General features: G+C 41.0%; 2 protein-coding genes across 4 annotated transcripts; both read right to left on the bottom strand.

Moving 5' to 3' along the window:
• Window positions 1-5,874: 5,874 nt before the first annotated feature.
• On the bottom strand, window positions 5,875-252,692 carry LOC124622962. Its single transcript, XM_047148752.1, is given in 24 exon segments — window positions 5,875-10,168; window positions 12,566-12,745; window positions 18,392-18,563; window positions 18,686-18,754; window positions 33,561-33,670; window positions 33,747-33,819; window positions 36,101-36,227; window positions 50,536-50,605; window positions 55,386-55,571; window positions 73,793-73,883; window positions 81,577-81,683; window positions 94,784-95,031; window positions 160,804-160,996; window positions 168,482-168,661; window positions 171,065-171,236; window positions 176,046-176,114; window positions 183,002-183,111; window positions 183,202-183,274; window positions 192,838-192,964; window positions 193,425-193,494; window positions 214,528-214,713; window positions 217,008-217,098; window positions 235,592-235,698; window positions 252,508-252,692. Coding segments are annotated over 24 exon segments (3,132 nt in total). The 5' UTR covers window positions 252,671-252,692; the 3' UTR covers window positions 5,875-10,010.
• A 48,869-nt stretch (window positions 252,693-301,561) lies between these two features.
• On the bottom strand, window positions 301,562-380,867 carry LOC124622176 (cytochrome P450 4C1-like). Of its 3 annotated transcripts, XM_047147819.1 has the most exons (12): window positions 380,671-380,867; window positions 374,769-374,875; window positions 361,099-361,189; window positions 354,827-355,012; window positions 348,574-348,643; window positions 348,038-348,164; window positions 327,133-327,205; window positions 326,935-327,044; window positions 322,628-322,696; window positions 321,291-321,462; window positions 309,155-309,334; window positions 301,562-301,836 (listed from the first exon to the last, which is right to left on the bottom strand). In XM_047147819.1, exons 1-12 carry the CDS (start codon window positions 380,831-380,833, stop codon window positions 301,679-301,681), a joined length of 1,506 nt encoding a protein of 501 aa, XP_047003775.1. In that variant the 5' UTR covers window positions 380,834-380,867; the 3' UTR covers window positions 301,562-301,678. The 3 variants fall into 3 exon arrangements, with proteins under 3 accessions (XP_047003775.1, XP_047003777.1, XP_047003776.1); XM_047147821.1 differs by lacking the exon at window positions 354,827-355,012; XM_047147820.1 differs by lacking the exons at window positions 326,935-327,044; window positions 327,133-327,205.
• Window positions 380,868-433,918: the final 53,051 nt, after the last annotated feature.

Here is a 433,918-nt window from a genome sequence, read left to right as displayed (position 1 = left end):
CGGAATAATAGAATGAATTGTCTGAATCACATATTCCAGCGGCACACCAGGTGAATATACCTCCAGCTGGTGATGATGACTGCTGAGCCATGCCGCAGTTGTCGTATCCAGCTCTTCATAGGGCACAGTGTAGTTTATTATGTAGTATCCTGTGGAAACTACACTCTTATCACACAGTTAACTAAAAGCAATTTCTTTAAACATAAAGACATTGCTCGTCGTTTTGAAGCCCTGACAGTCAAAGATTACAGTATACATTCTGACAAATATATTTTGCTTGCACGAAGTGAATTCGCAGTATAAATACGCTCCAAACTTGTTGGAAGTGATGATCTATGATGAAACAGGTACTCTGAAGCGGTACATTGACCGACCTCTTCGAATAACCTCAAACACGCGATAAAATACGCTCCAAACTTGTTGGAAGTGATGACCTGTGATGAAACAGATACTCTGAAGCAGTACATTGACTGACCTCTTCGGATAACCTCAAACATGTGATAAAACAGACGCAGTTAATTTGTACATTGACTGACCTATTCAGATAACCTCATACATGAGGTGAAATAGTCGCTGTTATTTAGTACATTAGTTGACCTATTGGGATAACCTTATACATGTGATAAAACAAACACAGTTCATTAATACACTAGCTGACCTATTAAGATAACTTCATGCATGTCATGAAAGCTGTATTTGGTTAAGATAAATGATCTAAGCACGATAACTCCTTTAGAGTCTGACCTCTACAGATAAAGTTCTAAGGTCCTTCACTCCTCTCATGTCAGTGGAGCATGCTATTTTTCTGATGTAAATGATCCCAGTATGGTAACCTCTTTATCAGCTGACCGACATGGATAACCTTATACACATTGCAAACAGTGTGGGAATATGTGAGTGGAAGTTTCAGTTGATATCAGGTCTTTGACCCCATAGAATTTTTAGATACTCAAATCGTTATAAGCTCATTTGACTATATAAGCTCTTCAGAAGGCAGATGAATCTGAAGTTGCCACACTTGTGGTTGCGGTGTGTGTTGTGTGTAGAGACAGGACGCCAGTTTGGAAGAAGACATCTGCTACAGAACAAGACACAATGTAAGTACTTGCAACTGTTTCACGTACAGTAAAGCATTAGCATCACCGTAAGTGAACACAATTTATATTTCAAGACAGGAACCCTTCTTTGCAGAAATTAAATGGTCTTGGCAGTGGAGCTGGTCGTCAGAAACCGACTACACGAGCATCAGCTCTTCCATTAAATGAAAAGTTTCTGGTGGTGGGAGCAAAGCAGGTCAACACACCATTTGACCCATCTGTATTAATAGAACTTGAAAAAGAAAAACTCTTTTTACCAGCTCAGTTCTCTGACATGTCTGAAGAAGACTTAACGTTTCTCAATAACGGAAAAGTTCGACTACCTTACAACGGTAGGGTTAATGGAATGGATACACTTACTTTCAGCACATAATCTCATTCATGTAGTAAAAGTTTTGTAAAGTTATAGTGTGTCTTAACCTTAATTTTTATTAATAATTATAAATAAATGTACTATATTTATGTGAAGAGTCTTTGAATTATATTCACAAAAGTTTATAACTTTATAGAGAATACTAACCATAATTTAAGTCCTGTTAATATATCGAAATGTCTGTAGAGTATTACAAAGTCTCCAGGCATGGGAACATTAAAGTAGTTGATCTTTACAGTAAGAAAACTGATAGTTGCATGGAATGTTTTAAGAAGGAAAATATGCTTAATTTCATATTTAAAATTAATGGGAATTATGAAAACAGTGAAATTTACAAAAAGGTCATGAAATTGCTTAATGGTGTGCTTGTAAAAGGTGAACATTATTTAGCATATCAAAGATATGTCAAAACTGAATGTGAGTATGTGACAGAGCTGTATATATTTAACGACGAGGGGAGTCATGTATATTATTTCAAGGAAATACTGTACATTTTACGAACATGTGCAAAAACTGCATCTATATTTTGTGATTACGATTATTCGGAATTAGAGAGCAATTTAAGATCTCATTTTCAAAATGGGGATATAAACTGCATTTACTCAAACCGTATTCAGATACTTCTTGGTATTGATCAGATACATGAAGGTGTAGTTTAATGGATGACAACCAGTTAAGGAGAAGAAGAGAAAGTGATGGTGGTGATATTGACTTAGAGTGGGCTGACAAAGAATCAGCATTCCAAAGACGTCTATGTACAGGTGAAATATATAATCATAATATTCAAGACCCACGATAATTCCTTGAAAGATGTTTTAATTTATTTAGAGCAAAAGTTGAAGCACAGAATCATCCTCTAAAAATCAATTGTAGTCTTGAATGTACATTTATAAAACCAACCTCTGGTGAAGAACATACTATTCATCTTAACTGTCAGAATAAAGACTATTTTATTTCAAGTGATACAGAAGCATGGTACATAGAAAATGTTGTAGAAAAAATTATGAAAAAATTTGATGCATTTCAGAAGCTTGGTTCAGGGCTAGCTCTAAAGGACATTGTGAAACTCTGTGTAAACCTAACTGAGAATGGAGGTTTTCATGTAGGAGAGGATGTTGAGTTGCCTGAATTTATTAAAAAGAAAAAAGCGGTAGTTAACATAGAGTCCAATGACAAGAAATGTTTCAAATGGGCTGTACTACGTGCACTCTATCCTGTGGAACAGAATAAATGCAGAGTGTCTAGGTATATGAAACATGAGGATAAACTTAATTTCACAGGTATTACATTTCCAATTGAGCTGAAACACATTACTCTATTTGAGAGTAAAAATCCGAGGGTGTCTGTAAATGTGTATGGTATTCAATATGATAATGGTGATTGGATGATAGTTAGAAAGGAGGTTGATCGTAATAGAGAATTTAATTTTGTACCTGTTTATGTAAGTAAAAAAAGATGTGAAAAACATGCTAACCTCCAGTCTGGTTTGTCAAACAGTTTTCATTTCTTTTGCATTACTAGTTTATTTCGTCTAGTAAGATCTTCACTTACAAAACATACTCTGTCAACTCACTTTTGTGAAAGATGCTTGTGTTACTTTTATACTGAAAAGAAACTAAAGATTCATTTAGAAGATTGTAACACATTTAAAGCTGTGAGAACAATAATGCCAAGTGAGGAAAATAAAACAATAAAATTTGACAATTATAGAAATAAGGAAAAGGCACCATTTATTATTTATGTTGATATAGAATGTATCCTGCAACCAGTTACAAGTTGCGCTCAAACTAATGAGAAATCACATTCAGAATCTGTTCATAGTCACAGTCCTTACAGTGCAGCAATGTATATTCATTGCACTTATAATGAACAACATTCACATTTCTATTCATATAGAGGAAAAGACTGTATGAAGTGGTTTGTTGAGAAACTTACTTCAGTTTCACATGAGTTAGTACAGTGCTTACAAGAAAATAAGCAGATATATATGATTGATGAAGATAGAGAATTTTTTGAAAAAACCAAAATATGTCATACATGTAAAAAGCAGTTTTTAGAGACTGATATTAGAGTACGAGATCATTGTCACTTAACTGGACAGTTTGGTGGAGCAGCACATCGAGCTTGTAATTTAAACTATAGATCTTGTTTTACTATACCTTCAGTATTTCATAATTTGACTAATTATGATGGTCACTTCATAATAAAAGATTTGTGAGAGTACAAATAGTTGGAAGCTGATAGAGAAATTACGAAGAATGAAGGATATGTCAGTTTAATACCAAGTAATACTGAAAAAAATAATCATTCACAATGATGGGGAGGATTTAGTTATTAATGGTATAACGTATAAAGGAACAAAAGGACTGTATCATTTACTGTTTAGAAAGAGATCCTCCAACAAAACATATACAAAAGCTGATCTTTCAACGTATGGCAAAATTTTGAAAGCTACTAATGCACATAGGATAAACTATGCTTATTATAAACCTGTTAATGCTATTAAGAGTGTCAAGTACCAGACAATTATAAAAGGTCTGCAGACGTATATGGAACCAGATATAAGGCTAATTCGCAAAGAATCTAGAGCTCAATTATTAGAAGAACATCATCAACTGAGTGATGATACTTCAGAATGTGAACCTAGCATTCAGAGTGGTAAAGGTATCACAGTAAAAAGAAGAGAAAAATTCCCTGTAGATTCCGTGTATTGGGATAATCCAAATGAACTTGTTGAACGACTTTTCTTCTTACACGGTTCAAGAGCAGCAGGCAATACATCTCATGACAATGAAATTATTTCTATCGAAGAAGAGTTGAGAGAAGCTGGAATAATTATGTAACTTTAAGAGTTATCAGACACTTGGGTAGGGACTCTTGATACATGTAAAAGACAAGTTACGAACATAAAACTAGCAGCTGCATAGTGTCTGCTAAGTGATTACAGAGAGCTAGCTTCATGATGTACCTCACATGTCTTGAGTGGTTGGAAACCTTTCAAAACGGAAATTGGTTCAAAGAATTTTTGCAGTCTGAAGAGCTAGCACATGCTGGTTTCTACAGACCTAATCGCCAACATGATGATGTTGATGATTATACTGTCAAATGTATCTATTGTGAAACTGAACAGAGTGACTGGCAACTGGGTAAAGATCCACTAGTGAGACATTTATGTCACTCTCCAAAATGTCCCTTTGTGTGGTCTGCAGCTATTGATTTATGTAAGCAATTCATGTTTAATGAACGGAAGGTGGCGCATATCAGTCTACCTGCATGGCCTCAGTACTGTTCTCGGATAGAATGTAAAGAATCTTTCAAAAATTGGTCAAAATATCTACCAGTATGACTAGAAAAGTTAGTAGAGGCTGGTTTCTTCTATACTGGCACTGGTGATTCTACCACCTGGTTCTATTGTGGTGGAGGACTACATGATTGGGAGGTGGGCGATGATCCATGGCAGCAGCACACATTCGGCTATCCTCATTGCAAGTACTTACGGCGTAAGGGCAATATAATACATGAAAGAAAGTCATATGATGAACATGATTAAAATAATCTCCTCAATATATGGTATCTACACATTTGTTACTACAGTAAACAACGCTAACAAAGTGAAAAAGTTACTTCTTTATTACCTTAGCATTGTGTGTATGTGTGTGTGTGTGAGTGTGTGTGTGTGTGTGTGTGTGTGTGTGTGTGTGTGCGCGCGCGCGCGTTGGAGAGAGGAACAGAGAGAGAGTTTGAAGGCAATGACCTCTCTAAAACAAAATCAAAATATTAAAATCTTAGCCTCACGGCTAGAATGCATACAGCAAAACAACAATGGATGTTATCAATGGTACAAACCATAGGGCTATAACGTCACATCACTGAAAATTACTAATTTTTTACTCTTAACAGAAATTGAAACATAAGTGCATAAGCTAGAGGAACGCCAAGTAAATACACGACGACATTCAATGACGTTACAGATAACATACATCAACACCGTTATCACATGACGTCACCTGATGACAACACCAATAAGACACTTCATCACCCTTATAAAATCATCTGATGACGCCACCGATAAGACATGTCAGGACCCTTATCGCATGACGTCATCTGATGACTTCACCGATAAGACATGTCATAACCATTATCACATGACGTCATCTGATGACGTCACCAATAAGACACTTCAGCACTCTTATCAATAACGTCATCATATGATGTCATTCTGACATCACTGATAAGAGCTCGACGGCCCCCAGCCGTGGCTGTGCTTGAACATACATACGCTATCTACTTCTGCTATGAGCAAAAAGATTAAACAGATGAAATTTTGTAGGAATTTCTTGTATGGTTTCTGAGAAAAAGATATCCACATTTGTCTTGATAATGAAATTTTGAAATTCTTAAAAAGTTTAATATATAGAATCCAAAGAACTTAACAATAAATGTGTTAATTTCATGTTAAGCATGGTAGAAAATTTCATTGTCGTGTCTTCAAAATTGTGGGTTTGGTACATCTTTTAAATAGTTTGTATTTTTTATGAATGTTCCCCCCTCCCCTTAACACCATATAACAATGCAGACCCCGTAGGAAACGAACAAAGGTAAGGAACAAGAAGAAGAATGTAGATGTCGCTTCTATGCACTGTGCATCTTGCTTAGAAAGCAACTTGGTCCACTCACGCACGGTACATTTTCCTAACAACATTAAAGTTCCCTTTACTTTTCTCCACCCAAGTTTGTACCCAGTCATGCTCGGCTTTGCTTTTCCGACAGTGCTAGTTGTACCTTAACAGTATTACACTGCAGCACAGACAGGTTTACCGATGATGAGTAGGCCAATAAAACGTCGCATATGGAAGAGAGGCAAAATGTCGCGATGCTCAGCTGTTCCAGTAGCAACAGCACGTAAAATGTGATACTCCTTTTGTTTCGTGAACGGTTTCAGATATCGAAACGAGCTTTTCGGCAGACGATAACACGCAAAGGGCGCGTCCTTTGGTATGCGATAAAGATTCTTAACTCTTCTAGCGATCAAGATACTGAAGTATGTACGAGTTTTTTAAATAGAATGTTTACTTTTTTTTAGTGGCATTCGAAAGCGCTTGAAGAGATCTAACTCTTCACAAAAGAATCTACGAAATATTTTTAAACTAGAAGGCAAGTACGGCCGGCTACTGTGCCCGAGCGGTTCTAGGCGCTTCAGTCCGGAACCACGCTGCTGCTATGGTCGCAGGTTCGAATCCTGTCTCGGGCATAGATGTGTGTGATGTCCTTAGGTTAAGTCAGGTTTAAGTAGTTCTAAGTCTAGGTGACTGATGGCCTCAGATGTTAAGTCCCATAGTGCTTAGGGCCTTTTGAACCATTTGAAAGGCAAGTCCGCCGGAATCGGCTGTTGCGTTTTAAACGGGGCCAACGAGATATACGGGCCTCGCAACGAACTTGTGACGTCACACTAGTCGGCTTGTCCACCACACATCCGAAACGCCTCGTTCCGCGCAAGAGCCAAAGGAATCAATATGTTATTGAGTAAGTACCCAGTAAAGGTCTTAATTTTGTCGTGTGCTATCGAGAGCTCGTGTGAATTTAAACGCGCAGTCAAGAATTATTAAAGTCGCCTAAAACAGTCAGTCGCTCGAAGTTGGAGACGGCTACTGGCTCTCGTAAGACCTGCAGTGTCACGCGCTGCGAGGTGCGCGCCGCGGCCTACCCTTCTCGTGGGCTTCAATTGTAGAAACGCTCATGCCCCGCTACATCGCTGTAGAAACCATTTCGACTGCTTATTGTCTGCACTGCAGAACTACCAGGAACCGTCTCGTATATCGGCAGGTCATTTCTGCTTCAACATTCCTTGCATGCAGACATGTGCACCAATGATGAGACGATAGGCATTCTTTCGTAAGGCGAGTACCAAAGAAATCGTGTCGAAACTGTCCGGTGGTATGCGGATGTGTGCCCTATTTGTCGCTGTCCGTCGTGCCAGGTACTTGCACCTATTATTAGGTCACTAGTGCCAATAGGCAGCTTTCATGTCAGAAGGCGAGGACGAAGATTTGCAACTGACATAGCACATGAGGCTGCTCTGGCTACGACGCTTGTCAGTACGCATGGTGGCAGGAGACGTATTGCCAAGGAATGTGGGATTAGCCAGACAAGGGTCTCATTCCTATCCTGCATCGACACGAATTCCCCGTTATCATCTGTTACTACATCAGGCACTCTGAGGTAGTGACTTCGAACGTTGTTTAGATTTTAGTCAGACCAACAATCCTGTTGGAGGAACATCCGCAACTGAGCATTATATGTCAGAGGTTCACAATACCGCTACAGCTGTGAAGCTCTTTTATTATCACACGACCGGTTTCGGGCTCTTATACGCCAATCTTCAGGTGTCGTAACTTGGTGCTCGGGGGTCACAGCACCAAGTTACGATGCCTGAAGATGGCCGTATAAGAGCCCGAAACCGGTCGTGTAACAATAAAAGAGCTTTACAACTGTAGCGGTATTTTCAACCGCTGGTACAATTTAGTCAGTTTGCTCTGCAGCGCCTAGGAGGCGACTCTACGTTTTTCTAATGTGTGCTCTTTATCGACAAGGCAACTTTTACGAACAACGGTACGGTAAATTTAAGTAACAAGAACTACTCGGCAGCGGAAAATCCACGCTGGCCTGATGATGTACATAAATGGCCGTGGAGAGTAAACGTAGGGCGCGGCATCCTAGGAAATTCCATTGCGGGAACATAATTCATCCTAGAAGTGTTAAATGGGAATACTTACTCACACTTCCTTGCTTTCTACCCTTTCTTCTAGAAGACGTAGCACTGGATATGCGAGTGTGTGTGATACCAACACAACGGCTGCCTAGCTCGCTCTTCGAGTGTTCATCGCAAACACTGAATTAAAAGTTTCCTACTCGTTGCACAGGACGGAATGCTACAGTACAGTGGCCGGCAAGGTCACCTGACTTGACTCCGCTTGATTTATTTCTATGGAGAGCACTGAAGAATGCAGTCTGTCACGAGGACCCAACCCCGCCAGACGATACGCGCACTTAAATCTCCACAACGTGCAGCGGCATATCATCCAATGTTCTTTCATCTGTTCATCTCTCTTTAGAACGGTAGTTGCAAATGTGCCTTTTAGTCAGTTGTAAACAACTGGAGCACATGCTTAAGCAAAGTGTAAAACTACGGGTTTTTTAGAGAAAAGTATTTGGTTTGCAGAGACATGTCGTCAGTCAGTCTGGATAAAATATTTACTTCATTTAAACTGTATTTCGCATAGTATCTACAGACACATGTGTCCGGTAGTCGGTGTTTTGCCTTTAATAAGCATTGAGACACCTCCAGGCAAAGACAGGTCAGGCATTATTTTGTTATTTTCAGATATAAGTTTATACAATAGATTCTTTTTCCTGTGATTAGGGTTGTTTATAAGTTTGAACGACCGAAGTTTCTGTTTCGGCTTCAACAAGCAAGCAGCAACCGCGAGGGCTTAAATGCACACCAGCCTGACGCAATTGTAGTTGTTTCCACAAAAAGCTGGAAACGTACACACGTTGTGAATAGTTTTCCTAAGATCCATCTGAAGCTCCAGAAAGTAGCACATGCCGTAGATCCATACACATAAATCGTAGATGACCCTTTATGTATGAGATTTTATCTTAGTAGCGTAGGCCCGTCTCGCCATATGTAACGACGAAACCAGGCGTGAGCGTTCTGCTTGGCGGACTCTGGCGGCATTTGCTTTCCAGTTTTTGTACATTTCTAGGATTCTTCTCCGAAAGGTTACAACGTCAACACTAACAAGCGCTATATCACTGTAATAGTCTTTGCAAGAGCTGCTGAATGTTGTTATGAAAAGCATATGATTCCATTAAAGAAAATATACTTGCTTCAGTATTTCGATCGATACAAAAGTTAAAGACTTTTCATCACATACCGAAGTGGCTGCCCGCTAGCGTACTACCATTTGCAGGAAACATCGTTTCGATATCTGGAACTGTTCAAGCAATAAAAGGGGTGTTATGTCTTACGTGTATCGCCCTGTATATCTTGTTCATTCCATATTACAGGATTTTTTACGGCCATGAAAATATATGTGTAGCAATAAAGGTAACTGGAATGATAAACAAGATGAATCATAATGAAATTGTTACTATGTAACGAGTCCTCGATAGCCTACGAAGTTCTGTCGGTGGGGTGCAGACCCACCGTATATTACAGTTCGGCAACTGCCCATGAAACATTCTGCCGTCTACAGAAACCTCTTACTGACATCAGAAGAATGTTGTGTGAAACATGATGGTCTGAACAGTTCAGTGAAGTTCCATAATATGTGAAGTGAAGGCTGGAGGACCAGCGGTTGAGCATAGACGCCCTCTGCAGTTTACGTAGGGATGCACTACACGATGCAGTACCACGGTGTCTGCTAAGGTGGTGGTAACGCCTGTGTTACAAAGTCATAGGAACTAAGAATGTTTATTCAAGGCTTTTGAAAAGTGTGCCTCGAGAAGGAGGTAATTACGAGCAGCTTCTCTCGTTGCTACCTCGGCGTCAGGCGTACCACTATCCCTTCAACAGGCTTCAGGATGAGCTCTATGGCGACCTTGGTGTGCTCTGGGGTATCCAAGGTTTGCACGTGGTAGTTGCGCAGGATCTGCGACAGCACTGTCTTCTCTTCAAGGATGGCGAACCGCTGCCCTGCAAAATACAATCAGTGACGTGAACTCAAAGAGGCGCAGTGTGTAGTACTTTTTTTACGAATGTCATTTTCAATTTCTGCCATACTTACGAGGAGATTACCAAAAGTAATTCACAGATGTCGTCCCACGCTAAGGCCGTTGAGCAACAAGAGTTACCTACTATTGAAAGAAGGGAGTAGTATGTGTTCTGGGTTTCCTGCAGTGGTCCGATAACAATTGCATCACAGTATGCAAGTGAAATGGCGCGGCAACTGGAAATGAACTCCAAAGTTGAAGTACGCAGTATATTACGATTCTTGTGGGCAATTATACACACAAGGGAAACTCCCCATCGCACCCCCTCTGATTCAGTGGTAAAATGGCCCAGTGGATGGCCCGTCAGAAACTGAACACAGATCAAGCATGAGACCAGGAAGAACGTTGAAGTCCCTGACCACTGGACTGGCTGTAATGGTCAGTACGGCGGAAATCCTGCTCACTGGCCTCACGCCATGCGATTTTTCCCTTTGGGGCATTATAAAAGATTGTGTCTACATTCCGCCACTACCTAATGATATGCCAGAGTCGAGAGACAGAATTTAAGAGACTATTACTTCCTTTATTCCGGATTTGTTAACCAAAGTTCTAACACACCTTTTTTTCCAGGTTCTAGCTAAAAATGTCCGATTGGCTTACTCGTAGATTACGAATCTGCGTTCCCTGGAGCGTGAACTTATCTTGTTGGCTTCGACGACTTTCCTCCATAGATTCAGTATTAATTGGGCTGCATGATATTAATTGCTTCACTGCAGGAATCCCAGCGTTAATTTAAAAAGCCGATGATACTGAATAACTTACCCCAACACATAGTTTGTTCTTTGCGTTAATGTTTATATTGTCCCAGAAAATTTGTACAATGCTCAGCTCAAAGAAACTGGCCTTACAGATCATGCAGTCGAACTAACTGGAAGCAGCTGCCACCCTACTGTCACCCTGCTGCCACCCTACTGCAACTTTACTGCCACCCTAATGCCACCCTATTGCCCCTCTACTTTCTCTCCCGAACTCTTAGGCTCACTGCTTACATAGTTTCATAACAATACAAGTTCTCTGAATGTGCTGTTCAACAGTCACATTAATTGAGGTACAATTAAAATCGGTCGATTCATAAGAAATTATAGTTCAGTTTTGACGACAGTCTAATAAATGACTGACTACAACAAGTGTAATTTTTAAATCGCTTTTAAAATTTAGTACCGAATCCTGGTTGACTAACAATACTTGATACAAAATAAGTATTATCTCGCTAATTATAACAGGAATTTTGATGCTAACATATTTTGGAGTACTTTACATAATGAGGAAATAGGTTTTGAGGTTCAAATTTTACTTAATAACCTCGTTTTGACCAAATGATCGAAATAATAGTTTATTTATGACAGAAAGTTCTAGAAGTCGTAATTATAGAATTAATTACACTGAATCTGATTTAAGTTTTTATAGAAACATAAACTCCTGAAAGTGACTGTAACTTTCACTGCATCAGTTAGCCAGAAACCTAACCAAAATATTAATTTTCATGTTCTATGAAATAACAGAATTTTGACAATTAATTTTCCATTTAATCACTGAACTTATTTTAACACTAACATTTCTAGGTGATTATTTTCTGACAGTTACACAAACTGAGTACCAGTAACTAGCTTTTCTGTAAATTTCGTAAAATTGATATTACAACAAGACTTCTTCCATTATTTAAAGATTCCTGTTAATTGTATTTAAATGAGCTGTACTTGACTGAGTGAATGTGTTACATTTTATATATCTCGTGTACAGTGCTACTTAATACGATACAGACCACCTAAAGCTGTGTTTTAATATTTGCTCGCCCTCCCTCCCCTGTTGAAGGTTGGAGTCCTCCTTCGGGCACGGATGTGTGTGTGTGTGTGTGTGTGTGTGTGTGTGTGTCTGTGTGTTTTGTGTGGTGTGCTGTTGTCCTTAGTTAATTTATTTAAGTAGTGTGTAAGACTAGGGACCGATGACCTCAGCAGTTTGGTCCCATAGGAACTTACAACAAATTTCCAAATTTTCCAGTATTTGCCATACTGTGAAATGTGTATCGTATGATACGCAAAAGCATGGCACCGAATACTTTAAAGGAGTATAATGGTACCCTTGGTCTGTTCTATCACAAAGTGGGAAGAATTTGGTTTTAGGTCGGATGTGCGCTGTATAATTAAAAGTGCACACATTGATTATTCGTAAGAAAAACTAGGTTAGTTTACCTTCAGTTTGATGTATGATTCGTTATAAATTAAACTGTTATAATATACTATTGAAGCTGGGTGATTTTTTGTGGTTATCTTGGATAAGGCCAACTGACCCAGCGAGGACGGCGAGTTAGTGTGTGCCTTACCTATACAGTTGCGAGGCCCGGCACTGAAGGGTACGTAGGCGTAAGGGTGCCTGCCCTGCACCCTCTCCGGCAGGAAGTTGTCCGGGTTGAAGCTGTCCGGGTCCGGCCAGTGGTCGGGGTCGCGGTGTGCGTGGTAGATGTGCAGGTTCAGCATGGCGCCCTCCGGTACAGCGTAGCCGCCTGCAGACACACACACACACACACACGCCACTTAGGTAGCACTCCTTCTCAGGAGACCACTACGAATCACACTCGGTCTGTACTATTTTTATCCTACTAATTATCAACGAAAATTTCGTTGCATCCGATTTTCATCAACAGAATATGAATTGTGCGAGGTGTGTTCAAAGAGGGGAAAATGCACTTTGGCGCTCTGTATTAGTCCGATTCGTTCGTTAAGTGTCTGTATCGTCTTAGGCGTATAGGATATTTAGTGTGTTGAGAGATGCCAATCTGTTTACACGTGTTTTGATACTGTCGGAGATTATTTATTCTGTGTGAAAATGTGTCAAAGAATTTGTATTTTGGTTTACGAACGGAATAAAGAACAGGAAAGTTTCGGAAATGTCGAATAATGATTTTGATGCGTCTGTCATGAGTAAAACAAGGGCTTGTGAGTGGTATAAGCATTTCGAAGAAGGCTGTCAAGACGTTGAAGCTCGCTAGCGCCCTAAAAGTCGCAGCACATCGTAACCTGATGAAATGATGGAGAAACTTAAAGAAAGGGCTCTGAAGATCGTCAGTCACAATCAGTGAAGCAGTTGATGATGCCGACATATCAACTCACGCATGCTATGAATTTTTTGTCCTTTTTGTTATGAAACATGCAACGGAAAACTTTTTCCCAAAAGTTGTCGAATTTCGAACGATAACTTTGGCTACTGATAGTTGCTTAGGAGTCGCTAGATGAAGGACAGCGAAACATATCATAACAGGTAGGGAGCATGAATTTGCTGATAGCGCCGAAGCTAAGTCTAATTGGCCTAGTGAAAGCATTATGGATCGCCAAAACCGGAAAATCTCGTGCGGTGAAATGTGAAGGTTACGCTCACCGTGTTCTTCGATTTTAACGGAATAGTGCACTACGAGTTCCTGCCGCAATTACGATATTAAAAAGCACTACTTTCAAATTCAATACCTTTCGCAAGCAGCTTTCCAAAAAACAGACCTGAAGTGATAGTAGTCATGGCGATAACGCATTTGCTCAACCTTCGTTGCGCGATCGTGAATTTTTGGCGAAAAATAATACCGTAATGATGACTCATCCTCCATATTCGCCAGTCATGCGATTTTTATCAGTTCCTTAAAGTAAAGAAAACTTGAAAAGACCGTTGTTTCACAAGCATCGACCATATTATGTACCCATTCCTGAGAGTGCTAAAAGCTGTCCCATAGATCGAGTTCCAGAAGAGTTCGTGGATTGGGAAAAAAACTGGCAAAAGTCTGGACTATTTTAAAGGAAGTGAGATTGATATAGGTGAATAAATAAAAATCTTACCTCAAAAAGGAACACATAATCCTGTTATTTTTTAACATGTCTCATGCACAGGCGTCGGACAGAAGTATGGAGAAACAGCGAGAAATGCGCGCTTGAACATGCATGTGGATGCCAGCCAAACCTGCAGGTTAAGCTGTTGTATTTGACTACGAACCGCAACTGTGCAGTGTCCTTAATACGTCGCAGGTGGCAGTCGTTGTCAGAACAGTGTTCTGCGTAGTTGCGAATGCGTTATTTCGGAACTAAGCGAATTCGAAAGTGAGCAGATAGTTGGCGCTGACTAACCAATGGAGTCTATGTATTTGCTGTCTGAAGAGACACCGTATCGAAGATTTATACCGCATACAGGGAAAGCAGCATTCTCTAAGTCCTAACACGTAAGAAAGTGTGTGTTGATCTGATCATAAAGATAATTGTGACTAAAAAATGAGATAACTACAGGTGCAAAAGTCATTGCTCGACTGAATGTCACACTCTTGCCCACTGTCAGCACCAAAACAACACGAAGGCAACTCCATAAGCGGGAAATTGCAGGGCGAGCTAGAATTACAAAACCACAAATTAGCGACGCAAAAGTCAGTAATAGCAAAACTTGGTGCCGAAACCATAAAACCTGGATTGGGGAGCACAGAAAGAAAGTCATTTTATCGGATGTTTCATACTGTTTCCAACTTATGGCCGAGTTTGCGTCCCAAGAGTGAAACACGGCGTGGAATCGGTTATAATTTGGGCAGCCATATCGTGGCATTCAATGGGCCCCATGGTTAGTCTGCAAGGTCCCATTGCTGCAAAGTACTTATGAACATTTTGGCTGCTAAAGTTGCACCGTGTTTCACAATGTTTGTTTTCAATGGCGATGCTGTTTTCCAAGAGGATATGCCGCCTGTTTACAGCCTGCATCGGCCAGGACAGGTTTTTCGAGCACTAGAATGAATGCCGTATCTCCTCTAGCCACAACAGTCATGACATCTCAGTGTTACTGATTCTATGTGATCTAGTATCGAATATATTTATTATGTTATGTAATCTTTCTTTATTATTAGTAAAAAGAAAGATAAGGGTGCGCGAAAGGTATCGATCATCATCATCGTTCTCTCTACTTGCCACAATTTTGCTAGAAGGATGATATAAGATTCTCTTGAAAACCGTGCAAGACCCGTACTTATTAATTGCGAGACGACTGTTTTGAATGCCATCGGGTTTTCTAGAACTTATTAGGCTTGGTAATGTGTTGCCTTTGGTGCTTCCATATTTTTGTGCGACCCCTGTACACTTAAGGTATTTCAGATCCATCTCTGCAACTGCTAATACACATGAATTAAGTTTATTTTACTAATTTTGTTTTATTAATTTAAAACTTCGACAATGATTTCCAAACAAACCCTTTTTACAATTTCCGGTTGCTTCCAGATTTAAAAGCAGTTAGTTGCAAAAACCATCGGTTTGTGATATTTACTTACTGGATTTTTGTCTGATCTCCGCTGAAGTCCGGCAGTGTCATCCGCAAGCATGTTATACAAGTATTTTGTGACTGATACTGACGTTTTCGACCTAATCTCCCAATGAATTGCAGCACCACACATTTCGTAACGAAAACGCTACAAAATATTGTCGCGCTAATTTCTCTTGGCGGTATTAGTTGCACATCAACAGCGATACTTTGCAGTATGGGTAGGTTTAATGATGATTGTAGAAGTTGGGGATGCAGAAGTTCTGTGACATGACTACCATCGCTGAGGTAACAGTTCAGAATAGCATCGTTATTTTGTGATGAACTCATACGTGATGCGCATTTTGTATGTGTGCGTGTGTGTGTGTGTGTGTGTGTGTGTGTGTGTGTGTGTGTTTTGGGGCTTACGGGCGCTCAACGTCGAGGTCATCAGCGCCCTCACACACATTAAAAGCAAACGAATGTGGACAAATTTAATAAAATGGAAGCATGCGTGCAAAGAAAGCGGGAAAATCTGCAAAATTCTGTACAAGAAAATAGAACGTAAGGAAAACGAGAAAGGAGCACCAAGGATGCCACAGGAAATTGTCATTGGCTGGCCACTTGTGTAAAATATGTGTGAGCCAGTCATCCTGTGTCCAAATTAAGACTCTCTCCCTAAAATCTTGGTAAAAACAATGGAAAAGTCACAGAACTTTAAAACTTTAACCACATTCGTTTGAGTATTTCCTAAAAGAGATGGCAAATCAACCGTCAAGTCAGGCGCGGCCCGCTGGTCAGAAAATAAAACGGAATCCAATAAAACGTGGCACACAGTGACCTCGATGCCACAAGTACCACACGTTGGAGGGTTCTCTCGCCGGCGCAGGAAGCCGTGCGTCATAGGACTGTGGCCTATCCGAAGCCGAGTGAGGAGAACCTCGTCCCGTCTGTATCCTGCCTGCTCGTCGAATATGGGGTGCTTAGGAAACCTGCTTTCTCGGAGCGCTAGAAAACAATTCAAGCAAATCATATTAATGACTTTTTATTACAGTAAGATAAATGACAATATTTAATTTTAGGAATTTGCAGCGGTGTGTCACAAGCAAACGGCGACAGACAAATAAGAAGTCTCATTAGTACAACAACGCCTAATACAAGTAGAATTATACAGTTTCTAAGTCCTGCTGTTGAGTTCGTAGAGCGGCCAATCTTCAACTGGGCCGCGGCCAGGCGGCGAGGCGCTTATGTCCTCTTCTGTCTCGTTGTTGTCCTCGAGAGGGGTCGGTCAGCGTACTATTGGCTGTCTTCGTCTCATTGCCCCCTCTGCTCTGACGTTCTTTCCCGTCGTGTCAGCACTTGACTTTACGCCGAAACAGTGCGTATGAGCTACCCCTTCATTAGTAAACCTATCCGTACTGCACTGTATCAGTGTTAACGCACAACTAACACTGCCAATAGAACAAAACTGAGACAGAACCGAGCAGTACCGAATGCAGACTTGAGGGCAAAGGGTAAAGTGGGAATTGCGGTTGACAACAGCAACTGCTATCGGTAGACTGAAGAAGTTCCTTTCCAGACAAGACAACAGCGTATACTGAAGACATTTGCAATTTTATGCAGATTTATCAGGGAAACGCATATAAAATGATTATTGCGGTAAGAAATCAAACAAAATCCAATGACTTTGTAAAGAGCAATCGCAGACAGCAGGTCATTTGTACCAAAATACAGAAAATATCCCTCAACAACCTCCGGATTTTATCTGTCACCGTGTATAAGTAACGGTAAAAAATTTCTGTCCGAAGGCCGTGCACTCCTGAATTGTCATGTCAACCAAGGAAACTCGCCGTGACCATTGAGGCAATCATCATGCCGACGCAACAAGTTGAAGAAACTCATTTGATAAAATGCCGTGTGCTGCTGCACGAAGAAGTCCGTAACTGCCTGCTGCACGTCCCTGTCCCAAAGGAATCGACCCTCCGAGGCCTTTGTTAAGGGACTGAAAGCGTGATAATCGCATGGGGAGAGATCCCGACTGAATGGCGGGTGTTCTAGTGTCTCCCACTTGAGGTGGCATAACTTCTGCCTTATGAAATTTGCGATATGGGGACGAGCGTTATCATGAAACAACACGGAACTTGGCGCACCATTCGACAACAATGGTTTTCGAGAGACATTCTGCCCCATACACGTTCTTCATTCTTCGAAGGATGTCTACCTGTGTTCGTCCTTCGGCAGCCAAGCAAAGAATAATAGCACTTTGGGCCCGTTTGGACGCCTTTGGTAATAACTTCGCCATGGAGTTCACGTTTCCGCATCTACCGCACGCACGTCGGAAAGACACGAATGCCACACTAACCCCTGCCTACAAGTCGGTGTTTATATACCAGCATCGGAGTCGCGCTACGTTGCCTATAAGCCACAGCAACGTCCTCAAACAGAAACTGTTTGATAACCTCATATATCTTCAGAAAAGTTCGTCCCTTTAATGTATGCTTTACATATCAGGAGCGAAGGGTGACGTAGTTGGTTACAGCGCACTTTACTGTTTTGCGGTATGCTTGGTAGTTGCCATGCAGCTTATACTTTTCACTTTCTTACGATAGTCACTTAAAGAATGGAAGTACACAGCTACTTATTTCACCAGCTTTCCCACTTTCCCTTTTCTTTCACGACCAGTCTGTTGACTCGGCTTGAGTCACCCTCTCTTTATGTCCCCTACTGCCGCATAATTTTTATCGAACCCTTATGATGGAGAGCTAAGGATTCTCTTACTAATTCGTTACACATCCCACGACTACTTACAAAGGCTACTAGGGCCCCTTTCCTATCGTATATACTCGGTACGTTATGTTATCTGTATCTAAAATAGAGAAACAACTTGGAAGTGACGTACCTATTTCGATATCTTTGGTGACCTTCCTCCCGATAAACGGCACACTGGGATATAGGCGTAGCGTCTCCTTGATGACCATCTCGAGGTATTTCATACTGTTAAGATCTTGCAACGTTGGAAGGCGATCTTTGTCATGTCCGAATATATCGTGAAGTTCTGAGTAAACTTTGCCCTGAAATAGATAGTAATAATAATAATAATAATAATAATAATAATAATGAGCAGAGGTAAACGATAGTAGCAGTGTGACTGAAGTAACTCTGCTTCCACTGTTTATTTGATATGCGAAAATACCTGGACGTTCTGATGGTGTCCCAGAAGAAGAAGAGCCCAACACATGGCAACTGAAGTCGTGTCATGGCCCTGCAGAAATAAATACGGAGAGATAGGTAGTTCAAATCTTTAGTTATCTGACCAACTTGGCGGTACCAGATACATAACAGAAATATACTCACAAAGAATTTTGTTTGTTATGTACTAGATTAATTGGAGAAGTTTTTTCCTGAAATCCTCAACTAACAACGGAACTGTCCAGTCCGACATGTCGAAGCCTGCCCCGAAATTTTTTACATGGGAAGAACACACCGAAATAAACTCAATCTCGAAATTTTAGCTGCTAAGAAACGCTGCAACTACTTAAAAATGTTGAAATTTACCAAATTCGTAGCTTGCCTGGTGGCAGGAGAAATGTATACACCTGGTGTCGCTGTAGCAGACAGCCCATGCGCAGCACGGCGGGCTCATATCCTTGGCTGACAGCACTTCAGTGAACAGATGACATGGCACAACGCGATCATAATTTGTAAATCGAATATCAGTTTTCTTTGACAGTTTCTCGGACACAGTTGTTCGCAGCTACTATTCACTAGAATTTGTAACTCATGTACTATCCATAATAATTAGCAGATATCTTTGCGGTATCGCTAAGTGTTAACAATCGAGATAGAACTGAATTAATTTTCTTCGAGATTTCTTCGCATATGCTTGCTAATAGCATCTGTCTTAGTGCAGTTTACAGAGTTTCACAGTAACGTGAAATTCAATTAATGTTTTCAGCCCTGAAAAGACGAAATTTGAATAATGTGGTAAGCTTTCGAAATCACCTACTTCTCCTGAAGAGCTGTATATTTGTTATAAATCAGTCAATTTTTTGGACATGTCGTTAGCAGTTGTCGAAACATTAGGGAAAACAGGACATAATTTTGAAGATTCCTTGAATTGTGGTTCGAACGACAACTGTTGTGCTAATTAAAGTCCAGAACAAAAATAGAATCCCTTCCAAGCCCAAAGAGAACTTGTACAGTAATAGCTTCCTGTGACAAAGAAAATGCTTAAATTGCTTGGTTTAAGGAAACAGGGAGAAAACGATTATACATAAGCAGTATGCAAAGCCGGTTTGGATTTGTGAAATCTGAAAATGAAGTACGTAAATACACAGATCTACATCTACATCTACATCCATACTCCGCAAGCCACCTGACGGTGTGTGGCGGAGGGTACCCTGAGTACCTCTATCGGTTCTCCCTTCTATTCCAATCTCGTATTGTTCGTGGAAAGAAGTATTGTCGGTATGCTTCTGTGTGGGCTCTAATCTCTCTGATTTTATCCTCATGGTCTCTTCGCGAGATATACGTAGGAGGGAGCAATATACTGCTTGACTCTTCGGTGAAGGTATGTTCTCGAAACTTGAACAAAAGCCCGTACCGAGCTAATGAGCGGCTCTCCTGCAGAGTCTTCCACTGGAGTTTATCTATCATCTCCGTAACGCTTTCGCGATCACTAAATGATCCTGTAACGAAGCGCGCTGCTCTCCGTTGGATCTTCTCTATCTCTTCTATCAACCCTATCTGGTACGGATCCCACACTGCTGAGCAGTATTCAAGCAGTGGGCGAACAAGCGTACTGTAACCTACTTCCTTTGTTTTCGGATTGCATTTCCTTAGCATTCTCCCAATGAATCTCAGTCTGGCATCTGCTTTACCGACGATCAACTTTATATGATCATTCCATTTTAAATCACTCCTAATAAGTTCTACTTGGAGGCGATCTTAACCTATCGAGTATAGACTGGGATGTCAATGGATTCACTGCTGGGGTACAGACAGAGTGTCTTGGGAGATACTTCTGAACACGTTTTCTGAAAACGGTCTTGAGCAGCTAGCTCGACACCCACACACAATAGAAATATCTTAGAACTTGTAGCTACAAACAGGTCGCACCTTATCGACAATGTCAGTATAGATACGGGGATTAGCGATCATGATGTCAATATAGTAACTATGATTACGAAAGTCAATAAATCAGTCAAGAATACTAGGAGAGTGTCTCTACTAGACAGGGCAGATAAGCAGTTATTAGCATCTCATTTAGACAGCGAACTGGTATCACTTACTTCCAGTAAGATGCATGTAGAGGAATTATGGACAAATCTTACACAGATTGTAAATCATGGTCTGGAGAGTTATGTGCCTAATAAGTGGATAAACGATGGAAAAGACCTAACATGGAAAGTCGGAGGATGCTGAGCAAACAGAGGCTGTTGTACCCTCGGTTCAAATGGGAGCGCACAAATGACGACAAGGGAAGGTTAGGAGAGATCCGTGCGTCTGTGAAAAGACCTGTCCGCGATGCATACAACTACCACCGTCGCATCTTAGCAGAAAATCTGGCAGAGAACCCGAGGAAATTCTGGTCGTATGTAAAATCGCCAAGCAGGTCAAAAGCTTCCATTCAGACCCTTGTTGACCAGTGTGGGGTGGCAGCTGAAGATAGCAAAATGAAAGCCCTAGTTTTGAATTTCATGTTCAAGAAATCGTTCACACAGTAGAATCGTACAACATACCGTCATTTGACCATCAGACAGACTCCCGTATGGACGACGTAGTAATAAGCATCTCCCGCGTACAGAAATAACTGGAAGATTTCAAAGCAAATATATCACCAGGTGCGGATGAGGTCAGATTTCAGTTTTACAAAAAGTGCTCTACGGCATTGGCCCCTTGCCTAGCTTGCATTCATCGCGAATCTATCGCCCAGTACAAAGTACCAAGCGACTCAGGCGTAGGTGACTGCGGTGTATAAAGAGTAAAAGAAAGTACCCGCTAAATTACAGACCAATATCTCTAACTTCTGTCTGCGCAGAATCCTTGAACATATTCGCAGTTCGAACATAATAAATTTTCTTGAGACAGAGAAGCTTATGTCCATGAATATGCATGGTTCTAGAAGGCATCGCCCGTGCGAAACACAGCTTGCCCTTTTCTCATATGATGTACTGCGAACTATGGATGAAGGCAATGAATGGCAACAGGCGGATTCTACACTTCTAAATTTTCGGAAAACATTTGACACGGTTCCCCACTGCAGGCTGTTAATGAAGGTATAGGTATACGGAATAATTTCGCAGATATATGAGTAGATCGATCAGTTCTTAAGTAATAGAACCCAGTATGCTGTACTCGATGTCGAGTGTTCATCAGAGACAAGGTTATCGTCAGGAGTGCCCCAGAAAAGTGTGATAGGACCGCTGTCGTTCTTTGCACACATAAATGATTTGCCGGACGGGACGGGCATCAATCTGCTGCTGTCTGCTCTTGGTGTCACGGTGTACGGTAAGGTGCCGAAGTTGAGTGACCGTAGGGAGATACAAGACGATTTATGACAAAATTTCCAGTTGGTATTATGAACGACAGCTAGCCTAAATGTCGAAAAATGTAAGTTTATGCAGATGAGTAAGAAGAATAAACCTGTAATGTTGGATACAGTATTACTAGTGTCCTGCTCGACTTAGTCAACTCGTTTAAATACCTGGTCGTAACGTAGCAAAGCGAAGTGAGATGGAACGAGCACGTGAGAGAATTCGAATGGTAGACTTCGGTTTATTGGGAGAATTTTAGGAAAGAGTGGTTCATCTATAAAGGAGACCGCTGTTGCCATCTATTCTTGGGTACTGCTCGAGTATTTGTGATCAGTACCAGGTAAGATTAAAGGATGACATCGAAACAATTCAGACGCGGGCTGCTAGATTTATTACCGGTAGGTTTGAATAACACGTGTTACGCGGATGCTTCGGCAACTCAAAGGGGAATCACTGGAGGGTAGGTTACGTTCTTTTCGTGAACCGGTATTTGAATCTGACTGCCGAACGATTCTACTGCCACCAACATACATTTCGTGTGAGTAACACGAAGATAAGGTACGAGAAATTATTGGTCATACGGAGGCGTACAGACAGTCGTTTTTCCCTCGCTCTGTTTGCAAGTGGAACAGGAAAGGAAACGACAAGGAGTGGTACAGGATACCCTCCACCACGCGCCATATGGTGGCTTGTGGAGTGTCTACGTAGATGAAGATATAGGTGTAGAAACTTGCGCCAAAATGAAACTCACAAAAGTGTGAAAGAATAACTATCCGAAAGACTTAGAGCTGCTCGTGAGGGTCAATGCGGCATTACCGAAGGAGACTAACCGACTGGGTGCTCTTAACTGCAAGCAAGATCGACATTACCGATTTTCAGCCTCTTCCGAACTTATTAAACGCACTCAGGAAATTATAGGGAAAAGGAAGTCCCAAAATCACGAAGTTTACCTCAAGTGAATGTATGGGGGAGGTGTCACTAAAAGGTAATAAATGGCTCTGAGCACTATGGGACTTAACATCTATGGTCATTAGTCCCCTAGAACTTAGAACTACTTAAACCTAACTAACCTAAGGACATCACACAATACTCAGTCATCACGAGTCAGAGAAAATCCCTGACCCCACCGGGAATCGAACCCGGGAACCCGGGCGCGGGACGCGAGAACGCTACCGCACGACCACGAGCTGCGTACCTAAAAGGTAATACCGTAGAGAAATTCGTAGCTGACGTGAAGTCGACGTTTCTTGTTATCCCCTAAAATGCTGTGTGTAAAGCCAGTCAGTCAGTTTTCCTGGAACTCGCACTTCTTCACTGTATCGTTTAGAACCAAGAAAGACAGAGTCGCTTGTGCAGTCGATGAATGTTGTGGATTCATATACTCGTACAACAGTGCTTACGGATCGCAGGGCTCCGGATTGGATTCCCGGCCAGGGTGGGGATTTTCTTCGCCCAGGGACTGAGCGTCTGTGTTATCCTCCTGACTTCATCATCAATCGGGAAAACTGGCGTCACTGGGCTATGAAAAGATTGGGAAATTTTAGGGCGCTGATAACCGCTCAGTGAGCGCCCCACGAACCAGGTATCATCGTCATCATCACAACAACGCCAGTGTTACTGTTTCTGCAGCTATATGTCTGCCTTCAGGAACATCAGGGAAAGGACTGTTTATCGCAAAATTCTTGCAATCGACGTAGCAAAATTTGGAAAAATAGGAGACAATAATTTTCAATGTTACGTCCGAAGCCTCTTCTTGCCATCTGCAGACAATAATTCATTCCTTTTGTTGGACTTTTGGCTTGGAGATAACGATACCTCTGCCTTTAGGAGGACGCTGAAAAGGGTGTTAATATAATTGGGATTCCATCCGGAACTAGTAGCGTGGTTCAGCCTCTCGATAAAATATTTTTCAACAGCCTAAAGCAGTTAGAATATCTATAGTTTTCCGTTAGGTCTTTGTCATTTCAGGTTTATCATAGGAACAGTATTGTTAAATTTCAGTCATTTCTTCACTGTCAGTTTGCACATAAAATTTTACGAATTTGATCAAGTTGCCTGGTAGACAGCACAATATACAAACCAACTGGTATTACTATTTCTCATTTCATTTCAGTTCCGTCTAAGTAAAAGTAGTAATTACTGTGAAGTGCCTGCATGCAGTAATTTTTCCTTTATCGGATGTGCCTGGTGAAAGGAAAATGTTTGATGGCTCACTTCAAGATGACTGGCAGGTGTCCAGATGAAATATCGTGGAATGAAGTTTACAATGACCGTTTGCAATCGCGAAATCTCTTCGAACATTTAATTCGCAGGGAAAATTTTAAATTTCACAGGAAAAGTTGTTTTCCTCATCCAAGAGACGCTTCACATTTTGTGACAACTATAGGGAATAAACTAGGAACTGTTTCATTGCTAGCAAAGTATACAGTATTTAACAACCCTGCGTTCGGTGTGGGACGGCAGTGGGGTGGGTGGACTGCTGTGGCCTGTTGTGGGGTTGTGGACCACTGAGGGCTATGGCGGGACGAAGCCTCTCCGTCGTTTCTAGGTCGCCGCTTTAATACATACATACATGCAGTATTTAAAAATTATCATAAGAACTGTACTACAGAAATTGAAGTCCCGATTGATGGAAGTCGTCTGTAATGAAACAGCATGCACTGTCTTGATTTTCTTTCCTCTGCCGGTCACTTGTGTAACTATTACATCTGCAGCCGTTTAGCTGTCGGTATGAACTGCAAGTTACTCAGCAAAAATAACTATTTGAGAAATTTTTGATATGGCATAAGTGCTTAAAATAGGTTTCGACATGTCGACTTGTACGATTCTCTTGCAAGCTTTGTAACTCCAGGCACCTAACTTTTTGAACTGTGTGTAAATCTTTAACAACATGGGAAAGAATGATCTGAATTTACTAATATGAAGATCTACCGCTATAGATTTTACGGCAACGTTATCTGCGAAATGTGCTGAAAACTATCTGCGGATTCTTCCATATTCGAAACCTTCTCCATTACATTTGAACTATTTATCAATGACAAAATTAAAGAAAGACAGCGATCTCCAATTTTTTATGTTTCAAATAAGAAGAAACATTTCGAAAGCATGGAACATCACAATTAACAGGTATAAACGTAACACGAAAACACAGTACTGGACAAAAGAGTTAAGTTAGAACTGAAATAAAACTAAATGGTGTATCAGTTCGCAAAAGTACAAATAATATTAATGTGATATTTGGTAATGGAACTCGTACAGCAGCGTTTAATAGCAAGAACGATGGCGTCTATGAGATCTACAGGAAGTGAACATTCGTTCGTGTCGCAAAGTTAGTGTCGGCGCAATACTGCGAGCACGAACTCCGACAGAAAGCTTTCTCCATGTTCTCTATGGGTTTCATGTCTATGAACAGATCTATCCACTCTTTTCATTAAACTTTTTTTCTGTAGAAAATGTGCTTCTTACTGGCCGAGCATTATCATGCAAGACATGGAAAAGAACATCTCGCACAAGTATCGATGATTTCACTTTCACAGGCCTGTGTAGCCACAGTTGCAGACGAAATACGTCCAGGGGATTCACATGAAATACAGAAAGAGCAGCTATTGTGATTTGTTGAAGAACATAGAGGAACTGAAGTGAATGGATATAACGGAAGGCAGCCGTAATAAAAATGATTACATCTTCAATGATAGAAACATGACATCGATAGTTGTTCGGAGTGGTGTGACTATCGGGAAAATGGGGACAGTGATTTCAGGCTTGCGATAGAGGATTTTTTGCCTTACGCTTGTCGGAAGAGACGAGAAGAGGTAGGTTACAGGTATTTCATTGGGATAGAGTTTGCAGCTTCGGACACTGTTTTAGGAGACGATTGATTTTGATTTGAGGACAGATGGGAGCGTTTTTACATTATTCTGCTGGTGATCATTGTATGTAAAACATCTGTAGCAAAATTACGTTTTGACTGGGGATCAGGAAGATTCTAAGTGCTTTATACAGTTGTAAATATGTGCGCCATGGGTGATGACGTCATTGAAAGTAAATGGCGATTAAGAAAAAATGAGAGCGTGAAATGTGCGGTCAATAGATTCCGGACACGGAGGGTTTTTCAAATTTCAATTTCAGAATAGGAGTTAAGTTCCAATTCAACCTCCTCGGCTTTATCACGAATTTGAGGTTCTGTGGTCAGCGTTTCGGTTAGGGACCTAGTGCGGACCACGAGACATGGAAACTCAATCTTTGGAGGAGATTTCCTACAGAAGGATAGAGTAGAAATTTGGATTGTGCTGATGACGGTGTCCATTGATTCACTGTAATCCGCTTGGAGTGGAATACTGTGGCTTCTGGTTGGTTGGGCTATTGATACTCTGTCTTCTGTGGGGGAATTTTTAGGATTGAGTTTTTAAGTAATTTGGTTGATTAATGATGTGGGAGTTGCTACGGCAGGATGTCTTACCCAGACAATCGACGGTTTGATGAACCGAAGCTAGTGCTAATGATGAGAGTGGTACACGTTTGTCTGCTGAGAGGTACAAAGAAAATCATCGCTCATATTCAACGCTTGCAGTCTATCCCACGCCGCCTACTCTTGTACGTGTAATGTAAAGCCTACTTCCACTACATCTGAATTAGCTGTCACTATCTGTTCTATCGACATATCACTCCACTCAAAGAACTCCTTACATTGCGTCACCAGGACCGAGTATACAACCCAGTATACAACCTGTTTAATCACCTCTACCTTCGAAAAGGTTCACTCATTTGGGCGACCTCATATCTACCAATAAAACATACTGGCTGCTCGCTCTGTATTTCACCTGAATGCCATAACCACGCACCCTCAGAATCACTTCCAATTCAGTTTCTCTTGCTTAGACAACCTTGTTTATTCCATTTACTACACGGCATCCTTCCTGGACACTTTTACTTATTACTTTCGCTCAGCAGCATCTGTGCCTCTAATCGTAATCCACTACCCCAAGCCTCAGTTGTCAATTCCCTTATGTAACAATTACGACGGCGTCAGCTCTATTAATATGTCGCAACTCCTCTTTGTTTCGCACAACCCTATTTCGTCCGATTACCCGAAGTCTCATATAGGCCACCGTCCATTAGAGCCATAGCAGTTCTATCAGTATCTCCAACATCAGCTGTGGGAACATCGCAGTTAATCATCGCAGATTTAGAATCTGTACAGCTGAAGAGCACAAACGTTGCTTCTGCCAGCGCTCCGTAACAGGTAAGGACATTCACATCATTCTTCGGGATCATCCTAACGGTTTACCTTGAAGTAAAACTACTACACCACGAAGATGACGTGCTACAGACGCGAAATTTAACCGACAGGAAGAAGATGCTGTGATATGCAAATGATTAGCTTTTCAAAGCATTCACACAAGGTTGGCGCCGGTGGCGACACCTACAACGTGCTTACATGAGGGAAGTTTCCAACCGATTTCTCATACACAAACAGCACTTGACCGGCGTTGCCTAGTGAAACGTTGTTGTGATGCCTCGTGTAAGGAGGAGAAATGCGTACCATCACGTTTCCGACTTTGATAAAGGTCGGATTGTAGCCTATCGCGATTGCGGTTTATCGTATCGCGGCATTGCTGCTCGCGTTGGTCGAGATCCAATGACTATTAGCAGAATATGGAATCGGTGGTTTCAGGAGGGTAATACGGAACGCTTGCCGGATCCCAACGGCCTCGTATCACTAGCACTCGAGAAGACAGGCATCTTATCCGCATGGCTGTAACGGATCGTGCAGTCACGTCTCGATCCCTGAGTCAACAGATGGGGACGTTTGCAAGACAACAACCATCTGCACGAACAGTTCGACGACGTTTGCAGCAGCATGGAATATCAGCTCGGAGACCTTGGCTGCGGTTATCCTTGACGCTGCATCACAGACAGGAGCGCCTGCGTTGGTGTACTCAACGACGAACCTGGTGCACAAATGGTAAAACGTCATTTTTTCGGATGAATCCAGATTCTGTTTGCAGCATCATGATGTTCGCATCCGTGTTTGGCGTCATCGCGGTGAACGCACATTGGAAGCGTGTATTCGTCATCGCCGTACCGGCGTATCACCCTGCGTGATGGTATGGGGTGTCGTTGGTTACACTTCTCGGTCACCTCTTGATCGCACTGACGGCACTTTGAACATTGGACGTTACATTTCAGATGTCTTACGACCCGTGGCTGTACCCTTCATTCGATCCCTGCGAAACCCTACATTTCAGCAGGATAATGCACGACCGCATGTTGCAGGTCCTGTACGGGCCTTTCTGGATACAGAAAATGTTCGACTACTGCCCTGCCCAGCACATTCTCCAGATCTCTCACCAATTGAAAACGTCTGGACAATGGTGGCCGAGCAACTGGCTCGTCACAAAACGCCAGTCACTACTCTTGATGAACTATGGTATCGTGTTGAAGCTGCATGGGCAGCTGTACATGTACACGCCATCCAAGCTCTGTTTGACTCAATGCCCAGGCGTATCAAGGCCGTTATTATGGCCAGAGGTGGTTGTTCTGGGTACTGATTTCTCAGGATCTGTGCACCCAAATTGCGTGAAAATGTAATCACATGTCAGTTCTAGTATAATATATTTGTCCAATGAATACCCGTTTATCATCAGCATTTCTTCTTGGTGTAGCAATTTTAATGGCCAGTAGTGTAATTTCCGTTTTAAATATCTTTATACATTTTCTGACTACTTCCTGTGAACGCTTTCCTTTCGATGATTAACCATGTTTACTCGGCTTGATTAATTTTAATTTTCTGCATGAGATACTTGTCTGTATGAGCAATTAAATTAGAGATCTCCCCGCACAAAAGACAGGCATGTCACCTGACGGCGATATCATCAGATCTTGAACTGGTAGTAAATGTAACAGTTGAACACTACACATACAAGGTACGTGTTATCTGTTCATCTAATTGATGACAAACAGTGGACGCCAAGGTATGGGATGTTCCAGTTCAGAGATGTTGTTACTGAAGATGGGTACATCGGTTCGGAATAAAACGCCACAGAAGGGACAATTGGTATGGGTAACAAGGTGTTGTTGACAAAGGTACAAGTCGACTCACGTGGATTGTAGCAGCGCTGTAGACGGGCCATAGTGCAACAATTACTCATTAATTCAACAATGAACCACTCGTGAGCTGACGTACCATCCACAACCACTTTCTCACTGTGGCGTAGGGGAGCCAATGCTTCTAATGTACGAGTGTCATTCCGAAACCAGTGCCTCCCATTTTTTTATGTTGACTTTGAGTGTTCAAGTGTGATTATTCTGGCGTAGCACTAAATTATGAATCTTCTCACTAAGGACCTGTTGGTTTCATTGGCTTAGCAGCAGCAGCAGCAGCAGCAGGCGAGCGTTCCAAAACTTAATGAGGTTGGACATCGAGGCTCGTACAACACAGAGATGTGTCATTGAGCTGAGCATTGCTAAACAACTTATCACCAACTCAAATCCATCGGCGCTTGCTAAAGGTGTATGGAGACGATAGAGAGGACGTGAGCAACGTGAAACCGTGGCTACAGGGTTTTAGAAGTCGTTAGAATGTGTGAACGACAAGCTACGCCCCAGTCGACCCTGTTCAGCAGACATCTTGCGCCATGAACACCGTTTCAATCGATACATCCGCGATGATAGATGTATTGCATCAAGGAATTGTGAGGACAGGTGAATGTAGGCTCTAATACCTTAGACAAGATGTTACGCAACCTTGATTATCGCAGTGTGTGAGATGGGTGCTGCGGAAGTTACACAGGACCATAAACGTCACCGAACAGAAAATTTGCTGAGAACTGCTGGACCCATACCGGGACTGGGATTAGTCATGATGCCACAATTAAGAGCCGTACTCCAAAAGACATTTCATGTAGTGGTGATTTGCAAATGCTACAAGAAATAGGAAATTCAAGGCACGGCCGTTTGCAGGCAAAGTGATGTGCAGAGTCTTCTGAGATAGGGATGGTGGGGTTCTATTGGTTGTCTTGGAACCTAAAGCAACTGGGAATCCAGGACACACCAATAAGAAACTGAATAGGCTGAAGGCCCAAAATTCCAGTCAGGCCAGTGAAAACTACAAATTTCCGTTAAGGCGGCCAATAGTTCTGCAACCATCGAATTAATTGTTAAATATTTCTGGATTGTGCTTTACAGCCACCATACAGTCCTAATTTAGCGTCTTCATTGTACTATATCATTGCATATATGAAAATGGATTACGAAACCAACATCTTCCAGACTCAGTTCTAAGACATTCGCTAACCCCAGTTGGTTCATGTTTTCATGAGCGCGGCATGCAGACTGTTTTCTAAGAAATTATGTTGCTGAAATCTTGCCTTGTAGCATTATTCTTTCGGTAGTAGTTGTAATTCCCATGAAAATAAATAAGAGACGATTAGTTTCGGAATTATGCTTGTATATAGTTGCTCAACACTCTTCAGAGGACAGACAGATTAGCATGGGCGTAGGAAAGCCACCAACAGACGCTCGAATTATTGATGATGGTTGCATGGACAGATTAGCAGAGGTGCACTCTGGTACAGCCAATGGCACGTTACAAGTGCCTCGAAAACCAAGTATGCTATGCTTCCCACTTGCCTACAAGACACTATTTAAGCAGGTGGTGGAAGTATTCTCGTTTCGGAGATGTTCATGTTAACTGAAATGGCCTTCATACGTTTGCTGTCGACTACAGGAAACTAATGTCCCAACATGTATATCCTATAGTCCGACTGCAAGACTGTACGTTTACCACGAATATTTCACCAGTCTACCGGCCCAGAACTGTGTCAGCACGGTTTGAGAAATCCTCCGTAGATAGAAAGCGGCTTCAGTGATTCGTCATTTCATGTAACCCCAGCTCTATTGAGCACAGCCTTCACAGCATCGAGCGAGATCACTCCCCCACGTTTTACCGGTGGCGAGTGCGGTCTTGTATTAAGACTGATTTCCAGCACTTTCGACGTCTTATGAAGGTCATACCCATGATGCGTGGTCGCCGTTGACAGAAACGGTGTGCTCCTCGCTACTAGAAAGGTTTCCTTAATTCATTGGTATGTGTGTACACTGAATCACACCTTACAACTGGTGGCTGCACTCTTGCGCTTGTAGAAAACATTTGATTCCCGTCACCGCCAAAAAGTTTACTCAGTGAAAGGTCACGAACTAAATCCAGTCGGGCTGGGAGGACAATAGAAGGGCTACTTGAATGAGGCTTCGAAAGTTTTCAGTAACAAATTTGAGGTTGGCGTGCTGGCCATATTCGTCTCCAGTCCTATCGTCCAGTGGATTCTTAGGTCAGGCAGAGGCTGCAGCAGTGGCAGGTCTTTTTGTTTCATTTTCAGTATCTCGGATCACATTCTAAATGAGCATACGGTAAAATGGTCATGTATGATCTACGTCCTGCTAAGATACTTAATTTAAAGTACACTATATGATAAATAGTATCCAGATACTCGTATGTAATGCGGAATTGACCACTAGATTTCAAGAGAGGCGGACCCCCTGATATTAAAGGAGGGGAAAATATTGTGTTGTCACTAGAAAAGCAATGAAAGAGGGTCGGTCAGTAGGGCTAAGTGATTTCCAGTGCGGACTAGTCACTGACTATCACCTGAGTAACAAATCCATCAGGGACAATTCAACTGTTCTAAAGCGGCCCAAGCCGACTGCTGGTGATGTGATCGTGAAGTGAAAACGCGAAGTAACAACCACCTATAAAACCAAGACCAGGGAGGCCTAATGTACATAAAAAAACGCATGAAATCAGCGGTAGGAGTTCTGAAGTGCTACTGGCAATCAAGCTAGCACAATGACTCTGCCGGACGGGGTGGCCGAGCGGTTCTAGGCGCTACAGTCTGGAACCGCGGTCGCAGGTTCGAATCCTGTCTCGGGCATGGATGTGTGTGATGTCCGTAGGTTAGTTAGGTTTAATTAGTTCTAAGTTCTAGGGGACTGATGACCTCAGAAGTTAAGTCCCATAGTGCTCAGAGCCATTTGAACCAACAATGACTCTCCGTAAAGTGTTAAAATAAATTAGGGTACAATGATTGCACAACTCCGTATAAGCCACACATTTTCTGTTGTTGGTGTTAAGCAACGCTTGAAGTGATACAAAGATCGAGGTCACTGCGCAGTGTTTTACTGGAAACAAGTGATCTGGGGTGACCTGTGGCAACCCAATGAAAAATTTTGAGTTTCGCAAATGTCTGGTGTACGTTACCTCCCGCCATGTGTAATGCCAACAGTAAAGTAGAGAGGAGGGTTTTTCGTGCTTGGGATGTAATCCCATAATTGTGCTTAAGGTCACTAAATGAGGAAGAATATGAACACATTTTACAGCATTGTGTGCTACGAACAGTAGATGAACGTTTTGCAGACGATGATTGTATCAACATGACAGTGCACCCTGTCATAAAGGAGATCGTGCAACGTAATAGCTTATGGACAATAACATTTCTGAAATGGACTGGCCTGCTCAGATCACCGCCTTGGATCTAATGGAACACCTTTGGGATGAGTTCGAGCGTCGGCTTCGTTACAGATCACAGTATCCTCCATCACTACCTCTTCTACTTTCCACTACTGGTGTAGAATGGACTGCTATTCCTCTGCAGACATTCACACACCTGAAGCCATCATAAAGCTGCAGGATGGACATATCCCATCTTAGCGTCCATGGACAAGTTTGTCGACGCTTCCGATCAGACAGTGTATTTTTGGCAAGCCACCTGATCAATACAATGAATATGCCTCATAAACAACGTAGCAGTTTCTGTAGTTATATGCACATAGCAGTCTGTTTTCCTAAAGCAACTTACTGGTGTTCCCAAAATGATTTTCTTTCAATAAATTAATACTACACATTACTGTATACAAAAAGTATTAAATCAGGGATTAGAATAATATCAGTGAAAAGAGTTTGATAACAAGGTAATTATTATTCTGTCAAACTCTGAGCGTATTTGAAATTATTCAGTTACCATATTAATGTACTGCTTACTGGACTGATCGCATACATTAAAGGAGAACTGCCCCATTTCAGAGACGTTGTTCGATGCCACAGTTGAAAGGCCAGGTGACATCCACTGCAATATAACATGACAGGAAGTAGTGTACCCACCACGCCCACATGGCGTGCACTCTCCTGTTAGGTAACGCAGTGACATAACACGAGAGCGGAAACTGCACGTGGCCTTCTAGCAATATGTGTGTCGTCCTTGTGTAAGAGCAATGCTTTCTTGGGAATCACTACATGGGAAGCAATTGCAACCAACACAAGTTATCGTCTGCGCTTCCGCTGGAGTACTACAAATGGTTAAACAGAACTGTTGAATGAAACGTTAATTAGAGCGCTATACTTTCTGAACGTATTTTCTTGGAATCAGCTAGCATCAGTTATACTTTTCTTTTGGATCACCACATTCAGATTCGTCAACCAAGACCATTTTCAACAGTATATGAACAAGGCGTCGTAGAATTAGACAGTCATTTTTATACCTCAAACATGAATGTATCGACCTCTTCCTGTATTTCTTGGTCACTAAGTTTCTGTCCATTCTCGGAAGCGTCTAGTAGGAGGTCCAAGAATGCCAAACGTCGTTTTCGACCTGCAAAAATATCGAAATACAATTCTGGTCCAAATGTAAATATACTTCGCAGAAGAAGCTACAGTCAATAACATACCAATGTCGTCCACGAGTGCGTCTTTGGTCACACCCTCTTTCATCTTCCGCGATAATTGCCTTTGTTTAATGACCTGCGAAGTAAATACGGAATTAATGCTGTATATGTAAATCATACCATCTATGAAGGACATAGGCCACTTAAAAATAATAAAATTTAATAAAATTTAAGAAGCATTAGCAGTGAAACCAACAGGACCCCTGTAAAATTAATAAACACATTTTGAGTTACTAGGTAACGACAATACTACTATGCGTATTTTCAATTACGAAACATGAATTAACGGTTAAAAAGAAGCACCTTACGTACAGCGCTAATGTAGTATAACATTTACTGTTTGTGTAACACAAAGAAATATGCACAAGGTTTCCCAAAGTTCCGAAATCAAAGAGAGAAGAAGTTCCAACAGTATAACTTTCCGTGAAGTTTGTGAGAAATCCTGTTCTGTAATCTAAAAGTACTACTCAAAACAGAGAAGTAAGAGACTCTTACGAAGGTAATGTGGCCACAGTTATCACTAATAGACGGAACAATACTTCAGGCGAACAAGTACGCGTAAAGGTTTCTATACCTAACTTGCTGAACGAAGCATTTTGGCAATTTCCTCAAATGCCTTATAAAAAAATTATAAAGAGACTGTGTAGTGTCTTCATCACCGGGAAACAAACATTTTTATTAAATAAAATAGAAAAACGAAATAACCTAGATTTTTAGCTAAAAATCCGCAACTAACCAAAAAAATTGGTTTAAATAGTTATTTAAAGATAATGTGTGAGTTGTCTCGGACAGGGAAATTCCGAATACAGACACTCAGCATAATTATTTGTTTGTTTTTAGTGGTTTGACGCTCTGTAACAAGCATCTGTGCGGCGTTAAGAGCCGTGTGTGACGATTGTGGCTTAGAATAATGATTACTGTGCTTCGAATACTAGTGCTGTTGTGAAATCCCCCTCAGATAACTTCTAGTAATCAGCACTGTTGCGAATCACATAATTCAACTGTCTCGAATTCGTCAGTCGCTGTTTTATAAGATAAATTATTTACATGTTCAACATCCATGTTTCTCAGCACATCCTTATATGACAAATTAGCTTAATGGAATTTAAAAATAATATTTCGAGGACGTAATAACCGAGAGTGTTTGAATTCGTTCGTAGTCTACTGCCATACCTTCTTAATAAAGACTCCAAAACCTGGAGCACTACTTTAGAACTGTTCGCGTTAGGACCTAGTATGTAGGGCCTACGTCGCTCACGCTTGTGTCTCTGGAGAGTGAAATACACTTGGAGAAAAGGGAAAATAAACTAAAATAATATCTTAGTGATTTATCTAAATGGTATGTAGTGTTATTTTAAGAAATACGGCAACCAGCCACTTTTCTGTATTTTTATGTAAGCTAATACGCGTTTCGGGCAATCATCCATCTGTAATTAGCGTAAGACATATTTGCATCTTCAGTAAATACATCGTTAAAATATCGACGGCAAATTGAATACTGCAGCTGCCTTTAAAAAATATCTACTTGTATGTTTACGATATATTTCTGGTTAGATGTGCTTACTTTCTACTCTGATTGTTGTTGTCCCTCTTTTCTTGTTCATAGATGTGGCACAAACACTTTTCCACTTCTACCTTGCTTAAAAACAGCCCAGTATCCGCTATGTTTCCGACTTACATCTTTGTTTACATAAGAAATTATTTCTATGGTCAAATTATATTTTGCTTAGAGGTTATGAAACACTATTTCTAATTTAATCCTCTGTATGACGAAAAAGAAGTGAAACAGTTTAGCAAGTATGTGCTGAGTAATCGATGAGGCTATTAAATAAGTGCATTAGTGAGTGCTTAATTAGACTACCTGAGATATAACAATAAAAAATAATGTATTACATTTATATAAAAGAATTAATATTACGTATTTCACTCATAGTTGGAATGACATTTACAAACAATAAAGACGGGACAACAGATTTACATCATGTAGAACTAGTATATACATTGCATGGCTCACATCGGAATATGTTTCTTCATGGCTCTACTTAGTATGTGAGCAAATTATAGAAATTCCTTAGGAAAATTTTGTTGGGTACTCTGTCTGGTCATTTAGTTCTATTACAATCATCATTATTAACCGACAAAATTTTCTACGACTGCAGTCATACTGAAGTAGTGTTGAACAGTTGGATGACAGTGGATAATCCCTCCCAAGTTTTATCAGCGTAAAATAAAGAAAAAAACTATGTTTAAAGAGCAGTTGATGTTACAAGAAAAAATTTCTTTACTTCCTTATGATTTCCCCTATCTCGTCAAAAGAATGCATGTCAGTTACTGTTAACATGAAACATAAGGCTCACCTTCTTCGTGAAGCTGTGTATAACGTCCAAGTGTTTGTAGTATTCTCTCCCGGTACTAGTTCTCCGAAAGATGAAGTCGCTGTGAATCCATGGTCGCACTATCCTTTTTATGGTGAGGGCGCTTATGCTGCAGCAGTAAAAAATATAATTAAAATGGGCTACGTTGCAGCAGATATGAACAGAGACAGCAATAACGACAAGAAATTATAACCGTCGAAACAGGAAGATAGCTGCTGAATTATAGGTTCCTTCCATGTAAGGAAGGCAGAAAAAACAAAATTTACTTAAAATATGTTGAACACCTAGAAATAATACAAGAAATTGTGGTGATTGGCATTTTGAGAAATGATGCTTAAAATAATAATGTAAATGTTGGAAATACTTTATAGAAAAACTACCGGAAGGTATACGCTGTGTGAAACTATAATCATTTTCAGAATTGTATTAGAAAATAAGTTACTAATTCTTTGTAATTTTCATACTTTTTCGACGCAATCACATGAGCATTTCACAATGCCGTTAACGCTTTCGACCAGGCAATCATCATCTTCAGACTAAAGGCAAATGCTGCGAGCGGTTTGTGAAATGCTCATGTGGTTGTATCGAAAAAGTATGAAAATAAAATAAAAAAAAAACATAAGCCAGTCACTTTACCTACGTGACGCTATGCAAGTTTTTCTAAGGTTTTATTTAATTCAGTACATTGTATCGTGTTTCTAATATTGTTTTCCAGAGATTATAGCCACGCCTTTAGTAACAGACACATGCATTTAGAGACTTTGTCTTCTTTTATTTTCTTCTTACTTGCGAAAGATTTTTGTTTTTGTATAATAACCTTCCTGAAAGAGCATATCTTCACTTTCGAAGATGCTGATTTTCATACTTAATTCTATCTAGTATATTTGCATATACACAGGATGATCACCTAAAATTTGCATCCCTTTTATTTCCCAAACGTTTCAAGGTATCGAAACGACGTTCCGGCAAATGATTATAGGCAGAGGGGCACATAACTCTGATGAACTGAAAATACTCTTGTATCAACGAAGATACTGAAGCAAGTATTTTGTTTTTATAATTGGATCAAGTGATTTGTTTAGGATGAATCAAAATCTCTTGAAAAAGAGAGTATAGAGGTGTAACGCTTGTCGTAACACTATCATGTGTACCATTCCCAATAAACTGAGCATTAAGCTATGCTTTGAACAGGGTGTATGGCGTAAACGTATACAGTTGAAGGTACGCGATTGTAGGGAAGAAAACATGGCCTCTAAAATGCCTACCTTAAGAGCTTCGAGCACTTCTTCATCTTCGTTACTGTGAAACACATCTCTTCTGCCGTAAACTCTTTTCTCTCCATGTTTTGAGACTGGTCGTATGAACCAAAACAAGAAAAAAAATTCCAATACACATGGGCTCTAAAGAGCACACCTTGGGATTCATGAACAAACGGCCATCTTCGCTACTGTGAAACACATCTCTTGTACTGAACAAGTGCGTATAGTTCTTAAGGTATGCACTTTAGAGCCCATGTTCACAGGATATTTTTTCTTGTTTTGGTCCATACTACTAAGCATGAAAATATGGAAAGCAAAGAGACTGCAGTAGAAGAGATTTATTTCACAGTAACGAAGATGAAGAAGTGCTCGTAACTTTTAAGATATGCATTTTAGAGCCATGTTTACTAGACTTTTTTTCTTGTTTTATCCCATATTATCACTTCTGAAAGTTTGTCGGTGGTATACTGGTTCGCCCTATTTGTCCTATGGGACATGACTTTTGAATCACCCTGCATAAATTGTAGATAGCTTTACTGTCACCTGCTTTATGAGGCTGCGGCGATATGCTAACCATTAGTACATCAAAGCATGCAGTGCGCTTTATAGCATTTTGATGTTTGTTGCATGGCGTCTTCATGGTGTTCAAATTTTAATGGATAGCGTTGTACATGTATTTTTGGACCCTCTTGGAAGTTAGATTTGCTGCAGATCACATTTTTGTATGAAAGAGGAAATGAAATTACACTACTAGCCATTAAAATTGCTACACCACGAAGATGACGTGCTACAGACGCGAAATTTAACCGACAGGAAGAAGATGCTGTGATACGCAAACGATTAGCTTTTCAAAGCATTCACACACAAGGTTGGCGCCGGTGGCGACACCTACAACGTGCTTACATGAGGAAAGTTTCCAACCGATTTCTCATACACAAACAGCAGTTAACCGGCGTTGCCTGATAAAAAGTTATTGTGATGCCTCGTGTAAGGAGGAGAAATGCGTACTATCACGTTTCCGACTTTGGTAAAGGTCGGATTGTAGCCTACCGCGATTGCGGTTTATCGTATCGCGACATTGCTGCTCGCGTTGGTCGACATCCAGTTACTATTAGCAGAATATGGAATCGGTGGGTTCAGGAGGGTAATACGGAACGCCGTGCTGGATCTCAACGGCCTCGTATCACTAGCAGTCGAGATGACTGGCATCTTAACGGATCGTGCAGTCACCTCTCGATCCCTGAGTCAGCAGATGGGGACGTTGGCAAGACAACAACCATCTCCACGAACAGTTCGACGACATTTGCAGTAGCATGGACTATCAGCTCGAAGACCATGGCTTCGGTTACCCTTGACGCTGCATCACAGACAGGAACGCCTGCGGTGGTGTACTCAACGACGAACTGGGTGCACGAATGGCAAAACGACATTTTTTCGGATGAATCCAGATTCTGTTTACAGCATCATGATGGTCGCATCAGTGTTTGGCGACATCGCGGTGAACGCACATTGGAAGCGTGTATTCGTCATCGCCATACTGTCGTATTACCCGGCGTGATGGTATAGCGTGCCATTGTTTACACGTCTCAGTCACCTCTTGTTCGCATTGACGGCACTTTGAACAGTGGACGTTACATTTCAGATGTGTTACGACCCGTGGCTGTTCCCTTAATTCGATCCCTGCGAAACCCTACATTTCGGCAGGATAATGCACGATCGCATGTTGCAGGTCCTGTACGGGCCTTTTTGGATACAGAAAACGTTCGACTGCTGCCCTGGCCAGCACATTCTCCAGATCTCTCACCAATTGAAAACGTCTGGTCAATGGTGGCCGAGCAACTGGCTCGTTACAATACGCCAGTCACTACTCTTGATGAACTGTGGTATCGTGTTGAAACTTCATGGGCAGCTGTATCTGTACACGCCATCCAAGCCCTGTTTGACTCAATGCCCAGGCGTATGAAAGCCGTTATTACGGGCAGAGGTGGTTGTTCTGAGTACTGATTTCTCAGGATCTATGCATCCAAATTGCGTGAAAACGTAATCACATGTCAGTTCTAGTATAATATATTTGTCCAATGAATACCCGTTTATCATCTGCATTTCTTCTTGATGTAGCAATTTTAATGGCCAGTAGTGTATTTTTTGCATCAGTCGGTTTTGTTGTTGATACTTTTAGAGGAAATGTCATTATCTTCTCCTGGATTTTTTCTCAGCTTAGTGAGACCCTGTATTTAAAATTTGCTTACTACGCAGAAGTACGGCGAAAGAAGCAGAGTGCCGAAAAATTGTGTTTACTTGACTGATGCTATCTGTCGATAAACTGCGCAACTACGGTCTGTGGCGAGGTGAATACAGCAGCAAAGCAAACAACCAGGAACTCTACTAACTGTGGAGTCAGCAAGTACCTGCGATCCACCATGCTTAGCACACCGAGTGTTACAGCGATACAATGCTTTCACGTCGTTCAATCTGAGGCAGTGGAAGCATTTATGGACCGGTTCACGTGATGATCAACAGAGCACTGTATCCCACCCTAATAAATGTGCTGTGGGGCATACTGAGATTTAAACGTTACTACACATACGGATCGTTACTGGGTCTGGGTTTCACTATTTTCAATGATATTCTCTGTGAATCTCGTCACATCTGTTGCTATTTGTTGAGGGTCTGGTTCAGTGAGAGTATTCGGCATGCCATACTTGTCTTTCTCCACTGTAAACATATGCTTTTTGTATGAATGTTTTGAAAGAACAACGAATGTTCTTTTTTCAGTTAAGGCAAGACCCTGTACTTGAAATTCGCTTTACAGCTCCTTATAGGTATTCCTTTTATGGCGGAGGTTATGCAAATGATAGAGGATTTTAAACTGATTATCCTGAGATTAGGAACTGATGACCGAACAAATTACTGTAGGAGGTACGCGCTATTGAATGAGTATTGCAGGTCAGCCATGTGCTTTACGACTGTTTACGTTTCTTCAGAGATACTGCAGCGTTGCTTTGCAATACGTGAAGTCGTTGGTTTGTGAAATCCCAGCTAAAATAGGAGAATTTAATGGTTTTGAGAGCAGGGGAATTCGTTTCGTCAGGTATCGGTTTCTTCATTAGCTATCGCAGCGCGGTATGGATCAAATCATTTTGTTATTTTCATGACGTGGGATTCAATTACATCGTTAGAGATTTCTTTTTTAAAGTGACAGTTGCGTAGTAAGGCCTGTGCCTGAGTTTCTTTCATAACCGAACCGGCTATTGTAATTTCTATTCTGTGTCCATCGTCACACACGGTACACAGCTACAGAGGGCACCACCTGCCAGGCAGTCTACACCGTGGTAACGCATGGTGCAGATCAGTCGCCACATACAGGCCACACACAGCAGGATTCTTTTACGCTTCCGCCAGAACACCTACAGATAAAATGCGCAACCGAGTTAAAGGGTCACTCTTTCGAAACCCCGTTATTCTCTCCCATTCCGATGCAGAAGTTCTACATTTGGCTCGAAGGTGCCTACAGTCTTCCTCTTTAATGGTGCAATAACGTAGCAGCCTGCGACTTTACCCTCGGGCTCGGAGACGCTTCGACCAGCAAGGTGTCGACACGTGTGGAAAAAAAGGCCAGAGCTCAGAAGTTCATGCGAGGTGTAAGGTGGGTTAATGATGTTACATTAGCACCAAATTTCATGACAAGTGTGCGCAACGCCACCGTGAACGTGTCACATGATGGGAGGGTCGTCACTCCCTCTCCTCTTTGCCCTCTTTACCCACATCTAGGAAAATCATTTCAGTTACCGACGGTCAGAATCGACACGGAAAGGTCTCAAGACGTGGCACAGAGGGTGTCAATGAAACCACTCCTTCGCTTGAGGCGTTAAAAAAAATGGTTCAAATGGCTCTGAGCACTATGGGACTTAACTGCTGTGGTCATCAGTCCCCTAGAACTTAGAACTACTTAACCTCCTTAACCTAAGGACATCACACACATCCATGCCCGAGGCAGGATTCGAACGTGCGACCGTAGCAGTCACGTGGCTTCAGACTGTAGCGCCTAGAACCGCTCGGCCACTCCGGCCGGCTGAGGCGTTCGTACACATACATCTCGCGGTCGAAGAATGACAATTTGCCGTGTGATGCGCAATAGAACGGTGCTCTAGAAAACCTTATACACTGCTGACAACGATTCGACCTGTCTCTAAGGACATCGTAGGGCTGCAACCTCACAGAACACGATCGAACCAGTTTGCAGTGGAGTGTGACCGCAATTTTAATTGTGGTAAGGAGGATGGAATCACTAGAGACCGTTCAAAAACATTCGGCGAAGTATGAACATGATCCGAAGCAGAAAAGTGTCTTTATGCTTGTTTAGTCCTGATTTGAGCCGTCGTGTGGCATAATCACACGGCAATCTGACAATGACAAGCACATGAATAAAAGAGCAAAAAATCCCTCTAAACCGCTGTCCTCCACCCCCCCTCCCCCCCGCACCCTCACCCCTAGTTTGGCAACGCCCTCGGTACCCTCGCACACCTTTGACGGGTATTTAAAAAATGTCCCTGTACAGATACATTCACTCACAGATGACTATGTGCCGGCAACCCCATCGGCCCAACCTGAGCTGAGTGTCGCTATATCACTGCATTAGTGCTTGCTGGCCACATGCGAAATACACTATGTGATCAAAAGTATCCGGACACCTGGCTGAAAATGACTTACAAGTTCACGGCGTACTTCAACGGCAATGCTCGAGTTCAATACGGTGTGGTCCACCCTTAGCTTCCACTCTCGCGGGCTTACGTTCAATCAGGTGCTGGAAGGTCTCTTGGGGATTAGCAGCCCATTCTTCACGGAGTGCTGCACTGAGGAGTGGTATCGACGGCGGTCGGTGAGGCCTGGCACGAACTCGGCGTTCCAAAACACCTGAAAGGTGTTGTGTGTGATTCACGTCTGGACTCTGCGCAGGCCAGTCCATTACAGGGATGTTATTGTCGTATAACCGCTCCGCCACAGGCCGTGCATTATGAACAGGTGCTCAATCGTGTTCAAAGATGCAATCACCGTCCCCTAATTGCTCTTCAACAGTGGAAAGCACGAAGATGCTTAAAATTTGAATGTAGGCCTGTGCTGTGATAGTGCCACACAAAACAACAAGGGGTGCAAGCCCACTCCATGAAAAAGAGACCACACCGTAACACTACCGCCTTCGAATTTTACTGTTGACACTACACTCGCTGACAGGTGCCGTTCACTGGGTATTCGCCATACCCACACCCTGCCATCGGATCGCCACATTGTGTACCGTGATTCGTCACTCCACACAACGTTTTTACACTATTCAGTCGTCCAATGTTTACGTTCCTTATACAAAGCGAGGCGTCGTTTGGCATTTACCGGCGTGATGTGTGGCTTATAAGCAATCGCTCGACCATAAAATCCAAGTTTTCTCACCTCCCGCCTGTCATAGTAGCTGCAGTGGATCCTGATGCAGTTTGGAATTCCTGTGTGATTGTCTGGATAGATGTCTGCCTATTACACATTACGACCCTCTTCAACTGTCGGCGGTCTCTGTCAGTCAACAAACGAGGTCGGCCTGTACTTTTTTGTGCCGGACGTGTCCCTTCAAGTTTCCACTTCACTATCACATCGGAAACAGTGGACCTAGGGATGTTTAGGAGTGTGAAAATCTCGCGTACAGACGTATGACACAAGTGACACCCAGTCATCTGACCACGTTCGAAGTACGTGAGTTCCGCGGAGCCCTCCAGTCTGCTCTCTCATAATGTTAATGACTACTGAGGTCGCTGATATGCAGTACTCGGCAGTAGGTGTTAGCACAATGCACCTAATATGAAAAAAGTATGTTTTGGGGGGTATTTGAATACTTATGATCGCATAGTGTATGAGGGCTGCCGAAAGTGCCACGCTTTTGTACGATCACAGAAGAAGGTTGTAGGCACCTTCGAGCCAAATTTCGAACTCATGCTTTGGAATGGGAGAAAGTGATGGGGTTTGAAAAAGTGGCCCTGTTAATCGTGTTGCGCAGTGTAGCTCGCGGGTGCCGACACCAACGACTACTTGCTGCATCTGCAAAACAGATCCTTCCGCTGTTAAAGGATAAATGTGTACGCACAGACTTATTCGGCACGCCTGTTGAGCACTTGGTCATATCACCACTTGTCGATCACTTGTCTACAGTAGCCACCAAATTCTAAATTGCCATACAGTTATCTGCAGTTGTCGCAGTTACTGCGCAGCAGCTACTAGTGATTGATTTCTCGGACACTCAACGCCGAGTGTCAAAGCGTTCAACTTTCATAGAGCCTGATCTAATGGACTGACAACCGGCGGTAGTCCATGAGTGAACTTCTGTTAGGTAATCATCGTATGCTGAGTTAGGTAATAAGTGTAGAATTTACCTTCAGGCTAGTACGAGTGTTGTTATTGTGTATACTTTTAACGAATGACTGATATTTGATTCATTTTGTGTTCCCTATATTATAGTGTTAAGCGCCCCATGGCGATTCTAGTTGCAAGCTGCAAGCACGTCACCTTCAGTAGAGCAACAAATTTTCTGTAGTAAGGGGTTCCCTTACTGCTACATTTTATGTTGGACACTAAACTTATTTGGTCAACAAAACATAAAATTTTATTTTTCTGATCAAAATGTAAAATTACAGTGTCTCAGAAAGTTTTCTTCTGCTTTTTTTCCTTCAATTTCATTTACTTACGTCTGTACACTCGTTATGAATGTACACAAATTTAAACTATAAATCAATTATTTAAGAAAAGTTATTTTTTTCCAAAGATTCAATAAATATCTTTGAATTATGTAAATATCACTGATTAGTATTCCATTTTTGGTGGACGGATCTATCGTATTGTTAATAATGGGAGGCCAATCTGACGACCACAATCAAGTTTCATAGAGGCGAGTATAGATAAGTAAAATAAAATATGGTGCTTCCCTTTTTCTTAAAAAAGTTTATAATATATGCTGCACATCTGTAGTATGTCTGGATAAAAATATGTTGACTGAGCCATAGACATGCAACAAAGGAAGCTTCCAGGAGTAAGTGGAAGCTAGAGTTGTAGTTGCCCGTGTCTTTGTTCGAGAGAGAACAGTTATATTCGAGAATGTGTGGTAAATCTGTAATCCTTTGAGTAGCAGTGGTTTCTGTCTGGAACCATTATATTATCAATTTTTTTTTAAATACCAGTGCCTTTCGCATGAGACGACCGACGCTGTTGCAAAGGAGAGATGTCTAGAATTTCACTGAGGTAGTTCTATGAACGTAGTGCATTGTAACGGTCACTTACAGCGTTCAAAGTAGCAGTCGGTCCGGAGACTGTGCTGCGTGATTGTACGAGATGAGATTGTGACACATGGTCTTTTTATAGTGATCCTTTTGAAGAGGTCATTGACAGAGAAAGTAAGTATAGCTACAGTTATTGTAATCTAATATTTAGTTTGTACTAACGTTTTTATGAGTATTTACGAAATGTTACCACTGGAACAGAATGTACTTTTGGTATAAATTTATTATATTTAGGCCCATTTTTGCTTGTTGGTCAGGACTAATTTACTTTAAGCATTATGTGTTCATGGAAGTTTTGAGATGGGGATTGTGTATAGGAAAACTGCGAAATTGCATTCACATATACATCTCATGAATTGATGGGTGATTGAAATCTGTCTGTGTAAGTGGTTCCAAAATGAAACAATAACCTTAAAACAATTGGCCATCTACATTTTGCCAATGTCTTCTTGTATTCGTTGCTTACTATGATAATAAAAGTTAATTTTGTGAAATTATGAAATTATATTCCACAGTGAAACCACATCTTAAAATAACTGTTTACTTTTTGCCAAATTCTTCCTGTCTTTGCCTTGCTTAGTATGATGATAAAAGTCAGTTTTGTGAAAATTTTTAAAATTGATATTTTTGTTGAGCGCTATTGTAATGTATGTTTTGTGCCCGGCGCTTGCCGCTTTGCACAACTGCTTTGGGCTTCAGGGGGGACGTATGTCAAAGCGACCAAAATTGCGAAAAAAATTTTATTGGATTTTCGTTTACTGCATGCTACTGAAATTTCTAATCCAGAATATTACTTTCCAATTTCACGCCAAAGAGTGATAAAAGTAATAATTAACAAAAACTTGCACGAGGTCATGCCCCTTTGTTCTGCAATGGCGCATATTAGTACTTCTGCGATTTTGTCTTCCTGTTCTATGCAGTCACAGTGTGGGGAACATTCAGGTGTTTCACAGATCCAAAACCTCTACAAAAGTGTGCGCATGGAAAGACTCAAAATCCTAAGGAAAGTTACAAATCTCTCATAGGAAAACCATCCCACAAGACATCAGTTGTTTCCACAACTGCTGACGAAACTGCAGCGTATGACTCTTGTTTGGTTTTTAAGTTTGATAAACTTGCAGACTATGGACTCTACAGAGGCCGGATACGATCCAGGAGGTTTCACACTGTCGATATTGAAAGAAATTGATAACAAGGGAGTTGGTGCAACTGACATTTTTGTAACTCAGTTCGAAAATCAGGTTAACGTAAGAGGACAAGCAAAGAAAAGACTGTTGAGGATGAAGAGAAGAATGCATATGTTTTGTACTAGTTCACCCAGATAAGGTAAGATCTAATACAAACACTGTGAAATCTTTGATTCAGGTTTCCAGTAACTTACATTTTGGCAACTTCACGTATCTTTTCCTCATAAACCACTGACATTATAGTACTTAAATTTGGCTTGCAATTAGTCAGTACTATAGTGAAACATTCTGTGGAAGGAATTTTCATTTACCACAACAGAAAGGCATTTACGAAAAGAAATGCCCTAAGATCTGGTAAATTTTTTCCCAGAAATTTGGAGAGCTGTAAAAGTCTAGCAAAAGAAGATATAAATATCCTGTTCCGCAGATGTTTTTAACGCTAAATTGGACTTTGTTCAAAAATACATTAATTTCCTTCTGAATGATTTTTCAATCAAGTGGCTTTTTTACTCACCTTATTGAAAAAATTTCGATTGTTTATAATTAAAAGCGTATAACTTCAATAAGCGTGAAAACTTATATTTGTATCCAGACAACATTCCTTAAAATGTGTCAAATTCAATTACATTGCCTGGAAAACATTTGTACTTTAAAGTTTTTCTTTTAAAGTACTGCAACTTCGCATACGTTCTCGTTAAGGTGTTACTAAAAAGTGTCAGTTACGTCAACAAAACACCTGATATTCCTTTCCGGCCGTTAGTTCATCTTATCATGAGATCTTATACCAGCTGTATAATCTTCTCCCACTGGATTGGGGGAGCCTATGTATTAACATATCGTCCGTCTCTAAATGCAATGAAAAAAATTAGCTACTTTGGCACGGAAATATTTTCTTTTGTGTCAAACCCAATAATAGTTAACACAGAAACATCCTTTGAACCATTTCTCTTTTAGAAATTATTCCGTAAGGTAGTCAGTCTATAATATTTGAAATTTTTCTTTAACTTCGTAGGAAAACAACTGTTTAGTACTGGAAAAGAAAAAAGCCAACAATCACACTTCTACTTCAGTCATTCAGTTTCGTTTTGTAAACAGGGTTGCGTTAACAGAGTATTTCCTCCACTGAGCAGCTGTATGATACGTTCATTCAATACGTCGACGGCAAAACGCAAAGACCACATCACGCACGTGGCAAGTCGCCAGCTCTTCGCTCCTAATAATAGGTGTGCTTCCCTATTTACGTCTGGTGGGTGTACTGCTACGCGATTCCCTCTCTCACTGTAGTGTCCGATGTGTAACGCGCAAATAGGTTGTAGACTTATGTATCAGAGCGTGAAACGTCATCCACATATTACGTCCACAAAACCCAGGATGTTTGAGTTTGCCGGCCGCGGTGGCCGAGCGTTTCTAGGCTCTTCAGTCCGGAACCACGTGACTGCCACGGTCGCAGTTTCGAATCCTGCCTCGGTCATGGATGTGTGTGACGTCCTTAGGTAAGTTTGGTTTAAGTAGTTCTAAGTTCTAGGGGACTGATGACCTCAGATGTTGAGTTCCATAGTGCTTACAGCCATTTGAACCATTTGTTTGGGTTTCAATATTATCTCCTCAGCTGTACGATCCCAGCTAACTGGTAAGTGCAGTGTCTTGTGTAACAGTTAATGTGATGAACAAGAACTTTGTGCCGACGAAGAAGCCGCTCCATTAACGAACAGTTCCGCTGCATTGGAGTCTACCTCCGCGGCTTTCCAGCGAGTAGTTGTAACCTATTCTTCCGGTCTCTAGGCACTTCCCTTGCGCTGTAGTTTACTCATTTCCTATACGGTAGCATCCTTACAGGAGTTCGATTCGTGAACGTTTACAAACATCTCTGAAAACAAGAAGAATATTCATCTTGATCAGTTAGGAGTACCAAGTTACCGTTTCAGCAAAAGGAATTTTCACTTTGTAGAGGAGTGAAAGCTGATTAGAAATTTGGGGAACTAAAACTGTGTGCCGGACTGAAACAAGAACTTGGGACCTTTACCTTTGGAGAGAAAATGGAGTACCGTGTGAGCTATCCAAACACGACTCAGGATTCTACCTCATAGATTTACTTCCGCCAGTAAGTCTCTTCTGTGTTCCAAACTTTATAGTTGTTTTGCCATACATTGCGGGTTCACCACTCCTGGAAGAAAGGATATGGCTGAGAAATGGTTTAACCATAGCCTAGCGGATTGTGTCCAGAACGAATTCTCTCTCTTCAGCGGAACGTGCGTGATATGAAACTTTCTGGCAGTTTCTCAGGAATGCTACCCTCGCAAGTTTTGGAGTATGATTTCTGTTAAGTCCGGAGGATGGAAGAGTGTGTACTGGCGGAAGACGGATTGCGAGAGGGTATGTGCATCGTGTTCTGCCATTGTTTATGTGTTATATCAACTCATCTACTGAATAACGGAAAATTGTTGTGAAACTTGTAAATTCTGTTAATTTTGATTGTCTCACTGTTTATGGGATTTTAAACTCATGTATGCAAAATTTTAACATCTTCCTTAAATGTTTAAAAGAAGAACTTGGAGCGTCATTCTGATTGCGTGATTCATTAATAATTTCACGGTGGCTCGTATAACGCCTGTTTCGGAGAAGGCAAAAATAATTCTGTGTTAACTGAAATTTTATCTTTCTCAGAAGACAGTTGTTCATTATTGTCAATACTGTTCGAATGCCGTTGAGACGAAAAAATTCTGTAAAATTTTCTTCTTCTTCCTGGATATAAAATGAAACTAAGTGGTTCCACACATTTTTTCAGGTCTCAAACATCTATGATGTATATATGCAGACTCAAGCGACAAATGAAAATTTATACCGAGGCCGGAAATGTTCGAGTTTAGGGATTATACCACGTGGGTTGAGCCTTGAATGGGAATTTGGATTGAGGAGGGAGGCGTGCTAAGGTAGTCCTTGCAGTTGTCCAAGGCCACTGTGCCCTGGTGGTGTAATGGTTAGTGCATCTTCCTCGTCAGCAAGAGATGTGGGTTCGAAACCTGGCCATGGTACAAATTTCCATTTGTCACTTATTTCTGGATACTACTGCTAATGCTACTACTACTACTACTGCCACCTGCATGCTACCTACCACTTCAGTTTGCTAATTAAGCTCTATGTGCGTGTATTAATCTTCAAAGTACGAACAAGATCGCAGGTGGAAAGTTACATCACGAGAATTTTGTTTAAAAGAACTCAAAACAGAATATTTGATTTATGAATACTACGATTCCACCTCGCAAGGATATACGTGTCCAAATATTTATACGCTGGTGAGCAAAAATATTATCACTACCTGCTTAACAGGATGTTGGCTCACATTTAGAACGCAATAGAGTAGCGACTCCACGTGGCATGCATTCGACAGGTCCTCCATTCCCGAAGATATGTGGCACCCGGTGTCTACAAGCAGCTCACGAAATTCCTACAAATTACGGGCCGATGCTCTGTGGGCGCGGAGCTGGCGGACGACAGGTCTCACCGTTTTCAGATCAGGCGAACTTGGTGTACAAGACTTCAACGTCAGTTCATATCATGCTCCTCAAACTACCGCAGCGTGAATCTCGCCTTGTGTCGCCGTCATTGTCGTCAGGGGAGGCACCTAGCAGGAAGTGACTCAATTCATGCAAATCATAGATGGCGTGGTGCCATCGATTACTACCACAGGTCCCGAGAAGGTAATATGAATGCCCCCACAGCATAATACTGACACCACCGGTGTGCGTCCCTGGCGAGGTGCATGTTTCGCATTGCCATTCGTCTGGATGACGGCATGTCCGGAGATACCATCGACACGTTATTGATGACGTCGTCGGGTCAGCATGAGTACACGTATGGGCCGTCTACAGCAGAGCCCTATTTTCAACACAGTGCCCTCAGAGGTGTGCTTCGAAACAGCTGAACCTGCACCAGCATTCTGCTCTGCCGTCATATATCCCATCCATAGCCACCTATCCTGCTTCATAGGTGCCATCCATAGCCACCTATCCTGCTTTACAGGTGGGGGGTGGGGGGGGGGGGAGGGGCCACACCTCCGGCCCTCACGTTCTGTGATGAGAAGTGACCGTCCAACATCTTGTTGCCTATTCGTTATTTCGTCTTCATTCAAGTCCTTCAACCACACGCTCACTCCAGTACCACGCGGAAAGCCTTCCCGTCTTGTCGTTGCCTGATTCTGGTCCATAACAATCTGCTCTTTGTCATAGGCGCAGTTTGTCACATAACCGCAGTGCCAGCAGGTCTCATTCACCCTCGCGGTGGGCAGTTGTCAGAGAGAGAGAGAGAGAGAGAGAGAGAGAGACTGTGTGTGTGTGTGTGTGTGTGTGTGTGTGACAATTTCTAAAAGCTCAGCTGCATTCTCCAACAACTTGCCTTCCCCACTGTTCAGGGCTGTGGTTTCAGTCTGGTCATAATTTCGTCGGCCCGCTCTCCATCTAGACCTGTCAAACTCTACGAGACTTCAGACTTTTCTTTGACTCTCTCCGATTTTTTCCATTTTTACGCATAAAGTCAAAACTTCTCCGTGTTTTTGACGAAGTGAAGTCGAGGCCTTCGTTCTTCCGGGGTACATTATCTGATGACTTAGGTTAATTCAAACGCTAAGGGGAAAGTAGGCGAATGATTAATTAGAGATAACTTACTTGTACACTGCTGACACATATTCTGATCCAGTTTCATTCTGGGCGTTGACAGATGTTCCCATGGCCGTCTCTGCGGAGAGAAATGTATTGAGATCATTTCAGCACCTCTAAATTAAAGTCTGTTATTAAATAAGATAATTGGAAATTTGCAGTAATATCATAATGCATGCCGAGTGGAGGACTGTTTGGTTTCTAGATTTGCTGTAGTTCTAGGTACTTTTCATAATATGCTGAATTTAACTGTTTACATAAGCATGATGCGGTAGATGTACATGAGAACTACGTGTTGGGCACAATTTTATCAGGAACCGAAATTTTACATCTTTGGAAGTAAACGAAAACGATGTAAGCCGGTTGGAATCCTAGCTGCTAGAAAGTGATCATGTGGGGCAGGAAAGGTGGCGGCGTTAAGTTCCGATCACTAGTCTTTGTACCAATGACCTGGATTAACTTTCAGAGCTCTCTGCAGTGTCCTATGAAGTGAGGGATGTGACATTGTTGATCCATCCTAAAACTACTCTATATACACATCTACAACACTCAGAAACACTCTACAAATTAACGTAAGACCCACCTCTCACATATCCGCAAAGAAAGGGGTCAATGTCACGGTTAAAGAACACCCTTTCTGGAAGGCGGCTGAAACATTGTCGTGGGAAATCCCAGCCAACAGTGCCATGCGACATTTAAACAGCTTTTTCGTAACATGAATAACGATTTCAGATTTTTTAAAAGTATTAATACAAGATAAAGAACATTTTCCTATATTTATATCATTTGAAAGTAGGCTCAGCTACTTCGGGACTGTTATGGCGCACTAGAGAATATCTGAATAAAACTGCTGACTGTAAGGTACAAGATTTTGTTCGACAAAGGCAAACTGGAGTAACAGAATGGACAGAAAAAAGCACAATGATTTCGAAGCGCCGGAAAGTATGTTGTAGTACTGATGTCAAGACGAAGTTTCTTCGTTTGCAATTACTTAAACGTTGTGTTTGGCGGCTAATCTGTTCTTCACTGTCAGGTGCTCATTGGGTCAGCATTGCAGGTAACTGGAGAATCGTTTTGCCTTGTAGGAGATGTATTTAAATTTTCTTTTTCTATGCAAGATGATGAGAAAGTATTTTCTTTATAATTTAGTGTTATATAATTTTAGATTGACTGATTTAGAAGGTCACAGTCTGAATCAGTAAATTCTTACAAATACCTGATTGTAACAATTTGTCGGGAGATGACGTGGAATCATCAACAGATTAAATCATAGGTAGAACAAATGACAGATTTCGGCTCATTTGCAGCACACTGTGAAAATTCAGCCACAGTAGTCATCAAGCGCGTGATATCGATACCAAATAGGGCTAACAGGGAATACAGAATGTATGCAAAGAGGGGGAATACGAGCGGTAGCAGGCTTGTTTCTCCCATGTGGAAGCCTCACAGGAACGCCGGAAACCTGACGTGGCAGACGCATGAAGACAGACTCAACAGTCCCGCAAAGACCTACTTATAATGTTTCATAAAACAGTGGGGAATCTAGGAGTACACCACAAACACCTAACATCACTCCCGTAGGGACCACGAAGTCAAGGTTACACCAACTACGGGGCGCAAATAGTCATTTAAACAGTCACTTTTCCCATAATCGTACTCAAATGAAATGAGAAATGGCCCGTAAGTTGTCGTACACGGGAAAGTATCCTTTCCCATGGACTTTGCAGTGGTTTGGAGAGTGTGGATGCAGGTGTAGATATATTTCTATAATGACAGTTTTGACCTAGTTGGCATTCATTATTCCCTGGTAGTCCTATGAATGTCATGCGCTTGAGAACTAGTGGACTTAATTTTCACAGAGTCCTACAAATGAGCTGAAATTTGTCATTTGCTTTACCTATGATTTAGTCTGTGTGATGATTCCACTTCATATCCACACAACTGTTACAGCAAGGTATTTGTAAGAATTTACTGATTCAGAATGTGATCTTATGAATCAGCCATTGTGAAATTATTTGACCCTCAATTGTGAAAAAACACTACCTCAACATCTCAACATCTTCAGTACAAAAAGAAAATTTAAATTCATCATAAAATAATTTCCCCACGTTACCTACAATGTTCACGCAATGAGCACCTGACTGTGAAGAACAGATTAGTTGCAAACACAGCGTTTACGTAATTGCAAAGGAAGAAACTTCGTCTTGACGTCAATATATCAACGTATTTCCCAGTGCTTCGAAATCTTTGTTCCTCCTCCTATTCATTTTGTGCTGACATATATCGACTATAGTTAGTTCAGTTTACCGTATAGAATCTCGTAACCACGCAGTTGGCAGAAGACAGACAGAAAGAAAAGGATAAACGAGAAAAAATGTGAAAAGAGATAGAAAGAGACAGGATCATTAACACTTCGATAGACTGAAGGGCAGTGCGTGGTATGGAATGGATAGTTTCTTACTCTGACTTTGCCAAACTCGCAGGAAGGTGTTTACCTTCCGCGCCCACAGGGGGCAGTAAGCGTTTCACCGACTTAAGAGTGTTGGTCATCCTCAAGAGTCAGTCGTGTATGAGTTAGTTGGGATACTTACACCTGTCGCTGGCTAGAGGCGCTTTTCTGCCATATGAGTCCATGTTGTGGTGTAGTGGGAAAGTTATACTTGGCGCCTTTTACTACCGGGCGTTTTCTGCAGTCCCAGTTAGTTGGGATATTTACACCTGTTACGGGCTAGAGGCGCTATTCTGCCATATGAGTCAATGTTGTGGTGTAGTGGGAAAGTTATACTTGGCGCCTTTTACTACTGGGCGTTTTCTGCAGTCCCAGTTAGTTGGGATATTTACACCTGTGACGGGCTAGAGGCGCTATTCTGCCATATGAGTCCATGTTGTGGTGTAGTGGGAAAGTTATACTTGGCGCCTTTAACTACCGGGCGTTTTCTGCAGTCCAGGACTGCCTGTGAACATTGGAAGCGCCTTAAGAAGGAAGTTAACCTAATTGGATCAATTTTTAGCAAACGACATCGAACAGTACGAAACCTTTAGTGCAGGACGATCACGAAAAAAGATTACTTGGTGAAAGATTAATACTAAAATTGTCTCTCACCGGGAAACTGGCGCTGAACATTCACCTACTCCTGTAAGATATGATTAATATTTCATGTGTGTGTTTATCAATTTCGTTTATTGTGAGTGATGACGTTTTCCTTATTACGGCCGAATACTATACTCAATCTTTGAAATTATTGACTCAACTGGGAACCTTTTATAATCATTTCGTATTTTTTAAGTTATATGATAACGTCGAGAGTGCCAAGCAGAGAAAGTTTCTCTAGCGTTGGACCACAACTCTTTTGTGTATAAATGTTTCAAGCTGTATAATTTCACCTCTTGTGTTTTCGTAATCAGATTCTATCACTTGTTCAAAGTGGAGTTATAACTTCTACATGCTCATTGTAATAGTGTTTCTTTCTCTGTATTATCGTTCTGCATTATCTGTTAATTATTATTACTACTAGCATAAAAATCCGGCGTTGCCCAGGTATTTATTTATAGCTGTGCGTCCACGTCATTATCACACAGCGTCTGGCCTTGTGCTTAATGTTTATGACATCGTATCTCCTGATCTATGTGTCATACAGTCATATAATTTAGTAGGTACATTTAGCGGCATGTGTAGACAGTGTCTGCAAAATGCGTTGCCAATGAAGGTAGTAGTCACGAAGTAACAAATTTAAAGGTCGTTTACGATGCGGCAGCTTTTCACGCATCTAATTGTTTATGACGTCATATCTCCTGAACTACATATCTTACAATGATATTCTTTTGTAGTTACATTCAGTGCAATATGCGCATATTGGCAGCAAAATGTGTCGCGAATACAGTTAGTAGTAAAGAAACAATAAATTATAATGTTATGCCTCATGCGGTACTTTTACTGCACGAACAGTGGAAAAGAAGCAAGAGATATACTTTTTTCCTTTCATCGTGTAGTGGAGGCTGTCAGCGAGAAAAAAATTTGTAAAGGTTTGAAGTTTGTTGTAAGTCACTAAGTGCTCATATTGTCAAATACCGAATGACTAAAGTATGGGTATCTGCGCGTCGTGGGCCACACCTCTGTTTCACCCCCACTCACACCTTTGATAGATGGGTGCTTCTTACCACAACAGCGTTTCTTTCGAGACAGTAAACGACATGTGTACAAGTTTGACTGAAATCAGTCCAGTGGTTTAGACGGAGACGTGCAACGTACATACACACATACATTTTTATAACATGTATGGATTCCAAAACTCCATTAGGCTCGTTACGTAAACGCCAGTAAACCAGAAGTGTCTCGTTAATTTTCCGAAGTCAAAATACGAAATTAAACGAGTTAGTAAAAGCCTTTTGTTGTTTATTTATCTTACAGACGTTTTTCAAGAAATTGTATCTTTGTTATCTTAGGCAGAAGACTAAGCTAATAAAACGCGCTTGAACCCTGATCAGAATTATTCCTAGCATTTACCGCTTACCTACTCCATGATCAAACTAGTCAATATATTCCTAAATTTAAGGAAGCAATAGTATGCGAGGGGAGCAGTGCTGCAACTCTTGGGAAGCAAAGATAATTTATAAAGGGAACTGTAAACCAAATTTACTGGATTGTTCCATTAAAATTGACAAAAGACATGAAGTGGACAAAAAAGCCTCAGAGTTGTAACTTTCAATACGTTATTTGTTTAGAGATACACAGGTCCGTTTGACCAGTTTGTTGTGTGGCATATTAAGCAATCAGACGTTCAGAAGAAAGAAAGCTCACTTTGTACAGGTATTTATTAGTCGGCTACCAAAATATTACGCTTTTCGAAAATAATACTCACCACAAATGATATCCAGGGCACAGCGCGTAATGTATGGATAGATGTCAAAGGCATGCCCGTCCGATTTGCTCTTCAACTTCTCGACCAGTATTTGCGAATTCTCTCCAAATATGTCCACGAAATTATCTAGGATCTTGAAGTGAAAAGCTGGCGTAATCATCTTTCGGTGCGAGAACCACTTCTGACCTTAAACAGGATACAAACACAACAATAAATTCGCAAACTTTTGAATGATCCGGAAACTATTCGGCGTACATTTTATGTCCTTAAGCAACATAAAACTATCATTACATTCCTGAGCTACAAAATTAGCGCGTTCCGAAGAAGTCTTACTATTGTACGAAACTGGACTTTTAACAGGAAGAACGAATGGGAAATCCCAAACAGCATCTGTGTCCAAACACTTTCAATTGGAATAAGAATTACTAATTAGTAATGATATCGACGAATGTAGACATGGCGTCGCAGGGACATCGGACCACCTCATTGGAAAATTTATGTCATGGCTCGGGTGTATCGGTGCGTCGCTTTAACGATGACAGATTTTGTCTTCTCCTGGAACAGTTATGTTTCGCAAGCACGACAACAGTTCCAAGATACTGGAGGCACATTTTTATCGGATAGGGAATAGCGCTCATCTCCAGCACTATAAGGTTCTGGATCTGTTCTGGGGAGAGATGTGCGTGAGGTTCCCGATCTTGGCTCGAAGGAATTGAATTCAGAAAGAGTATCACACCACAACACCTGCTATGGCGGTGGGACAGTGGCTAATGTTTCAACTAGTAACTTAATTCAGTGCTCGTATCAGTAAGGGAAGCGAGGAAAAGACGCAAAGAAGCCTATGATGTACGGGTCAACATTTAGTAACACTATACTGATCATGCAGGATCAGACATTAGCCGGGTAAAATACTACCTGTTCCAGTAGGATGTCTAGGATGTTAACAAAAACACAGTGTACAACGACGGAGCACAATATTAAAATATACAAGTTGCATGACTGCAGTATTAAATGTTGGAAGGAAAAACTAAAGACATAATAACAGTTACACATGGTACAAGTTTTCTGATATTAATATCATCATTGTGTATAATTTATGGCTAATTGGCCTGGTGCAAACAGTAAAATGCAGTATGGCTTAAATCCCTCTACTGGATAGCCTATTGATTTGTGATCAGGAGCTAAGGAGCAGGTATTCACGTGAGGACTGGTTTCCTACCTCCAACTGACTGATCGTAGCAACGTCTCATACGGCAGCGCTGCGTTTTGTGGCCTCTGTTTGGCCAGAACCAAGTGACAGAAAATCCGCTGCAGCTTGTCAACAGTTCAGTGGCGTCATGCGCCGACAGCAATCTTCAGTCAGCATTCATTAGTGAGACTCACTGAGAGGGAATTTGTGGCCTGAGAAGTGCGTTCACTAATCGGCATGTTTGTTTTAATACAGTGTTATTCAAATTTTATTGCATTCCATTGAGTTCATGGCTTTCGTTCAGACGGTACGGTCGAATGAAGCATTAACATACCGGTGTCTGAGTATATGGCACTATGCAATAGTGCCTATGACACCGTAAAATAGATCACTACCATTAATTTGGACGTGTGTAGTAGGATATAATTGTGACTGCAACAGCGATTTCCTTCAGTGTTACGTCAAACACTGCAACGTGGACTAAATACCTGGCTCCCTTAAAAATTATGTACTCATTTCTGGAAAGTAGACCTGTAGTTGACCCACAAAACCGAATCCTCATATTAGCCACGATGGTGCGAGGTCTTCTGCAAGATGTCCACAACTTCAGAAGACAAAAGATAAGCAAACAGAGCTTTGGCGACAAGTGCATGATACGTGCATGCCCACTTCAACTCCCACGTGAAATGTTAGATTGCTACAACCAGCGATACCCTAACATTTTGGAGATGCTGCAGCAGAGGTGTGGGAGTGTATGGCTAGGTGACTGGATCATGTGAAGCTTAGGAGAGGAGATGTGCTTAGTACAGAGACATTATGGAGAGAAGAGCAAAAAAGGGTACAAAGAGTGAGAATGAAAGAATACCAGGAAAAGGTAAAGATGAGAAGAAAAAGAAGCAAATACGAATTAATGTGATTCTCAAACCGCCAAAGTGAAAAGAACAGGTTAACCATAGCATTTATAATCAGCTGACGTGACGTCCGATGTAAGTACAAGGGCCCGCCATTTTGTCTTTAGTCCATGCCCCAACGTGTTACGTATCAATGAAGGAGTCGTCTGTGATGTGATGTATAAAACACAATCTTTTCCTTAAGTAAAGCAAAATGTATCTTTGTACACAAAGTAAAAGCTTTTCTAAACCGCAAAATCTCAAACAGTATGTTACATTTCATTCTACATTATAGCACGAAATGGGAATTTTGTACGAAACCTTACTGACATCTGCGACCGAAACTAGTTACAGTGAAAAAAAATCTTTCAAATAGCGTGACTGGTTGCAGCTTTTCTTTTCGGTGATAATTGAAATAGAACTAAGAAAAAGATTCACAAAGCGTTGCGCCTGGAGTGTAGTGCTGTGTGACAGCGAATCATGGATAATCATAAAAAAGAGAATAAATATTTGAATAGTTTTGAAATGTGTTTATGAAGGAATATGATAAAAGTGAAGTGGAATGACAAAATTATGAATGAAGAAGTACTTCTAAGACTAGAAGATGAAAGAAAACTAGTGAAAACGACAGAACGAGTAAAAAAACGTTGTGTGGTACAAAAAGCGTGTTATGAGGAAATTGCGTGCAAAAGATTAGATGAAGAAATGATTGCAGAAAGCTAAGAAATGGAAGAAGAAGATGTGGAATGCTAGATGACATTAAAAACTGAGGAATCTATCGACAGATTCAGAAAGAGGCATGGAACAAAGTAGAGAGCGACCAATCGATAGCTATCGTGAGATATATACACTAAAGAAGAAGTGTCATACGGGCAGCATTGGTACAGTATCTGATCAGAGGTTTCCAGACATCTACATTTAAGTGCCAAAGAAACTGGTATAGGAATGCGTATTGAAAAACAGAAATATTTAAATAGGCAGAATAAGGCGCTGCGGTCAGCAACGCCTGTATAAGACAAGTGTCTGCTGCTACAATGGCAGGTTACCAAGATTTAAGTGAGTTTGAACGTGGTGTTATAGTACAGCGATGGGACACAGCGAGGATGTGCGGATTTTCCCGTACGACCATTTCACGAGTGTAACGGTAAAACATCAGATTTCGGACATCGCTGCGGTCGGAAAAATATCTGCAAGAACGGGACCAACGACGACTGAAGAGAATCGTTTAACGTGACAGAGGTGCAACCCTTCCTCAAACTGCTGCAGATTTCAATGCTGGGCCATCAGCAAGTGTGACCGTGCGAACCATTCAACGAAACATCATCAATATGAGATTTCGGAGCCGAAGGTCCACTCGTGTACCCTTGATGACTATACGACACAAAGTTTTACGCCTCGTCTGGGATCATAAACACCGACATTGAACTGTTGATGTCTGGAAACATGTTGCCTGGTCGGAGGAAACTCGTTTCAAATTCTGTCGAGCCGATGAACGAGTATGGGTATGGAAACAACCTCATGAATCCATGGACTCTGGATATCAGTAAGGGACTGTTCAAGCGGTGGAGCCTCTATAATGTTGTTGGGCGTGTGCAGTTATGATGATGTAAGACCCATGATACGTCTAAATGCGACTCTGAACGACATGAACGTAAGCATCCTGTCTGATCACCTACATCCATTCGTGTCCACTGTGCGTTCCGACGGACTTGGGCGATTCCAGCAGGACAATGTGACACGCCACACCTCCAGAATTCAAATTCAAATGGCTCTGAGCACCATGGGACTTAACTTCTGAGGTCATCAGTCCCCTAGAACGTAGAACTACTTAAACCTAACTAACCTAAGGACATCACACACATCCATCCCCTAGGCAGATTCAAACCTGCGACCATAGCGGTCGCGCGATTCCAGACTGTAGCGCCTAGAACCGCTCGGCCACTCCGGCCGGGTCCTCCAGAATTGCTACGGAGTGGCTACAGGAACACTCTTCTGAGTTTAAACACTTCCACTGGGCACCAAACTCCCCATACATGAGTGTTATTGAGCGTATCTGGGATTCCTTGCAACGTGTTGATCAGAAGAGATCTCCACCCTCTCATACTCTTACGGATTTATGGACAGCCCTGCAGGATTCATTGTGTCAGTTCCCTCCAGCACTGCTTCAGACATTAGACGAGTTGATGCCACGTCGTGTTGCGGCACTTCTGCTTGCTCGCAGGGACCCTACACGATATTAAGCAAGTGTGCCAGTTTGTTTGGCTCTTGAGTGTATTACTGTATATTAATATGGAGATACATTCAATGAGGTGTGGGAATGTCTTACCCAAGAGCCGAAACCGAAGAATGTCGACGTTCTAACTCACCCCAAAGGTGTCCCATTACTTCCAGATCAGGAATCTTGATACGCTGGTCCGTTTCAGGAATGTTATTATCCACAAACCATGGTCCCGTAGATGCTACTTTATGACCGGGTGTATTTCGAAGCTCATACAATCATCATCTCCAGTACGCAATACAGTAAAATTCATATCCTTACCATAGTTAGAGTTTTCTTAAGCTCAGTACGGGGATCCCACTCTAACCGCCAAAACCACCTCAAACCGTTACACTACGTCCTCGGCACTTCACTGTTGGCAATACACATGTGTGAGGTAACGCTTTCGAAGCATTCGCCAAACACAGTCTCTTCCCTCGGCTCGCCACAGGGCACAGTGTGATTCGTCACCCTCAGTGTCCCGTATCCAGTCATCTACTGTCCAGTGGCGTAGCTCTTTACAGCTCCATCGTACTTAGTATTCACTACAGAACTGTGTGCCTTATGAGGAACTGGTCGACCATTATACTCCATTCTTTTTAAGTCCCTGCGGGCAGTCATAGTGCTAGCTTGACTGCCCGTGGCACTCTGGAACTCAAAATTGAGTCCTTCGGCCGATTTCATGTGATTTCTTACAGCCAGTCTCTGCAATGCTTGACAGTACCTGTCGCGTCAGTACATGAGGTTTGCTTGGTTTAGCTATGCTCATTCCCTCGCTTTTCCATTTCACAGTCACATCACTAACAGTCTAATTGGACAGCTTTAAAAGCGATAAAAGATGCCTGGTAGATTATTTACTCAAGTAACATTCAAAGACAAGTTTAAGTTCGAATTCAATGAATTCACCTTACCGACCCATCCTGCTGTTGCTACTTCTCTACTGACAGTAAAATACTCCCTGTCTCTTTTTTGGTACTGGGAGCTCTGCTTCTCGTGACATCTGGTGGTCAATTCCGCATTACATAGGGTGTCTGAATCATTTTGATCAGACAGTGCCCATTTGAGGCTTATCACAGTACATTTCTGACATGATGGTACACACTGGGAATCTCAAGCAGTAGTTGAAAATCTCAGTATCTGCAGGATCTTTGAGTTTCTTCTGTGTCGCCTGTCATCTAACTGTCACAGTTCAAATATTGTAATAACATTTGTCTTGCCCATCCCGTGTTCAGGGAAACACTGACAGCCATTACAAGTGAAGTGGTACTTTGAATTATTCCACTCACCTTGGTGACCTAGGTGCCATCACATTCTTAACACCCCTTCTGTTTTTAAATAACATGATGTATGTATCATCATCAGAGTCACCATGATCATCAGTCATTTGACATCCACTTCTCGATACAGCCTCCTCCAAATCTGTCCATGTTTTATGGCTTTCAGACGTAAATATACAATTTCTCTATTATGTTTTCTTGTCTCATTTCTATATCTTCAGATATGTGGTCGTCTGATTCTTCTTGTGCAAAAGAATTCAGTATGCAGTGCTCTTAGTATATTCAGTATCCTTTCTTTTAGTTACATGATATTCCCACATCTTCCTACTTCCACAGTCCACTAGTTTGATTTCGTCTTCTTCCAGTAATCATTCACTTACACATCTACATTCCGTGATGAGTAACTATCAGTTTTTAAACGGTTTTGACAATGAAAGTTGATGCCTCGCAGCTAGAAGCCATGTGCCACACATTGAATGTAAGCTTTCAGTTTCAAATACATCAGAACCTTTATTTGAAAACTTCTTTCAGATTACCAACGTCAGCCCATACAGATTTTTTTCGTCCGGTAGATTTGTTTTGCTGCCAATTCTATCGTTGTTTGCAAATGACCTGAACAAAAGTGCTTACCAGTCGGTTAATGTCTTTACTGCGTCCACTGCTTCGCTTGTGTTGGCTGTATACTCTGCAGAGGCTTTTTTTGTTTTTCTTTAATAAAATTTTTATGTTGTTCACAAAATGTAGCATTTTCTAAGCTTTGAAAGCTATCTAAGACCATAGAAACATTGTCTTTTGAGTTTACTTTGGGCAGACTGGTTTTTGTTAATCATGCCTTTACATTCTTGTGGTGATATTTCCATAAAATCTTCCATCCCCTAACACATATTTATTTAGATGTCAAATACAAATTTTCATAGATTTAGCTTTAAAAATGTTTTAATGTAGCTAAATATTTTCATAAAAATTTCCATCCTCTATTTCAGTCCCTCAGGGGTTGAACTTACAAAAACACTGAAATATGTCCTTTTCACCTAATGAAGGAGCCATATACAATTTTTCGTAGATTTAGCTTAGAAGATTCTTTCATCATGAAGTGTTTTATATCAATTTCCATCCCCTTTCTTAGCCCTTTAGGGATTGAATTTAGGGCTTGAATTTCCAAAAAACTGAAACATATTTTTGAATTTCTGACCGAGAAGTCTAATATCAGCTTTCACAGATGTAGGAGTTTCAGTAGTGCTTTATTTTCCAAAAAAGAATTCATCTGCTATTGTTCTCCTTAGTCACTGAAATTCGAAAATTCTGAAGCATGTGCTTTAATTTCTGATAGAGAATTCAAATAGTAATTTTGGTAACTGTAGCTTCAAGATTCCCTTAATAGCGAAGTATTTTCAAAAAACGCTTCATCCCCTATTTCAACCCCTTAGGGATTTGTGCAATCGAGGAGGATTTTTCTTAATTATTATTAATTTACGTATTTGTATCGAAAACATTTATTATATTATTTAATATTTCTTTATTATTAGTGAAAAGAAGGATTAAATAAGGAAGAATACAATACATTTATTGGTATACGTGTTCCATATCTATTTTTATTTATATATAATAGAGAAGTTGTTGTGGTCATGAAAGGGGGTCTGTTTCTTTTTTTGCTATTATCTGTAATTTTTCTTTCTTTTTCTTTAAATATTTGTTTTTCCTTTTTTTCCTATTTTGATTAATTTTTTAATTTCTTACTTTTTTTCCTAAAGGTTTTATTCTTGCTGGTTTCTTCACTTTTTCTTTGTATTATATGTAAGTTTTGCTAAATTAAATGTTCTTTTTGCATTAATTTAATTTAATTATCAAGTGATTTTGGATTTAGCCATTGATTTAGTATCAGCATGATTTGTGCCATACAATTGATACAAGTGAATATTATTGGTTAAGAAAGTTGTCTATATTATTAGGGTTAAAATATAAATTTGTAAGGTGGAATGTTAAAATTTATTTGTAGCTCTTCTTATGAACTGTTTAATTTAAATAATAAACTAAGATTAAATACCCTATTACTTTAAATGTTAATTATATTTACCAGGGTATTGTTAGTTAAGGTCTTTAAACCAAAAGAATTTGACAGTATCTCATTCCATTCACACGAACCTACCCCGTGATTGATAATACATGATTTACTATACTTAATTTACTTGTTTGTATATCTCCATTATCAGCAAATCTTTTTAGAGTTATAATTTCAAGATTTATAATCATAAAATATTTCAGGTCAAGTTGCAATTTGTAGTTAAGATGAGGTGCATTACAATAGACTTTTGTTTATAACGGATTTGATGGTGAAGTACTGTTGATAAAGGTGTATTTGATAATAATTTGATTTATTTAATTTAACTGATATTGGCTCTGAGATGTGTACACATCACCCGTCACTCTCATTATTGAGTATTCTATTTTGAGTATTTTAAGGTAGCTTCAATTGAGATAAGTCGTAACATAGTAGATGTACTGGAATGTGTATCTAAGAAGAGGTTCAAGATATAACTTATTAGTAAAGAGTTTCACTTACACTGTAAATTTTTCTGTGCAATCAGGATATCTTGAATATTTATTTTATTATATTGATTTATTGTTTATTTAGTTATTTAATATAAATAATTTTGTTGGTGTTTGTCTTAGTATATTTTATAGAATTGATTTTTAAAATTATAGTACATTGGTAATGTAAATGTTTTATGAAATATTATTTTAAATTTTTTAAAGTAGATTTTATTTATTTGACCTTTTGTATCAGGCGTTATCAAAATTTTAGTATTTATTTTACTTGTCTTGATTTGGGTTGATTTATAAATAATTTATAGTTAATGGATCATAATAATTATTAAATAATTTATAGATATGAGTTGTTAATCGTTTTCTAAGATATCTAGTTTCTTAAGAAAAAATTTAAGTTTTTAAAGTTACTTAATTTTTTAAGTATAAATATCAACTAATTTGTTCTTTAAGGGGCTCCGGAAAGGCTCAAAATCATGTAAAGTTCAATTTTTACTTTTTGCGTTTTCTGAATCTGCAGACTATTACCTTTTAATAGATACATAATTTATTCAATTCCGAAGACTACAATTATTTTTAAATTTTTTTTAAACGTGTTCTACATGGGCGTGACCCACTGTGGCGCTGTTAAAATGCTGTCAAATGGTGTTATTATTAACGTCCGTGTTCATCAGGTGAGATAAAGTATGTGTTGTGGCTAACCTGTGATGGTTCAATATATATCGCTGGTGTGATTGTCTATTGTTTCATGTTTATTTACTCTGTCGTTATCTCGAAAATATTCGTAATTAATTCTGTTTCTTGAGTCTCTGTTTTGTTGAAGTATAATAATGAGTAAAAGTAAAGTTATTAGAAATCCTCTGAAGGCTTTTAAGAAAAGGAGAAATGTTGGAAAGCCAAAGGTATGTGTTATTACTGTAAACAATAAAGACGATAACCAAGTGAGTGAACCTAACCTCTCCAGTACACCTGCCCATAGCAGTCAAAGTGGGAAAGAAAATACTTCACAGAAGAAGCTTGGTTCAATGAGTGAAAACTATGAATGTTTTATGGCCGAATCAGATGTGAATGAAATATTTGATATGTCAGTTCTCAAAGGAATTTTTTCAAACTGTGTAAGATGTATTCATTGTAGTGACGTTGGTCTGGAACTCTCCATAATAAAGCACGTAGGACTTGCTAGTGAAATACAATTGAAATGTGATAAGTGTTCATACATGACCACCTTTTGGAACAGTGTTGCTGTAACTGCAACTGAAGAAAATGGTAGCAAAATCTACAAACACAACAACAAGCGATGCTTGCTTTAGACAAGGAACGCCTTCGGGCTGCAGGCAGGGCTGTAAAGAGTCTAGAAATACAAGCAAGAGTAAACAAGAGGAGGAACAAGAGGCAGCTGGAGGAGGAGTTTGCAGAGGATGAAGATAATCCATCCTATGGACCTGGAATGCACTAAAAAGTTAATCCAATCTTTGTCGCTCGATTCCCAAAACTTTTATTTTCTCATACTAATTACATGTTTTCTAAGGATCTTCCAAACATATTTGTTTCAAACTTTCAGTAAATGTTACACAGTATCTTCTGCATAATTTAACACAGCCTTTTTCGAAAAAACGGTATATTTTTGAATATATAAATAAAAAATTGCAAAACAATTTTGTGAATTTTCATTACAATTGAAAAAAAAATCATCTTTAATAACTGAACTAAAATTTTGTAAAATCCCTGTGTTAAGTTGTAGTCCATATTCCAATAAATAATCTGTAAAAAGTTCAACTTCCTACCTCAAATACTTTGTGAGGAAAGATGTAATTTATAAGCGTTATTTTAACATTACAAGTGTAGGGCATTCCGGAGCCCCTTAACAGATAAGCTTTGAAGTTATTAACCTATAATTTGTTTTCTAAAATATAATAGTAAGCTTTAAACCAGCAATCTTTAAGATTACATTTTAGTTCATTATTTTATATTTTGATTTTATAATTATTTTATGTTTTTTATTAAGATCATTGATTTAATTTTTTTAACTTTTACTAATGATAATAGAATTAGTATATTTATTTGTACAAAATTTTTACCTTACAAATTTATTATAAGGAACTAGGCAAAATTAATGTCCACCTGTTTATGAAAAACATGTCCTCTTGAAAATATTTTGAGGTCTAGCCTGCTCACTGAGCAGATTTTTGAAGAGACATGGTATTTTGACCGTGCAAAGGTAGCATAATCATTAGACTCTTAATTAGTGGTTGGAATGAATGGCTTGACGAGAAATCAACTCTCTCTTAATAAATTTTTTAATATAACTTTTGAGTCAAAAGGCTTAAATTCTTCTTTAGGACAAGAAGACCCTATAGAGCTTAATATTTTACTTTTATAAAGGTTTTTGTATCTCTTTCTATATTTGATGATACTGTTTTCTTGGAGTGACATGAAGAATAGATAAACTCTTCATTAATATATCATTGATTTATGTTTGTTGTTTTGATTATAATATTAAGTTACCTTAGGGATGACAGTGTAAATAGTTTTGAGAGCTCATATTGACAAAGGAGATTGCGACCTCAATGTTGGATTAACAAAAATTTTGGGTGCAGGAGCCCAGTGATTAGGTCTGTTCGACCTTTAAATTCTTACATGATCTCAGTTCAGACTGGTGCGAGCCAGGTCGGTTTCTATCCTAAGAGTATTAACCCATATTACTATATAAGCATGATATAGTTAAATTATTTTTTACTAAATTTATTAATATTAATTAATTTACTATTTTGACAAACTAATGTGTTGAATTTAGAATTCATTTATCTAGATTTTTTCTACAGATAGTATTGATACTTTACGATTTATTTATGTTAATTTTAAATTTTCTTTTATTAGTTATTTGTGTTTTCATTAGTGCTCCTTTTTAACTTTAATGGAGCAACAGGTTTTAGTTTATATTGAGATTTGTAAGGGTCCAAATGAAGTAGGATTTGTAGGGATCCCACATTCTTTTAGTGATGCTATTAAGTTGATTTGTAAGGAGCAGCTTATTCCTATTATATCTAATTAATTACTTTATTACTTTTCTCCTGTTTAATTTAATGATTTCTTTAGCTGTCTGAGTAATTTTCGCTTACTTAACTTATATGTGTTCTTTCTCTTAAGGGTTTTTATTTTTTTATATTGTACTAGATTAGGTGTTTATACTGTTATAATTGCTGGTTTATCTTCTAATTCAAATTATTCTTTATTAGGTTCCCTCCATTCTGTCACTCAAACAATTTCATATGAAGTTAGTTTAGCTTCGATTTTACTGTCTTTAATTATTTTAATTGGTAGTTTTAACATGTTTGATTTTATAAATTATCAGCTTTATTGCTGATTTATTATTATTTCTTTTCCCTTAGCTTTAGCTTGTTTTGCTTCCTTTTAGCTGAGACTAATTGTACACTTTTTGATTTTGCTGGAGGTGAGTCTGAGTTAGTTTCAGGCTTTAATATTGAACATGGTGCAGGTGGTTTTACTTTAATTTTTTTAGCTGAGTACACTAGAATTGTTTTTATAAGAATGTTGCTAGCTTTAATTTTTTTTAGGTGGTGGTTTTTATTCTTTTATAATTTTTTTATTAAGTATTATATCTTTTGGTTTTATTTGGGTTTGAGGTACTTTACCAATGTTTCGTTATGATATGTTGGTATATTTGGATGAATAAGTTTTCTACCTTTATCTTTAAATTTTTTTTATTTTCTTTGTTGGTTTAAAGGTTTTATTTATTTCATTTATTTAGTGAAATTTTTTAAGCAAAGTAAACAGAAGAGTTAAACTTCTAGTTGTATGTTTTCAAAACATATGCTTTTCCTAAGCTAATTAACTTATTTATTCCTTGATTAGCTAATCTCATGCATTTACAACATGAGCATTAATTAATATGTGTGTAAAGTATATAATTGTTAAGATTTGTCCTGTTATTATATAAGGTTCTTCAACTGGTCGTTTAACAACTCATGTTAATAAACATACAACAACTACTATAATTCAGAATAGAATTTGATTGATAGGATAAAATTAGATACCTCAGTATGGTGTTTTGTTATAGAATGGTAAAATTATTAAGATTCTAATTGAAAAGAATAGTACAATAACACCTCCTAACTAATTAGGAATTGATCGTAGAATTGCATATGCAACTAGGAAGTATCATTCTGGTTGAATGTGAACTGTTGTTACTAATAGACTGGCAGGTGGAAAATTATCTGGGTCTCCTGGAAGGTATGGGATAATTAAACATAATATAATTAGTAATGATGTTATTAATGTGATAGAATCCTTGAAAGTAGAATATGGATGAAATGGAATTTTTTCGAGGTCTCTGTTCAGCCCTAACGGGTTACTCGATCAAGTTTGATGAAGAAACAATAAGCGAATTGCTGCTATAGCTGCAATAATAAATGATAATACAAAATGAAATGTAAAGACCCGATTTAATGTCGCATTATCAACAGTAAATCCTCCCCACACTCACTGAACTAAATCTGTTCGTAAGTATGGAATTGTTGATAGTAAATTAATAAATACTGTTGCACCTCAGTATGATGTTTGGCCTCAACGTAATATATATATAAGATCCATAGTAAATTCCTCATCCTACATGCAAATAAATGCAAATAAAAAATATAGATGCTCCATTTGCATGTAAAGTTCGAATAATTCAACCATTAAATACGTCCCAACAGATGTATACTACACTTCTAAATGCTATTTCAATATTTGATGTATAATGTATAGCTAAAAATAGTCCAGTTATGATTTGAATTACCATCACAATCCTAGTAGAGATCTAAAATTTCATCAAAATGAAATATTTGTTGGTGCAGGAAAATCAACTAAAGAGTTGTTAATAATTTTAATTAAAGGATGTCTTAATCATAAGGGTTTATTCATTAATAAATTATCTTGTTTTATGAATAGGCTTCTGGTTAATATTAGTAATTTAAACTACTGGTAATAGTGCTAAAAATAAATAAATTATTATTATTATTGTAATAATAAATGTTGGTCTATGTTTCGGTTTTTTTGAAGAAGTCTATAAATATTGTTATGTCTAGGATAATTAATGTTGATATAATAATGACTCATATTGCTAAGGTGATAACTATGGTAATTGATTTAGGTTGAAATATTTCGTTTGATGCAATTCTTGTAATATAAATAAATAGAACTAATATACCACCAAGAAATGTTAAGAATAAAATATATGATCGTCAATAGCTTTCCATTATTGTTCCTATTATTAATCAAACTAGGAATCAGAATGAGATTTTCACTCTGCAGCGGAGTGTGCGCTGATATGAAACTTTCTGGCAGATTAAAACTGTGTGCCTGACCGAGACTCGAACTCGGGACCTTTACCTTTCGCGGGCAAGTGCTCTACCATCTGAGCTATTGAAGCACGACTCACGTCCCGTACTCACAGCTTTACTTCTGCCAGTACCTCGTCTCCTACATTCCAAACTTTACAGAAGCTCTCCTGCAGGGTCAAAGAATGATGTATTTAGGTTCCGGTCTGTTAATAATATAGTAATGGCTCCTGCTAAAACTGGAAGTAAAAGAAGAAGAAGAGCTGTAAGAGCTACAGGCCAAACTAATAAAGGTGTTTGGTCTAAAGTTATACTTTCTGATCGTATATTAATTGCTGTTGTAATGCAGTTAACTGCACCAAGAATTGATATACACCTGTGTAGTGTAGTGAAAAAATGGCTAGATCTACAGATGCACCCCAATATGCAACAGCTCCTGCTATAGGGTGGTTAACTGTTCATCTTGTACCAGGACCATTATCTACTATGGAAGATGTAAGAAGAAGGGTTAATGAAGGCAGTAGCAGTCAAAAACGTATATTATTTGTTCGTGGGAATGCTACATCTGGTGCACCAATTATAAATGGTACAAGTCAATTACCAAATCCACCAATCATAATAGGCATTACTATGAATAAAATTATTACAAATGCATGGGCTGTAATAATAACATTATAAATCTGGTCATCTCCAATTAGATATCCTGGTTGGCCTAGTTCAGCATGAATAAATATTCTTATTGATGTTCCTATGATTCCTGCCCATGCTCCAAATAGAAAGTATAGAGTACCAATGTCCTTATGGTTTGTTGAGAATAATCATTTTTGCAGTAAAATGGCTGAATTTTAGGTGGTAGACTGTAAATATACTTATATTTCCTCTCTTACCATAATCTGGTCTTACATTCATTTATGATTCTAGACTGCAATTCTAGAGGTGTAAAGTTTCACTAAGGCATAAAAGATTATTCTTTTAATTATAACTTTGAAGGTTTTTAGTTTAATTAACTTAAGTCCTTACTACAATGAGATTAAGGTTGATGTTGAAATTAATCCTAATGTTGAAATTATTATGGTTATAGGAAGACTAATTCTTGATTTTTGAAACTTCATCTTTATAGATCATGAATTTTTAGTATATGATACAATTAGAGCTGAGAATCTAATACGTATGTAATAATAAAGTGTAATTGTAGTTAGTATGACTATAATAGTCATAATGGTTGTTATGTTGTTTTCTATTAATTATTACAATTCATTTCGGTAGGAACCCCAGAAATGGTGGTAAACCACCTAGAGATAGTAGGGATAAAAATATTATGAATTTAATTTCAGTTTTTATGTTTCTAGCTGAATAGATCTGATTAATAAAGAATAAATTTATTTGCTTGAATAATAATACTATGATTAGTCTTAGTAATGAATAAATAATAAAGTATAGTTCCCAGATACATTCTCTGACTGTTGAAGATCTGATTATTCATCCAAAATGTCTAATTGAAGAGTATGCTAGAAGTTGTCATGAAGATGTTTGATTTAAACCTCCTATTGCCCCAATAATAATTCTTAAAATGATAATGGTTCAAATGAAGGTTGTTAGTTGAATACATTATGATATTACCATTATTGGGGCAATTTTTTGTCATGTTGTTAATGTTTAACAGTTATTTCAGCTAGAAGCACCTATGAATTCTGGAAATCAGAAATGCAAGGGTGCAGCTCCAATCTTTAATAATAATCTGGATATAATTATTATTCAGGGGATAAATTCCGTTTCCCATCCTATTGGGTACATTATTTGAATCAACAAAATTGAAAATAATAGTATTGTCGAAGCTATTGCTTGGACAATAAAATATTTAATTGAGAGTCATTTATCATTATATTTTTTATTTCTTGTTAGAAGCAGAATAAATGAAAGTAGGTTGATCTCAAGTCCTATTCAAACCTCAAGGAATTTCATGAAATGGACAGGATCGTTCCTATCATTAATGTTGATAGGAAGAGAAGTTTTGTAGAGTTGTTGGTAGTTAAAAATGAGATGATTGATACCTATATAAATGGGGTGTGAACCCATTAACTTGATTAGCTTAACTTTTTATTTTAAGGTGCATGATGCATGATAGTTTTATGATACTAAAGGAAGTAGTTTAATTCTACCTTATGTAATTTGTTTAATGAAGGTAATTTTTATTTACTTAATTTACCCTATCAAGGTAACCCTTTAATCAGGCACTTCATTTATTTAATATATAAATTAAGTTTTTTTATAAACTAGGTTGTGTATAGTTTCGGTTATTTTCAATTAATTTGTTTCGATTCACGCATATTTTCTTTGTTTAATATATATCTATATATAATAAATAGTTTATATTAATATATTATATCTAATTAGATATAAATACCTATAAGTTTATTTTATTATTATTAAGTGATTATTTTAATACATTTACTTACCAAGGATTATAGCTACTTATGTTTTTAGCTTAAAGTAAATTACTGTATTATAAAGTATATAATAATATGTAGATTAATATTAAATATTGTAATAGGATATAATAAATAAAATTAATAATATTAAATATAATATCTTCAATTAACATAAATAATTATATTAACTATAATAATAGTTATATAATTATCTACAGTTAGATTATTTAATTAATTGATATTTAAGTTAACTTAATATAAAGTTAATTTTATATTAATAACATATTGCCACTGTAGGTGTTGATTTTAGCCTTTGACTATGCCTATTGAGGCAAGCTGTTTTATATTTGTTCTGAAGAAGGTGTGGTTACCCATGCTGAAACCTAGGTAAACACTAGGTAGTTTGTGAAATTGAGGCAGATTTTTCACAATTATTTCGAAGAATCCCTTACTAAACAATGCCTAAGGTATAAGATCAGCACCCTCTGCACATTTTAAGTTTCTATGCTTGGAGGTTTGGGTTGGATAGGGATGAGTCAATGAGTGAGTGAGTGAGTCAGTCAGTCAGTCAGCCAGTTGGTCGGGAGATTGCCTATTATATATAGACGTTCATAAAATTTTCTTTTTGGTATGTTAGGTATACATTATTTTTGGATTATTGTTATTGATTTTTGATTTTATTTCAAACTTGCTCTATTAAGTTATTTTGCTACTGGTGATTTTTCAAAGAGGTAAACAGTACAACGTAATCTTAAAAACGCCTGTGATTCAGGTATCTTCCATTAACATGTATTCCTACTGCTTTTCCTTAACTGAAAGATCTGGAAATGTCCTATAGGATTCCTTAGAATAGTTTTGTTCACATGGATTTTCTTTCTTGACTTCTCTTTCAATTATGAATTCCTCAGTGTCTTCAAGAAGCCTGATTGGAGATGTACTGGGGCATATATCTTCCCCACAATGATGTAAGTTGATGAAATGTTACAGCCCTCGTTTCCCAAACCGAGCAAGGCAGCGCAGTTCTTAAGTCTATGGGTTCGTGTTCAGGGTCGGCCGCTGTGGTCGAGCGGTTATAGGCGCTTCAGTCCAGAAGCCCGTGGCTGCTACGGTCGCAGGTTCGAATCCTGTCTAATATGGATGTTTCTGATGTCCTCGGGTTAATTAAGTAGTTTTAAGTCTAGGGGTACTGATGACCTCAGATGTTAAGTCCCATAGTGCTCAGAGCCATTTTCGCGCTCACGAGTGCGGCGGTTCAAACTGCGTCTGGCTGTGCAGATGTAGGTTTTCCGAGGCATATGTTGGCATGATTCTTTTTGATGATTTCCTTCGTCACCCTTTGGAATTCGGAACTTGCGCTTCATTGACAATAGGAAGTTAAGCCCCCATTTTCCTCCATTCTTTGTATATGAAAGGCTTAAAGCGCATACTTTACTAAAACTGAGCCCCAAGCTATATCAAAAACAGTGAACTGTAGAGAAAGTGATAATTCATTGCAAGGTTCCCTATAATCCTTGTTCACCATCTGCAGAAGGTCAGTTGTGTTATATTCACATTGTAAGTCAGTCTGTCCTTGCCCTTGATTAAAAAGTAATGATTTTTCTACACGATTGTTGAAAATTTTCTATATTCGTCTGGTTTATTTACAAAATGAGGATATACGGTAGGTTTATAGTTCTTTGTTTATCTCTCTACTTCTTGTGAATGGGGTTAATTAAATTCTATGTCTGACAGAGACTCTTTAATCCCCGTTACCGAGGGAGGTGGCGTAGTAGTTAGCATAATGGACTCGCATTCTGGAGGACGACGGTTAAAACCAGCGTCCAGACATCCTGATTTAGGTTTTCCATGATTTCCCTAAATCGCTTTAGGCAAATGCCTGGATGGTTTCTGTGACAGGGCATGGTCGACTTCCTTCCCCATGCTTCCCTAATGCGATGGGACTGGTAACCTTGCTGTCTTGTCCCCTCCACCGAATCAATCAATCAACGTACCTACCTACTTAATCCCTATTGATACCAGGAGGAACTGAACAACTAACAGTTCATAAGAGCTTGACAGTTTCAATGAGGATACGTTGCAGATTAGGCACGTCAAGCAGCTTCTTTACAAGAGGAGGCCGTAAAACCTCCCAAGTTACGGACAAGAGAATTTAAGTAACTATTCGTTTGTACATGAAGATTCTGCCATATGTGTACCAGTTATTTTTACGAAACTAGTGGTCATGCAACGATTTCACTTACAGATGCTACTGATTGAGATGGTGCATTGATTACTCGAAGTCGCAAGATCCAGTTTGGATCTCCACGATTTCAGTAAATCTTTTCATGTATATAATGGAACGGATTCCTGAAAACGGCCGATTCCTGCGTCGTTCCTGTCCAGCTCGAGCGTGCGTTCCTCTTCACAGCAACTGAACCCTCAGACGAGAGGCTGCTAGTGTAATTATCGTTCAGAATACGTACGTTAAAGCAGGAGAGCTCACCAGCACTTGTCAGCAGGCCTTCTCCGAGCCAGGGGAACAGGAAGCGGTAATTGGCCGCCTTGCTGATAAGCTCGCTGCTCGCCAGGATTTTCTGTGAAAAAGAAAAGGTCGTACTGGAGTTCATGGAAAGTGCGTAGCTCACTTAAGATAACAAAACGACTATGTACAAGTCAAAATGCTTAACTCGATCTTAAACTGCTCCAAGTTTTGGGGTTACAGAACTGAAACACAATACGTGTAACAAGACACAAAGGAATTAAAGACACTACCTGCCGGTGGGCATCGAATTACATGAATGTGGCATGTTGAAAATTTGTAATGAGTCTAAAGAGCACAGACACTACATCAGTACTCTGTGGTGTAAGATGAGAATTTGTGTCTGACAGGAGGCGTGACCACTGCGAATGGATGGCGTAGTGGTCAGTACATCTGCGCAGCATACAGGAGGCCCAGGTTCGAATCGTGGTCCAGCACAAATTTTCATCTTACGATATTTATAAAATTCGAATGGTTCAAATGGCTCTAAGCACATCTGAGGTCATCAATCCCCTAGCCTTAGAACTACTTTCACCTAACTAACCTAAGGGCATCACACACATCCATGCCCGAGGCAGGATTCGAGCCTGCGACCGTAGCAGCAGCGCGGTTCTGGACTGAAGGTCCTAGAACCGCTCGGTCAAAATATAAAATTCAATGTTCACTGATAGATAATATCTTCCATTGTATCCCGATTCAGAGTGGCTGCAGAATCAAAATTGTATCTGTTCTTTCGGACTTATCCGAAAGAGCAGACACCACATATACAGAACTTTTATTTTGATTTAAAGATGTTCAAGGCACTGCTGAGCTGTTCCGACATTTAACCATAGCTTTTTCCAAATAAATTGACTGAGATGGTGTGAGAATAGCGGGGCAAAAGTAGCCCGACGCCACCCCCACCCCCCACCACCTTCTTCATCATGAATTCTGACGTAGGAAATCACACCCTTATGGTGAAGAGCATGTTCGTGGCTTCTAATTGTACTTGAGGCATGGCACCTGTAAGCATAGCGATAAGAGTCCTTGCTACTAAGCTTCTTGCATCACTCTGTGAACTGGTGAGGACAGAAGCATAGAACTATCTTATTTATTTTAGAGCTAATTCAGCCTTGTCAAGGTCTAAACTCTTTAATTTTAAGCTAAAAATGCGATTTCAATTTCCTTTTCCAGACCTCCCTGTGTCCTGCTGTTCTCTACCAGTTCAAGCTTGCGACTTTCTTCTCCCAGCGGTCTGGTCGTCTGCTTTGCGATCGTCTTTCTCTGAGACTTCACTGTAGTATTACGTATATCTTCCATCATTTCTTCGTGCGAAATGTCCTATCCATTTCTATTTTAGAGCCTTCACCCTTCCGCAATATCCCGAACTCATGTTGTTGATCATCACTTCCTTTCCGATCTTTCTTAGTGAAATCAAGGATTCACCTTTCTATGTTTCTGTCAACTGCTCGAAGTTTTCTTTTGAAAAACTAGTTTAAAATCCAAATGTCACAGTGCTATGTCAGTACGGAAAGAACACACATCTCTAAAACAAGTTTTTTGGCATATTAAATTAAAAAGAATAATAAATAAAACGCTCAACAAAAAGAAACGTCGGGAATTCCTGAAGCTTATGTTCTCAGTATATATAAATTTTGTATCAGACGTGTCAACTGACTGTCAGGCTGCTCGCCGACGACACTGCGGCACGCAGACAAGTAAACCTGCTAAATAACTGTGGGAAAACACGAAACAGTTTGATGTACTGAAAAGAGATTGCCTCAAATGTCGACAGATGCAAGATAGATCTGTAATCGCCAAAGCACCGGTGCAAACAGTAAAGGAAAGAGTTCACGAAATATAAACTGTCGGACAACTTTCCACAGTTTGTCTGAATGTTCTTCGTGAGTTAGTCTCCAAACAATAAGGGGACGACAAGTTCACTGCTCGATTCGATACAAAACTCATTTCTGGGGAACGAAAAACTCACACGATGACTGATTGTCTAAATTTTGTTTCTTTACGATTCAAAATCAGAAGATCTACTGAACAGAATCGTATGTGATGATTCGACATGGGCTTTTCCTCGGTCAAGAAACGAAAGAACGACGCCAGGCTCTGTTGGCCCGAAAGGTTATGGCTGCCTTTTGTAGTAACGCTAAAGGAAACTGATTTGTGAATTTTGTAGAACGTGGAAGGATTCAGCGCAGGGGACTCTGTCTCTTACCTAGGCGCTTCAAATGACGAGCTGCAGTCGCAGTGAAAACGAAGTGAAAGAGCATAGCAGTGTAAAAAGTGTGGTGTTGCTCTACATTTAGAAGACTGTGTAGAGGTATACCACACCCAATTGTCATATAGCTGATACTTGAAACTGTCGTTCTAAGTGGTACGTACTAAATCTGATTCTACAGTAACCAGTAGGGTATTTAAATAGGTCATTGTGTTAATTACCGGCGTTATGTTTCTGCTCGACGCTCGGCTACACACCATGCGGCAGAAGCAAGTAATTATGTATCAGACCAAATGGGAGGATTTTTACATTCGATCTACAGCACAGATATGCCTCGAAGTAATTTATAATTCTTTATACAGATGAAATGGCTTCCAAGCTTCCAACGCTTTGACTGCGACAAAGAAGTTAAAGACGCTGCCACTGGTTGGCTGAAGACTCATGCGCGTCAATTTTATAACGAGGGAATTTGTGAACTATTTAAGAGTAAGTCAAACGCTTAAATCTGAGTTGTCATTACAAAGATGTAGATTTTACTACTAAATTTGCTTCAACAATTCAGTTACTTTATTTACTACTAGCTACAGTTACAGGCGGTGCTCCGGATACCTGCCACAAAAAGTGACTGGATCTGTGCCTCGTTGATACCTGTGGAGAACGCAAGCCGCATGGAAAACTGCAATTGCTTAAAATCGAAGGGCATATTTAAATCTCTAGGTATCAGCGAAACGCGAGGAATGAACAAGTTTTCACCTGCGGCAAACGCCGTAATGATGGTCACCTCTATTACGTTCGGCAATAGGTCCTTTAAAGCCAGCCTTGTTCCGCCACTGCATAAGTAATGACGGCAACTAATCAATTAATAGGGGTTTGTAATCATTTTTCTGATAAATTTCCGAGCTTTCGCTCGTCCCGCGACCTGATGGTACCACTCCAAGACGGGTATTGCCGCTGTAATTTATTCTCGCAGTAGCAATTACACCCAGTTTACTACGATATATTTCGTTTGTTAGTAATTTAATTTTTCATTAATGTTTCTTATTCTTTCATCTGAATGTATAAATCTCATGTATATCAACCAAGAACTTGGAAGTAAATCGGTCAAGTACTTCTCGAGATGTGTGGTAACACCTTTCTCTCTTCTTTGTTTTATGTATGTTTAGGTATTGTGTACACTAAAAAGATACGTAACCCATGTAAGCCCACATGTCCATTAGGGAATCGTTGGGAAATTTTTTGTAAATCGGCCAACAACCTTAAGAGACTTTTGGTAACAAAGCTTCCTCTTTATATATTACATTCATGTATGTTACAAGCCAGATTACGAAATTTGGTCTCGAAGGTAAAATTTGCAAAATTTCATAATGATCGCAACAAAACTGTTGATTTGTATGCATTACAAACAAACAATTTGAAACTCTTCTTTATAAACTAGGTTGCTGCGTTAAGTTCGTAGCGTCTTTCCATAAGTTATTGGTACACATAACAGAGCCTTTAGTCACCAAATATATATTCTCCTCCACTATTTACAACAGTCTACCAACGCTGGCTAACTTATCGATTCCACGACTGTATTAATCACGTGGTTTTGAGGCGAAGGACCCGCCGAGCCGTGGTCGGAGCGCATTTTCATCCGGAAAGGAATTTGCTTGAAGATTATTCGATATAGAATGGAACGGGTGAAAATATGAAGGTGCAGTATCAGACGAAAAGGTGGATACGGAATGACTTCCCAACACAACTCCTGTATCGTGCTTTTCGATAGTCTAGCAAAATGCGAGCGGGCGTTATCGCGGAGTAGCATAACTTCACGCCGTCTTCCTGGTCGTTTTTCTTGGATTGCGTCCGCAAGACTTCTCAGTTGTTGACAATAAATGTCAGCGGTGATGGTGGAATGATCAGTCACCGAGTTTGTCAGATTTCGAGTACACTGACGTGGATTATTGAGGTCAAACCCCGAAGGTCTTCCTGAACGTGGAGAGTCACCAATGTCAATATGGTCATCCTTAAATCGAGGTAACCATTTTCTTGCCGTCGCTCTCTCCAATGCCATTGTCCCCGTACATGGTGCGCATGTGCACATGTTTCTGACTACTGCCGCCGCTGCTGTCACCAAGCTATTTAACTCAAACAGAACACGTCGGTTGCCTTGGTTATCCGTCTTGAACTGAGTGCAACTGACGTAAAAAGAATTACGCCAGTCGCGTTTCGCTTTTATTTATAAATCATCTTCCGTAGTTGTTCTGCAAATTGTAGACATATATTTGTACATTTTTGGTTGATTTAGATTAAAAACAGCGTTTCGTTTGTGAAGTTGGCGTGCAAGCTACTTACGCTGTTTCTTTACCTACTCTTCTGCATCCCAACTAGCTAGCAGTGCTTGACGTCAAAGGACTTCGGTTCAGATTTGCACTTGTCACTTTTTGCCATTGTGCAGTACTTCTTGCACTGCATTATTTACACTTCACTTTGTAAACTGTTTCTCATTCCGCACAGTAACAGCGTTCATGTCTGTTCGTTTGTTTTCGTTCACGTTGTGTGTTGCCAACATGTTACTACTTTTTTTTGAGTTAGCGAAAATTTGTGAATTGTTTTATCTTAGTTAAAGACGTGAAAGGAGTGGAGGTGGTTGACTTTTTTGTGGGGTGGGGGTGGGGTAGTGGGAATGGGCCTGGACGGTGATTATAGGACATAATCTGCGAGGAGATGGTAGAGGTAAATGGCGACTGTGGTTGTATGTCTATATTTAACGTTATATTAAGTGGTCAGTCAGTTTAAATACTGTGCGGTTTGCCAAGCTGGTTTCAACATTTATGAGTTGCTTCTCTTCTATTACGGTTTTTTGGATGTGGTAGTTTTCTTGTAAGGTTAGGTGTAGATTTTTATTGTTGTTTATCCTTATGATTTCCAGGTCTGTGTCTCTGGCTGCAATTTTATATTGGTGTTGGTGCAAGTGTTCGGCAAAATTTGAATGATTTGTCCTATACTTCGATGCTCTTTGTATCTGGTGTCAAAAAGTCCTCCTGGTTTGACCTATGTATCTTCCATCACATGTATTGGATTTCAGTTGGTATGTTCCTGATTTCTTATATAGATCAGTTTTTCCTATTGTTTTCGGGAAGTATTTCTAAACTGAATTGTTCGTTCTGTGGGCTATTTTTGAGCCTGTTTTTTTTTTTTTTTGTTTTTTAAATAATGAATATTCCGTGTATATATTTGTGGTTGTATGTCAATGTGTACCATCTTTTACTTTGTTTCTTTAACACTGTGTTTTTCCTATTCTTGTATTATGTGTATTTGTTTGTGTGTGATTTTGCCCTTGTGTTGATGACAGCTGGATGTTCGTTGTTTCTCTTTCTTGATTTTCTTGTTCACTTTTGTTACTAAGTTCTCTTTGTATCCATTGTTTGTGGCTATTTGAATTATGGTACTCATTTCTTTTTTGTAATTGTCTGTATCTAATGGTACTGTGTTTAGTCTGTGGAGCATGTATCTAAGTGCTGCCTGCTTTTGAGAACTGGGGTGTTATGACGTCTCATGTATAATTATGTCTGTTGTTGTTGTCGGTTTTCGGTATATGCCAAATATGTGGTGGTTGTTTTGAATCTTTATGGTGATTTCAACAAATTTAACTGTCTACTTCGTTCTTTCTCTATTGTAAAATGTCGCTTATCATGAAGAGAATTTATGTCTGTGCAGAACTAGTCAATTTTATTGCTTGGTTCATCTATCAGCCGCTAGATCCATATATCTTATCCAGTATAGGATGTTGTACCTATTTGACACTGTTTTGTTAAATATAATCTATTCTACATGGTTCATAAATATGTTTGCTATGGTTCCAGACACTGGGGATCCCACTGGTTATTCTTCACTTAATAAATAGAATACACTATTGAAATGAAAATAGTTCGGTTCTGTTTTATCTCTAGAAGCCTGACTTCTTCTTTGATGTATTCTTGTGGAAGTGTACTGTTTGTCTTAAGATTTTGTTCTATAATATTTATTGTTTCGGTTATATGCTTTATAAATAAAAGCGAAACGCGTCTAGTGTAATTCTTTTTAATTAAATTGCAGTGAGCTCAAGACGGTTAACTAATAGTAACATATGTTAAGAGCTGCTGAGGAAGATGGCCACGTAAACAAACGTAGAATACGTCGGAAATATTCCGATTTCTCCATTTAGCACTCCATTTTCTAGCCTCTGCAGCTCCACTCACTATCTCCAAATGTAAAATTAAATAGCGACAGTGAACTACAAATAAGAAATGATAATCGATATACAAATCCATAGTAACCGGAATACCAACAAGCAAAATAAAAATGCTACCAACTTATGCATCAATTTAATATCTTGGTAGACATTTATTAGAAGCATTTCATCTATACGCTAAGGGTAGCCCTCGTGATAAAAGTAAATAAGGGAAGTATCTGACATTATCAGACCGCAACAATAACGGTAAACTAATGGAGCACGTATCATTGTTTAAATATCCGGAGATAACTCTACAAAGGGATATGAAATGGAGAGAACACGCACGTGAAATCACTTGCACTAAATGTGGATGAGTGCCATATTGTTTAGGAAATTCTGGTGACGTGCGGCGCATTTGCTAAAGGAACCTCATCTGTTACAGAGTACTGCTTCAGCGTTTTGAGTCTGAAATGATGTTAAAGCTACTGAGAGAAGCGCCTGTGAGAACGTTACAGGTTGATACTGTTTGTACCAAAGCTGAACGAACATGCTCAAAGAATTTAAATTGTAATAGCAGGAACAAAGGTGACGTTATTCCCGGTAAATTTAGGGACCTAGTTTTGCCGTACTCTGAGCAATAGCTTTATTGCCCCCATCGTAGATCTCCAAAAGGAGGAATCAGGACAAGATTTGTTACTTAGCTTAATATCCGTTTGCATTAGTACCAGAGAGTGGCTAATACTAGTACAAAATACATTCTATCATACACTGTGCAGTAACTTGTGGCTTGCGTATATCAGTTACTCCTACCAGAGTTAGTAGAAGACCAAGCTGTTTCTTACTGTGAAAGACCTACACCGAGGTCGTGTGTACAAAGTTTAAACGGCTCTTAACCTCGACTCGTCTTATCTTGTGTTGGCTGCTGGGAATTTCCTATGTCGTCGCCTCTCGCTAACAGCTTGATCTACAGAGCGTGGTTCTCTCTGTGCTGCGTTGTTGGTGACATGCAGCTATTTTTTTGCAAAATAAACATTAAAGAACATGATTTATCTTACCTGACTGGTGTTAACGGGCATGAAACATTCTCATGATTTTTCTATGGAGTTATGTTCAGTAAGGGTTCAACTAATCGAGATATAGGAAATGTTTTGCTGAAGTCAGAGGTTTCAATAATCGAAAAGCTCAGAGAATGATCTTCCTCTGGAGACGGGTTAGGAATATAATTGTCAGATACTTTAAGGACGTTGTGCCGGATTTCATTTATTTTCGTAGGTCTGTAACTCAAAGAAGTCTATATTGTTAAATGTTTTTAATGGATTTGGAGACAGTAGAATAATGGCTTACCTCGACATGCTCTGGTTTACTGACGTTTATTGAGGCACTCGGACCCATCCAGCCGCGGAATATCGGCCAGTATTGTTTCGTCACCTTGGCGAAGACACGAAGTCTGTCTGGAAAAGAAAATCGTCTTCTGTACTAAGAAGTGTTGGATTGTTTTTCATAATTCATCTCACTTCGGTGTGAAACGCAACAATGATATCGATGTGGAGATTGAGGCCAGCGTGCAACGTCGTAGTCGTTCGCATGTGGGTCATGAGAAGAAACCTCACGAACTTCTAGAAATGATTTTCGTGATTCTGCTAAACCTCTCATGTAGTCCTGTGAAACTAAGTTCTTACGGCACGACACACGTAGAAACTGGCAAAGTCGTTTATAACAATCATGGTGATTTTAGATGCTAAGCGAAACTTAACACATTGACAGGATATTTGATGTTACTTCAATGGTTATAAATTCGAATCAGTTTACAAAGAATTTGGTATACGCTGACAGGTGAAAAATCGGAACACCAAGAATGAGTTGTGTGACGTAAATGGAAGTTGGTTGGCATGTTTTTACATGCGAAAGGTCTATTCAAATTTGGCGCCAAACGCATCAGTAGCGCTACTAGCGCTATTGTGAGGACACAAATCAGGTTTGCTTTAAATATGCCCTGTAAGGATCGTGAGCACTGGTTACCTTTGAGATTGGATGTGGTGAGTTGACGTTAGTCAACACTGTCTTTAAAACAACTAAGACGCCATTATCAACACCTCACAGAGTTTGAACGAGGTGGTGTAATAGGGGCACGAGAAGCTAGATGTTCCTTCGGCGATACTGCACGAAGCCTTGGCAAGAATGCAGCCACTGTACATAATTGCTGGCAGCGGTGGTCACAAGAATGTACCGTCGCAAGAAGAGCAGGTTCCGGATGACCACGTGTCATTACCGAGAAAGAGGATCATTGTGCTCGTCGGATGCCTCTGGCGCGTCGTACTGCATCTGCAGCAGCAATTTGAGCAGCAGCTGGCAGCATAGTGAGACAAACAACTGTTACAAATCGATTACTTCAGGAACAGCTCTGAGCCAGAAGGCCACTGGCGTATATTCCTCGGTCTCAAACCACATCCATTTGCGACTTCAGTGTTTTCAAGTGAAAGCTTATTGGAGGGCGGGGTGGTGGTCTGCTGCGTTTTCTGATAAATGCTGGCTCTGCCCCGGTGTCAGGGAAGGCCGTGTAGAAGGAGTCCATTTGAGGGCCTGCAACCAAACTGTCTAAGAGCTAGACACAATGAGTTTACATCTGGAGTTATCGTCTGGGATGCGATTTCGTATGACAGCAGGAGCACTCTCGTAGTTACGTAGTTATCCCACGCACCCTGATTACACATTCGTACGTCAGTCTGGTGATTAGACCTGTTGTGCTGCCATTCATGAACGGCATTCCAGCGGTATTTCCCAACAGGATAATCCTCGCCCACATATCGCTGTTGTAACCCAACATGCTCTGCAGAGTGTCGACAAATCTCTTTGCCCTGCTTGGTCACCAGATCTGTCGCCAATCGAGTACATATGAGACATCATCGGACGAAAAATCCAGCCTCATCCACAAACAGAATTTACCATCCCTGTAATGACCTAATAAGTGCAAGAGGCATTGAAATCCATACCACAAACTGACAGCCGGCATCCGTACAACACAGTGCATGCACGTTTGTATTCAACATTCTTGCAGTTACACCGGTAATTAATGTACCCAATTTCACATTTGCAATGTTTTTAATCTCGCGATTACATTAACCTGCCCTCCCTCCCCGTCCCCCCCCCCCCCCCCTTCCCCATGGACCTTGCCGTCGGTGAGATGGTTTGCGTGCCTCAGCGGTACAGATAGCCGCACCGTAGATGCAACCACAACAGTGAGGCGTCTGTTGAGAGGCCAGACAAACGTGTGGTTCCTGAAGAGGTGCAGCAGCCTTTTCAGTAGTTGCAGGGGCAACAGTCTGGATGATTGACTGATATGGCCTTGTAACAGCAACGAAAACAGCCTTGCTGTGCCGGTACTGTGAAAAGCTGAAAGCAAGGAGAAACTACAGCCGTAATTTTTCCCGAGAGCATGGAGCTCTACTGCATGGTTAAATGATGATGATGTCCTCTTGGGTAAAATATTCCGGAGGTGAAATAGTCCTCCATTTGGATCTCCGGGCGGGGACTACTCAGGAGGATGTCGTTACCAGGAGAAACAAAACTGGCATTCTACGGAAGGGAGCGTGGAATGTCAGATCCCTTAATACGGCAGGTAGATTACAAAATTAGAAAGGAAAATTGATAGGTTAAAGTTAGATATAGTGGGAATTAGTGAAGTTCAGTGGCAGGACGAACAAGACTTCTGGTCAGGTGAATACAGGGTTATAAATACCAAATCAAATCACGGTAATGGATGAGTGAGTTTAATAACGAATAAAAAAATTAGGAACGCGGATAAGCTACTATGAACGAGATAGTTGCACTACCCAATTTCACATTTGCAATGTTTTTAATCTCGCGATTACATTAACCCGTTCTCCCCCCCCCCCCCCCCCCCCCCCTATATAAGATAGACACGAAGTCCACGCCTACCACAATAGTACAAGTTTATATGCCAACTAGCTCCGCAGATGACAAAGAGATTGAAGAATGTATGATGTGATAAAACAAATTATTCAGATTGTTAAAGGAGACAAAAATTTGATTGTGATGGGGGACTGGAATTAAATAGTAGGAAAAGGAAAAGAAGGAAAAATTGCTGGTGTATATGGGCTGGGGGAATGGAATGAAAGAGGAAGCCGCCTGGTAGAATTTTGCAAGGAGCATAATTCAATCATCGCTGACATTTGGTTTAAGAATCGTAAAAGAAGATTGTATATGTGGAAGAGACCTGGAGACACCGGGAGGTGTGTACTAGAAATGTTAATGACATAAATATGTTACCTAGATAAATGTATTCCCGAGGTTTCATTACACAAAATCAACTCCTCCCGAACAGGCTATGAAGGCCCAACGGTACTGAACGGCCGCCGTGTCATCCTCAGCTCATAGGCGTCAGTGGATGCGCATATGGAGGGGCATGTGGTCAGTACACCGCCCTCCCGACCGTATGTCAGTTTCCGAGACCATTCATTACACTACATTAATAATTTATTGGTGTTGCGTATATATTCGTTTGTTTTGACTGTTGCTGGTTTTTCTCTCACAGTGTTTGAATTTTTGTTTGTACAATTCCTTACTGAGATTCCTCGAATAGGTATCTTGGTAACTTACGGTTGTGCAATATACACTCCTGGAAATGGAAAAAAGAACACATTGACACCGATGTGTCAGACCCACCATACTTGCTCCGGACACTGCGAGAGGGCTGTACAAGCAATGATCACACGCACGGCACAGCGGACACACCAGGAACCGCGGTGTTGGCCGTCGAATGGCACTAGTTGCGCAGCATTTGTGCACCGCCGCCGTCAGTGTCAGCCAGTTTGCCGTGGCATACGGAGCTCCATCGCAGTCTTTAACACTGGTAGCATGCCGCGACAGCGTGGACGTGAACCGTATGTGCAGCTGACGGACTTTGAGCGAGGGCGTATAGTGGGCATGCGGGAGGCCGGGTGGACGTACCGCCGAATTGATCAACACGTGGGGCGTGAGGTCTCCACAGTACATCGATGTTGTCGCCAGTGGTCGGCGGAAGGTGCACGTGCCCGTCGACCTGGGACCGGACCGCAGCGACGCACGGATGCACGCCAAGACCGTAGGATCCTACGCAGTGCCGTAGGGGACCGCACCGCCACTTCCCAGCAAATTAGGGACACTGTTGCTCCTGGGGTATCGGCGAGGACCATTCGCAACCGTCTCCATGAAGCTGGGCTACGGTCCCGCACACCGTTAGGCCGTCTTCCGCTCACGCCCCAACATCGTGCAGCCCGCCTCCAGTGGTGTCGCGACAGGCGTGAATGGAGGGACGAATGGAGACGTGTCGTCTTCAGCGATGAGAGTCGCTTCTGCCTTGGTGCCAATGATGGTCGTATGCGTGTTTGGCGCCGTGCAGGTGAGCGCCACAATCAGGACTGCATACGACCGAGGCACACAGGGCCAACACCCGGCATCATGGTGTGGGGAGCGATCTCCTACACTGGCCGTACACCACTGGTGATCGTCGAGGGGACACTGAATAGTGCACGGTACATCCAAACCGTCATCGAACCCATCCTTCTACCATTCCTAGACCGGCAAGGGAACTTGCTGTTCCAACAGGACAATGCACGTCCGCATGTATCCCGTGCCACCCAACGTGCTCTAGAAGGTGTAAGTCAACTACCCTGGCCAGCAAGATCTCCGGATCTGTCCCCCATTGAGCATGTTTGGGACTGGATGAAGCGTCGTCTCACGCGGTCTGCACGTCCAGCACGAACGCTGGTCCAACTGAGGCGCCAGGTGGAAATGGCATGGCAAGCCGTTCCACAGGACTACATCCAGCATCTCTACGATCGTCTCCATGGGAGAATAGCAGCCTGCATTGCTGCGAAAGGTGGATATACACTGTACTAGTGCCGACATTGTGCATGCTCTGTTGCCTGTGTCTATGTGCCTGTGGTTCTGTCAGTGTGATCATGTGATGTATCTGACCCCAGGAATGTGTCAATAAAGTTTCCCCTTCCTGGGACAATGAATTCACGGTGTTCTTATTTCAGTTTCCAGGAGTGTATGTAGACGAGTTACGCAGGCGTTACCTAGACACCTGGAAGTTAATTCTGTTGGCCGAAGACTCTAGTTGCAAATTCTTTTACGAGTTTCTGATTTTTATCCATCCCATTAGCCTGCATTACTTCTGTCTTCCATGTCCAGAGTGGAGAGTTTGGGACCCATCACAACATTCTGTTTTGCTTAACTCACAATGAGTACATGTTTCTGTTAAATGTTGTGACTGGAGGAGACCGCATCCTCACGTGGGTCATGATTTATACAGGGTGAACCAACTCCACCAACAAAATTTCAGAGGTTGTTCGAAGATATCTTCGAAGTATTGTGGTACAAGGGATCCGTGGTCTCTGGGGGCAGAGTAAAAATGTAATTATGGTTTATTCGGTATTTTAGGGCAATCATTTCTGTCTCTGTGAAAATGTGGAATGATTCAAAAAGAAATAGCAAGTTTCAATTGTTTACTACAGACAAACTATCAAAGAAACACATTGCATATGCCGCTGGGTAGAGGAAGATTCGAAGCTCCGACACAGATGCGCTTCTTGTTTGTTTGTAGCAACTTGGCGATTACATTACCAGTCAGTTTGTGTGTTGGAATCTGCGCGAATTCAATCCATTGTTCAAGTGCGACGTGCATTCTGCCGACGATATAGCGAGAAGCCACCTTCGCAGACGTTCATTTATGACTGGCATACAAAGTTCTTGGAAGTTGGTTGCATATGCGAAGGGAAGAGTATTGATCGGCCACCCACATTTGATGAAAATGTTGAGCTTATTAGAGATGCATTGACACGAAACCCTCGGAAGTTCACAAACGGGCACGCCAGTTAAATTTCCTCAAGCAACGGTGAGGCGCGTTCTGAAACGACACATGCATATGAAGCCTTACAAGTCACAGTTATTGTAGCAAATGCGTACGGCGACCACAACAGAAGGTACGAATTTTGCATTTCAGTTGTACAGGATACGGCAAAGGGCACTTTCTCCGAACGACTCATCTTCACGGACGAATCGACGTTTCATCTATCGGGTAAAGTAAACTGTCATAATGTAAGAATTTGGGGGTCACAAAATCCTGGTGTCGTTGTCGAGCGTGGAAGAGACTCACCGATACTGACCGTGTTTATGGCGTTTCTGTTCACAAGGTTTACAGACCTTTCTTTTTTTCGGAAGAAACTGCGACAGGAATGTCATACGTGGTCATGCTGCAAAACTGGTTGTTTCCTCAACTTCGCGAAGATTCCAGTGATTTCATTTTTAAGCATGACGGCGCCCCGCCTCGCTTCCACCTTTAGGTGCAGCGTTATCTTAACACCAACATCCCACAACTTTAGACTGGAAGAGATGGATAACAAGATCTTGTTCATTGGTTTTGTTCTCCCAGGTCACCAGAAGTCATACATTGCTATCTTTTTCTGTGGTTGTACATAAAAGACAGAGTCCTTGTCCCACCTGTGGCAACTTCTCTTCAAGACCTGAATTGTTGAAACTGTCGATTCAGTAAACAGGTACCTGTTGGTTCGTGTGTGGAATGAAATGGACTGCCGTTTCGATGTTTCTCGAGTAACTCATGGTGCCCATGTTATGTGTGCAGTATAATACCTGTACGAACACAAAACTTTGAACATTCCTCTATGGAGTGAAATGCGCAATGTATTGCTATCTTTCATAGTTTCCTTGTAATAAACAACTGAAATCTATTCCTTTTTTTAACTATCCCGTAATTTCATAACAGTGAAGAAGCCTATAAAATGAAATAACCAGAACGTACAGCATTCATCACAGAGTAAAGAAACACCCCTCAGACAGAACTGTGATGTGACTGCCGTTGCTGCGAGAACAGTGGCGTCGTTATGCCGCACTTCCACTGCATTCAGTGGATCCACACATGGGGTGCACATCGGCCAACTGTTCATCATTAAATCCGTCCACAGGACTTAAGTATCAGCGTTAACGCACAACTAACACTGCCCGGGAACCAAGACCCTAGACAGAACGGGGCAGTACTGAATGCAGACTTGAGGGCAACGAGTTCAAAACGGCATTCATGTTATCAGCAACAGTTACCGTGAGCAAATGGAAATGAGATGCACAGCTGGAAAAGTCAACAACTCTGACTAGGTACCCTTATACTTGCTTAAGTTCGAATAGCGGATTGTGGAAGCACAAAAAAAGGACGACTAAGTAAAACTTCTATCGCTGGAACAGGTTTGATGCAACTCTTCCTGCTAGGCTATCATATTCAAGCCTCTTCTGCACAACTACTGTAACCAACGTTCAACTAAACCGCTCTCCTGTTGTCACTCGTTGATACCTCCCTAAAATTTTCACCTCTCCGCTCACTTCCCTCCATTACCGACTGACAATTCCAAGACGTTATTAGTTTCTCCATGTCTGGATGCTGCTGCTGCTTAATATTGATTAATTCCATGATACCTCAGAACGTGTTCTATCAACTGGGCCCTTGTTTCAGCCGTGTTATGCTGTAGATTCCTTTTCTCCCCTGTTCAGTTCAGTACCCCTTCGTTAGTTACGCATAGAGTTGTAATATTATTGTAGGCTTCCATAGACTACCGTAAGTAAGCATAGTATGCGCTAGTTTTCCCAGTAGCTTTGGTCAGTTAAGGAAGGTCGAATCTGTTTTACCTGTAAATTGGGTGTGTTGCATACCTGTTGGGCGTTAAGCTCATTACGATCGCATTCTTTCCGAATGCGATCAGTATCATACTAGGTTCCCCTAAAAACCGGAATCGGTGATCCATCTAGGAACTGAGTGGGGAAAAAAGGTGAAATAAAAAAAAATAACAAAAATATATCAAACATCGCTTCAGTACTTTTTCGAACTTCAGTAAAACATGTTTATGTTATCCGTAAACAACTTTCACATTGATCAGTAATAGCAGGAAGTTCTTGCGTTTGATCATGATAAACCTTCTATTAAGCAGAAAATAATAACAGCACTTATATAAATTTTTGTGCATGTAAACAGTAATTTTATCAAAAGTAATTGCTATGGTTACATAAAAGTGCAGAAGTTATATGAGTAGCTAATTTTTGTTACTTATAAAATGCAATTTATATTCTTTAAGGAGTACAATTCCAGTTACATATCTAATCCTCTGCAGTGGCTCTGTTGCACCTCATTCCGAATGCTTCTATTCTTGTCTGAACTGACTTACTTCCGTTCAGTGCTACATTCTACAGCAGGGGTTCCCAACAAAATTTTCTCGAGGCCCCCTCATCGAGCATGATTGGTCCCTTGTCATATCACAGTATCAAGTACATAAAAAGCCAAATTAAGAGTCTTTTTATACGTTTTCTATTTTTGGTACTTAGAAAAAAACATTGACATATTCATCATTGAAAAAATATTGAGCTTAAAACTTTTTCAATTTAGCCATCATTGTTATTGTTATATTTTTGATTATTGTTCAAAATCTTTGTCTTCAAATCTGGGTGTTTAGTATAACAAATGCATTATCTTCCTCTTCATCTGTAAGCCTTTCTCGAACCACTTTCTAACAAACGGTCCATTTTTAACTACGCGAACTGTAGCTTCCCCGAAAAACAACGCTTTACATTCATTACTGTTTTAATACAGAATATTGAATATGTAAACAATACAGTCTGTGAAAGCACTGGAAATAAATTAACATTGGCCGATTGTCGTCTGAAATGCGAGTTTCTGTGTAAAGTGACTGTTAGTTGTCAGCTGCAAAGAGGCAGCGCGCGTAGTCTAACGGCATACAGCAGAACTATTTGCATCTATCTAATTCTAGTTTTGCGCTAGTGTGCTAGTTTCATTTGGCTCTAGGAAGACGCCAGACGCAGAAGTTAGCGTTCGCTAAAGCTCTGCTCATGCAGGAAGCTGCCAAAACTAAAAATCTGTTATAATACGAAATATATTTAATATATTTTTTATTCTAATAGTATCTTGAGGACCCCTCTGGCATAGCTCGCGGACCCCTAGGGGTCAGCGGACCACCTATTGGGAACCACTGCTCTAGAGAAATATAAGAGGCGATCAAAAAGTTCCCCCTCGAATGTCGTACAGTGCAGAATCGCTGTGCCAATCAGGCAAAAACTTGAGTTTTGACAATCATGCCACCGACGCACCAGGCTGAAGATACCCGTTTGATAAAACACGCTGTCGTGCTGCGTGAAGAGGTCCGTAAATGCCTGCTGCACATATTGGTCCGACAGGAATCGTCGACCTTCAAGGGACCGAAGGCGTGATAATCGCACGGAGAGATCAGGACTATAAGACGTCTGCTCGAGTGACTCCCCCACTTTAGCTGGCGCAATTTCTGCGTTACGACATTTGCGATATGGAGACGTGCGTTGTAATGAAGCAACAGCACACCTTGTCGCAGTTTTACCAGACGTTTCGCCTTAATTGCGCGCCGTAATTTCTCAGGCGTTGCGCAGTATCTTTCCCAAGAAATGGAGACACAGGTACGCTGAAATCAATAAGCAATGAGCCCTGGTAATCAAAGACCCGGGTGAGCATCACCATTCCAGCAGATAACTGGCTTTTGAACTTCTTCGGACGAGGGGACGATGGATGAGACCACTGCTTCGTCGACAATTTCTAATCCAGTTCCCAGTGGTGCCATACCTTTCGTCGTCTGTAACAACGCGCTTAGGAAACGTGTTGCCTTCAACATTTAAACGAATCAGGTGCTTCAGGAAAAGAGTCATCCGGATCCGGTTTGCTTTTTGTTCGCCGTTCGAAGCCCGGTGTGTCCACTGGCTGCGGACTTTAAGGTAGCCCAACTTCTACTGGACGGTGTGTTGCACACTACGCAGGCTGACATCGAGATCGTCAGCTAGCGCACGAATAGTTATGCGCCGGTCCGACCAAATCTCATCATCAACCACCAGCTTTTTGTTTTCCGTGATGACTGAGGCTGGCCTCCAAGATCGAGCGGCGTCTTGTGTCGAATCGCGACCACTGCTGAAATTGACGCACCAGTTCACAACGGATGTTTTCGACAGACATGCTGCCCCATACACATCGAGAAAGTTCAAAGAAGATCAGCACGTTTTGAACTATCGCGAAATAGGGGAGAGTGTGTCACTGAAATGATACAGATTTTGGGTGAACATCATTTTAAAAAAGGCGTTTTTCATTGCGACGGAATCTGACTAAATTTCAATCACCAGCTTTCTCCGCCGAATGCGAAAATATATTGTTGATGCCGACCTACACAGGGACAAACGATCACCATAATAAAATATGGGAAATCAGAGCTTGCACCGAGAGATATAGGTATTCATTTTTTCAGCGCGCTATACGATATTGGAATAACAGGGAATTATTGTGAAAGTGGTTCGATGATATAACTGCCAGGCACTTAAATGTGATTTGCAGAGTATCGATGTAGTTGTAGATGAATTCTTCGGCCGCCAAGAAAAGAATAACAGCACGTTGATCCTGTTTGGATGCATTTGATAATAATGTTGCCACAATTCGCTTTCCTTACATACCGCATGTACGTCGGAAAGACACGAATGCTACACTAATCCCTTGCTCACATGTCGGTGCTTGTACACCCGAATCAGAGTCACGCTATGTTTTATATACACTGCAGCATAGCCCTCAAACCGAAACTTTTGAACGATCCTTCTACCTTTGGAAAAGAGTTCATACTGTTTAAATTCAGTGTTACCAAATTTATCTTTTTCTGTTTCTTAGTATTGCCGGTAAATATTTAAAATACCAAGTTCCACAAATGTCTTAGAAGAAGCTTAGCATCGAATTATCGGATTTCTTTGTTACGGGCGTTATCTTGTAGGACGTATAGACAGAGTTATCATTCACTACACCAAGTGCATACTTTTCAATTCATTTTCTGTATTTTCTTAAAGAGATTTAACGGAGATTCAACGGAGATGTTAGGTGAAGAGTGGAACGAACTTTCATTGTATGGGATGTGTACTACTATAGGCTCAAACGGAAAGACGAACAGAGGGCAATGAAACAAGTAAATAATCCTAGCCAGGGGACCCGTGCGAAAGTTAAGCACTTTTGTACATTTAAATAATGAACAAGTGGTGTCGTTGGAATGAAGAGAAAATATTTTTTAAAAAATGAACCGAACGACGTGAAATAATCAAGAATTTATGATACATCCTTGTATATACATTTGCAAGTGTCCAAAAATGTTTATTGTATACAAAATGTTTGTCCCGACTTCTACGACGGGCAGGGATGAGGGACTTTCAGTAGGACCACATACCCTACGACTTTGACTCGGCAAACATCTTCAGTGACAGTAAGCACGATAGGCCGTCGTAGCAACAGGTAGTCACAAATCAAGGAGACAGTGACAAACATATTTGTCATTTCTGGAAGTATATTCGCCTAGAAAAGTCAGTTTGTATAACAGGCAGAGATAATGGGCTACCACGGTGGCCACGGTTATTATTTGTGACAGTGCTACATACAAACAAGTACTTTAAAACAAATAAAATGGTATTTGTAGTAAGATAATATGAAAAGACAGCCAGTTATTAGAGATTAATAAGTCAGCTTCGTAAAATATAGGTCTGAACCTGGGAATCCACAATGCCGTTTTTCCTATGATAGTTAAATATTTGTAATGTTAAAATTTCCCACAAATAGTACGTTTCAGCCCAAAACCGGTATCCAGTGTCAGAACCCGCTCAAAAACCTTTCTAACGATACCTGATTCATACTGTGCGATGGGTAACTGTTGAGAAAAATGGTTGTTGACTTGAGAAGTAATACACGCTATAAATACAGATCCGAAAACCAATGGTTTTCCTAACACCACATGTTACCACTGAGTACCCCAACACCTTATGTCTCCGAAGATCCAAATTACAGATCTATGCTTGAGGAAAAACGCTTACATAAGACTCCCTGGCAGATGAAAACTGTGCCATACCGGCCGCCGAACATGGAAATTTCTCTTTACGCGGGCAAGTGCTCCATCGAGTAGATATCCATTCACAAATCTCGACCCACCATCACAGCTTGGGTAGCTCAACCGGTAGAGCACTTGTCCGCAAAAGGCAAAGGTCCCAGCTTCGAGTCCAGGCCTGGTCCTGGCACACAGTTTTAATCTACCAGAAAGGTTTAAGTCAGCGCTCACTCCGCTGCAGAGTGAAAAATCATTCTGGGAATAAATACGAGCGAAGGCAGGCCTCAGCACGTGCTCTTATCGATCCCTGTACACGTCAAAAACCCGAGACGGGATCCCCATGAAATAATAACCATGCCTAATATGTTGCCAGAATCATCCTTTTAAATGTCCTCACACAAAATAGCCAACGCGTTCAAGTCGGTGGACCTGGGTGGCCATGGCATTGGGGATCCAAGACAAAAATACATATGCTGTCGAAATGCTATTTACCAGTACTGAATATCCAGAATGTGGATAAAATCAAACGAAGGCAGTTTGGAAACCATTGGTTTTCGGACCTATGTTTGTTACAATTATTTGCTTATTTCATCGTTATATACTCGCCTCTTTCGTTTGTATCTACATAGGCCTAATACCCCGTAGATTAACCCTAGAACACTTAAGAGGGAAAAACGTTAAATTGCTACTAAGCCATCGTAATGTTCACTACTCCATAGTTTGTTCAGTGGAAGCCATGGTTTATAGATTGTGCATTAATTAGTTACCGCTATTAGATGCCAAATGTACGTTACATCCCAAATTTAGTGCAAATACTCTTTGAATGTTTTATTTTATTGCCATAACTGGTTTTGGGCTACCATACCCATTTTCAGAAGGCTATCATTTTTCGTTACATAGATGTTTTTGGTTAACAGCGTGTTGTCTGCTCCAGACTGCACAAAAATATTTGAGTATGTAGTGCCACTTTATCAGTTGTTTAATATATATAAAATTATGTGTGTGTATGCTCATTTACATACATATGTAAATAAAGACAATTATTTTACACTTCAGCGTATTTATTAATAAAACAACTGATAAAGTGGCACTAATCACTCAAATATTCTTGTGCAGTGTGGGGCACATGACATGCTTTAACCAAAACATCTATGTAATGAAAAATGTTAGCCACCTGAAGATGGGCGTGGTAGCCGAAGCCGATCACGGAAGTAAAATAAAACATTCAAAATGTATTTGTGGCTGGTTACGGCAATCACCAACTATCATTAACGGCCGCGGAGTTCACAAGATCCAATATGGATACAATAAACAAAATATCCCATCGTATACCCCCTGCAATCGTAACTTTTACGAGGATTTAGTAATCTAGTTTTAAAAATATGTGAGTCCAGACATCGGACCAACATCAATGTCTTCTATGCAAAGCATAAGCAACGCGGCGCAGCTCCTAGTCCTAAACTTCGTTCATTTATATTCGTCAAATCTGCCTGTAATAGCAGATGCTGAGGTTCGAACTCTTATCTGGCACTCAGTTGTGACCAGTAACCAAAGGTTAACCGTGTGAATATAGGGTTTGTATACAAGAATTTTCATTGTCGGTACACTACCTTGCCTTTCGACGAGGAACGCTATGTACGTAGTCCCTATCAGCGGGAACGCCAGAGGGCCGGGAATCTTGTCGACGGCCCTGCAGAAAGTCCACCTCCGGTACAGCGCCAGTGCGGCCAGGCCCACAACCGCGGCCGCTCCCACGAAGAGTATTAGCTCCATGGGGCAGAAGACGCAAATGCCGGTGAAGTTAGAAGTACCGCAGAGGAGCGGCGCGCACTCGTCTCGGCAGAGCGCCGGAGGTGCACTGGCCGGGGAAAGCCATCAGCGCAGACGAGATCGCAGCCATCAGCGGCCAGCGTGCTGCTGCTAGTTCCGTTACGGGCCGCGGCGCGGCGTAGCGCTAGCGTACACTCTGAAGGTCGACTAATGGCAGTGGGCGCCCTCGGCTCGTAACAAAGTCGTCAAGGGGGCCATTTTACCACGCGTGTCGCTATAGCTGCTCTCAAAGTCAGGGTCACGTCTCAATAAAGGGGCAAAACAATGAATCATGCTGCGTTTACTGCTCGTTAGTGGGCAGTAACGACCGTAAAACATTGCAGCTCTTTTCGCTTTCGACAGACTAAGCCGTTTGTCCAGGCGCTTAGTTTGATGATGACATTGTGCTGTTGCTTCTAGTGCAGATAGACACTATAATAAATTATAATAAGACTAAAACTATAATAGCCAATTTGCAGAAATGCAGTTAGTTCAAATTAACAATGGGGCCATGGAACGACTTAGTACGTACAACACTCATCATCAGTTTTCTGCTGTGTTAGCAGATTATTTGCGTCACCACTTGCTGTGACCCTTCTCTTCCTTCTTAATGTTGCTGTGTGAGCTGTCATCCAACACATTATCTCTTCCTCCCTTACCTCCTCTTCCACATGACCCTCTAAGACTTTTCATACTCCCCTCCTTCATTCTTAACGAATGTACAATTAAATTTCTCTTCTTCTTCTTATTACAGTCAGTATTTGCCTTTGGTCTCCAATTTTTTCCTTACTTTCTCATTTTTCAATCTGTCCACCGAGCTTATTATTTCCATCCTTCGCCATGCCCACATCTCTGTCTTTCATCCCCAGTGTCCCCATTGTAGCAAAATACAGGAGTGCAACATCTACAAAACGTTTTATTAATATTTTGCTCAAATCTTTCTCTACATTGCCTCAGAAATTTCTCCGTTCATACAAAATATCTCTTTCGCCTTGTTGTTCTGGTGTTGATTTCTGTGCTGCTCTTCTAATCTGTCTTTATCCTGCTGCTCATTGAAACTGCAGCACCAGGTAAGTCACATGTAACAAACATCAAACTGGCATGAAGTGAACTACATACTTGGTTACATAAATGATAATCACTTTCAACACCACTCCATAAAGTAGGTGGGAGTCAGGCAATTTACATTGTGCATACAGGGTTCCCGAAGTAATTATCGTTGAACTGGAGTATGAAAGGAATGCACTTCTTTTGAAGCAAAAAAACTCATAGACATATGCCCTATTTCGAGTGGTTTCCGACATTTACATTTAATGTACATTTATTTTTCTGGGCTAGTGGCACACAGGTATGTGTGTTAGCGGTCGACACTTTGGCGTTTTATTCTAGCCCCACCCGCCTCATTGCTTTCAACTTCTTTGCTCGGGATGTCTTTCTGACATTAACGCAGCCTGTTGAATGCACGGCTGTCAATAGCGTGTTGTGAGCGAAGTAATGCGGAAGACAGAATTCTTCGAAGTATCGGTTAACTGTGCTTGTACGCGCACTGGCGAAATTGTCACATATCTACACTAAAGAAGAATATACAAATATGGCGTATGTTCACGGCTTCTGCGATGATGGAGTGCCTGCTGCTGTCGAAAAATACCATCGGCGCTTCCCAACATGTCTGTTCCCGATCATACAGCGCATTGCGTGAAACAGGAATTCTTCCAAGTCCCTATTTTCCTTCTGAACATGTAGTTCGACTGCCCCTGTGCAGGAACAGCAACACGCAGTTGAAATGCAGCAACGTAGTCCTACTATCAGCACACGACGACCTATCAATGCCTTCCCCCCCCCCCCCCCCCCCCCCCCGACGAACAGGTGTATGGCAAACGTTACATGAGCAAAACATGTACTCACTTCACATGCAGCGTGCCCACGATCTTCAAATTGGCGACAAAACTACTTGGCTCGAATTTTGTCACTGGTTAAACGGCAATTGAAGACCTGCCTTTATGAAGGTTGTATATCAAAATTTCATAATTTCTTGGGAAATAAATATAATTGTTGTTTCCCTTTGGTACTGTTTATTTATGTGTTTTATTATGTGCGAATAAGTGATGCAATATATGTTACAGAACAGCAACACATGTTTAGCATATTTTACAATATCTAGAAAGTTATCTTTAATTTTTATGTGACTTTCGTGTAAGAACGTTGCATGTCCTGTAAAAGTACACTGTGGAATAATGTTCTTAAAGAAAATATAATTTTCTCTTACAGTGGGAAAAATTATGGAAAGCATTAACAGATTGCCAAAATAATACACTGTATTTACCTAATCCACCTCCAACCTAAGAAAAGCAAAAAACAAAAAGTAAGAAAGAAACTAGTTCTATGCAGGACAAGAAAAAATAAGACAGAAAAAAATAAACAGAGACAGAATAAACTAAACAATTCACTCATAAGGTAAATTCATAAAAAATTCTTTGTATTCTACATAAGGCATTTACCCATATTCAACAAGTTCCTAGTTTTCTTTTTCGATAGAGGAAGAAACTTTTCATATAACAAAGTAGAACATCGAAAATGTCCAAAGAAGGGCATCACGAAATAGGGCAGAGAGTATCACCAGTATGACACATGAGTTGGGTACTGGTTGGGGGCAGTCGTTAAAACAAAGGCATTTTGCACTGCAACAAGACGTTTTCACGTAATTTCACTGTCCTACGTTCTCCTCTGGGTGCGAAAATATTTTGTTGGCACCAGTATACACAGGGAGAAATGATCATTGTCAGAAGATAAGAGAACTCAGAGCTCACACAGAAATATTTAAGTGTTCCTTTTTCCCGCGTGCTGTTAGAAAGCGGAAGAACAGAGAAAAAATGTGAAAGCGGTTTGATGAACCCTCCGCCAGGCAGTAAAGCGTGAATTACAGAGTACTCACGTAGATGTGGATGTAGGAAACCTCGAAACGTGGACAGGGATGTTAAGTAGAATTAGATTTTCTCTTCTGTTTTTAGCAGAGAACGAGGTACCTAAGTGTGAGTGTCGTTATGACTAAGGTACACACACACTGAATTTCAATCACCTGCCCTGATTTTCAACTACATAACTAGTAAGAACATTGACGGCAACAAAGACATTCTCGCTCATTTCTTTTATAATCAAAGGTGTACTTAAACAAGCTTCAGGTATAACGTACTTCCACTCATACGTAATCACTTCCATTCTTTTTTTCCGATTATTAGATAGGTACTACTGACACAGGGCAGAAAGTTTCGTCCTGAAACAATAAACTTTTGCTGTACTGATGTAAAATATCCTATAAAACAAGGTAGTTGTACAAAAGTGTCACTGTCCTGTTGTTGTTCTCCCAAACCAACGGCCAGACTAAACAAATTATTCTAGTGTAAAAATTTTTGCATTATAACGATACACAAAGTTCTTGCACATACCACATTTGATGTAATTTTTTCGAGGCACGTCTTTACCAGCTGTGGAAATATAAGATTTTCCACTGTTCCGCATACTTTTCTTGAAATTCTGCTTCTACCTTGATCGATACATTTTCCTTTCTACGCTTTTATTTAACGTTACAATATCCTTAGGAGTGCTAGTTTCATCAGCCTCATCCATCGTCTTCATTGATAGCCAACGTTATTCCAGGTTTTACAAATATAAGTAGCTCAAACTGTGAACAGGAAAAATACATCCGTTTTAGTAGCATGTCCCATGCGATGTATCACTTCATTCTAGTGGAAACTCAGTATTTCCAAATATGTAATATACAACCTTTGAGGGATACGGATATATACGAAATTGCAGTGCCTGTGTTATTCTGATTACGATGCAAAGTTCCTTTGGACAGGCATGCCAGTCCAGAGGAACTTTGCATCGTAATCAAAATAACACAGGCAGTGCACTATCGTATGTATCTGCCGATAGCGGGCAAGCGACTTACAAGTACAACGTCTGACCTGCACGAGAATGTACATAATGGATGTAGGAGTACAGGTCGTGGACGTATGGTTGGTGACATATGGAAGTTTGGGTCTGACAGTGAAACGTGCACCGTTAGCCAAATGGTTGCCGGCACGGTAGCTCAGAGTGTTCGGTCAGAGGGCTGCGTGCTCTCTGAAATAAGAAAACTGAGTCAAGGAATCGACGATCAACTTGAACGGGTGTCTTGTGACGTCCGCCCAGACCAAACGCAACGAGCTATATCGAACAAAAAAAAAAAAATGGTAAGGTGACAACTCGCTATAAGCGGGAAATCCGGGTTCGAGTCCCGGTCCGGCACAAATTTTCTTTGTCATCATTCCACTACACAGCTGATGGTGGTCGTGTTCTTTGATGGAGGTCTTCACTTGTCAGTTGCTTCCATTAATGCTATTCACTTATGAAGCCACGTTTACACGGAGTGAAATCAACAACACGCGTATTACTGATGTTCGCAGGAAAATACGTACGCCACAGTGGAAACCATTTTCCACTGTCGTTTTTCAATCCATGTTTGGTACGGCACGTTCGGTAACATGTTGACAGGTCCGGTCAGTTTAGAAGAGCGAAAGAGGAAACAGAATTACTTGCATTTTTTGGAAAATTCGTTTGTTGAACAGGTGGAGGATGTTCCTTAGCCCACGCGGACTACAGTGCAGTTCCAACATTACGGTGGGCATCCACATTTTACTATCTGTGTGGATGAACATCCCATCCGCACTTACTCTAATCGCTCCATTAACTCGCCACCAAGATGACCAGGCCTTAAGTCACTTGACTTTTGTTTATGGGGCTGGGTGGAGTCTGATGTGTATGAATGAAAGGTGGATACCGCGAGATGAACTGCTGGGTCACATCATGGACGCTGCTGCCCCCATTAGTGAACTTGTAGGTGCACGCAGAAGAGCAACACAACATGCACTCCCAAGAGTACACAAATGTACTGAAGCTGATGCTGGCATATTAGAACATTTATTATGAGCTATAAAACAGGTGTAATGTGACGTATTTAACAACGGCTAGGCGAATGTGTTGAAAATACGTATTTTATCAGTTGATATTTTGTAAAACGCATGTTTTGACGTTTACTAACTGTACACATGTAAACCTGACAGTGTAGTGAACCAGAATGGAAAATGCTCCTATCGTAGCACAGAAAAAGGCGAACATGCCCTGCACGGAACTAGCATTTCGACTTATCTGGTAGTTTCAAAGACGCTCAAATAAAAACATCGTGACACATTCGCGCTTTTTTGCTTGTTCGTATTATTATGACGTCATGTCGTATAACATGACATGTATCATCATGTCCTGCAACATAGCATTTGTAATATAGTGCAAAACGACATGGATGCATGCATCTCCACTTTGGGATACTTCCTGTTATAGATACGCCTCCACTCCAGGACACTTCCTAATGTAGGTGCATCCTACTCTCTAGAAGCATATAAATTTGTATTTGTTCTTACTTTCACCATCGTACATGTAACAGGAGGTGGGTGTAAGATAGCTCACTGTGTTGGGGAAGTAGGACTAACTCGAAAAAATATGTCAAGATCTTTTGATTCAAATGTCTTTGAAGCTGCCAGATAAATCGAAAAGCTAGTTCCCTTCTTTTACATCCCTAATTCAGTCCGGGATGTACTCACCTTCTTTTGTATTTAGGAGCATTTTTCATTCTGGTTCCCAACTTTAATTCTACTATAATCTTGACATTAGTACAACAAAACCTGGCAGCCGATGTAGAATTTTGTTGATTCGGGAGACGATTGATCCGGCACATCAACCTTTTATTGTCTTTTACCATGTTGCTTATATGGTAGCAACGGATAAATCGCATTCGCGAGAACAATGGTTCAAACTTCCGTCCGGCCATCCCGATTTTTGTAAATCGCAACACGGAAATGCCGGGATGATTCCTTTGAAAGGATACGGTAGATTTCATTCCCTAATCCGAGCTTGTACTCTGTCTCTAATGAGCTATTTGTCGATGGGACATTAAACACTAATCTCCACCTCCCTCCTCCTCCGCAACGTATAAAGCTTCCACAAAACAAGAGAATGTCAATTAATTAAATGTTTGCCTACCTTCTTACAAAATTTGGACCGATTCGCATTAATCTGAAACATATGAGGGCGTTCAATAAGAAATGCAACACATTTTTTTCTGTCTGACAGTTTCGGTTGAAAAAATGCGGAATTTGTTGTGGGACATCGTGGAATATTCCTACTTCAGCCCCTATAGTTTCATGACGGTCCGACAGGTGGCAGTGCTATACGTCGCCTTCAAAATGTCGTCTGTAGCGGAGGTGTGTTCGAAGCAAATAGCTGTCACTGAGTTTCTTTTGGCGGAAAACAAGAGCATCGCAGATAGTTATAGGCGCTTGCAGAGTGTCTACGGAGAACTGGCAGTGAACAAAAGCTCAGTGAGTCATTGAGCAAAGCGTACGTCATTAAAGCAACAAGATCGCGCCAAGCAGTCCGGTCTCCCGGTTGCCGGCCTGCCGCACATAACTGTGACTTCTGCAGTGTTGGAAACTGCGGACTCTCATTCGAAGTTATCGACGGGTCACAATCAAACATCTCACTGTTCACCTGGACGACTCTACTGTTAGTGTTGACACACTCGTGCACAAGATGTGGTTTTCAAAGATGTGTGCCCGTTGAGTTCCTCGTCGCCTAACAGAAGAATCTGTCTAGCCCAATGAAAGATGCATTTCGTGTGAAGCAGTACGTGAGTGATGGGAAGGTTATTGAGGCAGCAAGACGTCGACCAGTAGGATGGTCCATGCGCACATACAGGCCCTCCCAGTAAGGTGGCGAAAGGCCGTCACATTGAACGGAGATTAGGTCTCAAAATAGAAAGAATGGGGAATGATACGGTGCCAGAAGGAAATGTATTACTTACTGACGCCCGTCGTAGTAGTGGCGCTCGTAAAAAGACACACAAAAACGTATTTTCTGCACGTAAAATCAGAATGAACCTAGGTTTTTGAAAGCCAGTCTTCAATTTTATAGTAAGAAAACATTTTTTATTTATTTGATTCACTTCAAATCGCTTCCGCTCGTTCAGTTAACGTAAGATCGAATTTTACGTCATTTACCTCGATTTTAAACCATTGTATTTCTGCAACGGACAAATGTTACTGGATAACTAAATTGTTTTTGACTTTATTTATTTATTTGGACGGATTAGTACAAGTTTAAACTATGGAAGGGGAAGCTGCAAAAATCTCCCAGAACGGTTAGATCAAGTTCTGATACAACGGTGGGCCAAAGTTGAATCATCAGTCTCACTTTAGTGTGCAGTTATTTATGGGTGACTCTTTTCACACGCAAAATCCGAACGAGGGCAACTGTTTTTTGCAGGTAAATTTCGAAAAGTGCGCATACAAATAGTGCGTTTAGCTGAAAATTGATTTCAGGCCAATTAAAATCTTTTGCAAGAGGAAATGGATCCATTCGCACAATTTGCCCCAGTTCATCTTTCAAACTTTTCTCAATATACTGTAACACAGTATAGTAAGATAGATATTCGAATGGCTATACAAACGACCGCTGGTCCGGGCTAAACCAAAAAATTTTACCCCACGTTCGTAGCACAAATAGGAACCGAGCACACCAAAACCCTTTCCAATCCACGATTCTGTGCGCGACCTTTTCAGAGATATTTGTGCAAAATATAAATAACAATGTACATTAAATGTGTTCTGCCTCGGAAGAGAATCGGAATACGGCATATGTCTATACGAAGTTCTTTGCATCAAATGATGGTTCCTGTAATATCATACTGTCTAATCCTCCTGGGATACCCTGCATAACGAAGGATTACGCAGCGGGTTCCTCAGTCAGAAATAACATTTGAATGTTGTTTGTGAGAGGTTGTGTTAGGATTCCTGTAAGAAGGAGAAACGTGTAGCAGCGTCTATTGGAACTTCACAGACAAAGGGTCGTGGCTTATCTAGACTGCGGTTCACCATACTGCGATATCGCTGCTCGTGTCAATCGCGCTCAGACGACTGTCAAGCAAATACGGAATCAAATGGTTCAGGAGAGCCATACTCAACCTCATGTTGGATCTCAGCAACTTCTCGTACTAGTGCCCTAGACGATGGAACAGGTCGCCCCGTCTTGTGGGATCGTACAGTCACGTAATGTTGGTTCAGATAGTAGGCTTATTTTTAGCAAAACAACTGTCCACAACGTTTGGTTCCTTTGATTCGGCAGCAGAGAGAGGCCCGTCGAAGACTGTGAAATAACGACAACGCTGGCCACACAGAAATGGTCGGGCAAGCACAGAGAAGTGTACTCCTCCGTCTGACAGGCGCGTATGGAACACCACCGACTAAGCTGATTTGAAGCTTGCTACCTATGGACAACCCATCTGAAAGAGCACTGCACAGTACTGGCTAAAAAGGGGAGAACATGATAAGGTAACGAAGATTCTGGGCATATGAGCAGTTTAAATAAGGATATGGAAAGAAATGTGGGACATGGGATAAGCAGAGAGAAAAACTTACCATTTCTTTCCTCACATAAAAGCAAGATCCATAATGTCATACTTCGATCAAGGGAGCTATACATTACCTTTCGAGATATGGTCCATATCCCAGCTACTTACTAAAAATACAACGCAGCACATGTAACCTACCCACTATATGTGTTTCTGTATGAAATATAGCTCAATTTACCTCCCACTCTACAAAAAAGCCTACATATCACCAAAACTATGTCCCTACAAACTGTTACCCATCTTAAAACTCGTATGCTAACCTTTGAATAAAGAGAACCTAATCTGAATTGAATTGTAAATGGTCTGAATGCAACTTGTCTTTATATACACATCAAAAAAAGTTTTGCGTCACCCTGGTTCCAAGACCTCCTGAGTATAGACGTTGACAATGGATATTGTATCACAGACACAGTCCCTTTGACTGCTCAGAGGTGTCACTAAACCCTCGCAAAGATGTAAACAACCATGCGTGAGCAGCGCCTATTAGACGGAAGGGGTCAGACAGCCGATCAGTTACAGTCAGTCCACCAGGAAGGAGGTACACGACTCGTGTTGTCTGTAGTTCAGCCGTGCCTAGACGGTCAATACCGTGGTTCGATCGCGTCCGTATTGTTACTTTGTGCCAGGAAGGGCTCTCAACAAGGGAAATGTCCAGGCGTCTCGGAGTGAACCAAAGCGATGTTGATCGGACATGGAGGAGATACAGAGAGACAGGAACTGTCGATGACATGCCTCGCTCAGGCCGCCCAAGTGCTAGTACTGCAGTGGACGACCGCTACCTAAGGATTATGGCTCGGAGGAACACTGACAGCAACGCCATCATGTTGAATAATGCTTTTTGTGCAGACACAGGAGCGTGTTACGATTCAATCTGTGCGCAACAGGCTGGCTGCATGATGCACAACTTCACTCCCGACGCCCATGGCGAGGTCCATCTTTACAACCACAACACCATACAGCGCGGTACAGATGGGCCCTACAACATGCCGAATGGACCGCTCAGGATTGGCATCACTTTCTCTTTACCAATCAGTGTCGCATATGCCTTCAACTAGACAGTCGTCGGAGACGTGTTTGGAGGCAACTCGGTCTGGCTGAACGCTTAAGAAAAAATGGTTCAAATGGCTCTAAGCACTATGGGACTTAACATCAAAGGTCGTCAGTCCCCTAGAACTTAGAACTACTTAAACCCAACTAACCTAAGGACATCACACACATCCATGCCCGAGGCAGGATTCGAACCTGCGACCGTAGCAGTCCCACGGTTCCGGACTGCAGCGCCTAGAACCGCACGACCACCGCGGCCGGCCTGAACGCTTAAGACACACTGTCCAGCGAGTGCAGCAAGTTGGAGGTTCCCTGCTGTTTTGGAGTGGCATTATATGGGGATGACGTACGCCACTGATGGCCATGAAAGGCGCCGTAACGGCTGTACGATACGTGAATGCCATCCTCCGACCGATAATGCAACCATATCGACAGCATATTGGCGAGGCATTCGTCTTCATGGACGAGAATTCGCACCCCCATAGTGCACGTCTTGTGAATGACCTCCTGCAGGATAAAGACATCGCTCTACTAGAGTGGGCAGCGTGGTCTCCAGATATTAACCCTATCGAATATGCCCGGGATGGATTGAAAAGGGCTGCTTATGGTCGACGTGACCTACCAACCACTCTGAGGGATCTACGCCGAATCGCCGTTGAAGAGTAGGACAATTTGGCTCAACAGTGCTTTGATGAACTTGTGGATAATATGGCATGACGAATACAGGCATGCATCCGTGTAAGAGGGCGTGCTACTGGGTATTAGAGGTACCGGTGTGTACAGCAATCTGGACCATCATCTCTGAAGGGCTCGCTGTATGGTGGTACAACATGCGATGTGTGGTTTTCATGAGCAATAAAACGTACGGACATGATGTTTGTGTTGATCTCTATTACAATTTTCTGTACAGGTTCCGGAACATTCGGATTAGAGGTGATGCAAAACTTTTTTTTTGTGTGTGTGTGTATTTACTAAAAGTACAACGCAGTACATGTAATCTACCCAATATATGTGTTTCTATATGAAACATAGCCCCACTTTACCTCTTACTCTATAAAAAAGTCTACGTATTGGCAAACTGTGTCCCCACAAACTCGTATGCTAACCTTTGAATAAAGAGTACCGAATCTGAATTGAACTGTAACTGGTTTGAATACAAATTGTCTTTATACCAAACGCGCAACTGAAGCCAAATTTTCACTTACCTTGCGGACAACATTGTTGCAGATTTCTCGGAAGCACGACGGCAAACAGCAAGCAGACTGCAGATAAGTGAGATTTAGATTAAAAAAGAAAAAAGTTCAAACTGTTGCATACCAGACGGTGCAATGTGGTAATCCGTGATGATAAACCTTCTTTAAATAGTAGAATGGGGAGAGTAACTATTCCTACGAAAACATATTCCAAGACAAAGATTTTAGAATGAAGTATGTATTCAAAAAGACAATGTAAAGCTTCTCGTGATTTTCACAGATAACATTGGTCTGAACAATGCCATGCTTAACAAGGTGAAAAATGATTTTAAAATGGTACAGTGTTAACAGAATTTCTATAAAAAAAGCCAAACAGCTTCATCAGTTGATATGTTAATGCATGATTCACGGAAGTGGGGTGGTCTTTTTCGCAGCTATGAGTAAGTTAAGTAGCTGACAACAATCATTCTAAAACATTAACTGTGCAGTGCTACAAACTTATTTCAGACTTCTTCTCTTCAGAAATAACAACATTATTGAAAATTCCATATGCTCTTCGCTTTCCTACACACATACACACACACACACACACACACACACACACACAGTATATATATTGGAAAGCGAAGAAAATATGAATTATATATATATATATATATATATATATATATATATATATATATATATATATATCTATATATAATCATATTCATCCTTGCTGCTCTTTACAGTAAATCTTTCTTCATATAACAGATACAATCACAGGCAACACAGCACTATTGAATACATCCATCACCTACCACACTTCAACTAAGAATGTATCAAACTGCACAGAGGAAAACACTGTGCTACGACAGGAACGAAGATTGTTTCACAGTAACATAACTTGCTCTCTCTCTCTGACGTGCACATCGATAACATACAAAAATCAAAATGACATACCCACCAAATACACACAGACACTTGAAAAGATGTTATATATCAGGACGTGAACTTCTTCGCTAATACGACAGCCTATAACGTAATAAGGAGTGATCAGGCTGATCTCGCAGACAGCTAAACTCACAGCTTGTCAATGTTGCCCACCTTGTTATCACTGCCTCTGGAGGCTGAGGTACAACAGGTAACTGCTGCTTGTAATGTCGTACACGAACTGCAATCCTGCATGTCCGAGAGGCAACCAAGAAGAGGCCGTTTATCACGACAATGACACGCTCCGCGGCAGAACGTCCATCTACAACAATCCTCCTGAAGCAATAAGGAGATGAGCCTCGGAGAAGATCAGGGTTTCCTGAACGCTGACAGCCATCTCCCGATCTCTACGCCTTGGGGAGCGCAGCAGTACAGCCTCTGCGAATCCTGAGTTGTGCCCCGGTGCACCATGGGTTAAGTAAGAAAGGAAAGAAGATTAGGTTTTAACGGCCCGTCGACATCGAGGTCATTAGAGACAGAGCAGAAGCTCGGATTGATTCAAGGATGGGGATGGAAATCGGTCGTACCCTTTCAAAGGAACCATCTCGATATTTGCCTGGAGCGATTTAGGGAAATTACGGAGCACCTAAGGCAGGTTGACCGGAGGCGAGTTTAAACCAGTGTCCTACCGAATGTGAGTCCAACATGCTGAAGAATGCATCAGTTGACTCAGTAGGAGCTAAGAGTCCAGACGAACGAGAAAATCTGGCTTGGTTCTAATCCAAAATGCATTAGTGCAGTTAGTGTAGTTTTGAGAAGCAGTATAGTCAGAATGAAATTTTCGCTTTGCAGCGCAGTGTGCACTTATATGAAACTTCCTGGCAGATTAAAACTGTATGCCAGACCGAGACTCCAACTCGGGACCTTTGCCTTTCGCGGGCAAGTGCTCTAGCATCTGAGCTACCCAAGCATGACGGTCGACCCGTCCTCACAGCTTTAAATCCTCGCACGTAGGGAGAGGTACTGGCAGAATTTAAAGCTGTGAGGGCGAGGTGAAATTCACACTTCGGTAGCTCAGATGGTAGAGCACGTGCCCGCGAGAGGCTAAGGTCCCGAGTTGGAGTCTCGGTGTGGCACACAGTTTTAATCTGCCAGGAAGTTTCATATTGTCCGCCCACGGTAACTGAGTGGTCAGCGTGACAGAATGTCAATCATAAGGGCCCGGGTTCGATTCCCGGCTGGGTCGGAGATTTTCTCCGCTCAGGGACTGGGTTTTGTGTTGTCATCATCATCATCATTTCATCCCCATCGACGCGCAAGTCAAAAAGTGTCGTCAAATCGAAAGAATTGCAACCAGCGAACGGTCTACCCGACGGGAGGCCCTAGTCACACGGCATTTACATTTACCTGTCAGACCCAAATTGTTAATTGCTTGTAACAAAAAACTGAGTCAATGGCTCAACACTGCACTGAACTTGAACGGGTGTCCTGTGACATCCGCAATCCGCACCCGACAAGTGCAACGAATAACATCGAACAAAAAAAAAAAAAAAAAAAAAAAAAAAAGAGAGAGAGAGAGAGACAGAGAGAGAGAAAGAGAAAAAACAACTTGAAAAATTACATACGGTGGAAATATAAATAAACTTGGGTGTTACACACTGCGTGAGAAGAAAAACGTGTCATAAGGCTTAGTCAAGAGCAAAAACTGTCCTTGTAAAATCTAAGACTATGTGTAGCGTACAAAAAACAGACAACTAACTAGACAGAAGGGACAAGCCAGCAGGAAACTTACGCTTAGATGGCGCTCGCATAAGTAGCGGTGCCAACCACAAGAGACATTGACATGTAAATAAAACTCTATTGAAATAAGATTAAAAACAGTAACACTGAAACGTCCCATTGGAAAAATTAATGAATGACTGTGCTGATAAACCTCTTACGTTATTTGTTTTTCAAGCAGCTGAGCAGAACTGAACGTACTCAGACATTTCTCTCTTTAATTCTTCTAATCAACACTAAACTGACACACAATATTTTTAGCGCAACGCAATCTGACTTTCAATAATTCCTACAAAAGAATGGCCTTGACTAACAATAACCTATACATTTCATGAATCACGTACCTCACAAAAATCTTCGTTACTCGAACTACTGCAATACATCGAGCGCCAATACTGACAGTTAAATAAAAGATTCTAACTACTGAAGACACTAACTACTGATAGGCATAGTTAGCAAATGAAAGATTTTGATAGAGAACGAAGTATATTTACCTTAATAATATATATATATATATATATATATATATATATATATATATATCAGTTCATGATATACAGTATTACAAATTTTTTCTTTCTGATGGACACACGTCCAGATCGTCCGCACTCAAAATTCTGCCATCTCTCTCCCCACATCCACCACCGCTGGCGGCTCACCTCCAACTGCGCAACGCTACGCGCTGTTCACATCCAACTGCCCAACACTACAATAGCAAAAATCCCAACAATACATACCAGCCACAGACTGCACACAGCACAGTCAGTGATTTTCATACAGAGCGCTACGTGGCGTTACTAATCTAAAAACCTGAACAGCCGACCTACAACATAACAAATATTGCAAAAAAGCATATAAACATATGCAAATGGGAAGAAAACTACGACGAAAGTTGAAGCAGGATACTGACAGATAACGGCTTTGAGAAGCATAAACATCTCGAGACAGCGCGAAAAGCTCGATACAGCTGCTGTGTCAATTTAAGAAGAGGCTGAAAGTCATCCAAAATGTTTCTGTTTTTAAGCTGTAATTTATCATTGGCAATGAAGTCCCTATAAATGAAATTGTGCTTAAAAATTTGAAATTGCTGCGACAAGTACAATCTAAAACCCATCTCTTCCGTATGCAAAATAAACTTGTCTTTCAATTTAATAGGGGCGTGTACACATTGTATGAGACGCTCTGCATAAATATAGCCGTGAACGTTACGGCACCCTTTACCCAGAAAATGTTCTTTGAATCAAACTTTGACTGCTCTTCCTATCTGGCCCATTACAGAAACAAGAACAGTTATTACACCTCATTTTATAGACACCAGAATGACAAAAAGGTTCGTCATTATGCTTTAATTTTTCCAAAGACCGTTGTTAGCTGGAAAGGAGAACTTACAGCTAAACTTTTTATTGAGAGGGCTGTATATCTTAAATAAAATATTTCCTGGAAACGACATGGAAAAGAAATTCCCTTCCTCTTTATGTTCTTTTTCCCGTTTGTAATCTCCTAGAGTGGAACATTTTTTATTGGTTTTATTATCCAATATTCGGGCTACCAATGACAGTTCGTAGCCGTTATTACTGGCTATAGTTTTAATCAAGTTTTTTGCTGCCCGGAAATACTCCGGAGGTAAATAAATAGTGATATCACGTCGTCCTTTCAGATGAGTCTCGGTTTTGCTAGGGTATTGGGCGTGTCAGCGTGTGGTGGATGCAGACTGCACTCGTCACTGTCATACTGGCCCTGCAGCACCTGGTGTAGCACGTAATGGGGTGACACAGGGCACACAACACGACCACCTCTGGTTCGTACAGCTTGTAATGTGGACATCAACGGTTACATTTCTGAAATCTGTGGGCCGTTGGGTGTACTTTATCTTCGAGGTCCCCATGACATTATCTTTCAACTAGATAATGCATGACCTGAATACCTCTTTGAAGGTGGCGTCCGATGACCCTTGAGAACTGCTTATCACTCTTGGAGTCTGTGTCTCAGAAGAGACAGAGAAGATCATATGACTTCATCCCATATGCATGTCCTTAAGTGTCTACTATGAAAAAAAAAATTAGAGATCGTGTGGAGACATACCGAAGTCCTCTTTCGAAAGTACCAATTGGGAATGGAAGAAGAAAGGGGGAAATAATAGTGGTGCCAAATGTACACTCTGAAGATCATCTAACCTCCAAGACTCCTAAATACGTTAAGTAAGTTCGCCTGTGTTCTGTTATGCCTTCTGTTGCCATGGCCGTTCTAATGGTTCAAATGGCTCTGAGCACTATGGAACTTAACTCCTGTGGTCATTAGTCCCCTAGAACTTAGAACTACTTCAACCTAACCAACCTACGAATGTCACACACATCCATGCCCGAGGCAGGATTCGAACCTGCGACCGTAGCGGTCGTAGCAGTCGCGCGGTGCCAGACTGTAGCGCCTAGAACCGCTCGGCCACTACGGCCGGCCTATGGCCGTTCTTTATTTTCTCGGTATGCACTGGACTTGGTATTTTCTGTTAGCATGATAATCCACATCAGACGTGTACGTTACTGACTTGCGGAAAAAGTAAATACGTGCTAAAATAAAGTAATGATCCGTCATGATCTCCTGAAATCTACCTAATCTACGGAACACAAATCCGCTATTATCGCCGGCCTGTGGAGCAGTTAGTCCACGAACCCACGCGAATTGTAAATGGTTGAGAAAACACACTTGACCTCTTAGCCACAAACAATCCAGAGCTAATAGAGACCATCATGACTGATTCAGGGATTAGTGATCATAAGGTCGTTGTAGCTAGGCTCAATACCGTTCCTTCCAAATCCACCAGAAACAAACGCAAAATAATTTTATTTAAAAAAGCGGATAAAGTGTCACTAGAAGCCTTCCTAAGAGACAATCTCCATTCCTTCCGAACTGACTATGCAAATGTAGACGAGATGTGGCTCAAATTCAAAGATATAGTAGCAACAGCACTTGAGAGATTCATACCTCATAAATTGATAAGAGATGGAACTGATCCCCAATGGTACACAAAACAGGTCCGAACGCTGTTGCAGAGGCAACGGAAAAAGCATGCGAAGTTCAGAAGCACGCGAAATCCCGAAGATTGGCTAAAATTTACAGACGCGCGAAATTTGGCACGGACTTCAATGTGAGATGCCTTTAATAGGTTCCGCAACGAAACATTGTCTCGAAATTTGGTATAAAATCCGAAGAAATTCTGGTCGTATGTAAAAGCACACAAGCGGCAAGACGCAGTCAATACCTCCGCTGCGCAGTGCCGATGGTACTGTTACCGACGACTGTGCCGCTAAAGCGGACTTATTGAACGCAGTTTTCCGAAATTCCTTCACCAGGGAAGACGAATGGAATATTCCAGAATTTGAAACACGGACAGCTGCTAGCATGAGTTTCTTAGAAGTAGATACCCTAGCGGTTGCGAAGCAACTCAAATCGCTTGATACGGGCAAGTTTTCAGGTCCAGATTGTATACCGATTAGGTTCCTTTCAGAGTACGCTGATACAATAGCTCCCTACTTAGTAATCATATACAACCGCTCGCTCGCCGATATATCAGATTGGAAAATTGCTCAGGTCGCACCAGTGTTTAAGAAGGGTAGTAGGAGTAATCCATCGAACTACAGACCTACATCATTGACGTCGGTCTGCAGTAGGGTTTTGGAGCATATACTGTATTTAAACATTATGAATCACCTCGAAGGGGACGATCTATTCATACGTAATCAGCATGGTTTCAGAAAACATCGTTGTTGTGCAAAGCAGCTAGCTCTTTATTCGCACGAAGTAATGGCCACTATCGACAGGGGATATCAAGTTGATTCCGTATTTCTAGATTTCCGGAAAGCTTTTGACACCGTTCCTCACAAGCGACTTCTAATCAAGCTGCGGGCCTATGGGGTATCGTCTCAGTTGTGCGACTGGATTCGTGATTTCCTGTCAGGAAGGTCGTAGTTCGTAGTAATAGACGGCAAATCATCGAGTAAAACTGAAGTGATATCAGGTGTTCCCCAGGGAAGCGTCCTGGGACCACTGCTGTTCCTGCTATATATAAATGACCTGGGTGACAATCTGAGCAGTTCTCTTAGGTTTTTCGCAGATGATGCTGTAATTTACCGTCTAGTAAGGTCATCCGAAGACCAGTATCAGTTGCAAAGCGATTTAGAAAAGATTGCTGTATGGTGTGGCAGGTGGCAGTTGACGCTAAATAACGGAAAGTGTGAGGTGATCCACATGAGTTCCAAAAGAAATCCGTTGGAATTCGATTACTCGATAAATAGTATAATTCTCAAGGCTGTCAATTCAAATAAGTACCTGGGTGTTAAAATTACGAACAACTTCAGTCGGAAAGACCACATAGATAACATTGTGGGAAGGCGAGCCAAAGGTTGCGTTTCATTGGCAGGACACTCAGAAGATGCAACAAGTCCACTAAAGAGACAGCTTACACTACACTCGTTCGTCCTCTGTTAGAATATTGCTGCGCGGTGTGGGATCCTTACCAGGTGGGATTGACGGAGGACATCGAAAGGGTGCAAAAAAGGGCAGCTCGTTTTGTATTATCGCGTAATAGGGGAGAGAGTGTGGCAGATATGATACGCGAGTTGGGATGGAAGTCACTAAAGCAAAGACGTTTTTCGTCGCGGCGAGATCTATTTACGAAATTTCAGTCACCAACTTTCTCTTCCGAATGCGAAAATATTTTGTTGAGCCCAACCTACATAGGTAGGAATGATCATCAAAATAAAATAAGAGAAATCAGAGCTCGAACAGAAAGGTTTAGTTGTTCGTTTTTCCCGCGCGCTGTTCGGGAGTGGAATGGTAGAGAGTTAGTATGATTGTGGTTCGATGAACCCTCTGCCAAGCACTTAAATGTGAATTGCAGAGTAATCATGTAGATGTAGACACAATCTCTCGCAGGCAAATAATACGGCGATCTGCTGCAAGTAACGTCAGAACGTTAATTACTAATCAGCTTCCGGATGGAGATGTGCACACTGAGAAACGAAATACACCATCTTATCGTTCCACAGCACTATGTCATATTCTTTGGGTGAAATGAAATGTAGTGTGACTGGAGCCCCCTGTCAGGTAGACCGGTCGCCTGGTCCAAGTCTTCTCAGTTGATGCCACTAACGTGTCGATGGGAATGATATGAGGATGATGATAAAGAAAACACGACACCTAGTCCCTGAGTGGAGAAAAACTTCGAACCAGTCGGGAACCGAACCCGGGCTCCTTTATACAGCATTCGGCAGCGCTGGCCACTCAGCTATGGAGCGGTGTGACCAGTCACGCACGTTGGAGGACTGACCGTCTTCTTGAGACAGGCGACTGAAATTCTATTGAACACATCTGGTCTTCTGCGTGAGGGAGTTGTGCTGAACAGCTAAATATGTCGTCAGCGCCGCTCCGGAAGTTTCTTGAATGCTGTGCCAAAATTCTAAAATATGCGTTACCGAGGTCATACGTGTTTAACGTTTATTTGGCCTGTAAGATATTTGGTCCCTATGCTGTTCACTATTTTACTTCATTCAGCTGCGAATTATTTAACGCTCAGGTCATGTTCGGTTTTGTTATGTTTAATTCTCCGTTCGTATCCGAATGTTGGTGGAAATGCATGTTCTTCGAACATTTTGAAACGTATGATTGCCAACAGTCAGTTACTCGAAAAGTGAGGGCCCTGTTATTAAAAATGTCTGCCAGAGAAGCTCAATGGTAGATGGTTCAAATGGCTCTAAGCACTATGGGACTTAACATCTATGGTCACCAGTCCCCTAGAACTTAGAACTACTTAAATCTAACTAACCTAAGGACATCACACAACACCCAGTAATCACGACTCAATGGTAGAAGGTTGGAGACAGACACCACCTTCCTCGTGAAAGATCACTTATAAAGTTTCGGGAACAAGTATTGAGAGAGGAATCTAGGAATATACCCCATACCCGTTCGTAGCGGCTCGGCTCTGTAAGGATGAGATTGGACTAGCTACACACGCACAAAGGCATCTAAGCACCGTGTGTGAATGAAACGAGAAGAATCCCTAATACCTGGTACAAGAGGAAATACCCTCTGCCATACACTTTATAGTGGTCTACAGAGTATTTCTGTAAGAGTACATGGTGAGAATACTATCTAGAAACATCCTGCTCCGAGTGTTACTTTGTAGTGACGACGTAAATCCCCTCAAATCGTTATAGTATTTGAGTTAAGCTTTGAAAGAAAGGAAAGAGGGAATTTCAAAGCTTAGCGAACCCTTAAGTGGATGCCGAGGTATGTAAATTGCCTGACAAAAATAATGAAACATCTTGGAGACAGTGTCATATATCAAAGTAACACCGTACGCGTACATAACATCGGCTGGTATGTAAATGATTAGCATTGCAATTCTCTGTGACATATACAACGGCCACCTGTGTGCATAGGGGCTGTTCGTGATTAGTGTTGTTACGGTGCGCGGTAGAGTATATAATGGACGTGAACAGCATCAGATGTTGAATGATCACTGTTAAGGACACGGACATGCCCTATACGCACGTGAGTCAGCGTTATCAACACCTGACAGTGTTTAAAAGATGCCTCATTGTAAATTTCCATTTGCCCGACTAATCAAATTGTGCAATATGCAGATTTGTGGGTTGTTCGGTCTGATACTAGGCTGATGATGGATTGCATGAAAATGTGAGGGCAAGCATACTCTTCGTCAAGGGTCCAGTCGACCACGTCTGACTACCATAAGGAGGGGGGGTTACCATACTGATTGTGCACCAAGCACATTGTAACCTCTCCACATTCGCTTTTGCCATTCTATAACGTGTAATGGACACCCTGCAACATTCTGTTTCATCCCACACCACTGGTTGTAGACTAGAGAAACTGGACTAGGGGCTGCCATTAACGCCAAAACACAAACAGTTGGTTTGGAGTTGATGTGTGATCATTTGCATGGCTTGCTGATGAATTACGTCCCATTGTGTTCAGTTATGAATCGCGATTCTACACTAACATCGATGACCATTGTTGGCGAGCATGGTGACAACCTAGGGAGGGACCTCATTTTTCCAATGTTTTAGAGAGGTACAGCGGTGTCACACCTGGTGTCATGGTGTAGAGAGCTACTGCTTACGACTTCAGGTGTCGGATGGCAGTGATTTAGCGAACTCTCAACGCTCAATGATACGTCACGGGCATCCTACGTCCTCACCGCTAAAGCGACAATATCGTGGTGCCATTTTCAACAGGGCAAAGCTCGTCCGTAAGTGACACATGTTTTTATGAACTCTATGCGTGACTTTGAGGTGACCCCGTGGCAATTCTGATGGACCAGATCGGACGTCAACTCCGTCCCAGTATTAGTACCCAATATATCAAGGGCCAGTTATAACAGTTGTGGGCCAGGTTGCAGCAGGAGAAGATACAACTGCTGTACGAAGCCTTTCCCAAGAAAACAGTGTTTTCATCCACTCCAGAGAGTGTGCAGCATCACAGTGGTAAGTAGGCTCATACTGCCAAATTCTTTGTAAAGTAGAGTCGATTTTGTAATCAACGGAGTAACATCACATACCCTCTACCTATGTTTCTTTTAGTTTCTTCCTCCCATTCTGGGTGTTCCACTTACTCTGTTAGGTAGCGTAGGCACCGAACACGACCTCGGAGTGTACAATGGAGGAGTAGGTCGTTGACCACAGCATTTTCAGAAAAAAACTTCTGTGAAAATCCTGAAAAGGCTTAGAGAAACGACTCCGTCCGAACAGGCCTTGCAAAGCCCAACGGTACCGACCGGCCACCGTGTCATCCTCAGCCCACAGGCGCCACTGGATGCGGATATGGGGTGGTGTGCGGTCAGCACACCACTCTCCCGGCTGTATGTCAGTTTGCGAGACCGGGGCCGCTATTTCTCAATCAAGTAGCTCCTCAGTTCTCAGTTTGCCTCACAAGGGCTGAGTGCACCCCCCCCCCCCCCCTCCCCCCTGGCCAAAAGCGCTCGGCAGACCGGATGGTCACCCATCCACGTGCTAGCGCAGCCCAATCTGGCACTTCGGTGATCTGACGGGAACCGGTGTTACCACTACGGCAAGGCCGTTGGCCTTAGGGAAACTGCAGGACACCTAAATCTGCTTGGTCGAGTCGGAAATACGACCACTCTCCTCTCGGAGACGATTACCGTGCCTTTAGTATCGCGGCACTTCTCGACTTGAAGGTCGTTACAGACACGTTGTTGTACCCGTTGTACGCTGTTTCCCTTTTTTTTTTTTAAGCTATCTAGACTCGCTGGCATATAACTGGCGGTCTGTATGTCTGCGAACAGTAGCTCTCACGTGTGGAGAATAGACGACACTCAAAGTTTGCCATAGTTTAGTAACGTAGTGTTCCTATGTGGTATCTGAATGAGCTAAGAAGTTGACCTAAATTATGAAACAGAATGAAACAGAAAAAATTAAATCTCGGTCAGAAATCAACAGTTGCTGTTCGAAACATCGTCAGTTTCACATTATAAATTGTTTCCGCTGGAATAAATCCAGTAACCAACCAGTTGTTCTACAGCACTATTTTATGCCAAGATGCGTTTCAAGCTTTCACATACTTTCTGCCGCTGTAACGCGCTTATATTTTCGACGGCATAACATTTTATTAGCTTCATTTTGAATGCTACAGCTACCCAGAAATTCCTGTAACCAACACACCTCTCGGGTATTCTGATTACATTTAATTAATTAATAACTAAGTGCACTTACGTTTACTCTGGAATCTCTGACTCTTTTTTTCTTTTTGCCTTTACATTCATAGCAGAAACAGTTTTAACCTCACTGTTGCACTGAAGCAGCCCATAATCCACCACACGACAAACTAACGCGTGTTTTATATCGGAATTTAATGTAAGTCGAGTTACAGTTCTCTAACACATTTCAGAACTGATTATAAAGTACGTAATGTTTGCAGACAACGTTATTGACCTTAAAACTAAATTGTGCCTCCGTCTGACAAAAAAATAAATAAATAAAATAAATAATAAAAAAATAAAAAAATTGCCCAATATAGAAAGATGCTGTACTGATTCGCTCTAGAGTTTTTATGGAAAATGACGAAATCAGTCATTAACAGTAGTAGTTACTCATGCAACCAACTCCGACAGCGATATCGAGTTATGGTAGTAGTTGGAGATCAATCGTCAAGCAAGCCCTTCACCAGTGGTAGCGCCGCAAACACCGAGCGTCCACCGCAAGTGGCGCTGTCACCTTGGGCCACATCACAAGACCTCAGGTCACATCACGCTACGAGAGCCCCTAACCGCCCGCTGGGGTTAACTGCGCAATTCAGCCTGGAGCGAGCGCTCTCTTCTGGGACTGAGCTCATGAAACATTCAATAGACAGGCCACTGCCTTGAACCTGGACTTGGGTAGATGTTTTTTGTACCTGGCTTTATTCGTTCTGTGTCACGTTAATATTACTTGGAGCAATCGCGAGCCTATGCAATGTATGAATTTTCATCCCAATAAATCTGAATTGCAGACTACAACAGTGATGACGAGTATTTATGACTGCACAGTGCAGCGATAAATCTGGCAGCATGGATCATGGATTCAGAATTCACGAAACAGTGGCTTCTACAATAGCAGAAACAACGACAGCTTGATTGGCAGCTGGTGGACAAATAGCTACAGCAACTGCCCTCACCACAGTAGTAATTACATAACAGCGTTGTCTATCAGAAGTGAGATGCCTCGGGCATTCCGCCGTTTTCTTCATTTCTCGACGTCATTCACGACTGGGAAACATTTATGTCGTCTCACCCCACAGTTTACTGCTTACAGGATAACCGATTCAGATCAAAAACGATCACTTTATCTGCCGTGGTCTTCACATGGTGTGTTGGTGTTGCTCTACATGTTGCCCCCCCTCCCCCCCCCCCCTCCACGAAAAACTGATAGTTTAGCTTTCACTGAACTTTGTAAATTGTTATTGAATAATTATGGGTATTAATCCCAACTGGAGACTGCTCGATTAGATTTTTACCGGTGTTGTAAACAGCCGTCAGAATGCTGTAAGATCTGGGTCACCGACCTTCAAGCTCATAGTCGTCGTTGTGCCTTTGAGGACGCCGAAGAAACATGCAAATCGCGAATGCCGACACAGTGATTAGGGACTTGCTTCTCAGATATTTCCCTAATAAGTACGTGCACACGAAAGTTTTGCAGCATTCCGATTCTTCGTTAAAAGCGGTGTTTAGTATCTCTGAGGCTTTTGAGTTCGCACAGGAAACAGAAAGGCTGCGACAGGCTCAATCCGTCGTGCCTGACGTCACAGCAGGCGCGACGGTAAACGTCCGGTCAACGCATCAGGAACACCGAGACGCACTCAGTACGCTCCAGAAAACGTGCTAGTACCCAGCAACGCCTTTTCCGTAAGGGGCAACACTGCTGCAATGGCCTATAAAAAGTGGGGAGAATGTGACAGTAGGCCTCTGTATTGACTCTACTTTCTCTAATTTTGTCGGTCACTAGGCGAGATGTATATGGGAGGAAGTAACATGCTGCACAACTCTTCCCGGAAAGTGCTCTCTCGACATTTCAATTGTAAACCTTTCCGCAATACACGACGACTCTCTTGTAAAATTTGTCAATGGAATTTGTTGAGCAACTTGGTAACGCTCTCTTGCCGACTAAACGATCTTGCTACGACTGTGGTGCTCTTCATTTAATGTTCTCTATCTCTCCTTCGGTCCTACCTGGTAAGGATCCAATATTCATGAAAAGTACTGAAGAATCGATCGGACAACCGCCTTGTAAACCACTTCCCTCGCGGATAATTTATATTTCCTTAATATTATTCCTACGAATCTGTCTGGCATCAGCAATGTAATTGTACTGTAGTGGTTTTATTTTCCTATGCATGCGCATTATGTTACATTTATTTACGTTCCAGGCTCAACTGCCAGAGACTTCACCAATCATCAGTCCTCTGCAGGTCATCATTAAAATCGATACTGTCTTCTGGCGTTGCTGCCGTGTTATAGATAACCGCATCATCTGCGAACATAGACCATCCGACGCTTACCACTAAATCATTTACAGACATTGTAAACAGTAACTTTGTGTAACCCGGAAATTACCTTTACATCTGTCGAATTTGTTCCGTTAAGAGCGACGTTGAGTGCTATCGGCAAACTAGTACTGAATCCAGTCACAAGTTTCTCTAAGCAACAGTGCGCGACGATGTCAAATGCCTTCCTGAAGTTACGGAACAGAGCATCTACCTGAGCGTCGTTATCTACAGTGCTATGGATCTGAGGGAGGCACAGAACGAGCTGAGTTTCGCAACATCTCTGTTTATGAGGCGCGCGGTGTAGCTGTGCGTTCTAAGGGCGCCTTGCCACGGTTCGCGCGGCTACCGCCGTCGGAGGTTCGAGTCCTCCCTCAGGAATGGGTGTGTGTGTTATCCTTAGCCTAAGTTAGTTTAAGTTAGATTAAGTAGTGCGTAAGCCTAGGAGTTTGGTCCCATAGATACTTACTACAAATTTCCAAATTTCTGTTTATGAAATCCTTGTTGATTTATGTAGAGATTTTCGTTATTCAAGAACGACATAATTCTTTAGCATAAAATGGCAATGGCAAGGAAATCGTTTCTGAAGAAGAGAAATTTGTTAACATCGAGTATAGATTTAAGTGTCAGGAAGTCGTTTCTGAAAGTATTTATATGGAGTGTAGCCATGTATGGAAGTGAAACATGGACGATAACCAGTTTGGACAAGAAGAGAATAGAAGCTTTCGAAATGTAGTGCTACAGAAGAATGCTGAAGATAAGGTGGGTAGATCACGTAACTAATGAGGAGGTATTGAATAGGATTGGGGAGAAGAGAAGTTTGTGGCACAACTTGACAAGAAGAAGGGATCGGTTGGTAGGACATGTTTTGAGGCATCAAGGGATCACAAATTTAGCATTGGAGGGCAGCGTGGAGGGTAAAAATCGTAGAGGGAGACCAAGAGATGAATACACTAAGCAGATTCAGAAGGATGTAGGTTGCAGTAAGTACTGGGAGATGAAGAAGCTTGCACAGGATTGAATAGCATGGAGAGCTGCATCAAACCAGTCTCAGGACTGAAGACCACAACAACAACAACAAAAGATGTATCATAATTCTACAACAGACTTACGTCAACGATATGGGTCTATAATTGTGTGCATCTGTTCTAAAGCCCTACTGCTCTGCGACCAACACTTCTATCTACGCTAATAAGAAGGAACAAGCAGCCACACAATCATATTAAGGTACCATGAGCAATATCACCTTCACGCTCGCGGAAGGAGGCACTTTCATGCCTTTTGTGTAATTCGACTTGATCCTCCTACAGAGAAAATTACAGGCCATCAAAAGCCCAACTGCAAACCTTGGTGTCCTGACTCGTGTCCATGACTCGCGACTGTTGTTATTTCTGGTCGATTCCCGCGCTGCTTCTGTGAGCAGCAGCTGTCAACTTTTGTTAGTTGCTGCTGCCACCGGTTTGGTTCGTACACGACAACTACTACCTTGTAAGAAGGTTATTAAGTTTTGATAGTAATCTAGAGAGATCAAATATTACCCAATTCGTCAACGCAATGGGAGGAATCTCAGTTGAGACACCGCTCTCCGAATTTAGACACGATAATGCTCGTTTGGAGGACGCACTGTCAGTTTTTGAATAGCTGGACGACTAAATACACGACCTTTCGTCAAAGTAGAGTAACAACGATGATACAATTGTATTTTTTTGTTTTTTTGAGTCTTCAGTCTTCTGACTGGTTTGTTGCGGGCCGCAACTAAATTCTCTCCTGTGCCAACCTCTTCATTTCAGAGTAGCACTTGCAACCTGCGTCCCCAATTATTTGCTGCATGCATTCCAATCTCTGTCTTTCTCTGCAGTTTTTACCCTCTACAGCTCCCTCTGGTATCATGGAAGTTATCCTGTGATGTTTTGGCAAACGTCATACCATCCTGTCCCTTCTTTTTCTCAGTGCCTTCCTTATATTCCTTTCCCCGCCAATTCTGCGGAGACCTTCCACATTCCTTACCTTACCAGTCCACCTTCTTTTCAACATTCTCCTATAGCACCACATTTCAAATGCTTAGATTCTCTTCGTTCCGGATTTGCCACAGTTGTGCTTCACTGTCATACAAAGCTGTGCCCCTAACGCATATTCTCAGATACACTCCTGGAAATTGAAATAAGAACACCGTGAATTCATTGTCCCAGGAAGGGGAAACTTTATTGACACATTCCTGGGGTCAGATACATCACATGATCACACTGACAGAACCACAGGCACATAGACACAGGCAACAGAGCATGCACAATGTCGGGACTAGTACAGTGTATATCCACCTTTCGCAGCAATGCAGGCTGCTATTCTCCCATGGAGACGATCGTAGAGATGCTGGATGTAGTCCTGTGGAACGGCTTGCCATGCCATTTCCACCTGGCGCCTCAGTTGGACCAGCGTTCGTGCTGGACGTGCAGACCGCGTGAGACGACGCTTCATCCAGTCCCAAACATGCTCAATGGGGGACAGATCCGGAGATCTTGCTGGCCAGGGTAGTTGACTTACACCTTCTAGAGCACGTTGGGTGGCACGGGATACATGCGGACGTGCATTGTCCCGTTGGAACAGCAAGTTCCCTTGCCGGTCTAGGAATGGTAGAACGATGGGTTCGATGACGGTTTGGATGTACCGTGCACTATTCAGTGTCCCCTCGACGATCAGCAGTGGTGTACGGCCAGTGTAGGAGATCGCTCCCCACACCATGGTGCCGGGTGTTGGCCCTGTGTGCCTCGGTCGTATGCAGTCCTGATTGTGGCGCTCACCTGCACGGCGCCAAACACGCATACGACCATCATTGGCACCAAGGCAGAAGCGACTCTCATCGCTGAAGACGACACGTCTACATTCGTCCCTCCATTCACGCCTGTCGCGACACCACTGGAGGCGGGCTGCACGATGTTGGGGCGTGAGCGGAAGACGGCCTAACGGTGTGCGGGACCGTAGCCCAGCTTCATGGAGACGGTTGCGAATGGTCCTCGCCGATACCCCAGGAGCAACAGTGTCTCTAATTTGCTGGGAAGTGGCGGTGCGGTCCCCTACGGCACTGCGTAGGATCCTACGGTCTTGGCGTGCATCCGTGCGTCGCTGCGGTCCGGTCCCAGGTCGACGGGCACGTGCACCTTCCGCCGACCACTGGCGACAACATCGATGTACTGTGAAGACCTCACGCCCCACGTGTTGAGCAATTCGGCGGTACGTCCACCCGGCCTCCCGCATGCCCGCTATACGCCCTCGCTCAAAGTCCGTCAACTGCACATACGGTTCACGTCCACGCTGTCGCGGCATGCTATCAGTGTTAAAGACTGCGATGGAGCTCCGTATGCCACGGCAAACTGGCTGACACTGACGGCGGCGGTGCACAAATGCTGCGCAGCTAGCGCCATTCGACGGCCAACACCGCGGTTCCTGGTGTGTCCGCTGTGCCGTGCGTGTGATCATTGCTTGTACAGCCCTCTCGCAGTGTCCGGAGCAAGTATGGTGGGTCTGACACACCGGTGTCAATGTGTTCTTTTTTCCATTTCCAGGAGTGTATTTATTCCTCAAATTAAGGGCTCTGTTTGATACTAGGTGACTTCGCCATGAATGGTCTTTTTGCCGTTAGTAGCCTGCTTTTTATGTATTCCTTGCTCCGTCCGCCATGGGCTATTTTGTTGCCTAGCTAGCAAAATTCCTTAACTTCACCTACTTTGTGATCCCCAATTCCAATGTTAAGTTTCTCGCTGTTCTCATTATTTTAATTTTTCTTCGATTTCCTCTCAATCTATATTCTGTAGTGATTAGATCATTCATTCCTTTCAACAGGTGCTGTAATTCTTTTTCACTTTCAGTGTGGATGGCACTGTCATCACAGAATTTTACCGTTGATATCGTTTAGGCTTGAATTTTAATTCCACCCTTGAACCTTTCTTTTATTCCGTCATTGCTTCTTCGTTGTATAGACTGAACAGTAGGGGTGAAAGATGCGTCCTTGTCTTACAGATTTTTTAATCTGAGCACATCGTTCTTGGTCTTCCATTCTTATTGTTCACTCTTGGCTCTCGTGCAGATCGTATATTACCCATGTTTCCCTATAGCTTACTCCTATTTTTCTCTGAATTTCGAACATCTCGCATCTTTTTACGTTGCCGAACGCTTCTTCGAGGTTGACATATTCGATGACTGTGCCTTAATTTTTCTTTAGAGTTGCTGCCATTATCGACTACAACGTCTGAATTGCCTCTCTGGTGAATTTCCTATCCCGAAGCCAAACTGATCGTCATGTAAGAGATCCTCAATTTTCTTCTCCATTCTTCTGTATACTATTCTTGCCAGCAACTTTGTTGCATGAGACGTTAAGGTGATTGTGCGATAATTCTCGCATTTGATGGGCTCTTGCAATCTTCGAAATCCCCGAAAGATGCCAGACTCATATATTCTACACACCAACATGAATAGTCGGTTTGTTGCATCTTCCCCTAACTACTTTATAAATTCAGACAGAATTTTATCTATTCCTTCTGCCTTATTTGATACTAAGTCTTCCAAACTCTTCAAATTCTGATTTTTATAGTGGATCCCCTGTGTTTTCTACATCGACTTCCGTTTCTTCTCTTATCACGCCATCAGACAAATCTTCCCTCATAGATTCTTTCAGTGTACTCTTTCCACCTATCCGCTCTCTCCGCTGCACTTAACAATGGAATTCCCACAGCACTCTTAATGTTATCATCTTTGCTTTTAATTTCATCGAAGATCGTTTTCACGTGTATGCTGAGTCAGTTCTTCCGACAATAATTTCTTTTTCGATTTCTTTACATGTTTCATGGAACCATTTCGCCTTAGCTTCACTGCGCTTCCAATTTATTTCATTCCTAAACGACTTGTATTTCTGTGTTTCTGAATTTCACTGAACATTTTTGTGCACCCTCTTTTCTTCTGTTACACATCGTTTCCTGGCAGTTACCTTCTTTGTACCTATGTTTTTCTAACCAACTTCTGTGTTTCGCCATTATAGAGAGGTCCATTCCTCTTTAACTGAACTGCCTACTGAGCTATTCCTTATCGCAGCGTCTATAGCCTTAGAGAACTTCAAGCATATCTCTTCATTCCTTAGTACTTTTGTATCGCACTTCTTTGGGCATTGATTCTTCCTGACTAGTCTTTTGTACTTCGACCTACTCTTTATCACTGCTAAACTGTGATCTGAGTCCATAGCTGCTCCCGGGTAGCCTTACAATCCAGTGTCTGACTTCTGAATCTCTGGCTGACCATGATGTAATCTATCTGACTCTTTCCACATCGCCCGGCCTTCTCGAAGTATACCTCTTCCTCTTGTGATTCTTGACCTGAGTATTCGCTAGTACTAGCTGAAATTCGTTGCAGAAGTCAACTAGTCTTTCTCCTCTCTCATTCTAAACCAATACAGTCTCACTAAACCAATACAGTCTCGTAATCTTTTCTTCTACTCCTTCCCCTATGACTATTAGATTTTAGTTCACCCATTCAATATCCTCGTATGCTGTCTCTGTCTCTTGCCATGTAGCTTGAACCGTCGGTGTTTGTTTGCTGTAGATTCTGATATGAACAACCCTACCACTGAACTGTTCATAGTAAGTCATTATACCACTTTTTGCTACTGTTGATGTTACCCTGTACTCACAGAACCAGAAATCCTTGACTGGTCTCTACTGTATCTAGACTGAACCTTTTCATTTCCCTTTTCAGATTTTCTAGCTTTCCTACCACTTTCAAGCTTCTGACATTCCACGTCGCGACTCATAGAACGTTATTGTTCGTTGGTTATTCATGCTTTTTTTCATGGTCACCTCCCTCTTGGTAGTTCCCTCCCGGAGATCCGAATGGGGAACTACTCCGGAATCTTTTCCCAATGGAGAAGTCGTCATGACACTTTTTCAATTATATGCCACATGTTCTATGGATACACATTAGGTGTCTTTAATGCAGCCGTTTCCATTGTCTTCTGCATCCTCATGCCGTTGTCCGCTGCCAATTCTTTCGCCTTTAGGGGCAGTTTCCCGTCCCAGCGTCAAGAGATTGCTCTGAACCTCTTTCTGCTCCTCTGCCTTATTTGATAAGGCCGATTTCAGAATGAGGGTGGCTTCTTAAACCGGAAATCTTCGGCTGGCATTGACAATGATTTTTATTTAAAATTTAAACAGTGTCTAGGTTCGAATCGGGACCTATAATGTTTTGATTATTAATCGTAGGCATTACACCTAGACCAAGTGGCCGCGCGGGATTAGCCGAGCAGTCTAGGGCGCTGCAGTCATGGACTGTGCGGCTGGTCCCGGCGGAGGTTCGAGTTCTCCCTCGGGCATGGGTGTGTGTGTTTGTCCTTAGGAAAATTTAGGTTAAGTAGTGTATAAGCTTAGGGATTGATGACGTTAGCAGTTAAGTCCCATAAGATTTCACACACATTTGATTTTTTTTAGTCCAAGGGTGTAACATAGTTACATATGAGGTTATAACTGTAAGTGAGCGTCAGGGGTATTGATGAAGCGAATCACGCCCTTATCATGGCGCCTGACAGTATCGAAAGGAATGTTCAAATGGTTCAAATGGCTCTGAGCACTATGGGACTCAACTGCTGAGGTCATTAGTCCCCTAGAACTTAGAACTAGTTAAACCTAACTAACCTAAGGACATCACAAACATCCATGCCCGAGGCAGGATTCGAACCTGTGACCGTAGCGGTCCTGCGGTTCCAGACTGCAGCGCCTTTAACCGCACGGCCACTTCGGCCGGCCGAAAGGAATGTGTCTGCATCCGTGTCATCTTCAATAATGTGGTCTCTTCGGCCAACACAGTTACTACGACAGTAAAATTACCTTCCATCTAATTAGAGCAGTGGTTCCCAACATGGGGTAATCATCACATGAGGGGTAAAACGAAGTTCCCTGAGGCGGGAAAACAACAAGCGATTGTTTCTGTTTATCACAAAATTAAATTATTTTAAATGATAATATTAGTTACATGAGTTATCCGTAGTTACTTTTTCTAAATAATGATTTTTCTCAATTACTTACATTAATAGATGACACTATGCGGTGGAGACTACTGGTTATTCACACATTTCACTCACAAAATACATACCTTTTGCTTTCTACCATAGGTCGATAATGGGAAAAGTGAGACATACACACAACAAATATTAAATATTTGATTAAAAAATGCTCTCCAGGTTGCAGATAGTTCCTGCAGTACACCAGAAATTGTGTAATTACTCGTTTTGAATCTCATAAATGAAGTACTAGGGTTGCCGAGAAGGTAATGCACCGCATTTTTCTTCTTCGAAAATTCTTTATTGAACATAATGAGAATTACAGACATGAAAGAATGCTATTCCCTCTGCACGTAGTCTCCATCCCGTTCTGTGACCTTCCTCCAGCGCAAAAAAGGACGTGTATGCCCTGTCGGTACCAAGCCTTGTGCTGGTGGCGGAGTCAGTGCTTCACTGTGTGAATCACCTCCTCCATCGTCCTCAGAACGTCTTCCACGTATGGTATCCTTTAATGACCCAAACAAGTGCAAGTCCCAGGGGGGTAGGTCAGGGCTGTAGGGTTGATGGGGTAACACTGTCCAACCCTGTTTTGCGATGTGTTCAGCAGTCATCAGACTTGTGTGGGGCTGAGCCCTATCACGTTGCAGCAAAACATTTCCTAGGTTGTTGAGGCTCCGAAATTCGCGTAAGCGCTTCTTGAGTTTTGTTAATTTGTTGACATACCGTGTGCTTCTGAATTAATGGTACCGCCTCTTGGCATCAAATCAATGAGAATCACACCTTCACTGTCCCAGAACACCATGATAATGACCTTACCGGCGTAAGCAGTTGCTTTGAATTTTTTCTTCTGACGGGAGTGGGAATGGCGCCATTCCATCGACTGTCGGTTTGTTTCGGGCTCAAAATGGTGAACCCAGGTTTCATCACCTGTTACAATCCGGGACAAGAAGGCCTTCCCCTCAGCTTCAGAACGTTGCAACAAATCAAGACAAATATTTTTTCTGTGTGATTTGTGATCAACCATTAGACACCACGGGACCCATCTCGCACACACTTTTGAAAATCCAAGAGTGCGGATAATTACATCCACACTTCCTTTGCTGATTGACAGAGCAGCGTCAGCTGCCGAGTCGTAATGTGGCTGTCCTCGCGAATGACATCAACTCTCTGCAACATGTCAGCTGCGACAGCCGTGGATGGTCTTCCCGACCGCTGCAAATCGTGGAGCTCCGCCGAACCGCCTTCTAATGACATCACCCTTCGTGCCCAGCGACTAACTGTACTTCTGTCGACAGCTGATGCTCCATAGACTTTTGCTCAAGCGTTTGTGAATCTTCCCACAATTTCTTTCTCTGCAGTGAGAAAGTCAACGACGGCACGTTGCTTGTAACGTACATCACCTAGAGACGCCATTTTGAAACTGTCCTGCTGCTACGCTATCGGTCGGAAGCGACGGAAACTTGGCGCTCTCACTCAGGTGACTTCTAATAATACATTTGTAACTCTCCGCATTCGTAGCATTGTTTTCGGCTGAGAAAAAAATGCGGTGCATTACTTTCTGGGCGCCCTCATAATTGACAGCACGAAACAACAGTAAGTACAAACGGTTAGTATAGCACTCTACACAGTATTATTATTATTATTATTATTGTATTCACCAGACATAAAGTGTTAACGGTCTGAAGTGTACCAGATTCTCACTGTGCAGAAGTAAGGAATCCAATCAAGTAATTTAAAAACAGTAATTACTGGGTACAGACTTTAAATTAATTTACTTTAGATTGGGATGAACAGTCACTTGAAGGAGTTACCGCTAGGGCAAAGGGTAGTGCGGAGGAAAAATGTTTTGTAACAAGTGTCCACGCTCACCGTGGATAGTGAGATTACTTGTCTGAAAAGGAGTTGTAGGGAGCTCTTGCAGTACGCTGGGAACTGCATCAACATTCATTCCAAAACGCACACACACACACACACACACACACACACACTGCCAGAACACAGCTAATGAAAAAGAAGTGTACCATTCAAGATTTAAACATGTCAGAGTAGAATTTTGACTATGATAGCAATGTAATTAAAAATAAGGAAGTGAATGGATTTGGAGCGTGATTTGTGATGTACACTGATTGAGAACAACTCAAATACAAATAAGCAGTACCAGTTGTCTCCTTGACGCACTAGTTCGTACACCCACAAAAACTAAATTTCATTCATCTTTCATAATTTTAAAACTAAAATTTTCCAAAGCGTTTTCTTTTTCATTCTAAAGGTGCTGAAGTTGGTGATGGGGAGGAAGGAGGTTGGAGTGTAGCCTACTAAATATCCGATTGTACTTCAGGGTAATGGCTTAAGAAAGGCTGGGAACCACAGAATTAGAGCCCTCCTTATGAGACGTGGGGACCTGGCCTAGACTTTAGGAACATTTGGGAACCTCAGCGGGTAGCAATCCCTCTTTGTCCATTGTTAATAAGCATGTCCTCTTTGGAGGCTACCCGAAGATGAACTTAAGATGCTTGTTGACACCGTAACCGTGTCCACTAACGAAGTTACTAAGAAAAATTTGGCAAAGAATTTTTAATAATTTTATAGATATTAGATTTTTACAGAAGTTAATAGAGTCATTCAGTCGCTCCTAGATGTTTGGAAGCGACTGCGACTATTCATTTCGTATATCCGAAAAATCTCAATTTAATGTTCATAGAAATTAAACGAAGAAGAAAGGCATGAAAATCATTAGGGGAAGACGTCATTGTCTATGGCAGAGTTTTATTCCTGAAAATACTGCGGACAGTCCAAGAAGAAATCTTCGTGGGTGGGTAATCCCGTAAAAGGATATAGTTTACCTGAAGACGTTCTAAAATTAATAGAGTTTCTAGAGGAAGAAGCAAACAGATCGCTCATTGCTCTGCAGATAAATACAACCAAATTCAAACGTGCTTGAACGAAACATCGAAGGTCCAAAAAGAAAAAAACAAGACATACACACGAATGCTGCACTATTGGGTGTATTATGGGATACTACAAAAGATATGCTTTCTTTAAACGGCTCTCGCTAGCAAAACATGTAGACTGGAATCACTCAACAGAGGAAAGTCCACTGGACCTGACGGGATACCAATTCGATTCTACACAGAGTACGCGAAAGAACTTGCCCCCCTTCTAACAGTCGTGTACCGCAAGTCTCTAGAGGAACGGAAGGTTCCAAATGATTGGAAAAGAGCACAGGTAGTCCCAGTCTTCAAGAAGGGTCGTCGAGCAGATGCGCAAAACTATAGACCTATATCTCTGACGTCGATCTGTTGTAGAATTTTAGAACATGTTTTTTGCTCGAGTACCATGTCGTTTTTGGAAACCCAGAATCTACTATGTAGGAATCAACATGGATTCCGGAAACAGCGATCGTGTGAGACCCAACTCGCTTTATTTGTTCATGAGACCCAGAAAATATTAGATACAGGCTCCCAGGTAGATGCTATTTTTCTTGACTTCCGGAAGGCGTTCGATACAGTTCCGCACTGTCGCCTGATATCAACAAAGTAAGAGCCTACGGAATATCAAACCAGCTGTGTGGCTGGATTGAAGAGTTTTTAGCAAACAGAACACAGCATGTTGTTATCAATGGAGAGACGTCTACAGACGTTAAAGTAACCTCTGGCGTGCCACAGGGGAGTGTTATGGGACCATTGCTTTTCAAAATATATATAAATGACCTAGTACATAGTGTCGGAAGTCCCATGCGGCTTTTCGCGGATGATGCTGTAGTATACAGAGAAGTTGCAGCATTAGAAAATTGTAGCGAAATGCAGGAAGATCTGCAGCGGATAGGCACTTGGTGCAGGGAGTGGCAACTGACCCTTAACATAGAAAAATGTAATGTATTGCGAATACATAGAAAGAAGGATCCTTTATTGTATGATTATATGATAGCGGAACAAACACTGGTAGCAGTTACTTCTGTAAAATATCTGGGAGTATGCGTGCGGAACGATTTGAAGTGGAATGATCATACAAATTTAATTGTTAGTAAGGCGGGTACCAGGTTGAGATTCATTGGGAGAGTCCTTAGAAAATGTAGTCCATCAACAAAGGAGGTGGCTTACAAAACACTCGTTCGACGTATACTTGAGTATTTCTCATCAGTGTGGGATCCGTACCAGATCGGGTTGACGGAGGAGATAGAGAAGATCCAAAGAAGAGCGGCGCGTTTCGTCACAGGGTTATTTGGTAACCGTGATAGCGTTACGGAGATGTTTAGCTGGATGAGGTATCGAATATATTGCTTCCCCCTACTTATACCTCCCGAGGAGATCACGAATGTAAAATTAGAGAGATTAGAGCGCGCACGGAGGCTTTCAGACAGTCGTTCTTCCCGCGACTGGAACAGGAAAGGGAGGTAATGACAGTGGCACGTAAAGTGCCCTCCGCCACACACCGTTGGGTGGCTTGCGGAGTATAAATGTAGATGTAGATGTAGATAGCAACCAAAAGATATTTCTTAAGAGTTACTGGAAGTTTCTACGATCCTCTGGGTTTTATGCCGCCAGTGTCCATCACCAGAAAGATTTTATTCCAAGACATTTAGTTACTAGGATCGCACACTTACGACATCGCCAGCGCGGGAGCGATCTGTAGTATTATGTGTGGTGTCACCGCCAGACACCACACTTGCTAGGTGGTAGCCTTTAAATCGGCCGCGGTCCATTAGTATGCGTCGGACCCGCGTATCGCCACTGTCAGTGATTGCAGACCGAGCGCCGCCACACGGCAGGTCTAGAGAGACGTCCTGGCACTCGCCCCAGTTGTACAGCCGACGTTAATAGCAATGGTTCACTGACAAATACGCTCTCATTTGCCGAGACGATAGTTAGCATAGCCTTCAGCTACGTCATTTGCTACGACCTAGCAAGGCGCCATTACCAGTGTATATTGAAATGGTAATTATGTACAGTCAAGAGAGATGTACACCGATTGTGGATTAAAGTTAAGTATTCTACCAGTACCTCCTATTTTGCTAGTCTTTTTTCTCTGACCTGTTCCAGACCTCCCGCCAGTCTGCGTGAGCTTAACGCGTGTCTTTCGGCTACCTTCGAGTGGCTTGGCTGTCTTGCCACGCCACTACATTATGAATACTGAATTTTCAATTGGCAAGGTCGCTAAAATCATTTATTCATGCAGACTGCCGGTTTCAGCAATTCTCTGTTGCCATCTTCCGATCCACAGACGGTGGGACCGAAAACGCTAGGATGCAGCAACTAACGTAACAGCATATATAATTATATTCAAGATTTTCTATACAGGGAATAACATCGTACCTGCGTTTACATCATTACTCGATCTTCCCCTTCAGTACAGAAAGTGGTGCTATACAATTAACGTCCGTGTTGGCTATACTAGGAGTTGGCATCTCAATTTTAAAATAACGCATATGTACACATGTGTTATTGCGCCGATGACAAGTGCTCAGATTCATCACCGCTTTACAACTGACAGATCCCAGCGTAAACATTCTTAGTGTTATATAAGCTAAATCAGATGGTGCAATGGTGGCAAGAATAGATATTATCGTCTAACATTACAGTAAGACATGTATATACGATTCCGTATAACATATAAGCCAAGTCCATACTCTACTGCTTTGAAAAACTGTCTTTAAAATCATTTGCAACATTCATAAAACATATTTCGTATATAAATCGCTTTATATCATTTTAGAAAAAAAGTTAAAAATTTTTAAAAGCAATCTTTTACAGAATTCTTAAAAATTCCTTACCAAATTTTTCTTTATACAAAAGCACAAACAATATGACAGTCCACAACCACTCTTTGTACATCTAATGGTATCATATGTAAGCTGAGTTTAATACATCGAGAAGTACCTCTATATCTATTGACACAGATCTGATATTTCATCAAGAATACTTTCGGAGTGTATTTACCAACAACAGAGCTCTTTAATATTTGCGCATTTGTTCAGTCACGATGTTTCCATGAGCTTATCCGTACAACATGTCGCTCGAGGTCCAGGTGAAATTTCGTCGCCTGACGCCTACATGCAATCTGATCACCTGATACCTAAGTTAAGTCTGTCAATGTTTAGTACAACCATTGTACTATTATTACATCTGGGACTGCAATCACTCTTAAACTTAGCCTGTGGTCTAGCACACTTTTACACATGCCTGTGTTAGAACAAATATGTTTTCTTAATATTTACCCAAGATGACTGATGTCAAAAACGCCATCATGTAACAGATTATGGCCTTAATTTTCAAAACATTTTACAACAAATCTTTAAAACATTTTCTTACAGCGTTACATTATGTGCAAATATTTCTTTTCAAAATATTTTTCCAAAAATATTTCTAAAAATTGTTGAAAAACCAAATTACATAAGATAAGCCTAAAACTTAAAGAAAATCCTATCTCTGTCCTATAGTGCCACATGTGAGCTAATGTTATTACATCTATAAATGCTCGAAATCAAAGGTGCAATTGAAAATCACGATATTTTTATCTGGAAAATATACGCTGTTTCTATTTACCAATACAGCTAAAACTAATATTTAGCATTTTTGTTAGCAAACATGCCGTTTGCACAAGCTGGTGTACGACTTTTTGTCGATCTGAAGATGGCAACAGAGATTGCCAAAACACATAATCTATTCGAATAAATGATTTTTGGAATATTGGCTACTGAACATTTATTCAGTGCTCATACTATGATTGTGTTGGGACAAAAGTAGTAGTATAAGGAGAGTTCTAGAACAATTTTAATTTATGTAAGATGATGGACCCTCACCTTGTCCTCTAGTGTAGATGTAGCATCATCCCGATTTTGATATCAAATCAATGAATTAGACTGATCAATGAACTACTCCCTTCCCCCTCCCATCCCACCCCACCCGTCTCCTCCTCCTCTGCACCACCTACAAAAATGGCGGGAAGGACATAGTGTGGAATTTTCTTTATTTTTCTTGTGCTTGTACTGACCTTGATATGCAGTTCACAATTCCGCCACCAGTAGGTGCTCGAAGTTGTAATGGTATGGGTGAAAAAATTGGCAGGAACCAATGAAAACGCAGCATCCACTATTGTTGTCATAGTGTCAGGAACAAAAGGCAAACACGGTAGCCCACTAGTCTCAGTCAGTGGAAGGCTCATGATATGTCAACAGTAGCAGTAGCTGAGATTGGTCCCTGACTTACAGTAGAATAGGAAGAAGTGTAAGAGTAAATACTAATTACATGCTTTTGCTACTGGTATTGCTCTTTCACTGTCCAGCTCTATTTATTTGCTCCATATGTAACAGTTTTTCTTCTTTTTTGTTCAACAGCTGAGGTGACCTCCAGTGTGTCGAGACCTGCAGCAGCAGCAACCTCCAACTTGTTAGGACCCGCAGTGATCTCCAGCTTGTCAGGACCTATAGTGGCAGCCAACATAGGGGATCCTGTAGCGCACCTGGTCAGCATATTGGACGGGGACAAGGAGCTGCTATTGTCTGTGCCTCTCATCAGTGAAGAACCCATCTTGTCCCCGTCTTCCAGAAGCACACTGTGGGTTTCAAACATTATGGTATTGGTCAGTTCTTGACTCCAACATACGAACCATCAATTGGACTGTGGAACATTCCTGTAATAATGCAAGGAGAGAATGTCGATGTGCTGGATGAGAAGATACCAATTGCTCCCTGTGCAATATTACTAGTATATGCTTCCACATATAATTTAACCCCCCACATGAGCAATGGACCTTGCCATTGGTGGGAAGGCTAGCGTGCCTCAGCGATACAGATGGCTGTACCTTAAGTGCAACCACAGCGAAGGGGTATCTGTTGAGAGGCCAGACAAACGTGTGGTTCCTAAAGAGGGACAGCAGGCTTTTCAAAAGTTGCAGGGGCAACGGTCTGGATGATTGACTGATCTGGCCTTGTAACACAAACCAAAACGGCCTTGCTGTGCTGGTACTGCGAACAGCTGAAAGCAAGGGAAACTACAACCGTAGTTTTTCCCGAGGGCATACAGATTTACTGTATGGTTAAATGATGATGGCGTCCTCTTGGGTAAAATATTCCGGAGGTAAAATAGTCCCCCATTCGGATCTCTGGGGGGGGGGGGGGGGGACTACTCAGGAGGACGTCGTTATCAGGAGAAAAAAAACTGGTGTTCTACGGATCGGAGCGTGGAATGTCAGATCCCTTAATCGGGCAGGTAGGTTAGAAAATTTAAAGAGTGAAATGGAAAGGTTCAAGTTAGATATAGTGGGAATTATTGAAGTTTGGTGGCAGGAGGAACAAGACTTTTGGTCAGGTGAATACAGGGATATAAATACAAAATCAAATAGGGGTAATGCAGGAATAGGTTTAATAATGAATAAAAAAATAGGAGTGCGGATAAGCTACTACAAACAGCATAGTGAACGTATTATTGTGGCCAAGATAGACACGAAGCCCACGCCTACTACAGTAGTACAAGTTTATATGCCAACTAGCTCTGCGGATGATGAAGAGATTGATGAAATGTATGATGAGATAAAAGAAATTATTCAGGTAGTGAAGGGAGACGAAAATTTAATAGTCATGGGTGACTGGAATTCGAGAGTAGGAAAAGGGAGAGAAGGAAACATAGTAGGTCAATATGGATTGGGAGTAAGAAATGAAAGAGGAAGCCGTCTAGTAGAATTTTGCACAGAGCATAACTTAATCATAGCTAACATTTGGTTCAAGAACCATGAAAGAAGGTTGTATACATGGAAGACCCTGGAGATACTAAAAGGTATCCGATAGATTATATAATGGTAAGACAGAGATTCAGGAACCAGGTTTTAAATTGTAGGACTTTTCCAGGGGTAGATGTGGACTCTGACCACAATCTATTGGTTATGAACTGTAGATTAAAACTGAAGAAATTGCGAAAAGGTGAGAATTTAAGGAGATGGGACCTGGATGAACTGACTAAACCAGAGGTTGTACAGAGTTTCAGGGAGAGCATAAGGGAACAATTGACAGGAATGGGGGAAAGAAATACAGTAGAAGACGAATTGGTAGCTCTGAGGGATGAAGTAGTGAAGGCAGCAGAGGATCAAGTAGGTAAAAAGACGAGGACTGGTAGAAATCCTTGGGTAACAGAAGAAATATTGAATTTAAGTGAAGAAAGGAGAAAATATAAAAATGCAGTAAATGAAGCAGGCAAAAAGGAATACAAACGTCTCAAAAATGAGATCGATAGGAAGTGCAAAATGGCTAAGCAGGGATGGATAGAGGACAAATGTAAGGATATAGAGGCTTATCTCACTAGGGGTAAGGTAGATACTGCCTACAGGAAAACTAAAGAGACCTTTGGAGAAAAGAGAACCACTTGTATGAATATCAAGAGCTCAGATGGAAACCCAGTTCTAAGCAAAGAAGGGAAAGCAGAAAGGTGGAAGGAGTATATAGAGGGTCTATACAAGGGCGATGTACTTGAGGACAATCTTATGGAAATGGAAGAGGATGTAGATGAAGATGAAATGGGAGATACGATACTGCGTGAAGAGTTTGACAGAGCGCTGAAAGACCTGAGTTGAAGCAAGGCCCCAGGAGGAGACAACATTCCATTAGAACTATTGACGGCCATGGGAGAGTCAGTCATGACAAAACTCTACCCTATGGTGAGCAAGATGTATGAGACAGTCGAAATACCCTCAGACTTCAAGAAGAATATAGTAATTCCAATCCCAGAGAAAGCCGGTGTTGACAGATGTGAAAATTACCGAACTATCAGTTTAATAAGTCACAGCTGCAAAATACTAACGCGAATTCTCTATAGACGAATGGAAAAACTGGTAGAAGCCGATCTCGGCGAAGATCAGTTTGGATTCCGCAGAAATGTTGGAACACGTGAGGCAATACTGACCCTACGACTTATCTTAGAAAATAGATTAAGGAAATAGCAAACCTACATTTCTAGCATTTGTGGACTTAGGGAAAGCTTTTGACAATGTTGACTGGAATACTCTCTTTCAAATTCTAAAGGTGGCAGGGGTAAAATACAGGGAGCAAAAGGCTATTTACAATTTGTACAGAAACCAGATGGCAGTTATAAGAGTCGAGGGACATAAAAGGGAAGCAGTGGTTGGGAAGGGAGTGAGACAGGGCTGCAGCCTCTCCCCGATGTTATTCAATCTGTATATTGAGCAAGCAGTAAAGGAAACAAAAGAAAAATTCGGGGTAGGTATTAAAATCCATGGAGAAGAAATAAAAACTTTGAGGTTCGCCGATGACATTGTAATTATGTCAGAGACAGCAAAGGACTTGGAAGAGCAGCTGAACGGAATAGACAGTGTCTTGAAAGGAGGATATAAGATGAACATCAACAAAAGCAAAACGAGGATAATGTAATGTAGTCGAATTAAGTCGGGTGATGCTGAGGAAATTACATTAGGAAATGAGACGCTTAAAGTAGTAAACGAGTTTTGCTATTTGGGGAGCAAAATAACTGATGATGGTCGAAGTAGAGAGGATATAAACTGTAGACTGGCAATGGCAAGGAAAGCGTTTCTGAAAAAGAAAAATTTGTTAACATCGAGTATTGATTTAAGTGTCAGGAAGTCGTTTCTGAAAGTATTTGTATGGAGTGTAGCCATGTATGGAAGTTAAATGTGGACGATAAATAGTTTAAACAAGAAGAGAATAGAAGCTTTCGAAATGTGATGCTACAGGAGAATGCTGAAGATTAGATGGGTAGATCACATAACTAATGAGGAGGTATTGAATAGAATAGGGGAGAAGAGGTGTTTGTGACACAGCTTGACAAGAAGAAGGGATCGGTTGGTAGGGCATGTTCTGAGGCATCAAGGGATCACAAATTTAGCATTGGAGGGCAGCGTAGAGGGTAAAAATCGTATAGGGAGACCAAGAGATGAATACATTAAGCATATTCAGAAGGATGTAGGTTGCAGTAAGTACTGGGAGATGAAGAAGCTTGCACAGGGTAGAGTAGCATGGAGAGCTGCATCAAACCAGTCTCAGGACTGAAGACCACAACAACAACAACGACAACAACGTATAATTTAACTGCTAGTGGATGAAAGTGTTTGAATATAGGCATAGAAGCAGGAGACAGTGACTGGCATGTGTTGACTGAGATCGAAAATGCAACGAACAGTGTTAAAATGCCATTTACCGAGCTCAGGTGGGAAGGTCTATGTCATGCAATACCCTACATCAATGCTCAGGTGACTACAGAGTATAACCCGTCTTTGCTGCCCCAGAAATTTACTATGCTAGCCTGATGCTATTTATCACATCAATTTATAATGACTCAGCAGTTTCATTGATCATCACAACAATGCTAGGACAGACAGAATATTCGATGTCAGCTGGGTAGGACCATACATGCTGGGCACACACCCTGTAAGATTAACTGATAACATAATATAGATTGTTTGATAGGGAATTTCAATGAACACCAGATCTGCTTAACCTTATTTTCCTAAGACCTTAGAAAATCCTAAATTATTCAGGTAAAGATTTGGAAATGTATCGTGAAATATTGTGTTTGACTGATCTGCATAAGAAAGTAAATGGAGTACCAAAACGCGAAAGCAGTGTGAAATACAAAACCATTGTAAAACCTCATATTTTAAAACACAAAACACGATTTGAGAAGTTATACCTACCAAACTGGTCACTGAGATATTTGTAGTTTCCAAGGACAAGGATAGCAGTAGTATTGAAATTGCAGGATGCTGTTACGCAGAGGAAGTGCAGAAAACCGCAGAACTGGCTGCGTTTCTTGTTGAAAGAGTCATAAGATGAGCACAGAATAGAGCAGTAGTTGAATAGGTTGGTTTTCGTGCTAGAGAAAACAGTTGGATTGACGCTGGAGATTTTCTATATAATTGGGTGTGCAGACCACAGTAACCACAGCAATGTAACATGAGTGACAGGAGATGCATTAGAGGAGGCGGTGGTATTCTGAACAAACTGCCTGTCGAATTACACAATCCCAGATATAACTACTGTGGATCTGGAACAAAGCTTCAGATATAGTTGGCATGCAGTGACAAAGGAATTAATCTGCTTGACAAGGCGTGTATGGAGCATGACATTTCATATGCAGCAAACAAATATCTTCCAGGGTGTCAAGCTGCACGTCGAAAAGCTGATAGGGCCAAGGCAATACTTGCAGGAAGATCAACGCATTGTGGCATTTGAGGTTGAAAAAACCATGTGTGGTAAAATTAAGTTGGGTTTGGTGATGAATTTCAAGCAAGTTTTGAACACAACACGTCACACACTAAAGAAGAAGAAGAAGAAGAAGATGATGATGATGATGATGAAAACAGAGCAGGGATGCTTAAAAGGCAGTACTCTGGGAGCAACGTAAGCAGCTAAAAGCGCTCTGAAGCATAAAGGAGCGGTAAAAGCACTGTGGATTCTGCTGATACCCCAAACATCAGGGAAAATTATCCCATTTCTTATTCCTACCCTCGCAGTTCTCTCAGCAATGGGTTCACTGGCTGGTGGTGCTGTGGCTAATGTTAGAACAGTCAAGGACGTGCAAACTCCCATGCGTAGCTGGAGGAGGCAAGAACACATAAATGCATGATGGAAGCCGTAGACATCAGTAAAAGATTATACCTGAAACAATTCAAGAAAGGGCTAGGTCTCTTCATAAATAATAAAAGGCCTCTTAGCCATCCTACCGGATAGAACGCTTACAAATACGGATGTGCTTAAGTTTGTTAGGAAAAATTTCTGCATTCTAACATTCCGCAGTGTGTTTATGCGAGATACATTGCCAAAGATTACGTGCACATCCAGAGAATGTGAAATTGTGAATTTAGATGTTGCTGGAGGGCACGGAACGCATTGGGTGGGATATTTGAAAATAAAATACAAATAACGTCTACTATTTCAACTCATTTAGTGAACTGCAACCTCCGGAGAATTACATTGATACTTCACTAACAGAAGACAAGTGTTCTACCATTTTCAACGCTACCATGACTTTAATACTTAGCTGTGTTGTCGCCTGTGTATCATATTCATCCTGATGTTTATGAGGAATAATACATAAGGAGGTGATTAAACACCCATTAATCAGTTGAGGTTCAGATGCAGTGTCATATACACTAATTTTAAAAGGACGATCATCACTATCGATGTGAATTACTTCCCACTGGATATAGGTTCCAGCTTTTGTACAAAACCACTGGTTATTCTTGTTACCCAGACATGTTTCAGAACCTCTGTGCCATCATTAGTGGGTTTTGTTTACTGAAAACTGTAAGAAATGAACGTATTTTAGTTGTAACTGATCTAACAAAGTGGGATCCAAAGAAGGTTTTTTTTGTTCGTTTTTCTTCTTACTGTGATTTTGCATTATATGGTACGATCTTGCAGGACCATCTGTATGGTGCCCTGTACATCTGCAAACCAAACGATGTGAATGTGAATTTCATCGGCGAGTTAACGCACCTCTGATTTTTTTTTTAAACATGATTTTGGTGTGGCAAAATATTTTGTTTATATATTTGTTATTATTCACGTTTTGTTTGACTAATCCTTCTTCTTTTGCTTTCTGAGGGCTCTGTACACAAATATTAATATACTTCGTGTAATACAGTTTTTATAAACGCCTTTTCACTTTGCAAAACGCTGTGAACACTATGTTATTGTGTTTTCTAAACCCGTTGGCGTTCATTTGTTCCCTACATAATTTGACGCCGAATTTGAATTCTTATTATTTTCTCTCTCTTTCTCCCTCTCTTCTTTCTCTCTCTCTCTCTCTCTCTCTCTCTGTCTCTCTCTCTCTCTCTGTGTGTGTGTGTGTGTGTGTGTGTGTGTGTAAGTTCCTTTTTCTCTTTATGTTGCCTTTTCTGCAAAATTCCTTTAATGTGTTAAATAATGTGCCTTTACAGAGGATAGCATTTAATTTAAAACTTGTTTGCCTTCTGCTAGTGCCTTCTGTATGTGGAAGTTTTCTTCTGTAGTTAGCTTGTGCTATAGGATGCTGCTGGATTTCAGTATTTTTCTATCTGTTGCTATTTTAGTTGGGTGGTGGTTATGGGCTATTAGGTGGTCAGCAAATGTGCTATGGGTGCTGTTACTTTTTAGGGCTCTGCCGTGTTCTGAGTATCTTGTTTTAAAGTTCCTACATGTTTGTCCTATGTATACTGACTCGCAATTTTTGCATGTGAGTTCATATATCCCTTATCTGTTGAATTTATCTGTGAAAGTCTCCCGGCCGGGGTGGCCGAGCGGTTCTAGGCGCTACAGTCTGGAACCGCGCGACCGCTACGGTCGCAGGTTCAAATCCTGCCTCGGGCATGGATGTGTGTGATGTCCTTAGGTTAGTTAGGTTTAAGTAGTTCTAAGTTATAGGGGACTGATGACCTCAGAAGTTGAGTCCCATAGTGCTCAGAGCCATTTGAACTTTTTTTTTTTTTTTTTTTTTTTTTTTTTTTTTTTTTTTTTTAATGTCTCCTATGTTCTGAGTTTGTTTCTGCGTTGTGTTGTCTGTCCTGTTTCATATTTGAAGTCGCTGTTTGTTCAATATGTTACCTATTCTGTGGACAGTTTTGTTATTGTAGGTGAGTATGTGCAATTTTGTTTTGTTTTTGTGTTGTAGCACTCTTGTTTCTTGCATGTAGTTATTGTATGTTGTGTTGATTTGTGTTGTGTGAGGTTTTGTATGTGTGTTGTACATTCAATCCTTTTCTGTTTACAAATTAGTTGGTTTAATTTTCTCTCTCATACGGGGTGTGTAACCAATTCCCTCTGTTATCTATTTTATTGTGTTTAGGTCCTGTGTGTAATTCTGTCTGCATAAAAGGCAGATCCTATATCAAATAATTCATCTGCAAACATAGAAAGAAAGACAAAAGCTGTAGATCCAAAATATGAATATTTCCCACTGATTGATTTGAGCAATGGAGAAGAGAGTATTGCGCTGACTGGGCTGCAGACACACAACAGCATCCCAAATATCACAGAGGCTAACAATAATGTGCATCTGGAAATTAATGGCAGAAATGGAATTGTGAAGACAGAACATTAAAACAAAGTTTTAAAACAATCTGAAATAAGGATGCAATCGCGTTGATTGACTTTAACCACGAATGGGTTTCACAAATGTACAAGTTTTGAAGAAAGATTCTAATAAATTTTACAGATATGATCAGACTGTGAATATACTCCCTGTCAGTACAATCTGTGTCGAATGAACCAGTGCAACGAATTCCCATCTCAATGGTAGAGTGACTCATACAATTTACAGATTCTTCCCATCAGCTGGATTGAGGTATAAGATTGTTGAGACTCCCACCAACGTTATGTAGCTTCCAGTGACGGTCCATACATTGGGGTATCTGAAACTGTGTATTGCGGACCAGAATAATCAACTTGTTGATTTTCATGGTGCAGCTACCTCTAAGACAGGATACGTGTAAGGTACAAAACCAGCACACACAACCTGCACCGCAGCACTTCACAGCAGAACCGAAAGGTGACAACAAGTGCGAACTATGGGTTTCTTAAATCAGTAGGCCTTACACCCTGCAACGACGACGCTTAATACAATGTCTCTGGTGGCATATGATGAGCGAGTTATATGCCAAGAATACTTCTTGCATAAAACTTATGCCTCAACCACAATTAACAAGAACAACGAAATTAGGATTGTCATCCAGCACCAAGAGATTTTAAACCACCCGTGCAAGAGTTTCACATTTTTTGATGGGGCTTTTAGGAGGAAGGATAGTTCTACTACAGTGGGCTCGAAGCTTATATGTAATGCTTTAGCGTTTTAGCATTCCTGTTTCAGGAGATGCACTATGAACTCAGTGGGGTTGAGCTGACCATATACATAAAGTAGGCATAACATAAACCCTTAAAACATATGTCTTTGCCTCACCATCAGCATGGGGAGCTTTAGAAAACGCACTTTTGTTCACAGAAGAACCAGTGGTTAGACCAATGGAAGAGTACAAGAGAATTACTGTATGCATACCACAAAAACGGCTTGAGGACATATGGTGAATTATTATGAATGCTCAACAGGAAGGTACTGTGGTACAGAGTTCGATGGATAATAACTTTTACATTCAAGGATCCCTAGATGAGAACGAGATCATCATCAGTAAAGTAATATGGGAAATACCACACATCACTGCTGCAGACTAGAAGCTTTTGGAAGTTCTGAATGCTGGTGCATACCTATCACTAAGTTTCTCTTCATGGGAGCTTTTTAGGTACCCAATGCTACCTGTGGCAACCAGACAAACGTGGGCTATTAAAACCTCTGTTCAATTGGAGACTCCCAGATTCATCATATTTGCATTTCACACCGATGGGAGGTGGAGGTGGAATACATCAAAGAATTCCACTGTTCTCCTGCATTTGGCATCTTCAAGTTAACTAATGCCAGAGTCTAATTGAATTCATAATCCTACCCGCATGACAATTTACTGCTACAGTAGGATGAAAATGTATACAGTCTAGCATTTGACTGTATACGCAGTTCCATCTTCTTACCATGAATATGTTGAAGAGGAAGGATGTCTATTCAGCTCACGGAAATTCAAGGAACTGTCACCAATCATCGTAATAAACTGCTCAAAACAGAACGAGATAGTTACATCAGGACCAATAGAGATACAAATTGTATTAGAATCTTCAGCGAATTTCCCAAAATCCATTGTGGCGTACGCTCTGCTTCTAGATGACCATGTGATTAACTTTTGACTGCTCACTGGTATTGTGCAGCGAGCTGTATAAATGAACAGGTGTTATGCCATGCCAAGAGCATTTCACAATGGCATCTCAAAGTGTGAACATCATTGCAGACGGTCAAGGTTTCTATAATAATGAGCTCAGATGGGTCGTATTTAAAGATTTGCATTTATAGCGTTCACAGCAGATGCTGGTGTAATACACTCTCAGCAAGTATAGCATCAATGAGGTCATTCAAAGATGTGGAGTGTGCTAAAACGTGGAATAGTGTAAAGTGGTTAACACATTTCTTCCACGGAATTCACTGGAACAATCCAGGTGTACCCTATAAACATATGGTGACATTGCTTTGATTATTCTACTACATAGATACCATCATCTACGTCAAAGGAAAGGAGAAGATCACTTGGATGTGCAAAACTTACAAGTATGCAGCTGTTCAAGAGGTGGATTTGTGTGGATGCTCTGCTCTCCATCAGCTCAAGAGGAAGAAGATGTATCAAAACAGTGTTGCTGTTTGCTTATGAATATATATCTTTTAAACTGAATAACAAATAACTGAATTTTTACACCACATTCCATCTACTCATTTACCGATATCACCCTGTTCACACTTTGACGGTTGTATAGTATGAGACTGTGTCCAGATACTGTATTTGTGGCTCTCCTCAAACACAGGAGATATAATTTTACACATGTCTGGTATATGTCTTTGTAGGCAGACATGGTCACATGCCACCTACTCTCATAACCCAATACATGTAGCCTTAGGCGAAATCCCATGCAACCAATAAATATATAGATTGTCATTCTCCATCTTACACTTCACCTCCTTTACAGTGCCTTCCTTACCCTTCATGTGTACAATGCACTGGATATAGATTTTTTTCTGTAAATAACAACAAAAACATATGGTAACGAAATTCATTTACAAGCCTCGCAGATATATGAATCTGTTTACTCAGATACAGTTTTATTCTTTATTTTCACAATGCTGATACAATTTGGTTGTTGAGATAAAATCTGATTCTTCTTCACATCACTGATACAGTTTGGTTCTTTTTCATGTAATACTTCTCAATGCAGAGATACTTTTTTATTTAAATACTGTTGCTAATACTAATGGTCATAGCTAAAAAAACACACAGACCACGCAGCAGTAGCACTGGTTGAGCATTTACAGTTTTTGTAACACAAAAGCATTTGCTGAAAATATTCATAATTTTTTCAATGATCTGGGGTTAAGTGTATCTACTCTAAAAACTAATCATACTTGGATGACTAGCACAAAGTGGAACTTAAAAGCTACTCTATTTGCGTCATATGCAGGGATTATTTACAAGTGTACGCTTTAAATGGCTATTCACAATTATGCATTCTGTCAGCACACATGGTGTGCATACGTTTTACACGATTTTTGGTCTATTTACATTACCACTACACACATGGTATGCATGTATTTACAGGTGCCTGACTATGTTAGCACATAAAGAATGCATATGCTACACTACAAATGTTTACAATGTGATAAACAAATCATACCATTCGATATACAATCACTATTCACATGCACTCTCACTCTTTCTCATTCACATCACTCTCATCAAGTGAACAGTGTGAGCACAGGCGAGTTTCACTCCAGTCCTCACAAACGTCCCACTCATCAACATGAGGTGACATACTGATTTTAGATTGCAGTACAGCGTACACCTTGTGCTCTCACAGTTGAATACTAGTTTGCTGTACCGTAGTCTGCTGTAGGGACCACTGTGAACACTACTGTACTGGCACTGCAATTATCTTCAGTTGTGAGGACAACTGATGCCTCACAACATACATCCCTTGCCTGGCTCTGGGTGGCACCTCCCAATGTGTCATACACATAGATTTTGGAACTAAGGCTCACAAACTCCACAGCTGGAAAACCTATTCACCTTATCTTTCATTAGACTGATAACCTTCTTGTTCTGTGGAACAACGCCCTAAGGGTTATCACACATATATGAGGACATGTAGATTGTATTGACATGGCACCTCATTGCTTCTTATGGATCACAGTCCTTCACTCAGTACATGAAGCTGTTTGTATCCATATGATGTAACTTTGGGTCACCGAAATGAATTTTTTGCAAACTCATAATGGCATTGGTGCATGTGGAGTTAGGACAAGCCTAATGCACATCTCCACATAGACAGAGTACAAGAACTCTATTGCAGTCTTCGCCATCTTCACAGCAACAAAATTCGTATAGAAGATAGTGACCCATTTAAAATTTGGTCTGGTGATGGATTTCCTTACACCCCAATGCCCATCTCGTTGTGTTCTAACAAGAACTTCGTGGTGCTTTCTCAAATTTTTCACTATTTTCCCGACAATTGCATTATTCAATAATTTCAAAAAGTCTTTTTCGAGATCATTCATCACAGAAACTCTCTTCTCGGTGTTTAAATGAATACACACCTACAACCAAATAACAGAAGCAGGTGAACATAAGTCACTAGTTCAATGTTAACTTTCGGATTCTTGAGCACGGTGTTACAAGAAAAGCCAGGTGCTGTGTAATAAAAGGCATGCTCCAGAGCATATATGATCATGCATACAGTCTGGAATTTCTCGAAAACATCGGCAAGCAAATGCGCGTTTGTGTCCTTTAAAGTTTCACATACTCTCCTAAAGAGTCGTACTATGCATCCGATATGGCATCGAATGTAAGATTGCTGGTGAATGTAGTTATGTTGGGTAGTCTGGTTTTGTTGGACTTTCACATAGAGTCCAAATAATTTTATGAGAAAATCCCCTTCCTTGTCACAAACAGAAACTTTGGGTCACTGGAATACACACCTCGAATAAAATGCATATCTTCTTGAGGCAGAGTTTCAACAAGTTTCTAGAGTGGTGCCTGCATAAATTGTAATGGGTCTAGGAGGCAAAGCTTAGTTTTGGGCGTCATTTGTTTGGAGAATGAGATATACTTCTCAACACTGTCAGGCAGGACACTGACCTGATCTTTCTCCATACCGATATCAGCCAAGTGTTCAACAAGAAAATGAGCATAATGACTGCTCAGATTGTGGTAAAAATGGGCATATGTCAAGATAATTTATACTTCAGGTTGCATGTGTTATGGGCAGCACCATGGAATTTACCTGCTATGACAATCAACCGCTTTCGTGTACTAATCATCATTCTCCTTTGACTTGGTCATAGGGTTGTCGGTGCTGTAAAGTTAATCAACCTAACACAAAAGTTTTTCCAGTAGTGAGCAGCCAAATTACAGGATTATCCCTAACACATGATTTGTAATGGCTAAGATTCGAATCATTTGAACATACAGCCTGGTATGCCACCACATATGGTATATTTTTTCTGTGAAGACGGTGTTTGAAGCTATAGTGTTGCCTTCATAGCATGTCACAAGAGCGAGGAGGAACTCGAAGTCATCAGGGCATATCTTGATGGCTGGAATTCTTAAACTTTAAGATTTTGTTTTCCTCAGTGGTCATGACGACACATACCAGTTTCCTGGTAGAGCAGTCACATATGGTTTCCTAATAAGTCGCTTGTAGGTAAGGAATCGAGGCACATACTGCAAATATGCTTTTTACCATAATGCTTACTCAACTGAGATGAAGGGTGCCAGGACATATCTCTGATCCATACATAGTGATAACTATCACTCTGGAGAATAGCACCTTACTCTGACCAGCATATTCAGAGAAATGAAGGGATCCAAGTTTGTAACTTTACCATCTTCAGGCTATAAGCATGAACTTATATCCCGGCATTCTGCCCCTCAAATTTAGAAATGTCATATACCTTAATGAGGAACTCGATACTGTCCAAGTTATAAAACCTATGAACTTCAATATCTCTGCCATACTGAGATGTACGCTCCAGATGAAACAAGTAATTTTTTTCACAAGCAAAGATTGACCATGCAAAACATTAGATGTCTCTTTTATTTTGGACTCATCAGCTATAGCCTTAGAAAAGCTTGATATAGCTGAGCCCTCCATTTATTGGATCGAAGAACATCCTTCTCAGAAAACTTGGGCTGCATAGCATTCAATGTGTGGACTCATGAAACCACTTAGTGACGCTATTTGCTCCCAAACACATAAAATGATCATCTTCTCAACACCAGAGTCCTATTTGGGGGCATGCATAAGTTCACAACAGAGCACAGCTTTGCACTTCATGGTGGGGTACCACGGATCATTAATGGTTTTGAGGAGCTCTGCCTCCAGAACAAGAAGGCATGCTTTCAGAAAATCGATTGGGGCTCTGTGCCCACCTCATAGGTGTTATATATGCGAAAATGAGATGCACTTCACAACTGCATCCTCAGTGACCTCATAGATTAGCTTTGGCATCACATTACTAATCTTTTGTCCATCTAGAATAAGATGGGAGAGAGAAATGCCACTAGCCACAGAATCGCTATTACTACAACTATGACTAGCAGCTGAGGAGTGTGACCATCCTACAGGCAAGGCCAGCTGCAGGGTGGAGTGATAAGGTACGTAGCATGGTGCATCACCCTTTTGGGGACGCCAGTGGTGGGGTGCAGCCATATCAGTCGAAGAGGGGCACCTGCGTTGATGAGATGGCTGCCGTGTGGGGGGATTCGGTGTATTGGCAACATCTAGCCCTGACCCAGTTGATGGCGGCATCTTAATGACTGGATGGAGCATAGCCATGGCCTGTGAGCCATATGCCACCCATGACTGCAGGAGCAATGGCGCAGGTGTAGCAGTGGTGCTGGGGGTTACCCCTGAGCCATCCATTGGTGACATCCTAATGGATTAGTGGAGTGTAGTCGGAGGGGTAGACGCCTATGGACCATTTGTCACCCATGGCTGCTAGAGAAATGGTGCAGAGGGGATAGTGCCAGCAGCGGCAGTGGCGAGGCGCTAATGGCTGAGGTGGATGTGACTCATATAGCCATGAGCCTCCTCCTGTCAGATGAGGTGTGCTGCACAGGATTGTGTTTTGGTGATGCTGTCTTCACTTGCGACTACCAGTGACACTACTGACACTGTTTGAAGATGCTGATCGCTTCATGGTGTTAGACGCGCTATCGACAACTCGACGAAAGACGTGGACAGATGCACTAATGATGATGACAGCTGAATATAGCCACAGACTAGAGCAGACTGAAGGTGAATGTTGGGGGGTAGGATTTATATAGATTCAAGCTCCACCCACTAATTTGGCTGGAACTAATAGAATGCTTATACAGATGGAAAACCCTGAGCAAATTCAGACATGTTAGGTGTTGCCTCCCTAAATGGATGTGAACAGTAACCCGTTCTTTTTTCTCCAGGAATGTCTGTGTCAGTGTTTACTAGTTTACCCCAGAAAAACAGTTGTTGGCTACATCAGAGCCAAAGTCAGCGTCCTGTTGTTTGCCATACCACTTTTCCGGATGCCTTTGAAGCAAGCGCTTGTGTGTGATGACAAAAGACGCAAAATTCCTTGACTGTCTTTCTAGGAAGGTCTTTGATGCTGCCACTACAGGTCTGCTGGCTCAGACATGCTGGAGGATGGGGTGGTTCACAAGGGAAGAGCGTTCTTCAGACAGAGGGCAGAAAGTATGTTTTTAAGTGTGCACTCCTACCAGGAAATGCCTTTGATAAAACCACAACTAGCTGACTCCAACACTAGTAAATGTAGGGCGACAGCGCACAGCGGTCGGTGCTTCTGAAGGACCTACGAGTTCGGTGTTTGTTCTAAAATACACACAGATTACTCATTCCCATGGAAGAAGCAAGTGCTCCCCAATGCGTCTAATTACGTTTTTTCTTTCACTATCTTTAGCACTGTGTTTTTTCATGTTTTTAACCACCGCTTATTCGCGATATTTATGATTTATCATCAATTTATGCGTGTGTAATCGGTGTGAAGTGGTGCTAGCTCTGTTTTCCGCGGCTTTTCTTGAGTATTTCTACCCTTTACGACGTTTTTAACTAACCATTTTCACAATATGCATAATCTACCGTCAAAAAGACCTCTGTTTTGCCAGATACGTCTGTACTAACTGTATTTAGTGTTATGATTACGATCTGTAGAAGAGTAATTACATGCGGTAATTACATGTGGTTATGCTGATGTTGCCAATTCCGTGGCTCTATTACATGTGCAGTCAGAAAAAGTGATCTGTTTACGTATTTAATTTTGATAATTTTTTTCGAAGTATTTTACAGCACTTGCATCATCTACAGTTAAGTAGACAGCAGAGAACGATGATCTTTTCCAGCCAGTTTCCAACAGGATAACATCCAAAATAAAGGAAACAAACTACTCTGTGTCCTTCCACAATAGCAACTCACGATAGACTGAGCGATTTTTCCTGCTGTTTTTCTATGTGGAGAGAGGAAGGGGAGAAGAGAAGGGGTGAGGGTGGGAGGGGATAATTAATTGATCAGTTGAACTACTTAATTTTATATCAAGAGTATCATGTTGATACATCTTCATCAGCGAGGAGAGGGAGGGTTAGGGGACGTTCTGTCCTTGATCTCTTTTTATCCCACTACTGAAGATATTCTGCCTCCCCAGCAAAACTTTAAATGTGAGTGTGCGAATTCCTAAGGGGCCAAAGTGCTGAGGCCATCGGTCCCTACACTTTTTTTTTTTTTTTTTTTTTTTTTTTGCAACCTACGTCCTCAATTATTTGCTTGACGTATTCCAATCTCTGTCTTCCTCTACAGGTTTTGCGCCCTCTATAGCGCCCTCTAGTACCATGGAAGTCATTCCCTCATGTCTTAGCAGGTGTCCTATCATCCTGTCCCTTCTCCTTATCAGTGTTTTCCACATATTCCTTTCCTCTCCGATTCTGCGTAGAACCTCCTCATTCCTTACCTTATCAGTCCACCTAATTTTCAACATTCGTCTGTAGCACCACATCTCAAATGCTTCGATTCTCTTCTCTTCCGGTTTTCCCACAGTCCATGTTTCACTACCATACAATGCTGTACTCCAGACGTACATCCTCAGAAATTTCTTCCTCAAATTAAGGCCGGTATTTGATATTAGTAGACTTCTCTTGGCCAGAAATGCCTTTTTTGCCATAGCGAGTCTGCTTTTGATGTCCTCCTTGCTCCGTCCGTCATTGGTTACTTTACTGCCTAGGTAGCAGAATTCCTTAACTTCATTGACTTCGTGACCATCAATCCTGATGTTAAGTTTCTCGCTGTTCTCATTTCTACTACTTCTCATTACCTTCGTCTTTCTCCGATTTACTCTCAAACCATACTGTGTACTCATTAGACTGTTCATTCCGTTCAGCAGATCATTAAATTCTTCTTCACTTTCACTCAGGATAGCAATGTCATCAGCGAATCGTATCATTGATATCCTTTCACCTTGTATTTTAATTCCACTCCTGAACATTTCTTTTATTTCAATCATTGCTTCCTCGATGTACAGATTGAAGAGTAGGGGCGAAAGGCTACAGCCTTGTCTTACACCCTTCTTAATACGAGCACTTCGTTCTTGATCGTCCACTCTTATTATTCCCTCTTGGTTGTTGTACATATTGTATATGACCCGTCTCTCCCTATAGCTTACCCCTACTTTTTTCAGAATCTCGGACAGCTTGCACTATTTTATATTGTCGAACGCTTTTTGCAGGTCGACAAATCCTATGAAAGTGTATTGATTTTTCTTTAGCCTTGCTTCCATTATTAGCCGTAACGTCAGAATTGCCTCTCTCGTCCTTTTCCTAAAGCCAAACTGATCGTCACCTAGCGCATTCTCAATTTTCTTTTCCATTCTTCTGTATATTATTCTTGTAAGCAGCTTCGATGCGTGAGCTGTTAAGCTGATTGTGCGACAATTCTCGCACTTGTCAGCTCTTGCCGTCTTCGGAATTGTGTGGATGATGCTTTTCCGAAAGTCAGATGGTATATCGCCAGACTCATATATTCTACACACCAACGTGAATAGTCGTTTTGTTGCCACTTCCCCCAGTGACTTTAGAAATTCTGATGGAATGTTATCTATCCCTTCAGACTTATTTGACCGCAAGTCCTCCACAGCTCTTTTAAATTCCGATTCGAATACTGGAGCCCCTATCTCTTCTAAATCGACTCCTGTTTCTTCTTCTCTCACATCAGACAAATCTTCACCCTCATAGAGGCATTCAATGTATTCTTTCCACCTATCTGCTATCTCCTCTGCATTTAACAGTGGAATTCCCGTTGCACTCTTAATGTTACCACCGTTGCTTTTAATGTCACCAAAGGTTGTTTTCACTTTTCTGTATGCTGAGTCTGTCCTTCCGACAATCGTATCTTTTTCTATGTCTTCACATTTTTCCTGCAGCCATTTCGTCTTAGCTTCCCTGTACTTCCTATTTATTTCATTCCTCAGCGACTTGTATTTCTGTATTCCTGATTTTCCCGGAACATGTTTGTACTTTCTCCTTTCATCAATCAACTGAAGTATTTCTTCTGTTACCCATGGTTTCTTCGCAGCTACCTTGTTTGTACCTATGTTTTCCTTCCCAACTTCTGTGATGGCCCTTTTTAGAGATGTCCATTCCTCTTCAACTGTACTGCCTTCTGCGCTATTCCTTATTGCTGTATCTATAGCGTTAGAGAACTTCAAACGTATCTCGTCATTCCTTAGTACTTCCGTATCCCACTTCTTTGCGTATTGATTCTTCCTGACTAATGTCTTGAACTTCAACCTACTCTTCATCCCTACTATATTGTGATATGAGTCTATATCTGCTCCTGGGTACGCCTTACAATCCAGTATCTGATTTCGGAATCTCTGTCTGACCATGATGTAATCTAATTGAAATATTCCCGTATCTCCCGGCCTTTTCCAAGTATACCTCTTCCTCTTGTGATTCTTGAACAAGGTATTCGCTATTACTAGCTGAAACTTGTTGCAGAACTCAATTAGTCTTTCTCCTCTTTCATTCCTTGTCCCAAGCCCATATTCTCCTGTAACCTTTTCTTCTACTCCTTCCCCTAAAACTGCATTCCAGTCGCCCATGACTATTAGATTTTCGTCCCCCTTTACATACTGCATTACCCTTTCAATATCCTCAAACACTTTCTCTATCTGTTCATCTTCAGCTTGCGACGTTGGCATGTATACCTGAACTATCGTTGTCGGTGTTGGTCTGCTGTCGATTCTGATTAGAACAACCCAGTCACTAAACTGTTCACAGTAACACACCCTCTGCCCTACCTTCCTATTCATAACGAATCCTACACCTGTTATACCATTTTCTGCTGCTGTTGATATTACCCGATACTCATCTGACCAGAAATCCTTGTCTTCCTTCCACTTCAATTAACTGACCCCTACTATATCTAGATTGTGCCTTTGCATTTCCCTTTTCAGATTTTCTAGTTTCCCTACCACGTTCAAGCTTCTGACATTCCACGCCCCGACTCGTAGAACGTTATCCTTTCGTTGATTATTCAATCTTTTTGTCATGGTAACCTCCCCCTTGGCAGTCCCCTCCCGGAGATCCGAATGGGGGACTATTCCGGAATCTTTTGCCAATGGAGAGATCATCATGACACTTCTTCAATTACAGGCCACATTTCCTGTGGATACACGTTACGTGTCTTTTTTATGCAGTGGTTTCCATTGCCTTCTGCATACTCATGTCGTTGATCATTGCTGATTCTTCCGCCTTTAGGGGCAATTTCCCACCCCTAGGACAAGAGAGTGCCCTGAACCTCTATCCGCTCCTCCGCCCTCTTTGACAAGGCCGTTGGCAGAATGAGGCTGCATTCTTATGCCGGTAGTCTTCGGCCGCCAATGCTGATTATTTATCAAAATTTAGGCAGTGGCGGGGACCGAAGACGTTTTGATTATGAATCACAGACGCTACCCCTAGACCACACGTACACACTACTTAAACTAACTTATGCTAAGAACAACACACTCACCGATGCCCGAGGGAGGACTCGAACGTCCAGCGGGAGGAGTAGCGCAATCCGTTACATGGCGCCTCTAACCACGCGGCCATTTCCGGGTCTATTTAACATATCTTCACCTGCGTGCATCTCAATCTCTGAGAACAGAAGCTCGCATATTCAGCCTTTTTTTGCGATTCTTCTGACTGAGTATATTGTACACTATGTGATCAAAATATCCAGACACCACTAAAAACATACGTTTTTCATATTAGGTGCATTGTGCTGCCAGGTATTCCATGTCAGCGACCTCTCAGTATGGGACGCTCCGCGTAACTCACGCACCTCGAACCTGGTCAGGTGATTGGGTTTCACTTGTGTCATACGTCTGAACGCGAGATTCCCACACTCCTAAACATCCCTAGGTCCACTGTTTCCGATGTGATAGTGAAGTGGAAACGTGAAGGGACACGTACAACACAAAAGCGTACAGGCCGACCTCGTGTGTTGACTGACAGAGACCGCCGACAGTTGAAGAGGGTCGCAATTTGTAGTAGGTGGATATCTGTCCAGACCATCACACAGGAATTCCAAACTGCATCAGGATCCACTGCAGGTACTATGACAATTAGGCGGGAGGTGAGAAAACTTGAATTACATGGTCTAGCGGCTGCTCATAAGCCACACATCACGCCAGTAAATGCCAAACGACTCCTCGGTTGGAGTAAGGAGCGTAAACATTGGACGACTCAACAGTGGAGAAACTTTGTGAGGAGTGACGAATCATGGTACATAATTTGGCGATCCGATGGCAAGTGTGGGTATGGTGAATGCCCGGTGAACGTCATCTGCGAGCGTGTGTAGTGCCAACAGTAAAATTCGGACGTGGTGGTGTTATGGTGTGTTCGTGGTTTTCATGGAGAGGGCTTGCACCCCTTGTTGTTTTGCGTGGCAATATCACAGTACAGGCCCGCATTGATGTTTTAAACACCTTCTTGCTTCCCGCAGTTGAAGAGCAATTCGGGGATGGCGATTGCGTCTCTCCACACGGTCGACTACCTGTTCATAATGTCTGGCATGTATCGGAGTGGTATGACGACGATAACATCATTGTCATCGACTGGCCTGCACAGAGTCCTGACCTGAATCCTATAGAACACCTTTGGGATGGTTTGGAGCCCCGACTTTGTGCCAGGCCTCACCGGCCGACATCGATACATATCCTCAGTGTAGCACTCCGTGAAGAATTGGCTGCCATTCCCCAAGAAACCTTCCAGCACCTGATTGAACGTATGCCTGCGAGAGTGGAAGCTGTCATCAAGGCTAAGGGTGGGCCAGCGCCATATTGGATTCCAGCATTACCGATGGAGGACGCCACGAACTTGTAAGTCATTTTAAACCACGTGTCCTGGTACTTTAGATCACATAGTGTACTTGCTTATACATCAAGTGTGAGGAAGGCCTAAACATAGTACACATCCTTCTTGCAACAGAAACAGTTTAGCACCCATCAAGAATTGCTAGCTACGTTGTTGAAAACGAAACTTATGTTAGTACTGCAAGGACACCACCTTTCACGTTTACAAACCAATGCTTTGGGTGGACTCTTCCAGAGCGTTAGCACGGATACGAGCAGACCCCGGCACCTGGAAGCTGAACGACTTGCGTGGTGGGGAAGCTGGCGGGAACGAACAATTTGTTCAGTAAACGATAATTAATAAGAGATGGTACTGGTCCCATCATGGTACACAAAATGGTGAGAAGTCTGCTGCGAAGGCAACGAAAAAAGCATGCCCAGTTTAGAACAACGCAAAATGTTCAAGATTGGCGATATGTTTACTGAAGCTCGAAATTTAGTGCGGGCTTGAATGCGAGTTGCTTTTAATAGTTTTCATAACGAAACTCTGGCTCGAAATTTGGCCGAGAATCCAAGAAACATGTGGTCATATGTAAAGTACACCAGCTCCAAGACACATTTAACACCTTCATTGTGTGATAAGCAATGGTAATGTTAGCGATTACAGTGGCACTTAAGCAGAGTTACTAAACACCGTTTTCGGAAATTGTTCCACAAAAGACGACAAGAACGTTCCAAAAGTCGAACCAAGAACAGCTGCCAACATGATTAACTTCGAAATAGAAATCCTCGGTGGAACGAAGCAGCTTATATGACTTAATAAACGCGCCGCATCGAAGACTTGTACCCCTTATAGGGATAGCGGAGAAACATCATCAGCGAAATCATAAGGCGTACAGCAGCGTGTGTTGAGTGTTTGTGACACGGTTTCATTGAAGAAGACTGTGATGAAAATGAAGAGGACGACAGCTACAAAAGTCACTGCAGTACCGAATGTCGTAGTCACGGAATCTGTCAGCATCAAAGCTACACAGAGAGAGATCCATAAGCAGGGTACTGAAGGGTGGCCTGGAATTGCAAAATCACTCAGCCTTGTGCAAATGGCTGTAAAGGGAAAATTGGTGCCGAAATCATAAAACCTGGGGAATGGAGCAATGGGAGAAAGCCATTTAGACGGATGAGTCTGTTGTCAACTTTCATCGAGTTTACATCCCAAGAGTGAAACATGGCGGAGGTCCGATGATGATTTGTGCAGCCACATAATTGTATTCCATGGGCCCCAAGTATACTCTGCAAGCTCCAATTATTGCTAAGGACTACGTGACCGTTTAGGTGATCATGTCCATCCCGTGCAATAATGTTTGTACGTCGATGACGATGCTGTATTTTAAGACCAGAGGGCCCTTTTTCACACAGCTCGCATCGTCCAGGGCTAGTTTTGTGAGCACAAGGATGAATTGTCTTAACTACGTAGGCCTCCACAGTCTCCAGATCTCAATACTATTGGACCTTAATGGTCTACTGTGTAGAGAAGTGTGCATTATCGCTATCCACTCCTATCCTGCACATTTGGCGTCATCTGAAGATGGACATTATGAGTAGGTGGTTTTCCAGTCTACTGAAGTTTAACATACGTAGGAAACCTGCGAATACGCCCTTCAGCCATGTAAATGGATTCATACAACTGGCTTCGTTGGAGATTGGGGGGGGGGGGGGGACGTTAGAAAATTACGGGCCGTTAAAATGAGAATAAATCTTCTGAAAATCCATTATGGAAGTCTGACGTGTGAGAAAGATACTAGAAACATCTAGTGTGATATTGGGAGACACTCGTCGGAGGATGATGAGCGAAGGCAGACGTCTCGGAAGCCCGCTAAGGAACCGCGTTTTTTAGGGGGCGTGTCCTGCAAATGCCAAAATAAAGATTTAGATCTTGAGTTCAGTTTTGTTTAATGTGTGTCATTAATCTGTGAAGTACGTGATAAGAAAAGAAAGGAAGAAGGAAGAGTAGGTTTAACGTCCCTTCAACATATAGGTCATTAGAGAAGAAGCAAAGCACAGACTTATTCAAGGATGAGAAAAGAAATCGGCTGTGCCATTTCAAAGGAACTGTCGTTAGCTTACCTGGAGCGATCCAGAGAAATCACGGGAAACCTAAATCAGGATGATCGGATTTGGGTTTGAACCGCTGTCATCTTGGAAGCAACAAAAGGAACTACGCACTGAAGACTCTGCCCCTCTCTTCTGATCATGTAAGTAAGCTTACGCTGTGTGCTTTTTCTTGAACTGTTTCGTTTTTTCGGATCAGTGTTTCAACAGAGTGGTTGCAGTACAGTGCGCTCAGTGAATGCTGCCATTCTTCTTATGCTGTTAAGATATGAATCTAAACATGCAGTGGAAACATGTAGTGTTCAGACCACTTTATTTCAAGAACAGCTTGGGACAGAAAGTAGTTTTACGGATAATGGTATGAGTAAGATTACGCTCTCGTTCTACATGAAGATAAAGTTTCCATGGATTTCATAGCTTCACGTTGAATACACAACGATGGCATATACTGAGTTTATTGTCTTCCATGAGAGCTCTGTGCACTATGGTGCGAGACACAGATTACGTCACTGTTTTGATATCATAGGTGAAGCAAGATGTGTAGAGACCAGTGCGTCGCCATAGGAAATTGTCACCAACAACCTTTAGACTAGTTATGTTCTTGCTTATAGGCTTAGCAATCTGAAAGATTTTCTGTAATAAAGTAAGCTTACAGGTGGCGAACGTCACAATGGCAGCTATCGACTGTACAGTTAAGAAGTTCGCTCCTGAAAGTAGCCTGAGGCACCATCGGGACAAGCAGTCGAGTAAATAATTAGTAAATCGAAATTAACGTCACAACGAAGCTCCCTGATAAGCCTCAATCTTACCTGCGAACTTGGTTTAGTAATGTGTCGTCCAATGATACAATTTTGAATTTTGCAGGTAAAATCAGTGCTATAGGCGAACACCGTCTATAAAGTGTGTTGCGAATGCAGTTGGTACTAAAAGAATAAAAAATAAAATCTAATGTCTAATGCAGCAGATCTACTGCTTTGACATCAGAAATGTAATAAGGAATAATTTCTTCCCCTTCAACACTGGCGGGGAGGGGAGAGGGGGGTATGGGTCAGCGAGAAAAAGTTTCGTAAAGGTTTGGAACTTTTGTGTAAAGTTCGTCGGAATTCGCTAAGTGCTCTCATTCTCAAACATTGTATGAATGTAACCCGGGTAATATTTGTGCCTTGAGCTACACCACCTGCAGAAAAATACACAGTTTTCGTCTGTAATACTTAACTTATTCTGTTAAGCCTTTAACAGAAGATTTCAGCTTGTAATGCGTAGATTATGCATTTAAATTTTAAAATCGGTCAATAACTGCATGAAATATCGAAAATCAAAATTTTTGCTGCCCTTGAAGCCGTTAGTTTGGTGACCCGATAATAATACCGTGCCTCGGGTGAGCTATTTAGCAATGTAGCCACTGTTCCCGATAACACTGTACGATGGGCTGTCATGAGGTCATAATAGTAATGAGTTTTCAATGATCACCTGGAGAAACAAAGCTGAGTAGTTAATTTTATGTGTGTTTTCACGTATATGTCTGCAGTACTGATATAAACTGCAATCTCCTCACCACAGTACCACAAACGCCGCCAGAGGAACCATATAGCGTAATGGCGTAGTCAGTTGATGAAGTGCAGTTGGGTTGAACATTTTTTTTTGTTCCTTTAGTACCCTCTATGGTACTGTACCTCGGAGATATCAATATGTGCCTGGACTGTAGACACGTAACAGCGAAAAAAAAGTAGCTTAATTTTTCGGAGTATGATAAACCCTGATATTGTAGTATTTTGTTACGATATGATTTCAGAGTTATTTCAGTAGTACGTACCTGGGCTTGTCGCATTAGTTTCGATAGAAATGTGAGACAGGTGGGTGTGCTCCGTACCCTGCAAAAGAACTCTGTCCACGCGGCAGGGATCGCTTAAATCCAGCCCCAGTACCCACCACACGAAGTACCAAGCTACAGTGAAGGTTAATTTCATAACTTTCCATCGTTATGACTCATATTTAGCAGTATTGTGTACATCTCCCTGGTCTTAAATGAATTACAAAAGAATGTTCATTTAATCCATACATATTATAAAAATGGTTGAACGTGTGTATGTATGTTCCACATCTCCTCCTAAACCACTAGAAAGAATACTTAGTGACTTGCACCAAACTTTACACATAATTTCAAACCTTTACAAAACTTTTCCTCGCTGACGATCCACACAAAATGATGAAAGTCAAACGTTTATCGCTTGTCAGAGACAGCAAAGGACCTGGAAGAGCAGCTGAACGGAATGAACGTGGTCTTGAAAGGCGGATATAAGATGAACATCAACAAAAGCAAAACGAGAATAATGAAATGTAGTCGAATTAAAAATCGGGCGATGCTGCGGGAATTAGATTAGGAAATGAGACGCTTAAAGTAGTAAATGAGTATTGCTATTTGGGGTGCAAAATAACTGATGATGGTCGAAGTAGAGAGGATGTAAAATGTAGACTGGCAACAGCAAGGAAAGCATTCCTGAAGAAGACAAATTTGTTAACATCGAGTACAGATTTCAGTGTCAGGAAGTCGTTTCTGAAAGTATTTGTATGGAGTGTAGCCATGTATGGAAGTAAAACATGGACGATAAATAGTTTAGACAAGAAGAAGATAAAAGCTTTCGAAATGTGGTGCTACAGAAGGATGCTGAATATTAGATGGGTAGATCACATAACTAATGAGGAGGTATTGAATAGAATTGGAGAGAAGAGAAATTTGTGGCACAACTTGACTATATGAAGGGATCGGTTGGTAGGGCATATTCTGAGGCATCAAGGAATCACCAATTTAGTATTGGAGGGCAGCGTGGAGGATAAAAATCACAGAGGGAGATCAAGAGATGAATACACTAAACAGATTCAGAAGGATGTAGGTTGCAGTAGGTACTGGGAGGAGAAGAACCTTGCACAGGATAGTGTAGCATGGAGAGCTGCATCAAACCAGTCTCTGGACTGAAGACCACAACAACAACAACAACAACAACGACAACAAGGAATTTTCGCTGTTCATGTAATTACCGCATAAAGCATGACGATTTAATAATTAATTCTTCACCACTAACTCTACCCACGACACATTTTGCAGACAGCACTAATGTATACCACTGAAACTACCAGAAAAATTATATCATTGTACCGTACATAGTTCAAGAGATATGGTGTTATAAACACTGACATGCGTCGAAAACTGTCGCAGCATGCAAGGAGTTTAATTTTATTACTTCCTTGGTATTAACTCTGTTCGCAACACTTTTCGCAGAGAGTATCCTCACATGCTTCTAAATGGTCCTAGATAAGTATATTATTACACGAATCATAGTTCGGGAGATATGGGGTCATAGACACCAAGATGAGTGAAAAATTGCGGCCTCTTACATGACCATTCAATTTATTACTTCTTTACTATTAACTTTAATCATAACACATTTCGCGGACAGTAGCTACATATACCACTGGATGTACCTGAAAAATTATATCAATGTAGATCATTGAGCTGGGTGGAAATGAAACTGCAGGGGGAATTTCGCTAGAGGTACAGTTGAAGTATGCGTTCAAATACTTGTAAAATACGTTAAATATGTATGAATTAGATTTGACATGTGACGATTTCATCCAAATTTAGTACACATATTAGTTACAATCTGGAATGAAATACTGTAGTGGTAAGAACCCCAGCCTCGTGTGGGACGAGCGTGATAAAATGGAGAGAGAAGGGGGCAGTGGACAGTGAGCCGTAAGGAGGAGATGGACAAAGGGGAGTGGGAAAAGGACAGGGAAAGGAGAGGAGGAGATAGACGGAGAAGGGAAAGAGGAGGAAGGAGATAGACGGAGAGAGGGGGAAGGAGAAGATGGACAACCAGAGGGGGACGAGGAAATGGGCAGAGGAAGGGATGAGGAGGAGATGGACAAAGAGAAGGGTGGAGACAAGGAGGAAGATGGAATTAGAGAGGGAATAAGAGATGGACAGAGATGAGAGGAGGTGGTGGACAGAAGGGGAAGAACGAGATGGACTGCTAAAGATTGGAATAAGTACGTACCCAGGCAATGTTGGGGACTCAGCTAGTCAATTACAAAAATATACACGAAGTTATTGAAATACGCAAATCACTGAGAAAGTAATGTTTATTAAATATATTATAAAACATATATAAAATGGTATTAAAAATACAGGTCACTTGATAACTAAGTGAGAACGTGAAGCACCGTCGGCGAATTGTACAGGAGACAGCTAGAAGCGCCACAACGGACGTTGCGCTACCGCGGCCACAGCCTGAAGTTGACGGCGTTCATTGGCCTCAGGAGAAACTCGCCATTCAGTTTCAGATCCTCCAGCCTGTCCACCGTCTCCACGTGGAAGTTTCGCAGCACGTACGACAGCACCGCCTTCTCCTCCAGGATGGCGAACTTCTGGCCTGCGGATTGCAAAAGACACACAATTGTTCACTACAATTTGCATCTGTCACTTCTAGCAGAATGAAAACGTAATGCCTCAGCTGTAGAGTTTAGTAGCGCGTGTTCACCGACAAGATACTATAATCACAGTTTTGAGCTCCAGAAAATATCAAGAGATACGTAACTCTACCCTGCCTTAGGCCTCTATATTCAATACTGAGAGGGCGTATATTTGAGGTAGCATTTATCTGCGAGTTTCTAGAGTGGTTTTCTCACCGTTATGGGTTTGGTCTTTGCCGAATGCACCTCGTCATCGTAAGCTTTTAACGTGGCCATTTACGTAGCTGCATGTTAGACTAGCATGCGGGGCAAGCACTTTGTATGTGGATGCTAGACCGTCTGTAGTGAAATTTGAACTGTTCAAACTGCCAGACCCTTGGCCGTCTTTCAATTGTGGAAGTGTGTGTAATCATACCAAGGCACACGTGACCGAGCGTGTGTGTAGCGACAAGTTTGAATAATCATACGTCGTAGTGGCACCATGTCGAACAAAGTGAAGCCACTCAATTACAAACAGTAGGAGAAGTTTATTTGAGTATGTGGAAGCCATTCCTGGTTTAGGAGCATTAACATAGGCTTTTAATAGTGTTTCCCGCGATTCGCTAATGGCATTTAATCATCTGCGTTGCGGATGTTAGGAACTTCAGATAACGTTTTTCCACTAATCCGAAATTTTTTGTAACAAGCACATGGCTCTAAATCAAAGAGTTTATTTATGTGATAACAAGTTTTTCGATTCATTAACCACATTTCACATCGGACATCAAGAGTAATCTTTCGTTTCTTTTCCTTATCACAATGGCAAAGCCAAAAGGGGCAGCTTGTTGTCGTCCGAGCTCCGCGTATTCGAAGTTCAAACTGATACATCAGCCTTCTGACTGGATTGATGTGACCCGCCACGAATTACTTTCCTCTGCCAACATCTTCATCTCAGAGTAGCACTTGCGAACTATGGTTTCATTTATTTGCTGGATGTATTCCAGTCTCTGTCTTCCTCTACAGCTTCCTCTAGTACCAGGGAAGCTATTCCGTGATGTCTTAATAGATGTACTACCACCCTGTCCCTTCCTATTATCAGTGTTTTCCACATATTCCTTTCCTCGCCGATTCTGCGGAGAACCTCCTCAATGCATACCTTACCAGTCCATCTAATTTTCAACATTCTTCTGTAGCACCACATCTCAAAAGCTTCGATTCATTTCTGCTCCGTTTTTCCGAAAGCCCATGTTTCACAACCTGTGCTTGATAGTAGTAGACTTCCTCCGGACACGAATGGCATTTTTACCAATGATAATCTGCTTTTTATGCCCTTCTTGCTCCGTCCATCATGGGTTATTTTGTTCCCTAGTTACCAGAACTCCTTAACTTCATCTACTTCGTGACCCTCGATCCTGATGTTAAGTTTCTCGCTGTTCTCATTTCTGCTACTCCTCATTACATCAGTCTTTCTTCGATTTACTCTCAGTCCATATTCTGTACTAATGAGACTGTTCACTGCGTTCAACAGTTCCTGCAATTCTTGTTCACTTTCACTGAGGATAGCAATGTCATCGGCGAATCTTATCATTGACATCCTTTCACCTTGAATTTTAATTTGGTCGTGACCTTTTCTCTTATTTCCGTCATTGGTTCTTCGATGTAAGCGTTGAACAGTAGGGGTGGAAGACTACATCCGTGTCTTACACCATTTTATCCGAGCACTCTTGGTACTTGTACGTACCGAATATTAACTGTTTTTCCCTATGTCTTACCTCTATTTCCCTCAGAATATCGAAAATCTTGCACTGTTTAAGGTTGTCGTAAGCTTTTTCCAGGTCGACAAATCCTATGAACGTCTCTTGATTTTTCTTTCTATTAATTTTTAAGTTTCACAAAGCCGACTTAGACAATTACGTCACAGATTCTTTTACGTACACTATAACCGCGCAACTGTCTGTCGGTAATTATTTTTCGTATGTAACTGAATGTAAGGCAAACAAATTTAACTATCGTATGCAATTGATTCAGTCATAAATCAGCCTAGACACAAATTACGAAACTCATTTGGAATTCATACACTGTAGGCTTTCACTGACAGTGTTTACTTCAGTTACAATTTGCCAGCAGAGGGGTCTTACTACATAAGAGACACGCTGAGAAGGTGAGATACATAAGTGCTACTAAAAATGCTCGTCTCACGAAACTGTTTTGGATCAAAAGGTAACGTTAGTCTACAGCTAAATATTTGCCAAGCCATATTGGATTGGCGAGATTTCTTAGGCACTGATGACGCAAGACAAGAGTGGTACGTACTGTTACTATCGAGTGTGGCAGATTCCGTTCTGTTTGTTGGCAATACTTGATTCGTGATCACGTTTAGTAAGACAGTGTTTCATTCACCAAATAAGGTTTGCACCTTATGTGCTTTTTGAGATTTACGTTGTGGATCAGGTGTTCGTGCGGTGTAACAGGTTCCTATGTTACGCATCATTATATTTAAATCAGAGCTTATATCTTTCAAATCAAATAAAATTACAGATCTTTATTCATCGTAATTTTTTGTGAAAAACGAAATACGGCAAGTTTTCTCCTTGCTTCTCTTCTGCATCTAGACCACAAAGCTGTACGGTGCTGTGTCTTTGGTTATCTGTAATTTGGTTTGAATACTAAGAACAATTAAGCTTGATTTTATTTGGATTTGATAATAATGTGGTTAAGTCCTTCTACCAATAATATTTAAATTTTATATCTTATTTCAGCCAGCTAAGTAAGTTGGAAGTGGTTGATTAGGTGACGCAACGGTCACGGACCTTCAGCAAGCTATCTTTTGGCTTTCTCTTTTTCGCAATTCGAGCCTCAAATCGAATGTTCTTTGCAAAGTCCAATTACCATTGTTATTATGTAAATTATTTGTTGCATTTAAACTTAACATTATCACGGTCCCGTGTCACCAAGCCTACCTACGTGCCAACAACAACTTCTGTGCCATAAGGCACATATAATTACACAGGTATTAATTAATCTTTGGACTATTCAATGAAACAGGTGACGTTTAATTTCGTCAATTAATTTCAAAGTCTACGATCCTTTCCGTGATTATATTGTTCTCATGCTATTGTCGAAATGATGCGGCACTATTCCGCAAATATTTTACTTTCAGTTCTAAACATTTATAAAATCTACACAGGTGCGAGAATAAGGTAACATTACAATGTCTGTGCTGGGGGCGCCAAGTACCTCGTGTAACCTCAGTCCGTTTGTCCTTTATGAAATCCTCGTATTCTTTAGCTCAAATAATAAGTATTAAAATAAATGAAATTGCAGATCTTTACTTCAGATTAATTCATTTCACCAATTTTATTAAATGAAGAACAGATTTTAGTGACTAGCTATGAAGACTTGGACTCATACTTCGTGTAGACGTAACTATTTCTCGTGTTTTTGGTTGATTCAGTAGCTTAGTCAGATCCTCTTCTGCTGACAGCAGTTACGCAGCTAGTAAACATTCCTTTGCATTATTAAACCATTTTCAGACGACAGAAACTAAGTTTGCCCGAGATCTTTACGAGAACAACTACTTCACCCTTTGGGTATTTTTTGCGATATTTTTATAAATTCTGAGGGTGAGGAGCATGTTTCGCTCGGAAAAAGCTAACCGTATTTACATCCGCATGCAACCAACCGCCGGCCGCGGTGACCGTGCGGTTCTGGCGCTGCAGTCCGGAACCGCGGGACTTCTACGGTCGCAGGTTCGAATCCTGACTCGGGCATGGATGTGTGTGATGTCCTTAGGTTAGTTAGGTTTAAGTAGTTCTAAGTTCTAGGGGACTTATGACCTACGATGTTGAGTCCCATAGTGCTCAGAGCCATTTGAACCATTTTTTGCAACCAGCTATGCTACGAAAGCGGATCCATCTGAAGCTGGTAGAACTGGGGACAATGAGTAGTAAGCTATTAAATCTCCATTTGTATATCAGTAAAGAAATGCAGTGTTGTGACAGGAATAAGGTTGATGGCCTGATGTTCAGGACTGTGGAACTCATTGCAGAGGCGCCAATTAATACACAGAAAAGGAAGATTGGTAGCTTATAGAAAAACAGATCGGAGACTTCAACCGCTGTCAGTTCTCGAATGGTTACTAACGTGTTTGCCAGCGAATTAACCAAAGATGAATGTTCAGTTTTATCCAAAAGAGATAATTCTACTGTGAAGCCACTTAAGGTTCCCACGAAGAACATTAAAGCAAATACTGAGATAGGAATCCGTTTGTTAGCAAAATGCGTGGATGAAATTAGGACAGGAACGGCTAGGATATTACATAAATCCAAGCCACCTACCAGTAATTTGTCACAAGCGGAACGGAAGGAACATCAGTGCAGACGGTAGTAACCTTGCCCTCATCGCTGACAAAGGTAACACCACGATTGTGATGAAGGGTGAAGATTACCAAAAAAGATTAAATATCTTTAGGATAGGACTACTTATACGAAGCTTCAGAAAGATCTTAGGACAAAAATTTTAACAATTACCAATCAATTCACAGGATCTATGTCATCTCGGACCCTGAGAGTTTGGCAGCCGTGTTAGCCCATTTCGAAGACACTTTTCGTCAGAATGGATGTAGTGGAAGACAGATTAGACGTGCGTTGTGCTATCTACCAACTGTGCACCGGGTCAGTGATGATAATACCAAGATTGCACCAAAACCTACGGCCTTCTTGCCTTACGCAGGGAGCATTTCAAACAGGATTAGTCGTATTTTGTGGAAATATGACGTGAAGAGTGTTTTTCGAACACCACCCAAGATCAGGGTCGTTTTAAGTTTGGTAAAGGATGATCTCGGTTGGCGTAAGGCGCGTATCTGCCGCACTTCGTGCAGTTGCGGCATGTCGTATATTGGTCAGACTATCAGGACTGTGGAGGATCGGTATACTTACAAGGGAACCTCCCCATCGCACCCCCGTCAAATTTAGTTATAAGTTGGCACAGTGGATAGGCCTTGAAAAACTGAACACAGATCAATCGAGAAAACAAGAAGAAGTTGTGTGGAACTATGGAAAATATAAGTAAAATATACAAACTGAGTAGTTCATGCCCAACATAGGCAACATCAAGGTCGATCCGAGCTTAGGAGTGCCGTGGTCCTGTGGTTAGCGTGAGCAGCTGCGGAACGAGAGGTCCTTGGTTTAAGACTTCCCTCGAGTGAAAAGTTTTCTTTCTTTATTTTCGCAAAGTTATGATCTGTCCGTTCGTTCATTGACGTCTCTGTTCACTGTAATAAGTTTAGTGTCTGTGTTTTGCGACTGCACTGCAAAACCATGCGACTAGTGGACGAAGGGACGTGCCTCTCCAATAGGAACCGAAAACATTTGATGGCAAGGTCATAGGTCAACCGATTCCTCCACAGGAAAACACGTCTGATATATTCTATACGACAATGGTGACGGCATGTGCGTCACATGACAGGAATATGTTGTCGACCCACCAAACTTGTGCACTTGGCGAATGGGTAAAAAGATTCTTCTACCTTGCCCGATTTAGGTTTTCTTGTGGATGTGATAATCACTCCCAAAAAAGTGATGAAAACATAAGAGTTTGTCACATAAACTGCAACAAATGAATGCAACACAGTCGCACAGTTTTCCTTGTGCTCTGTCAAAACATATGTTTTAAAATTTTCAAATTTTTCCGTGTGTATACCGTCAAATCGTGCATATGTCCAAGCAAATCTGAATACGTCCTGGAATTTTGGAGAGCGAAGTGGATCATGTGTGAGTGCTGAACTTTGATAATTGTTTGAAAATAAAAAATTAAACTGTTCATTGGAGGGAAGACTTGAACCAAGGACCACTCGTTCCGCAGCTGCTCACGCTAACCACGGGACCACGGCGCTCCTGAGCAAATGCTATCCTTGATGTTGTATATCTTACACATGGACTACTCAGTTTGTTTATTTTGCTTATTTTTTTCATAGTTCCACACAACTTCTTCCTGTTTTCTTGATTGATCTGTGTTCAGTTTTTCAAGGCCTATCCACTGTGCCAACTTATAACTAAATCTGAGGTGGGTGCGATGGGGAGGTTCCCTTGTTAGCATAAGCGGCACACGCGCTTATAACAGCCGAGCAAATCCGCCAATGCAGAACAGTGTCTTTGGCAGCAGTCATCCTATGGAATATAACAGTACGGAGATTCTGGCATGCACTTCTAGCTATTGCGGTAGTGTTATTAAGGAAGCTGTTGAAATTAAATTAGCAAGTAACCTTATAAATAGAGATGGTTGTTTTTATTTAAATTTTGCATGGAATCCTGCTCTCCCACTTGTCAAAAATGAGAGGGACAGAGTTTATGCTACTTCACCAGTTGATTATTAATTTCATTATCGATAACTTCTGACGTCGATTATCAAAAATGGTTCAAATGGCTCTGAGCACTATGGGACTTAACTTCTGAGGTCATCAGTCCCCTAGAACTTAGAACTACTTAAACCTAACTAACCTAAGGACATCACACACATCCATGCCCGAGGCAGGACTCGAACCTGCGACCGTAGCGGTCGCGCGGTTCCAGACTGTTGCGCCTAGAACCGCTCGGTCACTCCGGCCGGCCGTCGATTATCTCTAGGTTTGTGATGGCGCTAATGTTTACTGTGTGTGTGTCTGTGTGTGTGTGTGTGTGTGTGTGTGTGTGTGTGTGTGTGTGTGTGTGCGTGTGTGTGCATGCGTGCGTGCGTTATCTCAATGGAGTTTCTTTGAAAACCGAGGTATTAAATTCGCTTGCACAGCGCTTACTTGCTGCAGTTTTGCCTTGAAACTAGCAGGGCGTGCTCCTGTCGAAATATCTGTGGTTGTCGACGACGTCACTCGACTGCATTCCAGTAAGATATTTCATATATAACAAATATTTTGTATCTCATATAGAAGCTAGCGAGTGGCGAGCGCAGTGGTTCGCACACTGGACTCGTATTCGGGAGGATGACGGATCAACTACCGTCTGGCCATCCAGATGTAAGTTTTCCGTGATTTTCCCAAATCATTTAATGCAAATGCCGGGATGGTTCTTTCTAAAGGGCACGTCCACTTTCCTTCTCCACCCTTCCATAATCCGAGCTTTTGCTCCGTCTCTAACGACCTCGTTTTAGACGGGAAGTTAAACATTACTCTCCTTCCTCCTCCTCTCACTGAAACCCATTTCCAGTACAGCAATGAATTTTATGAGTAAACTGACGGGTTGGCCGTGGGCAGCGCTCTTAGTCCAGCTGATTCGAGGAATTATTGATTTCTGGTTCGGAGACTGAATAATCTACCATAATCCGAGAGTTATTTCATCCAATGCGAAAAGCCTTGAAAGAGTTTGTAAGTGAGCAGAAGTCTGATTCAGTGGTGGATCAGGTGCATCACATTCGACGAAGTATGTAGTATCTGGTACCTTTCATTATTTAAAGAATACAATAGTTACACGTCTTACCTATGCAGTTTCGGGGCCCCGCGCTGAAGGGCACGTAGGCGAAGGGGTGCCTGCCCTGCACCCTCTCCTGCAGGAAGTTGTCCGGGTCGAAGCGATCAGGGTCCGGCCAGTAGTCGGGGTCGCGATGAGTGTTTCGGATGTTGAGGGTTATCGTGCAACCCTCAGGAATTTTGTAACCACCTGTGAGACATGAAAAGCGTGTAATCAAGAGTTACCTGGAATTCCACTCTGTGCAAGCTTTTCGCCATAAAACGTGGGAATGAATTTTAAAACAAGCTTGCTCTATCTGAAAATGTCAAAGATGCGTCGCTTCTGAGAACACCTCCGATGAAACACACAATGATGTAACAATGAAGGAAAGGGAGAGCGATTTACGTTTATCCACTGATTGACAAAGTCTGTCGATAATTTACTATCACTGCTGATGTTTAGCATCGTACGCCCTAATACTAAAGTTTCCCATTTTCAACCCCTCCAATTGCAACAGGTACAACTTTTTAATGTTTTCCTTTTAAGCTTTATAAGTTGGTTGGTTGGTTTGGGGGATTAAAGGGACCAGACTGCTACGGTCATCGGTCCCTAAGCTTTATAAGTGCTACGTATGAATAATTTGGTCTAGACATTGAAGGTTATCTTGCTCTCCATACGCATAAATACACAGGTTTCTGCTCATTTCTAGAAATTTCAGTGGCACAACACGATGTAGATGATGATGATGTTTGGTTTTTGGGGCGCACAACTGCGCGGTAATCATTGCCCATACAAAGTCCCAATTTTTACACAGTCCAACTTTTACACAGGCCAATCTAGCCACTGTCACGAGTGATGATGATGATGATGAAATGATGAGGGCAACACAAACACCCAGTCCCCGGGCAGAGAAAATCCCCAACCCGGCAAGGAATCGAACCCGGGACCCCAAGCTCCATAGGTGGCAACGCTAGCCATTAGATCACGAGCTGCGGACAACATGATGTAGAGGCTTGCATACAACGTCCAACATATACACTAGTCTGCAAACTTAATGACGAAAGTAGCTTTTGCATGATGTGTCACAGCCAAGTAACTTAGGTCGGTTAAACTTGGATCATACGTAGAAAGAACTGCTACAGTGTAGTGCAACAACGTTGAGCGGTGGGTGTACCTTGTTCGAAGATTTGGGGGTAATTAGACCCATACAACATTGTACTTTCCCACACAATAAAACCTGGACCATCAAAGCTATCACGTTCGGCAATATTCCTGAGTGCATTGCGTGTTCTTACCTCTTAATGAATATACGTTTTGTTAAGTTTGTATGACAGAAAGTGTAAAAATATTGGGATTACTTATTTCAATATTGGTATAGAGTAAATAGAATAATGAAGGACCGATGCATTGACAGAACACAAATGGGTAGTTCTCACAGGGATAGGGAAAGTATGCTTTAGGCATAATGGGGACGCAACGCACATTGTCTTCCGTAATGAGCAAGAAGCATCCAAAATATCCTTGCTTGATAAATAACAGCCCACTCATGGAGAGCTCAATAATTTGTAATTGGTACATTTAGGAATTGAACTTTTTGCAGATGTGTACAACAAACTTTGTTTGACACAGATATTGTACCTAGTATTTCCGTTTGGAACTGCTTACTCTAGCTTAGAAGTAGCTGTAAAATACCAATAATTAAATCTATCGGTCGTGCTGTTCCGATTAAATTTGCAGGTCTTTTGTACTTTTCTTGTCATATGCGTCTTTCCTTTGTTCGCTGTAACTATAAATCCAAGTAAGTGAATGAGAAAAAGCACGCAGCATTTTCAAGAATTTAACACTTTCCACGAAACTAAATACTAATCACCAATTTGGAAGGCAGGAGACATACTGGCGGAAGTAAAGGTGTGAGGGCGAGTCGTGAATTCTGCTTGGATAGCTGTCGTTGGAGCTCTTGCCCGTGAAAGGCAAAGGTACCTGGTTCGAATCCTGTTCCGGCACACAGTCTAAATCTGCTAGGGATCTTTATAACTCCCCACACTGCACTGCATTGCTGCATATACAGTATTCCTGCAGACCTTTGTTACACTACAGAGCGGTCAGCGTTACTTACTTCTCGAGATGCCTATACGACAGGTGAAGGAATACTCAGAGATCGGGCCTCGGATTTCCATAAAGGCCAACCACCTTTTGAGTCACTTTCAGTGAGTCACTTTCAGCTTGTCTAGATGCTGTGACTGCGGCCGGCGATTACAATGGCTACTAGCTGATGGCCGACATATTAAGATCAGACAGTTACATGGCCCAACAGCGACATAAAATTCGATTTCATACTTTTATTACATTGTTACAGTGGCCTACGTTGAGATAAAATTTCTATTTATGGACATTGAAAAGATTCCACATATTTCTGAGAACAGATGAAGGCACAAGAACGTACTGAGAACTGTCTCCACAGAATATCAGCTCTTCATCATCCAACTATCGCGCTATCAAATTCAAATTTTGTAACAAATAAAAAATTTAAATGTACTACAGTTTGTACGTCGTAGCATTTGAACTGACTCGCAGTCTCCTAAATAGAAATCATCTACGATGTTTTGTACCTACCAATTTCCACTTCCTTCGTCGCTCGGCGACCGATACCAGGCACACTAGGATATAGCCTCAAAGCTTCTTTTATGACCATCTCGAGGTACTTCATGTTGTTCAGATCATGTGTAGTTGGACGTCTGTTGGGATCGTCTCGAAATATATCATCCAGCTCAGCGAAGACTTTCTCCTACGAGCAGAGGGCAGCCTCAGTTAGATTCGTTCCACGGTCAAACAGTTTACACGCAACATTTCGCTCACATTCACAGGCAAACATGCACTGTACCTCCACCTCCTCTCTCTCTCTTTCTCTCTCTCTCTCTCTCTCTCTCCTTCTCTCTCCGTTCCCACCTCCCTCCCTTACACACACAAACACACACCCACAAATAAACCGAACACCCAGGCACAAAAACAGAACGCACATATAGATAATACTCTCACGAACTTCTACGCACGTAAATAGAAGTTTTGCATCACCCCGGTTCCCAGAACACCTGAAGATAGACGTTGACAGTGGATATTGTATCACAGATACAGTCCCTTTGACTGTTCAGAGATGTCACTGAACCTGCCCAAAGATGTAAACAACCATGCATGAGCAGCGCTTATTAGACAGAGGGGGTCCGACAGCCGATCAGTTCCAGTCATTCCACCAGGAAGGAGGTACACGACTTGTCTGTAGTTCAACCATGCCTAGACGGCCAATACCGCGGGTCGATCGCATCCGCAGTGTTACTTTGTGCCAGCAAGGGCCCTCAACACGGGAAGTGTCCAGGCGTCTCGGAGTGAACCAAAGCGATGTTGTTCGGACATGGAGGAGATACAGAAACACAGGGACTGTCGATGACATGCCTCGCTCAGGCTGCCCAAGGGCTACTACTGCACTGGATGACCGCTACCTACGGTTTAAGGCTCAGAGGAACCCTGACAGCAACGCCACCATGCTGCAGCCACAGGACGTGCAACCACAGGACGTCGTATTACGACTCAAACTGTGCGCAATAAGCTACAAGATGCGCAACTTCACTCCAGACGTCCATGGCGAGGTCCATCTTTGCAACAATGACCCCATGCAGCACGGTACAGATGGGCCCAACAACATGCCGAATGGACCGCTCAGGATTGGCATCATGCTCTGGCTCTGAGCACTATGGGACTTTACTTCTGAGGTCATCAGTCTCCTAGAACTTAGAACTACTTAAACCTAAGTAACCTAAGGACACCACACACATCCATGCCCGTGGCAGTATTCGAACCTGCGACCGTAGCGGTCGGGCGGCTCCAGACTGTAGCGCCTAGAACCGCTCGGCCACCCCGGCTGGCGACATCACGCTCTCCTCACAAATAAGTGTCGCATATGCCTTCAAAGAGACAATTGTCGCGCAGACGTGTTTGGAGGCAACCCAGTCAGGCTGAACGCGTTAGACACACTGTCCAGCGAATGCAGCAAGGTGGAGATTCCCTGCTGTTTTGGGGTGGCATTATTTGGGGCCGACGTTCGCCGCTGGTGGTCATGGAAGGCGCCGTAACGTCTGTACGATACGTCAATGCCACTTTACGAGCGATAGTGCAACTATATCGGCAGCATATTGGCGAGGCATTTGTCTTCATGGACGACAATTCGCGCCCCCATTGTGCACATTTTGTGAACGACTTCCTTCAGGATTACGACATCGCTCGAATAGAGTGGTCAGCATGTTCTGCAGACATGAATTCTACCGAACATGCCTGGGATCAATTGAAAAATGCTGTTTATGGACGACGTGACCCAACAACCACTCTGAGGGATCTACACCGAATCGCCGTTGAGGTGTGGGACAATCTGGACCAACAGTGCCTTGATGAACTTGTGAATATTATGCCACGACGAATACAGGCACGCGTCAATCCAAGAGGACGTGCTGCTTGGTATTGGAGGTACTCGTCTGTACAGCAGTCTGGACCACCACCTCTGAATGTCTCGCTGTATGGTGGTACAACATGCAAAGTGTGGTCTTCATGAGCAATAAAAAGGGCGGAAATTGTGGTTATTCCAATTTTCTGCGCAGGTTCCGGAACTCTCGGAACCGATGTGTGTTTTTTGTAGTATTGTACCAGCAATGAAACAGTCTGTATCTCAATGATGCCTCTCCAATTCGCAATTAAGTGCTTGGCATCATCACAAACGAAGCCGCCGAGGAGCAGTTGTCAACGGAATACACCGTACTGGTCGTCGGGCATAGAGACCACCCCCATGCAGTCACCGTACTACTGTAGATCTAGAGCTTGCAGCCCTGTTAATTGTGGTTGCAGTTAACGTGTGTCCGTTCTTGCCTGTTGCACAATGCAGCATCTGCTGCTGTAGTGTACTGTGGTCAAGCAGCTCCTCTCCTTGGGGCAGCAGTCCCTTTGATTCAGAATGCTCGACGTGCACGTGAAACAATGCTGTGAGCGATCCCAAACTCATGGGCTACACTCGTCACGCTTCGTCGTTCTTCCAGCTTACCGATGATTCTTCCCTGTGTGAAGCCATCCAAAAGTTGTCTCTGTACCATGTCGTAATGAAGACCATCAGCACAGTGCACCGTAGCTGCTCGCTGATTGACACACCTTGCCTTTCTCGTTCTTTCAACTGTCTTGTGTTACGGGACCAGCCCGATTTGCCACTACAGTCGCGCTCATCTCACGTCATGTGACGTCCAGCTTCCTACGCTTGATTAGGTGACCTTTGGAAACATTCTCCCGCACTTCCTTTCATTTCCATTTAGCTGTTAATATTTTATATTAATTTATCTATATTTTCTTTAAATTTTGCAGAGGAGTGGATGAGCGAATGTAGATTAGAAACAGCAGAGGTCCTGTAACACTTGCTTGTGGAATGCCAGATATCACAATTGTTTTACTCGATGGCTACCCGTCATTTACTACAAACTATGACCTCTTTGACAGGAAATCACAAACTCAGTTGTACAGATGAGACGATACTCGACAGGCACGCAATTTGGCTAGAAGCCACTTGTGGGGAACGGTGTAAAAAGCCTTCCGGAAATCTACAAATATGGAATCAATCTGAGATCCCCTGTCGATAGCAATCACAACTTCATGTGAATAAAGAGCCAGTTGTGTTTCACAAGATCGATATTTTCTGAATGCGTGGTGACGACGAGTCAATAGATTGTTTTCTTGAGGTATTTCATAAAGTGCAAACACAATATATACTACTGGCCATTAAAACTGCTACACCATGAAGATGACGTGTTACAGACACGAAATTTAACCGACAGGAAGAAGATGCTGTGATATTCAAATGATTAGCTTTTCAGAGCATTCACACACGGTTGGCGCCGCTGGCGACACCTACAACGTGCTGACATGAGGAAAGTTTCCAACCGATTTCTCATACACAAACAGCAGTTAACCGGCTTTCCCTGGTGAACCGTTGCTGTGATGCCTCGTGTAAGGAGGAGAAATGCGTACCATCACGTTTCAGACTTTGATAAAGGTCGGATTGTAGGCTATCGCGATTGAGGTTTATCGTATCGCGACTTTGCTGCTCTCGTTGGTCGAGATCCAATGACTGTTAGCAGAATATGGAATCGGTGGGTTCAGGAGGGTAATACGGAACGCCGTGCTGGATCCCAACGGCCTCATATCACTAGCAGTCGAGATGACAGGCATCTTATCCCCATGGCTCTAACGGATCGTACAGCCACGTCTCGATCCCTGAGTCAACATATGGGGACGTTTGCAAGACAACAACCATCTGCACGAACAGTTCGACGACGTTTGCAGCAGCATGGACTCTCAGCTCGGAGACCATGGCTGCGGTTACCCTTGACGCTGCATCACAGACAGGAGCGCCTGCGATGGTGTACTCAACGACGAACCCGGCTGCACGAATGGCAAAACGTCATTTTTTCGGATGATTCCATGTTCTGTTTACAGCATCATGATGGCGCATCCGTGTTTGGCGACATCGCGGTGAACGCACATTGGAAGCGTGTATTCGTCATCGCCATACTGGCGTATGACCTGGCGTGATGGTATGGGGTGCCATTGGTTACACGTCTCGGTCACCTCTTGTTCGCAATGACGGCACTTTCAACAGTGGACGTTACATTTCAGATGTGTTACGACCCGTGGCTCTACCCTTCATTCGATCCCTGCGAAACCCTACATTTCAGCAGGCTAATGCACGACCGCATGTTGCAGGTCCTGTACCGGCCTTTCTGGATACAGAAAATGTTCGACTGCTGCCCTGGCCAGCACATTCTCCAGATCTCTCACCAATTGAAAACGTCTGGTCAATGGTGGCCTAGCAACTGGCTCTTCACAATACGCCAGTCACTACTCTTGATGAACTGTGGTATCGTGTTGAAGCTGCATGGGCAGCTGTACCTGTACACGCCATCCAAGCTCTGTTTGACTCAATGCCCAGTCGTATTAAGGCCGTTATTACGGCCAGAGTTGGTTGTTGTGGGTACTGATTTCTTAGGATCTATGCAGCCAAACTGCTTGAAAATGTAATCACATGTCAGTTCTAGTATAATATATTTGCCCAAGGAATACCCGTTTATCATCTGCATTTCTGCTTGGTGTAGCAATTTTAATGGTCAGTAGTGTATGTTCCAAAGTTCTGCTGAAAATCGACGTCAGTGATACGGTTGTATAACTGCTACTTTTTTTCTTGTATATTGGTGTAAACTGTGCAGATTTTCTGTCCTTAGATACGGATCTTTCGTCGAGATAGCAATTGCATGTGATTGCTAACTATGGAGCCATTATATCAGTACAATCTGAAAAAACTTAATTGCTATGAACGAAACAATAGTATAGCCTCTCTCCTCCATCTTTCCTCTTCTGCCCAATAATTTCTATTAATACTATCTGTGTTGCCAGTACAAGCTCACGTGAATATGGTTGAGAACCAGTGACAATCCTACAGTGAAATAAGTAGTTGTGGTAAATTTTGGTGCTGTACGAGAAGCACAGGAAAGGATAGGAAAGGGTTAATACTCACCTGGATACCGGGGTGATGTCCGAGCAGTACCAAAACCCACAACATGCCAACAGACGTCGTGTCGTGGCCCTTAAAGAAAAGAAGAGAAATGTGAATGTCTCATAAACAGCTTAACACAATCAGTATGTAATTTCGGACTAGCTGCAAATTTGTGGAACCGCCATCGAGCTTTGGTCAATTACTCGCGACAGGTTCCAAGCACACAGATTACTGAAAACATTTTGTGCTATTTCATTCGGATACAATTTGTAAGCAATTAAAAAGAACAGTTTTTACAAAATATGAATTATTCATTACCAATTACTAAAACCTGACAAACGTTAAATTGCAAATAATATTTCTAAAATAATTGTATCGAGCGAGGTGACTCAATAGCGGAAACACTGTTTAAGACTGTAATACAGATGTGCTGCCTAAAATTTTTGACCATTAGTTTATTGTAAATATGATGCACTGCACTTGTTTCATTATGTTAATCTTTAAGTACTACTCGTATGTGTTAATTAGAAATGTGACATATGCTATAGTCTGCATAAATTATTTTGTATAATGATATATTTATTCTGGGTTAATGTCATTAGAGAAAGTTAGGAAAAGCGATGTCGTGACTGAGAACAAAAAACTGTGTTAGTAGCACTATCTCTATACTGGAGTGTGACGTTAGAGCAGAGCGCGCTGGAGACTTCCCTGCTTCTGAGATGTGAGAGTGAACACACGTAAGTGGCGTGCGCTGTCGGGACTATGTGAGCTACAGCTAATGTTAGCGAGATACCAAGAACCTGACGAGTGTGGGCAGAAGTAAGAGGCCCCGGTAACATCAAGATCCTGCCCCATAATTAGTCATTGCGAATTAAAGTATGGGGACCGATGGCCCTAGTAGTCTGGTCCCTTCAATCCCACAAACCAACCAACCAATTAAGGTATACTCGCAGTATTACAAGGAGCAATGCGAGCATTGTATTCGATAACGAAGACGACGGCTTAACATTTGCCCAGGTTCATTCTCAGTGAAACTTACTGGAATAATATATGTTGTATGTAAAAGCTGTAGGTATCTGATCTTGTCATTATCCTCAGTCATTGTCATGTGTTTAGGGTCGTATTGCTTTCCTGTTATTGAGTATCCGAGAGCTGTTGTTTAAATAGCTGAAATAAATGTATTAAAAATCATTGCCAGTTTCATTTGTTTGCTGCTAGATAATTAAAAGGAATTAATAGTGAGGCTTCAATAAGTTAAAAGTGTTGTTCAATTATATTAGAGGCAGAGTCATTCCTGCTAACTCCTTGAAGACAAAGTAAAACGAAGTAACTAAAATTGAGGGGGGTAGGACGTCACAAAATAAAAAAACGATTTTTCAAAAATATGCTTTTTTTGTAGCGCACATCTTCCTGAATAATTTGATGTATAAAACATATATATTTGAGGAGTTATAAGGTACACAATTTGGTCTTAAGTGTATGCAGGTGCAGCGCCACGCCCCTCTGCACAGCATTCTCTGTCATACCTAAGTGTATTTCGCTTTGTAGAACTCGAATGTAATAGTTGTGCCAAAGATAGTCATACGTCAAACAAAGGACTATCGATATCGATACTTTCTCTGCTGCTATCGACATGCATTTTTTTGATCGCTGGTTTAGTTTGTTCTATGTTTTGAAAGGCGTGCAGTGTGGTGCTGTGATCTTCGACACAATTTTCATTTTGCTGTGTTGTTTTGTGTTCGTTTGTGGCATATTATGGCACAGGATGCCTAGAATTCGTTGCTTCAACCGTATACAACGTCACCACGGCAACACATACACAGTAAAGGGTGTTACAACAAATATGGCTCAAGACTGCAACCTCTCAGAGCCAGTAAGCAATTCACCACCGAGTGCTTTTAGAAGGAAACTTGTTTTTGGTGCTAATGAAAATGGAGGCTGTGAATCCGAAGGTTCATGTAATATTATCGTTGATGTTAACATACTGTCACAATTAATATTGCACAATGTTATGTGCAAGCATTGCTTTGGTGTACAGTGTGTTTCTTTGGTGGAAGATAAGAGTGCCAGGAAAAGCCTTGCTACTAACTTATCTGTGATATGCAGCAAATGCAACGTTGGTGCGTCTTGCATGACATCTAAAATCGCAAACAAAGGTTATGATGTAAATTTGAGGGTAGCATATGGCATGCGCTGTATTGGTAGGGGACAGAAGGCAGCAAGAACACTTTGTGCAGTGATGAATCTTCCTCCTCCTCCAGCGAAGTTTGAGAGGTACTATGGCTTAGTGATTGAGGCTGTAAAAGAAGTTGCAGAATCTTCAATGAAAAGTGCTGCAGAAGAATCTATTGTCGAAAATGATGGTGACAGGGACATAGTGGCTGCTTTTGATGGTACTTGGCAAGAAAGAGGGCACACTTCACTGAATGGTGTTGTAACAGCAACATCTGTTGACACTGGTAAGGTACTAGATGTTGAAGTGCTGAGTAAATTTTGTCATAGTTATGTGAAAGGGATTGCAGATCACGTATTTAATGTGAACTATAAAGGCTCAAGTGGAGGTATGGAAGTGCAGGGAGTCGTAAGCTTGTTTACCAGATCTGTTGCCTGCCGTGGCCTGCGTTATGTGAAGTACCTTGGTGATGGTGACAGTAAAGCTTTCCTTGAGGTTCAAAAGTGTGCACCATATGGAGCTGAGACTATTTTGCAGAAGTTAGAATGTGTGGGACATGTACAGAAAAGACTTGGCACTACACTTAGAAGGCTGAAGCAAGATTTGTCAGGAAAAAAATTATCTGATGGGAAAGGAATAAATGGGAGAGGGTGACTGACAGATGCATAACTTGACAAACTACAGACATATTATGGTTTGGCAATAAGAAGGAACACAGGGGACTTGAAAAATATGAAGCAAGCAGTTTCGGCATTATACTTCCACAAAATGTCCACAGACAATAACCCCATCCACAACTTATGCCCAAAAGGAAGTGAATCATGGTGTGGCTACCAAAGGTCAATTGTTGGTGGTGAAGAATATTATCATAGGAATCCTCTACCGACTGCTGTAATGGAAGCCATCAAACCTATATTCAGGGACCTTGCATATGAAAACTTACTGAAGAAATGCCTTCATGATGGTACCCAAAACCCAAATGAAAGTTTTAACCAATGTGTAGGCGAAAGATTGCCAAAAACCGTTTTTGTGGGAAGAAATGCACTTGCTTACGATGCAGTTTCATGTGTTAATGACGGTGTGCAAAGCAGGAAATATGTATTATAGAAAATGGGAATTAAGCCCGGAGTGAACTGTATCAAAGCTTTGTACGCAATAGACAGAGAGCGTGTAGTGAAAGCAGATAAATCATTTTTGGAGTTCATAAAATCAAGAAGAGTGCATCATAGGAACGTGAAGAGGAAGGAAACTGATATTGAAACCGAAAAAGAACCTGCTTATGGTTCTGGACAGTTCTAAAACTATGCCAAATACAAGCAGAAACTTTAAAAGCCATTTTCCGCAAAACACAATTTTCTGTACTTAGGTACATGTAGCATTCAAAATGAATATCATATTACTATCAAACTTGGTATGCTTATTAAACAGAAAATCGTTAATGCAAAACTCTAGAATTTTCCAAATCTATTAAAAATTGGGAAAATTAATTATAAAATTTGAGTTTTTTCTAAACATGAGGTTTAAAATGTAAGAACTCAATCATTTTTTTATAAATTAAATAAATTCTAGAATTTCATACTCCTTTAAGTATGATTTGTATGCTGTGGAAAATTCATTGAAGAATCTCTCTTATTTATGAAGAAAAGTGTACCTAAAGCAATTAATGCAGCCAATGGTAACGGAAAAAAAGGTCGAATTTCACATATGAAACAAATTGCTTTTGTTATGTTTTTCAACGTCCACTGCTATCAGTGTGAATCCTGAATACTTCTTGGTCATTCTGACAAAGTTTTATGAATTTATTTGTAAAAGTATAGACAGTGGAAATTAAAATGTCCTGTGGTACCTCTCCTGCTCCAAGTCGGCCCATTTGACGTCCTACCCCCCTTTAGGTGTTACTGGTTGCAGATGACAAACTGTGGAACAAAAGAGTCACTGTAGGAACACAACACGTCAGAAAAACCACACCATGTGGTACAAAGGTATGAATTCATAATTTATATGTTTTGCCAGATATCTGTAATTACGATTTAAAAACTAAGAGTTACATGTATACAAACAGTAAAGAACATTCTTTATCTTTAAGAGATGAAAATCAAAAGCCCACTGAAGATGCTGCAACTGCAGTGAAACATGTTTGGGTTAAAAAACAAAATTGTGTTTTGCTAAAACCCTGTCCAAAAACAAGCGTATTGTTATAGCAAACACAGAAAGAAAGAGCTTCAACCCCAAGATGATAAATCGTAGTTAAGTTTGTCAGACTACAAACCTGATGAGTCTAGACTTGAATCCTCAGTCAGTTTTAACATTTTTTCTGTAGTTTACCTCTTGTATTCCATGGACTAAAGTCAGATGCCCTCAGGTAAGCATAGCTGCTGATAAGCACAGTCCATCTCCCCCCCCCCCCCCACTCCCCCCACCACACCAACTGTCACAACCCCTGACATGGCGGCACAAGCCGTGTCGTTGCAGAGTGGTGCCTGCAGAGGAGCATGTGCAGGAGTGCACGTCCATACATCATGCTACCGAAGTAGCTATACATATTGCAACGTGTACATTATACAACAAATTTAAAAATCTTTAACATGGTTCATTTTCGCTTCTGTAAAAAAACGTATTTCATTCTATAATTCACCCTCTTAGGCCTCGAAGTTTTTCTTTTGTTACTTTCCAAACTAGCCAGTCTACTTGCTCAGGATTTAACCAGTCTCCATACCAAATATAATCTAAATCGGTTGAGAGGTTTAGTCGTGAAACTGTAATAGACAGAGTTGATTCACATTTAATAATATTGGTACCGAAGTATGAATGAAATACGTTGAGCGTCTTGTTGTTGTTGTGGTCTTCAGTCCAGAGACAGATTTGATGCAGTTCTCCATGCTCCTCTATACTGTGCAACCTTCTTTACCATACAGTAAAGCCGCATGCCCCTGGAAAAAATACGGCTATAGTTTCCCCTTGCTTTCAGCCGTTCGCAGCACCAGCACAGCAATGTCGTTATCATTAATGTTACAAGGCCAGATCAGTCAATCATCCAGACTGTTGCCCCTGCAACTATTGAAAAGGCTGCTGCCCTCTTCAGGAACCACACGTTTGTCTGGCCTCTCAACAAATAACCATTATATTCATTGCGTTGAATCGTATTATATAGAACATATCAACCAATAAAAGAACTTTACAATCATAACATTCAAAAGTCAAAGAGCAAACAGCTTTGACTACATACTTTCCAATGTAGCCTATATTCTTCCTCAGGGTTCAAGCTATCTCCATTCCAAATTTAATCGAAATCGATTCAGCGGTTTAGTCATGAAAATGTAACAGATTGAGTAATTTCGTATTTTTATTATTAATTTTGTTGTAAAATTGGCGTAATTGAAGAACACATATATGAACAACTGTAAGTATATTTTTCAGTGATTTGCTCTGTTCGATGGGCACGTTCAACTGTAGATATATATTTTTATGGATTCTGTAGTAGTGAATTTAGTAATTGGTTAGGTGACAAGCTGGCAGCATGTATATGAATCACGTAGGAGCTGGCTAAATGGCAGTCCACGTAGTGATGGTATGTCGAACATGGTACTAAGAGACAAATGACAGAGAAATATACACAGTGGTTCATTATTTGCGCCACTTTAAAATTGCTTATCTGGAAGTCCTCAACTGATGTCCGAGATAACCGCTTGCCTGAAAAGGGTAGAGGGTTGTTCTGAGTTTCCGGCATTTCCTGTAGCACTATTGTATTTATACCATCAATACCTTTCCAGAATCAGTAATTACACGCCCTGGTTTCGAAACACGTTCCCTAAATATTATAAGGGGCAATCAACTGAAAACTAGACGAGTGAGGAAAACTAAATAAACCGTTTATTATTTCAAGAGTTATCTCCATACCTGTTAACACATTTATCCCACTGGGACAGGTTTGTCAATGAATTCATGGAAAAACGCTTGCGGTTGCCTATGGAACCATGATTGTACCTAGGCTTTCATCTCTTCGTCCGAAGCAAATCGATGGTCACAAATATCTTTCTTCAGGCTGCAAAAATATGGGAATGGCATGTTCCCAAGTTTGTTTCAACTACACCGCAGAATTTCCGCTGGGAGTCCCTAACAGAGCCTTCATTCAGTCTCGAACTTCCCCCTTATAAAATAAAATGCTGTGCATCTGGTGAGACAGTGATGGCGTGGTGTACAACGAATTGTTTCCCTGAGGTGTAACCATCGATGCTGATATTTATTGTCAACAACTCAGACTCTTGCATACACAGTCCAACTGCAACTGCCAGGAAGACTGCATAAAGTGACGTTACTCCACTGTAACGTCCATCCGCATTCTGCTAGACCGGCTAAAAGTATTACACAGTAGCTGTTTTGAGTAGTCACTCCGCACCCACCATATTCACCTGATACTGGACACTAGATTTTCATCTTTTCCACTATCAAACAGCCTTTAATAAACTTCCTTTCCGGATAGAAATGCGCTCCGAACATGGCTCAACGAGTTCTTCGTCCCAGATTCACTTGATTTCGACATTTACGTAATCGAAAAGTTTCCCAACGCTGGTAGACTGTTATAAATAGTGGAGGAGAGTAGATTACTGATGATTTAAGTCTCCGTTACATGTATCTGTTGTGTTTATTAAACTCAAAGGAAAACACTGCCAACTCATGCACCAACCCTACAGTTTTCGTGCTTTATTTTCCAACTGTCTGGCTCTCATTTGACTCTCACTTGAAGATTTCGACTGTTGATGTCTCCCTCACCCGAAATGCCCTACCCTCCAAAGCAGCGAGTTACCTCAAACATGAAGGTGTCCACTTCCTCCTGCAGCTCCTGGTCGTTGAGCTTATGGCCGTCCTCAGAAGCTTCCAGTAGCATGTCGAGGAAAGCAACACGCCGCTTACTGCCTGCAAAGGTTTCTTAAGTTACGTGCTGATTTCCTTATAGCACATGACATAGTGTTATTGTATCTCATTTCTAAACAGAACAGCACGTACCTACGTCGTCCTCCTGTGCTTCCTTGACTTGGCCTCCATTCGTTTTACGGACTGCTTTCCTTTCACTTATCACCTGCAAGACAAATAAGTGTTCAAATCGTACAAGTAGTTTCTTTACACACTACAGTCGAACACTATAGGAGCTGGCGCTCCGTCCAGTGTTGTGGCAAGATAGTATTCACTATTCATTGTTTGCAGAAAGAAATTACACTCTGCTCTTCTTTTTTGGAAGCAGTACAGAGATGATTTTAGTCAACTGTTTCGCAGCTGACATGCCTAACGTTGGTTAATGGTAGCTTCCGAAGCTATAGCTAAATATAACAAACGAAATTTTTCAGATAAAAATTTACGAAAACGGTTTGCCTGATTGTAGCTGATATGATCACATTATCTGGCCATGGACATACTTCCACTTTGGAGAAATGATAGGAACTGAGTAAACCTACATCAAAGGAATGTACTATAGCGTAAAAGTAATTTCTCAGTACTATATATAGCTAGATGGGGAACTGTTGACTGTCTACGCTGGAATTGTGCACATTAGTATATTCTTTGGATCCAGTGGACAGGGGCTAATTTTTATGTGGGTATTCATTGTCTACATTTGGCTTAACATTATTTTTCTACAAACTGGCTAACTATCTCCGCTGTTGAAAAGTTGGAACGTCAAGTTACGAAGTATCTGAATAGCGAATGTATGCCCTGGTGCCTACAGTGCAAAGGCCGGTCTTGCTCAATAAAAATGTGAGCGTTATAGAGGTCAGTGTAACTTGGCCATATAATATCCTACCAGCATCAAGAGCAATGAAAAATCAGAATGGATTCCCTGCATTCCATATGGTGAAAGAAAGTCCTTGGCAGCTGCAGGACTGTTGCCAACTTTCAAACCGCGAAGTGCGCAGGTTTGCTGTCAGACTTTTCTTTTCTTTGTCCTTGCCCCGTATCAGCGCAGGTTTGGCATGGTTATTAACTGATTGGTCGAAGTTAATTTAAGTGGTGGTCAGATGCTCTTGCTGTTGCTACTCAGTTACCCCCGGACAGAATAAGTGCGCCCAAGGTGTCTGCTTGTGTGTTATTCATGTGAAAATGGGCGAAAGGTTTCTAACGCTTGTAAATCGTGTAACTGAGGTGGTACTAGGGTATCGACCTGTTATTCAACTATAGGGCTCGAAGAAACCACTTAAAATCCACATACAGGCTGCCTGGCACACTAACCGTCGTGGTTAACCTACTTGCTAGATTCTACTGGGGCCAGCGAACCTCCCAGTCCCGAAAGCAGTGCTTTAAAGTGAATGGCTTTATTGTAGGATAAAATGTTTGCTGTCAATACTGATTGAAAACTATTGTCACTTAGAAATGGAGCAATGCTGAGGCCATCCCACAGGAACATTGAATGGCGTCTCGTGATTGGCTGAGGTTGTAGCCCACTCTGACTGTCACAGGTCTTCTGTGACTGGACGGATTGCAGTCATGGATACTAAGTAGAATCGGTGACACCTGGAGGAGCCTGTACGGCGGGTGCAGCCAGTCATATACCGTTGGTCAGCAGAGAGGCACAAATGACACTGCTATTGACCCATAGCCATAGCAACTGAAGGTGGACTCGGTTCAAATGGCAAGACAGATTTTAACACTCCAAATATCACACATACCAGATGTTACAAAGAAAAACAACAATTAGAAAAAGTGGGGTAGTTCACAGACCTAACAATCCTCTAGCAAAACATGCAATCAATAAAAAATAAAATACATCTACTCAAAGTTGGGCTCCAATCTCTGAACTGCACAGTAGTTTGTGTTACTGACCACTGCTGTAGAGAGACAGAAATCCAACCTGTAGTGTTATTATCATATGAAAGGGCAAACTCTTACTGCAGAACTGCTTCAAGGCGTGAAGGATCTTGCATTTATATCAGAGAAGGGACACAGTTCAAATCAAAATATGACCTCAATACAGCAAGTGGAGACAAACACATTGAAATATCAGCTATTGAGTTAACGGGGCTTGATGTCACCAAGAAATTAATCATTTTATGCATGTATAGATCTCCCAGTGGTAGTGTGGACACTTTTTTCAATAAATTAACAGAAGTTCTAGTTTGATCCCTCAAACACAATTCTTAAAAGCGAAACCCACCTCCATGACGCATAGTACAGTTTCAAATATTCTGTCGTGCGTGCATTGCTCCTTATACAATACGCAGCAACACACTGTTCCTGACAAGCAAAAAAATTTATAGTAGATCATTTATCTTTAGCTGCTGCGTTTGCTGATTGTGTTTGCTTTTGAGAACGTCAGTACATCATACACAAAAACAGTATGTAAGAGGTAAGTCACTTTCATTTCAGGGTAGATCTCTCCTTGCATTATTGAGCAAACAGCGGGTAGTCGGGATTGTAAGGTGTCGTGCTAGCAAGCAGATTAATTTTCAATGAACAATATTGGTAATTGCAAACAGTTATTGTATTCCGAGTAGTGCACTAATTTATTTTTGCGGATATTACAAGTCAAACGCTGTACTTCATATCAGGCAACGTTCATAATGTATTTCGGTACTAAGTTTTAGTTATATAGTTGTCATAGAGCCCAAAGTTAGTTTATTTTGGCATGTAATTAGATTAATTTTCTTTATTTCAGATTTTGCATCTCATGAAGTTTGAAGTTTTGTTTCACGACACTGTTGACATACGTTACACAGGACAGTCCAACAGTGGGTTTTGGTCAGCAACTGAACACGATATCTAAAGTAGTAAACGTTACATGAGGAGATAGTTTTTTAAATAAATGTATTCAGTTCTCTCACATAGAGACAGTATTTTTTATGGAAAGCTAACACAAGCTTGTTAGTATTGGAAAAAAATGGTTTATGTATACAGGTGTAATGAAGTTCCTGATATAGGGATGTTTGTCAACATTTTACTGTTAGTGCTTGGGAGTTCATGTACTGGAAAATATAGTTACGTTTATAGGTGCCATGTAGCTTACGAATTCATTTATTGTTAATTTTTGGTAGTGTTGATATTGTCTCCATTCAGAAGCCCCATATTTTTGCTTCTCTCCTGATAGTTCGTTTGGAGCGGAAAGAAAATGCCAGGCAATCTAGATTTAGAGGGGGTTGGCATAGGAAGTGATGATAGTTAAGTAGTAAAAGGGACTTTTGTATTTATGGCCACAGCAATAAACGGAAATGTAGAAATGAAATGTTAGACAAATACTTTATTCTCATATTAACAGAATATTCCGTCGGTTCTTGGTAGAACAACATTATAAATAATAAATGAAAAGCACCAGTTTGCTTTTGTTTTGCAATATTATTTTTATTGGTAACCGGTTTTTGGCTTACAAGGCTATCTATCTTCAGACATTTACTGAGTATTATCACCAAAGAAGTTAAATGTTAGCAGACAACATTGGAAGAGAAGTAACACATCTAGAGTGAAGTAGAAACATACAGTGAGTAACATCTTTGCAATGAAACAGTAAAAACTGAACAGTACATAAATAACAATGGAGTTGACAGGAAAACCTTTAGCACAAAATAGGAATAGCATGCCTACATAACAGTTTCTATTAATAAACAAAACTACTAAAATAAGATAAAATTAGTACTAGACAAGGCTGCATCAAGAGGTATGAAACATGGAGAGTGATATACAAACAATTAAAATAGAAGGGACAGTTGTCAATGTAAATACAGAATACACGAGGAACTTAAGCAATATCAATAAGATAAACAGAAATTAGTAAATGCAGGAAAATTGAGGTGTTTGAGGGAACCTACAGTTTGAGAGTGTGATGGTACTGCATTTTAACATTAACATTATAATCAAAGCAGTGGCTGTATACCAGTTTACATTAAATAAATGAGCAAAGTAAAATATGAACAGTACTTGATGAGACAAACACAAGGGGAGTTAAACATGGACAGTAATACAAGTACAAGTTAAAAGCAAACCCTTAACTATTGAAACTAGAGCATATGTGGAATACAAAGACAACTGCAACAAATAAAACAACTTAATGGCTACAGGAAAATGGGAATATGTAGGAAGAGAGATTGTGGGAAGTAATGAACAACAAAGATGATTATATGAAGTTTAGGAGAGGGGAAGTGTTGAGTTGCCTGGTCATTTAGGATGAGATCTGGACTGTGAGCAAGATGTTTGTTAATTTCCAGCCCATAAACTCAACCTGTTGGAAGCGAACGATTGAGGAGACATGATGTCGTATACATTTAGATATGTGAAAACTAACTTTTCCCTAAAATGCTACTCAGCAAAATTTCATTAGGTATGAGGTTTTAATTTATTCATTCTTTACTATCAACTCTATTCACAACACAGTTTTTAAGCAGTATCCACATAAATCACTTAATGTACCTGCAAAATTATATCATTGTACGACACGTACAGTTCAGGTGATATGACGTCATAACATTGAGATGCATTAAATACTAGCATTTGCTTCAAAAGGGACGCAAATTACCCAGGTTATGTTTATCCGGTATTTGATTATGAGAAAAACGTAACAACCCACAATAAATTTTATGTATAATTCGAAACCTTTGAAACACTTTTTCGCTTTTACATGCTTAAATTCAAAAATTTGACACATTAGCGCACTTGTTAAGTAATCAGATGTCTGCAGCTGTTTTATACATGGGAGTTTGATTCTTTATCTCAATGAACCTTTAGTTGATGCAGATACAAAAATGCACACAATACCTGCAAGAACCGTATGCAGTGACTATAAATTCACAGCTCACAGATCTAAATTTAATCTGCAATAGAAACCAAATATGAGATTTGATGATGTCTGTTATAATTAATTTATTGGCCGAATTTCGTAAGGTCAATAAATTAATGTTTTAAGCTATATTTTGTCCTCCGTTTTTATCCATGTAAACTCAAGGGTAAGCCCACCCTTGTTCCTCTGTGCCGTCTCCTGGTGTATTTTTGCTTGTGAATATACTTGAAAGAAGGACTTAATATTTTTCTGTAATATGTGAAAAACATTGAAATTTTTTCATGTGAAAGGTATCGAGTGAAAAGGACAAAGATAATAAGCACAATTTATTATCATTGTAGACAATGACTAAAGAAAATAACATGTACTCTGTTAATTTTCCTTTGTCTGATAAAAGAGAAGACATGGTAGCTTTTTGAGTAGCACCGCTCACCTAGCAAGACGCACTCTTCCTACGTTCCATGTTAAGAGCTCTGTAATAAGTGTAATAATTGTTAATTTATCTAAATCGTTTTCAGATTACCATATGTTATTTGTTACTGTTCAAACCATCTTTTATTTGTAGGAGAATTGTGTCCTTTCCTGCAGCATCAGGTGTAGATTCTGACAAGATGTATGCAATCACAAAGCAAATGTGACGAATGAAACTGGACAAAGACTGCAATAAGAAGCGATAGTGGCCCACACTGAAGTATGTAAAAAAGGAGAGTGCTTACTTCATTTATGCTAAACGTGAACTGTACATGAACAATGCTTACATTTCGTATTAATGTGATCAGTGATGAAAAGAGACGCTCTGAGAATGTCTTTCAAACTCTTTACTTGAATGAAAAAACAATTTTCTAAGTAACTTTAGAACTAAGCAAAAGAACAACCGAAACTGATGTAGGAATAAAGTTGCTAGGAAAGCGTGTTGTTGTGGTCTTCAGCCCTGAGACTGTTTGATGCAGCTCTCCATGGTACTCTATCCTGTGCTAGCTTCTTCATCTCCCAGTACCTACTGCAACCTCCATCCTTTTGAATCTGCTTAGTGTATTCATCTCATGGTCTCCCTCTGCGATTTTTACCCTCCATGCTGCCCTCCAATACTAAATTGGTGATCCCTTGCTGCCTCAGAACATGTTCTACCAACCGATCCCTTCTTCTAATCAAGTTGAGCCACAAACTTCTCTTCTCCCCAATCCTATTCAATACCTCCTCATTAGTTATGTGATCTACCCATCCAATCTTCAGCATTCTTCTGTAGCACCACATTTCGAAAGTCTCTATTCTCTTCTTGTCCAAACTATTTATCGTCCATGTTTCACTTCCATACATGGCTACACTCCATAGGAACACTTTCAGAAATGACTTCCTGACACTTAAATCTATACTCAATGTTAACAAGTTTTTCTTCAGAAACGCTTTCCTTGCCATTGCCAGTCTACATTTTATATCCTCTCTGCTTCGACCATCATCAGATATTTCGCTCCCCAAATAGAACTCCTTTACTACTTTAAGCGTCTCATTTCCTAATCTAATTCCCTCAGCATCACCCGACATAATTCGACTACATTCCATTATCCTAGTTTTGCTTTTGTTGATGTTCATCTTATATCCCCCTTTCAAGACACTGTCCATTCCGTTCAACTGCTCTTCCAAGTCCTTTGCTGTCTCTGACAGAATTACAATGTCATCGGCAAACCTCAAAGTTTTTGTTTCTTCTCCATGGATTTTAATACCTACTCCGAATTTTTCTTTTGTTTCCTTTACTGCTTGCTCAATATACAGATTGAATAACATCGGGGAGAGGCTACAACCCTGTCTCACTCTCTTCCCAACCGCTACTTCTCTTTCATGTCCCTCGACACTTATAACTGCCATCTCGTTACTGTGCAAATTGTAAATAGCCTTTCGCTCCCTGTATTTTACCCCTGCCACCTTTAGAATTTGAAAGAGAGTATTCCAGTCAACCTTGTCAAAAGCTTTCTCTAAGTCTACAAATGCTAGAAACGTAGGTTTGCCTTTCCTTAATCTAGCTTCTAAGATAAGTCGTAGGGTCAGTATTGCCTCACGTGTTCCAATATTTCTACGGAATCCAAACTGATCTTCCCCAAGGTCGGCCTCTACTAGATTTTCCACTCGTCTGTAAAGAATTCGCGTTAGTATTTTGCAGCTGTGGCTTATTAAATTGATTGTTCGGTAATTTTCACATCTGTCAACACCTGCTTTATTTGGGATTGGAAATGTGCATTGTCAAAATCTTATGGCACGGACTGTATCAGTTCAGCGGTTAACAATCAATGTTTCGCAATCGTCGCGCCGCCGCGGCGCCCAGTAAAATGTAGCGGAATGTTGACCTAATGAAATACAGTCACGTGCATCGCTGATAGACGTGATAAACACTGAACTGTTGTGCTGTCCGCATTATCAATTACAGTACTTCTGCCAGAATTAGGCTGCACTACGTAGTGATAACAGACACACAAACATTCAAAAATTACAAACTACGAGCGAGTGAAGTGTGTGAATCGGAGCAATTCCCTTCCTTGCAGGCTAGTAAGGTATTAGCTGTGTGTACTGATTGCCCTTGTTCGTCTTTTCATTCAGTTTGAAGGTACGAGCCCCAGAGGAAGCTGTAGCTTGACTCCACAGCACGGAGAGCGGTGCGTTGCGGACTGTCTTGCGGTGTGAGCTGTCTACCATCGACACCACGTAGTAATGTAAAGCAAGAATGAAGACTGTAAATTTGACGAAAGCATTACTGATTTGCTATACAAACATGAGACCTGCTTTCACTCAAACTTCGAGTTTATCCAGAACATTATAAACGAACTGATTTTCAACCACAAGTATACTATCTTTCAAATGTATGACAACTTTTACCCAAAATTGTGGACTGAACTGGTGATCTTCAACGAATATTGCAAACATCATCACGAATTGATGTTTTTCAATTAAGTTTCGTAAATTACAAGCAATTCCCATATATATACGTACACATCCTATTAACGTTTGTGAAAGAATACAGCACATATCAGGTTAAGTAGTCTGCAGGCTCTGGTGTGGTTTTAATCCCAGGTTTCCCACAGTCCTGTAACCCAGATGGGGGAGCAAAGACGAGTATAGTCCCAGGAAGCCTACGAAGTATATTCTGGACTACGTCTGCCTTGACAACACATGATAATAAAATACACCACTACTAAACACAGCAATAATACAAATTTTTTCTGTAATGACGAAAAAGCTATTTTACACTAAATGAAACACAAAATTTGTGTAACCTTGTAACCTCAAGTAATGCCAAATCTGCAATTACAATACAATGTACTCATGTATGAAAACTGATGCGACTGTATGTAATATACAAAATGAACTTGGCCAGTTCGACGTACATGGCCTGTTAAGCCATAACATTTCATGTAATTGTCTTAAACAGTCCCTAGGGCTTTGTGCCGACTCCTTGCATATTTTGTCTTGTGTATATACTTGAAAAATAAGGACTTAATAATATTCTGTAATATGTGAAAAACATTGCACTGTTTCGTGTGAAGTGCATGAAAAGGTCAAAGAGAATAAGCACGATTTATTATCCGTGCAGGCAATGACTAAACAGGACAATATATATTCTGTAATTTTTCATTAGCCCAATAAAAGATAAGACATTGTAATTTTTTGAGTAGTTCTGCTCACCTAGCAAGACGCAGTCTTCATACATCCCATATTAAAAGGTCTGTAATAAGCGTAATAATAGTTGTTTTATCTAAATCGTTTTCAGAATACAAGATGTTATTTGTTGCTGTTGAAACCATTTTTTATTTATAGAAGAATTGCGTCCTTTCCTGCAGCTATTGAAAGTTGTATTAGTTGCGATCTTAACCTATTGTTGTCCGCCATTGCAGTCGGTATAACTATTTTTAGTAATTTGGTTCTTCTAACACAGCTGTTAGTGAGGTATAATCTAACACAGCTGTTAGATTATACATTTACGAAAATATTAAAATGCCTGCGTCACTATCTTCATTTTCAATGTAAATTTTGCCATACTGGGCCACAAATATCGAATCACTTATTTATTACTTAGGCATCATAACAGAGTGTTATAACTAAATATGCTTCCTGCAATTAAAATCAACAAATCAGTGCATTACTAATAAATATACATACAAACGAAACCTAAACTTTCAACCCCTGAGACCAAACAAGATCATGTTCCTATGTTGTTTTTGCTCTTGTATGCAATAATTGCAATAATGTACCTGTACATTGTCGTAACTTCAATAATAGGAAATAATTATAATCAGTTATTTAGCATACCAAAGCGTTAAGTGTAATAAGTCTGTGTTAACATTTTTACTATTTAAAAGATTGTAAGAAGATCTATGATAAAATAATTAACCATTGTCTGTTTAAAACACAATTTCATACAATACATTACAATTACACCACAGACTCTCTCTCTCTCTCTCTCTCTCTCTCTCTCTCTCTTTACACTACACCATCCATGTGACAGGCGCTAAAGCTGCCACTACTCATCCCGCAATAGTTCCTTGAATAATCTATGCTCTACTGTATCGAGATATGTCGTTCTCTGAGACTGAATAATAAGAACTGCAGTACCTCCACATTCGTGACGAGGTGGTTCTCACATTGGCAGAAGAAGGAGATTATAAGCTCACTTCTAGCACCTTAAATGGGCTCATAAGCCCTTTTCAAGTAAAGCTTTAAGTATTGTTGGGGTATTATCCATGTTTTACGAGTGGTATGAATTCCAGAGGGTACTTTTATTAATTCACTAATGGCACAAACTGTTCAATGTAACACTATTTTAAGAAGTAAAGATTGCCTAATAATACAGGAGAGAAGGAGAGAAAGCTAATTTAAACTTGGAAGGAACACAATTTCAGTACCTTCTTTGTAAAACCATGTAAGACATGCAGCTGGTTGTAGAACTCTTTTCCTGTTTGGCTCCTTTTAAAGATGAACTCAGGGTACAACCATGGATTAAGCATTCTTTCTATGGTTAGTGCGCTGATCCTGTAAAGAATAACATCTACCCAAAGTTAAACCTTTAGTCTCATTGTGAAGCATGAATGACTTTTTTTGGGTAATTACTTTTTTAGGTCATCTGAAAACTCTTACTGGATTGATGTGATACAGGTCATCTTACAGACCATTTAACACTATTAATTTCTGTATTTATATAAGAGCTGCCTACTCACAAATGATGGTATAAAACTTCGGCTTAGTAACTAATATCTGATTCAATAATACTATGTTTATATTAGTTACAGCATTAAAGCACTAGCTTAGTAGTGAGGTACTTTAGATAACTAGCAGATGACTACTTTGATGCAGTACCATCATCCTCTTAAAAAAAACGATGTTCATCTTAAATAAGAATATTGAGACAATTGCAATCAACACTGGAAACAGTGGAAGGTACAGTAATGCAATGATACCTGTAATGTGATGGACTTAATTTTCAAACACGTACCTGTAAATGGCGTTAACATAAGCTGATTGTGTCTCATGCTGAGCGTTGACTGATGTTCCCATTGCTGTTTCTGGTCACAATGACAAAGAAATACAATATCAGCATTTCAAAGCCTTTAAAAATGAAAACGCATGATGGTTCAGAATTACAAGTCCTACATTCTTATAAACTATGGAAGTTTCACATGGTGAAGGAGTAGGTTTCATTGGTGCTGCACTGTTGTGTCAATGTCGTATTTTTGTGTTGAATTCACTTTATAGCTTAGGTCTACACAAAAGATAGCATCAATGCCCATTACACATACACAAAACTTATATATGAGACATAGAAATATTAAGAAATGTCACATAATGTGGTAATATGCATATAAATAAAATCCTGTTAACTATAAGAGATTTTATGGCCTACTTTGCAAAATTCTATTTTAGCTTGTAGCATTAACTGGTGAACCAAAGGGGCAAACTGTATAATGTCAACAGCCAACAGTTCAGTGATACATAAAAGTCCTCCAAGATTGTTTTGTGTTCTCAGTTCTTTAGTGTCAATTTTGGTGAAAATTTAGCAACTGCAAAAACCATATAGTAGACATTCTAAAACATTTAGGCTTGGCTGCTTTTGCCATCATAATAATTGCCAACTTTTGGAATACAGATCTCAGTAAGTTAACATATTTTGCTTACTTTCATTTGCTGATGTCTTATGGGATAAGGTTCAGAGGTAACCACCCATTTGGTCAACAAGTACTCATTGAACAAAAGAAATCAATTGGAACAGCAGGTAGGTTTCAACTAACTTGTAAGCAACTTTGTAAGCTGCTGGGAATATTAAGCAGAGCCTCACAATACAATTGTTCATTTATGAAGTTTGTTATCAACATTCCATCTCAGTTTGAGAGAAACAGAAATATTCACAAGTGCAACATTACAAAAAAAATCTGCACTGCTATTCAGTGAATCTAACTTTGGCACACCGTTATAAGACCTTTTGACAGTCTACCTGTGGAAGTAAAATGTCTGACACATAGTTTACGCAGTTTGAAATGTAGATTAAATACTATGTATTTGCTTACAAAATAACATTTTCTGCTATGAGTCACGATTTTCTTTATACTTACTTTTTGCAAATGAGTTTCTAAAACGAAGTACATTTTTCATGCATTATGTCATTTATTTATGATGTTTCCAACGTATTTGATGCTATAGTGCCCTGAAGATTTTACTGTAATATATCATCACCCTCAATTTTATAACTAATGGTCGACCTCAATAAAGCCCCTTAGTGACGAATTTGAAAGAATTTGGGAAAAGACATCTGCTTACACTTTTCTTCTGGACCACATTTATTAAACACTGCACACAATTTATTGTGCACAGTACGTATGGAAAACAGTAAAGGAACAAAAACCAAACAGCCTGAGAGATATTTTTACACATACTGTGACTTTACTGCGCTCCATACATCTGGTGTGGAAATCTCAGATATTTCTCCTAGGTAGAACATGGAACATTCCTGGCACGTTATTTGATATATTCCAGAATCTGAACATAGGTCTTGATTACAGTTTACGTTACGTTTGAGTTTCTGTTGTAGTTTATTACATTTGTACCTCTTGATATTTGAAGATATTTGCAATCTTGTGAGATACATTGCGAAAGCATAGGGATGTGAGATATACATTTGTTATTCACATAGCGAAACAGATCGCAATTCCGAATTCTTACACAGCTTCCATGGTTGAATCAGTCCTATGCAACATAAAGAGAGACAAACATAAACAGCACAGAAGAAAAAGAGGAAAAAAACATGTGTATATCTGCCATTCCATACATAGGCAATATCTCACAATACTTTAGAAAATCTTCGAAAACAACAAACCAAAAACTGGATTCCCTTCATCTAATAAACTGCAATAGAAACTAATAATAATGAAAAGCATTACCATAACCAATATTCAGATTCTAAATATGAATATAAAAAATAACATGCCAAGAATGCCCCATGTTCTGCCTATGGCAAAGGCATCCGAGATTTCCACTTTAAAGCCAACACACAGACACAGCATCAGCAATAGTCACACAATACAGGATCCCATTTGGAAATGTACAGCAAAATGTCAAAGTACTTCACAAACTAAACATAGGTCATAAAACAGATATACTGAGAAAAACAGGAGATATATTCAAGTAAAAAAGCTATGAAGACAAAATATTAAACGAAAAACTGGGAAGTAATGAAAGAATTACTTCAGAGTTAATATCTTTAAATAAGGAAGGAAAGCAATACCTATAACTAAGAGCCTATTTAAATACATAATTGAAACATATAAACAAATAATGATCCTGATTATTAAGAATAATACCCTCTGTACGAAAGACTAATGTATCAACTCGTGTGGACGATCCATAGCGTTTCATCTGTTGGGTATGTGTAAGAATATCTTTGTGACTGCTTTATTTTTCTATGTTTGCTGTCTTCAATGTGTGCTGTGCACCGCGTGTTATGTTTAATATGTGTGAGCTTCTGCTTCAGTGAACTACAAGAAAACTTTAAGCTGAAGGTTTTTCCAAATTCGCTGTTAACTCTATACAGAGATCGCAAATAACTACAAAATTGCTCTCCTTTATGTGTAACAGTAGAGTCAACAAAGAATGCAGCACCTCACATGTCGAATACATCATGAATAAGTAGCGAAACAAACAAAAAAAATTTGAAAGTATGGATCCTCTTCCAAAACATGTCCCGCAAACACTACAGTACAAAAATTGTGACTAGAATATATACGACATGCGTACTATATTTATTCTGTTTATACGCTCCACATACCTGTCATCTATGTGTAAATTTATGAGAGGTTGATTTGCAAGGCAAGACACAGTAACATAATTATTATATGATCCCACGACCGGTTTGCCAACAGGTCACCAGGGAGTGGTGCTGTATAGCAGCTTAGCAGGGAAAATCCCATACAGGGAGTGATAACACTCTCATGCCAGGCAGAACGGATACTGGCGTCCACAGATGGTTGAAAAGAGAATGAATGGTACATTTTTGGTGAAAAATTAGTACCATACCTTACATACATACTATGAGAGCAAAGAGTACAACAGAGAAACCGTACCAATGAGATTGATTACAATATTAAGTTAAAATGCATATGAAATTGAAAGGTGGCTACACTGAGCCACGGTGCCAGAGATTGCGCCAAAGAGTATTATTCAGCCGCCTCCACTGGCAGTGCCTGTCGAGGACTCGTAGTAGTCAGCGCTTGGGGAGAGCTCGTGGTAGTCAGTGCTTGTTGAAAACTCGTGATAGCTGAGAGTGGTTGCTGAGATGTCGTAGGGAAGAGTGCTTGCTGAGATGTGATACTGAAAAGTTCTTGTTGAGATGTGGTAGTAGCGACTCGGTATGGTGATATATTGTAATGATTAGAGTGCTTTTCATCAATATAAATGAAGGTAAAAAAAAAATTTTCTTTTCTCTCTTACTATTTCAGTGTCCTGAATAATGCGTCATTACAGGTTCAGTCAACAAAGCATCTGGCGTGTGTTCTTGTATTAGAGTGTAATTCTGGTTTTCTTACGCAATTATAGTATTTCTAATTTTTTTTATCATGTCAGTATAAATGGTATTTGAAATTTCTTGTCTTATTGAAGAAGAACCGTGCCAGATGTGTACGTTGAATCACACTTCCACACACAGAACAGTTACTCTTGTGCTTGTTGTTGCGTTGGTTTTATAGTTGCTGGGGACTTAATTAATTAATTGTGTTAACGAAAACTTTTTTTCATTCTTTGTTGTTATTCTATGCAGTCAGATTGCGTACAAATACTAGTCAGGGCCAACCGTTTACGAGACTTGCGTAATCGGACAGACAGCTACTAAAAATTTAAAAAATATTTGCATTTTATTTAATTAAGCCACCATGCACGTGGCGACCGCTGCTTCGGATCGTCCCTTGGAATCTTCTGATTGTAAAAATAGTAGACAGTAGTATTGTTGTAGTAATTTGTAGTTTAGTAATTGTAGTCTATTTTGCATGTGTAAATTTGGTAATTGGCATTCTTCTAATGGTATTTTTCAAAATTTAATTTTTATTGCCTTGTATACGCGTTTGACAATTTAGTGCAATTATTTCAATTGTTCGATTGATTGTGTTTGAGGGAGAAATTTCATGTAAATGGTATTGTTGGAGATAAGGAGGCACTGTGTGTAATTTTCGCACAGTGACGAGTTTTGTATGTTTTGTAAATGATTACGCGATCGATGAAAAAGGCAAAAATGATGGATAGTGAGAATGACGAAATTGTTAACATGGCGAACTCGCCAACAGAGGAAAACAGTATGATGGATAATGAAGTGGAAAACAATGTAATAAGTCGGGAAAATAGTCAGGAACCATTTCAAAATTTTTCTCAATTAGAAAATTCACAGAATACGAGATTAACGATAGAAGATTCTGAAATAGTATGGAACACAGATAGCTTTACAGCTATGACGAAAGAAGCTGGTTTCGCGGGAAATGTTAGGGGCGAAAAGAATTTCGAACAAGTTAATATGGAGCAGTTGATGGGTATAATATTAAATTTGGGATCTGAATTAAAAACACGGTTAGACTCACAGGGATCACAAATAGGAACAATTAAAACTGAGATAGGAACAATTAAAACTGAGATGGGAACAATTAAAACTGATATGGGAACAATGGAAACACGGTTAGGATCTGAATTTAAAACAGAGATTGGAACAATTAAAACAGAGATGGGAACTTTGGAAACATGGTTAGACTCACGAATAGGGACATGTTTCAAAAATATGAAAGATGAATTAAAGAAAGAAATCAGAGAAGAATTACAACCGATTTTGAATTCTCATAATAATAGATTAATTGCAGTAGAGATTAGACAAAGGGAACAGGATAGAGAACAGAAAGAAAGAGATCGCGTGATAGTACAGAAATTTTCAGAGTTAAATTTACAACGTGCAAAAGATAAGGAAGAAATATTTGAGAGAATCGAGGAATCCGTACCAAATGACAGAATAAATAACTTAACGCAACAGTGTGAACAGTTAACTACTGAATGTGTTAATACTGAAACCCGAGTCGCGACACTTACGGAAGACGTAAATAAACAGAAAGAACAAATAGGTGATTTATCGGAAAGAGTTGAGGAGATTTCAGATAAACTGACAAGTCTTAGTTTAAGTGGGGACAGAGATTCAGATGATACAGCTCCATTACCATTTGCAGAAACCGAAGAGTACCAGGACATAAATAAGCATGTTGAAAATCAGGGAAAATTTAATGAACGCGTTAAAAGGGAAGTTGAGGCATTACGAAAGCAAGTCAAGCAAATTGAAGGCGAAATCGTAGGAAAAGATAGCAGAAGAAATTTAGAATCACGGATAGCAGAGGGCTTTGAAGAAAATAATTTATTTAATTTCCGAGAAGCAACAAGAGAGCGCCAGGCGCGCGAATTTGACAATAATCGACATTCGGACTGGGACAGACGGGGTAGGTCTTTGTCGCCACGAGGCGAAAACTTTGACTATAAACACTTTTTGACTGTTCGGAAATTTAAGATCTTCCGCAATTCTAAGAATGACATACATCCATGTTCATGGTTAGATCAATTTATGTACGCACTTCCACCAAATTGGCCACTAAGTCACAAACTGGAATTTATGTGTGGATATTTAGAAAACGAACCGGCGACGCGGATGCGCGCACTCATTAGTGATTGTAATAATCTGAATGATTTTTATCATGCATTTCTATCGGCATATTGGTCCGAAAACACGCAAGACAGAGTCAAACACAGTCTTATTATGCATCGTAATTTCAAACAGTCTGAGTTCCGCACGCCAGCGGAATATTTTGAAGACATGATTCGAAAGAATCAGTTCCTTTCCAACCCTTATAGCCCGACTGAATTAATTCGCATTTGCTTAACTAAGCTGCCACAATCGATAAGACAAATTGCTTTAGCTGGAAGATGTAAAGACGACATCGAGACTTTTAAGACTTTGTTGCAAGAACTTGAGTATGACAACGACGACGGGACTTCTTGTAACTTTTTCAGTAACAGTAATTACAATAGATTTTCAGAGAAAAGAGATAGTGATCGGAACGGGCGTTATATGGGTAATTTTGAGAATGACAGACGTAACAGACGGGACAATAGTTACCAGCCTTATGACAATAACAGACTTTCTAACAGAAATTACACAGACAATTATAATAGCGGTAATTCGTACCGGAATGATCAATCATACGGAAACAGTAATCGGTATCATCAAGACAGAAATTATTCATACAGTAATAGAAATTCTTACTACAGAAATAACCAGGGTAGTAGATACAACAATAATTTCAGAAGTGACAGTCGAAATTACACAAGAAGTAGTCATGCAGACAGACAGGAAAATAGAAATTTTAATAACAGACACAACCAAGAATTTGCATCTAACAGACAGAAAGGACCTAATTGGCATCCTCCACGTGACAGAACTTCAGAGAGACAAGTGCAAATCGTAGAAATTGATCCGCGAAATCACGCGAATAATCAAAGACGTGAAGCAAACAATCGACAATGACTTGCAGCTTCGGCTTCTGGCAGCAATATAGACGGTTCAGAAAGTAATGACACTACGACTTAACACTACGTACGCCTGGAAGACATGAGAGACATTTTGCTAGACGAAAAAGAAAATAATGTAGACGCATTTTTACGTCCTGTCATTGAAGTATGTGTGGGTAAGAATAAGTTCACTGCAGGTTTAGATTCTGGGAGCCCACTGAATGTCATTAGTGAATCAGTTTCTCGTATATGTGTAAGAACTATTGCTTGTCCTGTGTTACCTGTTTCTAAAGCTACAATTCGAGGCGCTATTTCTGGAAAAAGTGTGGAAGTTAAACAACAGACCAACCTAAATTTCATTTGTCAAGGATACGAATTTTCTGCTAATTTTATTATTGTTCCATTACTCAGTACACAAATTATACTAGGTATGGAGTTTCTTAACGCACATAAGGCAATTTTGAACTTTAAAGAAGGAAGTGTGAATTTGACTGTTGCCGGAATGCAGAAACGTTTGAAATTTTTCGAGTGTTTAGCAAGATCTGAATCAGATACAAAATGTTTAAGGTTTCTTACTTCTGATGTTTTCGTTGAGCATTATGACGACAGTGTGTTTATTCATGACAATGACAATAGATACAGAAACGCGATGGACGATATAATTAATAGTGAAGAATTAATTAATGAAAAGGTTAAGAAAGCTGAAGTGCCAGATGACGTTGCAAGGGAAGAGAGCTGTACCACATTCTGACTTCACATGCTACAGTATTTAGTCATCACACAGGAACTATACAAGGCCTACAATATCTATTTAAAGTAAAAGAACACACACCATTTCGAGGAAAAACGTACGCTATTCCTTTGGCTTACAGAGACAAGGTTAAGAATGAACTTCAGTACATGTTAGATCAGGGCATTATTGAGCCAGCAGTCAGTCCTTATACCAGCCCATTACATGTCGTTCTTAAAAAGGATGGGTCAATTCGTTTGGTTCTGGATTCCAGACAGATAAATAATATCATCATTCCTGAAACTGACCGCCCACAAAATTTAGATGAAGTTCTTCAACATTTCCATGGAATTAAAGTTTTATCCACGATTGATATGCGCGCAAGTTTTTGGCAAATAGAACTCCACCCTGATTGTAGAAAATATACTGCCTTTTTAGCCTTTGGTAACTGTTACCAGTTTCAGAAATTACCGTTTGGACTTCTGTATCTTCAGCAGCATTCATTCGTAGCTTAAATGAAATTTTACCTGTTTATCTTCGTGACAATATTACTTCATATGTTGACGACATTCTTATCGCTAAACGTTCTTGGAGTGAGCACAACAAAATTTTGGATTCATTGTTACGTATCTTTGCAAGAGTTGGCATTACTGTGAACTTGGAAAAATCTGAATTTGGTCGTTCACAGGTGAAATTTCTCGGTCACATTATTTCTACAGAAGGTATTCTTCCTGATCCAGAAAAATTAGACGCTATTCGTAATTATGCTGTTCCTACCACAACACGTGATGTTCGTAGTTTCCTTGGTGTCTGTAATTTTCTTAGACGCTTTGTTAAATTGGACGATTTGGCCACGCCTCGTTTATGTGAACTATCCGGAAAGAATTCTAATTGGTGTTGGGATGGGGAAGCTCAATCAGAATTTGAACAACTTCGTGATGCTTTAGTTGCTGCTCCGCTTCTTTCACATCTGGATTTATCTAAAGATTTTTGTTTGGCGACGGACTCATCATACAAGGGCCTAGGGGCACACTTATTACAAGAGATAGAAGAAGACGGCGTTGTAGTCCAGAAAACTATTGCATTTGGAAGTCGTGTTCTCTCTAAATCAGAAAAGAATTATTCGATTACGGAACTTGAAGCTTTGGCTGTTGTATGGGCTTTCACAAAATTTCGGACATTTTTGTATGGCAGACATACTAAGGTTTACACCGATCATCGAGCTCTGGAATTTCTTATGTCGACAAAATTAACTCATGGCAGATTGTCACGATGGGCGTTGTATCTACAGGAATTTGACTTTAGTATTGTTTACATACAGGGTTCTTCAAATATTGTTGCTGATGCCTTATCACGTGCACCTATGGGTTTGAAACAAAGTGCTGAAGAGGACTGCAAGGAAAACGATTATTGTTTGATGTATATTCAAGGTGTTGCGTTTGAGAACATTATTTCGTCTTCGCTCCAGGACATCGCTAAGGAGCAAAATAAGGATCCAATCTGGAAGGACATTAAGGAGAAGTGGAGGAGAAAGGAAAGCGTAGCGATTAGACAGCATTATTTAGTTCGCAATGACATTCTTTTTAAACGAAAATAGGTCGACAACTCTGTTTGGTTAGTTTGTATTCCTGATGAGTGGGTCAATAAATTGATTTGGTGTACGCATTTCAGTTATGCACACTTTGGTCCCAGAAAATGCTTTCATAAATTACGGGAAAATTGCTACTTCAGTAATACGGAAAAACGTATTCGATCTGTTCTGGCCAAATGCAAATTATGTCAAAAGGCTAAGCCGCCAACAATTTCTCACAGAGCACCGTTGTTTCCTATCATTCCAGCGAAATTAAAGGACATGGCTGCAGTCGATTTGTTCGGTCCAGTGGTTCATTCTACTAATGGTTTTGCGTACATTTTCGTAGCAGTGGAGTTGACATCAAAATATGTGTGTTTTACACCTTTACGCAAAGCAACAGCTCGTTCAGTATCTAACGCTTTCATCAAACATTTTCTTAAAGAAGTTGGTCATGTTGATAAGGTTATATCAGATAATGGATCACAGTTTCGTTCTAAAATTTGGCTTCGTACTCTACGGCGTCGTACAATTAAACCAATCTTCATTTCACTTTTTCACCCTCAATCTAACGCTTCAGAGAGATGGATGAAGGAAATCAATAAATTGTGTCGTCTTTATTGTCATCACAATCACAGAACTTGGAATCAGTATCTTCATATTTTTCAAAACATCCTGAATGAACTTCCTAATGACTCAACTTCTTTACCGCCAATACTGATATTAAAAAACAAAGCACCGACAAATCGCATATCTGAAATCGTTCCTTTTCCTCCTTCACCGAAACTGCGGCATTCTGAAGTTGTGAACATGGCTCTGCAAAATATTGCATCTGCGGCTGCTAGAAGAGAGAAATCATCTAAACGTCCTGGTCGTTTAAAAATCTTGTCAGTTGGTCAAAAGGTGTTAATTAAGTCTCATCGTTTGTCTCACAAAGGAAAAGGCTTGTGTCGCAAATTTTTTCTGCTTTATAACGGTCCATATAGAATTCACAAAATTATTCATGATAACACTGTTGAAGTAGAAACTCTTAAATCACGACGCTCTAAGGGAATACATCATACATCTAACGTTAAAATTTTTGCGGAATGACATACTTGTGAGAAACTAACAGCTACATGTAAACACGCAGAGAATACAAGGACACAGCGCTGTGTTTTGGCGGCGGCACATACTCAAAGCAACAGTCAAGTCTGTGCGCCGCACAAGGCAGTCGTTGACCGCAAACAATTACTTCCTACGTCACGCGCCTACAGCTGATCGAGCGCTCAGTGCGAATGCACTGACAGCCGTAAACAAATACACAGTCTAATTTCTCCGACTAAATTCAGTATAAAGCTATAGTGAGTTGATGAATTATGTTATTAACGTTCAGTATTTTTCAGGATCCGGTTGTATATAATATTTAAGAACTTCAGGCAAATTCTGTGGGTGCCCGACGTTAAGACGACTTGCTATCGAGAAAATTTCAGAAAGAATGTAATTTCGAAGAAGAAACTAATAAACTAAAAAAGGTAACTATTAATTGAGTTCATTTTTCAGGTAACATATTTCCACTTAGGTACGTACTTCAGACGTAATTTGCTGCTTGCAATTACGTGATTCATACTTTGTGCTAAATTTCATGTTCTATGAAATTACTTGTGAAGTGACGTGCTTGCGTACGTTAACTGATTTTGACAATGATTATTAATGAACTGGGTTGTAATTTGTATATATTATGCATCGCTTGGCTGCAATGCTTTTTCACTGATGTCATATTTATTTATTATGTGTTTGCTGTGCTTATTTATTTAAATTAGAATTGTCACCTGATTAATTGTGCTGATGTGGTTAGGTATGTAAGTTATACTTTGTGATTTATCTGCTTGCGCCTTCATGTTTACTTATTAAGATGACATATGAACATTTATTCGCTTATGCTGATATGATGCTAATGACCTGTTTATTACATAAGATGTATGTTTACTGCTATGCGTATGGATTGCATATTTATACATTTCTGTTTGTCGTCACAACTACTCTTTAATTTGGTATATAGAAATGCTGATGTACTGTGTACGAACAGAGAGTTTAGGTCACATTATTGTATTAATTATAGATTGTTCGCTTGGCAGAGCCTCGTTGTAAGAATTGTGCTGCATCCACTTGTTGACATTCTGTTCTCTACTGGTATATTTACTCGCTATTGCTTGTTTTGCTTACGCTCAGTGCCTTATATTTTTAAGGTAAGAAAATGAACTGCTACAATTCGATGAACAACATTAGTACAAGAAACTTCATACAAGCCACATGAGCTGGAGGTTTTATGAAATCTGTAAATTTATGCTAATAGGAAGGAAGCTAACGACATGACATACCGAAACTAGGTTTAGACCATTGACAGTTATTACAATGCATTTTTAGTGAGCAATTGAAATAGGAAGTGACACTTGACACAAGAAATACTCCACATGTTTGCTTCTGTTTGCCATAATTTTTGAAGTGGTGTACACACTGTGAAATATTATGATCATTCACACTCCGTAATCGTACTTAATTACTGAGAGTTATTCGAACTAAGTCTGTTAGAGGTCATGTATGCATTTCTTTTATTTTATGATGGACAAGGTAACCAAAATGTACACTCCTGGAAATGGAAAAAAGAACACATTGACACCGGTGTGTCAGACCCACCATACTTGCTCCGGACACTGCGAGAGGGCTGTACAAGCAATGATCACACGCACAGCGGACACACCAGGAACCGCGGTGTTGGCCGTCGAATGGCGCTAGCTGCGCAGCATTTGTGCACCGCCGCCGTCAGTGTCAGCCAGTTTGACGTGGCATACGGAGCTCCATCGCAGTCTTTAACACTGGTAGCATGCCGCGACAGCGTGGACGTGAACCGTATGTGCAGTTGACGGACTTTGAGCGATGGCATATAGTGGGCATGCGGGAGGCCGGGTGGACGTACCGCCGAATTGCTCAACACGTGGGGCGTGAGGTCTCCACAGTACATCGATGTTGTCGCCAGTGGTCAGCGGAAGGTGCACGTGCCCGTCGACCTGGGACCGGACCGCAGCGACGCACGGATGCACGCCAAGACCGTAGGATCCTACGCAGTGCCGTAGGGGACCGCACCGCCACTTCCCAGCAAATTAGGGACACTGTTGCTCCTGGGGTATCGGCGAGGACCATTCGCAACCGTCTCCATGAAGCTGCGCTACGGTCCCGCACACCGTTAGGCCGTCTTCCGCTCACGCCCCAACATCGTGCAGCCCGCCTCCAGTGGTGTCGCGACAGGCGTGAATGGAGGGACGAATGGAGACGTGTCGTCTTCAGCGATGAGAGTCGCTTCTGCCTTGGTGCCAATGATGGTCGTATGCGTGTTTGGCGCCGTGCAGGTGAGCGCCACAATCAGGACTGCATACGACCGAGGCACACAGGGCCAACACCCGGCATCATGGTGTGGGGAGCAATCTCCTACACTGGCCGTACACCACTGGTGATCGTCGAGGGGACACTGAATAGTGCACGGTACATCCAAACCGTCATCGAACCCATCGTTCTACCATTCCTAGACCGGCAAGGGAACTTGCTGTTCCAACAGGACAATGCACGTCCGCATGTATCCCGTGCCACCCAACGTGCTCTAGAAGGTGTAAGTCAACTACCCTGGCCAGCAAGATCTCCGGATCTGTCCCCCATTGAGCATGTTTGGGACTGGATGAAGCGTCGTCTCACGCGGTCTGCACGTCCAGCACGAACGCTGGTCCAACTGAGGCGCCAGGTGGAAATGACATGGCAAGCCGTTCCACAGGACTACATCCAGCATCTCTACGATCGTCTCCATGGGAGAATAGCAGCCTGCATTGCTGCGAAAGGTGGATATACACTGTACTAGTGCCGACATTGTGCATGCTCTGTTGCCTGTGTCTATGTGCCTGTGGTTCTGTCAGTGTGATCATGTGATGTATCTGACCCCAGGAATGTGTCAATAAAGTTTCCCCTTCCTGGGACAATGAATTCACGGTGTTCTTATTTCAATTTCCAGGAGTGTATTTTATAATTCATAATGAGTAGAAGATTTGGGTCAGATGGATTACACAGAGGTTGTGTGTTGACAGTGTGTCTTCGGATTGTATAGGATGATGAGGTTTGCATTAGGATTTTATCTGTACTTGTTCGAGGAGACTGACTAGAGGAAAGAGTTGTTATGGAAGTGAAATGATATTGGCGATAAGGTTTATATGTGTCGACGTATTGAAGAGGTATTATTGAGGTATTGAGATTATATGAAGTTGACAATTATTGGAGTTATTGTGGACAAGAGGTAAGGTAAATGATATTGGTGATAAGGTTTATATGTATCGACGTAAGTGGTATTATTGAAGTATTGAGATTATGTGATGCTGATGATTATTGGAGTTTTGGTGGATAAGAGGTAAAGTAAGTGAGGTGCATTTTTTTTTTTGTTGGTCTATATGGAACAAGGAGGATGAAGATAGCAGACTAGAACACTAAAGTAGAAGGAAGATAGTCTATACACACACTTTGTTAAATCACTAAGCAGTATATACTTTTTTTTGAGAGAGGAAGTAATCACATATCTTGGCTCACTGACAGTTGTTCAGCAACCGTACATTTTGATCTGGCTTGGCAAACATTGGTCTTGACATGATGACTATGACGTTGACTTAACTATTATTGACTGTTATACATTGCTGCCACTACTACTTGATACACATGATGAACATCAAATTTTGACAGAATTGCATTTACACAGTTAACACTATTCAATTACACAGTAGTACTTAATATGGATGAAAGATGAGTGAGTGTGTTTTGTGTGTTTTCCTTTCCTAATCCCAGATAATTAGTCCCAACCTATCTCCTAAATATTATTTTGTTTGTCTGTTGTGGCTTGCACTGACACCCATAAATATTATAGGTTTACTGATATTTGAGTATTTGTAACAGTTAATATGACAATTATCTGACATCATTTGAGTGTTTGTTATGATTTGTATGTTTAGTGTAAAAGCATTTGTATGTGCATTCAAACTATTGTTCATGCCTGAACTGTCTGATTAGTGATAGTGAATATTATGGACTGTTACCTGCACTTGTTCAACATTGATGTGTGACACTTAAAAATGTTTAATTTCTGCTGATGAACAGTGTGATCAGTGATAGCGAATATTATGGACTGTTACTTGTACTTTTTCTACATGATTGGTGCCACTAGGACATGTTTAATTTGTGCTTATAAACTCTGATGAGCAGTGTGATCAGTGATAGTGAATATCATGGACTGTTACTTGTACTCTTTCTACATGATTGGTGCCACTAGGACATGTTTAGTTTGTGCTTATAAACTCTGATGAGCAGTGTGATCAGTGATAGTGAATATTATGGACTGTTACTTGTACTTTTTCTACATGATTGGTGCCACTAGGACATGTTTAATTTCTGCTAATAAACTCTGATGAACAGTGTGATCAGTGATAGTGAATATTATGGACTGCTGTCTGCACCTGCTCGACATTACTGGGTGCCACTAATGAACTGCTTCTACTGACATAATATCACTTGTTGGTGTCTGCACCTGTTCAACATTGCTGGGTGCCACTAATGGAACTGCTTCTGCTGAGAAATGTGACTTGTTGCTGTGTGCACCTGTTCAACATTGCTGGGTGCGACTGATGAACTGCTTCTACTGAAATAATGCGACTTGTTGCTGTGTGTACCTGTTCAACATTGCTGGGTGCCACAGATGGAACTGCTTCTACTGAAATAATGTCACTTGTTGCTGTCTGCACCTGCTCAACATTACTGGGTGCCACTGATAGACTGTTTTTTTACTGAAATAATGTGACTTGTTGCTGTGTGTACCTGCTCAACACTACTGGGTGCCACAGATGGAACTGCTTCTACTGAAATGAAGTCACTTGTTGGTGTGTGCACCTGTTCAACATTGCTGGGTGCCACTGATGAAACTGCTTTTACTAACATGATGTCACTTGTTGGTGTTTGCACCTGTTGACCATCGCTGGGTGCTACTACTGGAACTAATCATTGAAAGCATTTTATGTGAACATTTGTATAAACTGATTTTTTGTGTATTGAGTGAACTATTATGTAAAGTCACATGTATGAAAAGAATTTGTATTGCTTACTGTATTTTATATAGTAGGTTATTGAAAGGTCAGTGCAAAGCCAAAACATTTTATCTAATGATGTGATATTTAGGTATTAATATCATCTTTTATTTTTGTCTGTATTTTTGTGGACGAATTTGGTGGTATTTTCACCACCAATGCTGGCAAAAATACCATCAAATTCTGGCCCGTGGAGGAGGGGCATGTGAAAGGTGGCTACACTGAGCCACGGCGCCAGAGATTGCGCCAAAGAGTATTATTCAGCCGCCTCCACTGGCAGTGCCTGTCGAGGACTCGTAGTAGTCAGTGCTTGGGGAGAGCTCGTGGTAGTCAGTGCTTGTTGAAAACTCGTGGTAGCTGAGAGTGGTTGCTGAGATGTCGTAGGGAAGAGTGCTTGCTGAGATGTGATACTGAAAAGTTCTTGTTGAGATGTGGTAGTAGCGACTCGGTATGGTGATATATTGTAATGATTAGAGTGCTTTTCATCAATATAAATGAAGGTAAAAAAAAATTTTTCTTTTCTCTCTTATTATTTCAGTGTCCTGAATAATGCATCATTACAGTTTCAGTCAACAAAGCATCTGGCGTGTGTTCTTGTATTAGAGTGTAATTCTGGTTTTCTTACGCAATTATAGTATTTCTAATTTTTTTTTATCATGTCAGTATAAATGGTATTTGAAATTTCTTGTCTTATTGAAGAAGAACCGTGCCAGATGTGTACGTTGAATTACACTTCCACACACAGAACAGTTACTCTTGTGCTTGTTGTTGCGTTGGTTTTATAGTTGCTGGAGACTTAATTAATTAATTGTGTTAACGAAAACTTTTTTTCATTCTTTGTTGTTATTCTATGCAGTCAGATTGCGTACAAATACTAGTCAGGGCCAACCGTTTACGAGACTTGCATAATCGGACAGACAGCTACTAAAAATTTAAAAAATATTTGCATTTTATTTAATTAAGCCCCCATGCAAAATACTTCGAGAGATATATATGGTTTTAATTGCTACAATTTATAAAATTAATAATGAGTCAGTGAAACAGCTTGTAGAGTTTAAATATGATGTGACGTCAGTAATAAACAGGAAGTACAACTTCTACAAGCAGGCACATCTATGAAACTTCCTGGCAGATTAAAACTGTGTGCCAGACCGAGAGTCGAATTCAGGACCTTTGTCTTTTGCGGGCATGTGGTCTACCGACTAAGCTACCCAAGCACGACTCACGCCCCATCCTCACAGCTTGAATTCCGCCAGTACCTCGTCTCCTACCTTCCAAACTTCACAGAAGCTCTCCTGCGAACCCTGCAGAACTAGCACTCCTGGAAGAAAGGATATGTATCCTATGACCATCTGAATGTTTATAAGAGTATGATATGTATAAATGACATACAAATATTCATATTACATATAAAGGAGATCCATAGCTACCAAAAATTTCTTAAACTTCTTGTCCAGTTTACTTCAGATTTTTACACAATATCTAATACGTATTTGGATGGGTCTAGGATGTATATTTTAGAAGTATATAATTTGTAAATGTATATAACATATAATAGGGAAATGTTGGTAGCAAATATCTCTAAAATTGAGAGGGGGAAACTTTATTAGCAAAAACCTCATAAACTTCCTGAGTAACTAACTTCAGATCATATGTATATCCTCTCAATGTTGATTGGAGTATCATGTAAACTTTTGAAATAAATCAATGAAGAACTTCTCGAGATTTTTGCTAAAATTTTCCCTACATACATTATATTTATTTATACTAAAAGTATATAGCCCAATTCTGTCTGAATGTGTATTAGAGCATCATATAAAATTTGAAGTAAATACATCAATAAATTTTCGAGATATTTGCTACCAACATTTCCCTATTATATGTAATATATATTTATATATCATATACATCTAAAATATACATCGTAGACCCATCCAAATACGTATTAGAGTATTGTGTAAAAATCTGAAGTAAACTGGACAAGAAGTTTAAGAAATGTTTGGTAGCTATGGATCTCCTATATATGTAATATGAATATTTGTATGTCATATATATTAAAAGACATATAGCCTATAGCTATCTGAATATTGGTTAGAGAATCATGTAAGTAATTGTAATACATAAATTAAGAACTTTTTGAGAGTTATAGCAACAATATTTAACCATCTGTTGTCTTTATACAGTAGTATAGATAAGAGTGAAACGAACTTATTAGCTGTTTTGTCATGATAGTTACTGAGTAGCTATATTAAACATCAAATTTATATGGTATTGTAGTGCCTGTGTTTGACAAAGTTTGGGTCTGGCGATGAGTCATACCCAGGTAGCCAAACAGTAAGGTGACAACTTGCAACAAATGGGAAATCCTGGTTCAAGTCTCAGTCCAGCACAAGTTTTCGTTGTCATCATTCTATTCTACAACTGATGGTTGTCCATATTTGCAGCTGTGAATATATTTAATAAACTACAGATTTTGTAGCGACTATGAGTGAGAATTGCAGTTTGAAACTTGAAGCACTTGCTGTTAATTTAAAGACTAACTATGTTTTTATATGCTTTTGTGATTTAGTGCGGTGCTCACTTTAAACTTTTGCACTATACATTTTACAATACATAATTGATTATTACTTAAGTGTTTCATTGTTTTTCAGTTGACAAATCTATGTGACACCATAATTCTCATAAATGTGCATATTTATTTAATAAGCATTCTTTGAACTGGACTTTAAAATATGTAGTTTAGCACCCATTATTAGCCTGTGGGTTTTGTACCCATTGGTTTTACATATTTCAAATGTTTAATTGCGCGCGCACACACACACACACACACGCACACACACACACATAGATATACATATATATATATATATATATATATATATATATATATATATATATATATTCACTGTAATTGCTAACTTGTTCTATGTACAATCAAAGGTTTGATGAGACTTCCCTATAAAATAGTTGGCCATAAAACACCTTCTGACTTATTGTGCACAAAGCTAACAAAGATTGTCGCCCATTCATTGTTCACATCAATATCAGTTATTTTTAAACTGTGGTACACTCGTATATGGAATAAGTAGCTAATTATGTAGGTGAAAATAATTTTGGTAGTTCAGAATTTCTCTGCCTGCTTTCTGTTTCAGTTACAAATTTCTCACCATCTAAATCAATTATAATGTCCACTGCACTACATGAGGCTGAGGTGGAGCCCTAGTTCATTATTAAAAGCATTTTATTTTTTTGACAGATTAAAATCTAAATTTTTTTCTAATCGGTGGGGATAATTGTATTTAATAGCAAGGATAGGAGACTGCCAAGTATACAGTTGATGATGTCTTATCTGTGTAGCTTCTTCTTACCCGATCTATATGTTGAAACTGGAAAAAAAAACAATTGTTGTGAAAGAACGCTAGATAATCAAATAAGTGACTGTTTTTAGAAAGAAGAGACTAGGGTTCACTTGTCATCAACTGATAGTGTTTCTGCACTAACCCACGTAGAGGAGGATAGAATACAAAGTTACATAGGACATTTTACTCGTATGTAAACAATCTAGTATTCAATCGAAATCATTTAAGTAAGGCATTGAAAATCGAAATGATGGTTATCATGCAGAGTTAAGACCCCACTGCCTCCCAAGTATAGTTCAAGGTTCAAGCAATATTTATGGTAACATATCACTGCTACTACTTAATTCTTTAGAGGCTTCATAACTGACAGAACTTTCACACAATCTGTTTTCCAGGATGAGTTGATGAGCATTAGACAATATAGTAAGACGGTATGAACCTAGGAAATATGAAGTATCTTCTGTTTGAGAGAAATTTTGAGAATTTCGAGTGCCGGTTAATACTGCACTGGAGACATCGTCACCGTCCTTGGGTATGACACTGATACATCATGGCCATATTATAATGACACGCGACGACTGTCTGGTAATGTTCCTGATGCTGCTCACATTAATGTCACATGAAAGAGGGCATTCATTCCCGGCTAGCCACATGTTAGCCTTGAGTAGAGATATCTGACGAAGACATAATGACAGACAGTATTAGCAGTTGCATTTAGAATCATAAGATCAGTTGTGGCAGATATTTCAGAGGTAGTATTAACTATCTACGCTTGTTCCTTCTTTATTGGGATTCTATAACAGGTGGTGTAAAAGGGGATTCTGGGCCGTTCGGAGGTCGCTCCCTTAGGACACACGTAAGGGTGTCTTTCCAGAGATGGGTCGTGGACTCACAGGAGGAACAAAGTAGCAGGGCGAGCCTTTGTGTCGGCGGGTAGCCAGGCACTGGACCCTGGCCTCTCCTGGCATAGGAAAATGTGGTCGGACTGAGCTATGGCGGTAAGCATGCGAACCTCTAGTATTTCCACCAACCCAGCCTGTGGGCAGCATAGAGCAAGCCAGGTGAACGAGAAAAACTAACTGGCACCGTGAGGAAATTGGGAGAAATTTCATTCCCATCATGAAGGTGTATAGGCTCCAGTAGAAAACCAGCCAAAAAAGCACCACAATCCAAAAGAAAAAACCATTAGAGCGGTATGAGTAACTATTTCAAACAATGCTAAAGGAGCAGAACCTATTTTTAACCTTTTTCCCTATGGTGGTGAGGACGCGCTGGTGAGAAGAACGTGACCTATCACTGGTAGACAGGTTGTGATATCCGGCCCATATTCCACCTTTAGAATAGAGATGGGACGTAAAGAAATAATTTTGGAGAAATGCTTTCAAGGAGCTAATGGAAGGAATGAGAGAGACTTTATGAGTTTATACGACTGGCCATCGTTGGTGGCAAAGCGTTAGATTGGATAGCAAATTTTAGAATATGCGAAAAGCTGTAGGCTGGGGAAGAAACTTCCGTTTTTTAGAGGTTATTGACAGAGTAGAAAGAGAGGACAGTAACATTCGGAGAAGGGCTGACTGTTAAGATTCGGAGCAGGAAGGAGGGGGGGGGGGGGGCGAAGAGCTTACTTTGAACATTCGGACGAGGTACACGGAAGAGAGTAACTGCGCAACATCCCAACGGTATCAGAGGACGCCAGCTGGGGCACACCCTACCAGTAATGATGCAGGGTCATCTAAGTACTATGGTTCGGCAGCAGATGCTGCAGCTCACGGTGAGAATACATTGGTGCAACAGCATGCTAGTACAGATAAGCACAACGATTCGCTCGATCGAATGGAAGCGGGGCCTTGAGAATGGTTGATACGCCTCAGTAGACGAGTTATCTTCATTGTCTGTCAGTTCCTCTCTGTGCAGTCAGTGCTTTCCTACCATACGACTTCATATGTCTCTAAGTATGATAGGATAAGTTTGATAGGATCGCGTCATACCCTGACTGATATCTTTCCTCGTTCCTGAACCTTGCCATCCAATAATGACGATTGTCAATGTGAACAACAATCCATGAACTGAGCTGAGACTGTGAATTATAAATGTTCAATACTTGCAGACTCCATTGTTGTTTAAGAAATAAAGTATGGATATTATAACTTTCATAGCTAGTAAATCCCATATCATAGTAAAGAATTAGAGAGATTCCAAAGAGGCCACACTTTGAATAGAGTGCTTAGGGTCCCTTACAGTAGACTGCATTATTCAAAATCCAATGCATAACTTAATGCATAACTTAATTAGCACTACATTCTAGGGTGAGATCTGCTATTGGAATCAGATCGGTGAGATGAGACAGTAGATGCATTACTACGATAGTGCAGTGGCTGGCTGTGTTGTTAAAAAGATCATGGAATGTTCCTTCGGACACGCATAGATGTTTGGCCGTGACTCATGTACGTATAGCCAAGCGATTAAGGCCGTCGTTCATGTAAAGCGGGAAATCCGTGTTCGATTCCTGGTCTGGCAAAAACTTTCATTGTAATTATTCCCTTATACAGCTAATGAATTTTTCTATTTTAGGAATAAGGGATAATTTGGTCTCAGTGTAGGTTTTTCGGCAGTGATCTTATTTGACAAGCGTCGGAGAATTGGAATAAAACTTAAATTCTACTCTCTTTTCTCTTTTACGCATAGTTTGTTTCATTTACCTTACTGATATTATGCTGGCTTACCACATATGATGTCCAACGCACAGCTTGTAATAAATGGGTAGATGTCAAACGTTTTCCCATCAGCTTTAGGTTTAAGTTTCTCTACTAGAACCTTCCCATTTTCTGCAAATATATCGACGAAGTTGTCTAAAATGCGGAAGTGGAAAGCAGGTGTAATCATTTTCCGATGCATATGCCATTTGGAACCTGTAAATATAAAAGTTGATATTAGCAACGGTCGACAGCGACTGATATTCGGGATACAAAAACTGAAAAATACATTCACGTGTTTGCTATCGACGGATAACATTCTGCAAGCTTTGATATTTCAAGGAGACAAAAACTCTACCTTCATGTAAGATGGCCTGCCTTCCAGCAGCAGCCAGATTAAGGTACTAAGCAGAAACTTCGATGAAACATTCGAGAAGATAAGGACTGTAATCTGGTCGCGAAGGTTACCAGAAATGCACAATTCTTTCCCCGAGTGACAGAGAAATAATAGAAATATTAACAATTTTCAGTATTTCTTTTTAATATTTCATCCAACTAATTTTTCAAAACACTGGTAACAATCATTAGCTACAGGTGTGAGATCATTTCTAATCTCTAATCAACTCACAGAATCCTTGGAACGATTGTGTCAAAACAGAATGAACCTATTAGAGCTTTTAACTATTGTTCGCTGTTTCACCACAGCCATACTGAAAATTATAACCTCTCTCAATTAAAAAAAAAAAATATTATCTAGAACCATGTCCAAGAAAGTGGAAGCTAAATAACTAACTAATCCCACCTTGCCACTTACCAGATTTTAAAGTTGGGCGGTACGCAGAAGTGCAACAGTCCATGCGACAGAAATTATAATGAAATTACACATTCATAGTGCTTGTATTCTCATTTCTAGCGAATTCCGCAGTTAAATAACATTAGATGTTTGCTACTGTGTGATAGCAAACTATCTCCGATAAAAAGCATCACAAGAAGCAGAGTACTGAATGAGATTTCGCACAGTTAGAAATTGATTCTATTTATATTGGTCGTCTGCATAAATAAATCAGTTTTTCAGCCTGGTTTTAACAGGGCAAAACAAGTAAAGCCAAATTCAGTGAAATATGAATACCACATTCAAACTAGTGGCAATTTTTTATTATTTTGTTAATATGTAAACATAAATCTGGTAATTCATTTTAATATGACTTTATCTTGTCTATGCTGACATTAATTGCACAGGAGACATCACACTAAAGATTTTTTTAAAATTAGGGTGTAGTATGTCATACGTTAAATTTGAATTTCATAAAGGTCCGTGTGATATATTTAGTGACTGCTTTTTGCAGATATGTAAACTGCATGCGACAGTTTCATATGCTGCAACACGCTCTTTGTTGATGGGTAGCATCATTTATAACCAGCGGATACATCATTGTCAGCTAATTTGAAAACATTTAACTACAGATGTCTGCCCTGGATAAGGACCCAAATCTATCAGCCTAGAATTTAGCCTTCTCGAAGTTTCCTACTGTACGATTTAACCTCAAATTTAACAATTTTTGTTCATAACTCGTGATAATAAGTGATTAAAATTTAAAAAAATGCTAAGTGGTAAGATACATCCAACCGTGTTAATTCTCTGTATGCTATACTTGAAAAATTATTAGTTACTATCTATACGCCGGTGCTTCACAATGGAAGTTAAAGAAGGGCCTTTGAATACAGTCGCTTTTTAGAGTTCCGTACCTCGATCAGTAAATGCGGAACCCTATACGATCACTTTGTGAATGAATTCGTTTTTCCCTAGCCAACGATTGAAACATATATTAAAAAAATCTTAACGAAAGAAGTAAAGCAATTTCTTTAAGCTTTTAATACACAAAGCCAAACCAGTAACTCATTGTAGTCTACCCAAATAAATTCATTGTCGGTTTGTAAAGATGAGATTGCGTCGTTTAAGTCTGTCAGTGACTTTAAAATTCCTAAAATACTTATGCCTCTGAGGTAAAAACCCTTTCAGCACCATATACTGCTTCTATGGTGTACTATGAACCTGATAGCGCCATCCATTGGTCCTTCGGTGTATTAAGTCGTGAGGATGCTGTCGCTAAGGTAAACAGTCAAACTACTAAGCTGAGCAGAGTCGTCAAATTTTAAATTGTGACTTCTTTCTTGTGATGCGATCTCGATGAAATGAAGCCTATATGTTGCGCCAAGCTATGATAAAGTTATCTGTACGAACCCCTGGAAGACTGGTTTAGTAGTTTTGGATATTAACGCGTTCAAACAAAAATACGTGGCAGTTTTTCAGTTTTATTACTAGTACAGATGCAGACACACTCCGAGAAACCATGCCGACTGTAGCATGTGGAACAGTACTTCATTAAAATATCACTGAATACCTTTCGTTGGCAAATTTTATCTGTAGCTTGTAAATGTGATAGCTGCTGTTTATATCACTTCTTGTCTTACCTTTAGTGAGTAATACCTGGAATACAAGAGGTACCCACCTGTGCTAGTAAGGAGACCTTCCCCCAGCCAAGGGTACAGGAAGGAGTAGACTGCGGCCTTGTCTATTAATTCGCTGCTGGACAATACTTTCTGAAAAACGCCAAAGATTCATTAGAAAAAATGGTTCAAATGGCTCTAAGCACTATGGGACTTAACATCTGAGGTCATCAGTCCCCTACACTTAGAACTACTTAAACCTAACTAACCTAAGGACATCACACACAATCATGCCCGAGGCAGGATTCAAACCTGCAACCGTAGCAGCAGCGCGGTTCCGGATTGAAGCGCCTAGAACCGCTCGACCACAGCGACCGGCGATTCATTAGAGATCTTTTTCATTTAGCTATACAAATTATATATTCTGCTCAGAGGAAAAGGTCATATAAGGTGTAAAATAATGTTGTATGCAGGCTCAATCACAGGTCACGTTTCCTAGTTTTCGCTATGAAGGACAACCAACAGGAGTCAAGACAAACACTGTTACTGACTGGTACATCATATACCAACTAGCTATAACAATAGTCGCTTTAAAGATTACCGCGTTATTAATTTCGATTCAAATAACAAAGCGATCGTCACCTAGTTGATTGCACGACAGCTATCATGGCAAAAGCCAGTCCGAAAATGAGCCTGTTATCACATTGTTGTCTATTAAAAGTGCGACACTAGGAAGTATATCAAACAAAGAAATTTTAATTAATGTGTGTGCACATGATAGTAGAAAGAATACACGATTAAAACATATTTTGATGTAGCAAGCCACAGAATCTGACAACAATTTTTGTTGTAACTGTGTTTCAGCCAGTTCTATGATCTGGCTAAACTTGTAAAATATTTCAAAGGGAACACTGCATGTCTACAATTTTAAATCGTAATCCATATTTGTCACTATCGATTACATTTTAAAATTGTAGACATGCAGTGTTAACCACTAAGTATTATGAAAGTGCAGCTAGATCATCACCTACCTCGTTGAAAGAAAAACAAAAATTGTTTTCAGCTTGTGTAGTTTGTACAAAAACATGTTTTTTGTGGAAGCTGTGAAGCACGACTTCAGGGATAGCTTATAACAGGGGTGTCCAAGAATTCTACTCTCGAGCTGCGCCCTTGCATGAATAATATAGTACTCAGCGCGGCTGGCACACATCCCCCATCACCATGGCATGCAGTCTGAGAGCGAGGAGGTGGAAGAGGGCGAAACTGCGAATGTGCCGCATTTAAATGGCAATGCAGTCACACTGCATACGACTTGGTTTTATATTTCACCTTTCCCAACAACATAGACCACAAACGAAACAAATTTTCAGCGTTATTTAATTACCGGGTGATCAAAAAGTCAGTATAAATTTGAAAACTTAGTAAACCACGGAAAAATGTAGATAGAGAGGTACAAATTGACACACGTGCTTGGAATGACATGAGGTTTTATTAGAACAAAAAAAAACATAGTTCACAAAATGTCCGACAGATGGCGCTGGACAGCAAAACGTCAGTGACTGTGCATGACGATCGTGTATAAAATGAGCTGTAATGAGAGAGCGAATCAGATGCGCCAGCAGTCGCAGCATGTTGACGCTACCTGAAAAGGCTCTTTTAGTGAATCTGTACCATCAGAATGGGGAATGTGCTAGTTCAGCGTTACGATCCTATCGCCATAGGAAGGGGATTCGAACGCGTAAAGGTCTGTTGACAAATGCAGCTGTGGCGAGAATGATTTCGAAGTTCGAAGCCACGGGTTATTTAGACGATAGACCTCGTAGTGGTCGACCAAGCACAAGGCGTAATGCTGCTGAGACAGTTCAGGAAGTAATTGAGACTGTAGCGGGTTCGTCTATGCACGGGGAAGTCAGCGCTCGTGCAGTCGCACGTCGCACCGGCATTCCATATACTACTGTTTGGTTGGCACTTAGGCGTACTCTCCGATGCTATCCGTACAAAATCCATCGGAATCAAGAACTGTTACCTGGCGATTTAGTGAAGCGGAGGGCGTTTGCGGTGTGGGCGTTTCAAAAGATGGTGGAAGATGACGATTGGTTGAGTAACGTGTTGTGGACAAACGAAGCTCATTTCTCGCCCCCAGGGTCTGTCAACGCCCACAACTGCGGAATTTGGGCTACCGAAAATCCTAGAACTGTCGTGGAAACTCCATTGCACGACGAGAAAGTCACGATATGGGTTGGATTTACCACATCTACCGTTATCGGGCCTTTTTTTCTTCGAGGAAATGCGTGACTCTGGTTTTGTAACTGCTATCGTGACGAGTGAGAGGTACGCCGATATGTTACAGATTCGCATCATCCCCAGCCTGGCTGATAAACATCTGCTGGAACGTACGATGTTTATGCAGGATGGCCCTCCACCCCGTATTGCTAGAAGCGTGAAAGGTATCTTGCGCGCGTCGTTTGGTGATGATTGTGTACTCAGCCGCCACTTTCGTCATGCTTGGCCTCCCAGGTCCCCAAACCTCAGTCCGTGCGATTATTGGCTTTGGGGTTACCTGAAGTCGCAAGTGTATCGTGATCGACCGACATCTCTAGGGATGCTGAAAGACAACATCCGACGCCAATGCCTCACCATAACTCCGGACATGCTTTACAGTGCTGTTCACAACATTATTCCTCGACTACAGCTATTGTTGATGAATGATGGTGGACATATTGAGCATTTCCTGTAAAGAACATCATCTTTGCTTTGTCTTACTTTGTTATGCTAACTATTGCTATTCTGATCAGACGAATCGCCATTTGTCGGACATTTTTTGAACTTTTGTATTTTTTCGGTTGTAATAAAACCCCATGTCATTCCAAGCATGTGTGTCAATTTGTACCTCTATATCTACATTATTCCGTAGTTTATTACGTTTTCAAATTTATACTGACTTTTTGATCATCCGGTACTTTTGGCGTGCTGAAGACACAATATAACTTTTATTTGACCAAGCTGCCTGCATACGGACAGATGATTACGATGTCACGGATTTTCGCACTCAGGTTGCCACGTGATCGGGACTTATTTAGTTTCATAATCACAAAAAACGTCTTTACACACATAACGTTGATCGAAATATTGTAGCACTTTTGCAACCCTATTATGGAGACGCGGTGACTCTGACTGTGGAAAGCTATGTAGACATCCTGGACAGTTTTAACTTTAAAGAGATTTGTCTTTAAAACAGGAATTAGCTTGCAGATCAATCAGTTACATCTGCGTATGTACAGATGCGCTTTCAACTGAAACTGCAAACGGTTTCGAAAACAGCCCGAAAACAAATTTAAGACTGGGAGTGTCCTCAAAACGTTTAGGAAACTATCCTTGTTATTTTTCAAGGCCACAATGAATTTCTCAAATCTCACGTTTTCTTAAATGCCGGTGAGCTTAGAGAACTGGACTGTGTTTGTCAGAATGTATCCTTCCACAAATGATTTTCTTTCTAAATGTGTGCCCATCAAATCAGAAAGAAATTGTTTCTCACCTAACAGTGTCTTACTGTGGACTTCGTGCAGTCAAATCAACTTATAATGCGAGGTGAGCAATGCATTCCGGATGTTTTCATTTACTTTCCTGCACTCCTTTTTCCTTCGTAAATTCAACAGAAGCGAGTTTTAAATCGAAATTCGTTCCTGGCAGGCCTTCTGACTTAACAACATACTTTTCAGTATACAAACTCTCAGCACTCTTCTTTTGCAAGTGCTCTACGCCTGCAAATTTAACGCAAAGTGCTTCTTTGCGTACATAACAATGAATCCCATCTTTCGATAGTTGTAATTTCTTGCTCTTTCATTCTCAACTAAACCTTGGCTTGTGACGATAGATTGTTAGGTGCCTCTTTTTGTGCAGAAAGCCATTGGTCCTGTGAACGACCTTCATACAGGGTGACAATTATTGAACTATACGAAAGAAAACGAAAATTAGTTACAAACTACGGCGTTCACACACTTTATTCAACATGGAAATGTCACTACAGATATTCGGATTCAGGTTATGACATGTTCGATATGCCTGCCATCGTTGGCGATGATGTGGCGCAGACGAATAGCGAAATTCTGCATGATCACTGAAGTGTCGGAACATCGATGCTGTCGACGACCTCCTGAATGGCAGTTTTCAGATCAGCAATGGTTTTGTGGCACACCTTGTCTTTAATATAGCCCCACAAAAATGAGTCGCAATTTTTCAGATCCGGAGAATATGGCGGCCAATCGAGTCCCATGCCATTGGCCTCTGGGTACCCCAGAGCCAGAATACGGTCGCCAAAGTGTTCCTGCAGGAATTCACTCTCCTGCTTCGATGGGGGACGAGCTCTGTCTTGCATGAACCACATCTTGTCGAAACCAGGGTCACTTTGGATAATGGCGATGAAATCATCTTCCAAAACCTTCACACACCGTTTGGTAGTCACTGTGGCACCAAGGAATAATGCACTGGACATTGCACACCACAAATTCAATCGCTGAGGGCGAAGAGACTTCTCGACCGCGACATGAGGATTATGAGCCCCCCAGATGCGCCAGTTTTCCTTATTGACGAAGGCATCCAGATGAAAGTGGGCCTCGTCACTAAACTAAACAATATTCACATCATACTAATTCCCATCATGCCCTCCGGCCAGTTGTGCAATTTGAACGTCGTAACGCCTGAAGTTACGACAATTTTATTTCATATACACTACTGGCCATTAAAATTGCTACACCAAGAAGAAATGCAGATGATAAACGGTTATTCATTGGACAGATATATTATACCAGAACTGACTTGTGATTACATTTTCACACAATTTTGGCGCATAGATCATGAGAAACCAGTACCCAGAATAACCACCTCTGGCCGTAATAACGGCCTTGATACGCCTGGGCATTGAGTCAAACAGAGCTTGGATGGCGTGTACAAGTACAGCTGCTCATGCAGCGTCAATACGATACCACAGTTCATCAAGAGTAGTGACTGGTGTATTGTGACGAGCCAGTTGCTCGGCCACCACTGACCAGACGTTTTCAGTTGGTGAGAGATCTGGAGAATGTGCTGGCCAGGGCAGCAGTCGAACATTTTCTGTATCCAGAAAGTCCCGTACAGGACCAGCAAAATGCGATCGTGCATTATCCTGCTGAAATGTAGGGTTTCGTAGGAATCGAATGAAGGGTAGAGCCACGGGTCGTAACACATCTGAAATGTAGCGTCCACTGTTCAAAGTGCCGTCAATGCGAACAAGAGGTGACCGAGACGTGTAACCAATGGCACCCCATACCATCACGCCGGGTGATACGCCAGTATGGCGAATACGAATACACGCTTCCAATGTGCGTTCACCGCGATGTCGCCAAACACGGATACGACCTCATGATGCTGTAAACAGATCGTGGATTCATCCGAAAAAATGACGCTTTGCCATTCGTGTACCCAGATTCGTCGTTGAGTACACCATCGGAGGCGCTCCTGTCTGTGATGCAGCGTCGAGGGTAACCGCAGCCACGGTCTCTGAGTTGACAGTCCATGCTGCTGCAAACGTCGTCGAACTGTTCGTGCAGATGGTTGTTGTCTTGCAAACATCCCCATCTGTTGACTCAGGGATCGAGACGTGCCTGCACGATCCGTTACAGCCATGCGGATAAGATGCCTGTCATCTCGACTGCTAGTGATATGAGGCCGTTGGGATCCAGCACGGCGTTCCGTATTACCCTCCTGAACCTATCGATTCCATATTCTGCTAACAGTCGTTGGATCTCGACCAACGCGAGCAGCAATGCCGCGATACGATAAATCACAATCGCGATAGGCTACAATCCGACCTTTATCAAAGTCGAAAACGTGATGGTACGCATTTCTCCTCGTTACACGAGGCATCACCACAACGTTTCACCAGGCAATGCCGGTCAACTGCTGTTTGTGTATGAGAAATCGGTTGGAAACTTTCCTTATGTAAGCACGTTGTAGGTGTCGCCACCGGCGCCAACCTTGTGTGAATTCTCTGAAAAGCTAATCACTTGCATATCACAGCATCTTCTTCCTGTCGGTTAAATTTCGCATCTTTAGCACGTTATCTTCGTGGTGTAGCAATTTTAATGGCCAGTAGTGTAGTTCAATAACTGTCACCCTGTACCACGAAGAAATAGCAAAGAGTACACAGCGCTGACACCGTGATTAGCCGAACCGAAGAGAGTTGCGCCAACAGAAAAATGTCACACCGCAATACTCAACGAAACGCCGCGCTGTTGCGAGTACTGCCAGGCGCGACCGAGTACAGCTGAGACAGGCCGGCCCTTTGCCCGCGCGCGATTCGTACTCCCGGCGGTCGTGAAGTCTGGCGCGCTGAGACGGGCCCTGGTTTATAGGCTACGGCCTTAACCCGGCTGAGCATCGAGTCGAGCTGATCTGCAGTGACACAAACTGGGAAGGCATTCCATTCTGCTTCAACTACTCAGAATTTATGAACTGTAGTGATTAGAAAATGGTGGTACGTCATACTCGCGGAAATGTATAAGCAGGTGTTTCCAGTGGATGGAAGTTCTTGAGAATGTGCTGGCAAGGTAACAGGCAAACATTCTCAGTATTGAGGAATGCCACAACTTTGCAGGAAACGTGCAGTCTTGAGCTCTCTTGCAGAAAGGTGTCAGGGAGATACGTCAGACAAGTATCACCTATCGTTCCAGTGAAAGACTAAAATGAGCCAGAGCTGGTCGTGCAGTGTGCCCAATAGTACGCCACACCGCCACGCCAACTGACTCGTCGTTAGAGATGTCTCGGCCCGAAACAGGAATAACCAACAGCGTTTCAGCCTAACGAGAGCGAATACGATTGCTTTGAAAGCCATGATGTTAGGAAGAACTCCGCAACACCTGGTAAAATTGTCCCTGTTTCTCGTACTTTCTGGTCGCTTTTACTCTACCTAGCACCGAGTTGCCCTGCTGTGACACCAATGCAGGCAAATTTTAAAGAATGGTGCACGTCTTTGTCTCCTACCACTCGTCAAAGTATTGACAATATCCACTGAATAGTTAATTTTGACTAGGGGCGATGGGTATGCCTCTGATCTTTTAACGTTGTTGCGCCTGATGATGCGGCTTTAGGCCACGAAACCGGGTGTATTTTAAAAAACAACAATTTTACCAGCTGTTAGCGGAATTCTTCCTAACATCATGTCTTTCAACAGCTGCAGATGCCCGTAGTATAAAATAGTTTGCTTCTCAAGTACTGCAGCATGTGTTTGGCATCCAGGTGACGTGATGTTCCTTGCTTGCTGCTTACGAGAGGTCGGGGTTCATCGTGTTTGGAGGTACCTTGCGTGTTATGTCAGTATGGCATTTCGACGCAAAGGTCTAATGAAGATTTATCACAAACATTTCACTAGAGGTACGATTTCTTATAAGGCCAGTTCATGTTTCTTTGGCTGTAACATGAGCAGTAATAAAGACAAAAGTTATCAGCCATTGCTGTTGCTCTGTGGTTGGAGAATTCCAGTTGCGGAACAGATATTCGTAAGTTCGTATCTGATCTTTTCCTTTTTTCATCTTCACATTCGTCTGGGGCTTTCGTATTCCTGTAACGGAAATACTGTAACGGAAATACAAAGTGGAATGCTCGCTGTTGTTTACATGTAACAGCGAGCTCTCTCAGTAATTGGTTTCTTCCATTTCATGAAGGATGAAATTACTGTGAGTGAACAACCAATAACGACATTTATATTCCTTCACCTCACAAATATTCCCAAATATGTAGCGATTTATGAGCGTGTGGTTCGCCAGAAATCAAAGAGCGCAGCTAAATCCTAGAACACTAAAGCGCAAAAATGTTACATAGTTACTGAACCATTGCAAAATTTACTGCTCCTTATCTTATTGAAAGGAACTCGTAATTTATAGTTTATGCACTAGTAAACTATAATAATACGGTCGCTAATGGTGTGTCATTTTTAAAATAAGTAAAAAATGTCCAATTTCACACACAATACCAGATTGGTGGGAATCGCGAATTGGTACCACCTGCAACTGTAAATTTTACGAGAGTTTAGTAATCTAGGGTTAAATGGCACTTACATTCTCGCTTGTCCCAAATATTTGGCTGCTCATTATTTCAGCCGAACGAAGGGACGTCACGTTGACACATTGCCTGAGGCTCCCGAGTGCGATCAGCGGCACGCGTTGCGCGCATTGCCGGAGAATCTACACAGCAGTAGCCAGGCGGAGGGATCCTCAGGGCTGGGCAGTGACGACGAGGGAGAAATAGTAAAGAAAGTTCAATAAATAATTGTAAAACTCCACGCCATGTCAGTCTTTGGCGCAGCCACTGTGTTTGCTGCTGACAAGTGGTGCAGAAGTCGTAACAGGAACATGAAGTCCATGAATGGCTGCAAATGGTCTCGAAGCAGACAGCCCCCTCAATTACGGAGCCACCGACAGCTTGCACAGTGCCTTGTTGAAAACTTGGGTCCTTGGATTCGCGGGGTCTGAGCCACTCTCGTACATTAACCATCAGCTCTTACCACCTGGAATCGGGACTCATTTGACCAGATCGGTTTTACAGTCGTGTAGAGTCCAATCAATGTCACGAGCCAGGCGCGGCGCGTAAGCGGTGTCGTGCTGTTAGCAAAGGCACTCGCGTCGGTCTTCTGCTTCCATAGCCCATTAACGCCAGATTTCGCCGCACTGTTATAACGGGTATGTTCGTCGTTAGTCCCACATTGATTTCTGCGGTTATTTAAAGCCGTGATGCTTGTCTATTAGCACTGACAATTCTACGCAAACGCCGCTGCTCTCAGTCGTTAAGTGAAGGACATGGACCACAGTCCTGCCTGTGGTGAGAGGTGATGCTTGAAATCTGATATTTTCGGAACACTCTCGATACGGTGGATCTCGCAATACTGAATTGCCTAACGATTTCCGGTATGGAATTTCCCATGTATCTGGCTCCAACTACCACTTCGCTTTGTTAATTTCTGTCGTTCGGCCATAATAACGTCGGAAACCATTTCATTTGAATCAATTGAGCACAAATGTCATTGTGCTGTATTCAAAGCCTAAAGCGGCGAAGTGGCACCACTCCTGGGTACGTTCCAGCCATTGGGCACACCACTGTCAGCGCACCTTCCTTTTCAGCACCGTCAACGGAGGTCCCAACAACGGTCGGACAGTCCGTGGTGTTCCAGACGTCGTCACACTGTCCTTTCAGATACTTGTCTTGCTGCAGACAGGCCCAATTCCTGACCCAAAGAACGTGACGTGGCTGTTTGGTCCTTAACAGCTGGGAGTACGATTTGTCTGTCTTCTCGAAGGCTAATGTCGCGGGTCTGTTGAGATTCTGCTTGGCTTTGAGTATGGCCCTTATGAATCCATCCAATCCATACTCACATGACCATTGTGTGGTTTCGACCAACGCTAGCTGCAGTATCACAGAACAATTAACCACAGTTTCGCTAGGGTGTGAACCTGGCACACGTTCGTAAACTTTTTTTTTTTTAGTCGTCTGTCTTCTGACTGGTTCGATTCAGCTCGCCATCAGTTCCTCCCCCGTGGCTAACTTGTTCATCTCAGTGTAGCATTTGGACTCTATATCCTCAATTATTTGTTGGAAGTATTCCAGTTTCTGTCTTCTCTTACAGTTTTTACCCTCGATATTTTCTTCTGGTACCGTGGTGGTTATTCCCGGATCCCTTAAAACTCTCCTATAATCCTAAACCTTCTTCTTGCCAGTGCTTTCCATACGTTACTCCCTTCACCGATTCTGCGGAGAATCTCCTCATTCCTTACCTTTAAGCCCACGTAATTTTCAACAATCGGCTGTATCACCACAGCTCCAATGCCTCTGTTCCGGTTTTCTCAGAGTCCATGTTTCACAACCATACAGTGCGATCCTCCAAACGTTCATTCTCAGAAATTCCTCCCTCAAATTATGACCCATGTTTGATACCAGTTGACTCCCGTTGGCCAGGAAAGTTCTCTAATCTACTTCTTATATCTTACTTACATCGACCGTCAAGGGTAATTTAGCTTCCAAGGTAGGAAAATCTTCTAACCTCGTCTGCTTCGTGATTATTGTGGTGTCACTACCAGACACCACACTTGCTAGGTGGTAGCCTTTAAATCGGCAGCGGTCCGTTAGTATACGTCGGACCCGCGTGTCGCCACTATCAGTGATTGCAGACCGAGCGCCGCCACACGGCAGGTCTAGTCTAGAGAGACTCCCTAGCACTCACCCCATTTGTACATCCGACTTTGCTAGCGATGGTTCATTGTCTACTTACGCTCTCATTTGCAGAGACGACAGTTTAGCATAGCCTTCAGCTACGTCATTTGCTACGACATAGCAAGGCGCCATATTCAGTTACTAGAATGTATTCTGAACAGTTAATATTGTGAATCATGTACCGTCAAGAGCGACGTTCATCATTAATGGATTAAAGTTAAGTATCAAACTAATTACGTCCGCTTTCTGAATTCTCATTCCTTGTCGTGTTCCAAACCTCACGTCAGTATAGTTCTTCCCTCCTCACGCCAGCCTGCGTGAGCTAAAACGCGTGCATTTTGGCCTCCATTCGTAACACGGTGTTGGCTCTTCTGAAAACACAACAATTATCAATTCTGTTGTTAAGTTTCTCGTTACTCCCATTTCTGCTACATCACATTGCATTTTTTTTTTTTTTTTTTTTTTTACGGTTCACTCTCAATCCATTTCTCGTTAGACTGTTCACTCCATCCAACAAGCCGGCCGGTGTGGCCGTGCGGTTCTAAGCGCTTCAGTTTGGAACCGCGTGGCCGCTACGGTCGCAGGTTCGAATCCTGCCTCGGGCATGGACGTGTGTGATGTCCTTAGATTGGTTAGGTTTAAGTAGTTCTAAGTTCTAGGGGACTGATGACCTCAGCAGTTAAGTCCCATAGTGCTCAGAGCCATTTGAACCATTTTCAACCATCCAACAAAACCTGAAACCCTTCAACACATTCACTGAGGGCAGCGATGTCATCAGCAAAGCTTATTATTGATATCCTTTCAACCAGACTTTTAATCCCACTCTTTGACCTTTATTTTATTTCTGCGATTTCTTCTTTGATGTATGGTTTGAACAGTAGGAGCGAAAGATTGCATCCCTGTCTAACACATTTGTAATCCGCGCATTTCGTTCTTAATGTTCCAGGCCTATTGTTTCCTATTGGTTCTTGCACATATCGAATATTACCCGGCCTTCCCTATAGTTTACACCTATTTTTCTCGTTATTTCGAACACCTTTCCCCATTTTACATTGTCGAATGTTCTTTCTAGGTCGATGAATGCTGTGAGCGTGTCTTCATTGTTCTTCCATCATCAAGCGTAACTTCAGAACTGCCTCTCTGGTGCTTTTATATTTCCTAAAACCCAAAGCGAAACTGATCACATAACAGATACTCAGTTTTCTTTTCCATTCTTCTGTACATTATTTTTGTCAACAACTTGGATGCGTGAGCTGTTAAGCTGACTGTGCGATAGTTCTCGCGCTATCTGTACTTCTTTTCTTCAGAATTGTGTGGATGATTTTCTTCCGAAAGTCTGATGGTATGTCGCCAGTCCAGTATCTTCTAACTACATCTTGAATAGACATTCGGTTGTCACTTTAGCAATTCCTATGGAATGTTATCTATCCCTTCTGCCTTAATTGAACTTACGCCGTCCAAAACTCTTCGAAATTCAGATTCTGATACTGGCCCCCCTATCTCTTCTCCATCGACTCCTGCTTCTTCATCTGTCACAACAGACAAGTCCTCCTCCTCATAGAAGCCTCCGATTTACCCTTTACACCTATCCGCTCTCTCCTCTGCATTTAACAGTGTAATTCCCATTGCACTTTCAATGATATCACCTTTGCTTTTAAATTCTTCGAGGCCTGTTTTGACTGACTTAGTCCCGACGATGATTTCTCTTTTGATTTCTTCTCATCTTTCCTGCAGCCATTTCGCATTAACTTTAATGCTCTTCTTATTCATTTCATTCCTAAGAGATTTATACTGATGTGTTCCTGTCTTTCCCGGAACGTTTTTCTACATCCTTCTTTTACTAAATCATCTGTTAACCAAGGCTTACCTTCCTTACACCTACTTCCGTTCGTCCAGCATCTGTGATTCCGCGTTTTATAGATGTCCATTCCTTTTCAGAGTGCACTCTGGATTTCCCTAACACAGTATCCACACGAATTTCAAAGGCGTCCCGTCATTCCTCAGTATTTCAGCATCTCTGTTCCATCGACTCTGACTTTTTCGACTGATTCTCTAAAGCTTCAGTATACTATACATCATTACTAAATTGAGACCCTGATTTACGCCTAGCAGTTCAATATTTGATTTCGGAATCTCTCTCTGACCACAGTGTAATCCACCTGGAACCTTCTAGTGTCTCCTGGTATTTTCCAAGCATAACTTCTCCTCTTGTAATTCTTGAACAGAGTATTCGCTATTACCATCTAAAATTTATTGTCTTTCTCCTCTCCCATTCCTACTGTCAAGCCCGTATTCTTCTGTAACTTTTTCCTTTATTCCTTCCCCTACAACGGCTTTCCAATCCCTCATTAGACTTTCATCTTGCTTTAGATATTGAATTACCCGTTCAGTATCCTCTAATGCGTTTTCTATTCATCTGACGCTTTCGATGTTTCCATGTATACTAGAACTACTCCTTCCCCTATAACTGCAATCCAATCCCCCATGACTATTAGATTTTCATCTGCCTTTACATACTATATTATCCTTTCAGTATCCTCATATACTTTCTCTGTCTCTTCATATTCAGCCTGCGACATCGGCAGGTATACCTGAACTATCGTTGCCGGTGTTGGTTTGCTGTCGATTCTGGTAAGAACAACCCTATCATTGAACTATTCACAGTAACGCACTCTCTGCCATATCTTCCTATTCATAACGAATCCTACTCCAGTTACACCATTTTCTGCTGCTGTTGATGTTACCCTATATTCATCTGGCCAGAAGTCATTATCTTCGTTTCATTTCACTTCACTGACCCGCATTATATCTAGACTGAGCCTTTGTGTTTCACTATTCAGATTTTCTTGCTTTCCTCTTTGGCTGTCCCGTTCCGGAAATCCGAATGGAAGACTAATCCGGAATCTTTAGTCAATGGAATGGTCATTATGACACATTTATTTAAGGACGGGCCACAGGTCCCATGCATACAGCTGTGGTGACTTTAATGCAGTGGTTTCCATTGCCTTACGTATCTTCACGTATTTGGTCTTTACTGATTCTTGCGGCTTTAACAGGAAGTGTTGTATCACCCGTTATTTGTCACTTATTGTCCTTTAACGCAAATGCTTCTGCATAACTGCGTAAGTAATGTATATGCATCAAAGATCCACTGCGACTGCGAGAGAGAGAGAGAGAGAGAGAGAGAGAGAGAGAGAGAGAGAGAGATTATCTCTGCCTCGTGATATAAAAACTCTGTGGATATAATGTGGAATATTACGTGTACTATGGACTTACTTACTTCTGATTTAGCAATTGCGGAGAGGAATCTGAGTGTATGATCGCAGCTGAACTGTAATTAGCAGCATTGTTGGAAGCTGCAATTTCGAAAAGAGAATGTAATTTGATTAATTATAATAACATTTCATTTCATACAATAGGAGTATGTATCCTGAAATGCAGCTATGAAGATCATTCACGGAACAATATAATTTCATGAATGGAAAAGGTTCGTTGAATTCTTTGGTTATTTCAACTTCTTCCTTGTCTGTGGCTCAAGAACATTATTTGGTATGTTGTAAATCGCCGGAAACTTCGTATCCTGGCAAATCAGTAAAGCCTGCACCACGGTTGTTTGTATTCTATTTTGAGAGATTAATTTCTGGGCTTTTATCGAAATCTGTTCAAAACAGTGGGGATTTTAACTGCTCCATGTGAATACATTTACCAGTCAGTCGTACACATCAAAAATATAATTGGTAATTACTACACAAGCAGCTCTGTCCGTGACATGCAACAAGAGATAGATTCAACTTACATTTACCAAGAAAAATAAACATAGAACTCAAAACAGCATTTTATACCAAGGAATAAAACCGTACAATAAATTACCAAAAGAGATTAAAGAAATTGCAAAAATACACTTATTTAAAAAGGCAGCTGAAAAGTACCTGTTATGCAATACATTTTATACATTGAAAGATTACTTAGATAAAACGGAGTAGGGGTTTGATAAAAAAATGTTATAGAAATAAATAATAATAATAAGGATTATAAAACATCCAACATTCCACATAACACCTTCACTTTATGTTTTTTTCCTTCTTTTTTCCTTTCTAGAAATACTTACCCCCAAGCTATGCATAGCACAATACTAACACCTCTTCTACTTTCTGAGCTCAACATCTCAGTCATTATGGAGGGATGCTGAATCAGTTTTTCAGGATAGCAAATGGGAAGTTGCGGTACAGAAAATTGTGCAGAAATCACCAGTGTGTGTGTGTGTGTGTGTGTGTGTGTGTGTGTGTGTGTGTGTGTATTGAGTGACTGAGTGAAGTGTTATGAAATAATGTGTGTATAGTGTGTGCAGTGACTGACAATGAGATATGAGTGAACAGTGTGGTATTACATTATTTAATAATTTATTTGTTAAAAAAAGTGTTTAATACCAGGAGTAAATCTAATGATTGTCTCTAACTAGAAGACTGTGGATATATGTGTATACGAATTAGCTTATTTGATATTGCTCTAAACTTATAAATACTTTGACATGTCGTATATACTTGTAGAAAGAGATCTACAGATGAATAAAGCTAGCTACTTCTACTTCTACTTCTACTACTACTACTACTACTACTAATACACAGCTTGGACACTGATTGCCACGCTGCAGAGTGAGTACGTCATAGCACCCAAGACGGCTTCCCAACGGATTGCGATTGTGCCTCTGACTGTTTTAAGAATTTTTAGAGTCGACTATCGCCGGAATTCTGCAGAGCCACAGGAATTTTATTCTAGGTGCTGACTTCGATGTCGAGAGGCAGACAGAATATGATGATGAACTGTAACCGCCTAGTCATTTTGTTTTATAGTCTTGAGAATGCAAACAAGAATTAAATTTATACGTAGGAATAAGGGATATTTGTGTTAAAAATATTGGGGGGGAGACTTCTTTCACCCAAAAGTTTCCGTTCATGCAACTAGATAGCATTCACTCATAATAATTTAATTTCAATTTAATGGGCAGAGACGTTAAAGAAGTTTCTCTCCCCAAGAACGTGTCGTGAGCCTCTGTCTGCTCCTCCACCCTCTCTGACAAGCCCGAAGGCAAAACGAGGGTGACTTCTTATGCCGGACACTTTCGATTACCGTCGCTGATGATTTCTATTCAAAACTCAAGCAGTGGCTAGGTTCTAAAACATCCAGTGCGATTTCTGAATAAGAAACCCGCTGCACAACCTTTTTTTTTAATTTATTGGCTTCCGGAGCGTGCCCATACAGTCATCTCAACACTGGAAATGTTAGACCACAGTTTGTTTTGACAATGGTGAACATACATCGTGCGCTGGTACGAAATTACAAAGGCTTAACAAAGAACAGATTAAGATATAAAACAAGATTTACAACCTCTGTATAGTGAGACGAGTAAACAGGATGAAAATATAACGGTGGATACACAGAGGTAGTATGCTATGGCATTTCTACCGTTAATACAATTCGAAATGATAAATCAGCATTGGTTTACATTTTCCAAATTCAATCCACAATAATCGCTGCGTATCTAAATTAAAAATAAAATGTTCTTATGTATGTCTTGTACAAATTGTTTCAAAAGCTGTGAGTTGAATATTTGTGCAGGTCTGTAAGTACCATCTAGACAGAATATGAGGACACTGTACAGTAGTCAGGTTTGGGTACTGCAGCCACGCGTATTGTTGCACGAGTATTCATGCACATACATATAGGAGGAACATAGTGACACACTTACATGCTCAGCGTTCCGCATCCTTATGAGTAGCACTTGAGAATATACTCAGTTGACTATGCTCTGGTCTTCCCCTGGCATTCAAATTAGCAAGAGCTTTAGATTAGCCGCTCAGGGAGCTGTATCTTGATGTTGGCTCTATTGAGGGACTCATATAGTATTTTGTACATTGCACTATCATTGGATGTTAACAAGGTTTGGAAGCTGCTTGGGAACTGATGCTCAAGCTCCCGAAGATTACTTGCAAGGACGATGCGACACGTGTTTTGAGGACATTGTAAGAATATTCGGTTAGGATCTTCTTCATCTTCGCAAACACATACAGGGGTGTCTCTTAGGACGATTGCGTCATCTGTCTTTATGGTCAGAATGCGCATGGCGTTATCCCTTCCTACTTCGCGGGGTTGTTTATCCATGTATGTAATAAATTTCATGCCAGTTGGCGTGTTTGCAAGCCGTCTTCAAGGTGTTACAATTTAGGCTTGTCGGCAGTAAAATCCCGAACGATGCGTCAACCACATTTCGATTCCGTCCAGAATCATTTTCTCCAAATTTTCTTTCATTATAGTTCAATTTCTTTCGATACCGTGTTCTAAACGAACATTGAAAAGTTACGTTCCATGTTCGTGGCCGTTGTCACCTCCACTTACCTGCTTTTAGTGCATTCAGAGGTTCTGTAATTATGCTGTTTTGATGGCGGAAGTGTTTCATGAGAATGGATGTAGTATGTGAAAGTTCTCGCTATGGGCTGTTCAAAGGAACTATTTTGGCGTTATCTGTCCCATAGATTTCCATCCAGGAAACCACAGAGAAATCAAATGGAAGAGGTAACAGAAGTTTGGACTCGATTTCTCACTAAGCGAAGCCACGCTTAATCATCTTTGTTTTTGTTTCATTTACTATTCATATAAATTCAGTGCTTTGTAGCTAGCCCACTTCCTTCAACAGCTTATTCTCGTCCAAAATTTACCTTTTTTCCCTTGCTTTACGACTATAGCAGCCCGTCTTTCTTCATTTGCCGCATTATATACTCCCATTTGCCTTCTACTGATATTGTTACTTATTTGTATGTCTACTTATAGCTCAGATAAGATTTTTCAAAGTTTCATTTCAAGTATCCGCCTTCTAGTTCGACAAATTCCATACGGGATATGCGTTTTTATTGACAAGTATTAGGTCAAAATTAATTATCTGATATGTTTACATTTCGTTTAGTCAAACTGATGTTCATCTCTTTGGTCCCTGATTTTTCCGTTTCTTCTTCCGTATGTTTGCTCTGATCAACAACATAAAAAAATAAAATTTTAGGCTGATTGTGTGTGAACTTCCTATTCCATCATTTGTAGGTGGTTTGTCTCATGGATTTTGTACACCGCCATGAATATATGTTCAATATATAAATATCTTACTACTTTTAGTAATTCTGAAATTTGCTGTATTGCATGACAAAATATATTCATTACGCTGTTAAACTACGAATTGTGTAATTGCAAGGTACCTTTTTTATCCATGCAGTTATGTATGTATGAACTTATGTATGTAGAGAGATATGTAGGTCGTTGTGTAGCTAGCTAGGTAGGTAGATAGGTAGGCAGGTACGTCGGAATTCATCTCCACCCTATACGATTCCAGGCTTATTTTCTTGCGAACGCTTTTTCCTTTACTATTACTAGAAATTTAAAACACTCGGTTTCAAATAAACTGGTGATTTACAGAACTTGTGACAAGTTAGATTTAATTTAGATTTGTTTTGTAATTCTGACACAGTTAAGTGTCTTTTCCAGTAGATGACAAACACGGTTTGAAAGTGAAAGTTTGTGACACATTGAACTGGCAGAAAAAATCTTCCAATAAAAAGATTTTTTATGCACACGAAGTTCAAATTGGTATTTTGACTCTGCATCAGTGGCAGATATACGTGGCAACATGTGTGTGAGGAACAGTATTCGTGAACTTGGTGTCAACAGCCGAAATACTGTCCACACGCTGACCACCATACTCACAAGTGCTGTGCATTCCTCTCGCGTTATGAAGGCGTGAGTAATGAGTGTGAACGAGTCATGGGAGTAAAAACAGTGCAGAAGATGACTAGCCTCTCATCACTGTTGAGAAAATAGGTTTGCTTGGAGAAAGTGTGGGGAAGAGAAATATTATGGCCTGTTTGGAAATGATCCAAACATTCACATTCAGTAACTCACACGAAAATCGCGGAAAATCTGTCAATAGCTGGGCGATGATTTGAATCCACACTGCCCGAAATGCGAATAGTATGTCTCAACACATCCTATCGCCAACGAAGACAGAAAGAAGTTTGTTTTAGGTACCCAATGTCTTTAACCTGCCAACTAATTTACGGGAATGACGGCTTTGTGTATTATGATTACGGTGGACGCGCCCTCACAGTGAATGATCACTAACAGGGAGATGTCACGACAAGACACTCACTGAGGATGGAAGTTAAGTTGCTGTACTAGAAGAGGGAAATCACTTATATATCAAGAAGTGTTTCACTTTACGTTATTTCTGAATTTAATAGAAATTAAATGCGAAACGAACTACGGGATAGATTTCTTAATTAATCGTATAATATTTCATTGTGGGTATTGTACACAATCGCTGTAGCGAGTTGTTCTGTTTCGGTGCAATGGAAGAAACATATTTACTTACCTCCATGTGTTCCGGTTTTTGGATCATTACCACTGGGTATGGTCCAACCCACGCTCGGAAGATTGGCCCGAGCTTTGCGGCCAACTCATCAAATTTGCGCACTCGATCTGGGAATAAAAAATCAAACACTTAACACGTCATGCAACTGCTCACGTCTCTAAGCCGATGAACAGAAAAGGAAATTATTTATTTTTGTACTACAGACGTGAAGTTAGGTATTATTCTTTTTCTTTTCCTTTACATCCATTTTTATGTGTATGCAGATATGTGCTTGTATTTGTGTACAGGGAGATACGTCGACGAAGCGAAGCAAAGATGTTACCTTGCAATGTTACGGTTTCGAAAGAGCTAGGAGGGCCAATTTGAGCAATCAGACAATTGAGAAATGGAACATGAAGTTCTTCTTTCTATTTCTTTTTCGCCTCAGAAGGAGGCATTCAAAATAACAGTGGATAAATACAACAAAGAAAATTCTGCAAGACAGTTAAGTCTTCGTAAAGACAAATCAACAACCAGGTATATAGAGAAGGTGTACAAATCCACTGACACATAAAATTCTAATCTGATAACACTACAGAAACTTCTGCAACAATACTAGTTTATAGGATTCTATAGTAGATTCGTATACTGAAGGAATGTTTACAGACGAGAAAAATGGTCATCGGGGGTTCGTAAAGAACAATGATGAAAACTGAGTTATCCAGTTTCCGATGAAAATAGTGAACTTCTTCTACGTTAGTAACATCCGAGAACGAAATTAATAATTAAATGATGAAAACGACTCTTGTGTGACATTGCGGAAGAGTCATCGACGTACACATGTGGATGTCAGAAAAATCTGTTGTGGATGACTTTACCGATAAGCAGATTGCTGCTCATAGAATCACGTAAATTTAAGCCTTATTATCATGCAATGGACAACTTAATGAATTTATTTTATTAAAAAGGGGTCGCTTTAGCGTGTGAAAAAGAAGAGTGCTGTATCTCGCAAAGTGGTAAAATAAGGAGTTAGCAATCTACTGAATGAAACAGTGATCACTAAAAGAGTGGCTTTATTACACTTAGATGTAGACTTCAAAACTTCTCCTTTCCCCGTCGTTGTGGTTGTCTGTTGAAGGGGATTGCAGCCACTCTAATGGCCAGACACCGACTCGCTCTCCTTTGTTCATCTAGCCTCTGCTCAATATGCAGCCAGTGGGATTTTTAACTAAGCATTTAAGCAATACTCCAGAATAAGAAATTACTTTGGAAACTTCGTAATTAGATATGGAAATCATTGTTGGTAACTCTAACCATACTAGTACTCTCATTTCTAGCTAAAAATTAATTTGGGTTTGCTGGTTTTATAAATTTAATGGAGTTTGATTGTGGTACATGTCAGTTTTGACAAAAATGGTCGCATAACATCGCTCCTCCCTCGGTTTTAGAATTTGTGCAAATGTAATTGCACTTAGAGTTGTCATGGGGTAAGTACATCAAGGAAATTATCACCTGTCTTTCATAAGGTTTGTGTGCATTAACGACACAGATCGTTAGGTAAGGGAGAAGATTTTTACAAGAATACATGTTACCAAATAATGCATTCACACTTACTGTAAGCCACAATAGATTCCACACTAACTGGTAGTGTGAAGGTAAACTTTATTTAATGGAAAATCATGTTCAAACAGAGCACCAGCCTCACATATGTTCTTTCATTCTTTTGGTCAGTTTTACAACTATTATCCTTTACTTACATTCCTTATTCTCACTCATTTATTATGAAGTGGCATTCACTGATAGCTTAAAAACTATTTCAGGTACTCTCTTTGTTGAACACAGAATTGTTAAGTCACATTTACCCTTACTTTATACAATTAAATATTCACTATCCTTCAGACTCTTCAACAGCATATATGTCCATCAAAACACAATCAACATCAAAATATAAATAACACAAACGTGCATTTATACAGGTTATCAGAAATAACTTCAATTGTATATGTTTGTGTGCATCAGAAAAAAATCGTGTTCATTTCCATAGTAGTTGCACATAAAAGTAGCATAAGACTTACGCTAAAGCATTAAATAAGTTTTGTATTCTTTACGTGATGGCACTCAAAATAACACAATATTTTTAATCAATGTGAGATTTTGCATCTAATATTCGATGATTATTACATTTACGCCTCCAATGGCGTTTTTATTAATCTACTATCAGACTGGCAGTTCCTTTATATTGGAATTGCAATGTACTTGTTGTCCAATGTTAAGGCCTGTAAGCAAATTTCTAATCCATCTAACATTTTAAGGCTTATTCATCAGTACCTGTTTAAAAAAGAAACCAATGCACAAGTTTATCATTTTTGTAGGTCCTTTGGTTTGTTCATCACACAAGGTAGTTTCTGCCACTAGTCTGGCACGAGAAAACGAAATAACAAGGTAAAGTTCACTGGTACATGCCTATGTTCATTTTCACTGCAGAGCTGGTTTTGAGTAATTATCGGCTGAACTTGCTACATTCATCTCAGCACAAAGTTTATCCCATCTTCTTCTCGTCATGCATTAGTTTCCATTCAGTTACCCAGGTGTTCATATTGTTTATGATCACACCCTGTCTACATTCATAATTGTTCAAGTCTGTGATTTGGTTACTACCACTCTTTCTTGTGTTGATTATACGCAAAGTTTATGTTATCTAGCTCATGTTCAGTCGTTCAATAACACTATGAAGTTCATGGAACCTTAAGTAGATTGTGGTGTCCTTTCACTTGTTCAAGAGTTCGAATATTATTTATTGCTTGAAAGTGAGATGCATTACACAGTCCCCTTTCACTTAGCGAACAACACTGGCTCAAGATAAAAATAGAATTCATACCTGTCTGCAATCTTCCTGTGTAACGTGTAAGTTGTCTCTCACGCACACTACTTTATATTCATTCACCACAGTCGTTCTAGTGCAGTGTTTCACACAGTATAAAGTTATTTCATTGGGTTATGTGGCCTATACGTTATGAATATTCCTGTAGCGTCCACTTGAAGACTTCACGTGAAATGGTTATCCACCAGATCTTTTGAGAATCATTTCTGGCTCATTCGTTTGGATATTGGGCAGACAGCTCAATGAGAGCTTCTGACTTAGCAGTGATAGGATTACAACGTGCTTCCCTTCAGAACCAGTCCATGACAGCAAGCAGCTCTGTCAGCTCACAGAGCTAAATCTATGACCCCTCTCTTACGTCACTACTTGGCGTGACAGAATTAGATTATCTGAGTGTGGTGCGATGTCACATGCACTGCCATGTTATTGTCATGCCAAACTCGTTTTCTAGACTCTAGGTGTTGCCAAGGTCATAGGCCTCGCTCAGCTTTGGTTTGCCATATGCCTTGTGCCCTGTGATGTTTATCCTGACCCAGCTGTCTCTCTGATGTATTTCTTCTCGGACCTTTCCAATCTCGAACAGCGTTGCAAAATTACCTTACAAACAGACAATGTACACTACTGGCCATTAAAATTGCTACACCACGAAGATGACGTGCTACACGCGCGAAATTTAACCGGCAGGACGAAGATACTGTGATATGCAAATGATTAGCTTTTCAGAGCATTCACGCAAGGTTGGCGCCGGCGGCGACACCTACAACGTGCTGACATGAGGAAAGATTCTAACCGATTCCTCATACACAAACAGCAGTTGACCGGCGTTGGCTGGTGAAACGTTGTTGTGATGCCTCGTGTAAGGAGGAGAAATGCGTACCATCACGTTTCCGACTTTGAGAAAGGTCGGATTGTAGCCTATCGCTATTGCGGTTTATCGTATGGCGACATTGCTGCTGCGTTGGTCGAGATCCAATTACTGCTAGCAGAATATAGAATCGGTGGGTTCAGGAGGGTAATACGGAACGCCGTGCTGGATCCCAACGGCCTCGTATCACTAGCAGTCGAGATGACAGGCATCTTATCCGCATGGCTGTAACGGATCGTGCAGCCACGTCTCGATCCCTGAGTCAACAGATGGGGACGTATGCAAGACAACAACCATCTGCACGAACAGTTCGACGACGTTTGCAGCAGCATGGATTATCAGCTCGGAGACCGTGGCTGCGGTAACCCTTGACGCTGCATCACAGACAGGAGCGTCTGCGATGGTGTGCGCAAAGACGAACCTGGGTGCACGAATGGCAAAACGTCAGTTTTTCGGACGAATCCAGGTTCTGTTTACAGCATCATGATGGTCGCATCCATGTTTGGCGACATCGCGGTGAACGCACATTGGAAGCGTGTATTCGTCATCACCATACCGGAATATCACCCGGCGTGATGGTATGGCGTGTCACTGGTTACACGTCTTAGTCACCTCTTGTTCGCATTGACGGCTCTTTGAACATTTGACGCTACATTTCAGATGTGTTACGACCCGTGGCTCTACCCTTCATTCGGTCCCTGCGGAACCCTACATTTCAGCAGGATAATGCATGACCGCATGTTGCAGGTCCTTTACGGGCCTTTCTGGATACGGAAAATGTTCGACTGCTGCCCTGGCCAGCACATTCTCCAGATCTCTCAGCAATTGAAAACGTCTGGTCAATGGTGGCCGAGCAACTGGCTCATCACAATCTTGATGAACTGTGGTATCGTATTGTAGCTGCGTGGGCAGCCGTACCTGTACACGCCACCCAAGCTCTGTTTCACTCAACTCCCAGGCGTATCAAGGCCGTTATTACGGCCAGAGGTGGTCGTTCTGGGTACTGATTTCTCAGGATCTACGCACCCAAATTGCATGAAAATGTAATCACATGTCAGTTCTAGTATAATATAGTCGTCCAATGAATATCAGGTTTTCTTCTGCATTCCTTCTTGGTGTAGCAATTTTAATGGCCAGTAGTGTAGAACAGCGTTACATCCTTTTATCATAGTTTATCCCCCCCCCTCCTATTAATTCACGAAAATTGTTATACATATTTTCCTTATGAAGTTTAATTTAAGCTTCATGTTTTGTAACGATTTTGAATAAACTTTAATCCAAAAGCACAATTTACATTGGCTTTATTTACAGACAGATCAACCATGAACAAGGTAGTGAAAGTTTCTTATTTAATACTGAGTTAAACTTTAACATTTCTTATTTATTTTTAGGTTTGGTTTGTTAATGGTTTAGTTAGCATGCAGTTATTTATTTATTCATGCATTACGTTATTACACCTAAGATGTCTTCTGATAGTGGAGCAAATATCTTGCTGTTACGTTCTGGTTCACAAAGAACAGTGCCAATGCCTCTACTGTGGCCACTCAACTCGTCCCGTCAGCACTCCCATATAGGTCTTCTCGCTCACTGTCGTTTCGTATCTGATGATCCATCTTTCGTTTCCTACTCACTTGCCACACTTTTTTACTGTACTAATTGATTTGCATTGCAGCCTACCAAACATTCTCATAGTACTGCCCATTCCCACGCAAAAGTATTACACAACCTAACTCCTTTATCTTGCGCATTGTCTTTTCATATTATTCTTACTTTCTTACTTGATTTGGTCCTACCACCACTTATACGTCTTGGAGTTAGGTTACTTAAATGGTCTGTATATTGATTTTTCTTGTATTCGTCATTACTGTAGCCCTTTCTGCTGCTGTACCTAAAAAAATCCCATCTCTCATAATGCAGCTCGTTTTTCCTTAGTTCAGTACGTGTTTCTTCCAATAGCTCAGATGTCCATACTATCAACAGTAAAGCACACAAAATATTCACATATCCTACTCTCAACAGATATATGTATCCTCATGTAAAAGTCGCGTATCATCTTAATCACCAGGCTAATACTTACGGTAAAGTGCTGCCTAACAACTGACTCACTCACACAAATCCCCATCAGCGCTGTGCTGGTTCATTCCCACAGTTCAGCAGATCGTCACTACCTCACAATGGCTCAGTTTTCTACAGTACACCTGGCACATTTCTACTTCATCAATGATTTACCAAAACCATCATTATCAAACTACACATATTACCCCGTTTAAGTTCATCCAATGATTTGTCTAATGCTTCCTCTTTCTGCATAACCTACACTGTCTCCTTGACTCCATCTATGGCGACTGGTATTACCCCACACACAAAAATACGAAATACGATCATATGACTCTGTCTTACATGGTTCAGGATACTTGCTGTTCATAAGTGTCATCTTTTTTTAATGGGTACGAGACTGGAGATACTGTTCTGCATCTTATTACGAATTACTCCTTAATGAGCTGTTTTCCCTTCGACTTGCGGCTCTGCAACGTCTCCAATTCCACCAAACTGTCGTTTATTATGGACCAAAAAATATATAAAATATGTAAAGGAACTTGCTGCATGAGTATTTATTTTTCTTGGATGTTCTCCTTGATTTCAGTAAGACTTTATCCCCCCAACTTGGAATTTAATTTTTGGTATTGACCCTTCTGATTTCCAGAAACCACTGTTTTATTCACATACAAATGTTCTTTAAATTTCTCATGTTACACAGACAACTTAACAGATAAAGCAATTATTTTGGAAGGTGTAACAACCCTTTCTAGCCTTGCCAATACTTCCTAATACTCCCAGTACCTACTACCCTTCTACAGTGAACTTTCATTATGTAGGTTACCCTTTGGACTGCCCTCGCTGTATCTTTCCAGTCCTTCCTTGTTGCGTTCTTCCTCCTTTGGCGCTTCCATCAACAGAAGCGCTGAACTTCTCTTCATCACAGTATGTTCTTCTTCTTGGTCCCTCACTGTACACACGCCGTTAACTGATTTCCTCTCATCTTTACCCACCTGCTCTTCTTCTTCTTCTCAACGAACACCCTACAATTAAAAACAGCAAATGCATGACCACTCTCTTCTATCGCATTGCATTCCACTTATTCATCTCTTCGTCCTCAGACCCGCTGGTCCACATGTCTTCCCACTCTCCGTCATCCTCGCATTTCTCTTTACTATCTATCTTAATTCTGTTTGTGACTGAATTTGGAATGGTGGCTATTTCGGGATCATGTGCTTGCACATGTACACTATGATCACGTCTCACTTCGGTTCTGTTTCGCTTCCTAGATGTTTCTTCACTGTTATCCATGACAACAAGACTAGTGCTTCAAAACTTCCTTCTTCCAACTCTTTTGCGTTATCCCTGAACTTTAACTCGATTTTCCGATCCCTCAGACACACCACAACAAACCTTTACTTCAAGTTCAAAACAAAACCGGTAACATTAAAAAAATGGATCTGTCCCTTTGGAATCTGTGTATGTCTCCATCATGAGAATTCCTAACTTTATTTTGTTTAACTTTCTACCACTATTCGTTCGATAATACATACTTAATAAGTTCGTATGTTTTACATTATCTCATGATAATTCACATCCTTGTGGCTGTCTCTTCCTGAAAACGCACAAAAAGAAAATTTATTCTTAATGCAAGTGCCCACAAAATCGGCTGTGTCTCCTGAAACGGTTCAGCCCAAATTCTGGCACTGAAACTATATGAAGGACCGCGAAGTAATGAGTATTGTTGTAGAAGAGTTATTTTTGTAGTGAAACGAAGTGTTTTCGGATTTAATCCTCATCATTGCCCTGATACACCGTTGCTACCATAGCAGCTAAATTTACAGATGGAGATGAATGTGTGGGCACTTCAGTAGTACAAAAAAGTCTGTTAGGTCTCGCAATTGCTCCTCTTCTCACCTCTTCCCTGTTTCGCTCATGTTCGCATCACTATCTTTTCCACTATTTTCTGAGTTGCCACTCCTATCTTTCTGTTTCTGTAATGTAACCAATAATTTCCTCTTCTGCCAATTGATGTGGTTCTGTGTTTCTTTAAACTGAAATAACTCCATGATCTCCTCATGATCACGCAAAGAAGTTGGAACGATCTGTCAGAAACAAATTACTATGCATAGACAGCTGTTCTATGGCTGTGGTCAATAACTTCGACTCGTTCATCTTCTTCCTCTACTGCTTACCTCTGCGAATTCTTACTTTCTTTAAGAATCTTTGGCTCCCATGTGACTTATCCTTTCCACCCGCTGACTGTTTCAATACTCTTCGCATCAATATCAATGTCCTTTCTTAACTCTCCTGTGGTTCCCTTAATGTTATGTGTCAGTGACTCTACTTTAATGTGAAAACCAGATGCACGCTCGTCAGTTTTCTTCGTTAATTGTTCCTGCATTTTTATAACCTGCTCTCAAATTTTCTTATCGAATCTCGCAAATTGTTCGTCATGAATTTTCACCCGCTCGTCTTCCTACTATGATCGTTCTTTGAAGTTTTCGTCACTTTTCTTTTCTAAGATTTTTAGACTGTTCGTCACGCTTTATGAGCAACTGCACTAAAAAAGTTTGCAGATCAAATGCTGCTGAATCTTGAGGATTCGGTTCACGGTTCGCGACACTCTGTGCCACTGTTTCTTGACAGGTGACTTTAGATCCATCCTCCACTTGTGAAGCTATCACGCTATCCTCGCCCATGGAGTCTGTTTCCAATGTAGTCCCCCTACTCTGCGTATTGATCTGGCCCTCTTCTATAACTATTCCATTCTGTGAGCTTTATTTCCGCAGTTAACTGCACTCAACATGCTGAATACTCACCTGTTCAATATCTATGTTCACCCCACTATCTATCTTTTCTGAATTCCAGATAATTCTCTTCCAATTACGCTCATCCTTACTAGACTTCTCGGGCATGCACGTGATAATTTCGGCATGCCCTGATAAAACTACCTTGAACACAGCTCATAGGATCTTAACTAAATTCGATAAAGCTACATACACTACAGAATAAAACCCTTTAAAATATGGACTAAACAAAAAATTCCTTCAAAAGTTAAATGAAAATTTTCAAACTGGACAATGACTTACTGATACACACCACCCCTTCTTGCTGAAAGAAAATACATGCATTAGCTACGTACCAGCGACTTAATTATTTTTATATTAAGGTTGCGATAATCATTCTTTCTTCATTGCTCTGACCATTAAGGGAAAGGCAAAATTTTTATCTGTAAATATAGCTCTGCCTACTGAATCAGACCACGAGTAACCGAAAACCTGGCCGGTCACAGAAATCCTATTCCTGCTATTATGACTGAGACATCAACATGCCCCGGTGGATGTCAGAAAGATCTGTATTGGGTGATCTTACCGATAAGAAGATGTCTCCCTATAGAATTATGCGAATTTAATTACCGGTGTAACGCAATGGATAACTTAATTAACTGATTTTATTAAGAAGGGTGGCCCTAACATAAGTGAAACACTGCTGCTATAATTCACAAAGTCGTAAAATAGGGAGTTCATCAAACTGATGAATAAAACAATGGTCACTATAAACCCCCATTTTCCATTTCGCTGTAGACTTCAAGTTAACACACACTTGCACAAACACAAGAAACTATTAGATACATTCAGTATTAACATAGATTATAATGGAAATTAAATATCATACTTTGGAGAAAGTCTGGTAATGAGTCTGAGATGAGAAAGACAACACAACATTCGGGGGAAAGAACTAACTTTAAGGATGTAGCACAGTGAGTGTCGATCGTTAATCAGGGAGGAAGGAAAGAACTACACTACTGGCCATTTAAATTGCTACACCAAGAAGAAATGCAGATGATAAACGGGTATTCATTGGACAGATATATTATTCTACAGCTGACATGTGATTACATTTTCACGCAATTTGGGTGCACAGAGCCTGAGAAATCAGTACCCAGAACAACCACCTCTGGCCGAAATAACGGCCTTGATACACCTGGCACCGAGCGAGGTGGCGCAGTGGTAAGACACTGGACTCGCATTCGGGAGGACGACGGTTCAATCCCGCGTCCGGCCATCCTGATTTAGGTTTTCCGTGATTTCCCTAAATCACTCCAGGCAAATGCCGGGATGGTTCCTCTGAAAGGGCACGGCCGACTTCCTTCCCCATCCTTCCCCAATCCGATGAGACCGATGACCACGCTGTCTGGTCTCCTTCCCCAAAACCAACCAACCAACCAACTTGATACACCTGGCCATTGAGTCAAACAGAGCTTGTATGGCGTGTACAGGTACAGCTGCCCATGCAGCTTCAACACGATACCGCAGTTCATCAAGAGTAGTGACTGGCGTATTGTGACGAGCCAGTTGCTCGGCCACCAATGACCAGACGTTTTCAGTCGGTGAGAGATCTGGAGAATGTGCTGGCCAGGGTAGCAGTCGAACATTTTCTGTATCCAGAAAGGCCCGTACAGGACCTGCAACATGCGGTCATGCATTATCCTGCTGAAATGTAGGGATTCGCAGGGATCGAATGAAGGATAGAGCCACGGATCGTAACACATCTGAAATGTAACGTCCACTGTTCAAAGCGCCGTCAATGCGAACAAGAGGTGACCGAGACGTGCAACCAATGGCACCCCATACCATAACGCCGGGTGATACGCCAGTATGGCGATGACGAATACACGCTTCCAATGTGCGTTCACCGCGATGTCGCCAACCACGGATGCGACCATCATGGTGCTGTAAACAGAACCTGGATTCATCCCAACAAGTGACGTTTTGCCATTCGTGCACCCAGGTTCGTCGTTGAGTACACCATCGCAGGCGCTCCTGTCTGTGATGCACCGTCAAGGGTAACCGCAGCCATGATCTCCGAGCTGATAGTCCATGCTGCTGCAAACGTTGTCGAACTATTCGTGCAGATGGTTGTTGTCTTGCAAATGTCCCCATCTGTTGACTCAGTGGCCGAGACGTGGCTGCACGACCCGTTACAGCCACGCGGATAAGATGCCTGTCGTCTCGACTGCTAGTGATACGAGGCCGTTGGGATCCAGCACGGCGTTCCGTATTACCCTCCTGAACCCACCGATTCCATATTCTGCTAACAGTCATTGGATCTCGACCAACGCGAGCAGCAATGTCGCGATAGGCTACAATCCGACCTTTATCAAAGTCGGAAACGTGATGGTAAGCATTTCTCCTTCTTACACGAGGCATCACAACAACGTTTCACCAGGCACGCCGGTCAACGGCTGTTTGTGTATGAGAAATCGGTTGGAAACTTTCCTCATGTCAGCACGTTGTAGGTGTCGTCACCGGCGCCAACCTTTTGTAAATGCTCTGAAAAGCTAATCATTTACATATCACAGCATCTTCTTCCTGTCGGTGAAATTTCACGTCTGTAGCACGTCATCGTCGTGGTGTAGCAATTTTAATGGCCAGTAGTGTACAAAAAAGAATCATGCATGCACCGACTTTCTTGATTAAAGATATGTTGAACTCGGATGTTTAGCTCGGGTCTGCTAAAGAACGTAGTTAAGTTAAAATGTAAAAATCACGACGTCAATCTGAAACCTTTGAGCACATTCTGTAACTTAATTTGAGACTGCTGCAGTTGCTCAACATATCGGTGCCTGCGAGTGGTGACTGTGGTTGCTGAAAATTTTAATTAACGTGGGTTGCCCTCCCTTAGAGCCTTTAACTGTAATCCCTCTCTCAGCTGAAGGGTACTGTGGTATAACTCGAGTGGAAGGAACCTCTACTGAGTTCTCCCAGAAAGAAGCAGATTGTTTCACTCCGTCTTTTTGAGTGTGATCATTGTGCGTGATTTTGATCATCAATGAGAGTGATACTTCCAAATGCCAGCCTATCAAGTCCTTGTAACATTGCAACTATCTCCCCTCCATACTCAGTTTTAACATGGCAGTCAATCGTAAGCTTTTTTAGTGCTGGATATCAGAAAAAGCTTACATCTGCTTCCCACAATATGTCGTATTTCACTTTTCAGCCAACCATGCCTTCTCCACAAGCGAGTTTGGTTCTCTTACTCCAGAATTTATTCATGTTATCGAATGGCAGCCGCTCTTACTGTTTCTTAACGGAGTCAACACTAATGAAATTAACTTAACACAACCTGGTGCGTGCAGTTCCATGTTTTTAAGCAAAAATGAGTTAGATAACCTCTTCTCTCATTCTACTTTAGAGATTTTATCTTTGCACAAACGTGGGCCAGCACTTCTCAGAATAGGGGCTTCCTACGTGGTGCGAGGTATTGTAATGCACGCTCCATGTCACGGTTAGCTCACGATGTGCCAGCGGACTCCCCACGTTAAAGACAGTACACAATAGCTTTCCACCGTTAAGGACACAAAATCGGATAGCGCCCCTCTATCGGAGTTTGTGCCGTACGCAATAAACTGGGCTCAACTCCTCCCTGGTTTCTGCTTTTGAATTAATTTAGATTGGTTCGGTTAATCATTTCAATAGTGTTTGGTAATGGTACGTGGCACTTACGACACAAACGGTTACGTATCACTTGGGTGTCGCGTAGTTTTGTTTACTTTTTTGTCATAACGGGATAAGGTACTGGAAGAGCATTCGAGACGAGTGTGAATGAAATTCTTGTCTGTCTACGAATATTTAGATTGATATGTTTTCCGCCAATCACTTAAGTAGGAATACTGAAAATGTTTGTATCAGCTTTAAACGATTGTATCCCTCATCTTTGACCAACTGCAATAGTTTACCTAACATTTGTCATTATTTACCTGTCGACGACAAGCCAAACTAAACGTTTTTGTTAGTATTTAATTCATTATGTTTTGTTATTTATCTGCTTATATTCCACATTTTGTGTGATTTTTATTTTTAGATATCTTTTGCGCTATGATTCTGTTTCAAGGAATAAGGAACCACGTACATAGTGGAACTCTTATCACCTACGGCTGCAATTTGCGTCCGTTTAAAGCATAGCACTGAGCTTGATTTTTTGTATCAGACACACCTACTCGGCTAGGCAAGCTTGCCGTTTCAACGTCAGGAATGAGGTGCTGTCTAAATTTGTAGTTGCACTTTGTGTCATACGTTAGGTATCATAAAGGAGCATATTTTATAAATGCTCCTTTCAACAATTTTTCAATCATGCACTGTGAAGATAACTGGAACCGAAAGGGCTAATCGTTAACCACAATAAGAAAGCGACAAAAGAGCAAAGCAAATAATTTTTTTCTGATTGATTGTATGCTGGGAATATCTAAGTATTTTACGTTTTATTATCTTTCTCCCAGAAATTAGTAGACTTCTCTTGTCATGAGGCGGAAAATTATCAACAGGACAGTAACGCACTGAAAAAATCGTACCATCAAGAAAGAGTTGTGCAACATAAACGAAACCTGGTAGGCGTGTTTATGCATCTGAAAGCTGATGTCTGATCAAATTCCGCGCCAGTCACATGAGAGTGGTGCTAGTAGTGCTACTATGAGGATGCAAATCAGGTTTGCTTTAAATACACGCTGCAAGGGTCGTGAGCGTTTATTACCTTTGTGATTGGACGTGGTGAGTTGATATTAGTCAAGAACGCCTTTAATGCGACAAAGACACCATCATCAACACCTCACTGAGTTTGAATGTGATCGTGTAATAGGCCTACGAGAAGCTGGATGTTCCTTCTACTATAACGCAGAAAGACATGGTAGGAATGTAGCTATTGTACATGATCCCTGGCAGCGGTGGTCCCGGGAATGTACTGTTGCAAGTACACCAGGCTCCGGATGACCACGTGACACTACCGATAAGTGAAGACCGTCGTATACGGCGAATGGCTCTGTCGCATCGTACTGCATTTGTAGCAGCGATCTGAGAAGTAGTCGGCACTACAGTGACACAACGAACAGTTACAAATCGGTTAGTTGAAGGACAGCTCCGAACCAGACGCCCCGTTGCCTTCCACTGACCCGATATTTGCTACATCGGTAGTGCATAGCCAGAGCTCTTTGGAGGGCAGGTGGAGGTCTGTTGTGTTTTCTGATGAAATATGGTTGTGCTCGGTGCCAGTGATGGCCGTGTGTGGATTAGAAAGAGATCAATTGAGGGCCAGCAACCAACCTATCTGCGAGCTAGGCACACTGCACGTACACTTGGAGTTATGATGGAGCACTCTACCGTTATCCCACGCACCCTGACTGCATATTTGTACGTCACATTGGTGATTAGACCTGTTGTGTTGCCATTCATTAACAGCCTTCAAGGGGATGATTTCCAACAGGATAACAATCGCCCACATACCGCTGTTATAAACAGACATCGTCTACAGATTGTCGACATGTTGCCTTGGCCTAATCAATCACCAGATCTGTCTCCAGTCGAGCTCATATGGAACATCATCGGACAACAACTCCAGCGTCATTCACAATCAATACCAACCGTTCTTGTATTGACCGACCAAATGCAACAGGCACGGAAATCTATCCCACAAACTGACATCCGACACCTGTACAACACAATTCATGCACTTTTGCATGCTTGCATTTAACAATCTTGCGGTTACATCTGTTATTAATGTACCAACATTTCACATTTGTAACAGTTTATCCCGCACTTACGTTAACCTGGGATCTAGGACTGTTAGTCACTTAAATATGTTACGTAGACAAATGTATTTCCGAAATTTCATTACTGTACATTTATCATTTTTTGATGTTGCGATTTTTTTCCGTCAGTATAGTGAAGAAAATCTGGAGTGTTCTAGATGTCCGAACGATGACGTGAAAGTAGCATGTCTATGTGTGTCATCCACACCAGCACGATTGCCTTGCCTATGGTCTAATTTTATCTTAAATTGTGAACAGCTCTTTGAGTTACTAATATTTATCTTCATGAAAATATAATTACTGCTGATGTTGGAAGAATTCATGAACTATTCATATTTAAAATCGATTTTCCGCAGCGAGTGACCTCCATTCTGAATAAACACCTGATAAAGTACGTAAACACTGATATAAACAGGCTGTTATCGATTGCGGTAAATGGCGATAAGACAGTCTGTTCCGTTGAAAAATGCAAGAAGCTGTGCAAAAGTAGCCGTGGACTTTCTGCGAAAGATAACAAAATACAAAAATCAAAAAGTTATAGTGAGATCCACATACACACACTGTCTAACTTCTCCGCTCTATTTACGATTGTCCCCGAATCTCTTATGGCAGCACGGGACGAACTTCACCAGAGAAAACAATTTGCCTACTTAATATTTCAGCTAGCTGCGCAAAAGTAGACTTCAACCTCTCAGTATTTAAAAACGGTGAAAACCGAGACTTTTCTTTGATTCCAAGTGATAACCTAAGGGGATTGTTTGGCCAGTTCCCGGCCAATGTACCGTACGGTGTGGTCAGTATGATGTGAGATCGTGCACCTTAGTGAATCAAAAAAGTATCAACTCTTTATTTTTCTCATCATATGTTCTTAAGAGTACTTCTAAGTTTCTTAATTGTTTGACGGTTCATTTCGTACGTTGTTAATTATCCCAGTGCACTATTCTGGTCACAAAATAACGTTGCCGCTGATATGGGGAGAGACCTTATGTCTCGACTGTGCAGAATGAGACTGAAGTCGCAATATTAGTCAGATATCGTTATACTATAAGCGTCCTAGGATTAAACAGCTGCCGAGCAAGACGTCTCTGTGGTGAAGACACTGGGCACAGGGAGAGTATGATTCGAATCTACGTCAGGGTAATCAGTCAGTGACACCGGTGATTTCTTCTCACGTTCTTGTCCGACTAATGACCATGATATCTAAGATACAAACATAATCACCTTACAACAACACTCAAGGTATAGGGAAAGATATTCAGGTTCCCTTCGATGCCATTCATTCACAGGCATTGAGGTTATTTCCAAAGTTACTATGTGAGGGCACTGTAAAAGTGTTTAGATTGACATACAGATGGAGTAGATATGAATGAAATTTCAGTTTTATTTTATGTGCAGGTACAGAGATTAAAATAGTCTTGATGTGTGTCTTTCGTTCAAAGCATAAAACAGTATTACTGTACCGACGTAATTTTTTTTATTTTGTATTTTACATCGACAGCTGAAGACATATACAATGGTGGCAAATGTTTATATAGGGTTTGGGCAGCTGAATTCAAAGTGGCCGCGCTTCTTTTGATAATAATCGACGAGAATGACAAACGAAAACTGTAACCACAGAAGAAAAGTCCTCTGGTTGGTATTGGAGAAACCACAATTGAAGCTTATGCTAAAGCTCACATACAGGCTTATCAGCAGAACGATTACAGTATCATTGCAACGATTCAATTTTTATTTACAAAGACCGGTTTTGAATCGCCCAGCTATTCATCAAATAGTACACGCACTTAATTAATGTTTGGAACATTGTTGTAGTCGCGTAACTGTTGCAATACAGAAAAACGAAACATATAAGGAGCGCTTTCTGGTTGCTGTAACTGTTTGTCATTCTGCACGTAGACGCACATTCAAGACTATGCGAAGTCATTTACTGTTTTCTGGTGGACTAGTTTGATACTAGCAAGGAATATTGGAGTAACTGTCTCACAAAATGTTCGCTTACGAACTTTCGACATCATACAAGGATACCTGTGAGTTCTTAGGATTTTGTTTAAGGCCCAGGTGTTTTTGCACAAGGCAATACGGATCATAGCTATTTTCACTCCGGTTACGGCAACAGAAATGATCTTAAATGATCTTAGGGCTGGAACTTCAATACAACCGGAAGACATCTGCATGTAAATAGTTGGTAGAAGAGCTCAACGTGGATTGAATATCTTTGATATACAGTGACAGTAGTCGTAAAGCAATGGGGGTCCAGAGAGCACATGTTTCCACGATTAATTTTCTGGCCAACAGACGACTCACAATAGCCCCTTAAGAGGCAACCATTTTTTATTCATGGGTGTAGGATAATCACTGCGGAGAGATATTATTGTGTGGCCACTATTTTTGTGACACACTTCGTACCCCAAGGTATATGTTTCCCCATAACTACAACTTAAGGTGTTCAGATAGTAATTTTGGGCTTGGTAAATGGAGAGGAGGAAAATAACTACGAAGTCGCCTGCGTTTGCCAACATCTTCTTGTACGACTTATTTGGAAGCCACGTAATTGGAAAACGTCGACTTACCTTCACGCTTAACGAAGAATGCTACGTAGGCAGACCCAATGAAGGGCAGAGGTACGAGACCAGGAAGCTTCTCGAACTCTCTCCAGAACAGTTTCCTGGAGATGATGCTCGCAGAGACTGCGATCACAAAGACCGCTATCAGCAAAGCCGTTACGTCCAGCATCTCGCGAAGGAAGTTACTGCCAGCAACCTTCGCGCGTACTGACTGGTACGATGCAGACCGGCTCTTTTCAAGGCTGTGCGCGGTCGACCTCTGTACTATATCAAGCGCCACGCCAACAGGCAGTTGACAATGACGTTGCGTTCTGCAGGCGGTGTTTACAAAACACGAGCTCCCGCCACTGATGCAGTACACGCTGAGAAGTTAGGATGCTCGGTAATTTACAACTGCAGAAAGACTGTTTTTTTGACCCTATTTCACAATGTACTGCCTCAGAAAAACTGAGAAGTCCTTGTATTATTTATAATCTGGGATACAAAAATTAAGTTTGTCATGGATATTTCTTTTTTGTTCAAATAGCTTACGGGAAAGCAGCCAGGTGACGTCGTCGACCACCGCCGGTATTTCGAGCGGAGGACACCCTGCCATTTTCAAGGCAAAAATGCAGCAAGTAACCGCTGTGTAAGGGAATTTAAATAAGGTTTCCAGAGAAACACTAGCGCGATCACAGACCAAAGATGACCGACGTCAGAAGTTGTCGATAGTAAAATTAACTATCAACGGGTGAGGTAAATTGGAAATTTGTGGTAAGGACTATGGGACCAAACTACTGAGGTCATCGGTCCCTAGGCTTACACACCAATTAATCTAACTTACGCTAAGGACAACACACACACACCCATGCCCGAGGGAGGACTCGAACCTCCGACGGGGGGGGGGAAGTCGCGCGAACTGGCAAGACGCCTGAGACCGCACGGCTACCCCGCGTGGCAACGGGTGAGGTAGCATAAACTATGTCCCTCTGTTTTTTGACGAGGAAGAGAGCAGGATTCTATGCAGAATTTAAAAAAAAGCGCCATCTCTATCGATAAGATTACTTACTAATTAAATTTCAACAGCTTCCTTAATAACACTATGCATTTATCTCGGAGTGCAACCCAGAATCCCTGTATTGCTATGTTCTATACGACAGGTGCCAAGACAATGGTCCGCAATGACGCATTTGATCGGCTGTTGTGAGTGTGTGTGACGTTTAGGCTCAGTATACCGGTCCTCCATAGTCCCGACAGTGGAGAATATATGACATGCAGCAACTGCAAGGAATACGGTAGACAACGCCTTACGCAAACAAAGACCATCCTTTACGGAACTTAAAAGAACCTGATCTTAGATGGTGGTCGAAAAACACACTTAATACAATTTTCTTACATTTCTCCGCAAAATACGATATATCCTATTTGAAATACTCCCTGCATAAGGCAAAAAGGCAGTAGACTTTGGTGCCACCTCGCTATCAGTCACCCTGTGCACAGTTGGTCGACAGCCCAAGGCACGTCTGATCCATCTTTCGCTATAACAATTCTGACGAAAGGCGGCTTGGAGATGGGCTAACTGAGCTGACAAACTCTGAGGGTCCAAGATGACATGGACCCTGTGAATCAAGGGTCGAAGTACCCTTTCACGTTGAGCCGGATGATGACAACTATCAGCCAGAAGATACAAGTCAGTGTGAGTAGGCTTCCTATAAACGGCATATCCCAACGTACCATCCACCTTCATCCTGATCAACACATCAAAGAAGGGAAGACAGTTATCCTTTTCCATCTCCATCGTTAAACGAATATTCGGGTGGATTGAATTCAGGTGTACTAAAAACGCGTTGAAATTCTGACGGCCATGATGCCAAACAACGAAAGTGTCGTCTTCATATCTGGGAAACACGCAGGTTTCAAAGCCACCGACTCCAAGGCACATTCCTCGAAATCTTCAATAAACAAATTTGGAATAATAAGTGAGAAAGAGCTTCCCATCGCAACTCTGTCTGCTCGTAAAATAAATATAAATGTCGTGTGACGAGGGCCTCCCGTCGAGCAGACAGTTCGCCGGGTGCAAGTCTTTTGATTTGAAGCCACTTCGGCAACTTGCACGTCGATGGGGATGGAATGATGGTTATTAGGACAACTTAACACCCAGTCCCTGAGCGGAGAAAATCTGCGACACAACCGGGAATCGAACCCGGGCCCGTTAGGATTGACCACCCAGCTACCGGGGGCGGACTGTCTGCTCCTAATGGCTACTGAATAAAAAGTGACTGGAGTCAACATATGTCGAAATAAGTTCGTTATTTCACCACCATACCTATCCCCAATCAATCTTAACAAATGAGACAGAGGAACACGAGTGAAGAGAGAGACCACATCAGAACTTGCTTGAACATCAGAGTCATTCAAACGCACTCCCTCCAGTCGACGTAAGAAATCTGCAAAATTCTTAGCGTGGTGCACACGCCGACCTACTATAAGGTTCAACAGAGTAGCAATGTGTTTTGCTACGCGATATGTCGGAGCACCAATGTTGCAATCGGACGAAGAGGAATACCTTCGTTGTGGACGTCAGGGAGAACATGTAACCTAAAGGGAACAACACAATAACAATTAAGACTTTTGACAGTATCGTGCGATAGGCAACTTTTCTTCCGGAGGCTGTCAGTCTTTCTCTCAACACTTCTTGTGTGGTCAGCACTGATTCTGCGATTCGCTGACTCAGACAGTAAACAATCCATCTTTTGACTGTAATTCTGCCTGTCCAAAACAACGGTAGCATTGTCCTTGTTCGCAAATAAAATAATAATATCCGGATATATCATCGGTTGTAGACGACGTCACCCGGCTGCGGTCCCGTAAGTTATTTCAATATTATGTATGCCGGGAGAAATTGAGATCTCACTTTCTCTTATTTTCATTTCATCCTGTTCATGGGCTATAGGGCAGAGGAAGGTCGGGTACTGTAGGACACGTAAACTTATTTGACATTTTTTCTGGTGTTTGTATTGGTACATTCTTCACGTTAAACAATATTGTGATAGGCAACTTGACTGATTTATAGGGTTCGATGTCATAAGAATGTACCTTCCTTGACTTTTTAAATATTTTTTCTACCTTTTCACTTCTGTCGTTTAAATTTTTGGCGGGTTGTATCGGACATAAACTGTAGTGTGTAAAAGAGTCATATTTGTAGCAAAAACGTTTCAGTTCTATCGTAAATAGTCATAAACTTGAAAGCGCCCCTCAGATCACGTAGTCTGTTAAAGAATTTTTCCACTTGTTCCTTTGTGAAGCCTGCTGACCGTTGCAAACTCGTGGATTCAGCTGTTCTCAGTCTTCAAGTATTTTCATAAAATCCTAGTAAAAGTCTTTACTCCGTTTCATCTTCTCCTTCTTGAACCGATGCTTTATTTTCGGTTGCTCTGCTTATTTGTTCACTAGATTTAATACGTTTCTTTTGTACACTAGATCCAATATCATGTCTTCATTCAAACGAATAAGCTGGCTGTATAAATATTGAAGCTGATCGTGCAGTTATGTTTCTCTTCCGTCACAGTTCTTCCTCAGAAATAACTTATTATCCCATAAAACAGTTTTATTTTTCGGTAAAGCTTTGAATCTATGACCTAACGTACTTCTTGCAACTGAATTTCTCATTCGCTTCCCTGACCGTATTTCAAGACGACCGACATTTTCTACGGCTTCATTCACGATATTTTCATTCCGTTTACATCATGACGTCTCCTTCATTCACTGTTAAAGAGAAAAAGTACAAATTTAAACCTTCATGCTATCTGTTTTTTCTGGTACCAGTCGAAATTGCTTTGTCTGATACAACCCGAGCCTACTCGGGTGGTAGCATAACACTGCCATTTTTATGACTTGTCCCAGCGTGCAGCAGAGAGTTTAATAACAGTTGTGTCTAAAGACACCATAAAAATGCAGTATTGCTAGCAAATCACAGTCCTGTATAGTGAAGTTTGTGTACCGCAAAACTCAGCAGGAACAGACAACTTGTTGACACTCAGAAAAGCACCATTGTTTTTTATTCGTAATCATGTGAGTGGTCTCTCCGTAATTCAAACTGCAGTGGCGGGGCAGGTGCTGTCACTGGCGACAGAGTTTAGAAACAGGTCCTGTCCAACACCATCTGCAGTCCGTTACTACCCGACCTTTCACTACATGTAATAATTTTTAAAAACATTATTCCTTCGAAATCCTGTTTTTTTTTCGGAAAAAAATGCGACACTTTGAAGGACGAGATCACTTTACTGATAAGCGATATGACAGGCAGTTCATCATTGTGAACGTGTGTAGTAACAAATTTGTAGTAAATGGAACACACATGTCACAGTAAACGGTCACATCAAAACACAGCTAGACCGCAGGAGTGTACTCTCTGATGTCAACCAGTGCCGTATTAAGACAGGCATCAAACTTCAGGATATAAAATAAAATAGCACTAAACATATTTTTTTCGATTTAATTTGGGCAGATTTATAGATAACAGTAGTCAAACCAACATCTCGTAGCAAATCACATTCTATGTTTATTAAGGTGAGGTTGTTCAGAAGTTATTGTCAAATAGTGTTCCTGAACTCATTTTTAATACATTTTAATATTGAAAAAGGATGTTCTCGACTGCAGTTGGTGATCATCGATTTGTAAATTTTGAAAACACGATTCTAATGAAGTTCTTCACCTAAGTATTTTTCCAAGTCATCTGGATAAGCACTGGATTTCTTATCATGATCTCTTCTGCTATTAAAGACTTAAATTTCCAAGGTCTCCCAAATACGATGGTCACTTGATGGCACGCTTCCATTCATTTAGTTCAAGGAGACAACACATCTTCAGTTAAGGCAATGAACACCTGAATTTCAAAATGTTGCCCAGGTGATCGATTTTCTCAAACTTCATGTGGCTTAGGAGAGCCACTGAAATGGTCCTACTTTGTATTTCGCTTGCTCTTACGTAGTTTTGAAGTATGTTGCTTACGTTCTTCACCGGTTGGCACTTTGGCTGTTGCTTCGCTATCTGAAAATGTGTACTGGACTGTGTGGACGTACCCGCGTAACGATTTATAGAGGCCGTATCTCGTATTAAGGTCTTGATCAGACGACTGCTGTAAAACATACACAAGTGCCTTCGCATCATTTGCTCGGGCCGACCACCTAGTGTCCGACAGTATTTTCAAAATCGGAATATGTGAATTTTTGACTTAGTATCTTTCAGCACTTTGTAAAGGCGATCCCGTCGAGGTAAAAGTGGAAAAAGATGCATAGAGACTTTCAACGAAGGCGAAGAGAAATAATGATTCTGTGCAGCATTCTGCAGCGCACTTGGCAACCAAACGTAATGAATGTGCAAAACAGGGAATGTATTCTGAATATTTATTTATATTCTTAATACGTGCTTGTGAGCCACTGTACTTCCCACTCATGTTGCTTTACCAACGACAATCTTTGATATCAAAGTCGTTTGCATTTAAAAAATCTGCTAAGTATTGGGCGAGTTGCTCAGCAGTATGGCCTTCCATATCCGAGAACTTTACAAAACTTTCCACTGGTGCACACGGCAGGACACAGCGCATTATCAGAGCCAGCAGGTCTACATGCGATACATCTGGCGAAGAATCCAATGAAACGGAATAACATTTCAATTTCTTAGTTTCACAAATAATATGAACCCGCATGCTTGATGCAATTAGATCGATAAATCCCTTGCATGAATATGTGTATGTTAGGCAAGAAAAAGTGTCAAATTTGGCTATTAATTCTGATAAACTTAAATGATTTCCATTGTTATATGATGTAATAATTTCGTCACTATCCAAAAACTCAAGGCCTCGTTCTGCTAAAAATTTATAACTGCAATTATTCCTTCTAAGAGTTTCCGCCGATACCTTTGTTTGGTCTCAATTAAATACATTACTATTGGTAATCAGTAGAACCCTACTGTAACTGATTGGTTTATTACGACTAGCACGGATGACAGACTAGAATTCTCCTGTACTTTTTGCGGTTTTGTCAACTTAGGACACATAATGTATGGTATGGGCAGCGCTCGCCTATTAATGAGCTAAAACTCTTACTACACACTGTAGGTTTGGACACCACAGTATTTTCCATTGAACGGTCAGCTTGTCAGATTCTTTTACACCTAGGTACGGGGCCCCCTAATGGGCGGGGCTAATAAGGCACTGATGCCAACTATCATAAAAATGACAAATGGCGTCCTGCTATATTGTCCCAAGCACTTTTATTGCTACACGGGAATGGTTCTTGCAGGCTTTCGATAAAGAGTAAGTTCCTGTTTCGTCATGCCCAATACGTGCTCAACTGGCGAGAGATCTGGTGATCTTACTGACCAGAACAGTTGTTGTACACCAAGAAGAGCACGTCGAACCGTGCCAGCCACACGTGGACGTGCACTTACCTGCTGAATAAGTACATCAACTTTCTGTCGAAAAAGCAGCAGTAACGTCTGTGCAATGTAGTGGGCACTGATTACAATACGCTGCAGGAACATCAAATGTGATCGCGACTTGTAACTGATGAACCCCGACGTGACGAAGCCTGGGATGGTACCCGTGTGTCGAAGGAACAGGCAGCTCATCAGGTCTACGCCATGCACGTGTACGTCCGTCACTCGGACACAGACAAAACTTACTCTCGCCACTGACGAGAACAGAGCGCCAGTCCATTGTTCAGTCGACTTTTTCATGACACCAGTGTAGCCTCGCTTAGTGGTGTCTTGGTGTCAGTGGAATCCTGGTCAGAGGCACACGTGATCTTTTAGTCCTGCCGCAACAGACGGTTCCACTCGTCGCTGGTGACACAACATGTGCTCCAATTTCGTCCCTGCATGATGTTCGGTTGGCCACCGCTGCTCACATAACGCGTCGAACTTCGATATATTGTGCCCAGCATGTGCAGCAGCCCTGTGATGCGTCAATCCGCCTATCCGCAGGCCCACAGTGCGACGCCGTCGTTCAACAATCATATGTGCTCGTCGGCGGCTCATGGTTGTACCGTAGAATTAATGTTGCAGGCGCTATTTAGCTCTAAAGTCAGTGCAGATGCTGACTGAAGGGTCAAAACGGAAGGTACACAGACAGGCCTCATGAGCACCATGTGATAGCCAATGACCATGACAAATGGATCACTAACATTACCCCTCAGTATCAACGTTTTATATCCCGTTGCCACTGAACACAGTCCTTGAGGGTATAGCATTTTTTTCCGGAAGTGTAAGAGAGGCCATGTTTTCACACTCTTAGCCGGCCGCTGTGGCCGAGCGGTTCTAGGCGTTTCAGTCCGGAACAACGCTGCTGCTACGGTCGCAGGTTCGAATCCTGCCTCGGGCATGGATGTGTGTGATGTCCTTAGGTTAGAAGGTTTAAGTAGTTCTAAGTTATAGGGGACTGATGACCTCAGATGTTAAGTCCCATAGTGCTTAGAGCCATTTGAACCATTTTTCACACTCTTATTGTGCAATGGGCTTGGGAATAACTATACTGTTCGGTGGATACTAGTTTTAATACAAATACTTCACCTAATAGGCTCCGTATTGACGCACAGTCTGCTCACTATAAGTTGCTGCCCTTCATGTAGTTCCGAATAAAGGCGACGGCTGGATGTCAGGTCTGTAAATTTAGATCCAAGTTTAATGGCTGGTTCTTTTCTCGGTTTTCTTCTATCAGCAGCCCAGCTCCTCTAATGACTTGGCGCAATTTCAGCAAAACGGCGTTGTAGGTCCATCTTGAAAGAAAACACTTTTGTTTTCTATTTATTTATTCCGAAACTAATTTCAGTATCACCATCACAAGTTGGTTCTTCAATTCTAGAACGTACAAAAATATAGCATAGTTATAAACGTGATAAAACACTTCTACATTTGTATTATTTGGTTCCAAATATTGTATTCTATGCATAGTTTCATAATACGTTATTTACTTAAAATCAGCCATACAGCATTAGAGCGTGATCGTGCGTCATGAAACTTCCCGTAGTGCATAGTTATAAGAGAACTGTGTACTACTGATCGGTGGTTGGTTCTGTGTGATGAAGATGTCACTGGGTCAGGGTCGGATTTTCGAGAACGTGTCATGTTCTGTCGTCTAGAAACACATCATCTTCATCATGTAATATCTTATAAGAATAGAGCGCCCCACTGTCTGTTATTACTATGTCTACAGGAAGGATGAGACCACAGCCCTTTGGTGCAGCCAAAGTTGATTCGACAATGAGGTAAAACTCCACCTGGGTGGCGAACACCAATTGTGACGTTAGAGTAGAACGTCTGGATGCGCCGCACACGGACTTCTGTAACATTATGGTCACGAAGCGTTTCCCCAATGAATTTAATAGTGACCTGTCCTCGAAGTGCACAGATACCTGGTCTAATGACTGGTTCTTTCCTTAGTGTTTGGCTGTCATATGTTTCATTATATTTCATTGGCAAAGTAATAATTCAATTCTTTATTCAAATCAATAAGGAGGATCGAGGACGACACTTTAGGTACTACAACATCCTATGCAGCTCCTGTAACGGGTACAAAAATACAAATTTTGGAAGAAGGAGAGTAGTAGAAAAGACGTGTAGCTGATTCAGTACCGCACAGTTGTAACTGTCACAGCCGTGACATTATATTTAAACATATGAGATTACGTCACGAGAGGATGAAAAGGTAATGAAGATACTCACTCAAGTAGTACGTGAATGTTATTAATATATTTCAAATTTTAGTTTTAATGGTGTGCCAGTATATGCTTATTCCTGAAAAACCTACCGTTGACGTTTGATGTGTTAGCGGCCGAAACGGTGCCCCTTTGCAGAAAGTAATGTGTCAAATTCAAGTTGTGAGTGCTTTGAACACGGATGCGAAATGGCTCCCCGAGCCATATATATTGGTTAGCAACGATAGGGCTGGTCGGAATAACTGCTCATCGTAGCGGTATACTGAGACCATGGATAAGCACCCTGGAAAGAACAAGTCATCCCGGGGGACGTCACTTTAATACCGAGTAACTTAGTCTCTCTCCGTGGTAATGGTCTCAAATCGACAAGGAAGAGTGGCAACAAGTCCAGGCATGGCATATCCAGCTGAAGCCATTTAGTGATTAATAGATCCCTTCGTGATGATTGCTATGTTTCATCTGATGTTCCTAACAGTCTCACCAAATCCAGTGGAATTAAGATCGAGCTATTTGGCAGGACATTCGAGATATACTGCCGCAGCAGGAACGTATCGTTTTGGAAGAAAGGAATTCCCTCAACACACTCATCATGAACAGGTAGAATAAATAGGTCTTTGTAAACATGACACTTTTCAGCGATGTATCACCAAACCGTGTAGGGCTCATAGATCCTGTATCATCGTCCGGTCCCTTACAAAGACGGAGTACTTAATTGTCTGACTAACAGTACACTCTAAGAAAAAAAAATAAGACACACCACGAAGAAATTATTCGAATAACACGGAAAATAATATACGTGACGTCCATGCACGGATAAACAAATGACTACAATTTCAGAAAAATTGGCTAATTAGATGTGTCATTCAAGAGAAGGAGCTTCACAGAGTGAGCGAGCCAGTAACGTATTGGTCGTTCTCTGGCTCCTATACAAGCAGTTATTCGCCTTGACGTTGATTGATAGAGTTGCTGGATGTCCTCCTGAGGAGTATCGTACCAGTTCTGTGTAACCGGCTCGTTAGATCGTCAAAATACCGCACTGGTTGGAGCACCCTGACCATAATTCTCCACTCTCACTTGGGAAGAGATCTGGCTGTCGTGCTGGCCAAGGTGGGCTTTGGCAAGCACAAAGACAAGCAGTAGAAGCTCTCGCCATGTGAGGACGGGCATTATCTTGCCACATGGCAGGTGTCGGTCAGATTGGTATCCAACTGCAGAAAGGGGCTTCTCCAGACACGTGTTAGCTGCTCATCGGGGCTCAGTTATAATCGAGACTCACCATTGAAGACAATTCTAATCCACTCAATGAGATTCCAGAGCGAAGACATGTCTGGAGACACCCTAGACATCGGTGCGATACCACTGTCGCCTGCCATACGGCCACACAACCGGGAATGATGGCGTGGGGTGCCACTTTTTTTTAATTCTTTTAAATTTTTTTAGCAGATCCTCTTTGGTTGTCATCCGTGGCACCCTTACAGCAGAGCGGTATGTCGACGATATTCTAAGTCCAGTTTCTTTCCCTTCATGGCAAGCCATCCCGGTCTTACTTTTCAGCAAGATAATACTACTCACCAGCACACACCTTGAGTTTCTACCGCTAGACTACGAGCTCACCAAACCCTACCTTGGTCAGCATGGTCGACGGATTTTCCTCCAGTTGGAGACGTTTGAAGCATTATGTGCAGGGCCCTCCAACCATCTTGGGATTTTGACGATCTAGCTCACCAGTTGGACAGAATTTGGCACGATATGTCCATGGACGACATCCAACAACTCTATTAATGCCAAGCCGAATAACTGCCTGCATAAGAGCCAGAGGAGCACCATTGTGTTATTGCCATGATCAGTTTGTGAAGCTTTTTCTCTTGAATAAGTCACCCAATTTGTCTAAAATTGTAATCATTTATTTTTCTGCACATGTACATCACGTCTACCGATTTCAGTCTGATTTGGATAATTCCTTCGTGGTGCACCGCTTTTTCTCCTAGACCCTGACAGCTGGGGTACATTGATTCCATCCTAGTGGGTACGGGGTGTCGGTAGGAAGAGCATCTGACCACCTCTTCGCATTAACCAAGCCAAATCCGATTGTAACAGTGCCGACTCTGCCAAAATTGCGGGACAATGGCTCAAGCAAAAGAAGAAGAAGAAGAAAAACAAGTGTATTTATAACCGCGGATTCACATAGGAGTCAAAATTATAAATCATAAGACAGTAATTGTGGCACAACTGCTTGAATATTTAACAAGTCAGATAACTAAATAGGCAAATTTCGCTATAATATTAATTTTTCAGACCTTCGGGATCCGCTAATGTGTTCCATAGATGCAAGAAGATCAAGTGTTTGTGGCTAATCAGTTTTAATGTCAGCGGAACGACGAGTTTGACAAAGTCACAAGATTAAATCAGCAAAGGACAGAGATGTTACATTCAAACTGGTGACGCAGACACACCACCACGGGAGGAGACGGTTTTTTCACAGGAGTCGCCATTGTGGAGCCAATGCAGAATAACCCAGCTAAGCGCCAGGGGGTCTTAGCCCAACCTCTCTGGTCAAAAACCATTGAAATGGTCAGTACTTCAACCCTCCCCCCCCCCCCCCCCACTTCCCCCTTAAAGTTGGTTACAGAAACTATTCCCTTCCAAAATAGGCACTGCTCTGTGTGAAACCACAGAGACCTGCTCTCCAAGCTTACTCAGTTGCAGATATCAGAAGTAGCCCATTCAGATGCAGGTTCGCAACGGTGTTGTTAAATCGTTTGTCCAGAAGTCGCCGCCATCTTCAGTTAACGGGAAGTAGCTTCCATTACTTTGGAAACGGTCACTTGTAAAAGTCAGGTCAGCGGAAATCCACTAGCGTCATGATAGGATGCACGCGCTTATCCCGACCGCTGTAATTAAGGCGTTCCCACCATACTTTCTAGCTGCCTGCACATCACTGAAAAATGCAGATGGGGTAAGAGTTCTCTCGCATACCACTCTTTGTATTCGAATATCCCGTCCCTCATGGTCAAAAACAATACCTCCTGTACCTGTCTCAAGATGGTTTCCATGTTTCACTGGTTAGGACTCTCTAGGAACTGGACGAATCTTTCTTTCGTATTTGATTGTTTTTCTCTTGCTACTTTTAATTCCTGCATAGAACTAGCTGTTCGACGAGTAATCCAGTATTAAAGACTGTTTTGATCCCATATTGTAACAAGACTACCTCGCATGCATAAGTTTTCTAAACGGTTAGTATATACTTCTTCTGCTGACTAGGGTTCCTCCTGATTGTCTGCCTCATTCCGTGGATGTACTGGACCAACTGATGTCCCATCTCTTGGGTGGTCTTGCGCGTAGTCGTTTCCCTTGCGGTCGACCATGTTTACAAATTTTAGCTCATCTTGAATGGTTCTTTCTTTCCACATGATCATTCCAATTTTTGTTTCTCGTCTTCACCCATTTATTTATATTTTGTGTTCCACACTCTTCCCCTATCGACACATTTGGTCCATTGTCCCTCATGGTTACTCCTTGGATATGTCTTCGTACCTACATTTCCGCTGCCATTAACTTTCTTTTTTTCTTCTTTTCCGTTTCTGCTGCGTATGTCAAAACAGGACGCATCAATGTTTTACATATTTTTATTTTCGTCTCTGTTATCAATATATACGTATTCCATTGATTTACTGCTTGTCTCTTACTTGTTTGTGACCTTCCCCTGTGCCATATTACATAATTTCCTCTAGTGCAAAAACATGCTGTAGGGTCAACCTCCGACGTTGCGATCGTCCGGGGACAGAAGATATGCAGATAAGATATTGTCAGATAAGATTTTGCTAGTCTCCCAATAGCGAAGTGGTAGGAGACAGCGAACTAATTCTATGTGTTTCTTCTGTTCTTTGACAAAATAAGTTACGTGCACGCCACAACATAGACACCGAGAATAACATCCACGTTAATATTCACGGTATCTTGGATGATTAGGCCAACTTTACGGTGAGGATGAATACCCCACAAAAAACCACTGAACCACTCTCTGCGGGTTAAACGCTGGCCGTCCTCTCGACATCTTTTATCACTTGAAAAGAGGCAAAACTCGGATTCATCGGATTACTCAGTGAACCTTTACGTGTCTGATGTTCAGTTTCCGTGTATTTTGGCCAACTGGAAACATGCAGCTTACGTGCCGAACAAAGAAACAGCACATAGTGTTGCGACTGATCGGGCTTCCACACGAGAAATTGGGACGACTTCACGATGGCTATAGTTGTCTTTCTCGGGAAAGATGACGTCTGTTTCAGCCTACTTTCCCACACTGTACTCGTGCGTGTTAATAATTAAACTTAATAAATGAATTACTCCTGGTGGTATTAATCAGAGGTTTAATTAATTTATAGGAACTAACTAGTTGGAAACTTCTTGAAATGATGAGCCGCAACAATGATTTGAACTTTTACTGAATAAAGTTTACTGTCATTAGAACAGATCATATAACTTCGGGGACTGGTGAAAGCTACAAACTCAGTTAAGTTGTTGAAAAGTGGCTCGAAACCCCAATACAGCGGCAGGCAAACTCGCTACATAAGTGTTCAATAAATTCATGAAAGCTGATAAATCGTCTGTTAAGTACGTAGCTGTTCACTGAAACGAATGAATCGCGGGATAATTCGCAACTATCACTCGACGCTAAACTAAACTAAATGCAGCCGGCCGAGGTGGCCGTGCGGTTAAAGGCGCTGCTGTCTGGAACCGCGAGACCGCTACGGTCGCAGGTTCGAATCCTGCCTCGGGCATGGATGTTTGTGATGTCCTTAGGTTAGTTAGGTTTAACTAGTTCTAAGTTCTAGGGGACTAATGACCTCAGCAGTTGAGGCCCATAGTGCTCAGAGCCATTTGAACCATTTTGAAACTAAATGCAGATAAGCCAAAAAATCCAGAATCCCTTCAGTCGAATCTAAGTTCAACTTCAGCGTTCAGAAAGTGTCCCAAATCCACTTTACATCCAAATCTCAAGTCAGAAGATCACCTCGTCGAAAATAAGCAGAGTCCAAAGTATGTCCACAAAACACTCACGCTAAATTATTCTAAGTCAAGCTACTGGGCCACCCAAAACAACTTAACTTTCACGTCAGCGCAGGTGAAAACCGCCGCTCAGACCGGCACTGGTCCTGCCTTCACTAGATCACACAGGACACTGTTATAAGAATGATGGCCGTCGCCTTTCAATAGTCTTGGTAGACCACCTCCGCTAAGTTCCCAGGCTACATCGGTTTTACAGTTACCCCAGCCTCCTTCACATTTTTTTGATACCAAATAGCAATCACTAATTTGACTGTACCATTTCCTGCGCGCTGAGATTTTAGTCTAGTTTGTTATATGATAGGTTATGTCATAGTACACTAGAAGTGAAATAGTTCGTCCAGAAATGAACCTGAACTGCAAAGTTTGTTGAAATGCTGAAAACCGTTCTTGCTTATGTGCCATTAAATACTACCGTAACCATTAATTTGGCACCACTTATTCGTAGGATTTTTACCGTTCTTTGCCTTTAATTATTCCAAGGACATGGGCGGACGTATGTTTAATTAACAAACAAAAAGACACGCAATAAAAAATATGAATGTTAAGGAATAGAGTACAGCGGGGCTGTTCCACTCATTTCAACTGTAAACCCTATGTAATATGACATGAAACTTTTTAAAAAATCTGTTAATGTGATACAATTATGGCATGATGATTGTGAATACATTCTAGTGTACAAGAGGTCGAAATTTCCTTACACGAATAAAGTATTAAAAAAAACTCTGACGAAGGCAGAAATCGCAGTAAATAAAACTGTAATAAAAATGTGGGGCTATTCCACCTAGTGAAGAGGCTATTACTCCGAGTGTATTTCAGTGTTGAAATTACGAGCATTTACCACAGGTAAAAATTTTTCTTCCTTTTGCACTCACACATACTTCGTGAAAACGTGTAGCACATTGCTGGCACTTTATCTAGAGGAGCTGCTTATAACCCGTGTTATAGCTTGTTTCATATCTTCCTCTGACCATGAAGCATTTGAATTTCTCCTTTTGTACGTACGGACGATCTGAAAAGAAACCAAGGAAACGTGTTCTCTAGAATTTCGCAGTAACACATCAGTTAAGACAATAATTTGACTCAGCAGATAAAGCCCCACTTGTACGGGGCGAAATGGCCCCATGTGCGTAATTTCGAAGGATTCGGCATGATACACCTTTATGGAAAAAGCCAGCAATATTTACTGATAAACACACTGCGTAACCTGTGTTCTTATACATGTGACAGTAAGAGTTTAAAATTTCGCGTTGTTGTGAATGGTAAACCTTAATTTGTTAGGTTTTATTCTTTAACTATGCCAATAATTCGTCTCAATTCGCTTACCTCTAGAGTTTGTTCTTCTTTCCGTCAATAATGTAACAGAAAACACCCCTATGACAACCATATGTGAAGACACAGAGATGGTGACACACAATGAAGGTAAAACGAGCTTGACTCTGTGAGAAACTTGCCACAGTTGCAACGTTTATTATTTCAAGCGTATTTGCCCCGTGAGCGGAATAACCCCGCTGTAGCCTAATGATTGTAAAACGTGAAATACGACCTCACCCACGTACACTGTCATTCATATGTGTAACTCTATGATGGTAATTTTGTGTCAACTTCTAATAAAATTTCAACTAAAATGTGGTCTACTGCTGAATGAATTAAGAAATAAATTATATGAATGGACTACTCGGTGTATCTAGCCGAGACCTTCAATCTAAGACTCGCACTTTGTGGTACTTATGATACTACAAAAATTATATTATCATTCACTGAATGAAGGTGATATAAAACAAGTCGGAGCTGTATCTTTTGATGTACATTTATTTATTTATTTATTTATTTATTTAACCTGGCAAGATTAGGGCCATCAGGCCCTCTCTTACATCTAACCAGGCATTCTACTTATTTTACATTCATACGTTTTAGTAGGCATGTTAAACTACATCTAGTACAAAAAGTGAAATAAACAATTTGAAAGGTACACCTGGAAAAATACATACATATAGAGTTTATATTCGTAGATCATAAGTACTGTTATAATTATACGTTATTGAAGAGACAAATTTTAGATAGGAGTGCTGGCAGCAGGGAGTATGAGGGAGACTCATGGTGAAGGGAGGAGAAGAGTAGACATGATGAAACATGATTAAGGAAATATAAAGGAAAAGAAGATTGCCTGGCTAATAGAGATAGATGAAGAGGAAGGCATCTCAGGAGCAAGATAGGAGACGCTAGCTTTGCTATTTGACAGATGAGAGGATTGGCCTGGTACATTAATTTTGTGGAGAACTTTATGAGGATGATAGTAGGAAATGCTTCAACTTCTTCTTAAAAGCAGCAGGAGATTGAATTTTGCGCATGGTACGGGGCAGTTTGTTCCAGAGGCAGACAGCGGCAACTGAGAAGGAGTTTGCAAAAGTTTTTGTTTTGTGAGTGGGCACAGTTAGGATACCAAATAAGAGTGATCTCGTGTTTCGATTATGATGGCATGACAGGTTTTTAATCTCTGAAGCAAGGTATTAGGGTGCTTGCGCGACGAGGAGTCGGTGGAGTAGACATAGAGTGCGGTAGTCACGCAATTTGTCCGGCCGCAGCCACCCTAGCTTGGAGTATGAAGCACTAACATGATCATATCGGCGAATGTTGCAGGTGTAACGCACACAGGCATTCATGGTTAGCTCTATCCGTCTTTTGTTTTCACTACTCGTGCCTTGTTGAATCACATCACATTAATGGAGGTTCGGTAGAACGAGTGCTTGCACGAGCTGGCGTTTCAAGTCCTGTGGAAATATGTTCCGAAACTTTTTGAGAGCATAGAGACAAGCAGACGTCTTTCGGCACACTGCGACAGTATTCTCCGCCCAGTTAAGATGCTCATCCAAAGTTTCACCCAAGTTCTTCACTGTTTTCTGATATGGTATTGGAGTACCGTCGAGCAGAATAGGAGGTAGCCGTTCGCGGAAATCTGAACTTATTAATTTCTGATGGGCTATTAAGATTACTTGCGTCTTTTTTGCATTTAGTTTAAGCCCCAGGCTTTTCGCCCATGTCACTACTAAAGACAAATCATCATTCATCTGAGCGATTGCAGTGTTTACGTCTTCAGGTCTGACGCTTAGGTAGAGCTGGAGGTCGTCGGCATAGAAATGATATTTACAGGAGGACAGAACCGACGTAATATCGTTGACATATAAAGAAAACAAAAGTGGTCCTAAGACTGATCCTTGTGGCACTCCCAAGGAAAAATGTTTCCCGGAAGATTTTTCATTTACGCAGACAACACATTGTTGTCTGTCTTTTAAGTAGCTTTCAAACCATCTCATTGCACTATCAGAGAAATTAAGCTGTTGCATTTTTCTGAGCAATATGTCGAAGTTAACAGTGTCAAAAGCTTTGCTGAAGTCCAGTAGCGTCAATATTGTTGCCTTTCGACTGTCGATGGCACATTTCAGGTCATCAGTTACTTTAATTAGAGCAGTGTTTGTGCTGTGATGTTTACGGAAACCGGATTGAAATTTGTCGTATAGGCTGAATTCATGCAAGTGTTCAGTGATTTGGTCATGAACAATATATTCGAGCGCTTTGGAAACAGCAGGCAGTATGCTAATTGGTCGGTAATCACTAGGCAGTTGCGGGTTTTCGATCTTAGGGATGGGTCGAATTATGTTTCTTTTCCATGCAGTGGGGTATATTCCGTTCACGAGGGAAAAATTAAATATGTCAGTTAAGACAGGTACTAAGATATCGGCAACATTCTTAATCATGGTTATACCGATACTGTCGTTGCCTATTGCATCAGAAGAGATTTTGATATACATAGAGTCCAAATTAAGAAATGAGACACTTAAAGTTGTAAATGAGTTTTGCTATTTGGGGAGCAAAATAAGTGATGATGATCTAAGTAGAGAGGAAACAAAACGTAGACTGGCAATGGCCAGGAAAGCGTTCCTGAAGAAGAGAAATTTGTTAACGTCGAGTATAGATTTTTAGGTGTCAGCACGTCGTTTCTGAAGGTATTTGTGTGGATTGTAGCCATGTATGGAAGTGAAACATGGACGATAAATAGTTTGGACAAGAAGAGATTAGAAGCTTTCGAAATGTGGTGTTACAGAAGAATGCTGAAGATTATATGGATAGATCATATAACTAATGAGGAGGTATTGAATAGAAGTGGGGAGAAGAGAAATTTGTGGCAAAACTTGACTAGAAGAAGGGATCGGTTGGTAGGGCATGTTCTGAGGCATTAAGGGATCACCAATTTAGTATTCGAGGGCAGCGTGGAGGGTAAAAATCGTAGAGGGAGACCAAGAGATGAATACACTAAGCAGATTCAGAAGGATGTAGTTTGCAGTAGGTACTGGGAGATGAAGAAGCTTGCACAGGATAGAGTAGCATGGAGAGATGCCCCAAACCAATCTCTGGGCTGAAGACCACGACAAAAACAACAACAACCACAACAGCAACAACAACAGAGTGCAAATGAGATCCCCACATCGGCCAAACCACACTGCTTGCCTCTGTCAATTGCTGTATTGGGCTTCGCAGTACTAATTATTGTTGCGCAGTATGAGCGGAAACGTAAACAGTAATTGGCTTCCATTGTGTCCCACCAACGCCTGAGCTGAGGTCACGTCCGTTACATTCAAAATTTAACAGGCGCGCGCGATCCCTTTAAGCGCCCAGAAGTCAGCCATGCTATCGGTTTACACAGCTAGCGATAACGACACAGGCCCAGCCCGCTGTATCGCAGCCAGCCTCCCTGCGAGATGGTGCGCCAACTAAGGTTCACCCGTGACTAGACTTCACTACCCAAGCATAAATTACAGACCGCTGTGTCACAGTACCTCCGCTTAACTTATCTTTCATGCACTGTACAAGATAAGGTAAGCCACACTGGGAACTGAAACATTAGTCATAGGGACCCATATCATATTTGAAATGATAATGTACATCAAAAAATATGAAAGTGTAACAATTTGAGCACTGGCAAGGTCAGTGCGTGCAGAGCATATTTTTCAATCTTTTTCTCATAGTAACTTCCCCCTGGGCAGTTCCCTTGCGGAGATCCGAATGAGGGACTATTCCGGAATCTTTTGCCAATGGAGAGATCATCATGACACTTCTTCAGTTACAGGCCACGGGTCCTGTGGATACACGTTACGTGTCTTTAATGCCGTGGTTTGCATTGCCTTCTGCGTCCTCATGCCGTTGACCAATGCTGATTCTTCCGCCTTTAGGGGCAGTGTCCCACCCTTAGGACAAGAGAGTGCCCTGAACCTCTGTTCGCTCCTCCGCCCTCTTTTGACAAGGCCGTTGGCAGAATGAGGGTGACTTCTTATGCCGGAAGTCTTTGGCCATCAGTGCTGTTTATTAATCAAAACTTAAGCAGCGGCGGGATTCTAACCCGGGACGGAAGACGTATCGATTATGAATCAAAGTCGCTACCCCTACACCACCAGCATTACAAACAACAAAAATGTTGCAGCGCACAGTCTAAATACCATTCTTGTAAGTTTGGGTCCCAACACGGTAAACGGTTTTCCGTATACACTGGCTGAAGTAGCGAAAGTTTAATTATATCCACCCTGTATAAATATTTAAGCTATTTTACCAATGTTTTTATCTATCATCTTTGATATTTTCCAAATATTAGCCAACATTGTATGGTGAATAAGGCCAGTAAATTCTGAAAATTAAACTACATTTGTGTAGAGGGCTCTTTACGCCTTTATGTCGTACGTCGAGGTCAACTGCGTACCGAGCAAGGTGGCGCAGTGGTTAGCACACTGGACTCGCATTCGGGAGGACGACGTTTCAATCCCGTCTCCGGCCATCCTGATTTAGGTTTTCCGTGATTTCCCTAAATCGTTTCAGGCGAATGCCGAGATGGTTCCTTTGAAAGGGCACGGCCGATTTCCTTCCCAATCCTTCCCTAACTCGAGCTTGCGCTCCGTCTCTAATGACCTCGTTGTCGACGGGACGTTAAACACTAACCACCACCACCACCACCGTCGACTGCGTAGTAAGTGTTAAATCATCGATAAGTTCTAGAATTTGATTTCTACTTGAACACTTTTATTATCTTCGACTGATGATTCTGTATAGCGATAAAACGCTCTCACCTTTTGAGTTGTTGATTTTTAAGTCAAGCTGTAATCAAAGAATACAAACGTGCTAGATTCAAAAGACAATTTCATCAAATTTTTCAGTTTTTTGATGCTACGCTCGAAACATCTCCATTGTAAATCTGATATTTACCAATTTTAACATTAAATGTGAACACCAAGTACGATTCTTTGGCTACTGAAGGAGCACAGACCACCCTCAAAGGAAAAGATATCACAAATTGCCACCTCTTTTTGTGGCGACAATTCAGGTTCATCGTAGAACACGAACATGTTGAAGCTACATTTAGCTTCCTCCATTTACCTTGTGTGACAGGTATCCTCTGGAACACTGAAAAATACCTCACATGATGGTGCCTTGCCAAGAATGATTGCAGTTAATTTTAAAACTCAGGCAATTTTTTGTAACTGCTCACATGTTTAATATAATGCCTCTAGTTGTGTTAGCAGTTTCTTGGATCCTGTGTAGGAGTTTGCTTCCAGTTGCTTCATGCGAATGGTTCTCCAGCAAATAAGCTGTTGCTCTTAAACCAAGTGAAGGCACTGTACTTGCTACGACTGCTGCCTAGCATCGAAAGTGATAGACGAATGGTGTGTTTGCGAGGTGCGCCTTGAGGACCGACAGAGGTGGCTCAGTGGTTAGCACACTGGACTCGCATTCGGGAAGACGAAAGCTGAAATACCTACTGACCATCAGGGATTTAGGTTTTCTGTGATTTCCCTAATCACTCAGGGCAAATGCCGAAATGGTTCATTTTTAAAGGCTGTGCCAATTGCCTTCCACATACTTTCATGATTTCAGTTTGTCGTGCATTCCTAATGACTTCGTTGTTGTTGGGGGGACTTTGAACACTAGTCTCCCTTCCTTCCCTCCGTAAGAAGGAACGGTTCGCCTCAATCTGACCTCTTTCTGCCTGAATAGATGTCACTGACCCACCACGTCACTCGGCCAATACAATCTGTGAAACGACTACTCATTCACCTGTGGAGACAAGTAAATAACGTGCCTGCATTAGGTATTGGGTGAAGTTGTCATGAAGAAATAAAAATATGCGAAGTTCTTGGTTTTCTTTTTCTCTGGTTTTTCATATTCTGAAGGTACAGTGGCACCGTTACCCCTTACCCTGCCGAGCCCACATCTGACACAACTCATGTTTAGAAGGTATGGAACCAAACTGATGGGTAGCCCAAGAAAAAGTACTAAAACTTTAAGAGTTGAATACAAAAGGCACACTAAATTGGCTCAAATGGCTCGGAGCACTATGGGACTTAACTTCTAAGGTCATCAATCCCCTAGAACTTAGAAATACTTTAACCAAACTAACCTAAGGACATCACACACATCCATGCCCGAGGCAGGATCCGAGCCTGCGACCGTAGCGCTCACGCGGTTTCAGACTGTATCGCCTAGAACCGCTCGGTCACCCCGGCCGGCGAAAAAAACTAGTTCACCCTTTTAGATGTTTCCAGTTCAGTCAAGATTTATTGTTGCAACAGTACATATAAATTACATGAAATGATTATATTTCCAGATCAATAACTCAAGTGATTCTGAGGTACCAGATATGGACCAATGCTGAACACTCATATTGGTACGTGGTGCAGTGTCCACAGGTGGCAATGTAGGTGCTGACTGTGGCATCCTGTGGATCGTACAGATGGCAGATACTGTGCTGTGATACGTTATGCTACGCCTTCTCGACCTGTTCACGTAGCTCTGTAAGAGTCTTTACTTGATGGGTTGCATGAGTCACTTCTTGTCTTTTCCAGTTCAGTCAAGATTTATTGTTGCAACAGTACATATAAATTACATGAAATGATTATATTTCCAGATCAATAACTCAAGTGATTCTGAGGTACCAGATATGGACCAATGCTGAACACTCATATTAGTACGTGGTGCAGTGTCCACAGGTGGCAATGTAGGTGCTGACTGTGGCATCCTGTGGATCGTACAGATGGCAGATACTGTGCTGTGATACGTTATGCTACGCCTTCTCGACCTGTTCACGTAGCTCTGTAAGAGTCTTTACTTGATGGGTTGCATGAGTCACTTCTTGTCTCGTCATATCCCACATGTGGTCGTTTGGAGACAACTTCGAAGGTTGTGCTGGCCATGCAAGTTATTGCACGTCTTGTAGAGTACGGTGAGTTTCACGGGCAGCGTGTTGGCTATGTATTGTCACCTGGAAATGGAAAAAATGCTTAATAAATACTGTCTTTCGTGTGAAAAGACAGGAAGTGACAAAAGCACAAAATCCAATAAACTAATAATTGTATTTGCGATGCAACAAAGTCAAAGAAAATAAACTGTTCATTGTTAACACTAATTGCATGAAGACTGTAATACTAGTAAGACTTACTTCCGTTGGAGTTCTCGGAAGAATAAGACGCAAACTTGCGCGCTAACATTTTATTATGCGGATGGAAATGTGTGTGGTGTGATAAACTTTGTTTGTTATCTCAGAATATAATTACTGTTCGTTAACATAACGCTTGATAAAGAATTGTGCGGTGAAGACCTTTCTATATTTGAAAGTTGTTCTATCTGTCGGCGGGCGACGCTGAAACCAGTGTCGTATTTCCAGATAAACTAATTTTTGTTGCGGCTCTGTATGTTAATGTGAAACACCAAAGTCTGAAAATGTCGACTTTTTTTAGTAAATATCAACGCATATCATATACATCAGTGAATAACCGATTATTTAGTTATATTTTTATACATTCGAACCATCAGTGATGTATGTCGACATGCACAGATTTAGTGGACGTTGAAAGCAGAGGCCGATGTCGACAGAGAGGCGGACAGCAGATGAGATTTGTTCTCAAGAAATGTTGCTGGGAGAAGCAGTTACGTATAATTGTAGAAGTAGAGGGCAGGACTATACAAATTGTCAGCAAAAGGAAGTGTTCCACAGTTAAATGCAGTTGCAAAAGCGAGGGACTCTTTTTGTAAATTCAAACCGTCATAGCAGTTTAAGTTATAGCAATTAATAAGATTTATAACGTGAATCAGATAATTAGATATGTTTATTATTGGTGTTATTTTCTTTCCTGATTGATAATATACTGTTTCTTCTAAGATCAAGAGTTTATTTGTATCCACTGTTATTTAGGCTTTCTCCTACTTTAACACACAGCTTAATGTGTTTTAATAGTAAAGTATGATTTAAAAATGTAACAAAACGTTTTTTTCGACATTTACCATCAGTTCAAAGTGAAAGTCAACATTTGCTGGTTTACGTGACAAGTTAGGATATTTAGCGAACGTTTCTCTGCCGGGTCGTTTCTCTTCGGCACTTTTGCAATCGGTCCGTGTCCATCAACTGAACTAGTTCTTCTGCCTGTTTCGCCAGTTGGCCGTACGCTGTGTTTCGTGCACCGCTATCGGGTGGCGCTGTCGACATACGGAGAGGTCACAAGGCATGAAGTGCAGACGAGTAGGGCCTCGGTGACTGCTACAACAGCGTTCTACAGGGACTCTGCCGCGGCGATTGTAATTTTGGCGTTTACGGTAGACATGCGTTTGGTTCTCAAAGACACGACTGCAATTCAGCGGCTGCAGTTAGGTAAAACGTTTACTTGTGTATACAGCTTAAACGCCGCCGCCTGATTCGGTTAGTTGGCAGGCTATAGTGATCCTACATGCCAGTGCAATCCATTGTTGTTGAATGGTGTGTTGCGGCGAGCGTCCGTTGGTGTGTTTGCAGCTCTTCACACTGTCGGTTGTGGAGTGATTAGTGGTGGGTGCCATTTATTCGTGCTACGGCCAGTTACCGTTGGCATTCCATTTCAAGAGGGCACCCTGCCGTGAATAATTTGTTTTGTGTTGCCACAATATGTTACACTAAGATCTGACTGGAATAATGAGGTTAGTTATGTTTAATTGGTTCCGCTTTTGATCGAGTGTGGATTAACACCTTGTTCACGTAGCCGACCTATAGAGCCAACTGTTACGCCGTTGTGAACAGCTGCTACCTAAATAGGCTAGGCGCTTTTTTTACGCCCTCGATGTGATTGTTCTGTAATTGATTATTGGAATAAGTCTGTCAAGACATAACCATAATTATTCTACCACGCAAACATTTGGGGCTACACTCGTCTGGGATGAGACGTTCCACGTTCCAGGGCGACGGTGGGGAAGGGGGGGGGGGGGGGAGACTGTAGCCTGTTGTGGCGTTGTTAACCACTGAGGGCTACGGCGGGGACGAAACCTTTCCTTTTAGGTCCCTGGTTCAATACACAATACACTATAATGATATTTGTTGTGTTTTTTATCAACCTACTGATCATCTTTGGATAAGGTTCGTTTAACAATTAGTTACAGTTGGCGGGGCTGGTTTGGGTATTTGAAATTATTTTGCTATCGCTAGCCAAGTTACTCCTTCATAATTAGTTGATAAGCTCATTGCTGCTGCTTTAATTGCTTAACTTGTTTCATTAAACTTATTTAGGATGATCCCACTGCGTTTGAAGTTTTGGAGCCAATGCTTTTAATATTCTTGCAATGTTTTTTTCAAGTGGTTTACACAGTCTCATCAAAAACAGGTGTCGACTGTTTTGCGGTAGGCAAGGTTTTGTTAACTGCACAGAGCTTGAGAAATCGTCATTTACGGCATTCCTGTTCTTATGGTGGGTGAGCTAAGTCATTGCTAAAACTGTTGGCAGTGAGCTATGCAGATAGTTTCAGGCTTCAGGAGACAGTACGCTGGAGTTCTTGCCATCTCCGATTAGCTGCATCCCGCCTGGTGAAGACACATTCCACATTCGGAGTGACAGAGGAACACTCACGGTCCAGTCATCTTTGACAGCTTCAACCTCTTCTGTCCAATCATTAAATTAATAAATCAGAATCAGATCAACCTCACCAGAATTAACATCCAGCCCACCACTCCCACCACGTAACCTGGCACATTTCGAACGTACAGTAAATGACTGTGTGAATCCTGACAGTCTCTGTTTTTGGTATTTCACGGTAGCGTATATACGAGGTGCGACAATAAAGTAATCAGACTGATTTTCTTTGCAAGATGTGGCAACTCTGCAGGCTTGCTCAGGCACAATATCTTTGACCTTGGTCTATAAGCTGCTTCTAGTCCAAGTGGCACATGGATGCAACTCCTCTGTTGTGAGTTGTGCTGTACTAAGTTAACATGTGTCTGTGTCTCTTGTGACGGAAATGAAACCGCATGATATTGCGCAATGGTATGCCATTTCTTTTAGCGTTAAATTGGGTGAAAACGTGACAACTTACAGTAAGCTTTAGAAGGCTTTTAGAGAGGAGGTTATGTCAAGAGCTCAAGTTTTTCGTTGGCATAAAATGTTTAGTGAAGGCAGAACGAATGTTGAAGATGAAGACCGCAGTGGACGACCATCAACCTCGCGGACGGATGTCAACTAGGCCAGGGTGCGTGAACTCATACGATCTGATCGAAGATTATCTATGAAAATGATTGCAGAAGAACTGAACATCAATCGACAAACAGTTCGTCTAATAATAACTGAAGATCTTGGTGTTTGAAAGATTTGTGCAAAAATGTTCCCCAAAAATCTCATACCACAACAGCAAGAAACACGGAAAAACGTGGCAGCCGATCTGTTAGAGCAAACGGAAATAAATCCAGAATTGTTGAGCCGTGTTATCACTGGTGATGAAACTTGGTTTTTTCAGTACGATCCAGAGACAAAACGCCAAAATTCGCGATCGAACCGCGGTATTGACCGCCATGCCATGATTGAACTACAGACAACACGAACCGTGTACCTCCTTCCGAGTGGAATGACTGGATCTGATCGGCTGTCGGACCCCCTCCGTGCAATAGGCGCTGCCCATTCATGGTTGTTTACATCTTTGGGCGGGTTTAGTGACTTATCTGAGCAGTCAATGGGACTGTGTTTTTGATACAATATCTACTGTCAACGTCTATCTTCAGGAGTTCTGCGAACTGGGATGATGCAAAACTTTTTTTGATGTGTATATATATCATAGACAGAGTGGGCGAGAGTTTGCTCATTGACCGGATGAAAAAAATTAATTGTAGCGTACCTGGATAAAGAGTGTCGGCGGCGGAACGAGGCGAAAAGACATGCTTTTAGTTCGAAGGAATGTATGGTGTCACCAACGATGATCGCTGGCTGGTCTCCAAGGAATCTTCTCACAGAAAGCCCCAGGTCACGTTTCCCTCTGAAAAACGGAAATTCGGTTTTGATTGGCGGAGCACAAAGGATGTAGGATGGGAAATGGAAACTTTAGAAATCTTATGAAAGGAGTATGAGCATCAGGTGACTGGCAAGTCGATTCACGATGCATGTAGTGGGGGTATTGTTTTTGTAAAGGCCGCAAACATAGAGGCCGTGACTCCAGGAGGAAATGGGGTATGGTACAGTGAGAACACTTACCTCTGGGAACCTATCGAGGACAATTCCCTGCCAGGATCGATCACAGACAGTTCCGTCTGGGGTTCGATCTAAACACTCCACTGGCGAAAGCCGCAGTGCATCAGGTGGTTAAATTTTGTGAAGTGTTGCTTTTGACGCGTGGAGTGCGTGACGTCGTTTCTCTGTAGTCTAGTTATTATTCTGCTTAGTCGAGAGATTTCTTTATCTCTCTTTGGAGTCTGACACACACTGAAGTGCTTCTTTACAGGCGCATATTTGAGTCGAATTTCTGTTCCTGGCTAGTGAAAAAAAAAGTGTTGACTCGTGTTCTGTCTTGTTCTGATATAATTTCAGTCCTAGGAGTTTGCAGATGGCGTACGTATTGCATCCACTGTGTTGGCAGATAATTACGGTGCACCACGTCATCTGCACAGCGGCAAATATCCCAGCGAGCAGATCATCGGTGCTGTACAACTGCTGTCCATTCTTCAATATGTGATATGTGCACTCCTGCTTGGCGGACAGGGAAACAATCACTCCATTTGCTTATGGCTTTGAGCACTATGGGACTTAACTTCTAAGGTCATCAGTCCCCTAAAACTTAGAACTACTTAAACCTAACTAACCTAAGGACATCACACACATCCACGCCCGAGGCAGGATTCGAACCTGCGACCGTAGCGGTCGCGCGGTTCCAGACTGAAGCGCCTAGAACCGCTCGGCCACCCGGCCGGCCCATTTGCTTATGCACTGAGCGTTTTCTGGATGTTCCAGTCAGGACGTAGGACTTCTGTTTTTCACTGGTAATAAGTGTCAGCCCACTTGTGTTAGTCTAATGATGGACGGGGAGAGGGGGGGGGGGGGATCGAAACAAAGTAAATGATATGTTCTGTGTATCTAGAAACTACGTTTCTAGAAATTTTTTTCATTCTACACGTATTTTTGTAAATAAATAATTTATGGTTTCACATTGCGATTAATCCAGTAGCATCCCGACAGGAACGATTGGTTTGCTGTTCTAAACTGAAGTAGAACCACAACATGACAATTCGTTTTATGGAAAGGTTGTCAATGGAAGAGTCATCATAATCATTTGTAGACGTGAGATTTCCATTGCGAAGACATTAGGCAACCACATACACACGCACTATGTGTTACAAACGCTACGCATGTTTTCAAGATAAATGACGTGTTATGTTCCATCGGACATATGACCGTTGGCATGTATGATTTCAGACGTCTAAAATCGAACATCATGCAACAATCGTCAGAAGAGTTAATGACGGAGGAGGGAGCGTTATGATGTGGGGAATGTTTTTCTGGCATTCCATGGGTGATCTAATGTTCTGAAATGCACAGTGGATCAACGCAAGTCCACCCCAACACGCAGACCGTTTTTCATCGGCTCGAAGGTACCTACCAACAGGACAATGCATTGTGTCACATAGCTCGCTGTTCGTGTGCATAGTCAGAAGAATACCAGGATGAGAATACCATACTCCTTTGTCACCAGACTCCAAGGATTTAGACCCCAATCGAGACTCTTTGGGACCACCTCAATAGTGGTGCTCCACACTGGATCCTCAACCGAGAAACATTTAGTCGGCATGGCTCTACATACCTGTCGGTATCCTCCAGATCCTCACTGCCGCTCTTTCTGTACGTCTCAAAACGATACGTGCAGCAAAAGATGGCTATTGTAATGGAACTAGACAGTGAATATGAGAATGTAGGTGTGTGTGTCCATGTTCAACTGATAATACACTTGTGGGTCGAGCTGTTAACGTACATATTGCTTGCAGAGATATACATATATTTCCAGAACTGGCTCTATCGAATTCGGTCAGATTTGGTGGACATTTAACTTAGAGCCAGGAGATAATTATCACTGGTTAAGAGATATTTAGTAACATTGTTCGAGAGGAAGTGATAATATATAAGCAGAAAGCTGGAAAGCCAGGAGTAATTCAAACCATTTTGGTATCTGTCTGCTTTATCTGAGAAGAAAATGTTGTATGCATAATCCATTCCTGGAATGTGGACGTGGAGACCGTGGTAGGTATATAATAAATGAAAAACTGACGACACTAATGTCGAATCCATACTTGTCGGCTTCGCTAGGCTGACTGGCAACAGTCTTGACGACATTTGATCTGTATTGTTGGAGAGCGATAGGAAGGAACGCATTGTAAAGCAAAACTATGGAAGGGTTGGTGAAATTTCAGCTACATTTGTTACGCAAGCTACTTACTAACGCTAGGCGCTCAGTGCGGAACCGCGCGACTGCTACGGTCGCAGGTTCACCGTTAGAGTGTTTTATTATGACGGAAGTTTTAACAATGATTTCCAGAACTATCAGCGTAATTCTTACTGTGACAATTTAGAATGTACAGAATCTCTCGAAGTAGTACAAATAACTATGATGAAAGGTAAACTTTAGAAGCCAACATTAGTCAGTGGCCCCACGTTTTCAAAGCCTTGACATAGGTACCGAAATTTTGGTGTCGCTAATAACATTTTGCAGGCGTTCTTTTGTGATTTGGGAAAGGTTATGCAAAGACGGAAGGCATAGTTGTTACTAGTCTAGACGATTAGGTTCCCCAAACAGGGGACTTTGTTCTATAATTGCCTCAAATGTTACTGCGAGAAGGAAGAACTTTCGACTTTAATCCTCACCTGTATCTAGATATGGCGAGATCTTTGACCTTAATCACGCCACTGCCATTGGAAAGGTGCTTATCTGTGTTTTGTTGTCCATCTAGATAGACCAGGGCTTGATCGTTACAATTCATACATTTTTATCATATTGCTTCAGCAAAGGGAGAAAACCGAGCTTATAACCGAATACTTTCCAAGCCATTTCGTTAAATGCAGGCTAGAATTCATGGGATCCACACGATCAGGCACCGACGTCTGTACAACTTTTGTATTCGCACAAACAGATAAAAGCCTAGGCGTGCCCTGAAGGTGACGGCATGGTAACATGAGACAGGTCCGTCATGAGTCAACAGAATATACTGTGTATACCTGGCTTTGGCTCTAGCTGTAATGATAACTTATTTACTCGTGTATCGTTAGTTTATATTTGACCTATTCGTAGTAAATGAGTAGCACTTGGATTGTTTATAGTTCACCACGATTTTTGTCCTAGTAAGCATTGAAAATGTTAGTTAATAAAACATTTACATTTTGTTGCCACTGAAAAGGCACCCGCATAGCTTTACAAATAAGTAGATAAATAGTGCTATATGAATATACATGGCCGGAATGAAGAAACAAATGGAATGTTAATTAACCAAGTATGTTCAGCTTCGTTTTCTACATTATCCCACGATTTTTGTTATGAATTTCGTCTGATTACCTACAAGTTCGGTGTTCTCATAAATTCTACCTTGTCACTAGATCCACTCAGGAACAACGAAAACAACTCACCAAGAGGAGAGCATCGTATCGGAATGAAATTTACTAGACACAATGACAGAGATGAGAGATTGACTTGAACCCAAAATCAAGATATTTAAGCAAATACGGTGGGTACAAGTAGACAAATACAGGGCTACATCAGTAAAGCACTGCACCACCCTTTGCTGCAATACACGCCGCAAAACGGTCCTGCATCGAGTTGATTAAACGTCTGAAGTTGTCTTGAGACAGACTGGCCCACAAATCTTGAGTAGACATCTCCAAATCATGGTTCAAAATGATTCAAATGGCTCTGAGCACTATGCGACTTAACTTCTGAGGTCATCAGTCCCCTAGAACTTAGAACTAATTAAACCTAACTAACCTGAGGACATCACACACATCCATGCCCGAGGCAGGATTCGAACCTGCGACCATAGCAGTCGCTCGGTTCCAGACTGCAGCGCCTAGAACCGCACGGCCACACCGGCCGGCTCCAAATCATGTACAGAGCGATCCGGTGGCACTGATGTTCCAGCTGGCCCCGCATATGCTCTACAGGGGACAAGTCTGGGGAGCAAACTGGCCGTGGAAGAGTCGCAACATGACGTAGGAAGTCTTGAGTGACTCGAGACGTAAGCGCAGGAATATTATATTGCTGCAAAAGTACCATTGGTAGACCAAGCAGGAAAGATACCACATGAAGTCGAAGAATTTCGTCAACATAAGCCTGGCGCGTTAAGGTTCCACGTACCACAGTTAGAAGGACCGGCTATTGTAGGCTATGACCCCCAGACCATTACACCGGCTTTGTGGGCAATGTGGAGCGCGACAGCGTGGGTGGGGAGTGTTCACCAGCCTGTCTCCATTTTCAGTTATCATCTGTCCCCAAAACGATTCGGGCTTCATCACTAAACAGTACTTGTTTTAAATCTGTGGCAGCATATTTCGTTCTCGCTTGGTACCACTGTAGACGGAGTCGCTGTTGTCTCCGTGTTAACGGCTGTACACGGCGGGGGCGTCTAGACTGCAAAGTCACATGGTGCGAGTCACTGTAGCATGACTGATCGCTTGCCGCATAAGCCTTCGATCCTCTCGCCTCGTCATCTTCTTGGTCGCACGTGGGTGTCTATTCTATCCACCGCTCCCAACATCGGAACAATCGACGTAGTGGGCCACAAGGCGTGTTTACCAGTCAGTGGTTTTCTTGCTGATGATTACGCCCCTCTCCAACTGGCTTAACTGTGAAAAACGTCGTCTAACACGACCACCAGGCATTCTGCGACTACTAACGCCTCCTTGAGGCGAGATGTGATCATCACGTGCACGATCTGTCCACTAAGAGCCGTTTCAATAGGGCCGATTGCAACGCCACTGCACGGCCTGTGGGCATGCGCATCGCTTCAAACTTGGAGCATCTGCATATACAGGGTGGTCCATTGATAGTGACCACGCCAAAAATCTCACGAAATAACCATCAAACGAAAAAACAACAAAGAACGATAATTGTCTAACTTGAAGGGGGAAACCAGATGGCGCTATAGTTGGCCCGCTAGATGGCGCTGCCATAGGTCAAACGGATATCAACTGCGTTTTTTTTTAAACAGGTTCCCCCAATTTTTATTACATATTCGCGTAGTACGTAAAGAAATATGACTGTTTTTGTTGGACCACTTTTTTCGCTTTGTGACAGATGGCGCTGTAATAGTCACAAACATATGGCTCACAATTTCAGACGAACAGTTGGTAACAGGTAGGTTTTTGAATTAAAATTTTGAACGTAGGTACGTTTGAACATTTTATTTCGGTTGTTCCAATGTGATACATTTACCTTTGTGAACTTATCATTTCTGAGAACGCATGCTTTTACAGCACTATTACCTGTAAATACCACATTAATGCAATAAATGCTCAAAATGAAGTTGTAAGTAGGCTGTTTAGGTTTTCTTATTGGTAACGCCACATAGTGCTCTGTATGAAAATCACTGGCTGTGGTGTGTGCAGTCTGTGGCTAGTTTGCATTGTTGTCTGCCATTGTAGTGTTGGGCAGCTGGATGTGAACAGCGCGTAGCGTTGCGCAGTTGGAGGTGAGCCGCCAGCAGTGGTGGATGTGGGGAGAGAAATGGCGGAGTTTTGAAATTTGTAAGACTGGATGTCATGAACTGCTATGTATATTATGATTTTTCAACACTATTAAGGTAAGTACATTGTTTGTTCTCTATCAAAATCTTTCATTTGCTAACTATGCCTATTAGTAGTTAGTGCCTTCAGTAGTTTGAATCTTTTATTTAGCTGGCAGTAGTGGCGCTCGCTGTATTGCAGAAGTTCGAGTAACGAAGATTTTTGGTGAGGTAAGTGATTTGTGAAAGGTATAGGTTAATGTTAGTCAGGGCCATTCTTTTGTGAGGATTTTTGAAAGTCAGATTGCGTTGCGCTATAAATATTGTGTGTCAGTTTAAGGACAGTCATGTATAATTTTTCTAAGGGGGCGTTTCATATATCGACCCTTAGCCGAGGATACCTCACTGGAATCTTCTGATTTTTTTCTTGTAGTTTGTGTAAGTAGTGTAGCTATTGTTTATTGCTAGCGCGTAATTGTAGAGAGAGTCTCCTTTGTAGTTGCAGTCTTTCACTGTTGTACAGTAAAACAGTTGTGGTATGCATGTAGATTTGCACCAAGTATTTCGCACCTGCGCTTGCAATTAACTATATATTATTTTCAGTGCTATGTTAATGTGTTTTCTTATTTTGCTCTTCAAATTGTGCTTTTCTGTGTTGTCGTGTGAAATATTGTGACAATAATGGCGTGTGAAAAACGTAAAACTAGGCTCCAAAGTAAACTGAGAAATGACAGTGAAGACGAAAGCAGTCTTTCAGACACTAGTCCATTGTTATTACAATTAATACAACACAGCAAAAGCTTCAACAGTTAGACACAATGGAACAAAATCAGAGACAAACACAGCAAAAGCTTCAAAAGTTAGACACAATGGAACAAAATCTTCGGAAGTTAGACACCACGCTTGAACAAACACGTGAAGATTTAACTACTGAGTTACATAACATTGAATCGAAATGTCAAAAAGTCTGTAATGACGTAAAAACACAAATTTGTGAGAATTTTCAACCTATTTTTTCGTGACATGAAAATGCATTGCAGAATCACGAAGCAGCCATAAAAGAGCTGCAAACTATTGTTCATGAAAAACATGAGACCTTGCAAGCTAAAATTGACTCAGTTGCATCTACCGATTTGGTTACGTAAGTTGCAAAAACTCAGGAAAACTTAAAGGACACAATAGATACTCTGAAAATTGGTTCAGAAAGACACATGGAGGAAATTAGTTCGTTATCAGAGAAAGTAGTTGAACTTTCGGATCAGCTAAATAATTTATCTACGAAGGTAGATGATAATCTGAATGACACAAAACCGGCAGTCTTTAATGACACAGAAGAGTGCGAACAAATTAGGAAATTCAAACAAAATAAGAATCAAATTAATACGCAACACCAAAGAGAAATCCGGGAAGTACAAGATCAGCTGACACAGATAATACAAGAATTCCGTATTTCAGTGGACACTTGCGCCCCAATGCGGGAAGAGGGACATAGAAATACGGAACAGCCACAAAATAATAACACAGCGCATTTCGGAAATTATGAAGGAAATTGGCAAGGTGCACCGAATTTTGAAATGGAACTGCCGAAACGACGTAACAATGACCGATATGCGACTCGCCGACATGATGATTTTGACTATAAGCTGTTCATTACTACACGTAAATTTAAAACGTTTAAGAATTCTGGCAACGACATTCATCCACAAGCATGGCTCCATCAATTCTCTCATTGTTTTCCTCCCAACTGGTCATTAGAGCACAGATTAGAATTTATGTGTGGCTATTTAGAGAATGAACCAGCTGTAAGAATGCGATCTGTCATTCACGATTGCCACAGTGAAGGAGAATTTTACCATGCCTTCCTCTCAGCATATTGGTCTCAAGCTACACAAGACCGAGTAAAACATAGCATCATAATGATGAAACATTTCGAACAATTTGAATTCTCCAGTCTTGTGAAATATTTTGAAGACATGTTGCACAAGAATCAGTACCTGCCAAACCCATACAGCCCCTCAGAACTCATCCGCGTTTGCTTAATCAAATTACCTGAACATTTACGACATATTATTTTGGCAGGACGTTGCAAAGACGACATTGAAGCTTTTCAGGGACTCTTACAAGCATTAGAAATTGACACTGACAATCGCAGAACGCGAAAACAGGAACACAACAATTACAGGTTACATCCGTCGCAATTCCACGATGAAATAAATGGTAACTGGGCACGACAAGGCTATTCTCCCAACACAAATCGTGACCAAAACAGACACCACCCGTATGACAACCGTTGGCAGAGTAGTACTAATAATTACAGGGAGAGATCACCTCTCTGCAGTAGTGACTATCACAGAGACAATCAGAGAGACAGACAATATGGGAACAAAAATAATTATTATCAAGGGAGACAGAATAACTTTAGACGCAACGGTCCAGCGCGCAGTTACGATTCAGGGAGAAATTCTCCACCACGTGACCGACAAGAAAGAAACTATGGAATCTACCGACATGACGACAGACAATATGATCGTAACGACAGAGCTGAATTGCATCAGAACTGGCGGGATTCAAACAGAGCAGGGCCCTCTCGACAAGGTGAATTTGTAGAAGTTAGGTCTCCAAATCCCAATTGTTATATCCTAGCCAGTAATGCCACCCGAGCCCGCTGCCAAACGGTTGGCAGCATCAAAGTCCGGACGCCGTCCGCATAAGCAGCGCCAGCGAGACAGGAAATGGGCAAGTCTGCGCGCGCCACCGCTGGCTTCTGGTTTCTTAAGCGCTGGAGTCGCGAGCGCTAGGACAGTTCTGTATTCGCGGCTCAGTTGTATACTCGCCACCGAATTGTGTACTTGCTAGTCAGTCGTGTGTTCATCGCAGCAGAGTTGTTGTTTGTCGTCAGCCGACGCTGACCTAGCCGCTCCGACTCGAACTATACAGATTTCTGTAGACACGGAGTTCTCTACTATGTTGCTGTATCTTCGTTAATAAAGATAAGTACCGACTTTTATTTAATCAGAGTGTTTGGGTTTTCCTCTTTCTGTTCACTGTTCCAGCGGACCGGTCGGCCCGCTATTAAAAGTGTGGCGGTGACTTCTTAAGCCGTTTCTACAGCGAATTGCTTGTCGCTACGAACGCCGCCACAAAACCAATAACGACGCGCGCCAACAAAGACACAATAGGCAATGACTCATACCGCTGGCAGCCACAAAACGTACTTATGAAACTGACGACGCAGCTGCCGTAGCTAGTAATTACGTAAAAATGGAAGACGTTAGGGACATCTTACTCCAGGAGCACGACGTAAAACATAACAACATTGCATATCACATTACAGTAAATGACGTAAAATTTACGGCAGTACTTGATTCTGGCAGTCCCATTTCAGTAATTAGTGAAACAGCCTTTAGCAAATGCAACAAATCGAACGATTGTCCCACACTTCCGTTACGTAAGATTAAATTACAATGTGCAATCTTTGGAAAAAGTGTAGATGTACGCCAACAAACCAACTTAGAATTCTTTTGTCAAAGCCACAGCTTCTCTATGAACTTTCTTATTGTTCCATTATTGTCGACGGAAATTGTATTGGGAGTAGACTTTTTGAATGAATACAAAGTAATCTTAAACTTTCACGATGCTGAAATAAGTTTAGAGAAAGTAGGTAGGTCAATAGCTTTGAAATTTGAAGATTGGCTCTCAAACCATGACGAAGAAATTAATCGGCTCTACCTCCTGTTAGACAACAGTTCGGAGTTTTCGACGGAACTTGACACTAACAATCACTCTGCAAGTACTGACAGGGATGATATCGACGGCGCATTTGATACTAATGAGTTAATTCAGAATAAAATTCAAACAATTGAGAATTGTAATGACAGTGATAGGCAAGACCTTTTTGAGATTTTACAAGCACATTCCACAGTTTTTACTCACAAAAAAGGATCAATCAAGGGATTTCAATACCAATTTCGTGTTCGTGAGCATACTAAATTTTGTGTTAGACCATACGTAATTCCAGCACAATATAGGGACCGTGTTAGAACAGAAATACAATCTATGCTTGACGAGGGCATTATTGAGCCTGCAGTAAGCTCATACATCAATCCATTACATGTTGTTGAGAAGAGAAATGGATCGATCAGGCTTGTCTTAGATTCGAGACAAATCAATACTATCATCATTCCTGAAACAGACAGGCCGCAAACGTTAGAAGAACTTGTTCAAAAATTTAATGATGTAAAAGTGTTGTCTTCTATTGATCTCAGATCCAGCTACTACGAGATCGAACTTCATCCAGAATCTAGAAAATACACAGCTTTCCTTTGTTTCGGCGTTTGTTATCAGTTTCGGAAACTTCCCTTTGGTTTGAACATTTCTTCGGCAGCATTCATTCGCGGGCTAAATTCCATATTACCTGAGTTCTTAAAACGTCACATCACCTTGTATGTGGACGATATTCTGATAGCAGAAGCGTCATGGGAACAACACAATCGCATCCTCAACAGCGTGTTACATATTTTTGCAGAATCTGGAATTACAGTTAACTTGGAAAAGTCTGAATTCGGTAGGACAAAGGTGACGTTTTTGGGACATATTATTTCTTCTGAAGGCATTCAGCTGGATCCTGAAAAGTTAGAAGCAATCAGAGCCATTCCAGTTCCATCCACAAAAAAACAAGTCCGCAGTTTTCTAGGTCTCGTAAATTTTTACCGTCGTTTTCTGAACATGCAAATTCTAGTTACACCAAAACTTTGTTCTCTCACTGGAAAAAATACTATTTGGAACTGGTACGAACAATCACAGTTGGAATTCAATTCTTTGAAAGAATCGCTACTTAACGCGCCAATACTAGCTCATCCAGATCTGTCACAAGATTTCTGCCTTAGCACGGATTCTTCTAAAGTCGGTCTTGGTGCCCATTTATTTCAAGAAACCACAGAAAATGACACTACTGTTCAGAAAACCATTGCTTTTGCTAGCCGATTGCTAATAAAATCTGAAAAAAATTATTCCGTTACTGAATTAGAAGCTTTAGCTGTCGTTTGGGCGTTTAACAAATTCCGTTTCTTTCTTTCTGGTAAGCATGTAAAAGTATACAGTGATCCTCGTGCATTACAATTTCTTATGTCTTCAAAATTAAATCATGACAGGTTAAAACGTTGGACATTGTTTCTGCAAGAATTCCACTTCACAATAGTCTACATTCCCGGCAAGGAGAACATTGTTGTGGACGCACTGTCACGCGCACCGGCTGGGCTTGAGAAAAGTAACACAGAAGGCAACCTCGAGAAAAATTTCAGTATTATTTACATTCAGAAAGTCGCCTTTGAAAACTTCATCACCACATCTTTAAAGGACATTGCTCATGAACAAGACAAAGATCCGATTTGGAAAGACATCGAAAGTAAATGGCATGAAAAGACACACACTCAGATTCGGCATTATTACGTGATTAGAAACAACATACTCTTAAAATGCTGCACTGTTGATGACAAGCTATGGGTACTTTGCATTCCAGACGATTTTGTTAATAAGCTCATTTGGTTCATTCATTTCAGCTACGCACATTTTAGTTGACGAAAATGTTATCATATTCTTCGAACGACTTGTTATTTTAACAATATGGAAAAGAGAATTCGAAGAGTCTTGTCTATTTGTAAACTTTGTCAAAAGGCGAAACCATCTACTATCTCACATCGTGCTCCGTTGTTTCATATTACTCCTTCTAAATTAAAAGAATTTGCTGCTGTTGATCTCTTGGGATCGCTGTTGAACTTACTTCAAAATTTGTTTCTTTCACTCCGTTACGTAAAGCCACTGGACGGTATGTATCCAACGCCTTTGTTAAAAATTTCTTATGTGAAGTTGGCCATATTGCTAAAGTCATTTCAGATAACGGACCGCAATTCAGATCTGCTGTTTGGTCACGCATGCTTCGGAATCATAAAATCAAACCTCTTTTTATTTCATTGTACCCTCCACATTGTAACCCATCTGAACGGATTATGAAAGAAATCAATAAGCTTTGCAGACTTTATTGTCACAGAAAGCATCAGCATTGGGACAGATATTTACACTTATTTCAAAATGTGCTGAATGAAATGCCTCATGATTCTACTGCTTTACCACCTACTCTTGTACTGAAGAATGAAGAACCACTGAACAGAATCAGAGAGCTTGTACCTTTCCCGAATACATGTAAACTTCGACACAAAGACATAATTGATTTGGCTCTTAAAAATATAAAATCTGCAGCAGACAAAAGGAGAAAACTACACGGTAAATCAAATGCAAAGAAATTATATATTGGTCAGAAAGTTCTCATTAAAGCTCATTCATTGTCACATAAGAAGAAACATTAGAGTCACAAATTCTTTCTAGTTTACAATGGACCTTACAGAATCCGACGTATACCACATGATAATTGCGTTGAAGTTGAAACTCTGCGTACTAGGAAGAGTAAAGGTTTACACCACATTTCACATGTAAAACCGTTTATTGAAAGATAATCTGCTTTTTAACTTTGTCTTTGCCATAAAACTTTTCACATTTCTAGTATGCATTGTCAGACTTAGAAACTGTTACCATGCAACAATGTTTGAAGTTAAACATCCAATCATGAACCAAGAGAACTTATTTAAACAGAAATTACGAGTGCATTGTTATAGTGAAGAGACGTCACAGTGTTATTGTGTGTGTACATTCTTGCTTGTTAGTTGCACATTTACGTAACGACTATAAGGCTTACATACCTAGAACATATACTGGTACTGCTAATGAGATTTTAATGCAACATTTTGGTTTACTTGAAAATACATTCTGGATTTAAAGCACTTTCAGTGAGATACCAGATGACACAGTGGTTAGTTTATGTGACAGCTACACGATTTTATCACGACGCTACTAATGAGTGACAATTTACAATGTTGTTTTTGCAGTGTTTCTGTTTTATATCTGCACAGATTTTCTGTATTATTCTGGAAAGTAAAACAACTTTTAGTAGTAACTTTTGTGGTATAGCTACAATGAGAATGCCTTTTCCGTAGCACAACAATACACTACAGCACAGTACTTTCTTCATCACGGCAATAAGCGTAATAACTAAGATACCTATATGCAAAGCATTTTACTTTTGTTTATCATGAGGTAAGTACATTGGCTTCTACAGAACTTAGCTTTCGGAGGACGATAACTACGACACTTCCACAGAGATTATCTTACTACCAGATGCATAGTTTAGCACTACAGTACACGTATTTGAGTGATTAATTTTGTACTTAAATCATTTATTTTTAAAGATATTTGAAGTACGATGATACAAAGGTTTTCCGTGATACATTTCATTCCATTGCTGTAATCTGTAACATCTGAGGCTATAATTACATAAATCCTCAGGGGGTACACGCCTACTTTGTGTACCATGTGTTTGGCAAGCACAAGGAGCCCTAGCTAATATGGTATTTGCTTATACAATTTTACACATCGGTACCATATTTCTCTAACACACAAATTACACAGCTATCCGATCATTTAACTGAGAGATAAACTTTTTTTTTTTACTACATCAGTGACACATGTTTACGCAATTACACAGTTGGATAACTTCACACTTATGAAATTGTATTTTGTCTGTACTTTGTGAACTGTTCATATTTTTTCGGAACCATTGTGATACTATGAGAGCTTTGAATGATGTATTTGGTAAGGGAGCATGATTTCAAAGTACGTTTGAGGTAGATGACACTATTGAAATGAGTAGAGAATTTTTTTAGGTTTTAACATTATTGCAGAAAGCTACGACGTTTTTGAGATTTGGCTGAGGTGTTATGATGTTATTTTTACGACGACAATGTGTATTATGCTGCTGAGGTTTGTTTATGATCAATAAGCTGATGTTGTATGAGGAATTTGATTATGCTACGTATTTATTAAGATGAAATATTGAAGAAGTGTTGACGAATATGTATATGTGTAATAAGGTAAGGAATAATGAGTAGTGGTTAGGGACTCTGATTTGTGGAAAAGGATGTCAGAAACCAAGAATCGTACTTTAAGAGTTATAAAATGTGTGTAAATGCATGAATGTATCACAATGCAGGCGAAAATTTTTAGCACACTGTCATATTCATAGGATTTTGTTTCTACACATTTGCAACGCAAATTCTCGACCTGTGAAATTTTTTATATGAGACTGTCACTGTAATACAAACTGGTGTAAATATTTCAGTAAGAAAGTTAAGTGACCACCTTCACGTAATGAGTCGTGGGCACCCAACTGCGCGACAGTCGCCTGGAAAAAAGCCATTAGTGTGTGCCTTTCAGAGGCACAGGTGGAGAAAAAAAAGGGGCCATTATCCTCGCTATTGACATTCCTTTGTAGAAAGAATCGCAAATACGACACATGCAAACTTGAAAACATATGATTACACTGTGAAGCTCTTAATTTATGATATTTACTGAAATGTCTAATGAAATGACGAGAAATATTTTATGTCTATACACCTGGTTATGACTACTGTCTTTCTAGTTGAGAGATTTTTTTACTACCTTATGAAATGCCATATGGCTAATGAATTATGTTTCATGCCTTTCTTCGTACATATTTGCTCATTTTGTTTAATATCTAGTTTCTAGCTGCACTGCAGCATTGATTAAAATAAAGTTTAATAGATGTACTAATATCACTATTTTCTGTCTACAGAACCAGTAAAGAATAATTTTATGATGTACTTTCGTATAAAAGAGAGCACAAATAGACATTTCCCTTCTAAGGAATTGCATAAATAATTTTTTTAATGACTTGGTAACTTTCTTGCACAGTGAGTTTTTGTGATGCATCACTCTAGTGTTAAGATGTGACATAGGTATTAGACATGGCCATTTTTAGTGTAATATTTTTTCTACTTGAGCTTTGTCATGTTTCTGTATAAGTTATTTCATTTGCAGCTGCTGTTTGCCAGGCATACTGTTACTGAATTTGGCTTTGTATTACTCTGTTAAGCCAGTTTTACTACTGATTTATTTTTATTATTTGCTGCACATTGCCTTATATTAGTTGTAATATTGCAATTGCTCTGCTAATTTATTTTACTGCTGCTTGCTATGCCAATTTGAATTTTTTGTCATTACTGTTTGTGTTAATTTGTTATGTGCTGCTACATTGCCTCGTCCCTTGGTATATATATCTGAGCTCAGTAGATTTAAGTTAGCTTAAGAGGGGATAGACTATATAAGAAACTAACTATGATGAATTGGAAGAAATGCATTGAGAAGCTATAAGAAAATGGTTTGGCAAAGAAAAGTAGTGTACAGTGGAGAAAAACTATTTTTGATAGAGGATGTGGACAAAATACAGAAAGCATGTTTGGATACAACTTTTTGGAAATAATGAAGAACGAATGGAGATCTCCAAGAAGTAAAGAAAGTTTGTCTGCAAAATACTGCAGTAAAACAAACCCTATCCCTTCCTTGTGTTACCCCACTATGTGTTTGTGTACTCTTGTGTATTTGTCTTTTTCCTGTCTTTATGTGTTTAGCTAATGAGATTTATGTTGTAGAATTTTTCAAATACTAAGTTATTTTCTTTGTAAAGATATTTAGACATTATTTATTCTGTTCGGTTTTAATGCTCATGTGTGAAATTAATGTTTCGAAAACAATTCTCATTATTTTATGTATTCACTTATGTCATAATTCCTGTAACAATGATGTATCTGTTTATTTCTATTCTTTTGTAAAGCCTGCACTACTACAAATTTATCTGTATTGTTATGTTCTTTAATAGTGTTTTTTGTACCTTTGTTATTGTATTCTCATGTTATAAAATTGTAATTGACACCAGTTCATCAAATTTCTGATGGTCATAGTATATGCACAATATGTGAAAAAAAGAGGACTGTTAGTGTTTGCATGTGTGTTAATAATTCAGCAATGGACTGGATAACAGCATTGCTGGTTCTAAGGACAATTCCAAAAACTTTGTGAGTGCACGAGTGGTGGTTATGGACTTGCTATATTATCCGCAAGACTCTTCAATGGTGATTGTGCACCTGCACAGTCACAACAGATGGCTGCTGGCCATCTCTACAAGGACTACAGTGGGTCTGGATCTTTGATGACCCATCAATACCATTATTTCTGCAAGGACTACAGTGGGTCTACACCTTTGCTGACGCACCAGTACCATTATTTCTACAAGGACTGCAGTGGGTCTGCACCACTGGTGGCCCACCAATACCGTAATCTCCACCAGGACTACACTCTATGATGACCTACCTACTAATATTCTTCAAAACTTCAACTGATTCTGCTGTGGGTTTTCTCTGTTGTGGCCTATTACCTGTCTGCATATCGAGAATCAGCACTGTCTTTCCGTTGGAAGGACAACACTACTTCTTCAAGACTCCATGGAAATCCACTACTTACGTGTGCATTTCCTTTTACTGCTCAGACTTTGAGAAAAACACTGCAATTTTACTGTGATGAATGATCAGGACTGTCTTTATGGACTGTGAGAAAATTTTAGCTTCTGACCAACATTGTATCAATAAGTGTGTGCATATGATTTCTTTGTTATTGTAATTACGATTATGAAAATTTTTTTCAAATCTGAATTGGCCAGTGCTCAAAACAATTTGTAAAATTTTTTGTGGGGAGCATGGGGGCTATGTAAGTAGGTTGTTTAGGTTTTCTTATTGGTAACGCCACATAGTGCTCTGTATGAAAATCACTGGCTGTGGTGTGTGCAGCCTGTGGCTAGTTTGCATTGTTGTCTGCTATTATAGTGTTGGACAGCTGGATGTGAACAGCGCATAGCGTTGCGCAGTTGGAGGTGAGCCGCCAGCAGTGGTGGATGTGGGGAGATAAATGGCGGTGTTTTGAAATTTGTAAGACTGGATGCCATGAGCTGCTATGTATATTATGATTTTTCAGCACTATTAAGGTAAATACATTGTTTGTTCTCTATCAAAATCTTTCATTTGCTAACTATGCCTATCAGTAGTTAGTGCCTTCAGTAGTTTGAATCTTTTATTTAGCTGGCAGTAGTGGCACTCGCTGTATTGCAGTAGTTCGAGTAACGAAGATTTTTGGTGAGGTAAGTGATTTGTGAAAGGTATAGGTTAATGTTAGTCAGGGCCATTCTTTTGCAGCGATTTTTGAAAGTCAGATTGCGTTGCGCTAAAAATATTGTGTGTCAGTTTAAGGACAGTCATGTATAATTTTTCTAAGGGGACGTTTGGCAATACATGTAGCGACATTCCTCTCAACAGCGAGTAGTTCGCCTTCCGTAATGTTCGCACAAGCATTGACAATGCGCTGACGCTTGTTGTCAGGCGTTGTCGGTGGATCACGATAGCAAATATCCTTCAACTTCCCCCCCACAGAAAGAAATCCGGATACGTCAGATCCGGTGAACGTGCGGGCCATGGTATGATGCTTCGATGACCAATCCACCTGTCATGAAATATGCAATTCAATACTGCCTCAACCGCACGCGAGCTATGTGCCGGACATCCATCATGTTGGAAGTACATCACCATTCTGTCATGCAGTGAAACATCTTCCAGTAACATCGGTAAAACATTACGTAGGAAAGAAGCATACAATGCACTATTTAGATTGCCATGTTAAAACGGGGGCCAATTATCCTTCCTCCCAAAATGCCGCACCATACATTAACTCGGCAAAGCCGCTGATGTTCCACTAGTCACAGCTATCGTCGATTTTCCGCTGCCCGATAGTGCATATTATGCCGGTTTACTTTACCGGTGTTGGTGAATGACGCTTCGTCGCTAAATAGAACGCGTGCAAGAAATCTGTCATCGTCCCGTAATTTCTCTTGTACCCAGTGGCAGAACTGTACACGACGTTCAAAGCCGTCGCCATGCAATTTCTGATGCACAGAAATCTTGTACGGGTGCAATCGATGTTGATGTAGCATTCTGAACACCGACGTTTTTGAGAGTCCCGATTCTCGCGCAATTTGCCTGCAAGTGATGTGCGGATTAGCCGCGACAGCAGCTAAAACACCTACTTGGGCATCGTCATTTGTTGCAGGTCGTGGTTGGCGTTTCACATGTGGCTGAACACTGCCTGTTTCCTTAAATAACGTAACTATCCGGCGAACTGTCCGGAGACTAGGATGATGTCGTCCAGTATACCGAGCAGCATACATAACACTCTCCCGTTGGGCATTTTGATCACAGTAGCCACACATCAAGACGATGTTGATCTTTTCCGCAATTGCTAAACGGTCCATTTTAACACGGGTAATGTATCACTAAGCAAAACCGTTCGCACTGGCGAAATGTTACGCGATACCATGTACTTATACGTTTAAGCTATTACAGCGCCATCTATCACAAAGCGAAAAAAGTAGTCCGAGTAAAACATTCATATTTCTTTACGTATTGGAAGAATAAGTAATAAAATGGGTGATCCTATTTAAAAAAACGCAGCTGATATCCATTTGACCTTTGACAGCACCATCTAGCGGGCCAACCATAGCGCCATGTCGTTTCCCCCTTCAAGCTAAACGAGTTTCGTTCTTTGTAGTTTTTATTTTGATGTTTATTTCGTAAGATATTTGGCCCGGTCACTATCAATGGAACACCCTATCAGCATATATATATATATATATATATATATATATGTATATCTTCTTCTTCATGTGCCGTCTCCTCTAAGAAGGTTGGCTGTCATCATGGCAATTTCTGACCTTGATTTGGCTGATCTAAGGAGTTCTGACGTTGAACAGTTGTACCAATTTTTTAAATTGTCAATCCAGGATGTCCGTCTTCTACCCCTCGTACTCTTCCCACAAATTTTCCCTTCTAGTATTATTTGCAATATTTTGTAATTTACTCCCCTAATAACATGGCCTAAATATTGTAGCTTCCTTACTTTAATAGTTTTAATTAATTCTTTTTCCTTTCCCATTCTTCTTAGGACATCTTGATTAGTAATCCTCGACACCCAACTAATTCTAAGTATTCTTCTATATGCCCACATTTCAAAAGCTTCTAAACTGTTCATGTCCTTCTTTTTCAATGTCCACGCTTCCATTCCGTATAATAATTTTGAGAATACATAGCATCTTAGCAACCTCATTTTTGTGTTTAAACAAATGTCTCTCGAACAGAATGCATTTTTCATCTTATTAAAGATACTTCTGGCCTGTCCTATTCTCGATTTAATTTCTTCTGAGCTTTCAATCTCCTCATTTACAATTGTTCCGAGATATTTAAATTTACGTACTTGATCGACTCTTTCCCTATTGATTGTAAGATTTTCTTGTTGGTGTGTTTTAGATATCACGATGAACTTAGTCTTGCTTACGTTAAGAGTCAAGCCAAATTCTTCACTTTTTTCTGCGACTTTGTCAAGAAGTAATTGTAGATCTTTGAGGTTTCCAGCTAGTAGTGCAGTGTCATCAGCAAACCTAACATTGTTAATGTTTAGCCCATTCACTTTAATGCCAGCTATTTCATCTGATAGAGCTGCCTGGATTATGTCTTCTGAATACATATTAAACAATAAGAGTGAGAGAATGCAACCTTGTCTCACACCCCTCTTTATTTCTATATCATTCAATAACTCATTTTCTACCTTCACGGTTGCAGTTTGATTGTAGTAGAGGTTATATATAATGCGGATGTCTTTCCTATCAAGTGTTTTCTTTTCTAACAATTCTATGAGATGATCATGACGAACTTTGTCAAATGCTTTATTATAATCCAGGAAGCACACATATAGTGGCTGGTTAACCTCCATACATCGTTGCGCTAATATGTTAAAAGCAAACAATGCTTCTCTTGTACCGAGGGAACTTCTAAAACCGGATTGTGTTTCACTTATATCTTCTTCTACTTTTTTGTATATTCGTTGGTGTATAACTTTTAGAAATATCTTTAAGGTGTGACTCATTAAGCTTATTGTACGGTGATCATTACAAGTTTTGGCATTAGCCTTTTTGGGTAATGTAACAAAGGTAGATGTCAACCAATCCCTAGGAATAATTCCCGAATTATAAATATCATTAAACAATTGTACAAATATATCTATATGGTCTATTCCTATGAGTTTCAGGATGTCATTTGGTATCTTATCCGGTCCAGGGGCTTTTCCTGTCTTTGATTTGTTGATAACATGTAATATTTCTTCTTTCGATATGCTTGGTCCTCGTTCTCCGATCATGTTATCATAAAATTTTTGATCTTTTCTTGTATCTTCAAATAGTTCTTTGACATATTCTGTCCACCTGTCCAGTTTACCTTTAACATCAGGAATTATTTTGCCATTTTTATCTAACAATAAACTTGTACTTTTCTTTTTATTAAGTCCAGCTAAATCTTTAACTTTTTTGTGTACGTTGAAACTATCATGTCTTGTTTCATAACTCTCAATTTCAGAGCATTGTTCCTTGTACCATTCTTCTTTTGCTAGCCGTGTTTCTTTTCGTATTTCTGCATGTAATCTTTTATACTCACTTTCATCTCTATTTTTAAGTATTCTTCTTTGTTCCATCAATTGTAATATCTTCTCTGTCATCCACTTCTTTTTCATGTTGTCGTGTTTGGTCACCATTGTGTTTTTACATGCATTATTTAATGTGTCTTTTATAAGTTCCCATTTGCCATCAATGTCTTCTGTTTGATTATTCTTTATCCTAACTAATTCCTTATTAATCTCTTCAGAAGTCTTTTGTTTAGTCAAGGGGTCTCTTAGAATAGTTGTATTTATATAGTCCTTCTTTTGTTTCTTTTGTATGGCTTTCAGTTTCACATGGAACTTTGCTACTAAAAGGTTATGATCAGAAAATATATCAGCTCCTGGATATGTTTTCACACCATGAATAGAATTTTTGTACCTCTTGTTTATAAGTATGAAATCAATTTGATTTCTGCAAACTTCTTCATTGCAGTCTCTTGGTGATTTCCAAGTATAAAGTCTTCGTTTAGGGAGTTTAAAAAATGTGTTTGTAATAGACAGATTGTTTTCCTGGCAAAATTGTGACAGCAAATCTCCTCTTTCATTTCTTGTTCCTAAACCAAAAGGTCCAATAAGATCACCTTCACTTCCTTCACCTATTTTGGCATTAAAATCTCCCATGATGATAATAATGTCTCTGCTTTTTGAGGTTCCTATTGCTTGTGTTAATTCTTCATAAAATTTTCCTATTTGTTTTTGGTCTTTGTCGGCTGTTGGAGCATTGATTTGGATTAAATTAATATTTGTTTGTTTCGTTTGTAAATGTAGACTGATTACTCTATCTGAGATTGGTAAAATGCTTTTGACAGATTTACTAACATACTCATCTAAAATTATTCCTACCCCATTCCTGTGCTGGCTATCAGAATTTCCCGAGTAATATACTTTCAAGTTGTCAATGGTCATTTCTCCTGAGTCAGGCCATCTTGTTTCACTTACACCCAAAATGTTAATTTTTAGGCGTTTCATTTCTTGTATAACATTATTTACTTTGCCTGGTTGGTATAATGATCTTACATTCCAAGTTGCTATTGTTGCATTATTTTTGTATTTACTTGTGGCATTGTTCAAGGCTCTCCCCCCCGGAGATCCGAGTGGGGGAGTTGAAATTCCGAATAATTTGACATTGAACCCTGCCATGATGAGTTTTCCTGGGGATATCCATTGGATCTTTAATGCTGTGGTTTCCCGTTGCCTTCAGCATCCTATGCCGTTGACCACCCTTGGTGATTCTTCCGTCTTTAGGAGTGATTTCTCACTCCAAGGACAAGAGGGTGCCCTTGCTCTACCAGCTCATCCGCCCTCTAGAAGGTCGTTGACTTAGTAGAGGGTTCTCCTTATCCCGGGAGAAACTCGGTCGCCAGAGCCTCGTTAGCGTAGCAGGGGATACCACGTGCCGGAGAGGTTGACATTTGTGTGGGAGAGGCTATTGGTGACGCATCCCACACCTTACCCCCATATATATATATATATATATATATATATATATATATATATATATGTGTGTGTATTCTAGTTGGCCTATGTGAGTTATTTTCATATGCCGTACCCATTCACGAAATAAATGAATGGAATGGAAAAGGAAGCGAAATTCTAAATTTATGGCGAAAAGCAGTCATAACAGTCAGCAAAGTCCTGGATGCATGATACATGGGCTTCTGAAATATCATGGTATGGAGAGCTTATCAACTCAACACATGGGCACCCCTTAAGACAATTCCTTGCAGATTATTTGCACAATATGTTTTATGTTCTTCATGATTAGTCATAATTTATCAATATAAATCATTTCTGGTTGATTCAAGTCTGTGAGTCTGATCGATATGATGCTTTCGAGAGTCTCTGTTCTTGGGTTAGACTTGTTACAGGAACTTGTTGGTTATACAGCAGTACGGCTCCCTTTTACTTCAGTTTCCGTTACTGATACATTAATGCAGAAGTTTGCAAGTAAAAACATTCGTAGACGGCAGAAAACATAGAAAGTTTGGAAGAATGAGAGTAAAAAAATTAATGAACATTTGGTTCAGTGCCACTGAATGTTTACTCCACATAGTTATATATCCGTTACAGTCTTGAGTACGCTACCAGCAGACGAAAAGCTTGTGAATTTAAACTCCAAAAGAATACATGAATATTAAATTCAAAATTTCTGCTTTAATTGGTGTGAAAGTTGATGTTCACTATTGAAACACTTCCCGTTGACGATTTACGCATTACCGGCAGCAGTATCGATAGTAGTGTGTTGAAGGCAAGGTTCGAATACCAAGGACATATACGCCAAATGTACCGCCGTGCCCTACAAGTTCTTTTCATCGACCAGCACAACGGACAAACTTTGGCGACACCGGGAGACACCACGTTAACACACAGTAACGAAACGTGTAACCTAGATAAAGGTCTCAATTCGGAGTGGAAGAACGTCCACAAGTTCAGGTGTGCCGTATCCATCTGAAGTCATTCATTGATCACTAGATCCCGTTGAGTTACAATCGGATGGCGTACTCTCGAAACATGACGTTATAAATATTTCACACTTTCTACAAGTGATGTGTAAAATTCTCTGCACTGTCCATGAGCAAGTAGTACGATGGCCTCATAAGCGCTGTTAGAGACTGAAAGTGTAGAAAATTAGTCGGAAGATGGTTCGAAGGCATTTAACTGTGATTTGCAGAGTAGTTATGCAGATACTGGTGTAGAACATTCCAACACTATGAGTGTGATATTTATCAGTGATATGTATATGTCCAAGAAGTTAAATAAATTACAAAGTACCATTTATTGAGTAAATTATAAAAAACATATATACACACTTATTAGAATGTTAAGGTCACGTGATGAATAAGTGAGGCGCAAAGCACTGCGCTGTTGCCAGACTGAGCAGGAGACAGGAAGAAGCGCCGCCACGGACTCTGCGCTACCGCGGCCACAGCCTGAGGTTGACACCGTTCATCGGCCTGAGGACGAGCTCGCCGATGAGTTTGAGGTCCTCCAGCCTGTCCACCGTCTCCACGCGGAAGTTGCGCAGCACGTACGACAGCACCGTCTTCTCCTCCAGGATGGCGAACTTCTGGCCTGAGGATTCCAACAGTAATTCATTTGAATTTACTCTGCTGTTTCTGGGCAAAAGGGCGTTGCTGGTAAGAGAAGTCTACTAGCATCAGACAAAGGTCTTAATTTGAGGAAGAAATTTCTGAGAATGTATGTTTGTAGCACAAGCATTGTGTGGTAGTGACACACGAACTGTGGAAAAACCGAAACAGAAGAGAACCAACTCATTTGAGATGCGGTGTTACACTCGAATGCTGAAAATTAGGTGGAATTGTAAGGTAAGGAATAAGAGGTTCTCCGAAGATTCATCTGGGAAGGAATGTATGGATAACACTGACACGAAGAGGGGGTGGCACGATAGGACATGTGTTAAGACATCTGGGAATAACCTCCGTTGTTCTAGAGGGGGCTGCCAGGGGTAAAAACTGTAGAGGAAGACAGAGATTAGAGTACATCCAGCAAGTAAAGACGATTTAGGTTGTAATTGTTAGATGAAAAGGTTGACACAGGAGGGGAGTTCCTGGTAGGCCACATCAAACCTGTCAGAAAACTGATGAGCCAAAAAATGAAAAATCTGCTGGGCAACAGCCCTTCTGCTTTCGGGGTTCACTTGTTACGACCATAGGAAACAGAACAAACTTAAGATGAATCGGGAGATGCTGGTATGTCCTTGGCTATTCCTAGTTAAAACCAATGTAGATGAATTCTTATGTTTTGGAGTTAACCATTGTCCTTTACATTGTATGTGATAGTAACTGCGAAGTAAAAACATTGGTTTTTATTTTTATGTGCAGGTTTGAAGTGAATGTGGTTCCGGCCGGAGTGGCAGAGCGCTTCTAGGCACTACAGTCTGGAACCGTGCTATCGCTCCGGTCGCAGGCTCGAATGTGCGTGATGTCCTTAGGTTAGGTAGGTGTAAGTAGTTCTAAGTTCTAGGGGACTGATGACCTCAGAAGTTAAGTCCCATAGTGCTCAGAGCCATTTTTTTTAATGTGGAATAAGAAAATAGGGAATTTACAGTGAAAGAGAGTCGTGCTTTGAGTAAGTATCTTTTTGAAAGGGAACAACGCCAAACAAATTTGTGGTGGTTCTCTTCATAAGTTGGATGGTAACTGACCTTTCTACTCCACTGTCAAGAATTGGGTTGCTGGCTTTAAGACAGGTCAACTCAATCATAGTTGCGGAGACCGTGGATGCTGTTCATTCCATGTTCTCGGATTACCGGAGGATAACTGCTAAACTGATATCAGGGACTTAGGGCGTGTCCCGAAAACGTGTCGGTCATATTATTAACGATGTTTTGGATATGAGGAAGCTCTCAGCCCAATGGTTTCCAAAAGTCTCAATACAGACCAAAAGTGTGAAGGGGTGGCTGTTTCACAGTCCATTTTGGTCCAGTTTCGACGGGATTTTGTGGGATTTTTGTATCGCCTTGTCATCATGCATGAAACGTGGATATACCCTTATGATCCAGAGATCACAGAACAGTCCAAAGAATGGAGACATAGCGGTCCTCTACGTCCAAAGCAAGTCAAAACACGGAGATCTGCAGACAAGCTGCAGGCATCGGTCTTTTTGGCTGAAGATAGAATCCTGCTTTTCGGATACTTGTAACAAGGTAAAAGCGTCACAGGAAAGTCCTATGTTGACCTTCTGGACAAACTGAAGCAACGATTTGTCTATAAACGTCGTGAAAAGCTGAGAAAAGGAATGTTGTTTCTGCAGGACAATGCCAATCCTCGCAAGGCGGCCATCGGGCAGCAAAAATTTGCAAGACTTCACTTTGAAATCCTCAAATATCCACCCTACTCGACTGAATTGTCTCTCGCAGAAACATCAAGAAAAATCTCAAGGGAGGAAGACGTGAAGATTTGCGAACACTGAGAAAGTAAGAGAGGCTGCGGAAGAACGATTTGCAGCACAATCGAAATCTCTCTCTCTTAGATGGGTTAAAAAAGCTGGAACAGAGACACAATGAATATGTTGATCTCAAAGCGAATATGTTGAATAAATTTTCCAGACATATAACGGCATTTGTTCTTTACCCCCTCATACTGTCTGAACAGTTGCCTCAGTGCCACGAATGGTTTATTCCGCATAGTTATATATTTATTACTGTCATGACTGTTTTTTGATATCCCAACGTATATGACTAGCAGAAAAAAAGTTTGTGAATTTAAACCGAAAAAGTGTACGTAAATATTTTATTCAAAATTTATATTTTAAGTGCTGTGAAAGTTGATGTGCACTACGGAAACACTTTTCGTTGTGATTGATGCATTACTGGCAGCAATATCGACAGTAGTGTGTCGAAGACAAGTCTCGAATACTATGGACATATACGTCAAACGCATCAACGTCTGCTACAAGTTCTTTTCATCGACCAACACAATGGACAAAACTTGAGTTATACCAGGAGACACCACGCTAACACACAGTAACGAAACCTCTCGCTGGAATCTCACTTTTTAGCTTCTACGGCATCTAACGCTTAAGGTCCAAAGTTGCGACGTTGTAGCGACTAGTACTGCCTGGAGGCAGGCACGACTAGACTCCGGTCTCCATGGCGATAGGTAAACAGCTTCAATATCTCATTTGATATCGATCCCTATAGTGTGTCAAGGCATATCAAAGCCTTGTTTTTCAGTTAGGGCCCGAGGTATGGTAAATTCACTGAAAAGGGATTAAATTCTCCCATACTGTCATTAATTACCAAAATACTTCTCTCAGGTATCTTTCCAAAGGTGCGCATTGCATTGCGTTTGGTATGCATAAGCCTCGGAACACGACATTTTCCCACTGTTTAACTTATAAGTAGTTTGAAGCTTTAAGTTTCTACCTCGTACAAATAAATGCATAAAAATCCGATATTTAAGCATGATACAGTTTTCTATGCTGCCCACTCAAAATTCCGTCGGGACAGGCCTCGGAAGCCCAACGGCGTCGACCGACCGCCGTATCCTCCTCTGCAAATAGGTGTCATTGGATCCGGAGCTACCGCTTCTGAGTCAAGTAGTTTTTCAGTTGCCCCCACAAGGGTTGAGCGCAGCCTGCTTGCCAACTGCGCTCAGCAGGCCTAGACGGTCTCCCATCCAAGTGGAGGTGAAGCCCGACAGCGCTTAACTTCAGCTATCTGTTGGGAACAGGTGTTAACACTGCGCCAAAGCCGTTGGCTCTACAATCTCTAAGCATGTCAAAAATCTGTTCTTAATTTTGATTATGGCTGCAGAAAAGTTTTTTCTTGAAATAGGTGGCATTTTCGCATCCGATTAAGTTTGCTGCTTGAGAAGTTGCAACACAGGGTAAACCAGCAATTTCTGACTGTCAATGGTGTACTGGTGACGGGAGCGCTCCAACACACTAGGAGTCAGATCTTGACTACTTACAATTGGATTATAGAAAGTCGTAAGAGTTTTCCGAAGAGTAAACTATCTTTGGCTGTTATATTCTTTGTTGTTCGAGCACGTATTTCTACTAGAATTCTTCTGCCAATTTCTAGCCATGTTGGACGATGTTATGGATCTGGGGATTGCTGGCCTTAAGCAAAGCAGAACTCTTACCAAAAGTTGAGGGATAGTGAGAGACGGGGTGGATGCTATCTGTTCATACATGAAGCCATGCTTCGTACGCCACCAAGAGTTTTTAAACTGATGATACAAACAAGAATCAGCTTACATAGCTGACTAGATGAAAGTATCAGAAAAGTGTGAATAATGGAAGTGACTTCATTTGGAAGACACTTTCGCATCAATGATTTGTGGTTTAGTGACCTAAACTATTGGCTATGGGAACAGCGATTTAAAAGATGGAATGGTTTTGAACATTCTGCAACCTCTAACATAGAACTTATTCAAATATATTTACCGGTTTGTGTTAAAAATGAGCAATGCGATTCAGTGAACATAGTATTTGGACTATTACCACAACAAAAGCCTGGCACAAAGTAAAACTGTTTTACCCGAAACACCTAAATCATACATTAGGAAAAACCAATAGCAGTTAATAACCTTAGATATTTACTAATTCAAAGCAAAGAGAGGAAAGGGGGAATTAGAGTGACAACACTTTTGGCTAAACTGTGGGTGCAGAGAAGTTCAGTCATTTGTCCCTAGGTCCATAGTGTTTGAAATATCTGTTGACTACTGAAAACTATTTCCTATACTGCTTTCTCTGCCATCTAGTTTCACTTGCACTGTGCAGCATCTGTACTAAATACCTCCTCAATTTGTATTTTGTATGAACAGTTAAATTTCAACCATATTCTAAAAGTCTCAAGGATCTCTTATCCACAACTTTCACGCCGTCCGCTGTTGATCAAATATTTTATCTGTACAAGTGCCACAGGTAACAATAACTGTTGGTACACGTGAGTACAAAGAACATTCCTGTGGTACAGGAAGTAATCTCTGAATGTGGAAGGCTGTTGGTATTAACATTTAACCAAGCAAAGAATAAGCGACTCTAAGGAGATTCCTGAGAGTTATATAATGGTGTCAAGTAGAGTAGCACTGTGTGTTCTGGCTAGGAAATCGCTGATGTCAGCAGTTTTTGGCGCCAGCTTTCCTGGAATCACAATGTTAGCCGTATTTTATTCCCAGAATTCCTGTCGCCTTCGCCCTTCCACAGCCCCAGGAACCCCATGGCGATTGCCAGACGGCCCGATGGCGTTGAGACCATCACTTAAAGCCGCTGGCCACTGGGACTGGAGGAAGGGGGAGGTGGGAGAGAATTCCAAGAAAATATGCTGCTGACATTGTGATTCTGGGAAAGGTGACATCAAAAAGTGCTGACATCAGCGATTTTCTAGCCAGAACCCAAAGTGGTGCAATACTGTCATACCACTGCATTAGTGACATCAAGATTTTATACCCTAGCCGAATAAAATTCGTATTTAAAAGATTTGATGTCTGTGTCTTCCATATTAATGACGTTACAATAACTTATTGCTGTTTGTTTGATGAGTCTCTGGTCGCTGTTCATGTTAGAGAAAAAAGATTATAAATGTTGTTAATGAGTCAAAAATAATTTAAAGTGGAAAAGTTAGGCTCCATTATATACATCTATGTATAATGGAGATAGTTTGTCGTCACTTTCCTCAGACTTATTACGAACTCTAGTGCCCAGCTGTGTCATGCGAAGGACTGTGATGAGAATGTTTACAGTGCAATGGTGGGTTCGTGTTGTTATGAATGAAGGGAAGGGAGAGAGTGTAACCTGATGCCAGCACATAGACTACTACTCTTAAACAGCACCAAAGGGCTTGCCGAGCTTAACATCCCTATCTTACAGAAGGGTCGCCATCAATAGTGTCACATGCACACACTCCACGACACACAGCAGACCAATTTAGGATTTAATTCAGGATACGGGGTAAAGACTGGAGACCTTGATCCAACCATATCTCATACACTTGTCGGTCACAAATGGTAATTGTGGAAAGCTTCCATCACAAGGATTCGAAATGGCTTACCTCTAACTTAACGCCACAATACAGGTGTGTATTAGAGACCTTGTCTGCAGAGGCGGCTGTTTGGGAGATTCATTCACGTTATTGATATGTGGATTAGTGAGATAAATTTAATGGCAGTGGGTACAGTGATTTAAGGACCGAAAAGGTTTTTAACATTCTGCACACCTCTAACGCAAGATTTATCCAAATGATACTATCGATCTGTGTTAAAAACGGATGTTAGTCACTGAACAGTACTTTTGGACTATAACCAATATGAAATTCAAACAACAAATAAGACTGTTTTAGTTCAAACACATAAATCATATATCAATAAGAAATAAAAACAGTTAATATCTATTGATATTCTCAAATCTTTAAAAAAGGATACGAAAGGGGAATTGGAGCTAGAAAATTAAAGAATTAAGTTGTAGCTGCAGTGAGGGTCAGTCACCTGTTCTTAGACCTACAGTGTTGGAAGTCTCCTCTGTCCATTGGAAGTTATTTACTTTGCCGCTACTTCTGTCATCTGTTTGGTACTTCACTGATCAAAGTTTACACAAAATATCTCTACAATCTGTATTTTTATGAACTGTTAATTTCAACTATATTTTAAAATTCTTATATTAAGTAATTTCAGAACCTTTTCCTACAACATTTAAATTGCCCACTGTTAGTGAAACATCTCTGGCCATACGTCACAGACAACGGCAGTTGTTGTATAGAACGTGCATTCTATCGCTTAGAGCAGAAGGCTGTTAACAGGAAAATGCAGCCAAGCAAAGTTGCTGTATGGATGTATTCTGACGCAAAAAATGCATACTCTTGTTTATGAAAAGTTCATGGCTGAATCTCGCTTATTAATACAGTTGTAATGACTTATTGCTGTTTGTTTCACGAGTCTGCTGGTCAATGTGGTGAAAAGTTAGGTAGCTCAAGGTTTGGTTTATCTTGTCGATTGGTTACTTCTGATGAGAGATATGTGCGGCGTTATGGTTCTTGGAGTGATCATAAAAGCTTTGTATATAAATAAATAGGAATACATTGTAAGCAATTAACAATGCCATTGTAAAACATAAATACAAAAAAATATAAACAACTTTTAAATTTCAAAAATTAATATTGAAATATGAATAGATGAGAATCTAAGCATTTGAGATACAGTATTATAAACGAATGTTGAAAACTAAATGAACGGTTGAGGTACGAAATGGGAAAGTTCTTCACAGAATGTCTGATGAGATGAGCAAACGCTGACAACAAGAAGAGACGAGACGGTGGAATATTTGTTAACATATCATGGAATAATTTCCGTGCTACTAAAGGGAACTGTAGAGTGTAAAAACTGTAGGCGAATGTTCAGACCGGAATACACCCAATAATTAACTGACAACGTTAGGTGCACATGCTATTCTGAGGTTGGCACAGGAATGGAATCCGTAGTTGACCGGTCAGAAGAGTGAGGGAGAAAAAAGGAAGGTTTTTTTAGTTGAATCAGTTACTGTTTGATTTCAAGATTGTGAAGTCGATATCTGAGGGTTAGACACGAGCACAGCATGAAGCGGCAGATTGTCTCTCGTTTTGTGTAAGAAGGATGTAAACTGAGATAACTATAACGAAAAAAGATTGACCTTTTAACACCTAAAAAGTTTGTTTATAGATAACATTATACTCAGAGCAGAAATTTGTAAAACTTAAATTATGGACACAGTGAAAAAAAGTGAGAACAAAGAAGATTGATTCTACGTTACAATCAGGGTAAGTACTAAATGATTTCATATGTGCATCTCATTTTCGTGAATTCTTGTGCTAACTGCATCAGATGCGAAATAATGCAGTGAATATGTTTTGTAGTCATGAAAGTTTAGAGAGTGCAGTAGCTATACGTCTTACCTATACAGTTTCGGGGCCCAGCGCTGAAGGGCACGTAGGCGAAGGGGTGCCTGCCCTGCACCCTCTCCGGCAGGAAGTTGTCCGGGTCGAAGCGCTCCGGGTCCGGCCAGTGGTCGGGGTCGCGGTGAGTGTGCCGGATGTTGAGGGTTATCAGGCAGCCCTCAGGAATTTTGTAGCTACCTGTGAGACCAGAGAAGTGTGCAAGCAATACTTACTGTGTACTACAGGTTTCACACCACTGTATTTAGACTAAAAAGGTTCTCCGAAAGTACAGATTTCGTTTGGGCCACAAGTTGTAGCTAGTATTTGCTTTTGAAATTGCTTAGTGCAGAATAGAGGCAACTATAATACACCAAACATTGAAAATACCGAGTGTATGGCTCCGATTACCTTTACAGTTCTTTTGTACGTTTCTTACTATAGATTAAATAACGTGACGTGGACTATAGAACATAGCATTTCTTGTCCCGAAAATTTTTCTTAATTCCTGGAAAACTTCTTGCACGTATTTAACGGAACCTTTCGTCTTGCAGCATACAGTAAAAAAGAAGGAAATAAAGTAAAATGGAATACTGAAAACATACCTAATGCAGGAATAAGACAGCTACACAGTGAACTGAAATACATCGAAATTCCTGATTTGGTTACTGATCTAAAAACATTTTTAAGAAAGTTCTACATACTGCACAGGAACTGGCAAATAATAGTGAAAACAATTCATAAGCGCTACGATCATAGATCAGAGCTGAAACAGGCATTACAACTAGAGGTCAATCTATTTCAAAAATCAAGACAGAGGACAAAAGTATTGTAAATCTGTTCAGATCTAAGAACTGCTTAACGAATTATTTTTAAATGTAAACAAATCAAACATTACTGTAGAAAGTTGCATACATAAGAGAAATTTCTTTGATATTCAGGAATTTTAAGGTGCAGCTTTCAATAAATTTAACAAAACAATTGCAAAATATACAGAAAATGCTATGCAATCACTAAAAGTAAAATATCAGTAGGATGGGGCGAAATATCAATAAAAATGTTAAAGGCATTCTCTAAAATAATTGTGTAGCCACTATTCACAGTAGTTAATCAATCCTTTGAAAAAGGGTGTTTTCCAGATACCGTTTAGTATGCAATATTTAAACCACGAATAGAAAAAGGCAGAAGAGAGCATATGGCAAACCTTAGCCCAATCTCTCTTCTCCCATCACTATTAAAAATATTTGAAAAGGTTGTCACAATACGCATTATTTCGAAAGATCAGTATGGATTTCAGAAAGGCAAAGCACCTTATTTGCTGTCAACCAGTTTGTAGATAAAATTAGGTCATCTGTAGACAGCTCTCTGCATGCCACTGTAACTTTTTGTGATCTATCAAAGGCTTTGGATAGTGTGTACCACCGCTTGATACTGTCTAAACTGGAGAAATTACAGTTTATAATCATAGTATTAGAATGGTGTAGGTCCTACCCAACCCACTGAACACAAAGAGAGGAAATTACGCTTCACAATGCAAAAATATTTTACAAAGAGTATCCCAGGATTGTCTTCGGTCGCATTGAGTTTATGTGTTACATAAATGACCTACCGCTTAATACGGAGTGCCACTTATTTTATTTGAGGATGACAGAGCTGCAATTATTGAAATTAACAGTACCGACCAAATTCCTCAAACTGTCACAATAGAAAATTTGGTACCTGGCTCAATTTAATTGGGTTAAAACTAAACATAGAAGAAACTCAGTCACTATAGTTTAAAACAAAACGAACATAGTTAAATGGTGTTCAAATTCATCACCAAAACCAGAATTTGCAGGCATCTAGTTATATGAAATTTTAAGGAATACAATTAGGTAAAAATGTCTCATGAAGTTCACGTACACAGTACCTTGAAATGAATTAAGTAGCCTAGCATATCCAATGATGATACTCCACAATACTATCAGCATGAAGATAAGGAAAATAGTATATCACAGGTACTACAAACCATAGTAAGGTACAGAATTATATTTTGGGATAGCTCGAATTGTATGTCTTGAATACCAAAACTTCAAAAAACAGTCTTTAGAAATACACACGTTATAAAGCGAAGAAAACCATATCACCCACTCCTAAGAAATCTAAGTATATTAAGTGAACCCTACACTGTATATCTATGAACTGATTTTCTTTGTGCAAAGTACCCCTGGTTTATTTGCAGCAAATGATTTTCAACATGTTAATGACCCCAGGAAAGAAAATAATTTGATGGTGCCCACCCACAACTAATACTTTACGCTCACACTCTGCAGTATATGTGTATAAATTTACAACAAAGTAAAGAGAAAAGATCTGCTCAGTATTTATCTGGAAACATTAAAAAATATTGTGTGAAAAACTGGTATAGATATGTTACTGTTCAGCCGAAGGGTTCATGAAGAACCATCTGAAAATCTGAGCAGGAGAGAACATGTACTTAGGATGTAATAATTTGTTGTTGCAAAAAATCATAAGTTGTGTGTTAATTATGTTTCTAGTACAGGATGTTATATTAACGATATTTTAAGAAAACTGTAAAAAGTATTTGTGTTTTGACGAATCTCCCGTACATTAAGCCATAGCTTGAAACAGTATGTTATGAGACAATAAACTTCTGTTCTGTTCTGTAGCTTGTGTGTCTTTTCTTTGTTTGCTGCACCTACACACTTAACGCAAGTAAATGAATGAGAAAAACTTGCGTAAGCCTCAAGAATTTAGCGTTAACCACAACAAAGTGAAACACTAACCAGAAAGTCAACGTTCCAGATTCCAGTCCCTGTGTGACACTCAGTTCTAATCTGCCAGGAAGTTTCATAACTGTGCACATTCCGCCAAGAGTGCGGCGGATTCAAGCTTTTTTCACCTGTCTGTTACTTGAGAGAATCATCAGTCGAACTGATATATATTATAGTGACGTTACTGCATAAAATATCTTCTCTCCATTCATCAGTAATTCTATAAGATTTGCATCATATATGGCCTCGAAAAGTGCGGCCGAGAATACAGCTCTGTGACATTATCTTAGTGGAAACTTCCAAAAACACACAATATCCTGTACGACAGACATGTAACAGGAGGACTCAAAGTCCATCACTTACCACTAAGTCACCCACGCATTAACCCAGTTGACCATCTATAGGACAACATCGGTCTGTGTTATCGCTATGCGAGTACTTATCCACGCATCATACTGCAAGTGCAGAAGTACTGAAGCGACCGTGGCTTCGGATATTAGTGTTAGCTAACCACTCCTGACAGACAAGCGAGTCACTTCCTGCTTCTCTAGATGCTGTGGGGCTTGCAGCTGGCGATTACCATGAATGCTGGCTGGTGGTCAGTTGCACTACTGTTGTGATCAGTTGCACTACTGGTCAAAAGTTTTCGATCATCTTGATAAAAACTATATGAAGATAGTATCTGTTCCCAAAAGAACAGATACCATTGAAGACGGTGCAGCTTAACTAGAATGAAATGATAATTAAATCGAAACCCTTATCTGCAGACAGATGTTGATATACATCAACGGGGACAGTTGAAAATATGTGCCGCGACCAGACTCGAACCCGGGATCTTCTGCTTACATGGCAGAGGCTCTATCCATCTGAGCCATCGAGAGGACAAAGGATAGCGCGAGTGCAGGGACGTATCCCTTGCACGCTGCCCGTGATACCCACATTCCCAACTGTCCACAACTTACATTCGTAGTGCTCCTAATAGATATTTGCCCATTCACTCATTACTTGCGGCAGACTAAGCTGCCGAGTCCCGTAAGAGTCCGGTCAGAGCGTGTACATTCGCACAGAAGAAGTTCAGTGGCCGGGTAGCCTTTAACTATAAGAAGATAGTAGCTGTTCCCGAAAGAACAGGTAACATTGATGAACTGCAGATTCTCTAGAATGAAATGATAATTAAATCGAAACCCCTAGCTGCAGCAGGTGTTGATATTCGTCAATGGGGACAGATGAAAATGTGTGCACCGACCGGAGCATTACGAATGTACGTTGTGGGCAGTTGGGCATGTGGGTCTCACGGGAAGCGTGCAAGGGATAAGTCCCTGCAGTCGCACTTTGCTCTGTCTCCTCGGTGGCTCAAATGGGTACAGTCTGCTTTCGGCTGCGGTGGGGCGAGGACGTCCGCTGCGCCTCGCCGTGCGCGACCGTGAGCGCTTGCTTGTGTTTACCTTTTCGCGGCGCGAGTTGTATTTGTTCCAAGTTCAGTGCGATTATGGCACACACATGGCGCCACGATACGATCAAAATTACTTTCCAACCAGATCACGCGCGTCCTCGAGCCTATGAAATAGAACAGTTCATACGCGACGATCTACGTTTAGATCCGGCGACTGTCGTCGGAATACATTTTTCTATAACGGCGAGCGTGGTTTATGTTAAAATGACCAGTGCAGAGGTCTGCGCGACAGTGGTTTCTAAATACTCGAACTCTCTCCGATTCAAACATGCTGACGGGCATATCGGTGCAGTGACTGTGGATCATGCAGGCATGGGCCTAAGGACTGTAAGAGTTTTTGAGCTCCCCTTCGAGGTCCCAGAGGAAGTTGTCAAGGACGCCTTCCGACCATATGGCAATGTTATCAGCCACGTTGCAGAAAAGTGGCAAACTTTCTCGACGTATAAGGTCTACAATGGTGTGCGCCAAATTAAACTTGAGCTCAAGAAACATGTGCCGTCCTATTTGAACATCGGTGGCTGCCGTGCAATCATCATGTACGACGGTCAACCGCGTACCTGTTCCGGATGTGGGCAGGAAGGCCATGTTCGATCGAGCTGCTTACAACGTAGAATTACGCAGATACCTGTGGGAGACTCCGTTTCCCCGACGGGGACGACAATCCTGCCCCTCACGTACGCTCAGACGACGATGCGCACCATAGTTGAGGACGAAACGGGCGATCAGACACATCCATCGACGCCGGAAGTACCACGGGAGGAAGAGGAAGGACCCTCGGTGCCAACCCATATGTCGCCCCCTCCACAGCACCAACAGCAGCAACAGTCCCACGGACTCCAGACGCAACATAACATTCAGAACGCGATGGACGTGGACGCGAACATTGTCCCGACCGCGGCTTTCCTAGCGGAAGGTGATACGACGCTGGATTGCCTCCCACATTCGGATACGGATGTCCACGTTCGAAAGCAACGTTCGCCCCGACGACGCAAGCGACGTCGGCGGACCCCGTCTGACGATTGCCTCCTACACACGGCCGGTCAAGAAGGTGACATCTCATCAGACAGCATGGATGCTGCGCCTGCTGAGGATCTAAGTGGTGTAGACGGTTCACTTGCCCATACTACGAGTGCCCAGTTACTTCTTACACCACAAACGCGGCAGGTCGCGTCGATGGATGGCGATCCGTCTACCTCTACCAAAGACGACGTACGTGAGAGAGATTTAGGTGCCGATCAGCCACACAGCATCGTGTTGCACCCACTGTGGTCGGACGATGTTGAGGGACTTCCTGAAGAGGGCACGGGTGACAGGGGAGGGGGCGGCATTGGGGATGCCACTACTAGCGTGAACGACTCATAACTTGTAACGGGTTTGGTGGGTCCGGCATCTCTTGCGGTTAGCTTTTAGTGCCATGGCGTCTACCCTAGGTGAAGAGGCTAGGCAGCACACCTTTCGCCTTGCCACAATCAATATCAACGCGATAAGGGCACCACACAAACTGACAATGCTACATCGCATGCTTGAGGCGGCGGACATCGACGTGGCCCTCTTACAGGAAGTATGTGTCGCTAGTTTCCCTGACTTCTACGGATATACCGCCCACATCTCCCACGCCTCTTCTACCGATTGTGGTGTGGCTGTTCTGCTACGGGACGGTTTGGCGGCTACGGAAGTACTGTACCTACCGAGTGCAAGAGCCATGGCAGTAACTGTCAACGGTGTACGACTCATCAATGTATATGCCCCTTCAGGATCAGGGAGACGGAGAGATCGGGCCCGCTTTTTTTCGGAAGATATTACGCGTCTATTTATGGGCCACATAGACGATATGGTGATCGGAGGAGATTTTAACTGTACATTATCTCCATCTGATCAGCAGCCACATCACGTCCCGTGTGCGGAATTGGAAATGCTAGTGCGTGACCTCCACCTGATTGACACGTGGCGCCACATCCATGGCCCAGCTCCTGGTTACACCCATTATACAAGCCATTCATCAAGTCGGTTGGACAGGATTTACGTCACAAGCACCCTTTCGACGGCGACGAGAGGAGCAGAGCTCTGGCCCGCTGCATTCACCGACCACACAGCCTATATTTGCACCATTGCCCTCAAACCTGCACGTGTGTGGCGCAGTAGGCCTCCCTGGAAACTGAACGTCGCCCATCTGGACGAGCCGGCATGTAAAGGTGCTGTCGAAGAGTCGTGGAACGCGTCCTTACGGCGTCGTGGTCGGTACCGATCGACCCTCAGTTGGTGGATTGAGTGTGCGAAGCCTGCTCTTAGACGCACCTTCATGGCTTACGGCCGGGAAGCAGCGGCATGGAGGAGGAGCACGGAAAACTTTTATTACACCGTACTACGGGAATGTCTTGCTATGGAGCCCTCACCTGACAGGCAGATCACAGTCAATCGCGCGAAAGCGCAGCTCGTCTCCTTAGCACGCCATCATTTACAAGGCGCTGTTATACGGTCGCGTGCTCCAGACATGATACAATCAGAAAGGCCATCTATGCACCACGTGCTCATAGAACGCAGGAGGCGCCGTAGGGCACTGGTAACCGACATGATAACCGACGACGGTCGACATGTGGTAGAACAAGCAGATATAGCAGAAGCCTTCTATGGGCATTACGCTCAACTTTATTCAGCAGTGCTCCCTGATATGGCGACGGTAGACACCGTTTCAGCACATGTCCACGGTACAGTTCCACTAGACATGGTACCGACTTTACTGGGAGAAGTGACAGAAGAGGAAGTGCTCCACGCCATTGGTAAAGGTGCTCCCCATAAATCACCAGGAATCGATGGGTTACCATTAGAGTTCTATCGAGCCTTTAAACAACTGTTGCTACCGTGTTTGATTGAAATTTGCCAGGAATTGATGTCCCCGGGTATAACATTGCCTGCACCATTCTTGGAAGGTCTGATTGTCCCCATCCATAAGCCGAAGGGACGGAATCATGTCCGCGACTATCGTCCCTTAACGTTATTGAACAGCGACTTCAAGATCTTTTCGAGGCTGCTATCAGAACGTATTCGCGGCACACTATTGCACGTCTTGTCCGGCGATCAGACGTCCTTGGGGGGACCCAACAACATCAGAACTGCGTTATGTCGTTACAGAGATCTCATCTCCCTTGCACGGGTGAGACGTTTGCCGGCAGCCCTCGTGTCTATCGACTTTAGCCAGGCTTTTGACCGTGTGGGCCACACTTTCCTCACGGCCGTTCTACGGCGCATGGAATACCCCGACCCCTTTATCACAGTGTTGACACGCCTACTACATGGTGCAACTTCTCGAGTTCTTGTCAATGGAAGACTGACGGCACCCATGCCGATCCGCCGATCAGTACGACAGGGATGTCCATTATCAACATTGTTATTTGCATTGGCCTTAGAACCCTTGTTGTGTGGTCTCCGAGACAGGCTCACTGGGATACAGTTCGGCGGCTGCATCTATCGCTGCACCGCATATGCGGATGATTTGATGATCGTCATACGAGGAGCTGACGATATGGCCGCAGCTTTGGACTGGATTGGAACCTACGGTACAGCTTCTGGTAGCCAAATCAACGTGGACAAGTCCGTCGCCTTGAGCATCGGGGTTGGGCTACCGCAGGAACACATTGCCCCCTTACGCTTCAGTGATACTGTACGCTGCTTGGGCTTAGATTTCATGAACGACATGCGACGCGCGACGACGCTCAATTATCGACGCCTTCTTAACCAAATTAGGGCCGGAATTGCAAATCAGCGGTTGCGATCCCTCAACATCATTCAGCGGGCGTATTATGCCAATGTATACCTTGCGTCCCGCATACCGCATGTCGCCCAAACGCTACCCATTCCGAAGCCCTTGGCTCGTAGCATTATGGCAGCGCTGGGATACTTCGTCACCACTGGTATGTTACTGAAGATCAGATACGTATCTCTTACCCTCCCCAAGGACAAAGGTGGTCTCGGCCTAGTTAACGTCCATGATAGGGCCATTGCCCTCTATGTCAGCTCACATTTATGTCTGCTGCGCCGTTGTCCTACGAGCCTCACGAGTCTGCTTCTGACGGCGCTACGTCCTGCTTCACTAAGAGCGCCGGTGCCACTACAGGACATCCCGGCGCCCCTCTTTTATATAGGACGTTTCTATTTAGAACAAAGTTATTGCAGTGTAGCGCTCACGACACCACAAATGGCCACAACTCGACGCCTATATCATGACATGCTGCAACGCCGCCCCCTAAATGTGGTCGAACTAAAATATCCTGACGTACGGTGGCGCGTGGTGTGGAAGACTGTACACGATGCCATGCTTGATTCCGATGTAGTTTCTCAATGGTACGTCGTCGTTAATGGGAAGCTCGTGACGCAAGAACGTCTCTACAATATCCACATGACAGAATCTCCCAATTGTGTGGGTTGTAATACAGTAGATTCTGACGAGCACCGCCTCAGCTGTGGAGAGGCGGAACCGGTTTGGCACCTAGTGCGGCAGATGCTGGCTTATCTCTTGCGAGTTAGGCCGGAGCATATATCTGCACGCACGTTATTGTTTCCGGATGAGACATTTTACCCCAAGACTCGAACCAACTCCGTCACCTGGATACGTGGACATGCCGTCCATTACCTCTGTCGTGACGGACACAAGGATTTCCTTGACTTCTGGCTCTATTTGCAAGAAAGACATCATGCTATTTCCGGGCATACCAGATATCGACAGTGCTTCGCAAACTACCTATGGAGTGCCTTTCACAGCCCGCCGTGTAGCTGGAATGTTCCAGGCAGTGGCAGATGAGGTCAGAACGAACTGCAAACGACCATATATTGAACAATCTTATCAGTGGGCGCAGTCGCTGGGAAGCCTCACTACGACGTGGTAGCTTTCTTTTCATGCTATTTATGTCTCATATCTTCGATGGCGTCTTCATTCTGTTTTAGTTTTCCAGGCTTGGTTAACTGTGACTGTTCGCACATTGTAAAAAAAAAAAAAAAAAAAAAAAAAAAAAAAAAAAAAAACGTGGGTAGGAGACCTGCTTTCAAATCCAAATAAATACACAAGAACAAAATAAGAACCAAATTAACAACAAATAAAATTTAATAAAGTATTATACCCTTTCCTTTCTTCTTTTATTTTATTTTTTTTTATACAAAGTTCAGAGGCATATTTAATTTTTGTTCGTTGGCGGAACCTGAAGTGGCGGCGAACAGCCGTCCTAATTAGCTTCAGGATGAAAGTGGCGGTGGCACTAGCTTTGTTTTTGTTTTTAGGCTAGATAGGTTTTTGGGGGTAGTATGGGTGATAGGGGCCAACGCCTGAAGTGAAAGAGGTAATTTTCTTACTTAAAAAAAAAAGAAAAAAACTTTTTTTTTAAAAAAAAAAAAACAAAAAAAAAAAAAAAAAAAAAAAGGTTGGCAGAGCACTTGCCTGCGAAAGAGAAAGGTCCCGAAAAAAAAAAAAAAAAAAAAAAAAAAAAAAAAAAAAAAAAAAAAAAAAAAGGCGCTCCAGTCCGGAGCCGCGCTGTTGCTACGGTAAAAAAAAAAAAAAAAAAAAAAAAAAAAAAAAAAAAAAAAGGGGTACAGTCTTTGATCATAATCAAAACGTCTTCGGTCCCGCGTTCGATCCCCGCCACTGCCTAAATTTAAAAAAAAAAAAAAAAAAAAAAAAAAAAAAAAAAAAAAAAAAAAAAAAAAAAAAAAATGGGTAGAGTGCCTGACATGTAAGCAGGAGACCCTGGGTTCGCGTCCCGTTCGGGTCACACATTTTCGACTGTCCCAATTGATGTATGTCAACAGATGTCTGCAGCTAAGGGTTTCGATTTAATTATCATAAAAACTACATATTTTATTTCAATGCACAAACGTACAACTAACTAGACCAAGAAAATAAATATTTTCTCTCTTTGTTACTAAGCAAGATACAATATGATTTACATTTTAGCCTCTTCAAGTATCCACTCTTTGCCCTCAGAACAGCTACAAAAACCGTTGGCATTCTGGAGACAAGATTATGCCGTGTTTTTGCAAATACTGCAATCCAATACGTCTGCAAAGCATTCCATTTATCACCACCATTAGATGATCTCAGTTCTCCGACCTCCTTTTCAAGGTCATTCCATAAGAGTTCAATGTGATTAAAGTCAGGTGACTGACATGGCTAAATCATATTCTTCAGTTCGACATATTTCTGTTTTCTACTGAAATACCCTTTGCACAATTTATAAGCGTGTTTCGGATCAGTGTCCTGCTGCAGAACAAATTCATGACTAATAAGTCTCTTGCCAGACGGAAGTGCATTGTTGTTTCAGCATCCTCTGACATCTTTCCTTCTTTAATACTAAATTAATTTTTCTAGATCACCGAGTTTATCTTCCCCAAAATATTGCCACACCGTGAACTATCCTCCACCATGTTTCACCGTTGACGTCAGTCACTGACTTTTGAAACGTTCTCCACGAAGTCGACGAACACACATTCGTTCATGACTTCCACGTAATTCAGTCTGAATAACAACTTGGACCATTGCTGCATGCTTCAGTTGCTATGTTGCTGTGTCCACTGCAATCGTATCACCTTATTTTGTTTGCGTAATAAAGGCTTTTTGGCCGCTATTCACCCCTTTAAACCTTATTCATGGAGAGGGCGTTGTACGGTTGAGGTAGAGATCGGACCTGCTCGTATTCTATGTACTTCCTCGCGAATTTTAGGTGCAGTAAGAGTTCTCTGACGTTTACTCTATACACTTACGAGCCGATCTTCCCTGCATGATGTTACCCGGGGTCTTCCAGATCAAGAAACAACTGCATTGGCACCAGTTTGTTGGAACGGGTGCAACGTGCACCGTAGAATGTACTGCGCCAACGTTTGTTGCTATCGGGGATGTCACGTTAAACACCTTTCACCCTTCTATTTTCAACCTTATTTTATCTGGCAACCAGTTTCAGCGTTTTACTACGCCATCTTCAGGCCCCTGACCGACGTGAAGGAAGAGTCTACCTCGGTTGTGATCAAAACAGGGGCTAGCAATACTGGTATTAGTAGATGTATGCTACAGTGAACACTTCAAGCATCACCTGCCGATAATGGCGTAGTAATTCGCTGAAACTGGTCGCCAAATAAAATAGGGTTGAAAACTGACGGCTGAAAGGTGTTTAATTTAACATCGCCTATCGAACAGCCGAGTCCCGAAACCATCTCTAAAAAGATCTACATACAGAGATTTGTTGCTACTGTCTCACAAGAATAGCCTTCCTCATGCAGAGCTACAATTACAACACTTTTTCAGTTACAGTCTCCTCTTAGTGTCTCATTAGGGGGTAATATGGTATGAACTTCATCACGTATACATACACTGCCAGATCGTATTGTAAACTAATGTGAACAGACAGCAGAAGGAATAACGCCTAGTCGAATGGAGCCGTCGGAGGTAAAGGCACGTCAACATTGTTGTGGATATTCGTCAACAGACGTCTGGGCAAACAACCACTCAAACACACTACTGAGGCGCTTAGCCTTTACATGTTTATATTTGTATTATTATCAAAATGGTGGCTGAAAGAATACCCAAAAAGATATCCCTTTTTTAGCCGAAAACCGTATTTATGATAGTTGGTAGTAAACTTTTGACTGGTAGCGTAAGTGGCTCATCAGCAACGTGATAAACGATTTCTTATTTTTCTTATGTCGGTGTATTGAGAAGTACAGAAAGATAAAATTTAGGGTTCATGTACAGTTTAAATATGCCAAAGATAACTGTGAACACATGCTTGCACGAAAACGTACTGAGAACGGTGTCCATGGGATAAGAATTCTCCATTGTCTATCACGCGCCATCAAAATCACGGATTACAAGAAATAAAAATTTAAGTGAGACAGTCTCCGTACGTCGTGGATTCAAACGAAGTGGAAATCAGGTACGATGTGTTACACCCACCAATTTCGATGTCTTTCGTCGCTCGGCGGCCGATGGCAGGCACACTCGGGTACAGTCTCAGGGCTTCCTTGATGACCATCTCGAGGTACTTCATGTTGTTCAGATCATGAGTAGTTGGACGTCTCTTAGGATCGTCTCGAAATATGTCATCCAGCTCAGCGAAGACTTTCTCCTATAGGCAGAGGGCAACATCAGTGACGTCCGTTCCAGGGACGAACAGTTTGCACTCAACATTTCACACACACTGATACACAAGCATACACTGTCTCTCGATTGTTCTGTCTGTCTCTCTCCCACCCCCCTCCTTTCTCTCCGGCCTCCCCCCCCTCCCCCACGCACACGTATGCAAAAACCAAACGCACAAAGAAACATATGTTCACGAACTTTGCATGTACATCTACATCTACGTGGTTACTCTTCAATTCACACTTAATTGCCTGGCAGAGGGTTCATCGAACCATGTTCATGCTACTACTCTACCATTCCACTCTCGAATGGTGCGTGGGAAAAAGGAACACCTCAATCTTTCCGTTCGAGCTCTGATTTCTCTTATTTTATTACAATGATAATTTCTCCCTACGTAGATGGGTGTCAAGAAAATATTTTCGCATTCGGAAGAGAAAGTGGTGATTGAAATTTCGTAAATAGATCTCGCCGCAAAGAAAACCGCCTTTGTTTCAGTGACTGCCACCCCAACTCGCGTATCATATCAGAGACACTCTCACCCCTATTGCACGATAAGACGAAACGAGCTGCCCTTCTTTGCACTTTTTCGGTGTTCTCCGTCAATCCTACCTGGCAAGGATCCCATACCACGCAGCAATATTCCAGCAGAGGACGGACAAGTGTAGTGTAGGCTGTCTCTTTAGTGGGTTTGTCGCACCTTCTAAGTGTTCTGCCAACAAAGCACAGTCTGTGTTTCGCCTTATCTATGTGGTCTTTCCAATTTAAGTTGCTCGTAATTGTAATTCCTAGATATTTAGTCGAATTGACAGCCCTTAGATTTGCGCGATTTATCGTATACCCAAAATTTATCGGATTTCTTTTAGTACCCATTTGGATGACCTCGCACTTTTCTTTGTTTAGTACTAATTGCCACTTTTCGCACTTTAATTTGGTGTCCTATTGTTCCAGCAGTTTAACAATAGTAATTCCTTTTTGTTTCATCTTCCCTGCTCTATACAATGATTTCTATTAACACTCCCTGAGTCCTCGATGAAAGCTGCCGCGAACGTGATTAAAAACCCGTGACAATTCTAGTGTAAAACTAGCAATTGTGCTAATATTTGCGGTTGTACCTAATCTACAAGAAAATATAGGTAAGAATTTACACTCACTTGGATACCAGGATGATGTCCCAGCAGCATAAGAACCCATGACATGGCAACCGACGTCGTGTCGTGGCCCTTTAAAAAAAGGAATAAAAACTTAGATGGCTCAAAAATACTTTACACAATCAAATATGACTCGGGAGATAATTTGAGATATGTGGAACCGCTGTGCTCAGAAGTAGCACTCGAGCTTTGGACAACTAGCACCCACGGGTGGCAAGCACATAAATCAATGGAAACGTATTGTATGGCTTTGTAGGACTGCTACTATTTGTAAAAACATGAAAAGAAAAAATTTCGAAAAATAGAAAACTATTCATATGAGAAAAAGTACCACCACAGCTGTACCGAGAATGTACTTATTCTGTCACCGCCATCCTCATCACTGCCAAAAGATTATTCGATTTCCTTGCCGCATTTACTGTGGGTTCCTTGTTACCAAAATCCTGAGCTAGCTTTCATCAGGATTCTATACTCGACACATTGTTGTCTCCACTGTCAGAGTATAGACTCCTTATGAAAGCTAGCCCAGGTTTTTTGGTAACAAGGATCACACAGTAAATGCGCCGAGGACATCAAATACTCTTTTGGCAGTGCTGGGGTCTGAGGATGGCGGTAATGTAAGGCCGAAACTAGTAGTGTGATAGAATAAATGCATTCCCAAGATACAGCTGTGGTGGTACTTTTTCTCATATAAATCATCACTTGAAGTCCTTCATCCGTGCAGTAAGCCATAAAAAGAAAATTATTCAGTATCAATTATTGAAATCTAACACACGTCATAATACAAATAGATCAATTCCAACAGCGGAAATTGTGAACAACGTTTCTTTCAGTTAAAAGAATGGACTTGTATCTGAGAGATTTGCTTTTCAGTTCCCAGGCTGACTTTCATATTTATTGTTTACCATTTCTGAGATTTCCTCAAATTACTTAGGGCTCCTAGACTACTGGATAGCTTCGCTAAATAACTTCGATTCAACTTTGAAATAACTTACTACATTCAGTAGTTGAGAGAAAAATGTGTGTAATGAATTGCAAACTCTGTACAAGACAGTTTAAATGGTTTAAATGGCTCTGAGCACTACACGACTTAACTTCTGAGGTCATCAGTCCCCTAGAACTTAAAACTACGTAAACCTAACTAACCCAAGGACATCACACACATCCATTCCCGAGGCAGGATTCGAACCTGCGATCGTAGCGGTCGCGCGGTTCCAGACTGTAGCGTCTAGAACCACTCGGCCACCCAGGCCGGCTACAAGACAGTTAGCAACTTTTGTGAACGTCCCTGAAGTATCACTAGACTAGTACAGAATTTAAAGAGGATGTTGCATACAATGAATTGAAGCCTCTCTAAAGCGTTATACCACCGCAGTTTCCGGAGATGAGCAGAACGTTGTCATTCTTTGTCTGTTTCGATGCATTAATATTTTGTGCTATAACATCCGCAAAATAACTAGTTTTTGAGACATATCTTCATTTAGCGTATCATATCGTAATTGTTATGCGGAGGGTCCAAACCTAGTATTTATTTTTTCTGTTATTTACCGTTTGTTTCAACTCTGGCAATGATGTGCGCACGTGAAGAACGCCTAATTACACCGTGGTATGTGTCTACATTAAATTTCTTACGTTAGTCAATTCAGTGGCGAGTAAAAAGCAGTAACATGCCATCTCCAATAGAACAAAGTCTAGTGAAGTATGATGGAGTTCAAACCACCGTCAATCACCTAGAAAATGATCCTCGGGTAAGATTGTTAATCCCAGCTTCACATTACATTTGTGCTACAATTAAATGACTTATAAAATAATTCAAATTAGCGAGTCAGGAACGAAACCGCCTATTAACACAGATCTGTGGCAAAATAGTCTCCCTCCCTTTTCCTGACACCGGTCTTATACGCTTGTTACATAACTATGAAAATCTGTAGGCACTAATTCAGTCACATAAAACCAGCGCCAGCGAGGAAACCTCTCTATAAACAAATGAAAATGTATTTTTGGGCATCTTCGTCTGCAGAATAAGATTTTCACTCTGTAGCGTAGCGTGCGCTGATATGAAACTTCCTGGCAGATTAAAACTGTGTGCTGGGCCAGACTCGAACTCGGGACCTTTGCCTTTCGCGGGCAACTGCTCTACCAACTGAGCTACCCAAGCACGACTCACGACCCGTCCTCACAGCTTCACTTCTGCCAGTACCTCGTCTCCTACCTTCCAAACTTTACAGAAGCTCTCTTGCGAACCTTGCAGAACTAGCACTCCTGAAAGAAAGGATATTGCGGAGACATGGCTTGGCCACAGCCGGGGGGATGTTTCCAGAATGAGATTTTCTCTCTGAAGCGTAGTGTGCGCTGATATGAAACTTCCTGGCAGATTAAAACTGTGTGCCGGGCCGAGACTCGAACTCGTGACCTTTGCCTTTCGCGGGCAAGTGCTCTACCAACTGAGCTACCCAAGCACGACTCACGACCCGTCCTCACAGCTTCACTTCTGCCAGTACCTCGTCTCCTACCTTCCAAACTTTACAGAAGCTCTCTTGCAAACCTTGCAGAACTAGCACTCCTGAAAGAAAGGATATTGCGGAGACATGGCTTAGCCACAGCCTGGGGGATGTTTCCAGAATTGCCAGTCAATGGTCGGTTTAGCCGGACCAGGAGAACCAATTCATTTGAAGTAAAGAGATCTCACGCAACTACGGAGCCAACAACAGTTTGCACAGTGACTTATTGACAGCTGGGTCCATGTCTTCGTGGCGACTGCGCCACACTCGAACCCTACCGTCAGCTCTTACCAATTGAAATCGGAACTCATCTGACCAGGTCACGGTTTCTGAGTCACCTAGTGTCCGTCCGATATGATCACGAGTCTAGGAGAGACGATGCAGACGATGTCGTGCTGTTAGCAAAGACATTCGCGTCGGCCGTCTGCTGCCATAGCCCATTAGCGCCAAATTTCACCGCACTGTGCAAACGGATATGATCGCCGCACGTACCACATTGATTTCTGCGATTATTTCACGCAGTGCTACTTGTCTGTCACCTTCAACAACTCTGCGCAAACGCCGCTGCTCTCTGTCGTTAAGTGAAGGTCGTAAGCCACTGCGTTCAAAAATGGTTCAAATGGCTCTAAGCACTATGGGACTTAACATCTGAGGTCATCAGTCCCCTAGACTTAGAACTACTTAAACCTAACTAACCTAAGGACATCACACACATCCATGTCCGAGGCCGGATTCGAACCTGCGACCATAGCAGCCGCGCGGTTCCGGACTGCCACTGCGTTGACCGTGGTGAGAAGTAGTGCGTGTAATCTGATATTATTGGCACACTCTCGACTCTGTGAATCTCGGTATATTGGATTTCTAACTATTTCCGAATTGGAATGTTTCACGCGTGTAGCTGCCACTACCATTCCGCGTCTGAAGCCTGTTAATTTCCGTCGTGCGACCATAATCACGTCGGACACCTTTTCAGATGAATCATCTGAGTATAAATGAGAGCTAGGTAGTGCACTCCCTTTTTATACCTTGTGTACGCGATACTACAGCCATTTGTATATGTGATGTCGCTATCCCTTGATTTAGCCACGCAGGTCGATGTTTAGATTCTCGGTAGCTGTCTTCAGGTTTACAGGTTTTGCACTTAGTTACAAATGCAGATAAGCAGCTTACACGCGGTATTTGCGAGAGGAAAGGAGTAATGTCACATCATTTACATAGAACGAAAAGAGTATAGGACCTGGTATCGAAACCTGTGGTCGCCTGATTTTACCTGCCTCCATTGTGACTTTATGGTACCATACATGACACACTGCTGTCGAGATAATAGGTATGAGCGTGACTACCGTTCGAATGATGCGTAGGAGGAAGATGAAGTAGTGATACGTTTGAAGAAGACAGCATCCGCTTAAATTTTACACTGGATGGACTACTGTGTAGAAAATTTATATTAGCATCACCAGCTATAATTATATGAGTTAGCTGATAGGCTGGCAGCATTATATGAATCCAGAATACTTTGGTTAAATAAACTGCCACGTAGCACAAGTAATATGTGGAACATGCTACTAAGAAAGAAATGATGGAGAATTACAGAAAGTTGTCCATTTCTTGTATCATCCTAAAATTACATCTGCAAGTTCTCGAACTATATCGAAGTTAACCATTTGCCTGAGAAAGCTACGGGTTTGCCCGGAATTTTCTGTTGAGCCGTCTAATTTATGTTATCAAAACACTTTTGCAGAATCGATAATTACATAAGCTAAATTCAGCACACGTTGTCTACACATTAAATTTCAGTAGCAGGTTTACCTCAAACATGAAGGTGTCCACTTCCTCCTGCAGCTCCTGGTCGTTAAGTTTCTGGCCGTTCTCAGAAGCGTCCAACAACATGTCCAGAAAAGCCACACGTCGCTTCCTACCTGTAAAAGTTTTTTAGTACTATGTGCGAATTTCCTAGGCAGACATGGCATTATATTGTATCTCATTTATAACTAGAACGCCAAGTACCTATGTCGTCTTCCTGTGGTGCCTGGATCTGGGCTACATTCGTTTTACGGGCTGACTTCCTTTCGCGTATTACCTGCAACACGAAAGATGTGTTCAGTTTCTGGTAGTAGTTTCTTCACACATTATAATCTAACAGTTTAGAAGCTGATACTTTGTACAGCGCTGTTGTCTTCAGTGTTTTGAAGTAATGACTTATTAAACCGAAATGGAAGAAATGATCTTAACAGATTATTGGCCTGGCTTGTCGGACTGCCGCCGGCCGGTGTGGCCGTGCGGTTCTAGGCGCTTCAGTCTGGAACCGCGTGACCGCTAGGTCGCAGGTTCAAATCCTGCCTCCCGCATGGATGTGTGTGATGTCCTTAGCTTAGTTAGGTTTAAGTAGTTCTAAGTTCTAGGGGACTGATGCCCTCAGATGTTAAGTCCCATAGTGCTCAGAGCCAATTGAACCATTTTGTCGGACTGCCTGGTGCAGCTCCTTCTATTTAACGCTGCTTCGACGACTTGTTCGTCGGTAAAGATGAGATCAAATGTTTAGCTCAACATAAATAAGCAGTCCCCGAGCGAAAAAATTTTCCGATCCGGCGGGAAATCTAACCCTGGACATCACGTGTTCGATTGACGCCTCGGAATTTTTCGCACTTGTTAGCACATATCTTCTTCGGAATTGGTTATTATTATATTCTTCGTGAAGTCTGATGATATTTCACGCACATCATTTATTTCGATCACCAGGTGGAATAGTTTTGTCGTGACCGGTTTTCCTAAAGTCTCACTAATTCTGAGGAAATGACGTCTGGATTCTTTACTCTCCAAAAGTCCCTATAATTTTTCTATAGATGGCGTCTGCCCTTCTCCTAGTCAGGCGCGCTTCTACGTCTTTGCGTTTGTACTCTAGCCATTCCTGCTTAGTTATTTTCGGCTGGTCCCGGCGGAGGTTCGAATCCTCCCTCGGGCATGGGTGTGTGTGTTTGTACTTAGGATAATTTAGGTTAAGTAATGTATAAGCTTAGCGACTGATGACCTTAGCAGTTAAGTTCCATAAGATTTCACACACATTTGAACATTTAGTTATTTTCCTTGTTCTGTCAATCTTATTTTTAGAGGTCTGTGTTCACTGCCGCCTGCTTCATTTAATATATTTTTATATTTTCTCATTTCCCCAATTAAATTCAATATCTCCTGTGTTATCCAACAATTTATAACAGACCTCATCTGTTTTCTTATCTGATGCTCTGCTAACTTGATGTCTCATGTCTCAAGGCAACTCGTTCTTCTTCTGTTACGATCTTTACCCCTGTATTTAAATGTAATCACCTTCGTAACCACATGGCTGCAGCGCAGTAGTTCAGCGTGTTCGATTAGTCGACTGGCCACCCTACGTAGTGAAAAAGAAGAAAAGAAAAGTGTGGAGTTCTCATGGATAGAATGTGAAAGATGTCATGTGACATCGGCAAAGAATCACTGACGACCTAATGATGAAGAAATAAATAAAGAAATAGCATCGCTGCCTTTGGTGCAGAAGGACCCGGGTTCAATTCCTGGTACCTCCTCAGATTATTTTCTGCGATAGGGAGGTCTGGAACTGAGTCCTCTCATCCTCGTGAGCTGAAATGAGGAGTTGCTTGAATAAAGAAGCAGTGGTGTCGCCCGGATTCATCTGCTGGCAGTAACGGCTGGATGGTTTGGAGATATTTTATAAAACAATAGCTTTAATACCAAATCACCATCAATGTAGACAATCAAATAGCCACATAAATATTAGCCACTCTATATATGTTACTCCGCACCAATGATTTGCTATCCAAAGAGTAAATTCACAGAGTTCCAGTGTAGCCTGCTATCACTTCTCCACTAGTGATGAACATATAGTACAGGTAAATTACTTTTACGATCCTGAACATTCTCTCGATGTAGGTCTACTCCGTTTACAGTACTTCTCAAAAGTAGACATATACCCACAGTCAGACATTCTGACCATGTCAGTTAGAATTTGAGCTCTAGTAAATAATAATGAGCTACAGAAAGTCTGTCTTGCTGCAAGAACACAATTTTTGATTTATTGAATCTATAAATATATTTCACCATAACTGAGGCATCTTCAATGTTTTTGTATTGCTTTTGAATATAGACGTACGAATTTCACGGAAGTTAGGAACATGTTGACATCAGATTACTTGTTGTTTAGATCACCTATGCACTGTACCTTTTCATACATTACGTGCGCCCTGTGGCTGTCAATGGAAATCACCCACAAATCGATATAAGTACAGCAAGTCATCTGCAACACAAGGACGTTACGGCATCGTCTGTATTGAACATCTGCTTAGAGTATAACCTTTATAATACCCATTCCGGTAAAATGGTAGTCTGATTTCGTTAATTTTTGTTCTGTTTAGTTCGTTCTCTTTAATAGATTTGGAAGTAGCCTTTGCAGCTACCGTTAGACATCACTGGTGTCGTCAGCTGTGACACAGTGACTGAAACCTTGTCTGTACTGTTCCCGAAAAAGTACGTGAACTCATTTCCTTTTAATTTAATAAGTCACAGCTACAAAGCACTAACACGAATTACTTACAGAAGAATGAAAAAAACAAGTAGAATTTGACCTCGGGTAAGTTCTGCTTGGGATACGGAGAAATGTGGGTACACGCGAGGTAATATGTACTCTACGACTTATCTTAAAAGACAGGGTGAAGAAAGGCAAACCTATGTTTATAGCATTTGTGGATTTAGAAACACTTAATCTAATTACATACTTTGAAATTTTGAAGTAGCACGGATAAAACATAGTTTGCGAAACGTTTTTTTCAACTCATACAGAAACCACACTGCAATTATAAGTGTCACGACACGAAAGGGAAGCCGTGGTCGAGAAGGGAATGAGACGGGGTTGTTGCCTAGCTCCCTTATTAGTAAACCTGTACAATAAACAAGCAGTGAAGGAAACCCTGCAGAAATTTGGAGAGCGAATTCAAGTTCAAGGAGAAGAAATAAGAACTTTGTGATTTGTTAATGGCATTGCAATTCTGTAAGAGACGAGAAGGGGCTTGAAAAAGCTCTTCATCGGAAAGAATATTATCTGGAAAAGAAGTCATAAGATGAACATAAAAATTAAAATAAGAATAATGGAAGACAGTCGAAGTAAATCAGGAGATACTGACTAAATTAGCTTAGGAAATGAGATACTAAACGTAGTAGATGAGTTTGTCTATTTGGACATCAAAGTAACTGATGATGGCTAACGAGAGATCATACAAAATGCAAGGTAGCAACAGCAAGAAAATTGTTCCTGAAAAACGAAAATCAGTTAAATCGAATATGAATTTAAAATTTAGGAAGTCTTTTGTGAAGGTATTTGTCTGCAGTGTAACGCTGTACGGATGTGGAGCGTGAACGATAAGCAGTTCAGCCGACAAGAGAATACAAAAAATTGAAAGGTGATATCACAGACGAATGCTGAAGACTGGATGTGTGGTTCGAATGTGGCGGCACTGACTCCATTTTGGGAATACATTTATGGTACAACTTGAGTAAAAGAAAGATTCGGTTGATAGGATCAGACCTGAGGCCTCAAAGAATAATCTTTTTGGCAATAGAGAGAAATGTGAGGATAAAAGAAGGAAAGGGAGACCTGGATATGAAAACAGTTATCAGGTTTAGATGGATGTAAGTTGCAGTGGTTATTCATGTGCAGTTAGGCTTGCGCAGGATATACTAGCACGTAGATTTTTATTTCATTTATATATTGCAAATTTAAAGACTTATTATCTGATATTTTAAAACAGGACATAAAACTCCAGTTTTCGTTTGTAAACTTTTTTGTAGCTTTTTGTTTTGTTTTTATGTGCGACATGTGACAAAGACTAATACTTTTTTAAAATAACAATCATATGCATTAACATCAGGTATTCATCAATGTACAACACTGGGTGCTTTCTTGGCTAGATTGCCAGCACATTACGCTACATTTACTCTATTATATGACTGTTATGTACAGTTTGTCAGTGCATTTTGGCATGTTATGTCTGGTTTGCAATTTAGGTGTCTTATTTACTGCTTCATATCATCCTCCTTCTCCTCCTTCTCCTCCTGTTCCTCTTCAGTGTCACTGTTTTCACTGTCACTATGTTTGTCGCTCTTCACCCGCCGGAGATCGTTGTTACTTTGCGTATAGGCACGTCTGTTCTGTTGTGTCCGCAGGTATTCATGTTTCCTTTTAGAAATAGTGTTTGTTAGTACATTTAGTTGTGCCCATTGTTCTTCGTCTTTTATTGATGTGCATATATGCTTATCTGTTTCAGTGTAGTCGAAGTGCAGCGTATGTCTATTGTTCACATATTGCCCTCAGAATTAGACAGTCTGTTCCAGGGAGCCTTCTTTCTCGCATGTGCATACAGGTGTCTGTCTGAGGCCCACACGGTTTAAGTGCGTGGGATAATGACTGTGTCCAGTTAAGAAATGTACCATACCGTGACTGGGATCGATATGTTTCATTCTTAGCCGCCCCCTTATATCACCGAGGAAGTCGTGTGGTCTACGTCACTTACTAAGGTGAAGTGTCGTCTGTATCGGTACACCACTTACTGTGTGCATCTTATCTAGTAACATTGAATTTGGACGCGATGGCGACTCCATCTACATTCTTGTTTTAAATGGCTACAGTTATTTATTTTAATGTGTTTTATGATGGCACAGTGACACAAACCACTTAAGGGTCCCATTTTCTTCCCATTTTTATATGCATTTCAGACGACTACTATGGTTCTTTGAATCTCCTATTACGAATGTCACAGCATGCTGCTTCCTTCACACGAATATATAATGCTATATGTACTACAGATATTTTTTCTGTGATCTGGCTTGATGATACGCAAGGGGAATTAATGAACAAATAGCTAGATAATGAAATAAAGTGTTTTTTTTTAACAAAACACATCATAAAGAAAAATATCTCAACAAATTCACCTGTGGACCTGTACATACAAAAGACAAAAATAAAACACATCATAAAGAAAAAGATCTCAATAAACTCACCTGTGGACACGTACATGCAAAAGAATTGAGTGTGTCTAATATGGTGTGAAGTTTGAGATGTATAATGATGCGACGAAAGGGAGAAACCCTGTGCTGGAATACAGCCTACTGCTCTCGAACAGCAGCAAGACAGACTCTGGACGTGCAACAGACGGATCACCAACAACAGTTTCACTTGCTCTCGCTTCGTAAGAGACTGGGGAGCAGTGACCCAGGGTACTGGGGCAGTCTGGAGATCAGGAACTTTACACCACCTCCTCTACTGCCCTTCCTGATCAAATACTGCCAGGGAAAGTTTCTTCCACCACCAGCATTCGATCCACCTTACCTCCGAGTCGAGCACTACTGCACAGATATGCTTTAACAACCTTGGCTGCCAAAGCGGATTCCTTTGATTAGATAAAGTGTTAGTTATGTTCTAATGATGGTAACTTACAGTAAAGGCTTGTGTTAGGAGATTGTAAATACTGCAAGGCAACATTTTATGAGGAGATGAATTACACACTCTTTTATAGTTTTGTTGCTATTCAGATGTATTTCTGCACACTACATGCTGTCTTCAATGAAATATTTGTTTATTTTCTTTCCAAAAACTATTGTAGCACGTTAATCTTTTCTGTAGGTTACATGAAATTTTGGCTCAAACGTATTTACATCTGCAAAGAAGTAGTTAATGAGTGACATCTTTCATTACTTTACATGCATTAGATAGTTGGGACATACATCACTAAGCTACTAAGTTAAGACTTTATATCTTGTTCACGTATGCAATATTTGAAGGTTTTTGGCAGAGAATTATAAGTTTGGAAATTAATAAGGAAGTATATTATACCTCACATGTCGATTTTACCTATGTGTGGTGGTAGCTTTATATCTAGCAAACTTTCTTCAGCTTGTCATATGCAAACAACGGAACGTTTTACGTTTTTCTGTTTGTAATTCATTTCTGACTGAGAATCACTATAGATCGCATTGTTTTGTATGTTATTTACGTTTTTTTATGTTGTTGTCTTGCTTCCCTGACTTATATACTTGCTGTGTAGAACACTTATTTCTACTGGTGCCGTTTCTTGCTGTTAAATAGGTATTTGATATAATTCATCAGCAAAGTACAAGATTTTTGCCGCGATTTCAAGTACTGTGATAGCTGTGGGGTGTTCATTTGATTGTGTTCGGTTTGGCACACAATTACAAAGTATTGTTGAAATTTGAGATGCTTAGCATGTGTATATGTTTGTGTGTTTATGTGTGTATGCGTGTGTGTGTGTGTGTGTGTGTCTGTGTGTGTGTGTGTGTGTGTGTGTGTGAGAGAGAGAGAGAGAGAGAGAGAGAGAGAGAGAGAGTTTTAGAAAGGCAGATAGAGAGAGTAGTATGCAGGATGGGGAGGAGAATTTAATTTGAAGGGTAACCATATGCCTTTCAGTGGGAAGCAATTATTTATATAAGTCTTCTATTGTGGAAATCAGTGTTTCATTGGACAGTAAGGTATATGCATTTCATTCTTTCCTTCCTTGTGCAACTGATTTTTGGATACGATAATTCTTTTCTATTTTTAATATTTATTACAAGCTGTTACTGGTTTTAATACTTTTTACTTTCTAAAGCAAATTATGTGTTTGTTGGATGGTGATTCTGTGCTATTATGTGATCAACATATTAAAAGAATGATACAGAAAAACTCCAAAGCATCAACTCTGAAATTATAACTTAAAATTTGCAGACATCACAAGAAGACATGTGATAAACTTCAGACTCACACCAGCCTTTCACTTAGCCCAACAGACACGTATATTGTTACAGACAATATATAAATACACAGTAAACAGTAGCCTAAGCTATTCAAACGACATACTAAGCACAGCAACATTAATTTCCATGTACACACACATTCTAACAGAAGAAACAAGAACAAATCTGCTACTATAAGGCAACACACCTGTGACATATATGCAACCAATATCAGCCGTACTGAAACTCATCACAGCACTACTTCAGATTAAAAAACAAGTTTTACTGTCAACAAGAAGGACTACTATGGATTCCCCAATCAATGAACTCCTAGCTGAAAAATCCATGAATCATATATATAATCAAATCTTTGACAAAACTGTAAAACTGAAGCAGCACAAAATAAAACATTCATTCTGATATTTTTAAATATAATTTGCCTTATAGATGAACCACACACCCATATAAAATAATTTCATGAGATAAATACTATTTTTCTATAAATACAGTTCAACACAGACACAAACAGATGAAAGATTTCTTAGACCTAACAATACACAAGGTAAACAACAAACAAGAGTTAGCGTTACATAGGAAGCCTACAAACACCAGTGCAACTTTCCCCAACCAATCAACTCACCATGTAGTACTTGCTACACACACTATGAAAAAACTTGAATGCATAGAAGGACTAAACACAATAAAACTGCACAGGTCAATGACTGTGAGGTAAAGACAGTGGATGAAATAAACAAAAAGTACAGAAATAGGCTACATAGAATCATGAGACATACACTAACAGATTCAACGCAACACACAACAAATCGCCAGACAGTGACATGCAACAACAAAGTAGCACACAGCGTGGGCGACATGTTAAATAGAGAAAGACTCAGCATAACACACTACAGTAACAACAAAATACAGAACAGACTTCAAAGACAGGCCACTACGACTACTACATGTACTCATTCAGGTATACAGCAGTTATATTGTAATTGCTGTCAGTTTGTATACATAAACCAAATTTTTAAGAATATTAGAACCAAATATGCAGTGCATCTCAGAGCACTGAAGAGTAATAGCTCCCTCTCAACTTTTTTGATCACCTAAGAGGACATAATCACCATGCAATGAACATAGAAACTTCTTTAAAAGTTCTTATAAGTAATAACACCTTGCACCAAAAATTAACATTATAAGAGAGTTACCACATCCAGAAATGAAGAGCCCAAGGTAAGAAAGCACTAAATGAATACACATCATTGTGTAAAACAAAACTATTTACCACACTTCCGCAAACAGTATATGGTTATCCTCTAGATTAAATCCTCCTTTCAATCTTCCATACCACTCACTCTATGTGCCACTCCATAACTCCCTGTCCCTCTCCCCCCACTCTCTCTCTCTCTCTCTCTCTCTCTCTCTCTCTCTCTCTCTCTCTCTCTCTCTCTCACACACACACACACACACACACACACCCATAAACGCAAGATGAGCATCTCAGACATCAGCAATACTTTGAAATCGCCTCCCACACCCCAAACAAAAATAGAATGAAACGAAAGAACTTGATATTGCTATGACAACACGTGCAATGGCGCAATGGCAGCAGAAATCTTGCGTTTTGGTGATAAATTATACCAAATGTGTGTAACACAAAGAAACGACAGTATAAAAAGGAATGAGTGCTTTAACACGTCACATACAACGGATCCAAGTCTGTCTATATAAGTGCCACGCTAAATAATGCGAACTATAGCGACTCTCAGTCGACTGTCGGTAGGAAATCAACAATAAACAAAAAACTAGTAAACGTTCCGTTGTTTGTTGATACAAGTTGTAGAATGTTTGTTGATGGAAAGCTACCAGCACATATGACTAATTGCGCTGTATGAAGTATGTGAATATCTGTGTATCAGTTCCAAATTTAGTATAACTTATGGGGGGAATGTAATGGAGTTTGGTCCAAAAAAAAACGATTTCCCAAAAATATTATTTTCTTGATCAACACAGTTTAATCTGTTTTGCGTGTGATAGCAACTTTACAAATGCCATTAAATTGTTGAACTGATTAACTCTGCATTGGCGACCACTCCCACCTTTTCCGACATTTGGGAAACTGCTTGCTTCAGTGGAATTTTTGTCAGTATGAAGGCTGCTTTCTTTCGATATCTTTGGCTGACATCTATATCTCTGGCTGACATCTATATCTTTTGCCTGAAAACTTTCTTGCATGTGGTTTGTTTACGTTTTGACAATAGTAATACATATTAGTTGGTGGAAGTTTGAATTCGCAAACCTTCAAGTGGAAGTCAAGATTTATACATAATGTGTGGTGGGAAAACTGTGTTTTGGAAACGGACGTTTCATGGAAATTGGATTATCAACAAAAAAGAGGAAGCAGCTCGAAATGAAGATCATAAGCTATCATCTTCAGAATCGAAACTTGGAACAGGAGAACTGTATACGTGCGTGAATGATGTTGATACGGATTCCACTGAATTCAGACTTATTGTTTTAGCGTTTCTCTACCAGGCTATAAGGTTTTCGTGTTCATATGTTAGCTGTAAAAACACATAATTCTTGATTGTTGTTGAAGAAAGAAAAGTGAGAATAGCTTGTTATTTTAAATTAGTTTGTAATTCGTGTGGATATGAATTTTCAGTTTCCTCCTCCAAAAAAACTGACACTGGCACCTATGAAAGCAATTTTAGGTTATCATATGCTCTAAGATGCCTTGGACAGGGCAGTGAAGGAGGTAATTTATTGTGTGGTTTCCTGAACATCTTGTGCAAGTTTAGAAAAAATAAATAAAGAAATGTCTGAAGCTGTATGCGATACTGCCACAATTTCTATGAAGAAAGCAGTGAAGGAACTGGTGGAAATAAACCAAAAATAAATAGATCATAAGGTAGATATTCGTGACAGTGAATCTCCTACAAATTTTACTGACCTAGTATGCCTGTAGATGGGACCTGGATGAAAAGGGGTCACACATCTATGTATGGAGTTGCATCTGTTATTGGTATTGATTCAGATAAAGTTTTAGATGTAGAAATTATTTCTAAATACTGCCACCAGTGTGTAACAAGGAAAATGTCCAACAATGAAGACAGTGAGATAACGTGGCAAGAAAAGCATGCAGTAGCATGCTCTGAAAATTATAGTGGCTTAAGTTGGGGCATGGAGGCTGCTGCAGTTGTGAAGATGTTCTTCAGATCTGGGGACCAGTATGGTGTTAGATACACTAAATACCTTGGTGATGGGGACTTCTCTTCGTTCAAAGCTGTAACAGATAAAAATCCGTACAATACAGCAATAGAAAAGTTGGAATGTCTTGGCCACATCCAAAAGAGGGTTGGTGATAGGCTTCGTCGCTTACTCAAAGAAAAGAAAGGTGAAGTACTTGAGGATGGAAAACCACTAGGAGGAAACGGCAGGCTTACTCTGAAAGAAATGGATTCTCTTCAGTTATTTTATGGGAGCGCTGTCAGGAAAAACGCACATAATTTAGAGGCAACGAGGGGTGCTCTATGGACAATTTTTTTCCACAAACTATCCACTGACCAAACACCAATGCACAATCTGTGTCCGAAAGACGACTGGTGTAAGTTCAACAACAGAAATGAGACGTATTCACATAAACACTCATTATCAGAACCTTTTATGAATGCAATTAAGCCCACATTCAGGTTTCTTGCAAACTCTTATTTATTGAGGAAGTGTTTTCACGGAAAGACACAAAATGCAAATGAAAGCCTTAATAACTTTATTTGGATTATATGCACAAAAAGGAAATTCTGTGGACTTGAAGTACTCAAAATAGGTATATACGATGCAGCTTTATGTTACAATAACGGAAATAATGGCAGAATAGAAATGATGAAAAGAGTTGGTGTTTACAACAAACCCATTTTACACCATAGACGATAGCAGGGTCAAGAAAGCTAACAGATGTCTTACCTGCAAATACAGGCCAGGCATATTCGAAGAGGAGAGAGGAGAAACCTGGAGGATGAGGAGTATCAGTGTGGAGGATTTTAAAACTGAGTTAAGCTTATTACAAGTAGAAGTATGAGAAGAAAATCTTTGAATCTCACTGTCTCTGTTTTACATTTTTTACGTTATTAGAAGCCTTTTCTCAAAACGTATATGCGCTAATGCTATGAAATTTTCAGGAGCTGTTCGCAACATGTTGCTGTTTCCCTGGAACTAAAAAATACTAGATCCTGCAACTACATTCTGATTTTTAGATGATTGTGTAGAAAAAAAGTTAATTTTGGATGTGCAAAATTAAAAACCCTGTTAATGACACAGTTTGTACCATAAATTAATAACTGTAGTCCAGTGGTCTTATAATCTTCTCAGGACACTACAATAAAATTTTCAGATTAATTGCATGATTAAAATTTGAGTTATGGCTTTTTATATAAAAGGCAATAAAAATTAAAAATTCAAATTTCTGGGAAAATATTAATCCCACATATTTTGTTATATATTTCCGTTAAACATAGCTCTTTTGCTTTACATATGCAAAATTTTAGACGTGAAGTCTTTTCAGGGGAACCACGAAGAGAATTAACAGGCCTTAAACGGGGTGAACGATCGGAGCTACGCGTAAGGCACTTTCATATCGGAAATCATTAGGTCACTCAACATTCTGAGATCCTTAGAGTCACAAGTGCCGAGAGTACTAAATTTCAGGCGTTAGCTCTCACCACAAACATCACATTAGACAACGGTCTTCACTTAAATACCAACAGCAGCAGCGTTCTTTTTAGAGCTGTCAGTGCTAACAGACAAGCAACACTGCATGAAATAACAGTAGAAATCAATGAGGGACATACGACGAACGTATCCGTTAGAACAGTGCGGCGAAATATGGTGTCAATGGGCTATGGTAGCAGCAAGACAGTGCCTCTCCTGGGGTCGCGACCATATCGGTTGGACCCTAGACGACTGGAAAACAGTGTCCTGGTCAGATGAGTCGCGATTTCTACTGGTAAAAGCTGATGATGGCGTAGCCTTCACGAAGCCATCGATCCAGCCGCGCGGGATTAGCCGAGCGGTCTAAGGCGCTGCAGTCATGGACTGTGCGGCTGGTCCCGGCGGAGTTTCGAGTCATCCCTCGGGCATGGGTGTGTGTATTTGTCCTTAGGATGATTTTAGTTAAGTAGTGTATAAGCTTAGGGACTGATGACCTTAGCAGTTAAGTCCCACAAAATTTCACACACATTTTTTGCCATCGATCCAAGTTGTCCACAAAACACTACGCAAGCTGGAAATGGCTCCATAATGGTAGGGTCTGTGTTTACATGGAATGGATGGGGTCCTCTGGCCGAGCTGAATCGATCATTGACTGGAAATGTAATGTTAGACTACTTGGAGACCATTTTCAACCATTCATGAACTTCATTTTCCCAAAAGAAGGATGGAATTTTTATGGATGACAATGCATCATATCAATGGGCTATAGCTGTTCGCGACTGGTTTGAAGAACGTTCTGGACAATTTAAGCGAATTATTTAGCCACCCAGATCGCCCGACATCATTCCCATCGAAGATTTAGCGGAGATAACCGGGCGATCAGTTCGTGCACAAGATCCACCACCGGTAACACTTTCGCAATTATGGACGGCTATAAAAGCAACATGGCTCAATGTTTCTACAGGGGATTTGCAACGACTTGTTGAGTCCATGCCACGTCGAACTGCTGCGCTTCACTGGGAAAAAGGAGGTCCGACATGATAGTAGGAGGTACCTGTGACTAAATGGCTCTGAACACTATGGGACTTAACATCTGAGGTCATTAGTCCCCTAGAACTTAGAACTACCTATGCCTAACTAATCTAAGAACATCACACACATCCATGCCCGAGGCAGGATTCGAACCTGCGGCCGTAGCGGTCGCGCGGTTCCAGACTAAAGCGCCTAGAACCTCTCGGCCACAACGACCGGCTACCTGTGACCTTTGTCACCTCAGTGTATGTACTGTGTTTGTGTAAAGAGAACAGTATTGCATACTAACAGATCAGTCACTGTATTGATACATGATAAATTTGTGCCCAACAGTTGAATAAGCAGCGACAACGCTGTGTTCTCAGTTATAGTCGAAAACTCGTTTTCTCGCTCTCCTTTCTACACTGGTATAGTCCACTTGCACCCGACAACAACATCAAGTGATGAGTTTTTGATTAAACGGGCAGTGGCGGATACTCACGAGTCGAATCTCCTAGAATACAGAGACGATAAATTTGTAGATGTCATCACTCAACATGCTGGCGAGTTTAAAGCGAATATACAGAGCTTATTTCTGATCTCTAATGGCCAGAGAGGCATTTGAACCTCTGACCTCTACGAGTTCAGTGTCTAATCACGTATCTCCTTGTTCGATTCCAAAGTTCTATGAGCCTATAAAATACGAACGCGGGTAATGCGTCTGCCCTGGTGGCGATTTGTCGAATTCTGCTAGAGAAATGTTACCATCAAGAGCATTCTCAAGTAGAAAAGAACTGATGGAACAAAATATTAGACACCCCATTAAAAGAGGAAACTGATCGCTCTGGAACGATGTGAACGATGTAGAAATAGTAGCAGGTGGTCGTTTGAACGTCAGACCTGGTGGTCGCTGTATCGAGTTCCAGTCAGACTATGGGCTTTACAGTCACTCTTTAATGTAGCCTTTATCTGCCCATGACATGAGAAGTGGACAGGAACGATATATGGTTCGATAACTGGGGTAGTATAGGGACATACAAGTCGCCGAAATGTCAGCCAGTTGAAAGACTTGCACCTTGCCATAGAGCCATAGGGAATTGTGTTATTGTTTGACCATCCACAGCTGATGCTAGTCGTGGCTGTCAGGTAGTGTGCATGTGCCACCCAGTTGTATTTAATCAGCGCATTAAAATGGTAGCAGATGGAGGCACAACAGAATGTCAGAAAGGAATTTTCATGCTGGAAGGTGCCCATGACCGCACTGAACCATGCAAATTCCATAATTGGAGTTTCTTGCTTATATGGATATTTGCCAATCACGGCAAATGTCTCTGACTGGTTTCTGGGTAACCGAAGGATGTTTTCCTACCAGGGGCAGGGAGGCAGTGTCGAGTAGCAGTATATGGACATGCACGCTATATGCATGGAATCCTGTCTTCGCGTAGGAACTGTGTATAGTTCGAGGCCCACAGTTGCTGAAGATGTGTTGACTTCGCTGTGGACTGAACATAGCGTGAAGTAGGCAGCCTGGCTTGGGGTGTGTGTTGTTCTCGTCGAGACGGTGGTTCGAATTCAAACTGTCATCCACACAACCATTTAGAGAAAGCAAACTTAGCGTGGGAATCTGTCTTTCTTCATGACTGTGGATTTATGGTGAGTGCCCATTTCCAGCAATGGACAGCAATTTTGAATTTGATAAAGAAGTGTTTTTACCCTCAGCTTCCAGTTATCTTTTTAGTTTGTGTCTAATTTTCCTGTGGCTGGCCTGATATACTGTGGAGCATGCATGAGCTTGTTTGTTTCTGAACTGGACTGTCTATATCCATCTATAGCTTGTCTGGCGAACATGGATTAGTGATTAAGTTTACTATTGGCAGTTCAGGCCGTCTTTTACCATACCGCTGAGTGGCGTGACTTACTAGTGTCTGCACAATCTGCTCCTTTTTATATTGTGTAGGAAGCTGCTTGCTCGAGTAACTGATCCAAAACTTTCTTGGCATTCGTATTTGCTGTGCTCGTAAACACTGCCCGCTCATTGGTGCTTATGTTTTCTTGTTTTAGTAGTATTAGGATTAATGCAGTTTGTATGCTGTAAGGAGCTAATGGTGCATATGTTTTCTTGTTTTAGTAGTATTAGGATTAATGCAGTTTGTATGTTGTAAGGAGCTAATGGTCATTTCATAATTATTGTTGAACTGAATTCAAGAGAGACCACAGAAGTGGGCCTTGCTGTATTGTCCTATGTGCCCCCAAGTGGAACTAAGTTCACAGCTAATTAAAGAAAGGGGTAGTGGTGGTTAGAGGCACCTCAACTTTTGGTTTACTCCATTATACCCATGAGTTAGAGGTACGTTATCTCTTGAGAAAACACCTGGCCAGCTAATTTCATGCACGCACTTTAGTGGAATTCGTTTTCTGCAGTATTGCATTTGACTGGTCTCGCCTTTTGTGTACTGGCGACGTAGAGTGTTTTAAAATCATTTTCGCTCTCTCAGTGGGCCTCACCTGTACCTAAGGTCAGTAATCTGTGTATGTTTAACATTTTAAGAGGGCTCACAAACATATGATTGACCCTGGGCCAGAAATTTACAAAATGTAGCCGGTCTGGTGGCAATGGCGTATTTGGATTAACATTATAGACTTTCTTTTTGGGTAGGCCTTCATGTATTCTAGTGAACTGTTCTGTAACAACCTGATTGGGCCTAGGACTCTAAATTAGTTGTTCAAGGTTGTTATTATTATTCTTGTTATCGATTGATCAGAAGCCCTTGATTGAAAATTGGTAAGACTCGTTTTTGTGTTTTATTTTAGTAGCTTCCGTACTTTCACAATTGTCATGTTCGTTCAGAATTTTGATAATTGTACCTAACTGCTTTTGGGTTAAATTTTTGTTTAAAGTTCATTGAATCTTCCACCTTAAGTGTTATCTTTTGTTGTTAACATATTGCACTGCTTAAGAGATAGTAAACTATTGTTTATGGAAATACGATTTAATTAGCTCAGTGCTTTGCCAGTCCCCAACCACCTCCCTGCCGCTTCATATGTCCCGAATGAAGATGCCCTATTTGTCGGTGTATCAACGTGGAAAGGTGTATTATTCGCAGCTGTACAACAGTGGCGGTAAAAAGTTGCTGACCCATGGAGAAAGGGTATGAGTGTCACTCCATGTTGATGAAAAAATAGGTTTCAAACCCGACAGACAGTCCTGTTGGCGGTGAATGTAGGTTCATCTTAACCAGCTTCCGAGTGAACTTTGAGAAGGGGATGGCAATGGACATTTGGAGTGAGTACCTCACAAAAGGCTCGCAGTATGAACTACCTAAGAGGGCAAATAACAGAGAAGTTGAACAGTAGCTGACTGGACGCGCGTAGCGCAGTGCAACAAGTCGCAGTTTTGTCTCTTTTCAAATGATACAACGCATCAAGTACACAGACAGCCCAAGAAGGCTTTTATCAGCAAATTTGCGGAATGTAATTCAGACTGGAGGTGGTTCTGTGGTGTTTTGGGATGTTCCTTCACACTTCGACTTCGACATCTTTAGTGTCAAATTTGGCAGCCTAAATTTCCCTGCAAGTGCAATGCAGTGGTTTCGCTTGTACCTGACGTCTCGCCAGTAATGTGACATGTCAGGCAGCCAAAAGTCACGATGGAGACAGATAGTATCAGGAGTCCCACAGCTTTCGGTATTAGGTCTTATACTCTTTTCATTGTACGTCAGTTACGTGTTATCAGTTTTCTCTTATTGGGTGCTAATGACTTCCAGTTTAAGTGAAAAATCAATAAACTTGGAGACAGCTATTGAGCATTTCAGTACCGATTTGTGCACACTATCAAAATGCGCAGTGGATATAGGGTTAAAGGTCAACCTGTTCGAAACCCGAGCCGCTCTGGTTGGTCATTCTACGCACATTACCCCGAAATGTCAGGAATCCCAAGCATCTTTAACCCTAATGCGCCAAATATCTACCCCACTCCAGCAAAGAGTGTGGGAGCTAAAGTGGGCTGAGCACGTAGCTGCAATACAAGCAGGCATCAGCGTCTCTCCACACCCTACAAAGAAGAAGCTCTTCCTTTTTGACTTGAAAAAAGAAACTTGTACAAACTCCCACACTTCTGATTGTTGGTTACGGCGATGTTATCCACCGAGGCCATTCTCAGGAAAAGGCTCACAGCGCCTGGAACTGCTAATGAACTACCGCATTCGCTGTAGTGTGTCGTTTGACTCTGAACCAATTTCACCTTCTCATGCACAGCCATCCTATCTATGTGAAGACAAGCGCAGAGATTTCCACACACTCTGCCTCCTTAAATGTCTTATCAACGAACACTCGTCTATCTTGTCTGAACTACGAGAGTCGTTTTTTCAACCTCCTATCTCTTAGTATAGAAGCTACGTGAGCGGCAGAAAGTGGACGTGCGATATAGGCTACTTGCGCTACTCTCGCTCTACACACTCCGCCATTGCCGACCTCAAGGCATCAGTCTGCGTTGCACGGCAGCCACGTAAACATGGCTGCCGTCGTTGTTGCTCCAGCCACGTGTTAATTACGACGAGTAATTCGGCTTCTGCAAGCAGAAGGGAATAGTGCAGCAGAAATTCATCACAGAATAAGCCGAGTGTACGGTAATAACTTCATGCCTGATGGTGTTGTGCGTGAATGATGCCTAAGTTTAAGATGGCCGAAATGACGTGCATGATGAAGGCGGGCAAGGACGCAAGTCTGTTGTTACAGCCTACTTGTTGAACGAGTTGACAGAGTGGTTAGAGAAAATCGTAAGTTCACCGTAACTGCTTTGTCTATGGAAATTCCGGAAGTTTCAAGATCTGTCGTAGGCTACACTCTATCGTTACTGAAAATTATTTAGGCTACAAAAAACTTTGTGTTTGTTGGGTTCCAAGAATGTTGACGGACGCTCACAGAAGTCACGAAATGGGGTCAGTTTTGAATTTCCGAGACCGTTATCACGATGAAGGAGAGAACTTTTTGAAATCAGTTGTTACTGGAGACGAAACTTGTATCCAATACGACACACCGGAAACAAAACGACAATCACAACAATGGATGCTTCCAAATTCACCAAACAAACCAAAAAAATTCAAAAAATATTCAACAACAGATAGGTTATGGCTACGTGTTTTAAGACCAAAAGGTGTGTTGCTTGTAGAGTTTACGCAGCCTGGAACCACTGTCAATGCAGCTGCTTATTGTGAAACTTTACGACGTTTGTGGAGAGCCATTCAAAACAAACGAAGAGGAATGCTGACTTCAGGAATTGTGTTGATCCGTGACAATGCTCGTCCACACACTGCTGGCACAACCCAACGGCTCCTTGAACAGCTTCAGTACGACATTTTCGATCATCCACCGTACAGTCCTGACATGGCACCCAGCGACTTTCACCTTTTCCCTGCACTGAAAACGTGGCTAGAAGGGCAGCACTTTCAAACCAACGAAGATCTTCAAAACAACGTCAATGCTCATTTGACATCATTGGCGGCAACATTTTTTGAAGAGGGTGTTGCAAAGCTTATCCACAGGTACGATAAATGTCTCAATCTTTTCGGTGATCATGTTGAAAAGTAACTATAACTGTACAAAACTTTTGGTAATAAAATAACTGATTTCTAAGAAACCTGTCTTTTACTCATAGCCTATCGGAGGCTGAAAAAAAAACGGCCCTCGTACATAGCGGAAACACTCCCCAGAGCGAAATCCTTTCTGTGTCTCTCCAAAACTTAGTTTTCAGCAGCAAACACCGGCTTCTCGAGTAACTTCCCTCTCTATGCAGGATGTTACAAAAAGGTACGGCCAAACTTTCAGGAAACATTCCTCACTCGCAAATAAAGAAAAGATGTTATGTGGACATGTGTCCGGAAACGCTTAATTTCCATGTTAGAGCTCATTTTAGTTTCGTCAGTATGTACTGCACTTCCTCGATTCACCGCCAGTTGGTCCAATTGAAGGAAGGTAATGTTGACTTCGGTGCTTGTGTTGACATGCGATTCATTGCTCTACGGTACTAGCTTCAAGCATATCAGTACGAAGCATCAACAGGTTAGTATTCATCACGAACGTGGTTTTGCAGTTTACAAATGCGGAGTTGGCAGATGCCATGTATGGATTAGCACGGGGCAATAGCCGTGGCGCGGTACGTTTGTATCGAGACAGATTTCCATAACGAAGGTGTCCCGACAGGAAGACGTTCGAAGCAATTGATCGGCGTCTTAGGGGGCACGGAACATTCCAGCCTATGACTCGCGACTGGGGAAGAGCTAGAACGACGAGGACACCTGCAATGGACGAGGCAATTCTTCGTGCAGTTGACGATAATCCTAATGTCAGCGTCAGAGGAGTTGCTGCTGTACATGGTAACGTTGACCACGTCACTGTATGGAGAGTGCTACGGGAGAACCAGTTGTTTCCGTACCATGTACAGCGTGTGCACGCACTATCAGCAGCTGATTGGCCTCCACGGGTACACTTCTGCGAATGGTTCATCCAACAATGTGTCACTCCTCATTTCAGTGCAAATGTTCTCTTTACGGATGAGGCTTCATTCCAGCGTGATAAAATTGTAACTTTTCACAATCAACATGTGTGGGCTGCCGAGAATCCGCACGCAATTGTGTAATCACGTCATCAACACAGATTTTCTGTGAACGTTTGGGCAGGCATTGTTGGTGATGTCTTGATTGGGCACCATGTTCTTCCACCTACGCTCAATGGAGCACGTTATGATGATTTCAGGGATACTCTACCCGTGCTGCTAGAACATGTGCCTCTACAAGTACGACACAACATGTGGTTCATGCACGATGGAGCTCCTGCACATTTCAGTCGAAGTGTTCGTACGCTTCTCAGCAACAGATTCGGTGACCGATGGGTTGGTAGAGGCGGACCAATTCCATGGCCTCCACGCTCTCCTGACCTCAACCCTCTTGACTTTCATTTATGGGGGCATTTGAAAGCTCTTGTCTACGCAACCCCGATACCAAATGTAGAGACTCTTCGTGCTCGTATTGTGGACGGCTGTGATACAATACGCCATTCTCCAGGGCTGCAGCAGGGATTCCCGCGACGGAGGGTGGATGCATGTATCCTCGCTAACGAAGGCCATTTTGAACATTTCCTGTAACAAAGTGTTTGAAGTCACACTGGTACGTTCTGTTGCTGTGTGTTTCCATTCCATGATTAATGTAATTTGAAGAGAAGTAATAAAATGAGCTCTAACATGGAAAGTAAGCGTTTCCGGACACATGTCCACATAACATATTTTCTTTCTTTGTGTGTGAGGAATGTTTCCTGATAGTTTGGCCGTACCTTTTTGTAACATCCTGTATAAGAGAACTGAATAATATCTCCAGTTTGAATAAACAGTTAATGTATCTGACTAAAGCAACAATTATGTCCAGCGTTGTCCATGTACGCACTTGTTAGCCATTACATCCCTCCTTCCAACCAGATCTTCGTCTTTTCCCAATGCTCTGAGCTGGAGCGGTATACCTACATTTATATCCTTCACTATTTGCTATGATAGAAAATATCGTTTTTGTATTCTCACGAGGGCATTTTGTATCTGCAGCTATCACTATAATAATAATAATAATAATAATTATTATTATTATTATTATCAGCGGTAGCAACAGCACCAACAGCAGTAGTATTAGTACTGCTAATATTAACTTTATTAGTTCTTAATCAATGATGTTCATTCAATTTGTCTCTACATACCTTCAAATAATTTTGAATCCTCTTAATATTATTTTATTGCTATTTATCAAATGAAAATTATTTTTTTACGTAACTGTGATGTAAAAATTACTGTATGTGTGCAGCCCTGGTCCGATGTAAGAGAAGGGATGATCAAGTTAAATAAATTAAATAAAAATAACTGGGGCCCACTCAGTAGTTAACCAGGAAATTTTTTTAAAAAATTCTCCGAGACAATGTACTGTCCTTTTGTTCTATATGTTAATGCTGAATATGGACACGCCTGTCTTCTAAGAAGACAATAGCCGTCTTCTTCAGGCTGTACGCATACGTTCGGGGGAAATTTCGCGATCTCAGCTGCATGGAAAATATCTGCGACTATTTGGAATGGCTGATGAAACGTACCAATTTAGCTGATTTGCGCGATCTAATCATCAATGAGTTAATATATCTGGAAGTGGCGTATCCGAATAACTATGTGGGCTCACCCACTTTTTAAAATAACCCTTTAAATGTTGTTTAATTGTTAGACATATTTAACGCATAGCATGACGCCCCAATGGTACATTATTAATCACTTATTCGCTAACGTTTCATACTGTTAAGATACAGCATTACTTTTAAAAATAAGGTTACTTCATAATATGTCTAGTACTAGAGGCAAAGAGACACAGCTAATTAAAACGTAATGGCAACATGTTTTCAATACCTTCTTTGTAAAGCCGTGTAAGATATTCAGCTGTTTGTAGAACTCTTTTCCTGTTGAACTCCTTTTAAAAATGAATTCAGTGTGCAACCATGGTTTGATCATTCTTTTTATGGTGAGCTCGCTGATACTGCAAACAAAATTGCCCAAAGTTATAACATTAACGTTGTTATGAAGCATGGGCTACATTTTTAGATAATTAATTATTTTAGATGATCTGACTACTTATTGTACTGAAGCGTTGCAGGTCAGCTTTAACAGCTATTAATTTCTGTACATGTGTAAAAACTACTCACTTATAAAAGAGAACGTACAGAATCTGATTCTCGAACACTATGATTATATTAGTTATGGCATTGAAGCATTAGCTTAAAAGTGAGATGATACAGTACTTTATCGCAAGATCATTCTCCACTTGCAAAGAAAGTTCATCTTAAATAAGAGCAATGGAGATGCTTCACATTAACACAGGAAAGGGCTGAACGTATAATAATTTTATGATATCTATAACATGAAATACTTAATTTTCAAACTCGCACCTGCAAATGGCGTTGACGTAAGCAGATTGTGTCTCATTCTGGGCGTTGACTGAAGTTCCCATTGCTGTTTCTGGTCAAAGGAAGGTAACAATGTGTCAGTATCATGGATTTTCAAAACTTTTAAAAATAAAATTTCAACGACATATGAAGTCCTGCAGCCTTATATACTATGAAGCTTGTACATGGCATAGCAATCGGGATGCTACAGTATTGCCTGATTTTCTCAGCTGATTTCACTTCGTAGTTCGTTGTTTAAAGGAAGAGCAATATCCATGCACATTGTACAGACATAAAACTTGCTTATGAGACATGAAAATGCATACAAATTTCATGTCACGCGTTAACCTATACTAAGACAAGTCATAGTACTCCAATAAACGTTGAGACGAATATAGACTACATATAATTTTTGTACATAGGATATAAACGCTTTTAGCAGAAATCTCGAAAATTATTTGACCGATTTACTTCAAATACTTACACAACCGACAGTGCACCAGTTTTCTGTTAAAACCAATAGCGCAAAAGAAAATTCTGCACTGTGATCTGCTGTGCGGTGAAAATTATCAGTTTTGTTTACTGTCTACAAATCAGCTTCAACTACAATAACGAGGCACGTAAACCACAAGACAAGTTGTTTCCCTCATACACAGTCTTTCTCCTTATACATATTTTGAAAGAATTGTGTATACAACAACTTGATGTGTTGTTTCCTTCCTTGCCATCGGTTTTACAGAAAACAGGAAAGCTGTATTTGTGGCTTAGGGGCTTTGACATTTTGCCTATTCGTAGATTAAAACTATGTGAAATACTGTTATTGAAGCTGCTATCTCCACAGACTAGGCAGTTTGAAGGGTCCATCTCACACTCCATATACCAATGATCCCAACGGATTTACACATTCATTTTAAGACACATCAATTCCCATTGAAGGTTTCCTTTGTAGTAACAATAAACAAAGTTAAAGGCCTGAGAGAGAGGTAAGAGGAGAGAGGGGTGAGGGGGGGGGTGTAGGAAAAGAAGATTAAGAGGTGGGAGGTGGAGATGACAATGTGGAGGAGCTGATGCATAAAGAGGGGGAGTGGAGTAGCAAAGACAGGGCGAAGGAGATGGTGGACAAAGAGAGAGACAGGAGTTTAGAATGTATATTCGATTCCCTATCGTATTTGGCCATTGCGAAGCACTGAGCAGGCTCACTGACAGAAGAAGATGGTAACAGCAAAAACTAATTAATGTAGAGTAATAAAATTTCTGGGCTACATTTGTCTATGTAGCATATTTAAGAGGTTAATATTGTTTGATCACAGGTTCATGTAAGTGCGGGATAAGTCATTGCAAATGTGAAACGTTGGCACATTAGTAACAGGTGTAACTGCCAGAATGTCAAATGCAAGCATGTAGACGTTCATTCACGTCGGTCACGGTGCGATGTATATTGGTGGTGTGGATTCCACTGGAGTTGTCGTCTGATGATGTTCCATATGTGCTCGACTGGAGACAGATCTGATGATCGAGCAGGGCAAAGAAATATGTAGACACTCTGTAGAGCATATTGTGTTTCATAAGCGGTATGTGGGCGAGCGTTATCCTGTTGTAAAAACCCCATTGAACCAAGTTCATGAATAGCATCACAAAAGGTGGAATCACCATATTGACGTACAAATTGGCAGTTAGTCTGTCTGTGATAACCACGAGAAATCTTCTGCTGTTATACGAGATCGGTCCCCAGACGATATCTCCAGATGTAGGTCCAGTGTGTCTAGCACGCAGACAGGTTGGTTGTAGACCCTCAATTGTCCTCCTAGCCAACACTCGGCCATCAAAGGCACCGAATCAGAACCTGCTTTCATTGTACAATACAACAGCCCTCCAATGAGCTCTTGCTTGATGTCACTGAAATCGCAAATCACGGTGGTTTGGGGTAAGTGAAATGCACGCTACGGAGCGTCTGGCTCGGAGCCATCCTTGTAGTAACCGATGTTTAACAGTTCGTTGTATCACTCTGCGGCCAACTGCTGCTCAGATTGCTGCTGCAGATACAGTAGGATGCGCCAGAGCTATGCGCCGAACACGTTGGCCGTCCCTCTCGGTAGCGTCCGGAGTACGGTCTTACTGCGACTTTGCATCATGCATAGTGGATACATCCCTGCCAAAGTCTCTCCGAAGTATCGCAAAAGGAATATCGTGTTCCTCGCAGCCTTCTATGTACCACCTCGTCCAAACTCAGAGGGGTGTTGATAATGACGTCTCTGTCGCCTTGAAGGCATTCTTACTGACATAAACTCACCACGTTCAATTAGAAGATAAATAATGCTCACGAGCGTTACAGTGTTTATTTAATGCAAACCTGATTTGCATCCTCATAGCGGCGCTACTAGCACCACTCCTATGCGACTGGTGCAAAATTTGAACAGACATCATCTTTCTCATGTACAAAAACGCCTATCAACTTTCGTTTATATGGTACAACCCACTTTCGACGCTGTGATTTTATCCCGTCAGTATATAATAGTAATCATCATCAAGTATTCTCTTTCATCGCTGAATAAAGACATCTACTAGGCTTTTCCGAGAGGCATTCGATACGTTTCCGCACTGCCATTCAGTGAACAAAATACGAGCTTACTGAATATCGGACCATGTTTCTGACTGAGTTCAAAACTTACTAAGATGTTGAACTCAATATGTTATTCTTAAGTGGATGAAATCGACAGACATTACGGTAATTTCTGCAGTACCTGAAGGGAGTGATACGGGATCATTACAGTTTACTATGTAAATGATCTAGTAGATAGATAAAGTTGGAAACTCTATGAGGTTTTTTTGGAGCCGTTATTCTCGTCTATACGAAGGTTGCAACAAGAGAGAAATGGAGAGGATCAATAACTGGTGCAGAGACTAGCAAACTCATTATGAACGTAAAAGAAAGTAACATATTGTGCGTAAATAAGTGAAGAGATTCATTACTGCTGCTTTACGCTATTTCGCAGTGCCACTACTTCGGTGGAGACACCATCACCCACCTTGAGTATGGCGCTGATACTGTATATTGCGGGAATGTCGTAGTCAGCGTCCAAGGACGAAAGTCAGGTAATTTCCGAAATGTTGCTTCCTTTATGTCATACAGGAATTGTCTAACGCACAGTACTTTTAAGTGAGCATAAGTCAGTAACGACTAGTGAGACACTTACGTTTCAAGCGGTAACTGTACGAAACATGGGTAAATGTAAGGACATGACAGAGTATCACAAAAGTCGTGTTTGGTCATGCACATGGTCATACTATGTATGAAGTTTGATTTGTTGGTGTTTTGCGGCGGACGCTTCAACGTGTACACCATCAGTAAAATACGATGCCAGAATTGTGGTCGGAAAATGATCCTTACTGAGAGGGTCCAAAGACTCGTTTTGCGACTTGTGAACCAAAATCGCTTCGAAACCCGATAGGAACTGTTGTAGACAGTGAAGGAAGGGTTATCTGCACCTGTTAGCGAGAGAACATTGCGACGAGAAATGCATACAATGAACATTTAGAGCCGGACCTCTCGGAGAAGGCCACTGCTCATACAGGCACATAAAGACGACGACAACCACAAAGTTCACTGGGCTGGAAGAATGCGTGAGTGGCTTTCTAAACACTGTACCACCATATCAAATCTCAACTAGCTTGCAAAATCACCTGATGTGAACCCCACAGAAAATATGTGGGATATTTTGGGACAGTAAGACGCCGACATCAGCATCCCTGCAAATTTGGTATAATTGCGCGATCAGATCATCAGCGAGTGACTTAACATTGATGGAACGCACCTCCACAACCTTGAGGTCTCTTTTCCTAATCGAATCTAGGCTGATATGAAATCCATAAGTGAAATTACACCACATTAAATTATAATTTTTTTGAAACACAGTGCCAGGAAAAACAGCAGTCTTCATAAAATTGTAACTCTTTTCAAAACTCATAGTTGTGATAACATTTAAGCTCTTTATTTCTATTTTTAGACGACCGGTTTCGATCGTCTAAGAGATCATCTTCAGATCTCACATTCTGTGAAGAGGAATAAAACATAATGCTTCAGTTATAATCGAAAAGGACACAAATTTATAACAATGTAGTATAAGTGCGCGACTGATGTATCCGGGCGTGAACACTGCTACATACCGCTCCGTCGCCGGCAGTTAAATAGCGAAAGTCTCACACATTGTCTCTCGCATAACGTCACTGGTAGCCAGTGGCAGTGAAACTTGACTACATTGCGTGAAGAACATATATTAGATGTTAGGAGTTTGAACGTTGAGAAAATAATGAAGAGTATTTTGATGTTATTAAGAAGAACGTACCGTTATGAAAAGCGACGAAATAGAGAAATATTCACTACTCAATGACAGTCTCTTTTTAACGTGGGCTGCTCTCTGCAGAGCCTTCTGGTAAAAGTAAACATAGCAAAGTCGGTCGGTAGGACGGCAACTTAGTAATCAAAGAGACGAAATACGTTCTATCAATTGTCATAAGTGTTACGGATTCCCACGTCATAAAGATCATCAAGGGAATATTTGCAGCACTTTTTTACTACATTATTTTATTTTAGTGTTTGGATTGTGACTGAAGCATTATGTTTTATTCCTCTTCACAGAATGCAAGATCTGAAGATCTCTTAGAAGACCGAAACCGGTCATCTAAAAATAAAAATAAACGGCTTAAATGCAATATGTGCTACGAAATAAGTGTTAAATTGGGACGGTAATGATATCTCTAGGGGTGACTAATATTTTGTCCGGTGAAATACCTCTATCTGTCTCACTGGCATGTGAACTCACACATTTTCAGAATTAAAAGTGAGATAAATCATGGTTTAGCATCTTCGGGGGATATTGTCTGCTTCAGTTACGGTGCAGATCTCAAGAGGCCTTAGAACTCTGTAGCCGCTATACCGGGTGATAATGTGAAAAGTATGAAATCAACGTAATCATTTGTTGATGTTGTGGTCTTCAGTCCTGAGACTGGTTTGATGCAGCTCTCCATGCTACTCTATCCTGCTCAAGCTGCTTCATCTCCCAGTACGTACCGCAGCCTACATCCTTCTGAATCTGCTTAGTGTATTCATCTCTTGGTCTCCCTGTACGATTTTTACCCTCCACGCTACCCTCCAATACTAAATTGGTGATCCCTTGATGCCACAGAACATGTCTTACCAACTGATCCCTTCTTCTAGTCAAGTTGTGCCACAAACTCCTCTTCTCCGCAATTCTATTCAATACCTCCTCATTAGTTATGTGATCTACCCATCTAATCTCCAGCATTCTTCTGTAGCACCACATTTTGAAAGCTGCTATTCTCTTCTTGTCCAAACTATTTATCGTCCATGTTTCACTTCCATACATGGACACACTCCATACAAATATTTTCAGACGACTCCCTGACACTTAAATCTATACTCGATGTTAACAAATTTCTCTTCTTCAGAAACGCTTTCCTTGCCATTGCCAGTCTGCATTTTATATCCTCTCTACTTCGGCCATCATCAGTTATTTTGCTCCCCAAATAGCAAAACTCCTTTACTACCTTAAGTGTCTCATATCCTAATCTAATTCCCTCAGCATCACCCGACTTAACTCGACTACATTCCATTATCCTCGTTTTGCTTTTGTTGATGTTCATCTTATATCCTCCTTTCAAGACACTGTCCATTGCGTTCAACTGCTCTTCCAAGTGCTTTGCTGTCTCTGACAGAATAACAATGTCATCGGCGAACCTCAAAGTTTTTATTTCTTCTCCATGGATTTTAATACCTACTCCGAATTTTTCTTTGGTTTCCTTTACTGCTTGCTCACTAATCAGATCGAATAACATGGGGGATAGGCTACAAACCTGTCTCACTCCCTTCACAATCACTGCTTCCCTTTCATGCCCCTCGACTCTTATAACTGCCATCTGGTTTCTGTACAAATTGTAAATAGCCCTTCGCTCCCTGTAGTTTACCCCTGCCACCTTTAGAATTTGAAAGGGAGTATTCCGATCTACGATCAGTATAACTAGTTATACAGTGGATGTGCCAAGCAGGTACTGCTCTTGAAGCTAGTATCGTCCTTTCTAATTTTGGAAGACGGGGTTATTTGCTCTCCGGACTTCTTTTTCGGCAGTTATCGTATTGGATGAGCTTCGAAGAATTGGAATAAAAATTAAATTCTATTCTCTATTCTTTTTTTAACGTGTAGTTTATTTCAGCTATCTTTTTAATATTGTGTAGACTTACCACATATGATGTCCAGGGCACAGCGTGTAATGAATGGGTAGATATCGAACGTCTTTCCATTAGCTTTAGGTTTCAATTTCTCTACTAGGACCTCCCCATTTTCAGCAAATATTTCGACGAAGTTGTCTAATATACGGAAGTGGAAAGCAGGTGTAATCATTTTACGATGCATATGCCACTTGGAACCTGTAAATGTAAAAGCTTATTTCAGTAACGGCCTACAGTTACTGCTATTAGAAATAAAAAGTGTACATTCCCGCCTCCACCGCCGGCGGATAGCATTCTGTAAGTCTTCCACTATTTCATAGAGAGAGAAACTCGATGTCTTGCAAGATGTCCTGTCTTCCAACACCAGCCATCTTAAGATGAGTGTGTGTGTATTAATGCTCATCCATCTATTTCATATAAATTATGGTAATAATCATTAACCACAGGTTTAAGAATTCCAAACAGTACAAAAGTCCATGTTAGATAAACTAAAATATCACCACACGTTTGCCGTATTAATACTTTCATTTCTGGGGTAAGCATAATTAAGTAAAATGATATATTAATTACTGTATAATGTATCATAACAAATAACCTCCGATAAAAGTCATCGCAAGGCACAAAGTGCTTAAAAGAGATTCTGCGCTCTTAAAAAATGCAACTTAATTGCATTGGTATTTTGCATATTTAAATCAAATTTATCCTTCAGATTTTAACAGGACAAAACAAATAACACCAAATATGTACAGATATCAATAACACATTGAAAGAAGGAGGAATTTTTAACTGTTTCATTGATATGTTAACATAAATCTCTAAGTTGATTTTATTGTCACTATATTATGACTTAAAACCTTGAATGAAGTTGTCTATTTAATTTTTGTCATTTTTTAAATTTTTAAACTAAAATAATGAAATAATTTTCTTCTTGTTTCTTGGCATCCAATAAGAAGCAGATAATCAATTTATTTCATAAACAACAGGACTTTAAACTGTTCATATACGGTAAAATATTCGGAAATAGTATAAGTTAGAATTTGTGATTGTCATTTAGAACGCTGAGGGATACATGACTCTACGCAGGCGCTGTCTTGTGTTTATGATTAGGGAGTCGAGTTCCTGCGGAATTCACTTGCAACTGTTGTAAGGGTTTTGTTTTATACAGAAAATTGTAATTTCGGTAATATTTTGGATGTCACGCTGAAAAATAAAGCTTCAATAGCATCTGAGTAATAGTGGGCAACATCTCTGCCAAAGAGGTTGGGCTGCGAGAGACTGTTAGTAGAGCCTTTGCTTGTGAGTGGAGTGCAGTCTTGGAGAGAGAGGAGGAGGAATCGAGTTGTATCTTGTGATGGAGTAAGATATGCCTGCAATAACTTTCTGATACTATTTTTCATTTATGGGGAGATATTTTCTAACTTCATTCAGAAGACTTCAAAAGGTACTGTAGTAGAGCATTTGCCAAGACATCTAAGCGTAGCAATTAACTTGGTCAGCAATTTAGAATGGGAGATTTTTATTATAATGTAACAATGTGCGATTTACTAATTTTTTTTCCCCCGAAATGGATAGAATACGTGTTTATAAGAAACTAAAGAGAATTTGTTCATGATTTTCCACTATTAATGTAAAATGAATTTCTAATATTTCATGTGTTAAAATATTTTGCCTTAGTGATGTCTAAATCTATACATCTACAATGATAGTCTGAAAATCACATTTAAGTGCCTGGCAGAGGGTTTATAGAACCATCTTCAAAATCCTCTATTATTCCAATCTCGTAAAGCGAGTGGAGAAAAAGAAAACCTATATCTTTCCGTGAGAGCTCTGATTGCCCTTATTTTATTATGGGGATTGTTTCTCCCTATGTAGGTTAGCGTCAACAAAATATTTTCGCATTCGGAAAAAAGTTGGTGATTCAGACTTCGTGAGAAGATTCCGCCGCAACGAAAACCACCTTTGTTTTAATGATATCCATCCCAAGTACTGCATCATTTCAGTGACACTTTCTTCCTTATTTCGCAATAGTACAAAACGTGCTGCCCTTCTTTGAACTTTCTCGATGTAGTCCGTCAATCCTATCTGGTAAGGATCCCACAATGCGCAGCAGTATTCTACACACATCAAAAATCGTTTTGCCTCACCACGGTTCCCAGAACTCCTGAAGACATACGTTGACTGTGGATATTGTATCACAGACACAGTCTCTTTGACTGTTCAGAGATGTCACTAAACCCGCCCAGAGATGTAAACAACCATGCATGAGCAGCGCATATGAGACGGAGGGGGTCCGACAGCCGATCAGTTCCAGTCATTCCACCAGGAAGGAGGTACACGGTTCGTGTTGTCTGTAGTTCAACCATGCCTAGACGCTCGATACGGCGGTTCGATCGCGTCCGCATTGTTACTTCGTGCCAGGAAGGTCTCTCAGCAAGGGAAGCGTCCAGGCTTCTCGGAGTGAGCAAAAGCGATGTTGTTTGGACGTAGAAGAAATACAGAGAGACAGGAACTGTCGATGACATGCCTCGCTCAGGCCGCCCAAGGGCTACTACCGCAGTGGATGACCGGTACCTACGGATTATGGCTCGGAGGAAAACTGACAGTATTGCCACCATGTTGAATAACGCTTTCCGTGCAGTCATAGTACGTAGTGTTACGACTCAAACTGTGAGAAATCGGTTGCATGATGAACAACTTCACTCCCGAATTCCATGGCGAGGTCCATCTTTGCAACCAAAAGACCGTGTAGGATGGTACAGATGGGCCCAACAACATGCCGAACGGACCGCTCAGGACTGGCATCACGTTCTCTTCATCGATAAGTGTCGCATATGCCTTCAACCAGACAATCGTCGCAGACGTATCTGGAGGCAACCCACTCAGACTGAACGCCTTAGACACACTGTCCAACGAGTGCACCAAGGTCGAGGTTCACTGCTGTTTTCGGGTGGAATTATGTGGGCCGACGTACGCCCCTGGTGGTCATGGAAGGCGCCGTAACGGCTGTGCGATATCTAAATGCCATCCTCAGACCGATAGTGCAAAAATATCGGCAGCATATTGGCGAGGTATTCATCTTTATGGGCGACATCGGGTGCCCCCATCGTGCACATCTTGTGAACATTCTGGATAACGACATTGCTCGACTATAGTGGCCAGACATGAACCCTATTGAACATGTGTGGGGCAGAATGAAAAGGACTGTTTATGGACGACGTGACCCAACAACCACACTGACGGATCTACGCCAAACCGTCGTTGAGGAGTGGGACAATCTGGACCAACAGTGCTTGATGAACTTGTGAATAGTATGCCACGACGAATACAGGCATGCATCAATGCAAGAGGACGTGCTATTGGGTATTAGAGGTACCGATGTGTACAGCAATCTGGACCACCACCTCTGAAGGTCTCGCTCTATGTTGGTACAACAAGCAATGTATGGTTTTCATGAGGAATAAACAGGGGGTAAATGATGTTTATGTTGACCTCTACTCCAATTTTCTGTGCAGGTTCCGGAACCGAGGTGATGCAAAGCTTTTTTTGATGTGTGTGTAAAAGAGGACGGACAAGCGTAGTGTAGGCAGTCTCTTTAGTACCAGTAGATCTGTTACATTTTCTAAGTATCCTGTCAATGAAACGCAGTCTTTTGTTAGCCTTCCCCACAGCATTTTCTATGTGTTCTTTCCAATTTAAGTTGTTCGTAATTGTAATTCCTAGGTATTTAGCTCAATTTACCGCCTTTAGATTTGACTGATTTATCTTGTAACCGAAGTTTAAAGGATTCCTTAACATTGGAGGACCTCACACTTTTCCTTATTTAGGGTCAATTGCCAATTTTCCCACCATACAGAAAATTTTCTAAATATTTTTTTTATTTGTTTTGATCTTCTGATGACTTCAGTAGTCGATAAACAACAGCGCCATCTGCAACAACCGAAGACTGATGATCAGGTTGTCTCACAAACAGCAAAGGGCCTATAACACTACCTTGGGAAACGCCAGAAATTTCTTCTTTTCTACTCGATAACTGCGAACTGTGACCACTCTGACAGGAAATCATCAATCTAGTCAGATAACGATATTCCACAAGCAGGCAATTTAACTACAAGCCGTTTGGGTGGTACAGTACCAAAAGCCTTTCGGAAATCTAGAAATAGGGAATAATTTTGAAATCCTTTGTCAATAGCACTCAGTACCGCGAGCGAGTAAGGTGCTAGTTCTGTTCCACTTGAACGATGTTTTTTAAATCCATGTTGACTGTGTGTCAATAGGCATAATTCGAGGTACTTCACAATGTTCGAACACAATATACGAGGTTAAGTCAATTATTATCCGCAGTTTAGGTATATTTTTGTTTGTTTTGGTAGTACTGTTGTTTTACGTGGATGACGCGTGCTTTGTTTAATTGTTGTTACATCTTTGCAATTTTCAAGCTGCTAGGTTAGTTTCGTTGTCGTTGTCGTGCTGTTAATCATGGCTGCTCCGCTGTCTATTAGCACCAAAGAAGAGCAACGTTCAGTGATCCGTTTTTTGTGGTCGGAAGGCGTATCAAGCATCTAAGTTCATCAAATACTATCGGTGTAGCAAGGGAAAAGTGTTTTTCCATAACGGAGTGTCCAAGAATGGAATGAAAAATTTAGAAAAGGTTGCACAAGTGTTACGCACGATGAAGGAGCCGGACCACCGTTTACCTCCACAAATGAAGATACCATTGACCGTTCACGTGAAAAGATTCTCTTAGACAAATGATTAATTAACGAAGTGGCACATCGCCTGCAAATTAGTCAGGGTTCTGCCTACGAAATCATCCACAACTGACTTTGGTTTCATAAAGTTTGTGCGAGATGGGTCCCAAAACAACTCACCCAGTTGCATAAACAAAATCGCTTGGATATTTCTGCAAAAAACATTAGTATCGCTATGGTAACGAAGGGTACAACTTAGACAGGATCACTACTGATGACGAAACATGGATCCATCATTACGAACCGGAGACTAAACGGCAGAATATGGAAAGGAAAAGTCTAAATTCGCCGTGAAAGAAAACGTTCAAGACCAAACCGTCCGCAGGAAAACTGATGCATAAGGTCCAGTACTGGATCATTATGGGAAAGGGGCACAACAATCACTTGTTTGGTCCACTCAAACAGGCATTAAGTGGCCATTGATTTGCCTCGGACGAAGCAGTGAAAGAAGCGGTGCATTCTTAGCTCGCAGCTCAACCGAGAACCTTTTATGAATGCATCAGGAAGCTTGTACAACGATGGACGAAGTGCGTTGAAACGCAAGGAGACTATGCCGAAAAATGATGTTCGTGATAGTTCCCTATTTGATTACAATAAACTTTTATAAGTACTTTGCGGATAATAATTGACTTACTCTCGTAAATACCACATTCTGTGTGTGCAGATGCTCACTTATGAAGGTAAGTTTCAAAACTTACTGATTGACAGTGAGTGTAGAACTGCTGTGCCAAATTTGATGCGGTACATTTTCCACGCTCCGTGAGACCCACTTGCAGAGAGTATCGTTCCGATGTTTCACTACTACGTAACAGTTCATTCAGATTCTTTTGAACCGTGTCCTCATTCAAATAACCGTAACAAATTACCAGCAGTAAGGCATTTACATGTGTACAGAAAGGGGCTCAATTCTCCATTTCACAGGGGTCCACTACAAGTTTGTCACTGTTACACGTATTAATTCTTGATAGGATCTTTCGGGTGGTTTTCTCATCCATTGTCGTCTAGTTATACTACGCGGTTTAATGTAAGCGTGAGCTACTTTTTCAAATCTGAATTCATTATCGAAGTCGGATGGCGTTACATTTACTATTGGGGCATGAATTTATTTATATTGAGGTATAGCTTCATTAAATTAGGGTGAACGATTGTACTAGTAGTATTAGTTTCAATTTCTAACAGTCAACCTCACACGTTTGACAAACTGTGAGTCACTTATGTTAAACAGCCGCAATTTTAAATTACTTTTGAACTTGAGAAAGGTCAGCGTATCCCCCCTATGCTATTTTCAAAGAGTATTACATTGTAACTATGTAAATGGGATGTGACAGTTTCATACGTTGGGAAAGGCTTTGTCTTACTGCCGACGGATTTATCATTATCAGGTGATTTGAATACATTTAACTTGGTTCATCTACCGTGCAAATTTTTCAGATCTGAATTCAATACATTGCTTTCGTTGCCACATATCGTCAGTGATACTTATCATAGTTTATGTCACTATTTCTCTACCTATATTGAGTACCGAGTGTTACCAACCTGAGCTGGTGAGGAGACCTTCTCCCAGCCAAGGGTACAGGAATGAGTAGAAGGTGGACTTCTCAATTAACTCACTGCTGGACATTATTTTCTGAAACAACATGAAAGAGTCATCAGATCTCACTGTCTTTTAGCTGCACAAATTACACTTATATGCTGATCAGCAGAAAATGTCTTACAAAGTGTAAAATAGTGATGTATGCGGGGTCAATCATATCTTACTTTTATTAGTTTCCGCAATGAAAGACAACAGAGATTTGGATTGAGTAAAGGAATGGAGACAAATGCTGTTATGGACTGATACTGCTATGCAGTAATGATAGTCGCTTTAGAGGTAAAGATGACTCAACACAGAGGATGATTTGAACACGGTAGTATTTAATGTACCTGTATAGGTGTAATAAACAGATCGTCAGCTAGTTGTCTCCAGGATAACTACCACAGTAAAAACCAGTCAGAGAATGAGCTTGTTATTATACTGTTGACCATTAAAATTGCAACACCAGAAAGGATGTGAAATAGATTTTGCTTATTGTGATTACATAATACAATGGGATGAACAAAGGATCAAATCTGCACGTTGATTTGCTAATGAGCAGGATTCGAATTGCTGTACACAGGGTTGTCAACTGTGGCAGCAGCTACAGCCGTAACCCAGCTGATCATGGAGTCAAACTTCGGTGACAGTAGGGACACATGACGTTCCTTGCTGCTTCAACTCTAAGGTAGAGTTCATGAACTTAGGTGCCAGAGAAAGCCACACGTCGTTCCTTGTTGCTTCTCCTCTAAGGCAGAGTTCATGAACTTGGATACAGATAGGGCCAATGACATTCCTTGCTGCTTCATCTCTAAGGTACAGTTCATAAACTTCGGTGACAGGCAGGGACACATGAAATTCTTTGTTGCCTTATCTCTAAGGCACAGTTAATGAAAATGGGTGACAGATAGCAGCACACGACGTTCCATTTTGCTTCATCCCTAACGTAGAGTTCATGAACTGTAGTGGTGTACCATTCTGTCAGTAACCTATGACCAAATATTTCCAATGGGTGAGAAATCTGTAGAAAGTAATGGGCGGGGCAAAAGTCGATCAAACCAGTGTGTTGAGGTCGTTTGAGACTGCATGGGAAATAATGCAGTTTTGAATTAATTTGTTGTGAGGTAACGGTACGGAACTGCGTCTGATATGTAGTACATGCTGCCCAAAAAATAAGTTATTTGAGCCAGTGGTCATGATGTTGCACACTCAGAAGAACACTATATCATTGAGCTATGCAGTCTGCCAGCTTCATTCTACTCAGAGCCTCCATAAACGGATACACTGATTTTGAAACATAGACTGTGTTCGCACGCTATGAATTACCTCGATGAAAATGATATATCGAGAAATAGAACGGATTCAGAAAACGTCGCTTTCGTGGAATACAACTTATTTACAAGAAGTAATGAGAACATCAACATGGGATCTCTAATTGATTCCATATGCCTACATTTCAAGAATGCTTTTGACGCCGTTTAATGCGACTTGTAATCAGATTGCGTGCCTACTGAGTATCGTCTCAGTTGTGAACCCGGATTCGTAAATTGGTGTCAGAAAGATTACAGCGCGTAGTAACTGACGCAAAGTCATCGAGGCGAACAGAAGTGATATGTAGTGTTCCCCAAGGAAGTGTTATAGTCCCTCTGCAGCTCGTAATCATATAAAAGCGTTACGACACAATCTGAACAGCCCTCTTAGACTGCAGGCAATGCTATCATTTACCGTCACGTAAAGTCAGCAAATCATGAAACTCAATTGCAAAATAATTTACACAAGATATCTGTATGCCGCGGAAACTGGCATTTGGCTTTAAATGGTGACAAATATGAAGTCATACACAGGAGTACTAAGAGGAATCCGCCAAATTTCGGTTACACGATAAACCACACAAATTTAAAATCTGCGAATGCAACTAAATACGCTTGAATTACAATTGTGAATAACTTTAAATGGAACGATGACATAGATAATATTGTAAGGGAAGGTAAACAATGGCTGAGACTTATTGGCAGAACACCTAAAAGGTGCAGCAAGACTAGTAAAGAGACTCCCTACACTACGGTTCTCTGTCCTCTTCTGGAGTGCAGGTGGACGGTGAGGGATCCGCATCAGGTTCAAATGGCTCTAAGCACTATGGGACTTAACATCTGAGATCATCAGTTCCTAGACGTAGAACGACTTAAAACCTAACTATCTAAGGACGTCACACACATCCATGCCCGAGGCAGGATTCGAACCAGCGAACGCAACAGCAGCGCGGTTCCGGACTGAAGCGCCTAAAACTTCTCGGCCACAGCGGCCGGCGCCGCATCAGGTATGATTGACATCGATCAATTCCAGAGAAGGACAGCTCGTTTTGTATTATCGAGAAATAGGGGGCACAGCTTCACGGATATGATACGCGAGTTGGTGTGGCAATCGTTGAACCAAAGACGGGTTTCGTTGCGGCGTGACCATTTCATAAAATTTCAATCACTGACATTCTCCTCCGAGTGCGAGAACATTTTGTTGGTTCCCACCTACGTAGAGAAAAATGAAAATTGTAATAAAATATGATAGCCGGCCGGAGTGGCCGAGCGGTTAAAGGCGCTACAGTCTGGAACCGCACGACCGCTACGGTCGCAGGTTCGAATCCTGCCTCGGGCATGGATGTGTGTGATGTCCTTAGGTTAGTTAGGTTTAAGTAGTTCTAAGTTCTAGGGGACTTATGACCATAGCAGTTGAGTCCCATAGTGCTCAGAGCCATTTGAACCATTTTGAATAAAATATGATAAATCCGAGCACACACTTTTAAGTGTTTGTTTTTCCCATGCGCTTTTCGAGAGTGGAACGGTAGAGAAATAGCTTGGAGGTAGTTCGATGAACGCTGTTCCAGGCACTTGGTTGTGAACTGCAGACAAGCCATGTAGATGTAGATACATACACTGTGATGGCGTACGCAGATCCGAGGGTACTCATCTGCTCGACGTGGAGCCACTGACGCGTCCAGAACAGTCCTCGGCCGCTCGCCTGTCGGTTTGCCTCTGCTGCAGCCTCATGGGAAACGGCAACAATGGTCCCCTTACTCATGACCCTCGTTGCTCCAAACGTCGTCGCACTGTGCTATGTAAATATGGATAAGTAGCCTTGCTCAGACATTCGGCCTGTCACTCCTTGCTCCACTGGCTTCTGTCCACATCTCTGATCACAGCAGGAATTAATCTCTGTTGGGTTCCACTCGTACCACTACATCTACATGACGCTCTTCATCGAACCACCTTCAAGCTGTTTCTCTATCGTTCCAATCTCGAACAGCGCGCGGGAAAAACAGACACTTAAATTTTTACGAGCGAGCTCTGATTTATTTTGTTATGATGATCATTTATCGCTATATAGGTGGGCGCCACAAAATATTTTCGCATTCGCAGGAGAAAGCTGGTGATTGAAATTTCAGGAGAAGATCCTGCCGCAAGGAAAACAGCCTTTGTTTTAATGACTGGCACCCCAATTCTCGTATAATATCCGTCGGCACTCTCTCTCAAGTTTCGTGATGATACAAAACGAGCTGCCCTTATTTGAACATTTTCTGTGGCCTTCGTCAATCCTATCTGATGTGGATCCCACACCGCGCAACAGAACTACAAGAGTGGGCAGATAAACATAGTGTAGGCAGTCTCCTTCGTAGATCTGTTGCATTTTCTAAGTGTTCTGAACATAAAAAACAGTCTTTTGTTAGCTTTTCCCAAAACATCATCTATGTGAAAGTGGTTTAAGTTATTTGTAGCTGTAATCTCTAAGTACTAACAGAACACACAGTTTTTAGATTTGTGTGACTTATTGTATAACCGTATAACCGAAATTTAGCGAATTCTTTTTAGTACTCATGTGGATGGCTTCAAACATTTTATTATTTAGTCAACTGACACTTTTCGCACCATACAGATATCTTGTCAAACTCATTTTGCAATTGGTTGGGATTATTTGATAACTATACAAGACGGTAAAGGTCGGCATCATCCGCACGCAATCTAAGAGGGCTGCTCAGAAGGCTTCCTAAACCGTTTATGTAGATCAGGAACAGCGGAGGATCTTTAACACTTCCTTGGGGAACACCAGATAATACTTGTGTTTTATTCGGTGATTTTCCGTCGTTGCTATGAACTGTGATCTTTCTGCTGGAAAATCACAATTCCTGTCGCACAACCTAGACGATACTCTCTAGGCACGCAATGAGATTAGAAGTCGCTTGTGAGGAACGGTGTCAAAAGCCTTCTGGAAATCTAAAAATATTGAATTAATTTGAAAAGCCCTGTAGACAGCACTCATTACTTCCTGAGAATAAATAACTAATTGAGTTTCACAAGAACGATATTTTCTGAATCCATGTTGGCTTCTTGTCAATAAACTGTTTTCTTCGAGGTAATTCATAATGTTTGAACACAGCATATCTTCCAAAATCCTACTACAAATCGACGTTAGTGATATGAGTCTGTAAATCAGCGGATTACTCATATTTCCTTGTTCAGGTATTTGTGTGACCGGTGCAGCTTTCCAGTTTTGAGGTACGGATCTTTCGACGAACGAGCGGTTGTATATGATTGCTGGGTATGCAGCTGCTGTATCAGAATACTCTGTGACGATCGTGACCGGTATGTCTTCGCTAGCTGAACCGACTCCTCATTCCCGTTAAGCACGCACCTCGGTCTATACAAATCAGACATCTGTAGCGGTGCCATTATAGCAACAGCGCGAGTGGCTCCACGGCGTGTTTGCAGACTTTAGGAAGCTACTGGTTAGTGCAAACAGCAGTTCCAGTTATTACCAACTCATGTTAGTGTTTGCAAATTGGATATCAACTACATTGTTAATACCATACGGTCTTTCTTTAGTGGCAGTTGTTGATAGTTGCTCTGAGTAACAATTAGCACTGAAATTTAAGTTCCTCTGAAACAGAAAAGACTCATAAAGGATGGGTGCTGCGAGGCATACAAAGGCCTTCATAGATTCGTTCACCGCTCCACTTAGCTGATCGTTATTATTCTGGTCACAGCTTCATTACCACACCGTTGACCGTTATAATTGCAACAAAAGGAAGGTTAGGAAATAGGGAAATGCTACTTACTCTAAATTACGAAGAATACATGACTAAATTTTTAGTTGATTTAGGTTTTTATTTTTTATTTTTGAGTCATCAGTCTCCTGACTGGTTTGATGCGGCCCACCACGAATTCTTCTTCGCTGTCAATCTCTCAATCTCAGAGTAGCAATTGCGCCCTATGTCCTCAGTCATTTGCTGGATGTATCCTAGTATCTGTCTTCCTGCACGCCTTTTACCCTCCACAGCTTCATCTAGTACCATGGAATTTAATCCCTGGTGTCTTAAAAGATGTCCTATCATCCTGTCCCTTCTTCTTGTCAGTGTTTTCCATATATTCCTTGCCTCGCCGAATCTGTGGTGATTCCTTGCCTTATTAGTTCACATAATTTTCGACACCACATCTCAAATGCTTCGAGTCTCTTCTGTTTGATTTTCCCACAGCTTTTTTTTTTTTTTTTTTACTACCATACAATGCTGGACACAACTTACGTAATGTCTGACTCCAAAGACGATAAACGTGTCTTCTTTATTCGTGCCAAATTACTATCAGCACAGCTTCTTATTCATTGTGTGTGTGTGTGTGTGTGTGTGTGTGTGTGTGTCTGTAATGATGCAGCGCGAAAAAAAAAACCAATAGCTAACAGGAAAATGTATTGCAATGTGTGCAAAAGATATGAACATTTTTAATGCTGTTTCTGGTGAAGAACTAGGCCAAGAAGGTCTACATGCACATTATGGAGGAGTCAGCGTTTCAGATGTAACGCTACGTCCCTCTACTATAAGCAGCCATGTCTAAGTGTGGGCTAATGAAATTTGAAACAGCATACTTTTTTCTGTTATTATGGCAGATATTAATAAAATATGCTGATTCACATACTCAGATGTATTATTTGGCGCTTACAACACATTTCACTAACATTCATTGATCTCTTGTGAATAATGTTTTATTTACAGCTAAAATCCTGGACACTTAAAAGATGGTATAAATTGTTAACAATGAAATGAGTGGAGCACTTTGATGGACGTGTTGCATAATTTTGCTTTTTGTGTCACTAGGGTGCCAATACAATACAAGCTTTGGAAAAGCTCGACAGGCTACTTTGTGCTGCTCATTTTATTCCACAGCACTTAACCACATTTTCGATGAAGATAGATTCAAGTTAAATGATGCCCCGAACATCGCAGCAACAATAAATACTGTAATATTCATTGTACAGTACAGGAAGAAAGCAACCCCGCTTATCTTTGGAATCATAATTGAAACCATAGGCCAGTACATGCTGGAACGGCTTGTACGCTATCCTAAAGTGGCTGCTTTAGAGACGCTAACGAATTCTGCTTAGATTCCAGGGACATGATAATCAGCTTCCAGGAATTTTTTTTAATTTCCTGAAACCATTTACAGAGGTCACAGGTGAGTTAGAAGGCGAGAAAGCCTACAATAATTAATTTTTCTTTGGTATGACAACAAATTTGCAGTGTCTGTCAGAGTAAGTTAAATTACTGCAGTTACAAGTACTGTTTCAGGATGAAACGAGGGAAGAATTTATTTGTAATTAACTTGACTAACTGTTATACAGGGGGAGATATGTATTAGTTAACAGGAGATACAAGGGATTAAAACCCGAGCTGTGACTTTTCTGCGTGAGAAGATTGTAATTACTTCCATACATAAAACTACTACGCTTCTTTGGCCATCATTCCGTGATGTCAATATGCTTGATGTAAATGAAAAACAGGAAATTTTTAGCAGTTTGCGATAAGAGTGTGCTAGTTTTGCAGGTACTACATTCAATCTTTAATGTAACCGTTTTTGTATAATTGGTACATAGCGTGTTATAGCCAAAAGAAAACATTCTAATTCGCTTAACATTTTGCCAATGTAAACTATATTTTTTCGAGCACACCATCATCTAGTTCTCTATGACATCTTTCTCTTTTGTTTATTTACAGGGAGCCTTCAAGTACAGTATCATCGCCAATAAGAATGAGAGATCGTTACAAGGGCTGGAAGAACAACGTAATATCTGCTGCAGCTGGAGCTACCTTCCAGATTTTAGTGGACGTTGGTGGTGATGATAACATTTTAAAGTGGCTTTGTAGACACGAACGCATCTAACACTAATGGCGGCAGTAACACGACGTATTTTATGTATTCCGGCAGCAAGCGTACCTACTGAACGGTGCTTTATATTTTAGAAAATCTGGTATGTTATTAACAAATCGTTGCAGCCCTTTAAATCGAGACTCATCAACAGTAACTATAAATTTTTTAAGCGAAACGTGTGAGGATTTACAGCTGTGGACTTAAAATGTTGTTTTCATGTTTTCTTTACACAAATGATGGTTCCCTATTTTTCAGGGATAGTATTTATTTTGTTTATTGTTTCCTATTATTCACTTGGAGAATGAATCTCCTGTTTGGAATGAGTCCCTATTTGTGCTTGTATCATTATCAAATTATGTTTCACGTACTGTATAAAGTTGAGTGTGTCACATAAGCGTTGTTGGCAACATTACTTTTGTGTTAAAATGAGAGAGAGAGAGATAGAATGTAAAGAGCGTGTCAGAACTCTCCATTACATTGATTAAATATTACACTGAGTATCGAAAACAATATAGCCAACTTAAGGCTGTTCTTTGCATTGTGTAAGATTCTGTATTCTCTATGGAAATAAATAAGCACTCAGATATCGATAGTAACAATATGAGGATGAAACATGGGAACGCGAGTCTAAGCGTGGTTGTGAGACGAGGTCTGTCTGCGAGAGTAATATTTCAGTGGTGTTGGTCGAGAACTCGGAGACAAAAGACGTGTCACGCTGCCCTCGTGTCGGTGATGGCAGTTCTTACCACACTCAAGGCCTGATTTCATTTATATGACCAGGAAAGATTTAGATGGCTTAACTACGCTGGAAGATGGAATTCAAGGTTAAATTCGCAAGCATAGCGTAAAGCGCAATTGCAGGGCTAGGCTCGTGATTGTTAGTCCCAGTTTGCAATAATCCCATGTTTTGCTTGTCAGTTAAAGAAGACTCCTTATCCTCCAAATAATAATACTTATTCTCCAAAAAGGCTCAGATGGCTCTGAGCATTATGGGACTTAACTTCTGAGGTCATCAGTCCCCTAGAACTTAGAACTACTTAAACCTAACTAACCTAACGACATCACACACATCAATGCCCGAGGCAGGATTCGAACCTGCGACCGTAGCGGCCACGCGGTTCCAGGCAGTAGCGCCTAGAACCGCTCGGCCACCCCGGCCGGCAGTTATTCTCCACAACTAATTGACAAATATGATGTGGTTATTAAATGTTAATCTAATTTTGAAATTGAAATAATTTGTTAATCTGGCACTAGGCCATTGTTGATATTTATAAGATCATTACCAGGCATTTCGCCAGCATTATGACTTGTCAAACTATTATTGGTCATGACGATTTCTGAAGTTTTTAAATAGACTTAATTTATGAAATCCCTTTTTACAAGTTATTTATTGGGTAACAGGACCCAAGCAAACTCCTTTTTATTAAATTCATTCTTGGTAACAATAAGATTTAGCCGCTGCTGCTGCGAATTGCTGTAAACCACTTGGAAAAAGGCAGTCATCGAAAGAGGTGAGTGCAAAACTTGGAGTCAAATCAGAGACACTGACACACCACAACATGTCACGTATTCTACTCCAGTAAATTTCGTTGCGCAAGCCAGATTATGTACACTTTAAATTCTTATTTAAATACGCAGTCAGCTAGCTTATGCAAATGTTAGTTTTAAGTTTTTTATTTAACGATATGTTTAGGACTTAAATGACAGTGAAACTGAGATTCATACAACACGCACACAGTGTTATGCAGGATAGATTCCGATTACTGATAGCTGAGGTTGCTTATCGAGTCCATTCTCACAGACGAACATAGGCTTTATTCGTTGTAGGTACGTTACAAGACAGAAAGACAAAGAAATAAAGGAAGAGAGAGGTGTTGGGTTGGTGCAGTGCAGTAAGGCTAGATGAGGCGGCATGTCAGCAAAGACTGGTCATGTTTTGCTTATTCACGTATGCGGAGTGCCCGAGTCAAGTCATGTGAGGCCAAACACGAGCGATTAGGTGCTCCCTCCAGCATGAGAGTCGTGGCCGGTCAAATGTAGAGCGCTGCAGCACCAGTGCTGACAGACCGCGCTGCTCAGTGTTGTTAGCTGACTAAAGGTACGTGACACGACTGTACGAAGATGCACGGCTGGGTGAACAATATTTGTCTGTCTTCTCTGGCGCTAACCGCGTAGGGCCATTGAGAACCTTGCATGGCATTGAATGAGGAGCTCCAAAACGCAACGGTTTTACACACACACACACACACACACACACACGTACACAAACACACAGTCGAGGAGTCCACAGTACTGCATGCGGCAATATCGCAGAACGATTGACTGCAGTTGCGGAAGGACTCGATTCTGTCTGTGTGGAATTCTGGTCGAAGTTACCTAAGAGGCGTAACGCGATATTGACGGGAACAAGCAACATTCCAATGTGACTTCTGAATGAGAAACCCGCTGTGTATTCTATTGGCATCATTCCTCCCTAACCTGTGCAACTGCATACTCAAGCACGTAGTAGCCTTCACGCCGATAGTGATCAGAGAGAACAGATGTGTAAAGAATGCCGAAAAACTTTTAAGGTCAGGTTCATTTCACCAAAATAAGAGGTCTGTTTATAATATCGAAGCTGAACAAGTTCTCATACCTCTTAAGATGTCCATTTTATAGTTAAGGTTTACTCGACCTTTTTACCGCGTAAGGAACTTGTCGGTATTCTCTTGGGACATCCCATATATATGAGGTTTTTTGCATCTAATGATCGTTGCTGTCATATCTCTGATTGCTGACCATTTCTCCTGGGACACCCTATATATATCGTACACACATATAAATTTCTTTTTCTCCTAATTCTTTTTAGTTTCTCCTCAATAGTTACCCAATCTGCTCACCCAATTTTTAACATTCTTCTGCTAACCTACATTTAAAAACTTACAGTGTTTTTAACTGCAGTGTATTATCTCATTTTTGTTTATGATGATCACTTGTTTGAGTCAGTGCTTAGAACATCTTTAGATCTATTGAAGTTGCAGGACAACCTATCAGCTATATGTGCTGCGCACAACCTCCGTAACTCGCTTGACAACGTCTCTGTTTCGGCATCGTCAGTGTTTTTCTGGCCAAATTGCAGAAGCCGTTGACTAATTTCATTGTCTCATTTCCTAATTTAACTTCACCTTATTTATGTCGTCTATAATCTATTATTTTATTTTCTTTTGCTGATACTCATCTAATCATCTAAGAACTTCTTTTCAAGACACTATCCATTCCGTTCAACTGCTCTTGCAAGACATTTGCAGCCTCTGAAACAATAAAGTGTCGTCAGCAAACCGCAAAATTCTTATTCGTCTCCCTGAATTCTAATTACCTTTCCCTACAGCTTCTCGATACATCCCTCTAGTACTCCCTTGTCAACTACACTTTTCTTTCATTTACTTCGACTCTTTTAACTGCAGCCTGTTTCTGTACTAATTGTAAATAACCTTTGGCCCTCTCTGTTTTATCATTGCTACCTACAAAATGAAGTGGGAGATATGATTCTGCATGAAGAGTTTGACAGAGCACTGAAAGACCCAAATCGGAACAAGGTCCCGCGAGTAGACAACATTGCATTAGAATTACTGATAGCCTTGGGAGAGCCAGCCCTGACAAAACCCTACCATCTGGTGAGCAAGATATATGAGACATGCGAAATACCGTCAGACTTCAAGAAGAATATAATTCCAATCCCAAAGGAAGAAGGTGTCGACAGATGTAAAAATTACCAAACTATCAGTTTAATAAGCCAGGGCTGCGAAATACTAACGTGAATTCTTTACAGACGAATGGAAAAACTGGTAGAAGCCAATCTCGGGGAAGATCAGTTTGAATTCCGTAGAAATGTTGGAACACGTGAGGCAATACTGACCCTAAGACTTATGTTAGAAAATAGATTAAGGAAACGCAAACCTACGTTTTTAGCATTTGTAGGCTTAGAGAAAGCTTTTGACAATGTTGACTGGAATACTCTCTTTCAAATTCTGAAGGTGGCAGGTATCGAATACAGGGATCGAAAGGCTATTTACAATTTGTACAGAAACCAGATGGCAGTTGTAAGAGTCGAGGGGCATCAAAGGGAAGCAGTGGTTGGGAAGGGAGTGAGACAGGGTTGTAGCCCACAAAATTTCAAAGAGTATACGTCAGTCAACAATGTCAAAAGCATTTACTAAATCTACTAATTCTGTAAAGATAGGTTTGCCATTCCCCAGCTTAACTTCTAAGATACGTCGTACGGCTCCTACATTTCTCCAGATCCCAAGCTAATCTCCCACGAGGTTAGCTTCTACCACTTTTCTCATTCTCCTATAAGTAACTCGTGTCAGTATTTTACAAGCATGACTTATTAAAACGACATTTTGGTAATATTCGCACCTGTCAGCACTTGCTTTCTTTTAAATAGAAATTCTTCTTCAAGTCTGAGAGTATTTCGCCTTTGTGGTATATCTTGCATACACGATGGGTTAGTTTTGTCATGGATATCTTTCCAGAGGCTTTCAATACTTCTAAGGAGAATGTCCTCTATTCCAACGGACTTCTTGCGACTCTCTCTTGCTCTGTCAAATTATCCTCACAGTACTAGATCTCCAGTCTCTCTCATCTACTTCTACTTCTCTTTGCATAATATTGTTTTCAAGTGTGTTTCCTTTATAAAGACCCTCTATGTTTTCTTTTCACCTTTCAGCCTTTCTTTCTTTTCTTAGTACAAATTCAAATCGGTGACTAGTAAGTTATACACAGAAGTGACAAAGTCATAGGATAGCGATCCACACATATATAGATGGCGGTAGATGCTTTGGAAGTAGGGACTGGCACGTTACGAGGATAAGAGCGCACAGAAGAGAAATACTACAGGTCCATTAAACCGTCATCCTATATTCGAATTCAAGGTATAAAAGGAAAGTGCACTGGCCACTGGCGGATCTGTCATTCGTACTCAGGTGATTCACGAGGAAAGGTTTCCGACGTGGTTATGACCTCACGAAGGGAAATTAAGAGTTTGAACGTGGAATAGTAGTTGGAGCTAGTCGAAATTCAGTTAGTACACAAAATCCTTCACCGGCAACACTTTCGCAATCATGGAGGGCTATAGCGACGGCATGGCTGAATACTTCTGCAGAGGACTTCCAATGTCCAGTTAAGTCCGTGCCATGTCGAGTCCCTGCACTACGCCGTGCAAAAGGAGGGCCGATATGGTCTTAGTAGGCATCCCATGACTTTCGTCACCTCAGTGTAATTAGAATTATTTTGGAATTCTAACTCAGTCAATAACGTTTTGCATTAGGTAATAAACGCGATTTGAGTGAAAGTCCGTGATGCACTGAAGTGACAAAATTAATATTTCTTCCGACAAAAAGATACTGATAATTCTTTTTAAATAAAATTGATGACTCAGTGGTGCCTACAAACATCAAATCACTATGTACGTGCATAGAAAGTTGCAGAGCTCTGTCAGTGGCAGATAAAAGTGACAGGTGTGAAGTTCGTGTGAACTTGGTGGTCATGGCCTAACACTTCACCTACACGTTGCCCTTCGAGCTGATAAATTCTGCATCTTTCCTCACCTACTATATGGAGGGGGCGGGGGGCATAGAATAGTGAAATGGTGAAATTTCGTTTTGTCGTCTTACGAATACTTCATTTAGTGTTCTTCTGTTGTAAGGAAGTGAGCAGTGACCATAAACAACTCACGGGAATGAAAATAATTTGGTGTCTCATACCTATTGAGAGTACAGGTTTATTTGGGAGAAGACTGGTGAAAAGAATGTACTATGACATGGTTAGGAGATTATTCTAATACTCGTCTTCCTGCGGGTCGAGATCTGAACCCTGCACTTCCCAATTAGATATACTATGTCTTAACACATTCGATCACCAATGAAGGCTGGTGCATGTTTGTTTTAGGTCTTAATTCCCGTACAGGCAGTAGCGAGATTCTTCGCGTTATTATGATGGACTCGTCTTCATACTGAATGGTAACTAAAGGAGACATGGCCTAAATGCCAGTCCAATATTGAGCGTAGAAATTTTTCGACACCATGTTATTAGTTGGCCTGTCGGAGTGGAGGTCCTAAGTTAGGCATAGATGATGCCATTTTGGACGTCATTAGTTGATGTAGTAATCTGAGTAAACAGTGGTTAAAATTTCATTTAGGTATCCGGTTTATAACTCTTGCACAGCATGAGATATGATAGTGACACTGCTGTACTACAATTTCTAACTCAGTTATGTATCAATCAGTGTTTCTCTTTAATCCATTTCTGAAATATGTGTAGTAAAATCTCAAACATACTTACAGGATACTTTTTTATTAAACTTAAAATATTTACGTACAATATTTCCTTGTGAGTACTGTGCAGATTGACTGCAGCGACTGATAATGTGTTCTCTCGGTGCAACGGAAGAAATAAATCGTACTTACCTCTAGGTATTCTGGTTTTTGGATCATTATCGATGGGTACGGTCCAATCCAGGACCGGAAGATTGGACCGAACTTCTTGATCACCTCGTCAAATTTGCGCATCCGATCTGCAACAAAGAACACGAAAGACATAATAAGTCTTCCAACTGATAACGTCTCTATACAGTTAAATAACAACATTATGCTTCGTTGCCGCTTCTTTCTCATTTTTTTATATCCGATTGGATATATCTGCGGGTATGTGTTTGTATTTGAGGACAGGTGAATAGGTCGATCAAAAGAATTAAAAATATAATAGTCCACTGTTAAGCTTGTCAAAGGCACATAAGGCCTAGTTTGAGTACTCCAAACAAATGGAAAATTGAACATTAAATACGTTCATCATTCAATTTTATTTTCCTCTCTGAAGAAGGAACTCATCAAAAAAGAATAAACACAACGAAAAGTCTGCACTTTACCGTTGTTCTTTCAAGCGCATACTTCTGTTGGAAGGGCTTTAAAAGAGAAGACATAAGTAAACGTGAGACACCAACAACCAGGAACAGAAAACAGTTACCGTACACAAATTCATTGACACCAAATAAATTCAAGAATTTTAAACTGACGACACTATAGATACTTCTGTTAAAAGGCAAGGGCGTTAGGAGGTACAGTAAACTCTTATACCGTAGGAATGTTTACAGACATGAAATCAGCGTCGGGGGTGTAAGACGATCAATGACAGAAACTGCATTTTGTAGTTCATCATCAAAATGGCGAACTACTTCTACGTTAGTAACACCCAATAACGAAATTAACAACAATGTAAAGAATAAAAACAAGTCTTGCATGTAGCCCAATTTCGTTTTTTTTTTTTTTTTTTTTTTTTTTATTCAACTAAGCGGTATTTCACAATGGTTTAAGATATTGGAGCATGAAGAAAATTCTAGTCTGCCTATCCGAATGTAGGTTTCTGTGGTTTACAACCACTTCAGGCTAAATACAGAAAACGTTTGAAATCGCTGCTGCCGATTTCGTCCCTCGCCAGTGATCAATTGTAATAGTTTTTCAGCGGCTCATAAGTTGTCTGTCGGCTACAAGCTAGATTCTAACATGGTTTCTTAGTATCTCATCTATTATATGTTATTATTTGTCTTCTTTACATTCCATCTTTTATGCGAATTTGGTTTTTAGACAATTTTTTACATTGTGACCCCTGGGTATCGAAAAAAACACATCCACAAAGGGGACATTATTATCACTTCTAGCAGAAGTTTACGTATGCTGAAAATGATGGCATTGACCTCCAGTTTTGTATATGGCACACCTACTTAGGTAGGCGAGCCGGGGATGAGGGGGTGCGTATATTTTTAGTTGAATTTTGTATCTTACGTTAGTTATGATAGAGGAAATTAATTTGTAAATCTTTCTTAAATAATATTTTAACTATGAGCTATGATTTTTCTGACCGTAGGATGGCCTGATGATGGTACTTTGTGCAGAAACCAGAAGTCATTAGCAAAATACAAGGGCAATAACTGACTAAAGCAAATGAAATTTTCTTTGATTGCATTGGTCGCGTTTCCAGCCGACAGTACATCGGGAATATGTAAGTTAGCATTTTGTATTTAATTGTCTTTCTCATAGAATTTAGCACATATTTTCTTTGTCATGAGGCGAAAATTTATAAATAGGACAGTAATAATAAGAAAAGTGTACAACATTCCAAATGTCCGAAACGTCACACGGAATCCGCTCGTGGTGACGGGTGAGGAATGAACGCCTCAGGTTAGCTTGTCTGTACCACACGTTATGGTCTCACTGCTTTGTTTTCTTAAAATGTGATCAGCATTTACAGTTAGTAAATTTTTTTGTGGAAGTGTAATTATTGGTGAATTTGAAAGAAACCATGAAAGATTCGCCACTAAAACCGATTTGTCGTTGTGAGTGGTCTCTGATGTTGATAAAAACCGGATAACGTACGTAAACACTGATATGAACAGGCCGTTATCGCCTACGGGAGATGATGATAAGTCAGCCTGTTCCGCCGATAAAAAGAACAGCTTCAAAGTAACTATCAACTGGCTGCAAAATATCGTAAAATACGAAGGTCGAAAATTTAGGTGTGTCCATATATAATTGATTACATCCACATACATAAATGGGCTCCGAACATTTCTACTTTTTGTTATGATTTCCCTCGAAATACTTGTGATAATGCGAGGTAACACACCACTGAACGCTTTTACGACCTCTGATTAGAGCTAGCTCCGCAATGAAGTTTTTATCTTCTCATTATTTAAAAACATTGACAACGAAGGCTTTGTTTATATACCAAGAATGTGATGTGAGGTCATGGGCTCTCGTAAAATGAAACGTTAAGAGCTCATAGCTTCCCTCGTCGTAGTTTCTGAATTGGACGCATCAGTTACTAAAGTATTGGACAATTCACGCTGGAATCTGTTATCCTTATATATCATTTCGGTCACAAAATTGCCTTGCCGCCGGTAGACAGAATTTGTTTCTCGGTTATGGGGATCTGATAGAAGTCGCTACATGAATTAGACACAACACTGATGTATTGTATTGTATGTTAACCGGGGACCTAGAAACGACGGAGAGGCTCCCTCCCCGTCGCAGCCGCAGTGGTCCACAACCCCACGACGTCTACCGCAGTCCACAGTCCACTTCACCCCTCCGCTGCCCAACACCGAAACAAGGGTTATTGTGCGGTTCGGTCCCCGGTGGACCCCCCCAGGGAACGTCTCACGCCAGACGAGCGTAACGCCTTATGTTTGCCTGGTAGAGGAATGGTGGTGTACCCGTACGTGGAGAACGTGTTTGCGCAGCAATCGCCGACATAGTGCAACTGAGGCGGAATAAGGGGAACCAGCCCGCATTCGCCGAGGGAGATGGAAAACCGCTTAAAAACCATCCAGAGGCTGGCCGGTTCACCGGACCTCGACAGAAATCCGCCGGGCGGATTCGTGCCGGGGACCAGGCGCTCCTTCCCGCCCGGAAAGACGTGCGTTACACCGCACGGCCGACCGGGCGGGCACACTGATGTAAGTATCCCATGGTACCAAGCAAACTGTCGCAGTGCCGAAACCACTAGACGCGGGGGGAGCACGATTTGAATATACGCCTGACCCACTAGCCTGACACTAGAGATACCCTATCTCGTCCTCGACCAGGTAATGGCCACCATAATCACCCCACATCAACCATCACAGTACTGGAAACGCTGTTCACCTTCCTTCCTATAAAAGACGTATTTAGGATATATTGATCCCCAGGATGAACCCGTTCTGATAGAAAACCTACAAGTACTGCGTTTGAGAAAAAATATTCGAATTAAAAGTCAACTACACAGTATTTGTGGTTTATTACGAGGGGCGTTCAATAAGTAATGAAATACTTTTTTTTCCTCTGCCATTTTCTGTTGACAAAGTGCTGTGGAACATCGTGGAATATTCCTGCTCCAGGTCCTATAGTTTCATGACGTTCCGATGTGTGGCGGCGCTATACGTAGCCTTCAAAATTGCTGGCGTTTGTAGTGGAGGTGGGTTCTAAGCGGAGAGCTGTCATTGAGTTTCTTTTGTTGGAAACCCAAATAAGCGGAGAGCTGTCATTGAGTTTCTTTTGTTGGAAACCCAGAGCATCACAGATATTTGTAGGCTCATGGAGAATGTCTACGGAGGCCTGGCAATGAACAAAAGCACGGTGAATTGTTGGAAAGACGTCTGTCATCTGATGTGTCGACAGAAGTGCCGACACAGTGTTATTTTGAGGGGGCCGATAGGCACGCTATCTAACGCAGACGGGCGTGAATTCTGGAACAGGATAACTATTGAATGGTAGCAAGAAAAGTACGTAGCTGCTTTATACTTAACTTTAATGACTCCTTGTGATACATCTCTCTTGACTATACAAATGCGACTCGTAAGATACATGCACTGTTACAATTGGCGCCTTGCTAGGTCGCAGCCATGGACTTAGCAGAAGGCCACTCCAACTGTCTCTCGGCAAATGAGAGGAAGGCTTCGTCCGTATTGTCGCTAGCAATGTCGTCCGTACAACTGGGGCGAGTGCTCGTCCGTATCTCGAGACCTGCCTTGTGGTGGCGCTAGGTCTGCGATCACACAGTACTAAATGGACCGCGGCCGATTTAAGCTACCACCTAGCAAGTGTGGTGTCTGGCGGTGACACCACATCATCTTCGCAACAAGATTGCGCTAAACCTTCCGATTTCCCGTGTGCCAACCGGCTGCAGCACGCAGTGACTCCTGCCAAATTGGGAAGTGCGGACGCCCTAATTCCAAATGATCAACGGCTCACAACAGAACACTTCACTGCTCAAGTGAAGGTCTCTGTTGGTAGTAGTGACACAGTCGTCCACCAGCTGCGGTACACGAAGCTGCCTGCCCACTGGGTTCCTCGACGCCTAGCACAAGACCGTTTAAGAACTTCCACCTGTTTGGCCCAACCAGGGACGCACTCAGCGGGAAGCAGTACGTGGGTGATGAGAAGTTTGGTTCGGACATTACAGTGGTACCATGCGGGCATACAGGCCCTCTTAGCAAGGTGGCGCAAAGCCCTCGCATTAAACATAGATGAAGTTGAAAAGCAGGATTTTGTAGCCAGAAAGATCGGGAATAATGTGTTGCACTGCACTCCTGAATAAAACCAACATGCTTTCAGGAAAAAAGAGGTCATTAATATTGAATGCCCCTCGCAAATAACTGTAAAAAAATTACAGCACCATTTATTTTTTAATAAAAGATGAAAAGAATTGCATTCATTAAGGTATTCGAGACAATTTATTAAAAAAGTTACGGACAAATACGTTTTTCTAAAAAAAAAATTGAGATTAATGTGGGTGCAAAAATCAGTATTTCAATTTTAAGAATAAAATATTATATTTTATTATTTATTTAATTAATCATACAGAATAGCCCACCGCCTTGAAATGTAAAGTGGGTCAGATACTTCTAAATGTAACAGGGAAGACTTCTTTTTGTTACAATCTTATTGGTATGCAGCTGTTAATGCTGTTTTAAATCATATAAAAACCGTATTGTATAATAAATTCTCTAGGGTGCAGAGAATTTAATGTTCTCCAATCGTTAAAGCTGTTCTGTATAATCTACTTCTGCCTAGTTTAGGAGAATATGATTTATATAATGGAAATCTCAAAAAGAAATAAATACCATAAGTATGGTGGAAATAAGTTGTAACATTTAGAGGAAAGTGGTAGATTGTATTTGGATGTTTAATATAGTCTAAGTAGCTCGTTGGTTGACAATAGCCTGTTTCTACCTATTTCAGGCGGGAAGGTCTCGGTAGGACCTCGAGCTGTTCTCATTTACAATAGTGTGTGTTTAGTGTACTGATATGTTTTTGGAGTGTTGCATGTCAGGACACTACATGATATTCAGTAGTTGCTTGTTTGTCTACTTGCTGATATTTGAGGTGTATTCTATGTGATACCTGAGATAAATACACACCTGGAGTTATATAGATTATATACTGGTTGAGCATCTGATACACGGAATTTTAGCTTTACATAAAGAACACACTTATGAATGTAAATTTATTAGTAGAAACAGAATGTAGTTCATTACTTCTTCAGTGCAGTATTCCTTAAATAACTTCATACATTGCTTTACATTACTATAAGCAAGCACCTATGTTAGACAGTTGTCAATCAGCAAAAGGAATGTATGAACCATCATTTGTGTACTCGCTGAATGAAATCGCCATAAATAGAAGATAACGTGCGGTAGATGATTATTTTTTAATTCGAAAATCGAGTGGGAAACGAAACGATCGAATAGTTCGAGATCCGCTCTGCACTCATTTTTCCAACGACTCAGTGGGAAAGATGTTTTAAAACTGAGACTAACTGAAAACTTCGACTTACCCTCTCGCTTCGTAAGGAATGCGATGTACGTAGTCCCTATAAAAGGCAGGGCTACGAGGCCAGGAAGCTTTTCGACCTGCCTCCAGCGCCATTTCCTGGAGATGATGCTCGCAGACACTGCGACCACAACAGCCGCCAGAAGCAGTGCCGTTATGTCCAGCATCCCCCAGGGCCGTCGGAGCGAGATCCCGCCAACGTTCTACACGCCGACTGAGTGCAGCGCGCGGTGGAGACTGGCCGCTTTCAAGGCTGCCCGCGGCTCGACCTCTGGACCGGTCCAAACTCCACGCAGCAGCTGATTCACAGTGACGCTGCACTCTGCGGCCGGTGTTCTCCAAAACACCTGCTCCCATCATTCACAACGTACACACAGGTAAGTTTAAGAGCTCGGTTGGTTGCTTGGTTGGTTTAGGGGAGGGGACCAAACAGCGATGTCATAGGTCCCATGGGATTTGTGAAGGATGGGGAAAGAAGTTAGTCGTGCTTATTCAATGGAACCATGCTGGTAGTTACCTGAAGAGATTTAGAGAAATTACGGAAATCCTAAATTGGCTGGACGCGCATTTGAACTGTTGTCCTACCGAATGAGAGTTCAATGTGCTGACCACTGCACCACCTCGCTCAGTAAAAGTTCGATAATTCACACTTACCGACAGATGGTGTTATTTAGCTCTACCACATTCGTTACTCAAACAGAAAAACTGAGTAGTCTGACTGTGAGTAAGATTTAGAAACTTTGTTGTTGTTGTGGTGGTGGTCTTTCGTCCGAAGACTGGTTTAATGCAGCTCTCCATGCTACTCTCTCCTGTGCGAGACTCTTCATTTCCGAATAACTACTGCTTCTGAATCTGCTTACTGTATTCATCTCTTGGTCTCCGTATACGATTTTTACCCCCCCCCCCCCTCCCACTTCCCACCAGTACTAACTTGATGATCTCAAAATGTGTCCTATCAATCGATCTCTTCTTTTGGTCAAGTTGTGCCATAAATTTTTTGTCTCCCCAATTCTATTCAGTACCTCCTCATTAGTTAGGTGATCGATCCATCTAGTCTTCAACATTCTTCTGCTGCATCACATATCGAAAGGTTCTATTCTCTTTTTGGTTAAACTGTTTTTCGTCCATGTTTCACTACCATACATGGTTACACTCCAGACAAATACTTTCAGAAAAGACTTCCTAACAGTTAAATCTAATTTCGATATTAACAAATTTCTCTTCTTCAGAAACGCTTTTTTTGCTGTTGTCCTCTCTGCTTCGGGCATCTTCAGTTATTTTGCTCACCAAATAGCTAAACTCATCTACTAATTTAAGTGTCTCGTTTCCTAATCTAATTCCCTCAGCATCACCTAATTTGATTCGACTGCATTCAATAATCCTTTATCTGCTTTTTTTGATGTTCATCTTACATCCTCCTTTGAAGACACAGTCCCATTCCGTTTAACTGCTCTTCCAAGACCTTTGCTGTCCCAGACAGAATTACAGTGTCATCGGCAAACCTCAAAGTTTTTATTTCTTCTCCGTGAACTTTAATTCCTACTTCAAGTTTTTCTTTGGTTTCCTTTACTGCTTGTTCAGTGTTCAGATTGAATAACGTTGGCGATATGCTACAACCCTGTCTCACTCCCTTCTCAACAGCTGCCTCGCTTTCATATACCTCGACTATTATAACTTTAGAAACTGGAGTACAAAAATTATGTTTATCAAGGACAAATGTGCAAAACCTGGAAACATTTTTATTTTTCATTTCATTTAAGGCACGGATTTAGTCGGAAAGTGGAGCAGACTGATTGTACACTGAAAGTCGAACACTCCTTACTACAAAAGTTTCTTAACTTTCAAAAGGCCAACGAGCTTTTTAATACATGGCTGAGCAGTCAATACCGTGCCCTACCATTTCATTTACTTTGCTAACGGCAATTGTTAGTCTCTTCCTACATTTATGATCCAACGAGCATTAGCTAATCAGTTCCATCTTACAGTGAAATCCTTTTGTTTTATAACATTCACTTACAAAAGCTTATAGATAGACATCACCCATAAAAATTAAACAAAACATTAAAACAGTTTTTTGAAACTACGACCATTGACCAATGTTTTATTTAAATCCCTTAAGTTGTAATTTTAAAAAATCTGACAATACCAGAGGACAGTTCTTTTAAAATAATCTATAAACCAACAGTTCCAGGACACTTGCCATTAAATCTCCACAAGTTAAATCAGTCTACCAAAAACATTTACGAGAGCACTTGATAACAAATAATTTAACCAAATCTCACACAGAAAATGATCATTTTAAGTTCTCACGCTATCATTTACAGTTAGTTAACCAAAGGAAATGCAGTTTATTAAATTTAGTTTACCTGGAACAGTCACCGAAATATTAACCTGAGAGCTCTCCACTATTTCCGGTAATTACTCAAAATGGTTCAAATGGCTCTGAGCACTAAGGGACTTAACATATGTGGTCGTCAGTCCCTTAGAACTTAGGACTACTTAAACCTAACTATCCTAAGGACATCACACACATCCATGCCCGAGGCAGGATTCGAACCTGCGACCGTAGCAGTCGCGCGGTTCCGGACTGAGCGCGTAGAACCGCTAGACCACCGCGGCCGGCCCGGTAATTACAACACTAATACACACAGTCCTCAGAGAAGAAAAAAATCCAGTTACTATACAACCCTAAACAGTAAATAAATAAATGTCATGTAACGAGAGCCTCCCGTCGGGTAGATCGGATGTTACAGTAACAGAAAAAACAACCTTTTATCAAAGTACCCATGTACAGATTCACTTTACTTAAATTACTTAATATCTACACACCCCCATCGACCTTGTATTACTCGTACCACACGCCTGCCTACCAGAACAAGTGCTTCTCAACCAGTTCAGCAGGTTACAGTTCGTGCCTTATTTCCACCAAACCAAACCAAATTATTCGTTACCTGCGCTGTCCATATTTCTCCCCCTCTTATATCACCTTCACAACAAAGTTCCACGAGATTCTAGAATAAGATCACTTCATCGGGTGAAACTGAAACCAGTCCCCTAGACAGCAATGACCAAAAGTTCCAAAAGCGACATACCATCATTCTACACAAGATGACTACCATGGCTTGCTGTCTTCTTCCTCCGAACTAGCGAAAGTCTGAGCATGTATCTTCCTACACACACGCACTCTCCTCTGCTCCCAGCAGTCTCACCAAAGCACGTCCATTCACTGGCCGTTACGCTCGCCAACACTTCTTGCGCGTGTACAGCCGCTTCTCACCCTTGCCCGCACCCCCTCTCTATCACCAGCCTCTCACGCCTCATCCATACCACCAAAGACATTCTATGAAGACAAACCAGTCAATCGACACTAGCGGAAAGCTCGATCCATCTAACAATGTTCATCTTGCTGGTCATAGAGTACAGGATACGGGACTGTTGGGTAGTATCGGGCACGTAAACTTTTTGGGAAGAAGAGTCCAGGGGAAAAAACTGGTTAAGTCCAAACTTACAGGTTTCCTGAAATTTTGATAAATTAACTTGCATAAAAATGCTGTGAGACGAAGCAGTCATCTGGTTGCACTTCCTTTACTTTCAGGGGTTCTGATCACACTTTTTATTATTTCCAGAATCGCCTTAATAAATATCAAAAGATATGAAAAGATGTTACATTTCACCATTGGTGATAGACATAGTACAATGAGAAGAGTATGGCTTTCTAGCTTACCAATATTATGTCGATCATATAAAATTATTCAGTAGATACGTTGTATCTCGTCACCATTCATATCCGCGACACAAATGAAAAAGAATTTCAAATTGCTACCGAACGACAAATTGAAAACCAAACAGACTAAACCGCTAGGCGGCGCTGAATACGTGGTACACGATGCATTTGTTTAGAACTACATTTTCATCGTTACATCGTATTAAACCATTTCATCTGTAAATAGTTAGTGGAAATCACTTTACAATGAAACTTCCTGGCAGATTAAAACTGTGTGCCCGACCAAGACTCGAACTCGGGACCGTTGTTTTTCGCGGGCAAGTGCTCTACCATCTGAGCTACCGAAGCACGACTCACGGCCGGTACTCACAGCCTTACTTCTGCCAGTATGTCGTCTCCTACCTTCCAAACTTTACAGAAGCTCTTCTGCGAACCTTGCAGAACTAGCACTCCTGAAAGAAAGGATATTGCGGAGACATGGCTTAGCCACAGCCTGGGGGATGTTTCCAGAATGAGATTCTCACTCTGCACCGGAGTGTGCTCTGATATGAAACTTCCGCAACGTTCGCAGAAGAGCTTCTGTAAAGTTTGGAAGGTAGGAGACGAGGTACTGGCAGAAGTAAAGCTGTGAGTACCGACCGTGAGTCGTGCTTCGGTAGCTCAGATGGTAGAGCACTTGCCCGCGAAAGGCAAAGGTCCCGAGTTCGAGTCTCGGTCGGGCACACAGTTTTAATCTGCCAGGAAGTTTCGTATCAGCGCACACTCCGCTGCAGAGTGAGAATCTCATTCTGGAAATCACTTTACAATGTTCTACAAAATGTTATTTCTTTACAAAACAATGCTTAAAAGATCTTTTCAGTGGTCGAAAATAATACATTGAAAGAGGCCGCTGAGTGGATCTAGAGTACAAGAGGCCAACTGTCTCAGCATATAAATTACTAGTAGTAGTAGTAGTAGTAGTAGCTTTATTCATCTGTAGATCTGGTTTTTTTTCAAAGTATATAGGACAAGTCAAAGTATTTACAAGTTTAGACCAATTTAAAATAAGTTATTTCATATACACATATATTTACAGACTTCTAGTTAGACATAATCATTAGATTTACTCCTGGTATACAACACTTTTTTTACAAATAACTTATTAAATAATCTAATGCCACACTGTTCCTCATATCTCCCTACCAGTCACTGCACACACTATACATACATTTTTTCATAACACTTCACTCACTACACATACACACACACACACATAGACACACTGACGATCTCTGGGCCATTTTCTGTACTGCAACTTCCCATTTGCTATCCTGAAAAACTGAGTCATCATCCCTCCATAATGAGTGAGATGTTGAGTTCAGAAAGAGGAAGGGGTGTTAGTATTGTGCTATGCATAGCTTGGGGGTAAGTATTTCTAGAAACGAAAAAAGAAGGAAAAAACCGTAAAGTGAATGTGTTATGTGGAATGTTGGATGTTTTATAATCATTATTATTATTATTATTTATTTGTACAACATTTTTTTATCAAACCCCTACTCTGTTTCATCTAAGTAATCCTTCTATTTATAAAATGTATTGCATAACAGGTACTTTTTAGCTGCCTTTTTAAATAAGTGCATTTTTGCAATTTCATTAATCTCTTTTGGTAATTTATAGTACAGTTTTATTCCTTGGTAGAAAATGCTGTTTTGAGTTTTATGTTTATTTTTTCTTGGTAACTGTAAATTGAGTCTATCTCTTGTTGCATGGTCATGGACAGAGATGTTTGTGCAGTAACTGCCAATGTTATTTTTGATGTGTGTAACTGACTGGTATATGTATTCACATGGAGCAGCTAAAACCCCAGTGTTTTGAACAGATCTTTACAATGAGCTCGACTGTTATTTTTGACCTAAGAACTGAGGGTACAAATGAAAAGTATGTAACTAAAAGACACTGCACATTACACACTGATGATAGGACTCTAAGGACATGACATGCTGATGACATTCTGTTTGCAAGTACCTTTGTGTGTGCACACCATTTCAACTGAGAATCAATATTCATTCCTAGAAATTTTGTATTTGTTGCACAGTCTATGGAGGTGCCATCTACATTTAAATTAACATTGTCATTTTCCTTCTTCAAACTGAAATTCATGGCATTAGTTTTCTTTATATTCAACATTACTTTATTGCTTACTGACCAGCCATAAACATCCATGAGAGTTTCATTTGCTTTCTCAGCAAGGAGTTCTCTTGTTTTCTCAGTGATTATAATATTGGTGTCATCAGCAAAGAGAATTTTTTAACTATGAGTAACACTAATGGGAAAATTATTGTTGTATACCAGTCCTAAAATGCTACCTTGTGAATCTCCTATATTAACGTATTTTGGTTCTGATAAGTGTTTTACTAAATGTTTAGATCTATTTGAAGTATGTGTTATCTCTACTCTTTGTACCCTATCTGCTAGGTATGATCGAAAGCAGTCATTAGCTACCCCTCTTATTCCTAATGCTTCTAATTTATTTAATAGAATCTTGTGGCCGACTGTATCAAAGGCCTTATAAACATCCAAAAATATGCCTGTGACACACTCATCTTTATCAAGAGCATCAAGTACAACTTTTGTGAATTCTACTATGGCTGACTCCATACTTTTGCCACTTCAGACACCAAACTGTGATTCGCTTAAAAAATTGTATTTATTCAGGTAATTCATTAATGTGTCTTTCATAATTGCTTCTATTATTTTTGAGAATGATGACAGCAGGGAATTGGGCCGATAATTTTCTATGTCTTCTGCGTAACCTTTCTTAAGCAAAGGTACAACTCTTGCCTGTTTTAACTGCTCTGGAAATGTTCCTGATGTGAAGGATTCATTTATTATATTTGTTAAGGGGCCTTGTATAATCCCTAAGCATTGTTTCAGCACATACAATGGTACTTCATATGAGCCTGTTGACATTTTATTTTTTAGTTTTTGAACAGTTTTATTGACTTCCTTCACTGTGGTTGGAAGCAACATCATTGTATTTAGTGTAACATTATTTACAGATGTTAAATTTGTTTTGGGGAATTAATGCTGTAGCTTCTCCGCAATACTTGAAAAATGTTCGTTTACTTAGTTTCTTAAGTGTTGTGGATCATTTACTACCTTATCCTCCCTCCCCCCCCCCCCCCCTTAGCAGTATGTTATTCTGCGATTGTTTGCCTCTCCCTGTTTTCTTTTTTTTAACATCCCAGAATGCTTTGCTTTTATTCTCTGCATTATATATTATTTTGTCATTAAATAACTTTTTTGCAACAATCAGCACCTTCCTATAGATATTTTTGTATCTGTGATAGAAATTTAAGAATTCTGGGTCATTGCGAATCTTTTTCATGGAACTGAGTTGTTTAAGAGTTAGGGAGGACTTCTGTTACGTGAGGTGTTGAAACAGGCAAGCATACTTTTGGAAATGCCCTTTCAAAGTTCAGTTTAAACAATGTGGAGAATTTAGAGAATTTCATAGTCACATTGGTTTCCTTATACACTTCATCCCAGCTTTGTTTTTCTAGTTCTTTTGAAAAATATTTTATTTTGATTTCTGATAGATGTTGCTTGTAGGGTTGTAGTTTAGGGAATGATTCAATGCCTGATTTTCTGTTGTTATTTGACAGAGATGATCTGATAGTCTGAGATCTTTTACAGCTACATCACATTATTCATTGTCCATATTTGCAGCCACATGGTCAATTACTGATGCAGTCATTGTAGTAAACTTTGTTGCGCTATTCACCAATAGGGACATGCCAAAACTTTGCAGAATGATTATGAAGGTGCTGCCTGATTCATTTATGATATTAGTGCTGATGTTAATCTCCCCACACAGAATTATGTTGACCTTTGTACTTGAGACTTTGTTTAGAACTTCTGTTAATTTATTGAAATAAGTGTCCACACTATCACTGGGAGATCTGTACACACACAAAATGATTAATTTCTTGGTGATATCAAGCCATGGTAATTGAATAGCTGATATTTGAAAGTGTTTGTCTTCACTTACTGTACTGAGGTCATGTCTTGATATGAACTGTGTTCCTTTTCAGATATAAATGCATGATTCTCAACCCCTTGAAGTAGTTCTGCAGTAAGAGTTTGCCCTTTCATACAATGATAATACGACACATTGTATTTCTGTGTCTCTACACCAGTGCTCAGTAATACAAACTACGATGCAGTTCAAAGATTCTAATAGTTTTGTTTTATTTTTTATTGACTGCATGTTTTGGTGGAGGATTGTTAAGTCTGTGAAATGCCCCATGTTACTCTTTCCAGTGGTTTGTTTTTCTTTGTGACATCTGGTATGTGTGATATCTGAAGCGTTAAAATCTGCTTTGTGAGTGATTGTTTCAGGATTTTTTAAATTTGTGGAGATACTCTTTACGCAGGGGAACCTGTTGTCTGGATTTATCCTAAAAAAGACCTACTTTTCCTACCTATAACAACAGGTATTTGAGATCCACCCCCTATACTTTCATGAATCAGCTGTACCAATCTTTCCTTCCCAGTCCTGTTTAGGTGTAGGCCATTCCTAGTGAAGCCCCATCTGTTGATAGTCCTGACGGGCACCAGAGAAACATGAGCAAAGTTGGCTGTCCTCAGAGCCACCCCTAACCCCACATTGATTCGCCTCACAGCTACGTCAAGGTGTGGTCGATCATGATGCCAGAATAGCTCAACATAGTGTATGTTGGTGCCATGAGTCAGGGAAGCTATCTTGTCCAGGTCACCAACTATGTCATATGCCCCATCCCTGTCCAAACTTTTTCTCACCACACACACTAACACTACATGGTCCTCTTTTGTAAAGTCTTTACATAAAGACCATAGGTCCTCTATCACAAGACTTAACCCTGCATTTGGCTTGAAGATACTGAAACACGTATGTAACGCAGCAGCGATGGCGAGGCATTGTAGCATCTGTGACCAGAGAGTATGCGCTTGACCGCGCGAGTGTTGCGAGCGGTTCTCAGTCTGTCAGTAGTCGTTGCTCAGTCTGTTAGTAGCTGTAAGTCAGTAGCAGTCAGTCAGTCGCTGCGAGTCTGTCAGTAGTAGTCGTTGCGAGTCTGTAGCTCTGTCTAGTTGAGAGCAGTACCCTAATAGTCGTCATGCAGAGCGGTCGGTCAGTAGTAGCAGCCCAGTGCGGTTGCGTGATGTAGGCGGTCGGCAACACTGGTCAAGATGGTGAATAAGGTATACTGTTAATTAATATAATCATTAGATAATGAAAAATTTTATTTATTGTAACTATTCTCCAACAAGTTCCCCAATAATAATTTTATTTCAAAAGCATTTTTTCAAAAATTTAATTTTTTCTGAACTAAAGATTTCGTTGCACTTCCCATTTCACTCCACTTCTTTACAAGAAAATTTTTAGTAAAATCACAAAAAAAAGAGAATATTATTATTTGCAATGCAGTTCCTCCAAGCGGTGCGCAACAACAAGAGCAGATATGTGACATCCATTTATTCTGAGGTAAGACTTTAATTCTGATTGTTTTACACAGGGCCAAAGACCGATATTTCGGTTTAATTGAATTTTCTTGTCACTGAATGGACTTTAATTTTTGAAGGATTTATATTTGAGTCAGATTGCGAATTTCACATTTTTGTTGCCATTGTCAGTACATTTCATTGTGGGCAGGTTACGTATAGAGCAATGTCCATCAGCATTTCTAATTAGTATCGTCCTTTTCTTTTAAAATTTTTGTGGGGAGGTTACACTTGGCTCCCATTTCTATTAAGTATTGCTTTATTTTCTTTTAAAATTGCGGTGGGGAGGTTACACTTGGCGACACCCAGTCCAGGATCGTATTTCGTTGAGAGTCTTTTGAACAACAGTCAGATATCTGCTCTTGTTTGCTTAGATATAATTAGGATTTAGCGCAACGCTTTTAATAATATTGTGACTTTCTCTCTACAGGTCAACGGCAGTTTGTTGCTTTGTTGTATTTGTGTTGCTTTTGCACTGTGTCGATTTGTTTTGTGAAAAATTTTGACTATTGTAAAAATGCCGCGAAAGACTGTGAATAGTGTATCGCGAAGTATTGTGAATGAAATTACCGACTTAAACAACGTGACCGATAGTAATTGTGATACGCAACGTAAAGATGACAATCCTGCGTTCACTAACAATCAGTGCATTCCAACCACTAATGATGACTTTTACCTTAATGATGAACAAACGAAGTCAATTGTCTCGTCTGTTAACTTGACGACAATTGATGACGCGGAGCGGTCTATAGTAATGAGTGCTGCCGAGCTTAACATAACCGATTTAGTAAATTCACGTGACGAGCAGACAAATTTGTCTAATGAAGATGAACAGATCACACAAAGTAGGACGGATTTATTTAATTCCGAAACAATGACTGACAGTGTACGTCCGACTGATAAACCTTTCTGTGAATTACAGAATGACCAAATGGTCAAGCAAAACGTGACAATTGTCGGTACGCAATTAAACAGCACAGATATTAGAGTAGTTAATGGCTTGGGTCAAATTTTGGTAATGTTACGTCTAATGAATGAAAAACTGGATAACAATCTCAAACAAAGCAAACTGATTAATGAAAGGGATAAACAATCGAATGAAGAACAAGACAACATTGATAAAAAAATCAAACAACTTAGTGAACGAAATGAACGGATTAGTGAACAGATTAAAGCCATTGCCACGCAAAATTGTGATAATACAAGTCAATTACGTGAGGATACTAAGACTTGTGCTAATAACAGTAATGAAAAAGTTGGCACTGTTGCACAAGAATTAAGTAGCACACGTGTAAGCACAACAGAATTACATAAAGACGAAGTTAAAGCAGTCACTGAACAATATTCAGCAAACGCAACAGTGATACACGAAATTAATGCAGTCACTGAAGAATGCCCTAAAAACGCAGTACAGATTCGCGACAAAATTAATTTAGAGTCAGTGGAAGTTTCACACACTCCGAACACGGAAGATGACGAGAAATTTGCAAGACACAACAACCAGATTGACGAAAGTATTAAAGTAACAGAATTAACAATTATTTCAGTCACCAATACGTCACAGAACCCGCCACGTTGCGAGCATTTGTCAGAGTCACACAGCGTGTATAATGTGAAAAATTTACAGCAACTACGCGACTTAAAATCCAAAAAGCCACGCGAATTAAAATCTGAAAAGCTACACAACTTAAAGTACGAAATGACACAGACGAGCGGATTCACACACAAGCCTGAGCATGTTATCAAATTCAGTGACGAGAGCGTTGATAACAAGCAATTTGTATTTGTGAGAAAATGTAAGGAATTTAATAATGGCAGAACACAGATACACAATTTACACTGTATACGACAATTTATTTTTGTACTTTCACCGCTATTACCTGTAATGGAGAAACTAGCTTTGAACCTGAGGCGACAATTTGCTATTGTATTTTTAACAGCATTACCTATTATGCAGAAACTGGAATTAGCAAGAATACAGCGATTTACTTTTGGAATTTTACCGCTATTGCCTGTAACACAAAAGCTAAAATTTATTTGCAGTGCGTAAATGACCTCAGGGGATTCATTACGCTTTAATGAATATGTGCCGTAGCGAGCATAGGGCCCCGAGCTGTAGTAGTGCTATTTCATCTTTAGTTTTCTGCACTGCTGCCTTCTCTTCTACTATCCTTTATATCTATCAAAACTGCTCTTTAACTATTGCTCTATTTAGAATTAAGAAACATTGTAATGAAAACCCGATATGACAAAACTTTTACCGACTGTGACAATTTTCATTAGGCACTCCAGAACCAGCGTAACTTTATTAACAGATAAAATCGTAATCATCAGTATGTACAAAATTTTCGGCAGTCGCAACCACATTTTTGGTAACAATAGATGTTTTTCACCACAATAGCATGAAAGTCAACCGCTTAGCATACCTAACCAACAATGCAGTCTACAAGGTCAACCAATCTTTAATGTTTCGCCGCGTGCACGTATAGTCCCTGGTATAACAAATAGTAACGCATGGCAGCAAAAATAACTACGTACAGACAACACAACATTTCAATTCCTATCGCAATGCTCCGTATAGAAATTACTGTCTTGACAGACGTAAAAATAACGAGCACAATTTTCAGCGTACATTTAGTAACAGTCGATCTTATGAGCAGCAACAACATCAGCAACAACAAATAATCATGAATGGAACAGACAATAGGTGTCATCCATAGCGTAACACGTCAGTAAGAAATAACAGAACAGTTCATATAGTGGATATGCCACAACATTCTCCCGTAAATAATAATACGTACGATAGTTTTTAACCAGATACAGCACAGATTGCATATTACAGTAACGCAAACATTACTTTTGACACGCAGAATTTTGCTCACGAGGATGTTATTTGAAACATGCTTTGTTGAATGCACCACTATTATCACACCCAGATCTTACCAGAAATTTTTCCATTGCCACCGACAGTTCCAACACCGCTTTAGGCGTACACATTTTCCAGGAAATAGAAGAAGATGGTTCAATAGTAATTAAAAACATCGCATTTGCAAGTCGCATTTTGTCACCTGCTGAGCGAAATTACTCCGTTACAGAATTAGAAACATTGTGTGTTGTATGGGCTTTTACGAGATTTAGGCACTTTCTTTATGGCAGACATACCACCGTTTACACAGACCACAGAGCGATACAATTTTTACTCTCGGCCAAATTCACTCACGATAGATTAAGTAGATGGAAACTGTATTTACAGGAATTTAATTTTACAATAGTTCACATTCCCGGCACGCAAAATGTTGTAGCAGACGCACTATCGCGTTCTCTCGGTAACAATCAGCAAGACGTAGCAACCAACTTCTGCAAAACAAATTTCAGTGTCATGTACATTCAGCAAGTTGCATTTGAAAATTTTATTTCATCGTCATTACAGGACATAGCACGAGAACAAAATAAAGACAATGTGTGGAAAGAAATTAAACACCTTTGGCTAGATAAGAATAATATTACGATTAGAAACCACTACACTGTACGCAATGACATTCTGTTTCGCCGCTCTCATCCTGACAGCAACAATTGGTTATTATGCATTCCTGACGAACTGGTCAACAAATTAATTTGGTACACTCATTTAAGTTACGCACATTACGGAGCACGAAAATGTTTTCTTATACTGAGACAGAACTGTTATTTTGCCAACATGGAGAAACGTATACGACGAGTTTTAGCGTCTTGTAAAATTTGCCAGAAAGCTAAATCAGACACCACTTCACATATTCCTCCTTTATATCCCATTATACCTGTGAAATTAAGACACATGGCCGCAGTAGACATTTTTGGTCCGATTCCGAGAACTAACAGAGGTTTTTGCTACATCTTTGTCGCTGTTGAGCTCACTTCAAAATTTGTTACTTTCACTCCGTTACGCAAAGCTACTGCTAAAACTGTTTCAAATGCATTTGTAAAACATTTTCTATCTCATGTAGGGCATGTAATGAAAGTAATTTCTGACAATGGATCTCAATTTCGTAGTAGCGTATGGACACGCATGTTACGAGCCAGAAACATTTCTCCGATCTATATATCCAAGTACCACGCTTCTTCGAACCCCTGTGAAAGATTAATGAAAGAAATTGGTAAGCTGTGCCGAATATACTGCCACAAAAGACATATTGATTGGGATACACACATACTCTCATTCCAAGATGTAATTAATTCCATTCCAAATGAATCCACTATGCTATCTCCGACTGTTATACTGAAAAACGTTGAACCACCGAACAAAATTAAAGAATTAATAGAATTTCCCAAAAGTCGTCGCCTACGACACCACGAAATAATTGACATTGCGCTGAACAACATCAAACGTGCCGCAGAGCGCCGGAGAAGACAGCAAAAACAGGTTTGTACACGCCGCGACTTTCACGTTGGACAGAAGATACTAGTACGTACACACTATTTATCCAGCAAATTAAAAGGTAAGTGCAGTAAATTTGAACTTCTATACGCAGGTCCATATCGGATTCGCAGCATCCCTCACCCCAATGTTGTACACGTCGAAACTTTGAGAACCAGAAAATCGAAAGGCAATCACCATATCTCAAACATTAAACCGTTTATTGAGTGAAACCACTGTATGATTCAACACACTATGATGTCATTTACTAATGCAATTAATTCACCTTACTAATTACTGATGATTATCGTATTTTTTCTTGGCAAGTGCCCGGCAAGGTAAGGTTAGCAGGTCGCTTTTCTTGTCGTTACACATCAGACCGTGCACATTTTCTACTTTTTTGTGTATATGATTGTACTCCAGTTTTGTTTGTATGCACTATGAAATAGTTAAGATATAACACACACCAGTCGACTTTGACATTTTTTTTTGCCTTATGACATCTCAACATCGTGACTGTTTCACATTTTTTTTGCTGCTGCATTGTATTATTCTGTGTACATTTTTGCATCTGAACACTGTCAACGTCTTTAACATATTACGTTTTCTGTCATGTTATGCTGTATGGTTAATTATGTCACCATAAACCAGTCATTATCTAGTGGGTATATGATTTAAATGCAGGACATTAATCTTTGTTCATCAATTTCAGAAAGGAATGATGATTCTAAGAAATAAATTTAACATAAATGGGAATTTCACCTGCGGAATAAACGAAAGGAGATGCAATAACTTTATGAGGAAGAGTAAATGGATCAGGATTAACAGGCATTAACAAGAATATACTATACTCATCGAAGAATAGCAGTCTTAACTAATTTTTTCTTTCAGAATACAAGGTGATTGATGCAGGCTGTCAGAGAGAACTACACATCTTAGTTTTAGGGATGAAATATGCTAGAGATAAGGAATAGTTGTATAATGAGTAATGAAGTGATTTTTTGCAGATGATAATGAATACTGATGAATAATGATGAAGGATGTGGTATTATGAATAATGAAGTTTTTCTTTACAGGTGATGATAATGGTGAAGTTATGATGATATGGATAATGAAGTTTTTTCTTTACAGATGAGGATAATGTTGAAGTTATGTATTTATGCTACGTAGTTATTTAAGTATTTGTTGCAGTTTGCTTTGACAGCAGGTGTTACATTGCATAGTAGGATGACTGAAAGTTTTGGAAAGGACAGCTATGGAACACATTTTATACACATTTCACTACTTGTTAATTCGAAGTTCACTACTTTTCAGCATAGTGTGCGTTTCTTCTTTCAGGTCAATAATCCGTTTTTGTATTTTTTCCAGGAGAAGTTTTTCATGACACTTACTAAACCTGTTACTTATTATACCTGTTCTAGTACTTGCATTTTTATATTTTTTACCCATTTGTGTTTATCATTTATAAATGTGATCACATGTACTGCCTTGTTACATAATCTTGCTACAGCTGACTCATGACGAATGACGTTACCTATCCTCATTTGCAGCAATAGGTCAAAAGCGAAAAGTATTATGCCTCAGCAATTAATTATCGATCCCAACGCAATGCATTGCTAACAAAAAACATGTATTACCAGTCCCACATAATGTCACTAGTTTATGATAATTCTGAATAATACTGATCAACTATGAATAGCATGTCACTTGAGTAATGACCTCTTAATGAGACTATATTCAAAATAATGCTTTGTCACTAGCTGATAACTGCCACTGTTTATTGTAATGTTACCACTTATAATGCCTGTGATTATTAATGATTTGACTGTAATTAACTGATTTTTAATAATGACTTCGTAATAATCTGAATAATACTGAATGATGATTCTATTCAATACTTGCTGGCCACTGAGTGCCAATAATTGTCACTTGAAGAATTGTGATTAATTATGCCATTGATTAGCTCTTGTTTCCAATGTTGATACTTTGTAACCAGAAAAGAATGTGACTGTTTAATAATGCTTTGTAATTAATTAAGGCTAATAATTCTTACTATATTGAAATGACAAATGATTAATTAATTAACTGTAATTAGACAAATGATTAATTAACGACAAATGATTAATTAACTGTAATTAGACAAACGATTAATTAACGACAAATGATTAATTAACTGTAATTAGACAAATGATTAATTAACTGTAATTAGACAAATGATTAATTAACGACAAATGATTAATTAACTGTAATTAGGCAAAGGCTAATGATTATTGGAATGACAAATGATTAATTAACTGTAATTAGGAGAAGGTTAATGATTCTTAATTATACTCTGTAACTGAAAAGAATGCGATTATTTCATAATGCGTTGTAACCAGGAAAAGAAGGCTACTGATTCTATGTACAACAATTAATGAACATTTTTCTGTAATACTACATACTTGGTACAGAAATGTTCAATAACTGGGCTATGAATGCCACAAACTACTAATTAAGTCTGTAATTGTCAATATTATGTGACGTAATGTCCTTCTCCTCATAAGCTGACTACCCTGAATTACTGCAATGTCCATTTGTCCTGTTTATCCTAGTGATCATGGAGCACTATCTTTGGTTTTGCACTAATTCTACGTTGATGTGCCTTGTAAGAGTGTGGTGTTGACACGACATGCTGTCCACCACCATGAGCGATGAAGACATTATTATGGTCCCACTGTTTGGTGTACCTAATGTACTGCCAAAATGAAAACATGGAACATTACTACGACAGTTCAGTGTCTTGGCTACACTGATAAATTCTGATGGGAAAAGAACTTCAAGTTGTGTCACTTGGTGTTGTACTTCTGTGGAAAGATATGGACTTTCAGAGCAGCTGTGTGCAATCTAAAGTGCTACAACCATGATGCAATCCTTCCCTTCCCTATCTTGATTCTTGTCACATAAAGAAAAAATTTTTTGGTAACATCATTTATGTTCATAGGTTATACATTTTTCGATTCGCTAAACTCCCGTGTGAGTACACTTATGTCACTGGTCGACATGATTTTTTTTTGCCATTATGTTTATTTGTTGTGAAAATACTAAAGACATTTTTCAGTGCATGTGCACTTTGGACATGACTTTTTTTTGCCATTATGTTTATTTGTTGTGAAAATGCTAAAGACATTTTTCAGTGCATGTACACTTGTCAACATAATATTTTTTGCCAGTCTGTTTATTTGTTCTGAATATGCTAAAGAATTTTTTCAGTGCCTGTGCACTTTATCTGTCAAAACATTTGTATATACTTTTCTGATTTGCTACTATGTTTTGTACTCACATTTTATCTTTGTCTGATATATTTTGTAATTAGTGCGTGTGCACAACATTTAAATATTCTGTAAGTTGTAGGATTTTGTTAATTAAAGAAAAATTTTGCCGCGCTTGGCAAGTCCAAATGACTCACCATCGCTGCCAAATTTTTGCCCCCCCAGTGGAGGGTTATGAAACACGTATGTAACGCAGCAGCGATGGCGAGGCATTGTAGCATCTGTGACCAGAGAGTATGCGCTTGACCGCGCGAGTGTTGCGAGCGGTTCTCAGTCTGTCAGTAGTCGTTGCTCAGTCTGTTAGTAGCTGTAAGTCAGTAGCAGTCAGTCAGTCGCTGCGAGTCTGTCAGTAGTAGTCGTTGCGAGTCTGTAGCTCTGTCTAGTTGAGAGCAGTACCCTAATAGTCGTCATGCAGAGCGGTCGGTCAGTAGTAGCAGCCCAGTGCGGTTGCGTGATGTAGGCGGTCGGCAACACTGGTCAAGATGGTGAATAAGGTATACTGTTAATTAATATAATCATTAGATAATGAAAAATTTTATTTATTGTAACTATTCTCCAACAAGTTCCCCAATAATAATTTTATTTCAAAAGCATTTTTTCAAAAATTTAATTTTTTCTGAACTAAAGATTTCGTTGCACTTCCCATTTCACTCCACTTCTTTACAAGAAAATTTTTAGTAAAATCACAAAAAAAAAAAGAGAATATTATTATTTGCAATGCAGTTCCTCCAAGCGGTGCGCAACAACAAGAGCAGATATGTGACATCCATTTATTCTGAGGTAAGACTTTAATTCTGATTGTTTTACACAGGGCCAAAGACCGATATTTCGGTTTAATTGAATTTTCTTGTCACTGAATGGACTTTAATTTTTGAAGGATTTATATTTGAGTCAGATTGCGAATTTCACATTTTTGTTGCCATTGTCAGTACATTTCATTGTGGGCAGGTTACGTATAGAGCAATGTCCATCAGCATTTCTAATTAGTATCGTCCTTTTCTTTTAAAATTTTTGTGGGGAGGTTACACTTGGCTCCCATTTCTATTAAGTATTGCTTTATTTTCTTTTAAAATTGCGGTGGGGAGGTTACAATACTGGTGGCCTGGTACGCTGCCCCTAAACTTTCCTGTAGCTGAGGGCCTACATCTCGCCCATGGCTACTACCTAGCAGCAGCACTTTCTTCTTCCTAAGACTTTGTACATTCCTAGGCTTCTTGGCCTCAATTGGCGTGTGCTGCACATTTCCTGCTCCTCGTTCTACCTGAAGCTCTTCTCCACTTAACTCTTGCAGTGGTAGATACCTGTTTTTGGTGTTGATGATAAAACTGTCAGACTGTGTCCTCTTTCTTCCTATCCTCCTATTAGCTGCCAGTTCCCAACCACCCTCCTCCCCCCTATCTCTGTTGATCCTTACGAGTTCCTTTCTTGCTTCCTCCAACTGTGCCTCAAGGGCACAAATTTTCCTTTCCTGTTCCCCAATCAAAACATTCTCCCCACTGCATCCCCCTCCCCTCCCCCAGTGAAAATATTTCCTACAATATTGGCAACAAAGCCCTCTACTCACTACCCTATAACTGCTCCCACATTTCTAGCTCATGGTCAATTTCGAAAGAATAATTAAGATTACTGAACGTTTTAAATTTTTCAACGACGCGAGATTGGCTATGTGTAAATAAAAAACGACACAAAGGTCTTACGTGCGGTTGTTGATGTTTTTGTACTGATTCAGAGATACAGTGACAGAATAATGAACTTGTAATCACTTTGCTTTTAGAGAATTTACGTTATCAGGCGTGTTTGGTCAGGTTTTTAAACGTTTATAATTCGGAAAATGTAGGCCTAGATGGCATTTATCTAACTAGTAAACAATACGAAATGTGTTCCTTAAATACGATTTAGAAACGTTTATTGTGACAATAGAAACTGATGAAACTAGTAGCTGTCTTTTTTAAACGAATTTTGCACTATCAAGAAAACTTGAATAGAATTTGTTGTCTTTATGTCACGCAAAATTTCGGATTATGTCGCGATCATCGGGACTTCATCTAAAGAACAAGTTTTTTCAAGAACAAGCTCTGCTGGGACGATAATATTCAGTTTTGTGACAAGAACGGACACTACAGCAAGTAAACAAAACAAAGAAAATTTAAATTTGACACTATTTCCTCTTAAATAAGTTCTTTTAGCGGGCGAAGAAAATACCAGTGATGTCACTCGGCGGCCATCTAGCGCCAGTAAAAGTTCATAAATGGCATTTTCAAGGTACTGAAATACCAGCAGCGAAAAATGCTATAACAGGTGTGGGATTAGTTATGAATAGGAAGGTAGGGCAGAGAATCTGTTACTGTGAACAGTTCAGTGATAAGGCTGTTCTTATCAAAATCGACAGCAAACCAACACCGACAACGACATTTCAGGTATACATGCCGACATCACAAGCTGAATATGAAGAGATAGAGAAAGTATATGAGGATATTGAAAGGGAAATACAGAACGTAAAGGAACATGAAAATCTGTCATGGCGTACTGGAGTGCTGTTGTTGGGGAAGGAGAAGAAGAAAAGGTTACAGGAGAGTATGAGCTTGGGACAAGGAATGAGAGAAGAGAAAAACTGGTTGAGTTCTGCAATAAATTTTAAGTAGTAATAGCGAATACTCTGTTCAAGAATCACAAGAGGAGGAGGTATAGTTGGAAGAAGCCGGGTAATACGGGAAGATTTCAGTTAGATTACGTCGTGGTCAGACAGAGATTTCGAAATCAGATACTGGATTGTAAGGCGTACCCAAGATAAGATATAGACTCAAATAACAATGTAGTAGTGATGAAGAGCAGACTGAAGTTTAACAGATTAGTCAGGAAGAATCAATACGCAAAGAAGTGAGATACGGAAGCACTAAGACATGACGAGACATGCTTGAAATTCTCTAAGGCAGTAGATACAGCAGTAAAGAGTAGCCAAGTAGGCAGTACAGTTGAAGAGAAATGGACATCTCCAAAAAGGGCAATCTTGGAAAGAAAAACATAGGTACAAAGAAGGTAACTGCGGAGAAGCCATGGGTAACAGAATGAATACTTCAGTTGATCGTTGAAAGAAGAAAGCACAAAAATGTTCAGGGAAATTCAGGAATACATAAATATAAATCGGAGAGGAATGAAATAAGTAGGAAGTGCGGGGAAGCTAAGACGAAATGGCTGCATTAAAAATCGAAAAAGAAATGATTGTCAGAAGGACTGACTCAGTCAAAACAATCTTCGGTGAAACCAAAAGCAAGAGTTGCAACATTAAGAGTTCACCGGGAATCCCACTGTTAAATGTAGAGGAGAGAGCGGATAGGTAGCCGGCCGGTGTGGCCGTGCGGTTCTAGGCGCGTCAGTTTGGAACCGCGTGACCGCTACGGTCGCAGGTTCGAATCCTGCCTCGGGCATGGATGTGTTTGATGTCCTTAGGTTAGTTAGGTTTAAGTAGTTCTAAGTTCTAGGGGACTGATGACCACAGATGCTGAGTCCCATAGTGCTCAGAGCCATTTGAACCATTTGGATAGGTAGAAAGAGTATATTGAAGGCCTCTATGAGGGGGAATATTTGACTGATGTGATAGAAGAAGCGGGAGTCGATTTAGAAGAGATGGGGGATCCAATATTAGAATCAGAATTTAAGAGAGCTTTGTAGGATTTAAAATCAAATGAGGCAGAAGAGATAGATAACATTCGATTAGAATTTCTAAAATCATTTGGGTAAGTGGCAACAAAACGACTACTCACGCTGCTGTGTAGAATGTATGAGTCAGGCGATGTACCATCTGAATTTCGGAAAAATGTCTTCCACACAATTCCGAAAACTGCAAGAGCCGACAGGTGAGAGAAATAGAACACAATAAGCTTAACAACTCATGCAGCCATGTTGCTTATAAGAATAATATACAGAAGAATGGACAAGAAAATTGAGGATGTGTTAGACGACGATCAGTTTGGCTTTAGAAAAGATAAAGGCACCAGAGAGGCAATTCTGACGTTGCGGTTGATAATGGAAGCAAGACTAAACAAAAATCAAGACACATTCACAGGATTTATAGACCTGAAAAAGCGGTTGACAGCCTAAAATGGTGCACGATGTTAGAAATTCTGAGAAAAATAGGGTTAAGCTATAGGGAGAGACGGGTAATATACAATATATACAAGAAGCAAGAGGGAATAATAAGAGTGGACCACCAATAACGAAATGCTCGCACTGAAAAGGGCGTAAGAGAGAGATGTAGTCTCTCCCTCACCTCCCCCCCCCCCCTACTGTTCAATGTGTACATCGAAGAAGAAGCAATGATGGAAATGAAAGAAATATTCAGAAGCTGAATTAAAATTGAAGGTGAAAGGTGAAAGGATGTCAATGATACAATTCGGCGATGACATTGCTATCCTGAATGAAAAGTAAGAAGAATTACATGATATGCTGAATGGAAAGAACACTCTATTGAATACAGGATATCTACTGAGAGTAAATCGAAGAAAGAAGAAAGTAATGAGAAGTAACTAAAATGAAAACAGGGAGAAACTTAACATCAGGATTGATGGTCACGAACTAGGTGAATTTAAGGAATTCTACTACTTAGGCAGCAAAATGACGAGTGACTGATGGAGCGAGGAGGACATCAAAAGGAAATGGCACTGGCCAAAATGGCATTCCTAGCCAAGAGAAGTCTACCAATATCAAACAATGGCCTTAATTTGAGGAAGAAGTTTCTGAGAACGTACGTTTGGAGCTCAGCTTTGTATGGCAGTGAAACATGGACTGTGGGAAAACTGGAACAAAAGAGAATCGAAGAATTCTAGATTTGATGCTACAGACGAATGTCGAAAATTAGGTGGACTGATAAGGTAAGGAATGAAGGGGTTTTGCGCAGAATAGGAGAGGAAATGAATATATGGAAAACACTGGCAAGGAGAAGGGACAGGATGATAGGACATTTGTTAAGATATCAGGGACTGACTTCGATGGTACTAGAGGGAGCTATAGAAGGTAAAAACTGTAGAAGAAGACAGATATTGGAATACATCAAGCAAATAATTGAGGATGTAGGTTGCAAGTGTTGCTTTGGTATGAAGAGGATGGCACAGGAGAGGAATTTCACATCAGTTTTGCGTTGTATTTTATAGTCTTTGAAACTGACAGAATGTCGAGAAGTTATTAAATTCAGCAAAGTAGTATTTGAAGGCTCCGCAGAACTGGGCACCAATCTGACAAGTCACGAGATATTTCAATAACGTGATAACGTGTGCGAGGGAAAACTATTTTACATTTGAATACCAGAACCCCTTTTCAACTTTTTCACTCCTTATACTTAAGTTTAATCTGAGGATTCAGATTCAACACTAGCAACGTCAAAACATGTATACTTAAAGTAGAAAGTCCAATAAACCTAAAAATATTTTGAAATTACAACTACACATTTTAGCCAGTCCACAGTAATGTCAGCTACAAGACCAGCACTGGTAGTATTTCGGCAGTAATCACATGAAACAGTGGAACCATGTACGTTTTAAAGCAATGGTTTTGTTATTTTTAGCGATGAAAATAAAAGAAATATTAGAAGAAAATGAACAGATTTGAAAATCATGATGAAATAAAACCTCTGTTTAAGTGGTTTAATCACAGTGATCCTTGGACCCCTCAGGCATCCCAGAATAGAAGAGCAGGAGGGACAGTTTCAAGATGCGGCTTATAAATTCAGTGCAGTGAGAATTTACCCTTAACGGTATATTCCAAGTAAGCACGCAAGTCGGGAATAAAGAAGGGCAAGGTAGATCACAAACGCCAAAACTTAAATCTGGAGACCAACATCTGCGAGATGATCGAGGAAAACAGGAATCCCGCCCACAGGCTATAGCAGATGAAATACATGAAACAATAAGAGGGCACATTAGTTCATTTAAAGGTCCCAATAACCACTATAGTTTAACGAAGACACAGGAATAATCTACCTCCTCGAGTCCTTTAATACAAAGAAAGAAGTTTAAAGATAAGAATATTTCGTATAAAACATTCCACACAAAATTCAATTCATATCTCAAAATAAGTTTCGGATAGCCACGGTCTGATGCTTGTGGTTCCTGTGGTGAGAATCTAGCCAAGAAGAATTGACTTCAATATCGTCTGCTGAAGATAAAGTAAGGCATCATTCAGAACTTCGATCCAATAAAACAGCCCATGAATTGCGTCTTAGAAAACAAAAATGTGTCCTATGACCAGAAGAATAAGCAAAGACCGAAAAACAAAAAACTGCATCTGAGGCTGTAATATCCATGGATTACAGTAAAAATTTCCCTTGTCCAAATACAAATACCAATGAAGTTTATTATAACGACAGTGGCCTGTATTTTTTCCCAATGTTTCTGTTTTGGCAACAGGAGATAGTTCTTTTTATACGCGTCCAGAGAGCACAGGCCGAAAAGGAGCAGACGAAGTTCAATCTTTCCTTCATCATTTCGTACACAATTTTCTAATTTCAGAAGTCAGCAATCTGGAGATCTTTTGTGACTCTTGTGGGGGGCAAAACAAGGATTTCACTGTGTTCAGTTTTGTTGACCGCCTTGTAATGCAGAAAAGCGATTTGATTTTGTAAATATGTCATTCTCTTTAACAGGTCATTCGTACATCTAACGTAATAGAAATATTGGTGTGATTGACCAAGTTCTGGAATGTGAGATGCCGAAGAAGTTGTGCCAAGGTTTCCGGAATTCACGAACGCACCCTTCGCCATGTGTTATTATCAACTTAGACGATCAGTGAGATATATTCAAAGGATTTGACAGAATATCTAGGTAATACAATACGCAAGAATAAACTCCCTTTCCAATCCAGGCCAGTAACAGAAATGGAAGTCATACGATACAACACAGCATTGGATCGGTTTAAAAGCAGCTAGAACGGAGCATACGAGCAAGCTTCGTTACGTCTTTCTGGACAGAAAAGGCACGTTATCAACTTGAGAGCGGACGAGTTTAACCTCACATCTGGTCAGTACGAAGGTACAATAGTTCATTTACAACAATACTGCGGAAGTTATTTTCAGTTCATAAATTGAGTTTACGTTGTTTTAAGTATTGTAACTATTTGAATTAAGTTATTAGTTATTTTACAGGTGATCTTAAAATATGAAATGAGAAATACAGAGATTTGCGAAACCTGAAAAGATTTTGCCGTCGTGGAGTGCAAGTGATTTCAATAGTCTTCCACATTAGTTACACCAATCGAAAAAGAACAGAATTTATTGTTATAAGTTTACATTAGATAATTTATTGTGATGAGAATTTCAATAAGCTGTAAGTGTTTGATATCTAGTTTCTACTCACAAAATGTTACGGGGTTGTCATATTTTTCCTCTGTACATGTTGTATTCTCGACAAAAAATACGTCGCACTGTTGTGCACCTTAATCGGATGTATATAATTTCAACAGTAATGTTTTTCTGGAATACATTAAACTAAAATAAAATAACACGAGAAACTGAAATGTTATATATCCTGAAACATTAAATTTTGTCTCCTGTAAATAGAACAAGAACTATGACTTATCACTTCCTCCCCTGGACTCTTCATTATCATAATATTGTCTCTTAGTTCCGCTGGGACACTTTTCATAGTAAACAGTACAGTGATACGTTACTTAGTAGAATTATAGAACTAGATGACAGAAGAAAATAAAGTCGTTGATTTTTAAATGCCTTTCCGCATATTGCATTTCGGTCGCTTAATATTTTTGGATTGTTGTATGGGGTTAAAAATCATGTGCAAAAAAAAGTCATTTTCGTTGCAAAAAGTTTTAATTGGTTCGTTTACAGTTATAAGCTTCGACTTATCCACTACTAACCTCCTTTGTCAAAGAATCTGTCAACCTGTTCCTTGCTGGATTCAGCTGTCATCAGACTTCATATCTTTTCATAAAGTCGTAGTGAAAATCTTTAAGCGGTTTTATTTTTTTCTTATTGAACCGATGCTTTATTTTTAGATGGTCTGCGTATTAGTGTTCAGGATTCAAGGATTCATATTTACTCTCGCAGAAAAAAAATTGTTGTCTCCTAAAACGGTTTATGCCACCTCCATGTAAGTTTAGCAGCTCTTGAAACTGAATATTTCTCATTCCCCTTACTTCTCACTTTGAGAAATCTGACTACTTCTACGGCTTTCTGTATGTTATTTTCATCCCATTTATGTCCTAACTTTTTCATCTTTCCCCGCCGAAGAAAAGAACCGCAAGGATTTAAGTTTTCTTATGTACATGTTTTTTTCCGGCACAGCTAGAAATTTCTGTGTTCGATACAACCCGAACGCTACGGTGGTTCATCATATCCATTGTTACGAGGGAGGATCGGAAAGTAACGCACAATACATTTCTTCTCTCCTAATACTGTAGCTGGAATGTTCAAATTTCACGACGATATAGTTTGAAGTTTGTGCTACAGAGGGTATTTTGTTTTCAGGTGCAGCTCTGTCGAGAGAAGACTGAACTACGAAACAAAAATGGCGTGCATGTTACTGTCGTCAACCAGTGAAGAGCAGCGAAATGTAGTTCGATATTTGTGGGCCAAAGGGCTCAAACCGAGTGAAATTCACGGGAACATCCGTAGTTTGAATGGGGACGATTGTATTGAACGTAGCAATGTCTCCAAGTGGTGGCTGTTCTTCTAAGAGGGCCGTGCGCACCGGCATTCTCCGGGGTTGCGTTTGTTACCGGTTGCCCTGAGGGTGGCGAATCACTACGGTGAGATACGATACCTGATTGTTGGTTGATTTAAGCGGGGGGACCAAACAGTGAGGTTATCGGATTAGGAAAGGATGGGAAAGAAAGTCGGCCTTGCCCTTTCAAAGAAACCGTCATGGCATTTGCCTGAAGCCATTTAATGAAATCACGAAAAACGTAAATCAGGATGGCCAGACGCGGGTTTGAACCACCGTCCTTGCGAATGCGAGTCCAGTGTGCTAACCAATGCACCACCTCTCTCGGCGTATATGATTGTTCGTCAGACCAGGAACGTATGTGTGCAACCCAGTGAACCAAGCTGTCGTCATCTTGGAAGACAGGAACGTTCGCGTGCTACTCATCATCAACATGTGTTCACATGAGAACCACACTGAGCTGTGCTGCGACTCGCATTGGTGCTGTTTGTTGGCTTCCGTCATCTGTTGGAGGCCAGACCGTATGGTTTAGTTGACATGGTTGCTGTTATTTGTCTTCTTGTCGTGCTGACTGGCGCCACTTGGTTTCACAAGCATTGCCTGTCCGCTAGTGGCAGCAGCGGCGGTTATCGATATGTAATAACTGTGGCCCTATCTTTGGGGCGACGTCGTGGTTCTTCCAGGTCGTATCAGCGTGCAGTTCGGTTGGGAACTCAGGAGTAGACAGGTCCACACAGTGCGAGAACACGCCAGGACTGCTGGCGGCGCGCATGGACTGCCAGATCGAAGGCCTGTGAACACGAGGGTGCACGACCTCGTCGTAAACCGGATCCTGCAAGCTTTAAGCTGAGTGCATTTGGATTCAAGTAGAAAAACCTCCAACATCGTGAGAGCTTGCGATTCTCCAGTGACTTGGGTTCGTGTTGCTGCTCGTAGTGTTGCTGAGGCGAAGAGCACCGAGTGGTGTGCTTGGGGAAGGCGGATCTGATTAGGTTTCCTGGACTTCTAATTACTATTTATTGCGTTCAGTTTGTTACTGTTTCTTAAATTCAACCAGCTGTATTTTTCCTGCCTCGTGGCCGCTAACGTCCCAGTTACCTGCCCTAGGGGTTAGTGTATGTAACGGTAGTGTACGTTTCCTCGCCTTGCCGCTGCTGTTCGGTAAGGCGTGCAGTTTTGACAGCTTTCTTGATTGTAGTTGCTTGGCGACTCTTCTACTCTGGTGGTAGTGATTCCTTTCTCGTTCCAGGCGCTCTAAGCACAGTATTCTGCGGACGGAGTCCAGACCGCCGGTTCCAGCTTTATGGTATTTTTACATCTTTGCATTTGGTTTGTTGGACGTCAGGTAGCCTCAGTAAGATTATCATTAGTCATTTGTTAGATTTCCACTAGTCTGACTTACCATCTTGCGATGTAAATGCAACTCTTGGGCCAGCCGCTGGTGGCCGAGCGGTTCTGGAGCTACAGTCTGGAACCGCGCGACCGCTACGGTCGCAGGTTCGAATCCTGCCTCGGGCATGGATGTGTGTGTTGTCCTTAGATTAGTTAGTTTTAAGTAGTTCTAAGTTCTAGGGGACTTATGACCTCAGCAGTTGAGTCCCATAGTGCTCAGAGCCATTTGAACCATTTTTTTTTTCGCAACTCTTGGCTGCATATCTCATCGCTCGCGAAAGTGTTTTTTGTCGGACCTACTCAGAGGGCAATTCCTGGTGCACCTCTGTGACTGGCCCTTGTGTTTCATTATTGTATTTGCTGTTTTATTGTGTGTTTCTAAATTTTTTTGTGTAGTTGCCATTCTTAACGTTACAGCGGGTTTAAATGGTTGTGCTACCAAGTTCATCAACATTTTGTCTCACCCGTTTGGTGATCAGTTGCCTGTCTTTTTAAATTAACCTTTGCCATTGCATTGCTGGTTTACAGTGTATTTGTTAAATTTTTCTATAATTGCCGTTCTTGGCGTTAAAGACCTTCAGCCGTGACTGTGCTTACTTGCCTTAAAATTCTAATTGGGATCACATTGGCTTGTTTTTTAAACATTATTTGCATTGTCTGTATTTTATGCTCATTTGGTGAATTGAAACGCACTGAAAGCACTATTAATTACACAATTGTTTATCCTTTCATTAATAACGTGTGATATCTATTTATTGCTGAGTTTGGGATTACCGTTTTAAAATAAATGTGTATAACTGCAAAAGGGAACCAGTGGTAATTGATTACGACCCCGTCCACAATCGTAACCGAATCCTGCTTTCCTTGACTAACAGGTTTCACACACACTGCAGGTTAAACACCTCAATCGTCAGTCTGTGTTCTCGACGCCTTGCATCATTTAAAAAGGGGCAAAACCGTCATTCATCGGACCATTCAATAGGCTGTTGAAAATTACTTTAAGATTGAAGGTCGTCAGGAGCACGTGGAGGCGCGGAGCTGAGTTGTCACGTTTCACACGGAACACACGTGTATCACGAGGGACGTTCAATAACTAACGCAACACGTTTTTTTTCCCGAAACCAGCTTTGATTTCTTTCGGGATCCCAATGCACCATATTATTCGCCACTGTTGACTGCAGAATCCAGTTTTTCAACACAATCTCTCTTCTGTGCGATGACCTCACGCAGCTTTGCTGTGATGGCCCGTACACCTGCATGATACCACTCTACTGGTCGACGTTGGAGCCAACGTCTTGCTACCAGGGTAATCCCAAAAGTAAGGTCTCCTATTTTTAATAAGTACAGAACTCTGTTTTCGTGGCAGGTGGTCACACTGTTATGAAGAGTGCTTCACGCGCTATGTGTAAACATGCGCACGTCGCGCTGAGGCGCTGTCTTGGCTTGGCAGCCGTTGAAAATGGAGCTCCCGTTGGATGTTACCGCCAAGTGCGAATTGTAGGCAGTTATTCGGCTTTTGAGCGAGAAGGGCACTGCGCCGATTGAAATTCATCGCTAATTGACGGAAGTGTGTGATGAGTCGTGTATGGATGTCAAAAATGTTCGTAAGTGGTGTAGAGAGTTTGCAGATGGTCGGACCGAAATTCACGAAGAATAAAGGAGCGGAAGACGCTCAATTTCTGAGGAGACAGTGCTGAAGGTTGAGTAAAGTATGCGTGAAGATCGGCGTATCACCCTGGATGATCTCTGCAAGTTGGTTCCTGAGGTTTCCCGAAGCACCGCTCAGAATTTTAACGGCAACCTTGAACTACCGGAAGGTGTGCGCAAGATGGGTGCCACGCAGGCTGACTGAGAACCACATGCGGCAACGAGGTGATGCTTCCCGCACATTTCTTCACCGCCTTGCAGCCGAACAGAACAACTTTCTGGACTCAATTGTCACGGGTAACGAAACCTGGGCATACCACTTTACACCTGAGACCAAGCAACAATCACGCCAGTGGCGGAATCCTTCTTCGCCAAAGCCGTGGAAATTCAAACAAACATAGTCTGCCGGTAAAGTCATGACAGCCGTTTCTTTGGATCGGAAAGTGGTATTGACGGTCGATTTTATGCCCACTGGGACCACAATTAACGCTGACAGATACTGTGAGACTCTGAAAAAACTCAAACGGGCAATTCAGAACCGGAGAACAGGATTGTTGAGCAAGGGCGTACACACTCTCCATGACAACGCGCTCCCATACAACGTTCCGCAAACCGTTGCTCTCCTGCAACAGTTTCAGCGGAACATAATCACCCATCCACCCTATAGTCCTGACTTGGCGCCCAGTGACTATTACCTGTTTCCTAAGTTAAAAGAACATTGGCCGGAAAGCGATTCAGCTCCGACGACGAGGTGAAAGAAGAGGTTCATAACTTCCTGAACAGCTTGGCGGCGAGCTGGTATGACATTGGCATACAAAAACTGCCACAGCGTCTACAAAAATGCATCGACAGAAATGGTGATTATGTCGAAAAATAGCTCTAAATGTTCAAGCTGTAATCTGATGTAAACCATAGTAGTCATAAATAGGTCTATGTACATATAAAAAATAGGAGACTTTACTTTTGGGATTATCCTCGTATATCAATAATCTTTCTCGTAGCGCGCAAGCAATTCCTCACAGATGGTCCTTTGTTGCTCTTTATTGTCTTCTGTTAGGAGGCGGGGAAACCAGCGAGCACACATCTTTGAGCAACCCAAGCGGTGGACGGGTGTGTCAGCATTACTAACAGAGACGAGCAGTTGTGCAGTGAGGTGTCTGATTATGATCTGTCGAACATCTCAAACTAGAGCGTCCGCAGATTCCAACATTGCAGCACTCACAAATGTGTGCAGCTGCCCGGCAAGCGGCAAATCGGACAGATTTGCACGACTTTGTTGCGTTGACGACAGAAGCCTCGACCAGCGACTCACCGTGCTGTCATTCACTGCCTGGCCTCCGCAGACATTCTGCAAGCGCCTATGGATATCCGTGATTCAGTGGTTTTCCGCGAAAAGAAACTCAGGGGCAGCTCTCTCCTTGCAACAAACCTCCGTTACAGACCATTTTGAAGGTTACGTATTGCGCCGACATCTATCGCTACTTGATGCAACTATAGGGGCTGAAGCGGGAATATTTCACGATGTGCCACAACAAATTCTGCATTTTTGTAACCGTAATTGAGCGGGAAACCAAATGTGTTGCAAGGTCCCTCATATATTCCCTTCAACTCGCTCAAACTCGCTAACAACTCACTTTATAAATTCTAAACTAGCATTTATGTTTTCTGGAAGAGCTGCACTATGTTTTCATTTTAGTTATATTTGCGGCAACTAATTATTAAGACAGTATACCCTCGGTTTATGAAAATGAATTTTATGATGACGTTATCAAACTTTCGACATGCGGGAAACTATTTTGTTATTGGCGTTAAGTGCACGCATTAAGTGAACGAAATCGTAGCAATACATTATATTTTCATCTACTCCTGACCAGAATTCTGTCAGTGTTTTCTAGCACGAGATAATTCCAGTTAAATATTACGCACTATGGTCCGTTCATGCGTCAAGTGCTAAGCGGTCACCCGTGTAGTTTTGCTGTGAGAAACAGATCGCTAGGTTTATAGTTAAGTTCTTGTTAATTTTTCTGATCCACCTACTTATTCCTAACGTAGCAAAATTTAAGATCGATACGTGTTTATCGTGGTGAAGAAACATATCTTAAATAATCCAGCTAGTACTGAGAGAAAGAACAAAGCTGATACAAAAACATTACTGCAGTTTTGCAGCAATTATATTGTAAACCGTATTATTTATTTTGTGTAATGTAGACTGAATTTCTGAGACAAACATCACTTCGAGTTGGACGCTGATAAGGTCTTCTTATTAAAATGCCATAGATTATGAAAATATAATTCTGCTGTGTAGCTACTTACCATAGTAAATTGCGCACTTCAAAGATGCAGCTGAATCCGCGTATAAAGCATGGACCAGTACTGGTAATCCGCTTATCCATAGCAGGATTTTTCCCCAAGAGGTAGAAGCTTCGATGCTTTTACAGCTTTCTTTAATTTCTCAAAAATTTCCTTGACAGTCTTCACAATAGTGTTTTCTGTCGAGTACATTGTTAATGGAGAGGAGTGGACCACCGCTGAGTTTTTCATCCGCAATGTCGGGAGCTGACGCGCAAAACATTTCTCTTCACTAACATTATATGACAACTCCCTGACCAAGAGAACGATGTTGAACTTTTCCACTTTCAACTTTCGACGAACTTCTTTCTGACGTTGTTCAGTACCATACAACAAGTAACGGTAACAACAACAAAAAAATCATAACGTCTGCAGCAGCAAACGCGACAACAAACCAATTGCACAGTACACAGGACAGCAGTCTGCTTGAAACTCAAAGACATTGCGAATGGGAAGTGCTGTGGTTGAGGTGTGAAGATCTGGCAGCTTCGCGTGTTTGCTGCGGCTGCGCGTATCGTGCTCGGAATGCGGTTCTTTCTCTACAACTTCCGTCATAGCTGTCAATCCTAAAGTCCTTTTGAACAGACTGTACGAGCCATCATGCATCTACTGTCCTGCTCCTAGACGTGGTGCTTGATGTGATGGAGCGGGCAATGGGGGTAACAGCCTTCCACCGGGTACTGTTCTCTAAATACATGGAGTTGTGTTCACAATGTTCACTCGGAAACTGATTCAGACGGACCTATGTTCCTTGACAGCACCAATTCCTCTCGGATTTGGAACCGAATTTCATTGACAAGGTGTATCACCTGTCTCCGTTTCCTGATGGTTAGGTTACAATGACTGTACTTTCGTCGTGTTATATGGGTGAATGTGGTACACCATTCCCTGTAGCCACGCTGGACAGCCGCCTTTTTACACCGGCAAATCCGGTTACTCCATTCGTGGTATGGCCATCTGCACGCTCAAACACAGTAGCTCCTTTCTGTCGTTGTGTCACATCTCCACTTCGATCTATGTCACTGTGCCGATTCCGTCCAACCAACTAGAACCCATTTGACTGCCGTGACTCACGTCGAAAGTAGACGTCACATGACTGCCTGGTACCAGTCATACTCCATCTGCGCGCTCCAAAGTTACTGGTATGTTCTTTTAAGATTGTGACCAATAGTTTGTCCGCTAAGCTAACAAATGAAGTGTAGAACCTCATAGAACTAGAATGTTAAGTTATGAAACAAGAAGTGACGTTGACAATTCGTAGAACGCAACATTTGGTCAGACGAAAGCGTCATGGTTTACCATAATTTTAATATTAATAAATCATGCCAGTTCAATAATTTTGTTAAGTACCCGCCAGGGTAGCCGAGAGCGCTAATGCGCTGCTTCCTGGACTGAATAGGCACGCTGGTCCCGGGTCGAATCCGCCCGGCGGATTAACGACGGGGGCCGGTATGCCGGCCAACCTGGATATGGTTTTTGGGCGGTTTTCCACATCCAGCTAGGTGAATACCCGGCGGGTCTCCACTTTCCGCCTCAGTTACACGATTCGTCGACATCTGAAACACGTTCGCACTATTCCATGGCTTACACTAGACGCAGACAGCTGGGGCACACTAATTCCGTAGCAGGGGGTTCTGGGTGGCGGCAGGACGGGCATCCGGCCCCCCTCTGCAACTAACACTGCCAAATCAATAGTAACAAGGCCGACCCCTGCATTGCAGTGGGACTAGGGCCTCAAGAAAATGATGAATAATTTTATCTAAAATAACTGGCTAGCTGCGAGTAGGACTATCGTGCTGAGGGTTCTGTACAAACTTAATTATGTATATAAACAAGTGATACATTTCAGGAATCGACAATCTCGACGACTTTTGCCTGTTATCTACATTGGGATTGGAAAGACATCAGTCACAGGGATTCCAAGATTTTCGAAAATCATGTTTGACATCGGATAACAAAGGAAAAAAGAAATATTTTCCTTTCTTGGTAGAATTACAGATTAAAAATTTTCAGATTTTTTTCCTTTACGTGTTCTGTCAAACCTTGCTTCTTGCTGTATTTCATGATTCCACGTAGATAGGACTAACCCTATAAATTTTAAACAAGAAGTTTGCGAGTAACAAAGTACGTAACAAAATCTTTTGATTGCATTGATTTAGAAGCAGAACTTTTTTTACACCACCGAAGGACCATAGGTCTCTGTAAGTGACTTAAATTTCAACTTGATAAGTCAACGTGTTCTGAGAAAAAGGGGGCTTCATAGACGAACTGGCAGTAGTCTGAAAACAAATGATAAGAAATGTTTTGTGTGATATAATTACAAATCAATATTTTCGGATTTTTTCCTATGGTTTAACTGTGAAACTCTGTTTCTTGCCAAATTTCATCATTCTAGGTTAACGGAAAATACACTACAGGTTTTGATGAATAAGTTTAGGAGTATCGGAATATCTGACATAAACGGCCGTGTATTTTATTTGCATCGTCTTAGAAGCCTACATTTGTTACGTAGTCAAGAGGCTATAGACGTTAGTAAGTGACATAAATTCGAACGTGCTATCTGCCTTCTTTCTGTGAAAAAGGGGGTTTAACAGATGGACCGACAGGAAGAAAGTCATCTAACGAAGGAAAAAAGTTTTTTTCATGTTATGTAATTACAAATTGACTATTTTCGGTCTTATTCTTTGGCTCTATTGCCTTGATTCTTGCCAAATTCCATGATTCTATTTCAACCGGAGGAACCAAATATGCTTCGGTGAGTGAGTTCGTGAGTGTCAAAATATGTCACATAAATGGCCGTATCTTTTGATTGCATTGAATTAAAAGCTGTAATTCCTTACAATGTCAAGGATCTGCGGACCTTAGTACGTGTCATAAATTCCATCTTGATACGCCTATCTGTTCATGGAAGAAATGGTTTGTAACAGTCGGGCAGACATACAGACAGACAAGATGAACAAACTGCCTATTGGCTTCTGTCTCGGGTTCTTCGGCCGACGTTCATCTAATGATTTTTCTGACGTTTCGCCAGCACGAGTGGCTGGCATTGTCAAAGCTTCACCTTCCATTGCCGGTGGTGAACTGGAGCTGAGCTCGCGGCCGCAGACTATATGTACCTGGCGCGCCAACGTCCGAGGGCTTCTCCGCGGTCATTTCCGGTGCGATTCTCCCCTTGTTACCTGCGACGGTCGTTCGCTGCAGTACGGGAAGCCAGGATCCGTTTACCTTAAGGCTTTCCTCTTTCTTGTTCAAACTGTTCGCGTGCTTTTGTATTTCTACAGCTTCTCTGAACAAGCGCGTGTGATAGTGCTTCTCTACAGCCAGAACTTCCGCGTCGGCGAATTTTATTACGTGGTCGGTCTCATTCAGTGCGTGCTCTGCCACGGCCGATTTCTCCACCCGCCCCAACCTGCAATGACGCTTATGCTCTTTGATCCTGGTGTTAATGGATCGTCCAGTCATTCCGACATAAACTTTTCCGCATGTTCATGGTATACGGTATATTCCCGACACTGCAAGTGGGTCTCTTTTCTCTTTTCTCCTTCGCCGATCTAAGACACTCTTTGATCTTCCTTGTCGGTTTGAAAATCGTCTTTACGCCATGTTTGCGCAATATACGGCCGATTCTGTCCGTCACTCTGGGAATGTATGGCAGAAAGGCCGTACCCGACATTTCTTTTTCTGGTTCCTTACTTCGCCGAGTGTTTGGCTCTGTTACACTTCTAATACAATTTGTGGAGCACCCATTGCTCCTCAGGACAGTTTCCAGGTGTTGCATTTCTCGTTTGAGGTGTTGCGGCTCACATATTCGTCCTGCTCTCGTTACGAGCGTACTAATCATGCCTCTTTTCTGGCTTTTCTGGCTTCTTGTCACTGATTTCCACATATTCCTTTCCTTGACGATTCTACGGAGAACCTCGTCATTCCTTTCCTTATCAGTCCATACCATTTTCAACATTCTTCTGTAACACCATATCGAAACTGTCATTTTTAGTGAAAACAGGTACAAACACAGCAGAAGCGAGAAATGAAATGAAATGAAGTAACACTTTAACGAGCCACCGGATTCTGTGGATCCCTTATACCAAACTACTCAGAAGGTATCGCTGAACAGCCTCTGAAAGTTTGTTGTTGGAGTTTTTATTCACCAAGACGTAGGTATGTACGTATGTTCAGGTGCTTATACTACTGTAAGCCGAGCCACTTGCGAGCTCACTCCTCGCAAAGATTCATGTACGTTTCTAGCATTGGCTGAAACAGTTTGAACCACACCTGATGCTCGTATTACTTAAAACCTAGGAGACAATTACCTTGGGAGTAAGACACGTTTACCATCATTGTTGACAAGGAAGCAATGACATATGGTTCAAATGGCTCTGAGCACTATGGGACTCAACATCTGTGGTCATAAGTCCCCTAGAACTTAGAACTACGTAAACCTAACCAACCTAAGGACATCACACACATCCATGCCCGAGGCAGGATTCGAACCTGCGACCGTAGCAGTCGCGCTGTTCCTGACTGAGCGCCTATAGCCGCTAGACCACCGCGGCCGGCCAGCAGTGACATATAAACATAATGTTGGATGTATGAAGTAGCAGTGTAAACCCAACTTGATACACATTTGACTTAGTATCTGAATAACAAAAATGCTGTTGGAGTGAGACACCTCCAGTACCCTTAAGGGACGAGACTAGGTATGCAAAAGCTGATATGTATAAAAAATCTAAACAAAAACGTCGCATCCATAGTCTTGGGGATCACTAGGCTGGGGCCTGATGTCGTTTAACCTCAAGGGCTGGAAAAGCTGTGGGAAGGGGTAATATGGAAGGCATAACTCAGGAACACTTGGAGCGATTTCAGCTGTACGTGTTACACATTCGGCTTGCTGACGGAAAAAGGAGCTGCGGACATCAGTTTACCATAGTTCGTATACAAGTGGCGGTGTACAGTACTGTCGATTTCATGATTCATGTTCCTAAGTTACTTGATGGAACTCCCGATGAGTAGTCGTGCCCAAAGATTTGAGTAATAAGAGTAATACGTGATGTAATTGTAATCAGGCAACGCTAAGTGATTTTCTAGTTATCTACTGTACTAAAATAACTTTCACTTTTACATGTTGCCCTAACGTTTAGTTAACGAAAATTCGCTGGTGGTGTGCTATATCATCAACGAAGTTTTAGAATTGATATCCAGCGCTAGTAGTGTAATTCTCAGTGAAATAATTTAAAATGTGCAGCGTTTCTCGAAGCTGTTATCGTCTTCTTCAGACCGACGTCTGGTTTGATGCTGTGGTGTCACCGCCAGACACCACACTTGCTAGGTGGTAGCCTTTAAATCGGCTGCGGTCCGTTAGTATACGTCGGACCCGCGTGTCGCCACTATCAGGGATTGCGGACAGAGCGCCGCCACACGGCAGGTCTAGAGAGACTTCCTAGCACTCGCCCCAGTTGTACAGCCGACTTTGCTAGCGATGGTTCACTGACAAATTACGCTCTCATTTGCCGAGACGATAGTTAGCATAGCCTTCAGCTACGTCATTTGCTACGACCTAGCAAGGCGCCATTATCATTTGCTATTTATCTTGTGATGCATGTACCGTCAGACCGATGTTCCCCAATTATGGATTAAAGTTAAGTATTCCGGAAGCTACGTACTATTTTTGCTACTATAAAGACCTTGTCCTGTTCCAGACCTCACGCCATCCTCCGTGAGCTTAAACGCGTGCCCTTCGGCCTCCCGTCCTAGTGGATTGGCTGTCTTGCCAGTCCACAGCAGATGCACTTCTCCATGCTACTCCATCCCGTGCAAGCCTCTCCATATCTGAATAACAACTCAACTTACATCCTCCTTAATCTGCTTACTGTATTCACCTCTCGGTCTCCCTCTACAATTGTTACCCCGCCCTCCATTACTAAACTGATGATTCCTTGATGTCTCAGAATGCATCCTATTAACCGTTAACTTCTTGTCAGGTTGTGCCACAAATTTCTTTTCTCCTCAGTTCTATTCAGTACCTCCTCACGAGTTATGTTACACAGTCACCTAATCTTCAGCATTGTTCTGTAGAGCCACGTTTCGAGAGATTTTTCAAGTCTCTTCTTGTCTAACCCACGTTTCACTTCCATACATGGTAACAAAGCGATCAAAGATAGATTACAGTATCCGAAATTGTTCTGTGACAATATATAGACTTGAATGTCACACAGCGTTGTGGTCTAAATAAACAACTGAACAGATGTTGCGTTCTCCAACTGAATGCTGTTACAGTAGGAGGATTCTTTTCATTCGTATGATCGTTTTTTAAGATGATTTGCCGAACTGCAGAGAGATTAAGATTTGGGATATGTCTACTTAAGCTAGACTAGACGACTGTAATTGTCACCATCCTGCCATGTTGAAAACTGTGAAATAGATACTAGAATTTCGGTAGTTATTAATACATTTTACATGCGTTCCTTCATGGTTTTCAGAGTGTTACACGATGACAAAAGGAGCTTACACGATTAGGTTAAGCCTAGGGAGAATGGTTGTTGCAGTTGTGGTCATCAGTCCAGAGACTGGTTTGATGCAGCTCTTCATGCTACTCTGCCCTGTGCAAGCTGCTTCATCTCCCAGTACGTACTGCAGCCTACATCCTTCTGAATCTGTTTAGCGTATTTATCTCTTGGTCTCCCTCTACGATTTTTACCCACCACGCTGCCCTCCAGTACTAAATTGGTGATCCCGTGATGCCTCAGAACGTGTCCTACCAACCGATCCCTTCTTCTAGTCAAGTTGTGCCACAAATTTCTCTTCTCCCGAATTCTCTTCAATACCTCCTCATTAGTTATACGATCCACCCATCTAATCTTCAGCATTCCTATGTAGCACCACATTTCAAATGCTTCTGTTCTCTTCTTGTCTAAACTATTTATTGTCCATGTTTCACATCCATGCATGGCTACACTCCATACAAACACATTTAGAAAAGACTTCCTGACACTTAAATCTATACTCGATGTTAACAAATTTCTTTTCTTCAGAAACGCTTTTGTTGCCATTGCCAGCCTACATTTTATATCCTCTCTACTTCGACCATCATCAGCTAGTTTTCTCCCCAAATAGCAAAACTCATCTACTGCTTGAAGTCTCTCATTTCCTAATCGAATTCCCTCAGCATCACCTCATTTAATTATACTACATTCCATTATCCTCGTTATGGTTTTGTTGATGTTCATCTTATATCCTCCTTTCTAGACACGGTCCATTGCGTTCAACTGCTCTTCCAGCTCCTATGCTCTGACAGAATTACAATGTCATCAGCAAACCTCAAAGTTTTTATTTCTTCTCCATGGATTTTAATTCCTACTACAAATTTTTCTTTTCTTTCCTTTACGGCTTGCTCAATATACAGGTTGAATGACATCGGGGATAGGCTACAACCCTGTGTCACTCTTTTCCCAACCACAGCTTCCCTTTCACGCCCCTTGACTCTTTTAACTGCCATCTGGATTCTGTACGAATTGTAAATAGCCTTTCGCTCCCTGTATTTTACCCCTGACACCTTCAGAATTTGAAAGAGAGTATTCCACCCAACATTGTCAAAAGCCACAGTCTACAAATCCTAGAAACGTAAGTTTGCCTTTCCTTAATCTGAGATAAGTCGTAGGGTCAGTACTGCGTCACGTGTTCCAACATTTCTGCGGAATCCGAACTGATCTTCCCCATGGTCGGCTTCTACCAGTTTTTCCGTTCGTCTGTAGAGAATTCGTATCAGTATTTTGCAGCCGTGATTTATTAAGCTAATGGTTTGGTAGTAGTAGCTTACCCGCACTCCTATTTCTTTATTCATTATTAAACCTACTCCTGCATTACCCCTATTTGATTTTGTATTTATAACCCTGTATTCACCTGACCAGAAGTCCTGCCGCCCGAAGTGGCCGAGCGGTTCCAGGCGCTACAGTCTGGAACCATGCGACCGCTACGGTCGCAGGTTCAAATCCTGCCTCGGGCATGGATGTGTGTTATGTCCTTAGGTTAGTTAGGTTTAAGTGGTTCTAAGTTCTAGGGGACTGATGACCTCAGAAGTTACGTCCCATAGTGCTCAGAGCCATTTGAACCATTTGAACGAGAAGTCCAGTTCCTCCTGCCACCGAGCTTCACTAAATCCCACTATGTCAAACTTTAACCTATCCATTTCCCTTTTTAAATTTCCTAACTTACCTACCCGATTAAGTGATCTGACATTCCACGCTCCGATATGTAGAACGCCAGTTCTCTTTCTCCTGATATTGACGTCCTCCTAAGTAGTCCCCGCCCGGAGATCCGAATGGGGGACTATTTCACCCCAGGAATATTTTACCCAAGAGGACATCATCATCATTTAACCATACAGTAAAGCTGCATGCCCTCGAGAAAAATTACGGATATAGTTTCCCCTTGCTTTCAGCCGTTCGCAGTACCAGCAGAGCAAGGCCGTTTTGGTTAATGATACAAGGCCAGGTCAGTGAGTCATCCAGATTTCTGCCCCTGCAATTGCTGAAAAGGCTACTGCCCCTCTTCAGGAACCACACGTTTGTCTGGCCTCTCAACAGATACCCCTCCGTTGTTGTTGCACCTGCGGTACGGCTATCTGTATCACCGAGACACGCAAGCCTCCCCAACAATGGCAAGGTCCATGATTCATGGGGGATACCGGAATTTTGGTAGTTATTAATACATTTTACATGCGTTCCTTCATGGTTTTCGAAGTGTTATACGATGAGAGAAGGAGCTTAAACGATTCGGTTAAACCTATGGGGAACTAGGAAGAATAATTACTTCATGTTACTGCAACCACGGGAAACATTGGACTTAGCATTATTTGTCATCCGTGTATAGACCTGGTAAGACCTTTGATCTTAATTATCAACAGAAAATCACACCACTGTTTTTGGAATGGCGCTTATCTGGATGCCATTCTCTATCTAGATATGAATACGACTTTGATCTTTACACTCCATGTAGTTTTAATCACATTGCTTTAGCAAAAGCAAGAAGCTCGTCCTCATATGTTTGATACTAGAAGACTTCTCTTTGCCAGTAATGCCCTTTCTGCCAGTGCTAGTCTGCTTTTGACGTCCTCCTCGCTCCGTCCGTCATTGGTTATTTTGCTGCCTAGGTAGCAGAACCCCTTAACTTCATTTACTTTGTGACCATAAATCCTGATGTTAAGTTAATCGCTGTTCTCATTTCTGCTACTTCTCATTGCTTTCGTCTTTCTTCGACTTACTGTCAATCCATATTCTGTACTCATTAGTCTGTCTATTCCACTAGGTAGAACATGAAATTGTTAGTGGTTTTCACTCAGGAGAGCAATGTCATCAGCGAATCGTATCGTTGATATCATTTCAGTTCTTTGAGGTACAGATTGAACAGTACAGGTGAAAGAATGCTTTCCTATCTTACATCCTTTTTAATTCGAGCATTTCGTTCTTGATCGTCCTCGCTTATTATTCCCTCTTGGTTCTTGTACATACTATACTACCCGTCTCTCCCTACAGCTTACTCCCATTTTTGTCAGAATTTTGAACATCGTGCACCACTTTTCATCGTCGAACGCTTTTTTCCAGACCGACAAATCCTATGAACGTGTCTTGATTTTTGTGTAGTATTGCTTCCATTATCAACCGCAACGTCAGAATTAATTATATTAAAACATTTTAAAACATACTTCTAGGTTAGAAATATAGAAATATGTGTTAGACGACAAAGGTTTTCTATGGAAAAATTACCACAAGAACTCATAAGACAAATTTAACAAAAACCTCAGACTTGAGCTACCGGAATCGCATGTTGGTCAGGTGACCACGCTTCTAAGGCCTTTATTTGCGTGAAAGTTGTAGAAGTCGTTGCAGTTTGTGAATTAAATCAAAGAAATATTTTTCGGAAATGGATAGAGTAACGTACAGCTCCTTTACACATTAATTTTTCTCAGTAGGTCAAGTATATATTTATGAAATTATTTTTGTTGTAATTACTACGCAAACGCAAGGGAAGCAGCGGGCGCTAAAGTAGTAAATGTAGAAGATAAAAAGATTTCCACAATGTCAACAAATTTAATCGAATGTCATTGCCGTGGCCATCAAACGATGATAATTATTTCAGTGCATCTTTATTTGGAATTTTATTCCGGTTTAGCAGCATGTTTGCTACTTATCGGTGTTTCATGTCTATGTTTTAATTAATTTACATTAATTAAAAAATCACATCGTGTGGGAAACTGTTTCTATCGAGGAATTATGGCCTCCAGCTTTGACAGTGATTGTTATTTCAAAAATCTGTTTGTAGAAAGTGTTTAAAATCAAGTAACGCGGTATTTATTTTCAAATTCTGTGGAATTAACTCACGAAAGAGGTCCCCCACAAACACTACGACTAAATGATGGTTCTGACTGCCAATAATAGTTTGCAACTTCGGCATACTTTCTAAAATTGATACTACTGCTGACAACTAGAAACCCATGTTGGCATTTTCGTCTACTTCTGCATCTACATCTACATGGATGCTTTGCAAATCTCATTTAAGTGGCTGGCAGAGGTTTCATCGAACCACCTTCACAATATTCTATTATTCTAATCTCGTATAGCACGCGGGAAGAACGAACACCTAGATCTTTCCGTACGAGCTCTGATTTCCTTCATTTCATCATTGGGTTCGTTTCTCCTCATGTAGATCAGCGTCAACAAAATATTTCCGCTTTCGGAAGAGAAAGTCGATGATTGGAATTTCGTGAGAAGATTCCTCCTCAACGAAAAACGTCTTTGTTTTAATGATGTCCATCCCAAATCCTGTATCATTTCAGCGACGTTCTCTCTCCTATTTCACGACAATACAAAACGTGCTGCCCTTCCTTGAAATTTTTTCATATACTGAGTCAATTCTATCTAGTGAGGATCCCACACCGCGCACCAGTATTCAAAAACAGGACGGATAAGCTTAGTGTAGGCAGTCCCCTTAATACATCTGTTACATTTTGTAAGGGTCCTTCCAATAAAACGCAGTCTTTCGTTACGCTCCCCCACAACATTTTCTATGTATTCCTGACTATATATATATATATATATATATATATATATATATATATATACGACCATGAATTTTCAAGCAATCTTATGTTGTCGGTAGCGCCTTTGATACTGAATCAGAATTAAGAACTTTTTACTTTGGTGGAAACCAGGTACACGCTAGAAATACAATGTAATGTGTTCAAGCACCGGCCTTAACCACAAATATGTTTTTAAATTTGTGAATGCGGAGCTCAAGCGGTGTCTTACTGACTCATTATTTAGAGACTTAGTTCTGAGTTTAGATCTTGCCAGAGTTTGAAGGGAAGCATTACGGATCTCACGCCCCAACCTAGATCACTTAACAGCGATAGCATGTGCACACTCGGCGGATCATTTAATGAAATCGTACTGGGAGTTGCACAGGTCTTGCAAGAATGGTATCAAACATAGCTTTCTTAGGCCACACAAACAAAATATTGTATGTTTTCATAGGAAAGTTTTAGTGGTACAGTTTTTTACTTCCTTTATTGAATTTCAGAATATAAATACAAAAATTTTATGCTTAAATACATTTATCATTGTTATTCCCGATCTATTACCATATCTGATATCGTATTTTATGTAGCTCATACACTTCATGGAAATATGATTGAAATACTCACTAGCTATAAAATGTGATATCACTATTCTTACCGTTATAAGTTAACCTTAAAACCAGTGTGGCCTTTTGGTTAACTTTTATAATGAAGTAGCTGCAACTGGCTATGAAAGATTAAAATTGTCATGGACTAGTATATAGCGGGAAAGTAAGGGGGGGGGGGGGGGCTGGCAGGGTGAGGCAGACAGAAAGAGATAGAGAAAGAGAAAGAGAGAGAGGGAGGGATGGAGGGGGGAGGAAGGCAGGCAGGTATATAGAAAGACAGACGGAGGGGGTGGGATGCAGATAGAAATGGAGAGAGAGAGACAGGGAGTGTGAGGGGGGGGAGAAAGAGAGAAAGTCTCTAAAATGAAACAGTAAAGCCAGAAAGGATCGTTTCAGATGGCTCATTCACCGTTCATGATGAACCTTCTTCTGGTTCCGGGCTAGTTGATGCTGGTATTCCACAATGAAAATTCTGAAATCACTCCTTTATTGCTACATATAAGTGACATTAAATCTTACACTGCCAAAGCAGAAATATTAGCCTTTGTTCGTGATACTGCCTAAAAATCCAACCCAACATAGCGGCAAAAACGGAGGAAGTAATAAATAAACATGCAAAAGTGTTATTGACTGGTTCGTTGTAAATGGTCTATCAATTATTTTAGAGAAAAGACAGTTCATTCATTGTTGTACAAGGCACTGGTAAGACATATCATCATCAGTAAGACAGTGTGGGGGAAAGGAAATGTGTATAACTGATTGTTTAAAATTCCTGGGTGTGCATATTGAACAGAAATTAGTATGGAAATGATATAGCGTAGATCATCTCAAAAGTTGACATTCAAGAAGACTTTCTCTATGTATAATTGGTGATATTTATGATGCAAACTTTAGAAACGTAGCTTACTTTACGTACTTCCACTAATTGATCTCAAGGTGTAATCATTTCCCGAGGCAATTGTACAGATAGACCAGAAGTGTTTATTGCTCAGAAACATACTGTATGGATAATATTTTTGGTGTCTCAAGCAGGCAACTGGTTAAAAGATTAGGCTTACTAACAACAACCTCACAATACATATACTCTCTTACCAAATTTGATGAGAATGATAGTATCACTCAAGGAAAAAAAAAACACTTGAAAGAAATGGAATTCACTATAGAAGCTCTATAGTGGATCTCAGTCTTACATTGAAAGGAACAAAATATGCAGCCATATAACTATTTGAACGCCTTCCTTATTTTGACACGTCATGAAATTTTTAAAAACAAACTGAAATCATTTCTGCTTGACATTTCTTACTTCACAGGTAAATTCATCAGTACAGTGTACCTGTATGTAGTTGGGTTACATTTATCAAAGTTTGTTGTAGATTGAGTTTTGAAGAAATAATGTTATATAAGTGGCCAATATGCATCCATGCTTTCACAGAGGAAATGTGGTTTATTTATAAAGTACATACTCGTTTGAGACGGAATTATTGTCACCTCACTGATTCTGAAGAGCCAATGGCCTCGCCGCAGTGGTAGCATCGTTTCTCATCAGATCCTCGAAGTTAAGCGCCGTCGGGCTTCGCTAGCACTTGGATGGGTAGCCGAACAGGTCTGCCTAGCGCTGTTGGCAAGCGGGGTGCACTCAGCTACTGCGATTCAAACTGATGAGCTACTTGATTTACAAGTACCGCTACTAAATCGACAACGGCTGGAAGAAAGGTGTGCTGGTGACATTCCCCTCCAATCGGCATCCAGTGATGCCTCTCTGCTGAGGACGTGGGAATCAGTTGGTGGCGTTTGCCCTTCAAGGTCTTTTCGGACGGAATTAAGTTTTTAACTGGGTTTAAATGGGGCCTCATTGTGTGTCTCCGTTTAGCCGGTGGTCGAATTGTGCAGTATCTAGATTCGTGGGGTATTCAGAGGTGACAGTGGACTTGATGGGAACGTGAGGGCAGGCTGTTACGCCGTCAAGTATCTGGTCACCAAGTCTGACCACTACAAGGGAGGGTCGCTGTGTTGTACACAAAGCACCCCGTAATACCATCAGATCGGTGCCTGCCATTCGAGAACAGGTTATGAACTTCCTGCCACATTCCGTGTCGTCCTGCCCCACTGCTCGGTGACTAACGGCAGAGAGATTAGAGAATCACCGTCCCGCGCATAGGCTGATTTTAATACAACACAAACGGATGCTGATGTGTGCACATCGACCTAGCGGTTATCGATCCCGTCTGGCATAAAGTTTGCCTGCATAGCGCACGCCTGTGGAGAGGGACGGGAAGAGAGAGTGTACACGGAGCCGCTAGGAGGCGTGAGTCGCGCATGCACTGTGTTTGGAAGCACGCTGGGCCACAGTATAAGCTGGCAACGCATAGAGCTCAGACTGTTGGTCCTGACGTTGGTGATTCTGACGTTCATTGGTTGACGGGTCTCTGAGTGGACAGCCTTGTTTCTGCTCACGACGGCATTGGAACCATGGGTTTTTTCTTTCTTTTCTTTTTTTCTTTTTTTTTTTTTTTTTGTGGTCAAAATTTCAGCCCATGAACTGTGGTAACAACGTGATTTAATGTATTGTTGCCTCATTCGAAATTCTAGTCAGCTGCTTCAATCTGTGCTACGGGTATTGCCAACTGCCAACCCTGAACGATTTCCTTAGCAGTGAAATGTCCGTGTTTTGATGATTTGTCAGGTGTGGTTAATTTTTATTATTTTTATTTACTGGACCAATTGGTTGCTTGAAGTTTTCCAGGCCATAGTTTAAATTGATATTATTGTCTGTTCTGTATTCCCTAAAGCGAGTATGAACATGTTTTTGAGGCTTGTCGAATTAACACCATCTGTTTGTGTGTTTTAGAAGCTTGTCTTGTTACTTTGTGTTCTCTGCCATGTGTACAACGGCCTGCCTGAGGAGACGGGCGAGCTGGGCCTGTTGATTGTGGGAGAGTAAAAGGGCTCGTACAAAGAGCGGCAGATCACGTGTAGTGAAAGAAAGCAGTGTAATACTGCTTTAAGTAGACGCCTCCAGTTATAACCATTATCTCTTGATGCATTTGTAGTTGCGTGAGTGGTGGCTTAATTTTAAAACCACGAGTTTGCTTAATGTTGTTTAATGATACTGTGTTGAACTATAGCAGAAGTTAACTCTAAAGTCATTTACTTGTCAGCTTGAATTTGTTTTAGAGATTGCTACATTTAATTAGAGTAATGTGTTTATGAGAAACTTTGTCTTAAACTTTTAAGGATTCTGGTTGGTTTGGTAATTGTTTAAATATTACTGCTTGGTAAAATATATTTCAGTCTTTTATTATTTAATAACTTGTCTCAAAGTTTAATGCTCAATGAGCATTTGTTTGTTTACCCTTGCTTAAGATCAAGTCTGGAAGCGCAATGATGCTGTAATAAGTACCTAGGAACGAGACTTGCTCAGAGAGATATATTGTAATGAAGTCAATCATGTTTGAGAATAGTGGATTAGTCCTTTCATTAACTGAAACTTTCCTGTGCTAGCGTAAAGTTGCGCTATAGCTGCGTTTGGAGTGGTGCCAAGACCGAGACATATGGACAGCTCATTAATGGCATAGAACTGAGTTCAGCAATGAATCGTGATTCTGCCTATCCCGGACGACCATCGTCAGTCGGTGTGGCGGCGACTTGGGGAGAGGCCCCATTCTCCCAGTATGTTGGAGAAGCACAGCGTGATGCGGGCAGCCGTTGGGTATGACTACAGGTCGCGATTCGCAGTGACAGAGAGAATCTGACGGTAAAACAATACGACAGCGACATTCTTGCGTCCTCGTGTGTTACGTCTTACGCACAATCTCGTGCTGTAATTTTTCAATAGAACAATGCTCGTCTAAGTATGACAAGTATCTCTATGAATGATGGCGTGATAATGAGGCACTCCAGTTGCCAGCAAGACCCCCGTATCCGTCCCCGATAGAACTTGTTTGGGAACAGCTCGGACATCAGCTGTCCCAGTGCCAGTATTGTGACAACAGCTGTTGTCTGGTTTGCTTAAGGAGAGGATACAACGGTATGCATCCAGGTTTGAGGGATTACAACGTTACACTGATGGAGGATTCATGTTGTGGAGTTCTTTGCAAATTTGTCTCGATCGTAATATCACATACTCTCTCCACGCATGAAGTTCCGTTTCCTTGTCTCTTCCTAGGTCTCTTTCTAGCGGTCTAACTACTTTAAAATGGATTATAAACAGCCTTGATCACAATCAAATATTTATCTGTTAATGTAGCCGGTTTCGGTCAGAATGCGGCCACCTTCAGACTATTTATACCGTGATGACGGCGGTGAATGAACAGAGCAGGTTGTGTGTCCCCAAGAGCAGTTAACGTTCGTGTAGCCAAAACACCTATTCCGTTCACCACCACCAGCTACCATCCTAGTATAAATGGTCTGAAGATACCCATTTTCTGACCGCAACTAGTTACAATTATTCATAAATACACTACTGGCCATTAAAACTGCAACACCATGAAGAAATGCAGATGATAAATGGGTATTCATTGGACAAATATATTATACTAGAACTGATATGTGATTACATTTTCACGCAATTTGTGTGCATAGATCCTGAGAAATCAGTATCCAGAACAACCACCTTTGGCCGTAATAACGGCCTTGATACGTCTGGGCATTGAGTCACACAGAGCTTGGATGGCGTGAACAGGTACAGCTGCCCATGCAGCTTCAATACGATACCACAGTTCACCAAGAGTAGTGACTGGCGTATTGTGTCGAGCCAGTTGCTCGGCCACCATTGACTAGACGTTTTCAATTGGTGAGAGATCTGGACAATGTGCTGGCCAGGGCAGCAGTCGAACATTTTCTGTATCCAGAAAGGCAAGTATAGGACCTACAACATGCGGTCGTGCAATATCCTGCTGAAATGTAGGGTTTGGCAGGGATCGAATAAAGGGTAGAGCCACGGCTCGTAACACATCTGAAACGTAACGCCCACTGTTTAAAGTGCTGTCAATGCGAACAAGGGGTGACCCAGACGTGTAACCAATGGCACCCTATACCATCACGCCGGGTGATACGCCAGTATGGCGATGACGAATACACGCTTCCAATGTGTGTTCACCGCGATGTCGCCAAATACGGATGCGACCATCATGATGCTATAAATAGAACCCGGATTCATCCGAAAAAATGAAGTTTTGCAATTGGTGCACCCAGGTTCGTCGTTGAGTACTCCATCGCAGGAGCTCCTGTGTGTCATGCAGTGTCGAGGGTAACCGCAGCCGTGGTCTCCGAGCTGATAGTCCACGCTGCTGCAAACGTCGTAGAACTGTTCGTGCAGGTGGTTGTTGTCTTGCAAACGTCCCCATCTGTTGACTCAGGGATCGAGACGTGGCACGATCCGTTACAGCCATGCGGATAAGACGCCTGTCATCTCGACTGCTAGTGATACGATGCCGTTGCGATCCAGCACGGCGTTACGTATTACCCTCTAGTACCCACCGATTCCATATTCTGCTAACAGTCATTGGATCTCGACCAATGCGAGCAGCAATGTCGCGATGCGATAAACAGCAATCGCGATAGGCTACAATCCGACATTCACGAAAGTCGGAAACGTGATGGTACGCATTTCTCCTCCTTACACGAGGCATCACAACAGCGTTTCACCAGGCAACGCCAGTTAACTGCTGTTTGTGTATGAGAAATCTGTTGGAAACTTTCCTCATGTCAGCTCGTTGTAGTTGTCGACACCGGCGCCAACCTTGTGTGAATCTTCTGAAAAGCTAATCGTTTGCATATCACAGCACCCTTTTCCTGTCGGTTAAATTTCGTGTCTGTAGCACGTCATCTTCGTGGTGCAGCAATTTTAATGGTATATGTTATTGCGCTTGAGATTGGTTTTAATATACTTTTAAAAATTAATCGTTCATATTTTTTTACAGCTGTTCATTAGAAACGTCATGTGTAACATTCGTTTATTACCCTTAACTGTATAAAAACAATATTTTGTGTTGTTTGCATTAAAATGTTTCAGTCGTCGAACTGGAAGTATCGCACGCTCCGGTATTTGTCTCCATAAATTATAAACATAGTCAAGGACAGAATTTTAACATGGAGGTTTGTCTGAATATGGATGACTACTTTAAGCACTTTGTATCTTGGCAACTGAAACTGGGAACGAACGGATTGATGGAAGTCGGGCAGTACTGATTGTTTTCTTTAAGTGACGATCTTAGCTAGAAAATTATACTCTTGCCAGTAACAGTGCATGGAAATATTTTGTGATTTGTCGCAATAAGCATCAGTTTCAGCTATACAGTCATTTAAGCCATCCGCATCTTCATGTGGCACTGGGTAGTCTTAGAAATGCCAGACAGGCGATGAGGGGTTTTCTGTGCTGCCTGCCCTGCAATTTTAATCTAAATGCTTCCATCAGGTCCCAGCAGCCACTGAGCAAAATGTGAAATTACATTGCGCGTAACATCACAACGTTGAAACCAAAGAGGTATGTAACCACCACTGAGAGCCTGTCTATGACTTACAGCACTTTGGGTGGCAGCAACAAGCAACACTCGTCGCCATATTTTGTAGTGTCAGGCACACCGCACATTTCGGCTGGACAGAAGCAACAGGTTCCGGAAAATCATACGTTTCTGTTATCTCAGTATAAATAATAATTATTTCGTTGATCACAAAACGTGTTCAGTGTATGTATAGTGTGTACAGATGTATTAATAAATAATTATAAATACAGCTGGAATATCGAACTTCAACTAGGTAGCAGCATTTCTTCACATGTAACATTTCTTATACGTTACTGTCGTATTTGTCAAATTTCTACGTTGTATTTTCTGGATCTTCATGGTCGTATGTAATGTCATGCAGCTGACTGCCTTCTGCATTTAGTGTGTCTTAGCGCATCGACAGTACATCTTTATGTCCAGAGTAAAGCTTCATTATTACAACCTGCTACGTGGTCGCGCATAAAATAATGACCCTAATATAGAATAAATTTCCTTTACGTCTACAGTCACAAAAAATTTGTGACCGTAGACGTAAAGTGACGGATATTTAGTCTTAATTTTTTTTGTACAGAATTCCGTTGAAAAACAAAGAGACAACAAAACAATGGGTAACCATCATAAAGCGGGAACAAATGGCGGCCTACTCACGAGGAGAGGACGGCACGTGCTTAGCTCGACTTCCCAGAACCTTAGCTGAGTGGAAGGGGAGTCAAAATGGTGGAACAAGTGTCTCGGCTTACCCGTAGATACTCGGCTGTTTCTGAGAAAACAACCATAAAAGATTTCGACCCACTTCAGATGCATTATAGCGCACAATAAGCTCAGTTCAGTTTGTAGCAAAGTGACTAGCGTCACAGCCTCTCGCATTTTCGGCCTGTGTTCGAAACCCGATTATTATTTTTATTTTCTCATTTATCTACCCATATCCGCAGAAGGTTACTACACGAATGTTTCTTATCAGGTGCCAAACGTTTATTATATAATACGTATGTGTGTGGCATTTTCAGGACTTGCAATCCTTTTAAATTCGTCTACTCCTATATTTCATTCTTATATCAGGTCTTCGTCTTCCAATATTTTATTCTAATGTTTATTCTTTAGGAAGATTTGTAACATTTCCTGAATGATGGATAAAAAAAACCCTACAGAATTTCTTCGACAACAATTTAAAATTAATTTTCCATCCATTTTTTGTTTTTTAATTCATTCACGGTGCATATAATTTGTAGACCAATAAGCACAAAGTTAGTTGTATGTACATTGGGAAACATTCGTGTGCTAATTATCTACGGACATGAGTAGATAAAGGGAAAACAAAAATAAAAATTAAACTTGTAGTAGGATTTCGAACATAGAACGCAACACTAGCCACTGTGCCACCGCTTCGGCTAAACTATTTGCTCGCTTAAAGACACATAACGTACTTCGAAAATAAGATTAAAAACAGCCGACCAGTTGCAAAGGATAAAGTAATCTTTACCTAGGTTTCGATAGATTTAAATCTATCTTCTTCAGAAGGCGGCAGTATTACATTAACATGGAGTGATATGTCATTGTCGTTTTTACAAACATCTGCATAGCTCCGTTAGTCCAAATAAAATATAGCCCTGAGAATAGGGTTTGTCAGACAAATAAAAATAAGTACATGGAAGTTGGAGAGCGCATAAGCTCTCCAACTTCCATGTACTTATTTTTATTTGTCTGACAAGTTGGAGAGCGCATAAGCTCTCCAACTTCCATGTACTTATTTTTATTTGTCTGACAAACCCTATTCTCAGGGCTATATTTTATTTGGACTAATGGAGCTATGCAGATGTTTGTAAAAACGACAATGACATATCACTCCATGTTAATGTAATACTGCCGCCTTCTGAAGAAGATAGATTTAAATCTATCGAAACCTAGGTAAAGATTACTTTATCCTTTGCAACTGGTCGGCTGTTCTTAATCTTATTACGTGGAACCGTTGCTGTTGCGCAGCTATGTTTAAAATACTGTACTTCGAAAACTTTGACCGTCGTTTTCTCATAAACGGTCGAATATCTACGGGTAAGCCGAGACGCGTGTTCACTTATTTTGGCTCTTTTTCCACTGAGTGGAGCTTCTAGGAAATCGGGTTATGGTACTTACCGTTTCCTCCTCTTCAGTGTAGTTATGTATGCTCTTACTACCTTAGGTCTTCTGGTAAATGCTATTTTCGAAGAAACGAAATTCCCAACACAATAGGAGATGGAACATTATAGTCCCATCGTCCATCAGAAATGCTGAAAGCCCCACAAAAACAGATGCTACGACAAAAATCTCTGTCCCATATATTTGGAGTTGTCCTCGGCAACAATGATAATTAAACTTTCGAATTCCATATTAAAATGTGTATTTACGACTACTATAGTCTGCTTTCTCTGTAAATACCAACGATCTTTGTAAACGTATTTCATTGAGAGATACATAAGACAGAACATCCTAGCGAGAAACACGCTGAACGTCTTCCAAGTCAGTGGTGTAATCACTGTAAATAAGAGTTGTAAAGAAATTCGACAGTATCTCTGGGGTAAGTCACATCGATAATTACAGAAATGGGCATATTTGCATTAACGTCACCAGAATAACACAGTAGCTAGCACATCGTGAACATTACGCTTGAGATGCCATAGTACACGAAAAACGCACTTAATATTTGGGAATTATTTTACGTAAGGCGTCGTGCCGCCAATAAATAAAGAAAAAATCGTGACTGTCAGTAACAGTTGTCGTTGCATTTTAAACAGAACCACATGATTCCGCGCTAGCAGACGACTGTATCGCTTAACACAACGTTGGTTCAAATGGTTCAAATGGCGACTTAACTTCTGAGGTCATCAGTCGCCTAGAACTTAGAACTAATTAAACCTAATTAACCTAAGGAGATCACACACATCCATGCCCGAGGCAGGATTCGAACCTGCGACCGTAGCGGTCGCTCGGTTCCACACTGTAGCGCCTAGAACCGCACGGCCACTCCGGCCGGCAACACGACGTTGGAAAACATGGCGGCTAAGTGTTCAGTTGGCTTCAAGTAATGCAGTGCTTTGACCAGTCTATGTCGTTTATATAGGGTGTCTCACGATTCATGTTACATACTCCTAAAGATTGTAGAACGGACTCAGCAAATCAGATTTTACGTAGGAAACGTCTGGAAGCGTCATACTGCGACGCTACAGAGTGTCAAAATTAGAGGGGCTGCGCCTGTGAACGTACGTTCATATAAACAGGACAATTACGAGATGATATTACAGACTTCTTAGGGTGATGGAGAAGGATAAATGTGTCAACCTGAGGTAAGGGTCTCTGCACTGGAAACGAACGAGTCGAAAGTTATAAGCGAAAACCAGTCTGATGCTTCTGACAGTGGAATGTATGTACATGTAATGTTGTTGCTAAGGTTGTAGAGTAGGCACCTTTCAGAGGTGGCCATATGGACTAAAACAAGAAAAAATGTTCAATGAACATGGGTTCTAAATGCATGCCTTCAGAGATATGAGCAATTGTGCAATAGGGGAGATGTGTTCCATACTACAAAAGAAGAACAAGCGCTCATAGCTCCTCAGATATGTATTTTAGAGTCATACATACTGAATATTTATTCCTTGGTTTGGTGCATATTAGCGCCTACCCTTTAGTCTTAGTAGCAAAAGTACCAGTACGTGTTACATTGTCAGAGATATCAGAATGGTTTTCGCTTATAACTTTCGAGTCGTTTGTTTTCGGGACAAGGATCCTTCCCTCAAATTGATATATTTGTCCTTCTCCACTATCCTGGAAATTTTCTAACAACATCACGGAATTACGCCGGTGTCGGCACTTTTAGCTTTGACGCTCTGTAGCGTCGTTGGATAACGTTTCCGGACATGGGTTCCTGTGCAAAACTTAATCTATTAAGTCCCCTCTACAACCCGTAGAAGACCGTCACATAAATTGTGAAACATCCTGTATAGGTCTATGGTTCAAACATTCGATATTTATCTGCATTATACACTAATCAGCCTGAACATTATGATCACCGACTTACTGTCGAGACGAAGCCATCTAGGCGGG

This window comes from Schistocerca americana, chromosome 7, assembly GCF_021461395.2.
Source record: "Schistocerca americana isolate TAMUIC-IGC-003095 chromosome 7, iqSchAmer2.1, whole genome shotgun sequence".
Lineage (NCBI taxonomy): Eukaryota > Metazoa > Arthropoda > Insecta > Orthoptera > Acrididae > Schistocerca > Schistocerca americana.
The sequence above is the reverse complement of the archived record's forward strand: the minus strand, read 5'-3'. Positions and strand labels throughout refer to the sequence as shown.

Bases quoted from the DNA above. Each gene is read 5' to 3' on its own strand.
- LOC124622176 (XM_047147819.1), bottom strand. From the start codon at position 380,833: ATGCTGGACATAACGGCACTGCTTCTGGCGGCTGTTGTGGTCGCAGTG. The intron at 355,013-361,098 runs GTTGGTAACACT...TTACATTTACAG, and splicing joins AGGTCTCCTCACCAGCTCAG to GTTCCAAGTGGCATATGCAT. The intron at 309,335-321,290 runs GTGGGTGTAACA...CTGGTCTCACAG, and splicing joins GACGAAAGACATCGAAATTG to GTAGCTACAAAATTCCTGAG.